This window comes from Anabrus simplex, chromosome 1, assembly GCF_040414725.1.
Source record: "Anabrus simplex isolate iqAnaSimp1 chromosome 1, ASM4041472v1, whole genome shotgun sequence".
Taxonomy (NCBI): Eukaryota; Metazoa; Arthropoda; class Insecta; order Orthoptera; family Tettigoniidae; genus Anabrus; species Anabrus simplex.
The window spans coordinates 879,068,430-879,645,145 of NC_090265.1; the positions used below are offsets into that span (position 1 = coordinate 879,068,430).

Consider the following 576,716-nt stretch of genomic DNA (forward strand, 5'->3'; position numbering starts at 1 on the left):
GAAGAGTAGCAGACACTTGTAAGGTATGCATACAATGACACATAGTATGTAATGAGCAGACAGAAAGTTTTGATTTAGGCGTGTACGTTACTTCAACTAGATTTACTGTAATTAATATTGTAATTTTTTATGTTCCACATGGATTATATATTGTTCAAGGAAAGGTTTCCCTCTGAGAAAGGAAGATGTACAATGTAGCGTGGAAACATTCTTGATTACAAGATATTGAAATCATTCCGTATTGGAGGACGTAATAAATCTTTTTCCGTTTTAAGTGAAGAATCTTGAACTAAAATCCTCGATCGAATTCCTTTAAAAACAACTTTCCTGGTAGTGGCTGGTTCAAGGCGTGAACAATTTGCAATATTGAAATAAATAACTAAGAGATATACTTTTATGTGGTTTGTTGGGGTTATTTCTGAAAGAACGCAAACTAAACTTTATTTCCTTTTTTACCGGCATTTATGCGGCGACAACCAGAAATAGCTGAAAGAACAAGCGAGTCAGTAACATCTGCTAGTGCTTATGTGAGTGAAGCTGACATTCGGAAATGGTTTTATGAAATATAATAATGCCTGAAAACTGAAAATGCTATCGAAATATTACAGGATTCAACTCGAGTGTTCAATGGGGACGAAACCAATGTTCAACTTTGTCCCAAGAAAAAAAAAAAAATTCTTTCAATTAAAGGAGCCATGAATGTGTACGAAGTTGATCAAGATGTAGCTAAATCATCTATAGCGGCAATGTTTACATTTTCAGCTGCAGGAGATGTGACTCCACCTCTGATTATATATCCATACAAGCGCCTCCCGACTGAAATAGTACGGTCTGTTCCCGATGGGTGGGGCACTGGAATGAGTGACAATGGTTCGATGAAGTCTGAGTTATTTTTTGAATATACTGGTAATGTTTGATTCCCCTATCTTATCAGAGAAAAGTTCAGTTCCCTGCGATTCTTTTTGTGGATGGCCACAAGACACATCTCACATTTCAACTGAGTGATCTGTGTTCAGAGCTTAAGATTATTCTCGTAGTTATGTACTCCAACGCAACGAGAATTTTGAAACCGGCCGAAGTTGCAGCATTCTATCCGATGAAGTGCGGATTGGAGAGCTGCGGTACTTGAATGGCGAAGAAAAAAATCCATCTCAGGCTCTGAATAGAGAAGCATTTGCACCAGTTCCACAACAAGTAGTGAAGAAGCACATCAAACCTGAATCGCTGAGGAATGGTTTTAGAGCATGTGACCTGTTTCCTTGGAACAGTAATGCTGTTGATGCTTCTTACCATATAATAATACCTTTATGTGCAAAACAAAGGACTTATGATCCACTTAGCAATACGCAGTTTTGTTCGTGTGAGTTTGAAAATTCGGACACAGGAAGAGGAGATGTGGTAGTGGTGATAATTGTTTTAAGAGGAACTATACATTGGCTACCATCCTCCAGGGAGAGGAGAGTTATAGAATTAAGCCTATTTTCTATATCATTAGGCCTATGTAGCCATGCTGGGGCGAGCTTTACATGTTCAGGTATTGATATGTAATATAGAGAGATCCAAAACTCTTTTTCACATGAATACTGAATTCACACTAGCAAATAACGTTAAACAGTGTATTTTTATTTCCAAAAGTAGGCATACTGATAAGTACATTATTAGCTTATGCGTCCCTTTGTTTCCCAGTAGCGATCATATTCAGTCTTGCTTTTTAGAGCAGTGCAGGTTTTATAAGATGACTTCTATCCATCTTCTCCTGAGTTTCAAAGCTTGCAGTATAGTTCAGTAAGAATGCCGAACCGATAGAGATATTTCCCTCGGCAGTCATGTCCTGTACGACAGCCGGACGAACTCACCAACTACTTCTCTTCATGTTGGAGATATCTTCAAGTGCATGATGGTGATATTATTTAAATTATTTCATGACAGTCATTTTGAAAAACAGGTAAAATATTTCTTCATGTGCGTGGGAAAATGACCGGTTAAAGTTCGAGTAAGCATCGGTGCAGTACCGGAAATTAAGAAAGTGTGGAGTCATTTAGGTCATCCGGAGAGACATGGCAGGTACGTGGCAAAGAAAATCGGATCAAAATAGAAGAAAATAAGAAACTTGTCCTAGAAAAATATTATAGTGAGTTCGGACTATTGGTAGATATGCCTAAACAATAATCAGGAAACACCAATTATGGCAATACAGCCCGTACAGAAATAACTGGGGTCCTTATGGGAATCGCTGTGAGTACCTAGGTGTTAATATAAGTAAAATTTCTTCATTGGGGTATTCAAATAAAAGGTGTTGCAAACAAAGGGTACAGATCTCTGCACTGGGTTATTATGGTATTTAGGGGTTGTAGTAAGGAAGTAAAGGAGAGGGCGCATAAGTCTTTGGTAAGACCCCAACTAGAGTATGGTTCCAGTATATGGGACCCTCACTAGAATTACTTGATTCAAGAACTAATAGAAAAAATCCAAACAAAAGCAGCTCGATTTGTTCTGGGTGATTTCCAACAAAAGGGTAGCGTTACAAAGATGTTGCAAAGTTTGGGTTGGGAAGACTTGGGAGAAAGGAGATGTGCTGCTCATCTAAGTGGTATGTTCCGAACTGTCAGTGGAGAGATGGCGTGAAATGACATCAGTAGACGAATACGTTTGAGTGGTGATTTTAAAAGTAGGAAAGATGACAATATGAAGACAAAATTGGAATTCAAGAGGACAAATTGGAGCAAATATTCGTTTATAGGAAGAGGAGTTAGGGACTGGAAAAATTTACGAAGGGAGTTGTTCAATAAATTTCCAAATTGTTCGCAATTATTTAAAAAAGACTAGGTGGATTCCCTTTCTGTTGTTTTCCTAGCCTTTCTTCAAATAATTGCAAAGAAATTGGAAATTTATTGAACATCTTCATCGTTAAATTATTCAAATACCTAACTTCCCTTCCTAGAAACGAATATTTGCCTCAATTTGTCCTCTTGAATTCCAACTTTATCTTCATATTGTGATCTTTCCTACTTTTAAAGACACCATTCAAACTTATTTGTCTGCTAATGTCATTTCACGCCATCTCTCCACTGACAGCTCGGAACATACCACTTAGACGAGCAGCTCGTCTCCTTTCTCCTAAGTCTTTCTAGACCAAATTTTGCAACATTTTTGTAATGCTGCGCTTTTTTCGGAAATCACCCAGAACAAATCGAGCTGCTCTTCTCTGGATTTTTTCCAGTTCTTGAATCAAGTAATCCTGGTGAGGTTCCCATACACTGGAACCATACTCTAACTGGTATCTTACCAGAGACTGATATGGCTTCTCCTTTACATCCTTACTACAACCCCTAAATACCCTCATAACCATGTGCAGAGATCTGTCCCCTTTATTTACAATCCCATTTATGTGACTACCCCAATGAAGATCTTTCCTTATATTAACATCTAGGCACTTACAATCATTCCCATAAGGTTTCACCCCATCAGCACAGTGATTAAAACTGAGAGGACTTTTCCTACTTGTGAAACTCACAATCGGACTTTTAACCCCGTTTGTCATCACATCATTGCATAATGTACATCTCACAACATTTTTCAGTTACTAACAATCTTGTAACCTATTTATTACTCTATATAGATTAACTTCATCGCCAAAAAGCCTTATCTCTGACTCCACTTCTTTACTCATATAATTTATATTATAAGAACACATGAAGGTCAAATAATATTACCTTGAGGAATTCCCCTCTTAATACAGGGTCAGATAAAGCTTCGCCTACTCTAATTCTCTGAGTTCTATTTTCTAGAAAGATAGCAATCCATTCACTCACTCTTTTGTCTAGTCCAATTGTGCTCATTTTTGCTAGTAGTCTCCCATGATCCACCCTACCAAATGCCTTAGATAGATCAATCGAGATCTTTCTGGAATCCTCCAAGTTGAGTGGAATAACCTTTCCTAAACACGAACTGCCTTCTATCGAACGAGGTATTAATTCCACAAACATGTCAAATGTAATCAGAAAGAATGCCTTCCCAAAGCTTAAATGGAACGCATGTCAAATTTACTGGCCTGTAATTTTTAGCTTTATGTCTATCACATTTTCCTTTATACACGGGGGCAGCAACTCGCCATTCATTTGGTATAGCTCCTTCATGTAAACAATAGTCAAATAAGTACTTCAGTATGGTACTGTATACCAATCCACTGTCTTTAGTATATCCCCAGGAATCTTATCAGTTCCAGGTGCTTTTCTAGAACTCATGTGGGACAAGCTGTAAAAGTAATTAGCGGGAAGTAAATCCGAAGACATTATTATTATTATTATTATTATTATTATTATTATTATTATCTTCTTCGTTATGCCTGACTAAGGACCGCAATTGAACTTATTTAGCTGATGTCTTTGCCTTTTTCTTTTCCCAAATCCTGTGGTAGTGCTTGGGTGGTGTGTTAATAATAATGTTAATGTTGTTTGTTTTACGTCCCACTAACTACTTTTTAAGGTCTTCGGAGACGCCGAGGTGCCGGAATTTAGTCCCGCAGGAGTTCTTTTACGTGCTAGTAAATCTACTGACACGGGGCTGTCGTATTTGAGCACCTTCAAATACCACCGGACTGAGCCAGGATCGAACCTGCCAAGTTGGGGTTAGAAGGCCAGCGCCTCAACCGTCTGAGCCACTCAGCCCGGTGAGGGTGGTGTGTAATGCGGTGATTGTCGACTAATTTTCTGAACTTAAATATATCTAATACAATGCCACCTGTGATGCTTATTTCCTGAAGATCTCTTCCAACTTCGAGCAGCCAATTGTTTTTTTCCTTTCATTGATAGAGCAAGGTTAAGAATTCTTTAGATCAATCGCTGATTACTCATTCTGATAATAGGCCTATGTCCGTAAATTTTCAAAAATATTTTCATAAATGTGTCTGAGATTTTCTCTGAGTGTTGCTACAGGTCATGAGATTTCCTTATCATTCAGATTCCCCCTGTACAGGCTGGTCCAAAAAATTTCCTCCAAGAATTTTGTTTCTTGCTTTTCTGCGTCCTTAATCAATAATCTGCCCCCAATGATCAGTATTTCAGATGAATATAGGCCTAGTGCTTCAGACTTGATTACAGTATTGTAATGCTTTAATTTTGCATTTCGGGATATGGATTTTTTTATTACGGTGTATATATCTGCTCCAAGTGCTTTTTGTAGTTTAGAGATTCTTTCTTTGTTTTCTTCTCGATTCAGTCCTGAAGGTTGGATGAGTTTTCCCAGGTAGAATATATTATTATTATTATTATTATTATTATTATTATTATTATTATTATTATTATTATTATTATTATTATTATTATTATTATTATTATGTATTAAAGGCCGCTCGGTGGTCATGAACATCAAAGTGTCAAGTTTAGATTGTATATGACACTGTTAAGCTGGCTCGAGTCCCGTTCGTAGAAAAAAAAGTGCCACAGAATGTTAGCTGGCGGGGGGGGGGGGGGGGGAGAGGTGGTGGAATACAATTATTTCTAATCATTAGATTGCATGCCAAAAGCCTGGATTCAATTCCAATCGATGTGAATATGGATTGGACCCATATTATAACACGGTTGATGGTGATTCGTCCGTCGGATGGATGGCGGTACGCCTACTGTGTCTGTAATGCGAAAATTAGGGTAAGGGTAATTGTTGGTCCACGCCTCATTGAGTGGTTATGAAATAATCATGTTCGGGCGAAGAACATGATGACATTTCATCGGGGATAGTGCCAATTTTCGCTTCACTGGACCATTTTTTTTAAATTTTGCGTTATGTTACTTATGTGAGTAATTTTATTTTGGCTCATGGTTTAGTTGCTGATCTGTGATGAATTCGACTTGAGTAAACTAGTGCCGATACCGGGTTTCACCCTCTCCCTACCTCATTATCATCATCTCACACCCAGAAGCGCAGGTCGCCCATGAGCGTCACATATAAAGACCTGCACCAAGCGAGTCGAATATGTCCTCGGACACTGCAGGCACTTAAAGCAATAGCGGTAACTTGAAAAGAAAATAATTATAATTTTGTTTATTGATTGTCATTACAGCTCATGATACGACCCCAATCACGGACTTCCAACCGGTCGTGAATTCCTGGTAGACCTTGAAATCGAATCCAAGTCTTAGATTGTTAATAAAATTCAGTAAACAGCTACACCAGCGAGGAAGTCATTAAATAGCTTCACTTTACATTACTTTGCCATTAGCATGTGAAGTGGTTTCCTGACTGCAGCCTTACTACTACGATAACTAAATGATTTAAGCATGCTTCGAGCCTGTCTAATGCGTTGTAATCGAAATGGAAGAAAGCTTCTTTCATTGTAGTTAGTGAATATCCATTAATTTCCCGCAATGATATTACTTAATAACAATATTTAATGCGTTCTAAAATACGTAAAGAAATAAGTTGTGGCAGACTAAGTGGCCCATTTATAAAATATGTTGACACAGAAACGAACTCCGCTAAAAGCAAATTTTGAAACCAAGGCTTCCCTGAAAACCATTAACAGTCAAACACGTGCCATCATTATTATACTTAACTTACTCCCTGCCTCCACATCCGAAGTAGGAAAATTATACTGGAAATATACCGAAAAAATGAAAATTGATGCCAAGCCGGTACGTACACGATGAAGTTTTCAGGCCAATCGGATTGTTTATACAGCCCTCTCCACGGATTGGTCACGGACGAACAAGCTCCTGTATGCGAAGCCCAGTAGAGCTTAGTTGACAATTAGTCTGTGATGTGCAGCCACGTGAAGTGTTCGCTTGTGAAACTTGCATCGTCGATGGGTTCGAGCTCGATGTAAACAATTGTACCGGTTGAGAGGGCCCGGATAATTGGTCTGTGTTGGAATCAGTTATCTGTGCGGTCTGTAGCTCCACGTATAACTCCAGGTGTATGGAAGCAGTAGTCAAATGAAGGGAAACACGTTCGGAGACTTGGAACAGGATCAACTCGATGGACAACAATGCGGATGGATCTCCCATCCTTCGAATATCCCAGACAGACCCCGAGCAACAGCAGCGCAAATTCCAGTTAATGAGGCACCACGCGTTACGCGACAAACGATTTGAACCTAGCAACCTAGTTTAACTTGGGAATTAGTAAAATAATGTTAAATGTCCTTTATAAATAATTAAATCCGGTACCAGTCACAATGTCCGCCTCTGTAGTGTAGTGGTTAGCGTGATTAGCTGCCACCCCCGGAGGTCCTGGTTCGATTCCCGGCTCTGCCACGAAAATTTGAAAAGTGGTACGAGGGCTGGAACGGGGGCCACTCAGCCTCGGGAGGTCAACTGAGTAGAGGTAGGTTCGATTCCCACCTCAGCCATCCTCGAAGTGGTTTTCCGTGGTTTCCCACTTCTCCTCCAGGCGAATGCCGGGATGGTACCTAACTTAAGGCCACGGCCGCTTCCTTCCCTCTTCCTTGTCTATCCCTTCCAATCTTCCCATCCCTCCACAAGGCCCCTGTTCAGCATAGCAGGTGAAGCCGCCTGGGCGAGGTACTGGGCATTCTCCCCAGTTGTATCCCCGACCAAGAGTCTGAAGCTCCAGGACACTGCCCTTGAGGCGGTAGAGGTGGGATCCCTCGTTGTGTCCGAGGGAAACGCCGACCCTGGAGGATAAACAGATGATGATGATGATGATGATGATGATGATGATGATGATGACCAGTCACAATTTTTATTGAATCTTTTTCTTTTTTTTGCTATTTGCTTTACGTCGCACCGACAGTGAATCTTCTTCACAACGCGTTTCAGAGTCTAGGCTTCATCGTCAGGTGGTGAAATGATGGCATTCATTTGTAGGTCTACCCGATGCACAACTGTTTCCAAAAAGTATTAACCTATTTCATTTAAGAGTAGGGTCTATATATATTACGAATTTATACTATCTATGCTGGGTCAGTTACGTGTGTACGTTGTCTATGAAATACACAGTATCTGCTAAAGTTTCAAATTGTTTTAAGCCGGGCTGAGTGGCTCGGACGGTTGAGGCGCTGGCCTTCTGACCCCAACTTGGCAGGTTCGATCCTGGCTCAGTCCGGTGATATTTGAAGGTGCTCAAATATGTCAGCCTCGTGTCGGTAGATTTACTGGCACGTAAAAGAACTCCTGCGGGACAAAATTCCGGCACTTCGGCGTCTCAGAAAACCGTAAAAGTAGTTAGTGAGACGTAAAGCAATTAGCATTAAACTGTTTTAAAATATTCGTGTTCAATTTTTTCATTGAGAATGTGTTGAGAATTTGTTAATGGGTGCCTGTAGATTTCTAGACTTTCTAAAATATTTTATTTTATTCCTTTTGGATGTGTGTGTAAATGGTGGTAGAATTTTTAATATTTGATACTTCATGTGAAAATGGTTTTCCGTGGTTTCCCATTTTCACACCAGGCAAATGCTGGGGCTGTACCTTAATTAAGGCCACGGCCGCTTCCTTCCAACTTCTAGGCCTTTCCTATCCCATCGTCACCATAAGACCTATCTGTGTCGGTGCGACGTAAAAAAGAAAAAGATGCTTCATGTCCTTGTCATGTAGATGTGTGGCAACTGCTGATTTTTCATGTTTATGTAGGCTAAGCGCCACCAGCTGTCCTTGAAATCTAATGTCAAATCCTCTTACAGTTTGTCTAATGTAAAAACACTTGAAGGTGAGGTGGAGGTGAAGGTGGAAGTTTAGGTAGAGGTGGAATTTGAGGTGTAGGTGGAGGCTGAGGCGGAAGTTGAGGTTGGGGTGGAGGTGTGAATATCTGTTAGGCGAGGAGTTTAAGGTAGTGCTTAAATCTTTCCGCAAAGAGCATCTCGAGAAACCTTTCCTAAATAAGTGTTGAAAACCACTGGTCAAAGAATGCAGCCTTGGTAAACTCCTTTTATAATTGGCTTTTCTTCCGAGACACGACCGTCAACTCTTATGCCAGCACTCTGGTTCGAATAGAGATTACCAATAATATGAATATCCCGCCCATCCAGCCCTAATTCTCGAAGAATGTCCATGAGTTCTTTATGGCGGACTGTATCGAAAGCTTTTTCGTAGTCTTTAGCAAAAGAAAAATAGACATTGACATCCCGGCACCGTTGGATTAATACGTGCAGACTGAATAACGTCTCTCTAGTACCAAAGCCATTTATGAAGCCGGACTGTGAAGTTCCGATATTCTCCTCATATTTATGATAAATTCTCGAATCCGAGATCTTTAGGAATATTTTCAGCACGTGGCTCATCAAACCAATTGTTCTATATTCATAGCAGAATTTTGCATTGGCTTTCTTAGCAACGTTACGAAAGTTGATTTGAGCCTGTCGTGAGGAATGGCTCCACTTCGGTGAATAGGTCAACCAATAATGAAAGGATTTTTCTTTCTCAATCATTTTCAGTATCTCAGCATACGTCAGGATCTGGAACCTTCGCATTCGTCGCTGTTATTATGGCACACTCCATTTCTGTACATGCGATATCCATACCGTCATCTGCCCAAGCACCATGACCTGCATTTCTGCTGTCCATGAAGAGATTTTGTACGTGTTTCTTTCATTCTTTCAATTTCTATTCTGAGCTCGATAACACATCACCTCTAAAGAGAACCCCACTACCTTGTTTTTTTTTCACCGATTACTTGTTTCGTATTCCTGTATTCAGGGTAGTCGGAAACAACGTGAACCGGGTATATGAACTTTAGAAGGTTGGTCATGTTGATAACTAATTTGAAAAAAAAAAGTGAATTCGGTACGTCACGCCGTTGTCTTTTTATCAGCTTATGAAGTTAGCCAAACAGATCGCTTCGCGAGCGAATTCAAATGGGATTTGCGCGGCGATATTGTTAAATGAGCACGTTGCAGTCGCTGAAGTGCGGCCAGTATCCAGTAATCGGGAGATAGTGGGTTCAAGTCCCACTGTCGGCAGCCTTGAAGATGGTTTTCCGTGGTTTCCCATTTTCACACCAGGCAAATGCCGGGGCTGTACCATAATTAAGGCCACGGCCGCTTCCTTCCAACTTCTAGGCCTTTCCTATCCCATCGTCGCCATAAGACCTATCTGTGTCAGTGCGACGTAAAGCAAATAGCAGAAAAAAAAAATGAGCACGTTACTTAAGAAGAGCCTTGCCGATAAATCAGCATCAAGCACAAAACACGGTGGGTTTTAGCCACTTGCTATGACGAGATCCTGTCAGCTCGTATTCAAATCCGTCCCCGGGCGAATTTTTGCTTTGTTCGATTGGTGCTCTCAAGCCGGTTTTAAGCCACGTGCAGATCCATCAACTTCGCCTCACAAAGCCAATTTGAATTCACCCACGAAGCGATCTTATTGGCCAAGTTCAGCAGTCGATATCTTATCGAATTATTGTTTTCATATTATTTATCTGTACTACCAACCCTGTAACGCTCACATACCCTGTTCACGTTGTTTCCGATCACCATGTGTGTGAAAAAATTGTAGTACAGCACAAAACAACAAAAAAGTCCCTATAAATATATGTCCTACCGTCGGTCGTTTACGAGCTACGGGTGTTTTAATTACTAGCTGGAATGGGGGTGGGGGAGTTCGTATTTAGTATTAAATTAAACCGTTCCGTTACGCACATGGCAGTACACAAGAACCTCGTATATTCGGCCCTCATTAATCCGCATCTCCGGTTCATCCGGATCGAAAAAAGATTTTTTACTTGTACAGTATTTCTTTTACGGCGTCGACTCTTCTTGAATGTCTTTTCCGCCAAGGATAGTTAAGGACAGGAACTGGAAGTAATTCGGCCACGGTTTATCAAAGGTTCGCCTGGAATGGAGAATGGGAAACCGTGGTGAACTATTCTCAGGACGGTCGAGGTGGGATTCGAACCCACGGTCTTCTGAATGCAACGCACTACTAATTCATTGAAGATGAATTCGAAAATGAAACCTGCGCTCCATTAGAAGAAACAATGACTCATGGAGAGGCAACAATGCAGCTGGACAAACTGATGGCCTATTTGGATTCCTAGACTGAAACCACACCGTCAGCGCTGTTATTAGTAAAAGGTCTTCGTGATAATGCTGCGCGCAAACGCTATACAAATGTAAAACAGAAAAAAAAACCTCAGACATTATTTTAGTGCATAAAACACAGTCGTAAATATAAGAAAAGTGTTGTTATATTTTTTGGTACAATTGAAAAATGTATTACTGTACAACTTATGTTAATAGATTATATAACATGTACTGTATTTGTTTTTTTAATTTTCAGATTATCCGGATTTTCGTTAATCCGAATCAGTTCAGGTCCCACTTAATCCGGATAAACGAGGTTCCTGTGTACTTCGCCAACGCGTGGAACGAGGTTGTCATCGAATACGTGCAATGCCTGGAGTGTTCGAATGTGTGTGACGATCAGTGGGGTGACGTGTTCAGGCGTGCATTCAGCTGCATGGTGGATATTTTAAGGAATTCTTGTATTAGAATGCAGTGTCCGTGCTGATATGGCGACAGCTACTCGACATGGTCAGTCTTCGCTGAGCTGAGCTATACTAGACTTAACTAAAGTTGGCGTCTGACAGGTAAGGTTGGAGGGAGGAGCACTGCACGTGCCATTTCACGATGTTGCCACATTCCAGCATTCCTTTCTACATACTCTTACCCCTCGCTTCCGGCTCACTTGTTCCCTCCTTCATTCTGACCGCTGTGATCTGTTGTAGACTACCCGGCCAGGCGGTGTCGTCCCATTTGCGATCACTCTTATACAAACAATCAGGTTCTTATCAGTGACAGTGACAGGTTTGGCAACGCCCAGCGAGGCGAGCTACCCTGAAGTTTTATCTCCATGGCAACCGCAGTCGCCCCACCCTCGTTTCCATGGCAACCACACAGCCACTCCCTTTATCCCGCCTCGGCAGGCAGTAAACGGACCTCCCTCTAAGAAATGTCAGACACCAACTCTTATTATTAGCAGTATAGTGAGCAGACGTGCGGTAACGATCCGGAAGTGCAGGGAAAGCAGTATAGGCGTGCGATAGGGCGATGGCACAGCCGCGTCAAGTTGATCAAGATGGCGTGCAAAATAGGAGTTAATGAAAGAATAGGACTGGTAGAACTGTTGATGGCGGCAGCTATAGTGGCTACTTTATTAGTCATCGGAGGCGTCGAGATGAACCCAGGCCCATTGACATGGGAGGACATGGAGAAAACCAAGAAGTTGTGCGCGATGCCTCTCAGGCTGAACTGACCAAAGAAATGTTCGAGGTGTCGTATCAAGAAATTAACGATATGAAGGACAGCAATAACCAAAGAACTAACAGAAATAAAGGAGAAGACAAGACAAAGATGAAAGAGCGATGCTAAATCAGAGGATAAAGGCACTAGAACAGGGCCTCTCAGGGCGCATGCGCGTGGTGCATGCACTGTGCACGGTGCAAAAGACTACTTGGCTTGGTTGACCAGAGTGCAGACCCCCACTCCTCGATTTGGAGCAATAGCACTTACTCCCTCTTTCTTCACGCCTCTCTCGCTAGCTCCGCCTGTCTCCCTCTGCCCCACTTGCGCCGTAGCGCTCCAAATCCGGGCTGAGTTGAGCCGAGTATAGCCGAGTAGAACCGAGCTTAGCCGAATAGCCCAGAGACGAAGCGTTGATCCGAGCCATGCCGAGCGGCACCGATGCACAGTGCACGGAGCTCTTGCGCCTAGCTCTGCACGCGTGAGATTTTGGGCGTTTGAGAGGCCCTGCACTAGAAGAACAAGTTCAGGCACTTAAATGGCGGGATAGTAGAAGAACGCAGGAGGAGAAGAAATATTATTTACGGCCTGGAGGAAACTGAAGGAGAGTCCACGATGGAATTGATGAACTCAGTCTTAAAGCTAGTGAGAGAGAATTCAAGCATTGACTGTGCTGAAGGGGATATAGATGATTTGTACAGGATGGAAAAGAATAGGGGAAGACAACCTGTTAGAATGAAGTTTGTTTCTTTACTAATGGCAAGCGGAATTTGGGATAGTGCGAGGAACTTGAAGGGCAGCAAGGTTAACATAAAAAGGGATATGGACAGAAAAGGTCTCCACGAGCAAAGAGTTCTACAATTCCATTTAGGCCTACGACAAGCAAGAAAGTCGAATCTACTCGACATGAGATGTTCCCGTACAAAGTAGGGAAGTCTGTAATTTGTTAACGATCGTCCTAGGGCATATGTTAATATGGACTTTTTTGTTTTGCGGTATACTATCCTCCCACATTTTTGGGAACAACCTGTATGCAGACATTAACAGTAAAATACCTCACGTATACTGTCAGTCCTAAATATGTAAACGTGGGTAGGAAATATTTTTCTCACATTTTATTTGTTCAATTACAAACTTATCTATCACGTTTGTTTTGACAAATTAACCATTACAGAGTCCAGCTCCATTGCTAAATGGTTAGCGTGCTGGCCTTTGATTACAGGGGTCTCGGGTTCGATTCCCAGCAGGGTCTGGAATTTTAACCATACTTGGTCAATTCGCTGGCACGGGGGCTGGGTGTATGTGTCTTCATCATCATTTCATCTTCATCTCGACGCGCAGGTCGCCTACGCGCGTCAATTCAAAAACCTGCAACTGGCGAGCCGAATTTGCCCTCGGACACTCCCGGCGCTAAAAGCCATACGCCATTTCATTTCAACCATTCCAGAAAAACTAACGTGTTCCAAAGAAAGTGACGTCACGTTCTACGTGTCACCTCTTTATGAACAATTTCAAGATGTGTAGGTACACCTCCACAACACATGATATATCTGCAAAGGAGGCTCATGTATGTGTTATGCAAGGGTGGAAAACCAGAACACATGTCATAAGAAGCCGTATGTTGCCACCAAACGCCATCGCATAATGTTACTATCAGCAACTACTTTAAGTTACTCGTTAGACCAAATGCGTGATTTTACATGGAAATAAACTCTACAGCCATTTTCAGCCACCATATATTGGACTTTTATAACAATTTTCATACAATTCGGAGCGTTCGAACACAAGTTCTTCCCTTGAAGCTCGCTTTTTACATCGTATGCTACACAGAGCGGGGGTATGTTGTAACGTATCGGTCAACCGGACGAGTCAGGAGGCGGTTTGGTCTTCCAATAATAGCGAACAGCATAGACTAGGGATGACGAACCTCTGGCATGCGTGCCACTAAGTGACACGCGAAAATGACTTTTGTGGCACGTCGGATATACTGAAAATCCACAGCCTGTTTCCAGTCATTCGACTGAGTCAGGAATGGAATGAATGAATGAATGAATGAATGAAGCCCCATTTTGCGGCGAGGATAGGAAATGTGCCGGCTGCCGAAGCCTGTCGCACTCCTCTGGGGCAATGATAAGTGAATGACAGATGAAATGTCAATGGAGAGTGTTGCTGGAATGAAAGATGACAGGGCAAACCGGAGTACCCGAAAAAAAACCTGTACCGCCTCCGCTTTGTCCACACAAATCTCACACGGAGTGACCGGGATTTGAAGCACGGTATCCAGCGGTGAGAGGCCGACGCGCTGCCGGAGGCTCTAGACAACATACTAACATATTTTACCGCACCATGTAATAAATAGGTCAAAAATCTACCAATAAAGCATATTTTAACATTACCCTTTAATAAAGAAGTATGTCCCAGTTAATCCTGTGGCCATTTTATTAGGTTAAAGCAAAAAAAATACCTTATTCTTAAAATTTACCTGTTTTTTGTAATGTCACTTTCAGTGTTGTTTGCAAATAAAATCATGAACATTTAGTCGAATGCAATGTAATACCTAAATGGAGTCAAATGAGGGGTTTCATACTGATTTTAAATAAAATAACCGATAGCACACTAGACAGCAAGAAGTAATAAACAAGACCTTAATTGACACGCTAGTCGGTAAAGGTTTGCCATCCCTGGCTTTATACGAATGTGCAAGGGTGGTCTGATTTACCCCAGCCAACCCTCGAGGCGGATAGCAGAATCGTATCATTTCACCCGAGTCTGAGAGTTCCATTTATGGTGCATTGGAAAGACCTAGGCCCCTTTGCTCCTAACTGATTGAATATATTATTTTAGCGCACATTTATCGCTACCGCGAGTAAGTCATGGGCCTGAAGAAAGTACTTGATAGAAATAATAGCTGTGTTTCTCGATGTGTTAGTTTTGAAAGCAAAAATACATCGGGCATGATTTGCTATTTGAAGAACCATGACATATTTGAAAGTCGAGTACCGGCTACTAGTTCTACTTTGCAGGCGGCATCTGTAGCTCAAACTGCGTCTTGTTCGTCTCTTTACCTTTTTGCAAATACATAGTTAAAATTTTACAGTTAAATGCAGAAATTTACTGACGGGTAAGATGGTGAAAATTGTTTTTGTGTCACATCGGATAAGTGATATACCAACAGAAAATGCCAAATTGCAAACCGCTATCTGTTCCCTGAGTGGGAGTACAGGACTGAACATTCGGGTATTGCCTAAGCGCATTATTGTGAAACTCACAGGAAAAATTAGAAAATATCAAATATTGTAATTATCATGGCATTTTTGTTGTTTATAATGAAATAATTTTGGTAAGAACAGATATAAATATTCGAGTACTAACATCCTACGTATGTCGTAGGTTTCTCATAAGTCCTAGTATAGTGTATGTGCCCGGAAACTACCGAGTTAGCAGACTGGTATGTGAATTTGTAGAGTTTTCTAAATCCATTCATTACGATTAACATTTTGCTAAGATTTTCGATGCTGCGATTCTTTAAAATGACTCGAGTCCCACGCTTTTGGGGATAAATATTTACAGAACGTTGTAATTCTTATAAGCTGTTTACTCTGAAACGAAATTTTAGCTGCTGGGCTCAAGATGCTCGAGCGATAATTCCTTCCCTGATAATTTCTACTTATGAACAGAACACAGTATGCAGTAATTGGGAGATCTAGTTATAAACACAATGAAATCAGAGCTCTTCTTGAAACTGTCCATTTTTACAAGTTGTTATTCGTTGCACAGACACAGGTAGGTCTTATAGCGACGATGGGGCAGCAAAGGACTAGGAGTTGAAAGGAAGCGGCCGTGGACTTAATTAAGATAGAGCCCCAGTATTTGCCTGGTGAGAAAATTGGGAACCACGGAAAACTTCCTCAGGGCTGCCGGCAGTGGGGTTCGACCCCACTATCTCCTGAATACAGGATACTGGCCGCACTTAAGCGACTGCAGCTATCGAGCCGGAGGTCTTTAACATACGATATACACAGTTCAAAAAGATTAGGGGAACATGTTTTGTAACGTCTGGTATGTGAACGTTAATTTGGTAGATGGGTTTCCAATGATCGTACAGCATACCGTGAGGCCTTAGCTACTCATGGTATATCAAATCGAAGTTATACTCAATCTGTAGGCGTAGCCATGCATTAAACTGTCAGGTGACCCCTCAAAACAAAGTGAATAGCGGTGCGTCTGTGTGTCATTGTGAGGTACAAGGACTACTGCGGTCATTTGAGCACGTTGTACGTCAAGCAGCACATCCCATGGGGCACCTTAACGAGGTTCAAGTCGCAAGGGCCGTCACTTTGATCCAGGAAGGATGGACATTTCGTCGTGTTGCTGTGGATCTCAATGTCTCACCGTCAGTTATTCAACGCTTGTGGAATCGCTACAATGAGACAGGCCAGTTCAAAAGGAGGGTTGGACAAGGTAGTGGACGCATGACAACCCCACAGGATGACCGATATCTGACCATCTGTGCGTTGCAGCATCGTTTAGCAACTGCCAGAGAACTGCAACAAGACCTCAGGAGGATCACTGGAGCCACGGTGTCTGATCAGACAGTAAGGAACAGGTTAAGAGAAGTGTCCTTACGACTCAAACATCCTGTTCTAGTGCCCCGTTTAACGCAGCAACATCGCGTAGCTCGCCTGTTGTTTGCCCGTACCCAACTAAACTGGCAACTTCGCCAATGGAGACCTGTGTTGTTCACAGATGAGTCCAGATTTCCCCTGACACAATGTGAAGGACGTCAAAGTGTATGGAGACGCCATGGTGAGTAGTACTGAGCCGTATCCTTCCGGCCCATATGAATTATTTAGAGTATTGTTTGACAAAATATATAAATTTTATTTATATACATTACAGTCATAAATGTTAAAGTATTGAATCCCAAGATAGCTGAGACCGGATGTCGATGGAGACATCAAGTCGCTGGACATTGCCTAACACTTCCCTGTGACCGTGAGAATAGCTTCGCGTAACCAAGCGTTGGCAAGGTTCGGCACGTGTACTGGATGATGACCAAGCATTATATTCAGCCAATAAGAACGTGAGGATTTCGCAAGTATGGAGTCTACATCGCGCCAAGTCTCAATCCCAGGTTGACCAACGTGTACAGTTGCTGTTGTTAATTTCTGTCATTCATCGGATTTCCACAGGTCTAGAAGTGGAATATAATTAGAAATACGATATTATAATTAGAGGAAAAGATTTGCTATTGTTTGAACTGTGTTTCATAAATGTATTATAATTAATATTGTGTCGTCGTACATAGCAAGCTTTCTGATTGGTGGTTTGTTTAGACAACCGGGAACCCCAGAATTGAAACGGCGTTACCGAAGCTTCCTCAGTATCCGAGCTCTGGAGAGCGTCATTCTGACTGGATAGATTGGAGAGAGTGGAAGTGTATTCTGATCGGGCTGCTTGGACAGCGTAGAAGTGTATTGTGATCGCGGATATTGAAGTGTTATATCAGTAACAGTATATGATTTTAAACAAGTGTTTCAGTCGTGCAGCTGGAAGATATAACTGTTCCAGAGTAAATTGCAAATTACATTATTTCATAATATAAAATCAACATAGACGGCGGTAATTAGCCGCAGTGGAGCAAGTGCAGGAGAGACGTGTCATTGTCTCTTATTTTCGTATCGGTCGTGTTTTGCGAGGAACTATCGTAGCGTACCGCATGCCGCTCTCAAAACTGTGTATATACCCTCAAAGTTGAAGTTTGCATTATTAATGTGACAGTGTGTTTGGATCATTTCGTCACCAAGGGTTGTTCGGCACAGCTCACAGCCTACCCGGAAATACATGATGGATGATCGCGCTGTTGAGCGCTCAAATGCAGCAGAAGGAGGCAATGTTGCCCATTGCTTTCTACATGATATTAGTGGCTACTGATATGTTTTTCTCTTTCAGGATGATGTTGTATATTGTTTCTCGTTATTTGAATACCTTGTCTCGTTGTTTTAATTTGGGAACAGCCCGAGTGCTGAATTTTATTGATGGTCAATCTAGTTCTGACTACATCCTTTGTGGTGAACCGCGATTCACGTAGAATCTGTGTAGCACGTAAGACTTTTTCTCTTTATCCGATGTAAATATATGTGTTTAGTGTCGCTTATTTGATTTGTTGTAAATATAGTGTAGGAAATGCCACTAGTATTTTACATAGTTCATATCACGTCCCATAGAGTCTTAGTTTTTTCTTTTTCATCGTAACTTCTTTTTATTGTAATTTTCTTTAACGTTAGTATTCTTGGCGACTCTCGATTTAAATTAAATTCATAACCATATCGTTGTGATGATTTAGAGTGTGACCCCATGCGAAATAACTACATAGCAGTGTATGCGTACACGTATCATATATCCCATGAACTATGGACATATAAGAAGAAGATCAGTTTGCAAATATACAAGTATTCAATGTTGTGCTTGATACTTTATTTCAATTTTGTTTCTTTAAATAATTAACGTTGTAAATGTTCAGATATTTCTTTGATTTTGAAATTTTACAATGCTCTTTTAGTATTTCATTTAATTAATTTTCAAGTAGAATGATTTGGGGATATTTATAAATAAATTCATCTTATCCCATATGATTGTTTCTCATTCGTGTTATACCTCCATTTTCCTGTCATTTACCTATATTTTGAGTAGAACTTCGACTTTTATCCTGACTCAACCGACAACCAACCCACTCTCTACCCATCCCTGAGTTATTCGGATGTTCATACAGGAATGGAGGCATTGTCCTAGAGGGTATTTACCCCTGGGTACGGTACAGTACATACCAAATATTGTCCAGGAAGGCGACCGATTCGGACAAGGTTCTATGATGGTGTGGGGTGGCATTAGTATTGATGGTCGTACGGATCATGTCGTCGTCCGTGGTAAACTCACCGGTGCGGGGTATATCGAGCAGATACTGCTACAGCATGTGTTGGTTGCTGCATACGGTGTTGGCCCTGAATTCGTACTCGTGCACGACAATGCCAATGCTCATGTAGCGCGCATCACCAGATTGTCTTGCGATAATGGACATTCAAGAGATGGCATGGCCAGCAGTGAGTCCCGATCTTAATCCCATCGAGCATGTGTGGGATAGGCTTGAAAGAAGTGTTCGTGGACGTCCTGTTCCACTACAGACTAGTGATGGGCAGTCTGAGACTAGGTCTTGAGATTTCTCGGGATTTCTCGAGACTAGCGAGAGCACTGTTTCTCGCGAGAAATTTCGAGAGATCTCGAGAGCGTTGTCCCCGCATTGTGCGGCGAGTAGCGTGTCGTAGGCCTACAGGTAGTCGGAGCTGAATGTTGTTTGTGCCGAGTATGCGAATAGCCAACCACCGGCCTTCTCCATTTCGCAAATACGTGTCAACTAGTGACTAGGGTGTTCATTTTTACCGAGTTCTATTTTGACGCAGTATAACAATTATAAAGGATACGCATTCTGGCACTGTATGCACTGGTAGGTACACGAATGAGTGCTTTAAGTACAGAACCTGACGGCTACTGTAGGTACACGTACCTGGATACTAGAGGCGTGCATTATTCGAACTCGAGAAGAGGCAAGATGCGCCTTGCTTCGTATGCAACCACCATTACTTATGAGTGGACTGTGTAATCTAAAGTGCTTCAGTTTGTTCCAATTCTTTCGATAGATAGGTGTACATCGTTATCAGACCCAACATTCAATAACATATGGCCACTGCTTGTGTTTGCCGATATTTTGGTGACGAAGGATTTAATTCCTTACAATGTTTTAGAATATTCCCGGCATAATTAGGTACTTCGATATATGACTGTGCAATGTGAAATTGTACTAGTTGTATGCGAAAACTTGAAGACTATGTCCGAAATGCAACGCAAGTCGTGGATGTCGGTAATTTTGAAGGTATGCCACATAGCACAGCCCGCTGTCTTGCTTATTCAAAAGAAGTAAAATACGTCTGCAGAAATACTTCCGGGATGATCGGACACTTACAAACGCATAATATCAATGAGGAGGAATCGTCACTGAACACCTCCGGCCCGGTCTGAATCACAAGAAGCTACCCTGCCGACAACGATTGTGAGGCATCCAGGTAGGTTTACAACCTAATAACAGTTATTAACAAATTATACGGGTTATTCAGCTAAGAAGTCCACCTAAAATAACTCGTGAACAGTTTAAGACACTGGCATTCTGTCTTCACTTTCATTAATGGTATTAATGAGCTCATAGATCAATATGCAGTGCTATCCTAGGCTTTTGACAAAATTTATCGTCTCACACACGTTTCCATATTAGAACTGCTGATGATAACTACCAAGCTTACACTCGTAGTACTGGGAAGTCGCGTCGCAAAGCTCGCAACACACGAGAATCCGTCTCGAGAGCGTTGCCCATCACCCCTGATGAAAGAATTGGAGCAAAGTCGGGCATTTTAGATTAGACGTTCCACTCATGTGTAATGGGGGTTGCATGTGTAGCAAACCACATCTTCCCTATCTCAAGTTTGAATAATGCACGCCTCCAGTATCCAAGTAGGTGTACATCCTATCTACAGTTATTCACAAATTATGCAGGGTTATTCAGCTAAGATGCCCACCTCAAATGAGCCGTGAACAGTTTAAGATATTGACATTCGGTTATCACTAGGGTATTAATGGTATTAAGGGGTTCACAGTTGAACATGCAGTACTTTTCCAGGCTTTTGACAAAATGTATTGGCTCACACGTTTTCATATGAGAACGATATACTATCAAGTTTACAGTCGTACTTACTGGTACGTCGCACAGCTTGAACTACAGGAGGATCGGTCTCGAGATTCTCGCGAGAGTCTCGAGATCTGCGACGTCAGTCTTGAGAGTCTCGAGCGAGAGTGTTGCCCGTCACTACTACAGACTCTCCAAGATCTCGAACAGGCTCTCATTGAAGAATGCGACTTATACGGAGCATGCCACGTAGGTGCCAACCTGTGATAAATGCTCATGGAGGACATACACCATACTGAAGCTCTCCAACTGTGGTAAAAATCCACCCTGGAAGACTTAGCACTTTGTTTTCGCTCCTATTCGGACATTTCCGTTTGTGTTCTGAAAATAAACGCGAATCCATCGATGTCTTTTGTATACTTCAACGGTAAAGAACAAAAGTTTACTTGGTAATATACCTGGATGTAAGGTATTATTTTGTGGAGCATGGCATAGTTCAAAAACATGTTCCCCTAATTTTTTGAACTGTGTATTTCAGGTAAGCAAGTGCTCGCGAGCGTCAAATGCACGATCGTCGTTTAATCCACCTTCAAAGTACATTTTAGTTGATAGTTGTTCAAACGGATCCGGAGATTTCCTCAGGTATCCGCTCTTAGAAGGCATATTTACCTCAGCGCGGTAAATCAGCAGTGAACAAAGGTCTGAAGTTTTGTTCCAAAAATTAATGTCGTTTGAAAGCAATAAAATATTGTAGTTCAACACTTGTATCTGCCCTCTTGCTCATTACATAAAATAGACACTGTTGTGTATCGTTTGCATAGACGGGACGATCTTATCAAATTAAAGAACCACATATTTTTAAATATTTTATTGTGTACACAAACAACTTACATTCGTGGAGTGACAGAAAGGGGAGCTATAAACTAAATATATACAAATCAGGAATAATATACTATAGGATCTTAAAAATACTTTCCTTTTACAAAGGGATAATATTTAAACAAATGCATTTCAATATTCAGTAAATAAGTTTTTAATCGTACTCCTTTGTGAGTGTTCTCTGAACTTTTTAAGAGCGTTTGAATCATTTTACAACTTACTAGAAAAGAAAGAGTCTGACAATAACAAGGGCTCATACCTTACGTAAGTGGTTTTCATAGCATATATTGTCAAGAGAATTCATATATAGTACAATTTTATTGAGCCAGTTTAGGACGATTATAAAATAATAACTAATACCTTAGTAACACTTTACAGTACATTTTATGTATATAATTTTACTTTTCATGTGATAAATTCAAACGGAACCTGACGCCAACAATTTAAAGAAAATAATAATATTAACGTTTACAATTGTACATGCCTTTAATTCTTAATTTTCCTCTAAATTACAGGAGATTGACTTTATTTGATAGTATTACAGGAGCAAATGTTCATCGGTTAAAATCGACTGCCAATAATCAAGCACATGTGTGTCCAGAATAAATTTAGAAAATAGAACACTGAAGTTAAAAGTGCCGTAGCTAACGAAGAATGTCATGTATAAAAGGTCTTATTACAATTCTTGAAATGTATATCAAGGTGGTTGGTTTCTCCTCTAGTGGAAATTTCTAGATTTCTTTAAGCCGTGCGAATTCTGCATCTGTCTAAAAACAACTATGATTTGAGTTTGAATTCAAAAGTTGTCCATTTTAAACTTTTGTGTAGAAAACATTGAAGTAATTCACTATAAGTAATAAATGTCAATACTTTACTAATTCTTTGAAACTTATAGGTGGAGTCCTTTTTTACTTCATATTTCCTTAAAAATCAAGCAACTTAGTCACTAAGTAAGAGTCAAATGTATTCTTATGATAAATAAATGTACACGTAGCCTCACCATCCAGAATAACTTTACGATTGAAAAACAACGCAACTACTGACAAAAATGTTGTCATATCTTTGCTGACTGCAAAGATAAGCAACTTACCATGTAAAACAGAGGTAACTAAAGCATAATTCCTATTTACGGTTGGTTGGATTTAACATCTTAGACCATAAAATTAACGAACTTACGTGATCACAAATATATGCATGACTACTGCATAACTATTATCACTTAAAATATTGCATATAATAATCTATGTTTTTGAGCTAAATTTTACCGTTTCAGTCAGTTCATTTTCTTTTTTCTAATAGGTTTGAGAGTGCACTCTCCTCGCTGAGCGTTGTCCGATTTCTTCTCCCTAGCTGCCCCCCACCCACCACTCTCAAGTAGGAAGAAGGACGGTTAAGAAAACGGGAATCCCAAGTGTCCTACGGCCATGAGGTGAAGAATAAAAAAGTGGACACGAGCTCATAGTGTTTCAGTTACTCCACCCTAATTTATTGTATAATTTATGTCTCCCTTCTAGCCAGATTGTTCAACCGAGAAGGTGATATCGCTTAACTGCACGTTCCAACCAGCCTTATCTAGAGTAAGGATATTTCTTGAAAGAAACCTCTGTTGATACTGAAAAGGAACTCTGACCCTTCTAGATGGGAGGCCAATGCATTTACGTTAGATCCAGATAACCTCACCAAGTGTAACGTTATGTAAGTACCAGGGGACCAAAGTAGATCATTATCATTGACGGACCGATCTCACTTTGATCCACTTATCTGCAATCTTTTATTCTCTTACACATTTTATATTTTTCTTTTAAATACTTATTCTCAATGTAAATGAAGTGAAGCATGTCATCATCTACACTTTCGTGACGTTAGGTGTAAGAGTTTTTAAATGATTAATAATTATTAGTATAGGTATCGTAATTCGTTTCGTGAGAAACGGAAAATATTTATTTTTATGAGACAGAAGTTCCAACGGATATGCTGTATGAAACATAAGAAGCAATACGTTAATTATTGCAGAAGAAAGTCAAGAATATTTCTATGAAAATGATTCAACGCATTGAACAATTGAAAATCCGCATGTCTTTGTAGACGTGTATTTCCTCGGGGATTACAACTATTTCCCTGCGGTACTGAAGTGTTTCTTCGCAAACACAATGCCGCAGGCTAAAGTTGAATTTGACAATGCATAAGAGAATAAAGTATTTTCAACTAATTAGTATATTTTACACTGGAGGATGACATTTTTTTTGTGTCCAACCAAGAGCATTACCAAAAGAAGCCAGAATCAGAACATATTATTCCAAGGTGACTCATATTAGAAGTGTGATTAACATCTGTTCTCCACTATTTCAGACTGTTTAGTGCAGTGTTGATGAATTCCTTGAACTTCGTTTATAGATTCTGAAAATGAGGAAAATTTTAATTAAATTAAATTAAATTAAATTAAATTAAACAACTTGTTTGCAAATGACTAATAACTATATATTAATAGATATATCGTTAATTCGTTTCTTGGAAATGTAAAATATTATTTTGGTGAGGAGACGGAACTTTCTGTATTGAATGAAGCAGGAGCAGCAATAACTACATTATTGCTAGAAAATTTAATATATATCTACCTATGTTAAGGAATGTATAAGACTACAATTGCCAGAAAAATGATAGCGCGACACGATAATGGAATTCGGTTAATTCAATCAAATCTTAAGTTTGTTTCCAGGCCATGCCGTGTCATTTCAAATGAGTTCTAAACGTTTGCATGACACATAGGCCTAAAATATTTAAGATACACTACACGACGTAATAGTTGAAAATATTAAATACTTAGCTTAATTTATCCAACGTATATATATCTTCACCGAGTTCCAAGATTATATTATGTACTCTTAAATATTACTTCCTAAAATTCTCTAAGATTACAATTCCATTTGTTTTCTGGTACAAAAAATTATAGTTTTAATGACAACCTAATGACTTATGGACGAGGAGATACTTAAATCAGTACTACAAGTATATTTACTTTTTACTGTTTCGCTTTCGCAGCCTAACTATTATCACTATTAGCTGCAGTTCTCTGAGGTCCGGGTTAGATTTCCGGTATTGCAAGGAGGCCTGGTATGTGGATAAAATGGTACGCGCAACTCACCTCTATTAGGGGTTTGCTTGAAAAGAGCTGACCACCTCGGGGCGAGGATACGAGTTTAATTTTATTGAACTGCTGCGAAAATTATTGGTTAACTGTTAGTAGATTTTAGAATCATAAGCCCTAAAGGAAGAGTCTCTGAGGATTCATATTGATTTTTTAATAAAACTTCAGTGCTCCATTGATCATTATGTGTGAAATTCGATCTAAGAAGATCCATATGAGCAGTATCCTGTATTCCAGGAGTTGTGGGATCTAGATGCAGTATCACCCATCGAAGTGTAAATATGTTCGATTTTAAGCGGCTCAACTTCGATATTACGTCTTTTACCATTAAGGAATACCTTTCACCATTAATAAGGGAGCATTTTAATTTCAAAATTAAAGATGTATAATTAAATTTCTGGATTCAAATCAAGCATTAGTATACACTTAAGATAATTAAATCTGACCAAGTATGAGTACATAAAAAACGAATCGATATGAAATGCACAATATAGAGAATATGTCTAGCATGTGTAAATATTTGATCTATGATAAAAACGCAAATGTTATTGATGGAGCAGGGGGATGAAACATTCAATTATTGCCATAATTCTAAAAATACTGGAATAGAAACGTTCTAGTATCATCTTTGCAAAATCTAAAGACAAAATAGATACTGAAGCATTTCTTCACTACAAAATACATATAAATATTTACAACTTTTATAGAAATTCGGATATCGGAACTTACAATAATATGTTGCACTTGGCAAGAAACTCTCTTTCTAGACCACCAGAATATAGTACAGTATTAAATACAACAAAATATATCATTCTTTCAAGTGCGAGCATCAAATTACAAAAATATACTGTAGATAACCAACTTCGCTTCTTATGACAAAATGACTCTTGTATCACACCTTTCCACCATTTAGAACACCTGAAACACCTCTTTCACAGAATCTAATGTACACTTTATCACAAAAGTCTATACTTACACACATCTTACGTATTCAGATGAATTGCTATAGTACACCAGAGTAAAAAAAATAAGTTAACTAGATTGTTTCTAAAACTGGGAGATTCATTTACTCCATGAGGCTGAGTTTGCTGTTGGTCTTTCGCAACTGTGCTCTCCATGGCATGATCTGCGCAGTCTCCTCTTCTGTTTGCGAGGGTGCAGGAGTCTTGTTCTCCTTGTTGCTGCTGTCCTCTTTGGGCGTAGAAGTAGCCGGGTTGGATTCCATGGCAGCGGGTTGCTGTTGTTGCTGCTGATGCCAACATTCATCTTTGTTTGTAAGGCTCTTGGTGGGTCGCTTGTCTTCTACCACTCGCGGTGTGTACACTCCAGTTCTGTTAAAAAAAAAGAAAGCAAGTGAATTACCAGCCTGAAGAAGCACGAACAAAATATTTTTCGAAACGATCAATTTTTCAAAATTAGAAATAATCCTGGTCTGTTGTATAGAATGGAAAGGAAAACCTATTACTAAGCTCAGGAGTCATAAACGGTTACGTTAAGCTTACGAGTCCTAGAACAAGATGGACTAATTGTAATTATTGCTCCATTAAGGCGAACTACTTTATGAACAATCCACAAAGCCAGCAAATACAAAATAGATGGGAACGAACCTCTCGGTGGACGCAGAAACGCACAATGAGTGCATTGGCGATTGCTGATTCCCAAACAAAATAGGATTACGGTTTATATATCCACACACTTACGTGTAGAAGATCTGGCATAATGATAAACGGGGTTAAACGTCAGGTTGAGAGTTTCACTAACAGGAAAAGTCCTCTCTGTTCTAATTACTGCAATCTTGGGATGAAAGTTCCTTATGGGGATCACTGTAAGTACCTAGTTGTCAGTATAAGAAAAGATCTTCATTGGGGTAATCACATGAATGGGATTGTAAACAAAAGGTACACATCTCTGCACATTGTTATGAGGGTATTTAGGGGTTAGTCGGGATGTAAAGGAGAGAGCATATAAGTCTCCGGTAAGACCCCCAACTACAGTTTTTTTTGCTAGTGGCTTTACGTCGCACCGACACAGTTAAGTCTTATGGCGATGATGGGATAGGAAAGGACTAGGAATTGGAAGGAAACGGCCGTAGCCTTAATTAAGGTACAGACCCAGCATTTGCCTGGTGTGAAAATGGGAAACCATGGAAAACCATCTTCAGGGCTGCCAACAGTGGGATTCGAACCCACTATCTCCCGGATGCAAGCTAACAGCTGCGTGGCCCTAACCGCACGGCCAACTCGCCCGGTGAGACCCAAAGTGCAGTACGGTTCCAGTGTATGGGATCCTACCCAGGATAACTTGATTCGAGAACTGGAAAAATTCCAAAGGAAAGCACCTCGATTTGTTCTGTGTGATTTGCGACAAAAGAGTAGCGTTACGAAAATGTCGCAAAGTTTGAGTTGGGAAGGCTTGGTAGAAAGGAGACGAGCTATTCGACTGAGTGGTATGTTTCGTGGAGAGTGGTGTGGAATGATATTAGTAGAGGAATAAGTTTGACTGGTGTTTTTAGAAGTAGGAAAAGCTAACAACATGAAGAAACATTTGGAAAACAAGACGACAAATTGGGGCAAATATTCGTTTATAAGAAGAGGAGTTAGGGATATTAATAATTTACCAAGGGAGATGTTCAATACATTTCCAAATTCTATGCAATTATTTAAGAAAAGACTAGGAAAACAGCAGATAGGAATCTGCGACCCAGGCGACTGCCCTAAATGCAGATAAATGGCGAACATCTGACTCCACACAACCCTTACTGCTCCTCTCCCACTGGCTTGAAGTAAATCTAGACAAACAAATATGAACCACTGAATGATGTTTCATTTTATCGGTGTTAAATGAAAAGCGAGTCAGAAATAGCCTTTCTTAATAAAATTTTCTATGGTTAGAGTCAACGTGGAGAGGTGGATTAGCCCTATGATTAAGAGACTAGACCTTTACTCAGCAGCCGTCAGTGTTACCTTTCACTCATTGTTTACGGGGAGGCAAGTAACTTGCCAATCATGATGATGATGATGCTTGTTGTTTTAAGGGGCCTAACATCGAAGGTCATCGGCCCCTAATGGTACGAAATGAAATAACAAAAATTTCAAAGGCATCCACTGACCAAAATAAAAATAAAATATGTCATGAAGAATGAATGAATGGACATGAACCCAACAAAAAACAAAAAATAAACAAACAAACAAACAAACAAACAAAAACAGTGGATCAGACTCAAAACAGATCGAAAATAATATTATTACCGACCAAGGAACCACTTATAAAGCACAATGATGCTTGGAGTCTAAATGGGGTGCAAAATCCACGTCTAAGGCCCCACAGAATGGTACATGTCGCGAGTAAAATAGAACCATGGTATGTGTCATGTTGGGTACCAATCAGAAGTAGCGAAGACTCACGGTGTTCCACAACAGATGGTACTACTCACAAGTATTGCAATACGTACAAGTAACGCAGACCTATGGTGTGTCTCACACAATGGCGCAACTCATAGCCAACGCAAACCGAGAAGGTTCCCCATCTAAGTGTACTAAACACGGGCGCCGGTATTCCCGTGGTGTTCCTCACATAGTGGGTACTAATCACAGGCAACGCAGACCCACGGTGCTGCTCATATAGTGGTACAACTCACAGGCTACGCCCAGACCCGCGGTGTTGCTCACATGGGTACGACGCACGGGTGCTGGAATCCACCAGGCCAGGCTTTTACTGCTACTAATCACAAACCTATTTCGTACCTAATTTCGTGGTACTACTCGCAAGTACAGGCAACCTATGGTGTTCCCCACGTGATGGTATGATTCAAAATTAGTTTCATGGTTCTAATTCAATCAGCCCTTGGTCGCCCCTTTGAGTCGCCTCTTACGACAAGCAGGGGATACCGCGGATGTATTCTACATGTGCGTCCCCCACCCGCAGGGGGTAGTGTGTTTGGTCCGCGAGAGGTATTTTATCTCCCTCAAGTCCGCCGGCAAGCCGGTTAGGACCCCCCTATCCGCCACCTGGGACGCGCCACGTGGGAGTATCACCTCTTGGACTTGCCAATCATGTGTCTAGAAACTTACAAGAGGGAAAAAGAGGTTTACTCTGGAGAAGGTAGTGCTGTTGAGACATTTCATTGCCAAACTAAGTCACCGTTCCTATACGGACCACATATTCCGCTCGCAAGAGTACTTCAGACTGTAGTCGTTTGGGTAAATCAGGCCATAGACTGATCTGATGCAGCTCTCCATGCCACCCTATCCTGTGCTAAACCTTTCATTTCTGCGTAACTACTACATCCTACATCTTCACTAGCATGTTTGTCATATTCATTTCTTGGTCTACCACTACCGTTCTTACCACCTACACTTCCCTCAAAAACCAACTAAAAAGTTGTGGTGTCTTAAGATGTGTCCCATCATTCTATATCTTCTGATCAAATTTAGCCAAATCAATCAATTGATCTCCTCTTAACAATTCGATTCGGTATCTCTTCATTCATGATTCCATCTACCCATCTCACCTTCAACATTCTTCTGTAACACCATATTTCACAAGCTTCTATCCTCCTCCTTTGATAGAATGCCACGCTCCATACGAAAGTTCTCAAAATGAATGTTCGAATTGAGCAAATTTCTTCAGAAAGGCCTTCCTTGCTTATGCTAGTCCCCATTTTATGTCCTTACTTCTGCCGTCACTGATTATTCTGCTACCGAGGTAACAATATTCTTCTGCTTCCTTTCCTAATCTAATATTTCCTTTTTCACCTGACTTCGTTCGATTGAACTCCATTACTTTTGTTCTGGACTTATTTTAATCTTGTACTCCTCCTCCAAGACTGTCCATACCATCCAGCAATTTCTGCAGATCTTCTGCAGACTCAGATAAAATAACAATATTATCGGAAAATCTCAGAGTTTTGATTTCGTCTCCTTGGATTGTGATTCCCTTTCCAATTTCCTCTTTGATTTCCTTTACCGTCTGTTCTACGCAAACATTGAAAAGAAGAGGGAGCAAACTGCATCACTGCCTCACTCCTTTATGAATTGCTGCTTCTTTTTAAAAGCCCCATATGATTATCATTGCAGACTGCGGTAAATAAATTACATCGTACTTTCAATTTAATTTCTTACTCATTACCAATCATTTCGCTAAAATCGAATGAATCAACGCTAACCTCCCGCAATACCATCTCTTGGAGTTTGCGGGAAGGTCAAGGGCCACTTGTAGTTCGTGAGCCAGTAGGGAATATCACGCGGTCTACTCATCCAACAGCTGACCTACCTCAGTGTTGTTTAACCTCTGCCAAGATCCGGTGCTTCATCTATACCGCTGATAATAATCATAATAATAACAAAAGTTTTGATGTTACTGCTACTAGCTTGCTTACTTTCAGAGTATTGGACCAAAATAAAATGGATCATCAAAGTCTATGTGAGAGTTTCTCATATCTACACAGTGCACTGGCTTTGTTTGTAATTAATAGCCATATTCCGACATTATAAAATTGAAATATATCGGAAATTGAAGAAGTAGTTTGCCAGTACTATGTCCGTTTAAGAGAAGTATAACAAAGGCAACGGACTTCAGAAGCACTACCCATTACAGTAGGATAAATTTGGATTAGAAACCTATAAACGAAAATGCCCTCCTGAGGCACTAAACGTTGGTATATTTCATTCTCCGCTATGATTGAAGGCACGCAGTCACATGTGAATCACTGGCGAGTGATTGATGGCCAGGTAAGTAAGATACATCACAAGTCAATCGATCATGACGCGATGTGTCACGGCAGTACGCTGTACCTTTCCACCTTAGGTTAACATATCCGAAAGAGCACGTTTCTGTATATGAGTTTCTGATATCTATGCAGGGCACTTGCTTACAAGTTTGTAATTAATAAAACTGATTCACAACCTGGGTCCAGTAAAGGTTAAATATATTAAACTTGGAGGGAAATGTTAACAATTTCCTGAAAATCACTTCAAAATTAAAGAAAAGAACAGGCATTTAATAAACTGATACAAAATCCATTCAAACAGCACTAGTAGCGAACTACGTAGGATCTTACGCCAGTGATATTATTGTTAGTTATAATAGGTTAATACTGGAAGGAGATACGATAATACTTGTCGATAGATTACAAAAACTTCAATAGTTTGCATATAAAAGAGTAAAGAAATATAGCACATTCAACTGGCTTTAATTTAAAAAATATAAGATATATCACATTCTCACTTAGCACAGACCATTCAACTGAGACAAATGTTTTACATTTTTTACATTGTACCAATGTTTGAATGTTACATTAAAAATAGTTTTTATGATTGTTTACATACTTCTTGGTTTCATCTTCTTTCTTGGCCAGTAGCTGTCTCTTCCAGGCAGGAATACTCTGCAACCTCTTCTCCTCCGCCTCTCGGATCATCTGCTGCTCCAACTCCTTGCGAGCCCTCTCAGCAGCCTTCTTAGCCAACATTTGGCGCTTCCATTCCGGGATAGGATTCCCTGTTGCGTCTTTGTCAGGAATCTGTGGAGGGAAAATGAAAACTAGTATAGGCAAGAATGATCCACGAAAGTTCACTCATCACTATATCTACAGACATTTGTCAAGATGTACGCGTGCGTATAGGGTTTGTTTATAGACGCAAAATGAAAGTACTTTCAGTGTTAAAAAGTAGTTACTTTTAAGTATATTATTTTGCGCTGCTCTTGAGGATGGTGGTGGTGTTTATTTTTTTATTTTAACATCTCTGAGTTATACAACTACAGCGTTGTTCATGGACTACATAACAAGATCATGATTTCTTTTTAACAAGAAAAAGGGAGAGGTTAAGCTCTGCCTAAAATTAAAGTTTTGGTAAAAGAAAGAAAAGAATCCTGAACGAATTCGCAGGTTTCGCGAACCATATAACCATTAGGGTTGGGAGAGCGTTTCAACATGAACGTCCGTGATAACTACGGAGGCCCGAAGTGAGGTTTTTTTTGCTAGTTGCTTTACGTCGCACCGACACAGGCAGGTCTTATAGCGACGATGGAACAGGAAAGGGCTAGGAGTGGGAAGGAAGCGGCCGTGGCCTTAATTAAGGTACAGCCCCAGCATTTGCCTGGTGTGAAAATGGGAAACCACGGGAATCCAGTATCCAGTATTCGGGAGATAGTAGGTTCGAACCCCACTGTCGGCAGCCCTGAAAATGGTTTTCCGTGGTTTCCCATTTTCACACCAGGCAAATGCTGGGGCTGTACCTTAATTAAGGCCACGGCCGCTTCCTTCCCACTCCTAGCCCTTTCCTGTCCCATCGTCGCCATAATACCTCTCTGTGTCTGTGCGACGTAAAACAACTAGCAAAAAAAATGATCGTAGAGAAGTGAGTTTTGAGTGGTTTCATTGCTCGTTCAAATTCGTAAGAGTCTCAAAGTCATAATTCACACATACGAATTTAAAGTCACGCATGGAAATCTTTAATTTTAATGTTATTTGAACAACCAACATCGTCTTGTTTTCCTTACGAGGTCCATTGCACGATAATCATCAGGCATAATCTACAGAATAACAACTTCGAAGCAGCATATCCTCGTCATCAGTATGTAAACTGTCTTCATTGTGTTGGATCAAGATAAACACTAATCTGATCCGATTACAGCCTTTATCGTCCCTAGATAATAGCAGTCACGTCTCTCGGACGTTCGACAGCTTCTATCTGATTCAGAACTATACTTAAACTCAGGTCAAGTGCCATAGTAGTATTATGTTCCATATATTACCGATGGTACATTATCGTTACATACAAACTTACCATGGCAAAGGATGTCAGCTGAAGAAGATTAAATTTTCTCTCTCTCTCCTGAGAAAGATTTTGTCGTTAGCGAGTCTATGGTGTACACTTCCCAATGTGCGAAGACTTGAGAGTAAGACCACTAGCTGCTCGACTAAGCGATGTGTTCGGAGTTTTCAGAGGAGAGATGGCGTGGAATTATATATGAATCAGCTTGAATGGAGTTTTAAAAATAAAAAAAGATCATATGAAGACATTGTTCGATAAACTGGGGTAAATATTCGTTTATGTAAAGATAAATTAGGGGCTTGGGATATCTTATCAAGCGAGATGATCGAGAAATTTCCACTTCTTTGAAATAATTTCATGAATTGCTAGGTAAATAACTGATAGAAAGACTGAAACCTGAGTGGCGACCCTATGTGCAGATCAGTGGTGAATGATGATGATTATTTTAGAGCATTTACTTTTGCAGTAGCATGTATTGCCATCTATGAAACCGAATGCATTGGCACTTTATTTCAGCCTAATTGAGTTAAGAAACGGGAGGTGTGTTGGTAGCAGTATATATGACATGCTAATGAAGTTGGCATAGTTGTATTATTCTGGATATAGTGATGCCAAATTGGAGCTGGATTAATGCTCTCCAAATTATTAGCCTAAGTGTATGACTGCCAAATTTTCAAGTCGTCTTTTTCATGTAAAGAGTTAATCGCATTTAATAATATACTCAGTCTAAATGCATCTCTGTATCATTCATACTGGTAATGGTATAGTTAAATATGCAATTTCGTTTGTAAACATGGCAAGAACACACACAGATTTCAACCATCCCCCGGATAACTAACGTTAATCAGCTGCAGTTCTGCAAGTATCTTGACAGCATTTTATGTAAGTACCGAGGCGGCTAGTAAGTAACGAGTGGAACTATGGACCTTAAAATGAAGCTTTGGGTGGTGATTAGGAATTAAAGTTTATTTACAGAACAACTTTATTGAGCCTTATTGTTTTTTTTTTTGTTCTAAATCTAGCCTCAGTTGTCTTCATTAATACATTTACGTAATTCTGTCATTCTGATGAAGCCAACAGCTGACATATTTGTAGACTGCGGCCGAACGAGTGCGACTTAAATGCAAACATGGAACAGTATATTGTGGTGCTGAAAGTTTTATTCTCTGTATATGTTATGAGTGTCTATATATTTGACGTGTTTCATATTTATTAACATTTATTATCGTTACTTATTTAGTTTAGTTATTCGCTAAATAGTCAGATGAAATACAACTCGAGCTTCAGATTTTCTTTCTAGATAAATTCTACATCATTATCGATAACGTGCTAATTCGTTTGAGTTGTGCTGGTGTGTAAGTTTATTTTATAGAGAAATAACTATTACTATGTCCGAACATGATCAGAGTATCAATTTACAGTGCAGGGGCTCAACCGAGCACATTTGTGTCAAGAAATATGCCTTTACACCCGATACATTACTTCTCCGTATAGTATGTTTCATTTTACATCTTTATCAGGATAAAAGTGACAGCCTAGTTGAGCATTTAATAATATAACTGATAGGAATATATTGATTCCATTACTTAGACCGTCCACGTCAGCATGTTAATGCTGTTCGCATACATGGACCTTTTACTCCTGATGACATATAAAATGTCTACTTTAACATTGTGACTAACTGCTAGGCAAGAGAGAAGAATGTTTGCAAACGCTGATATTTCACCTACCAAGTTAGAAAAAGATTGAAGGTTTTCCATTGAACTCTTTAAAGGTTTCGTGCGAGTTCGTTCCGTCAGCCCTGGCCTACGATTTATTTCAAATTAATATAGAGTACACAATTTCGACATATTTACCAGATATCTAGGAGGTTCAAATCGGTTTAATTATTTCACAGAGAAGTAACTAATAAAAATATCCAAACATGACCAAAGTATCAAATAACTCTACAAAGTGAATTTGAATTAAATTTGGAACTTTCGAGAAAATATTTGGGTAATACCTTTTCTTAGAAAATCATATAAAACGTATCCTGCACTTCAACCTCCATTCGTTCAGTTGAACTCTTCTTTGTGCTAACACAAAGGAGATATGAGATAGACGTTCTTATCGGCTCGCCCGGTACGCATATTATTAGAACAAACAACAAACAAACCCCATGGAACTACAGCCCTTGAAGGGCCTTGCCCTACCAAGCAACCGCTGCTCAGCCCGAAGGCATGCAGATTACGAGGTGCCGTGTGGTCAGCACGACGAATCTTCTCGGCCGTTATTCTTGGCTTTCGAGACCAGGGCCGCTATCTTAGAGTCAGATAACTTCTCAATACTAATCACGTAGGCTGAGTGGACCTCGAACCAGCCCACAGGTCCAGGTAAAAATCCCTGACCTGGCCGGGAATCGAACCCGGGGCCATATTATTAGGCCAGTGTATCGATTTACACACATGAACACTTACCTTCTCGACGAAACTGTTGGCGGTGAGTGAGCGGCTTATCTCAGACAATAACTCCTTCTCCTGTTTCTCTTCCACCTTTGCTCGTTCCACTTTCAGTTTCTTGATCCCAGGAACATCACGTGCCATCTTTAGCTCGGCGATCAGGTCTTCTTTCTGGGTCTGGAAAGGAGCCTCACCTGAAACAGAGAAACAATCACTTCATATTAGAGATACCTGAATTATATTGTCTGCACTCCGAATGTACCACATTATCTACTGCCGAGGGTCTACAGAGCATCTTAACTAGGGCCATTTATTTTAAGACATCGGTGATGAAGTATAAAATAACGCTTCAAAGAAAGGATTTGAATCTATTTCAGTAATTTCATTCTGGTTTTATATTTTTAACAGTTTTCGCCAAAATACTTACGGTCAGGTGAAAGACGTTTCAGTCTCGGGAAACTGCACTGTTCAGAGGTGCTAGGCTTTTTTTTTTTTTGCTATTTGCTTTACGTCGCACCGACACAGACATGTCTTATGGCGACGATGGGATAGGAAAGGCCTAGGAATGGGAAGGAAGCGGCCGTGGCCTTAATTAGGGTACAGCCCCGGCATTTGCCTGGTGTGAAAATGGGAAACCACGGAAAACCATCTTCAGGGCTGCCGACAGTGGGGTTCGAACCCACTATCTCCCGATTACTGGATACTGGCCGTACTTAAGCGACTGCAGCTATCGAGCTCGGTGGTGCTAGGCTTGATCCCATCATCAGTTGAGTTTATTTCACAGTCATTTATTTTTAGTCATGACGATCCTTTATTTTAATACCATTACTACAACGTTATAGGGCTATCTGTGTTTAAGAGTCCAATGGGGTTCTATTCTTATGATACGTAGCGATAGAATTATCAGCATTGATGTCCCCTAAAATAACGGAAATAATATTATCGGTAACGTAGTGTGATCAAAACTACGAAGTACTATCCTTGTGCAGCTGCAGAGTGTGTTAGGATTGATGATGGAGTGTAACCTCCAGTAGGTCTACCAAAGTAATATCAACGAGTGCGTGGATTATCTATTTACCTGTAACTTTCAAAGTAGTCTCAAATTCAACAACATACTAAAAGTACCTGGAGTAAGTATTTACTAACACATATTGAGGTGATACAGATGCTAATATAAAATTTTCAGTAGTGTCCTTAGATAATATCTGTAAGATTATATAACACAACAATAATAAGATGATTTATTCCTCTATTTACCCGCATATTATTACAGAACCTTACCGAACACACTATACGAGTAGGAAGTAATACTGAAAATAATTCGAAATCTTTAAGGAGTAATCCTATTTTAAAAATTTTCCAGTTCCATAAATTTCTCAAAGTATTGCTAGTCAAAACTGAGTATTAGAAATTAAGTTTCCTAATAAATCATTTTCATTAAGGGATTTTTTTGACAAGTTGCTTTACGTCGCAGCGACACAAATACGTCTTATGGTGATGATGTGTCAGGAAACTGCTTGTAGTGGAAGGAAGCGGCCGTAGCCTTAAGGTACAAACCCAGCATTTGCCTGGTGTTAAAGTGGGAAACCACGGAAAACCGTCTTCAGGGCTGCCAACAGTAGGGTTTGAACCCACTTTCACCCGAATGCAAGTTCAAAGCTGTGCGCTCCTAACTGCACGGACAACTCGCTTGCTCATTAAGGGATTAAGGCCTTGCAAAGCGTTTACAGGTACAAATATATATATAAATTTGTATTTAAATTAAAGACTAAATTATTAGGTAATAATAAAAAATCGCTCTAAATATGTGTGTAATATGAAGCAAGTTAACAATACTAACGCATATTTCCTAATCTAAAGAGGGGTTGAGATCTATTTTACAACCAGTTTCTGTTAACATCAAGGAAATAAACAAAGAGGAGAATCCATCCGTTGAGTGTGGTGTTATAGGGTATACGAAATGAACTTCCAATGGGATCTTCAGGAGATACAGAATTTTGAACTTTTTAAATTTTGACGAGGAAATCAGTTCAAAAAGGTAATTTTGCATGGCTGTATATAGTCAGAATACTAACATGATATTATTGCTCAAATTATAAAGAAATATGTGGCAGTTACAGCCCATTAAGGGCCTTTGGCTGCCATAACGGCTGATGACCAATCCGGTGGCCTGCAGATTATTAGAGTTACATGGTGAGCGTGGAGATATCCTCAGCAGTACTGCTTTGCTTTCGTGACTGGGTTCGCTATTCATCTCTCGATGCTCAGTGAGAATCGTTCCAGCACTCAGTCCAGGATTAAAATATTGCTGTGAGACTGAAGAACATTCATGTTTAGTTTCTAATTTCCTTGGCCTTTCCTATCCCATCGTCGCCGTAAGACATGTCTGTATTGGTGCGACGTTAAACGAATAGCAAAAAAATAAAGTTTCTACTTCCCAACACTACTACTCTAATTCATCCACTTGGTACGGGCATCAAAGAATTTGAAAGTTCACTACCGAAACATATTGGTCGAGAACAAACTCGTTGACAGTTACTTCAACGGCAACAGAGGTCAGTTTAAAAGTGACTGTACTACATGTGATACAGTTTGTCACTGATAGCCAGTGGAAGATTACTTGCACGATTCAGAACTGCTTTGCTCATTGCGGTTTCAAGGAACCCAATTGTGAATTTTCCAATACAGAAGCTAGTGAAATCCCAGAGAAACTACAACGCGTAATAAACAGTGAAGAGTTTTCGTGCATTGATGTCGACTGCCTTGCTGTGACGACGACAATGGACATCTCGACAACGAATTTATAGAACAGATAGCGAAAAAGAATGGAACAGAAGCACTGGAAAGCGACGATTACCTATGACATCCCATCCATACGTGTGTTCACTCGAGCGGTGAAGAAATGTATTGATCAACTTCGGCTGAACTTCATGCAGGAAGGTAATGGAAGAGGTCCAATGGCAAAGTTAGACAACTGTGCGGACTTCATTCAGAGGCAGAGTATGAAGACGTTACGCCTAAAAAATCTCGACAGACAGAGGTTTTGTAAATCATGACAAGTAATTATCTACTGTATGCATTCATTTCATGCACAGTTTTCCCTTTCATTTTGGATGGCATAAATATGAATATGTAATTACACTGATAACATTATACTGTACTGTGCATGTGCACTATTCAACTATAATATTATGTTAGCACCCACTCTCCTAAATACAATACAACTTTCAGAAAATTCCCTGTAGTGAAGCATCCGGTTAATTGAGATGAAGTGGCTTCCGCGCGATGTGTGTGTGTGTGTGTGTGTGTGTGTGTGTGACATAATCGGCTGCGACTGCATTAGTAGTCTCGGCTGATATCATGGTCACTTGCAAGCATTTGAATACACTGTACATAGCTCACGTGATGAGAGGTGCATTTAGAAGACCTTCATGAGCTTTCAGATAACAGCTTTCTGTAAGATATTTTAAATGTAAAAATGTAGATGAAATGGACTTTTATTCTAATGATTTAGTTTATTGGAACTTTAACTACAACTTTTCAGACAATGCGGTATTTCTGCAGAATTTGTAACCTATTAACTCCTGTAACTTTGCATTATATTTAATTTCCCTTTAGCTCGACTTTGTGTTAATTATAAATCTTTATTGGACCAAGGTATTTAAGATCCTGAAGATGATTGGGATCAGACACTTAGAACGAAAAATTATCTACAATCTGTATAAAAGTCAGTCTGCAATGATAAGAATCGAGGGCTTTGAAAAAGATGCAGCAATCCAGAAAGGAGTAAGGCAAGATGCAGTTTGTCTCCCCTCCTTATCAATGTTTACATAGAACAGGCAGTAAAGAAAATCAAAGAGGAATTTGGAAGGGAATCACAATCCAAGGAGAGGAAATGAAAACCTTGAGATTTTCCGATGATATTGTTATTTTATCTGAGACTGCAGAAGATTTTGAGAAGCTGCTGAATGGTATGGACGAAGTTTTGGGTAAGGAGTACAAGATGAAAATAAGTAAGTCCAAAACAAAAGTAATGGAGTGCAGTTTAACGAAGGCAGGTGATGCAGGAAATATTAGATTAGGAAATGAAGTCTTAAAGGAAGTAGATGAATATTGTTACTTGGGTAGTAAAATAACTAACGATGGCAGAAGTAAGGAGGTCATAAAATGCAGACTACCACAAGCAAGGAAGAGCTTTCTTAAGAAAAGAAATTTGCTTACTTCAAACATTGATATAGGAATTAGAAAGATGTTTTTGAAGACTTTCGTGTGGAGCGTGGCATTGTATGGAAGTGAAACATTGACGATAACTAGCTCAGAAAGAAAGAGAACAGAAGCTTTTGAAATGTGGTGTTACAGAAGAATGTTGAAGGTGAGATGGACACATCGAATCACGAATGAAGAGATACTGAATCGAACTTGGGAGAGGAGATCAATTTGACTAAATTTGACGAGAAGAAGAGATAGAATGATAGGACACATCTTAAGACATCCAGGACTTCTTCAGTTGGTTTTTGAAGGGAGTGTAGGTGGTAAGAACGGTAGGGGTAGACCAAGGTATGAATATGACAAGCAGATTAGAGCAGATGTAGGATGCAATAGTTACGTAGAAATGAAAAGGTTAGCACAGGATAGGGTGGGATGGAGAGCTGAATCAAACCAGTCTATGGACTGATGACTCAAACAACAACAACACACATCATTTAGACAGCCAAGCAGCCCCGATGATGCGAGGTACTATTTGTGCATAAAAAACAGACGAGATTTCATTTAAACTTCAACAGTATGAAGACAAACCAGCACCAGAAGCAGTTTAGGTCTACGTTCTCCGCCCACGATTAGCCTCCTCCGGCGACAGTAATGCACTTCACGACCCAATTACTCTTGTTGCTCCTCCGACACACATCAACTGACTCGCAGAGTTAACTTTCCATTTGATGAACGAAACGAGGAAACGTTCATGGTCAGTTCCATCTGCAATAACATGTTCCATAAAACAGCAAGTGGAAATAAATTAGGACGATGAAACCACATACGAAAATAAGGTGAGAAGTGTGAAGGATTCAGTAATTATTATCTACTTTCTGTGTGTTAAATGAAAATATAGTGTGAAATGAATGTAAGAATTTTAGGAGAATCCGGTTATTCTTTCTTTCTTTCTTTCTTTCTTTCTTTCTTTCTTTCTTTAGTAGGGCAACGGCGTAGCCTATCGAAATGCTAGATTCTGTGAACTGTCTGAAGTTAGACAACATTGGGCCTCGGCAAGTAAATCCACCTCAGTCCTTTGGTGAACCATCATCTAGGACAAGATACGGCTCTGCGTTATATAATAATAATAATAATAATAATAATAATAATAATAATAATAATAATAATAATAATAATAATAATAATAATAATAATAATCGTATGGTTTGTCCGGCTCCTTGGCTGAATGATCAAGCGTACTGGCTTTCGGTTCAGAGGGTCCCGGCTTCGATTCTAGGCTGGGTCGGGGATTTTAACTTTGACTGGCTAATTCCACTAGCTCGGGGGCTGGGTATTTGTATTAATACACACCTTTCACTCACACGCAGCACATCACAATACAGGAAAACGCTATAGCGAATACATTCCTCCCTTTGGCACCAGGAAAGGCATTCGACCGTAAAAATGGGTTACATCTCAACAAAGTGCTAACACGAGGTAACTGGGGGAAAAAAACGGGAAGAGGAAGAATTGTATATCCTCAGCTACCGAGGCGCAGACCTTCTGGAGTGATTATTTATCGTATGATGAAAGGGGGAATATAAGCTATTTACAAAATATGTACAAAAATGTGCATATACCAACACTCTCAGTTCAAAAAAAAATATTCACAATACTATACCAAGATGGTTAATCCACTCAACGGCGTCTTGTGTTAGGTTGTGAAGATCCTTCATTGAGCCTCTAAACGCTCGGGGGGGGGGGGGGGATATTCGAGCACTATATGATGCATGGTTTGCTGCTCTTCACCGCAGTTGCAATGAGGAGAGGACTTCCATCCCCACTTGTTCAGTATTGCTGCACATCTTCCCTGGCCAGTCCTTATCCTATTCAGTACACACCACTGTCGTCGAGGTGAATGAAAGCCTGCAGGCTGCTCCCAAGGAGTTTTAATTAAGTAATGATGTGTCAGGGAGTTTTGGCTCTGCCATTGATTGTTCCATGCATGCAGTGTTTTCAAGTGATCGTCATGCAGATTGATTGTTGTTCGCGACAATGGTTGTTTGGACTTTAATCGCTGCGGTAATAATACTGTGTTGACAACAGCGGGTTGTTTTCAATTTTCTTCCATGTGTTCAGCAATGACTTGTGATCATCTTAGTGATGGGGGTGGAATGTTACTTAGAACCGATAGCCAGTGCGTGTTAGTACATCGAATACATTCTGTAATGAGACGTATTGCTTGATTGAGCTGCGTGTCAATTATTTTAGTGTGATCACTGTTTAGCTATGTAGTATTCTACAACTGAGTACGAAAGAGCCAGAGCTGTAGATCTAAGGACTGTTACATTGGCACCCCAGGTGGTCCCTGTTAACTTCTGTAATATGTGGTGCCATCTAGAGTTTCAAAAATCGAACCTGCGAACATGATCTGAACACACTAGCACTGATCCATCGAGGCAGGTATGTTAATTCAATTAACATGAGTTAAATCAGAAAATCATTTTAATCTTGACAAGGGCTATTGCACAGCAGTTTATGTGTCGACCTATTTACAATACTTACACGACATTATATCCCGGAAGAAGAACAAAACTTAAAGAGAATAATGTGGTAAGTTGTGTATTGACGTATTGAGACAAACAAATAGTAACAGAGCCAGAGAAATTAACCAGACGTGTCTAAACTCCTTGACACGGAGGGAAATCGAAACCGGGACACTCGTAACCAAAGGCCGCGACGATGACTGCAGCCAAGGAGCAGGACTCGAAGAGACTCAAATTTATGAGTTAGGAATTAATTTGTAACGTTATTCTTGTCCATTTTGTTTGTTTATGTTGGTAGTAGTAATATTAGTAGTGTCATAGGTTGAACAGGGATCGAACCTGTTTTAACCTGGGTTCGGAAGGCCATATGAGTTACTCAACCTCATGATGCATTCATCTCTTAAGAATCTTCAGTCTAGACACACCGTAAGCTGTTCAACTTCACATTTCTAGTAGTTTATGATGGAACGGGTGTTAAAAACCGTCTCGTAGACTTGATTTGAAATTATTAAGCATATATATTTAATTTGGAATTGTTCGTCATTAGGGCACACACACTATACGATAGTTCTGCTCTGCATGACATACACCTGAAATGAAAGTTCACGTCTTGACATTTGTACGGTGTGAATTATGGTCTGTCACTCCTGAGTTCTGCTCTGATAGGAAGCAGTAGGCTTTCTCTGGCTCACGAACCTCAAAGGAAAGTTCATTAACGAGAGGACCTCCTTTGCAAAAATCTTTCAAACTTAACAATTCGAAACTATCGTCGAGGATTTCCTTTGACACGTCTTTTCTTTTAAAGTTCTGCAAAGTGAAGATAATTAGCTTCCATCCGTTTCCGTATAGTTGCGATCCCATGGCTATCTTTGGGAAGTCAGTATTATCTTACAGTCATTAGTAAAGCTTGGAATAACTGGTTCTTTTGATCTTGGCGTGATCTCCAGAAAACAGGCAGTTCTATAGAAGAATTTTCAGATTTCCAGTTGTGATAGAAGATTTCAAATTTGTAATTACATGGAAATTTGTATCTGATATTATTTCATATAATTTCCACTTCTTATGCATCCATCAGTTATCTAAAGATATTTCTAGAAAATTTTCAGCAACGTGTTGTAATAATAATAATAATAATAATAATAATAATAATAATAATAATAATAATAATCATAATCATAATAATTTTTTCCTCCTATTTAACTAATTACACAATTTTTGGAGACGCCCAGGTGTTTGATTTTCTCCCACAGGAGTTATTTTACGTTCCGGCAAACCTACCGACACGGGGCGGCGGATTCGAGTACCTTCAAATACCACCGGATTGAGTCAGGATGGAACCCACCCATTTGAGTTCATAATTGCCCTATTCTACCATCTGAAGTAGTCAGCTAAGCATACGGTATATTGTAGTATTTCGTGATTGGAAATGAAGATGCGGGCAAGCAGGACTACAAATTGAAAGGCATTTTACGCATGTAAAATACATAGATGGAGTCTATTTAAAAATGCAAAGCATACTGTTTTTTATATGAACGATGAAGTATGTTCTAATTTAGTACTTTATTATATTTTAAATTCTTAATGTTTTAAGGTTGTCATAATGAGCAAATACAAGAGTAATTTGATTCCATTCGCTATAAACCGTAATAAATAAGAGATTTACTGAAAAGGCAAGCATCCTTCCCTTACCCTCCATAGAAGAGTACCTCACTCTCATTGGTAACCCAACATCCTCCTTTCGTCTCACACGACCTATCAATAATAATAATAATAATAATAATAATAATAATAATAATAATAATAATAATAATAATAATAATGCCACGCTGAGTGGCTCAGACGGTTGAGGCGCTGGCCTTCTGACCCCAACTTGGCAGGTTCGATCCTGGCTCAGTCCGGTGGTATTTGAAGGTGTTCAAATACGTCAGCCTCATGTCGGTAGATTTTCTGGCACGTGAAATAACTTCTGCGGGGCTAAATTCCGGCACCTCGGCGTCTCCGAAAACCATGGAAGTAGTTAGGACATAAAGCAAATAACATTATCTACACCACCACTACCACCAATAATAATAATAATAATAATAATAATAATAATAATAATAATAATAATAATAATAATAATAATGCTTTAGTTACGAATTTCAGACCATCTGAAAGTGGGCTGCCCACCAATTCTGACATTTCGATTGTGCTGCTGGCTAGCAGTGCAAAGTGAAAAATATTCTTATGGATAGCTCTGCGGCCGAGTTAATTTAATTTTGTTGGGTGACACAGAGTGCCAAGATTTTTAACCGCCCTTCAAATATCTGCTACCTCAGCTGGGATGAGCTGGTGAACTTAGGATCATATCTTCTGGACTTACAGAATGGTCCAGAGCGAAATTTTAGTCCATAGAGGCTTAGAAGCTACAGTTCCAGAGCCGGGAATGAATTGTATCAAGCGGCTGAGATACAACTAAGCCAACTCCTAAACCCCAGCCACGGCTCTTTTCCAGTACTTTGGCTCGTAATTATCCAAGTTCTTGTCATACATTTCTAAAATACCGTCTATGGATAATTCCTGAAGGGCCACAGCAAAATGTAGTTGTGGCAATACGGAAGCTGGTTAGTAAAGACATCCTGAGCACGACTAGAGCATTGGAATGTTACGAAAGGTGCTACTGGTAGGGCCTGTCGTGCTACAGTAACATTATCTGGCCCAGTGAGGAAAGCAACGGCAAACGACCTCCCTCCTCACGCCCGATTATGGTGCTACCATCTGTTTTTTGCGACTTTCCTATAACTGCATAACCCTTTGTGGTGCTACTTGCGGATCCAACCAGCCTCCGGGCTGAACAGAGTTCTAACATAGAGCTACTACAGAGTGCGTAAAAACTTTGTTTCGTAACTTAAAGGAGTGTTAGTGGATACAAACGCAAGTATTGTGTACATAGGAACCATAGATTTGTAATGATTAGTTTCGGCTGCCTACCTACAAGACGCTCGAGTGTTAACGAACCACTTTTTTTTTTTTTTTTTTGCTGAGGCGCTGTCTGTGAGACCTCTCTTCTACCTTTCCTGTGTTGTAGTCGCATAGATCGTCAAAGTATCCGAGAAGCGCTGGGAATTTTCCAAAGAATAGGTGAATCAATGTTGTGTCTATGTGAATTGTGCCGTCAAGTTAGAGGGAGACATTTCAAACGTCTGTTCTTTTGTCCGTTTACACTCTACAGTTAAAATGTAAACAACTAGTTGGCGGTAGGCTGTCACTATTGTAACGGCCGCAGGATTTTGAGGGTTTCTTAGACTGGCTTATTAGAAAAAAAGAGTCATTTCGTTTAATTTCTTGTATTCCTTCATCATTCACTTTTCTCGTTTCAGTTCTTTATTTTGCACGTTTTTGTTGAATACTAATCAAATCTTTTTTTTCCGTTATTAAATTTGTTATACTTTACAACCGATGTATGCACAACGACAGCTAACCTCTAACTGAGCGCGCGGGTCAATACAGCGACATCTTATAACCGAGTACCGAGCGAGTTGGCCGTGCGGTTAGAGGCACGCGGCTGTGAGCTTGCATCCGGGAGATAGTGGGTTCGAATCCCACTGTCGGCAGCCCTGAGGATTGTTTTCCGTGGTTTCCCATTTTCACACCAGGAAAATTGTTAGGACTGTACCTTAATTAAGGCCAGGGCCGCTTCCTTCCAACTTCTAGGCCTTTCCTATCCCATCGTCGCCATAAGACCTATCTGTGTCGGTGCGACGTAAAGCCAGTAGAAAAATACATATAGATATAACACGACTGTGACGTCACATATTTAACACTAATTTTTCTTTACTTTGAATTATTAAAACTACGTTTCATATTTTCATTATTTTTTGCAATAGGCAGCCTCCTCTTTCATCCGTCAACTGACAAATAAAATCGTAAGTCTAATACTCTCGGCGTTATACGCGTTCTACTCAAACAATGAAAGAGTCTTAAAATTTTTCTTTCCACGAACCCGTTGTCGAGGAACGCAATGCCTGTTGCTCACGGTCAAAGTCAAGTTTTATAAAACCTTTGATAAAACTTTCCGCAACATAGCACATTTTCTATTCCGTAAAATTTATTTTGCGAAACGAACCAATCAGCGAAGCTGACATGATGATTTTGGTGCTATGACGTGAGAAGATTGTGAAGCTCGTTTATTAAAGCAAACCGTGTGGCACAGTAACACTCGAGCGTCTGGGAGGTAGGCAGCCATTCTTAAAACTTTAAAGCGCTTGTAGCAGACCTATGGTTCCTATATCGACAATACTTGTGTTTGTACCCTCTAACACTCCTTTACTGTTAATTTACGAAACAAAGGTTAACTGCATCCTGTATACATCTGCGTGTGTCGTTGAACTTGAGTGAACTCGGGTGACATTTTAAGTTCTTCCGTGCTTGATGATTTCAGCGAGCGGAACGAAATGGTCAAACGGCCGTCGACATCCGGTAAAGAGTAATTCTGCATAAGACATAAAGGGAGGTGAAGACTGACGCTATACGGTTTTCGTAGCGGTCCTAGCGGGGGCACTGGAGCAGCTCCAGAGATAAGGCTCCATGCACCGTGCCGTTAGCCATCGCAGTCAAGGTCCTACGTCCCACTTGTTGACTAAGAACACATGTGTCCGTGACATGTCTTTCACCGTCTGAACACCGGATGAGCTGCCAGGTATCCGACAATGAAGCACCAAGATTATGATCTGCATAGAGCTTGATCTCGATAAGGTGACAGCACTTCCCTAGAGCTAGTTTTCTGCGCAAAACACTCACCATATTCCATGTGTGTTCGCTCCAGGAGGTTTTCACAAACCAAGCACAAGTCTTAAGGGCACCCAAACATAATAATGATCGCTTTTCACTTCTCTGAATAAAACAAATGTATGTGTATGTCCATTTAAAAATATTTTAAATTCTTACTGGTGGACCCGCGCTGTTCCGCAGCATTCCTTATAAATAGGTCAGATAACTCGTCTTGATATGTCTGTCGTAGTCATATTGTTTTACCTGCCCTTTTCAATAGTTTTATGAACATTTAATACCGGTACATAATTCTTCACCCGTAATGTAGTTTGCGACCCTTCTTTTCATAAATATTCACTGTGTTTCGATCATTCTGGTGTATCTGGACCTTAATATTTTCAAACCATCTTGCCCAAAATAGTACAACATCCAATTGGCCGTGACTGAATACTGGTTCGGGTAAGTAAACACCCACTTTTTTAAGAGTTTAGGAACCATAGGTCTGCTACACGCGCTTTAAAGGTTTAAGAATGGCTGCCTACCTCCCAGGCGCTTTATTAGTGGTGATACAGAAGGCTAGTCAACTTGCTACCTTCCCGTCTGTTTTCTCTTAGCAGCACGTAGTTATTGAGAATATTCTGCCATGTGTTGAGTATAATTATTTAGAAGCTGGGGAAGGTCAGAGAATCAAAGAGTATGTATCAGAGAATAGCATCCTTTCATAATCAGAGGAAGTGTATACTCTCTGACTTCACAGTCATCAAACATGGTTGCATGCAATCTTATTACTAAAGATGAAAATTACATATATATAAGAATATTAAAGAAAGTGTTAATCGCTTAGCAACCCGCTAAGTACAGAATGTATTGCGGGCTAGGGTCAGCCTTCTCCCGCAATTATTATAGTGGTCATTTAGTGATTTCATTTTAGGATTACTAAAAGTTGACTGAACTTAGAAACATATCAGCGTGTGATGATTCACCGGCAGGTAATTCCGGAGAGAATAAAAAAGGAATGAAGCAAATCGGTCCTGCAGAACGGCCGTGTGGATTTGACAAAGCTGTTTTTAGTACAATTTTAATATATAGATTTAAATGTGTGTCTGCTAATATTACGTTTCCAAATGTGACATTTGTTTAATATTTAGACACTTCTCAGACGCTAGAGTAATGAAAATCCGTGCACTTCCTTAATTTCCTAAAAGATAGACTTGCAAAGAGTAGCCTATATTCTCCGAAATGTCAAGTAGTGTGCCACTAACCACTTCCATATTCTAAGGGAAAAATACAGTGACTACCAACTCAAATGAGGCGACGGAAGCTGAAGAGAAGTATATTATTACTATTAATATTATTATTTTCCTTACATTGTACATGTGCAATCTAAGGCTGGCCCCGCATACGTGGACGTGCACCTTTCCCCACATAGGCTGCATTCCCTCAGAATCCTACTGGTCCTTCCCGGTAGAGACAGCTACTCTCTCTTCAATAAGAAGGAATTAGCATACAGCCTCATTTCCATAATATAAAATAAAAAAGGAAAGAAGTGAAAAGGTGGGAATGACCATCCTTTTGTTACATTAATGTTATAGGAGTAGCTGAAAATGATTTCCATTTTCGTTCATGCAGTTGTGGCACATTGAAAGGAAATTGCTTTGATACACGCTGTAATTAGTCTTCTGATATTTCAGTTAATCAGGGCCTCAGATATATGCGCATTGTTCCAATAGACTATTTGAAATTTTTCCACATATAAAAGTCACACACAACGAGATCTGGAGAACGATATCTGCACACTGCAGTAATACTTAGGGTTAGTAATGAAAATAATAATATAAGAAAATGGGTAAGTGAGAATGAAACTATTATCATAAGGAAGAAAGAAGAAAAAAGAAAACCGAGAATTTTCATAATCTCCTCTGAACAGCGGCGAGCGTAACTTTAGTATTTGTACAGTTAAAATTAATAATAATAATAATAATAATAATAATAATAATAATAATAATAATAATAATAATCATCATCATCATCATCTGTGTGTTTCAACAATGAATACTGCTCAATGGTGTACTGTACTTAACCATGATGGCTAATTTTTACTTTGCACTTCATAATCGCAATCACTGAACACGCCAAGTAAATCTTGTGTCTCACTAACTCAAGTACACAGCTCTACTGAGCCTTACAGGACAGAGGAAGGACAAAGAAGCTGTTGTCTCCCATCAGGCAGTTCCTTGCTCGTCCCTTGAGTGTTTGGTGCTCACCGAGTTTTATTTTTGAGAAGACATTGTAATAGGGTAAAGTACTTTTTGGGTAAACGTGTAAGTCTTAATAATTATAGGTGCTTGTGATACTAACTTGGGCCAAAATAACTGTGCCAAAGCAATATCACCCGTAAAAATTGCACCTAAAGCGGTGGTAAGAATTTGATACCGATATACCGGTATTTTTATACGGTTAAAGAGAAGTTGACACCTCATTCTTGAGTCAGAGTGTCGAAGTCATTCATTCATGTTATTCAGATTATTGTAATTTCTACGTTCTCTAACATTCTTTTGCAGGCTGTTAAACGTCGCATTTTCCATGTATTTTCCAACTTCGATAGAAGAGCTCCTGATTAAGACAATCCAATCATACGTTTGATTCCATAGATGTGTTGACACTCTTTGTGGGGATGCGGAAGGCAAAATTTCAGTTTAAATTGATGTAACATGGGCTAGGATCATACGCAAGGTGTGTACAAACATTGTACATTGATTTCCATTTTCATTTAAAGTATATTTCAGGCATCAAAACAATGTACGTCTGTAACTGTGTGTAACTTGTTTAATGATGAAAGATGATTCCTGATAGAAAGTCGCGTATAAGATTCACTCTCAGATGATAGAGGCATGTTCATCTACTTCGGTGCTGTATCGAGGATCATTCCCTCATCCAGCACGTGTTTGGAACGTGGCTGTACCCGTTTCCTTTAAGGTGGAAAATAATATATTCATCCCGTCCCTGACATTGGGTGAGGAAGGAATAAGTACGAAGAACGAAGGTTTCAAGTAGAGGAATAGATCCATGTCAAGTGACAATATGTAATCCTAACAAGCCTAAGAGTTGACCAATAGAACTTGGGCTGGAAATGTGAAACACGAATATACATCAAGAATTAAAGCTTGTCTCCGCTGAACCCACGTGGTTACGACATATCCATAACGACGTTCAACGACAGATCACTGGACAGGGAAAAATTAAGGATTTTCTAGGATTGTCGGGGCTCGCGAAGAACGAATATTGATCAATGAAGGCCAATGAAGTTGAAGGAAGGCTAGACTCAGCTGTCACGACTGCCACACGCGTCTCAAATTAATAATAATAAATAATAATGTTATTTGCTTTACGTCCCACTAACAACTTTTACGGTTATCGGAGACGCCGAGGTGCCAGAATTTAGTCCCGCAGGAGTTCTTTTACGTGCCAGTAAATCTACCGACACGAGACTGACGTATTTGAGCACCTTCAAATACCACCGGACTGAGCCAGGATCGAACCTGCCAAGTTGGGGTCAGAAAGCCAGCGCCTCAACCGTCTGAGCCACTCAGCCCGACACCGCCTCAAATTACCTCCTTCCTGAAAGCCACGGGTGTTTTTCCTTTTGATAGTAGTACTGTCGTTATTTACATACACAGAGTGCTCCAGAATAAAGAGTCTGCTCATTTCACCGGAAGAGTTTTCAGTGAAAGTAGTTTGGTTGGTCCCGTCCTCCTTGTGTCAAGTGGATGTACTCGACGTGTGTGACCAAGGAGTCTGAAGACTGTTAGTTCACTGTACGCAGGAGACGAGAGAGGGTGGGAGTGAAACTCAGCTCCAGCACTTCTCTTAGCTGTTTCAAAACACATTATGGAGTGAGACTCACGCAGGTCTTGATTACATTTCTTCATACAAAATGTAATCGCAGTGGTGCTCTATAAGAGTTTAACTATATGACTTCGCATAGAATAAATAAGAAGGTTTGATTTAAAAATTTACATCCATCCCAAATTATTATAGTTGATCCGGTCTAACATTAGTTAAGATCAGTATTCTCTTCAATATTTGCGTTGAATTTCTTACACGTTTATTATGATGGTCTAAGAATATCTTTGCTTTAAAAAATACATTTACATTTATTAGCGAGTGGAATTTAAATTAATATTTCACAAGAAAAAGCAGGAATCATGCAATAAATTTACGGAATTTATAATATTGCTCACATTTATAATTAGTGCCATAGAATACTACTACTACTAAACTTATTGATAATTGTGTGAAATGTCGTTTTGAAGTCGATATAAGTTTTTATAGTACAAATTGCTTTATGTCGCATCGACACAGATAGGTCTTATGGCGACGATGGGACAAAAAGGCCTAGGAACGGGAGGGAAGCGGCCGTGGTCTTAAGGTACAGCCCCAGCATTTGCCTGGTGTGAAAATAGGAAACCACGAAAAACCATATTCATGGCTGCCAACAGTGGGGTTCAAACCCACTAGCTCCCGTATGCAAGCTCACAGCTGCGCGCCTCTAACTGCACGGCTAAGTCACAAGATTATTATTAACACCATAAATACCCAGTCCCTGAGCTGGAGGAATTAGTCAAATACGACTAAAATGCCGCGGATTTTAACTCCGTATGGTTAGTGGTGGTGATTATTATTTCAAGAGGAGGTGCAACTAGGCAGCCATCCCCTGAGGTGGAAAACTAGAAGGGATCAGACACTTCGAAAAATGAAGGTATCGACTAAAGGAAGACAAGAGCCATGAAGGACGTGAAAATGAAAGACTTCCTAGGATTCGCAAGGTAATACCATTGGGGTCGGAAAAGAGCAAGAGTTGACCAATGTAGGTCAGACAGGGTAGATGAAAGTGAGGAGCTTAGCACAAGTAAGTAGAGGCAATGTCAGGACTCAGCTAAGGATCCCGTGGTCACCAACGCACGCTCCCTAGTTGAGAGACTCTGGAGCTAATTTTAATCGTCTCTTACGACCTCCATATGGTTAAAACGTTAAGTGCCACATAGGCGACTACATTTGTATTTCTTGCTAAGCCACGGTAAACTCGAGTGTCCGCTTATACAGAGTAAACAAAGTGTCTGCCACAGAGCAAAATAGCAAAAAAAGATTGGCTTCCAACGCGTTAATTCCTCACCCCCGTAACTAGGTATTTGAGTTCGTCTTAATGCACATCTATTCATTTACACACATCACACTACCAAACACCACAGAAACCAACAATAATTAATAAATTTCATAGGTTTGGCGCCAGGTAGGACATACGGACGTAAAACAGGCCAAATTCATATTCGTTTCAACCCTAAGAAATTTGGAAAGAAGAAGAAGGGTATACCTCGAGAGACAAAAGTATAAAGGAAAAAATGTTCATGACCGTTTATAGATGTCGCAGAGGATCCGTTCTGTACCGCAAGAAGGCTTAGCGTGTGACGAGGAGTATTGCGTATCATGACGAAACGGAAGTCTGCTGGAAGTGCTGTGCACGCACCTAGTTACATCACAAACCGAGCGTAAACAATGCTCCCAACTAGGCTGCACTTCTCAGCCCATTTCAGGTGTGAACTGGGAACTAAGTGACCTTATGCAGAAAGTGAAACCAAACAGTGTTACTGTAATATTGTTACTCATGATACAACCACCCCAAAAGGTGTGTGTGAAGGGAACAATGGCGCAAGCGATTCTCACACAGTTCGGTGTGAAACGTGTGCTCGTTTACTTTTGTAATGTTGAGCATTTCACTGAAACTACTTCAGAAGTTTCTAGCTTCCCACAGTGTTAGGGTGCATCTTTTGAACTACTAATGAATTGCACTGCGCCTCTCTGGAAAATACTGCTCAAATATGCTCGTGTTACGCTGGATAGAAAGAGGACCGACCTTATCACATCAGTCAATCAACCAATCTATCATCAATGATCTGCAGTTAGGGCAGTCGCCCAGGTGGCAGATTCCCTATCTGTTTACCTCATATTTAGATTTATTTATAATTGCTTACCTAGATTTTTCTTAAATATTTTCAACGAACTTGGAAATTTATTAAACATTTCCCTTGATAAATTATTCCAATCCTTTAATCCTCGTCCTATAAATGAATATTTACCCCAATCTGCCCTCTTGAATTCTAACTTTATCTTCATATTATGATTTTCTTCTTTTAAAAGCTCCACTCAAGTTTATTCTTCTACTTATGTCATTCCACGGCAACTCAACACTGACAGGTTGAAACATATCCCATAGTCTTCCCAGCCCAAAGTTTGCTACATTTTAGTAACACTACTCCTTTGTCAGAAATCACTCAGAACAAATCGTGCTGTTTTCCTTTGAATGTTTTCCAGTTTTTGTATCAAGTAGTCCTGATGAGGGTCCTACCATGGCTATCCCAATAGAAGAACTTCCCTGAACACTCCCTTCACAAAAGTTTTAGACAGATTCTGGATCATTAATTACTAAATCAAAATACTTACAAGAATGTGACACGATTTATTCAATCATTAGTATGACATAAAATGAACATCGTCAAAGAAAGTAAAACCATAAATGTACAGTCGCACAGAAAGGAGTAGGCGTGTTAGTTCCTCGTAAGTTCATTTTGTTGCGGGTAATACTTTTTCAATTTGTTTTAAGTCGCAGCGACACACGTCTTATGACGACGATTCGATAGGAAAGGGCTAGGAGTGGGAAGAAAGCGACAGTGGCCTTACTTTTAAGGTACAGCCCCTGCATTTTCCTGGAGTGAAAATGGGAAACAACGGAAAACCATCTTCAGGGCTGCCAACAGCGGGGTTCTAACTCACTATCTCCCAAATGCAAGCTGATAGCTTCGTGACCCAAACCGCAGAGCCACTCGCTTGGTTTTTAAACTTACTTCTGAGGATACTGAATTGCAGTTATTTCAAATTTGATGGCAGTTTATTAGAAGTTTTCAACCGAACAATGAAATGGCTTGAATATGTCCTTCGTGGCCTATGAATAAGTGCATCAACTTGGTTAAGTGGTCTGAACATCACTTCTGTGTGTGATTTTGTAGGTTTCTCCATACAGCTTACAAAGTGAATGTAAATACATGTGTTCACAACAGTCATGACAAGCAAAACAAAAAGAAGCCTGCAGGGGGCAGGCAGAGAATATTTTGTTATAATATGGAGATCCTGTGTAGCCTCCATGACTCAGGCGGCAGCGCACCGGCCTCTCACCGCTGGGTTCCGTGGTTCAAATCCCGGTCACTCCATGTGAGATTTATGCTGGACAAAGCGGAGGCGGGACAGGTTTTCCTCCGGGTACTCCGGTTTTCCCTGTCATCTTTCATTCCAGCAACACTCTCCAATATAATTTCATTTCATCTGCCAGTCATTAATCACTGCCCCAGAGGACTACGACAGGCTTCGTCAGCCGGCACAATTTCTATCCTCGCTGCTAGATGAGGCTTCATTCATTCCATTCCTGACCCGGTCGAATGACTGGGAACAGGCTGTGGATTTTCATTTCATGGAGATCCCGTAAAGCGCAGACGCCTTATACAAATGTCAGACTGCTAATCGGAGTCTATGTACAGTATATGTTCCTAGTTCTTAAATTAATCTTCAAAAGCTGTAAGTCCCCCTCGTCCCCCATTTATCAGTGAATTAAATTTTAGGAAATGTGCTTCATGAACAACGAAATTCGAAATTTTTCAATAACTTGTAAAAATCCCCATTTTTAGTACATTGTTTGTAGTTCGGGTTGAAAGAGACCGGAATTATTGAAAACTCATATTACATGGGAAGGGTGGTAGATTTTTAATGCACATTTCATGAGAATTTTTCTATTGTGATCATCATCCTCCTGTAACCTCTTCCCTTGGAGTCAACTCTCTTTGTTGTTATAATTCCATCTCATTCACCAGATTTTCAACAACAGCGAAACCCCACTCTTGATCGGCCACCATCTAAACTGCAATACAAACTGATCGCAATGTTATTGTATGTCGATTCTCAGCATGAAGGCTGGTTGGATCCACTAGCAGCCTATGCGTCACGACGGTTAGTGCGTATGCCAGGGTTCGATTCCCGGTACTGCCAGAATGTTCAAATTGACAGGGACGGATATGTGGTTAAACAGGCACATGCAGTTTACCACCGATAGGGATGTGGATTACAAGGCCTACTGCACCCCGGGACGAAGACAATAAAATGACTACCCTGAAGAGGCGTATTAGGAAAATACGGAGCGAGCTAGTTGCCCGTTGTTTTCAACACTCGGTTAGATGGTGCTATTCGGCATCAGTGTGCCAAGCCCACTGGAACTCAAGCACGAAATGAACCTGTGAGTCACATTTTTACAGCATTTATCACTGGGACTGGAAACATAAGGAAAGGAGTCTTATCTCTCTCTGTCACTTCCAAACGGAAAAGTCACGGATGAAAGGCAAAATGAAAATGAATTCGTTGCAGCCCATACTAGGGTACATAGTGAACTGTAGAAACTATTGCATTTCCAGAAAAAAGGTAATAAATTCCACTCAATAATATCACTAGCACGACACTATCACAAATTTATTATAATTTTTTTTTTTTTTTTTTTTTTGCTATTTGCTTTACGTCGCACTGACACAGATAGGTCTTATGGCGACGATGGGATAGGATAAGCCTAGGAGTTGGAAGGAAGCGGCCGTGGCCTTAATTATGGTACAGCCCCGGCATTTGCCTGATGTGAAAATGGGAAACCACGGAAAACCATCTTCAAGGCTGCCGACAGTGGGACTCGAACACACAATCTCCCGATTACTGGATACTGGCCGCACTTAAGCGACTGCAGCTATCGAGCTCTGTATCACAAACTTTGATGATGATGATTGTTGTTTAAAGGGGCCTAACATCGAGGTCATCGGCCCCTAATGGTACGAAATGAGACGAAATGGAATGACAAATTAAAAGTCTAAAATTCTCCACTGACCAGAATTCAAAGCGTGAGAACGAAGAATGAATGGATGGACAACAATTTAAAACAATCAGTGGATGCGACCCGCAATGCTTTACATTCACAGAAATGACGTAAAAGAATAGGATTACTGACCAAGGGGCTGCTTCTATAGCGCAATACTAAATCCATGATGCTTGCAAGCTAAAGGGGTCCAAAATATAGGTCATCGCACTCTCATAATGGTACTTATCGCTTGGAAAGTAGAACCATGGTATTTGACATGGTGAGGTACTAATCAAAAGTATCGTAGACTCACGGTATTCCACACATTGTGGTACTACTCACAGGTAATGAAATTCGCACAGGTAATACAGACCTATGGTGTTTCACACATACCGGCGCCATTTACAGCCAACGCAAACCCATGGTTTTCATCACCTAAGTGTACTAACCACAAGGACTCGTACTATCCCGTGATGTTCCTTATATAGTGGGTAACAATCATAGGCAAGCCAGAACCCTGGTGTCGCCCATATAGTGCTACTAATTACAGGTACCGTAAAAGCCTGAACGCACGGTGCTCCTGATTGCTACTAATCACAAACCTATTTGGTACCTAACATAGTGGTACTACGCGCAAGTAATAACGACCCATGGTGTTCCCTGCGTGGTGGTACTAATCACAAGTAGTTTCATGGTTCTAATCCAATTATCCCTTGGTCATCCCTTTTAGTCGCCTCTCACGACAGGCAGGGGATACCGTGGGTGTATACTTCGTCTGCCTCCCCCACCCACAAGGGGTGTGTGTTTGGTCCGCGAGATCACAAAATTTAAGGCACCGATGATTAGGAATTTATCTTTGCTGTAAGCTTACTGGTTTACACTTAGCTTTTGCAACTTCCTTACATATTCTGACACATCTAGTTTTGCTATATCCTAAGCCGCATGTGTTCAGTTTAGACTCAGTTAATTCATAACAAATTTTAAGTTATTTTTTCAGGTAGAATTCTGTTACCATATGTTTTCTTCAGGTAGTTTATAAACTTATTTATTCCAAATTATCTTGCCATTGATGCTTTCACGGCCCGTACTTATAGATATGCTTTTGGGCATATGCCGTGTCAAGAAAAATGAGGTGAAATTCTTTACGTTTCGCAGAGAACTATGCTCTGCGTCATCAAGAAGAAAATATCTACTGTCCACGAGAAAGGCTTCTAAAACATAATTTCACCTTATTTTTCTTGACACGGCATAAGCCCAAAAGCCTATATCATGTCTATTCCAAATTAGTTTCGGCAGACTGAATCACCTAAACTTTATAAATATTCTATACATTTCTTTCGCAAACTCACTGAGTCATTTTTTTCAGGGAACGTTATTTGTTCATTAGAGTAACTCGAATTATACAGAACTTCGGATCATAGAGACAAACCTTCGAGACACTGTTGTATTCATGATTAATTATCGGAAGCACAACGGTGGATTTTCTACTAATATTTTGTATCACTTTTTTCATTTCTTATGGAGCTGCCTGTAATATTTTACTTTCTAAGTGTAACTCTATTCCTGACTGTTCCCACGCTAACTTAACAGGTAGCCTTTCAGCCGAGTAATCACCGGGGAAGATTGCCCATCACCCATTACATGCAAATCACAAACGAGGCACTGAAGGTAAAAAAAATGCAGTGGCTACCTCTTAAAATATTGATGACCCGCATACACAACACAGACAGGTGGAGTATATTGCCCCCGACAAATTGCGGCGCGCGAATCTGTTATACAGGATCATGAGAACAAAAGACAGACCACTCGAGAGTAACTTCACGAACTCTTCGGTAGTTTCAAGTCCCATCAACCAAATAAGGTACGCAGCATTAGAGCAGCATCATTATACAGTTACATTACAGCCGAGTTACTGTACTAGACGAATATAGGCTATAGCGTGCGAGTTGGAGGAATGTTAAGAACAAACCTCTCGAACACGGATTTTAACAATACTCGATTAAAACTTCACGATTTGATGACGAATCGAGTCATAGAAAAGAACGATTCAGCAACGGGTTAGACATCATTGTTAGTAATTGATATTTCAAGGAACGAAACAACCATCTACGAACTTCTCTTGCTATTAAACAAGTGGAGGAAGTTCCGATCCCTCAAATGATGAGAATACCGGACAAAGGATGGGCCATGTAAAGCAGAAACGCGTAACCATGTTAAAACATCGGATCTACTCACAAATCTGAATTTAATTAAGCAACATTGGACGTTGTCATTTCTTGGATGGGTAACCCGCGTGCTGTTGGCTAGCGGAGGAGCAGAAGCAAACTGTTCAATGTTCAGTAAGGATGCTTGATCAGTGGCCTCTGGCCTTGATGGGGGCAACGACAATAGCGAATTGGAATTAATTATGATAATTATGTTAGTCATTGAGCTCTTAGAGATATCATGACGCTGGGATAAAACGCTTTTGGAGAACGCAATTGACCTGACCTTACCCTGTAAGTCCTAATTACTGCGCGTGTGTGTGTATTTTTCAAATCCACAAAACTCACCCAACCACAAATAATAATAATAATAATAATAATAATAATAATAATAATAATAATAATATAAACGGATGGTCTGCTACTGCGTGCAGGCATTCTTTGACACCATATAAGATGCATGGGAATAAATTTAAACGCTCTGTTTTATCTATCTATCTATCTATCTATCTATCTATCTATCTATCTATCGAATAAACGCCAAATGTGTCACTAGATGTCTTTTACACGCCGACATTGCATGTATTTTCGATTGTACTTTATCCCGCCCTTGAAAATTCCGCCTACCTCTACTGGGTTTGAACCGTTGATCATGGGATCCGGAGGCTCTTGTTCTACCAATGATCCATAGAGGAGTACAAGGAAGAAGAGGAATAATAAAAAGATAAAACCTTGATACTAGAGTTCTTCGTCTTCGTGGTTGGACGAAAGTAAATTTTAACCTTTCCCATTAGAAATAAACTCACATTAAGCCGACATTTGTCATAGTGCAAGTTTCTTTATATCACACCAGCACAATCTTATGGCGGCGTTGGGATAGGAAAGGGTTAGCCGTGGGAAGGAAGCCGTCGTAGCCTTAAGGTACAGCACCAGCATTCGCTTTGTGTGAAAATGAAAACCACGGAAAACAGTCTTCAGGGCTGCCGACAGTGGAGTTCGAACCTACTATCTCCCGAATGCAAGCTCACAGCAGCGCGCCCCTAACTGCACGGCCAACTCGCTCTGTTTTGTCATAGAAAATCAGGGTGAACCATGTTTCGTAAATAATATATTGTAAGCAAGCAGAGGCATGCCCATAGAGGTCATGAAGGTCCCTGGTGGAGTGGAAGGTAAAGGAAACCTCGGCACTATGTGAAAGACTATGTAACTTGCCCCCCACCTCGCAGGATTTAACCTGATACTCATTTCTACTGTAGGCTGAGTGAACCACGGTGTTTTGAGGTCTTCAGAAGAGGAAATCTCGAAACTATTTTTTTTTCGTGCATTGACCTCACGCCCTTCTGGGTGAAACGAGTACATATTTACCGCCTCAACTACGTATTCCTACATTAATAAAGTCCAGTCCCTTTGAAGAAGTTATCTCTTTTAACTTAAAATTCGATCTTCTCACCTATATATAGGGACCTTAGGAAGTGGTGAATAAAAATGCTTCATTGCCGGTGAAAAGTAAAAGCTGGTTATAAAAGCAGCAAAAAAAAATAAGGATGTGTAAAGCAGTCGTTAAGTAAGATCATTTTAATTTTTAATGAATTACAAGGTAAATATCACAAATTTTGCATAGCTCTAACAGTAATAACAATACTAATACAAGTTTCCAAGAATTCCAAGACATTTCATCAAAGGGAATGCAATTTCACTACAAGCAGAGAGCACTCACTCGCATGAACATGCTAAAATCGCTAGATAGCGTAGGAATCAATTTCAATATCTCGAATTAAGATACTGCTAATAGATGCATCGATATCGTAATATATCGACTGTAGGATGATGTCCTGTGATAGATCGCAGTTTTCATTGCAAAATTTGTCAAAAATCGAAAAAAGGAATAGAGAATTACACAAAATTGACACTGAAATAAACACATATTCGTGAAAAAGGCAAAATTACTAAAATTCGCAATCTATCACGAGTGAAAGCCAGTCGCAAATCGTGCTATAGACATTAAGACACACTCATAACACATCTATCTTATATTGTATTTTTAAAAACATGCTGAAAAACACATTCGGGAAAATGACGGGTCCTAACTCATACATTATCTAAGCCGACTAGCGACTTAGTGCTGGCCCCGCAGTGTAGGGGTAGCGTGCCTGCCTCTTATCCGGAGGGCTCGGATTCGATTTCCGACCAGATCATGAATTTTTACCTGGATGTGAGGGCTGGTTCGAGGTCCACTCAACCTACGTTATAACAATTGAGGAGCCCTATGTGACGGTGAGATGGCGGCCCCGGGCTAGGAAGTCAATAATGGCGGAGAGGATTCGTCGTCCTGACCACAAGACACCTCGTAATCTGCAGGCCTTCGGGCTGATCAGCGGTTGCTGGTAGGCCATGGCCCTCCGGGGCTGTTGCGCCATGGGGTTTGGTTTGGTTTGGTTTGCGCACGTTGGCGATCAATTTCTTAATAGATTGCTGCTCGCAACTAGTTCCAAGAAACATTTTTGCACCAGTCCTTGAGAATATTTAGGCATGCTATTCTTTTTACCAGGTAAGCCGGTTTCGCTTACCTTTAATCTTATCTTACATGAAGATGTACAAGGATGTATTTGTTTGGATGTCGCGTGACGTGTACAAAATATTCCAGCTTCCACTATTTGAAGTTTCTCACTATTTCATTTCGTTTTTCCATACGGCCCAACACCTCATTTCTCACTTGGCTGCCCACCTTCTGAGCAGTATTATTCATCTATACGTGTGGTAATCTAATGAATAATTTAATCACAGTCATTTCGATATTTGTAGATTTATCGGACTTTATATCTCCAGACCATAACTGAACCAGCAGACAAGTGTTAGAATTAAGCATTAGCTTTGGAAATGAATTAAGTCACGGCTTCGAACACCGAATTCACAGAGATACAGACGTGTGAAATTCCACAGCTTCCACTTAGAGAATCAAGTGAAAGCTACATTCCCCGTCTGAGTAAGAGAAATTTTGCATTTGTCAGCGTAATTTATCATTTCTCTAACAAGCAATAAACATACACGTTTTATAAGTGTATTTTGTAGCCTTGTTGGCAGGAGACTGCGATTAGAAATAATAGTGCGACAGAGATAGAGTTTCCCAACTTCGTGACTGTTTAGCCAGTCAAATTTATAAGTCTCGAATGACTAATCAGTCATCCGATTTAATAAAGGAGGTCCATAAACTACTGCCTTGTTTTTTCTATATTCCATATGAACATTCGTGTACCAGTGTTGCTACCGGTTTTCCACATCTTGATGGAGCCTACTAGGATGCGTAGACTTGACCTGGGGTCAGCTTTAAATGGTGGTGGTGGTGGTGATTATTATTATTTTAAGAGGGAGTAAAACCAGCAGGCAACCACCCTATACATCACACTAATCAGACAGAAAAATGGAAGGGATCCGACACTTCGAAAAATGAAGGTATCGGCCAAAGAAAGACAAGGGCCACGAAGGGCGTGAAAATTAAAGACTTCCTAGCCCTCACAAACCTAATAGCATCGGGGTCAGAAAAGAACAAGAGTTGACCAAGGAAGCGTGTATAGGATAGATGAAAGTGAGGAGCCTGACACAAGTAAGTGGCAGCAATGCCGGGACTCAGCTAAGGGCCCCGTGGTTAATAACCCACGCTCCAAAGTTCAGAGCCCCTGAGGCCCTTTCAGTCGCCTCTTACGACAGGCAGGGGATACTGTGAATGTTATTCCACCACCCCATCCACATGGGGTTCAGCTTTAAATGCTATTTGCTTTACGTCGCACCGACACAGATAGGTCTTACGGCGACGATCTGATAGGATAGGCATAGGAATTGGAAGGAAGCGGCCGTGGCCTTAATTAAGGTACAGCCCCGGCATTTGCCTGGTGTGAAAATGGAAAACCACGGAAAACCATCTTCAGGGCTGCCGACAGTGGGGCTTGAACCCACTATCTCCCGATTACTGGATACTGGCCGCACTTAAGCGACTGCAGCTATCGAGCTCGGTAGGTTTAAATGTAAGGATATATTGTGCTATTAGCATGTCCCTATTGTAGCTGGAACTGAGGTGTAGATTAAGAGAAGCACAAATACTTAGTTACCGAACCAGACTAAGTAACCCCAACCCAACCGGGAATCAAACAAGGAACCCTCTGAACCGAAGGCCGGCACGCTGACCTATTCATCCAAGGAACCGGATAAATGAAAATTATTGCACGGACTTTGTTTTTTTAACTATGCTAAGGAAAATAATAGCGGAGAAAGCAGATTACTGAGCAAACTCGTACAGTAACAGACTGCAGTTGTGCATTGAATTCTATCCATCTTTTCTTATGGTATTACGACATAATTCGATCTACCATGGAGTCAATTCAAGAAAGCACTCTTGCTCTATGACGTTTGGTTCAAATCCATTATACTGCTCCAAATGTGATATAGAGACTTGTTTAAGATAATGAAAGCGACATAGGAATATTAATCCAAGTATGAAGAAATATTGGAATCGTCGCCATAAGACCTATCTGTGTCGGCGCGACGTAAAACAACTAGCAAAAAAAAAATAATAATAATAATAATTGGAAAGTTTTACGGTAGACAATGATGCGGATTACTTAGTACACTATCAGTTAAACCAGCATTTACAGGTTTCATTGCTCATACTCTTTCACAACAAAGATAATTTATTATCAGTAAAAACTTCAAACTTTTCAGTATTTTGAAACCTAATGAGTTAAAATGTGTTTCACAGAGCACTCAAGTTATAATTTGAGTCAATTTCTTTTACAACACCTTTCGATACAGTAAGTTGTTTCGAGGCGGAGAACAACGAGGTGATTAATTCCCTCTGGATACAGTATAAGAGTTGAAGTTAATTTGTTCAAAATGGAAAACAGAGACGAATTTGTAGATCATGTAGCAAAAATTTCGTTAATCCAGGCCTTTTAATCCGGTCAGAAGAAAAAAGACCTAAGACAAAATCTTGCGAAGAATTAAAGGCTTTAAATGTGCCTGGAAGTCAAGAATCGCATTCATCACATGGCTCCGTGATGGATAAGAGTGTTTGCCCATTGCTGTGGACACACACTGCAGTCAGTTTTTATTAAACAGTTTTATCGAACACATCTCGTTCTTTCTATTTTACTGAATGTTAACGTGTTGTCCATATGTCTCTACGTAAGCCTCTTTCTGTGCAGAAAAACAATGTTAATTATATCCACGAACAATTAGCACTAATAGAACAACTTGAAAAGGGTGTACCCATGTGCAAAAGAGAGTATCTCAACACGAACTGTCCCTGACAATAAGAAAACAAGTAATCTGTTAATATTTGTACTGCCGGGCTGAGTGGCTCAGACGGTTGAGGCGCTGGCTTTCTGACCCCATCTTGGCAGGTTCGATCCTGGCTCAGTCTGGTGGTATTTGAAGCTGTTCAAATACGTCAGCCTCGTATCGGTAGATTTACTGGCACGTAAAAGAACTCCTGCGGGACTAAATTCCGGCACCTCGGCGTCTCCGAAAACCGTAAAAAGTAGTTAGTGGGACGTAAAGCAAATAACATTATTATTATTATTATTATTATTATTATTATTATTATTATTATTATTATTATTTGTACTAAGATGTAATGTGCAAAAGAAAAACGTGAAGTGAAGCAAATTAGAACGTTTGAAGAACAATGAAGATATAAAGTGGTTTACTACTTTCGAGAGGATTGGCGGTGAGAGGAACTGAAATTGAAGCTTCTGCAGAAATCAACTTTTCATTGAGTTCAGTAGGCTATGGAGAGTTCCAATACGCCTTCACATAGTGCATATTTTTCTTGTAGTCCTATGTCCTTTAAATGCACCATAACACGCGAGGTTTGTCGTTATAAACAGAGTTATAACGCGGGTTATAAGGTTATTTCAGTTAATCAGGACTTTCGTTAATCCAGGCAACTTCTCTCCACAACTAGTCAGGATCAACGAGACTCTGCTGTATATTTAAGTCCACTCGTTTAGAGTATTTTGAACTAGCAGGATTAGTTTTCATCCAGAGTCATGTTCCTGATCTAGTGAACGAGAGTTACGGTTTGTGAAGTGGATATAAGCAGCCTCTTTGGAAGACCCCACTTGACAGGCGACGTTTGGCCACAGGGCTGATTTTGAACCTCGCCTTTATTTCCAGTTTTTCTTTAAAATTTCAGATTATTTTCTAAAAGCTACCGAGGCTTGATATAAAAATCCCGTGTAACGATGCTGGCGAACTGAAATAATATGGGAAGTAAGATCAATAATTTGAATTTATATCCTGGGTACCATCTCCATTTCAACTTCTTCGCAATTCTCTCAACCCTCTCTGCTGGAGTCTCTTTCTCACTTTCCCCCCTTTGAAGGCATTCTTCGTGAGAAGAATGAAGCATGGAACCTGAAGTTGAATGCTTCGATCTCGGTCGACGATGATTTCGGCTCAGTCAATCCTCCGTGCAGTTCTCTAAGGAACTGAAAGACAAGAGGGAGATCGATGATCTCCAACGCAGAATTTAAATCACGTAATTATTATCGGCATATTCTTCTAGTGTGACCGTGTACCTTTTTTCAGCTCCTTGGTAGAATGGTGTGTGTTAGGACATTCGGACAAAGGGTTCTGGATTCGATTCCCAGTCACGTGAGATGTTTATCCGCGTCTGATTAACTCCTCTGACTGAGGTACTGGGTGTTTGTGCTTATACCAACACTCTTCGCCACACTATCAAACAGCAGAAATATTCAATAGAGAACACATCCCTCAACACAAGAATGGCTTCACGAAGGCTATCTGGCTGTGAAACCGGGACTGATCAAATATGTGCGACACAGTTCTCATTTGCGCCCCCACTAAGGTGTGGAAAAATCGGTGGAAGAAGTGAGAGAAGTACATTTATCTCTGAAAACAGTTTGGCTCGAATTCCACAGTTAGAAGACTTAGAGGTTTTCCTGTGGTTTCTCATATAAATACAACTCATATTCTAGGATATTACGATTTTCATTATTTAGACAATATCCAATCCTAATTCTAGCGTCAATCAGTTGCAAAAAGTAAGCTATTATAACACCCTATACTTTTTTAATGTTGTTTATTGCTAGTGGTTTAACGTCACACTAACACATCGCAGGTTTTCGGCAGCGCAAGGGTCTGAAAGGGATAGGAATGGGAAGGCCGAAGACCGAAGGACCCTTAATTAAAGTTCAGCCCTAGCAGTTGCCTGGTGTGAAAATGAGAAACCATGGAGGCCTGCGGACCCACTACTTCTCGAATGCAAATTCGCAGCTATGTGACACTAACCGCACGGCAAACTCGCTCGGTTCAAAATTTGTTGTCACGAAGACCGCAGATGACTTTGTTTCTTCTGCCCCTGAAGTGAATCAAGAATAACTTTATTGGTGCCGATATCCAGAACGAAAGGCAATCTAGTTCATGTCTTGATGGTAAAGTAAAGACAGAAGTTCTTCTCTAAACGTAACGCCAGAAACGAGGAGGAAAGTGTTACAAACGAAAAGTGCACGTCATCATGGTATGAGACATTTATTACGTTCGTATCATCCGAGTTTATGGAACAGCCTTTTGCTCCCCGACTAAACAATGAAGCTGTTGGCGACGCATGCTATTACCTGTAAGAACGTAACCTACATTTTCGAGTTTGCTTTGTTTTCTCATTGAAATTGTATTTCATGCCCTGAACATGTTCACACAATGAATCAGCATTATGACAACAACACGAATGGACCATAATTACTTCAGCGTTGTCTACCAGGAAATAAACCGTAACGGCAGGAGCAACCAATTTCATGTACGATGAGTGATGTATTCTAATGACAGTGAGTTGCTCTCCATTCGAATATATTATGTAAGAGAGAACCCTGTATATTATGTAATAGAGAACCGAGAAAAGCGAGATTCCTTCTCTAAATCCTCCATCTCCGGGATGCAACTTAACATATACATGACTCGACTCGCTAAACCAAATAGCTCGGTTCTAAAAATTCTCATTCCTTTATTGAAACCAACGAAAACTACAAAAATTCTATACATGTAGTTTCGCGAAAAATATCACTGCAGAAATATGAAAATATACATACTTAAAAGCAAGTTCGTAGTTAAAGTGATATGGGTCTTCTTCAAAATGGATACTTAACTTTGAAGGGAGCAAGCATCATGTTACTGAAAACAGAAAGCCGTATCAGTTTCTGTCAATAATAGGATGTTTGTTTTGGGGAAAGAGAACCATTATTATGTTAGGAAGCACAAATAAATAATGATATTAATTTATAATAATAATAATAATAATCCTTGGGATGATACGAACGTATTATTATTATTATTATTATTATTATTATTATTATTATTATTATTTTTGCTAGGGGCTTTACGTCGCACCGACACAGATAGGTCTTATGGCGACGATGGGATAGGAAAGGACAAGGAGTTGGAAGGAAGCGGCCGTGGCCTTAATTAAGGTACAGCCCCAGCATTTGCCTGGTGTGAAAATGGGAAACCACGGAAAACCATTTTCAGGGCTGCCGATAGTGAGATTCGAACCTACTATCTCCCGGATGCAAGCTCACAGCCGCGCGCCTCTACGCGCTCGGCCAACTCGCCCGGTATTATTATTATTATTATTATTATTATTATTATTATTATTATTATTATTATTATTATGATTTCAAATCCCACTAGTGCCAGTACACTTGACACGAGTCAGGCGTATTTGAGCACCATAAAATGCCAACGGACTTAGCCAGGATTGAAACTGCTAAGTTGGGGTCAGGTAGCCAGCGCCTCAACCGTCTGCGCAACTCAGCCCGGCATATTTATTTATTTATTTATTTATTTAATTATTTGTATTTTACACATGTCCGAAGTTGCTCTGCTACCGCTTTGGAGGAGGTTTTGGACATCATCGTTGCGCCTGTGAGAATGTCGTCTGACAAATGCCGACCCGCAACACACGTATATATTTCAGCACTTAGAAAATGAAAATCCACAGCCTGTTTCCAGTCATTCGACCGGGTCAGGAATGGAATGAATGAAGCCCCTATCTAGCGGCGAGGATAGGAATCGTGCCGGCTGCCGAAGCCTGTCGCACTCCTCTGGGGGAAATGATTAATGAGTGACAGATGAAATGAAATGATATTGGAGAGTGTTGCTGGAATGAAATATGACAGGGAAAACCGGAGTACCCGGAGAAAACCTGTCTCGCCTCCGCTTTGTCCAGCACAAATCTCACTTGGAGTGACCGGGATTTGAACCACGGAACCCAGTGGTGAGAGGCCGGCGTGTTGCCACCTGAGCCACGGAGGCTACTATTTCAGCAGTTAGAACGAAAATTATTTCTTAGCTCACACAATATTGAACATTATAATTTTATGTTGAAATACCTCGCATAACTAGGCTAATCGTATAGACGCTAAGACGATACAGGGCATTGCTTTGCAGAGGAGCTGCGCTAAGAAATGCTCTGTGCCGTCAGCCAGCAGCACGAGGAGAGCAAGTAATATGCAATTGCCCTGCAAATACAAAGGCTGTAGAAAGTCTGCGAGATATCTTGTCCATCTGCTACTACTATCTTCTGGATGAGACAATAGTTTCTTGAGAAAGCGACCTAGGTCACATTCTCACAATTAACAGACGCTTAGAAAGATCATTTGAATTGCATAAAATCACCCAGAGCAATTGCAGTCTAGCGGTAAATTTATTCATTCTATATCTGAAGGGATACTTCTTCTTGCTGGTTGCTTTTACGTCGCACCGACAGTGATAGGTCTTATGGCGACGATGGGACAGGGAAGGGCTAGGAATGCGAAGGAAGCGACCGTGGCCTTAATTAAGGTACAGCCCCAGCATTTGACTGGTGTGAAAATGGGAAACCACGGAAAACCATTTTCAGGGCTGCCGATATTGGGGTTCGAACCTACTATCTCCCGAATACTGGATACTGGCCGCACTTAAGCGACTGCAGCTATCGAGCTCGGTCTGAAGGGATAAAAAAGAAAGAAAACACACTCAGTATCTAACCAAGCCACACGACAATTGCTATTACAGAGACAGATTTATCACATTCATTTAAGGAACACGTGATTGAGAAACAATAAACCTCTTATACTAAGCGAGCATATGTATAGGGGCTACCTAGCCAAGGCAAGAATGGGGGTTCGATTCTCCGTCACAAAGACTAAGAATTCAGAAAACGAGATTACTCTGAAGAGGTTCACTCAGCGTACACCAAAACTGATTAGTAGGTTCATTCCTTGGAATTAAAGCCTGGTGCTATCCCACTTAGGGTCGAGGTTACAGATGGTGGAAGACTATCTTCCACTCCTTCACGGTCTGTTCGGAGATGGCTTCGCTGGAAGCGGTTACTTTTTGTTTTGTTTTATAATTTGCTTTACGTCGCACTGACACAGATAGGTCTTATGTGGCGACGATGGGATAAGAAAGGGCTAGGAGTGGGAAAGAAGCGGCCGTGGCCTTAAGGTACAGTCCAAGCATTTGCCTGGTGTGAAAATGGGAAACCACGGAAAACCATCTTCAGGGCTGCGGTTACTTTTCACGAGTGCAGTGTGTCAGGCACTACAAAGAAACAGAGGTCGTTTCTTCTCCACAATGGGTGTAAGTCACTGAACAGCCCGTCTACATACTGGTACGGAGAGAAGAGAGACGCAAGTATTGTCTGAAATATAATCTACGAAGCGAGTACTGTACTCTACAAGGTGTCCAACACCTCTTTCTTGTATGATGATAATTTAGAGGATCTGGTATCTGCAAATCATCACCCCTGTGCCCACCTCGTGGACAAGGACGTTAAAGAATCGAGTCTTTATGATTTGACACCATGGTTAACTGGTTTGTCCTACACATTTGAACAAATATTACGGCCTTGAACTGGAATCGAACCTGCCAACTTGGGCTCTACCGTCTGAGCCACTCACCCCGGCTATCTCTGGGTAATGCCTGAACCTGTAATGGTACTATTCTGGGTGTTTTAGAAGTTTCAAAAAAGGCTATCCTAGCATTTTCCCGGACTGAGAGTGAAGAAAGCTTAGAGAGCGAGCAATTCTTTCACGATAGATGGTAATAATCCACATAAATCTAAACGAAATCCCGTAAGGTTCTGATGATGCTGCTGATGATGATGCTTGTTTAAAGTGGCCTAACATCTAGGTCATCGGCCCCTAATGGTACGAAATGAGACGAAATATAATGACAATTTAAAAGTACAAAATTCATCCACTGACCAGAATTCAAAACGTTATGACGAAGAATGAATGTATGAATATGAATTTAAAACAATCAGTGGATCCGACACTCAATGCCTCACCTTCCCAGAAACAATATTACTGACCAAGGGACTGCTTCCAAAGCACAATCCTGAATCGATGTCGCTTTTTTTTTTTGCTGAGGGCTTTACGTCGCACCGACACAGATGGGTCTTATGGCGACGATGGGATAGGAAAGGCCTAGGAGTTGGAAGGAAGCGGCCATGGCCTTAATTAAGGTACAGCCCCAGCATTTGCCTGGTGTGAAAATGGGAAACCACGGAAAACCATCTTCAGGGCTGCCGATAGTGGGATTCGAACCTACTATCTCCCGGATGCAAGCTCACAGCCGCGCGCCTCTACGCACACGGCCAACTCGCCCGGTGATGTCGCTTTTTGTCTAGAGGTCAACGGTCCCTCATAATGGCACTTATTGCTAGTAAAGCAGAACCATGGTATTTCTCAAGTTGCGGTACTAATCAAAGGTAGCGTAAACTCAGTGTTCCAAACATTATGGTACTACTCACAAGTATCGTACGTCGTACAGGTAACGCAGACCTATAGTGTTTCTCACATGATGGCGGCATTCGTTGGCAATGCAAACCCAAGGTGCACCTCGCATAGGTGTACTAATCACAGGGACTCTTACTATCCCCGGTGTTCCTCACATAGTGGGTACAAATCACAGGCAACTCAGACCAACAGTGTCGCCCACATAGTGGTACTAATCACAGGCAACGCCCAGACCCATGGTGTTCCGCACATAATGGTACAGATCATAGGCAACGTAAGCCCGTGATGTTCCACATATTGTGGTACTAATCGCAGGTAGCGGAAAATCATAGTGAACAGCTCTCTGCTACTACATATCACAAACCTATTGTATACCTATCATAGTAAAGGCGACCCATGGTTTTCCTCGCGTGATGGTACTAATCACAAGTAGTTTCATGGTTCCATTTTAATCATCCCTTAGTCACCTCTTACGACCGGCAGGAGGTACCATGGGTGTATTCTTCGTCTGCATCCCCCAATCCACAGGGGTCCTAATGTTCTAATCTTCTACTCAACACGGGAAGTGAACAAAATGAACATATCAATTATCAATGGTGAACGTCTTCGAAATTAGTCATGGTCTCATTAGAAGGTGAACATATCTGAAGAACTTTAAGGGAAAATTACCTTCTCCGCACGATTCACACGTAAATCTAAATTAAATACCTCCCGTGTAAGTTACAAGAACAATATTTCTCATCTCATTGAAAGTGAAAGAGTGTCCAAGAGCACTGCGTGCCAAACTGAGAAGATGCAGTGATAGAGAAAATAAGATGCGTCGTGAATTTCTAACCTTGGTCATTCTCAGCGTATGACGCACTACATCTGGAATTCTTTACCTCATTTTACCATACTGGTATTACTCTGAAGTAAAAAGGTTGAGAGATATGGTAGAGGACAAGACTAAGTCGCTGGAGCTCAGGGGCGTGTTTTAAAACTAGTCGCAAATTATGCGTTAAATTGCCTCACTGACGTGATTTATTTATGTCCGATGGATGCAAAGGATTCGATGATTTGCTGGAATACAGAACGTTATATTAAAGAACGAACATAAATGGTTGGTCAGATGTTCATATTGCATTGAAGTGGGTTAAAATAGAGGGTCAATGGTTACTTCACCATCGAAGTTGCTCCTAACTGTTATGCAAAAAAAAAAAAAAAAAAAAAAAAAAAAAAACATCATAGGATTTTCTCATATTTGTACTTCTAGTGAACTTGAAAGTATGAAGTAATATTTGTACCTCTACTGAACTTCTTGAAAGTATGAAGTGAAGCAAGTTCTTAAGACACTACAAACTAATAATTACGCACGTTTGCGTATATTTAGCTGTCATATCTCTCGAAATTTCATTTCAATCTGAAGATTCTCCAGTAAGTTTTCTAGTGACAATATTATACCATATCATAACCTCCATTATTGGTCGTTTCTAACTAATGACTGGTGGTGGCCATGTTCCATCTGTTTCGTCGGCTTCTGAGACCGATTGAACCAATGGAGTGCGCTGGAAACAAGAACGCGTTGTTAAGTTAAACGATGAATTATAGAACGTATGGATGGATAGTTGGTGGATGTGTATGAGTTTCAGACGAGTTTAAAAAAACGCCCCGTTTAAGGACGGGGCCCATCGCGATACCAGCTCTGCAAACTTCCATTTCTCTCTCTTTTTCTCTTTACAAGGCGACAGCTCTGCTGAAACCTGAGTACTTAATACAATAGTAAAAAAATGCAGTCGTATCAGCATTAATAAAAAATTATTAAGACCGGTTTTTGGAATTTACATTCACAATTAGAATATACATTTTATATTTGGAACCTAAATTCTAGATTTCGATTCCGAAAATCGGTCGTAATTATTTTTAATTTGTGCTGATACAGACTGTATTTGTTTACTACTGTAATGTGAATCATCACTAATATTTTACATATAGTTTCGTCCTTTTATGATGAAAATGTTTTCCGATTACTTGACAATAGTTCGGAAAAGGAACAAACCACATTGCTCTCCTGCTAATCAATATTAAAGTTAGCTATTTTATTTTTCAACCAAATATTGAAATCTTGAATATTCCTGGCTCTGTTCATCCGTCAAGTTTTGGTCGTGATTAATACTTTATGAAAATAACTGACTTCCTTTATGGTTTTTGGAGATGTCGCGGTGCTGTAAATTCCACCCCACAGGAGTTGTGTTAAATGCCTGTTAATTTACAGACACAAGGCCAACGTATATGAGCACCTTCAAATACCACAGACCTGAGCTGGGCTGGGATCGAACCCGCTAACTTCGGATTCTGTCAGATATTTGCTTGATGAGGAAATAGGAAAGAACGGAAGTTTTGTCTGAACACCACCACCAATGTAGTGTGGGTTTTGGTATATTCGTAATAAACAGGGACTATTTTCGGGAAGGAAGCGGCTTATACAATAATGTACATTTCTGAACAGTCGTACACCTCATATTTGAATTCATGTGTAGTCCTCTCAATGGAGACTTCGGTAAACGGATTCACTACCTTTAGTGAGAAATTGGGAGATGCGAGGAAATCGAAATCCTCTCACGGAAAATTTGAAGAATAGTGTACTTACCTAGGATGTATTACCAAACCACCACAGCCCTTGAAGGGCCTTGGCCTACCAAGCGACCGCTGCTCAGCCCGAAGGCCTGCAGATTACGAGGTGTCGTGCGGTCAGCACAACGAATCCTCTCGGCCGTTATTCTTGGCTTTCTAGACCGAGGCCGCTATCTCACCGTCATGCAGCTCCTCAATTCTAATCACGTAGGCTGAGTGGACCTCGAACCAGCCCTCAGGTCCAGGTAAAATTCCCTGACCTGGCCGGGAATCGAACCCGGGGCCTCCGGGTGAGAGGCAGGCACGCTACCCCTACACCACGGGGCCGGCTAGGATGTATTACAGATAAGGTAATTCAGAGTGAAAGGGAGGTTACACACTCATGTGCGCTAGTTACAATTTGTATTATAAGGCAGAAATACTCGTACTGTTTACTTTACAAATATAGGAACATACTCAGAATTTCATTAAACGTTGTGGATTTTCATTCATTAATTAAACATTAAACCCTCGCAGCACAAAACGTCCCGTACTTGGCGCCTCTGAATTTAGTAAATTATTCCTTTGAAGCGACTGCAGAATAAGTGTGAATAATCTTCACTATAAAAACAGAAATAGGAGGATACTCAGAACATGAATTGCGAGTCATTTAAATAAGCACTTTCTGTGGGTGCGTTTTTGTCAGACTAGTGTTAACATGTTACCTGTTTTAATATATCCCTCCCCCTGTGGTACGTACAGTTCATTAACTTTGTCCAGCTCCATGGATAAATGATTAGGATGTTAGCCTTTGGTCCAAGAGGTCCCAAGGTTCGATCGCGGCCAGGTCGAGGATTTAAAATTTCATTGTTTAATTCTTCTGGCTTGGGGGCCGGGTGTTTGTGCCGTCTTCAGCACTGTAATTCACCGTGGGTACCGCGCTATCGTCAAAGCCGCGCAAATTACCTATACGGTGTCGGCTAGAAAGACCTGCACCAAGACTTTCCGGTTGTCAGACGCTATCATTACATTTAGACCGTCGGCCTGCCACGACGACTGCTGCTGAACAGATTGTCACGTGGTTAGCATGATGACATGCTAAGTCATTTGACTTCTTAGTCTTAATTGACCGGGCGAGTTGGCCGTGCGCGTAGAGGCGCGCGGCTGTGAGCTTGCATCCGGGAGATAGTAGGTTCGAATCCCACTATCGGCAGCCCTAAAAATGGTTTTCCGTGGTTTCCCATTTTCACACCAGGCAAATGCTGGGGCTGTACCTTAATTAAGGCCACGGCCGCTTCCTTCCAACTCCTAGGCCTTTCCTATCCCATCGTCGCCATAAGACCTATCTGTGTCGGTGCGACGTAAAGCCACTAGCAAAAAAAAAAAAAGTCTTAATTGGATCCACTATCTTTCATATAAAGAAAGCTCTTCAGTTGCTCTCAGGTGGCTGAGTGAGGGCCCCCCCCCCCTCCAATTCCTGCCCTCAGTCCTTGAACTGAACCGGAAATCAACCCATGGACCTCAGTGAAAAAGGACATGGTTGTTCTAATATCAGTGAACCATAAATATTCGACTGTATCTGGCTCTTTGTATGAATGGTCAGCGTCGCAGCCTTCGGTTCAGAGGGTACCGTGATCAATTTCCGGCTGGGTTGGGAATGTTTTTCGCGTCTAGTTCATTTCTCGAGCTCTGGGACTGGATGTGTTTGTTTCTCAATGCACATCTCTTCATCTAGGTCTACACCTAACGCACCACACTAGTAACCACCACAGAGGAACTCAAAGGAACCCAATAGTGAATACATCTCTTCACAGAAGGAAGAGCAGCCGGCGTAAAACAGGACCAACCCTCATGTGTGAGGATTGCTCCCGTGACCACCAAGATGTGGGAAAGAAGAATAATTCCTTGTCCTCTGAGTAAACTCTATGGCGGATTTCTAACTTTGTCAAATCAAATCTAAATATCTTTGAACTGTCTAGTAAAAGCTGTACCCTGTCTCATGAGGACAATTTGAAAGCTGCCTCATACTATGACAGATGGAAAGGCGGACCGAAATTAATCACCGTACCACGTGTTAACTTCGGATTAGGACATCTGTACAGTAGCTCTTAGTGAGATCAGACTAATCAGCTCTCCAGTGTCCAGTCATGAGTATGGAGGTGGGATATTAATATATCCAACACTGAAATTAGAATGGTAATGGAAACGAATCCGCAAGCCAATATTGAGGCATTCTAGCATGAAGTATTGTAATTCTTAGCTTCATTTCGACTGTATTTCTTTCCTGTTTTTCTCTTATTGGAGAACTGATTAGTCTGATCTCACTAAGAGCTACTGTACAGACATCCTAATTCGAAGTTAACACGTGGTACGGTGATTAGTTTCCTTTCGCCCTTTCATCTGTCATAGCATGAGACATCTTTCAAATTGTCCTCGTGAGACAGGGTACACCTTTTAGTTGTATTTTTCTCTTACAAATATGAACATAGAAGTCCCACAACGTAGGCTCTATTTGAAACGTAACCCTTCACTTTGCTTCAACAAACATCTTCGAGATGATGACCAAGAGGTTCACAGTAGTACAGAAATGATGGTCTCCTCTATGAAATTTTACCTTAATATACAGTATACTTAGACAAGAACCATTGACATTTTATAAGGATAAGGGGTCAAAATGTAATTCTTTGAGCGGCTCTGGTTCAAAATAACCTACGCAATTTCGCCTGGTCTCTGTACATTATCTGACTGGGGCCTACATAAACTTTTGTGTCTTCCGGAGGAAGAATTGTTGAGTTGAGGTGGATTAAGGAGGTAACAATAATTAATGTGAGATAACTTTAGAACAGTTACTATGAATTCATAAGGTACCTTTAAATGAATTATTAATTAACAGGATTTACATCAACTGAACACCTGTACGTATCTACTGCGTTTTCTCTTGGTTTAATTTGCTATCTTCTCCACTAAAGAAATATAAATTATGTGTACACCCTTAGAATTTTAAAGCACTAAATATAATCCTATACATTTCTAATTACAATAGACAGAGGGCTATTGCGAGTTTAGATTTTAATTGTGGACATGCAAAGCCGAATTAGCGAACTTTCGTTAACCTTAAGGTTATTCACGTACTGTGAAGTGATGTTCATGTTGAAGTAATTTAATGGAACAGTGACTGACTTACCGTTATGAAGTGTCGCGGAGCGTGGTGGTGCCGAGAGCGTCTTAGCAGCCAGCATCTTGTCGGTACGCCTGAGCTGTACACTGTTCAAGTCCTGGATACTGATTGCTCCCAGCGGCTGTTGAAGCTGCTTGGCTTTTTCCGCTTCCGTCAGCGTTTGTTGTGTTGTCGGAGAAGGCAGCGTCGCGGTGCTAGAGGGCAAAGGAGGAGGTGGGGGGCCTACAGGGGCAGGTGGCACCGGTACACTGGGGGCGGCAGGTGATGTCGGCGTCTTAGTGTCCACTGTAGGCTCTTCTGAGCTCTCCTCTTGTTTAACACCACATCCAGTTGAAACTGTGCTAGAGTTCGAATTTACAGTAGTGTTGTTATTGTTAGTATTAATCACGGGGTTGAAGACTGGAGCGGGCGTCTTGATGCCACCTAGAGAACGAAGGTACTCAGAAGGCTTGATGAGAGAATTGGAGTCTGCAGCGTTGCTCGGGAACTTGGGTGGTACAAATGGAAGTACCATCTGTTTGTTGACCAAGTTCGGTCCCCCGCACTTCCCGCCGTCTTGGTCGACTTCTTGAGAACCACTGCTGCTGTCCACGGACTGCTTCCTCGCACCTGTTTCAACACAACACACACAGAGACTTACTAGAGTGCGCTAACAGCTGTGAGGATGAACTGACAGGCCACAACAGCTGACAGTCTACCAGTACATCTAGGAGGGGTAGAGGTGGGGAAGTAGTCCGCAAGTGAAAACATCCTTCTCCCAGCTCGCCGTCACGGTGGGAAGTAGACTGGGCCATGCGGAGGAAATGGTACATGACTCAAGGGAGAAGCGCAAGGCGAAGGGTATAGAAAGGAAATGTGGTGCATGTTTCAACTGATACTGGAGCGTATCCATGCCCATGTGTCTTGCCACATTATCAGATGAACTAATTTAAAGGAAGCGCATTATGAACTGAATTAAACAGTCAGAAAATCCTGCAGCTTTCAATGCACTTAAAGAGTGAAGTGGCTGCCATATCCATTTCAATGCACAACTGGTCTGCAACTAGTTAACCAGGTCAGTTTTATGCAGACGAGAGCAAATTAATTGACTTACAACACTTTCCTCTGTCATTCATTATGCACGTAGCATGTTCAAATGATTAAGCTGGATCGATACCTTCTGCAGATTTCACAGAGAGTGATTGACGTCTCAGCACTAAGATTTTACGGCTGATTAATATAAATTTTAAAAAGGTGGCCAATTTTTTTTCTTCTACCTCTTTCCTCACACACATCCTGGTTGCGTCTCTGGTGCGAACTGTCACACATTTTGATTTAGCCTTGTTTTACGGCCCGACACCCTTCCTGATACCAACTCTATATGGAGGGATGAATAATAATAATAATAATAATAATAATAATAAATAATAAAAATGGTATTGTTTTTACGTCCTAATAACTACTACTGACGGTTTTCGGAGACGCCGAGCTGTTGAAATTTTTTCTCGTAGAATTTATTTTACGTAACAGTATATCTACCGACAAGAGGCTGGCGATTTGAGCACCTTCAAATCCTATCGGACTGAACCAGGATCGAACCTGGAAGTTGGGGTCAGAAAGCCAGTGCATCAACCGTCTGAGCAACTCAACCTGGCGGAGTGATGTATTCACAATATATTGCGTGTTTCCGTGGTGGTTGGTAGTGTGGTGGGTTATGTTATGTGAATATGACGAACAGTGTATTGTGACAAACACAAACATCCAGTTCCAGAATCAGAGGAATTAACCAGCCGCGATTAAAATTAACTATCCGACCATGTATAGAACCCGGACCTTCTGAACTTAAGGCCTCAACGCTGACCATTTAGCCAAAGAGTTGGACACCAACAATTTAATATTTTATTATTTATTATTACGAATAACATCTAGAAAACTCTTTATTACACTAGAAACTCTCCTTATTATACTTTAAATTGATTAACAATAATCTAACAACTGATCTTAATCTAAATATTACGAAAGATGCCCGATAGCAGTTATTATTTAGAATGTTATTAATAAATTTAGAGAATTGAGATTCATTGGAGACAGGAAACCATAATCACAAGATTATTAGTTTCATTAAGATCTGCCTGGTCTGGCTTATTTATTTATTTATTTATTTATTTATTTATTTATTTATTTATTTATTTATTTATTCTATTGGTTTAATGTCGCACTAACTCAGATACGCTTACGGCGACGGAGGGACAGGAAATGCTAACGCTGAGAAGGAAACAACCGTAGACTTTATTAACACACAGGACGGGGATTTACATGGTGTGAAGATGGGGAAAACCAATGAATTAAGAATATTACCTTTAGGCTGTCGGTGGTAGCGTTCTAACGTACCATCTTCCAAATGCAAACTTATAGCTGTAACGCTAGTACTAGGCAGTCAACTCACTCGGTACCTCTTAGCACGCCAATTGGCTACAGACTACCACTGATAAAACCAGCTGTCAACTTTCATCATCATGAATTTTATTATTATTTTGTTAATTCGACGGCTTTTTGAGACATCGAGGAGCAGAAATTTGGTCCTGCAGGAGTTACTTTACGTACCAGTAAGTTATCCAGGTTAACGTATATGGGCAACTTCAAATACGGAAGAATTAACCTGGTCTCAGAAATACAGCGTTTTACTGTTTGAGCCTCTCAGACCGGCGTTACTTAGTTTATTTTTCAACCAATGAGTTTGTCAGGGACACAATAATTCTAATTTCGTCCAATATACTGATTTTTCCATAAAAATAAAAATAATTTGCTCGTGCCAAATCTAGGTACTATGCCGTCTGTATAAAAATGTCTACCTACTGACAACGAGACTTAAAAGTAATCGTAGCCATTAACTAGTCTAAGTTCGCAGTTAGATTTCTATTTCAGTAGTCATCCTACGAAATTCCTCAGTATTGTTCCTTAGATCTAATTATGATGGTGCTAACGTTATGAAGTGATCGCAAGGAGGTACTGTTGACTTATACTCAGGGTGATTCCGAATTCCTTTAACACACTGCTAGGGATTGTAGAGGGTGGAGGGCTCGTAGTGTACTTTTCGAACAGAATCTACGTCCGGAATAGTGCTGAAGGTATGATACCGGGAAAGGAAATTTCCCTACCCCTGCCCCCGTCCTGGTTATGTAAGTCTTCACTTTGCGGATAAAATAATTACATTCCTGGCAAATACCGTAATGTCTCTTAATTTTACTTTTTTAATTTTCCATAACATTTCGTTAGAAAATAGCCGGTGTGCCACCTCTGATATAGAATGTGTCCACGGTAAAGAAACATTGTAAAATATTAGTTTTGTTTTATTAGTATGTTCAGTTTCTCTACCTCTTGTTGAGTAGGAGGCTGGCAAAACGCTTCGTAGGATATATTTTTCTAACGTTACTTATGAAGTACCATATACTAGCGGATGTTCCTCTCCACGCGAACTGCCTGCCTTTTGATATCCATCTTTCATTTTTCCTGTGTGCAACATCCCCCAAGTCACGGCCATTTATTTATTCTTGACACGATTACGCTTTGGGAAGTAGTGAAGGCGGATGGAAAATCCGCTTGACTTAGGAGAGTATCTGTCATAGATCTCGCGTGTACAGTTCATGAAGCCTCCGTGCCATCTTACTGCATTATCAGAGGTCAATTACAGGCAAACCTGAGCTGCTGCTCGTATCTTTTGGAAGCAAGATTTTATTTAGGTGATACTCTTTTAAGGAGGGGATAATAATAATAATAATAATAATAATAATAATAATAATAATAATAATAAAGCGGCATTAAAATAATCCAAAATAGTCTCTGGGAAATCTCAAAACCTTTTGAAATCAAAACTGGGGTTAGAGAAAGTAATGGTCTTTCTCAAATACTTTTGAACTATGTTTTAGAGAAGGCGCCCCGAGTGGCTAAGACGGTTGAGGCGATGGCCTTCTGACCCCAACTTTGGAGGTTCCATCCTGTCTCAGTCCGGTGGTATTTTAAGGTGCTCATATACGTCAGCCTCGTGTCAGTAGATTTATTGGCACGTAAAAGAACTCCTCCTGGACTATGTTCCGGCACCTCGGAGTTTCCGAAAACCGTAAAGCAAATTATTATTATTATTATTATTATTATTATTATTATTATTATTATTATTATTATTATTATTATTATTGCGTTGCAGAGGAAGTGATCCTAGAATGGAAAACCGAAGTCCAACGAATAGATAGAAATATAATTGGATACGAACACTGACATTTAAATATTAAATTTAAATTAAATTAAATTCAACTGTTTAGCCTTTTCAGATAATTTATATACTGTAACAGACAATATATTCACTACAACGGAACAAAATCAACCTTTTGAAAGAGACAACAGGAAAAGCGGGGCTACAAATTTCTTTTGACAAGACGGAAATTATGATGAACATTAAAGATGCTTAACAATATTTTAACACGAAATATGGAAATAATAAGTAAACACATTTAAGTACCTGGGAAAATAATTCTGGCTAATGGTAATGATAAAGAAGCGACCAAAAAATGTAATTAGCTATCAATTACGGTAGTTACTTACAATAAAATATCAATGCCAACAACAACGAGACCGCCATAAAACCGGAGTGCCTGTACAGAGTTGAAAGTTTGATCTTAAAGAAGGGGAAATTGATGAATTAGAAAAGAAGGAAAGAAAAGTACTAAGAAAAATGTTTGGTCCAAAGAAAAAGGAAGGTGAATGGAGACAAAGGAACAATAAAGAAATCTGAAAAATACTTCAGACAGTATCACACAAAAGAGAAATGCATTTTATGGCCATTTGATGCGGATGCACCCAGAAAGGCTAACGTAGATAATATTTGATCTGGTTGAGTTGAGTATTAAAAAAAAACCGATATATTAGATAAAGACATTTTCAGAACAGGGATTAATTAGTTTGGCCAGTTCCAGGAGAAAGGGAAGAAGCACAGGAAATCCGTCTAGAGAGGAAGAAAATTACAAAGTTACGTAACGTGGGCCACAGCTGGTCAAGATCTACGATATAATAAAAATAATAATAATGAACTGCATGAAAACCAGGAGGACATCGTCACATCTATAAGGAAAAGGTGCCTGACCTTTTATGGACACTTGGCCCGTCTGGATTCCAAAAGACTCACCAACAGGATATTCACAGTAACAGGAAGAGGCAAGGCTTCTAAGAACAAATGGATCACGTCAGTTAAGTCGGATATGTAACAACTAGATATCCCACTGGGACAAACTCATGCCCGACTACTGTTCCGTCAAGCCATCCTACACAGAGTTTTCCCAACGTCCCTTACAAGTAAGAAGACTACAGGAACTAAGTGGACAGAAGAGAGAAAGCTGGCTCATAGTCAGCAAATGAAGGAGTATTGGAAGAAGAAGAAAGCAACAACTTTACCGAAGAGTAGATACGAGCCCCGTGGTCCTCAGTAGGCCTAAACGACAAAGAAGAAGAAAGAAGAAGAGCGAATCAGCCCTGAGGTTAGGGGTGTGCAGCTGTGAGCTTGCATTCGGGAGATAGTGCGTTCAAACCCCACTGGCGGCAGCCCTTTCGATGGTTTTCCGTGGTTTCCCATTTTCACACTAGATAAATGCTTGGGCTGTACCTTAAGGCCACGGTTGCTTCCTTCCGAATATTAATTAGCCGTTTCCTATCCCATCGTCACCATAAGACCTATCTGAGTCGGTGAGACTTAAAACAAATGCAGTCACCACCACCACAGCCCTTAAGCTCCAGTTGGACTGCTGAATGAGATTTATGATCAGTCATAACATATGCTGCACTTTCTTCTACCGCTTTTCCCACACCTTGGTGGGGGTCTCGTGCACGAGCTGTGCTGTACGTGTAGATTTGGCCCATGTAATCGCCGCATGCCCTTCCTGACTCCAACCCTATGCAGAGGGATGTATTCACCACAGCGTATTGCGTTGTGTTCACATGCAGAGGCATGCATTAGGACAAACACCCAGCCCCCGAGTCAGATAAATTAAACAGATGCAGTTAAAACATAGGATTGTACGGGAATCGAACCCAGGTCTCGATGCTGACCATTCTGCCAAGGAGTCGAACAATCCTCATTAGTGCCTACATCAAATAACTGATAAAAAGGCGAGGAAAGGAAGATTATTATTATTATTATTATTATTATTATTATTATTATTATTATTATTATTATTATTATCAATGTTTGAAAGCAGAAATTTTTTAGTTTACATCTTCCCTCAGACCTGTTATCACAAGATAAAAAAATGCTGTAGGAAATCCTAATCAAGATGGCGTGACTTCCATTCCACAGATCGGAACATGAATCGTAGCCGCGTCTTGAAAGACTTTATAGTTTGCTTACGTGGCACCGATACAGATGGGTCTTATGGCGACGATGAGATAGGAAAGGGCTAGGAGTTGTAAGGAAGCGGCCGTGGCCCTAATTAAGATACAGCCCGGTCACTTGCCTGATGTGAAAATGGGAAACCGTAGAAAACTATCTTCAAGGCTGCCGACAGTAGGGATCGACCCCACTATCTCCCGAATACAAGCTCACAGCTGCGCGACGCTAACCGCACGGCCAACTCGCTCGGTCGTCTTGAAAGAGACGGCGACAATGTCACTTCGTAATCAAGCACTTACTGATTTTTCTTTTGTTATGAGATCACTATCAGTTGTACATGAAACAACGCACACGACAGGAAGTCTTAGCTTGTCTTTCACTTGCACAGATCAGTTTTATGGAAGACAATGTCCTAATTATCGGTCAGTAACTCTCCTCAGCTGACTGATAGTATTTTAAGAATTTGGATTAATAACTCAACGAACAATGTTTTTTAAATTTGCTTTACGTCGCACCGACACAGATAGGTCTTATGGCGACGATGGGACAGAAAGGCCTAGGAACGGGAAGGAAGCGGCCGTGGCCTGAATTAAGGTACAGCCCCAGCATTTGCATGGTGTGAAAATGGGAAACCACAGGAAAACATTTTCAGGGCTGCCGACAGTGGGGTTCGAACCCACTATCTTCCGGATGCGAGCTCACAGCTGCGCGCTCCTAGCCGCACGGCTAACTCGCCCGGTTTATGTAAAAAAAAGAAATGGAGTCCATGGATTTCGGGGTCTCTGACATGAAATGCGATACTCTTGATGCCATGTAAGTCATGTTCAACCCCAATCGGGATGGAGTTTAGAAGGGGTGAAAAAGACGATGTCCAAAATGACCGAAATTGTCGATGACTGTATGTCCCAAGAAAGCTCTCAACCGCACTTGGGGCACACATTACAATCCCTGGAAAAAATACTGTGAGGGTAAGACACCCCTAGAAGAGGGGCTGATATGTAAAAGTAGGCGAAAAAAAGTGATAGTATCGAATCCATGGATTTCAAGATCGCTGAGATGAATTGTGACACTTTGGATGCCGTTTGAGTCGAAGTTCAGCAAGTTCCGGCGGACGTGTGGTTTTTTTTTATTTTAATTGTAAGCAAAATGGGAATAGCGCTATAACACTATAGGACGTTCATCGGCTGATAGAATAAACGATTAAAATACCAGGTGTATGGAATGAAAAATTATGTTAATTACCTTGAAATTGTGCTTTTAGCGATGGTGATTGGAGGAATGGAGGTTAATCCTGGGCCCCCGAGTTGGGAAGATATTGAAAAAATTGAGGATGTAATAAAGGAGGTGAGCCAAGCAGACATGACAAGAGAGTTGATTATGAATCAGAATGAGGATATTCAGCTTCTAATAATAATAATAATAATAATAATAATAATAATAATAATAATAATAATAATAATAATAAATGTGTCTTCAGAGATCTTTTACAAGTCTACACCACACGACATGGAGTGGAATGGAATTGAATTTATTATTTCTCCGCTCGTTCAAACAACTGACTATCTCTCCCAGATTTGAGTTCGAGATCTTCGGATTATAGAGGTTATTGATATATAAATTAATCCACAGAGGAAGCACTACTTCGCTAGCACAGCACTTTAACACAGTGACATACCGCCCATAAATCTGCCACTTTTAGCTTTTAAGAGCTCACGTTAAGATAACGAACTCAACGAACAGTGTTAATGTTAGTGGTGATGATTGTTTTAAGAGGTCAAACATAGAGGTCATCAGCCCCTGAGGACATAAAATGAAATGAATAACAAACTATACCGAATGAGTATAATGATAGTCGAAGTTAAAATAGTCAAAAGGACGGACAATCAATTGTTTATTTAAATACTTAATAGAATCTAGATTTAAAAAAAACATTAGGCACTGATGGACATAAAATTAAAATATTACCACAAAGTATTAACACTAGAGTACAGATGGTGCAGAATGCAAACCTTCCATATAAAAATGTTCAGCTTTATAAGAGAGAAATTTGAATTTCGAATTGTATATTATTATATACAGCAGGAGTTACATATAATCTTGTATGAGCAAGTATTGGGAGAGAAATTGACGGTTGTTTGTGCACCAGACTCAGCAAAATGTACATGTATTCATCTAAAAATATAAGAAAATGTATATACTTAATTTGCATCCTCTACCATCGAAATGTTGAAACACAAATTGTACAGTACTGAATTTAAAAGAACTGACAATGAATTTAAGAATAAGATTACTTTTCTTTTTGCTATTTGCTTTACGTCGCACCAACACAGATAGGTCTTATGGCGACGATGGGATAGGAAAGGCCTAGGAATGGGAAGGAAGCGGCCGTGACCTTAATTAAGGTACAGCCCCAGCATTTATCTGGTGTGAAAATTGGCAACCACGGAAAACCATCTTCAAGGCTGCCGACAGTGGGATTCGAACCCACTAACCCCCGCATGTGAGCTCACAGACACGCGCCCCTAACCGCACGGATAACATTCTAAGTTTGAAGTTAAGGATTTAAAAAAAATATATTAAAACACTAAGCTCTGATAAAAGAAAAAGAAAAATCAAGCTAAAATCGATAAAGAAACTACCATCCCTCATAAAGCCGATGACGTGGTCTTGACTGGTCGTCGTACACACAATGATATTCTGAGCTAGAATTTCACTACCGATAACAAGCGATTGTTTTCATCCCGGATATTAGATTGCATTTTTATTGCAAGATTTGTACACGTTTCAAGGACTGTGGAGTAGTCCTTTATCAAGGCTAAGGCAATAGTAATTGAAAAGTCAACATATCGGCAAATTGCTGATTTGGTTGAATTTATATAATTTATAGTGGACCAAGTTTTCTTTACCTGTTTCAAACATAAAAGCAGGTTTTACAGAGCGGGTCATATAAAACAAAAAACTGGGAGGCGTCATTAACTCAGTGGCTTAGCTGCTGACTTTCCGTCCGGGTTCGAATCCTGGTCAATACTGGGTTGAAATTTTCACCTCACAAAAATGATGTGGCATCAGGAAGGGTATCAGGCCTGGAAATCCCGGCCAAAATCAAAATAAACCGGGTTAGCTTAGTGACCCGAGATATAGCTGGGAAAGGCAGAAGCAAATTTATGAAACTACACATTCTATTTACACAAAATCCAGTATCAATTTCCTTACAACTTATGTTCAGGTGCTCCAAAATTTGTTGGGAGTAATAGGGGGTGGGGTGGATAGTGTATCCTGAAACAACACAGGAAGTCCCTGCGGTGGATCGTTTACGAACTACACCTATTTTAGTTATTAGCTATAATGGGGCGGGAGGGGGGTGCAGTTCGTATTAAGGATTAATTGAACGCATTCCATTACGCACATTACGGTACCTCGCCAGCGAGTGGAACATGATTTCCATCGAATACGCACTATGCCAGGAGCGTTTGAACGCGTCCGACAATCAATGGGAGGCGTGTTCGGATGTGCGCTCAGACGCATGGTGGATGTTTTGAGGAAATCTTGTATTAGAATGCAGTATCCCTACTGATATGGCAACAGCTACTCGATTTGGGATGTGCTAGGTGAGACTATTACCAATACTTCCCATACAAAGTTGGAAAGCCTGACACTCGTAAACGACCGACCGTGGGGCAGAAGTTCATAGTGACTTTTTGTGTTGATCTTGGGTTTACTACCCATCGCCTGATTACTTCCTACATGTTTGAAACACCCTATATACAAATGAAATGCCGGTGATTCATTACGAAATCACAACAATGTTTGAACTTGGCGCAGAGTATTAGCTCTCTGGGGAGCTGTGCAGGTATTATTATTGTTTTCCATTTAGGACAAATAAAGATCACGTTAAAAAACTGCTACTTTTTCGGAAGTCTTTTCTGCAGCCCAGAATTCCTGCATTCTTTCCTTGGCAGCCTGCAGTCTGTCTATTGTCCAACCGCTGTTCTGCTTTTGTTCTTCATGGAAGCCATTGAAGTTCTTGATTTGTAACCGGTACTGTGCTCGATTTGATATGTCCTCTCGCCTTATCCAGCCTTGTTGAAGTCCTCCCGCACCTCCCCTCCTGGAACCACTCGTCAGAAACATAGGTCTACTATCAAGTGTCTGAAAGTGTCCATAGAATTTCAGTCTTTATTTCCAAATAGTCTCGATCAGTAGTTCATGTTCCCATAACCTATACTGTCCATTTAAAATTTTTGGACCCATTATCTTGCTAAGAATTTTTCTCTCAACCTTCTCAGCGTCTCTTAGACCAGCCTTCTCAGCCATTCGGAGGCAATCACTGGCATACAGACATTCCGTTTTAATCACAGTGTTGTAGTGTTTGATCTTCGCCACAAGGTTGCGAGTTCTACGAAATGCAGTGACCATCTTTTCTCGCCTGCTGTTGTTGGATTCCCTTTCACAAGTTTTCATTTGGACAATATCACCGAGGTATCCGAAGCTCTCAACTCTCTCAATCCTACCACACCTTGTCTTTAGGTGATGGGGTGCAGTTTTAATGTTTGTCATGAACTTCGTTTTCTCCAAGGAAATATCTGCCTTTTCTGCTGCTGCTTATTCCATGAGTAGGTTTATCTGTTCTATAGCTGTGTCTGTGTTTCTGAACAAGAATGCTAGGTCATCAGCAACTGGTAGCCAATTGATCTTGACACCGCTCTTCGACCCTCCAATGTATACTTGATTTAATAAACCTTTCTTGGGAAGTTTTTCTTCCCACTTGGGGTGAACTTGCTCCAACACAAAATTGAAAAGAACTGGTGATAACACATCACCCTGTCTAACTCCAGTTTTAATTTCAAACAACTACGAATTTCACTTTTGAGAGCGTGTGTGCTAAGGTTTCTCTGATGAGTGTTTTTTCAGGTTTACTCCAAATTCTACTCAGATATCTTCAACTACTATTATTATTATTATTATTATTATTATTATTATTATTATTATTATTATTATTATTATTATTATACGTCCTTAATGCGTTCCTGACCTACGATTTGACACTTGACTTCGATACACTTTTTCCCTAAACTACACACTACGAACTTAACGCTGACAAACTATCTCGACACCAATACTGACGTCATAGAAGTTTTTTGTGCAGTCTTCACAATGGAATTACAACTGCCCATGAGGGAAAATCTGAATCCGAAAGCTGTCTCGGTGGCCTCACGAGTAATATGAGAATACAGAGGGGAAAGAGCCCATTTCAGCTAAGTTTTGAACCGCAGTATAGCCTATAAAAGCGAAGAAAATCGGTTTATAATTATATATATAAAAAAAATCTCGGAGAGAGGTTCCTTTAATTCCACCTGATAAATAATCTCGGCGAGAATACCTGCAACAACTTACAGCACAAATCATCTCTAGAAGGGACGGTATTTTGAGTGGTTTTCTATTATTTAGAATACTTTCTCTGTGTCTCTGTTTTGTTTGTTAGTGTGGTAACGTTGAACTAATATATAAAGCTTTTCGGCAACGCTGGAATTAAGGAGATGCTGCCTGCTGCGAGTTGATCATCTTTATTTGCTTCAATAGTATTTTCTCATAAAAATACGTCACGCCACATTATCCATGATCTTCTGGCTTGATGGTGTCGTATGAAATAAACTAAAAATATGTCTATATTTTAGTTACTATTTCGAATGGAATTTTAGCAATTAACCACTTGTGTCAATTCAACGTTACATGTTCCTTAAGCGCGTTTTAGAGTTCAGACTTGACACTTTTCTCATAAATTAGAATACCTTATCACGATCGCTTATACATGCCTTCCGTTCCCTGATATCTGAATATCAGTTCTGAAAATATTTAAAAAAAATCATACCGATCACTGGAATCTTAAGTTGATAGCATACAATCACATTCAATCACCGTTGTTTGTTTCTTTGGTAAGAAAAATACAAATGAAGATGTTAGTCTCAGTTATCTATACGTGTGTGCATGTGTCAAAAAGAGAGATATGTGCACATACCCGAGGACTTTATCAGAACGATGATTAGGATCAGCAAGAAAATAATCTATCGAATAGCAACACTGCAGATAATTTAGCGCTTATAATAATAATAATAATAATAATAATAATAATAATAATAATAATAATAATAATAATAATAATAATAATAATAATAATAATAATAATAATAATAATAATAATAATAATAATAAATTATGCCCCACGAACTACTTCTACGGTTTTCAGAGACGTAGAGGTGCCGGCATTTTGTCACGCAGGAGTTCTTTTACGTGCCAGTATATGTACCTACACGGGGCTGACCTATTTGAGTACCTTCAAATATTCAAATATTACCGGAATGAGCTAGGATCGAACCTACCAACTTGGGCTCAGAAAGCCAGCGCCGTAATCGTCTGAGCCCGGTTTTAGTGCTTATAGATCGTGAAACAGTATCCTGTGCAGCTACTGTACTATTCAGTGAAAATCAAGTTTAAAACATCGTCGAGGGTGTGCCTTGTCACAATGATGAGCTCAATTTTCTCTGCTAAATTTTTCACTATACAGTCTCCTCTCGGCCGGAACTATACTTGCTACTTTCTTTCCCACGCACATTAATTACAGTTCCTTTAAATCTTAACCTATCATTTTGAGGTCTACTGTATTACTTTCGCCGGTTTATTTCCACTGCATTTCTAATGATATTCTCCTCTACATTTACTTCTTGTTCTTTTTTAGAATCTTCCTCAAATGACTCATGGTTAAATCATTTTCTGACCGCATAAAACCTCTATCTGATATTTTCAAACACTGCATGTAAGCCTGCAATCTAATATTTTGCGGCTTGGACGGTGGAGCAACGAGTATGACGTGAAAATGAGTACTTTAAGACATGTAAGTTAGAGGGACCAAATTCCGTCCCCGCACCTAATTTTCTCCCCTCTTGGATTTCCAGTTTGTGGTACTTAATGTTTAGCCGCGCGCATCCCGTTGTCTTGTTGTGAGAGTTCGTTTTGTGCACCACGTTTAGTTTCAGTGTACAAGGAGGCATCAATTTTTCATGCTCAGCTGAGTTAGTGCAGCATTCAAATTAAGAGCCCGTTATTCCTATAGTGAGCACTGATATGTGCATGAAATGCTGGACTACATTTCAGTCGTGTAATCGCTACAGTGAGGTGGTTGGTGCGAGTTACTGTAGTGGCCATTATAATAAATCAGGGAATGTTCGTAATTTCGTCCCCGTTCATTTTATGTGTTATTTATGAAGTTCATTATTATTTTTAGATGGGAAAACGTAAGAAGTGTGAGGAGGCTATGAAAAGGGCTATTAAGGCAGAAGATAATGGGTTACAAACGTGCAAGTAAAGCGGTTAACATCCCACGAAGAAAAACTGAAAAGAAAAGAGTACCTAGATTTTTTATAAATGACCTTCAAGTATTCATTATAAGGAAAGTGTTTGGTAAGGTTAGAAAGGAAAAAAATATTAAAATTAATTGTACTTTTCATAAATTTGGTGGGGGACAAAATTACGAACACATTATTGGTTGTTTAGTTTTGTAATGTTTATGTCAAATATTGATTACCTTACGTCACAACAGTTTCAATGTAATTTACTCGCAAGTGGAGGATATATTCAGTAATATATATACACCAATTTCTAGGCTTCCCCATAATATTCTACAATTTCTAAAAGTCCAAATCTGCTAAAGGGACGAAATATGGGCCCGCTACCGTACTCTCTCAGTAAGGTAGTACACTTCGACGATCAATCATGACATTAGCATGTGGTTGCTCGCCTGCAGTTGCTACAAAGGCTGTCCAAAACAACACGAACTGAGCGATTCTGAACAAGAATTTTGCAGTGTCCTCGTTTGTGCTAATAAATGATTATAACTTATTAATAGCATTTACGTTTATGTCGGGTGAATAAGCCACCTCTCTTTCTTCACATTTATGCAACCTGCAATTTACAACCTAACTTGAAAACATTTCCCCTGTCGTTTGATAGTAAATTCCAGTGGCGTCGTGGGCTTAAACTCTTTGGATGTGCACATAGCGCAGACAGTAGATTACAAAATTTATCAGTTGCCCCTCAGTCGGTTAATACGTTAGCGGCAATCCACTCAGTCTGTATTGTGTTGTCAATATTACAGAATAAACCGGTATGAATACAAATATGAAATTAACATCCACATACCGGTAATATTGCTGTAAAAACCGCCCCTCCACTTGACTTCGAGGAATATATACTAAAATCGTACTGAAGGCTTGCCAACATAGTTGTAGAAATTGTAATTTACTAATATTTTCCACTTCACAAGCTGAAAGTACAAATCTATTTGTCAGCAGACAGTTAGTTAAAAGCCTCTTAGTTTCATTAAGCAATTATTATGCTACATCTGCGACTGACAAGAACAGCGCCATGTGGTTGGTCGATTACCACTCCGTGGTAGCAGCCCGAACACCGAGCCTTACCCACTGCCACGGACTACGCGATACATGCTGCCATCTTTGGGATTTGAGAAGAAGCCATAGGAAGCGAACCCGCGGGCCGTGATCACTTAGGAATCGTGCTCATTTTCGCTATACCTACAGCATTGCCCCTTCAAACTCTACCTATGCAATACGCACAATTCTGTTCAAAATGGGGCTGTGATCCATGATCAGCTAGTGTGGCGCGTGATTCAAGTGGAATCAAATTGAATCGGCACTTACAGTTTCGTAAATAACTTTTCACGTACAAAAAATATTCTCATCAGACACTATCATGTAAATTGCAACTTTTTGGGATTATCTGGGTGTTAAACACAGATAGTTTTAACCATTCCCAGTGAGTATGCACCTATTACGTGGCTGAATGAGACCAGCTTAATGTTGACAATGCCATAAACACTACTTTTGTCCATAGTCTATGTTTACGTGGCGATATTTACTGTGTTTAGTTTATTTATTATCACTTCGTTATAGAGACATCTGAGACTTCAGAAAGTCAAATATTAAGAAAAAGGGGCCTACCCGAGTACAAAATGAAAACAGAAAAAGCATGAGTAAAGGATTACCTCTGAAGCCAACAGCCTACCCTACATAATTTCAAGTAGCTACTTGAAACCTGCAGCTTGTTCTCGCTTCGAAAATTTGCTTGCGTGTTAAATCCTTATGGCCCGGTTTCTTTATTGAATGTTTGAAGGGTAGTAATTACATGACGTAAGCTATAATAATGCTATTTGCTTTACGTCCCACTAACTACTTTAACGGTCTTCGGAGACGCCGAGATGCCGGAATTTAGTCCAGCAGGAGTTCTTTTACGTGCCAGTAAATCTACCGACACGGGGCTGTTGTATTTGAGCACCTTCAAATACCACCGGACTGAGCCAGGATCGAACCTGCCAAGTTGGGGTTAGAAGGCCAGCGCCTTAACCGTCTGAGCCACTCAGCCCGGCATAACATAAGCTATCAAGTCTGGTGTTGGCCTATACCAATTACATGCCACAGTTCATACATCATTTGAATAATCATTTTTGAGTCAATTTTGACGTGACGAGAATGTACTAAATGGCGGTAAACTGACAAATCTATACTTTGTCCCAACTTATCCAGTCTTTTATGATACCACGATCGCTCTTTTCTCTCGAAATAAAACGGGCTCTTGGACCGATCAGATACGCAATTCTCCAGTGACAACTATAGCGGTGGAAATATTTCATAAAGATATTGAGAGAAGTGGACTCCGTGCTATATAAAAGGGTGCAGTATTTTTAAAACAGGCCTCATTTTCTTCCTCTTGTACGATTTTCGCATTGTGTGGGAAAGTATAAGATATGAGTATAGGACATTTAATTCCCAGCAGGTTGCATATGTTTAAGAAAAAAAGACAGGCGCAATTTATTCACCGGTATATAGGAAGAAGACCAAGAATTCGATAAATAATGTTATTTATTTTACGTCCTACTAACTACTTTTCGGTTTTCGGAGACGCCGATATGCCGGAATTTTGGCCTGCAGGAGTTCTTTAACGTGCCGGTATATCTACTGACACGAGGTTGACGTTATCTGAGCATCTTCAAATATCAGCGGACTGAGCCAGAATCGAACCTGCCAAGTGGGTTCAGAAAGCCAGCGCTCTATCTTCCGAGCTACTCAGCGCGGCACTAAGAATTCATACTGCATAATACTTCTGTTTCCATCATAAAAGACTCAGACTTACCACGAAATATTCATATACTGTACATGTTAGTAAGACAGGTTTGCAGAGCATGAAATTCCGTTCGTGTTATCAAAATCTTTTTCATTATAACGATTTTAATGTAAACGCAAAGGCTACGTCATCATCGTCATCTAACTGCTCCGAGTCACCCAGTTGTTTTTTAACAGTTGATTATTACCATTACATTTAAGATTTGTTAACTGACCATTCACCTAAGCTTTATTCAAATCAGTCTGCTCCAACACAAACAGTTCCCTGGTAAGAGAATTTGAAACGAGGTGCTGCAAAGCTAACACACTGTGCTGCTCGCAGCTGCTATAGGCCTATACGGTATTCTGTAAAATAGTAAGTCATCTCTCGGACGAAACTATCTTTACATGGTTGTTTCAGACCTACTTTGCTGGTACGGGAGTGAAAGCCGTGTGGAATCGGGATACTTTATTCATAAATTGAAATTAACAGATCTTTGGTACAAACATGTGGAAGCAACGGCAGACGGGTGCTCGGAACAAGGAGATAATAAGCTGGGAATGAACTGAATAGGCTAAGCTGTACGTGTAACATGAATTCGGCAGTGGGGTCATACGAGGCGAATGGAGGACAGGTTACCTAGTAGGACACTAGACTGCCGTGGAGGGTAAGAGAAGCGAAGGAACGCCAAGGCAAGGACTCTGTTTTTAATTATTTAAGGATGTGTGGAACTAAACGAGGTCGCAGTGCTAGTTTCAAATAGAGAATTGTGACAGTGCTTAATTGGTTCACAGAGGCTTGCAGACAGAACGCTGAAAGTCATTAAGTCTATAATGAAGACGTAAGTAAATACGTAAGTAAGTAAATAAGGATTTTAAAGGCGAGGAGAGGTGTACAGTCTGTTAAATTACAAGGCAGCTTAACGAGATTACTACAGACCTAGCGCCTTGAGTACTTCTGAAGGCTTGACCACAGGCTCAGGGTTGACGACCGGAGAAGGTGGCGCTTGAAGAGGGGCGGCATCTTCTCCGTTGGTAGATGCACGCCTAGACAAATGTGCTGGAGATGGTGGTGCGGATGGGGACGGTTCTTCTTCAACTGGGGGAGGAGGTGGCGGTGGAGGCGGACCTGCACCTCCTGGCTCCGACACCACACGTTTCAGTGCCCTGCAAACAATATACAGAATCCTTAAGATTATAATAATATGACAATACAGAGTATGGACTACATCAACTATCCACAGTAGACCAGTAGTAGGTACTGGTACCCACACAGATGTAATATGGTGGATTTAGGGGCGGATGGTTAGTAGGCATTTTGTATGAGACCTGTTTACATATATCCTATAAATTACTTGCCCCACATTCGCACAAGTTGAGAATAACGTAGATGGAAGCGATAGTGGAGGGGTGAAGAGTTCCATACAAGGAATATTTCAAAGTACGTATATAGTAGTGAATAACAGCCTACTCACCTGTAATCTAGGTAGTAATAAGCTGAAGATGTTTTAAAAATCGTGTCCGGGGTTGGACAGGTACAGCACAGGAAGTAGGTGAGCAAAGTAATTTAATTTAATTGATTAGTCAATTTGCAGAAAATGATAACTCTCCTAATGTAAACATGCAGATATTCATTCATTCATTTAAGTCTGAGACATATAAAATACACAAATAGGGAGAAGAATAGTAATAAATTATACCATATACAGTAGTACAGAATGTGTAAGGTCAATATTTAAACTTATACAAGCTCGCCATGATGTGGATTATTATAAATACAGTCAGCATTATCTTAACGTTCGGGAAGTAAAATAAACCTGCGTAATTCATTTTCTATTCCTGCACAAGGAAATAAACAGTTTGAGTCGTGCCCTGAATGTCATTACTTAACACCACACGGACCTCAGGCTTCAAAAACCAAGGTATGATCTGCCAAGCGGAAGGACGGGGTTTTGACTCCCCATCATAAATGGAAAACAATTAGGAACTAGAAGAAGATGCCTCTGAGGTTCATTCAGCCTACACCATAAATGAGTAATTCTAGCGGGAATGTGTGATCAGGCTAACCACAATGTACCACTTAAAGCAGAGGTTACTAATAAGGGAAGCTGATGATTATTATGATGCTTGTTGTTTAGAGGGGCCTAACATCTAAGTCATCGCTCCCCCCCCCCCTACTGTATGGGAAGCCTTTACTTTCCACTTCTTTAGCGCCTCCTATATTTTTATAAACAAAATTAATGAACTGTAACAACAACAACAACAACAACAACGTGTTATCATAGTGAGCGAGAATTCATCAGATCTTTCAGAAGATGTACAACAACATGATCATTTTTCACAGACTTGACGAGCTCAATTGAATGATAAAGAAAATAAATTTCTTCAAAATATTTAATGTAGCTGTATTTTGGGTCACAGTTGACAGCTGGCTCATCAGCTTGTAAGAAACAGACTAATCCAAACCGTACCATAAGAGGAGAGGAAATTTGCATTCGAAATTTATTTTGAATTAATTGTTCAAGTTTGCGAGTAGGATGGAATAAAAAGCACTGGGCGGTCTGTATTTCTTCCAGGGGAGGCTTCCTCTTGATCCACTGTAGGAAAATTCAAAGACCTTAACTTGTGAAACTTTCACGTCCTACTGGTATGTCCTTACTCTCACTTTCAAACCTCCCATATAATGCTAGTGAAATAGAGCATGAATGACCTTCACTTCTCCGTGCACCACTCGCGTGCTCGGGAAGTGCAAGTGTTACTTCAATATACCGAATGTGTAACACTGATGTGAGAAACAATATGAAAGGCGACTAAGGTGTGATTTCTCATAGGCTCTAAGCTGCGAAGTGTAGAATGGTGGCCACGAGGCCTCTAGCTGGGTTTAGTCCATTATCCTGAGGAAGGGTTCCCAAATCATCCATTCGCGGCCTCACTTGTTCAACAATTGCTCTCTTCGGACCCCAGTAGTATTCGGTTTGCGAGGTGTAGCGAGTCTAATTTCCACGCCTTTCATACAGGCTACTTTCCCTTTCTTCTGCCAATATCTTCATTTTTTGAACGGTATGAACCCCATCTCCTTCCTATCACTAAAGTTGGCAGAGAATAATTCTTTTGAATTTTCTATTAAAACTATGATCACAACCACGGAAAGTTAAAAAAGACCATTTCCTCACTTCTGGTGGAATAATATGAACAAATTAATCAGTTCATTTACGCTATCAGGTAGTATGGCTAGTTTGATTATATCATGTCATCTTCGACTCTCTGAGTTCAAATTACTCTAACCTTACAAAATCAAAACATTAACCTTTGTAGAACCCGGTATTTTGGGAATGTAATCTTGACTTATAATCCGGAAAGTATCAAAAACTCTCCTCCAACCTATAATACTCTAATCTGTTGATTTTAATGAACCAACAGCCGATATATTGATCCACGCAGCACTTAGCCTATTCAGGTAGCTCATCGACTTAAATGCAGTCCAGTGGAGAATACCTATGAAACTTTGTATGCAACGTGTATTTCTTTTTTTCTCCTTCCCATACGGCACGTCTGACTTTATTACAGCATTAAATACAATTTATGAACATTATAACCAATATTAGACATTTTCTAAAGAAAAAACTTACTTTTGGAAATGCACGTATTTCCTCCATGTTTACTCTTTACTCCATTATGTGTATCATCTCATGGTACTAGAATTATTTCACCACTTCCAATTTTATCTCTACTAGCCAACACCCTTAATTCCTTTATTTATTCCTTTATTAATTTTTTATTCCTTTTTATTTTTTAGGGATAAATAATCTGAGCCTGTGGATACTGGAGATAGCTGGGTTCGGTTTCTACATTCGTTTCTTGAAGCAAGCAAGAAAACATGCAAGCAGTTTTACGTGACTGTTGAAATCTTTATCTTTTTGTGTACATTTTGCGAATAAAAGGACGCAGTTTCATTTTATAAATAATATAATTTACTGTGAATTGCCCTAATCGTTCCTTGTCACTTTCTGAACATAATATTGAAGTTTATTGGCAAAATTAGTCTCTGAGAAATGAATGTTAAAAAGTGAGAGAAGAAATACTTTTTACAAAAGACAAAAGTACATGTGGAAAGAAATTGCGATGATCGATAGTAATTTAATTAGTAATATGGTAGAATACGTCGTTAATAGATTCAGCAAATCGAACACATGTTCTAATGCTGAGTCTAATTCTTGTGCAGTGCCCAACAGTTCTCTTTAACAAGTCCACTCTAAAAATACAATGAAACTTCTGTTAGGTATGCTATCAGATTAAATTGGCCGATACTTTTATTGGAATTCCTAGTCACCTTTAACGGACCATTTTAAAAACCATCAATAATAATAATAATAATAATAATAATAATAATAATAATAATAATATAGGACGAGAGAAATAATTCTGAGTTGATTGTACTAGGATGAAATGTGCCTCAATTACGACGATCCAGTTTAGTCAACAGATCGCACCACCAACTAAATATCCTAATAGAGTGCTACGAAATGGTTTAACGATTTCACACGGTAAACCTATACGTCGCAGTACCTCAAACATGACTACAGTATGCACTGTAGGCCAATGTCTTAGGCACGCAGTGGTGCTAAACCCAGATTAGGTTCCATATTTATGCGATAGAAGACCTTGGTCTTGTCGGGCAGTTTAACATTTGCGCTGCTGATCGCATTTGAATCGTGACAATGCTGTAAGAGGGATGACAAGTGGATATCACCGCTCGTGTTGCAGCGAGTCTGAATGTCTCCTTCAGAATCTACAAAGAGTTTAAAGAGATAAACGGTTGCTGATCGGAAGCGGACAGGACGGCTAAGTAAAACTCTCGGAGAGGATCGGTATTTGCTTCGGGACGTCGTAGGCCTACTGCTACTACCACCTCGTTTCGCCAGAAAATTTGGAGGTCCACCGGAGTGAGTTACATCTGACAAGCGAAATCAGTTTTTTTCAATTTGTTTTACGTCACACCGACACAGATAGGTCTTATGGTGACGATGGGATGGAAAAGACCTAGGAGTATGAAGGAAGCGGCCGTGGCCTTAAGGTACAGCCTGGTGTGAAAATGGAAAAACACGGAAAACCATCTTCAGGGCTGCCGACAGTGGAATTTGAACCCACGATCTTCCGGATGCAAGCTCACAGCTGCGCGTCCCTAACCGCACGCCCAACTCGCCTGGTGGACAGTTCCTGTCGTAATAACCGAATGTACTCTTGTACTGAATAATCATTGTTGAACTTTGTAGGCCTATACCTTTTAGTCATTCGTAATAAAATATTTATTAAAAACTATAATATAATATTTTCCACCAAAAACCTAGTTGCCGTAAGGAAACCATAATTTAACCTCTCTGATTGCGAATATTTTATAAGTATTCATGTTTTATAGGCTTTCACAATCGTGGAAATACATATTTCTGGGATGAAACGCTGGTAAGCCTAAAGCGCTAGGGACTAGAAAATGCATGTTATCAGTCATAATTATTTAAGGTAGAGGGAGCAAGTGAAAGTGGAAGTATTTGAATGCATTACAAAGGAGAAAGCTTTTCTTTTCTAATAAATACTGCGTTATTCTTTGTTTTCAGCGCGATCCTTTCTATTTACTGCACATTGCATTCATTTGTCCTCAGCGCTTCTTCCATATATCTGGATTCATCCTCAGTCTACACGGTGGACTTACTTCTACATAGAGTTCATCAGAGTCTTGGGTTTGACACAACCAGGTATATGCATAAGTCTTTTCCGGTTTCACTTAGAGATGACGCTACCTAACAGTACGCAGCGTATGAATTTGACACATACGTCAGTTTGTTCGTATGACATTAACCTACCAACTCACACAAGTTAAGTCCACCAAACACTAGCGTCTGTGTTGCATCGTTCAGTGATCATGTCAAAATTTGTGCCTGAAAAAGAACATTTGCGGCACGCAATGCTTTTCTTATTTAATCAAAAGTAAAAGGCTGTGGAAAGTCATCGTTTGCTGGTAGAAACATATGGTGGACACGCTCCATCGATTAGAACATGTGAGACATGGTTTCTACAATTTAAACGTGGTGATTTCAGTGTGGAAGACCATGCTTTGTATTGTGTATTATGGACTCTTAAAGCCCAGCGAAAGCGTTGATGTACAACACTATCGCCAACAAATGACTGATTTAAATCACGCATTGATCGAAAGACGACCGGAATGGGCCAGAAGACGTGGCAAAGTGATTTTGTTACACAACAATGAGCCGTCTCACACAGCAAAGCCAGTGAATGACACCTTGAAATCGCTTGGATGGGACATCCTTCCGCTACCGCCGTATTCCTCCGACCTGACGCCATCTATCACCTATTCGCATCAAATGGGGCACGCCCTCACAGCGCAGCATTTCAGTAATTTCGTAGAAGTTGGAAAATGGCTCGACGAATAGTTTGTCGCAAAAGACAAGCAGTTTTTCTTGCATGGTATTCATAACTTACCTGAAAGATGGGCTTAGTGTGTAGAAGCCGACGGCCATACATACACCTGGTATATAGTTAAGGGATCCGACTCTGAAGGAATCATTGTGTAGCGGCTTGGTCGATGTGACTAGCACCTAAACACACCACTCACTCTTCGTGCATTATAATTTAATGTATTTGAAAAGTAAACAACCTTAGTTGGAAGATTACCATTTATTAATGTGACACACAGATTAATTTTGGAAATATTTCTTTGCAAAGTTTTTTTTTTTTTTTTTTTTTTTGCTACTTGCTTTACGTCGCACCGACACAGATAGGTCTTATGGCGGCTATGGGACAGGGGAGGGCTAGGAGTGGGAAGGAAGCGGCCGTGGCCTTAATTAAGGTACAGCCCCATCATTTGCCTGGTGTGAAAATGAGAAACCACGGAAAACCATTTTCAGGGCTACCGACAGTGGGGTTCGAACCTACTATCTCCCGAATACTGGATACTGGCCACACTTAAGCGACTGCTCGGTCTCTTTACAAAGTAGGGGTCCCCGTAGAATACTACGAAAATGTTAAATTAAGCAATTTGCTCAATTGTGTCGAAAGTTGAAGGGCTAAAGATCTCTGAAATTTTTCAATTTGTGAGCCTTGGATAGTTCTATCAGAATAAAAAACGAATGTCTAATACCACTTCCGGCCGAAACGCAGTTCCAGGAAAACAGCCTAAAATCGCGTTTCTTTAGTCGCTTTCTTCTTTATTCAAATCCTGGCCAAATTATTTACAGAATTATTTCTGTAATGTGTTCCTAAGTTCAATACTTTCAGAAGATTTTTTTAATATCCACACCAAATGTAGTTTTAAGGGCTTAAGTGAAACTCTACATTGGCTCACATTAGCGCTCGTAGTGGTAGAAAACGGCAAACTGCTAATCTAATCGACCGGATAAGGATGATTAGGAAGAGGGTTATAATTTGTAGGAATAAATAAAGAATATATTATTATACTTTGTATTTTATTTCCCTAAAATTCGTAGCTTACATCACTCGGATGTTTTCAACATTGAGTTGCTTGGCAAAAGGCTAGAACTGTGGACTTTTTAACGTCTAGTTGTAACGGGGACGGGGGGAGCGTCTCCTCTCTGGCAAAAGCGCAGACAGATGACTGTACAATACATTACTATTGTTTGTTTATTACTGTTTATCAAAGTTGGAAGAACGCGCATCGTATTGCGTTGCCTCTAGCAAGCGGAACAGGTCTACTCAACGTCGACTACTGGGGAGGCTACCGGCTGCTCGACGTTTGCTCATCGGTGGTGGTGGTGATAGTGATAGTGCCCATGCACCACCCGTTGTTTTTTGCCCGGCCCAGCGTAGACCCTGTTACACGAAGCACACTGAACAGTCTATCCGCAGACTGCAGCACGTAAAGGTCTCGTACACACCCACTACAGACACACGCTTAAATTGTATACCTATGTTATGAGGTGTTCGTAAAGGGACTGACGCTTGGTCTAGCGTAGTGCAAAAAGTGTAGTAAATTGGACTATACGTATTGATTTTCTTAGCATCCGTATCACCTACCGATTCATTTCGTTCATTTTTGTTATGAGAGAGAGAGAGAGAGAGAGAGAGAGAGAGAGAGAGATATCTCTCTCTCCGTTCAGGCTATGAAGACCCTTGGAGGGGTGGAAGGTAAAGACTACCACTATCCATAATCTGGGCACTCAGTGAGGTAGAGTGGTGGTTACCTCTAAGCCCGGTCGCCTTTGCCCCAGGGAATTAATCTAGTACTCATTTTTGGCGCAGGCTGAGTGAATCTCAAGGCCGTATGCAACCTCCAGAAGTGGAAATCTTGTTTCTTACATTTTTGACTTCCTGACGGGGAATCGAGCCTGCGTCCTGCCGGGTTAACCAAGCACGCATTTACCACTTCAGTCAGGCTACCCCTAGAAGAAAGAGACACCCTGCATTTAATTTATTAGTAGGCTAACTTTAGGCAGTGCTTACTACTACTATAGCGTCTCTAATTTTTCCCGGCCTTAGAAGACACTGGGGTGGACACATTTTGGTCTGAAAATTGACGGTATACATTGCTAATACATTAACAGACGTGTATCTCAATGATGTTTTATTTGAAGGAGAAGCTTTCTATCGCCCGCAGTATTTCGATTTTATAATCCATTTTATTCTTAATATGAAAATTATATCTCCGAGTCAACAAATCAAAAAGGAGGAATTCAGTTCTCAGCCTATATTAAATCTTTGGCAGCGGACAGAAATAAGACTGGCAGGTAAGATAGCTTGTAGAAAGCAGGAAGCAAGAAAAAATATCCCTCAATGTCATTTCGTATCGAAATAATGGATTAAAGGCGAGTCTCTCCCTTTAATATTTTTTTCCAATTAAAGCACCGGTTCTCCCGAAACACTTTTAAATGCCATGGGATGGGATTCTAGCTTTTATCCTTGAGCACACCGGTCCAGATATGAGTATTCACGTAAGAAGGGTACATAAACTAACAGACAGTAGACCAACATTTTACATTAGTTGCAAAAATCTACCCAGAATTTCAAGTTTAGAACAGTTATCCCCTATTCCTTTCGGTGTACTTGCAGTTAGCCTATAACATAGTCATTGTAGGAACGAAGCATTACCTGCAACGAATCGATATCGCAGAGTGCGTAATGGAAACCTCAATTTACAGCGCCTAATTGTTGATATACATCTATTGTCCTGGAATATAAAGTCTGAACAAGTTGTTACTTATTCAGGGATTGAGATTTTCCGAGTTTATGGAGTACTAGCCAGTATATTGCAGTGCTTAAATTTTAATTGAAGGAAGGAATCAAGGGTTTCTATAGAACTAATCACTCAAACGAATTCAGGGAAAAATAAATACGACAAATATTTTAGAAATAATATGGGTTCGTAGAAAATACAAAGAACACGAATGCAATAAAATCAACAAACCACGAAACGAATATCGTAAATGCTAGATGATACTAGTTTATAAGTTTATCTAATCTTGGAGGAAACTGTAGAGAAAAAAGGAACGGTGAATGTTGCTCGAACTATTTCAAGAAATTAAAAGGAAGGTTGTTAAATAGTTTACATACTTCTTAATGCTGAGTGATTCTAGATGATTGTAACATACTTCAGGTCTTTACCAGTACGACTGGGGATAAAAATTCACAACGAACAATTATGATTCTACAATCCAATTTATACCTTAAGCGTCCTACAAATCCAGTATTTGATTATATGAACTTAATGAATGTCTGTCGAAAACATTCATAACGTAACACGATGACATACCTATAAAACATACACACTACTAAAAGGAATTATATGTTTCGTTCTACAAGAACGTCTGAAATTCTATCAAATTACTGAAATCATGCGTAATATGTACAATATTGTTGACGTTGCGTAAACTTGTCAATGATTAACGGTACGGAAGCAATGACTGAAGGCAACGGAATACTCTTTGGCAGCTTAGGTAGGTATTTTAAAATTCTGTAAGTTTTAAGGTGACGGTTGAAAGCTACTAAAATCATTATTTGACATTACTTGTTAAACTCTCAATCATTGACACGTTTACACGACGTAAACACTATTGTTCATATTATGCACAATTTCAGTGATTGGATGGAATCTGAGGATGTTTTTATACAATGCAACATGTCATTCTTTGTTTAACAGTGTGTATTTTTACAGGTATGTCGACTCTGGAATATGTGGCTTCCTTCTTAACAACAACAACAACAAAGCCGGGCTGAGTGGCTCAGACAGTTAAGGCGCTGGCCTTCTAACCCCAACTTGGCAGGTTCGATCCTGACTCAGTCCGGTGGTATTTGAAGGTGCTCAAATACGACAGCCACGTGTCGGTAGATTTACTGGCAAAAAAGAACTCCTGTGGGACTAAATTCCGGCACCTCGGCGTATCCGAAGACTGTGAAAGTAGTTGGTGGGACGTAAAACAATTATTATTATTATTATTATTATTATTATTATTATTATTATTATTATTATTATTAACAAGAAAAACGTGCACTTAGTAAAAACCGCGCTTTTAAGGGCACTGACATTTCAAGAGCTCATTTCAGATTACTTCTATATAGTGCGAGATTACTGAAACTGTTAAAAATTCTGGACGGTTTCACTTCACAAGAACCGAGTGATGAACGAACAAACCCATGCCACATACAGCCTATTGGGGAGTATTTGCCTGCCAAGACGACTGCTGCTCATTCAGATACCCAGCAGACCTACGTGACTACATCCTCAACTTCATTACTCGGCTTTCTTGACCGCGCCCATTGGTTCTCGTACTAGACAGTACCCGAAACAGATGAATGAACCATTCGCACTTAAGTACCCTGGGCCGGCTTGGAATCGAACCCGCGAGCCCTCTTAACGGAAGACCAGGATGAACATTCAGCGAAGGAGCCGGACATGCACGGATTATGGCAATCCCACATTTTCACACATCATAAGCATCACATATTATCCAAATTCCCATTAAAAGTTTTTTAAATTTTTAGAATTTTTCTGTACGTCGAACCGACACAGATAGGTCTTATGGTGACGGTGGGATAGGACAGGGCTAGGAGTGGGAGGGAAGCGGCCGTGGCCTTAAATTAGGCCCACAGCCTTAGCATTTGCCTGGTATGAAAATGGGAAACCACGGAAAACCATCTTCAGGGCTGCCAACAGTGGAGCTCGAACCCACTATCTCCCGGATGTAAGCAAACAACTGCGCGTTCCTAGCCGCACGGCCAACTCGCCCGGTGTTACAAGTTTTCACTGGCCTGATGACTTCATCGTTTCTTGCTATAGAGAAACTAATCCTACTTGTAAAGCTGCAGGTTCATTCCATTGTTGATGTAATAAAAGAGTTAACAACTTCACATTGCAGTATAACTAGAATCCTTACAGTGCTGAGGGACCTTTGGCTGGGATGATCTAATCTCATCAAGTGAAGGTCAACATATGATTTCCACTATCGATCCGTAAGGAGAAAAGACCATGTCGGTGATAAGATCAGAAGATAAATGCGGCTATCGCTTGTTCATTGTACGACATGAGCTGTGGAGTTATCACGCGATTCACAGGCAGTTTCCTTCCCCCACCTCTTGCATACCTTGGTTGTACATTGTCTTAATTTTTTTTAAACTTATTAAAATATCTGACAGCCTCCATGGCTCAGGTGGCAGCGCACCGGCCTCTCACCGCCGGATTCCGTGGTTCAGATCCCGGTCACTCCATGTAAGATTTGTGCTGGACAAAGCGGAGTTGGGACAGTTTATTTTCCGGGTACTCCGGTTTTCCCCTGTCATCTTTCATTCCAGCAACTCACTCCAATATCATTTCATTTCATCCCTCAGCCATTAATCATTGCCCCAGAGGAGTGCGACAGGGTTCGGCAGCCGGCACATTTCCTATCCCCGCCGCCAATTGGGGGCTTCATTCCATTCCTGACCCGGTCGAATGATTGGATATAGGCTGTGAATTTTCATTTTCATTCTTTAAAATATCGAAATCTTGTCTGTCACAGTCACATTACTTGCCAATAAAATAAAATAAAATTACCCTTAGTTCGTTTTTTCCCCCCTCCCTCATTTGGTGAATGTGAAATAAATATTTCAGTATACCAACAGTCTATATCAGAGGGGCAGTGAAGGTCAGTGAATAGAAGAAGTGCAGAAAAAATCTTCAATTTGAAATCAATCCTATTTGACAACACAGGAGGCATAAAACGAGATATCGTAGCAATATTTGTAGATTTCCAAAAAGCCTGCTATTCGATCCACAGTACTTCGTTTTTAAAGAATTTTATGATGATGATGATGATGCTTGTTGTTTAAATGGGCCTAACATCTAGGTCATCGGCCCCTAATGATACGTAATAAGACGAAATGTAATGCCAATTGAAAACTCCAAAATCATCCTTCAAAACGTGACGAAGAATGAATGGATGAATATGAATTGAATACAATCAGTGGATCCGACCCGCAATGCCCGGGCTTGCCAGAAACTATCTTAAAACAATGTTATTATTTACCAAGGAACTGCTTCTAAAGCACATTCCTGAATCGATAATGCTTGTGGTCTAAAGGGGTCCAAAATTCAGGTTAACCGCCCCTCATAATGGTATTTAAAGAATTTAAAATAGACACAAGAACTGTGAGCATCATTAAAGAAACACTGCCAGACACCTTCTCAAAAGTCAAACCGTTAGGTAAACTATCAGAAGCATTTGAAAAAAATTTCAGGGCTGCTGATAGCGTCTCCCGAATGCAAGCTCACAGCTACGAGACCATAACCGCACGACCGACTCGCTCGGTACATGTCTGATGCCTTTTGCCGAGTGAATCCAGCTCCACCCCTTAATGCACAAATAACATTTTGGACTAACCAGGAATCGAAACCGAAATCGAATCTCCACAGCATGGAGCTGACTGTACCACAATAACTTTCCTACACCTTACGGAAATGAAATGCCGTATGGCTTTTGGTGCCGGGACTGTCCAAGGCCACGTTGAGCTAGCCGGATTCAGGTTTTTGACACCTGTAGGCGACCTGCTCGTCGTGATGAGGATGAAATGATGATGAAGACGACACCCAGCCCTCGTGCCAGCGAAATTAACCAATGAGGGCTAAAATCCCCGACCTTGCCGGGAATCGAACCGTGTGACCAAAGGCTAGCATGCTAACAATTTAGCCTACACCTTGTAAACATATCTCACTATACAGCCATCGTTACTCGACATGGATTACCTGTCCTATTGTTAGAAGTATTTAGATCATACTGTTGGATTTTATTATCCTGAGGGATATGGCATCGCGCATGATTAATGCAATGCATATCTTGATGGTAGATAAAGTTAAGCTTGTCTCGCTGCTACGTCACTCTTAAAGGAAAATTACTTTCATGCAGCGTGCAGACTGAAGTTACTTCTTATTGACGAGAGAAATGGTATTCGTTAGATGCTTGCAGGTGCTCAACTTTTACGTCAGCTCTCGAGTTGAAAAACAACATCGAGAAGCGAAATTCGTTTGCGCCTTTCGATTTTGCGACTCTAGTTGCTAAATTATTTGTTTTCACAAAATTTCGGATAAAAACTATTATCAATGAATTGTGAAGGCAAGAGCTTTAAGAATTAATGTTTTAAGGCGAGAGCGAGAGATCAATAAATGAACACAATAATAAAAAATCTAATACAGAGTTATTGTCGCAACCTTATATTTGCTATATAAACAGTTTTTTTTTTTGCTAGTTGCTTTACGTCGCACCGACACAGATAGGTCTTACGGCGACGATGGGGCAGGGAAGGTCTAGGAGTGGGAAGGAAGCGGCCGTGGCCTTAATTAAGGTACAGCCCCAGCATTTGCCTGGTGTGAAAATGGGGAAACCACGGAAAACCATTTTCAGGGCTGCCGACAGTGGGGTTATATAAACAGTAAATACTATTGTGAGCTGCGAATAATAATAATAATAATAATAATAATAATAATAATAATAATAATAATAATCATCTTTGTCTTCGGAAGCTACACAAATACTTTTAAGAAGCCGGTGTGAAAGAGAAAGAAATGCAGCAAAATCGATCTTTAGGAAGAAAATTTAAGAAATATGAAACTCACTCTAGAATCATCTTGCCAAGTCACAAAATATCTCTGCGGAATAGCGCAAAATGAGGAGTCAAAAGTCTGAAGGACTTTAGGTGAAAGTGCAACAAATATACCTAAGTGTGAGAGACAGAAGAACAGGTGAGTTGTGTAAGCGTGGCCCATAGATGACCGTAACGATAACCAACCAACTTTTACAATGGAAATCTAACGATCCAACGTCCCCTGAATAACTCGTTTTGTTCTCCCAGACATTTCGCACCACCACAGTAAATGGCACAGCGAGCCCCCTTAGCAGTAGAACTACAAAATGCTGACGAACTAAACAGCCAAGACTTAGAATTTTTCGGGGTGGCCACTTTAGATGTACACCACCCTTCTTTTGGATACCGAAGGCTCCCAGGCTTGCCACATTATTTGTATAAAATGTCACTCCTTTAGTGCTTGTTACACGACCTTTAGTACAATAAAATTACCGCATTCATTCTAAACCAGAATATTGAATCTTTACTCAAACTATTTATTCTTGCATTCATTCTACTTGTATTCGGAATCCTGCAGGTATGTTGGGAGTGGAATAACAGATGAAGACAAGGGCGTATCCAGACGTTGGGGTGGGGGTGGGGGATGTCCAAACTCTCTGGACACAATTCTGGATGAAGACCTACCTTAATGTCCCCCCCCCCCCCGCCACAAACTGAAATCCTGGCTATGCTATTGCCGAAAGGACAAACTAGGGCAGACGTTGACAGCAAAACTGAGCTTAACAAATCACACAAAAGACTGTTGTGTAGGAGACATGGTAGAGTGGTTCTGTGCGGAATGAGTGTGTACAGTGACATCAAATACGAGCAAGTGGCTGTGCAATTTGGAACACGTAGCTGTCAGCTTGCATTCGGGAGGTAGTGGGTTCGAACCCCACTATCGGCAGCGCTGAAGATGGTTTTCCGTGGTTTCCCATTTTTACACCAGGCAAATGTCGGGGCTGTACCTTAATTAAGGCCACGGTCACTTTCCTCCCACTCCCAGCCCTTTCCCACCCCATAGTCGCCATAAGACCTATTCTGTGTCAGTATGACGCAAAGCAGATTGTACAATTGTATATACACTAGGGAAATCTAAAGGCCTATTCTCGCACATGGATACATTAGTGAAATCAACATTATTTGAAATAAATACATATTACAACACCGTGCTAATGTGTCTATGTTAGATGGGTTAACATTAAATCCTGAGAGGTAGTTGTTCTAATGAGCTTCGGAAGACACTTTGGAATTATTGACATGTGTAGGTCGAGAGCTTTAATAAAATACATGGTCATCTCATTTACATGAAGCATTTCCTTGGGAACTCCGAGTAAGAACCCCTCGATCTTTCCATGAAAGGAACCAATGTCATTCATATTACTGACCTGCTGTTATTGTTATTGTTGTGCGGACTGGGCAGTGTGTGATGGCTGGGCACCTTAAGCTTTTCCGCCTCCTCCTCGGAGTGACCCAGATCTGAAGGTGATGCGCTCGACACACCGGACTCTGGAACAATGAAGATAACTATTAGACAACAGGAAAATTCAAGGTTTCTGTGTTCAGAGAAGGATTATTATTATTATTATTATTATTATTATTATTATTATTATTATTATTATTATTATGTTTCAATGTGCCGCCAGTTTCGACGTTCATTCTTACTCTACCAGATGGCAGACTTACCGGAATTCTATTGGATAACCTATTGCTGAATTTTATCGAGGAAACACCGTATGTGACTCCAGAGATTTTGTACCAGTCGACATCGTATATCAAGGAATGTCGAATAGATATGTATCCGCCAATACAAAATTAGACTAATTATTTCGAGTCGAATTTTGCAATTTTGAGATCCGAGGAAAGGCTTTCTATTATTAATATATAAAGGGAGATTTATAGCAACTAATAACATTGAAACATTTTCAAGTGATTGAAGATGATCTACTGAACAAATTTAATTCCCGCACATTTTAATGTTAATTATTAAGTTTCACATGATTACCCTGTTTTAAGTAATTGTTAGTGCTTTGCTTCAGTTTGTTGTGTTTCATAAACGCTATATAATTTAAAAATATATTTTCATTATTAATTTATTTTCTCCTCGCATTAAATAAATCTCGTAACTTATTGTGCTTGCCATGGAGATACTCGTTTGTTTCTTACATATCTTTAAGATTTTTGTTTATACGTGGTTGTTGATATCGTGATGATAGTCACGTGACATTCTGATTTACATGGCATTTCAACCACTGGAACGTGAAATTTCATTCCAAATACCTCACAGAGTAACCTGGATTCGAACCGGGGCCACGTTTGTGAGAAGCCAATGACTATGCCACTGGACTATCATGGCGTGTTATGTTAATTACTGTTAGAATATTATGTTTATACATAATGACAACTACAACTCGTGATGTCCCCTGGTGTGGGCACTAACATCGTCAAGTTAAGCGGGACAACAGAGAAAAATGAAAGGCAATGCTCAGATATAATGAGCTGCAAGTAAGCTTGATAGAAATATCTCCATTTCTACAAATGTGAGAGACATAACTATGTTACCAGAACTGCCTCGTAAGCAATGTCAGCTATGCCCTTTTTCCTCTTCAATCCAAGAATCACTCAACCAAATTCATTTCGAACTATAACATGTGTTGACCGAGTGAAAAGTTCTAATTTTTAAATAGTGACCATTATGGCTTACAAACAAATTTGCGGTCAGGAGAATCAACCTCCTATTCACTCCAATTAACTGAGAGCGTCATTGCTCGTAAAACAAGTGACAAACGCAAGATATTTTTACTTTAAGTAGGGAACATTGAAAGTTATGGTTTCTAAATTAACCTGGGCTAAAGGACCTCTTCCACTTTATTCCTCTTCTCGAGTTAATTGCATAGCGGGCTGCATATAAAGAGTGTAATCCGAGCCGGCAGAATAGTGTACGCCGCTGTACTACGGGCTTCGTCGCCTCTCACCCTTCTGGTCTTAGATAGTCAGGAAAGAGTAAATAGCATGAATTGCAGTGTTCTACTTGATGATGATGATGATAATGATAAATTACAACAATCCTATGGGTTTATATAAAGTGCAGGCAATTTTTCTACGACGTCATTTACGTATCAATTTCACTTACCAGTGGATGCAGTCATGGAGGGCTGGTCATGGCCTGGCTGGGCGGGTGAGTGCGTAGCCTCATCACGCAGCAGGTAGATGTCCTCGTATTCGGGCTCGGGATCTGGCTCACGATCGTGTTCGTGATCATGCTCCACGTCCCCGCTGCGCTCGCTCAAATCCGATGAACTGAGGTTCTCATCTGAACCCGAGCCGGCTCCAGAACTACTGCTGTGAACCTCTACCTTAACTGAAATAGAAGATAGAAGACCATTTTGAATCACATCAATTTTAACGATATATCATGACTGCGAAAATAGATTTATTGTACAATAAGCAAAAATAACTGACCGTTTCTGCAACATGAAATGAAAGATCGGCGATCCAGTCCATCAATTTTAAATATACCTTTTACAGCCGGGAATATTTGACAATAAGAACAGTTATAAGGATCTTTACGACTCACGGTCCTCTCCACTACTTGACTTTAAAGAAAGAGTTTATATATAAATATATATATATATATATATATATATTCACTCAGAAGTATTTAAAACATTTCAACCCTTACTAGATGAGGCATACCAACTAGTTTGCTTTCGTATGTATAAACTCATTAACAATCTATTTCCATTGGAAGTGTGATAATTAATTATTTGAAGCAAGTATAAGTATTCAAGTTCAATTACCACCGTCTCACCTCACTGGCAGGGATTTGATCATTTCTGCCAGGGATTTTCTACTAGATATTAAGTGGAGGAAGATTTGGAGATGGTGGACGACATTCATGATATCCATATTCATTACTCCCGAACAAGACAGATACGCACTGGAAAGCATAACAATGTAGTCGTTCGTTCTATTAAACATTTTGAGGATTTAAAGCGGCTTAACTCCTGCTTTGAATCGGTAAGTTAATTACCTCATACTAGCGCTTTCATCCGAATTCCGCGCGGTTAACTTCAGCGACAAACTCCTGGAATAGCAACATTTGATATATTGTGGCCATTAAATATATATTTTCATAACATTTATCATTAACTTTAAAAGAGATATTTGCAGATTTTGTGACCAATGAACTCTGTTTTAAATACTGGACAGCTGCCCATTTGCGTACGACTTTCGACACTTATTTAGCTATATTACTGGAATTACCTGATTAATTTCACCCTCACTTACAAATTTAATTTAATAGCTAGTTCTTCAGCCTTTACAGGGCCTTAGAAGGAATATTTGCGAACCATCCGAGAGGTATTGATTTAATAACAAATACACGAAATTCAGCTACAAAAAAGTTTAGTGAAGTACCGGTAACTTTATATGTAAGATTATATGTTCACGAGTATTATTAAATAGAACTTGTAAGCAATCTGAATTAATGATATAATAATATTGTCCAGTTGAGAGTTTCGCAACTCTGATCTTCTGTTTTCGAGATAAAATTGCCAGGAACTTCGAAGAAATCACATATTACAGACAATGAAACTTTCTTCCAGGCCTGATTAATCATGCTTTTTGAATAAGGTTCGCTGAACTGATTAAGGACAAAACCACGTGAAGACTGATAACTGCTTTGAAGGTAGATTACGTAGTAAAGTTAAATACACTCAACAAAACGTTTTTCCAAACTTTCGCATGGACGAAGAAAGTATGCATCTGAAGGCTGGACTTGAGATGTTGCACCATGTGGAATGTTTTTTTTTTTTTAAGTTTATCTGAAATTTCAAACATATTGGGTTTTAATGGAGTGAAAATGAACCAACAAAGAGACAGCATTTCCTTTGAACATTTGAAAAGGGACAATTATTTCGCCATTTAATCTTAAAATATTTCTTCATAAAGACTCAAATTTATTTACGGAGTTTGGTGAAAGTGCCGTCCAGTAAGCATTGGCGGTGATAAAAGGGATCAGAAAAATTAAAATGAATGTAGTAACCATCCCTCTAACTAGCAGTTCTCATCCAGGGTCATTCCGTATTACTGTTCTGCTTTGTCTCTGTTCGATTTATGCTTTTCAATGTCGGTATGAGTGCAGGGAATCTTGCAGTAAAATTCGATAAAGCTGTTTTTGAGAAATGTTTAAGTTTTATGGCATCACAACGGAAAAAAATGTGGTTACGTATAGTGTTGGCTGATAAAAACATAAATTTCGAAAGGTAGGGCTGAAAATTTCGAAAGATATGCATGTTACTTAAAATTACATTTGTTAAGATGGAAGCTACAGTATGATTCTCAGGTTTGACATGGTTAACATAACCTGTAAGATTTCTGTCTGTCAAACTTAAGATATAAATTTATAAAAACACCAGTCCATACTTTAACGACTTTCATCTAAGTATGTACAACTGTTTCATAAATTTGGATGTGTGTTCAACAAAACTGAAGAACTTACAGGTTATTTTAAACTAAATAGGCAATTAACATTGAAATATCAATATCAATATCATCATCATCATCATCATCATCATCATCTGCCACATCCTCGCAGAACGTTGGCGGTCAGTAGCATGATTTGTTTGTTCATAGATGTTGTGAACAGAGTACGATTTGTCACCCCAAACCACTGGCTGAAGTTGCCGAGCTACGATGTCCTACTTCTCCCCGGACAACGTTTTCCATTAATTTTCCCTTGGAGTATTACTTGCAAAAGGTGGTATTTACTGTTAGGCACCATATGACCAAAGTATTCTAGCTTCCTTCTCTTGATGGTAGTGAGAATTTCTGGTTCTTAGTTCACACGGTGCAAAACTTCTATATTGATCATTTCACCTGTACAAGGTATCTTCAGCATCCTTCGGTACGTATACATTTCAAATGCCTGCAACTTCCTGCATATGGTCTCAGTGTCCATGATTCAACGCCGTATAACAGAATGTTGAAAACTTAGCACCGGAGTAGTCGTGTCCAAAGTGTAATGGAAAGGTCACTGCTCATCGAAAGTTTTCTAGGTATCTAAAAAGAAGTTCTGGCCTGCTTAATTCTGCATCGGATCTCATGAGCAAGGTACCAGTCATCAGTGATGTGACATCCCAGATATTTAAATGTTGCCACTCTTGCGATCTGGTCCTTTGCTGCTGTGAGATTACCTCGAATGCCATCTTCTTTCCTGTTTATAACCATCCACTTGGTCTTCTTTACATTAAGCCTTAAGTCTATGGCGCTGCTGGCTTCAATAACAGGATTAAATCTGTAGATCCTGGAGACTGGTTGCAAGTAGCACAGTGTCATCGGCATATGTGATGTTATTTATGATGATAGCATTAACCACAACCCTTGAGTCTTTCCATAAACCGCTTTACGAAAAATTTTCTGAATAGTTTAAAAGCATGGATGAAAAAAATACTCCTGTCATAATTGAGACTTCTTCAGAGACACGACCATCGACTCTTATGTCAGCACTCTAGTTCCGCTAGAGATTACTAATAATACGGATGTTCCACCCATCAAGTCCTAATTCTCGAAGAATGTTCATAAGTTCGTCATGGCGGACTGTATCGAAGGCCTTTTCGTAGTCGATGAAACAAGCAAAAACATCGACATTGACATAATTAATCGACTCAAAAATCTGATCTGCTTCCTCGTTCTCCCAGTCTTTATAGATGTCGATCTTCAAACGTAGACACTTTTTTTTCCCAAGTTTCAACACCTTAATCTTCGAGAACCTCACCAACACGTTAATGACTCGTTTTCAGAGCAATTATCTGCATCCCAACTACTGTTAAAACAGATAGTGGCTGAAAGGAAAAATAAAAATATTATGTGTAGAGAAAAAGCAGCAAAGTCATCTCCGTACAAGCCATGAAGTCCCTGGGAGGAGTGGAGGGTAAAGGCTTCCACTATCCGTAACCTCGTCACTTGATATGGTAGAGTAGTTAGCTCTCCACCCGGCCGACTTTAGCCCCGGAATTAACCTGGTATTAATTTTTGGTGTAGGCTGAGTGAACCTCAGAGCCATGTGCATTTCCGAAAGTAGAAAAACATATATTGCAATGTAGATAAGCACAATGGACGATAGTTATTTTTAGTTATGAAGTGGAGACGGAGGATTAATGTGGAAGATATCCACATAGTTTTGTATTTTCTGGAATCTGTTTTAAAACCAGCAGATTTTCCGAAATTTCGGAGGACCTGGCAATAATATATTTCAGGTTACGGGAATTGATTATTGCGTGCTGTTTCTAATTTTTTTGTTTCAGTGGCGACAAGCAATATCGACTATCGTGAATTTCGGTTAAAAGTAGTAGAAAAAATTACAAATGAATGGTAAAATTATGCGGAATTTCTTATAGACTCCCTATGGATATTGTTACGAAATATACAACTTTACTGTCCTTAGGCGGTGGGTACGGGCCCAGGTTGAATTACGCTACATTAGTCAATTATTAATGATCGTTCATTCAGAATACAAAGAAACTACAAGTTTTGACTGCGGTACTGGGAATATTATTTGCAATTTACTTTTCTCTGACAATATCGATGTAGGTCATTACAATGTTATAGAATTTCGTCCCATATCCATATTTTTCTAAAATACTGCTTGTAATACATAGAAAAAAAGTCAGATTGCGATATATACCAGTGACTGATAAAATTAGGCGCAATAAATCACGTATACACACGTAACTAAAATCACACACTAATTGACTACTTAGTGACAAATAATCCCCAGAAGGCTGTCACGCATGGACATATTTCTATTCCCGGTATCTCTACACATGAAATCATTAATCTGTACAACTCACTGAGATTGACGAAATATAAATCTGAATATATAAACTGCAGAGACATAAACAATAATAGATAAGCCAGATACAGTATGACTCATAATTTACCTTGGGACGACAAACAAGGAATGCACGATGTGGTCTAAGTGACTCGCTTTAACTCATTATTAGGACTATGACAAGGGCACTCTTGTTTGACAGGTAGGGGTCACTCGTTCCCCTGCTCCGTGAGCTAAAAGCAGAACGACGCCAGTACGGAGTAACAAAGAGCATACTGATTCTTAATAGTACTGCCTCTTACGGAATAAAACTAAAAGACCAATTAGAAACAGTAAATGTAATGTGGACGCGCATTGTCACTCAACAAACGAACTCTTTCCGACAACCGACCTCTGCGTTTGTTGCGAATTGCAGATTTCAGCTTGTTTACCAGCATATCATTGTAATTTTCACTGTTTGCTGTTTCCCACTTTTCCTTGTAATGTTCCAGGATTTGTCGTTGAGAGCTAGAAAACACTATGAACATCACTTTTCTTGCAAAAGCTTGACTCTCGAATTTCTTTTTGACTGGGGATCCGGGTTGCTTCCATTCCATGCTCTGATGTTTGCTCTCTGGTTCGAAGTGGTGAACCCATGTTTCATCTCCAGTGGTGATCAGTTTCAGGAACATTTCACCTTCGTTAGCACGGAGGTCCAGAAGGTGCCGACAGATTCTCACACGATTGCGCTTCTTTTCTTCACCGAGTTGTTTTGTAACCCATCTCGAAAGTTAAGCCTGTTTTGTATGATTTCATATGCAGAACCATGGCTAATGTGCATATGGTTTGCCACGTCATAGACATTCACTCACCTTTACTCAGGATCACATCACGCACTTGTTCAATGTTGGCATCAGTTACGGCTGCAGATGGACGCTCGGATCTTCACGCTCGTGCAACCCCTACTGAACTGTTCAATCCACTGGTAAACACTTCGCTGTTACAAAACATTTTCCTCGTATTGTGCTGAAAGTCTTCTATGAATTTCCGCTCCTGGTACACCCTCAGACCACAATAAACGGATTACGGAACGTTGTTCTTCCTTGGTGCAAACAGAGAGTAGCGCGGCCATCTTTACATCGCAACAGCGCGAGCTGTACTCATCTGATAACGCTGAAACCTACCCAACCTACCATAGACGTAGACAACGGTGCCATATAGCGGCTGGTGAGCACACAATGTCACAGAGCCAACCTAAGGACACATAGAGCAAAATTTCAAATACTTATTGATTTACCTACGTATATCAGAAATCAAACTAAAAATCTTCATGCTAATAATGCGAGGAGACAAGTGCGTGTATTAGGCATAAGGAAAAGTAAGGAACTCCTATCCTAACAATATCGCTTGACACACAACTTCCAACTTCCAACTGGTAAAAAAAAAAAAAAAAAACTATACCAGTTCGAATTCCTGTCACCCGTTGAAGACTTTGACTTTGATATCGAACGAAATGTTTCATTTCGCACTGTCAGTATGAATAAAGTACAACGAGCCTTAAATTCAAGAAAATGTGAAGCAAAATTATTAAATCATATTCCAATAGGTTTTATAAAACGTGCTCTTACCGAGCAATACTCATATCATCAATTATTGTGTAAGCACAAGAAATTTCCCGGCCATTTGGTAGGATGCTCTACTGACTTCAGCATTATTGAATACCACTTCAAATTATCCACCATATTACCACCCTATATTTACTCACCACACCTGCGAAAGCACTAATGACTAGTACACGAACCACAAACTGAATATCTCACAATTCATTCTCTTTTAGACCCTTTACAATCTGGATTCAAGAAGGGCCACAGCACGATGACTGGACTACATCGGCTAACAGATGATATTAAGGTGTTATGGATGAACGGTACGAGACCGTACCTTATTTTAGCAGTTCATCTGTACCAGAGTTACTTGAATTTGATAACACGAACATCGGATAAAATTTAAAAAAATGTTCACTAATGATGACTACGGGATCAGATAACGCTTCACCTACTCTAATTGTCTGAGTTCTGTTTTATATAAATGTAGCCACCCATTTAATCACTCTTTCATCTAGTCCAATAGCCCTCAATTTTGTCAGTAATACCCCATGATCTACCCTATCAAAATCCTCAGGTAGGACAATGGCAATACAGTCCATTTCACCTCTTGAATCTAAAATATCTGGTATATCTTGCTGGAACTCTAAAAGTTGAGCTTCACTGGAATAACCTTTCCTAAACACGAACTGGCTTCTGTTAAATCAGTAATCTCGCAAACTGTGTCTAATATAATCAGAAAGAATGCTTTCACGAGCTTACAAACAGCACAAGTCAAACTAACTAGCCTGTAATTATCCGATTTATGTTTGTCACCCTATTGTTGCTACTACTATTGCAACTCTCCACTCATTTGTTATCGCTCCTCCATGCAAACGGTAATCAAATACGTATTTCAGATATGGCACTATATCCCAATCCATAGCCTTTAATATATCTCCAGAAATCTTATCAGTCCCATCTGACTTTCTAGCTTTCAACTTCAGTATCTTTTTATAAATGTCTTTATTATCAAAGGTAAATTTCATTTGATAAACACTTGCTAGTATCAGAATACCAATCACACATTTTATTTCAGATTCATCGGTTTCTGATCATCGCGATCTACTGAGTAATTTCCAGCAATAGATATGAATGTTTGTGACGATATTAATAGTTCTGATCATTATGTCATCCACGAATAGCGAAAAACACTCGAGCACTGACTTACTACTTTTAGCACGGGCTTTGACACCAGAAAGATTTAATACCCTGTTTTGTTGACGCATATGAACGTTCCTAAAGGGCATCTTTCTTCCACTTGGCTTTTCTTTACCCAACTAATTATTTCATCCTTAATGGTGAAATGAATCCTTACTACTCTGTCCGTCATTATCTGTTTCACTATAAGTCTCTGGATACCTGTCTTGAATAAGTTCCTCAAAATAATGATTACTTTCTTCTGGATCTGTCTCTTCAAAATTTCCCTGACAAGTGTAATCTTATAAGTGATCCCGTATTCTAGGCTTCTTTCACAGCTCCACATTTTCACACAAAATGATACTTTTTCGACTCAAGCGAGAAATAAGCACCGAGCCGGAAAACTTACGATAGTGGTCGCGCGGCGGTATGACTACACCCCATGTGTGAAGAAAGAGTGTCATTGGCTGTTACAGTAATGTTGGCTACTGAGTGTATGATTCGAAGGAGTGTTTCGGTTCATTCTAGTGTCCGAGTGAATAGAGTCGCAGGAACGGTGAGCTCACGGCACACGATTCAGCTGACTCGCAGCAGGCATTGCTGAGTGGCTCACTCACGGATCAGTGAGCGCGCGCGCGCGCGTGTGTGTGTGTGTGTGTGTGTGTGTGTGTGCGCGACTGAGTGAGTGAGTGAGAGAGAGAGAGAGAGAGAGAGAGAGAGAGAGAGAGAGAGAGAGAGATTATTCATTATCGACACACTGGATATTGGCGGGGAGCCGAACGTCCCTTGCAGCAAGACATACAGAGTCATGGCACACTGAAAGAATCGTACGCTATAACGGACTCCCGATCTCAGCTCGTTTGAAAATAATACCCACTTGCATTCACTGTCATCTTCTTACAGAGAGGATTAAATAATAGTTGGATTTTCAGTGTTAAAAAGGTGGTAAAAATATAATTCCAAAGTAGCTAGTAAGTAGGCAGGCCATTAGGATATTCTATTTATTAGTTTAATGAATCTTAGTATTACAAATTAACATGCATATTTTACTGGTTTTTAATGTATAAACATCCGGTCCCCACTTATAATCAGATTGCTTGGGATAGTCATGGGATATTTGATTCCGTTCAAGTTATTGAAACGGTTCAGTGATCCGATTCACGGAACGTTCGAGTCACCGTTGAATTAATTCAACTCAGCTCTCTAGCCTATGAGTAATGCTCATGACCCCTGAAAATTATCTGTTTTATATTGGGAGGAACCGCTCAGTATAATTTCAGTTCGTATGTCGCATAATTGCACAAAATTTCAATCATCGAATCACCGAGACCACTGGTGTACGTGGATAGTAAATAAGTGAGCCGTCTGACGCAAAGACGTTCAGTCAGAGTACTGCGAATACAGTGAAAGTTTGAAGTTCTTTGAAATCATGTAAGAAAAAACTAGGCAAACAGTTGATAGGGAATTTGACACCTGGGCGACAGCACAAAATGCAGATCATTTATGATTGTGTGTACAGATACTCTTTCATTTAATTCTTTCGTGGAGTTGTCACTGTGGGGGAAAGGCTTTGTAACATCAAAACTTGGTGCGAAGAGGTGGCTGCGGAAGAAACCTGAATCTGAAAGCTAGATGACTCATAGGGAAGCAATTCATAGAATGAAGATCAGATGCCAGCAGCGAGCACTGAGTGCTGTTACTGCTGTCGTATCAGTTCACGCTACACAGATGTAATAGGAACGGTGACTTTAACGTGCCGCGAATCGGATCACTGAATCGTTTCAATAACGTGAACGGAATCAAATATCCCATGACTATTCCAAGCAATCTGATTATAAGTGGGGACCGGATGTTTATACACTAAAAACCAGTAAAATATGCATGCATTTATGCACAAAGTTGTAGAAAATATGCATTAAAATTGAAAAATGCACTTAAGAATAAGCCAATTTTATTCACTGGAGGCTTCGGTTTTACATAAGTAACAAGTAGTTGTAGTGCGTTTTTGTTCTTTCCCTCCTTTGCAGTCGTTTTCATGTTCAAGCCGAAATTTCTTTTCACATTTCACTTCCTTCGAGCGTACTTGACAATTGACAAGGCCATCAGTTGAATAATCAGTATTATCTGACACGCACCGATTTAATAAATACTTTACGCTGCTCTACTCTTTAGGCTTTTTGAGTAAAGGATATATATACTAAGAACATCCCCATCTCTTTCTTGAAATAGTAAACTACCGGTACTGTTACCTCGTTATCAGCTACTCAGAAAGTTGCTTACAAGGGATGTCCAACATGCAGGCGAAAGCAATTTTGTTCGAGTTGTTTTAAATTGTACTTCATTTCAAATGTGTACGCTGAAATATGCTGTTATGTTTAGAATATGCATTAAATTTCATAAACCCACAAACTATGCATTTACATATACGCATATGCATTTTCAAAAAATTCGGTCCCTAATTATGAGCATTCGCTCACCACTTCAAGGTCCCTTTGAGAGGTATAAAAAAGATTACAGCAGGCCAAATGAACTCTAACCCAAGATACGGCTTAATAAATGTGCATGGGGTGTTGACAACTCTCTTTAAGGGTTAACGTAGCAATAAATCTACCAATATGGATTCCTCATTTCAGTCCTCGTAAATGACAAGATATACCTGGAATCGTTCCTGGAACTCTCAGGATAGGCTACGAGACTGACTGACTGATCGATCGATCGTTATTGTTTGGGGATCCTGAAAAATAGTGTACATTCATTCCTTGATTGATCTATTGTTATTGCGGATTTATTTCATCGCAGGACATCTTTAATCAGTAGTGAGCATTACTTTAGTGTTCTAGGACTATATTGTCATGTATCTAATGATGCTGCAACTATCTCATCATTGGATTGCAACAAGTGGCCAAAACCTTCAAGAAATAGGAAACATATTTGAGTAAATACGGATAAACTCGGGATAAACCTTACTTCTGTAAGATGTCTCTGTGATCCACGATGCAGTGTGAAACCTAAGCTTTTTATGAAGGTGTTGGCCGTGAAGGTGAATACTCGAAACAAACAGGAACCAAATAAAGATAACGAGAATGAAACTGGTGCTTAAGTGAAAATGAATGGAATTATTGGGTGCTAGAAATGATGATCAACACGAGTTTTCTATTCATTAGGGACGCTCAGCTATGAGCATGTTATTTCAAATATCCGACCACAATTGGAGAATACATTAATGTAGTGGTCACCACAGTCTAAGGGAGGGTCCCTAAAGTGGTTCTCAGGAGCACAGCACTGAGGATATTGTCGTGTGATTACTCAGCGCCTGGAAATGATCAAATTAAAACATGTGCATAGTATTAATCCCGGAAGGACGTGGATTCGATTCCCCGTCAGGAAGTCGATAAATTTAAGAAACGGGATTTCCACTTCTGGAGGTGCATATGGCCTTCATGGCCTGTACGAAGATTACTTTGCTTTACCATTTTATTAATATATATTTTAGTCCATAAACGAGTTCTATGGGATAGTGTAAATTATTTTGTCATTTATCTTAAATTTTCTATCAGTAGTCCAGTAATTTAATAATGACTATAAAATGAATCTGCGCGTAAGCTTTTTCAAACTGTGTAGTTCTTTCTCTTTGAAACATTCTGTGGACTGAATCAACGCCATTGACTTGAAAATGGTGTAGTTTCATTTTTTACACATTAAATCATGTATCTAACCCTGTAATCATTAAGAAGGGAATTCATCAAAGCAATATTATTGGACCTTTATGTTTTATTATATATATAAATGATATACGAGTAAAGAACTGGAATCAGAGATAATGCTTTTTGCAGATGATATTCTGTGTAGAGTAGGAATCAAGATTGTGAGCACCTGCAAAATGACCTCGATAATATTGTAAGATGGACAGTAGGCAGTGGTATGATGATAAACTGGGTTAAAAGTCAGATTGTGAGTGTCACTAATAGGGCAAGTCCTTTCAGTTTTAATTAATGCGTTGATGGGCTGAAAGTTCCTTATGGGGATCATTGTACAGTAATTACCCGTAGGTGTTAATATAAGGAAAGATCTTCATTGCGGTAATAACATAAATGCGGTTGCAAATAAAGGGTACAGATCTCTCAGCATGGTTTTGAGGATATTTAGGGGCTGCAGTAAGGATGTAAAGCAGACGGAAGTCTCTGGTAAGAGCCCAACTAGAATATTGTTCCAGTGTATGGGACCCTCACTAGGATTACTTGATTCAAGAACTGGGAAATATCCAAAGAAAAGCAGCTCGATTTGTTCTGGGCGATTTCCGACGAACGAATACAAAAATGTTGCAAAGTTTGGGCTGGGAAGACTTGGGGAAAGGAGACTAGCTGCTCGACTAAGCGGTATGTTCCTAGCTGTCAGTGGAGAGATGGCGTGGAATGACATTAGTAGACGATAAGTTTGAGTGGTGTCTTTTAAAGTAGGAAAGATCGCACTATGAAGTTGGAATTCAGGAGGACCCATTGGAGCAAATGTTCGTTTATAGGAAGGGGAGTTAGGGATTGGAATAATTTACCAGAGGAGATGTTCGATAAATTTCCAATTTCTTTGCTATCATTTAAGAAAAGGCTACGAAACAACACGGAATATGCCCTAAACGCAGATCAGTGGTGACTGATTAATTTTCATTGTTACCGAACTTTGTTTCTCTACCTAAAGCAGTAACCTACCCCCCCCCCCCAAAAAAAAGAAAGAATCAGAATATATTCGATTTATACCATCGTTATCTGTCGTGAGTGCGCCACCAATATATGACCAGCAGAGGAAGGAAGCCATGGGTGTCAAATGTTTGGGAAAATTTAGTCTAAAGAATGAATACAGATTTACATTACAATGGAATATGATTATTCTCGGAAATGGTTATCTCAATACAAGTTTTTAAAAAGTACGCGCATGATGTCTTCCCCCAAGTATGTTCACAAAAGCCCATCCCACGAACTAGAGAAATTAACCAGTTGAGGTTAACATTCCCCGATCCGCCCAGGAATCGAACCCAGGAACCCCTGCACCAAAGGCCAGCCATGCCAACCAGTTAGCCACGGATCCGGACACTGGCATCTTACTAATACAGTGGAACTCCGTTAATCCGGTTCGAAGGGAACACTACCTGATTCACATTACAGTCAAACTAGATGCCCTGATCTGAACCTGAATTTTTGTGATTTAGTGCTTCCACGGAAGCTAGAAGATGAATGATCAAACTCTCAACCAGAGATTAGTTGTGGTAGGGTGTCTCAGTAACTTTCCACTCCTTTTCAGCATGTGATTTATCCATAATAGTCCTGGCCTCATATAATGTTACTTAACTTCTAAGAGATTACACGGAATCTAGTGTTACAACCGGCTTCGCTTTCATCTGTAAATTATTGGATTTCGAAGCAAACCGTGTACTTAGAACGTAACTGAACACAATATAACCGAGCACTTACAATTTCTTCTCCATCGTGATATCCACTTTGTTTATTTTAGACTTCCTTTCCATGTGTCCTTCATATAATGGTCCTGCTCCGTGGTAGACTGGCCAGAATCTTAATCTTTGAGCCTGGGGTCCCTGGTGCGAATTCTGGCATTGTCGTGAGCTTTCAATCGTGAACGGTTCATTATCTTGACTCGTCGATAAGCGTATTGGTAGTTGAAATAGTCTCTCAAAGAGTCCAAACATCCTGATTGATGACTTCCTATAAGTTGCACACAACACTATCCTCCACTACAGTAATATACCTAAACAGAGCAGACGTCCGTCTTCACTGGAGTTTCTGCCTTGCAATGCTAATAATAGTCACGTAAAATGATCAATTATTCGAAAAAGAAAATTTACAAACTGATAATTTTCGTAAGTTAGTAACGGAGTAGAGAGAACTCCTTCAGCTCTCCTCTCCTTGACAGAGTTTCGTAAAGTCATCGCCTATATTTTACAAGGGAGAACTGGACTTAACTGAATATGTCTACTAAATTGTTCTTCGCTAAAGAACACAACATTACCAGAGAGCCAACAATTGTGTAGCAGTGCTACAAAGACGACTTCATTAAACAACGTTTGCGACTGGTAATCATACTGATAGTTTTAAAATAGTCACACACACAGTCCGAAAACCCAAATTATTGAGTTCTGGATAAATGAAATTGCACTGATCTCTTATCAGTTAATACTAATGGTAATATGCGGCATCCTTCTAAGAGAAATGTTGCCTTGTACGAATCTCATTAATGTACCAGTAAATTTACTGACACTGTTCTTAAACCAATGTAATTTAAATAACATCCATTTGTGTTTGATGTCGATCCCACAAACCCTAGGAACACAAACAATAAAAGAGCGTCCGATCTACTCCAACTCACAGCTGAACACCTTGCTCCAACTTAATTTAAAACAAGGGCAATTTTGTGGTTTTACGTGACTTTATATCGAAATGTATTTATTTACTTATCTAACCATCATCAGAGCTCAACTCCAATTTATAGGTCGCTTAAACAAGATAAAATTTAAAATTACTTTATTGAAAAATTGGAAAATTAAAAATTGAACTATTGAAAGTTAAAACGAAGTTCTATACTACGAACTATGCACCAGTACATTGAATTTACATTTATTTGCAAGACTGTCCGTTAAACATAGAGCCTATAGTAATTACTTCCACAGGTAACTTCCTTTAAATATGAAGACCACGAGCTAAGTCAAAATCAAAATTATCAAAGATATGCAGCGACTGGCTGTATGTCGTGTATATTCTAACTAGATCTTACACTTCCTTTCCTGCTATTAAGGACATTTGTTACCGAATACAGGAGACGACTACTGTATCATCCAACAGTTTATGAAAACAATAGTAGTTAAACTCATCTAACTGTTTAATGCACATTATCTAATCGTAAATGTTTAGAGACAACGTAATTCTCTTCTTCAGCGAACTAATATTTACCAAACTCCAGTGACTATCACAACGAAAAATTAATTAGACGTTTATCTATTATCAAAACATTAGTCATTCTGATCAAGTCATTGTATTTTGGTAATTATTATTTCGCTGAAAAAGAGAATTAAGTTTTCTCGAAGCATATAAGATCAGATATGTATTAAATATTTTTTAAACATTGTATTGACAAGGTGGACTCGCTATCTCTTGTTTTGCAGTGTAGTGAGATTGTCACTAAGTAGTCAATACGGAGCACTGTAGCCCATTAGTATGGCAGAGTTTAGAGATTCTAGTTAAACTCATTAAAATATATGTAATGAGGGGAGCTTCTGAGGACAAATCTCTAAAATGGTTTGTAATATACTGTAGATATCGTAGGAAACTTTTCTTAACTTTCTCAGTATGGGTCCTTGGCTGTATGTCAGCGTACTGATTCAGAAGGTCGCGACTTAGATCCCCGGGTGGATCGGGGATTTTAACTGCATACGATTAATGTCTCGGGGATGTAGCATTTTTCTTTTTCTTAATACACACCTCTGCACACACACACACACACACACACACACAGTCACTCTACTAATCACAGACACACAGAATTAGCTTAACGAAGGACATCCATCCAAATCAAGAAGAAGTGCTGACGCCAATAAATTTGTAAAAAGGCCTTTAATAAGATCATTTCTTAACTATTTCATGCTGACCATGTTACAGAGACATACTCAATGTCTAATCTCGCAGCTGTTCAAATCCGAACCGGACTTCACATTTACGTTTAAAAATTCCACATACATTCAGCATAATTCGAATTGTGGTCACTAGTGTCAATTCTGCTCAGCTATCAACATCCTCTCTGTAACTTTTAAATGTACGAATAAGTATAAACAATGTACTAACACGAGAGGAATTTTATTTATACACGCGTTAGAGGTACGAAATTTATACCCTAAATGCTGTAATGTTCGAAGGATACAAGAAAAATAAAGTCAACATTTGCACTACAGTTTTAATAATTTGAAATAACCTTACCCGAAATGACTGCTACATCATCGGAACTCCTCGAGTGTTTTTTGGTTCTCTCTGCGTTTCCAGGTTCTTCACAAACATCTAACAAATAAGGATTAACACTTCTTTTCCCTTCATGCCAGTCATCTTTGTCCATTAACCTGATTGTATCCCCATTACTAATTACCTTCCTTTTAACATCTCCATTTGCAACTCTGCCATTCGCCAGTCTGACGGGCTCCTGAGTGTCCGATAGCTGCGAAGTATATTTCCCCACCTCACTGTCTTCCTTCCCATTGTTCTCCACTTGAATCTCCACTGAATCACCACGATCTTTCCGCGAACGAGAACAGGAACATTTGCAGAAGAGTTTACTCAACATGACTCCAAATTCGGCAGCGTGATCAACATTCTAATCACCATAGCACAGACTCGGACCGGGCGCAAACTCATACTGTGCTATCGCTTGATCCAGCCATCAGATAGTTGGTACACTTCAGATAATAGAGCTACGTCATCCACACGAGAATAAAGCAACATATGGTTCTAATTATACAGCTATTATACAGCCACCTACCTTAAAACATAGGGCTTCTTAAGGAACCTATCTGTAACACATTCTTTAAAATATTAACTGACAATATCTATTAAATATCTTTCATTCATTTAATAAAATGAGATGTTTCACCCTTCGCAAGGAATATTCTCAATTCTGATATCTGATATCTGTTACCGCCTCCGGGGTAGCTATCCCGTCATTTACCTGGATTTCCCGGGTTCGGTTATCGGCCAGGTCAGAGATTTTTACCTGCATCTGAGGATTGATTCAAGGTCCACTCAGCAACCTTCGTGATAACTATTGAGGCGCTTTCTGATGGTGAGATAGCGACTCTGGTCTAGAAAGCCGAGAATAACGGCCGAGAGGAGTCTTGAAGCTGACAACGCGTCCCCTCGTAACCTTCAGGCCATCGAACTGAGCAGGGGTCGCTGGGTAAACGAAGAGACCCATCAGGGCTGTAGCGGCATAGGGCTTGGTTTGGTATGGTTAGGTGTCTGTAGGGGGAACGTGGCTACTTTTTACCCGAAGGCGCTGGGTTTGATTTCCGAACAGTTCACGGATTCTGATTTGATGGCTTAAACGAGGCTCACTTAGCCTCGTGAGACCAATTAAGGCGCTGTCTGATAAGAGAGGAAGTGGGCACGGACAAGAAAGCCAAGCAACATGGCTGAAATGTCGTAACGCTGACCCCATGGTACTCTGATACATGCAGGACATGTGGATGGACAGCAGTCTCCTTGGCAAGCCAATGTCTTAATGAGGTTTTACACTACGAGTTCATTTTCTTTGTAATGTTGTTTGTTACAATGGATGGTGCCCTTTTTCTCGTCCCTTGTGCTTTGAAATGAAAAAAAATGTCGTGTGACTTTTTTAGTGTCGGGAGTGCCCGAGGACAAGTTCGGCTCGCCAGATGCAGGTCTTTTGATTTGACTCCGTAGGCAACCTGCGCGTACTGATTAGGATGAAATAATGATGAAGACGACACATACACCTAGCCCCCCGTGCCAGAGGAATTTGCCGATTATGGTTAAAATTCCCGGCCCTGCCAGGAATCGAACCTGGGACCCCTGTGACCAAAGGCCAGCACGCTAACCATTTAGCCATGGAGCCGGACCCTTGTGCTTTGAAACAAACTTTATCATTAATCCAGTGAACTGACTGAGTGTCCGGCTCCAAGGTTTCATCTTTCCTATCTGATCTTCCTTGGTCAACTTGTTTTCTTTCGATCCCGAAGAGTCATGATCCTTACCCCCTGTATTTTACCGATGCCTTCATTCTTTGAAAGGTCTGACCGGTGTCTGTTTTGCTTCTCCTATGATTAGTACTCTTTTGAGGGTGGGTTGATGATTTATCGTCGTCCTAATTAAGACTTTAGATGACAATGGGATAAAATACAGTTAGGACTGGGAAGCAGGCGTACGCGGTATTACGCCCCAGCATTCTCGAGGAGTGAAGATGAGGGGAACAACGAAAAACCCATCTCCACCATTGTCGTTGATGGAGTTTGACTCAGCATCTCCCGAATGAAAACTTACAGCTACACGGCCCGTAACCACATAGCCAACTTGCTCGCTGGAATTAGTGTTGACAGGGGATGATTACCTCAGAGTGTTTCCCACTTAGGAAGTAACCACTATAGATCTGTTGTGTCCGATAACCTGCGTCGATGTGCTTTCCGTAATTGTGCGTGCGTTTGTAATTCATCCAGGCTAGGATATGGAAATAAGTATATGTATTATCTGGTGCCATGAAAAAGTATTTCTATGGCGACCTAGAGAGAGATTTCTACCCACTTGTTCACTCAGTAATGTTGTACGACATGGAAGGTACAAGTTTCTGATGTTTGGCTAGTTAAAGTTAAAAATGAATCCATTTTTCACGTGGTTCTATACCTCTCCGTTTCCTAAAATTCACCGACTAAAATTCAACGAATTTTTTTACAAGTTGCTTTACGTCGCACCGACACAGATAGGTCTTATGGTGACGATGGGACAGGAAAGGGATAGGAGTGGGAATGAAGCGACCGTGGCCTTAATTAAGGTTCAGCCCCAGCATTTGCCTGGTGTGAAAATTGGAAACCACGGAAAACCATCTTCAAGGCTGCCGATAGTGGGGTTCGAACCCACTATCTCCGGGATGCAAGCTCACAGCTGCGCGACCCTAACCGCATGGCCATCTTACCCGGTTTTCTTCAAATTACTTATCGATATGACCAAACCTCTAATTCACATATACCCAGTTCACGTTGTTTTCGACCACTCTGTATAAAAAACAGGGCTCATGAAGAATATAAAATATACAGTATTGCCGAAAATACAACAACAGAAAAAAATGAAAATGGCGTATGGCTTTAAGTGCCGGGACTGTGTCTGGGATGAACAGAGCATTCGCAGCGATTACGATCGACGATTTCATTCAGGTCAGTTAGCTAAATGTGTCTTGCCGTTTAACTGACGTTTTATATGATAATTAATAGATTCCAGAGGAAAATAGTCGTTTATCGAGGTGAGCACTAAGTGAGGGTAGGTTTCAATATACCTGTTTTTGGCCAACTACGAAACGGATGATATTTAAATTTGTATCAATTTCTTAAAACAATCACAAAAAGCTAATGGACGAAAATAATAGTAAAATCCTTCTTACTCTCTGGATTAGACATCACTGTAGTCTTGGAAATACTAGTTTTCATATCATACTCACTACACATATTTTGAAGTTCGAAGATATTAGATTGCAGGCTTTCAGCACAGTCTGCCAATAAAACTAAGTCGTAGACATAGGTCACATTTCTTACTGCATTTCTACCTACTCTCTTTTAAAGTGCCAGTGAATACCATGGCTGGAGCCTAAGGCCAAAAATTACGACCCCGAAAAATTCTGTCTTGTGAATGAAAATAATTAGTAAAACACGTCCGACAGTCCAATCGTTATACCTCCCACAAAACCAAACGTGAACACATGACCAATTGCCGTACGTCTCTTTACCATGGAACAAGTATTTTGTCGATATCATAGACGCTCAAACTCAGGTAACACAAGACGAAGGATGTAACAGTGATTATGACATGGATGACTACGTTTATTATTATTATTATTATTATTATTATTATTATTATTATTATTATTATTATTATTATTTTACGGCCGCATTGGACCACTGTAGTCAATTTTTGTCCGGTCTTCTATGATGTTTTATGTTTTTTTTTCTTTTCCGATCTTCCAGTATTTCTTCATTCTATCTGATATTCGTTGTCGTTCTTCTTCTGAAAGTACCCTTTTAGTTGTTTCTCTTTTATCACATTTTGGTAGGAATCTAACTTTACTATTCTTCAATTTATTTACTTTGTTTGATTTATTTTTTTCCTCCAGTGTAATGTCTTTCATGTCTTCTTTTATTTTATACAGACAGGTTGTTGCTTTTGTTTCCAAAGCTTTTCCAAAATTCTGCGTATTAACCTGCCTTGAGGTGTTCTCAACAGTTGACCAAAGAATGATATTCTCTTCTTTTTCATGAAATCCGTTATAGGTTCTATTTCCTGATATACTATTGAGTTTGGGATGATACGCCATTCTCCTTTTTGGTACTATGTATAAAAGATAATTTTTTCTTTTGTAATAGGAGATTTGGTTGGGGTAAACCTATGTTGTAGCTTACTAATTTGCTCATTAGAGATATTCATTCCTGGAAGATATTAAAATATGTAGACTATTTTTCTGAGTTTTTAAAACATCGCTTTTGTTTTCACCCGAATTAAATGACTTCAAAGGTTTTCCTTATTCGTTGGGTTCGACCATTGTATTCGCAACTCGGCATATGGTTCCGCTGAATACTGCGTTCCCAGTCAGGACCCAACGATACCGGGTTTCACGTAGGCGAGGCCTTATCTCTGATAATTGTTTGCAAGCTGTTATCGTGTTCATTGTGTTGTAACTTGTAGTGATTACAGAAAGAGCTATGTATTCCAGAGTTCGTGCAATTCTACAGCGCGCTGCTTACGTCACTATTGCCTGACAGACTTTTTAACAGTTGCTATACATGTTACTATGATATTTCATCCCACCAATATTGGTGGCAACTTCGCTCTGTTTTATGATTACTTCCTATTTCTCTTGCACTCTCCTACGTGGAAAACTAATGTCTTTGAAACAGATCTGTGACGGGTTGTAAATTGAATGTAATACCAGCTTACATTTCCTATTCCTTTGGATAGTAAAAAAGCAAAGCAAAGTCACCTCCATACAGGCCATGAAGGCCCTTGGAGGAGTGGACGGTAAAGGCTTCCACCATTGTCAACCTCGGCACCTGATGGGGTAGAGTGGTTAGCTGTACGCCCGGCCGCCTTTGCCCCCAGGAATTAACTTGGTACTCATTTTTGGTGTAGGCTGAGTGAACCTCAGGGCCATATGCACCTCCGGAAGTGGAAATCTCGTTTCGTAAATTTTACGACTTCCTGACTGGGATTCGAACCCAAGTCCTTCCGGGCGAACCGAGCACGCCTTTAAAGCCTCGGCCAGGCAGCCCCCTTTGGATAGTACAGATGTTTAAATATGAGTTAATTGCAGGGTAAAAGAAAAACCACAAGAATGCCGTCCCAAAAGCAAGTTCGCATAGAGCACGGGCGGTTTGAACTGACAGTTAATCATTGTAATTATTAAATTATTTTCGGCAATTTTTTTTCGAAAATTTTCACGTTTAAAGTATGAAGCAACTTTTCACAAAGTGATCGTTGTCAGAGTTAACAAAATGAGAACACACACTTAACTTCGACCATGAACAGTTAACGAAGAACCCATTAATCACCACGCTGTACAGCACGACCGCGATAAGCCAGCATGCTCGGAGACCTGCCACTGCCGGATTATCAAATATGCCGGGAATATCAAGGTCATTTTAAAAACCTGGTTTAAACAACGGGATATAAATAAAAACTACAGTTTTAACGTACAAAACCACACAGTAGTTGTTTATTTAACGCAACAGAAGATATCGTCGCTGCACCGACAAAACCTCGTATTCCACAATGCTGTTCCTATCCAGTATTCTCCTTAAGATTGGTCACGCCTCCCAGCCACATGCAGTCCATCACAACAAGTTTCGTTGCTATTTTCCTACTGTATGTTACTCTGTAAAGGAAAATGAATCTTAAATCTCTCTCTCTCTCTTTCTCTCTCTCTCTCTCTCTCTCTCTCATTATATATATATATATATAATAACATGTTTGACTGACCGATTGTTTGACTGATTCATCATCGCCGAGCCAAAACTACAGGACATAAAGAAATGAAATTTTGGGGATACATATATAGAGTGTAGGTGCTCAAGAAGGGAGGATTTTTGGATATTGCGTCACTAAGGGAGTGACAAGAGGGGTGAATTGTTTAAATGATTATATCTATATCTCAAAAACTTAAAAGTTAACAGACGAAAAAAATTGGTATTTGAAATCTCCTTAAAAAGTAAAAGAAACCTGTATTTTTTGTTTTCGGAAAAACCCATTAAGGCGGTGCAAAAAGGTGAAAAATGGGTTGAATACCTTTTGTGAGGATACTTATACTCAAAAACTGAAGATGTTCCGGCATGAACATTGGTATTTGGAACCTCCTTTAAAAGTAAAGAAACACGAATTTTTTGTTTTTGGAAAATCCAATTAATGGGGGGGGGGTGAACACGAGTGACAATGCGGGCGAATTAAAAAAAAGACAGTATCGACAGTATATTTCAGAAACGTAGCATGTTACAGACGTGAAAACTGGTATTTGGAATCTCTTGTACATTATACTGTAGCAGTGCGTAAGTACGTCATGCAAACATACATTCCAACATTACGGTACAGTAAGGTTCATTTTCCTTGGAAAAGGAACCTACAACCCAAGGAGAGAACATTAAAACGCTGAGGAGGAGGAGGAGGAGGAGGAGGAGGAGATGATATTGTTATTTTATCTGAGTGTGTGTAGAAGATCAGGACAAATTGTTGAATGATATGGGACAGTCTTGCAGGAGAAGTACAAGATCAAAATAAATCCATCCAAAACAAAAATAATAGTATGCAGTCGAACAAAGTCAGATGATTCACGAAATGCTGGATTAGGAAGTGAAGTCGTCCGCCTCTGTGGTGTAGTGGTTAGTGCGATTAGCTGCCACCCCCGGAGGACCGGGTTAGATTCCCGGCTCTGCCACGAAATTCGAAAAGTGGTACGAGGGCTGGAACGGGCTCCACCCAGCCTCGGGAGGTCAACAGAGTAGAGGTGGGTTCGATTCCCACCTCAGCCAGCTTGGAAGTGGTTTTCCGTGGTTTCCCCACTTCTCCTCCAGGCAAATGCCGGAATGGTACCTAACTTAAGGCCACGGCCGCTTCCTTCCCTCTTCCTTGTTTATCCCTTCTAATCTTGCCATCCCTCCGCCAGGCCCCTGTTCAGCATAGCAGGTGAGACCGCCTGGGCGAGGTACTGGTCATGCTCCCCAGTTGTATCCCCAGACCCAGAGTCTGAAGCTCCAGGACACTGCCCTTGAGGCGGTAGAGGTAGGATCCCTCGCTGAGTCCAAGGGAAAAACCGACCGTGGAGGGTAATCAGATTAAGAAGAAGAAGGAAGTGAAGTCTCAAAGGAAGTAGATGAATATTGTTGCTTATGTAGCAGAACAACAACTGCAGAAGTAAGGAGGACATAAAACGGAGACTAACACAAGCAAGGAAAGTCTTCCTTTAAACAAAGAAATTTACTAATTTCAAACATTAATATAGAAATTAGACGTTTTTGCGTACTTTCGTCTGGCGCGTAGCATTGTATGGAAGTAAAATTGTGGACAAAAAGTAGCCAAATTATAAAGAGAATAAAAACTTTTGAAATGTGGTGTTGCAGAAGAATACTAAAGGTGAGATGGGTGAATCGAATCACAAATAAAGGCATACTGAATCGAACTAGTGAGAGAGGCACGATTTGGCGAAATTTGACCAAAAGAAGGCATAGAATGATAATGTTCCGTTATTTTTTTGAGGGAAGTGTAGAAGATAAGAACTGTAGAATACCATAGCATGAATGTGACAAACGGATTACAGTGGATGTAGGAAGTAGAGTTGTCCGGCCCCGCGGTGTAGGGGCAACGCGTCTGCCTGTCATCCAGCGGCCCCGGGTTCGATTCCCGGCTGGGTTAGGGGTTTTTAATTGTAAATGATTAATATCCCTGGCCTGGGGACTGGGTGTTTGTGTTGTCTTTAATGTTCATTTCCTCACATTCAACACTCTACTCTCCCGCCATTTTCAAATACACGCAGGTTCATATGGCGCAAAGTATGGGCTGAAGATGATCTTAGGCCGACGCCCCGAATAAATAGCATATTTTAAAAAAGGATAGAAATGAAAAGTTTAGCATAAGTATGGTGAGCTGCATCGAACTGATCTAAACAACAACACCAACAACAAAAGTGAATTTACGTACTTCTAAGTAATAAAGTCCTGTAGATGCTGGACTAAATTAAATTTTTAAACAGATGTTTTTTATTTTTTTACACGTTGTCTATGAGATGGTGCTGCACTACACAGTATAGAACGTAACCTTACCGACAGATCCACAGCATATTAGGATTATATCCAAATGTGTTCAGCAGTTTCCTTGTTCATGGACAACTCTGCTACTGACGTCGGACTGGACCTGTAATGTTTCCGCCTATTTGGCTGAATAGTCAGCATCGTGCCCTTCGGTTCAGCGGGCTCCGGGTTCGATTCCCGGCTGCGTCTGCGATTTAAGTCTCGTTTGGTTTATTCCTATAGCTCGGCAACTGGGTGTTAGTGCTAATCTTAACACTCACATCTTCATTCACACACAACACACCACACCACCAACTACCACAGAAACATCCAATAACAAATGCATACATCCCTCTACTTATGGTTTGCGTCAAGAAGGGCATCGGGCCGTGGAACTGGTCCACACCCACATATGCTACAGAGATCGCAACAGTAATCCCGCACGAGAATGGGAAAAGTAGTCGAGAAAGAAGAAAATAAGTTGGACTGGAACCTGTAATCTTTCTCTCTACACATCTGCCTGCTCGTCTTTTGTTTGTATTTTCTTATTATAGGATGCCCATTTTCCGAACCTGTGGCATTTGATTGCGAGTACTGTAACTTAATGACTACTAACCTGTGAGCCCAGGAGGAGGCAGTGGCGCCGGGGGAGGTGGTGAAGGTGTGACCGAACCATTGACTCCGGGTGCTTCGAACAAATCCTTGACGCGGTTGTAGATGAGCTCGCGCGGGTTGTGGAGATAGAATGGGTCGCTATGGTTGCTACTGGTCGTGCTGGTGTTACTGCTCGTACTGCTACTACTGCGGGGTCCATGAGCCATAGGGTTGATATACAGTCCATCCTGCTGAGGAGGTGATGGCGGTGAAGGTGTTGACGGAGCCTGCACACCGCTAGGAGGGTGCAGATAGAAGGGCTCCACACCTCCAGGTCCACAATCCCCATGGGAGCACTGAAAAAAGAGGGTGTCGAACGTCATTAATACAATTAGGAACAGGAAACGAAATACAATTCTTAATTATATTTTCTAAGAATATGATACATTTACAGCATATGTAAAAGAGTGAAGTTATCTGTATGATGACCTAGCTTTCTTTTCATGGGTATCTCTAAGGAAAATTATTTCTTCAACTGATAAAAATACCTTGTTTCTTGCTTTGTGGATAGGACAGTATTCCAGGTTGTATATAGTTGCTTTCTAACGAAGGCTGTTATCAGAATGATGAATGACATGACATGCCCCCTTGTAAACCTTAAGGAACTGTCAGAGTTTTGATTTTATATCCTATGAACGAATGCGACTGTGGAGCGCTTGCTTACTCTTCTGAGTGTAGGTTAGACAAAAGAGAGAAATCATATGGGCATTGACACGTTGAAGGTTGTAATTACAGTAAAACATCCATTCTCGGAGAATTTGTCCGTGAGTGTGCGACTATCTCTGGAAAAATCGTAAGATTTTGTCTCAGATTTTCGGGTCTGCAAAATGCACTTCGCAGTTCTGAAGACAGTTCAAGTCTCAGGAACGTCAATAGTACAACTGGACGCACAATTTAAAGTGTAAGTTAGCCTAATTATATTGTAGCTCTGGTAACTTTAAAAAGATCTCGGTTTTGGACGTGCAAATTCTGGGATCTTTACTACATAGACAGCAAATTTTCTGTCTTGTAATGTTCCATCATAACCTGAATTATTTCCCAGGGATGAATTAATATAGTTTTAAATTCTAATACAGTACACTCTAATATACTTTATTATGCTACAAACGTGACAAACGAAAGATACAGAACTTCAGTATAGATCTCTGCGTCTAATTATAGTACAGTTGCTACCCAGTGGGGATTTCTCTCTGTTTAGGTCAGATTACGAAGGTATTTTGCTTTTTGTATATCAGGCAGATTGTTGCAAGCTAAATCCCAGTAAGTCTGTATTCCTCATTATATACAGAGTAAATTTTGACTCAAGATTAAGTTCCTTATTGGAAAAATGGCGAATCCCAACCCAGGGACAAAATTTGCTTTTTGCTAGAAATATACAGTCCTGCTATGCAGTTAAACACTGACCAATATGTAATTTAACAGGGATACGATTTGATGGTGCAGTGGAAGGGGTGGGATTTTAACAAATAACGTCTGTGGGTGGAATGGCTGGCGTTAAAGATGTTTTCGGGAAAATCGTTACTAAATGCAAGAAACGTTCAAAAATACTTAGGCAAGGGTGAAGAACAGATGTAAAAGGTATAGAAATAAAAAGATTTATAGAATTTCCCAGGGGTCATAAAGAGCTAGGTGAACTTTCTGCCCTGTTGCCCAATGCCTCAGTCGATTGATCTGTTAGTGATGTTACCTCCATGTGTGTGACTACAGATGAACCAGAGCTTGTTGAACTTTATAATTGCGGGTATAAGCGCAACAGTGGCCTAATCAACATATTTTTGAATGAAGTGCGACATTGGCCTATGATAGTCCTTTATGTTACAGGAATCCGGCGCACAGACATCACATCATAAATGATAGCTGCCTCTGTGGATCAGTTGGTAGAGTGTCGGCCTCCGGATCCCAAGATAGCGGGTTCAAACCCGGCAGAGGTAGTCGGATTTTTGAAGGACGAAAAAAAGTCCATTAGACACTCCATGTCGTACGATGTTGGCATGTAAAAGATCTCTGGTCACACATTTGGTGTTTACCCGACAAAATTCATTAAATCTCAGCCATAGACGCCCAAGAGAGTTTCTGTTTACTCGGTCTGCCATCTAGTGGGCTTAGAGTAAAACGGAACGTCGTAATTGACGAGCAGACAGCCAGATGGCGTCAAATTGAAATATCTGCACACGGTAGCTGAGGCCATACGATTATTATTATTATTATTATTATTATTATTATTATTATTATTATTATTATTATTATTTTCATCATCATCATCATGAATGATGGCAGCAGATGGCTCTGCCCACTCCAGACACTAAGTTTAGACCACGGTACTATACTTTTATTCACGATAAACAATTTAATGCCGAAGATCACACTTAATTAAGAATTTTAGGAGCATCTTTACCGTGTATCATATCTTTTGAAAGGTTTTTGATTGTTTAATTCGGTCTTTAGCATTCGACTCATCATTTCAGCGTTGCGCAGTCTTGGGTAGCAGTTTTTAATCGATGCTAGATACAAAGTTAAAGTGTGAGGAGGCGAAGTATTTATTGTGTCTATAACATACTTTGCTAATCCTCCGAGTGTGCCCACCCGATTCTCGCTTTAAGAAACAAAAGTAAAGTTTAAAAAAACAGTAGTAGTTTAAAATACGCATCTTTGTTTTTTAGAATATGATTTACGTCACACCGACATAAGATGGGTCTAATGGTGACGATGGGATAGGAAAGGACTAGGAGTGGGAAGGAAGCGGCTGTGGCCTTAATTAAGGAACAACCCCAGCATTTGCCTGGTGCGAAAAATGGGAAATCACGGAAAACCACCTTCAGGGCTGCCGACAGTGGGGTTAGAACCCCGCACGGCCAACTTGCTCGGTGGTTGTTGTTGTTAAACACCAACTAAGGTCTTTCTGATTAATTAATGGATACGAATCATTTGTCCGCCTCCATGGCTAAATGATCGGCGTAACAGCCCTTTGTTCCGAAGGACTGTTTCGACTTGGCGAAATTAACAGGTAATGTCAACCCCCAATAAAAAAGTGAAAAGGCCAGGAAGAAAAAGAATGTATGATAATGATTTGAAATATAGCTGTGATATTATTTTGTTTAACAAGGCGGCACGATTTGCAGGAGTCATGGTATCATTCCTTTAAGAACTCATACTCACCCTACTAGGAGGTTCAGACTTTGTGTGGTTGATCTTGTTGCGAGAGTCGTTGTAGTCAGGAGTAGTTCCATGCTGCACCAGCAGGCTCAGACACTGAAACAAAATGACGTGAGTTTATTACGAGCCAATTCAATTCATCTACACTTAAGAAAAAACAATTGTTTGTATCAGAATGTCGCATTTTGAAAATTAACGTAGAATATTATTTAAAATGTTCAAGCTTTTCAGGTCTTTTCAATAGTGAAAATACCACAGTTTCGCCTTAGTGTGGCAGTGACTCGTCAGTTTGCCACGTCTTTCCAAGACCCTGGCAGCTAGTGCGCCGCTGAGACACCACTGCAGTGATTGTACACTATGTATGTTCCTCCACTTGTACAAATGCTTGACTTTGGCTTTTATTCATCAACCTGTGAAAAACAGGGTAATAATGGTCCGCCTGACAATACATTGATTATAAATTTAGTATATATTGCTTACTGCTTATTTAAATCGTAATACCATTGTATATGTTTCGTGAGATAGAACTATTCTCTCTTCAGCGATAATAACATCCCTAAGGAGATATTTAAATGTATAATGCACAAAAGTTTAAAATAAATCTGAATGTTTCAGACATTTTATTTTAATGAGAGATTTATTTTAAGGTTGTGTGCGTTAAAATTTTTAGTATATCCTTAGGGATTTTGACATATTATCGCTGAATAAGAGAACGGATATCTTTTTCGAAACATATACAATTATAGTATGATTTAAACCAGTAGTAATCAGAATATAAATATTGTATAAACAATAGTACTAAAATGCAAACCATTATTAGCCCTGTTTCTCACAGGTTGATGAATATTAATAGAGGGAGTGGTTTCGTGTTCATGAGCGTCGCAGTCTGCACATGCTTCCCTTCTGCATGGAGTAATAAACTCAGGCGTACCGGATTACCTATCATCAAAATTTAATTAGGCCTACCTTTTCTATCATAATCACGATACAAGATCTGGTTCCTCCTTAACTATATCTCTCAGTCACTCCAGGGCTTACTACTGCTCCTTTGTAGTCACTGCCGTTAGGTTGTGGAATACCCTCCCTGCTAACATTAGAGATTTGCTTTCTTGTAGGAGATTTATGATGCATTGCCGAAACCACTTGCTGAATACTTCTAGCTGACTTGTAAGATGAGTGAAGTCTGAATGAGTGCAAGACTGAGCGTATATTCACAAAAATTAGAAATGCAGTTGCTAGTTATAGGTTTTTACTGTTTCTCCTTATTTTATTGTGACTATTGTTAGTTTTATAATTATTATCATGTTCATTTTATAGTCATATTGTACATTCTATCATTATTCCTATTATTACTATCTCCATAGAACTATTATATTTTTAATGATTTGTTGTATTTTAAAAAAAGTTACATTTCTGTAAAATAATTTTTTGAAGAGTGTGGTTATGTGTAAGAAAGGGCCTTGAGCCTGAACTTCGCCACGAATAAAATACAAATTACTTATTTTAAAAAGCCGATCTAACAGGAACAGAAAATGGTCAAGTTTATTAAACTGGCTTTTATGTCAAAAATTAAGTTCCCAAAACGAAACCATAATTTACTTTCGATGAAATGAAATTATTAATAAATTGTGATTGAAAAGTGCTGTATTTAATTATAATATTTTACTAACTGCGGTTTGAATAATAATAATTTTCACCAATTCTTTTTATTTTTTATTTTTGAAGAGAGCGAGATGCCAGATTTTTGGCCCACTGGACTTTTTACATACCGATGTATGTGTGGGTACGAGGCTGGTATATTAGAGTATGATTTCATAAAATAATGTTCTTTGAATTAGAATCAAATGTTAATTTATATTAGTCATGATTATGATTATTCACGCACCTGTGTGCCACAAAAATTCCGTGCTCTCTTTGATTAAATTCTTATTATTCGAAAGATCGAAATTTTAAGCTGTTTTTGACCGGCACGCCAACGATGGGTGCCAAATGGGAGTCTGTGACATCGTCAAGGACGAGTGCGTTTTGGTAGATTGTATACAGGGTGATCTGAAACAACGTCAGCAGGGTATGTAAGCATTAGAGGGTTGGACATACTGATTAATAATTTGAAGAAAATGAATCGATATCTCACGCCTTTGTCAGTTTATCAGCTACTGAAGTTAGCCAATCAGATCACTTCGCGGGTGAATTCAAGTAGGCTTTGCGAGGCTGTGTTGCTTAATATACACGTGACTTAACACCAGCACGAGAGCACCGGTCGAAGAATAAAACTTCGCCAGGGAAGGGGTTTGAATACGGGCCTCCGAGCTGATACGACCGCGCTACGGTGATACTTGCTGTTTTTTTTCCTGGGCATAGCTCTCAAGCTGGTCTTAAGTCTCGGTCAGATTTAGCAACACTGACGCGGAAAGCCCATTTGAATTCGCCCGCGAAGCGATATGATTGGCCAACTTCAGCAACTGATAAAAATTACAACGGCGCGAAATAGTGATTTTTATTCAATTATTTTTCTGCTGTTAGCTTTACGTCGCACCGACACAGATAGGTCTTATGGTGACGATGGGACAGGAAAGGCCTAGGAGTGGGAAGGAAGCGGCCGTGCCCTTAATTAAGGTACAGCCCCAGCATTTGCCTGGTGTGAAAATGGGAAACCACGGAAAACCATCTTCAAGGCTGCCGATAGTGGGGTTCGAACCCACTATCTTCAGGATGCAAGCTCACAGCTGGGCGACCTAACCGCACGGCCAACTCACCCGGTTTTCTTCAAATTACTTATCGATATGACCAACACTCTAACGCACATATACCCAGTTCATGTTGTTTTCGACAACTATGTATAAAAACAGGGTTCATGAAGAATATAAAATATATTGCCGAAAATTCTGCTCCAGAAAAAATGAAATGGCGTATGGCTTTAAGTGCCGAGAGTGTCCGAAGACAAGTTCGGATCGCCAGGTGCAGGTCTTTAGATTTGACTCCCTTAGGCGACCTGCGCGTCGTGATGAGGATGAAAGGATTATGAAGACGACACATACATCCAGCCCCTACGCCAGCGAAATTAACCAATGATGGTTAAAATTCCAACCCTGCCGGGAGTCGAACGTGGGACCCCTGTGACCAAAGGCCAGGACGCTAACCATTTAGCCATGGGGCCGGATGCAACTCCAGAATGTCCGGCCGAGTGGTTCACACGTACCGTACGCAGGCTTTTTGAGACCAAGTTGGCCGGTTCGATGGTAGCTCAGTTCACTGGTATTTGAATGTACTAGAAATCGCCAGCAGGGCAATATTCCGGCAGCGTGGGAGGTACAATCAGTGATTTCATCATCTTCTAAGGATGGGTTTAGGAGATCTACGTATCTATGTGGAGATGAGCGTTGGATTGGATTTTATTGGAAATAAATAAATCGGGGTATACAATATACCCCCGAGGATGGGCGCCTTCAACGCTTGGATTCGAAGCTCGCGAATCCAGGATTTCACCTTTTTCGCTATAAGCCATAGAGGGAAGCATACGCACACGGTACTCCCGCTCTTCGTTGCAGCGGGTAAGAACAATGCAGCAGTAAGAAGTTACAAACTTGTACTGGAATGAGAACGCGGGAGTGTGTTGCACAAATGACAGCTCACAATTAAAACAATTAGATCCGAGCTGAAATGCAAGTAATTTCAAATAGTGTGCCTTCAAGGCAGTATGGTACATTAAGGTGAAAGCTCGTCTTGTCCCATCCTCGCTCACAAAGCCGTTATGCAACGGTAATTACTGCGTTATAAGCTTAGCGTTAAATTGTCCCGCTGGATGAACGTCAAGCGTTAGCAAGGAGATGGCAAGCTTCATTCAGACCTTCGTTTGCCATCTCTTGAAAAGTATGATTTATGTTTCTACCTTCTAAAGAAATTTGCATTTGGCCTCCGCGGCCATCCTGATAGCTTTCCAAGTGATTTGACCAGATCCACCTTGGTGTAAGACGTAGTGTGGCCGGTGGTGCCCTATATCTTCTGGTATGGACTTGATGAAATTTGTTACTTTAACTCACGTGTCTCAGTTTCATGCTTGGCTCCGGCAATATGAAAGTGAAGTATGAGCTATTTGTTTTATGTTGCATCACGATGAGATCAGAAAAGGCTAGGACTGGGAAGGAAGCGATCATAGCCTTATTAAGGCTCAGCTCCATCATTTACCTGGTGTGAAAATGGGAAACCACGAAAAACCTTCTTCAGGGGTGTTTGAACCCAGTCTCTCCCTAACACAAGCTCACAGCTACGTGACCCAAACCACGTAGACAACTCTGTCGGTGAAATAAGAGCATTGCTATAAAAGTTTTGTAGTAATTCCACTCCTTTTGCTGTGAGGCTCTGTGACGACTGATGTGGAAGTGTCACTCATTGGGTCAGATGCCTTCTGCGCTTCAGCGGGCGTGGCGGGCTGATATGGAATAGCACCACCTGGCTTCGCGAGGAAAACGACGGGGAAACTATCTCACTCATTTCCCTAGTACAACTCTTCAGCGACGCCTTAGTGATCTATGACAGCTGACTGTATCTGTCGAGGATGCAACAAACCTTCGGGCTGAGGACCCGACCGACTGAACGAACGAAAATCTCTTAAGATGTTCCTAATACGAGAGCGAATCAAAAAGAAATATTCCATAATGTTTTGTAGAAGAAAAGGTAATGATACGTGAAGATAAATAAGGTACCTATTTCAGTACCACTTCTGTATTTTCCGACCTATCAACAAAGTTATTCAAGCATTTGCTATAGGGTAAAATGAGTTTCCTTTCCTTAACGACAGGAAGTGGGTCGTGTTCGTTGAACACCTCTAACAGAGTCAAGTGTTACACGTCTGTTCTTCTGTAGCACTTCTTCAATAGTATTAACGAATGTGTCTGATGTTGATGGACGGCTACTGGCATAAGTTATGTCTTCTGATATGTCTTTTTTCCTACAAGTAGCACAGTAGAATACATCCGCAGGATCATGTGCCTGTCGTAATAATAGCTACACATATTGGGAATAGTGAGGTCGAATCCCATCTTTGACCACCTTAGAAGGCAATTTCAGGGGATAATATGCAACAATTCATCCTACACCCAAATACTAGTCGTACAAGTTATCAGCCAGACTTCACATACATTAAGTAAACGGGATTATGCACTGCGGTGCTCCGACCCCTCTAAAATGAAGTACCGAGGAGAATACATTCGAGGACATGACTGCCAATGAGGAGACTGTTCGCCGTTGAGACAGAAGAAGATAAACGAGGAACTGGTAGTGAATGCTGAAGGTTATCTGAAGTAAAAGTAGGAAGGTAGGCCTCCCGAGGAATTGCAAGGGCATGAGATTCCAAAGAAGGAACTTTCTATTAAAAGCTATTCATTGGAACAAAGCTCTCACATGTCAGTCTCCTGTGAGTCACTTGTGTGCAGTGAGACCTTGTTACGTTCTTCTGTCCGGATCTAGAACGAGTCTCTTAAATTATGTGTATACTTAATTAGAAATGATATTGTTTTCCGTAGAATGAAAATGTTAGTATTAAAGTTTTCTATTTTTAGCATTCCTACTCCGGTTAGTATTTGTTGATTCATTCGAGAAGGTCTGTATAATAGTAATGGTATTTGTTTTATGTCCCTTTAAGTACTTTTCTGGTTTTTGGAGACGCCGAGGTGTCAACTTTTCAGTCCACCAGGAGTTATTTTACGAGTCGATATCTACCGATACCAGGCTGCGTATTTCAGCATTTTCAAATACCACCGGACTTAGCCGAGACCAAACCGACTAACTTGGGCAGAGAAAGTCAGGGCTCTACTATGTGAACTACTCAGCCAGATGATCCCAGAATTACTTTGAACACCAGACTCGCCTTTAAGAAAAATGAGAACTTAAGTCATTAAATGTTTGGAAAAATTCATATTGCTATTAAAGAAAAACATCACTTCAATTTTTATCTGGTCTGGTAGGCCCTATATCGTTTCTAATAATTTAATGAAGACTATTCTGAGGTTGGTCATAACTATGTGGCGTTTATTTTCGTATTACCGGTAAAAATTAATGTTACGAGCGACACTTACTGTTAGTCTTAAAGTCGTAAAAGTTTTAAAGTATATTCTTTAAATTTACCGACATACGTCTCCGACTTTTGAACACTCTCGAAAGTTATTCAACGTTATAAGTCCACAACCTTCATTACAAGACGTGAACCAACTTCTGGAGCTGCCCCATACAATGTCCATTTCACTGCGCACTACATTTATCATCTCTATTTGGGGGATTTACTGGATAGGAAGTGTTTACTGTCTACGTCGTTGTGGCATTTATTCCAATGCGACTAGGTCTAACAATTTGGAATAAGGTATGAAAATAATATACTGGGATTGCACAAGTATTATTCCAGAAGTTTCCGGCAGTAAAGTGATTTAAAAAAGGCAGTGGAAGATGACTCACTCTGCTAGTTTTCTCGAGCGCTATTGAATTGAACAAGATGGAATAAGATTTCGAGAGGACAACTCTTTGCCTTTGAAATTCGAAAACTGCCTGTATATTTTCCAGAAGGAAATAATACACCTCTCAAAACAAATTACAGCAGAACCTCATTAATCCGAACTAATTGATGATTGTGATGATGATGATGATGATGATGATGATGATAATTGTTGTTGTTTAGAGGGACTTAACATCTAGGTCATCGGCCCCAAATGGTAGGAAATGACACGAAATGTAATGACGATTTAAAAGCCCAAAACCCATTCACTGACCCGAATACAAAACGTGATAATGAAGAATGAATGGATGAATGTAAATTTAAAATAATCAGCGGATCGAACTCACAATATTGAAAGTTAAAAAAATTCCAAAATTAATCCGCTAACTAGAATTCAAAAAAGAAACGATGAACAATGATTACGAGCTTAAAACAATCAGTGGATTCGACCCGCAATGCCCATCCTTCCCAGAAACTATTTTAAAACAATGGCATATACTGACCAAAGGACTGCTTCCAAAGCACAATCCTAAATCGATGATGCTTGTGGTATAAAGGGTCCAAAATCCAGGTCAACGGTCCCTCACAATGATACTTACCGCAAGGAAAATAAGAACTATGGTATTTCTCACGCAGCGGTACTAATCATGAGTACGGTGTTCCGCACATAATGGTATTACTCACAGGTAATGTAATACGCACATGTAACGCAGACCTATGGCGTTTCTTACATTACGGCGCCGCTCAGAGGCAACGCAAACTCATGGTGTTTCTCACTTAGTGAGTACTAATCACAGGCAACGTAAGCCCGTGGTGTTCCGCATATAGTTGTACTAATCACGGCTACTGTAAAACCCATATTGATTCACCCTGTGCTACTAATCACAAATCTATTGTGTACCTAACATAGTGGTACTACTCGCAAGTAAAGGCGACCCAGGGTGTCCCTTACATGATGGTATTAATTACAAGTAGTCTCATGGTTCTAATTCAACCATCCCTTGGTCGCCCCTTTTAGTCGCCTCTTACGACATGCAGGGGATACCGCGGTTGTATTCGTCTGCGTCCCCCCACCCATGGGGGTCCGGACTAGTTGAGGCTGTAGGTTGTCCGAATTATGATAGTCCGGATTAAAGAAAATAACTTCTGAAATGAGCCCAGGTACATATTTAAGCACACTGTTCAGTAAAAAAGAACGTGTGTAGTAGAGTATTTTGAGGAAAACAAAGGTTATTTAGTACAAGATAAAATGCAATACAGTATTAGGCCCTACAAAATACAGAATGACTATACTGCTAATAATAAGAGTTTGTGTCTGACAGGTAAGGTTGGAGGGAGGAGCACTGCACGTGCCATTTCACGATGTTGCCACATTCCAGCATTCCTTTCTACATACTCTTACCCCTCGCTTCCGGCTCACTTGTTCCCTCCTTCATTCTGACCGCTGTGATCTGTTGTAGACTACCTGGCCAGGCGGTGTCGTCCCATTTGCAATCACTCTTATACAAATAATCTTATCAGTGACAGTGACAGGTTTGGCAACTCGCAGCAAGACGAGCTGCCCTGAAGTGTTATCTCCATGGCAACCGCAGTCGCTCCACCCTCGTTTCCATGGCAACCACACAGCCACTCCCTTTATCCCGCCTCGGCAGGCAGTAAACGGACCTCCCTCTAAGAAATGTCAGACATCAACTCTTATTATTAGCAGTATAGTGCAGTACAGAATTAGCACTAGGTAATCGAGACATACCTTCACTGACCACACTTAAAACGCTTACAGGTTTGAAGGAACTGCTGATCCTTTGACTTCGCCATAAGACCTACCTGGGTCGATGCGACGTAAAACAAATAGCAAAATAGCGATCCCTTGACATTAATTCTTTAATATTTAACTCACGCAGGTGCCTCAAATGTTCGTAATATGCAGATATGTTTTCATCGTTGCTATTTTCAACGTATTTAATGACAATGTTTAGACGGCGTTTAATTTCAGTAAGTTTTGGCTTTTGGGAATGTTAACAACCTGCCACTACAGTAGCTGCGGCACAAAGTGCGAAGTTTACAACAATGCTTTATATTGTAATTGCACGTATGTATTATTATTATTATTATTATTATTATTATTATTATTATTATTATTATTATTATTATTATTTTTGCTAGGGGCTTTACGTCGCACCGACACAGATAGTCTTATTGCGACGATGGGATAGGAAAGGCCTAGGAGTTGGAAGGAAGCGGCCGTGCCCTCTGCCTGGTGTGAAAATGGGAAACCACGGAAAACCATCTTCAGGGCTGCCGATAGTGGGATTCGAACCTACTATCTCCCGGATGCTGTATTATTATTAAACGGCTGTCCGAATTAATGGGGTCCGGATTAATGAGGTTCTACTGTATGTACAATTTACCTCCATTGACATATATTTATCCATAATGCGTAACGTCTCTCACTGATGATCCGTTCACGAAGAAGAATCTACTGGTATCAGTACTATTGATAATGGTGTAGAGGGATCTTTCCCGGACAGCTGAGAAGAGTTAAGGGACATACCTCCATCTGCTGGTTCTCAGCGGCGTCGTTGATAGCGCTCTTGCCGAACTTGTCGACTGCGAGCCTAGCCCCGTGCCGAAGCAGCCAGCGCACAGTCTCGACGTGTCCTCTGCTGGCCGCAAAGTGGAGCGGCGTTGCCCCGTCCCCGTCACGGAGATTGGGGTCCACTCCCTGCTCCAAAATCTGAAACAAGATGCATTTGACCATTGCAGATCAGTAGTGGTTTGTGAGGACAGTACGGATGATCACATATGTAATAAAATTCAATACAAAATTATTTTTCGGTACGTGTGAAGTCACTACTGAAAGCTATGACAAAATTTTTGTAAAATCCTTCAAAATATTTTTTTGTTAGTGGTTTAACGTCGCACCAACACATCGAAGGTATTTCGCTAACGCAAGGTTGGAAATGCGCAAGTACTGGAAAGGTAGAGATGTCTTTCACTACGGTGCAGTCCCAGTATTTGCCTGAGTGACAGTGGGAAACCACGGACCATTTCCCGAATGTAAGCTCAAATAAATAAATAAATAAATAAATAAATAAATAAATAAATAAATAAATAAATAAATAAATAAATAAATAAATAAATAAATAAATAAATAAATAAATAAATAAATAAATAAATAAATAAATAAATGTGAATGTAAAATAATCATCGGATCCAACTCACAATATTGAAAGTTAACATAATTTAAAAATCCATCCATTGACTAGAATTCAAAAAGATGAACAACGATTATGAACTTAATTAGTGGATCCGACCCCCTGTGTCCCCCCCCCCTTCCCATAAAATATCTTAAAACAATGTTTATACTCTGAGCAAAGGGCTGCTTCCAAAGCAAAATCCTAAATCGATGATGCTTGTTGTCTAAAGGAGTACAAAATTCAGGTGACCGGGCCCTCGTAATGGTACCAATCGCTGTTAAAGAAGAACCATGGTGTTCCTCACATTGTGGTACTAATCACAGGGAATGTACTACTCAAAGGTAACGCTAACCCATGGTGTTCATCGCAGAAACCGCCCAGAACAGTGGTGATTCTCACATAATGGTACGAATCACGGGCAACGTCCAGACCTGTGGTGTTCCTCACATAGTGGTACTAATCGCAAGTAAAGTCGACCCATGGTGTTCCTCGCATTATTGTACTAATTAGAGGTAATCTCATGGTTGAGGATGTCCCGCCCCGCGGTGTAGGTGGCAACGCGTCCGCCTGTCACCCAGCGGCCCCGGGTTCGATTCCCGGCCGGGTCAGGGGTTTTTAATTGTAAATTATTAATATCCCTCTACACTTCCGCAATTACAATTACACGCAGATTCATATCATATGGTGCAAGTAGCGTTGAAGATCCGTCATCCCTTGGCCGCCTCTTACGACAGACATCTGTGCCTCCCACAAAGATATGCCTGTGTCAACTTAAACTCAAAACTCGGTAACAGGCTTTGTATGCCAGTCCACTCAGTTGTTCAGTGATTGAATTGAGAGTCATTGCCATGTTCCAGCTTCACGTCCGTGCGTTGCGAGTGTTAAATGCAGTGAAGGTGCAAAGAAGAAGGCTGTCCAACAGAAATGTGCCGAGAACCAATGTATGTAGGAACAGTGCACCAACGAACGAAATTCTGAGGTGCTCTATTCTGCCCAGAATCGTTTCTGCAGTATGGGACAGTTCGGTAGACTTATTTGTTCAGTGAAGTTGAGTTTGGTTCTTCAAACACTCATTGACCAGAATGCTCTAGCAGGAAGCTTGCTTTGGACGTGGGTGGACTTCGAAATATCGAGTGAGATCCATCGCTTATCAGTGAGTTTGAAAGAGTCTACACGTCATTTTGTACAGCTCTAGCTGGTGGCAGGAAGAATCACACCCGTGACAGCAGAAGGATGTGGGAAAGGAAGTGCAAGAACAGGCTACTCTGGAGTTATATCAAAGGTAAAATTGAAGGACGGTGAGGTAGGGAAAGAATGAGAATATCTAGGCTACGGAATGTACGAGAATGGTATGGGCTCAGTACCCCATTCTTTTCCGACTTTCTGAGAGTACAAGAATCAGATCGCCCTTATGACAACGGACATCCGATGAAGATATGGCATAAGAATAAGGAGAAGGATTCGTACTTAACAATGGTTCAGGTAACTATGACCATTACAGAGTACACACGTGCGCTATACAGCTGTTAGTAACTATATCAGTGTGTCGCTTAGGTCCTACAAAAACAGTATTCTACGAAGAAAGTTTTAGAAAATTTAACAAATTCACATAGTATCCAACTTTAAAAAATAGATCACCACTCAGATATATCACTCACTACCTTAAGTACTTCACAGATGAACTTTCTTAGAACCACTAACACACAGGCACACATTATCACATGGACTAGAAACACTACATTTGATGATGTTCCCCACAGCAACTGCAGAGAAATGACGATCATTGCAGGGGCAAGTGGGAGACAAATACAATTTGTATACAGTTATGTAGCTCTGTAATTAGTTGAAGATGTCAAATAACTTTCACCTCGTAACGGTAGACATTAATGTTCTTCCTTATATTATTATACCTGTACATAAAGGTATGAAGCTACATTTAATGAAACGGCTTCTACTCATCTTACGCATGTTTCAGAGTTGGGAACTCGAGACTTCAACTAATATCAATTTCACTTTCATGCTAAGTGTAAAGACAACGATCATAATTAAACCATTCAAAAACCGCAGGCTGAAATAATACTAGGAAAAAACTGAAAATTTAAACCACTTGCTGTTTCGGAAGCATCGTCACCACGGACAACAAAATTATATATGAAGTAAATAAAATAACATATGGTTAAGCAAGTCTTCCAGAGTAAAAACCATCTAACAAAAAACATGGCTCTGCATCCAAGCACGTACAAACAAAACCAATACAAGGAAATTACGGTATTTTTGAGGAGCTTTCTCTGGAATGTACACCGGTAGGCTATGGATGTAAAGGGCACTAGGAAAACGTGAAAGGCGAGGATTAGACGCAGCTAAGATGTGAATGTGGAGAACAGTGACTGGACAAGCTAGGAACAAAGAAAAAATAATGGTCAAGTTCACAATGAAGTTGGTGAGAAAAGAAATCTGATCCACAAGATCGATTATGATTATGATGATGATGATGATGAATTGATATTTTTGTCTAGGACATTCCCCCTTAATTGTACGAGATGAGACGAATGTAATGATAAACTCCGAAATTCATCCACTCACCAGAATCAAAACATGATGCTGAATGAATGAATATAAATTTAAAATAATCCAACTCGCAGTATTGAAAACTAAAATAATTCCAAACTCCATACATTGACTGGAATTAGAAAAGGACGATATGGACAATGATTATGAACTTAAAACAATCATTGATCCAGCACGTAATGCCCCACCTTCCCATAAAGTAATTTTAAACTGAGCAAAGGGCTGCTTCGAAAGCAAAAGCCTAAATCGATGATGCTTGTTGTCTAAAGGGGTCCAAATCCACGTCACTGACCCCTCATAACGGTACTAATCGCTAGTAAAGTAGAACCATGGTGTTCCTCATATAGCGGTACTAATCACAGGTAACTTAAGTTTATGGTGTTCCGCATATAGTAGTACTAAGTGCAAGTGAAGTCGACCCATGGTATTCGTAGCGTGATGATACTAATCGCAGATAATCTCATGGTTCAAAATCCATCATCCCTTAGTCGGCCGTTTTAGTCGCCTGTTACGACAGACAGGGTGTATTCATCCGCGTACCCCACTCACTGGGAGTCAAGATCGAATGGCGGAAGGCAAAATCAGTGGGCCAGTTCTTGAGGAAAGACCTTCGAAAAAAAGTTTGTCGGAAAGATTAAGACCAAGAGTGTTCTCGAAACAGATTTTCAACCTATTAGGCCGTGTTAAGTAAATTTAATACGTGTTGAAGAGATGTTTAGTACAGAACAAAAATGGCCAACCGGACACCAGTGGGATCCGAACCCACAACCTCCCGATTTCGGCCGATGACCTTAGATGTTAGGTCCCTTCAAACAACAAGCATTATCATCAAACTATTAAAAAGAATGGTAAATAATATTTAATTGACGTTTGAATACACGTTTTCCAAAGAGTGGGATTGATAGGCTTACGTTCACTCATGGCGTAAGAACTGAACGGATTGTTGTACGGCAGAATTTGCACCACGTCTCTGCTGTGGGCTTTACTTATATTTCTTATCATATTATCCCATTTGGACTTCTATTCCTTTCCCGAAAAGAGTACTACTATTTTTAAATAATTTTTTTCACCTAATTAGTTTCAAAGCGAGTACAATCATTTCAAAGTAATATTTCTTAAATTCTTAGTAATTTTTATTTTGATATCTTTTGTGTGCTAGTTGCTCTTATCAGTTAGAACTCGTTATTACTTGTAACTAAGTGCTGTGCAACACCTATCTTATGTACATCATAAGTATCCTTTTTGTCCTGCTCCTTTACTGAATGGTCAGTGTCGAGGTCTTAGGTACAGAGGGTCCCGGATTCGATCTCCGGTCGGATCGGGGATTTTATCTGAGTCTGATTCAAGGGAATGTGTGTGTGTGTGTGTGTGTGTGTGTGTGTGTGTGTGTGTTGTCCCAATACAGTACTCTTCATATTTACAAAAATTACACCATACTGCCAACCACCACCATAGACACATGCTATAGCGAATGCATCCCTCCAAATAGGGTTAGCGTCAGGAAGGGCAGGGGCGGTAGAATATATTTTCTATAACTACATTGTTAAATCCAAAAAGTTCTGGATTGTCTTGCGAGGTGTTTGATCAATTTACATTTTCGTTTAGCCTTATTTTTTTCAGTAAGTCCTAATGTGGCACCATGACGCCAACAGTGGAAAAAATTCATTAACACCTATCATCCAATAAAATGTTACTTGGGATTTTTAACATTTTGTTTTGTTTTGCTTTACATCTTATGGCGACGATAGAACAGGGGAGGGCTAAGAGTAGAAATGAATCGACGGTGGCCTTCATTACGGTACAGCCCCAGCAATTACCAGATATGAAAATGGGAAACCACAGAAGAACATCTTCAGCGCTGCTGACAGTGGGGTTAGAATCCACTGTCTCCCAAATACGAAACTGGGGTGAAGCACTTGATAAAAGAAATGGCAATACGTGCACATTTTAAAGGTCACCGGCCCTAAACTAGTTAATATACATTTGTCTTTTTTTTTTTTTTGCTAGGAGCTTTACGTCGCACCGACACAGATAGGTCTTATGGCGACGATGGGATAGGAAAGGCCTAGGAGTTGGAAGGAAGCGGCCGTGGCCTTAATTAAGGTACAGCCCCAGCATTTGCCTGGTGTGAAAATGGGAAACCACGGAAAACCATCTTCAGGGCTGCCGATAGTGGGATTCGAACCTACTATCTCCCGGATGCAAGCTCACAGCCGCGCGCCTCTACACGCACGGCCAACTCGCCCGGTTTTACATTTGTCTAATACAGGATATATCTAAATTCCTATCACTAACGTTTGAGGGCATGTTGGGAGGAACAGAAGAGAGAGCATTTTCAATATGAACCCTTGTTCAGAGACAGTTTCCCCACTAGAAACCAAACAGCACCACACGTTTAAATGTCCCACGTAAGTCTGTTGCGTCCATAAGCGGAGCGGCTAGAAGTGGTGATCACCCACTTCGATACAAAAATAGTACTTGTATGTTTATGTTCCGGAACACTCTCTTACAAACACCTGGTAGTTGATCATCCGCCGCTGCCATAACCTCCGACTCCACCGAAGTCTCGTACATCCCTAAACTCTTGTACGTGGACGCAAAAGCACTGCAACAACAACAATAACAACGTGCGCAGCAGACACGGGGCATTTAAACCTAGGTTGATGTGTTGCTTGTAGCATGAAGACAATACGTTTACGAACATGGTTTCCCATTCAAAACTTTATCTACCCTATCCCTCCTACAAGCCCGCAAATTGCTTTGTGGGAATTTAGGTATATCCTGTATACATATAACAAACATGCCATAGTTCTGTTAAGCTCTGTAGTAGACGAGCAGCCTACAAGGCAATTTGTAGCGAATACTATAACAAACTCGCTCTACAAGCAAAGAAGTACACCCTCTTATAGTCCAAATTTAGAGGAATGCCTATAGTGATGTACTCCACCATTTAGATCGTGCTTGTACTCTGGGGACTATGAAATTTTCATTCTATCACTTTCTGGATCATGACGTGTACAATCTGTTCAAGGAATGTGGAAGCTTCAACCTAAACATGTTATTTCTAAATCAGGTTAAGTTTAGGTCTGTTTTACCTCTAATACATTTTACAGAATATTGAACAAAGAATCGAAGGTTGCTCAATAAATGATAGGCACAGAACTACATAAAAACGGAAAGTTAAAATTGAAGAAGACAGGAAATAGGACACTTCTAAAAGAGAGACTTATAGCAGCGGAGTAATGAAGCAATCTTTAATGCAATTTCAAATTAAATTATTCTCCATACGTTCCGGTTGTTGCCATTTGAATTAGCTACTGCAAAGAGCAACCGCATTGTAATGTGCATCTGAATTACATTTAGAGTCAGTACAAGAATTTTGTCATCTAAACACCAATTTATTGTATTACGTATTCCTGTAAAGTTTTGGGTGTCAGCAGAGGCGGATTTATAGTATAGGTGCACTAGGCAAATGACTAGGAGCGGCGGAGTTCGGGAGCGGCAAATTTTGGCTAATACGTTCTTTTAAACTACAATAAAATTGTGTATTCTTCCAATAATTACCTACAATTCGAAGTTATTGCCTTAATTTTTCGCAATTTATTCTTAGAATAAGAATACTTGTGTGGTCTTATATTTCTAAGAGCTAAGAAACAAACATTTAATACCTACCATTCCCAACCCCTTTCTATACGACAGTTTTGTTCTTTGCGATATCGCTAATGGCTGACGGTATGTCTGGCTCCCTTACACTACTTATGTAACAGCTACTAGCAAATGAAAAACGAGAACTATCAAAATTTGATCGACGGGTCTGATCGTCAAAGTAAGACTAACAATTTTATGATAAAATTTATTTTCGTCTTTAGAAAGTTTAAGCTTCTGAAAACTCTGATTTTGTACAGTGTATCATATTGTCTAGGTATTTCAAGTACGGTACTTCAATATTATTCTTTCTTTTGGAGCGTGCATGCCATAATTATGCGTAGGGACACAGAAATATTAAATCCACCACTGCGTGTCAGGCTGAATAGGTTCGATGCTAGAGCATTGGCTTCCTGACAGGGAATACTGAAGTACTGAAGTAGTTTTTAAATTTTATTAACGATATAGAAAATCGTACAATTTCAACGCATGTATTCCGCTCCTGCACAGATATAAAAATAATTGAAAATAGCACAGAAAACTTGCATGATGGAGTTTTGATGATAAAAATTTTGTTGTGTATAATCTTCTCCCATGTACTCCAGGAAATGTTAATAGACACGTCGGAAACATAGATGTATAACAATAACGACAGCACTGAGGCTTCAAAAAGTGTTCGTCAAAGTAGACTTCCAAGTTAGCAATAGTGAATGCGCGCAGCTGTGAGCTTGTATCCGAGAGATATTGGGTTCGAGACCCACTGTGGACAGCCCTGAAGATAGTTTTCCGTGGTTTCCCATTTTCACACCAGGCAAATGCTGGGACTGTACCTTAATTAAAGCCACGGTCGCTTCCTTCCTATCCCGTCGTCGCCATTAGACCTATTTGTGTCGGTGTGACGTAAAACAAATTGAAAATACTGAATGCGAAGTAGAATATTGTAAAGATGCTACATTCGTTGAATGTCTATACTGTTCCATGGTCCTTTGTTCGAATAATTTCGTTTTAAATCCATCCTGCCTTCAGTAATGTAAGCGTAGTTTAAAATCTAAATCAATACGTTGAATACTCAGTATGTTATTGGTACGAAGATATTAAATGATATAATAAATAATAGAGAAGAGTAAAGGTTTAAAAGTCGCCTCTTCGTGTGCTTCTGTCAGTTTTAGCGCATATGCATATCTTTGCTAAATTGATCGTTAGAAACAACAAATTGGCAAACTACTCTTACAACGCTGTTTACCATACAACATTTAGCTGTGAAAATAGATTCCCGGTGAAACACTTGGCGATGATCCGACACAATTAATTAGAACTGAACCATACGTCGGTGAAGATAGTTCCGGTTTCATTGCCATCTGGTGGAGTAAATGGAAACCTCAAAATTGATAGCAGGTAGCCTGAATAATGTTAAATTAAAAATGTCTGCAATACAGTAACGGAGGTCATTGCCTTATTTATTTATTTATTTATTTATTTATTTTTTTTATTTATTTATTTAAGACGGAATAATACGATTTTTTCATCCACAACCTTTTCTATTAGCTGAAGACGATTCTATTCTTCAAAAATATCTACTGTAGGATAATGAGGACCCCATCGACGTGCTCGTTAGTAGCAACGGCTCAACCGGATAACATTTGCATTAGACTTCCCACGTCGATAATATTAGTAAGAGTTATTCAAATGTTAAGTAAAGAAAATGCAGAAACGAAAAAACTTTGGCTCCAAGTAGCTTATTGAAGACAGTGAACTGCACAGATTTTCACCAAGTGAAATTCGGAGGAGTTCGGAGATATTCGTAAAGGTTACGTCCAAGCAGTTCGCCTTATGGGCGCTAGATGGCAACGCCATGCAGTTCCTAGCTCCGTAGGATCCACCGAAGCTTTCAGGTCAAAGATGATCTGAGGAGCTCAGACCAGGAGAGGACCAAATCTTTAAGTTTTGAAGCTTAACCCCAAGTCAGTGGCTACTTAAAGATAATTTTTCGCACCTCAAACGAACGCTAAAATAATTTTTTATTGCAACAAATTTCTTCAATACTGGATAACTACGGACAGCACAAACATACTGATCAGAAGATTAAGTAGACATTAGGATAAAACTATGAACATGATTCATCTCCTCCCACTAAATCTAGCCCAATATTTTCGTGGCAGAGTTACGCCAGAAGCGTGATATATTACAAAGTGGATGGGTGACAGGTTCAACCAATCAATACTGATCTGCATTTAGGGCAGTCGCGCAGGTGGCAGATTCTCTACCTGTTGTTTTCCTAGCCTTTTCTTAAATGATTTCAATGACATTGGAAATTTATTGAACATCTCCCTTAGTAAGTTATTCTAATCCCTAACTCCCCTTCCTATAAATGAATATTTGCCCCAATTTGTCCTCTTGTATTCCAACTTTATCTTCATATTGTGATCTTTCCTACTTTTAAAGACGCCACTCAAACTTATTCGTCTCCTAATGTCATTCCACGCCATTTCTCCGCTGACAGCTCGGAACATACCACTCAGTCGAGCAGCTCGTATCCTTTCTCCCAGTTCTTCCCAGCCCAAACTTTGCAACATTTTTTTAACGCTACTCTTTTGTCGGAAATCACCCAGAACAAATGGAGCTGCTTTTCTTTGGATTTTTCCATTTCTTGAATCAAGTAATCCTGGTGAGGGTCCCATACACTGGAACCATACTCTAGTTGGGGTCTTTTTTGAACATAAATGTGTTTTAAAACGAACGAGTTAAACCTGGGCGTGGACCCTGGACTTAAGTGGTCCGAACCCTTATGAGATTAGTTTGCATTTAAATCCTAATAATAATAATAATAATAATAATAATAATAATAATAATAATAATAATAATAATAATAATAATAATAATAATAATAATAATAATAACAACGATGAACTGTCAACACGTGGAGAAGATACCAGACATCATACGCAAAAGGAGAATCTCTTTCTATGGCCACTCGACATGAATGAGCTCCGGAAGATTGTCCAATCGAATCTGTGCCTAATTTGAGGGAAAGAAAACCAAAGGAATCTGGTTTATAGAGGTGGAGAAAGACCTACAAGAACTGGGTATCTCTCATGAGGACATCTTGGAACGTGACTCTTTGAAGAAGAAACTTGGGGAGGTACAGAGTTTCCAGCCAAAACCCAAAATGAAAACCGGCAAGAAGTGGATCAAAGAACGGAAGGATGCTCACCGAAGAAGAATGCGGAAACACTGGGTACATGTGAAAGATAGGAGAAAGTAGTTGAAATGGCGTGGTCCATAGAAGACGAATAAATAAATAAATAAATAAATAAATAAATAAATAAATAAATAACAATAAATAAATAATAATAATAACAATAATAATAATAATAATAATAATCGTTTTACGACCTGTTATCTGTTTTTACAGTTGTCTCCGAGGCTCCAAAGTACCGTAATTTTATCCCGCAGGATTCTCTTACGAAGTAGTAAGCCTGCCGACACGAGGCTGGCGTACTTAAACACCTTCACATGCCACCGGAGTGAGCCGGAATTGAACCCGCGAACTTGGGCACAGTAGGCCAACGGTATACCATCTGAGCCACTCAGTCCGTCTAAAATAAAACACTACAGACTCAAATAACATTTTAAAACAGTCGAGCAATTGCCGAGGAAGTTGTCACGCTGATCACGAAACAATCCAACATCTGTAGGCAATCAGGTTTGGCAGCAGTCACCTTAGCAGGCCAAAGGATAATTCACCGCGGTGTTTATGTAACGTTTTAAAGCCACTGTTTGAATATGAACACGCCATTATTGGTATTAATCTCAAGTGTAGACCCGGCTCCGTAGCTAACTGCTAGTCTTTGGCCATAGGGGTCCCCGGTTCGATTCTGGACTGGTTTGCGAATTTTATCCTCATTGGTTAATTATTCTGACTAGCGTGGGTAGCGTGCTGGCCTTTGGCCACAGGGGTCCTGGGTTCGATTCCCGGCAGGGTCGAGAATTTTAACCATCATTGGTTAATTTCGCTGGCACGGGGGCTGGGTGTATGTGTCGTCTTCATCATTATTTCGTCCTCATCACGACGTGCAGGTCGCCTAGGGGAGTCAAATCAAAAGACCTGCACTTGGCGAGCTGAACATGTCCTCGGACACTCCTGGCACTAAAAGCCATACACCATTTCATTTATTATTATTATTATTATTATTATTATTATTATCATCTATATATTAAAAGTTTACTAAAAACAGCTTTGGCAAATCAGTTCGTCCGTTCTACTGGACAGATCTGCTTCATTTCTGTTGTATTCTCTCCAGAATTACCTGCCGGTGAATCGTGAGACATTGTTAGGTCTCAAAGTTCAGCCAAATTTTAGTAATCATAAAATAAAATCATTAAATGATCACTCCAATAATTGCAAGCGAATGCTTACCCTACCCGCAATACATTCTGTGCTTAGCAGATTCATTAATATTCTGATATATGTGATTTTCATCCTTAGCAATGTCATTGCATGCAGCCATGTTTAATCACTACCTGTGAAGGCAGACAGTCAACACTTCCTCTGATGGTGGAAGAATACTATTCTCTGATAGTTTTTGATTCTCTGTCCTTGCAGAGCTTCGAAATATACTCAACAGATGTCAGAACGTTCCTGATAACTCACATGCTACAAAGAGAAAACAGTCTACGTACTTACAGACTGGAAGATATCAAGTCGACTAGTTGTTTTTTTTTTTTTTTTTTTTTTTTTTGTTGAGGGAGAGTACCTGAGAATCCCGGGGCGAAAACTATGCCCCTTAACTCATCTGTTTTCGAGACACATCGATGAGTCGGAAAGGTCTCTGGTTGTACACTGGCGGAGGAAAAAACTATCTGGCCGAGAGGCGGTATTTACCTCCCGTTAGAGAAGAACTCCCGCCACCCCCCCCTCCCTGTTCATTGAAGAATTAATTCAAATTTGGAGTCGAAGAGCTATTTTCAACGAACGGACCCTTTCATGTGGGCCAATTGTATGTTGCACTATCTCGGGCAAGATCGTTTGAAAATGTCATGATCCAGATACGGCCGAATGGTCGAAGAACAGAGAATATTGTATGGAAAGAAGTGTTAATAAACTAAACTACGAATAAATCAGTTATGTACCGGTATTAAGTGTTAATAAAATTACTGAAAAGGGCAGGCAAAACAATATGACTGCGATAGGCATATCAAAACGAGTTATCTGACCTAATACGTAATATATATAAACCTTACAATGTTGTTATATAAGGTGCGACATACCATAGGAAGGGCTTGAGTACTTATTATTTTCATACTCATACACTTGTTCTTTCTTTTTTTTATCTTACATATGATCTCAACAGGGCTCCATTTTAACTTACTTTAATTCATTTTACCGACACTCATTTGGATTTAAATGTTGTACATAATTTTAACACTGATGATTGGCCCTAGAGTCCGAAAACCGTTTATGGATTCAAATATTGTGGTGATAAGACTGTTTGTGATTAATAATAATAATAATAATAATAATAATAATAATAATAATAATAATAATAATAATCAGCACTGTTTACTAAGATGGCATCGTTATTTTGTACAGATTATAATTAAATATTATAGTAGGAAGGGTGTCATCCTCACACAGTGCAAGTCACTTAAAAGACCTGCACCAGCCCTTTTCTGGAGGTCATAGACCGTATCATCATAATCATCATCACCACGTCTCTATTTAAGCAGAGTCGAAGGATGATCAAAAATGTTTTATTTCATTCAGAAGATAAAGCAGTAGTAGCTATTTACTTTGTGTTCTATGGTATCTTTTTTAATGCGACCTGTTTTTATTGGCTAAATCTCTAACTTCATTATTTTCGTATGAGGGGAAGTGGGGTTAGTATTGGTAAAGGTGAAATCTGAGTTGAAATTTAATCTCAATAAAAGGTGATAGTTTCGACAGAGAATGATTAAAATCTGAGGAAAATTAGCCCTCAGGATAGGATAACAACTATAAGCTCCCGGAAACAGAGTATCTGATCGGTGCGACTCCCCAGTCCTACTATAAGCAACGATTTCAGAGTGTGATATAAAGAAGCAGAGTTCAAGCTCCTTCAGACAAAATGATATAAAAATCTGTTTTTTTTCTATACCGGTACAGAAAAGGAAATCCTTTCACTAACATTTTAACTGGAAGAATGAAGACAACACAGTTACCGAGCGGAATGGCCACGCGTGTTTCCTCTTATTTAGATATATTATTATTAATCAAATAATATAATAAACAAAATAGCCGGGCTGAGTTGCTTTGAGCCACGGATGCCACAGACAAACTGGTGTGCGGGCCGTATAACGTAATCAAGATAGCACAGCGGGCAACATCGGGACAAGAACATTTCAATTTGGGTTAAAAGATTAAATATTTTATTAAAATTGATATAATATAAATGCCAACCTATTAGAAACTAATATAACGGTATGATACAAAAATAATGCATTTAATGACCAAATTGCAAGAACTGACATTACTATATGGGCATACAATTTTAAAAGTTTACATTGGCATGCAGGGTGTGCGGGCCTTACCTTACTTCCTTCCCACTCCTAGTTCTTTCCTGTCCCATCGTCGCCATAAGACCTATCTGTGTCGGTGAGTCGTAAAGCATACACACAAAGAAAACCTCTCATAACACTTCTAAATGTTCATCATTACGCTGACTCCTTAATATGGATTTTTTCATTATTGTTGTTTTAAGGAGGCCTATTACCCAGATCATCGCATTATGTGGTATAAGAACTTCGCAATTATATGTACCACTGAGCAATGGCAGTATCTTACAATGAACTACGTTCTGCTCGTTAGCGAACCTCGTTTTTCTGAGACCGAACGTACTACTACCTCAGGTGGTAGAATGAATGATGACATAGCTGATTTCATTCAGCTGTTTCAACCAAGTGTTTTTCTGTATTAGACAAATAGTTACTAACACCTGCCAAAGAAGTGGTATCCTATTGTGTGACTTATTTATTTGTTTATCTATTTGTATTTCGGCAGCTCAGACGGTAGAGCGCTGGCCTTCTGAGCCCAACTTGGCACTTTCTATCCTGGCTCGGTCCGGTATTATTTGAAAGTGCTCAAATACGTCAGACTCATGTCTGTATATTTACTGGCACGTAAAAGAACTCCTGCGTGCCAACATTCCGGCACTTCGTCATCCCTGAAAACCGAAAAGGTAGTTAACGGGACGTAAAAAGAATATAATAATAATTATTATTATTGCTATTATTATTTGTATTTTATTCATCATACAACAAGAACTTAATAAATTAGGACCAAAATTATCATCATCATCATCATCATCATCTTCCTTCCAAGTATTGGTCCATGTGTCCCGTTACCGTCTTGCATTTTGCCTCCATCTCTTCATCGGACGTCCTACAGATCTTTTTCCTCTGGGTTGGTATGAAATTATCTCTTTTGGCAATCTACCAGGTTGCATCCTTTATAGATGACGGTTCCAGCTTTCCTGATAACTGTAGATGTAGTCCGTTATCGGTTGTACTTTCAGTTCTTTTAGTACCTCTTCATTACTTTTATGGTCCCATTTTGTATACCCTGCTGGTACGACGCATGAATGTCATATCTCGTGCTGTAATTCGAGACAAGTCTTGAGATCTTAACGTCCATGCCTCGCATCCATAGCAAAGTGTTGGTTTAGCTAGGGTATTATAAAGGCGCAATCGAGCGTGTTCCTGAACAAGTTATGGTTTCATGATGTCTTATTATTCCTGTAGTTTTTGTGAATTTATTAATTTTTCTGGCAAATCTAATTCTGATTGGTATGGTAAGTTGTACCCGAGATAATTGAACACATTTAATATTTCCAATGTTGCATTATCTAAAGATATTTTACTAGATATCGGTTCTCTTTTCTTGAAGGCCATTATTTTTGTTTCTCTGTTGAAATGATCATATTAATATCTGAGGAAACATTTTTAGATTGAATACTGATCTTTGTAAGTCATCTTCCGTCGTAGCCAGTAATGCAACATCATCAGCATATAATATGGCATCTAGATGTTGATCCATGGTGTCCTTGTTTCCAAGTTTCCATTACTGCATTCATATGTATTATAGAAAGTAGAGGGGAGAGTCCGTAGCCTCGTCTTACGCCACCATTTATTGATTTCCACTCGGTCTGGCTCTTGTTCAATTTTACAGAGATGAGATTGAATTTGTAGATATTGTTAATCTGTGGAGAGATATTGCCTTGTTTTAGAATTTAAAGCAATTTGTTTCCGTTTACCCGGTCAAAGGCCTTTTTAAAGTCTACAAATGCAATGTGCGTTTCCAAATTGAATCCTCTAAGTTTTTCTATTAATACCTTATTAGTGAAATATGCATCAGTGCAGGATTGCCCTTTACAGAAACCTTGTTGTTCATACCGCAATTTATCTTCTTAATTTTGCTGCAACTTATCTTGAATGATATTTGCATATATTTTATAACCTGAGTTAACAATGCTAATTCCTCTGTAATTTTCACTGTTTTTTTTTGTCACCTTTTTTACGAAGAATATCTATTGCTTTCTGTCCACTTTCTGGTGGGTTGTTTCCATTCACAATTCGATTTTAAAAGCTGAGGAATCTTTGTTTGAAAGTTTCTTCGAAGTTTGGTCTAGCTCTTCTAATGTTATACATTTCAATGTATTGTTGTTAGATATTGGCAAAGTTAACACTTATTTTTTTGAATTTGTCCGGAGTGTTTGAAAATAATTAAGTCAGTAATTTGGTGGTACTGTTTCAAGTTTTACCTCTACCTTAACTTCCCTGTTTAATTTCTTCAGAATTTTACAAGTTTGTGGTGTGGTCTTGTTAAGTCTGTTCCCGATGTAGATACAAAATTTTCCCAACTTTCTCTATGTTTTCGTCTAACTTCTCGTTTAGCTACTGCTCTCTTATAATTGTATTTAAGTTTATCTTCTATTTCACATATTGACAGAAATTTCTTGTAAGAATCTCTTTTTTCTGATATGACCATATTTCTCTCTTCATCCCAGATTCTCAGGCCATTTTTTCTCTTCCATTTTCTTTTTATTCCTAAACTTTCAAAAGCTGCTTGTTTCAAAGCTAAGCTAATATTTGACCATTCTTCCTCTACACTGGTACTCACTTGTTTGGCTTCAGTTAGATTATTAAGTCTATTTTGGTATAGCCATTTTATGCTTAGATCTCTTGAAAGATCAATTTTATAAGTTGTTTCTTTTACCAAAATTAACAAACTTCATATCTTGCTGAGGACCATTGGGAATGATATCGCGGGCCGTATGATTGACACTCCTGACTTAGATGATAGAAGTGCAGCGTTCTGAGCTCTGGTTAGCGGGTTCGATGGTCCGGTGTTATTTGCAGGTACTCATTCGTAGTTTTAAATTTATCAGCAAGTAAGTGAACTCCTGCGGGGTAACATTCCATCACCATGGCGTGTCTAAAAATCGTAACAATACTTAATGAGACGGAAAAGAATATTTCTTTTCTTTTTGCAACTTTAGGATCTCTCAAAATAATCTAATGTCGGGACTTCTTGATTTTATAAAATTTCAGCATTCTTTGTCTAGCAGCTTCCCTCCTTTACACTGTACATTGCAGCATTTTAATTTGTGTTTATTGATTGTAGATCTTTCCTTTTCCACTTCAAACTCCTTTCAGGTTTGTTATCAAAGATGCCAAAACTGTGCTCAGTCTACCGATTCTGCTCTCTTCAGGTGTCCATAGAACATTCCTTTTTTCCCCTTGTGATATATGTAACTATCTCAATAAGATAACCTCTTCTACTTCTGAAACTACACTGACCTTCGACCTATTTTTCAATCAATCTATCAATCAATATTCTAAAGGCTAATTGCCTTGTCGATCCAACCCACTCTTTTCTTTCATTGGCTGTTCGTTTCAGTTCCATGTAATTGGCACAACCTAACCTCTTCTTGATGTCGTCCAAATACTTAATCCTAGGTCTTCCTCTCCCTTTCTTTCCCAGCAATTTCCATTCAAGTATGTTAGTGATTAAAGTATTGTGTCTGATGACATGTAAAATAAATTTTAATTTCCTGTATTCCATTTCGTTTAAAAATCTCCTCTCTTCTTTAACTTCCCTTAAGACTTCCAGGTTGGTTTTTCTTTCCGTCCAGCTCATTCTGGTCATTTTCTGCCATATCCACATTTCAGCAGCTTCAAGTCGATTCCTTTCTAATTTACCCAGAGCCCAACTCTCACTTCCATACTGAAGTGTACTCCATACAAATGATTTTGCAAAGAATTTTCTGACATCTATATTCATGTGTGTGCTGGTTAAAATGTTTTTCTTGCTCATAAATGCCTGTTTTGTCAATGCTATTCTTCTCTTTAGTTCCAGAAAGCATCTATTATCCTCCGTTATCATACTACCAAGATAACAGAAGTGAACCTATTATTATCTGCATTACTATTGTTATTGTTTAGATATAACAAGTCCATGGCGTGTTTACGATGAGGGAAAGAAGTTAAAAAGCCTGAAGCTCGTCGAACTCTTGGCCTTGAAAGCAAAAAATCAAAATGCAAGTTTTATTAATGTTGTATGTACGTTGTTAATGTATTGTACAAACGACAATGATCTCGCGATCTACGCACACTCTGCAGTAAAGACCACTTCTTGCACAAGAAGACTGGTCTGTCATCAAAGATGATTTTAAGTACGGTAATCTGTTGGATAATTCACAGCTACTGGCAGAGCGATCTCTGACCGAGATAGTGGAGAGCGTCCTAACGGTACACGTCAAGGACGTATACTCCTGTCAATGGAAAGGAACGCAACCAACCGAACAAGCTCGCGAAGTCTGCAGTAGCAGCGGCGACAGACGTGAAGTATGTCAAAATACTGTACTGCTGTGCAGGATATACAGACAATGAGCGGACGAAATATACGAGCTCTTTGGAATATTGGAACTTACTAGACCAGAAAACCGAAATTAAGAGGATTCAGTTCAGAATTTTGCATTATTCCGAATGGCAGTGATTTCAGAATGATTTTATTGAATGATAATCTCAAATTCTTTGGAACTGTTTTCTTTTCTCGAGAGGGTCCCATTTGAGACAGACATTTGCTTCCATCTGTGTCAGAATATTTACAAGTTTCTTTTCTGCTAGATCTCTCTTGGTCAACTCATTGTCTGATCCCTAAGGCATTCTTTATAAGGGCTTACTGTCCTATGGCATTTTCCTACATCTAGTCGATACTCATCCTTGGAGCGCCCTTGGCTCCTTGGCTGAATGATAAGTATACTGAACTTTTGTGCAAAGATCTATGGGTTCAGTTCTCACTTGGACCGTAGATTTTTTATTTTGCTATTTGCTTTACGTCGCACCGACACATATGCCTTATGGCGACGATGGGATAGGAAAGGCCTAGGAATTGGAAGGAAGCGGCCGTGGCCTTAATTAAGGTACAGCCCCAGCATTTGCCTGGTGTGAAAATGGGAAACCACGGAAAACCATCTTCAGAGCTGCCGACAGTGGGGCTCGAACCCACTATCTCCCGATTACTGGATGTTGGCCGCACTTACGCGACTGCAGCTATCGAGCTCGGTGGCCATAGATTTAACTGCGTATGACTATTTCTTCTGCCTAGGAGACTGGGCGTATGTGTTCTTAATACACGCCTCTTCATCTACATTCAACACATCACAGTACCAACCACTACAGAAACATACAATAGTGAATATATCCCTTGCTTTACGTTACACCGACACAGATAGGTCTTATCGCGACGATGGGATAAGAAAGGGCTAGGAGTGGGAAGGAAGCGACCGTGGCCTTAATTAAGGTACAGCTCCAACATTTGCAAGTTGTGAAAATTGGAAACCACAGAAAGCCATCTTCAGGGCTGCCGACAGTGGGGTTCGAACCCACCATCTCCCGAAAGCAAACTCTCAGTTGCGCGACCCTAACCGCACGACCAACTCGCTCGGTAAACCGGTTAATGAAGAAGTGGTCTTAATCTTAAGTTATTTTAAGAACTTGAAAATCAACGAAAGAAACATTTGCATACATTTAACTCACACAACGCTGTGGGTATTTAAATGATACGTTTTCGTAATGGCTTCATTACGATATACTGCAAGAGAGAAAGCTCATTGTAGAGATAAACTCACAGGATGTGTAGCCAACGTATGTCGGCAAGTGAGGGTTGAGCAAGTGATATCCTGATGTCAGCACAACCCTGTTTCGGGCTGTACCAGATTACTGAGCAGTGATAACTACATTTTTAAAACAGTTTTCATGATCACATCATCCGCAGAATATGTTTGTTTATAATAATGAAAGGACATAACCGTGTAAATTATTATTTTTTGTTTATAATTTATTGACCATTTGCCAGGCTGGGTGGCTCAGCCGGATGAGGCGCTAGCCTTCTAACTCCAACTTGGCAGGGTCGATCCTGGCTCAGCCCGGTGGTATCTGAAGGTACTCAAATAAGTCAGCCTCGTGTCGGCAGATTTACTGGGACGTAAAAGAACACCTGCGGGACTAAATTCCCGCACCTCGGCGTCTCCAAAATACCGTAGATGTAGTTAATGGGACGTAAAGCCATTAAACATTATTGACTTAATTCAACTTAAATGTCTTACAACGGTACTCCGTGTCTACGGCAACCTGTATTTGGTACAAAAAGAAACCAAAAGAAAAGAAGTACTAACATTTATTGAAGGAAGAACCTCCGAACTAAGTGGGCGGGTCGTTAAACATGTCTTCAAGGACGGCAAACCTTCGCGCTGTAATTGGAAAGAGAGCAGCTTTCTATAAGTGTTCTCAATAAGTAGATCATAACAGCATGCACTATGCAAATGATTGGGCGAGCTCCGAGTGCGCTTCTAATTGCTCTCGACTTTCTTCGCTGCCGATAATTAATGCTATTGGTGAACTTTCACGAAGGAATTCCTCAGGTCAAGCGATTGGTCAGGTCTACGCCCTCAACATGTTAATTGTAATTGATTTATTAATTTAATATGTTATCGATGTCAGTACATAGGTAATCGCGGGAATATATAATAAGATCCAGTTCTGAGTGAGCGTTGACTGGTAATGAATTATTAGTATCCCAGCTTTCCATACACTCGTGATGAACTTTACGTGAAGGATATAACTTGACACGTCTGAAGAAACTTGGGATTTTTTTCTAGTTGCTTTACGTCGCACCGTCACAGACAGGTCTTATTGCGACGATGGGACAGGGAAGGGCTAGGAGTGGGAAGGAAGCGGCCGTGGCCTTAAGGTACAGACCCAGCATTTGCCTGGTGTGAAAATGGGAAACCACGGAAAACCATCTTCAGGGCTGCCGACAGTGGGGTTCGAACCTACTATCTCCCAAATACTGGATACTGGCCGCACTTAAGCGACTGCAGCTATCGACCTCGGTCTTGGGATGTGTAATCCATTGAACCAACCAGACAACTCGTCAATAGAGGAATATGCTTTTTCTTCAAGGTGCTGTTTTCTGTTGTGTGGCAGGAATCCTGCCTAGGAAAAACGATTAGGTGAATAAATACTCTCAAATCTAGTGTAAACTACAACTTTATAAGGAATTTGAGTTTGGAACATGGGATTAAATTATTTTAACTGTATGATAAGTTTAGTTTTGAACAATCTTAGACAACGTATCTTCACAATATGCATTGAAAGAGGTGTTTTTTGAACAAATTTGTCGCTGCGCGAGCAGTACCTCGTATCCCACAATGCTCTTCCCATCCATTATTCTCCTTAAGACTGGTCACGCCTCCCAGACATACACGCACATGCAATCCATCAGAACAATGTTCTTTACATTCATTTTCCTATGCCTGTATGTAAAGGAAAATTAACTTTATTGTACCGTACTGTACGAATGTATGTTTTATGAAGTATTTACGCACTCCTACAGAATAATGCAATTAAGGTTCATTTTCCTTTACACTTGAGCACAGGAAAATGAACGCAACGAACGTTGGTCAGGTTCTATTTACGAAATGAAATCCAGGTCAAACTAAATGTTCCCACAGATGTAAAAACAACCATCTAGAACTGGAAGAACCAAGACGTATGGCTTCACTGGGACCGCTTTTTACTGATCCTCGTCTCGAGTGGGAGTCACCCAGTTGGTGAGATGTGATTATCAAGGATCGCAAATTAGTATTTCATTGGTTTCCCAAAATTTATTCACTTCATCCTTGCTCAAAGTCCACTGCTTCTCTCCCACCGCAATTACTGCCTCGGCCAACAATGGGGACCCTTGGATTATACAGTTCTCTACGGAGCATCTCTCTAAGAGAGAATCATCATTAAGACTGTTGGCCAAATAATGATGTACAAGGAATTTCTTCCATTATTTATTCCCAGATTGTCTCTGCCGATTTTCCCATCAAGTGCCTTGATAATTCTTGTAAATAAACTTACCATCCATTTGAGACAAGCAAGGCAGCCCATCTGGGACGCCGCATGTACTGGTGCCATACCATCCTTGGCCCGCACATACAGCGAGCCTCCTGCCTCCGTCACCAGGTACTTGAGCACATCCAGGTGTCCCTCCTGGGCCGCTAGGTATACCGGGGTCACGTCATTGTCCATTTGTGAGTTGGCACTGTAACAAGGAGTAAAATCTTCCGATAATGTATAATTGCTTTAAAAATCAGCGTATGGTACTGTATTTCTCATTTAAAAACATTATGAAAGAGAAATGAGCTTTTAATAACCATAATTTTCACTTTAAAGTGTATTCCAGTTTTTTAAAATATTTTTTACAAGTTTATTTAAGCCGCACCGACACAGTTAAGTCTTATGGCGACGATGGGATAGGGAAGAGCTAGGAGCGGGAAGGAAGTGGCCGTGGCCTTAATTAAGATACAGCCCCAGCATTCGCCTGGTGTTGAAACTGGAAACCATATTCAGGGCTGCCAGCAGTGGCGTTCGAACCCGAATGGAAGCTCATTTTTCAAAAATAACGGACAGCATCAGGAGAGACGAGCATGACTTCATATAATGTAAAATAGATACGTCTTGTTACACTGACATATACTGGTTAAATCCCGACAATCGTTGTTTCAGGTATTTAATTTAATTTAGTTTAGTCTTTTTAGATTTGTATTTTTTAACTTTTTGTTTCATTATTAATATATGCTCGTCGTATAAGGAATGTATTTTTACAATTATTTGTAATAACAATAATAATATATTTGCTTTACGTCCCACTAACTATTTTTACGGTTTTCGGAGATGCCGATGTGCCGAAATTTAGTTCCGCAGGAGATCTTTTACGCGCCAGTAAATCTACAGACACGAGGCTGACGTATTTGAGCACTTTCAAATACCACCGGACTGAGGTGAGAAGGCCAGCGCCTCAACCGTCTGTGCCACTCAACCCGACTATTTGTATTATTATTATTATTATTATTATTTTCGTAAGTCTTGTGCAGTAGAAATGGATCTTTCACCGTCTACTTTAATTGGGGAAGTGCCCCTTTTATAAATAAATAAATAAATAAATAAATAAATAAATAAATAAATAAATAAATAAACACACAACGAAAAGATGGATTAGTTAATACGTCTTTAAGAACTGTAGCATACCCTAGTTTGTTTACAGGAAATAACTGTTCTTAAGGCTTTCGGACAGGTTCTGCCCGTCTGTCAGTTCCCTACTCTGCACTAATTAACGAGATAAAAGGAGAGGACGGGATGCTTTCCCATTCCCATCACGATACGAACATGTCACAGACTGGGATGAACATAGAAATCCGCTAAGAAATGTGCGTCAGTTCCTGCTTTACCTCTACTGATCTTATCGGTTTGTGCACGCTCGAATACAACAATCTCGTCGAGCAGCTAGTTAATATATCTGACATTCAATGTACGCGAGTGCTCATTTATATTTCTGCATTTATTATTATTATTATTATTATTATTATTATTATTATTATTTAAATATCGTTTGCGCATTCAAGGAAACCAGATTTACTCCAGGTCAGCTATCAAAATGAAGCTCCATGTCTATAATTATGATATCAACAGTCCTGCAAAATTACAAGCTTACTTGCTTACTTAAGGAACGAAAACATAACATTGTATATCCTGCTGATAAATCATGGCACTGTTTCGTCGATCGGATTTTTTTTTTAAATAAGCACTCAAATTTTAAAACAATCATGAAAATTTGTTATAAATGAATCTTACAATGTATTTAAAACCTTGTGTTTCCATAGCCTCCAGAAATGTTTAATAGATCGTATAGATTTCATTGTTACTGGTCAGAGTTCTTCCGTTTCGTATCCTTCGTCCATTTCATAGGGATTACATTTTTTTTGCTAGTGGTTTAACGTTGTACTAACAAACTAAACCAAACCCTATGGCGCAAAAGCCCGAAGAACCATGGCCTACCAAGAGCCCGCAGGCCTGCAGATTGTGGTGTCGTGTGGTCAGCACGACGAATCTTCTCGGCCGTTATTCTTGGCTTCCTAGACCGGAACGTTGCACTAATACATTGAAAGGCTTACGGGGACGCAAAATGGGAAAGGGCTAGGATCAGAAAGGTAGAGGCCGTGCCCTTAATCAAGGCGCCTCCGCGTCCTCATTGTTGCAACGATTAGGACTTTCTCGTTCAACTAATAAAATGAGAATTTGGTTATAACCTCCGTTTCCTTTTCTTAAAACTATCAACACCACCACCACCTACAAGCTAGGTTAAATATTTGACATGTGTAAGGATTAAATTTCCACTAATAGTTTTCGTGAAATTTATCCTCGCGACCTGTGTTGTGGTTATAGCCACCATTAATATTTCGTAGTCAGATGTCATATGAAGTCTAAGACACTTATAGTTGTCACCCAAGTGTGTACTATTTATAGAGGAAGTAAAGGAGAAAGTCAAACGATTACGTGAATTAAGAAACGAAATGGCAAAGGAACTATTTTCTTCTTGAATTGATGATGATGATGATGCTTGTTGTTTTAAGGGGCCTAACATCGAAGGTCATCGGCCCCTCTTCTTGAATTAACTCTCCCCTTGTACTAATACCTCAGGGCAAAGAATTATATTCCTCAGTTCATCTTCAGGATGTTTCATTTCAGTAAGAAATTGAATATACTCTTAACATTTTATATTTGGATGCTATTCTTTCTTCTATTATGGTGCCGAATTACACACTACATCAGAAAACGTTTCACTGAAATTTCCTTGATGATATCTCTCTCTCTCTCTCTCTCTCTCTCTCTCTCTCTCTCTCTCTCTCTCAGATAATGCTTGCCAGTACTTTCTGCAAAGTAAGCTAAAAGAAATTTGTCTCTTGCCTTTCAACTTACGAATACAGTAGAATTATTTTTACAAAGTATGGCAATCTCTGAGGAGATCAGGGTACGCAAATAGTTCCACGGTTCTTAATCTCGGGACTAAACAAAAGAGGCTGTAGTTCTATGCTAAAACTTGCATCATTCAAACCTATTCACGATACTGTCAGTTTCGGTTTAAAACATTATTTTATCAAACAAAACTTCGTTTTATAATATGATATTTCTCTGGGCGATATTATTATTATTATTATTATTATTATTATTATTATTATTATTATTATTATTTCGTTCGCCTTTTAGTGTTCTATCGCCTCTACTTGACCCAAAACGGATCCTGTGGCATGACATTTGCCTCAATTTCATTTTCGAAAATGAAACTGTATTGACCTAAACCCTTTCACAGGAGTTGCTATTGAGTGTCCCCCAACAGGTAGGCCAACATTGAAGCTCGTTGAAATAGGTCGAACGCAGGGTCTAGCGCCTCCTTGTCAGATATAACCTGATTTTATGAATTTATTATAGTAGGTAAGTTTTAATTAGAGCCCAGGTCCTTGACTGAATGGTCAGCATAGTGAACCTCGGTTCAATATTCCTTCGGTTCGTTTCTCGGCGGAGCCTCGGATGTTATTCTTCCCATTCAGGGACAGTAAAACACGTATCTTCATGTACCTACAACACACAACACTATCAACCACCACAGAAATATACAATAGCGAATACATCCCACCACGTAAGTTTGGCGTCATGAACATTCGACCAAAAAACTGGGATTAAATCTACATGCGATACCAACCCCATGTAACTGAGAAATGGCCTGGAAAATAGGATTTTAATGAAAAGAACATTGTTAACACTATCTTGTTCAGGTTAATAAAATGATTTTCATTCATGTCAATTACTAAAACAGGTTTCGGTACCTGTTAAAGAGTTTCTAAAGTAGCCCTGATAAAATCGCACATTATATTCTTGAATGAAAGAGATTTTGTTAGGAAATTAATCTCATGACTTGGATGAATGGATGCACATTATCTAGGAACACCTTACAGGAATAAAGTGGGAAGAAAAAGAAGTGGAAATTGCTCAGGAGAAAATATTTAAATATATTGAGAAACTGCATGGAAAAACTCCCTATGCTTCAATGCAAGCCTATTTTTTACATAGCAGCTGGCTGGATCATTATCGTGAAAAGTTACCTACGTAACGTAAACCGTTACCGGCCGGCTCGTGAAATTTAGGAAATATAGTGGAGTAGCTTTCTGTCATAGTTTGTAAAGAAAATTCATTCTTGATGAGACTTCGAGTAATGAAGTGGTCTTTAGTCCTTGTATCCTTCATATGACATTCATCCCTATGTCTTTACTGTGTTTGTATACCAATTTGTACACACTATTAAACTATGTTACAGTTTGTGTTCCAAAAGGTCAGTGTATCAATAATTCAGTTAATAAAGGGTATAAAAAGTACTAATCAAGTCTACAAGATAAGGGTTTTAAGTGCTATGAATGGAACATCAGATAAAAAGGTATTCATGATTTTAAATACATACTCAGATTTTTTACGATCTGTTACATTAGAACAAATCTACAGAATCTCGATGCCGCCTCCAGTAACAGAAAGCTACTTTGTTCCTGCCATAAGCAGCGTGTACAGCAGTTAAAAAAATAAATTGATACATCATGCTTAATTCTCGATATAATGTAAACAGAAAAAATACTAGAAGTATTTACGTTTAAGGAATTTAGCTTCATTTCGTTTCGGTTGGGAATGCTTCCACATACGTTCTGTAGTTTTCACGCCACAAGTAGAATCTCTAACCAACCTCTTGGACTTAACGCTGCAGTTGCTTGTGGTTATAGGGTTATAAAATAGTTGTTCCCGTCTTCCGTAACTGACCAGGTAATTCTAGAATTAACTATGTATTTTAAGGACCTCTTAGTGTTGTTTATACGGCAATATGTAACAAAATATTCCTCTGGCTTGAATATTATGAAGTTTTCAAAAATGTTGTTCTTCACCAAGAGACATATTATCAATTTTTACAACACACACACTGCGATACCGTTAGACGGAGGCAGAATGCACGTGGCTCTAGTTCACTGAGCCTATGAAACGTAGCATTGTGCCATAAACATGCCTTTCTACCATCATGCTTATGCGCACTAAACAATTCTGAATGTAGGTTAAGCCTGTTTGATTACTGTGACGTCCCTTTTATCTACAGGCAGCACCCATGGTCACACTATTTACTGGTAGCTCTTGGTATAGGCTCCAGTTATTGCTGCTTCGTGCAACACGCTTAGGGAATCTTGGCTATCAGCCTTGTGTACTTTTGAGTTAATCTGCTAACGTGTGTTGAGGTGGTGCTTTGTATTTGTAATTGGTAGGACGTGGAATGTGTATGGAAAGTTGTGCCCTACATAACGGGTAGCATCTCTATATTAATCTGGAGATTAAGTGGGACATGACGGAAGACTCTAGGATCACTGAGCGTGGGAGATGAAATCAGTTCTCAACTATGTATAGTTAGGATGAATGTGCTTTATAGACAATCAAAATTCCTCTAAATGTACAGCAGAGTCAGAAATCATGGCTCGAGTCAACTTGGATGAATTAGAATCGTTATCTCCTTGTTCCAAAGGAAGAAACTCTTCCTATCAAATCTACAGTAAATTTAAGGACTGTCTCGCTATATCGTTCTTCATTTGACGGTACCAGAGGGACATTTCCATGATAACTTTAAAATATTTTGAAGTAGTTATACCATTTCCTTTCTAAGAAAGAGTGTCAGTTCTGTCCTTCAATGTTCAGTAAATTACAAATAATGAAAAACACACACAAAATCGCATATGGAGTAAGGACAGGGGTAATAGAGCGAGACTATTGTATTTTCTTTTCCTATTTGGTTTACGTCGCACCAACATTGACCTTACGGTTACGATGGGATGGGAGTGTGAAGGAAGCGACATGGCCTTAAGGTACAGCCCCAGAATTTGCCTGGTGTAAAAATGGGAAACAACGGAATACCATCTTCAGGGCTGCCGACAGTGGGATTCGAACCCACTATGTCCCGAATGCAGCCTGACAGCTACGTGATCCAAACCACGCGGCCACTTGCTCGGTGACTAGATTATAATATCTGAGAATAAATATAGGGCATCACATATTTTACTTATGTTTAATATTAAATTTATTTTGAAATAAATGTTCACCTTCGCTGGAAAATATGCTTAAAAGTAAGTTAAAAGGTACATTTTAAAAGGGAAGTCTATATATTGGAAGATATACATACTTATGAATGTGTCATGAAAGTATGAGATGAATGACAAATGTCATAACGAAATTTTTCGAAATATGAATGAGAATAAATTTATGTAAAGGGAAAAGGAAATTACAGGCAGTACTCGCTTTCTCAAAATATTCTGGCCTTTGAATATTACGTCAGTATGATAATTCTATGGACTATACTGATTAGTGACTGAATTAGCTGCAGTTTTGGTGAAATGACGCTGTGGCCTGCCCGGAGAATGTAATAGCACAGCCTTTCGATCTCCGAAGTCTTGCAGACACATGTTTTCCCACGTCACACGTGTCATGAGTGTACCGTAAGAGTACGTGCATTAAGGCAAAACCACTGCGGCCAGGGTCAACTACAGCGGTGTGCAATGTGTTGATGGCAGGGTTCGCCGTCGGCTAGCTCGGATGGTATGAGCGGATACACGGGTCGCAGTGCAGCAGATCACTTGGACAACAACCAAGTGTAAGCAACCATACCATCCAGAATCATCTCTTCACAATCGGGTGCAGTATCCACTAGTCCTACTAGTGTGCATCTGCTCACCGCACGTCACAAGGCACAAACATTGACGTAGGCAAAGAAACAACGCCATTGGAAGCATGGTGAAAGATCGCCTAGTTGAGGTAACAGTTGGTACACGCCGATGGTAGGGTTCGAATGCGTCGCCAAGCACACGTCAAAGGAGCCCTCTTGCCACCAGGGTAGAATTTAGACCAGTGGTGGTAGTGGTAACCTCTTATGGAGACAGTCCACATGAGATGAAATGAGGCCCCTGGTACACCTGCTAACATCTCTTCACAGCGAACGATACAGGAACCTGCCCCCAGATCATATTCACCCAGTTGTTCGCCTCCATACCCTTAAGGAGACCTGTACATACAGTAAGATAATTCGCCGGCCCATGACCCCCGAACTGTGGCCAGATCAATGAAATCTCCACAGACAGGAGAACGCTTGCCTAGCTCCCAGGATAATCTAGCCTCAATCTTAATTGAATACAACTGGGATGCCATAGTCTCTCGCGCAACCATTTCTGTGTATGTGAAGTAGTCATGAACCAGCACGTCTCCCCAAAGCACGCGGTGTGTTGTGGAGTCCATGTCACGCTGGATCGCCGCCATTATTCGGACTAAAGATATCTCTAATTCAGTAGCTCATTAATTTTACCTACATAAATTAAATCGTAACGACCGTGTGTCTGTACACTGACTATTTTGACGAAATTTTCGTTCAAGTATCCGTTTCAGGTGTAATTACCATCTGCATATATTTTGGCTTTGGTGTCTGAGTTCTTGTAACATGAAAACTACTAGATATATTTCTACCATACTTCATATTTAGAATCCACCTGTCCTTGGGTAGGTTTTAGGGCCAATATGTCTAAATCGCTGAACTAACTGGGGGTGTATACGAAACCGAAAAGATGATTTTGCATTCCCACAAAATATACACAACCAAACTTAATGTAAATCTACTTCCTGTCATGCCATTTCAAGGTGTGTTACAGGGTTTAAATAAAGAGCCATTTTACTTTTATCGATAGGACAGATAAGAGAGGTTATCGTCAACGATTGATTTCATGAGTCCTCAGCCGCATTGCCACTCCCGGTTTCAGAGGAACAACAATATGTAACCGAGAATTATGGAGAATCACGCAAAACGTCAGACCAGGAACTGTATCGTTCAATGAATTCTTTGATCATTCTCATTCTGTCTCCACTGAATTTATCGTACTTCACGTTAGACTACTGCCACGTGGTTTTGTAGAAGAATGTCAGTTTAACATGCCGCATTAAACGCTTGAATACAGGGATGTAACTTCGCATAAATTCACGAAGGAATAGTGAAATCTATTACCAATTTCCGTGCGAAGAACTGATGCATATGCTAGTATTATGCTAATTTTAAGTTTTGTTGGTTAACATTGCCCTAGGAACTCGAAATTCACCTGTTACATATAGGAAATAACTTTTAGTTTATTAATTTGATGATGATGATGATGATTGTTGTTTAAAGGGGTCTAACATCTAGGTCATCGGCCCCTAATGGTACGAAACGTAATGACAATTTAAGAGTCGAAAATTCATCCATTGGTCAGAATTCAAAACGTGATGTTTATTAATTTGAAGACTTAGGACCATCTTCAGCTGTTAATGCAAAAGACTGCCTGTTAACGATTGTTATTAAGGTTTCTAAAATATAAAGTATCTATGAACATCATCTTGTAAAAGGGTTTTCAAATGAAAAGCCTTGTTCTCAGTACCGAAAGTTTGATAAAGACGACGAAAATGTTTTCGTTTCCCATCCTGAAATTTACGCGCTACGCCCACTCTCTGGTCATCCTGATAGAAACATATTTAGCTTCCTTGAGTGTAGTAATTCTTCACTAGCAATGAGTAAAAGGAAAGCAGGCTCATTCGTATTATTACTATTATTATTATTACTATTATTAATTCGGTACGGACGCCAGCAATTCATATACGGATCTGCAGTGAATGTAGAACAAAGCTAGGAGAAAACTCGCACTGAAGAGGACCACACTCAGTGGTGCGAATCAGATTTCAAATCCTCGAGCAACGCTCCCTCCCATTTGCAGCAGCATGTCTCTGCGTGATTTGTTAATTAGGCCATGTGACGCCAGTACATGACACGTTATATTTGTTTTATTATTTCTAGAAGCCAGGCTACTCTAGTTTGAAGGAAGGGCATATGGCCTTGAAATGCATGATACAGTATGCTTATCCTTTTTCTGTCAGTTTACTTGTTAATAATAATAATAATAATAATAATAATAATAATAATAATAATAATAATAATAATAATAATGTTTTTAATAATTTTAATTAATAATAATAATTTTTAATAATTTGTAATTATTAATATTATTATTATTATTATTATTATTATTATTATTATTATTATTATTATTATTATTATTATTATTTTACGTCCCACTAACTACTTTTACGGTTTTTGGGGACGCCGAGATGTTGGAATTTAGTCCTTCAGGAGTTCTTTTAGGTGCTGGTAAATCTACCGACACGAAGCTGAAGTATTTGAGCACCCTCAAATACCACCGGACTGAGCGAGGATCGAACCTGACAAGTTGAGCTCAGAAGGCCAGGGCCTTAACCGTCTGAGCCACTCATCCCGGCCCAATCTGTGCCGACTCAAACAATTCCCCTGGCAGTATTCTATGACACAGGAAAGACTTCGTAATTATTTGGCTGTACGTATTTCGGCCCAATACGATAATCAGGTTGACATGTTTTTGTTTCAACATTTCAGTATAGATAAGGTCATACTCCTTGGCTGAATGGTCAGCGTTGAGGCCTTCGGTTCAGAGGGTCCCGGGGTTCGAATCCCGGCCGGACCAGGGGATTTTAATCGCGTATGATTATTCCTTCTGTCACAACACTTTCCACTTCATATTCAGACAACACACCACACTATCAACGACCACAGGAACACAATAGTGAACACATCCCATCAAATAGGGTTGGCGACAGGAAGGGCATCTTGCCGTAAAATAAATCCATACCCAGAAGTGTGACATAGCTGGCACCCGCGAACCCACAGATGAAGGGAAAAGCGGAAGAAGGAAAAGATGATTCCAGTATAGGAAAGTGGGCTTTCTTTGTATGGCAAGGTTATGGAACGGCGAGCATCATTACGGCTCCAGAAGTTAACGGTGAGCTGGAGGAACAGATGTGTGGAGACACGAGACGTGTAGTACTTAACACAGATCTACTGGCTCTCACGAATATGAAGAACCCGCGCCGCCGTCAAAGCGCTTAACACCCGTTGCTATATTCCGCACCACATTATACACGGTAGGATGCGTACGGAAGCGTAGTAGTGGTGGTGGTGGTGGTGGTGGTGAAAAGTTTTATTTCCTTTTAAACAATAGGCTAACATTCCTTTCGCATACCCAAGATGTAAAAAGTTGTGATACTTTTCGGCAGACTGCAAACTAACACAATAACAGAAGGAAAAATATACTCAGAAGAAAAAAATTGACGGTAGGCTGTCATTATTGTAACGGCCGCAGTGTTTTGAGGGTTTCGTAGACTTACATATTAGAAAAAAGACAAATATTATGCGGATAATAAAATGTGTTATTATATACAACTGATCACGATGTATTCACAACAGCCAACCTGCAACTGAGCGCACGAGTGAACATAGCGCCATCTTATAACAGAGTATGCGTGTGACGTAATATTTAGTAAAATTTTGCCGTACTTTGAAAAGCTGTTTCATAGAAACTACATTTCAGATTTACTTTTTGCAACACGTACCCTGAATTGAGACATTAAACATAAGTTAAATGCTCTCGGCGATTCACGCGATCTACCTAAACACTGAAAAAAAAGCGTCTTAAAATGTTTATTTCCATGTATCCGCTATCGAGGAACGTTATATCTACGTTAAATAATAATAATAATAATAATAATAATAATAATAATAATAATAATAATAATAATAATAATAATAATAACAATAACAATAATAACAATAACAACAATAACAACAATAATAATATTATTATTTACTTTACGTCCCATTAACTATATTTTTATGGTTTTCGGAGACGTCGAGGTGCCGGAATTTAGTCCCGCAGGAGTTCTTTTACGTGGCAGTAAATCAACCGACGCGAGGCTGTCATATTTGAGCACCTTGAAATACCAGCGGACTGAACCAGGATCGAACCTGCCACGTTGGGGTCTGAAAGCCAGCGCCTGAACAATCTTAGTCACTGAGCCCGGCAAACTACCTTAAAGGAAGGTGATCGTTTCCTTAAGCGGAAAACAAAAAGGCTCATGTTGAATAGAAAAAGAGGAGCTCGGACACATCGAAGATTAAAATATCAAGTTATAATAATTGTATGGCGTCTGTACAGGCATTTTGATTTGATACCATCTATGCTGCTTGCCCGGCAGTTTCCACGTTCCACGTTAATTTCGCCTGGCAAACACCGAATGTATTACCAGATATCTTTATATGCAAATATCGTACGACTTGAGTCTCGAATGGATTCTCTTTCCATCCTTCAAAATTCCCACTACCCGACTACTTCCTCCTGAGCGTTAATAATAATAATAATAATAATAATAATAATAATAATAATAATAATAATAATAATAATAATAACCCACCAACTATTTTTGTGGTTTTCTGAGACAGTGCCGATGTGCCGGATTTTAGTCCCACACGAGTTATTTTACGCGCTAGTAAATCTACCGACAAGAGGCTGCCATATTTGAGCACCTTCAAATACCACCGGACTGAGCCAGGATCGATCCTCCCAAGCTAGAGTCAGAAGGCCAGCGTCTCAACCGTCCGAGCCACTCAGCCCGGCAGAAAATGATTCGGTCTTTGAGACGTGCAAATGTGTTTAGAGTTAAGAAATAACATGTCAACACAATATGAAACCCATACTGACTAGGTTCCCCATTTTGACAATACATATCACACGGACCGTATTTAACGTCAAAACCTACGGCCGTGATCCCGACACAGCTCTCTTCTACTTTCTTTCTTTCTTTCTTTCTTTCTTTCTTTCTTTCTTTCTTTCTTTCTTCCATTTTCCGCCAGGAAGAGGTTTTTCTTTTCTTTTACAAGTTGCGTTACGTCGCACCGACACAGATAGGTCTTATGGCGACGATGGGACAGGAAAGTGCTAGGAGTGGGAAGGAAGCGGCTGTTACCTTTAAAGAAAGCCCCAGCATTTGCTGGAGTTTCACTAATAGGAAAAGTCCTTTCAGTTTTAATTACTGCGCTGATGGGGTGAAAGTTCCTTTTGGGGATCACTAAGTACTTAGGTGTTAATATAAGGGAAGATCTTCATTGGGGTAATCACATAAATGGGATTATAAATAAAGGGTACAGATCTCTGCACATGGCAATGAAGATATTAAGGTTTGTAGTAAGGATGTAAAGGAGAGGGGATATAAGTCTCTGGTAAGACCCTATCTAGAGTATGGTTCCAGTGTATGGGATCCTCACCAAGATTACTTGATTAGAGAATTGGAAAAAAATCCAAAGAAAAGCATCTCGATTTCATTTCCGACAAAAGAGTAGCATTACAAAAATGTTGCAAAGTTTAGGCTGGGAAGACTTGGGAGAAAGAATACGAGCTGCTCGACTAAGTGGTATGTTCCGAGCTGTCAGTGGAGAGATGGTTTGGAATGACTTAGTAGGCGAATAAGTTTCAGTGGTGTTTTTAAAAGCAGGAAAGATCACAATATGAAGATAAAGTTGGAATTCAAGAGAAAAAATTGGGACAAATATTCGTTTATAGGAAGGGGAATTAGGGATTGGAATAATTTACCAAGGGAGATGTTCAATAAATTTCCATATTCTTTGCAGTTACTTAAGGAAATGCTTGAAGAACAACAGATGGGGAGTCTGCCACCTGCGCGACTGTCTTAAATGCAGACCAATGTTGACCGATTGGTGTGAAATTGGGAAACCACGGAAATCCAAATTCAGGGCTGCCGGCAGTGGGGTTCGAACCCACTATATCCCAAATACAAGCTCACAGCTGCGCGCCTGTAACTGTATGGCCAACTCGCTCGGTGTCAGGAAGTGTACCATCCCGTCACTCATCTAGATTTGAATTAGGAAAGCAAGGGTGAACACTTCTGAGATGGCCGAGATTGGCATTTAAAGTGTGGGAATACGGTTGTATTAATCAAGCCGACCACTTAACGTATGGACCGTATCAAGCGGTTAGGTAACAGTTCAGACCCTCTTTTACGCTTCACAACAACTTGCAATTCTCCTTCTCGCCAGTTATAATAATTAAACCTCCTCCACTCTCAAAAGACTTTTTCGATCCTTGAGTACGTGTATACGAAAGAGATAAAAGTGACTGATGGTGGATTTGATGGCGTAACTTTGTGCCTCGCTTGAGCTAGCTGGCAGAATATCGAGTCAAATTGCTTAGGTGATGCAACAGTCAAGTAGTGCAGCAAGATTCCTGAGCAGAAGAAGTAGAAGTTATGACGTTACCTTTCTAATGAAGCACTGGGACGTTCCTTCGCGAGATTTACGACCTGTCCTTTTTTTCTAATGTAATTCAAGGCGGTTCAGGTTTCACAAGTGATGAACAGTACAATATTCGGATAACCTACATCTGGAGAAGACTTGTTTTCGTGCATTTTTCGATTTTACCTGGCTGTAAAATAGCACGGATTTTGAAAGGATTCAGCCGGAGAAACTTTATCATCCAGGAATTCTGACTACAGTTTTTCTGGTTTGCTTTGCGCCTGAAAATAATGCTATAAGACTAAGTTGTCTGAGAAATACTGACCCGCAGAGCATTCTTAATTATAAGAACGAAAATTATTTGATACTCGCTGTAGTACCCGTCATTGACGGGACAATCGCATGGAATGTGCAAAGTTATCTAACTCCCGAGGTACGTTCCGCCTATATTCAGGCAGGCTGCTTTAGTCAGGACGCAGCAGTAATACCATCTGTCGGAGATGAGTGGCAGCAGAAGGGACAAAATCACATTAAAACAATGGTCAATGTAATTTTATTTTTGTTGCCATTGATGCTTTTACGGCATGTACTTATAGACATGATACTGCATAGGCTTTTGGGCTTATGCTGTATCAAGAAAATAAGGTGAAATTATTTACGTTTCGCAGAGAATTGTGCTCTGCGTCATCAGAATAAAATCTTAACTGTCCGCGAGAAAGGCTTCTTAAAGACATTTAGACATTTAGACGTTATAATAGAAGTGTAAATGGTACGTTCATTCGTCACCAGATGGCTCACCGGACGTGGCACAGCGCTAGCGTTCGAAGCGGTAGCTAACCGAAGCATTAGAATCAGTCTAAGAGGGTCATATAACATGTGTACGTAACATATGACATTGACACAAGCCTGGAATGAAACTTCTGGTGATGAGGAACTTGACACAAGCCTGGAATGAAATTCGTACGTTCTTCATCACCAGTTAACTCGATTAAACAATATTTCCATGTTATCAATGCTCGTCGTTGATTTGGACTAAGCAACAACAGTCTAAATTAATGAATTCTATTATCAAAGTCGGTGCGGTAAAACTGTGTAAGACATAAATGATTGGAACTTGTATTCTCGATAACTTTTGTTACAGTGTGTAATATTTCCCGATAGGACCAATAACCTAGGTATTTAAAAAATACATTGTAGGCACCTTCCTAGAAACTACCATTTCACATCCAGCGTGAATAAAAATTATTCAGAAGCTAGACTGTAGCAACTCATTCCTTTACATACCGATTTTCAGTAAATTTTGTTCGCTCATTTGGGCATAGCAACAAAATCGAAATCTATGAATATTTCTATTATCATAGCTAGTACGGTAAAGATGTATAAAGCATGAATGATCGAAAATGTAATTCTATTTAACTTCACTTATGCAGTAGGCCTATTTATCGATACGACCATTAATAAATATTTGAGAATTAAATTTTAGGTTTTCCTGTAAACTACCATTTCACTCAGCATGAATACAATTATTTATAGCCTAGATTGTAGTGACTCATTCCCCGAATTTACCTATTTTCACTAAATCTTCTCAGCCATTTTCTCGTGATGCCCGAACGTACATACTGTACATACAGGATGGAATATTAAAAAGTGCATTTCCTCGTTACTGTGGACACGATGGATACGGAAATAACATTATGTTTAAACTCTTAGCAATGTACAGACAAAACTCTTTATATATTGAGTTTATTGCATAATATTGAACCCCGAATGACAGAATCTTACAGACTGGAGATCTAAGTTCAAATATTTCACATAGAGCATTTTGTAGATGCAACGACCTATTAACGGGTTTCAGTCATTATTCGACCTATTTTTGTCAACTATTGGGTTTCTTCCAACCACAGCTATACAAGATTTACGAGGTTTAGGGAGTCTTTCATTTTATCACTCTTCGTTTATGTTCGTTTCCGTTTGCCGGTATCTTCCTTTTTACGCAAGAGTCAGTTCTTCCTTTTCTCCTTCTTTCAATTTGGGAGCGTGGAGAGACTACAATGACACCCTACCTGAGTATGACAATGTTTCCACGTACAGTAGGCCTACATATCCACTTACAGGCGGTAATTAGGACCGAGGGTACCTCGGATAGGATAAAAGCTCGAGTAAGACTGAACGTGGAGCACATCCTTGTTTGACGTTAGAAATGACGGAATTTTAAACAATGCTTAACAGAGTGGGCCCTTGTTGCCAGGTAAACAAAGTCAACAATTGGCAGAACTAAGCGCGAAGATCTACGAATGGATCCCATCCCAGCCGGATCAGGTGTTCGTGTGTGCTGTATGTTTTCTTCAGTTTACAATTAAGGCTTAGTGCTACACTGCAGAAGTTTGGAGTGTATTGATGCAAATTTTACAGTCAATTTAATTATGTTGACGTAACTAGTGTCTCGGTTAACACGGAGCCTTGGATAAGCGGGGTTATACTATACTTCTGTCAGTTTCCTCACTCACGTCCCTTGGTCATCTCTTGTTCTCCTCCGATGTTGGCGATGTCGGTTTTGAGAAGCTCTTCTACGGTTCCAAGACCTTCCCTTTCTTCACCCGATGGAGGTAGTCGGATTCTTGAAGAACGGAAAGAGTCCATTCGACACTCGATGTCGTACGAGGTCGGCATGTAAAGATCTGGTGATATATGGTGTTTGCTAGAATAAATTAATTAATAATGACCGGTGGTGCTGCTTTAAGGTAAAATCTTCGACTTCGTCCATATATATAGAGATTCGACTTTTTGATGAAACTCATTACTGTAGTAATTCAGAGTTATTAATTATAACTTGAAAATCTGTGCGATATATGCATGTAGCACTAAAATATTCTCACCGGTTAAAGTGAATGGCACGATCTTTCTAGTGCTGAAGGCTATTACAAATGCCCAACCCCCGAGCAATTAATCAAGTGCGACTTAAATCCCTGGCTCGATCGGGGAACAACCTGGGCTCTATGAACCGCTACTCTGAGCAGCCAAGGAGCCGGATGATATAATAATAAGAAGAACTGGTTTTACGTCCCACTTGTCGTACTGGTCTTATGTTCAGAAAGTCTGGGTTCGATTCCCTGTGGTATCGAGGACTTTAACTGCGTATGGTCAATTCCTCTGGTTCGGGGACCAATTGTTTGTTTTAACACATTTGTCTACATCTGCTCTTCCTGTGGATCGAGGTGGTAGAATACACCTACGGTATCCCTTATCTGTCGTAAAAGGCGACTAAAAGGGAACGACTCGTGTCAGGCTCCTCACTTTCTTCCTATCAGACCTCCCTTGATCAATTCTTGTCCTTTTTTGACAGAGCCAATCGAGAGTGACAATTGCGAATAACCAAGAACATGGTACTGCTGTCAGTTTTCATCCTACGATCTTGTGATCTGAGGGCAGACACTAACGCTAATCCACGAGGAAGTCGCTGGAACTAATCAATAAGAATATCACATACTGCATATTGTTAAATTAACGTGTGGTCTGTCTCTTCTGCTGCCACTCACCTCCGATAGATGGCATGCTGTATTTGCATAACATCTAATCCGTGAAGGTCGAGTACAGCAGCTATAGTAAGCGTAGTTAAGACGTAAGAGCTGATAAAGTCTTATTTCAGTTTTTATGCCTTAACTTTACGTTCAAGCAACTGGAAGGTTTATTTCAAATTCTCAAACACGTAAGAGTTGTAACATGTATAATTTATATTCTCCTTAGAAGTGTTACTGGTAATGTAGAGCAACTTCTAAGTGGTATGTGAGGGTACTAGTCAATTACTTGCGGTTATTACTTCTCCCTCTCTCTCACTCCCACTGCACTGCATTCCACAATAACTACGAAACCAAGTGATTTGACGTCGTGGTTCGAAGTGTGTAGCTATTAGCTTGCGTTCGGGAGATAGTGGGTTCGAACTTCACTGTCGGCAGCCCTGAGGATAGTTATCCCGTTTACACATCAGGCAAATACTGGCGCTGTACTTTAAGATCACGGTCACTTCCCAGACCTAATGAAGTCCTCTCCCGTAGTCACCATAAGAACTATCTTAGTCGTGCAACGTAAAACATTTAGCAATATTAATAACAACGTCTATGAACTACGTAAGAATGGATGCAATTTTACATTAATAGTGTAGCTTCGTATCCTCTTTATCTGGTAGCACCTCAAGTTCAATAAAAATTGTGATGTGATAGACAAGGAGGCGAGCATTTAAAGTACTGATGGATCTATTATTATTATTATTATTATTATTATTATTATTACCGGTATTATTATTGTTATTATAAGCTTATCGTATGTCCAACTCATTGGCTCACTGATCAGCGTTGAGGCCTTCGGTTCAGAGGGTCCCGAGTTCGATTCCCGGCCGGGCCGGGGATTCTAATCGTGTTTGATTAATCCTTCTGGCTCGGGGACTGGGTTTTTGTGTGTTCCAACACTTTCCTCTTCATATTCAGAAAACACACTACACTACCAACCACCACAGATACACGCAATAGTGATTGCATCCTTCTATATAAGGTTGGTGTCAGAAAGGACATCCGTTCGTAAAAGAGGGTCAAATACACATGTACGACAGTTCGCACCCGCGACCCCACAGGTGTGGGAAAAAGCAGTAGAAGAAGAAGAATACAAGCTTTCCGTATGAATCAGTGACACATCATTTCTCAACTGGTGGGAGTTTTTCTTATAGCTAATGCTACGTGTCAAAATAATAATCACTCCAGGATGAGTGTGGCGACCCGACGACCCCTAACTGTTGACCTTTAACCCACGCTCACTCTAAATGATAGGTGTACGCTACTCAAACTCTCTAAGTGGCATTTGCAATCGTACAGGAGTCTTCAAGGAATAATAATAGCGTATGGCTTTTAGTGCCGGCAGTGTCCGAGGACATGTTTCGCTCGCCAGGTGCAGGGCTTTTGATTTGACGCCCGTAGGTGACCTACGCTTCGTCACGAGGGTGAAATGATGATGAAGACGACACATACACCCAGTCATCGTGCTAGCGAAATTAACCAATGATGGTTAAAATTCCCGACACTGCCAGGAATCGAACCCGAGACCCCTGTGACCAAAGGCCCGCACGCTAACCCATTTAGTCATGGAGCCGGACTCTTCAAGAAAAATACAACTGTAAAGAAACGTGAGGTGCGCAGTGGAATGCAGTTTCCGATAGTGAGAGAGACTGTATTGTGACGAGATAACCTTCCTTACTTATCCATAGTACAAGTTCACGGAATACGACAGTGTACAGTGAGCCATCTGGCAACGAATGAGAGTACCATTTCACCAAAAGAATAATTGAATTAAAATCGGTAAGCATTATTAGAACAATACCGAGGTTCACCTCTGAGAAAGTGGAGGGAAGTCGTCACGAAATTAAGCTTTCCTGCAATTTGTATCTTTCATACCGCACAAACTCTGAGGAATATCATGAGTCATAACAATTGTTCTGGTCTGTGACAGCACTAATCTAAGCATTTACTGTTGCTTTACGATAGTATGGACGGAAAATAAAAAAACTTGTTGAATATTCAACTTGATATCTGATCAGTTAGGATGTCGTAATAATAATAATAATAATAATAATAATAATAATAATAATAATAATAATAATAATAATAATAATAATAATAATAGGACCAGTCAAGGAAGGGTATGAATACAAAAGGCAACCCAACCAAGAGCCCTACGAATACTGTGAAAAAATCACGGACGTGGCCAGGAAGGGACTCCTAGCATTTTATGGACGGATGCATCATGCCAGATTGACCAACCAGCTTCTCGTTTACTGGCAAAAGAGGAAGACCGAGCTCAACGTGGTTGATGGAGGTAAACTAAGATATTCAGGAAGTGGGAGGAACAGAAATAGACTTGACATCTTTCAGGAGAATGCTTAAACAGAAGTGGTTCCAGGACAAACCACCAAGAAGAAAGACAGGTACCCTCTTGAAAAAGGAGAGGATGGAACAACACAGCCATAGGATGCGCAATTACTGGGCAAACATCAAAACCCACCCTCAATGCCATAGTTGAATATCGTGGTCCTTAGTCACCCTATACGAAATAATAATAATAATAATAATAATAATAATAATAATAATAATAATAATAATAATAATAATAATAATAATAATAATAATGTAATAGTAAATTACAATAAGCTAAGTTGTCCTGTATTGCACTCCAGTATGTCCTCTCCTTGAAGATTTTAAACTGATTAGTTAATTAGAAATGCAGTATTGGTGAATAATATTAAACGTTGATTTTTTATTTCAATGGTGCCTTTTTGAAGTTATTATGAAGACTGAGCTACAATCATAATGCAAATTAAAACAAAAAGAGTTTAACATGCTTTGATATGCTTTTTTTAAATTACAGGTTGGTACAATAGTACTTGAACAACTGGGATTGGATAGAAGGCGGTCTATTGAGCTATCCCGATATTTGCCTTTAATGAGTGTACATAAATTAATGGTAGGCAAAACACCTCTCGTATGGGTCACCATTATATTTCTTATATATCATAAAAAATCAGAGTTCTGCACAGTATTACTATCTTTCTATTAAGACTGCCATTATTATTGTTATTTCACGTTCCTCTACTTATTTGTACACTTTTCAGAGACTCCCAATGTGCCTGAATTTTTTTCCTACAGGAGATTTTTCACATGCCAATAAATGCACCGACACTTTCAGCACTTTCAAATACCACTAAGATCGGGCCGGAATGAAACCCGCGAATTTGCGCTCAAAAATACAGCCCTGTTACCAACTAAGCTGCTCATTTTGGCCAAATTAGTAGACTCTAAGCATAACTTAGAAATACAAGAGTCCAGAGTTAAACTTTCCGATTCACGAAGAGAGACTACGTTTTTTCCTTGAGATTAACATTGAAAAACCGCAGCCTATTTCCAGACATTCGATCGGGTCAAGAATGGAAGCCCCCAACTAGCGGCGAGGATAGGAATTATGTCGGCCGCCGAAGCCTGTCGCACTCCTCTGGGGCAATGATTAATGACCGACAGATGAAATGAAATGATACTGGAGTGTGTTTCTGGAATGAAGGATGACTAGGAAAATCAGAGTACCCGGAGAAAAATCTGTTCCGCCTCCACTTTGTCCAGCACAGATCTCACATAGAGTGACCGGGATTTGAACTACGGAACCCAGCAGTAAGGGGCCGGCGCGCTGCCGCCTAAGCCACGCAGGCTGAGACTAACATGAATCCCTCTAACTGAGTTTTGCAGAATATCGCGTATTTAAGTATTGCGTTTAGAAGTATTTTTTGGTTTCATATGTAGCCATAGTTCTATAGTCGTGGGGCTTTTTTTTTAAATGGTTCAGATGAGCACAGCACACAAACATTTTTCTAACGGGTTGCGTGCTTGAGTTACGGGTATCAGGTCACCATATATTCGTACCTATCAAGCATACGAATTAACCTTGGCGAATATCTGCCTCTATCAGCTTAACTTCCAGCTTTAATCTATGTTTGTATACAACTTGCGGCAAGAAGCTTCGGTCTTCTCTTGCTCAACTGAGAGCGATGATAACAGCGCGTGCCGTTAAGACGACGCGCGTGATGCACGGTCTGCACGCCACACTACACCACAACTTATGACACGTAGCTGTACGTGCTCGCGTGCTACAATACCCAAGAGTTCGCTAACCTCCCGGGATACTCATCCGCAGCTTCTCTCACATAGTGAAAAAGGATACGTGAATTTATGAGCTCGTAGGTGAATCTTCTCCCTCTTAAAATTAACGACCGAGCTCGATAGCTGCAGTCGCTTAAGTGCGGCCAGTATCCAGTATTCGGGAGATAGTAGGTTCGAACCCCACTGTCGGCAGCCCTGAAAATGGTTTTCTGTGGTTTCCCATTTTCATACCTTAATTAAGGCCACGGCCGCTTCCTTCCCACTCCTAGCCCTTTCCTCTCCCATCGTCGCCATAAGACCTATATGTGTCGGTGCGACGTAAAGCAACTAGCAAAAAAAAAAAAAAAAAAAAAATTAACGAGTTTAGGAAGTCCGAACAAGACATGTGTTTTGAAAAAGGCGTAGGATGAAGGGATTTTATACTTGTACGCTGGCCAGTTGCTGCAGAGGGAAGGGAGACTCTGAACATAGTATTTGTTAATAATGAACTATTGCGGTTTTCGGAGACTGAGGTGCCCGAATTTTGCCCCGTAGGAGCTTTTTGCGTGCCAGAAAATCTATCGACACGAGGCTGAGTATTTGAGCACCTTCAAAATACCACGGGACTGAGGCAGGATAAAACCTACCAAGTTGACAAATATTTGTTAGAATCAAGACTATGAGACTTGCAAAAGGACAGAATGCTTTGCATGCTAATATAAAGGCTAGATTGAAGTGTGTGTTAATCGTAACATGGACAGAACACGTTTTGATAGCATTTTGAGGAATTTTTCTTATTTTCTTCAGAGTTTCAGGTCAAGTCCCAGGAGAACAGAGAACAATAAATCTACGGAATTAACCTCAAACAAAAGAAAAGTCGTGCGTAGATAATCTGGGGTTGGCATTAGGTTGAATTAAACCCAGTTTTACGTTCGGATGTCCTTCAAAGCAAATCTCTGATGCTACAAATCAGTTTTTAGTTCGAGGTCTATGAGCACTGCAGTCTGTCTACAAAGTTTATTAAAGTTGTCTGTGTAATTGAAAGGGTGTGCAAAATAATAATTATTTGCATTAGATTGGAGATTTTGAAATGAACTATTGCCAAAAATATCTGGTTAACGTAAAACACCCTACAGTTTTATGAGAGGATATGAATGGTGTACACCAACAACTACTTGACCTCTGGCGTACAACATAAGATTTTTCTTTCCTTTTCTTTCTTTTTTTTTTTTTTTTGCAGTTTTCTTTACGTCGCACCGACACGTATAGGTCTTATGACGACGATAGAATAGGAAATGGCAGGAAGTGGGAAGGAAGCGACCGTAGCCTTAAATTAAGGTACAGTCCCAGCATTCGCCTCCTGATGTGAAAATTGAAAACCATCTTCAGGGCTGCCGACAGTGTGGTTCGAACCCACTATCTCTCGAATGCAAACTGATAGCTAAGTGACCCAAACCGCACGGCTACTTGCACGGTATAGATGAGATTTCGTTAGCAATGAACCGCTGTTAGACACCTCGTTGGAGGGTTCTAGGGAATTCTGACGTACTTCGTCAGCCTATTCATTTAGGAGTCTTCCAGAAAGCAGGGTACAATTCTTAACCTATATTGCTACCGCTACTGAAGAGGGAACTCGTTGTCTTTCTACTAGAAGGGTGAACACCTCATCCGGAGTCACAGAAGTGAGGGGGGAAAATTATTTTGATTTGGTAAATCTAGTATGTGTACGGTAGGTTGCAGAATGTTCGTGCTTCATTGTCAGGCTCCAAAAACACGTAACATGATCCAGAAATGGAGATTTACCTGATTTGTGAACACTTCTGTTACGTGCAGATGACGCAAAATTGCATGGTGAGTGTGAATAGATTGTAACGCAATAGTTTCTGGGAACTAGACCTACCTTGACAACTTTGATCTCTAAGGCATGCACTAGGATGTATGCCCGAATATGCTATTCCAGGAAGTTGTAATTTCGACGGTCATACCATATACACAATCCAGTGCTAAGATGGCACCTTCACTATCTTTCTCTAAGTCATATTGCACAATCACAAAAGTGCCAGAATATCTGGATCATTGACGCACACGGCAAGTTGATCGCTTAGCAACCATAGTCAAAAATCAAAGTGAGTATTTTTTATTAGTGAAAAAATAAAATCATATCTAGCCTTCTGATAAAGTTTCAATCGAAAAATGAAATATTCATCAATGGGCTTGAACTTGAATAATAATAATAATAATAATAATAATAATAATAATAATAATAATAATAATAATAATAATAATAATAATAATAAGACGAAGAAGAAAGCGGAATTGAGCGAAATATTTAAAGTATTTTGCATTATCGTATTGTAAAAATTGCCGGCAAAAGTTCCGTAAATTTAACCAGGAACCACGTATATATATCTCACAAAAGAGGAAATATGTTCCTGTTTATTTTATCCAAATCTATCGGCAGTTTCTGCATGACACTACATAACTGTACGATAACATGCGCTACTTTGGGAAGGGGAGAGATTTCACCGCTTAAGCTTTTCCGCAAATAAGAAAGAGGAACGTACACCTCACACTTCGTTTCTTAAAGCATCTAATCACACATGTATTGAGTAAACTCTATACAAAACACCTCCGTGCCTTACTTCGTGAGTACCAAAACTATTGGCCAATCACGGCAGATAATTCATCTACTTGTAACTACTACATGAGAGAGAAAAGAGTAATATGAATATCCTGCCTAATTATTGGAGTGAACTTAACAGTTCTTTTAGGATTTCATTTTTACAGTTTGACCTTCTGAGACGGCAACTGGTGAAGTACAGCTTGGTATCTTATAATTCTGAGATCCATTTTGGGGGCAGTAGAATATAAAAAATATAGAGATAGTAAAACTATGAGCATAAAAGGAAATTTAATGAAGCATATATTGTTGAAATTATCAGGATTAAGAGACTAGAGTAGGATGAACACGTATTAAGCGCCAAGGAGATGATATTTAAAATAGTTTGCCAGAACGATCTCGAAAAGTTGACAGATCAGTGCTATGGTGGAAGGAAATCGTCAGAATATCGGATAGTCGTAAATAAGAACTGACGGCATTGAACAGGAAAGACTAGCAGAAAGTTCTGAGGAAGACCAAGGCTCAAATGTCCAATTTTGAAATAATTTTCATGTGGGTGATTTTAATGTTTATGTGAGGGAACTAAATTGAATTTATTGATAATTTACACGTATCGAGTCTGAAAAGCCCATTTTATGCAGCGTGTATACCAGACTAATAATAATAATAATAATAATAATAATAATAATAATAATAATAATAATAATAATAATAATAATAATAATAATGACTACAGCAGTCCTAGGATTGACGCCGTTCGCAACATCTAGGAGCAATGGACTCGTACAGTATTTCCAGTTATTTCGTAATATGTTATTTAGATTGCGCTATAGTTGGCCATGACTCGCATAAGTTATTATATGTATTCTTTGTTACTTCACCGTACCCACGGAAGAATCTCTTCCGCTTCCACAAGGATTCCCTGAAGATACGGATCGTGTGTTTTCACTTCTTTCACTTCCTTATCCCTGAGGTATGCCAACACATCACATCACATCACATGTGGATGATGTCCAACTCCTGCGACATGACCAATTTGCTTGAAAACTTCACGCACGTTACAAACTTTCACGCTGTTCCGTAAATCACCTGCCAGCTACGATGTATGGCTTTAAGTAGTTTTCTCCATCACGCAGCTAGTTTATCGGAACTACATGTAAGGGGCACTGGCCTTTCTGTTGTGTCCTGTTCAATTCCACAAACACTGGGATGGTGTGTTTCACAGTTCGTGACTACTTCTTCCCCAGTTTCCTCTCTACATTACAGGGAGGACTGTTACGAAAGTTGCATATGTTTGACACACTTAATATACGGAAGAAAAGAACGACCACGATTTCCCTTTTTTTTTTTTTTTCCTATGTCGCACCGACACAGATACGTCTTACGGCGACGATGGGATAGGAAAGGCCTAGGAATAGGAAGGAAGCGGCCGTGGCCTTAAGGTACAGCACCAGCATTTCCCTGGGGTGAAAATGGGAAACCACGGAGAACCATCTTCAGGGCTGCCGACAGTGGGGTTCGAACCCAATATCTCCCGGATTCAAGCTCACAGCTGCGCGCTCCTAACCGCAACGCCAACTCGCCCGGTAAGCCATAATGTATAACGAAACTTTTCGTGGTCGCTAGTTGGCCGATTAGTCAATAATAAATAAATAAATAAATAAATAAATAAATAAATAAATAAATAAATAAATAAATAAATAAAAATATTAAAAATAAGAAGAATAAAAACAGTTTGTCATGACTACGATGTTCAATGCAGGAGGTGAGGTCGGTGTGATCAGATGACATTGCGGTAAGGAGTTTCGAGTAAGAAAGAGAGAGAGAGAGAGAGAGAGAGAGAGAGAGAATTGATTTGGAAAATATGGCTATCGTGTGGGAGATTTGAATATATCAGGGAACTGAATTGAATTTATTGATCATTTTCACGTCTCGAGGATGAAACCCACATTTGTGCAGCGTGTAAAGCAGGCTGATCAGAGTACCTTATAATTACTAAATTAGTCCACCTGGTGGCCAAGATCATTACAGTAAGTGTTTACAGTCTGACACTGGTTAACCTGTTCGAGTCCCGTTGGTAGATATACATTTCGGTCATCAGAATGTTGGCCTGCATGGTGGGAGAGATTGTGGTATACTTATTTATAATGAATAGATTGCGTGCCAAAAGCCTGGATTGAATTACAAATGTCTCCGCAGTGCTTACATGAAGTGAGGTAATAAGACGCGCTTCATGGCGATCCGTCTGTCATCATCATCATCATCATCATCATCATCTCGCACCCAGACGCGCAGTCAAATAGAAAGACCTGCACCAGGCGAGCCAAACACATTCTCGGACCCTCCCAGATGTAGGTCTTTTGATTTGACACCCCTAGGCGACCTGCGCGTCGTGATGAGGATGAATGGAAGATGAAGACGACACATATACCCAGCCCCCGTGCCAGTGGAATTAACCAATTATGCTTAAAATTCCCAATCCTGCCGAGAATCGAACCCGGGACCCCTGTGACCAAATGCCAGCCTGCTAACCATTTAGCCATGGAGCCGGACGCTCCCAGTATTAAAAGACATACAGTAAATACAAATAATAATAATAATAATAATAATAATAATAATAATAATTTTATGTTCCACTAACTACTTTTACGGTTTTCGAAGACACCAAGGTGTCGGAATTTAGTCCCGCAGGAGTTCTTTTATGTGCCAATGAATCTACTGATAGGAGGGTGACGTATTTGAGCACCTTCAAATACCACTGGACTGAGCTAGGATCGAACCTGCCAAGTTGGGGTCAGAAGCCCAGTGCCTCAACCGTCTGAGCCATTCAGCCCGGCTCCTGCATTTTCAGATGAAGGATCTGGAACGAACAGCTTCTTCATACTACGGTACAACAGCCTGGAAAAATTTGTTATACTCAGAATTTCGAATTGATGCATCTATTCATATTCAAGAAACAACCAGCGTTTATATATTATTTCTGATTCAATACCCTTTCAGAAATGAACTTTGTTAATGGTGGTTATGTCTATGTCTATCTACCTCTTCTACCCTTTTCAAATGACTGCTTTTAAATTATCCTTCACAATAGGAATTGGTATCAATGTTTCAAGATCCGAGGTTCGTATTTCACGTTCATAGCTGCTAACCAAATTGCTTTTCTTCTCACATTTTCCCTTTCAACAGGCGCAGAAATTTTCCTGGATATTACAGTTTTTCAAATATCGATCTACTTTTCTATGGACAAATAATTACAGTTCCATAAAACTTTACAACAGAGCCCACAAGGGCACTGGTTACCTGAAAGTTACGGAGCAAGAACTCGTGGCGAATTACTAAAAATGTGTTCATCTTTTAGCAGAATGTAAAATACCTTCCCTGGCTCTTCTCACACCACTCGTGTTACCTGTCATTCAGAGAGAGAAGTGCCAAGACTGAAATGAAGCTGTCGAGCACGATATAATGAAATTTACTGTAAGATGCTTGTCACGTAGGGCTCGTCAGATGTTGAGGTCAGGCACATAGGGCAGGTTGATTTGCCTGAAGTACCAGTCAGAGGTCCAGCCTGACGGCGGAGGCAGCCAACAGAAGCTCATTTCCTTATATATCTTCCATAACTTTTAGGCAAACAAGTTGTCTTCGAAGGAAGACCTTGGAATTACTAAAGTTTATTTTCTGACGTAACACGAAATTTCAGTCACATTCCTCAACGAAACAGAGAACTTACTTTATTTATAATAATAATAATAATAATAATAATAATAATAATAATAATAATAATAATAATTTAATTATTATTATTATTATTATTATTATTATTATTATTATTATTATTATTATTATTATTATTATTACTATTATTATTATCTACTAGTGTAACTGCCAGTTATTCGCATTAGTATTTTGTTAGTAAAAGTTTTCTTGTGAAAGAAAAAAAAAATCTTCGTTGGTTAATAGATTGTCCAGAGCACAAGGGATGTCCATGATTATGTTCACTTTCAGAATTTTCTTTTACAACGCATACCACCAAACGGAATAAAAATTAACTGATTTAATAAGCCATGACCTGTAACCTCGTGATTTTACCTTTTTAGTGTAACTCCGTTACAGTAGAATTTTTCAAAATGATTTCTTAGCTGTTTAAAACTAAGAGGTACCTCTATCCCAAATTTGGCACACATCGGTTCGGTAGTTTGAAATATCGTAATGAGTGATTGGTATTTCGAATTTTTATATATAAATCATATTGGAAATATAAAAAATAAATCAATTAGTCAAATTAATAAGTTCTCTCCGAAAGGAATCTAATGATTAATTAAACAGAAAATTCAAATTGGTTTTTCTTCATATAGAATTTCCCCACGTGGATGAGTAGGAAAGAAGTACACGGTTGTTGTCATAAGGGGTAGGGGTAAGATGTAATTTTTAACGCTGAAGCTGTTGATTATTAGATGGCCTCAACCTCGATACTTGGATGTGAGCGAGTATTTTTCAAGAAACTATAGTAAACACCACTTGGAGTGACATTAACGTGACAAAACTTCAGGCGTTGGAGCGTGGTAAGAGTAGTGACTCAGGTGCTAGCTTTCTAATCAGACGGCCAGGTTTCGAATCCTAGTTGAACCTAGGGTAGAATTTCACCTGAAATATACGTGGAATCGAACTTCTGGCGCTTAAGTGCGGCCAGTATCCAGTAATCGGGAGATAGTGGGTTCGAACCCCACTGTCGGCAGTCCCGAAGATGGTTTTCCGTGGTTTCCCATTTTCACACCAGGCAAATGCTGGGGCTGTACCTTAATTAAGGCCACGGCCAATTCCTTCCCATTCCTAGGCCTTTCCTATCCCGTCGTCGCCATAAGACATGTCTGTGTCGGTGCGACGTAAAGAAAAAAAAGAACTTCTGGCGAGACTCCAAAATGAGCTAGGCTGGCTCCAGCGAATTTAGAAATAACAGAGATAAGCCGAAGAAAGATTTATTCTAACGTCAGCCTTTGTGTGTAGTGACTTCCCACTTTACACTCTTATGGAAGGGTTATTTTTGAGACATCTACCGTTGGCACTAGGTGATACTGACGGAGCCATATTTAATGTTAAACAATTGTGTCATAAGTCATGGAAACTACTTTTTTTTCTCGCGAACAGCAGACAACACGAAAAATCTAACACTACGTACAAAAGACAGGTCTCCACTGGTTACAGACCTTCGAAATAATTACCGTTATCAGTACATCTTTGTCCATGGATACTGGACGGCCTGGGCGAGGCAAATCGGCAGCTGATACTCTACCTCGTTTGAACGTCTCCACCCACCTCGCCACTGTTCTATAGGGCATGGTATGCACAACTAATGCTTCCCGCAGCTCTGCATGGTATTGGCGTGCATTTCTGCCACGGAGATCTGCTATTTTAATACACGATCGTTGCTTCCGCTTGTTGATTTCCATTTTGTGACTCTCTCACACACTTACCTTGGGGGCATGCTTAGACCCACACTGTTGATTACAGACATCATCTAGTGGCATCATACGCAAGTACATACCGTACGTTTCGAAATGCATATCTTAGATTTTCCGTGTTGTCTCCTGTTCGCGAGAAAAAAATAGTTGCCATGACTTAGGACTCGACCTACGTATTAATATATTTCCTGGGAAACAAGCTGGTCAAAATTGTTATTCTGTTTCGTGCTAATTAGATGATTGAAGGAGGATAAGTTACCTAGCAGAATGACAGATTCATAGAGAAACAGAGGAAGACTATGGTTAGAGCGCTGTTTCCAAGTTGCGTCCCTCGTGGATTAAGTGATATCCGAATTGATTGTCTTCGAATGTTGGTAGGAAATTATCCCCATATTTCTGATCGCTACCTGGATGTTGTAAAACAAAGTTCATCAATACCATTTATTTTAAAAAATCAGTACCAAAAAGTGACTAGGAAACAAGGGTAACAAGAAAATAACGCTGAAAAAATGTATGATAAAGATGACTTCACGAAACAAGAAATAGAAAACCTGAGAAATTGCGCTATAAGAAGACACAATAACAAAAACTGCGAGAAGTTTCTGTCACTTGAATAGTGTAATGTTTATTTTATCTATGTTTGACACCGATAATCACTAGAGAGCCATACATTTTTAACCATTCTGACAATGTGTAGAAAGTCTTATGTCTGAGGAAAATATATTAACTCCAAAATATGGAATCAATTCTGATATTCCCTTTGTTAGAATCCAGAAATCAAGTCAGCCGCTAGGGAATCAATTTGGATGCAGCCGGTTATACTCCGTATGTAATGGTAAGAGATGTGTGGAACCAAGCGAGACCACAGAAGTAGTTTCAAATAGAGACACTTAGTTAATTCACAGAGGGTTTAGAAAATCTTGATCAACAGCACATATTACTTGGAGTGTGTTAAGGTAACTTCATAATCTGTTGTTGTGGTGTCTATACTGGAGGATCTTTTGTGATCAATTGGGTTAGGGAGTATTCTGTAAGAAGGGATTCAGTTCATGGATGAAACCGTCTTTACATCGGTCTGTTTTCAGAGCAACTTTCTTTTGAAGGCTCGGTGGACTTAGGATATGTTATTCACAAGTTAGAATTAACAGATATGAAAGGGGCACGAATTATTGCTGGTACAAACAGGTAGGAACAATGACTCGGAATGAGGGGATAAAGGGTAAGTTAGGAATGTACTCGGTGGAGGAAGCTGTACGCATAAACCGGCTTCGGTGGTGGGGTCATGCGAAGCAAATGGAGGAGGATAGGTTACCTAGGACAATGACGGACTCTTATAGAGGGTAAGAAAAGTAGAGGGAAACTAATACGGCGATCGTTAGTCTCACTTTAAAGAATTAAACAAAGCCCCAGAACTAGTTAAAAAGAGAGGGTTGTGGCGGTGGTTAGTAAATTCACAAAGGCTTGCGGACTGAACGCTGAAAGTCTATAATGAAGATTGGGTTACGATGGGAAAGGAAGTGAATGAAGTTCGCTGCACTTACGTCTTGGAAAATCACTTATGTGTTGACAGAGAATGAGGTTTTAACAGACGCCTCTTCACAACTGTGTTTCCTTTAGACTGTTTGCGACTAGTTGCATTCCCTCAAAATGGTGTTCATTTTGTGGCAGAGCCAGGAATAGACCACGGATCACCCGAGGAGTGTGTGGTCATGTCGATCCCAAGATTACGAGGCAAACTTTTGCTGTTATTGAATAATAATAGTATTGGCTTTAGGTCCCACTAACTACTTTAACGGATTTCGGAGACGCTGAGATGCCAGAATTTAGTCCCGCAAGAGATTTTAAGCGCCAGTAAATCTATAGACACGTGGCTGATTTATTTGAACTCCTTCAACTACCACCGGACTGAGTCAGGATAGAACCTGCCAAGTTGGGGTCGGAAGGCCAGTGCCTCAACAGTCTGAGCCACTCAGCCCGCCTGCTGTTATTGAATGCCACTGGAACTTCTAGTCGGGTGCAATGTTGTAAAACGCTTTATGCACTTGATTTCAAAGAATATGACGCATATAATAACATACGTAGTAAATATGAACGCCATCGAGCGAGAGTTGACTGGTTGGCATTTCGGCCAGTGTGATTGGTGAAAGTCAGAAGCGTCCCTTCACTGGACAGGGACACCCATGGCCGCTGTCACGAGGTTTAATGCAGAACAGAATGGTAGTCTTTTGTTTCTTAAGAGAATTATGACCTAACAATTGTACAATGTACTCAGATCTACGCTCCATTTACGTATTACATTCTTTTCACTGTGCCAGTCTCCTATCCCACCCTTCACCTGCCTTCGAACTTCAAACAAGTTACAGTAGACCTACAGTACCTTATAGAACGAGTCATCTGTTGTATTTGAATCTCTCAACAGTCGAATAATAACTTTCAATATGACGAGAAACAGCGCTATCAGGTACTTCTTACTCCCGTTAGGTATCAATCATTTAAATGACTAATGGGTCAATAAAGGTACCGGTAAACTTCTAGTTTTACGTGACTGTTTATATCTTGACTATAGCCCAAAAGCTCCATTTTCATCTGGAATCCGATCAACGGGTTGTGATTTCGCTTCAAAAAGTCCCACTCCCACTGGGAATGATTCATGACTAACAGATGAAACGAAAATGATATTGGGGAGTCCGTCGTCTTCTTCTTCTTCTTCTTCTTCTTCTTCTTCTTCCACATCGGTGAGGTCGTGGGTGCGAACTACATCGCACTTGTGGATTTGTCCCTGTTTTATGGCCGGATGCCTTCCTGAGGCCAAGCAATCCCTATTGTGTGTTTCTGTGGTGGTTTGTAGTGTTGTTGTCTGAGTATTAGAAGGAAAGTGTTGGGAAAAACACAAACATCCAGTCCCCCAGACAGAATAATTAATCAGACGCGATTAAAATCCCCAATCCGGCCGAGAATCGAACCCGGGATCCTCTGAACCGAAGGCTTCAACGCTGACCATTCAGCGAAGGAGTCTGATATATTGGAGAGTGTTGCTGGAATGAAAGATGAGAGCGAAAAACTGAGTACCCGGAGAAAAACCTGTCCCGCCTCCGCTTTATCCAGCACGAATCTCACATGGAATGACCGTGATTTGAATCATGGAACCCAGCGGTGAGAGGTCGGCGCGCTGCCGCCTGAGCCACGGAGGCTCCACCGAAGGTGTCCATTATTATGGATAATTATACACTAAGGTATCATTATACTATGAGGCGAGTGAATGCCTATGATATCTACCAACTATTGCAACATACATAGAATCTAAACGGTTAGTTATCTACTAAGTTTCCTACCCGATGCACTTCCTTGGAAATTTAGCAGAACAAGTCTTGGGTGCTTAAAGATAACCCCAATCAACCTGTCTATTTCCCTCGTTAAATAATAATAATAACAACTAGCTAAAACCCGTCAAGGCATGACGGTCAATGGGGTAAATATTTATTGAATGATTTTCTTATGTATGACATTCCTTGTACATTTTTCCCTTCATTAATATAATTGAAAGTTGCTCCTCGTTTATGATAAACACAATACCGACTAAATAATAACTGAAAAGTGACACATTACCCGTTTGCTCTATTAAAGGTCCAAACCCTTCGTGTTTCTATGACAGTAAATTATGACAGAGGGTCGACTCGCTTTTCTAGCTACCGGAGTGGAAGAAATTCACAGCCTTAATGTTAAAATTACGACATGGAGAAAAGGACTATTACATTTCTCCAACTCATTTGAAGCTAGAAAATATAGATAGAGCTGCAAAGAGATAGTAACATTGTGTTGAAAACCTTCTCGACCATGCGACTCTGTAACACAATACAGACTGAAACAGCTGACTGAATGCCCTTACGCATCGTTTGGCTCAGCGCTCTCACAGTCCAGGTGGGCTTGTAACCTTGAAGTACTGGCGAACGCATTAGCGAATTAGAATGATACCTTTTTCTTTAATAATTTAACAATACACGGCAATAAATGTGTATACTTTTAAAGAAGCTCTGCACATCTACAGGCCAAGAGCTTTCGTCAGAATGCTTTACGAAGTGAATCAGTTCAGCCACTCTCTCAAACTCGCGATTACAAAAAATCAGTCTAGTGTTTTAAATGCACAGATAGATAATTATAATACTGGATGGGGCAATTTGGGACCACGCTTCTTTAACCGTTCGGATTTGCCCAGTATAGGGATGTACTGAAACACTACCGATAGATATCTCGAGAGTAGTGGACAGTATGTGCCAACCTAAAATAAATATATCACGCATGTTTTCAAAAGGCTATTTGCACTTAAGGAATTCAATATTAACAAAAACAATAAAAGAAAAGCTTGATACATTTTGTCCTTACTTTCCAATCAAATCTTACTTCTTTCCGGATTATTTTCCGCCCTTTTCCTTCGATTCAGCTTTCAAATCCACAATCGTTGGCACCTATATTATTACCACCTCTTTCAAAACAAGAACAGAATACGGTAATTTCATTTTTATACATTTAAAGTAACAATTTCATTTCGATTAACATATTCAGAAATACTCCTTATGTCTCATGTAAAACAATCGAGAAGCGGAAAGCGCATACCGTCTATTACCATTACGTTTTGCGTGACACATCCCTATCATCGCATCTTCTCCTAGTATAGCTCCTTTCTTTCTTCTAATCATCGGGTACCTTCCTTCTTACGACGGTTTCCCTGAAAACCGCAAGCTTACTTCAGGATCTGTCTCACAGCCTGTACGTTTCGTAAGTCTGTCAGTTCCAGTTCTTTTATGTTCACCTCGGTGTCCATCAGCCAGGTGGTACGGACTTAGCTTCGCCAGTAGTTAAACAGACGCTTGGTCAGTCTGTTGGAAGGCAATATTTTCACGTGACAATAGAAAGCTGTTCCTGGCCTTCCTACATGGGAACAGAGTTCTGAACTGTGACGTCTTCAGTATTCCCCAACTCCAGTACCGGCCTAGGATGTTTTCGAGATCTTTCTCACCAGTTATGTGTTTGTGATTCGATCTAGCCACCTCACCTTCCATATTCTTTTGCATCACCACAGTTCAAAACCTTTAATTTTTTAAGCGCCTGAATCTATAGATCTCTGTTTAATGTTCTCTGAGTAATTAGTTTAACGGTCTATGGATAATGCTTCTTCGTACGAGACAAGTCGATTACCGAAACCTAGAACAGTTGAAATAACAGGAAAATTAAAAGACCAGGAGTGGTACAACTTTATTTAAGCCATTCCTATGCAATAAAGCGAAAAACAGTCTTCGTGTATTGTTCAAATAGGAAATACGCGTCTATGTCTAAATCATTTTTTCCATTGTTTTCTTCCAGATTAAGAATAAAATCACGTCTCTGTCTCTGTTTTCTTCCAGACAGGCAGCACTTGTTTGTTTAAAGGCAATTTCTCTAGTGCGCTAGTTTCTTTGTCATCTTGTTCATGGAAAGGGTTTTATAAACATGGCAAGGAAAGGGAAGAATTAAATAATTTCTTGTTAAATGAATGAAGATGGCCCGGTGACCCCTATTAATACATTGGGTGAATGTGTTGAATCTAAACCGAAAGAGTCATCATTACACGCCTAGCAAAACTACCCCCTCCCCTGTCGGAAATCCTATAACTTAAATAAAACTCAACATGTTGTTGTTTGATTCCAACACGCTTTGAAGGAATCTCCAGAATTCATAACTTAAAATATAAACAAACAAACAAACAAACAAATATTTTTTTGCTAGTTTCGTTACATCGCACCGACACAGATAGGTCTTATGGCGACGATGGGATAGGAAAGGCCTAGGAATGGGAAGGAAGCGGCCGTGGCCTAAATTAAGTACAGCCCCAGCATTTTCCTGGTGTGAAAATGGGAAACCACGGAAAACCATCGTCAGGGCTGCCGACAGTTGGGGTTCGAATCCACTGTCTTCCGGATGCAAGCTCACAGCTGCGCGCCCCTAACCGCACGGCCAACTCGCCCGGTAACAAACAGACAAACAAACAATTTACACACCTTTTCGTATGAAATAAGTATGTCAGTGAGTTGAATTAGCATTTATGTCCATCAATATGGTATAGCACGCGGCCGGCATGATGAGGAACTTTGAAACTAACGATTTAGATTTTGATCTGACTGATCATTAGAACTACCTGCCTTCGAAACGAGAGGTGGTATATTTAATGGAGGCAGGAACCTACATGACTGTGACGAATGCAGAGCACAAACGCTTAAACAATTATTTGCAGTCTATTGCAGGTAGCGGTAGTGTCAGACGGAAGCGATTTGATATGGCACAGTGACGGAAAGCGAGCGGATGACCGGAAGACTTACCGCTAGCCTGTGAGTGGTGTTAAATGTTCACAGTTATCAGGGGAAATGTTTTAGATATAAGTTAACTTAGTGCAAGGAACTCGCACTCAAGTATAACAGGGCAGCAGTAAATTGGTAGGTGGCCTATTTCAACGACTGGAGGACATTATCTGCTTGATGATGATGATGATGATGATGCTTGTTGTTTAAGGGGCCTAACATCTAAGGTCATGGGCCCTAGAGGACATTATCTGAACAGGCATTCTCTCAAGTGAGACAGGAAAATGTATTATCGGCACACTTTATTTTGGTGCACTTGTGTACGGGGGTGAGGAGTAAGGAGGGAGCTGTCCCGGTCCCGGTAGTGCTGCCAACTGAATGAAAATGAAATCTGAATTGAATCGAGAATATGATCGATCGATATGAAGTTTCTAAACCGTTATTATCTTAAGCCAACAACTGTGTCATATACACATTATATAACATTTCTCGATGCGAATCTTGTTCCTAGCATGAATTATATAGTTTAGCTTTGCTGTGTAAACAACAACAGTACTAGTACGTAAAGTGTACGCTAGATGTCGCACAACGATGCTTAAGCGATTCATAGTTTGTGTTTCAAACGTTGCCAGTACGAATCTCGAAGATTGCCGAGGTCGACCGATTCAGCACTAGGGTGTAAATGCACCAAGATAAAGTGTGCCGATAATACAGTATGTCGCATCTGTTGTTGAAAGCACGCATGAGAGAGTAATTGAGAATTTCAAAATTGGCGCTTTTCGTGAGAAAATTTAGCTGCAAGAACTACATCGATTATTCAAGAGCCCATGTCACCAATAATTAAATAAAATGCATAATGAGTTAGTCAAGGTTTAGTGTTTAACCTACCTAACAGATGTAGCAGTAAAAAGTCGCTTCTTTTCCCATTTCAAGGTATTGATAACGTTACTGCTGAATTATGTGTTTTTAATATTATTTTAAGTCTCACCATCAACATTTTTGACAGTTTTCGGGGACGCCGAGGTACCAGAATCTTGTCTCGCATGAGTTCTTTTACGTGCCAGTAAATCTGGCGACACTAGGCTGACGTATTTGAGACAGATTCGAAGGCCAGCGCTATAACCGTCTGAGCCACTCAGCCCGGTGGAGTTATTTGTATTTCAAGATATGGTCAGAGTGTTGAAAGTTTGGTCTAAAAGGGTTCTTTCATGTGCTAGTAAGCCTCGCTTTTAAGCATTCTTAATTGGCAACTAGCATGGTCGGGATTTTAATTCCGCAACGTTGAACATAGAAAGCGAGCATCGAACGCTACCCTGCTCTTTCCTTCTTTACTATGACGGAACTCCTAAATCAGACGAGTCTCGATCTGTTGTGCAGCCAGTTTGATAAATTGGAAGAGGTTAGATCTGGTGAACAGATAACTAGTCTATTTCTTTATTGCTGGAAATATGACTCAGTCATAAGGAAAACTAACGTATGCTTTGATCAATTGGCGTATGCAGAATTTCGTCAAAATGGGTGGTAATTTTTGAGACTGGCTATTCCAATGGAATATTTCGGTTTTTTTTTAGTCTCCTATTTTTATTCCTACTGGATCATTTCTAGTCGCAGGTGTTACTTTAAATGTGAGAAGCTAGCAAAAAATATTCAATTAACAATATTTATTAAAGTCTTTTCTTTTCCAGTAAATAAAATTAACTTCAATTGTTGAAAAATGTGGATCGGGAGGGGGGAGGGGAGGGGATATACCCAATAACATTTACCAATTGTTGTTTGATTATAAGAAGCTCAGTATTTTCCGGAAAACTACGTCTTTTCTCATTTAAATTAGCTGTTGTAAGGCCTCATCTTTGGGGAGAAAAACATGTTCTCATCAATTTATTCCTAATGTTATAATAAAAAACCGGCCCCACGGTATAGAAGAAGCGTCCATGCCTCTTACCCGGAGGCCCCGTGTTCGATTCCCGACCAGGTCAGGGGTTTGGTTTTGATTACAATCAAAAATTTTCTTAATATCGTCAAACTGGAAAATCCTCCAGTTCTGTAATTTTTGCACTAATTCAAGAAACAGCTACTTTTCTTGTTATTGTGGTGAAAATAGAAAGGCTATATGGAAGTGGAATTAGATCTAGAAAGTTAGTGACTTTTTTCTTCGCTTCATTTTAAAGCCCTGCACTCGGAGTTTTAACAGCCATGCTAAACAGTTCAGTTCCGCAGTAATATCGTCCAATTATCACGAGTGCTGCCTACTTCACGCGTAATCGAGCGACGTGGAGGGAAGACGATAGCAAGTGAAAGGAATCTGCCAACAGAGAAAGCCAAGCAAGCGTCGTCTTCAACATTCAGCAGTTAACTGCGGAACGGCCGAACCGTTTAGCATCGCGTTCGCTTTCTCCACGCAAGTGTGACAGTCTTGTGTTCAGCCTCCGGCCAAGCCCTGAAGAACTACTGCACATTCCAGTCATCAACGCTTAGAGCTAGTCTGCTGTTACCTGTCGAGTGTTGATGCAGTTTAAACGAGAAGACTGAATAAGAAGGTGATAGAATCTCATCCTGTCAATTATTATTTACGTCGAACTGTCCGGCCCCATGGCTAAATAGCTTGCTGGCTTTTAGTCACAGAGGTCCCGGGTTCAATTCCAGGCAGGGTCGGGAATTTTAACTATCATTGGTTAATTTCGTTGGCACAGGAACTGGGTGTATGTCTCATCTTAACCTTCATTTCATCTTCATCATGACGCGCAGGTCGCCTAGAGTTCAAATCAAAATACCTGCACCTGGTGGGCCGAACATTTCCTCGGACACTCCCGGCACTAAAGCCATACGCCATTTCATTTACGTTGAACTGATATGAAGGCATTGTCTAGTAGAGGTAGAGAGGATATGGTTTCGAATAACCACCAGGAAGTTCAGGAGCCTCCGTGGCTCAGGGGATAGCGCTTTGTTCCGTGGTTCAAATCCCGAAACTATGTGTGATTTGAGCTGGAAAAAGTGGAGGAGGGACAGGTTTTTCTCCGGGTACTCCGGTTTTCCCTGTTATCTTTCATTCCAGAAACACACTCCAATATAATTTCATTTCATCTGTCAGTCACATATCATTATCCCAGATTAGTGCGACAGGCTTGGGAAGTCGGCACAATTACTACCCTCGCCGCTAGATGGAGGTTTCATTCATTTCATTCCTGGCCCAATCGAGTGACCGGAAACAGGCTGTGGATTTTCATTTATGTCACTTCTGGAGACTCACATGTCCTGTAATTCATACAACTCACCATAGAAATGAGTACTTTGTTCATTTCTGGGATAAAAGCAGGATAGGCGTGGAGCCGACCATTTTATTCCACAGAGAGCTGAGGTTACGGTCGGTCGATTGCAATATTTACCTTCCACTCCTATAGGGAGTTTCATGTCAGACCAAACCAGACCCTTTCCCCATCCCTTTCTTCACACTACCACTACCCGCCAAGTCACCATAAAAGTTCTCACTTCCTATAAAACCCTAAACCTTCTAAGCCTTGTACAGCACTGAAACCAAGGAGGCGCACCGCTAAAGTCGAACAAAGAGCTGCAAATTTAAAAACCAACACGCGCAATTAATTTTTTTCACAATAAATTACCGTAGCGCAATATATACGGCATAGCCATTGCATTCTGAAAAGCAACATCCGGTGTGGTTAGCACAAGAGATGGGCTACCGCCAGTTTCTAGCCTTATGCCGTAATCCAATAAACCACTTTGTCAGTTCTGTCAGGAAACTATACGAGCCGAGACTCCTGTCAAAATTTTCATAAAGTTAAAATCCAGAAATATTATACAAAACCTAAAACTAACAAATAACATGAACAAAATGTAAGCTCTATTTCTTCGAAACCATTAAAAAGAGATTGGTGGATAACTACCCGGGGGGTGCGGGGGTGGGGGTTCATGTCCTATATTGCAATTAATATACATTTGAAATGAGATACGATACTTAATTTCGAGAATGGTCTACGATCGCATTCGAAAGTACCTGTCTCCCAAATCTAGTAAAGTCAGGATGCTTGTATAGTTTTACCGAGCAAAGAGTAAAATGAATGAGCAAAGATGGATCCAGACTGTAAAAAGCCACCTCTCAGTTCACTGCAGACAGGAAATGACCTTGAAAGCTCCTTCCCCGAGAAATTTCCTGAAGTTTATGTTCACATTCCAGGAAACCATTGGCATAATATGTTATTTGTATACCTGAGCTTTTCCAATCACATAATAATAATAATAATAATAATAATAATAATAATAATAATAATAATAATAATAATAATAATAATAATAATAATAATTGTAGCGGCTGGTACACCTCTACGCCGCAGATTTAAATTTTCCGCCTTAAAGTACTTCTCTACAGGAGAAACTCTGAACTTTAACAACTGTATTAATTCAATTCATAAGTTTCTCAGAAGATGTCACTACCATACATTTTGTGATTACAAGTTGTCAATATTGTGTGGATTTCAACTTGTTTTGTTTTCCATTAATCAAGAAGTGTGGACATTCTCTCATAGTTGTCACCGCCTAATAACTATGATCATGCACCCTGGTGCGAAGTGAAGGAACTTTTCTTGAAGATATTTTGTACTCATAAGTTTTCCTATAACTAAATTTCGTTCTTTCATTTGTGGGTTGGCAATATTAAGATTTCCTTTCCGCCCGTTTTAAAGTTAGCCAATCAAATTTTTCTGTAATTAATTTTTGACCAATCGTGTCTGTCTTCTTCAATTTTGATGTGTAACTTTTAGCCAGCCAATAAAAGCCTGTGGGTGTGGCTGTTTTATTCATGAAAGGTCTCGAATCTTCCCCGAGAGTACAAAAACTGCTGATTTTCTTGTCTCTCGGCCACTCGAACAACTTCTAGCTTAGTGTATGGGAATGTAGCAGGAGGCGCGAAGCGCCTCTTTCATCCGGCAGCAGCTCTTCAACAAGGTAATGGCCACTTAACATCTTTATTTCTCGCTAGCTCAATAGTCTAAACCACGGGGAAGGTCCGAAACCTTTACTATGTAACCTATCTTGAAACATATAATTTGCCGTCGCTTTTGTAAAACTTCACATATCTTTAACTGTAAATTGGGGATAGAGAGTGCTTTACCCTCTCGAGCTCCCCTTCATTTTGATTTGAGGTGACTACGTTTTCGTAACTGTTTTTCTACTCTTCCTTAATGTGTTAAATCTTTTCTGTATACGAGTCACCTCCATAGTTTGGGAATAACCCCTGTTTCATCGGCCTAGTGCCTCTTAGGTCTTAAGAAGTTTCTTGTAGAAGTGCAAATTCTCGCCTCCATTCATTTTGCATTTTGGGCCATTAACGTAATATGTTATTTTTCTACTAAGGCCCAGTAGGTTGGGTACAAGATACCCCCGTTTCATTTGATGTAAGCTGTGCCTTGATGGCAATTTTTGTAGAAGTCTAGTATTGCCTTTGATAGGCTTGAAAAATTGAGAGCGGGTCAGCTCTTTCTTGTATTTGGATATGTGCCTCTAGGAGGCTTGACATTGCCAGGTGGGAGCAAGTGCTCCATGCAATAAAGGGATTTCTGCCATTTGGTAATATGTGGTTGTGAGCTGAGTGCTCAGAAATTGTAAAAATTAGGCCTTGTGGCCCAGATTGTTAAAATATCTCTAAATCTTGGCTTTCCTAGTCATGCCACCTGATTGTTATTTTGTTGACTGGTTGTTAAATTTTTAAATTCTATGTGAAAATTGTTAATTTGCCATTTTCAAAATATAACCTTTGTTAAAATTTTAATTCATTTCTTGGATTGTAGTTAGACCCATTCCAACCCGCACCTTCTTTCACCTCTGCATTCCACGGGTAACCCCGTAATAATAATAATAATAATAATAATAATAATAATAATAATAATAATAATAATAAATAACATTTTTACAATGTGTTTGCACCGACACAGATTTTATGGCGAAGATGGGATAGTAAAGAACTAAGAGTGGAAAGGATGCAGCCGTGGCCTTTAGGTACAGCCTCAGCATTTGCCTGATGTGAAGGAAACCACGGAAAACGATTTTCAGGGCTGACGAGAGTGGGGTTCGAACCCACTATCTCCCGAATGCAAGCTGAGAGCTACGTGACCCAAAAACCACAGCCATTAATAATAATAATAATAAGAAGAAGAAGAAGAAGAAGAAGAAGTGATGTCCTGCTGTCTACTGGTCTGCAGTATGTCTTTTCCTTTGAACTTAGTCACTTCCCACACCTTAAAATATTAAGTCTTTGATCAAAACCACGCACTTTGTAACAGCCGTACTGTGAAATAAAGCGTGACTTTTAAAACAAAGAATTTGTTTGATGAAAATACGAGACATTCAGCGTACGGTTTTAAGGGTGCACCGTACGCAAAAAAAAATGAGGAAAAGCATACTGGTTTGGGTAAAACCGTACATCTAGCAAACTATCCCTTAGAAATACAGAACTGACGAAATTTTGCTCTCGAAAGGGGTTCAATCAGAGAAGTGCCACAGGCTTCGGCAACAGACACAATCACTATCCTCTCCGCTCCGCTAGATGGGGATTTCATTAATTTCATTCCTGACCCGGTCGAATGACCCGAAAGAGGCTGTGGATTTCATTTTCAAAGGGGTTCACTGACACGTGTCTGATCTATTGACATCAGGTCTCTAGCACTTGGGCTCTCTTAAACCCCATTTGGCCATACCTAACCAACTATACTACCCAGTCGGCGAGGAAAATCAGATATGCCCTGCTCATTAGCTGGAATTTAATAATAATAATAATAATAATAATAATAATAATAATAATAATAATAATAATAATAATAATAGTTTTACGCCCAATTAACTGCTTTTCGGTTTGGAATTGAGTACCGCAGAAGTTTTTTTTACGTGCCAGTAAATCTACCGACACGAGGCTGGCGTATTTGAGCACCTTCAAATACCACCTGTCAAGTCGGGGTCAGAAGCCCAGCGGATGAAATTCACCTGAATTGTCAGCACACTTGTCAATCTGATGTTTAATATCTCAATGTGTAGTATCAGATCATGCTCGCTCGCAATAGTCCTATAGAACGGGAAGGGTAAGGCTTTGGCGATACCAGTTATCAGCTGTCACCTTTGTTCCTTTCCGGGTTCTCATGACCTGAAGCGAGTCCTGCGAGCCTACATTCCTGTAAAACAAGATATTCTATCCTCTTTCAACCTACAAATGTGTGTCCTGCAAGTTGTCTTGCGCGTGACAATTACTCACGTAGCCTAGTACTAAGCACCTTAACTGATCGCTTCAAGAGAAAAACGGTTTCTCTGCTGACCAAAACCGGCTGGTGAGAATGTAGCGGTCATCCCAGGCCGGTCCAAATGTGTGCCGATATGCTAATGCCCATGCCAACCAAGTTGATACAAAGGTATTCTTCTCCAGTACCGACCCTAATCCTCATGCCCTCAGGCACTGAAAGTGAGTGAGCCATGGTATAAATGTGGATGTTTTCAGTTCGGCTCCAAGGTATCTCAAAGACCAGAACTTTCTAATTACAAGGTGTAGCCGTTTAAGTGCCCGAGTAGGATTATGAATGATTGGAAAGTATATCGCTTGAATTAGTAATACAGTGCGTGGAGAATTACAATGGGAAATTGGTAGAGAAACAGGGCGTTAATTATTGGAAATATGCGAGTATATTATCACTTTATAAAATGACATCGCTATTTTAAACACTCGGCTCCTCGAGTGAATGGTCAGAGAAGTGGCCTTTGAGTTGGGGGGGGGGGCACGAATTCGATTCCAGATCGGTTCAAAAGTCCACACTTCTAGCCCTTCAGGCAAGCAACTCAATGTTGAAAACATCCTAGGGATATGAGCTACGAATTTTAGGTAAATACATATATTGAAGTATGAGAATATATTCGTTAATTCCTAAAAATTACAATCACCGAGCTCGATAGCTGCAGTCGCTTAAGTGCGGCCAGTATCCAGTATTCGGGAGATAGTAGGTTCTAACCCCACTGTCGGCAGCCCTGAAAATGGTTTTCCGTGATTTCCCATTTTCAAACCAGGCAAATACTGGGGCTGTACCTTAAGGCCACGGCCGCTTCCTTCCCATTCCTAGGCCTTTCCCATCCAATCGTCGCCATAAGACCTATCTGTGTCGGTGCGACGTAAAGCAAAACAAAAAAAATTACAATCCTCTTCTTTATCATCGTTATCCGGTAGATTAGAATTAATAATTATTATTATTATTATTATTATTATTAATTCCTAAAAATTACAATCTTTTTCTGCATCATCTTTAGATTAGATTAGGAGTTCGTCTTTTTCTACTACCACGAGTCCTTATGAGAGTCAATGCATTGTTTCACTTAAGCCCTTTGGTGTGGAGATTAAAAAGAAGTCAAAAGATGCCTGAGGATATTGAACGAAGGAACACATTACAGAAATAATTATGTAAATAAGTCAATTTGGCTAGAATTTGAACAAAATAGAAAGCGAGGAAAGAAACAAGCGATTTTAGGCTGTTTTCCGGAACTGCACTTAGGCCGGAAGTGATTTTTGAAATTTATTTTTTCAGTTTGTTAGAGCTATCCAAGACTCTCAGTTTGAAAACTTTCCCAGCCCTTTAGCCCTTCAAATTTCGGCATAATTGAGGAAATTGCTAAATTTTACGTTTTTCGCAATGTGGGGACCTCTACAATAACAACAACAACACTTTGTCTCCTAAGAAATGCTTTTCACATTAAAACTTTACCTGTGTTTGATTTATCCCTCAAGCTCGGGACTGGTTTTCTGTGATTATTTTAATAAACATCCTCATTCACACACAATACACCACACTACCAACCACAAGAGAAACGCGCAATAGTGAGTACATCGCTCCACAGGAAAGACATGCTTGGCATAATCCACATTAGTGACGACCCCAAGTAATTAGGCATAATTCTAGGAAAGAAGAATAACAAGCTACTTTGCGCAATATTATACACTACGATTTACATCTATTATGAAGCCAGGTTTTATTTTTCGGAACCTTTTTTGTACAGGATGAACACGGCAATGAGCGTCTAAATGTACACTTTGTGACAAGAATGGTTCATCTAAAAATGTACAAGTTCGCGGGAAAAATAATGGCCAAAAGGAAGAGTACATTATCGAGAAATATTATTGCTAGTTGACATAATTTGCCAATAACTTACGGCACTTAGTTTTTTCGAAAGAATTTAAATTTTAATATTCATACAAATTGCTCTAAACACTTTCCGAACAGAATCCGGAGCAATCCACCCTAGTTTACTGTCAAAGTGAGTATTGAAAAAGCATAGATATTAAAGAGTAACAAAATCACTATTTTTATACAAAATATCATAGCATTAAAGAAGGTTTACAAAGTTATACGATGATTCTCTTATGTGTAAGTGTCCGCTTAGGAAGTGTACAGAAGACGTACGAAGTCTGGACGAGTTGCAAACTTATTTTTTCTCCCCTTGCGTTGTTCATTGTCAAAACAAAGGTTGACAACCGCATGGAATTGGAAAGTAAAGCAAAGAATATCGTTGTGGCAAACTATGAGTAAGCGACTTCTTTCTAGTGGGCAAACGTCATGTGTTACCCGAATCTTATAGTGGAAAGCACAAGATGCTTCACCGAAATGAAATGTAGCATAGATGACCAATGAACTGCTTCGCAAAACCAGTTACGACGGACGTTTGTGAGAACAATGTGTGTATAAATTAAGTAAGAAAATGGTAAGCATCTCCTTTTAACCCCAATCAGGAGAGAAAAAGGAAGAGCTTCGACTTAACGAAGAATTAGAGCAACGGAAAAACTAAGGGCGTGAATATGAAGGTCTCTCTAGGCCCCACAAATCTAACACCGTCGCAGTCAGAAGAGAACCAGATGTGATCATGGAAAGTCAGAGAGGAAATGTGAAATTAAAAGAGTCTATCACAAATTGATGGAAGCAATTCCAGACTCAGCTAAGGGTCCCATGGTCACTAAAACAGGCTTCCAAATCGAGAGCCCCAGAGGTCTTCCAATAAGGTGGATGTATTCTGTGCTCCACTCAGTCCACACTGATCTGCATTTAGGACATTCACCCATGTCGCAGATTTCCTATCTGTTTTTCACCTAGTCTTTTGTTCAGTTATTTCAAAGAAGTTTGAAATTTATCGAACATCTCCCATAGTACATTTTTCAATCCCTAATTCCCCTTCCTATAAAATAATATTTGTCCAAATTTGTCGTCATGAATTCAATTATGTTTACTATCTTTTTAACTCCATTAACGCCTATTCATCTAGGAATGCCATTCCACGCCATTTATTCACCCACAGCTCGTAACGTACCCGTCCACAGCGTTGGTCCTCGAGAGCATCCGTGATAAGTGACTAGTCTGGAACTGCATGCAATTGGACGGACGGACGGACGGATGGACATTTTAAAGTAACAGTGAGTTGATAATTCCTTTGAAATAATAATATAGTAATTCCATAATCGTGATTAGAGTTAAATCTCGGGTTTGATGATGATGCGCTGAACAGCGTTGAAGTATGGAACTGCATTGCTGTCAAGGTCCGTAGCGTTCTGCAGGGGTACAGAGGTGGCTGATAGCAGTCTGTGGGTAACATCGAAGATCCCTGAGGAAACTTATCTTGCTTCCACTTTCCACTTTAACTCTCTATAAAATTTGTCATCAATGTGATTTAAACTTTACTTACAGAGACGAAGAACTGGCGTCTAACCATCTGAAGAGCAGAGGAGCCACTATCGTTGAGTCGTAGTGTGTAAATGTGATCGTAAGTGAAAGGAGGATCCATTAAGGCTGTTCATTCATTTGTTTACACAAGGTTGGCAGCCGAAAGGAGGATATTTCACAGTGATTGGAATAAACGTCTACGGAACAAGGAGTTTTAAAGAAATGAAATAACGCGCACAACAGCCTTGTAGGTGGTGTTCGTTCGCTGTAGAAGTAGAAGATGAATAGAGTTCGTGAGCTGTCGATGTGGCTATTAAGTATTTTTCTTCTTGAGTGCCACAGGGAAGGTAAGTACCGTAAACAAGGTCATGGTCCTCAAACGTTCTCTTGGGCCAGTATCTAGCCTTGGAGGTCAGTAACACTCCAACAGTGAAAAATATCTTTTAGTTGCTTGATAATAGGAGGATAATGGAAATCGTTTATCCTGGCCTTGAACTTACACTGAGCCAGAATATTTTCTCTTATGAAGTGTTTGTGCTTCATGTAACTAATTATTTGGGACTAATTTGGGAAAAATGAGTAGTCAAATTTGTATAGTTCGAGTTTGGAAAACCTCGGGAGAATGGCCACTGTAACATCGGTCGCTACTAAACAAGGAATATACCAAGTGGCCCCCAGTGCCGTACTTTCTACTTATAAGTGTCCTGCGTGCACTAATCATGAATGAGGTACCTAATAACTTAAAATCTAATCTAATACTTAACATCTCCTCAATATGTACTACATGTACGGTACACGACCTAATAGGTTAGAAGTTCATTTCGATTACAAGGCGGCCGAAAAAATTCAATATAAATTGTAGGAAGTTATGCAAGATTAATAAAGCAACGTCCAAGCTTAATTCTTCGTAAGTAGATAGTAGGAAGTTTCTCTTAAAAAGAACCGAGTCAAGTTTAATAATAAAATACTATACATAACTTCACGATTGTGTCTTTTCATTTTTTCTAAGGAGCTTGTTCTACGCATGCTCTTTTCACGAAAACTATATACTTTTCATCAAAGCACTGCATTTATACGCAAAACTGAGCAGACTTTTGTGCAGATTGAACTTTTTACACCTCATCGACGTTAAAATATTTTCTGACAATTTCATATACATTTGTCGAATCTACCAACATATTTGTGTAGTTCTATCATGTAAGGAAAGTGGAGAGCAGCGTTTAGGCTAATTTGTAGCGAATGTTGCCCATACCACGTGGCTGTCTCTTACCCGGAGAGTCCGGGTTTTATTCCCGGCTAGGTCAGGGATTTTTACCAGGATCTGAGGGCTGGTTCAAAGACCACTCAGCCTACGTGATTATGAAATGTGATTGCGAACCATCGGTAGCAGGCCATCTGGTTGGTTGTACCATAGTGTTTGGCTCTGGCTTTCTGTAGCGAAAGTCAGCACTTAAAATTGTGCTAAAAGAATACAACTATATTATTTATTGGCAAATTATAGATAAACCTTCATGTATTATTATTAATGTCATTCGTCCCTCTATCTACTTTTAAGGTTTTCTGAAACGCCGAGGAGCCGGAATTGTGTCGCGCTGAAGTTCCCTACCTGTCAATGGGGTTGACGTATTCGAGCACCTTCAAATACCAGAATCGAACCTGCCAAATTGGGCTCAGGAGGCGAGTGCCTCAGCCGTCTGTCTACTCAGCGAAACACCATGTTAATCATTACATTTATTTATAAAATGTGCTCCTTCCTTTTGGTGGTACATGTGCTCAGTCAACTTTTTTATGTCATGGTATTGTTACTAATTTGATGTATTATGACTGCAATTTGTTGTGCAGTCACAATACTAAAGTGCGAATAAGGAAGAAGAAAACTGCACTACGCGGGCGATCGCACTAATAGCCCTATGCTGTGCCCTTTAGTAGTAATGTGGCACACACAAACTAAAAAAAGCCATTGAATACTTGAATCATGTTACAGGATGGAAGTACGTCTCACTCGTGACCCACATATTTCACAACTCGTTGTACATCTGAGATGCAAAAAACTATACTGTGAACAGAGGCAGGCTGGATGCATGCTTTGACAGCCGTGTATAGTGTCATTATGTCCTGGTTACGCGTCCCTTCCCTCTTTAATTTCTCCAGTCCCGTTCTGTTCGCTCCGTGTCGCGAAACAAACGCGACACTCCCTCGACACCAAGCTGGACTGTCTTTGCTTCTCTCGTTCGGGGGTATATCTTCTGACGTTTCATGAAACTGGGTATCTCGTACGAATAATATTTGACGATGTTAAAACGCGATTTTCTCACTAATGGAAAAAATTATCAGTCAATATATGAGTCACTATACTTATCAGTTTAATGGGTGAGAGTAAAAAGTAAAAGATTTCACTCACAGTAGCTTTCGGTGATGTAAAAATAAAGACGCAGAACAAAGTTCTCTGCGAAACGTAAAGAGACTCACCTTGTTTTCTTGCGTAAATCTTAAGCACATATCATGTATTTTAAAAAAACTTTTTTTTACCGAGCTTGATAGCTGCAGTCGCTTAAATGCGGCCAGTATCCAGTATTCGGGAGATAGTAGGTTCGAACCCCACTGTCGGCAGCCCTGAAAATGGTTTTCCGTGGTTTCCCATTTTCACACCAGGCAAATGCTAGGGCTGTACCTTAATTAAGGCCACGGCCGCTTCCTTCCCACTCCTAGCCCTTTCCTGTCCCATTGTCGCCATAAGACCTATCTGTGTCGGGGCGACGTAAAACAACTAGCAAAAAAAAAAAAACTTTTGTAGTAAAACGATTACTCAGATTGAAAAACGCACCATTACGTATTTGTCTGTATGCCTATTAGTCACCATACTGTAAAATATATTACGAAGTAATATTAATATTCTGGCTGCTGGCTCAATTTGAAGTCAGTGGAATCTTTTCCTTCTTTATCTCACTGGGTTTGGAAATTCGAAGAGCCTACAAAAATTAATCTACTTTAGGAATTTACGATGGGCCTACTTACTCTTCGCCGGCCCCGCAGTGTAAGGGTAGCGTGCCTGCCTCTCGCCCGAAGGCCCGGGGTTCGATTCCCGGCCAGGTCAGGGATTTTTCTCTTGACCTGAGGGCTGGTTCGAGGACCACTCAGCCTACGTGACTAGAACTGAGGAGAGGATGCGTCGTGCTGAGCACACGGCCCCTCGTAATCTGCAGGCCTTCAGGCTGAGCAGCGGTCGCTGGGCAGGCCAAAGCCCTTTATAGGGCTTAAGTGCCGTCGGGTTTGGTTTGGTTCTACTCACTCTTCGAAGAATCATATCTGTTTCTCTGATTGATAGTTTAGAAAAAAGCTATTAACGTTCCTTATAATAATCACCACCATCAAGACAAACGAGTTGACTACAGATATGTAAATTGTAATTGAATGGGCCAGATTTAAAACGAAAAGAGTCCACTGCAACATACCCTGGTTCCTCTAGTTTGAAAGTCACATGTTTGTACTTATTTAAAATGAGCTGGGGACCTTTTTATGTACTCCTTAATTTCTTCATTTAGTACTGCGTGAACACAAAGTCCGCCTCTGTGGTATAGTGGTTAGTGTGATTAGCTGCCACCCCCGGAGGCCCGGGTTCGATTCCCGGCTCTGCCACGAAATTTGAAAAGTGGTACGAGGGCTGGAACGGAGTCCACTTAGCCTCGGGAGGTCAAATGAGTAGAGGTGGGTTCGATTCCCACCTCAGCTATCATGGAAGTGGTTTACCGTGGTTTCCCCACTTCTTCTCCAGGCAAATGCCCTGATGATACCTAGCTTAAGGCCACGGCCACTTCCTTCCTTCTTCCTTGTCTATCCCTTCCAATCTTCCCATCCCCCCGCAAGGCCCCTGTTCAGCATAGCAGGTGAGGCCGCCTGGGTGGGGTACTGGTCATCCAACCCAGTTGTATCCCCCGACCAAGAGTCTGAAGCTCCAGGACACTGCCCTTGAGGCGGTAGAGGTGGGATCCCTCGCTGAGTCCGAGGGAGAAACCGACCCTGGAGGGTAAACAGATTAAGAAGAAGAAGAAGAAGAAGAAGAAGAAGAAGAAGAACACAAAAGAAAGGACTACCCTTTCTTTTTGCCTCTATGATAATTTTATCATATTCTCCTAGCGTTAAAGAAGCAAATTTGTTACAAGCTGAGTTTAAGAAGGAAAATATTCCTGGAATGTTTTCCTTTTAATACTCACTCTGAACTTCAACCTCCAATAGCGCCATACAAATCGTTCATTATTTTCCTTCTTTCCACTTTTTGATGCGCCTGCGTGTAAGCTACATAATGGCTATCTCAGTTTAATTTGACAAAAAAAAAAGTGGAATCTTTTCCTATAATTTCACCTATTCAATTACTGTGTGTTTTATAATTAGAACAAAACTTGATTTATTTAGAAGAGAATTCGATCATTTCATCTTACTCTCTCTGAGCAGAGAAATGGTTCAGGAAGTTTTCTCTAGCCAGTATACAGGCAATATATGTGTCACTGTATTTAAATTTATCAACTGTGTATTTTGTAATTAGAAAGCAAATTGTTGATTTATTTAGAAGAAAATTCTACCATATGAGCATACTCTCTCCGAGCGGAGAAATGGTTCACGAAGTTTTCTGTAGCCAGTATACAGCCAAACTGGCTATTTTTTAAATTTTTAACTGTTGGATTCTTCACCCTGCCGAAACTAATTTTGAATAAATATATAGGCCCCCAACACTACCTGAAAAGGATAACGTAATATAATTATGCCTGAAAATAATTACGTTGTTTCTTTTTCAGGTATAATTCTGTTACCAAATGAAAAAGAAAACATAACAGAATTATACCTGAAAAATAATTACGTTGTTTCTTTTTTCAGATATAATTCTGTTACCAAATGAAAAAGAAAGCATGCAACAGAATTATACCAGAAAAAATAAGTTGTTTCTTTTTCAGGTATAATTATGTTACCAAATATTTTCTTTTCCGGGTAATTTATAGATTTTATTCAAATTATTTTTGTCAGACTGAAGAACCTAACAGTTATAAATTAACTGAGTCGAAAATGATAATATACGGCTTCATATATCACAAAACATATTTTTGACTGTGAGATAAAGTCTAATAAAACACTGAACCCATAAACCTTTGGCGCACAGACCATCAGAGCCTTGGCTTGCTAAGGTTACTGCTGCCCAGCCACATGGCCCCTAGGTAGTTTGATTGCCACGTGCACGATGCCTCCTCGGTCGTATTGCTTGCCTTTATTGGCCATGTCCCCTGTCTCTTGTAGGTCTCACAAAACTGAACGAACCACTGGAGTGGCCGGGAATCAAACCAGGGGCCTGCGTGGTAAGAGTCAGGCACGCTACTAGAACACCGGTGGATTGATGAGTCTAATGAGTGAGGAGAATTGTCATGAACAGGAGTTCTATTCTTCCCCATTTTAAATACATTATGTTCGATGGTTTTAGGAGACTGTTCATGGAAATGAGATAAAACTTTCGCTAAAATAAATTTAGAATACTGGGCAATAAATCACCTCTACTTCACCAAGACACTTATAGAATCATATCATCCCGACTGAAATCCTGACACACTCCTCTGCTGCTGGCTCAGAAACTAATGAAAGAGAATGTCTCTGGATTGCGAAGTTAGAATGAAGAAGGGGCACCCCCACCCTGATCACTGGAGTTCGATCTTCAACCCTACGCAGCTCCCGCCCGGATTTCATCTTCCACGGAAGTGTATGGGTCCCATTAAACTTAGTACGCACCGGATTCGTAAGAAGTGGCCCTGCGATGCATTCCTGGGGCCTACGGCCTTCTCCAAGCTGCGATTGTGGGGAAGGATTCTGAACAATGAGACATCAGATTCCACACAAATCCATCTCTTGCGACTATCGACGACAGGTTCAACAACGTCTGTTCACTCAGTGCAACAACTAGACATTCTAGTTTACGAGTTTTTCACTTGTTAATTTTTGTATATCTTCCTTTCTCTTTTCTGTGTTTTACGTATTTATTTCCATTTCTATAGTGTGTTTTTCTCTCACTTTTTTATGATATTCCGTTTTGTAAATTATTCGTCGTGACTTCAAGTTTTTCCCTCAATTTGTGCGTGGCTTAACCTTTGCCATAAGTTGAATAAACAAACAAATAAATGTAATGAGGTTCCTAGGAAAAACCTATGCTCCATTTGATACCATTTACCCCTCCACTTCTGGTTTCGGAAGCAGACTCCGTACGCAGGTTGTCTTCCTTTTCCACAGGATGCTGCTTGTTCTACAACTTTCTACCTCTCCGAGGTGACCGAAATCTTTTGTTCTAGGAATTAAAAACCTTGAATACATTTTGTGGTATATTTCCTTCTCCTCTCGCTACAATAATCGAACTTGACCTGATTATCTCAATACATAATCAGAAGGCTTATGATCTGTCACCAATCAACTCTCTCCTAACTGTAGTGACTCTCAGTTGTATAGTTTTTAAATAGAACAGAGTGAAGGACTGTGCTATGGCCGGTGCGTGGTGAAAGCAAAGGTAGGTGATCATGGTTCATCACAAATTTCTCTTACTGGAAGAACGTGTTTTGAAAGTTTTTGTAGGTGCATTTGGTCAACTATACTAAATAATGACAGGTATTAACCTCAATGTAAGGAGAGTTTATCAAAAAATATATAAATTTTAACGTTATCCACGAAGATGGGTATTTGTATTACAGACAAGGCTTACGGCGACGATGGGATAGGACAGGGAACAAAGCGACCTTGGCCTTAATTAACGTACAGCCCCAGCATTGGCTGGTGTGAAAATGGGAAGCCACTGAAAATCATCTTCAGGGCTGCCGAAAGTGGGATTGAAATCTCACAGAGAAAATAAATGTATCCAAATTACTTACTTTTCAATAAATGCATCAGTATTATCTTGTGTTGATCTAAAATGCGATAATGTCCATTACGATGGTATTGTAAACCATCCAGAAATAATAATAATAATAATAATAATAATAATAATAATAATAAAATAATAATAATAATAATAATAATAATAATAATTTGGTGGCCTCCACATCTACAGTGACGTACCATGGAACTACCCCCTAGCAAAGACAACAAGAATCTAGTGAATGCTTCCGAAATTGAGTAGGTAATTCTGTTTAACTGTACCCGAGTGAGCCACGAAAGTTCTATTTTTTATAAGGAGGGTCGAAAAATGTATCCATCATTAAAAATTCACCACAATGTGGCTGTTATTGAACTCATGAATTTGGAATTAAGCTCCCAACATTATCTCTGGTCTGACAAGGCAACGCAATGTAAATAATAAGTAGGTAGTATTGATATTTCCTTCATGAAAATGATTCGGTGATAGAAATATGTCTATAATATACTAAAAACAACCCACAGTTCTAGCCCTTCAGGCAAGCATACCTCTTAGGAATATGAGCTACGAATTTTAGGTAAATAAAATATAATAAAGCATGAGCATACATACTTGATTCCTAAAAATTACAATCCTTTTCTTAATCATCGTTATCCAGTTGATTATGTTAGCAGTTTGCCCTTTTCTACCACTACGAGTGCTAATGCGAGTCAATGTAGAGTTTCACGTAACCTTTATAACTACATTCGGTGTGAACATTTTTCAAAAAACACCTGCGGGTATTGAACCAAGGAACACATTACAGAAAGTATTATGTGAAAAGTAAATTTGCCCAGAATTTGAATGAAAAAGAAAACGAGTAAAGAAACAACCGATATTAGATACCTGTATTTAGGCCGGGGTGATTTTTTCCAAATTTGTTCTGTTTAGTTTGATAGAGCTATCCACGACTCACAGTTTGAAACCTTTCTGGGCCCTTAAACCCTTGAACTTTCGGCACAATTGAGGAAACTGATTAATCTTACGTTTTTCGTAGTATGGGGACCGCTACTTTATACGCTAAAAAATATTTCTAACATTAAAACACAAAGAAGATTGAAATAGTAAGCTTTCGGATAAAAGCCTCCTCGAGAGGTGGAGAAAAGCAATTTTCTCCCTTCGTAACTCCTGTGAGTGAGGGTGGTACAATACATCCACGATTTCACTTGCCTGTTGTAAGAGGCGGCTAAAGAGGTTAAACCCCAGAGGCTCTCAGCTACAGAAAATGGATTGGTGACCATGGGTTCCCTAGCTGAGTACGGAATTTCTTCAACTTGTGCCAGGCTCCTCACATTCATCGTCGCTCCCTCGGTCAAGAGATAATTTCCACGTCCTTTGGTAGCCCTTCCAACTCGGTTACCAGTCATCACGATTGGAGGGGTACATACATACATACATACATACATACATACATACATACATACATACATACATACATACATACATACGCCCTTTCGGACCGGTGCCTAAAAACAGCTCAAACTGGTTTAAGATTTTTCCGATATTTCCCTTCAGCGAAGCATCGGACCCCATCCATTTTTTCCTCTAATTAGTGTTGAGAGAGGATGGTTGCTCTGTTACACTTCCTCTCAAAGCAATAACAACAACCACCACCACCACCACCACTACCACCACCACCAATCTTCCCGCTCAGACGAATACTAAGGTGAGTAAGCAAATATTGAACCGGTTTTTTTTTTCAATTCTTTGCCACATTATGGATACATATACCAAATCAGAACCGACACCTCTCATAAGACATACTTTATACACAAGTATGCCTAGTTGTTGACAGTTAGTATGTCAAGCCCCTTGTAAGTTCTTCGTGAACTAAGATGAAATATTCTCTTTTATACTGAAGAGGGAAATCCGACAATATCTCCTAAGATAGTACAAGTATGATTTCTTATCCACACCTTTTTACCGAGCGAGTTGGCACTACGGATAAGGTCGCATAGCTGTGTTCTTGCATTAGGGAGATGGTGGGTTCTAATTCCACTCGGAAGCCATGAAGATAGTTTTCTTTAGTTTCTCAATTTCACACCAGACATTTCTGCCATACTTAAGGCCACGGCCGCTACCTTTCAATCCTAGTCCTTTTCCGTCCTTTCATCGCCGAAAACCTTCGATGTGTTAGTGTGACGTTAAACCACTAAATAATAACAATACTCTAAAAAGTCCTCAGCTTACCCGAGTTATTTCTGGGATCACTGGAACCACCCAGGCTCAGTCTGGGTTTGGCCGGTGGTTGAAGGCCATGTGATCTTCGAGATCAAAATCTCAACTCAGGATCGACCAAGATTCGAACCTCCGCCTTCCGGGTGGAGAGTAAGCAGCTAAGCCACTAAGCTAATCACGTACATTTCAGATTCAAAAGAATAATAAAATATCTTTGTCCCATCACTGCGCACCTGTTCCAGCTAACATATGTCTTGACAGCCTTTTACCAGCTGCAACGATTTTGTAGAAAGTAGGATAAAGTGGAAGTACTACAGTGGGACACCGCGACGAAAACTGACGTTTTACTTGAAAATATTGAGTTCAGACCAGCTTAACATACAATAATTGTAACTAAAAGATAATAAAATAAAAATAAATAAATAAATTTAATTAATTAATTAATTCTATATGCAGCCGAAACCCTGTCTCTAAATGCTAACAAAGGACTCCTTGAAGAACTGCAGAAAAGAGAACGCAAAATTGTGAGAGGAATCTTGGGATCAAAGTACAGAAATGGAATCCATCAAAAGAGATCCAACAAGGAGGTCTACAGCAAAATAGAGAAAATTACCGACACAATCAGAAAAAGACGGGCACGATTTTACGGTCATCTGAAAAGAATGGACGGAAGAAAGTTAACTAAAGAAATCTTTCACTTTTTTTATTCAAACCCCAAAACCACAATTCCCTGGTTTAGAAATACCAAAGAAGACCTGCAAATGCTACATATCTCAGCTGAAAACGCCCTTAACAGAGATCTCTTCCGCAGGAAAATATTGACAAACGGGCTAAACGGAGACGAGCAACCGAGGAGAAGACACGGTGCCCCTTGGACAGAGAAGCGTAAGCAGGCCCACTCACAAAGAATGAGGGAAATTTGGGCTCTAAAGAAGGCCAAGTTCAGTGTCAAATGCAACAAGAGTTAACGTGGTCCTTGATGGCCCTAGCGAATTATATAATAACACACTCCTCCAACAACTATGGATTTCAGGACAAACCAAATTGTTTGAATTCTGCCGCATAGGCATTCTGTAATTTGGCAGAAGTCAACGACACGGAGCTGACGCACTTAATTACGCTCAAATGTCATTAACCTCAACTAGGAACGAATGCAAAATAAATGTATCTAGCAGACATTAAATGAGAAAATGGGTGGTTATACATTACAGGTGACTCGTTTAGTACAGGTAATGAAAAGTAATGACCATAAATTTTCAAGTAGAAAGTGTGATAAAATTATCTCTATCTCTATAGTAAAATATACTTAAAATGTCAGCAAATTTAGGTGTAAAATTCTAGAAACTAATCTTGAATTTCTCATGAATCATGATTTTGCTTAGCCCCCATTTACCTTATGTTTCAAGAGCGTAAGCTTATTTTCAGTCTCGTCATCTACTGTAAATTCTGAATCATAGAACGAGATTTGATTTTCTTCTTTCAAAGTACGTGAAGTACACATAAACCAGGCATTATGGCGAATTTGGACCTGTTAAACCGCATTTCACTCCGCATTCCGCAAATAACATCACGTTAGCACCAATTGTTCCACGTTCGAAGGTCAATTAGTCAAATTCACCTTTCGTAAAAAAATGACAACGCTTTACAACACGGTAACAAAAGAAGTCGATACATTCACCGAATCGGATAGTGAAATCAATAAGAAACGAAAAGCCTGCCTTTATAATTTGTAATTTTTTAAGTATTCTTTCTGTATTCATCATATTTCGCAGTGTACTCATTTGTGCTGTAAATTAGTTTGTTCTTTTTGTTTTGTATTACCGTGTGATTTCATACTGCATCTTTCATTTCTTTCAAATATTGTAACTGGTATCATATATCATGTTAATATTAATTTTGTTTCATTTTGATTTTTGTTACATTTCAACTTCATAGTTATATATTGATAATGAATGTTAAGGTACTTAATTGTGTGTACTTTAATGAAATAAATGAAATAAAATAAATTTGTGAACATTGTATGGAATAAAACCATCATCATGCTTCCTTTGTGGATCAGTGATGGAGTGTCAATCACCCGCTCCTAAAGGTCGCATGTTCAGTCCTTGCAGTAGTGTGGTTTTTGAACGGCGGAAAGGTGTCCATCCGGCACTTTTGTTGTACGATATCGGCAATTCAAAAAATACAGCACATTTGATGTTTACCCGCTAAAAAAATTAAATCTCATCCACAGGGTGCCCAATGGAGTTTCGGGTTTTATGCCATCTGATGAGAGTAAAACGGCATGTTGAAATTGCCACGCGGGCAGCCTAACTGGCATCAAATCAAGATATGTCACATTTTAGCTGAAGCCATACGATCATAATCGTCATCACGTGAGAAGGACTACTGCTTAATTTCGTAGGCAAACACTGGCGTCTTGAAGTTTGCTGCGTTATACCAGAGCAAAGGCTCCTCATGAAGACAATCGTGGCTCGAAACCAAGTCACTGTATCAAATTTTGAAAAAGAAAGTCATTTCATTGTTTGTCATATTGCACGGAAGACTGGAGGTACTGTGACAATAATTACGTTTTCAATAATCTCATACTTATTGAGCAAATTATCTACGCAGTACGGGTCGTGTACCTGTAAGATTCCATTTGGGAGGTAGTAGCTCACCGTCGGCAGCCATGATGATTATTTATTTAATGTATATTTTTATTTATTTATTTATTTATTTATTTATTTATTTATTTATTTATTTATTTATTTATTTATTTGTTTTATCGCATAGATTTCAGAAAGTGCAATAATTCATTATGAAATAGACGTACTGTACGTACATATACACAAAAATTCTCAATAGGCAACATTCCAGTTTCTAAGAGTCTCAAACGACTATAAGCTACGTAAAACCTAGCTTACATGAGGAGGAGGAGGATGAGGATGAGGAGGAGGAGGAGGAGGAGAAAAGTCATACCCACTGTTTCAATGAACCTAAATTCGAAATATACACATAAAATAAATACAAAGTCTGAATTTTAAAAAAATGACATTTACACTATTTTGCGTGGCACTTTCACACCAAAATACTGGGACTATCTTAAGGTTTGACCCCCACTTTCGCTGTCCTAGCCTCCTGATATCCCAACGTCACCAAAAATCTGATTCAAAGCGACAACAATAATAATAATAATAATAATAATAATAATAATAATAATAATAATAATAATAATAATTACTGATAAAACTATTACCTGCAATAGAACAGATATAACTTTTGCAGATAAAAACAAGAAAATCAGCTACATAATTGACATAGTATGTCCAAATACTCACAACTTCCAATCAACACATACAGAGAAGATTTCCAAATACACAGATCTGGCCACAGATGTGGAAACTCAACAATGTTGTCATAATTGCAGTAGTGATTGGATGTAATGGTATTATACCCAAGACACTACACTGGAGCAATGAAGCTCTTAATCTCCACCCTCTCACTTACAGAGAATTACAAAAAGCAGCAATCCTGGCCACTTGGCATATAGAAAGGAAGTTTACTGGCACGAACCATCCACCATATACAGAGGACTGATGAAAATCGACCACTAATCATTTTTACCATTTATGTATAGTAAATATATCATAAATATTTGTCAAATTTATTTGTTAACAAGTAAGTATATACCGATATGTATGAAGCATATGTGCGTATGTACTAAATAGTACTTCTTCCATGTACATTGTACCGAAGAAGGTCATAAACCCAATTATAAAATTGTGAATAATAATAATAATAATAATAATAATAATAATATGTGTATGTATGTCCAACCCTTGTTCCGTTTCTCTACAGGATCGGGTATGAAGTGAGATGAATCTTCGTGGCGAGTTTTTACGACAGAATGTCCTTCCTGACATCAACCACATTAGAGGAGTTAATGAGATGAAATGAACGACGTGATATAAGACATTAGGAAGGGTGAGGGTTAAACGCGGTGCCGGCACATAGCCTACTCCTGTCGAATAACACCAAGGGGGTCTGCTCATGGCTTTACGTCCCCATTCGATGGATGAAACACCAACAGCGACATTTAGCCTCACTCCATATGAACACAAGGGAGAGATTTGGACTTGAGTCCAGGATTCTGGCATGCAATCTAGGGATTAGAAGTTATTTTTTTATTTTTTTATTTATTTCAAAAGAGGCACCTGAGCCAGGGCTCATAAGTTGTATACCGTAACCTCTCCTACACAACATTCTGACTGTGATCGTTTTTATTCGACCAACGGGACTCTAATCTGCTAAGCGCTGTATCAGACCATATAGACTTGGAGCTTTATCGATCATGGTAACCAGCTAGGCTTATAATAATAATAATAATAATAATAATAATAATAATAATAATAATAATAATAATAATAATAATAATAATAATAATAGCTTTTAAAGAATCGTCAAGTTCTACTTAAATGACCACATGATTTAAGCACCTGTGATACATTTCACTGAAATGATTCTAGATCGTGCTCAGAACCTCAAGCTAAAAAGGAAGATTGAGTGAGATATGCATTGTAGTATTCGGTCCGACTCCTTGACTGAATGTTCAGTGTTCAGACCTTTGGTTCAGAGGGTCACGGGTTCGATTCACGGTTGGGTTGGAAATTTTAATCGCGCCTGATTAATTCTTCTGGCTCGGGGACTGAATGTTTCTGTTCGCCCCAATACTCTCCTCTTCATTTTCAGACAACACACCACACTACCAACTATGAGAGAAACGTGCAATAGTGAATACATCCCTGCAGATGTGGTTGATGCCAGGAAGGGCATCCGGCCGTGAAACAGGGCAAAATACACATGTGCTATACAGTTCGCATCCGCGGCCCCACAGCTATGGGAAACGCGGTAGAAGAAGAATTATAGTATTCGGAAACTGGAACAATAATCTCACCTGGAAATAAGGCAAGCCGAAAGTGTTTTCAACGGACATCACCGTGAACTATATGTATTCTTCCTATACAACCATTTGTCCCCGTTCACCATTAACTACTTCGTGCGTTACAAAATGATTCGTAATAACGGAATATTCAATAAGTTGTTATACACTGCAACAGGAAGCACTTTGAAATTACAATTATCTATGGTACTTTCAGGAAATTAGGCGGATTATCTCTTCGTGGATCTTCTTGTTTTTTGGTGTTTTATTCAAGAAATAAATTAATAATATATTAGCTAAGATATTAAAAATACGACATACAGTTAGATTTTATTATTATTATTATTATTATTATTATTATTATTATTATTAGTTTTACGCCCCACTAACTACTTTTATGGTTTTCGGAGACGCCGAGGTTCCGGAATTTAGTCCCATAGAGTTCTTTAACGTACCAGTAAATCTACCGACATAACGACATAAGGCTGACGTATTTGTGCACCATCAAATACCACCGGACTGAGCCAGGATCGTTTCTGCCAAGTTGGGGTCAGAAGACAGCGCCTCAACCATCTGAGCCACTCAGCCCGGCGTTATTATTATTATTATTATTATTATTATTATTATTATTATTATTGTCCGCCTCTGTGGTGTAGTGGTTAGCTGCCACCCCCGGAGGCCCGGGTTCGATTCCCGGCTCTGCCACGAAATTTGAAAAGTGGTACGAGGGCTGGAACGGGGTCCACTCAGCCTCGGGAGGTCAACTGAGTAAAGGTGGGTTCGATTCCCACCTCAGCCACCCTGGAAGTGGTTTTCCGTGGTTTCCCACTTCTCCTCCAGGCGAATGCCGGGATGGTACCTAACTTAAGGCCACGGCCGCTTCCTTCCCTCTTCCTTGCCTATCCCTTCCAATCTTCTCATCCCTCTATAAGGCCCCTGTTCAGCATAGCAGGTGAGGCCGCCTGGGCGAGGTACTGGTCATACTCCCCAGTTGTATCCCCGACCAAGAGTCTGAAGCTCCAGGACACTGCCCTTGAGGCGGTAGAGGTGGGATCCGTCGCTAAGTCCGAGGGAAAAACCGAACCTGGAGGGTAAACAGATTATTATTATTATTATTATTATTATTATTATTATTATTATTATTATTATTATTATTATTATTATTATTAAATCTTATGTCTTCGCCTTAAAAATTTTAAACCTTCTTAAGTGATGCCATTAAGGCGGCCTGTATACTAATTTCAGTGTTACAATTGCTCTGTCATGGAGCACACAACAGGACGGGTTCTAAGGAAGTAGTTAAATTTTGTCGTGTTCATCACGGAGAAGGGACTGCCTTCTTCTTCTTTTTCTTTTTTTCTACCGCTTTTCCCACGCCTGTGGGGTCGCGGGTGCGAACTGTGTCGCACATGTGGATTTGGCCCTGTTTTACGACCGGATGCCCTTCCTGACGCCAACCCTATATGAAGGGATGTAATCACTATTGCGTGTTTCTGTGGTGGTTATTAGTGTAGTGTGTTGTGTGAATATGAAGAGGAAAGTGTTGGGACAAACACAAACACCCAGTCCCCGGGCTAGAAGAATTAATCAGAGACGATTAAAATCCCCGACCCGGCCGGTAATCGAACCCGGGACCCTCTGAACCGAAGGCCAGTACGCTGACCGTTCAGCCAACGAGTCGGACGGAGAAGGGACTGCCTAGTCGAAGCATTTAGGACACGGTTCGATTTCCCCTCAGGAGGTCGAAAATGTTACACTGCTGGAGAGGCGCATTGATGTTCAATCAGCCTACACCAAAACCGAGCAACATATTCATTCCTGGGCGCAAAAGTGGTCGGATATAAAAATCAATACTACTCCACTGAGTGCCGAGGTTACGGATAGTGGAAGACTGCACCTTGCACTCCTCCAAGGGCAGGGTGGGAAGCTACCATGTTAAGCTCGACTGTGTTGGTGGCGAAAGAACTACGTTAAGTTAGAGATATGGCAAAGAGTTTTTATTATTATTATTATTATTATTATTATTATTATTATTATTATTATTATTATTATTATTATTATCTACCTTACAATAAATTAAGATGTATATTATAATTCATTCTGTGGAAACCTGCTTTACCCCGTCCATCCCTTCCACAGCTATTTTAGTCTGAAGTGGGCACGTAGGTTAAAGAAAGACAAAGTTAATCTTAGCGCAGTTATTTCTCGGGTCGTCATAAGCCATTTTGAATTTCGACCATAAGAGTATGAGATTTTTAAGGTAATATTTCAATCCAGAATCAACTGGGATCCAAACCTTCGGTATCCTAGTGGAAATCCAGTAGGGAAATCTGTGTTAAATCACCCCATATTATAAGAAAGGACTCTGATTACTCACAAACAATCGACAGACAGTGGAAATATTTACGTCAGTAAGTGTTGAAGTAATCCATATAAGAAGGATTACTACATACGTTGTTTATTAGACACCTCAACAACAGAGTAGAAATAAATGTGACAATACTATTAACGGATGTGTGTTGAGTGAATAAATATCGAATTTTTCACAACAGCATTGTAATCGAAGTCGACTTTCAACATATTACGTCGTGTTACGTACACGAAGGCCTACGTGTTGAAGAGACGTTAAGTGCAGAACAAAAATGGCCAACCGGACACCAGTGGGATCCGAAACCACAACCTCCCAGTTTCGCGTCGGTTGCTCTACCAATTGAGCTATGATGGCCTAGGTCATCTTTGATTTGTTGGAAAGGATCTAAGCTACAGGTCTGGCACTACCGCCGTCATCACAGTGTAGAGTGCGTGCAAGTCGCCCGTTGTGAGCCAAGTCAATGAATACGCATGCAACACGACCTAATAGGTTGAAAGTCTACTTCGATTGTGTTAATTGAATTCATTCCAAAACTAGGTAGACGTGGTTATACCCATCTCGAAATATGTTTGTATTCAGGATGGAGTTTCCACGAATATTTTATTTTCGAAAATCTTTAAATGAAACTGGAATGTTAAAAATATTTACGTTTTCCCATGTTGCTTACAAGAGCTTGTGACGAAATGTTGCTCTTCCATTAAAAATGTACAGTCACTCAAGAGAATGAGCGCATAGCAATCTATAAATTCCACACAGGTACACGTTTCTCAGAACCTGATCCATAATGGCTGCACAACCTCCCATAATGCAAGGAGATTGTTCGGGACAGGATCCCTCTAGACAGGAACCTCGATGTCCTCTATAGGATTGAGATCGGGTGATCTTGAGGGCCAGACAAGATTACGCATATCATTAGCGTTCATCGAACAAATCTGCCACAATTCGGGAGCGATACGCCGACGCGTTGTCTTGCTGTAGGTACAGGTACCTCGCACGGTGCTTGAGGATAACAAGTGAATGGACATCGTTCGTCAATGAGTGACGTTGCTGGATGTACTAGGGCTTCCATTTCATCCCATGTGAACGGTCTCCGCACCATTATATTTGCTAGCCTATCGTAAAGCCATTTCGCTAAGAGACAGCTATCATTTATTCAATTACAATCGGTGTTCATTAGCCTAATATACATATATAAAACTTTGCATGGTTCTATTATGTTTGTCCGAAAGGTCTTTTATGTGCCGGTAAAGCTACAGATACTAGGCTGGCGTATTTGAGCACCTTAAAATATTACCGGACTGAGTCGGGATTGAAACTGCCAACTTGAGATCTCTACCGTCTGAACTACTCAGCGCGTCAAGTGCCAATGTAGTCCTGAAAACTGTGTTAGTATGATCTTAACCACCCCGCATACATTCTGCTCACTTACAGCAGCGATTTACTTATCTGTTCCTATATTTTTTACGTTTTGCTAGAAAAAACGAACAGAAACTCCTCGGAATAAGGATATACACGCAATAACAGTACATGAACTCAAAGAAATATATACATTTTCTTATGTTGTGGAACACTGTTTTGCTCAGAACATAGGAACTTCTTAAATCGTGTTCCATTTGTCCCTGAATTTCGTAACTTTTAATTAGGTGATACTCCTTAAAGTTGTAGACCTACTGTACTGTAAATAATGCCAGCGCTAATAACACTTAATAAAACATAACACAAAAAACTTACGGAAGGTGTTATTATTACCACACAAAAACTATGTACATTGTATTTTTCCCTTTCTCTCCCATTGCCAGTAGTTATCTTTATCTGAATTAAACCATTCTTTTTAAATATCGCCAACGGCCGTAGCCGTGTTGAAACACCGGATCCCGTGAGATCTCCGAAGTTAAGCAACATTGGGCGTGGTCAGGAGTTGGATGGGTTGCCACGCGCTGTTGGTGGGAGGTAAGAGAATGGAGGAGCGGAAAGGAACTGGCCACCCTTCCGCACGTAAACTCCGGCTCAGGAACACCTCTGCGGAGGTTCGGACCTGCCTTCGGGCAGAATAACCCTTACCATACCTTTTAAATATCTGAAAATTTCCGCCACATCTACAAGGATAATTGTACTTGAAGTAGTACTAGGGAATTATAGTTTACATTTTCAGTAAATAAAAATAATATGGGTAATTTTCAACGTTATACGCAAAGGCACAGTCGTTCCCTTCAACATATATTGGTGATCAAGGATATATTGTAATTTCTTACAAATGAAGTAACTTTTCGTATATCCTCATTTGCCACTTATCTGGACCGAAAATCGAACCTATGCTCATTGAAAGGGTGACTAGGTATTATTATTATTATTATTATTATTATTATTATTATTATTATTATTATTATTATTATTATTCGAGGTTTTACATAGCTTAGTTGTGGTCGTTTGAGACCCTTATATACTGGAATGTTGTCCTCTGGGAGTTTATGAACGTGCCTACGGACATGAAGCTTATCTCTATCGCACGTTCTTGAATACCATGAACCAGAACAGAGATCTTATCCGTCATGCCTCTCACGTCCACATATTCTCAAATCTTTATTCTAGTCTGGCCACTCTCATTTTACTTGAATCATTTTAAAACGCATTCTTGTTGTGGATATTTGAGGATTTCGTTTTCGAAGAAAAGCATAGTTTATTCCGCAGTTATTTCATTGCACACTGTCATATGATACTTTGATGTGTGAAACAGAACTAACAATCCTCTGCATTCTCTTGTGTATACACGTACACAGCATTTCAATAAAATCCACACTGATTTAAAGCTGTAAGTTAATAACAGGAAATCACGTTACATTTGTAACGATGCACGGGAATAATCGCTAACATTATACAGTGACAGATATATGGAATGTTTGCCGTAAGAATTGAAATGAAATGAAATGTCGTATGGCTTTTAGTGCCGGGATATCCCAGAACGGGTTCAGCTCGTCAGGTGCAGCTCTTTTTATTTGACTCCCGTAGGCGACCTGCGCGTCGTGATGAGGATGAAATGGTGAAGACAGCACGAACAACCAGTCCCGGGCCATTTGAATTTAACCAATGAAGGGTAAAATCCTCGACCCGGCTGGGAATCGAACCCCGGACCCTCTGAACCGAAAGCCAGTACGCTGACCGTTCAGCCAACGAGTCGGACACCGCAATAATTAATTTAGAACATGGCCAAGTTCCTTAGGATATAAAAAACTATGGTGCTGAAAACTGAACTAGAAGAGTTTCATTTATTTAGCGATGTTCGGGTTCTTGGATGAATTGTCAGTTCAGAGGGCCCGAGGATTTTAACTGCACAAGGTTGATTTTTGTCCCCAAAAATGGGGAAACCACGGAAATCGAACTTCATGGCTACCGGCAGCGGAGTTCAAACCCACCATCGCCCGCGAATGCTAGCTCACAGGTACGTGATCCAAACGGCGCGGCCAACTCGCGCGTTGTTGTGTGTCTTAATACACTCATCCGTACACCACACTACCAACCACTATAGATAAATGCAATAGTGAATACATCCCTCAACATAGGGCTGACGACAGGAGGGGTATTAACCTGTAAAACTAGACCAGAAAGGAAAAAGTGTATCCCAGCACACTGGAAGAAAAGGCAAGGAAAAGAAGAAATGTTTACAATTTGCTTTACGTCGCATAGACAGATAGGTCTTGGTGACGATGGGATAGGAAAGAGCTAGAATTGGGAAGGAAGCTGCCGTGCCCGTAGTTAGGGTACAGCCGAAGCATTCATCTGGTGTGAAAATGTGAAACCACGGATAACCATCTTCAGGGCTGCCCACAGTGGGGTTCGAACCCACTATCTCCCGAATGTAAGTTCACTGCTGCGCGACCGTAAAAACACGGCCCAACTCACTCAGTGAGAAGAAGAATATTTAATAATAGTGAGAACTTAAAATGTAATATAGAAAACATCTAAATATTGTATGAGATATTTTGATATGCACAGTACTGCCAAAAGAAACGTAATTTTCCTACCTTCGTGAATGGTGGTGGTCATAACGACTAACAATGGTGTGACGGCGCATGAACATTCTGGAGACTTCAATGCACCGAAGGAACAGTAGTACACTTCACTGCTTAAACTAAACGCCCTTGACATTAGAACGTATGTTCCGTAAGCACTATTACTGAAGGTACGAGGTGACCGGCAGCATGTTGATAGCCGCGACAGTAACATCACACACAAACAACCCGCGAGATTCCATGTCGGCTGTGGACTGAACAGACAACAATCGAGCTTACCCGCGGGCTGTGTGTCACTGTGACGTCACTAACTATAGGCCAATGAGCGGTAAGCGCTTCACGGAACTCAGCTGACCCAGTGGCTGAGCCAAGTTGAAGACATCTTCGGCGTCAACTGTTACACTCATTATCCTCCCTTTTTTCTTTTCTTGGCGAGGAGAAGTAAGGTACCGGAATTCCATAATCCAGCATATCTAAAGCAACTCTATTAATAAAGGAAGATGAAAAAAATACAAATTACCCATGTAGTTAATGTTGCTACTCTGTTAACATGCCCACCAACAAAATTCCTTGTTACCAACTGTAGCTTGCCGAAATATTCCTATAACTTAATAATTGCTACTTAGCAGCTTAACTACAAAACTAAACGAAAAGCTTTGCGTTATTTAAAGTCGTGCTCAGAAGAAAACAGGGCCTTTTTATGCAACAAGATACAGTAAAGAAGGAATGTGGAATGTTTAGTTAGGTTTTAAATTATTTCTCAATGGTTGTAATAACAGATGTTAGCTAATGCTGTGATATGAAAAACCGAAAATGTTACGCTATTTTGGTTCGTGATGAATAGGCCTAAGTAAAATAAATTGTGTTTGTCGAAGATAATCAATGCGCTAAAGTAATCAGGAATATGATCACTGAGTTCGAATATCCGTGTTATGCTGTACACAAACTTCTCCTTGGTTTGAAATCCCGAATTGTTTTTCCAAATTCTATACAGTGAATTGGCTAATCTCGTGTACGATTTCATAATGAAATTTGGCAGTAGTCGCCTACCTTACCTATTGGACATAACTGAATAAATATAAATAATTCATTTTTACTTTCACTCATAACGCCCAATCTTGCACGCCGATACTTACGTCAGATGAATAAATTACGATAATAAGAATGATTTATTCATTTTAATCGATATAATATATATCTATGGTTCTCCTATCCTTATCCAGTTATAACCCGGACAAGTTAATGGGAAGGTCTTGTAATTAAACGAGAATTTGGTTGGTGATTTAACGTCGCACTAACGCATCGAAGGTTTTCGGCGAAACGAACACATCTGAAACTGTATTCGTGCCTGTTAAATATTCCCCTTATTCCTCTACATTTCCCCATTGCAACGTTTGTTTTCGTGTTCTCAATAATGGATATCTAGATCAATATCACAAGCGAAAATCTCAATTACAGTAGTGATAGATTCAAAACAAACTTTTTTGTAATGCTGGCACTCGACCACTCACGATTATGAACGCTCTGAATTTACGAATCGTCCTCTACAACACTCTGCATCTAATTCTGAATCTTATGTTGCTGGTTGGTAATTTTCTTCCCTTTATTATTATTATTATTATTATTATTATTATTATTATTATTATTATTATTATTATTATTGCTATCTTAAGGGATCAAACTTGCGATTTAATATTAATTCATGAATACAACTGATACATTTAACCTTGTTTCAATTCAAGCTATGTTGAAAGTTAGTTTTAATATATCGCCGTTGCGCGAGGAGTACCTCGTATCCCACAATGCCCTTCCTATCAATTATTTTCCTTAAGACTGCTCACGCTTCTCAGCCACACATAGATATGCAGTCCATCAGAACAATGTTCGTTGTGTTCATTTTCCTACCAAGTTTTTAAAGGAAAGTTAACTTTACAGTACCGTACTATAGGAATATATATTTTCATGAAGTATTTAAGCAATACTAGAGTATAATGCACTTAAGGTTCGTTTTCCTGTACATATTAGCAAGTAAAATGAACACGATGGACGTTGTTTTGATGGACTGCATGTCCATGTGTGGCTGGGAGACGTGACCAGTCTTAAGGAAAGTAATGGATAGGAAGAGCATTGTGGGACACGAGATATTGCTCACGCAGCGATGATTTGATGAATGGTATTCTAAAACTAAAATAAAAAGAATCATTAACAAATCACAGGACAGTAAAATATATAATTTTACATGAGGAAAGGTAGCCACTGATAGAAATCCTTACTGTCTAATTCCAAGAGTATTACATTAACATTGGATATTTGTTATGAAGTTTTCCTTTCACATGTAATCAAATATACGAGTGACAGTGTTGTATGTTTATAAATTCTCTTTTTTCCTCGAAATTGTAGATCATAAAATTTGAGATACAAAGCAATTTCAGAATATGAAATTGTCAATTTCATTTTCTGTAGAGTAACTTAAGTCGTAGAGTTGTCAATACTCCAGATGTTAAATTTAGCAGCATCAGCATCAACAGCAGTAGCAGTAGTGATCTGGCCTTCCAAAAATGAAGTCGTCGTCAAACGAAAGAGTGTGCTCTCGAAAGATGTGAAAAATGACATTATCCCTAGGCTTTGCAAATCTAATACTATCGGGGTCACAAGAGAACACGAGGTGCTCAACGGCGGTTGAATGGACAAGATAAAGGTGCGGAAGCTGGTACTAACAAATGGAAGAAATTTCAGAGTTCAACTAGGAGTCCTGTTAACATCAATCATTGTTTTTATGTTGACGACCCCTGAAAGCGACAAGAATGGGGAGCGTACGTAAAACACATTCTGTACCAAGCCAACTGAATGTATCGGTTATGTAAATTAACACAGATAAATAAGCAATTTCTTTCAACCTGATTCCATAATTTACAAGAACGCATAATTTTAACTTCAGCCACGACTTAAGGCTGGATTCTTCTTTCGAAGCCACGTACTCTTAACTAAATTTTCCGCTTCTGCCACTGTGTTCAAAAACAATCTCAAGTGGATGTGCCAACAGTAAATATATGTCTTCTATTAGCTTTACGACACAGACAGGTCTTATGGCGACGATGGGATAGGACAGGCCTAGGAGTGGGAAGGAAGTGGCCGTGGGCCTTAAAATACATCCCAACATTTGCCTGTGTGAAAATGGGAAACCACGGAAAACCATCTTCAGAGCTCGAACCCACTATCTCCCGGATGCAATCTAACTGCACGGCCAACTCGCCGGGTAAACAATAGGTCTTTAATATACATCTTTATTAATTAGAAGGATTTACATTTCCTCTATTGCAAACTACAAGCGAGTCAATTTGGAAACAAAAAGAAGAGTATGCACCTACCTCAGCGAGTCTGAAAAGAACGATTAATATAATTCCAATGAACCTCAGCATTCGTAATAAATGGTTTGTTAATAATACAGAACTCTTTGTACTAATGTACATCGAAAAAATGTAGTGCATGATATGGAGAGGGATGGGCAATTAAAATCGTCCCTATTTCTTAGTCATTCTAGTTTATTAGATACCATACTGTCACTACTATCACGTTAATATCCCTTCCCCCGTTTCCTATCAAAGATTCTTCAAAGCACATAATAATCAGAATTGTTTCCATACTTTTATGTATAATGTAGTATTATAATAATATATTAAAAATTAAATTTGGATTCATGCAAGTAGTTTCTAGCTACTATGTTTTTACAATTCCTTGACCTTGTTATAAATAATGACATCGTCCTTGACAGCTTCTGTTCCGAAGCCAAACAACTAAATCTTACACCCGCTGACCTTTGAAGGATGTACATCTTGTTGCGAGTAATGGTGCTCTTCCCTTGAAACATTCCTCAACAATCCGGAATTATATATAAAAAAAGGATTGCCGCAAAATAATTATTATCCTCTTGCCTTTGCCATTTCACGTAAGTACAGTAATTATCGTTTAAGGAAAGAATGTCTCCACTTCGTAAATCACTTCTCTCTTACCTCATTATATTGCTACAGCAGATAAAATTTCCTTAAGAGATTTCATGCACGAGCACATACGATGTGATTTTTTTTTTTGTGAAGTGCTTGATTATTAACTCCTTTTCGAAATTCGCATTTAAAAAAAGAGAGGAATATCACCAAAAGTGAAGGAAAAGCAGGCTATTTTGGGTTCACTCCACTTGAAAGCAATTTTATTCTAGAGGATAAACTATCAACGGTACAGTGATATAGACATTGTATCATTTGACATTTTATCGTGTGAAAATGGCAAATTAGGGATCTTCACGTTTCGTGAAGACCCCTTCGAGTCCTCGGAAGGGGAGTTCGACCGTCCACGACTGCGATTGTTCTAACAATACCAAAATGTGTGGAAAAAAGTGACCGTTGCTTTTTATGAAATGTATTCTTGCTCGTCACCAGACGACATTCTATGCGGTATAATATATTCCGCTGAAGAGCTGATGTCGCTATATTTGATCCACGTAATTTTATGTTTTCAGTCCATGAGTTGGAGAATAAACAAACTCAAAGTGGGAGGAGAAACCAAAAATGAAAAAATAAAATCAAGTACAACGAAACAAAGATAAAGACGGAAAGGAATAGAATCGATGGACATGAAGAGAGAAGTACGTCTAAAACGTAGAATAGGATGGGAAGAAGTGAAAGAGTATAGATTTATAAATTTATAAAAATAAAAGTTTTAATTTTGGAATGTGTAGGTAATTTTGTGGCATGTCCGCCTCCGTAAAGTAACAGCGTTATTAGCTGCCGTCCTCGGGGGTCTGGGTTCGATTCCCGTTACTGCCAGAAATTTAAGACTGGCAGGAGGGCTGGTGTGTGGTTGAAATGGTACATGCAGCTCACCTCCACTGGGGGTGTACCTGAAAAGAGCTGCACCACCTCGGGATGAGGACACGACTTTACTTTATTTTGTGGTATTTCACCTAAAATCTTCAGTTTTTAATGTGACCATTTTGCTTCATCCTCAAGAATTCATTTTAAGAGAATCATCCAATTAGGTTATGAAATAAGAGGCCAAAGAATATACTGATTCTTTGTTGTTTCACTGACAAAAAGAGTAAGCACTACAACTTATAGTACACCTCTTCATCGAGATGCGAATGTCTAAAAAGGGTGGCGTGGGAGGGGAAATCTATCGGGAAAATGGGTACAGAATCGAAGAAAGATATGGTCTATTAGACGAATCTATAGGAATAAAAAGTGAAGATTGTTTAGTATATACAGCGACTGAAGGCTTCTTTTAAAATGCCACAGTTATGAGAGTATTTTACTTCGTTCGAACGTTGAGAGTCGCACTAACACATTGAAGGTTTTCGGCGACGCAAGGATGAGAAAAGGTTTGGATTGCGAAGGTAGCGGTCATGGCCTTTCGGCTCTAGCACTTGTATGATATGAATATGGGAAACCACGGATAACCATCTTCAGCGCTGCCGACGGTGGGATTCAAACCTACAGTTATAATTGAACTTTCCCTAGTTAATCGTATCTGAAGAAGAAAATACAGTGGTTGTATGAACATGAAACTTCATCTAAGCATTTCTAAGGACACGTGGAAGAGATATAATGCATAAGCAAGTCGAAGCACTATCAATGCGTTGCCATATCATGGCGATTGTGGACGTATCTTTCGTCAGACTATGAAGTGTGCTCGAAATAGTCTATCACTGTCCAGGTCAGATTACTCCGTATCCCGCATTTTCATTTAAAAAATGTTTAATCATCACTTCAGAAGTGCTACCTACATTTATCCTATTTCGTCCGAAGCCGAAAATGATATCACTGGACTGTCACTTTCCATGAGAAATAATAATAATAATAATAATAATAATAATAATAATAATAATAATAATAATAATAATAATAATAATAATAATAATAATAATAATTTTTGTACGTCCCACTAACTACTTATGATGGTTTTCGGAGACGTCGACGTGCCGGAATTTTGTCTCTTAGGATTTCTTTTGCGTGCTACACACACGACGTTGATTTATTTGAGCACATTTACATACCCCCGGACTGAGCCAGGATCGATCCTCTCAAGTTGGGGTCAGAAGGCCAGCGCCTCAATCGTCTGAGGCACTCAGCCACTCCAGTAGAGTAAGAGCTTTGTCAGTTCATTACGCGAATTCCCCGCTCGAGGAACCAAGACGCGTATGGTTTAATAATTCGTAGGTTTTAAAAGAATATAGTTAGTTCTTTCCCAGTCCACTTTTCTCTCATTTTACTACCAAGCTTGTAATTTTACGTGACTGTTGATATTGTTATAGGTATGGGATTTCCGGTTTTACGCAGAAACCGAAACATAGCGCCATTACAATTCCAAAAGTCGCACATGCGTTGGGTATGATACGAACCGAGGCTAACATTGTGAGAAGCCTTATTTAACTCTATTTATTAATTTACTCACCACTCTACTCAGTTTGCAACTGGTCACGATACATTACCCCTCCCACCTACCATTTACCAGAATTTAACGTCCGTCATAATTTTTGAACCTATTAAAAACATTCGAGATTTTGTCGACGATAAGCATGAATTATAATTGCAAATTTTTGTCAAACGGAATTATAGCTACTAAAAGTAATACATTATAGGATATTTAAACAAGGTCATACAGCACATGTAGATTATCCGAAGTATCCAGACACTGGGATGAGATGTTTATTTAAGACGAGATCTAATCTAGGGTTGACAAGGTTGACAGGAAAGGTCGACTAGTGGCCTAAGTGAAGATACCACTTGCGACATTTGCCCTTTGCAGACAACTTTCAGAACCAGCAATAATGGCATTAGTATCAGCTCTTGTCCGGTCAAGGGAACGATTGGTCGCATCGAACATTAGAAATGTACACTGTAATTACACGTGCCGGCGTTGCAGACGTAATTACTAAAAGAAACAGTTAATTCATAGCCTATTGCACTGGACAGCTTTATTACAAAGAGTATTTTTTCGTTGATATAATCATCACATCACACTTCTATCATTCTGGTTGGCTTTATTTCGCAAGGTCGCCAGGCAAATCTCTGATGAAGACCTGGAATAAATATTAAAACCGGTTCCATGAGAACTAATTTTTTAGTTGTATGGCGCCAGTCTTCACCTGCGGTTTGAGAAAATAAGAGTTTGAAGGGAGGTTACGACTATGGAGTCTGCTTGATTAATGCCGTATGACCCTTTTTCCGTAAAGAATTGCTCTATAACAATGACGATTCCTGTCCAAGGGGAAAGATATCAAGATTATTAGTCAGAATCTTCAAAAGAAAGTGTTGATCTTTCTTAAATCAATTCGGTTGATAAATCTATTCTTAAAAACGGGGCTTTTCTACTATAAGTAAATTGAACAAAAACAGACTGAAAAAGTAAAACTTTCTCTGTTTGAAATGTTTTATTCTTATAGGAAACTAACATTCGTGAGTAACTCAACAATTAACACTATTTTGGATAATGTTTACAAGTGAAAAACCAACCTAGTGTATTTCACTTAAGCTATAAACTTCGAATTACTGTGCATTTGTCCGGAAAATATCTTCCGGCACTTCCTTGCGATGAGGCACGATTGGAGTCCTTCACTTTCTCTTCCTAATAATTTAATTACACTAGTAATTACTGTGTACGTGCAGCTTTGATGCTGTAATTGTAATTTTCTCTGCGTCATACTAATGTGAGGCGTACTCATCGAACAGCAAAAGAGAAGTCTTGCCTTTCGAAGATTCTGTACTAATGGAGTTTGTATATTGAGAGCAGTGGGTAGTTTGTTCATGTCAAAATTGATTTGGGAGACTCAGAATCTGGTTTTAGTCCATCATATACCGAAGTCAACACCCACAACCGAGAATAGTTCTTCCTCTACTACTCAATACGGAACTCAAGGTGAATGATGGGCTTGTAGGTAACCAACAGGCAATGGTCCCTTCCAAGACCAACTCCCAATTAATTAAAAGTGCACATACTGATGCAAGCAAGGCGGCCACACATCGGAGACACTTAACCCACACTGAGTACATGGAAAGATGTTTCAAGCCCTCACACGAAAGTAGAGCCTTATTTTCGCATCCGAAAATTATTGAATATAGTTATTTCTCTTCATAATAACTTGTTGCCCTTAAACGGACGGCAGCTACGAGTGTGTGTGCTGTCTTCGTTGTTAAAGAAAGACAAAAGATAAAAATAAAAACGACGGGATAATCCACAAACCCTCACACCTCTCCCATCCATTTCCCTCTATCCACAAATCTTTACCCAGCAGTCCGCAACTCTTGGCCAGAGAAAGGGCATAACCCTTTAGGTGGCCCGCCTCTCCCCTTCAGGGTGAGGAATGAAAACTGTTCTTCAACAACAACAACAACAACAACAACAACAACAACAACAGAAAACTGCGAGAATAATAGTCATTCTGATCGGCATGCCACGCACCGTCAGCTTCTGTGGTACCGAGTGGCGACTGTCTTCCTAGAAACATGGCGTCGTAATATTTACTAGGAAAACGACATATATGCTGCTTGGATTTAATTAATTCCTTATAGATTTCGCTTTCAATAAAAAAATTAAACAGCAAGGAGACAAACAGATAAACCATGAGACACCATATGACAATGGTGCGAAGCGGGTAGATGATATTTTTCGACTAGGTAGTAGAGGACGGGTTGGCAATGCGGTCAGGGGCACGCAGGTGTGAGCCTAAATTCAGGAGATTGTGGGTTTGAACCCCATTGTCGGCAGCCCTGAAGATGGTTCTCTGTGGTTTCCCATTTTCACACCAGGCAAATGTTGGGGCTGTCCCTTAAGGCCACAGCCGCTTCATTTCCACTCATAACCCTTCCCTATCCAATAGTCTCCAAAAGACCTGTCTGCGTCGGTGCGACGTAAAGGCACTTGTAAACGAAAAAAAATGCTATGTAACATGAGGGGAGGACCGATGACCTCTCCCTCCATTTCACTCTGCAGTCGCAATCTCCTTAGCGATGATTTAGAGACGAACGGTACTTTTCTTTTTCACGTGGGGTCCGAACCACTGGCATGTGATCATTCATTTCAAAAATTACGTGTGCATTGACAAGGATTCGAAATTTCAGCGACTTTAGTGAGAAACTAGAGACTTACTCACCTCATTCATGTACCGGGCGGTTAAAATTAAACTTTCGCTACTTAAACAACTGTACACAGGAAACTCTTTACAGTACGCACACCAAACTCTGTACGAATAACGTCCAAACTACGGGCTACGAGTATTGCATGCTTCATCGGTACGTGAAAGACAGGCTTCATCAGGAGAACGTTCTTAATTTTGCAGATTTGAAGAGAAGCATATGAAGAGAGGTATCGGGCACACCCATGGAGATTCTTCGTGCAGCTTTGGGACGGTAAAAATGAAATGGCTTATGGCTTTTAATGCCGGGAGTGTCGAGGACATGTTCGGCTCGCCAGGTGCAGGTCTTTTGATTTGACTCCCGTAGGTGACCTGCGCGTCGTGATGAGGATGAAATGATTAAGACGACACACACACACACACACACACACACACACACACACACACACACACACACACAGTCCCCGTGCCAGAGAAATTAACCAATGATGGTTAAAATTCACGACCCTGCCGGGAATCGATCCCGGGACCCCTGTGACCAAAGGCCAGCACGCTAACCATCTAGCCATGGAGCCGGACTTTGGGATGGTATTAAGCACAGATAGGCGCCATTTTGAGCACACGTTGTAGTGTCATGGACGCTACGTCCCCAAAATCTAGGCATACTGTATGATATGACAACGAATTAAAAGTTTTTCGATGGAATTGGTTATTCATTATTTATCTTTCCTATGTCTTCGGAAATGTTCACATCAAGTTTTCTGTTAATGCGATCGCTACTTTCCTGCACAGAGAGGATAGGTTGCGAAAATGTAATTCCGACCACTTTTTATGTATGTATATCTGGCTCTTTGTTTTTGCTTTATTGCTAGTCGTTTTATATCGCGTCGACACAGGTCTTCTGGCGGAGATGGTATAGGGAAGGCAGAATTAGGAAGCACGTGACCATGGCCTTAAGGTACAGCCCCAGCATTTGCCTTGTGTGAAAATGGTGAACTACTGGAAACCATCTTGAGGAATCCCAACGGTGAGGTTCGAACCCACCATCTCCCGAATGCCAAGCTCACGGCTACGTGACCCAAACCGCGTAACCCACTTGTTCTATGTATGTATGTATGTATGTATGTATGTATGTATGTATTGCACCCATAATCGAACCTTGAAAAGGGCACCGTATGTATGTATGTATGTATGTATGTATGTATGTATGTATGTATGTATCCTTTTACAACAGTGTGAAAGGAGTTATCTTAGGACACGCCAATTACTCTCGAATGCGTGTCCTCGTGGTGTTACGCATGAGATCTACCTTGCTACAATTGTCTAGTAATAATTATGATCCTTGTGCGTGTAGTTGAGAGAAATTATAATTAAAAGAGAATATCCGTGGTGATATTCATTATTCTAGAATAAAGAACTAGTCAATCACGTTATCTATCATTTTTCTTAAAGGTACTCGTTATGAAAAGTCCCAGTATCTAGCATGTAGGAGTCACGAATTAACCACAGATTTTTTTTCTGCTTAGAGAGAGCTTTTAGCTTTTTATGGAGAGGAGAACAAATCGTCGTTGTGCCTAGAAAAGGACCTTAGAACTCTGACCAGAACGGTTCTGTCATCTAAGGTTCACCGAATTTTCGTTCTAAGTGATGCTTGTGCTGCGGGCAGTATTTCTCCACTCAACATTGTTACATAACGGTATTTCGAGGCGCAACGATGAAATACAGTACGTCTTGCATGACAACTTCTTCAGTGTAATCCAAAATCTAGAATTATCATCTTATTCTTGCCTTTCTTCTGCAACCTGGTGGGATGACGGGAGAGAACTGTAAAAATTGCAGGCTTGGACCACTTCTACGGCCGGATGCCCTTCCTGACCCTAAAATTTATTCCTTAGTGTGCGTGTCTGTGCTGGTTGATAGTGTGATACATTGTGTGTATTTTAAGAGAAGTCTTTTGGGACAAATATGAACACTTAGTCCCCGAGACAGAGAAATTAGCCAAACGTGATTAAAATCCCAGATCCGGCCGGGAATCGAATCCAGGATTCTCTGTACCGAAGGCCTCGACGCTGATATTTCAGCCAAGGAGGCGGACAAAAGAAAGGAGGATCAACTACTAATTCTAAGCTAGGAACGAGACTATTTTATAACGAAGAGAGTGTTACAAATAAAGTTGTTGGAATTTTTGAAATTAAAGTTCCCGTCTTCGTAGTTGGGATACCACGTAAAGCCGTAGATTTCTTGGTTATGATTACAAAGTTGCACAGAAGTAAACACCTAGTGCATTTCGGCGCTGGCCATAGCGTAAAATAACCATGGTCGAGGAAGTAGATCATTTATATTGATGTAGTAGCGCACTTACGGGATTCTCAAACCTGGGGTGTTACTCTTCTTACAACAAGATGCACTGGATGATCTGGTTTCTTGACGCCTGGGCCACCTCGAGGACGGAGGCCTAGATATAGGAATGTGAAGTAAATGAAATAGGGGCCAGTAAGGTTCAGTTACCGTACCGCTGCTGTCCGCGCCGACCTCATAGCCCTCATACGGATCTCTCCATCCACCACGTTAACCTGTTTGAGAGAGTAACCTTACAACTGTTTCAATGAACATTTGAAGGGATATTGTGAGATACAAACAACATTCCTTGCGTAGTTTTATCTCTAGCGGCCACATTTCGTTTTCCGATAACTGCTCTCAGAATAGAATACTCCCGTCCCCAGAAACCGGAGAGGGAGTAATCATTTATTGTAATCCAAAATGTGTTTTGAATCATGCATTCTTCTCCCTATTACAACAGTAAACATTACAATTATACTTATTAATTATTTCAATCCGGTTTCTAATTTGTAGGTTTTCTTCAAATTATATTTTATTTATTTATTTATTTATTTATTTATTTATTTATTTATTTATTATTGTATTAATGCTTACTTTTGTGTCATCAGCAGAGTCCGGATTATTAGGTACGGATAGGTTAGAATGCAAACTTACTTAAGCCAGTAACAAGTATACCCTACACTGTACAACGGTTATGCTACGGGATTTGCATAGATGTTAGGGGTACAACCTATAGAACTCCTTGAATTTATGCTACTCTTCCTACATTATGCTACAACGGGTTGCATGACTCTTACTACAAACCAAATTACTTTGCATTCTAACCTATTACCACCTACAAATCCGAGGTATAGTCATCGGTATTTATAGAGTTATCCTACAATTACAACATATATTTTAATTAACTGAATGACTGAAATAATGACTTTATTGCCTATATGAATTGGTAAGTGAATGATTTCATGACTAAATTGTGTTCGTGTATGAATGAATAAACCTTCTCACCCGGTCGCGGATAGCCACCAGCTGGAGAGAGAGCATTTATGATTAAGTGGATGAAAGAAGGAACTGTTTAAGAAATTAAGTCCTCTATCCCAGGTAGGGATAACCACCAACTTCGAAGAGAGTTAATGAATGAACGGATAAATTAAATTTAATGAATGAGTGAATGAATGAATTTAATCGAATGAATGATTCCGTTACTGAATCATGTTCATACATAAATGAATAAACTCTCTTCTCACCGAGTCACGGATAGCCACCTGGGGAGAGAAACTGCTCTCAGTTCCAAGTTTTGAACTACTACACAACCTTACTTCGTTATAAAGACACAGATTTGCGAGACACCTCAAATGTACTCTGATATAATCTAAATATACATGAAACAAGAGTTCTTCTATCTACCTCTCTTAACAAGATAATCATAAATGTGCCTCGCCTATTAATTTCGTTTGACCGGGCGAGTTGGCCGTGCGGTTAGGGGGGCGCAGCTGTGAGCTTGCATCCGGGAAACAGGCAGTTCGTACCCTGCTGTCGGTAGCCCTGAAGATTTTTCCGTGGTTTCCCATTTTCGTAACAGGCAAATGCTGGGGCTGTACCTTAATGGAGGCCGCGACCGCTTCCTTCCCATTCCTAGGCCTTTCCCATCCCATCGTCGCCATGAGACCTATTTGTGTCGGTGTGACGCAAAATACACGCACACCTTCATTTGCACACATATTACACACTACTAACCACCACAGAAATACCCATTAGCGAATAAATCCCTCCACACAGGGTTGGTTCCAGGAAGGACAACTGCCTGTAAATCTGGATGCTTTATATTCCACATAAGCCAATACGATTAGTGGAAAGATCAGTAGTAATAAATGGCAGCAAAGTGGTTGTAAGAAAAAGAAGGAAAAATAAACAACATTTTTGGTATAATGATGAGTGTAAGAAAAATAAATCGTAGGTAATCAGGGCACTAATAGTGCACATAAATGATGGATCACAGGAGTTAGGGATATAGTTTTGTAGAACAAGGGAAGACTTGACGGAGTGAAAATAGAAATAAGTGTCAGGATGAACAGAAAATGAATAGAGGATGGACAGAGGAAAGAAGGCTTTCAGTAATGTTAGAATGAATAATAATAATAATAATAATAATAATAATAATAATAATAATAATAATAATAATAATAATAATAATAATAATAGGGAAGTAAACATAAGTCAACGATTAGTGGATAGAGTATTTTCAGGGATTACTAGGCGGTCGTGATAAATGGGAAAAAATAAAAAAATACACTGGTATACTTAGATATATGGAGAACACTGCCCATCTTTGATGATACAATAACTATGGATGAAGTACCAGCTATAATGACTGTAGGAAATAGGAAATCATGTGATATTAGTGAAATCACTTACGAATTTTGGAAAAACGTTACGTAACAAGAATTATATCCTAGGATTATTAACTAAAATATCCAATAAAATTGTTGATGGTAGTAAAGTCGCAAGATGTTGGCAAAAAGTAATGATTTTTCCAATACAAATAATTATCCGGGTATTTACTCTGTTGCACACACTTAGAAAAATGTATACTGGGATACTAGCAAAATGACTCATGAAACTAACAGAGGATTACTTTATACTCCGGTGTACCAGTCTGGATTTAGGAAAGGAATCAACAATATGTTTGTCGTTTAAAACAATAAAGGAATAAATAAAGATAAAAGATGGCAAAGAACTAGATGTATTAGACTATGTTTTGCAAAATAATAATGGGTCTACCAGAAGGTACAGCTAATAATGGAGTTAGAATTATATGCGGAGATAAGACGAGCACGTTTTACATATCGTACTTGTGTTTACCGTTTGATTTTTATGTTTTTTAATCCTTGTATATTTCAATGTTGGCAAGACATCATGCTCTAGCTCCTTTGCACACCAGTCCTTCCGTTTCCGATAGAATGGCATGTTGGCATGGACGCAGACACTTGGACATTTATTAGACGAAACATGGCCTCTATATGTTTGGCACAACTATCAGAGCAAGGCGTAACTTCTCTGTAAATAATGTTTTCTTGAATATCACAAGTGTATTATACAATATTTTTCAACTCTCAAGATTAAAATATTCTCTACTATACCCATTCCACGTGGTAGTTATTTAATAAAGCCCACCTTAAACGCACCAGTAAGAAAGTAACTAAGTTATTAGAGTGAAAGATATTGAGTAACAGATGAGCATGGCAGAATGTAGGACTAAACAAACATTATTATAATTCTGCGGTATTTAACAAAAATTGTAAATAATGGTAGACTTACGGATATAGACGTAAGTGGTATGGTTTGATGGCTAACATATATTATAAGAATAAGGCTCAAAGGGAGAGGTATGGCGAGAATCGTTTATTCCGTGGAGAAACTAAGGAAGAAGCACATCTATTGATAGTATATAGGCAGACTGACTCGCTTAGATACCGTACACTAAAAGATGGGGTACTGATAGAGTATTCTTTTCTTTATTTCCAGCGACCTCTGTCCAAACAACATCCCTTTTAGAAGCACGGAAGTGACTGTACAATGAAGCGCGGAATGCATGCCATCTCGTTAGATAATCCAATATATCTCAACGCTAGTCCAGTATAGACCATATACTGTAATTTACCTCTGACCTATTTACAATTATAACGTTACTTGTGAGCCCGTGGATAATCGCACGACACGGAACCAGGTTTCGCCAGCTAAACACATACATCTGTGCACATGACACCGTACTATAATGAACAGAGAAAGCTCAAAACCTAATGCATTTTCTGACATCTGTCACAGAGACCCAGTTCCTTCTTCTGAGTTATTTTAAACGAGGTCAGGAAGCTATCTGTTATAGATAAACTTGCGCGAAATCAAAGTGCTACAAATATATTATACTTCTTCCAACTCGAAAGACCTGCACCAGACCTCTCCAGAGGCCACATCATGTACAGAGACACGCAAGCGAAGCTCACCCTAGTTTATTCATTATCCGTTAATGATGCACATCTCTCTTGTATACTAAACACTTTGTTATTAGTTATATTATGTTCGGAAAGTGACAAGCGATGTTCAGGAAACATTGTAGCGAATGTTTTTTTTTTTACGTCGCATCGACACAGATAGGTCTTATGGCGACGATGGGACAGGACAGGTTTAGGAGTGGGAAGGAAGCGGCTGTGGCTTTGATTACGATGCATGATGATTATGATGATGATTGTTGTTTAAAGGGGCCTAACAGCTAGGTCATCGGCCCCATATAGTACGAGATGTAACGAAATGCAAATTAAAACTTCGAAATGTATCCACTGACTAGAATCTAAAACGAATGGTGATGAGAATATGATCGTGAAACCAAAACTATCAGTGCATCCAATTCACTATGTCTTAATTACTGGGATGATGCTTATTATCTAAAGAGGTCCAAAATCCAGGTCACCGGCCCCTCACAATGGTACTAATCACAGGTAATGTAGACCCATGGTATGTCTCACACACACACACACACACACACACACACACACACACACACACACACACGCACACACACACACACAAAATGGCACCACTCGCAGGTAGCACAACACATGGCGTTTCGCACATAAGGGCTCCACTCACAAGCAACGCAGACCCATGGTTCTCCTCACCTCGTGTACTAATTACGGGCCGTGGTGTTCCTCACATAATAACACTACTCTCTGTCAACGCAGACCAATGACTTCCTCAAAAAGTGGTACTAATTACGGGTGTCAGCCAAACCCGTGGTGTTTCTCACATAGTAGTGCTAACCGCAGGCAACGTAGATCCATGGTGTTCTTTTTTGCTAGTGGCTTTAAGTCGCACCGACACAGATAGGTCTTATGTCGACGATGGGACAGGAAAGGCCTAGGAGTTGGATGGAAGCGGCCATGGCCTTAATTAAGGTACAGTCCCAGCATTTGCCTGGTATGAAAATGGGAAGCCACGGAAAACCATCTTCAGGACGGCCAAAAGTGGGATTCGAAGATTCAAGCTCACAGCCGCACGCCTCTAATCGCACGGCCAACTCGCCCGGTAGACCCATGGTGTTGCAGATAATGTAGTACTACTCACAGGTAACGCAGACCATACTCAAGACAGTGGAATGGATCACTGGAATACACATGACTTCTTTCACAAGCAACACTCAGACCCATAATGTTCCGTACAGAATGATACTGCAAGTAACGTCACAATTAACGCCGACCCATGGTGTTCTTCCCCCTGTGGGTGGGGGCGGTAGAATAACACCCACGGTAACCCCTGCCTGTCGTAAGAGGCGACTAAAAGGGGCCCCAGGGGCTCTGAACTTTGGAGCGTGGGTTGGCGACCACGGGGCCCTTAGCTGAGTCCTAGCATTGCTTCCACTTACTTGTGCCAGGCTCCTCACTTTCATCTATCCTATCCGACCTCACTTGGTCAACTCTTGTTCTTTTCCGACCCCGACGCTATTAGGTTTGCGAGGGCTAGGGAGTCTTTCCTTTTCACGCCCTTCGTGGCCCTTGTCTTCCTATGGCCGATATCTTCATTTTTCGAAGTGTCGGACCCCTTCCATTTTTCTCTCTGATTAGTGTAATATAGAGGATGGTTGCCTAGTTGTACTTCCTCTTAAAACAATAATCACCACCACCACCACCACCACCCATGGTGTTCTGCACATAATGGTACTAATCACAAGTAATCTCATGATTCTAATGTCATCATGCCTTGGTCTCCCCTTTTAGTAGTCTTTTACGACAGGCAGGGGATACCGTGGGTGTGTTCATCTGCGTCCCCCACTCATAGGGGGTCAGACGAAGAAAGACAGGGCCATGAAGGGCGTGGAAAATAAAGACTTCCTAGGCTTCGAATGCTCTAATACCTTTGGGGTCGGAAAAGAAATAGAGTTGACCAATGGATGTCGGGCAGGATAGTAAGGGGCCTGGCACAAGTAAGTGGAAGCAAAAATAATTAAGGTAAAGCCCCAGCATTTGTCTGGTGTGAAAATGCGAAACCACAGAAAACCATCTTCAGGGCTGCCGACAGTGTGGTTCGAATTCACTATCTCCCGAATGCAACTTCAGAGCTGCGCGCCCCTAACCGCACGGCCAACTCACTCGGTGAATGTTATCATTTTTTTTTTTTTTTGCTATTTGCTTTACGTCGCACCGACACAGATAGGTCTTTTGGCGACGACGGGAGAGGAAAGTCCTAGGAATTGGAAGGAAGCGGCCGTGGCCTTAATTAAGGTACAGCCCCGGCATTTGCCTGGTGTGAAAATGGGAAACCACGGAAAACCATCTTCAGGGCTGCCGACAGTGGGGTTCGAACCCACTATCTCCCGGATGCAAGCTCACAGCTGCGCGACCCTAACCGCACGGCCAACTCGCCCGGTGTAGAATTTATTACCAAGGTGTGGTAGGCCCCGAGTGGCTGAAACAAGCCCAGTCGTATATTTTATACAGGCAAATTCCATATCGTTGAGTCGAGATTCATGAAATTCGAATTTCAACAGCTATAGTCTATTTCAACTTATTTGCCCAGAATTCGTAGACCAAGACATCTCTAGAAGAAACATTACGATCATCATTTCGTTATTTTCAATATGAAGTGTAGAACAACGACAGAGTAGGAGATTCCTCTAACGGCGAAGTCTCTGTTCACTTAGGCATTTCGGCAATTTAGTAATTGCATGTTCCTAATTAGGCCGCTATTACCAGTCAATTACAATTACGCTTCCTTTCAGAAATGAATTAACACTTATAGGAATGATTCTTCTAACCAAGTTGAGCAGTAATTCTGATGTCTCACTTGCACTTTTTAAAATTCTAGATCGTCTTAACTTTACGTTGTTTGAGACTTGATTGCAAACCACTCAGTTAAATCAGCTGCCTCTATGCAGGACTGATGATTTGATTTATGCTCTAATAACTTCTGGCACTTCCGAGAGTAATTGGAAGAAATGGGGATTAGTTTCAGATCTTTCCGTATCAAGTCCCTTCAGATCTTGAATTAGATCTGAGTCCTATGGCTTTCTCTTCCGTGTTGAGCGGTGATCTCTTGTCCCAGACAATTACCTTGTTATACGAGTGTTCGGGTTTAAAGAACGGAACATTAAATTTCGAGACACAGCAATGCATAGTGACTGGGCATATTAGATTAGTGACAGCTGTTTAACTCGATGGCCGTGGGTCCAATCTTGTTCACTGCATGCCATTCTTGAAATAGACGTGATTCCGTAGCTAGATTCCGTGTAGAACTCGGTGGTTTACAAGGATTATTATAAAGATTAAATAATAATACTGTTTAAACCACCTACAGCTGTATTTAAGGGACGCCGAGGTGTTGGAATTTTGCCCATCAAAATCTCCATTTACAAGCCAGAAAATAACGATACGGAACTGTTGCTTATAAGTAGGGCTCTGAAGTTGAATACCTATACATTGCCTAAAGCACCTAAAAATATCAACAAAAAAGGACCTAAAACTGGCAAAGAAAGAAAGAAAGAAAGGGCGTATGGCTTTTAGTGCCGGGAGTGTCCGGAGACATGTTCGGCTCGCCAGGTGCAGGTCTTTTGCTTTGACTCCCGTATGCGACCTGCGCGTCGTAATGAGGATGAAATGATGATGAAAACGACACACACACACACACACACACACACCCAACCCCCGTGTTAGCGAAATTTACTAATGATGGTTAAAATTCCCAGCCTGCCGGGAATCGAACCCGGGACCCCTGTGACCAAAGGCCAGCACGCTAACCATTTAGCCATGGAGCCGGACCTAAAAACTGGCAAAAAGGACGTAAAAATGCTATCCAAATTCATTCATAATTATAGCTTTAATTACTTAGCGAGGGATCCCACCTCTACCGCCTCAAGGGCAGTGTCCTGGAAGTTCACACTCTTGGTCGGGGGATACAACTTGGGAGTATGACCAGTACCTCGCCCAGGCAGCCTCACCTGCTATGCTGAACAGGGGCCTTGTGGGGGGATGGGAAGATTGGAAGGGATAGGTAAGGAAGAGGGAAGGAAGCGGCCGTGGCCTTAAGTTAGGTACCATCCCGGCATTCGCCTAGAGGAGAAGTGGGAAACCATGGAAAACCATTTCCAGGATGGTTGAGGTGGGAATCGAATCCACCTCTACTCAGTTGACCTCCCGAGGCTGAGTGGACCCCGTTCCAGCCCTCGTACCACTTTTCAAATTTCGTGGCAGAGCCGGGAATCGAACCCGGGCCTCCGGGGGTGGCAGCTAATCACGCTAACCACTACACCACAGAGGCGGACAAGAATATATTTAAAAATGCAGAATTCTGGTCGTAAGCAGCGTACAATGCAGAAATATACAGGGTGAACTGAAATTCACAGCGTGACTTCTCACACGCCAGCAATAAAAAAAAGTCTCTCACAAAAGTTCGTCCTGCGAGTATATCCGGCAGAAAAAGGACGTTGAACAGTGGCAATCTGGCAACGATGTAACCACATGTAGGGTAACTACCTCTGTCAGCACTTATTAGTCCCGCCGTACAGTTGGTGCAGTGGATAGAGTTTTGGGTTAGCATGCAGGAGGTCGATGGATCGATCCTGGGTTGAGGCGTATATTTTTTATTTCGTAAATGTAGTCCAGGTGGTATGGTGTCTGGCATGTTAATCGTCAACAGCGAATAGATTCACGCCCACGACGTGGAATGGGCGTCTTTCAAAGATGACCAATGAAAACGATTGTTCGTCCATTTCTAGGATCGTAGTATATAAGTGCAGATGGTTTCTGGAGGATCCGCTGCAATCGCTGTTGACGATTAAAATGCCAGATACCATACCACCTGGACTACATTTACGAAATAAAAAACATACTCCTCAATCCAGGATCGACCCCTCGACATCCTGCATGCTAACCCAAAACTCTACCCACTGCACCAACAGTACAGCGCGACCAATATGTGCCGACAGAGGTAGTTACCCTACATGGTGGTTACAGTGTTGCCAAATTGCCACTCTTCAACGTCCTTTTTCTGCCGGATATACTCGCAGGACGAACTTTTGTGAGAGACATTTTGTTATTGCTGGCATCTGAGGAGTCGCGCTGCGACGCCCGAGTGCGTGAATTTTGGTTCATCCTGTATGTGAGTAAAATACTCCTATCATACAACATACTGTATACTTTTAGTTTAACATAATTTCAAAAAGAATTCTGTGTTTGTTAAAAATGTACTTGCAGAATTTACAATGAAATACTTTTTCCACCTAGAATAAATTCAGCGAACCCGCAATGGACATCCTGGAGAGAGAAATTGATATTAGTATAACTGGAATAATATTTTCCTTAACCACACTAAGGTTACAGAAACTGGAATTCCGAAACCTTACCTTAGTTGGCATTGCAGAACATCACAATAATCGCCTCCAGATTCTTAGATATAAAGGACGGCCGGTTTTTCAGACAGCACGTTGTGAAACATAGAGAAACTTCCCTCCATATCAATGTATTTTAAGGGTTCATAAAGTACTTGAAGCAAGTGAGGTATTTCTCTTCAAAAACACTCGCATAAAAATGTTCTACTTTCAATATTTCACTTATCTTGCATATAATTTGATACACCTATTTTTTTTTCAAGCACTCGTTTCATTTCTTTCATTTCATGTTCACCTGTCTTCAGATATGGTACAAATGTATGTATTTACTAGAGAGAAGATCTTTAACAGGTGATGGATGAAGTAATGATCATTCGAATTGAGAATGGGCAGTAATGTAGTCGAAGGAAGGTAAAGTTACAAAAAAAGTATTCAAGACCTACAAAGGCTTGAAAAAGGACCTCTAAGGCAAATACGCCGAGAAAGGCAATAAGAGACAAAAACTACCATTTTCCGGCCTAAAGTGACCCAGTATGAGCATATATATTATACTGTATTGGGCCTCGTCTTCATACACTCGAGGAAAAAGAAAAAGGATTTTCCTCAATTTCCGAACCCTACTTGTAAGCAACCTCAACAGAGAGACCAATTAGCTGCATTTCTCAGGTTTATGAAGATTGAAGGCATCTAAAAATGTGTCTTCGTAAAACACGGCCGCATTTGAGTTACATTTGGCCTCCCAAGAAAAAGTCATTAGAATTATGATTACCATGCTGATTATAGCATGCGAAATTGTTTAGCCACACTAGTAGTAAAACGATAAAGGCAACTCCTGACTGGACACAAGCCTTTTCAGAGAAAACTTTCCACTTTTTTCGAATACAAATTACACATTGCACATACTAATGTACGGTTCCTCCTTTTACCGCTCAACGCCTGAGGAATCTGGATCACTCACTCAATTATGATACAGCCATCTACTTCGCAGAAGCTATCACCATCACTGAAGCCTTCAAATGTGCAAAATTAAAACATACGCAAGAATTATTCATTTTATCATACTCTTGAAGTGTCCTATAAAACACTCAGAAAAACCCTCATATTAAGAACTACTCATGTTCACATAATTAATATCTTCAAACTAATTGATTTAAGATGTGGGACATCCACCTTCTCATCAGCGCATCCAGCATAATGAGTACGTAGATCAACTTGCAAAGAAAGCTGCGCAACGTTGTCTCATAGAGAACTTACCGCTACATCTCCCCGATTTAGTTAAACAAATAAGGAAACTTGCACATGCACAGTAGAATCAAGAATGGGCGTATCAAAAATAGTCGAGACCACCATTACTCGACAATACGAACATACTCCCCAGTTAAGCCATGGTTCTCAAAATGGAATACAAACAGAAGATGCATCACATCAATTATCAGGATGCGCTTTAATCATGGTAGCTTTTCAAGTCATCTCTATCGCGTAAATGTAGTGAACTCTCCGCTCTTTGAATGTGATTGGAATATTACTCGAGATATTAACCAGCATTAAGCAGTGAACTTCGAAAACCAGGACACTCACAAAATCACTGGACAAATTTCAGTAACAATTCCGACGTTGATGTCTCCATTCCCAGCTTTACAAGACAAACATATTTACCGAGCGATAATCTAGTCTCTTAGAGACACTTTTTATTTTCAATTTGCTTTACGTTTCACCGAAGAAGATAAGTCTTATGGCGACGAAGGGATAGGAAAGGGCTAGAAGAGAGAATAAAACGGCCTTTGCCATAATTACGGTGCAGACCCACCATGTTCCTGGTTTGAAAATGGGAAACCGCGGGAAGCCATCTTCAGGGCTGCCGGCAGTGGGGTTCGAACCCACCATCTCCCGAAAGTAATCTCACAACTGCGCACTCGGAAATACTCATCTGAAAATCTGATATAATGTATTATAAACTATTCATTTGTGTGCACTTCGTTTTTCTTTGTTTTTCATTACTCCTATGAACACTATTATTTGTGAACTTCGGAGCGTTTCTTCTACGCACAGGCAGAAGCTAATTTACTGCGTTGAGGATTCTTTTTGCATGTAAATAGTAATTTAGAAACATAAATAAAAATAAATATAGCTGATTGTATGGTTTGATCGCCAATTGCCAACAAATGAATGAAAAAAGAGAGACATCTACATTAATTACGAGATTTAAGCATGTGGCGTAGCTGTTAAATTCTGGCGTTTCACACACATAGGGTCCAGTCTATCTTTGATCAGAATCATAGTGCAGTTGTTTGTAACAGACTATGTGCGGACACATTTAATTTTGGACCGGGCGAGTTAGCCGTGCGGTAAGAGGTGCATCCGGGAGATAGTGGGTTTGAACCCCACTGTCAGCAGCCCTGAAGATGGTTTTCCGTGGTTTCCCATTTTCACATCAGGAAAATGCTGGGGCTGTACCTTAATTAAGGACACGGCCGCTCCTTCCCATTCCTAGGCCTTTCATGTCCCATCGTCGTCATAAGACCTAGGCCTATCTGTGTCGGTGCGACGTAAAGCAAATAGCAAAATATAATTTAGGTCTTGCAGTTTTTCACGATCTTTCTGACGCATATTATTCTCCGGGCCACCTTTTGAGCAGACTAAAGCGGAAGAGAGGGTATAGTCCAGGGGAAGACGCGGGTGAGTGGAGCTGCAGCTACGGTGTTGTTACATGATAGGAGAGGGGCAAGGGGGCACACGTTTGATGCCTAATGTTAGCACGAATTACGGCAATGCTGTATCCAATGCGGAGCTGCCATACTTACTCAGTAGATGTCTTGTCCGCGTGGGTCCAGTTACTATCACAGTCAGTTTAAAACAGCAGTGGCAGTATGGAACTCCAGTAATACGATTACGTTAATGCATTAATTCTTTCAATTGTGCTCAAGTAACAATCGATGTGCTGTGCTGTGCTGTGTTATAGTGTTGGAGTACAACTTTCAATCGCGCGGCGCTTCATTCGGCAACCAAGGAGAGTGTGGCAAGGCAGTGACGTTATTTCCGCTTTAGTCTGTTCAAATGTAGCTCGGAGTATGGTGGATTTCCAGTACTTGGAAAGAATATGCAACCATCCTCTCTAGTGTGAACAGGGTATATTCAAGTTGTCTCCAGATTTGAAGATTACTACGTACTTATTCTTCCTCCACCTCTTTTCAGATACCATGGTGCTATCGCAGATGTGACGTGGCTGTGTGTGTGTGTGTGTGTGTGTGTGAAGACAAACGTCCAGTTCCCGAGCCAAAGGAATTAATCAGACGTGGCTAAGATTGTTAAGACCCCTGACGCGGCCAGAAATTGTACACAGACCCCCTTTGAAACAAAGGCCGCTACGCTCACCATTCGGCCAAGGAACCAAACTTCAATGTCCGTACAACTAGTGTCACACAATAACAATAATACTGTAATGCGTTTATTGCTGTACATTCTCAGAAAGGCAAGAGAGGTGGAATTTTGCCCTAAATAGGGCTTTCTTAATCTGACAATACGTTCTGAGGTACCACAAAATACCAACCGACTGCGCCAGGATTCGATCCAATCACCCTAAGGCTACACTCTGCAGATAAAAAGATATTTTTACCTAATGCGTGGATTTTCACCAAACCTTATGGGAATGTCACCTATATAAAAGTAGAGATATCACGAACATTTCTTTCAAATACAATTAATTTTTCCAAAATATTTCTTTTGAAATTGTTAATTCAATCTTTTCATGAAATTAACGTGTTAATGTAAATTCGTAATTAGGTAGATAATACTCCTTTTAAAAGCACTACGTATCGATTTTTCTGTACATAATTTATATAAGGAGATGTATCGTACTAAAGTTTCTGTAATTTTTACGTTCTAAAATTTTGGATTTAAAAATCCTACTACAAATAAATTCTGTAATCAATAATTCCATATGCAGGTTTCTTAATATAGCTGTGATACATATACCATACAAATTTTGTTACAATTAGCAGAATATTATGGGAGAAAAATGGGATTTAAATGTAAAATTACAATTAGTAAACAAAGCATTATTACAGTGATAAATTGTTTGAATTCAGCGGAATACCTTCGTGACAAGAAGAAATAAACTCAATTCTTTCAATTTCAGTCATAAAAATAATTTCACCAAAAAGACCAAAATTACGATTTTTATCTCCGGAGTGTCGCCTTAACCAAAGAATACGAGCACCTCAACCATCTTAACTAAGCAGGTGGGCTAGTATTAAAGAACACTCAAATGAGCAGATAAACTAAAACTTTGAAAAGGATCATAAAATTCCTATTACCGCTCATAATCCCTCCCGTTACGATCCACTGTCTGCGGCTCGTTGAAATGAAAGCACTCACATTAAAAGGTCCAGACGATTAGGAAGAGGTTTACCGCATTCAATAAAATTAATGTGCAGTTTTATGAACAGTATCATTAAAGCAGGTGGAGAGAAATCTCGCTCACAATTCGTTCCTCTTTCTGTTTTTACGACCTACAGGTGCTCTGTAGTTTGACCGACGTTCACTCTCATCATGCAGACGTTATCATAGACCTCTTACATAGACCAGTATTCACACTCTATGCTTCTGCCATCAAAATATCTAGATGAAGTGGATAAGCTTTCCATTAGGAGTGTACTGGGTGCAACAGGAAGCAAATGAATTAATTGGAAACACCAAGAACAGACATTTGCTCTCGCGGTACCATAAGAAATTCAACTAAATAATACAATTATGCAGAACAAATAATGTTAGTAACAGCTTGTTTCCTCTAAAATCCATTTTAGTATCCGAATTCAGTGGCGAAGTTGTTCTGTCGATAAGATAGCGGGTTCGGATGAGGTCGGTGTCATTTGAGGACTTTTAAAAGCGACAACTGAGAGTCCTTGGCATGTAAACCGTGAGGAGCTCGTGCAGAATAGAGTTCTAACATCTTAGTGTTCCTTAAAATATATAGAATTTGAAGGGAAATTAAATAGTAAAATGAGTATTTTTTTAATTCAAAATAATACACAGCGTCTTCAGAGTCGACTGATAAAATTCCCCGGAAATACAAGCTTATATTTAAATGATTAGCAGATGGAGTACTATTCCATCTGAACATTTCATCTTTCTTCACGTACATGGGGTGTTTGCCCTCTGTCTGTTCTAAATTGCCATAATGACATCGGATAAACAGTAAGCGTCGATGGAAAAACTTTACCTTTTGTGAGAATTCATCTGCTGGGGGCGACTTCCTCTGCAATATTCCAATATTCCATTTCATAGGAGTAAAGAATACACACACACAGCGTGTAAGTTCATGCATTTTTTTTTGCTTTGCAGTTTTATCGGTCGATTACGATGACCTGATAGTTCAAGAAGTTGAAAACTATGTGCCCCTATTTAATTTCTGTGAAGAATTCCAGTTCCATGCAATACAGAATAAAAGCAAGTCCATAATTTCACTTGACAGTCAATATCGTGATCATAGTCTCACGTTTTCCAATTGTGAGGAATTTGAAAAATCTCATAAGCATTACTCAGGATACGAACACCACCTACCATGGTGAGAATCCAGTGATGCTGTCACTACGTGTGCAATATTTCAGAATATAAAGACACCACTGATTTACGCCATTAAAAAGACAAGGAATCTCAGGATTAAATAGCTTAGAATGCGTTATGTGCATGAAGTACTGTATTTTGTTGCCCACCCCACGATTGTGCAAGGAGAGTTGCATAAGGAGAAGGGGAGTTAAAATAGTTCGAACTCCAAATATCTGTGCAAGTTTTAAAGCAAAACTGTCGTGCGGGCGTAACTACATACTCGTTAGCAATCTATCGTATTAATGCATGGTATTCCCGATTCTAGTCATTAAATATTGAAATGTCCAGAAACTTGTAAAATGATAATTCGCTATGCAGATCTCTTGCTTGAAAAGGCAAGGTAGAATATGACCATTTTACAGAAATATTCGAATGAGCACCTTACAAAATTTAGATCGCTATCAATAAAATACACATGGTCCAATCATGTCGAATATGGAAGAATTGAGTTACGTCATTGACATGTGTTTATGTATGTATATAAAATAAGAGTTTTGTCAGTACAATGCTCAGAATGTAAAAATAATTCTATTTCTGCATTGGACGTGTCCACAGTAACAAGGAAATGCACTTTTTAATTGTCTGTCTGTCTGTCTGTCTGTCTGTCTGTCTGTCTGTCTGTCTGTCTGTCTGTCTGTACGCGCATCACGAGAAAATGTCTGAAGATTATTTAATGAAAATCGGTATTTAATGTCGGGAAATGAACCACTACAATCTATGCTATAAATTTATTCGCGCTGAATGAAATGGTAGTTTAGGGGGAAGGCCGAAAATTTAATTCGCAAATATTTATGTTATTAGTGGTCCTATAGATAAACACTACATAACTAAAGTCATATAGAATTAAATTTCTGATCGTTTATGTCTTACACATATTTGCTGTACCGTTTATGTTAACAGAGATATTCATGAATTTATATTTTTGTTGCTAGGTCCATATCAACGCCGAGTAACGAGAATATGGATAAACAGAATGTACTGAAAATCGGTATGTTGAATCGGTGAATAATTAACTACAGTCTAGGCTATACATAATTTTATTCACCCTGGATGAAATGGTAATTTAGGGGAAGGAGCCTAAAATTTAACTTTTAAATACCTAGGTTATTGGTGCTATCTACAACCATTACATAACGAAAGTTATAGAGAATTCAATTTTCGATCATTTATGTTTTATTCAGTTTTACCGTAGCAATTATGAGTAGTATTTCAAAGTCGGAAGAGAACTAAATGTGAAGGCCTACAATATCAAAAGCTCATAACATTGATCAACAATAGCATTACATTGACCATTGCTTATTGTGATGTTCTTTGCCTCTTATGCTGCCACTCATCTCGGATAAACGGGATTACTGCTGAGTATCGAGTATAGCAGTCTGCCTGAATACTGACGGGAAACAGGTGGGGAGTTTTATAACTTTCTTCTTTAGCATGCCATTCCTCTGGTTCATACATTTACTGATACTGCTGGTACGCAACACATTGGTTCTTCAAAATAGTCCAGCTATTAGGGCCGTACTTTGAGGCGCTGATTGGAATGAGCAGTCTGCATACTTTACGGAATATTAGCAGAGGACTGTTCACGGCTGTCTGCAACCTGTTAACTCCAGCTCTGGAACTTTGAACTGTTCATTAAAAGTGAGAAAATGTGTAGTTTTTCATTTCATCGAGTATTTCATATCATAGCGTTGTTTTTAATCGCGACATTCCTACTGACGTCATTGTAATGACCTACGATGATTTCAGGTGGAAAAACCAATAAGACAGGCTTAATGAGGATGCTTCTTTTACAGGTTGCTGTACGTGGCGCCGACACAGAGAGGTCTTATTGCGACGATGAGACGGTGGGGCTCGAACCCACTATCTATCGAATACTGAATACTGGCCACACTTAAGCGACTGCAGCTACCGAATTTCTGAGGATGTAAAAAGGCAGGTGGAGAATGAGACTTCCATTATAATGAAAACTCTCCAACTTGATTGTGACTGATGGTAGGCAAGAGGGCCTACAATTACAAGGAAAATTTCTTAACCCATTCTTCACATGGGAAAAGACGTTTGGTGACCTCCCCGTCGCGTTTCTGGGTAACGTTAAGAGCTATGCAATTGAATACAATCTTACTCACAACGTGTATACTACATAACCTAGAATTCTGTATACAATGTAGAATTCCGTAGCGAAGCACGGGTACATCAGCTAGTCCAGGATAAATTCCTGTATAGACGTGTAATAAAGTTTTACAAAAGCATTTTTGGTAAATCGACGGTTCAGAATATTCATGCAACATAAAACATAATGTGGTCAGATCTCAAGAGTTTTTCTGTACAATGAGATGGTCCCTCTCTATCAAGCGGTCAACTCAAACAAACGAATGCACTGAAACACCCTGGTCTATATAGAAAAATGAAATTTTAATGTGCATTATCGATAATTTGAGTCTAGAAGTAACGAAATGCATGATCAACCACAAGAATTTCACCAAGCAATTGGACCCTCCCTTGTGAAGGCGCCATAAGAAATGGGGATGGAGCACCAGAAGACAGAATGCTCCGGGGAGGTCTATTAACATCATGCAGGCGTGCACGATGTGTTGCGTACATCCATGGCGTCTACTCTTTGAAGTAGACGGAACAAGTACTTATCCTTTTTTAAATATACCGGTACTGTAGTTTAGTTTCAACTACTAATTTACTGGAATTACTTGCTCGGTGCATCACAATGCTATTTTCTGAAATTATTATTTTTATATTGAACAGCGTAATAAGAGTACCTCTCTCGCTCAAACTTACAAGAAGTTGGCCCCGCTCACTCTAGGCTCGTTCAGAGCTTCCAGCTCGAGCACTTTGTTTATGGGGTATTTGGAAGGATTAAACTCAAAAAGGCGCTCACCTTCACTGAACAAATTATTCTACCGAATTTTCTATGCTGTCCCATCATAATGAGAAAAGACGGGCTGAGTGGCTAATGCGGTTGAGGCGCTGAGCGTCTGAACCCAACTTGGCAGGTTCGATCCTGGCTCAGTCCGGCGATATTTGAAGGTGCTCAAATACGTCAGCCTCGTGTCGGTATATTTACTGGCACGTAAAATAACTCCTGCTGGACTAAATTTCGGCACTTCGGCTTCTCCGAAAATCGTAAAAGTAGTTAGTGGGACGTAAATCAATCAATCAATCAATCCAACATATTATTATTGTTATTATTATTATTATTATTATTATTATTATTATTATTATTACAATGAGTAACAATGAGTCTGGACAGATCGAGCAGCACGGAAACTCAGGAAGTTCAAGGGACTGTCTTATTGGTGCACTGTTGCCACATGCATTGGTTCTCCGCACAACCTTTTTTACGACAGCCACTGCATACAACACTTGTACCCACATGCGTGAAGCATAAACATGGCAACAACTCTTAAGTTTTATCACCCATCGAGTGACTGAACAATTTAGTGGTCTGATATACCGAGCTTGTTTTCGAGCTTCGAGTTAGGTAGCCTCACGCTGCTCACTGTTTGAATATCTCCCATTTCAACAGAAGAGCAAAGAGTCTGGTTTGAGGCAGTCCAGGCTCGTTCATTTATGAGCCTGTCTCGATTCTTCATAGTAAATGGCTCGTTCTCGGACCAAATGAGCTGGGTAGTCAAGTGGAGATGGAATGAGCTCAGACTCGCCCATTGCAGAGTTCTATTAATTAGGATAAAAGCGACCACTGCGTATCTGAAAAACACATTGATCAGATAATAAAGAGTTGAAAAAGGAGAGAATTCGGAACCACTTTCCTCATAGTTCCAAATAAATTTACCAAATTGGCTAGTTAATTCGTAAAATTGCCTGATCAACAATGTATGAAGTACTGCTTCTTTACTACACTTAACTGTTCCTACCAAATGAAATATTTCTTAATGATAACTTACTCAGTGTCACTTATGTACAGAATATGTGTAGTAATTATTATAGCAGATGTCATTGAAAATCAACCGACAAAATAACATGAATATTTTATTAAACCGTGGAATAGTAAAATTCTATTCTATTGTATTACAAGTTGGCATTTGATCGCAAATAATCGCAATTTCATTGAATTAAAAAGGGAAAAAAGAGCAATCTGAGCTTTTTTTAACCATTCATATTGTGATCAAAGCCACGAGACTTCCTACTTTACTGAAAATTCGAACTACAAGATCGTGACTCATTTTAAAAACCCACATGTATTGTGGGATTCGAACCATGACCGCCTCTGTGAGAAACCAGTGCCTATATCATTTAGATATAAAGATCCGCACTGAATTCGAAAGCTCGTCTTACAATAAACGGATATTGTTTTATTAATTGCAAATTGTACGGATGATAATTTATTAGAAGAAATCAGCAAATGGGAGTGATTATTGTTTTAAGAGAAAGTACAACTGGGAAACCATCTTCTATTAACACTAACCTGAGGGGAAAAGTTAAAAGCATCCGCGCACTTTGAAAATTTCAGGTATAAAGAATGACAAGGGCCACGAAGGAGTGAAAAAGAAAAACTCCCCAGACCTCGATACCTAATACCGTCGGGGTCGGAAAAGAACAAGAGTTGACCAAGGGAGATGGAATAGGATAGATGAAAGTGAGGAGTCTGGCACAAATAAGTGGAAGCAAGGCCAGGACTCAGCTAAGGCCCCCGTAGTCGCCAACCTACGCTGGAAAGTTGTGAGACCCTGAGTCCCCTATTATTTGCCTATTACGACAAGCAGGGGATACTGTGGGTGAAGAAATCAGCAAGTTTGGAGCAATCGAAACATACGTTTGTAATATAGTAATTAATAAAGGAAGCTCCTTTGGGGTGATCCTCTAAACAGAATAAGAAGTAGACTTCAACTACCGCGATGCAGGACTTCTGAAGTGGTGCCATCTAGGCGGTCTGCCTACCAATTTCGATTGTGCTGCTACCTAGAAACGAAAGCGAAATTAGACTACCGGTATAACTGTTACTGTGAGTTATTTTAATTTTGTTTGGACACTGAGTGCGCCAGCAGAGATCATTAACAGCCCAACAAAAGGGCACGGAAAGGCAAGATTTCTGATCGTCTTTCATACATCGACTACTTCAGCCAGGATTGAACCTACGAACTTAGGATGACGAGTCGGACACACTACCACTGATTCTCTAGAATAGCTTTGGTAATAGTGGATGAATTAAAATAACAGCTTCATTTGTAGTCAAGAAGCACATGTTTAGACTTTTAGAAATGTATTTTAGAATAATGTCATTGGATAGGATGATTATTCATGCACTGCAACCACACACAACTGTGTTGAACGTTGGTAGTTTTACCTTAGTTCGTTAGAGGACTTCACCAGCACCTTGACGCAATCCAGGCACCCTCTAGCGGCAGCATAGTGAAGTGCCAGCGCGCCGTTGGTGCTGCGCTCTAGCGCCGGCATCTCGGCTTCCCACAGCAGCCACCGCAGCACGTTAAGTCGACCGTACCTGCAATCAAAGGAGACTATCAGCTAACAACTACTACAGATATTAGAGTTTCAGATCTGGATTTACTCCAGAATGTTTTATTTATAAGCATGACAGAAATAATAATAATAATAATAATAATAATAATAATAATAATAATAATAATAATAATAATAACAACCAAGAGCCTCCGTGGCTCAGACGGCAGCGCGTCGGCCTCTCACCGCTGGATACCGTGGTTCATATCCCGGTCACTCCATTGAGATTTGTGCTGGACAAAGCGTAGGCGGGACAGGTTTTTCTCCGGGTACTCCGGTTTTCCCTGTCATCTTTCATTTCAGCAACACTCTCCATTATCATTTCATAGCATTTATCAGTCATTAATAAATCACCTTGGGAGTGGCGACTCCACTGTAATAACAGCCTATATATGTTTCATTCATTTCATCCCTGACCCGGTCAAAGACTGGAAAATAGGTTGTAGGTTTTCATTTTCAATAATAATAATAATAATAATAATAATAATAATAATAATAATAATAATAGCGTGCGGACTCCGGAAAGGCCTGATGCAGGTTGAGTTGACGCAGATAGGCGACCTGCGCGTCTGTGTGGATGGGATCCTGTCTGCGTGGATAAGTTGTAAAGCTGAAAACAGTTTACACACCCAGCTCGCGAGCTATTGGAATGAACCGATTAAGGTTAAAATCCAGGACTCAACCGGGAATCAATCCCCTAGTACCAAAGTCCAGCACGCTAAATTTTTATCCATGGAGCCGAACAAGACAAATTAAAATGTCAGCTCTAGAATAATAGGGAAAGTTCGGAGTCAAGAATAATATTAAATCTAAGTTAAAATAATTTTATTTAGGAATTGTTGGCCGAGTAGAAAATTCACACTTCCGCTTACCATCTTATGAATATGTCAGAAATATAACATTCGATTTATATTGATGCGCCTGCCTGTCATTTCAACAAGTAGGCCCGGTAACGCCGCACACATGTGCAGGATGTGATGCATAACTTCTGGGGCTTACGAAATGTTAGCTGGCAGTCTGCACCGATAAGTTGTAATATGAAAGTTGCAAAATACAATCAAAGTAGAGTGAGCATATTTCCCTTAGTTACTTACTCGCTCAAAAGACAATCAAACTAATTAACTAAACAAATAAATAAAGGAAAGGAAAGAAAGGAGAAAGTGTCAAATTTGCCTTTGGAAAATTCAAATGATCATATTTCAATAAATGAAGCTCAATTTGATAACTATTGATTTATTTTCATTTAATGAATCGTTTTCGAGAGGCACCTTATCGGAATTAGGAGTGGACAAGTGTCTCATTTAGTGCATAGAAAGCGGGGAAACTGTCTCAAGGCAAACCATGAAACAATCACCACTGAAATTATCTGTCCTCTAACTTATGATGAAATGAGGTCTCTTTAATAAAAGATCCTTCTACATGTCTATCAGTTATGCCCATCCATCAGTACTTCACATCACCGCCTGCACGGTGCTAGATTAACACCGTGTCACTCATTTTGTATTACTAATTTCAGATTACCCCAACCGTAAGAGAGATTTATATCAAAATGAAAGAAAATATGTATGTTTATCAAAGAGACAATCTAAAAGGATTAGAAGGAAGGCAAAGCAAAGATTTGTTTAAATTATGAACACTATCATTCAATATACTATTTTCCTTCCTTAGTTGCCAGTAATATTATACCTAATTGAACTGGTTTATGTTTAATCACTTTCCCTCATTCCCTCCATGCTTTATAACCTAAATTTTATGTTTTTCTCGTGTTCCAGTAAAAAAAGCAAGGAAACTATGAAATAAGTCAGTGTTTAAGGCATTTCTTGATATTAATGGCAATTGTTCCGATACAGCTGCCATTCATTTTTCCAGAATTATCAGATTAGCGAAAGAAACTGGTGGCTATATTTTTAAAATTACGTATTGTAACTTTGCATTCTTTAATATTAAGTAGGTTTCTCTCTCGCCTCCGCACTAATTTACTATATTCTTCATATCTCTAATCCTATTTTAGTTGCAAGATTCTGATTAGTTTCTTTTTCTAGAATTGTATTAATGCATTTATGTTGTCTCACCCACTTTACTTCCGTTGCTCTTTCATTTTTCAAACGCCTCGCATTGTATGCTGGAGTGAGTTCAAGGCAGGATTCATTAGGGTAAGTTCCAGATTTCAGTTTCATAGAAATAAACAGAAATGTTTCCAAGTAATGAGTGTGGCTTGATATAATCTGATGATGTCCTGTTAAGAACGAAACATGGCATTCTTTGTTCAATAGTGTTTATTTTTATCCCCTGTTCAGTAGAGTTTTTTTACAGGTGTGTTATAGTGTAATGCCGGTCCCACGGTGTAGGGGTAGCGTGCCTGCCTCTTATCCGGAAGCCGTGCATTCGATTCCCGCCCAGGTCAGGGATTTTCACCTGGAGATGAGTGCCGGTTCGAGATCCACGCAGCTTACGTGTTTACAGTTGAAGAGCTAACTGACGGTGAGACGGCGGGCCCGGTCTAGAGAGACAAGAATAACGACCGTGAGGATTCGTCGTGCTGACCACACGATACCTCGTAATCTGCAGGACTTCGGGCTGAGCAGCGTCACTTGGTAGGCCATGGCCCTTCGGGGCTTTTGCGCCATGTTTTTTGTGTGTAGTATATATATTTAACTTGTGAGTTCAACAGACTGAAAAGCTCTTTATGTTACCTTTAACTGAGTTGCCACTGGAAAGTATGGCTTCCTTCTTAACAAAAAAAAAACAACAAACCGATCGGTTCTAAGTCTAGAAATTGACAAGGGAAATATTGGTAATTTTTACGTAGAGGACCGTACAACGTGCGGTGCTAACACTATCCCGCAGTGAAGTTGGCAATGCCTCTTATAAGTTGTCAGGGTAACCGTTGCGGAACTGGTGTCTGATCACCTTAACTATTAACGTGACGAGATTCAGTCCACCCTGAGCACACGTAATAAGCACCTGGTCGGACAGGTGGTGGTAACAGGAACAAGCATAAATTAATCAATGAACAGGATGTCAGACCTTGTTGTATGCATGACAGCGCTCTCGGTCCTCAACAGCACTTTCTAACAGAGATGGTCTATAATTCACACCGTGATCTAGATAAGGAGACCGCCGTGAGCGTCAGTCATCAGCCAGTCTCTGTGATTAAACTTGAAGAAACCCCCAACCCATTGATAATGAGGGACATAAATCTCCCACTTCCTTTCACTCCATACAGATCAAAGTGTTCTTATTTCTGAATGAATTATTGCTCCATTATAGTAAGATAAATTGCTTTATTGGATCTACTTTTGACTGATTCTATGGAAGCTGGGGAAGCGAAGCTGCTTTGCTGTTTGTCTTACGTTGTACCAACACAGGCAAGGTCTTATGACGACGATATGACAGACCTAGGAGTCGGAAAGAAGCGCACGTAGCTTTAATTAGGTTACAGCCCCAGCATTTGCCTGGTGTGAAAATGGGAAAGCATAGAAAACAATCTTCAGGGTTGATATCTGGAGCTCGAATCCGCTATCTCTCTAATGCAAGCTCACAGCTGTATGACTCAAACCGCACAGCCAATTAGCTTAACTGGAATCTGCTGAAGGATGGGTGATGTTAATAATGGCATTCAAGGGATGGTTAATGCCTGTGATTGATAAAAAGGTGTTACAGGATCAACAGAAATGTTATGGTGCATACTTTATGATGGCGACAAAAACCTCAATTCATATTCTTATAACAATAATGTTTTTGCTTTACACGTCCCATTAACTAAATTTACATTTTTTGGAGATGCCGATGTGCCGATATTTAGTCCCGCAGGAGTTCTTTTACGTGCCTTCAAATTAAATAGAGTATAAAATCAGTACTGCAATAATAAACGTATGAAGGTGTACATTCTTTTACCACCTACCACCTCTAACATGACATCAAATTAAGTACGTGAATATCATTTTAACGAGATGTTAAGAAGTTTTCTGAACATCTCAATAATCGCGATAACTCTAGACCGAACAGTCAAATCGCAATTTCAGTTAGTGGACGGTCTACTCACACAAAATTAGCTTTGTTAATAGTCATTTTAATTTTGGCTTTCGGTCTTTCCACTATCCTCTATTTGTCTTATACTTGTTACCGAAGTATTTCTATATTATGGTCTACAGTATATGATATTCCACTAATTCGTGTATTTTTCTATATCAGTTGTGAATTGACGAGTTCTGATGACATACATGTGAGGCAAACACGAATATCCAGTCCCAGAAACAGTGAAATTAACCACACACACTTGAAATCCATGTTCCTACAATGAATCGAAGCAGGGTCCCTGTGAATCGAAGGCCGGTACGCTGACCAGTCATACAGGGAGCGGGACTTTTTAATATTTAACAGTGATACACCTTGTGACCAACGGAGCTATAGGATTGAAGAGTGGTGGTGGTGGTGGTGGTGATGGTGGTGGTTAATGTTTTAAGAGGAATACGCAACTTGGAAACCATCCTCTATTAACTCTAAACCAAGGGGTCTGACACTTCGAAAAATGAAGGTACCGGCCAAAGAAAAGCAAAAGCCACATAGGGTGTCGGAATGAAAGACTTCCTAGGCCTTGGAAACCTAATTCCGTCGGGGTTGGGAAGGAGCAAAAGTTGACCAAGGGAAGTCGGGTAAGATAGATGAAAGTGAGGAACCTGGCACAAGTAAGTGGAAGTAATTCCAAGGCTCAGATAAGGGCCCCGTAGTTGCCAATACACGCTTCTGAGTTAAGAGACCGTGGTGCTGGTATTGGAGAAACAAAAACGCACAATAAATGCAGGTTACGAGGACAACTGGTGCACTATTGCACATTGGTCGTACAGTATCCAGGATATGTTCATGATCTTCGATTTACGAAAATGTTTCTCCGGTATTAATTGATAGTCGCTCGTACGAACTTCTCGATTAAATACCAAACCTGAACAATACCGACTTAATTTACGAAGTACAACATGATCAAGGTCCTCCGTCAGGCAGAAGACTTTCACTACAGTTAACTTTCGTGTCGTCAGTGGTCCATGGCCTCCTGCTCTCATCCATAGAGCCACTCCAAACACAACTATTCTCTTGTTTATTCAGCTACCATCGGAAAATTATTGTCAGTGAAGAAATAGAAAGTGGACTCAACAGTTTCCTTTCACATTGTTTATGGGCAGTAAGTAGACTAGAGTAGTGGTGTTGTTTAGACATGCTTCCGTCTCAAATTTATCTCGTATGGGATGAGAGTTCCAGTGGCTGGCAAGAGAGCCTTCTACCTCATTTGAAGGCAGACATACCTGTGAGGCGAACACGAATATCCAGTCCCCGAACCAGAGAAATTAATCGCACACACTTGAAATCCATGTTCCTACCACGAATCGAAAGCCGGTACGCTGACCATCCATCCAGGGAGCGGGACTTTTTAATATTTAACAGTGATACACCTTGTGATCAACAGCGCTATAGTATTGGAGAGTGTTGGTGGTGACTAATGTTTTAAGAGGAATATCCAACTTTGAAACTATCCTCTGTTAACACTAACCCGCCTTAGGTTTTCAGTTTATAAGGATTTTGCTACACTGTAGACTCCTGTATATTACAGGGTTTAAGAATTCGGACGCCAAACAGAACGGATGGGAAAGCATATCCAAGAGCTTATGCCGAATAATAATAATAATAATAATAATAATAATAATAATAATAATAATAATAATAATAATAATAATAATAATAATAATAATAATAATAATACCAAACCCCATAGCACAACAGCCTTTGAAGGGCCTTGGCCTACCAAGCGACCGCTGCACATCCCGAAGGCCCGCATATGTACTTGGGAAGAATATGAAGAATCTTACCCTTCACGTACTTCCACTGGGTGGAATAGTCATAAATGGTCCATTAGGTTTTAGAGACTTTGCGTTTTCAATCCTGTAGAACAAGAAAGCCAACATTAATGTAAACGAAGATTCTTATCCAGAAACGCATAACTTGTTCAATAATCACTTCCACCTCCCTGCACCCTCGTTATCCCGTGCCATAGGGCCTATGTTATGTCAGCAGTACTTGGCTGATCTGGTGATTGGTATACTCCACGTTAAAGTAGAAACGGTACGTAATTTATCAAGATATGTTGTAGAAATACAAGAATGGGAAACACTCCAATCTTTCCTTTACATTCAAACTCTGTCTCAGCTAAGAAACACACAGCCGGAAATAATTACCATATTAAAAAATATTCAACATTTAATCACAAACTCAGTGTGGCGATTTTGGTGTGAATATTTGTCCCATTGCAATTCTGAAACGGTTGAGCATATTTCAATAACTAAATTTAGTCCATGTTTAGACGCCTTCCTAACTTAAATAATATACCGTTTTTGTTATGTTTTGCTAGTGGTTTAACGTCGCACTAACACATCGAAGGTTTTGGGCGATGGAAGGATGGGAAAGTGGTAAGATTGAGAAGTTAGCGGCCGTGGACTTAAAGGTGCAATCCAGCATTTGCCTGGTGTGAAAATGGAAAACCTCGGAAAACCATCTTCAGAGTATCCTACATACTTTGAAGGTAACCCAAACGAGGTGCATGTTGTTAAAAAAAGAGCAAATATGCTAAAAACGACTTAACTTGGCCTTAAAAAGTTTTTTCTATTTGCTTTACGTCGCACCGACACAGATAGGTATTATGGCAACGATGGGATAGGAAAGGCCTACAAGTGGGAAGGAATCGGCCGTGGCCTTAATTAAGGTATAGCCCCAGCATTTGCCTGGTGTAAAAATGGGAAACCACGGAAAACATCTTCAGGGCTACAGACAGTGGGGTTCGAACCCACTATCTCCCGGATGCAAGCTCACAGCTGCGCGCCCCTTACCGCACGGCCAACTCGTCGGGTACCTTAAAGTAATGCAAATCCCTAGCAATTGCATAGAGAGCATAACTGGCAAGGACGGAGTTCTTTAATCTTAACGTTACCTTCAAAAATTATAGTATGTCTTCCGCCAATAGATAGCTCACAACAAGGGTTTACATGGTTTCCGTTTTTATTATTTCCAGAGCATTAAAAAATGTTCACATGATGGATGCAAATACCCGATAAATTTCATGAAAATAACCTTTCCCAGAGGCGGGTTAATTGATGACAATGAGAAGGCTTTTTACGAGAAATATTTCAAATGAATATATTTGCGATATCGCCTCCGTTATCACTTTGTAAATAAATCGCTTTAACAGATCCACCTCATTCAAAGGCTTAGTTTCGCTTCGTACTGTTAGCAATTATATACGATAACGTAGTTCCAAACCGTACTGAAATTATAGCCCTTCGTTTTGTTTATTAATACAGTATTTTTATGTAACAACGGCCTATATCATCGGTAATATGCATAATTTATGGATGGCATTTAATAAAATTAATTGGAATTATTTATATGTGTAGAGAAGTGTACGGGTAACGACAGTATATCGTCGTTGCGCCTGGAAAAGCCGCTATGTGATATAGTTGTGGAAGAAATACTGACCCGCAACACATATGTCATATACAAGAAGCCTGTGATGATATTCGCACAATATTGAACCTTAGATGACAGAATCTTACCGGCCAAAGTTCTAAGTTGAAATATTTCACATAGCGGTTTTCGCAGGCGCATATAGTTATGTTTCGGAGTACCGGTATTTTGCCTTGAAAAATGAGTTAATTAACGCGCCATTAGATCAACTATTACACATCCCTCGCAGTTACCCTCTTTGATGATCATGTTTAACGAGACCTAACATCAAGGTCATCGGCCCCTAATGACAATCAAAATTACAAAATTCATCCACTGACCAGAATTCAAAATATGATAATGAAGACTGAATGAATTAGTGATTATGAACTTAAAACAATCAGTAGATTCAACGCGCAATGCCCCACATTCCAATAAAATAACTTAAAACAGTGGTATAAACCATACAAGGGACTGCTTCCAAAGCCAAATCCTAAATAGATTATATTTGTTGTCTAAAGGGGTCCAAAACCCAGGTCACCAGCCCTTCATAATGGTACTAATCGCGCGTAAAGTAGAACCAGGGTGTTCCTCATGTAGCGGTACTAATCACGAGTAACGTAGACTCACGGTGTTCCTCACATGGTGGTACTAATGGCAAGTAAAGTCGACCCATGGTGTTCCTTACGTAAAGGCACTAATCACGAGTAGTCTCATGGTTCTAATTCCATCATCCCTTAGACGCCACATTTAATCGCCTCTTACGACAGGCAAGGGATACCGTGGGTGTATTCTTCATCTGAATTCCCCACCCACAGGGGTCATTCACATGTTTCAATTCAACGTGACAACGATGCAAACTGGATCCTTAAGCACAAGAGTCAAGCACTTAACTGAACTGCGGAGGCGGTCCATGGAAGACAACATAACCGGAAATACTTTAGGGAAAGTTGGTATTCATAAGGAAGTTACTATTATTCTGTAAGCTCTAAAGTCTATGAAGACAATGGAGAACTCTCTCAGTAAACATTGTCACTCGAGTGCAGGCGTCACTATCAATCGTTCATGGTCCGATACCTCGTATCACAGTTGTATAGCAAGTTTAATTTATCGAATGGACGTGTACACCATTGTAATCGCGCACATGTTAGCTCGTCCCCCACTTAAGCGGAGATAGAACATCATTTGTCAAGGCCTATTGTGGAGATAAAAGAATGGGATGCACTGCAATGGGATACGAGATTCAAACTGTGTACCGCATCCAAGTCAAGCATAGCTAGGAAGAGAACTACAGTGCTGCTTTTGTATTAACCACACAAGAGGAACATTTCTATTTAAATGGATAGAACAAGTGATAACTGCAACAAAGAATTAATTTAACAATTCTATAGTATCTGGATCGCCATTTCTAGTCAGAATTATATCAGAATTATAGCGTCATAAACTACAGTAAGTATCGTTAAGTTAATTTTCGAAGTTACTATATTATATTGGAATGATATACATTTATTGTAGAAAAAAACAAATTTACGCAAAAACAGAAAATGAGAAGACCTATCAAAATGTTTTACGAATGGTTATTTCGGAATAAACTGAATATCAACTGTAGGCCTACTTATTTTACGTTGCGCGTGGGAGTAAAAATTTCTAAAATTTTGCTTTTCACACAAATAGAAGGACAAATCGTATATTCATTAAACAGGAAATGTGTTCTCAGGTTCTATAAGCATCCTGTAGTCCTAATATTAAGAAAACCGTTTGGACAGCTAACGCAGTGTACTACTGTAGTGCTGTTGCTAAGAGGCGAAAGGTCTGGCAACTCCAAGTAGACACCACGCTCGTCTCCATGGCGACCACAGTGAGTCCGCCCCGTTTCCATGACAACCCTACCCCTATCCATTTCTCTTCAGCCAAGAAGTCAGTAAACGGACCCTCCCAGTAATAGATCTCAGACGGCTCCTTTTAATGTTAGGATTATAGTGCCTAGTACTGCATACTGTCCACAGTTCCTTGAAACAACTGACCCAAGCCAAAGCTTTGGAAGTAAAATTCTATAAAACTGACAAATGCAAAAGAAAACCCTCCAGAACTAGTACTCATTACATTAAGTCAGTTACTTAATAATGCTTACCCTCATCGGAGGGTTTGTCTTACAAAGGCTGCATCCGGCTGCAGTAGCCAAACACAGGAGTGGTTTTATATGAGAAGCAATGGACCCGTCATGCCTGAAACTATGTCTTCAGGTGTGCGATGGAACAAGTTTGTTACTTTCATGGATCTGCCTCGGTTTCATCCTTACCTTTGACACCATGAAAGTGACTTAACGTATGAGATGCTAGTAATGGCATTCCTTATGCAGCCGGTCCCTGTTATGAATTGTATGAAAATATCGCTCATAGGTTCGGTTTGTGCGGGCATTTCGGTGAGCTTGGCAGACCGAGATGTAATAGCAACTTCTGGCTCGGTGAGGAAATCAACGGGAAACTACCTCACTCATTTCCCTAGTAAACCTCTTTAGTGACACCTACGCCACCTATGACAGTTGAGAATCAAACCAGTCTCCGGGCTGAGCACTCAACATACAACATACATTGACCCGTGAAGAAAGCCAAGCTATACGGCTGACCTTGTGGCACTCTGGTATATGCAGGCTGTTTGGCTGAGGCAACAGTCGCCTTAGCAGGCAAAGCCTCTAATCAAGTGTTGAGTTTCGGGTTTGTTTTATCGCAAGAAGAGAGTATGATGCAGGCTATACATACGCCTTCATCATAGAGTAGACTTATGAAAACAAAAAGCTAAACCCCATGGCGCAACAGCCCCGAAGAGCCATGGCCTACCAAGCGACCGCTGCTGAAACTGATGTCCTGCAGGTGTCGTGTGGTCAGCACGACGAATCCTCTTGGCCGTTATTCCTGGCTTCCTAGACCGGGGCCGCCATCTCACCATCAGATAGCTCCTCAATTGTAATCACGTAGGCTGAGTGGATCTGGCACCAGCCCTCAGATCCGGGTAAAAATACCTGGTCTGGCCGGTAATCGAACCCGGGTTCTCCGGGTGAGAGGCAGGCACGTCATCTCTACACCGTGGGATCTGTAGACTGTTATGCCTTTCACCATTTAGTCTGCAAGCCTCTGGAATTAAACCATTGCCTCCACAGTAACATTTGTAATTAGCTGTGTGGCCTCGTCTAGTTTCACACCTACCATCAAATAATTAAAACTATCATCACCCTCTACTTCTCTCACCTTCCATGGCCGAGCCCATCATCCTACACTTTTCGCTTCATGTGACCGAACGACTGAAGCCGGTTTATATGTACATCTTCACCAATAGAGCTTACTCCTAACTTGGCCTTTGCCTCCTCATTCTGTGTACCCTCTTGCTGTTTTCCTCACCTGATGTAGCCTGGACGTCAATGAAGAGTGGCAAGTTTGAGTTGTTAAATGTAGTAGATGAGTAAATACCACAACATCTCTAACGACCTTTATATTTTTGAAGGATTTTAAGTATATTCAGGAGTCATCAAGGTGGCTTGACAGACATAACTAGACGATATTTACTTACACACTGGAGGGAAGAAGCTTAAAAAGTTTACGCGATTTGGTCGTAAGGTTCTGTTCTATTCTTATCAAGATAGCCGGGAACGGAATCAAATTGGTCTGATGTAAAAAAAAATTAGTTACAAGGTCCTACAATTAGTTCCTCCTAAACTTTCCTCTCCTTTCGTTCAATCTCCCTGATCACCCTGACTAAGTGAAGGATAGGTACAGTATGAGGCCGCAGGCTAGGATGGTATTTACGGTACTGCTCTAGGTCATCGGGTTCCGGTGGTCTTCTTCCAATGACGGAGTTCGGTCACACGTGTGTGTGCAGCTTGGCACAGCTAATAGCTTCGCATCAGAGTTGAACTGTTGACATCTATAAACTCGTCCCTTCATCTTCATTTGTAGCAAACACTGAATGTGCAAGACTATATTATTATTATTTTTAGTTTATTTTTGTTCCTTTTCTACAAAGATACTGAGTATTTATGTCACATTCCTTGGCTGTTACTTATTAGTTTAACTTTGGATGTAACTATGTGCTTATTCATTTGCGCATAGGATCGCGAAAACAGGCAAAAAATATTAAAATTAAATTACCAAAGGAAGGAAACCATAATTTAACTTCATCAAATCCAAATGCAAATGTTGAACACATTCAAGCACTTTAGGCCTTTTCAATCGTGATATAATCAGCGTTTCGCCCCAGTGTAGCAGCGGGCTCGTCGTTGGATTTTTCAGACAAAAAATGTTTATGATTTTAAAGAATATATCCAAGTCTTATAACACTATCACACAGGATCTCTCATCGAAGAAGATTAAAAAGCTGCGCTGAGTGACTCAGACAGACCATATCGGGGCGGGTTTCACTCCCACCTCAGTCCAGCTGCACTTGGTGGTTCTTAAATGACAGCCTCGTATCGGTACATTTACTGGCAAATACAAACACTCTACAGGAAAATATCCGGCACCTTAGTATCTTTGGAAACCATGAGTGCATTTATTTGGACATATAATATCATTCACTAAATTTCTACGACATGTCGCCACCTCCATTCTATCACTGTTCGCTGACAACTCCTTACCAATTAAAATTATTTTTAGTTTATTTTTGTTCCTTTTCTACAAAGATACTGAGTATTTATGTCACATTCCTTGGTTCAATGGTCAGCAAAGTCGCCTCCGGTTCAGAAGGTCCCGGACTCTATTCCCGGTCGAGTTGAGGGTTTTAACTTTAGGTAATTCTTCTATCCCCGGGACTGGATGTTTACGTCAGTTTTTTCACACATCTGCATTTATACAACACAGCTCGCTACAAACCAACACAGAAAGACGCAATAGTTGGAGTAAAGGAAGGAATCCGGCCGAAAATCTAGGCTAAATCCAAACCAAGTGCCGACCCTATAGGCCAGGAAGATGATAAGGAATATTTCTTTATGTAACTACCGCACATAAGTTTACCGTAATTGAGGCACTAAGCCACCTCAGTGGATCGGTGAAAGAGGGTCTGACTCATGATCCCAAGTTCGCTGGTTTGACCCCGGCTGAGGTAATCTATTTTTAAACAACGGTCAAAAATAATAATGACACTCCATGTCATTGTTGACTGTTACTGATCTCATGGCGCATTCAGTGTCACCCGGCAGAATTAAATTAACTCAGCCATAGGAATCGTCCAGACGAATTCTGCCTTTGTTGGTAGAGAGCAGCACAATCGGAATGTCGAAATTGGTAGGCAGGCTGCGTGGATACTTTAGAAAGTATACAACTCTGTAGTTGAGACCATACGATTATTATTATTATTATTATTATTATTATTATTATTATTATTATTATTATTATTATTATTATTATTATTATTATTATATTTGTCCGACTCCTTGGCTGAATGGTCAGCGTTGAGGCCTTCGTTTCAGAGGGTCCCGCTTTCGATTCCAGGCCTAGTTGGGGATTTAAATCGCGTCTGATTCTTATGGCTCGGGGTCTGGGTGTTTGTGTTTGTCCCTACACCTTCCTCTTAACATTCATACAACATACTACACTACCAACTACCACAGAAACACGCAATTGTGATTACATCCCTCCAAATAGGGTTGGCGTCATGAAGGGCATCCGCCCGTAAAATATGGCCAGATCCACATGTGCGGAAGAGTTCACACTCGTGACCCCGTAAGTGTGGGAAAATCGGTAGAAGAAGAGGATTATTGGGTATTTAAACACCTCCAAATATTATCTTGGGAACAATGAACTAAGAAATACCGCGCCACTAATTTCGGCATAATTAGTAGATTTCAACTTTTGCAGTTTTAATAATGATTAGAATCTAACATGGTTAAAGTAGAGCAATAACTGTATGCCTCCCACCTCTGCCCGAAGGAAGCAGCTTATGTAAGTTTCAAGCGACTTAAAGATTACAAGTTCAATCCCATTCTTTTCAAGCTAGCCAGGAATGAAATCAATCTGGTAGGTATAATATTAAAATCTTTATAAGCGCCCTAGAATTAGATTCTCCTATACTAGATATCTCTTTGTGAAGAGCACCGTGCGTGATTTAGAAACACGCTACTTCGTCGTAGTCAGTGGAGTGAACACTTAACGACCACCGTACGCACTTGTCACGCACAAGCTGTAACACACCTCATTCCACAAGTGGGTGTCTCAGAACAGCTAGCGAGACAGTGAAACAAGTTGAGATGACAAACTGGCCTGCTGCATACAGCATGACAGGATTTGTATTGTTATCTCTCCGCGAATGCTTAATTTAGTTCTGTAAGTCGAGTGTAAAGAAACCGTATAGTAGCAACCTACGATAAATATTTGAAAATATTTGAACAGTAGGTATATTTTAAATACTTTGGCATTATAGTCTATATTAGTGACCCATCTCGCTACGAAGATTCATCTCACTTCATACCAGACCCCGTAGAGGTACGGGGACAAGGGTTGGACACGCACGCTAGTTACTCGCCTTCGCTTCACATGGGATGAATTTTGAATTTATGGTGATAGCTCTCTAAGATTTCTTTGTGGACAACAGTTTTCTTCCTTTTGATGTATGTACGCAGCTCACTGCGATTGTCCACTTCCATGGTGTAACGGTTAGAGTTATTAGCTGCCGTCCTCGGATGCCCGGGTTTGATTCCCGGTACCTGCAGTAGGGATACGCCTGAAGAGAGCTGCATCACATCGGGAAAAGGACACGAGTTTTCATTTATCCAGTTTTTTCCAAGGCCCTTCCGGACCCCTGTTCGTAAGTTCATCACCATCACCGTCATCATCATCATCATCATCATCATGAGTCACCACTGATGTGCATTTCCGGCTGTCGCTCAGGTTTCAGATTCCCCAACAGTTCAAAGAAGTTCGAAATTTTTCAAACATCAATTTTTTTCCAATCTCTAATTTCTCTTCGTACAAACGAATATTTGCCACAATTTGTTCTCTTGAATTCCAAGATGATCTTCATATTATGATCTTTCCTACATGTAAAAACTCCAGTCAAGCTTATTTGTCTACTAATGGCCGTTCCAAACCATCTCTTGTTAGCTCACTCCTCCCCCCACCCCCAATGCAGCGACGCGAGTGTAGGCTGTTAGTTACGCGATCCAAACCGCGCAGTCACCTGCTCGGTATATACAGTATACCAGGTGCATGCAAACGTTTTTGCCGGGTTTTGTGGTAAAGAAAACACGTAATTTTCAAGGGAAATTCATTTTTCTGTTTATTCAAAATGTTGGTCATCGGCTTCTACACACTTCGCCTATCTTTCAGGTAAGTTATGAATACCATGTCAGGAAAACCGCTTGCCTTTTGCGGCAAAACGTTTGTCGAAACATTTTCCAACTTCCTTGAAATTGCTGAAGTGCTGCTCTGCGAGTGCGTCCCCCATTGATGCGAAGAGTGGATAGCCAGATGGCACCAGGTCGGGGCAGTACGGCGGGTGCGGAAGGATGTCCCATCCAAGCGATTTAAAGGAATGTTTCACTGGTTTTGCTGTGTGAGACGGAACACTGTCGCGTAACGAAACCATTTTGCCATATCTTTTGGCCCATTTCGGTCGTCTTTCGATCAATGCGTGATTTAAATTAGTCATTTAATGGCGATAGCCTTGTGCATTAACGGTTTCGCCGAGCTTCAAAAAGAGTTATTCGCGTTTTTGTGGTCCACCAGAGTGTGTACTGCCTTTCGTATTGAAATCACCATGTTTAAATTGACAAAACCATGTCTCATATTATGTTGTAATCGATAGAGCGTGTTCACCATATGTTTCTACCAGCAAACGATGACTTTCCACAGCCTTTTTCTTTTGATTAAATAACAAAAGCAATGCGTGCCACAAATGCTTTTTTTTTTTTTCAGGCACAAACGCAGACATGATCACTGAACGATACAACACCGATGCTGGTATTTAGCGGAGTGTGTTGTTAGGTTAATGTCAAACGAACAAACTGACGTATGTGTCAAATTCATGCGTTGCGTACTGTTCACTGGCGCCATCTTTTAGTGAAACCGGAGAAGACTTGTGCATACACCTGGTAGGCCTATTAGAAAGGGTATTTTAATCTTAATAAGATAAGAATAACCTTCACTTATGCCTTTGCTGGCGGGACCTAGTGTTTACAGTGCACTATGTCTTCTGGTATGGGCTAGAGCAATCTTGTTACTTTCATTGATCTGTCTCAGCTTTAACCTTAGCTTTGACAATATGAAAGTGACTGAGGTATGAGTGATGCTAGTAATGCCATTCCTTCTGCAGCCAGTCCCTGCTATGAATGGTGTGAAAATATTGCTCATAGGGTCAGTTGGTGCATGCATTTCAGTGGGCTTGGCAGACTGATATGTAATAGCAATTTCTGGCTCGGTGAGGAAAGCAACGGGAAACTACCTCGCCCCTCATTTCCCTAGTACGCCTCTTCAGTGATGCCTAGGCCATCTATGACAGCTGATGGCAGAGCTGTTGAGGATCCAACCAGCCTTCGGGCTGAGGACTAAACATACATACACAACCTTCACTTCAGAGCATTCAGAAGTGGACTCAGTTCTGATGATGCCAAACACACTTCTAGTATGGATCCCGCCATAATAATAATAATAATAATAATAATAATAATAATAATAATAATAATAATAATAATAATAATAATAATAATAATTGCTTCACGTAGAACCAAAAATGTCACGGTCTTGACAGACCGGAAGTTTGTCCCACAGCAGTCTTTTACGTGCTAGTAAATCTAAGATACACTATTAGCACGTAACTCAGGCTAGCTCACTGAAATCACTGTTCGAACTCGAACCGTCCGCCTCTGTGGTGTAGTGGTTAGTGTGATTAGCTGCCATCCCCGGAGGCCCAGGTTCGATTCCCGGCCCTGCCACGAAATTTGAAAAGTGGTTCGAGGGTTGGAACGGGGTCCACTCAGCCTCGGGAGGTCAGCTGAGTAGAGTGGGGTTCAATTCCCTCCTCAGCCATCCTGGAAGTGGTTTTCCGTGGTTTCCCACTTCTCTTCCAGGCAAATGCCAGGATGGTACCTAACTTAAGGCCACGACCGCTTCCTTCCGTCTTCCTTGTCTATCCCCTCCAAACTTCCCATCTCACCACAAGGCCCCTGTTCAGCATAGCAGGTGAGACCGCCTGGGCGAGGTACTGGTCATCCTCCCCAGTTGTATCCCCCGACCCAGAGTCTGAAGCTCCAGGACACTACCCTTGAGGCGGTAGAGGTGGGATCCCTCGCTGAGTCCGAGGGAAAAACCGACCCTGGAAGGTAAACAGATTACGAACGAACGAACGAACTCGAACCACTGAATTTCAGGTTCTTTATGTGCCCATAGCGAGCTAGTTAGAGGAAGACCAATCTTTACAGGAAAGTCCAGTGGCACTTCATAGACACGGGAACATGACTGACGTTTGTAAAACACATTGCCTTCAATATTCATGTTAAATGTGAACGAAAAAATAATGAGACAACAAATTTTCGGTTTCCTTTGTATTTTACTACATCCTAAATCCTTAATCTTTAGGCGGATAACTTAGCATTACTTAATAAACACATATCGTAGGTGAAGAAACAAAACCTCGCATGTCACAATGCTCTTCCTATCCATTATATCCCCTAAGACTGGTCACGCCTCCCAGCCACATATGGATATACAGTCCATCAGAACAATGTTCGTTGTGCTCATTTTCCTATGCGTAGGTGTAAATTAAAATGGTTTTTAAATACAGTAAACTACGCTTGCGTAAATACGCCATGCAAACATGCATTCCTACAGTGTGGGACGGTCAGGTTCATTTTCCTTTACACATATGAATAGGAAAATAAACACAGCGAAACTGTTCTGATGGACTGGTATATCCATATGTGGCTGGGAGGCGTGCCTAGCCTTAAGGGAAATTATGGGTAGGAATAGCATTGTGACATACGAGCTTTTGTTTCTTCAACAATTATTTTTAAATTCGTATCAGTAAATAATAATTATTTTCGCTCTAATGCTGGTTTGAGCACCTGGTTACATCAGCAAGATGTTGACATTTATGTTCTCGTCGCAAAGAGGTCGCTTCTTAGATTAGACACAGAAGAGTGAAGTAGTTACACCATAAGCATAAATTCTCCCCGCAGTGAAAGCTAGTTGTGCGACATCTCTCCAAGATTCCTCACAATTAATAACTTCCAGTCGACAATAATAATAATAAAAAGGAACCAGTTCCAACTTCTAATTAAAGTACGTACGACCTTCGGCGGTTTTCTTCTTTCAATCTAAGTTATTTCATTAAGCGTTAACTTAAAACCTGCTAGTTTAACGCCCCCCCCCCCCCACACACACACATTTAGGTGTGACGCTGGAGGGGGAAAACTATGAGACTTGGTAGATACCGGCAAAGCCTCGGCATTTACCTTGTGTACAAATCGGAAACTTACATTTGATGTTCAGGGTTGCCGATAGTAGGAGTTCGAACTCATTATATGGTCTGTGTAACAAAGCTGGTTTCTAAGGGAGAAATCATACCGTTTCTCTCCATTGCTGCTGAAGATAGTGATGTACCGTATAGTTATTTTCCAACTGTTTATGTAGTGTTGTCACTCATAGAATGAACAGACCAAACTTGTCAATACAACATGTTGTAGTTATCCTTCTAATTCTCAGACTGGTAACAATGTTCATGACTTGTGAGTAGTTCACCTATTGCAAACGTTGTGAAAGTCACCGTTAGAATATTTCAAAGTGAAATATTCCTTTAGGAATTTTACTTTCTGAAGGTTTAAAGTTGACTAAGACGGGAAAGGGCTGGAACTGGGAAGGTAGCAGCTATGACCTTAATTACGGTACATCCTATTTGCCTAAGTGAAAATTGGAAACCACGGAAGAACATCTTAAGGGCTGCCGAAAGTAAAGTTCGAACCCACTGTCTCCAGAATACAAGTTCACAGTTACAATGAATACACTTAATATTCGTACACCTGTACATCTGTGCTGTACATACCACTTAATCAGCTGTTTAACTACAACGGCTAGGGATAGATTGATGGAACAGATGACGTTTCAAAGAAAGTACATTTCTTTCATTAATGCATAAAGTGCACTGTGAAGCAAGCGACACTACAAAAATCGTATGCTTCAAAAGTATCCGTGAGGGCATGAAAACCGTTCATAAACAATGACACTAGCACAACAATGATGCGGTGAAGGTACGTCCGACAAGCTGTAGTTCAGTCAGAAGAGTGATCGCAAAGTGGCGTCAATATGGGCCATAAGGGAAAAGAAACCGAGTTAACCGGAGCACAAGCTTGTTAGCCAACGGCCGTAGCCGTGTTGAAACACCGGATCCCGTGAGATCTCCGAAGTTAAGCAACATTGGGCGTGGTCAGGAGCTGGATGGGTTGCCACGCGCTGTTGGTGGGGGGTAAGGGAATGGAGGAGCGGAAAGGAACTGGCCACCCTACCGCACGTAAACTCCGGCTCAGGAACACCTCTGCGGAGGTTCGGACCTGCCTTCGGGCAGAACAACCCTTACCTTACCAAGCTTGTTATTAGACTTCAAAATCAGTGCAAATCTTTGCAGCAGATCTCAGTGCTGGTAGGGAAACCTCGTTCAAAGAGCTCAGCCTAAAATATATCGGTATTGTGCAACTAACTCTGTGTAAAACTTGCAACAATGCGGACGTCCAGACAAACAGACTTCAATAGAGAAGCGTGAAGTGGGGAGTCTCATTGAGAAAAGGTCAAAATGAAATGTCCCGAGGATTGTGGTAGAGCTGTTCAGTAAAGGTGTGTCATTATCTGGGTGTAGAGATGGGGAATCTGATTCATTTTGAAGAACCGATTCATTTGAATCGATTCACAAAAATGATTCGTTCATTTGATTCGTTCACTTGATTCGTTCATTCCATTAACACGTGACCGAAACTATGGACTCAGATGAACCATTCCGTTATGTTATTTATAACTGCTACTGCTTTACAAGTTACAAGAAGTGAAATGTAGTTAATCGCTAGTATTTTAACTAGAGTAATATCCTTTTTAGAGGTTACAGTCGAAAAATGCTACGCAACTGTCCGACTAATCCTTTCCAAACTTAAGAAACTACCATACGAAATTATACGACAATCGAATTTGAAATTTATAGTAGATATACGAACATTTTTGTGGCAATTCGAAAGTGGATATTGACAGCAGCTCACCATCAGTTCTTTACTATTTTTTTTTTTTACTGAAGAAATATTTTAAAAATATATAAAACCAAATGTAAACGTGATGACCTGACTGTGAAATAATCAACCGTGACAAAGCAACAGCTAAGTTACGGTTTTTTGAACTTCGATTATTCTTAACATTCCTTACAATTTTCATTATGTTCGTAAGCTATACTCACTACGTCACTAGCTAGCAACTTTAGGCAACTCTCTGTAGTAGGCAGTGAAATAATAGGAAACAAATCTGTACCCACATGGGTGTAATGTCATCCTCAAATGGATCATGGTCAAATTGACAAGATTGACGGTTCATAAACAGTAAATACCGGAAGACTATGCCGGGCTGAGCGGCTCAGACAGTAGAGGCGCTGGCCTTCTGACCCCAACTTGGCAGGTTCGATCCGGCTCAGTCCGGTGGAATTTGAAGGTTCTCAAATACATCAGCTTCGTGTCGATCGATTTACTGGCTCGTAAAGGAACTCCTGCGGGACAAAATTCCGGCACCTCGGCGTCGCCGAAAACCAAAAAAGTAGTTTGTGGGACGTAACGCCAATAACATTATTATTTAATAACGCCAATAACATTATTATTTAATAGCCAATAAGGCATTACGTCATCGACATAAAAGCATCTGACTGTCTTTAAAAGAATACAGTCTTCTTTACGTCGCACCGACACAGATAGGTCTTATGGCGACAATGGGATAGGAAAGGGCTATGAGTAGGAAGGAAGCAAGCAGGGCTGCCGACAGTGGAGTTAAAACTCACTATCTCCCGAGTGCAAGCTGACAGGTACGTGAACCAAACCGCGCAGCCGCTTTCTCGGTGATTTATCTGTTTTTAGTACGGTTGCCCCTTAATATTCTGCCGCTACTCAGAGTAACCATAGAAACCAGAAAGGCGAACGCCAAAGGGGGAAATATGGAACAATTTACGAAAAAGCCTCAAAAATACTTGAGGTTATGTGTCAGATAGTAGCTGGTTTACATATCACATTCAGAAGAATCTATCACTTGCAGGATTTATGCCTTGCTTTATTTGCTCCCTTCGTACCTTAATAGTCTTGTATTGCCTACATACTACAAAGAAGTCATGGTTAGCTGTTTCACTTCAACTTGCATATATACTCCATGACATGGCAAGATTTAAAAACAATATCGATTCTTACTAAGGGCTGAGAACGAGAACGGGGAGGCTTCCATGTTCCACAAGTTAGTTCACAGTAGATCACGAGAACGAGAACGGGAACCTTGAAGTAAACTTAACCTAACATTTCGCAACGACCTGGAAGTTGGATGTATATTACAGTTCCGTGAAGTGTGTGACATGAAACGACGTCATAATTTCTTATTAAAAAAAAAAATCCTGTAAGGTTAGGTTAGGAGTGTTTGACTTGTGAGACTTTTAATTCTGGTTAAATAAGAAGCAACAGAGTCGTTCTTAACATGTTGTCATTGATTCAAAAATGGCGGATTCCCGATTTGGCGAATGGCGATATGAATCAGAACGAACGAGGAACCAGGGAACGAGTTGTGGCAGCCGTCTCTCGATTCAGATTTCGATTCAAAAACGAGTCGATTCATTTCGTTCACTGAATCATGATTCAATCGTTCAGTGCAATGATTCGTTCATTATGAATCACTCGTTCAGAATCTCCCCATCTCTATCTGGGTGCACGGTGTGCCGTTGTGTTGCTCGCAAGAAGCTTTTCCTTTCCGAAGTGAAATAAACATGTCGATAAAAGACCAGTTTTTGCAAGAATATTTTCTACGATGAAAACAAATGCAATATGACCAAGTTGGCCGTACTGATAGGGTTGCATAGCTGTAAGCATGAATTCGAAAGACGATGGGTTCAAATCACACCGTCGGCAACCCTGAAGATGGTTTTCACACCGAGAAAATGCCGGGGCTGTACCTTAATTAAGGCCACAGCCGCTACCTCCCTAACACTGTCCCATCCTTACATGGCCGAAAACCTTCAGTGCGACGTCGAACTACTAGTAAAAATGAAAATTCAGTATTTTGGGTCGGACGGACGACCAATGGTATGACGGAATAAGAATACGGAACTATAGCCTAAGAACCTACGTCTAAGAATGCTGTAGGAGTCAAGAACCTTCATATAATAGCGAGTACAACAGATCACAAAATGTATATTGACGTTTTGTAAACACATCTGGCTACCAATATCAAACAAACGAACCTCCACAACGACTTCACGATCCCAAATCCATAATACTCGACTGTGGCTGTTGTATTAATATCCCGAAACAGCTTCATGCCCATCGCCAATCCCCGGATATTAATCCAATTTTGAAGAGAAGGAGAATCCCCCTGTGGGTGGGGGCGTTAGAATAACACCCACGGTATCCTTTGCCTGTCGTAAGAGGCGACTAAAAGGGGCCCCAAGCGCTCTGAACTTTGGAGTGTGGGTTGGCGACCACGGGGCCCTCAGCTGAGTCCTGGCATTGCTTCCACTTGTGCCAGGCTCCTCACTTTCATCTATCCTATCCGACCTCCCTTGGTCAACTCTTGTTCTTTTCCGACCCCGACGATATTACGTACGGAGGCCTAGGGAGTCTTTCATTTTCATGCCCTTCGTGGCCCTTGTCTTCCTTTGGCTGATACCTTCATTTTCGAAGTGTCGGACCCCTTCCATTTTTTCTCTCTGATTAGTGTTATATAAAAGATGGTTGCCTAGTTGTACTTCCTCTTAAAACAATTATCACCACTACCTCTAATTCCGAAGTGATGAAAAAACTCGTCGAATCAATACCGCGGTGCCTTCCAGCTCTAATTAAAGCAAAAAGAAACCCAACAAACTACTAAACATAACAAGGAAACCCTGTTTTCAATTTCTTTTCATCAAAAGTATGCCGCTTACGAATAGGAATACAACAGGTAAATAGAACATTGGCATTTATACATAATTTAGCAACCTATTTGGTGTAGGATTACATCTGCAGCTTCGTGAATAATGTACTCACGTAAGTGATGTGATTTATGGCACCCGAAGAGGCCTGGTGCAGGTCTTTCTAGTTGACACCTATGGGTGACATGCACGTCTGCGCGTGTGCGACGAGAATGAGATAGAGAGGACGGTGAAATCTGGTGTCAGAGCATAGCCTACTCCCGTCGAACACAACCAAGAAGTCTTGCTCAAGGCTTAAAGTCACCATCAGACGGATTCCTCATTCCATATGAACACTACGGAGTGATTTCGAATCAACCTAGGATTTTAATACCCAATCTAGGGGTTAGAAATTGTACATCACAACTATCCTACCCTGCCGGCCAACATTATACATGGTGATTTCTTCCACGAACTGGAATCGAACCAGCTAACCACGGTATCAGACCATAAAGACCTGATGCCGTAAGGTTCACGGTCATCAAGTGAACTAGTCACGTGAGTGGATCTCCATCATTGCTACCTCGTTGAAATATTGTTTGTTTATAATATTTGGTGATTTTATAACTATTTTAGTTGGTAGTAACGACAGAATCTTACTCAGGGCTGCCACATTTGATTTTAAGGGACCAATAATAATAATAATAATAATAATAATAATAATAATAATAATAATAATTTAACTAAATATAAAAATATAGCAAAAAAATCATGATCTCGGAAGAAACTAAGACATTATCATACAGTAATAAAGCCTGAAGCATTATTCGCATCGGACACGTTAATCATTGGCGCTAGATCACTCATAAAAGATATACAAAAGCAAGAAAGAAAAAGTTGACGGAAAATGTTCGGCCCAGTCTGCACAGAGGGAGTATGGATGAAAACGAAATCTCATGAAATGTACTGTCATATTGGAAAATCTCTTGACACTATCAGGGAAAGGAGGTTGAAATTCTATGGGCACATTCTCAGAATGAACAAAGATAAACTGACCAAAAGAATTCTAAATCTTGCCCTCACACTGAGAGTCAAGAACAATTGGCTAAATGAAATAGAATCAGATCTTCAGGAAATCAATATCAACAGGAAACTGAAAAACCGCTCTGCTTTCAGAACACTGATAATCATTATTTCGCGGAGCCAAAAGCTAGAACTAATAAAACCTGGACAGGAGAACGTAAGAATAATTTCAGTGAAAGGATGAAGAGATGAAAGCAAAATCGGCTAAATAAGTTCAAGTGTGCACCGCAGTTGGACATAACGTTTCAGTAATAATAATAATAATAATAATAATAATAATAATAATAATAATAATAATAATAATAATAATAATTTGCTTTACGTCCCACGAAATATTTTTACGCTTTTCCGAGACGCAGAGGTGCCGGAATTTAGCCCCGGACGAGTTATTTTACGTGCCAGTAAATCTACCGAGACGAAGATGACGTATTTGAGCACCTTCAAATGCCACCGGACTGAGCCAAAATCGAACCTGCTAAGTTGGGGTCAGAAGGGCAGCGTGTTAACAGTCTGAGACAATCAGTATTACAAGAAAGAAAAGCTCTGTGAACGATACATTGAATATAATGGATTATGTGAAGAACGGAATGTCGAATGTGTGTATTTTAGGTACAGTGTTTTTCATAAAATTGTGTTCTCCTGTAGCCTACTGATACCCCCCTCCCAATATTTACAGTGGTTAGGTGTAACGCGGGGTAAAACTGGTCTACAAACAACCGCGTTAAATCGAGCTTCTACTGAATTTAAAAAAAATGGCTTGTGAATAACGAACCAGCAATATTGGGAGCCGGATGGAGAAACTATCACTGATCCATAGTAGTAGTAGAAATAGTAGTAGTAGTTTAGACAAAATAATTACCCCATTCTGCGCTTTATAATCACACTATGCTTTTTCATATGGTTGTAAAGAGAAAAGGTGCAGCTGCTATGGAGGACATGACTCGAGCACTGAGCAAATGGGTCAGGACGCGAACTGCCTGCAGTTTCCACATGAGTAGTGGTTCGAGAAGAAACAGATCATTGAGCAGTATGTGGCGTGCATATATAGAGAGAAGCAAGGTGCTGGGTACTGGAGCACTGCACACTTACCGCATCGCATAATTCGCGTGCAGCTCTCGTGCTGAGAAAGCTGCTTAATCTAGTTTTTAACGGCATGACACTAATGTGATCATATGAAGGAGATCACGGGCAGAATGATCATCAGCTTGTACACTTCGTGGGTAAACCGACAGAGTTGGCTAAACACTTCGAATCATAGTGAGTTCGAGCCCCATGTCGGCTGTCCTAAAAAATAGGCTTTCCGTAGTTGCCCATTTTCACACTAGACAACTGCTGTACCTTAACTGATGTTTTTGTTCAAAGAGGCCTAACAGCTAGGTCATCGGCTCCCAATGGCATGAGGCGCAACGAAATGAAAATTAAAACTTAAAATACAGTAGCCTATATCCACTGGCTAGAATCTAAAATAAATGATAATAGAAAATGATCGTAAAGCAAAAACAATCAGCGGATCAAATTAATTACCGGGATGATGCTTATTATCTAAAGGGGTCCAAAATCCAGGTCACCGGCCCCTCACAATGGTAATAATCACTAGTAAAGCAGAACCATGGTGTTCCTCCTACAGTGGTACTACTCACAAGCAACGCAGACCCGTACTGGGAATGGCTGTGTCCCATTTGCGGTCAGTCCCATTTGCGGTCACAGCAAAATTTGTCCCATTTGCGGTCACTTCCAGTTCGGAAGAAAAAAAGGAATGCGAAGAAATACCAGTTCGTGTCCCATTTGCGATCATTTTAAAGTTATCAGCAGCCTGTTGGGGTTTTCCAACGTCCATGCAGCAGGGAGACTGCTAATTAGGCTAGACTCAGGGATTCTCCCAACCTCTCCCCGTAGTTCTATTCGCACGAATATAATGTGATTGATTTTACGTCTTCTAACTAATTATTAATATTGTAAACATTTCCTAGCGGACAAAGTACTACGAAAAACAAAGTGCAGCTATTTACTCAATTGTGTCGAAAGTTAAAGAGCTAAAAGGCCCAAAAATGTTTCAAATCGTGAGTCTTGGATAGCTCTATCAAAATAAAAATAAAATTAAAATCTGAAAATCACTTCCACCTGGCAAGTTCGCCGTGCGGTTAGGGGCACGCAGCTGTGAGCTTGTATCCGGGAGATAGAGGGTTCGAACCTCACTGTCGGCAGCCCTGAAGATGGTTTTCCGTGGTTTCCCATGTTCACACCAGGCAAATGCTGAGGCTGTACGTTAATTAAGGCCACGGCCGCTTCCTTCCCATTCCTAGGCCTTTCCTATCCCATCGTAGCATTAAGTCCTATCTGTGTCGGTGCGACGTAAAGCAGCTTGCAAAAAAAAAAAAAAAAAAAAAAAAGGAAGAAAAAGTGTCCCTTATTGTATAATGGGGAGAAGGAAGTGAAATTTTACTGCTAAGTTGGAGATGAGCTACAATTGCTTCAAAAAGGGGTGTCGTCCTGATTGCGAACAGAATTGGGGTCAGTATACGCAGTCCTAAATTACTAATTCATCTCCTTCGTATTTAATCTATCATGCGTTATTTAATGTATAATGGGAAAGTGCCAAATGCATTGAGAGGGGGCGGCATTCATCATAAAAAATATTGCAAAGCAAATTATCACCGTTCAGACCAAGAAGGACTTAGAGTAGTGGAAGATAAAGGCTTCTACTATTCGTAAAATCGGGAGTAAATTGTTAATTCTATACCCGGCAGCCGTTGTCCCCCAAGAATCTACTTCGTACTCACTTTTAGTGTGAGCTGAGTAAATCCCAGCAAAGTGTGCCTCTCCAGAAGTGAATATCTCGCCTCTACATTTTTCGACTTCCTGACGGGGAATCGAACCATGTCCTTTTGCGTGAAAGGAGCACGCCTTTACCGCCTCAGTTAAGCAGTCCCTGTTGATGCAAAATATTCACAACTGTATGCTTTGGAACAATAAAACACTGTTGAACAGGTCTTGTGAATATTATGTAAATATATGTCTATGGAAATACGGTAACTATATATAAGCACACTATGTAGAATATAATTGCATATTTTAATATTGTAATTTTAAGCAGGTATGGAGGCACATTCGTGTATGTGGGGCTATGACCTTTCGCCATTCACCGTCCCTCAATTGTACTTACAATTTGAGGACAATAAATAAATAAATAAATAAATAAATAAATAAATAATAACAGTAGTAGTACGGTCTCAACTATCATGCGCAGACATTCCGATTTGATGCTAATTAGGTTGCTTGAGTGTAATCCTGACGTTACGAGTTACTCTGCCAGAAGGTAAAGAAACCTCTCAAGGGCGATCAATGGCTGATTTTTTAAAATTACGTCGGATAAACACTACATGGTCCGCCTCTGCGGTGTAGTGGTTAGTGTGATAAGTTGCCATCCCTGGAGGCCCGAGTTCGAATCCCCGGTCTGCCACGAAATTTGAAAATTGGTACGAGGGCTGGAACGGGGTCCACACAGCCTCCGGAGGTCAACTGAGTAGAGGAGGGTTCGATTCCCTCCTCAACCACCCTCAAAGTGGTTTTCCGTGGTTTCCCACTTCTCCTCCAGGCAAATGCCGCGATGGTACCTAACTTAAGGCCACGGCCGCCTCCTTCCCTCTTCCTTGTCTGTATGTATGTTGGGTATTCAGCCCGAAGGCTGGTTGGATCCTCAACAGGTTCACCATTAGCTGTCATAGATGGCCTAGGTGTCACTGAAGAGGCGTACTAGGGAAATGAGGAGTGAGATAGTTTCCCGTTGCTTTCCTCACTGAGCCAGAAGTTGCTATTGCACATCAATCTGCCAAGCCCACTGAAATGCGTGCACCAACCGACCCTATGAGAGACATTTTCACATCATTCATAGCAGGGACTGGCTGCATAAAGAATGGCATTACTAGCGTCACTCATACCTCAGCCACTTTCATATTGTCAAAGCCAAGTATAAGACTGAGACAGGTCAATGATAGTAACAATTTTATTCTAGCCCATACCAGAAGACATAGTGCACTGTAAACACTACATCTTGGCAGCAAAGGCCTCTTCCTTGCCTATCCCTTGCAATCTTCCCATCCCCCCCCCCCACAAGCCTCTGTTCAGCATAGGAGGTGAGGCCACCTAGGCGAGGTACTGGTCATCCTCCGCAGTTGTATCCCCCGACCCAAAGTCTCACTCTCCAGGACACTGCCCTTGAGACGGTAGAGGTGGGATCCCTCGCTGAGTCCGAAGGGAAAAAACAACCCTGGACTGTAAACGGATTAAGAAAAACAGAAAGAAAGAAAGAAAGAAAGAAAGAAAGAAAGAAAGAAAGAAAGACTTTACACTGGGGTTCGGACCCACTATCTCCCGGATGTAAGCTCACACCTGCGCGCCTCTAACCGCACGGCCAACTCGCTCGGTAACCCTAAATGTATCACCAAAGAATTTTTACATGCGATCCGAAGACAGACGCTGCCAATGGTCTACAAAAGGAGCGTATTTTAGCAAATACACCTATCTTCATAGCTGTGCGCGTGTTGAGGTGTCGAAGCGCCCGAGTAGCGTTTCGTCCGATTTCCATGAACAGGCAGCTTAAGGGTTCGGCTGTCGACAGCCCTGAAGATGATTTTACGTGGTTTCCCATTTTCACACGAGGCAAATGCTGGGGCTGTACCTTAATTAAAGCCACGACCGCTTCCTTCCAACTCCTAGGCCTTTCCTATCCCATCGTCACCATAAGACCTAGTAGCAAAAAATAATAATAATAATAATAATAATAATAATAATAATAATAATAATAATAATAATAATAATAATAATAATAATAATAATAATAATAATAATAATCTATTAATAATACAACTCTCACTAATCCACCATAAACAAATGCCCCTCTAGTTATGTTATATACCGAGCTCGATAGCTGCAGTCGCTTAAGTGCGACCAGTATCCAGTATTCGGGAGATAGTAGGTTCGAATCCCACTGTCGGCAGCCCTGGAAATGGTTTTCCGTGGTTTCCCATTTTCACACCAGGCAAATGCTGGGGCTGTACCTTAATTAAGGCTACGGCCGCTTCCTTCCCACTTCTAGCCCTTCCCTGTCCCATCGTCGCCATAAGACCTATCTGTGTCGGTGCGACGTAAAGCAGCTAGAAAAAAAGTTATGTTATACAATAAAAAGGATATTCTAAATCATAAGATTACCCCAAAATAAATTATTAAACATTTTCAATAAGAACAATATTTTTATAAATATTGTTGGGTTATCTAAAACATCCCAATGTACCAGTTAATGTTACTACTACTAGAACAAAAATTTCATATGAGACTGTTTTGAAAATTGTATCTGTTTTATGTATTCCACGTCAACCCTAATCTCTTATTCGCAATCTGGACAGGGTATATTTAGTTGTTCGGAATCTGGACGGTTTTTGTCTTGTCCGCAATCAAGACACAACCCAAAAAGGGTCGCAATGTCGAGGAAGTAGAGTGTTACAGCAAAATATTTATTTTGAATTTGAAGAAGTTTAACGGTTTAATACGCCCTGCTTTTGCCCTGCATTTCAAAAATCATTAGATTACACCCATAACCATCTGCTAACCCTAAATAAAAGGTACAAATAAGTCCTATTTAGTCCCCTTGTCCCGATATTAACGCATCGTACTCAAGCGGTAAACATAATTAATTTAATGAGTTTCAGCATCCGAATCCTAGCACGCAGCTGTCGCCAGTTATTTAAAAGGCTGTCTGCCTGTACCAGTCCTTGAGTAGGGAATTCCATATCCCCATTGATATTAGTGATGGCAAATGGGACAATGTCTCACTCGTCAAAACTAGTTTATTTTTGTATTCTACCTGAGTGACCGCAAATGAGACTGACCGCAAATGGGACGACACCCTGGGAATATTCACGAGCGCCGGTATTCCCGTGGTGTTCTTCATTTTTTGCTAGTTGCTTTACGTCGCACAGTTAGGTCTTATGGCGACGGTGGGACAAGGAAGGGCTAGGAATGGAAAGGAAGCGGCCGTGGCCTGAAGGTACAGCCCTAACATTTGCCTGGTGTGAAAATGGGAAACCACGGAAAACAATTTTCAGGGCTGTCGACAGTGGGGTTCGAATCTACTATCTCCCGAATACTGGATACTGGCCGCACTTAAGCGACTGCAGCTATCAAGCTCGGTCCCGTGGTGTTCTTCACTTAGTGGAACTAATCACAGGCCATGTAGACCCACGGTGTATCACATATTATGGCACCAACCACAGGCAACACAGACTCATGGTGTTCTTCATATAATGGTACTACTTCTATAGTAATCCTACCCTTTTGATACCAATCATAGACCCAGCTCTAGGACGTGGCGGTTTGCGTTCCTGATGTAGTAGTGATTATTGCTCTAAAAGGGAGCACAACTAGGCACATGTAGTAGTAATAATCGCAAGTAAAGTGTATCGTGATTAAGACCACTGTCGCTTCCTTCGCAGTCCTAGCCCTGTCCTATTCTGTCGTCACCATAAGACTTGCGAGTCTGCGCACGTGAAATAAATACTTCATGGGTAAAGCTTGCCTCTGTGTCCACACAAGTACGCATATCATTTGAACGTAATCCTGAATATGTTTGTAGACTATGAGAAATAGACCATCTGAAAACTTCGGGTGGAATAGAAAAAAAACTGTAATCAGCATATTTTTTCACGTCTCACTCTCAACGTATATGGTTTTCGGAGATGCCGAGGTGTATAATCCTGTCCCACAGACGAACGTCTCCGTGCAGAGGAATCTACCGATACGAAGCTGGCGTATTTGAGCACCGAAAAATACCTCTGGACTGAGTCTAGATCAAACCCGCCAACTTGGGACCAGGGACTGCCTAGCCGAAGCGGTAAAGGCGTGCTCAGTTCGCCCGGAAAGACGTGGCTTCGATTCCCCATCAGGAAGTCGTAAAATTTAAGAAACGAGATTTCCACTTCCGGAGGTGCACATGGCACTGAGGTTCACTCAGCCTACACCAGCAATGAGTACCAGGTTAATTCCTGGCGTCAAAGGCAGCCGGGCGTAGAGCTAACCACTCTACTCCATCAAGTGGCGAGGTTACGGATAGTTGAAGCCTTTACCTTCCAACCCTCCAAGGACCTTCATGGCCTGTACGGAGATGACTTTGTTTTGCTTTTTTGCTTTGCAACTTGGGACCAGCACTGTACCGTCTCAGCCACTCAGCCCCGCTCTCTTAAATAGTCTTTCCCCATTGTCCAGAACGCACTGAGAAAGTGGCAATTGAGATTAAGATCAGATAAGTGGTAAATCCCGCCTTTTGTATCTACCTCTCTACGAACGCCAGAGCAAAATGTAGACTTCCATTGAAGTCCCAGCCTCATCCATGGCTGTGACAGTATGGAAGCTGCTGTGGTATGGGTAGTGACTGAATGACATTCGGAGCACGACCAGTGCGTCTGAGTGTTATGAAAGATGTTGATCATAGGGTCATTCGTGATGCAATAGCACTTTCTGGCCCAGTGAGGAAAGCATTGGTAAACTACCTCTCTCCCCATCTTGCCTAGTACGCCTCATTTTAACGCGGCCATCTGATTTTGCGGCATCCCTATAAGCGCATAAACTTTGGTGGTGCTATTTGAAGATCCATCCAAACTCTGGACTGATCCCGACAGGCAGAGGCAGGCAGGCAAGGGCTGAATATAGACTAGAACTATGACATATGTATTACAGTACTTCATAGTGCTAAGTACTGAAAACTAATATTAATTATTGCGATTAATGCACGAGTCTGCGTAGTACGGTATAAAGAAATATCTACACAATTAACTATTTCCAATTCATTTATTGTTATTGAAGAGGATAAGAAAACAGTAAGTTCTAATAATAATTTCAAATGTTATTAGCTTTACGTCCCACTAACAACTTTGTTAAGGTTTTCGGAGACGCCGATGTGCCAGAATTTAGTCCCGCAGGAGTTTTTTTACCTGCCAGTAAATCTATCGACAAGAGGTTGACGTATTTGAGCATCTTCAAATACCACCAGACTGAGCTAGGATCGAACCTACCACGTTGAGGTCAGAAGGCCAGCGCTTCATCCGTCTGAGCTACTCAGCCAGGCCAAACAAACAGCATGTTAGCTCTAAACGTATTGACATCAAACTTTTATCATTTATTGTATTGTTTATTGTTTTTTTTTTTACTTTCATTTTATTACTTAGGTCGGAAAAGGGGCCTGCATAGCCAAGCTAGTGAAGACTTGTTCAATTCAATCGCAAGGATGGAAGAGCCTAGTGTATGGGAAAAGGAGTATTACTGTGATGGAGGATATTATTGTTTACGAGGTAAAGGAATTATGATGATGATTATGATGGTTGTTGTTTTAAGGGGCCTAACATCTAGGTCATCGGCCCCTGATGGTACGAAATGAGACGAAATGCAATGACAAAATAAAAATCAAAAATCCTCCACTGACCAGAATTCAAACCATGAGGACGAAAAATGAACGGATGGATATGAATTTAAAACAATCAGTGGAGCCGACCCGCAATGCCTCAGTCTCAGAAACTGACGGAAAACAATAGTAATACTGACCAAGGGACTTCTTCTATAGCTCAATACTGAATCGATGATGCTTGCAAGCTAAAGGGGTCCAAAATACAGGTCATCGGACTCTCATAATGGTACTTATCGCTTGGAAAGTAGAACCATGGTATTTGACATGGTGCGGTACTAATCAAAAGTAGCGTAGACTCGCGGTATTCCACACATTATGGTACCATTCACAGGTAATGAAATTCGCACAGGCAATACAGACCTATGGTGTTTCACACATGGCGGCACCATTTATAGACAACGCAAACCTATGGTTTTCATCACATAAGTGTACTAACCACAGGGACTCGTACTATCCCGTGGTGTACCTTATATAGTGGGTACTAATCATAGGCAAGCCAGAACCCTGGTGTGCCTCATATAGTGCTACTAATCACAGGTAGGCCTACCGTAAAAGCCGGACCGCACGGTGCTCCTGATCGCTACTAATCAAAAACCTATTGGGTACCTAACATGGTGGTACTACGCGCAAGTAATAGAAACTCGTGGTGTTCCCCGCGTGGTGGTACTAATCACAAGTAGTTTCATGGTTCTAATCCGATCATCCCTTGGTCGCCCCTTTCAGTCGCCTCTTACGACAGGCAGGGGATACCGTGGGTGTAGTCTTCGTCTGCGTCCCCCACCCACAAGGGGTGTAAAGGAATTAAACTTTTACGACTAAAACGCCACTACCCACCCGGTAATGGAAGACGAGGCCTCTCATCTGAGTAGCCGGACTCTAGGTGTACAGTACAGTAAAGTGAAAACAAGTTATTGAAAGGAAACAGCACAGCATACCAAGTTTCTCCTGAAATCACCGATTAAGCACTGCTGTTATTCATGGGAGCTTCGAGTTCTTATTACTTTCCAAGACGAAACGCACTATTTTATCCCTCTTGATATACGAAAAATTTGGAAGAGTTATGGTTGAGATATGGACCTCCAATTAGAGGCTTCTCTGTACAATGTGGATGAAACATAAATGATGAAAGGTGTTGTTTCAAATGGCAGAGGGCATCCATATTTTCAAATGAAAGAAAATGAACACAATTACAGAAGAAACAATGCTGATTGCTGAAGAGTGTGTTACAGGTGTGTTGAGAAATAGAACTTCATTATGCAGACAATAAAATTAGAATACGAAAGGAACGCTAAATGGCTTTTGTTCCAGTCATATTATGAAGACATACGAATGAAGTAGAGAGTAATGATGCCTTGTAGCCCACCTGTTAATTGGCTCTTTACTCTAACAGTGCTTACGATTTACAATTCTTGATTAATCTCGGTGGAGATGAGTAAGGCATGATTATTAGCTACAACAGAACAATAATTGCAGATTTCTCCTCTCGAGTCATTGTGCGAGTATAACAGCAATATTCTTACCGTCTTACTAATAAACTGTGTATAACTTTTATACAAGGTTTATACACCATTTACGCGAAATTCGTTACTAATAAACAGTGTATAAGCCTCCTGTGTATACATCTGTTATAGTTATTCACTGAATTGCTTATACAGTCCACGACCCTTGTATAAGCGTTGTATAGCAGCGTGTAGCGGAAAAAAGAAACGAGTGAGCAGTTTATTTTCGTGGTATTTATTGTCGACAGTAATATAATCGTTGTAAAATATTCGACTTATCCATTTAACATTGAACACACGTTGAAAGAATGACGATAACGTTGATGATCTTCACGATATTTTAAACATAGAAGACACACGGTACACCATTCAGAGGTTATGGAAGCTAGACATCTTCGTAAAGTGAAACACTTTAAAGAGACGGAATGACAATGAATAACTATAAAAGAAATGATGGTTGGGCGTATTTTTGTGTAAAAATGTGTTACAGCTTAATAGACCTTTGATATTGCGAGTTTTATACACTATCTGCCCCTACAAAGATCTTTCTTAATTGAGTACCTACCGTATACAAGGGGACATATTCCTCGAGATAAAAAGTGGCATAACTTGAAAACCATACGTAATATGATTTCCATACTTTGTAGTTGAATACGTAGAAATCTGATGTATAAATGCCTAATAGAAACTTTTTTGATCTAACCTTTCGTTTAGCTACAAAACAGGTTTTACTTTCTCCTGAAAAGTAAGGATTTTGGAATGTGTACCCTTTTCAACTCGCCGATTCAATTACAATTGCTTACGTTTTCCGTACTACCCCAGTTAGGAGCTTTTGATATTTTCTTAAGCTTTTCCATTTCTTTTTTAGCGTCCATTACACAAGCAAGCTGAAGAAATGTTGATATCAATATAAGTCAATTTCCAGCTGTCTCACGGAATGAATTTGAATAACTATAAAAGAAATGATGGTTGGGCGTATGTTTGTGTAATAAGGTGTTACTGCTTAATAGACTTTAAATTGCGAGTTTATTATACATTATCTGCCTCTACAAAGATCTTACATCTTTCTCAAATTTGAGTATAAGGGACATATTCCTTGACATAAAAAATGGTATAACGTGAAAACGGTACGTAATATGATTTCCATACTTTGTAGTTGAATACGTAGAAATATGATGTATAAATGCCTAATAGAAACTTTTTTGATCTAACCTTTCGTTTAGCTACAAAACAGGTTTTCCTTTCTCCTGAAAAGTAAGGATTTTGGAATGTGTACCCCTTTTCAACTCGCCGATTCAATTACAATTGCTTACATTTTCCGTACTATCCCAGTTAGGAGCTATTGATATTTTCTTAAGCCATTCCATTTCTTTTTTTGGCGTTCATTACACAAGCAAGCTGAAGAAATGTTGATATCAGTATAAGCGAATTTCCAGCTGTCTCACTTAGTGTTGCCACTGCCTTTTCGATATGCTGTGCTACTGTGCGACTTTCCGGAAAGTTTTGCTCGTAGATAACCAGCAGAAGCGATCATAAAGGCGGTGAACGTGCGAAATACGTCAGTGAACTGCAGGAAGAGATTCCTACTCCTTGGAACGAGTGTATACGTGCTGTGTAGTAATACAATGCGTATACCTCGTTTATTAGTAAGAAAAATGTAAAACGCTTATACAGGGTTTATTCACTGTATAACTAAACAAGAGTTAAACAACGGTATAAGGACTTTTTATTAGTAAGACCCTTAGGTTATTATACTTCGTACGTAGCAAACACGCTAAAATTAATACGATATACGAACAATTTAAAACGGACTTACGAAACAAATGACAAAAATGTGGTTTCTTTAAACACTTTTAGGACCGGGAATTCTTTCATTCTTAATCTGTTTACCCTCCAGGGTTGGTTTTTCCCTCGGACTCAGCGAAGGATCCCACCTCTACCGCCGCAAGGGCAGTGTCCTTGAGCGTGAGACATTGGGTCGGGGATACAACTGGAGAGGATGACCAGTATCTCGTCAAGGCGGCCTCATCTGCTGTGCTGAACAGGGGCCTTGGTGGGGGAGGGGAAGAGTGGAAGGCATAGACAAGGAAGAGAGAAGGAAGCGACCGTGGCTTTAAGTTAGGTACCATACCGGCATTTGCCTGGAGGAGAAGTGGGAAACCACGGAAAACGACTTCCAGGATGACTGAGCTGGGAATCGAACCCACCTCTACTCAGCTGACTTCCCGAGGCTAAGTGGACCCCATTCCAGCCCTCGTACTACTTTTCAAATTTCGTGGCAGAGCCGGGAATCGAACCCGGGCCTCGTGGGGTGGCAGCTAATCATGCTAATCACTACCGGGAATACTTAACAAAAGGATACGTAAGGAGACCAGCCGCTTAACAAGTGGTATGGTGAGAATGACCACGGCACACTTTGCAATTCCCCATTAAAACATTATGTACATAGGTTGTATTTCGTATTTGAAAATGATATTTTGAGAAAACTATCATGTTCACAGCAAATCGGAAAAGGGAAATTCTAATACAATCTGCTTTACGTCGCACAGACACAGATAGGTCTTACTGCGACGATAGGATAGAAAAGGGCTAGGAGTGGGAAGGAAGCGGCCGTGGCCTTAATGTACAGCCCTAGCATTTGTCTGGTGTAAAACGGGAAACCGCGAAAAACCAGCTTCAGGGCTGCTGACAGTGGGGTTCGAACCCACTAACTCCCAAATGAAAGCTCGCTGCTGCACGACCCTAACCACATGGCCAACTCTCTCGGTATGGAAGTTCTAAAAAGAGTACTTGTTTTAAACACTTATATACTTATTTTAGAAGTCTCCATGGCTCAGACGGGAGCGCTCCAGCTTCTCACCGCTGGGTTCCGTGGTTCAAATCCCGGCATTTCATTAAATGTTGTTCAACCGTTTCTCCAGGCTCGGCATTAATATGGACGGGGCAACAAAAATCGAAATCCCTGAATACCTCTAATCATAGTTGGTAAGGTAAAAATGTACAAGTCATAAATGATCGTAAATTTAATGTATTATTATTATGTATTATTCATCGATGGGACCACTAATAACAGATATTTGAGAATTGAATTTTAGGCCTTCCCCTAAACTACCATTTCACTCAGCGTGAATAAAATTATTTATAGCATAGATTATAGTACATTATTTCCTGACTTTACATACTAATTTTAATTACATTCTCTTCAGTCATTTTCTCGTGATGCGCATACACACATGACTGAAAATTAAAAAGTATTTCCTTGTTACTGTGAACACGACCGATACAAAAACCATTCTTTTTTAATTCTGAGCAATTTACATACAAAACCCTTATTTTATATAGATAATAATAATAATAATAATAATAATAATAATAATAATAATAATAAAAATAATGTCGGTTTAACACCCCTTTCCTTCTGACAGTTGTGAAATACGCATGGATTTGCTCTAACCTATATTTCTTGATGTATCAGTATACCAGGCGACTTGGGTTCGTTACTAAGAACTCCTCTTGAAGTTATAATATTGCAAGAAACAAAGAATCACTTCCAATTAGGACGGAACTTAACGAAAACACTGATTTGTTCGCTAATGGCTCAACGTAATATCATATATGATCTAGTAACCTTATGCCTGATGTGGCATAGTTAGAACCTCTGTGAACAACATTTTGTTAACATTCCCCCCTTATTTTTCAAGCGGCTCTGTATTGAAGGAGTCAGGAGATATTGCTCCATAAAAGAATTCCCTCTCGGTTTAAGCTCTTTCCAGTACTAGACGTGGAAGTCAAATTTTCCCACTGGTCAACATTTCACAGAGTAGTTTATCTGTTTAATGAAAGAGCATCCAGTTACTTAGAACCCTCTTGACTGGGTGAGTAGGTCACCCTCTTGAGGTACCGTAGAATGTTTCATCCAGAATAGTAGCCACTCATACAGAAATGACCGCATACAGAGGCAACTCCGTTAACAAACATTAACTGTTCATTAAAGTACACAGAACCAAAACTGAATGTGCAGATGTTGACTGCTGAAGACAAGCAGATGTTATTACCGTTGGTTGACAGTAGCTACCACGCTGTAACACCTAGCAGCAGTGTCCGACAACAATTCAATACAAACATATTCACGCCTAAACAATCCGGAATCTTCAAATATAGTGCCCCACTAGTAAAAACGTAAAGTTAAGCCATTTCGCTCCATAGTGACTGAAGTATTGAAGGTAGAGAAATTATGAAGGTGTCAAAACGCGTGTTTTGAGAGCTTTATGAAATGGAAAGAGAAAAATTTGAAAATCATATTCGGCCCAAATGTTATTCGCGAAAAACCCGTGAAAATTGACAATTTTTAAAAATTTTCTGCCGTAATTATTTATTATCCGATGATCATTTTAAATATTACAACAAATAGATTGGCCCTTTAAAAAAAAGATTTTTGTGCCAGATTTCTGAATTTCGCAAATCTAAGGTCTCCAGTTCGATTTGAAGTGGGTCATGTATGATGTGACAATAGCGTTACTAGTGGTAGAGTTGGTCAACCAATGAGATTCCGGTTTGAGGTTATGTTATCTAATAATATCACGTGAGTAGCCATTGTAAACACGTAAACGTCGTTTGGTTGCTAATAGGAAGATAGAAAAGTAGAAAAAACTTAAAATGATGAAATATAGTGATGAACCAGGACTGAGTGGTCGTTCGGATGAAGATGTCGTGATAGTAGAGCGATCAACAAAGAAACTGATGAAGATAATCGACCTTCAAATACTTCAAACAATATTAAAGTGCAGAAGCAACGTATACCTCATCAACAAGAAAACAACATAAACGACGGGATTACAAGGCGAGATTTAGATGGTGTAAGTTCCCTTTACCACATTTCGTGAAGGAATCTTTTCGATGTCCAATTGCTTGTCCAAAGGACTAGAACTGTGGATTTTTTTTTTCTGGTTGTTTAACGTCGCACTAACATTTCGAATGTTTTCAGTGACGCAAGCCTGCCTTAATTAAGGTACAGCGCCACCATTTGTCTGTCTTTTGGGCTGCGGACGATGGGATTCCAACCCACTATTTCCCAAATGACACCTCACTACTACGCGACGTGACTCGTGCAGCCAACTTGCTGGGTTGTACTAAAGACTATATTTTCCAGTGTTAAGATACAATATCCACAAGCCAGTACTTGTGGATAAGAAGGGGAAGTACAAGACCAAAGTTACTAATTTCTAAATAAATAATGTTATTTGGTTTACGTCCCACTAACTACTTTTGCGGTTATCGGAGACGCCGAGGTGCCGGATTTTTTCTCGCAGGAGTTCTTTTACGTGCCAGTAAATCTACCGACACGAGGCTGACGTATTTGAGCATCTTCAAATACCACTGGACTGAGACAGGATGGAACCTGTCAAGTTGGGGTCAGAAAGCCAGTGCCTCAACCGTCTGAGCCACTCAGCCCGGCGGCTAATTTCTAATGAAATGACTAAGTTACCCAATATTTTTGGAAGAAGTTCTTAAAGATTTCAGTTTCCTTTTAAGTCGCACAGCAGTATATTAACACAATGATTATCACTGTGCTACAAGTAGCTTATGGCTGGTGCACTGGTTCCACCGGTCTTAACGGTCTCAACACCTGTTGTAATAAATGAATTGGGGACACGTCTCCAACAAGAATCTATTATCTTCAGTGCATTTACTGCATCACGCTATAAGAGAAATAGCTTTGGGTAAGAACAACTTGCCGGAACTAAAATATATATAACACGCTTAATTGAAGGACTTGAAAGTAGCCTCGGTGGCTACACTCCGTTCCGTGGTTCAAATGGTGTCGTATGAGTTGTGCCGAGTATAAGTTGCGCCGTGTTAAAATCAGTATAACTTGCGCCGTGGTCATTAATCATTCTAGGAACTAGAGGTCTTGTTTGGAAATTCCACAGGGAAGTTTAGTGTTTCAGAATGTGACAGTGTCCACTCCCTACTTACCCCTTATCAGTGTTATCCAGCCACTTGCTAGACCTGGTTTGTTTAATGTCAAATCATTCAAGCAATACTTAAGCGGCTGTTTTAAATTCAACGGAGATCGTCTCAATAAGACATAATGAAATACAAGGATGTTTCTTTCATTTTCTCCAGTGTATTTGGAGAAAGGTACAGGAAATCGGACTGACAAAACTCTACAAAGAATGTCAAGAAGTGAGGCTGACAATTCGGAAGTGCGGGGCTCTTGCCTTCTTGAAGCCTGAAGATGTGGAAGAGGGCTGGTTCTATATCCACGAAGAAGCGCCACAGAATCCTAAACTTGTCCAGTTTTTGGACTATTTTGTGGAAGAATGGCTTGAAAGTCATAATGTACCACAAGCAATCTGGAACTGCCATGGAAGACGCCACAGAACAACAAATGCTGTTGAAGGGTGGCACCACAAAATTAACAGTATTCTAGGGAGACCGCACCCACGAGTTAAAGATCTCATTTAATGTCTCAAATCCGAAGCAGAAAACTCGAATTTTAAGATTGCCAGGAATGAACTTCATCTTAAGGGCAAAAGAAGAAAAAGAAGTTACGTGCAATTAGACCAAAGGATCTTGAGAGCAACGGAGGTCTATTTGGAAAGCGGTAATGTAAAGAAATTCATCAGAAACATGTCTTATATCCTCCAACTGGATTAGACATTTAGTACTGAACCGTTCATTCAACGGTGCTTACTTTGTAAATGCAATGTAAATATTAGTTTTAAGACACTGACAAGGTTATAGGCCTACCGAAAATTTAAATCATGTATATAGGCATTAGTTTTCATAAGGATGACAAGGCCGAATGGCCGCTTTCTGTATTGCTAGACTTGGTTTGTTAAATAATGTCGAATCATTCAAGTAATACTTAAGCGGCTGTTTTAAGTTCAACGGAGATCGTCTCAATAAGACATAATGAAACAACCCTGATAGAATGAACATTTGCGAAGGAAAACTGTAAATTTCAGTTATTGTTAAGATTAAAAAAGCTTCTTCATGACGCTGATGGAACGTAGGCTTCCCATCACTGCTCCGGGGAGTTAAATCTACATAACTTTAGATAGCGTTTATGCTGGACAAAGCTGTCGTTCAAAATATTATTTCTGATTTCTTCATATTTATATCAGCATCACTGTTTGAAACAATTTCATTTGTCATTTATTCATCTTTCATACCCAGGGGAATGCGACAGGCCACACAATTTCCTTTCTTTGTTAGTAGCTATGGTTCATTCTTGAGCCCTATCACTTCATAAAGGGTGCATGTCGGGGAAACGTAGGGTGAGACAGTTTTTTTCTGCTTTCACTGGTCATTCTTTATTCAACAAATTCGCTACATTCCATTTGCCATCCATTAATCTTTGTCCGCAAAAGCACGTCAGATCTCGCATTCGGCAGTATTTTCTTCCTTTAACGGTATTTCATCCTTCATTCCTTCTATTCCTGACCCTATCAGTTAACTACAAACAGGCTGTGTATATTCTTCATAAGACTGAAAGACTGATTACATGTTTCCACACTTGGTTTGCAAATTAAGTCAAACTACGTAGTTATACACATTTCACCCACTGATATAAATACGATGCAGGTTTTCTAAATATGCAAGAAACTAACATTGATAGAGTGAATACTGAGCTCGATAGCTGTAGTCGCTTAAGTGCGGCCAGTATCCAGTATACGGGAGATAGTAGGTTCGAACCCCACTGTCGGCAGCCCTGAAAATGGTTTTCCGTGGTTTCCCATCTTCAAACCAGACAAATGCTGGGGCTGTACCTTAATTAAGGCCACGGCCGCTTCCTTCCCACTCCTAGCCCTTTCCTGTCCGATCGTCGCCGTAAGACCTATCTGTGTCGGTGCGACGTAAAATAACTAGCAAAAAAGAAGATAGAGTAAATGATATTTTTTATATATTTATTTCAAATTCTCAGTACTACAGATATTCACAGACATTCCTTGAACTTGGAAATAACCCCCTGCGGTGCAGCGCAGGTAGCAGATGCTTAAGACAGCTGTCAAACCACTTCTACTCCCGGCGGGGAATCTCCACGGCGCAACTTTTACTCGGCGCAACTCATACAGAACCGGTTCAAATTCCCGTCACTCTACTGGATAAAGCGGAGGCGGAACAGGTTTTTCTCCTGGTACTCTGGTTTTCCCTGCCATCTTTAATTCCAGCAACACTCTCCATTATTTCATTTCATCTGCCAGTAAATCATTGCCCCAGAGGAGAACGACAGGCTTCGGCAGCCGGCACGATTCCCATCCTCACCACAAGATGAGGGCTCCATTCATTTAATTCCTGACCTGGTCAAATAACTGGAAACAGGCTGTGAATTTTCAATCGAAGGACTGGACGATCTGACAGAGCAGAGTGTTCGACGGAAAAAAAAAGGCTCTTATTACATTTTGGACGCTAGCGGCATTGTCAGTGACCTTTACTGATGTACATGCAATGAAAATGTATGGGAGCAAACCTTACTGGTACAGTTCTCTTATCAAGATCCCTGCTGAGAGATCAACGGTACTTGGTGTTTAAATCGCTTTTTTCCAACACGCTAAATAACTCTTGCGAAACTAAATTCAGACACCCCAGATTCTCGTGAAATCTATGGCAATTGAATATTATTATTATTATTATTATTATTATTATTATTATTATTATAAGGCGGCCCAGTGGTGTAGGGGTAGCGTGCGTGTCTTACCTGAGCCCCGGGTTCGATTCCCGGCCAGGTCAGGGATTTTTACCTGGACCTGAGGGCGGGTTCGAGGTCCACTCAGCCTACGTGATTAGAATTGAGGAGCTATCTGACGGTGAGATAGCGGCCCCGGTCTCGAGAACCAAGAATAACGACCGAGAGGATTCGTCGTGCTGACCACAGACACCTCGTAATCTGTAGGCCTTCGGGCTGAGCAGCGGTCTCACGGTAAGCCAAGGCCCTTCAAGGCTGTAGTGCCGTGGGGATTATTATTATTATTATTATTATTATTATTATTATTATTATTATTGCGATATTCCCTTCACTGTCTCATATTTCTTCTCGTTCTATCCTCTTTCGCTCTTATTCCTCCATTCTCTGGCCTACTCTTGCTCGTTCTTCATCTAAGAATACCGTATTTGTTTTCCTTGGTTTCTCTTCAGACAGATCCTTTACCACCGTAATTTAACTTTCAAAAGCTTCTCTGTTTACAATTTCTTCCCCCTTGTTCTCATAATTTTATAGATATTTTATGAACTTTTCACCAACGAGATTTGTGTCTTTGTTTTCTTGGATGGCTAAGATCTCGTTTCCCATTCTTTGCGGTTGCATTCTTTTGACCAGTATAGTAGACATCCTCCTCTTCTTCAATGAGGTTGAGATCTTTACAAACTTCTCTTATAACCATCGGTTCGGTCTCCTGCGAAATGTAAATTCATTGGCTATTACAACATATTTCAAGAATTTAAGTCTGGAAAAACATTCAATATAATGCTGTCATGTTGAATCATAGAGAATAAGATCGTCAGAAATAGAAATTGAGTTTTGCTGTATGTTCGGACGAGACCGAAAGCCATTTTTAAAGCGTATACATTTGCAATGGTATAATGAATAAAATGTTACGCGAAGTACCATTAAGGTCATTCTTATTCTAATCACCAGAGTGTGTGGGGGCAACTGGTTAAATGCTCGTTTTCGGTGCCCACAGTCGAGAGATCGATCCTTGCCACGGTAATTCCTACCATAACAATTGTTACTACTGCAGGCGCCACGTCAACAAAGTTATGTTTACACTGAAACCTAATAATATGCCTTACATTCCTGTAAGCCATACATTTGCAGTTCATTTGCCCACCTGCAAGTCAGCCGATTAACTGCCCTGAGCGAGACAGATATGACGGAGTGACTAAACAGCAGGGTGAGGCAGTTGTTCACCCCACAGAACGACGTAGGAAAGATTGGCCTAACATCATCATGACAAAAATGCATTTCAACAAAACGCGGACTCAACCGACTTTTAAAAATAAACGAAAATTAAATGTTTTAAACAATTAAACAAAGGCGATTGATTATTCGCGAAAAGCTTTAATTATTTTTTCTCTCTCAAAATCAAAACAAAATTAGGATATTTCCGATTTCAACACATTTATAAACAAATGTAATTATTCGTTAATTATTTGCGAGATAATTACAAAATCATTAAAAAATTATTTTCGAATTTTAAACAACAAAATTATTTAACAAAATGCATAAGCAAATGATTTTATGTCACAAATTCAAACGAAATTCTCTACCTCGCATAATCCAACCAAAATTTTCTTCATCTCTTTGAAGTAGAAACTTAGCACCTTTTGGATGAAACCAGTTTATTTATGTTTGGATAAATGTTTTGCGCTGCTTGGATGCGTAACATAGCTTCTAAATCTGCACGATCTTTTAGTTCTTTCAATATTTTCATTATTGAAACTATTTGTTCTTAAACATACGTCACCGAGCTCGATAGCTGCAGTCGCTTAAGTGTGGCCAGTATCCAGTATTCGGGAGATATTAGGTTCGAACCCCACTGTCGGCAGCCCTGAAAATGGTTTTCCGTGGTTTCCCATTTTCACACCAGGCAAATGCTGGGGCTGTATCTTAATTAAGGCCACGGCCGCTTCCTTCCCACTCCTAGCCCTTTCCTGTCCCATCGTCGCCATAAGACCTATCTGTGTCGGTGCGACGTAAAGCAACTAGCAAAAAAAGAAAAAAAAACATACGTCGAGTCAAACATTGAAGCAACAGCATGCCTGTGCATATAGCCGTGGGAACTCTTGCTGGGACATATGTTCGTAACATCGTAGAAGATTTCTTGTAGAATAACACCGATCTTGAAGGATTGTGTGGCACTGTAACCTGATCAACTCCCTGTGGTAGCTGGCTGCGCGGCATCTTCAGGCAGGATGGAAAATGGTGTCAAATATAGTCAGTTCACTTTGCATTTCCTCCACTTCTTTGAATCGCCTTTCGAACTCTGCGTGCAAACTGTCTTGTCCAAAGCGAGAAGCAGAACGAGAGAATTTTTTTTTTGCTTTACGTCGCACGGACAGAGATAGGTCTTATGGCGACGATGGGATAGGAAGGATCTTGGACTGGGAAGGTTTTTTTTTTTCTTTACGTCGCACCGACACAGATAGGTCTTATGGCGACGATGGGACAGGGAAGGCCTAGGAGTGGGAAGAAAGCGGCCGTGGCCTTAAGGTACAGCCCCAGCATTTGCCTGGTGTGAAAATGGGAAACCACGGAAAACCATTTTCAGGGCTGCCGACAGTGGGGTTCGAACCTACTATCTCCCGAATACTGGATACTGGCCGCATTTAAGCGACTGCAGCTATCGAGCTCGGTGGACTGGGAAGGAAGCGGCCGTGGTCTTAAGGTACAGCCCCAGCATTTGTCTGGTGTGAAAATGTGAAACCACGGAAAACCATCTTCAGGGCTGCCGACAATGGTGTTCAAACTCACTATCTCCCGGACGCAAGCTCACAGCTGCGCGCCCCTAACCGCACGGCCAACTCGCCCGGTGAGAGAGAGAGAGAGAGAAAGAAAGAACTAGTCGAGTAGTGGAGACTACTCTGAATCGAGCTCTGAGCCGACTCAGAGTGCTCAGGTTGACACAGTATGCAGTAAGCGAGTACCCTATACTCTGACCAATGGCGCTGACTTCAGGAAATGTTGTACAGAAGTCCCCAAATGGTCGTATTTCTATAAACAGTGACTCAGCTGCTAAGATGAGGCTGACCGGAACACACTAACCATTGCGCAACCCTCCAGGAGAGAATATTCACCAGGTGACATTTCCACATTCATAGTTTCCGCGTAGAAGCTTCCCGATTCGAAAGTAAGAACTACTTAACTCGCGACAGTATGCGTATACGTCACTGGAGGTCGATGGACGTGCTGTAATTACGAGTCGCAGTGGACAGCGACTAACCTTTCCAGGCGTTTCTAACTTTGAATGAACGTTATTCTACTTTCTCCACAACTGGTGGTTGCCTAGATTGACAAAACGTATAATAAAATTAATAATATTATTATTATTATTATTATTATTATTATTTGATTTACGTCCCACTAACTACTTTTACGACCGGGCGAGTTGTCCGTGCGGTTAGGGGCGCGCATCTGTGAGCTTGCATCTCGAAGATAGTGGGTTTGACCCCATTGTCGGCAGTCCGAAGATCGTTTTACTTGGCTTCGTCATTCTCACACCAGGCAAATGCTGGGGCTGTACCTTAATTAAAGCCACGGCCGCTTTCTTGCCACTCCTAGCCCTTTCCTATCCCATCGTCACCATTAGACTTATCTGTGTCAGTGTGACGTACAGCAAATCATAAAAAAACTAATTTTATGGTTTTCATAGACGCCGAGGTACCGGAATTTAGTCCCGCAGGAGTTTCTACATGCCAGTAAATCTACCGACAGGAGGCTGACGTATTTGAGCAACTTCAAATACCACCGGACTGAGCCAGCATCGAATCTCCCAATTTGGGGTCAGAAGTTTAGGAGTTTTTTTTTAGTGCCGGCAGAGTCCGAGAACATATTCAGCTTGTATGACGCAGATCTTGCTATTCGAATCCAGGCTTTTGGCACGCAATCTAGCGATTAGAAACCTACTCTCCTACCCCACCGGCCAACATTCTGATAATGAAAGATGTTTTCAACAACGGGACTCGAACCGGTTAACCACTGTGTCAGACCACATAGAACTGACGTCTTAACGATAAGATAAAAGTTTGAGATACCTCTTCTCCTAGTTGCATCTGCACCTTTCGCTGCTGGTCACTACACTGCTGCTTATTCTTCGTGCAAGTAGGGTTGCGGGAGCGAGTTGTATGGCATACGTGGACTTGCCCCGGTATGACCGGATGTCCTTCCTGGCGCCAATCCTCCGTAGAGGGACATTTGCATTAATTCTGTGTGATTGAGTAGTTCTGTAAAAAAGACAACTCAAACATTCAGTCAACCATAGGCGACTAAAATCCCTGATTCGGTCAGGAATTGAACTCCCGTTCCTCTGAACCGCCGGCCGTCACGCTGACCTTTCAGCCAAAGAAATGGACCGTATAAAAGTTTCTTTTTTTTTTTTTTTTGCTATTTGTTTTACGTCGCACCGACACATATGTCTTATGGCGACGATGGGATGGGAAAGGCCTAGGAAGTGGAAGGAAGCAGCCGTGGCCTTAATTAAGGTACAGCCCCGGCATTTGCCTGGTGTGAAAATGGGAAACCATGGAAAACCATCTTCAGGGCTGCCGACAGTGGGGCTCGAACCCACGATCTCCCGATTACTGGATACTGACCGCACTTAAGCGGCTGCAGCTATCGAGCTCGGTATAAAAGTTTCTTGGTATGCTTCAAAAATTAAAATCCTCTATCAATCAGTTGATCAACTGCCACATATTTTTCCATCCAATCAGTAACCACTGATCTGCATTTAGGGCTGTCACCCAGGTGGCTGATTCCCTATCAGTTGTTTGCCTAATCTTTTATTAATTTATTTCAAAGAAGTTGGAAATTTATTCAATCCCTCCATTGGTAAAATATTCCAGTCTATATTTCCTCTTTCTTGAATATCCATAAATCCCGCGTGACAGAGTAAGTTGCTTCAGGCCAGGACACATCACTGCACTGCAATTCTTCATTGATGCATATGTGGTAAAGAGTTAAAGGTCGCCGATTATACCAGTAACAAAATAATTTAAATATTTATTTTATAAGTAACAAGGAAACAACATTTTTAACTAAAACTAAATAGCAAAGGAAAGAGTATGAACCGTGGATATTGGAGTCACAAAGGCTTAGAGTGTTTGCTTTCAGCAGGATTTCACTGGTTAGTCGAGATCCAAGAACTTTCTCTTCTAGGATGAAGCTTTCTCTTTTAAGTTTATTTTTTGACATACTGTACATTTATTACGCGAATCCAAGTTGCACAGTTTGAAATTTAAAATTCACAATATTGAATTAATTCTTTCATCAACAGAACCGGAGCTCCTAATAACGAATGTAATTGATGCATCCCGAAACACACGTGTGATGGGAGGGCTTCTGTGACTAATTGGTCACGGCGTTGGTCATTATCTGCGAACCCGAAATTAATTATTAATGATATTCAGACAATCCTGGTACTCGCAAAAACACAGCTCTGCTCATTAATTATTCATGAATTTTACTGTAGTCTTAGCTGCTATCATAAGTTCATTAAATTATGAATGTTAAAAGTATACGCCATCTTGCAATTAAATTACCATTAGATTTGTGGAACTTCCTTTTCATCACAACTATTACCATGAACACGTGTTAATTAGGATTATTGAAGGTAATCCCGTTAGATTATATACCTTTTGAATATTTTTGTGAGCTTGCTTCCTATGATGAGAATAATTGAAAGAAATGTTAGACGTTCAGATACAAACCACGATGATAATTAACCTCTACTCTTATTGGCCCCTAGCTTTTACATATTCTCTCTCTCTCTCTCTCTCTCTCTCTCTCCAATGGTGCGCTGAATCCGTGATCTAAATAATTAGAATAACTCTGACGTCTTCAGGTGGAATTTTCAACTGGAGCAATTTTTGGAGAAAAGATGAGCGTCTAGCCTCAAAACCCCTGGCGAAGCTGCTCAAAACATTTTTCTAGCTGTTCTAAGTCACTCATATAGGCTATAGTTGTCAGTGAAGTGAACATGTGAAACCACAGAAAACAATATTCAGAGCTGCCGACATTGAGATTTGAATCCACTATCTCCAAAAAACACAAGCTTACAGCAAAACAACCGAGCCTGTGTCCTCTAATGATCTCAGATAAAGTGGGAATATGGTCATGATAACACCACTTAAGCAGACCGATAATAATGAAAAATAACTCGGTCGTTTGACTATACGAATTTGTAGTAAAATGGCTAAAATACCTCCTCCAGGTATTTTAATAGTGAGATTTATAAACTGGATGTTCACTTCGTTTGTCGAATTTCACTGGCATTCTTGAGTGTGGAACACGTCTTCGATTATGCATTCTATTTATGTCTATGTTTCTATTTTACTGCAAAACGGAGAGAATAACTTATGTTTACAACCTCGTCAGCGACTCACTTTCGACTTCTCACTTCCGATTATTCGAAAATTCTTATAGTCTTCATTTTAAGAACAGAGCAGTACTAGGAGACCTTGCCATAGTGTCCTCACCTATCTGATACACTTTCAACATACGTTCAGGTCAGGACGAGAACTTTCACCGGTGCAAAATGAAAGGCGCAACTTCTACCCTTTTCGGAGAAAATGTAATTTGAATATTTCAAGAGAACGTCACAAGAGTAGCACGCCACCCATTCCCAAAACGAACGATCAGTGCAACGAATAAGCCTGTGAACTAGGTCAAATATCGCCTTTAGTGTTTTCGTGGGTCTGGTTAATCTTCATTTTATGTTATTTGCATGCCACGATATGCATAGTAATGTTTTTAACAATATTGACTGATTAATGTGCTTATTGTCATCTGTTTCTCTGTGGGGAATGGGATGTTAGGTATCAAAAATATTAGCATCTTATTGTTAAACATTGAATGTGGTGATGGTGGTGATTATTTCAAGAAATACATAGAAACAGTTATAAGATTTTGTGTAAATGATTGTGACCAGAGCGTTCACTATTTTACTGTTTATTTTTACACAATTGATGTACTCTATATGTGTTGTCCGTCATTTATAGTAAGATCTGTTTTGAAGTGTGAATAGTGTTGGAGACTGCTACAGATTGTGTGGAAGTTGTGCTTTTCAATTTAAATATGTTAAACTTCTCATCACGGTATGCTCGTACATTGAAAATGGGTCAAATTAGTGGGCCCACGACGGCAAAATCAATCCTTTTTATTGGTGCGTCTAGTGTCTCCATTAATATTTCTGTAATTTCCTCAGATTTCCTTTCGTCATTTATTTTTTCATGAATTAAGTATTTTAATGCTTATTTCTATCATCATTATTCCTTTGTCTTCATTTTAAGAGATGTTTCAACCTGAAGAAAAGTATGCTGAAATGTAATGTTATAGTGCCCTATTTAGTACAGCGAAAACTTCTATAACTTCTGAACAATCTCTCTGAATCATCACATTGAAAGTTAAATGTTATTTTACACTGAGGCTTCATTCTTAGACTAAACAAACAAACAAACAAACAAACAAACAAACAAACAAACAAACAAACAAACAAACAAACAAACAAACAAACAAAAAATGTTCCTTTTTTCCTAATAGTTTTACATTGCATCGGCGACGCAAGGATAGGAAAAGGCTAGGATTGGGAAGGCCGGTCTAGAAAGCCAATAATAACGGCCGAGAGGATTCGTCGCGCTGAACACACGACACCTCAAACTACAGGCCATCGGGCTGAGCAGCGGTCTCTTGGTTGTCCATGAGCCCATGACTCTTCGGGGCGGTTGCACCATGGGGTTTTGTTTTTGGTTTTTAGGATTGGGAAGTAAGCACCCGTGACCTTAATTAAGGTACAGCTCCGGAAGCAGCGTGACCTTATTTAAAGGTACAACTCCAGCATTTGCCTGGGGTGATAATGAGAAACCACAGAAAAACATCTTCAGGGCTGCTGACGGTGGGATTCGAACCTACCTTCTCCAGAATGAAAGCTCACAAATAAAGGACCCCAGCTGCACGGGAAACTCACTTGGTAAAATAATTGTTAATTCGAGGACCCTCTTCAGTGAAGGATACTATGAACATCCATTATGGCAGGAAGCTGTTCTAAGAGAATGATGAGTTAGTCTATTTCCGGTAAGTTTTGTGGCCTTAAGGTGGAAGTTAAATGCAATATTGTCAAGGAAATGTTCTTACAGCTGCAATGCGGATATGGAAGTATGCATTGAACGAGGACTCTAGGAGTCTCACCAGTATTTCATTGACTCAAAGCTTAGACCTGTAATGAAAGGCAGAAGAAGCACTTTCTGTGTGTTTGTGATTCATTGAACTCTAGTTCAGTGATTGCCTTGCCACTCAAGATTAAGAACTGTACTTTAATGAACGTATAACAATAATCTTAAAATTATCATTTTAATAATAATTTATTACTACTACTATTGTTGTTGTGTTTTACGTCCCACTAACTACTTAAACGGTTTTCGGAGACGCCGAGGTGCCGTAACTTTGTCTATTAGGTGTTCCTTTACGTTCCAGTAAATTTGCCGACACGAGGATGTCCTATGAACACCTTCAAATACCACCGGACTGAGCCGGGATCTAACCCACCAACTTGAGCTCAGAAGGACGGCGCTCTACCACCTGAGCTTATCGGCCGATTTTCTCATGTTAATAAGAAATCTGTTATTATAGTACATCGTTAGTATGATTTTATTTCTTCTTCCGTCGACTACTGCAATGTAGTATTATGTTGGAATTTTGGGGTTGCTGGAAATGGATGCACAAGGAACCCAGCAAATTAGTCATGATTATGCTTGTTGTTTAAAGGGGCCTAACATCGAGGTCATCAGCCCCTAATGGTACGAAATGGGACGAAATGTTATGACAAGTTAAAAGTCCAAATCCTCCACTGACCAGAATTCAAAGCGTGAGGACGGACGGACGGACGGACGGATGGATATGAATTTAAAACGATCAGCGGAACCGCCCCACAGTGCCTCACATGCACAGAAGCTGGCACAAAACAATAGTATTACTGACCAAGGGACTGCTTCTATAGCACGATGCTGAATCGATTATGCATGTAGTCTAAACGGGTCCAAAATCCACGTCATCGATCCCTCATAATGATACTTATCGCTAGGAAAGTAGAACCATGCTATTTGTCACGTTGCGGTACTGATCAAAAGTAGCGTAGACTCGCGGTATTCCACACATGATGGTACAATTCACAGGTAATGCACACATGTAACACAGACCTATGGTGTTTCGGACATTTCGGCGCTATTTACAGGCAACGCAAACCTATGGCGTTCCTCACATCAGTGGATTAACCACAGGGACTCGTACTATCCCGTGGTGTTGCTCACATAGTGAGAACTAAGCATAGGCAAGGCTGAACCATGGTGTCGCTCATCCCATGGTGTTGCTCATACAGGGGTACGAATCACAGATACTGTAAGACCCTCATCCTGATTTACACACTGTCGCTACTAATCACAAACCTAGTGCGTACCTAACATAGTGGTACTACGCGCAAGAAAATGCGACCCATGGTGTTCCCTGCGTGATGGTACAAATTACAAGTTGTCTCATAGTTCTAATTTGATCATCCCTTGGTCACCCCTTTTAGTCGCCTCTTACGACAGGCAGGGGATACCGTGGGTGTATTCTGCATGTGCGTCCCCCACTCGCAGGGGTTCAAAATTAGTCAGACGGCAGCTTCAATCAAGGCTCCATCACTACTAAACACATGCAGTGTAATTTATTGTCGTCTTATGTGATCTATTTACCGTTGTTTCTCTGCGTACTAATCGCGACTATATCCAGAACTAGCTGCAATATGTTTATTTTCGTTAAGTCTCCTCTTCTATTCGATTATTTCTTTTGCAACAATTGATGGGTCTTTTATCAGCTCATACTCAGTGAAGTGGACATACGGTGGGTGGGATGGATGAATGGATACGATTCCATGAAAATCCACAGTGTTTCTAGTCATTCGATTGGGCCAGGAATGGTATAAATGAAACCCCATCTAGCGGCGAGGATAGGAAATGTGCCGGCTGCCCAAGCCAGTCACACTCCTCTGGGACAATGATTAATGACCGATAGATTAAATAAAGTGTTGCTGGAATGAAAGATAACAGAAAACCGGAACTCCCGGAGAAGAACCTGCCCCACTCCGCTTTGCACAGCGAAAACCTCACATGAAGTGACTGGGGTTTGAACCACGGAACCCAGCGGCGAGAGGCCGGCGCGCTACCACCTGAGCCACGAAGGCTACCGCCAGGAAAGTTATTTGGCTGTAAAAGAGGACCACGACCACACCGGAATTTGGGGAAAAGCGATGGAAGAAGATTTTTTTCTGGACTCTTGAAATGTTTGGCTGTGCTTCACGCACAATATTATATCTTTCGTTTTCTTTCCAATTAGATTTGGAATCAACAAGTTTTCACGCAAAACCTCGACAAAGTTCAGTCAGTCCACGTCCTCGGAAGATTGGTTCCCTTCATCAGGCCATCAAGGTAATATGGTAGTGACCGCGAACAGGGTCTTTCAGCAGGAATGCTAATGTCTGTGACAGGAATGCTCAGGTCATTTGTCTTTGTCGTAGAACGTCTACTCAGCAACATAACAAGCGTGGTATATAACACCAAGTAGCCACCTGAATTAAATCGTACGGTACTTGAGCGTTTATCTTAAGGCTGAAGTCTGAGGTCAACAGAGGAGCGATTGTTCCTTGACCCTCAGAACACTGAAGTGCATCGTCATTAACAACATACAACCGTTCGGACATAAATATTATTGGATGCATCAAACATTCGGGGTAATGGTCAAGAGATTTACTGCGACGTGAAGTACGCCTCTGTGCCACTTTGCACTGCATACTCTTCCATCATTGATCATTTCCTTGGCGTTATAATCCCGTTGGTCCAACACCACTAGCTCTGACGTCAACCCAGTTGCAGATGACAATTTGGTATTATATTATATTATTATTATTATTATTATTTACCTTAGTCCATTTACCGCCCAGAGTTGGTTTTTCCCTCGGACTTTGCGAGAAATCCCAGCTCCCCCGCCTCAAGGGCAGTTTTCTGCAGAATGAGACATTTAGTCGGGGATACAGCTGGGAAGGAGGACCAGTTACTCATCCAGGCGGCCTCGCGTGCTATGCTGTACAGGGGCCTTGTGGGGGATGGGATTATTAGAAGGGATAGGCAAAGAAGAGGGAAGGAAGCGTCCGTGGTTTTAAGTACCATCTCGGCATTTGCCTGAAGAAGTGGGAAACTGCGGAAAACCACTTCGATGTTGGCTGAGGTAGAAATCGAAACCCCTCTGCTCAGGTGACCTCGCGAGTCTGAGTAGACCCCGTTCCGGTTCTCGTACCACTTTTCAAATATCTTGGTGCAGCCGGGAATCAAACCCGGGCCTCCGGAGATGGCAGCTAATCACACTAACCACTACACTACAAAGGCGGTCACTCTCGTTACATTACTACTATAAAAAAATGACACAGATATAACGTATTTGAATGCCTTGTATCACTGAAATATTTCTTGAGGTTCCAGGACAAGCTACCGTAACTCAAACGACCAGACAGAGTTACTTTCTACAACTTTCATTTGTATTTTCACGAAATAAAACCGATAATATAAATTGCATTTATCACTAAGAAAGTAGGCTGAATAAGTCAGTGTCTCCTTTTATCACCACCATCTGTTGTTGAAAGCTTATTAATTCCTACCTAGTAATGCACGATATCCTCTTACTGCCTTAATCCATAGATAATTCCTCCATTACTCACTGTTCTCTTGGTTTACGACACAACTCTGCAGTCGAATGACATAAATACCTGCACAAATGAACAGTCAACGACCCAGATGAAGGTGTAAGGCAATCTCTAGCTATATTTTCGTAAACATATTGTATCTGAAGGTGTTAGCTAGCTATAGGATAAGCCGTTACACCAATCAACAAACATCTTCTGTTAAGCAACAATGAGGTATTACTGTAATCTGAGAGCTGAAAGTGTGATCGGAGACTGAACCTACTGTTCTACGGACAAGTAATAATAAAGACGTGTGGTCTAAGGAGAGACCTGGTTCAGGTCTTTCGAGTTGACGCCGTATAGGCGACCTGAGCATCTATGATGTTCAAGACAACACAGTCCCCGAGCCATCGGAATTAACGAATTAAGGTTACAATCCCAGACCCTGCCGAGAATTGAACTCGAAGCCCCTTGTACCGAAGGGCAGCAGGCTAACCATTCAGCCATCGAGACGGACAGCACACGAGAGATATACACGTAGGCTGATCAACAAAGACAGACTGATTTTTTCCTGTAGCTTCCGTGATAATTTCTTACCTGTAACATAAATATTTGAAAAGAGCGGGTTTTAGGTATAATGTCCGTAGGCGGCAGCACTCTCGTATCGGTAGGTTGGTAGTAATGCTCTATTGTGTAGACGCTACGTGCATTTGGCATACCAGACGATGGAGGTGACGCGACAGGAGCAGTACTGTTACAGCAGCATACTACACGTCAGTATTGGCTACACTGAAGAAGCACATTTCAAAGAAACGACCAGAGCTTTCTCGGACTGGGTGGCGACTTCGTCATGACAATGCACGGCCTCACGTCGCAAATGAAGTCATGCAGTTTCTGGCTCGATTCAACATTACCTGTATACCGGATCCACCTTATAGCCCTGATCTTGCACCCTGTGCCTTTTTTCCATCACTAAAGGCAAAGCTTAGGGGCATTCGATTTGTGAACTCTGAAGTAGTGCTCAAGAAATGTGAGGCGATTCTCAAGGACCTGACAACGAATGGTCTGCAGCGTGTGTTCAAGGATTGGCAGAGGCGCTATAAAAAATGCATTGAAGTAGGAGGGGACTACTTTGAAAAAAGATCATGTAAACATTTAAATGGAGTAATGAAGACCTGTGAAAAAAATCACTCTCAGTCTTTGTTGATCAGCCCTCGTATTTTAGATGTCTTCAGAGACATCTACCGGACAACAAATAAATTACTATGGAAGTTTCAGACAAAACATTAGTTTCTATTAACCAGTTCATAAACTGATTAATTTTTGAAATAATGTTATTGGTTTGACGTTCCACTAGTTCTTTTTGGAGACGGGGAGACTCCGAAATTTTTTGTGCCACACGTATTTTTTTACGTGCCGATGAATCTATCGACACAAGGCTGGCGTATTTCATTACACACCTGGAACGGAAAGTCAGCGTTCTATTGTCTAAACTACTTTGCTAGGCACTTCACTTTTGCATTTATCCTTCTTAGCAAGCAGAAATCTTACTGATCAGGTAACGAATAATCCACCTCCTCGCGTTAATCGAACTGCTGCTACTATCAACACTACTATTCAGTCTGGGGATAAAGGTGCACACGTGTTCATATTGGAACAAAATTGTTACCAAAAATATATCTAAGTCAGTAAGGCGAATTTCTTGACAGACAGACAGTTAGTTTTTTTTTTTTTTTTTTTTTTTTTTACTATTTTGCTTTACGTCACACCGACACAAGTAGGTCTTATGGCGATGATGGGACAGGAAAGGGCTAGACGTAGGAAAAACGTGGCCGTGGTCTTAAGAAACAGTCCCAGCATTTGCCTGGTGTGAAATGGGAAGCCATGGAAATATACAATAATAAAGTTTTATTATGAATCCACCTGTTCAATACATTATAATGTTGTTACATTAAAATAATTTCATTAGTTAAAAAGTTATATATGGGACATGTTTCGCTCCCCTATAGAGCATCATCAGCCAAATCCGAATCTCAAACAATTGTTATTTACGTAAACAAAGACTTAAGAACCATTAGAACACTTTTGACAAACTTAAAACTTATTCTATTAGAAAATCATAAAATGTAAAATCCTTGTATACATGGCTCAATTACATGTGCTTAATAGGAACATACATTAAAATTATGGAAGAGAGAGTACTAAAATATAAATAATATATATATCATGTCCAGAATCCTAGAAAGACGTGAAGATCAATCTTAGGAGCCAAATTTGAGGATCTTCTTAGCAATGAGATCTGGTAAAAAAGTTATTTATCCCTTGTGGATAAGAGTCTATAAAGATTCAAATTTATCGTCAATTTGATGATTGAACTTGTAACAGGATAAATGTTGGTCTTCAAGAAATTTAAATGCTTGTCATGTGACCTCGGCGAATGCTGTTGAAAAGATATGTTCTTAAAGATGTCAATGACCGTTCGTTGAACTAATGGATTTGATAAGGATGATTGAAAGGGACGTAAATCAACGTTTGTATTGAAAGCTGCTGCTTGGTTTATCTTGTTGAATGTCCCTCCAATTGCTGTTTGTCGGTTTGGTGTTGTCCGAGGTTATGTGGTGACTGTCAGTAAACATGAGATTAGTCACTTGCAAAGCCATGGAAAACCATCTACAGGGCTGTCGACAGTGGGGATTGAACCCACTATTTCCCGAATGCAAGCTCACAGCTGCGCGACCCTAAACGCACGACCACTTGTTCGATACAACGATTAGTGAATACATTTTTGACAGGTCAATTTAATCACACTATTTACCAGGTATGGCAATACCCAGTTATTCTCAGACTGGCGTTTCTAAATGCTGTTATATGGATCCGTTGCTTTACGCAGAACATATTAACATATGACACTTATGTCTGACTGATTACCAGAAATACACCTCGCATATAGGGAGAAACGAGGTCATCATAATTATTGCAATTAGCCTACGTGAAGTAGCAGCAAATTATGACCGTAACCAATAAAACTATACAGGGATTCTCTTGTAAAATAAGACCGAACGCACGCTGTTTGTACTCTGCGCTGCGGCAGCTGCCTCAGCCGAACTTATGTCGCGCGCGGCCGCCCTGCTTTAAGCGTGTATACTATATTACATAAATTCTTAACTTATAAAAGATGCTGGAAGTGTCGTCCTTCCTGCGTTATACAGGCATTGTACCTGGTAACCACATTCTGTCTGACGCGAGTGAGTTCGGTCATTGTAATATTTCTGATTTCATTCGTAATGTTCTCTTTCAGTTCCTCCAATGTCTGTGGATTTGTTCGAAACACTCTTTCTTCCAGTTCACCCCACAAGTAAAAATCACGCATTGTTAGATCTGGAGAACAAGGGGAAAATAGACAGCACTGATTACTCTGCCTGCAAACACTTCCAAATTGTAAGAAGGGAATCTTCTGCTGTATAGCAGGGGCTGGTTCTCGTTGAAACTATCCACGCGATTTTTCTTCTTTCGTTAACTCATTGAAGATCGGCGTCAAAATGTCATCTTGGTACCTTGGTGTCTCAAAAAACATAGGCCCAATTATTCGTCTTGTACTAACAGCGCACCAAACATCCAACTTCCTATCATAATGAGGGGCTTTGTAAACACCATTAGTATTTTCTGCACACCGATAGCGAGAGTTATGATTGTTCACACGACCATTGAGATGAAACCAGAACTGTCTCACCATGCTAACAGCTAGGGATGGGCCACTCGATCCCCTGCTCGAGCAGGCTCGAGTGCTGACGTCACGAACTGGTGTGTCGAGCGTGGTCGAGCCAGATCGAGCAACACGGAATTCCCTCGTGACGTAGGCTTGCGTGTGCGCTAAGCAGGAGTGTGTGTTAGGGCTCGAGCCACAAGTCCGTCTGCACTCATTCACTTTGATTTTCACCTTCCGGCACTACGCGTAGAGTAGAAGTAGAGTCATTAGCGATAGCGTCCATTCTACAGAATTACATACGTACCGTAAGTCATAGTGGACGCATCAGTTTATTAAATCCATATATGCCCAGAATTACTTTTTTTATCAAATGGAAATGACTGCTCGACATGGCGATGAGCTCTGCATAGTGATGTTTCTGTGGTTTTCCTTTCGTTACTTGGTCCCTACTTCCATTTTTTGTTCTTCTGAACATTGCATGTATCATTTTAATAATACACCTCAGTTTTATTATAATGCTATATTTACTATTTCTCCTACATAATAAAAAATGTGAACAGACCTGAAGTCCTGCGTCCGATATAATATAACTGGGTTTTTTGCTATTGGTTTTACGTCGCACCGACAAAGATAGGTGTTATGGCGACGATGGGATAGGAAAGGTGTTAGGAGGGGGAAGGAAGCGGCCGTAGCCTTAATTAAGCTACAGCCTGGTGTGAAAATGGGAAACCACGGAAAACCACTTCGAGGATGGCTGAGGTGGGAATCGAACCCACCTCTACTCAGTTGACCTCCAGAGGCTGAGTGGACCCCGTTCCAGCCCTCGTACCACTTTTCAAATTGCGTGGCAGAGCCGGGAATCGAACCCGGACCTCCGGGGGTGGCGGCTAATCGCACTAACCACTACACCACAGAGGCGGACTTACTTACATATTACGCCGTATCAATTCTCAGGCGATAATATTACTCTAGGATAACAACCATATAATCCATATACTCCTATGTTGTGTAAGGGATTCAATGTATTCCGTTAATAATGTTAAGGCGTTATCATTATAAATATTATTTTCATGGTACGAAATGTAACAAGCTGTTTCTGAAATTGCCGGGTGAGGATATAGTTTGTTCAGTTGTGTTCCTGCACACACACTGGTTTCATTTCATTAGTATTAAAAGAGCAAAGAAGATTGCCACTCATCTGATTTAGTACAAGGTAATCACTCATAGAGGGCAGGCCATACTCCTACTCGAGTACTGCTCGACCTAGATCGAGCAGTGACGTCATCAGCTCGAGCAGCTCGAGCTGCGCTCATGCCCATCCCTACTAACAGCTGATGCTCGCCAGGTCAAACACGCACAGGTTGCCTGCAAGGTCAAGAACTATGCGCGCGCATCCCACACTGCAGCCTACGTCTCGGAGAGTACAAACACCGCTTCGACGGTCTTAGTTTATAGGAGGGACCCTGTACACATTTAGTTATAACAGGGTTCAATGTGGCCATTGATGCTTTCACGGCCCGTGTTCAATGTGGCCAAATTTATAATTGCTTCTCAGTCGTACCTCAACTGAAGTAGTTGGTATGGTACTTCAAGCGTTAGTATCATTAGGAAGTCGTCTTTACAAGCTACAAAATTCTCAAATATACCCTCTGTATTTTGAAGTCCACTGACAAATTACAGTCTTCTGGATCAGATAAATTAGTTTTAGGCTGTACAGTAACATTCTTATCGGACTATTCCAAGACTATGTCCCTGGCATCCATTAATTCGCCGCACAGTTGAAGAACGAGAGAGTTGGCCGTGCGGTTAGTGTCGCGTAACTGTGAGCTTGCATTCGGAAGGTCGTATATTCGCATTCCACCGTCGGCAGCCCTGAATATGGATTTCCGTGGTTTCCTATTTTTGCACCAGGCAAATTCTGGGGCTGTACTTTAACACCACAGGCATTACCACCCCAATCCTAGCTCCTTCCCTCCTTCGCTTCACCGAAAACCTTCTGTGTTAGTGCAACGTTGAAGTACTAGGAAAAAATCAGAATACTAATTTAAAAAAATACTATTGTATCTCTAAGTCTCAGATTTGTAACCTGTATTACACAAAGTCAGCGTTGAAGCCTTGGGTTCAGAGGGTCCGGGATTAGATTCCCGGCCGAGTTGGGGGATTTTAATCACGTGTGATTAATTCTTCTGGCTCGGGGACTGGTTGTTTGTGTTTGTCCCAATACTATTCTCTTCATAGTCACACAATACACTTCACTACCAACCACCACATGAACACGCAATAATGATTACATCCCTCCACATAAGATTGGCATCAGGAAGGGCATCCGGCCGTAAAACAGGGTCATATCCAAATGTGCAACACAGGTCGCACCCGCGACCCCACAAGGTTTGGGAAAAGCGGTAGAAGAAGAAGATTGCATGAGGTAGCTCTTCCCCTACTCCCAGTCCACTGCCTATCTGTTGCTGCAGATTCCTACTGTAGTTCGAATGTCAGCAAACATCACTGTGTGTATTGTAACACACTGTGCAGATGACGTAATTAGGACAACAGGATACAAACTTTAATAACTGACGAAGTGTTCTGATAGAGGTGGTGGTGATTTTTGTGTTAAGATGAAGTACAACTGTGATCTGATACATCGTTCTTCAGTAAACAGAATGACAAAGAGTAAATAAACTAGAAATAGTTTCTAATTATGCTAAATGTCATAGATATATGGTTTACTACACAATAATATCTAAATAGAATAAGAGCTAAGTTGTAGTTTAATAAATAGTAATAATAATGGGTTCGAACCCCACTGTCGGCAGCCCTGACGATTGTTTTCCGTAGTTTCCCATTTTCACACCAGGTAAATGCTGGGGCTGTATTTTATCTGCGCACTTTTTAGCGATAGATTTATACCCTAGTACTGAATCGGTCGACTTCGGTTATCTTCGAGATTCGTATTGGCAACCTTTGAAACACAAACTAAGAATCGCTTATGATCCCTGTGCGACATCTGGCGTACACTTTAAGTACTCGTACTACTGTTGTTTACACAGCAAAGCCAAACTATAGATTCATGCTAGGAACAAGTTTCGCATCGAGAAATGCTATATAGTATTATATATTGTGTGTGTGACACAGTTGTTGGCGTAAGATAATAAAGGTTTAGAAAATTCATATCGATCGATCATATTATCAATTCAATTCTGATTTCATTTCTATTCAGTTGGCAGTATTACCGAAACCGGCAGTGCTCCTTCCTTACTCCTCAACCCAGTACAAAAATTTATCTCTTAAAAGTGCGCGTACAATATCTTATCCAAGGCCATGGTCGATTCCTTCCCACTCCTAGCCCTTTCCTGTTCCATCGTCACCATAAGACCTGTCTGTGTCGGTGCAATGTAGAGCAAATTGTAAAATATTATTATTATTATTATTATTAATTAATAATTAATTAATGAATAATAATAATAATAATAATAATAATAATAATAATAATAATAATAATAATAATAATAATAATAATGTGCTAATAGACATGAAGTAATTGTAACGACTGCTAGTGAAAAGGTGGGAACCATGACAGCCGGGCACTTTCTGTATTAAATTGGGAATTAACTTCTTGGATGAAGTCGCGGGTATGAATTGGCTATAATGATGGAGTCATGTGAGGAGAATGAAGGGCAGGAGGCCAAGAGGAGCAGAGGGCGAGCAAAGCGACGATTGTTAGACTCTGGTTTCCGGTACTTAAAGGGGGGAGGTGTAGAACTAAAGGAGGTTACGGCGCCGGTTCGAATTGAGGATTAGTTCATTCATGGAGACTTACATACTGAACGCTGATAGTTATAGCAATCTATAATAGAGCTAAAACTGGGAGCAAAAATATATGTATCTATTTAAGAGGTCTTATCTGTCGGTTCTGTCCCAGAACCACGCGAATGAAACTTTCGTTTTACCAGATCAGAACTACAACCACCACGGTAAAAAGGCAGTGTGAAGTTATTGAAATATCACGCTTCCTCACTCACCATTCCACGTTTTTATCCATAATTCTTTAAATAACTGAGCCAATGCAAACTGAAAGGGATACATAATCAAGTTTTGTATGTCAGCCGAAGCAGAAATCACTCTTGGAACCAAGCTTCGTTGGACAGGGCAACAACACAACGCTACATCGGTCAGTACTAATCAAGGTAGTCACGGACCAAGCGGAAGTACCTCCATATTACTTTCGCATTCGAGTATTTATGCATAGACAATTACCACCACCTTTCTTTAACGTATCAACAACTATAAATGGTTTGAAGGGGCATCACAGGGTCAGAATTATCCTATAAGATAGTTTCTTGAACAGGCCAGGCCAGTAAATCTAGTAACGCGAGTTTTTGATATGTAAGGACCATTTATAGACAACAGATTTTGCCGGGCTTCTACCCCGTAACCTTGAGCAATGGAAGGGTATATTGAACCAACTACATTACGTGATCGGTCTTTCGGTAGAATAAGAAAACTTAGCAAAATTTGGCACAACTTGTCACATACACATAATAATAATAATAATAATAATAATAATAATAATAATAATAATAATAATAATAATAATTGCTTTACATCCCGCTAACTACCTTTTTACGGTCTTCGGAGACGCCGAGGCGCCGGAATTTAGTACAGGAAGAGTTCTTTTACGTGCCAGTAGGGCCTATACCTAGCGACACGAGGCTGACGTACAGTATTTGAGCTCCTTCAAATACCACCGGACTGAGCTGAGTCACTCAGCCCGACAGGGTAATTTTAAACAGGACATAATGATGATGACCGCCTCTGTGGTGTAGTGGTTAGTGTGATTAGCTCCCACCCCCGGAGGCCCGGGTTCGATTCCCAGCTCTGCCACGAAATTTGAAAAGTGGTACGAGGGCTGGAACGGGGTCCACTCAGCCTCGGGAGGTCAACTGAGTAGAGGGGGGTTCGTTCCCCACCTCAGCCATCCTGGAAGTGGTTTTCCGTGGTTTCCCAATTCTCCTCCAGGCAAATGCCGGGATGGTACCTAACTTAAGGCCACGGCCGCTTCCTTCCCACTTCCTTGTCTATCTCTTCCAATCTTCCCATCCCCACAAGGCCCCTGTTCAGCATAGCAGGTGAGGCCTCCTGGGCGAGGTACTGGTCATCCTCCCCAGTTGTATCCCCCGACCCAGAGTCTGAAGCTCCAGGACACTGCCCTTGAGGCGGTAGAGGTGGAATCCCCAGCTGAGTCCGAGGGAAGAACCGACCCTGGAGGGTAAACAGATTACGAACGAACATAATGATGATTGTTGTTTAAAAGGGACAAATATTTGCCCCAGAGAGAGATAAACCCGATTTGCCTGTAATTTAAGGTCATCTTCATCGCAATTCAAATCTATGTATGGAACGCCAAAGATTCCATCATTAAAAGATTCGTTAAAAATCTTAGTACCGTGAATTAATTCACAACGTGTAATGACGTTACAAAGTGGGCGATTTTTCTCGTAGAGGTTCTCCTGTAGTTCATATTCTCTTTAGTTCCTCCAAAACAAATATTCCGAGCGGAACCTATTACAAAATTAAATCCCCATTTTCCTTTCACGTTCCTTGACAAATTGCCATTTTATAGGAATAAGGTATACTGTAGTTCGGAAAACTTAGTCTTGTAGGAATATATAATGGGGAAAAAAGCATATCCAAATGCATTGTCGAGTATCTACTCGCCAACCAGTAAGTAGCCTACACATCAAAAATACACTTTTAATCCCACCATCGTAAAATTTTATTTCCCGTTTCTAGAGCCTCCACGGCTTAGGCGGCAGCGCGCCGGCCTCTCACCGCTGGGTTCCGTGGTTTAAATCCCGGTCACTCCATGTGAGATTTGTGCTGGATAAAGCGAAGGCGGGACAGGCTTTTCTCCGGGTACTCCGGTTTTACCCGTCATATTTCATTTCAGCAACACTCTCCAAAATCAGCCGGCACAATTCCTATCCTCGCCGCTAGATGGGGGTTCATTCATTCCATTCCTGACCCGGTCGAATGACTGGAAACAGACAGACAATAACGCATGTTACCAGATACACTTTAAACTAAGAAGCCCCTTTATACGAACCAACACGAAGAATGGCAAACACATACAAAAAGCACTTGGAACTGATGGAATGTACAGTATCGATCTCTATTTATATGCACTAATCGCGTTCGGCCTCGGAAGACCATGCGGCCAGTATATACACAGTAAGAGAACACACATTTATAGATCTTCATGGTTAAAAAGGACTCATAACTTATAATTTAATACTGCAGTCTTATAAATATTGTGAAATCACAGCGCATAATTGGAATTAGGTATGATAAGAGGATAACAATTGAGGTTGGCATTGGTGTTTAACTTCACGAGACTTCACTGGAGAAGAGTAAAAATGGTTCTGCTGTTGACAGTAATTCGTACACAACGGTAGGATAAGAATCTTTAACCAATAAAATATATAAAGTTCCGGGACACTTCTTTGGGGTACACTTAAGACAGTTTTAATCTAGTTGGTAAATTAAGCACGGAACCCTTCTATAGCCGGTCAGCATTTGACTAGAAAAGCTAAAAGTCTATGTTAGATAAACAGAGTTGAAATTCAGCACACGGATTGTATGAAATACTATGGTGTCTTATAATGGTAATGGAAAACGTGTATTATGTATTAGTATAGTACAAAAGTCAACATACACCGCGATTTCCAGCACGAATCACCGAGGGTATAGTACCAAACTATGGATAAGTGACAGAGGGCGAATGTATTACGAAGATGGCAACTAAATTAAGTTATGTTCGGTATTTTAGCTCAAATATCACACTTCAAACGATTAGATCCTCTCCATTATATCCTCGCATTTCAACATCTTGGTAGGCAGCATGGAAATTCGAAGAAAATGTAAAACAATTAAGAACTTTTAAAGTGATGTTAGATTTCTTTAAGGTATTTTATTTTATGGACACAACAGAACATACTACCGTCATTTCATGACTGCCCTTATCAAATTAGTGTCATAGGGCAGTGGACATAAATAACTTTGAGCATTGTCAGTTTACCTGGGTTGAAATCAGTAATCCAAATCGAGGATTTACGCACACTACTTCACAACACTAACGAAACGCACACACACTTCCTATTCTACACTTGGCTGATTCTTCAGGAGGACTCATTCAAACTCGGTTCCTCTCGGCACAGTATTGCACAGCAGCGACTACAGCGCCGCGCGCGGCGAACCACTTGACGCGCCGCGGAGCGGAGCGACCCGGAAACAGAAGCTGCAATTAGCAATGTGTAATTACAGATCGCTAGGGAAGTTCCGACCAATTCTTATTAGTACAAAGTGGGACGGACCTGTCGTTCGTTATATCATCTGAGTAACAGGATCAGATATCATAGTTATTGGCACTCAACTGAGTGTCTACCTACTCGCAGCAGGCCAGATAATCTTCGGCCACTTGTACTGCTATAGCTGCTGTCATTTTATTATTAATAGCCTTCATTTCTGTTTACTTATGTGAAATATCATCATCATCATCATCTGTTTACCCTCCAGGGTCGGCTTTTCCCTCGGACTCAGCGAGGGATCCCACCTCTACCGCCTCAAGGGCAGTGTCCTGGAGATTCAGACTCTTGGTCGGGGATACAACTGGGGAGAATGACCAGTACCTCGCCCAGGCGGCCTCACCTGCTATGCTGAACAGGGGCCTTGTGGAGGGATGGGAACTTTGGAAGGGATAGGCAAGGAAGAGGGAAGGAAGCGGCCGTGGCCTTATGTTAGGTACCATCCCGGCATTCGCCTGGAGGAGAAGTGGGAAACTACGGAAAACCACTTCCAGGATGGCTGAGGTGGGAATCGAACCCACCTCTACTCAGTTGACCTCCCGAGGCTGAGTGGACCCCGTTCCAGCCCTCATACCACTTTTCAAATTTCGTGGCAGAGCCGGGAATCGAACCCGGGCCTCCGGGGGTGGCAGCTAATCACGCTAACCACTACACCACAGAGGCGGACTTATGTGAAATATACGTTTCAAAATGATGGTGCTGTGACATATGAATTAGTATATGTAAAACTAAACTTTTTTTTTAGGCTGCTAAGGGATTTAAAGTACCGGGTGCGGGTGCGGTTAGGGGCGCGCGGTCGTAAGCTTGCATCAAGGAGATAGTGGGTTCGAACCCCACTGTCGGCAGCCCTGAAGATGGTTTTCCGTGGTTTCCCATTTTCACACCAGACAAATTTTGGAGCAAAGTAAATAAAGTAGAACTTAAAGTATTGTCTAGAATGACAGCTAGGAATTCTCACAAGAGTTTATGTCATGGAATCAAATCATCCAACTTGAGCACCATATCCCGCTCATAATACTCGTTGTAACACATCCATATACAACAACGTAGCTCATGAAGTTATAATAATTTAATTTCGCGTGGCTATTTCTAGCCGAGTGCAGCTCTTGTAAGGCAGACCCTCCGATGAGGGTGGGCGGCATCTGCCATGTGTAGGTAACTGCGTGTTATTGTGGTGGAGGATAGTGTTATGAGTTGCAGGGATGTTGGTGACAGCACAAATACCCAGCCCCCAGGCCATTGGAATTAACCAATGAAGGTTAAAATCCCCGACCCGGCCGGGAATCGAACCCGGGACCGTCTGAACCGAAGGCCAGTACGCTGACCATTCAGCTAACGAGTCGGACATGAAGTTATAAACAAACAGTATAAAATAATATGCTTCATGAACCTTAGAAACAAATAAATTAGCAAGATTAAATCTTGACACGTCCGTCTCTGTGGTGTAGTGGTTAGTGCGATTAGCTGCCACCCCCGCAGGCCCGGGTTCTAATCCCGGCTCTGCCACGAAATTTGAAAACTGTTACGAGGGCTGCAACGGGGCCTACTCAGCCTCGGGAGGTCAACTGAGTAGAGGAGCGTTCGATTCCCTCCTCAGTCATCCTTGAAGTGGTTTTCCGTTGTTTCGCATTTCACAACCAGGCAAATGCGGGGATGGTACCTATCTTAAGGCCACGGCCACTTCCTTCCCTATTCCTTCCAATCATCCCATCCCACACAAGGGCCCTGTTCAGTACGGCAGGTGAGGTCGCCTAGGCGAGGTACTTGTCCTCGTACTCAGTTGTATCCCCGACCCAAAGTCTCACGCTCCAGGACACTGCCCTTGTGGCGGTAGAGGTGGGATCCCTTACTGAATCCGAGGGATAAACCAACTCTGGAGGGTAAATGGATTAGAAAGAAGAAATCTGGACACTTGGAGAATTATTATTATTATTATTATTATTATTATTATTATTATTATTATTATTATTATTATTATTATTATTATTATTATAAGGGGCTTAGAGGTTCAGATGGTAGAGCGCTAGATTTATGCGCCCAAGTTGGTGGGGATCCATCCCCGCTCAGTCTGGTAATACTTGAAGGCGTTGAAATACGCCAGCCTCCTTTTAGTAGATATACCAGCACGTAAAAGAACTCCTGCGGGTCTAGCTCTTTGGTTGAATGGTCAGCGTTGAGACCTTCAGTTTGGAAGAACCAGGATTCGATTCCCAGACGTGTCGGGGATTTTAATCGTTTCTGGTTAATTCCTCTGGATCGAGGACTGGGTCTTTGTTTTGATCCAACACTCTCCTCTACATATCCAGACAACATACCACACTACCAACAACGACAGAAACACGCAATAGTGAATACCAAATCTCTTCGTGCGACAATGTTTGCACCCGCGACCCCACAAGCGTGATGGGAAAAACGATAGTAGTAGTAGAAGACGAAGAGGAAAAAACTCCTGCGGAACAAAATTCCAGCACATCGGCGTCTCCGAAAACCATAAAAAGTGGGATGTAAAATGATTTTTATTGTTTTAATAATAATAATCTTATCTTAATCTGTTTTCCCTCCAGGGTTGGCTTTTCCCTCGGACTCAGGGAGGGATCCAACCTCTACCGCCTCAAGGGCAGTGTCCTGGAGCTTCAGACTTTGGGTCGCTGGATACAACTGGGGAGAATGACCAGTACCTCACCCAGGCGGCCTCACCTGCTATGCTGAGCAGGGGCCTTGCGGGGGGATGGGAAGATTGGAAGGGATAGACAAGGAAGAGGGAAGGAAGCGGCCGTGGCCTTAAGTTAGGTACCATCCCGGCATTCGCCTGGATGAGAAGTGGGAAACCACGGAAATCCACTTCCAGGATGGCTGAGGTGGGAATCGAACCCACCTCTACTCAGTTGACCTCCCAAGGCTGAGTGGACCCCGTTCCAGCCCTCGTACCACTTTTCAAATTTCGTGGCAGAGCCGGGAATCGAACCCGGACCTCCGGGGGTGGCAGCTAATCACGCTAACCACTACACCACAGAGGCGGACTTAATTATAATAATAATAATAGTAATAATAATAATAAATTATTTCTACCTCTGTAGTGTAACATTCAGCACGATTACTTGCCGTTCTTGGTGGTCCAATTTCGATTCCCGGCACTGGCAGTGATTGAAGATTGTTGGGAGGATGGCACGTGGTTAAAAGAGATACATGCAGCTCACTTCCCTTGAGGGTATGCTTGAAAAGAGCTGCACCACCTCGGAATGAAGACACGAATTTACATTACGTTTTTTTCTTCTTTTCTTTCTTAATCGCCAACGGCCGTAGCCGTGTTGAAACACCGGATCCCGTGAGATCTCCGAAGTTAAGCAACATTGGGCGTGGTCAGGAGTTGGATGGGTTGCCACGCGCTGTTGGTGGGGGGTAAGGGAATGGAGGAGCGGAAAGGAACTGGCCACCCTACTGCACGTAAACTCCGGCTCAGGAACACCTCTGCGGAGGTTCGGACCTGCCTTCGGGCAGAATAACCCTTACCTTACCCTTTCTTAATCTGTTTTATCCTACAGGGTTGGTTTAATTCTCGGACTCGAGGGATTCTACCTCTACCGCCTAAAGGGCAGTGTCCTGGAGCGTCACACATCGGGTGGAGGGATACAAGTGGGGAGAATGACCAGTACCTCGCCCAGACGGCCTTACCTGCTATGCTGAACAGGACGGGAAGATAGGAAGGGATAGACAAGGAAGAGGGAAGGTAGCGGCCGTGGCCTTAAGTGAGGTACCACCCCGGCATTTGCCTGGAGGATAAGTGGGAAACCACGGAAAAGCACTTCCAGGAGGGCTGAGGTGGGAATCGAACCCACCTATACTCATTTGACCTCCTGAAGTTTTTTTTTCAAATTTCGTGGCAGAGTTGGGAATTGAACCCGGAGCCTCCGGGGGTGGCAGCTATTCACACTAATCACTGCAGCACAGAGGCGGACACATTACGTTTTTTAAATTTTCAATTTGCTTTACGTCGCGCAGACACAGGTAAGTCTTACGGCGGCGGTGGGATAGGAAAGGGCTTGGAATGGGAAGGAAGCGACCGTGGCCTTAAGTAAGATACAGCCCCAGCATTTACCAGGTGTTAGAATGGGAAACCATGGAATACCTCGTACAATCTTTACGGCTGCCGACAGTGAGGTTCAAGCCCATTATCTCCCGAATGCAAGCTTATAGCTACATGACTCAAACCGCGCAACCACCTGCTTGGTTTTATTATTATTATTATTATTATTATTATTATTATTATTATTATTATTATTATTACTATTATTATTATTATTATTATTATTATTATTGTTAGGTGACCTGAGATGATGACACTAGAGTGAGTGCACCATCCGGTAACGCTTCGTGATTATCATTACCATCACAGGTCGTACAAGTAGTTTAATACGTTCGCAGAAGCTGACACTGCTGCAAGTAGAGCACTGTGGTATAATTACAGGACAGTGCGTGTTAACTTCTCTACCTGAGTTCTGAGAAGGCAGCTGACTACAACAAAGACGGCCGGATGTCACACTTAATTAATCTTCACGACCTTTCTCACATTCTGACAGTGATCTTAAGGAGCTTACACACACCTATGAACCAATTTGTCACCTACAGGGATGGCAAACTTTTTCTTACTAACGTGTCGGTTAACGTTTTGCTTATTATCTTTTACTGTCTGGTGTGCTATCGGTTATTTTCCTTTCAAATAACCATGAAACCCCTCATATGACTTCGTTTATGTGTTGGATTGCGTTACATATATATCTATTCGACTGAATGTCTCATGGTTTTATTTTGCAAACATCACTGTAGTCCGCCTCTGTGGTGTAGTGGTTAGTGTGATTAGCTGCCACCCACAGAGGTTCGGGTTCGATTCCCCGATCTGCCACGAAATTTGAAAAGTGGTACGAGGGCTGGAGCGGGATCCGCTCAGCCTCGGGAGGTCAACTGAGTAGAGGGGGGGGGGGGGGGTCAATTCCCTCCTCAGCCATCCTGGAAGTGGTTTTCCGTGGTTTCCCACTTCTCCTCCAGGCAAATGCCGGGATGGTACCTAACTTAAGGCCACGGCCGCTTCCTTCCCTCTTCCTTGTCCATCCCTTCCAAACTGCCCATCCCCCCCACAAGGCCCCTGTTCAGCATAGCAGGTGAGGCCGCCTGGGCGAGGTACTGGTCATCCTCGCCAGTTGTATCCCCCGACCCAGAGGCTGAAGCTCGAGGACACTGCCCTTGAGGTGGTAGAGGTGAGATCCTTCGCTGAGTCCGAAGGAAAAACCAACCCCGGAGAGTGAACAGATTAAGAACGGACGAAGCATCACTGAAAATTACATTTTCTTAACAGGTAAATTTTACGAATAAGGTACATTTTTGCTTTAACCTAAAAATTTGAAAAAAAAAATATAGCGAAGAAATTAATTTTGACGTACTCCTTTATTAAAACGTAATGTGAGAATATGCTATGTTGCAAGTTTTTTGACCTATTTATTATGTGTTTTCTTTCTTTCTTAATCTGTTTACCCTCCAGGGTTGGTCTTTCCCTCGGACTCAGCTAGGGATCCCACGTGTACGGCCTCAAGGACAGTGTCCTTGAGTGTGAGACTTCGGGTTGGGGATACAACTGGGGAGAATGACCAGTACCTCGCCCAGGCGGCCTCACCTGCTATGCTGAACAGGGGCCTTGTCGGGGGATGGAAAGATTGGAAGGGATAGACAAGGAAGAAGGAAGGAAGTGGCCGCGGCCTTAAGTTAGGTACCATCCCGACATTTGCCTGGAGGAGAAGTGGGAAACCACGGAAAATCATTTCGAGGATGGCTGAGGAGGGAATCGAAACCCCCTCTACTCAGCTGACCTCCCAAGGCTAAGCGGACCCCGCTCCAGCCCTCGTACCACTTTTCAAATTTCGTGGTAGAGCTGGGAATCGAACCTGGGCCTTCGGGAGTGGCAGCTACTCATTAAAATATGTTATTATGTTGTGTGGCGTGTCCCCTAGTGGCACGCGTGTCATAGGTTCGCCATCCCTGTCCCATCCGAACAATTCCTAAATAGTTTTTAAAGTCAACCGACTTGGTGTCCTACAAAATTGGCTCGCGGACGGTCCGGCTCCATGGCTAAATGGTTACCGTGCTGGCCTTTGGTCACACGTGTCCCGGGTTCGAATCCCGGCAGGGTCGGCATTTTTAGCCATAATTGGTTAATTTCGCTGGCACGGGGGCTGGGTGTACGAGTCGTCTTCATCATCATTTCATCCACGTCACTATGCGCAGGTCGCCTACGAGTGTCAAATCAAAAGAACTTGTCCTGGGACACTCCCGGCAATAAAAGCCATAAGCCATTCCATTTCACTTTCGTCGCACGGACAGTTCATTTGTACCGGTAGTGCCGTTAAGTTCGCGTAATTATGGGCTTGCATTCGGGAGATGGTGGGATCGAACTCCACTGTCGGCAGCCCTGAAGATGGTTTTCCGTGGTTTCCCCCATTTTCACACCAGGCAAATGCTGGGGCTATAACGTAATTAAGGCCACGGCCGCTTCCTTTTCACTCCTAGTCTTTTCCTATCCCATCGTCGCCATAAGATCTATTTGTGTCGATGCGACGTAAAGCAAAGCAGTATGTAGGTAGATTTCTTGTCACCTTCTTCACAGTTAGATGAAGATATTCGGAACAAAATGAGGTTTTGAAGACCGACTTGGTGTGTGAAATGCAACATCGACATGAAGTCACAGTTATTTAAATGTGGTCCGGCCAGGCGTAGCTCCTGCCTCTGTCCAAGGTTAGAGAGTGGTTCAGAATGATGGAAAATTTGCAACAAAGGATATTGTTGCTGGAAAAATAGGGAGCTTGTTTGTAATAACACCTTTGTGTTAGTCATTTCGGTTGATTCAGTGCAAATAGACGCAAACTACACCAATTCTGAAAGTTTCATGAAAAACCCCGCTTTATGTCCTCAGCTAAAACCATGTTCGAGTTATTAAACTTTTAAATCCTTTAATAGTGTTTTTAATGTTGAGCTTTAACGTAGGCTAAATTTCGCTGCTAGTAGTGGTATTATGACGAGGGTCTCACGCATGTAAACACGCACCGGTCGTCTGTATTGAGTAGGATTCTTACGATAAAATCTCTCCTCTTGCTGGTTAGCACGTGAGTGGCACATCTATGTCCTGAAATACTGTATATATCGTTAAGAACAAAATAAGTGACAAAACTATTGTTACTACACAAGAATTAGCTCGTATGTTTCTTTATTTTAATAGCCGTGGCCCAGGTGAAGACGGTTCCCTTCTTAGAATACCCATGGCAACGCTGGCATTCCATCAGATATTTAAATGGTGCATGTCTTTACCAGTGTTGCAATTCACTTTTCACTGTCCCTGTAGACCAATGAAAATCTCCCTACATTCACTATTAAAGTTCCTGATCAAATTAAAAGTATGTGTGTAAATAAACAAAATGCACAAATGATGTTATTATTCCTTTTCCACTTATTATTATTATTATTATTATTATTATTATTATTATTATTATTATTATTATTATTATTATTATTATTATTATTGTACCAGTTGGCACACCTATACGCCGCACATTTGAATTTTCCACCTTTAAGTACTCCTCTACAGCTGAAACTCTGAACTTTAAAACTGAATTAATTCAACCGTTTATCTGAAGATGTCACTGTGTTAATTGAGTCGTCTATTTGCAAAATCGGCCATCTCCAAATGGTTAAATTTTTCAGGAGACTGAGAAAACGTATAAAATCTAAATAAAGAGATTTAGAATTAATTGTATTTTCTATATTACTTATAAATGGCATTGTAATGAATGTTACAGAATGCCAATGTTTTATTCATATAATTATTTGAAATATTTGAAGTTCAAATTTGGAGATGGCCAGGTTTGCACCAAACTAAAGAAATTAAAGAAAAGAAAATGTACAAAAAATGCTTTATTTAAAAGTTAACTTAAAAAATCGGTGCAGTACAAAATGAACCAGAATTAAATTTTCTAAAATTAAATGTTAAAAAACATTAAACATTAAATTAAACATTAATGCCATTGTCTACACTGTGCTCACATGCATCTCTCTCATCTTCTGGGTTGTTTTGTGGAAGGTTATTTTTACCAATGAGCTCTCTGTAAAACTTAAGCACTATAACATTTCTCTACTGAGTCCCGAAATGTTTAGTCAATAGAGATTCAACATCTTTTGACTTTAAATTCTTTACTATTTTACCAGTATGTATAACTTTTGGATTTGTCATCAAAGCATTTTTGCCTTTCTTACAAACGCCTAATTTGTTCAAACGTCTATTCTGTAGTTGGGTTCAACTTGATTTTTACACTGTATTGCCTCCTTTTGATTTGGTCAAAATAGCCCTTTTCGCAGCAGAAAATTTGAAGTTCCATTTCCCTGTAGGCTTGAAAATAGAAGTACATTCTGTTTTCCAGTCAAAGTCGGGATCATTGTCATCTTTTCCTAGATGAAATAATTTGCCATACTGAGAAATAACATTATGAAATTCCTCAGGTTGTATTAAAGTTTCTATTTTCTTTGTTTTCCAATGAGCCCGAAAACTCTATCGGATTGTAAAAATGAATGGTCTGTCGCTGAGAAAATGAACTCAATTTCCTTAATGCGTTTAGGTGCCTTTGTGTCAAACCAAATGGAGAGCACTGATATCATAACAGAATTTTTGTTCTGCCCCCTCACCCCCACATCCATCAGCAAAACACCTTATAAAATGAAACACTGGGAATATCAGAAGTATTTAGCTTATGATAAAGCGCTAATGCTATTTATTTGCCTTTTTCTGGCCCTGTAAGGTGTCACTTCATCAACCTTAGTGTCCATTTTTCCCAATATAATTATAATAGCTACACAGTTCTATGATAAAAGCCAAAACTTTCCTTACAACAGAACTATAACATAGTCATCATGAATAAGCTGTTCTCTCCCACACAATTGCTGTGATTCCTCTGCCTTCTAGCGTTAGAGGAGATGGCCGGTATTGCAACTCATAACCATACGTGGATGGCCGTGTTTGCAATTAACTCCAAATTTTTATGAAGTAAATAAGCTGGTTGGAGGCCGAGCTTGCTGCTAATAGTTAGCTACCTTGTGTAAAAGTGGACGGAGAACACATTCAGCACAAAAAGTGGATTTCAATTATTTTTTTTTTTTTTGGAGATGGCCGGTTTTGCAAATAGATTACTCAATTTCGAATTGTTTTTTTTTACTAATTATCAAGAAGTGTGGACAGTCTCTCACAGATGTCTCTACCAAAAACTATTATCATGCACCCTGGTGCGAAGTGATGGAACTTTTCTTGAAGATATTTTATACTCATAAGTTTTCCTATAACTAAATTTCGTTCTTTCATTTGTAGGTTGGCAATATAAAGCTTTCTTTCCGCCTGTTTTGAACTTAGCTAATCAGTAATTTCTGCAATTAATTTTCCACCTATCAGAGGATTCTTCTTCGAATTTCCATGTGTAACTCTTAGCTACCCAATAAAGTTGAGTGGGTGTGTCTTTATTATTCATGAAAGGTCTCGAATCTTCCACGAGGGTTTAAAAAATGCTGATTTTCTCGGCTCTTCGCCACTTCAACAACATCTGGCTTAGTCTATGGAAGTATAGCAGGGGGCGGGTTGCGCCTCTTCCTTCGAGCAGCAGCTCTTCAGCAAAGGTAATGGCCTTTTAACATCTTTATTTCTTTTTTGCTCAGCAGTTTAACCCCCGGGGAAGGTTCGAAACCTTTTCAAAGTATCCTACCTGTTTAAAAATGTAACTTAGTGCCGGCTTATGTACACAATTTCTTATTACTTTAAATGTAAATCGGGGATAGAGAGTGCTTTACCCTCTCGAGCTCCCCTTCATTTCGACTTGAGGCGACTATGTTTTCGTAACTGATTTTCTAATCTTTCCTAATGTGTTAAAATTTTCTTATACAAGTCACCTATATCGTGTGGGAATAGCCCCTGTGTACCGGCTTAGCGCCACTTAGGTTTTAACAAGCTTTCATGTAGGATTGCAAGTACTCGCCTCCATTCAATCTTGTATTTTGGGTCATTAATTTAACCCGTTTTTGTTTTCCGTCCTGAGAAGGCCCAGTAGATTGGGTACGAGATACCCCCGTTTAATTCTTGTAAGTTGTGGCGAGCAATCGCAATGTATGGTATGGCGTTGAATAGGCTTGAAAGATTGAGAGCGGATCAGCTCTTTCTGGTATTTTGAAAGCTGCCTCGGGGAGGCATGACATTTTGATTACTGGGAGCAAGTGCTCCATTGTATTGAGGGAATTTCTGCCATTTTCTAAAATATGTGGTTGTGAGCTGAGAGCTCAGAAATTGTTAAACTTTGGGGCTCGTAGCCCAGGAATTGTAAAGACCCCTTAACTGGTGCTTTCGTATGTAAAGTTGCATTGTACCTGATTTTTTTTGTTATTTCACATAGTGAAAATTGTTAAATCTTGTTATCAGTTGAAAATATAACCTTTATTTAAATTTTAAATTCATATTTTGAACTTGTAGTTAGAACCATTCCAGCCCGCACCTTCTTTCACCTCTGCTGATCCACCAAAACACGGTAACAATTATTACTATTATTATTATTATTATTATTATTATTATTATTATTATTATTATTATTATTATTATTATTATAGGACCCGTGCCACTCCGCAGCGTTCGTTATAAGTAAATCAGACAACAGACTGTGCCTCTTATAATGGGCTTCTGATAAGTTCACCTGCATACACCCCAGCGTCAGTGGATAGGGTCTGACACATCCCACTCTGATGAAACGCTGGTTGGTAGAGTAAACGCCTGCTAAGCCTTACATCTAGTACGCCTGTCGTAGTCACATTGTTTTACCTGCCCTTTTCAATTGTTTTATGAACATTTAATAAGAAGCGCGTTATTGTATGCCGCAATTCGTAGTCAGAATTCATCATGTCGTCTATATGGTAAAAATCTTGTGTCTTGTGAGCTAATATGTTATCTCTGTCCGACTCGTTGGCTGAATGGTCAGCGTACTGGCCTTCGGTTCAGAGGGTACCGGGCTCGATTCCCGGCCGGGTCGGGGATTTTAACCTTCATTGGTTAATACCAATGGCCCGGGGGCTGAGTGTTCGTGCTGTCCCCAATATCCCAGCAACTCACACACTACACATAACACTATCCTCCACCACCGTAACACGCAGTTATCTACATATGGCAGATGCCGCCCACCCTCATCGGAGGGCCTGCCTTACAAGGGCTGCACTCGGCTAGAAAAAGCCACACGAAATTAAATTATTATAGGTTATCTCCAAGAAGCGTTTTTTGGCAGTCAGAGAATTTTTTTAAGATACATGACCTTCATTTTTAATGTAGCTAAGTTATCCTTCGATAGGTGTTTCCAGATAATGTCTAAGGCGTATGTCATGATGGGGGTCTGTTTGTACGTGACTTTTTCTCTTAGCAACACGCAAGTTATTAGGGAACGCTGTACCATCTGTTGAACATATTTCGAAGCCGGGAAAGGTTAGACAATCAAAGAGTATCTATAGCAGAGAATAGTATTCTTCCGCGATCAGAGGATGTGTATACTCTCTGGCTACAGGTAGTAATCAAACATGGCTGCATGCAAAGACATTACTAAGGATAAAAATCACATATATCAGAATATTAACGAAATTGTTAGTCACTTAGCAACCTGCTAAGTAAAGAATGTATTGCGGGTTAGGGTAGGCCTACGCCTGCAATTATTGGAGTGATCATTTAATGATTTGATTTCATGATTACTCAAAGTTGGTTGTTCTTAGAGATCTATCAATACCTCATGATTTACAGGCAGGTTATTCCGGAGAGAATAAACTCTTTTAATATATAAATTATATTATTATTATTATTATTATTATTATTATTATTATTATTTTATAAACCGAAAAACAACCACTTTACATTGACATAAAGACAAAAGCTGTGCAATAATGAAATATTTTTAACACATTTCAAAATCTTCTTCTTGTCTAGCTTGACGAATCTGTTATTTCTGATTATGATTTTCAGTTTTCCTTTCTGCTCACTTATTCTCCTTCCTTTTTCGGCGTTGAAACTTTAATCAAAAGATATGAATTACCATTACCGTACTGGTATTCCCAGACTTGAATGCAGACTGAAAAATAAACTGTGTGTTCTGCTAAACACACTCCGTAATTACACGGCTAATTAACTGGGTAGATTTCAGGCAGGAAATATCGAAGGGATTTAACTAGGAAACATCTCCGCACAAGATGAGATCATTTGTATCAACATGTTTTACAATTTTGCTTTACGTCACCCCGACACAGATAGGTCTTATGGCGACGATGGGACAGGAAAAGGCTAGGAGTGGGATGGAAAAGGCCATGGCCTTAATTAAGGTACTGCCACAGCATTTGCTTGGTGCGAAAATAGGAAACCATGGGAAACCATCTTCAGGACTGCCGACGGTGGGGTTCGAACCCACTATCTCCCGGACGCAATTCATCAACACAACCACTCAAACACAATATGGATTTGTATTTTTATTTCATTAGTTTCGAACTCATTATTAGGCCCAAAATTCGCTTCGATCCTACACCGTCACTAGTTAAAACATTATCGCTTTATAATTCAATTAGTGCTCAAGTTGATTTATTCGCTGGCGCTAGATTGTTCAATAAGCAAATAAAGCTATTTTTTACAAAATCATAATGATTATTAAACTCCTTTTTGCTGGAATGCTAGATACTGATATGTTCTTTTTTGTTTGTGTTCTTTTTCTAACTTGTTTAATAATTTTCTATGGCTGATCTGTATCCTAAAGTGTTTTCATTTGGATTTTAAATTGTGTTCTGCTTATTAGTTTTCTTGTTTCCCTCCTTCTTACGATTATTGTTACTATTATTATTATCTTTCGTTGATGTACTTATACTTTAAATACCATATGTCATGAAGGAACCTAATTGGGCTCAGCGTACGGTGATTGATTGATTGATTGATTGATTGATTGATTGATTGATTGATTGATTGATTGATTGATTGATTGATTGATTGATTGATTGATTGATTGATTGATTGATTGCCATACTATTCATTACAGTTATCGTGTGGTAGACTTTAACACTCGGTTTAGCTGGTGGGTTCCTACGGCACTGGTGACCTATTTAAAATAACCAACCTGTTTTATGATACTTATTTGGAAATTGTAGCTACATTGTCATATGTAATACGTATGTCTCACTGTGACATAAAAGGGGCTACAGTCACAGCTGAGTCATTCGAGAAACTAACTACACACCGAGTTAAAAACAATAAAGATATGATCTACAAGTGGTTCCTTGCCGAGGTGTTTTTCAAGGAGATGGAGCATGATACTCGGAAACAGAGTACAAAATTAGACTACCATTTAGACTAGAAAGATACAGTAGTTACATGAAAGTTAGTTTTAGCATTTTTTGCAATTTGCTTTACGTCACACCAACACAGATAGGTCTTATGGCGACGATGGGATACGAAAGGCCTAGGAGTGGGAAGGAAGTGGCCGTGGCCTTAATTAAGTTACAGCCTCAGCATTTGCCTGGTGTGAAAATGAGAAACCACGGAACACGATCTTCAGGGCTGCCGACAGTGGGGTTCGAACCCATTATCTCCCGAATTCAATCTCATAATAATAATAATAATAATAATAATAATAGTAATAATAGTCATCATCACCATCATGAGTCATGAAAATGCAGTCATTAAAGCCAAACAGCATTGCAAAAGTTTACAGTTCCGGAAAGCTGCGCGCCCCTAACTGCACCGCCAACTCGCCCGGTAAAGTTAGTTTTAGTAATGGGCTAATAATTGTAATGAAGAACAAAACAATCAAATTAACTGTATAAATGAAATTTGTAATCAGATCTCCAATTAAATTAAAAAATAAACCATAACCCCCACCAAAATAGCAAATCTGTTCAATAAGCACACACTTTGTCAGTAAAAATTTACCGTCGTTTCTTCGCGTAAACTTAAAGAAGCTTAAGAGAGTTGAGCAATAAGAAATTTAGACTCACCGGATGAGTTGGCCGTGCGGTTAGGGGTGCGCAGCTGGGAGCTTGCATCCTGGAGATAGTGGGTTCGAACCCCACTGTCGGCAGCCTTGAAGATGGTTTTCCGTGGTTTCCCACTTTCACACCAGGCTACGGCCGCTTCCTTCCCAATCCTAGGCCTTTCCTATCCCTTCGTCGCCATAAGACCTATCTGTGTCGGTGCGACTTAAAGCCAATTGCAAAAAAAAAAAAAAAAATAGTCTCGAATGAAATTCGGAACATAAGCTTTTCGGAATTGTAAATTATTGTGTTGTTGTTTGGCTTTAATGGCTGCATTTTCATGACCCATTATTATTATTATTATTATTATTATTATTATTATTATTATACCGCTTTTCCTACGTCTCGCGGGGTCGTGGGTGCGAACTGTGTCGTTCATGTGGTTTTCCGTGGTTTTCCATTTTCACACCGGAAAAATGGTAGTGCTGTACGTTAATTAAAGCCACGGCCGCTACCTTTCTCATACTTCCGTCGCCGAAAACCTTCGATGTGTTAGTGCGACGTTAAACAAGTTCAAAATAAATCGGACTATGTCTTGATAATTCCCTACAGATGAATATTCCCATTTGGTGAATATGCACCGAATTATACACGTGTGCATATTTGAAGCTCCGGTGAATCTATTAAAAATATATTATAGGCAATGCAGAAATGGGATTCTTTGTTTTCATTCCGAAAATTCTCTATTGTTATCCCTACGGAAGCGAGCGCCACATTTCTACACCTCAGTGCCAATGGAGCTTTATTATTCAACTGGATACTTCAAGTATTGAACCATTCTGTTCATTGGGACAATTGTATTAATTTGAGTATTGGATATTGGAATCACACAAGGCCACCCACGAAGCCGATGTCTTACAGTATATGTCATAAAGGGGTCCAGAAGAAGCGTTCTTATGTGAAGTGAGCGCGAGCGTCATTATGAGAAATCTCCAGAACTCATTAAAAGGAGTTATGTCCCAAGCCAAGCCTCTTGATGAAGATTGGGGACGCTTTCCAGTTCCCGGCTAAACTTATTATAGGAGGGAAGAATGAAATAAATTAATATCTTTGGTTACGGAAGAGTTGCATTGGATTTGAGACAAGAATTGCAACCTGTATTATTTCTGCTTTATTTTGATAGGCATTAGGGCTGTATTCATTAATGCATTCGCTAATTTGAGCTCATGATATAATTAATGCGGGAAAATTTCCCGGGCGCGCTAAGATTGCACGCAGTCAAGCGGCTTGATGACGCTATCCGGAATTATAAATTAAGGCCGCCAGGGCATATCAGAGTCATTCTTGGACCGAAAGGCTGCGTGAACGAATCGTCATACTGCGTGTTGGTACTGAGAACAACGCTTTGTCTTCGAGCTACACCGACTACCCGTACTGCTATTTCTGCAAGGAAGTAAGTAATCAACTTGAATATTCAGATGAATTTAAGATTTTACCTGTGAGATTATGCTATGGGGAGATGAGGTACTGCTTATAAGAGACTAATGAACTAGTAGCTTCAATTTTCTGTGAGGTCAAGGTATTACGGACGAACTGCTAGAATTAATATTGGCTCAGGTTAGGAATTCTAAAACTATATGTTGTCCGTGTGATAGGGTGATAGAAAAGTGACTGAGAGTAGTGAAGAAACTATTGTGTACCAGGTTAAAACTCTGAACGAGACTTGGTCAGTGTGACGTGTGAGACACGCTAGTAGTGGAGACAGGCATCGAGTATGGACAGTCTGTAATATATGAATTTATTTTCAGTTACCCCAGCATCAAGTCAGAACGAGTGTTTGACAGCATCATTGCAAAGAAGCCACAACCAGGAGCTGAAGCCAACACAACAACGGGCATCGATCCAGGAACGTTGGGAGCACCTGATCAGCACAACATCGAAGGGGACACCTTCCGACTACAGAGGGAGCTGTACGAAGACGCCACACAAGCAAGAATGTCTCCAAGTGGTCAACAGTATCTGATGCCAGCTCTGCAGTCTATCAGAATGTGGTAGATCCAGTGGTCCACAGGGATGGCCGCTCCGCTATGTCCCCGATAAATTAAGGTCAGAGCTTTCCAATTCTGTTTCAAGCATGTCATTTAAATTTAGATAGGAATATGGGGGCCGTCAGTCAACAGATTTGTGGTAGTAGGAAAATTTCCCTTGTAATTTAGAGCTAGGCCTCAAACTCGAACCCCGTACTTTAAGGTAGATGTTATTTGTAGAGTCCTTGTTAGCGAAGTTATAGTTCATTTTGATTGCGTTATTTTAACGTACGTGTTTTTGTAAGGGTCTGATCGAACTCATTTAGGCATGGAGGTTAGTCTACAGATAGGTACTTTGATTAGATCGCATTTAGGCATTTGTTTCTGCAGACGTAGAAGTGTATCGTTATGACCAAGTCGTGACCAAGTCGTGACCAGTAATTCACCCAGATTCACTGATAGAGCGAGCGAGTCCAAATATTTAAGAGATTTGAGCCCATGAGAGGCAGAAGTAAAATTTGCAGTTGGCATGAGAGAGCCCAACTATTGAAAGTTTATTGAATATATTTTGGAAATGCCTAGTATGGCCATGTGACGATCGCTTAATGATTAGTGTTTTGTAGCACCAGGATTTAGCCCATGAGAGGCATAAGTAAGATGAGCGAGATTGCTGGAGGTATTGAGACGAGGGCAGATAGCCCAGGTATATTTAAATGAGGGCTTTAGCAGCTGACTACGTGAAGTGTTCTTTTGAAAGGCAAGACTTTAGCCTGTCACCCCGTTTGAGCTCATAAATTAGGGGACTGCCGCAAGTGGAGTGGTGAGGGTGGAGGTCATTGAGCTTGACGTCACAGGCTTGTGTGTTGGTCGTCTGCAGTATGTCAAGTATGCTGGGAGGGGAAGAAACGACCTTCATGTTTTGAAAGCAGAGAGAGATTTGTTTTATGTCCTATTTGTTTTACGTAATATTTTAACACTGGCCCGTTTTATCCTGACACCCATGTATGTGTTGATTGGGTCCTTTTATATTGTTTGCATAGGTATCTTGGACGCCTTACTCGTCATGGGACTAGGGTTCGTGACCGAGTCAGGTCATTGTAAATTTTGTGGTGATTTTGTTTGCACCGGGGTTCGACGGCGCGAGGCATTGTAAATTTTTATGGGAATCATTGTTTTTGTGTAATTAAGCAGATATCCATCTTTCTAAACTTCGTTACTTACACTATTGTAACATGCTTGTTGCAGCTCACGTGTTTCCGTGAAGGCAGTAAACTGATAGTCATCGGCTCAGCGTCATTTTACCATATCATACTGAAATGCTCTTTCATTTGTAAATAATTCAATTTTATGTAATAAATCCCTATTTATTAAACTTTGAATGCAGCGGTGTTTTCTGTTAGATATTTAAATTTGTGATTTAGCCGAATTCTTACCTGAGTAGGCACATGTCCTAGTATTTTATCTTTATGTTGCCCCGTTATACCCATGTTATCCCTGAGAAGAGCGCTCTCCCGGCTGATTGAAGAGGACTATGTTCAGGTAAGACTATGTGCACCAGCTCACGTCTGTGAGAGTTCGTTCACTACTGTACTCTGGGTTCGAGACCGGCCTTCGCCTGGACGGAACTTTAAAGTGCAGTAGGGCACATAGTCACGTTAACTAGAATAAACAAACAAAATTGGTGTTATCTATCTCAAGTCCCTGGAATACCAAATTAACGCCAGATAAGCAGCGGATAAAAATAATTTTCAACGAAATTATTATCAATTGACACATTTTTTAAATACGGTAAAGGAAGATAATTCGAGCGAGTTGAATTTGAATCTTGTTAGCACCTACTTTTTAAGCGCTCTGTTATAACGGGATCTGCGCATTCTATTCAGAAGCTCCACCGAACAGTCATGGCAATTTCAGTCATTGTGAGCAATTCGTCTCATTGTTGATACAACACTGAACGTTTTCGGCGTGTTGCCTCTCTTGGTGTTGAGTAACAATCATGTTAGTACAGTCAGTTCAGGTTAATACTGCTCACTTGTTAATCGGAATAAAGCTTGTTGTTTAAAGGGGCCAAACATCTAGGTCATCGGCCCATTCAGAATAAAGGATTCTCATATGTTCTCCTTAAACATCATATTGTGTGGTTATTTAGGTAGAGTTTGTTCTGGCTCTCGGAGACGCCGAGGTGCCGGAATTTTGTCTTGCAGAAGTTTTCTTATATACCATTAAATCTACCGACATGTGGCTCACGCGCCGTATGTGAGCACTTTAAAATACCCCCGGACTGAGCCGAGATTGAACGCGTCAACTTCGGCTCAGAAGGCCAACACTTCTACCAAATGAGCCACTCAGACCGGCAAGTCCAGTTTTACATTCCTGACATTATCCCTTCGTGGACGATGTATTCATTATTGAGAGTCTCTTGGTGGATGGTTGTGAGATGGTCTGTGTACAAATGAAGAAATGTGTATTAAGACTAGAATAAATATCCAGTCCCCATGCCGAAGGAATTAGCCAGACGTATCTAAAATTCCCCTGAATTGAACCAAGGACCTTCTGATCCGTATCTATTACTCTGATCATTCATCCAAGAGCTGGATAAATACCGTCTATAAATAACCTGTAATACTGTGAAGTCTATAGTAACTTGTGTGTATGTATGTAAGAGAGAGGAAGAGAGAGATTATGGGCGAGGGAAAGAGTTAGACTGTAAAATAGATCACTTTTGACTTGCTGTTAATGAAGTCGGGCGATTAAAGCTGTTGAAATGAAATTGCGTATGGCGTTTAGTGACGGGATATCCCAGGACGGGTTCGGCTCGCCAGGTGCAGGTCTTTCTATTTGACTCCTGTAGGCGACCTGCGCGTCATGATGAGGATGAAATGATGATGAAGACAACACATACACCCAGCCCCCGTGCCATTGGAATTAACCAATTAAGGTTAAAATCCCCGACCCGGCCGGAAATGGAACCCGGGACCCTCTGAACCGAAGGCCAGCACGCTGACCGTTCAGCCAACGAGTCGGACATTAAAGCTGTTAAAATCCCTGAACACCAGAATGAAACACTAGGTGTTGTTCACCAACATCACTCCTAAAACGAGCCTTTATCTTCAAAGGATATAAATATCTTCCTCGCTGCTAATAATTAAACTTTCCGGGGAGGAACAAGGAGACGTCTACAAGTGATGATAAAAAATATTTTTTTCCACGGAGGATGTAATATACGTACTGGATATAATGCAGAATTTCATGATTTGATAAGAATCTTGCTTGCTTGCTTGTTGTTTTAAGGGGCCTAACATCGAAGGTCATCGGCCCTTAATAAGAATCAGTATTATAATTATTTTTTTGAAATAAGCCACAAATATGACCACTGGAAATGTCAGAATTTTAACCGATTTACAAACGACGTAACTTTCCCCGCGAATGTCATTAAGAAAGACAGTTAATTTGAGTCAGCAGCACAATCACGTCTTTAGTATTATACGCAATAATAATAATAATAATAATAATAATAATAATAATAATAATAATAATAATAATAATAATAATAATAATAATAATAATAATAAATGGCTCATATTGTTAGGTTTAGATATTTCAACGACGAATACTAGATTCAAAATTTTAGTCACTGTATGGTAAATTTGTTCTGGACAAACACGATGCAAGACAAATATATTCCCAATTTTCCTACTAACGCTCCGTCATCACTCACGTCATTGCGCTAGACATGACAAGCCTCCCCATTTGTCAATCTATTCTACCTAGGAAATAATAATAATAATAATAATAATAATAATAATAATAATAATAATGTACTTACGTCCCACTAACTACTTTTGATGGTTTTCGGAGACAACGAGGTGCCGGAATTTTGTCCCACAGTAGTTCCTTTACGTGCCAGTAAATGTACCAACACGAGGCTGGCGTATTTGAGCACCTTGAAATACCACCGGACTGAGCCATGATCGAACCTGCCAAGTTGGAGTCAGAAGTCCAGCGCCTCAACCGTCTGAGCCATTCAGCCCGGCCACACAACACTATCCTCCCACACACTAACACGCAGTTTCCCATACACGGTATAAGCCGCACACGCTCGGCGGAGGATCTGCTTTACAAAGGCTACAACAGGCCAGCAATAGCTACACACATTATTATTATTATTATTATTATTATTATTATTATTATTATTATTATTATTATTGCGAATAAGCCCATTTAGGACTATTCCAAGTATTTAGAAACGTTTCTTTGCCTTCCTTAAAGTCCATATTTTTTATTCTTTTGTTATGGACTTCTCGGTCTCTTTGGTCCAAGTTGCCTCGGTCATTTTCATATATTCGTCTTCTTGGTCAACTCACAATTTGTAAGTTTCGGATCTAAATACTTCACTATTCTGGATGCCTTCTTGTGAAATCCTGCCGATTTAAGGTTCATTCTGAATTCTCCGCTTTATTTCATAGTGTGCGTTCTTTGCCTTAGCCTACTTCTATTTTTTTCCCCGTAGAATTCGTCTGTTTGTTTTGCGAATCTGCCACGGTTAACTTTTTTGTGTCCGTAAAATTTTAATTTGGTTTTCTAAGGTAACTAACTGTAAACGCCTGTGTATTATTATTATTATTATTATTAAGTTTTCGCCAGGTTCATGCAAGTGTTAATATGATAATAATACTGACTAGACTGAGTGGTTCATCAAGTGACAATCAAGACAGAATCATTTAGACAAATTTTTACTTGATGTGAGTTCAATATACTTGGCGAGTTCGCATGTTTTGTTACTGATGACTGTACTTTGAACGCCGGAAGACAGGAAGGGCACCGTGCGCAGGAAATAGCACGCCAGGAGGGACGAACTGATTCTGACGTCAGCATATCATAATCAGCAGCGTTCCCATGGCCGCCTGGAGCCCACAATACAAACCGTTACTGCACAGGTGGCGGAATTCAGACAGAGAGTACCAACATCTGACTAAAATGGAATGACCAGCAAGTTGGGAAACGTTAAATATTTCACTTCGATAGGAACTCGCATTTCTATCGAACGAGATGCCTGAATCGAACATTAGAGAAATATCAGAATATCAGAATATCAGATGGATCCATGTTCAAATAAATCAAAATATGGTCTTAAGTCAGGCAATCTTCACTTACAAGTGATCCATGCTCTGCTTTGTTTCTATTATTTTTTAAGTTAGGGTATAAGCTTTAAAATTTAACAAAAGGTTAAAGGTTTGGGTAAACAATTTTTCAAACTACAGTTCTTATTAACATACGAACTGAATTTCACTTCGATCTTGTCCGACCATACAGCTAGCCTCAATTTGTACTTTTAACAATGTTGATGAAACCAGTAGCGTTGGCAGGATTGGCCGATGGTTGGTTACAAAAGTATGATAGAAGGTGCTTGTGCGTGTGTGGTGCGCGCATGCACGCAAGTCATTATGAGGACACTGATAAAATTAAAGGTTAAAAATTTCATAATGGTCCGTATTGAACTGGGATTACAGTAAAAATAGCTATATTTTGGTTCCATCTTTTTCAATACAAATAGTTTTAATGTGAATTACATCACAAGTCGTTCTTCACAAATATATGGTACTAGTTTCGACAACAAGTCTGTGTCATCTTCAGCCAGTGATACAAAAGGCACAAGTTTCAAATTCCTAAAATCAATATAAATCTTTCGCATGCCTAATTTGGCAATCATTTTCTTATTACGTCATTCTGGTTCCACAACGAACTGGGAATCCAACTATGGCTCTATAAAAATTATGACCTTCACATGACACCGTCGAAAACCACTATTCTCATAAAACAGAATTTTATTCATCACATAGATGATTTATTTTAACTTTTCTCTCATAACAAGACATAAGCCTTAATACATTTATAGGCTTAGATTCCTCAAGCTAATGTACCAAATACGTCTGCATAAGACTACTTATCAAGATCAAAAAAGACTTTAAACACAACGGTCTAATGCACCTCACTCATAATTCAAGTTTTCGTGCCAAACCTTTATTATACTTATTTTAACTTAAAATTAGCTATTGTAAATTTCTTGTTACGTGTTTTTATATTGATTTTAGGAATCTGAAGCTTGTACCTTTTGTATCACTGGCTGAAGATGACACAGACTTGTTGTTGAAACTATTACCATATATTTGTGAATGGCTTGTGATGTATTTCACGTCAAAACTATTTGTATTGGAAAAGATGGAACCAAAACATACCTATTTTTACTGTAAGACTGATACTGATACAGGCAGACCCTCCGATGAGGGTGGGCGGCATCTGCCATGTGTAGGTAACTGCGTGTTATTGTGGTGGAGGATAGTGTTAGGTGAGTTACAGAGATGTTGGGGAGAGCACATACACCCAGCCCCTGGGCCAATGGAATCAACCAGAGAATATTAAAATCCCCGACCCAGTCGGGAAATGAAGGCCAATACGCCGGCCATTCAGCCAACGAGTCGGACACTGATACGAGTGAATAATATTGATATTCAGACTGCAGAAGAAGAACAACATGATCAGGGTCAACAATTTTACAAGGAATGGTATGTTCAGATTACAATCTAAAATCCAAATTTCGAGGCTTCTTAGAAAATTGATTCAACATATCTGTTGATTTTACAATTGTCTCTTGGAATATTTATTTAGTTCATTGCTTATTGCCAGTTTCTATTTAGTTTTAAAATTTCCATTGGGGAGGGGGGAGTTTCTAAACCCCAGTAACCCCACTCACTTCAATTTATTTACTATGGTTGAATAAGACAATATATAATGAGTACAATTAAGACGATAGTTACAATGTAAACTGAACATACCATTCACTGTAAAACTGTTGACCTTGGTCATATTGTTTTCGTTCTATATTTTAATGTAAGATTTTCTTTAGTCTGGTGGCCAGGTTCAGAGAGTAAAACTGTGACCACCAAGTTAAACAGTGCCCAAAGACTTGCGTATCTAGGAATGACAGGGACACTGGATACTACACCATTATGTGCAATGGAGGCCATCCTAGGTCTTCCCCCCTTACATTTATATGTTAAGGAAATAGCGGGAATGAGTGCTTACCGCCTCTGGTCACTCGGAGGATGGTCCTTCGAGAATCCGAATAAAGGTCATGCCTCTATTCTTACAAGGCTTCACCAGACCTGCCCTACGACAATGATGATCGAAGACCTGATGTTTTAATTTGAATTATAAGTTCACAGTGGTGATACCCACAAGGGAGGAGTGGGCCGCGGATGCTGGGGCCCGTCTTAGGTCTGGGGGCTGTACATGGTACACAGATGGCTCGCGGACAGAGACGGGCACGAGCACAGGCGCCGGGGTCTGGGGGCCTAAGACAAGGCTCTCCCTTCCCATGGGTAAATATGCTAGTGTTTTCCAGGCCGAAGTATACGCAATACTGGCCTGTGCTGTATATATATATGGAACATGCCTGGACATAGAAGATGCATCACTATTTGCAGCGATAGCCAGGCAGCGTTAAAAGCACTATGTGCAGTTAAAACAACATCAAAACTGGTATGGGAATGCCAAAGGATGTTAGATCAGTTGTGTGAACTTAGCTCAGTTACTCTATTATGGGTCCCTGCTACACAGGTACCAGTGGAAATGAAGAAGCTGATAAACTAGCGAAACAAGGCTCAAAAGGTCCTTTCATAGGACTAGAGCCCTTCCTGGGAGTGTCACTACGAAGCGTGAAACTGGTAATATCCCAGTGGACAAACCAGTTTCACTTAGACATTTGGAAGAGGTTAACCATAGCAAGGCAGGCATGTGAACTTATCAAAGGGCCTAGCCAAAGTTATAAAAAGGTCCTGATAAATCTGAATAGGACCAGAATGCTAATGGTAGTTGGACTGTTGACAGGCCACAAGATCTTACAGAGACACCTACACATCATGGAAATCAGTCAGGATTCGATGTGTAGAAAATGCGGTAGGGAGGAAGAGACCTCCGCGCATGTGTTGTGTCAGTGCGAGGCTCTTGCAAGCACTAGACATCGATATCTTGGCTCACATTTCGTGAGCCTGGAAGACATCAGGAATGCCAACATCCGGACAACTGGTATCCTTTATAGGAGCACTAGGGCTGGACTAGGCAAACCCGTTTGAGAGACACAAAGGGTCTTCACAGACCTACGTGTGGAGCCCTGCGAAGGCAGGGCTCACCCATTCTTTATCTATCTATCTAATGCAAGATTTCGTCCTGTACTGCAATCTGAATATCAACATAATTCACTTGTACCAGAGTCTTTATCATGACAGTCATGAATGCGTGCACTACACATGCACAAGCACCTTCAGTATTTCCTATCATACTTTTGAAACTACCTAGCAGAACAAGACGTGGATAAAAGCCCCAACCTAGCCACGAATGGAGCCTAGGGCCCCCCTGGAATTAAGGCCGCTATACTGACCACTCATCCATGGAGCAAAGCTATGGATCTATTTGATAGTAGACTCCCTCAACTACTGAGGCTGCCCTAAAAGCCTTAAATCGGCATATGGATAATAAAAAATGGGAGGGTTAAATATTACAGTAACATACTATGAATACAATACCGAGCGAAATGGCTTTGCGTTTGGGAGAAGTGTAGGTTCAAAGCCCACGGACAGCTGTCTTCAGAATGGTTTTCTGTGGTTTCCCATTTTCACTTCCAGACAAATGCCGATTCCTTCCCCGTCCTTATCCAATTTCATTCACCATCATTCATAGCATTTTCATTAACTCAACTGATGCTGGCGTTTGAAATGCCATCCAGCCGTAAAAATATGCCATATAAAATTCATTTAACCTCACCCCGACCAGTCCGCCTCCGTAACGTAATGGTTAGCGCTATTAGCTGCCGTTCTTGGAGACCTGGTACTAAGAATGGCAGCTGAGCTCACCTCCATTGGGATGTGCCTGAAAAGTGATGCACTACCTCGGGACGAGGACACAAGTTTACTTCTTTATCCATGACCCCGGGTCAAGAAACGGGTCTAAAAGGCACACATACATACTAAATTGATTTGCGACTGTCTACCCCTGTGTACTGCATGTCGCTAAGGTAAAAAGACAAGTACTGTGCTCCATGGAAGTGAGGGGCACGTGTGGCAGTTACACTAGTTTGTTCATTGCCAGTTGTAATGAATTCCACTCACCCTCTCTACCCCAAAGCAAAGCAAAAGCAAAGTCACCTCCGTACAGGCCATGAAGGCCCTTGGAGGAGTGGAAGGTAAAGGCTTCCACCATTGTTAACCTCGGCACGTGATGGGGTAAAGTACGCCCGGCCGCCTTTGCCCCCAGGAATTAACCTGGTACTCATTCTTGGTGTAGGCTGAGTGAACCTCAGAGCCATATGCACCTCCGGAAGTGGAAATATCGTTTCTTAAATTTTACGACTTCCTGACGGGGATTCGAACCCACGTCCTTCCGGGCGAACCGAACACGCCTTTACCGCCTCGGCCAGGCAGCCCCTCTCTCTACCCCACTTGACGATATTTTTTTTAAAAATGCTATTTGTTCGTGGCGTCGACCTACTTGCACCATGTGATATGGACCTGGATAAATTGTAGTGAATATGATGAAAGTCCCCAGGCCAGGGATATTAATCATTTACAATTAAAAAACCCTGTCCCAGCCGGGAATCGAACCTGGGGCCGCCGGGTGATAGGCGGACGCGTTGCCCCCCTACACCGCGGGGCCGGACTATACGATAGTTAGTGGTTCTTTCGTGTCATTTGCTTCTTTTTCAACTCCAGTTGTTCACGTGCCCATTACAAGTGGCATCAGTCTTATTTGTTTGTATTCTGCATTATATCTCTACCGAGGAAGTGGCTCTACGCTTTGGGTCACATAGCTATCAGCTTGTTTTGGGGAGATTGTGGGTTCGACCCCTACTGTCGGCAGCCCTGAAGATGTTTTTCCATGGTTTCCCATTTTCACACCAGGCAAATTCTGGGGCTGTGTCTTAATTAACAAGAGATCTCCGTGAAAAAATGTGCGAATTAAAATCCCTGGACTTGCTGGGGAACGAACCAGGGGTCTCTGAGTAAGAGGTAAGCACGCTACCAGGAATCGAATACTGAGCCTTTTGGACTCTATGTAGGGAAGTGTTACATGGACAATGAATATAAACATTACATTAAATATAACGGGAAAGAACAATCGATAGGCTGTGGAGAATTGAGGGAAGATTTAAAGAAAATTCTGAAGTGAGGTCCGAGAGATTTTGTCCTGCGATAAAACTAATTATAACGTGCATGGTTCTACAGTATGTTTTACTGTAATCTCTTGAGTCTTAAGTTCCAATATTCTTGTTGTTCCCATGGCTGATAAAAGACGACCTTGTGGAACTGAGGACCGCAAACAAAAAGCAGAGAAAGTTGTAAAGCAAGCAACGCAAGACCGATTTTCCAACCGCAAAAGCAAAACCATGAATATAACTACTCTTCTTGAAGTAGCCCTGGGCAATCTGGGTTACAGAAAGCGTATTCATTTACATTCCCCATTTGCATGTTTTATGGTTATCATTCACTGATGAGTGTTATTGGCGAATGGGTGGCCTATAGCGCAGGTGTGCTCTCTACCTTCTTCAATACGGTTTGTACTGAGCCAGAAGGCTGAGTGGTTTAGGCCAAGTAGCTGTGAACATGCATTCGGGGGATGGTAGGGTCAAAAACCTCTGTCGGCAGCCCTGAAATGTTTTTTCCGTGGCTTCCCATTTTCACACCAGGCAAAGTCTGAGACTGCACCTTAATTAAAACCACCACCACTTCCTTCACAATCCTAGCTATTTCCCATATTTACGTTGCCAAAACTTTCCATGCGTTAGTGCGACGTTAAACCACTAGCAAGATCAAAGAAAAACCTGTTTGTTCAACAAGATATGTTTCGAGCTGATGAGACTGCTGTCTCACTGGAATTGAAACGCTGGTTATTTTACGATTGAAAACGTCAGGATACTTTCAACCTTCTTTTTTATAAATTAGGCCTATACATTTTCTTTCGAATCTTACAAAAGCAATCAGATTGATCCATTACATATTCTTCCAATTTAAAATGAAGATGAAGATTCACACTTTCTGATATCCGTTTCTTTTAACAATATGCAAATTAAATAAAAAGGTTGCGCAGAAATAATGAACAAATTTATTTTCCAAAATGCTCCACATTCCTCAACAATTCAGAACTGACAATCAATAAAAATCAAATAAAATCAATCAATCAATCAATCAATCAATCAATCAATCAATCAATCAATCAATCAATCAATCAATCAACACTGATCTGCATTTAGAACAGTCGCCCAGGTAGCAGATTCTTTTCCTTCCCACTCCTTAAAGATTGCAAAGAATTTGGAAATTTATTGAACATCTCCCTTGGTAAATTATTCCAATCCCTAACTCCGCTACCTATAAACACATATTTGCCCCAATTTGTTCTATTGAATTCCAGCTTTATCTTCATATTGCGATCTTTCCTACTTTTAAAAGCACTACTCAGACTTATTCGTCTACTAATATCATTCCACGCCATTTCTTCACTGACAGCTCGGAACATACCAGTTAGTCGAGCACCTCGTCTCCCAAGTCTCCCCAGCCTAAACTTTTCAACATTTTCGTAACGCTACTCTTGTGTCGGAAATCACCCAGAACAAATAGAGCTGCTTTTCTTTGGATTCTTTTCAGTACTCGAATGAAGTAAACCTGGTGAGGATCCCATACACTGGAAACATACTCTAGTTGGGGTCTTACCAGAGACTTATATGCCCTCTTCTTTATGTTATTACCCCAATGAAAATCTTTCCTTACATTAACACCTAAGTATTTACAGTGACCCTTATAAGGAACTTTCACCCCATCAACGCAGTAATTAAAACTGAGAGGACTTTTCCTATTTGTGAAACTCACAACCTGACTTGAAGTGGAATTAGACACTGGATACTGAATGTTGTTCACATAAGCTGTACACCACACTGAATACAGGATCACCCCAGTGTCCAGTATATAACCTCACTGAGTGCACAAACGATTACAGTATATTTTCATTGATTTTCAGTTCTGTATTGTTTAGGAAAGTGGAGAATTTTGGAAAAATTAATATAATAAATTGTCTATTAAGTCATTCCTAACATTCCCATCACTGTCCTGGCGTCAGATTTCGTTCTAGACTCCATGATGCTATTTGAAATTTGTGCTTCGACCCCTCTTTGGCCGACTACAGTTTCTGCACATCCCTTTGAATTTGATTAAAATCGAATTTACATGGCGTTGGCCGTGCGGTTAGAGACGCGCAGCTGTGAGCTTCCATCAGGGAGGTAGTGGGTTCTAACCCCACTGTCGGCAGCCCTGAGGATGGTTTTCCATGGTTTCACATTTTCACACGAGGCAAATGCTGGGGCTGTGTCTTAATTAAGGCCATGGTCGCTTCCTTCCCACTCCTAGGCCTTTCCTATCCCGTCTTCGCCATATGACCTATCTGTGTCGGTGCAACGTAAAACAAATAGTAATTTTCTTTTAAAAAAATTGAATTTGGCGATTTTTGTACTGCCTGAGGAGCGTCTGGGGACAATGTAATTGGATACTCTCCATTCCTTTTATAATTTGTCTCAAATTACGGGTGACCACAACATAAAATGCACAACATAAGTACCAAATTGACAGGTGATGACATGTACTGTGACAGATTCCCCTGGACCACATATGCGTAAGCATTTTTTCTCCGAGTGGGAACATTTTCTTCCAAAGCAATTCGTAAAAATTTCTTGAATGTCCAAATTAATTTTTGGCATGAATATGACTTCAGATTTTCTCCTATACTGATAACGAAATGAGGGGATAAAATTTCGTGTTGCAGCTCAAAAGCTATCATTCATATAAAAATCAAATTATACCACATGGTAGCTAAAACATTGAAGAATTTATTTCGCCTAGTGAGGATTGTGATGCCTCGATGATCGTTTAAGTTTCAATCGAAAGTTCAATTCGTAATCTATTAATTTTTAATTAGTTTGAACTGACTTCGAAAATGAACCAATTTCAACACAACGTCGGATTATTTCCGTGGGATATCTAGGTCAAATACAGAAATCGGATACGGTTGGAAGGAGCATTTCAACGGCGATCGCTGGGCCGAGTGGCTCAGATGGTTAAGGAGCTGGATTTCTGAGCCCAAGTTGGCAAGTTCGGTGCTGGATCAGTCCCGTGGCATTTAAAGGTGCTCAAATAGGTCCACCCCGTGTCAGTATATTTTTCGGCATGTAAAAGAACTCCTGCGGGACAAAATTCCGGCATATGGGAGTCTCTGTAAACCGTACAAGTAGTTCGTCTCACGTAATTATTATTATTATTATTATTATTATTATTATTATTATTATTATTATTATTATTAATGTAACACGTTCTATTCCACCAATTCTACTAATAAGTATTTGTCGTTAAACTTCCTTATAAAAATTTACCGCAATTTGTACGTGGCGTGTAATGCACAGGTACCACTGGTTAGGAATAAAGAATGGATACTACACTTATTTTAGAGCTGAATTTGTACTGACTCACAAGTTGTATGAAACTATTACCTGTGCTCAAGAAAGAGACGGTCTGGTGCTGAATGTAAATGTAGCAATGACTTGTTTCGTCACTATTTCTTGAAGACAACGTCCTGCATGGTAGAATACAGAGAAATGTTCAAAGTAAAAATCTCGTCACCGAGTTGCTTAATCAAATTATGGTTGAATTTGTATTCATTGATAATAGTGCTATTTGCTTTATGTCACATTAACTATTTTTATGGTTTTCGGAGACGACGAGATGCCGTAATTTTGTCCCGCAGGAGTTATTTTACGTGCCAGTAAATCTGCCAACACGAGGTTGACACATTTGAGCACCTTCAAATACCACCGAACAAAGCCAGGATCGAACCTTGAAAAGTTGGGGGTCAGAAGGCCAGCGTCTCAACCGTTTGAGCCACTCAGCCCGGCAAATTTCGATTCTATTCATCAAGAATTTAAATTATACAATTTATAACTGTGCGTCTTGCATTTAAGTCAGTTTCATGCTTCATAAACACTTATCAATAAGAAAACTGCTCCAATTTCTGATAGACAAGGGTTCATTTAACCTACAACAATGTTCAGTACTATAAATATAAGTTAGTACAGTACAGAGACTCACCGCATATTTTGTACTTTAAGAGACGTATCCTTGCTTGGCGCGTAACCACTGTACTTTAACCACTGGTCTTCTTCTTCTTCTTCATTCTTCTGTGAATACTCACTTTTTTGTCTTTGTTTTCCCAGAGGACCCCACCTTAACCACCAATTCCACTTACTTTTCTTCGTCTTAATATGACTTTCCCGACCATATTTATCGTCCTTCTGTCCCCAGAACACCATGCACCTCTTTTTCGAAGAACTTTGTTTCACTCCTTCGCTCCTTGGCACTCTTCTCTGTCCACCAGCATGGGGACAGTAATACACTTCATCCTTCCGTGGCCGTTGTTCGTTACCTGTAACCACCATCGAAGATTCCTGGGCCTCTTCGACATTAGTCCACTCTTCAATAGTATTCTTTAATGTCCTTGATACTATGGTTTTACCGTCAATCTGCGTGGATTTCCATTTACAACTGTCTATCGGTACGTCAGGAGAGTCACAACACCAAAGCCTGGCTATATCCTCATCACTTCCAAGCAACTGGCCCGTGCTCCGTCTTCTACACGCACTATTAACTCTTTGGTCTAAGAAGCGATCGACAGTGAAATCTTCCCACTGACCAAGGTTTGGCACGCTCTGCCCCAATTCGGAGTCCTCCTTCTTACTTTTGTGCAAGTCTACCCACTCTCCCTCTTCATCGTCAATAGACGGAACGGAAGTAACACGAGCCTCATCTCCATTCAAACCTGATAACGTGCCTACGTTTCTCCAACCTGCCGGACCTAGTCTACGCGTCAAAGGACGACCTCTCTTGAGACGTACGGCTGTTCTGATCTTCGAATTTCTATCACTGGGAATTTCAACGCAGCTTTTACTCCGTATCGTGCTTATCTCCGCAGAATTATCAGCTAATCTTTCATCGAAATCTCCTATTTTATTTGAGCTATCAATATGTCCTTCACGTCCGTTCTTTCGTATCGCAGCATTTTGTAAATCTGGATGACTTCTACTTCTTAAGGAACTAACATCATTGTTATCAATGCACTTCTTATAATCCTTTCTAAGATAAACTATAGTCACTTTTTCATCAGCTCTGCCCGATAATGATTCACTTTCTTCTTGCACGGATTTATCCTCAGGGAACAAAGAATTTTGAGAATTCTGAATCTCACTGGAAGCATTCTCCTCTGAAGTCCTAATTGTCAGAGTTGTTTCAGTCCACAATTCAACCTGATCACTCGGTGGTTCCCCTACATTGCACGAGGAGACTGCTTTTCTATTTCTAGGAGGATCACTTTCATATTCCTGAGAATAATTAATATCGTCCTTGATACACTTGGATGAGTTACTTCTATTATAAAATTTCTGTAGTCTCCCATTTTCTCGGGAAATAGTCTTTTCTTGACCATTATTAACCTTTACAATATACTCCAGGCGAGAACCTTCTTGAACTTGCTTCGTTTGTAATACAGAAACGTCCCCTTCGCAACCTGCAACTGTCCTAGAACTCTTAAAATCTTGCATTGGTGGTGTTTGAACATTAGGTCCTCCATCACCTTCGCACAGTTCCTCGTTCCTATCCTCATCCTGAGGTGATTGGTTATCCCTCGTGCAATAGAGAAGCGCTTGCTCGTAAGCGCTAACACCTGGTGCACGGTACACACCCCTTACCTGCTCCGGAGGTTCCCACTTATCACGACTTTCTCTTGCACCCCTCCTGAGGCGACGCAACGCTCTATTCAGCATCGTCGTCGCCTCCCATGACTAATTTTTCAAGACATACCCCCAAATCTTTCCTGTGCCTTAAAATATATCTCCACCACAGTGCAGTATCCGAAATTAAATAAATACTCTGCAACGAGCGGAAATGTTAGAAAGAAATCCTTAAATATTTGAATTGAAATTATCCCTGAGCTGCTAAAATACCGTACCACCGAAAATGTTAAGAATTTAACAGTCAAAACACAAAGTTTTCTTTCATGTAACACGGTATTAATTTAAAATCATGCTTGCTTTGTTACAAGATCCGCACCTGAAGGTATTTATTTTTCAGTGCGAAGTTGTTCATCTTATTCTAAACGAACACACGCACAAACGGTGAAAGTGTTTGAAAGCACACGAAACTGCACATGCCACTTGCACGGTACATTCACTCTCGCACGATATTCTGTCACTGTTCACAGACACTTAACAAAGACAAGGGTCGTGTGGGTGTGCTATCTATCACGAAGTCTCCGGTACGAGTGTCCCAGGTACAGTGTGCCGCTCTGCGCCGCGCCGTGCAGGAAACAGGAACTGCGCCCAAACGATCGCCCCCCAGTACACACATCTGGTGCAGTTCGTGGAATTATTTACAAATATTATATAGCTCGCCTCTACTTCTTGCCGTATGGTTACTGATATTTACTGAACAGGTTATATATCTCTACTTTCTTCTTTCACAGGTTAATCTTCAGGAAACGATGAATTTCTAGAATTCTTATTCTTACTGGAAGCATTCTCCTCTGAAACAGTAGTAGTAGTAGTAGAGAGATTAGAGGTTCGAGCCCAGTCACTGATGGTAATTTTATGAGGAGTTATGGCCAATATATCCAATCTCACTAGAGAGATAGATTTTAAAAAATCAGTCACGAATGTATCTTCTTCCAATTGACTGGAGCCAGAAACTGATGAAAATTGGCCCCCGTATTACGATTAGATGCCTTTCCCGGCGCCAACACTCTGTGGAGGGATGTATTTATTATCATGTATTTTAATATTGAAATAATATCTTAGCAGACAAAGTACGGGTCCCCATACTACGAAAAACGTAAAATTAAGTAATTTCCTCAATTGTGCCGAAAGTTGAAGCGCTAAAGGGTCTGGAAAGGTTTCAAGTTGTGAGTCTTGAATAGCTCTATCAAACTAAGAAAAACCCACTTCCGACCTAAATGCAGTTCTGGAAAAACAGGCCTAAAATTGCTTGTTTCTTCACTCGTTTCCTTTTTAATTTACATCCTACCCAAATTAACTTATTTACATATTTTTTTCTGTAATGTATTCCTTGCTTCAACACCCTCAGGCTTTTTTTTAATGTCCACATCGAATGTAGTTATACGGGCTGAAATGAAACAATGCACTGACTCACATTAGCGCTTGTAGTGGTAGATAAAGGCAAGCTGCTAATCTAATCGACCGAACAACAATGATTAACAAAAGGATTGCAATTTTTAGGAATAAATAAAGGATATATTCTCATACTTTATTATAGTTCATTTACCTCAAAGTCGTATGCATAGGATATTTTCAAAATTGAGTTACTTGCCTGAAGGGATTTTTTTTTTACATTTGCTTTACGTCGCACCGACACAGATAGATCTTATTGCGACGATGGGATAGGAAAGGGCTAGGAGTGGGAAGGAAGCGGCCGTGGCCTTAATTAAGGTACAGCCCCAGCATTTGACTGGTGTGAAAATGGGAAACCACGGGAAAACAAATTCAGGGCTACCGAAAGCAGGGAGCGGAACCCCGCTATGTCCCGAATGCAAACTCACAACCGCACGCCCCTAAGAGCACGGCCAACTCGCTCTGTCTATGTATTTCTGTGATGATTGATAGTTTGGTGAATTGTGTGCATATGAACAGGTGTGTGTTACGTAAGACGAACACAAGCACCCCAACCCGAGCCAGTTAAAATCCCCAGCCTTGACGAGAATCAAACCCGGAGCCCTCTGAAATGAAGGCCAGAAAGCTGATAATTCACTCAATTCTCTTATCACTCAATTTTTTTTTATCTTTTTGTTACCTGGTTTAATTTTGCTCTGACGAAGATAAGTTGTCGACGACGCAGAGACAGGAAGTGGAAGGTAATAGCCGAGACCTGAGTGAAGGTACAGTCCCGGCATTTTGCCTGATATAAAAAAAAAAGGGAACTGTACGGAAAACCTCATCAGGGGTGCTAAAGATTAGATTCGAACTCACTACCTCTCCAATAAAAGCTTATAGTTATACGACGTATACTTCACAGCAACTTACTCGGAATATGGCAATACAAGATTTACTTAAAAGACACCAAAATGTGCAGTCTCACTGTTGAATTCTTGTTCCACGTCTCCTCGACAGGTGTAATAGAACTCAGGCTATGGAAATGATGAAGCCAAGTTTATAGGACAGAGAGAACCGAGGCAAACGACTCTGTAATGACATGGTGGGAGGAAATGGCATGAAATTAGCGATTATAAACTCCCTGCTCGAGCGGAAGTTGCAAGTCTAGTCAAACAAATTTGCACTGCTTATGAAGAAGTGTTATACCAACAGCAATCAGAGAGTAATACATACGACTTATTCAACAATCCGCTAAATGAGGTTAAGAGGATATTTATTTAGTTATTTATGTATCGGTATTTATAATTTTATTAATGTCAAGTTTAATACGTTCTTCTTCTACTTCTTCTTCTTCTTCTTTCACTTTTTTTCCACATCTCAGTGGGGTAACGGGTACGAACTGGGTATCAAATGTAGGCTTCGTCCAGTTTTACGGCCAGATGCTCTTCCTGACTTCAACCCTATGTGGAGAAATGTATTCACAATTGCGTGGTCCAGTGGTGGTTGGTAGTGTAATATGTTGTGTGTGTATGAAGACAAATGTCTTGGGGCAGACGCAAACACCCAGCCTCCGAGTAAGAGGAATTTACCAGAACCGAACGGGAATCCAACCTGGGACACTCTCAATCGAAGGCCTCGACGCAGATTATTCGACCTAGGAGCCTGACAGTTTATTTATTTATTTATTTATTTCACCCTCTGTGGATCAGTGGCAGAGTGCTGTCCTCCGATTCCCAAGATCGCTGGTTCAAACAGAGCAGTGGCAGTTTTTGATGAGCTCAAAAATATCCATTTGAAACTTCATGTTGTACGATGTCGGCATGTAAAGGCTATCTGGTGACACTTGTTGTTTAGCCGTAAAAGTCTGTCTTATTGTTTGAGTACGAACTGTCCACTCACTATTTTATGTTGTAAGTTCGTTTGTTAGTGTTGACACAATTGTGAATCAAATCTTCGTTACAATCATTTGATTCTGTAAACAACAAATGTTATATAGGCCTATTTCTCGTTCATAAATCGTCTGAATCACTTTTGCATACCAATTTAAGTGAATAATCCATATTTGCCCAACCGCTGATGAAATAATAATAATAATAATAATAATCATAATAATAATAATAATAATAATAATAATAATAATAATAATTAACGCACAGACGCACATCACTCGTTTTGTGTTTTGTAGGTGCCGAAATTTTGTTGCACAGGAGTGCAGATTAAAACGATACCTGAAGAGTCCTCAGAACCATCTAACAAATCGGTTGAATGTTTAACATTTTATTTTCGTGTTCTGTCAATACGACTGATACCCAATACGATAGCCTGCAGATATCAGAGAGCTCCTCTGCGAGTCTTACGAGGCTGAGTGAACCCCGTTCTAGCCCCAAGTACAGGATTAAAATGTGTCAAGGGATCGGGAATCAAAGGTGGGGCTCCATATAAAGAGCAGGTAGGCCACCCCTACAACTCAGGATGGAAAACAGCCCTCCAATTTAAGAAAAAGGAACATATGAACAAAGCACGTGTGAACAGGTCGATGTAGGGAAAGTTTCAAGCAACATGTAAGAGATGTTCATTGTGCTTAACGTGGGAATATCAAGAACGGTAAAATAAAAGGTATGCCTGAAACAAAGAACTATATGTTTGAAAGTGAGAACGAGGAGCAAAATACTCAGCTGTAGTTGATTTACACGAAGAGGGAAAAGTGAAAATTGCACGTCAAAACTTTTAAAATAGTTAACATATTTGTCTTTAGAGAACCTTCTAATGTAATCGCTCCACTTCACATTCCGTGCGGCTGTGAGCTTGCATCCGGGAGGTAGTAGGTTCGAATCCCACTATCGGCAGCCCTGAAGATGGTTTTCCGTGGTTTCCCATTTTCACACCAGGCAAATGCTGGGGCTGTACCTTAATTAAGGCCACGGCCGCTTCCTTCCAACTCCTAGGCCTTTCCTATCCCATCGTCGCCATAAGACGTATCTGTGTCGGTGCGACGTAAAGCCCCTAGCAAAAAAAAAAAAAATCCGTGCTTAAGATGAAGTTTATCAAGGCGTGAACAAAATTTATCATCATAGTCTTTGAGAACATTTGAACTTACAGTTGCAGATCTCAATCACATATCCTTTGGATGTCCACACTACTTGTCTACTTCAAAATGGCCATTAGGATACCAATTACCACCTATTCTTTTGTCAATCCTCCACAAAAGTGGCCCATATGCCCACCTTAAGTTATATGCATTTCTTTCATAATGGATTGCGAAGTGGAGGAATAGAAAAAAATATGATCTCTACAAATACACCGAAAAAATCACTGTCACCGTGCGAAAGCGAAGGCTAAACTTCTATGGGCATCTAGAAAAAATGGATGAGGGCTAACTAAAAAAATATTCAAGTACATCACTGGGCTGAAAGCTTCGATAAGTAGGTCAAAGAGGTAAAAAGAGATGCGATAGGAAGTGAACTTACAATGGATATGATTCACAACAGAAAATAATTTGTAAACCGAGAGGACAGCATCAAAACATCCCAGGAGAAACCACCAAAATGTAGACCCAAATTGGTCATGGCTGAGGAAAGGAAGATTAGAAGTGAAAGGATGAAGAGGTTCTGGAAGGAGGAGGAGGAGGAGGAGGAGGAGGAGGAGAGGAAGAAGAAGAAGAAGAAGAAGATAAAGCCTTAGGTTCAATGCTGTTCATAGGCGGCTAAATTAAGAAACAAGAAGGACTGCGGTTCTGCGGATATGAAACCTTCACGTAGCGTCGATCTTACACCACCAGAACTATGTCAATCCTACCTCCTCCTCTTCCATGGCCTACTCACATATACCACTGGAAGTCATAAAGCGTCTTGTGACGAGAAGATAAATCCATCTCTCCTGTATCTCAACAACCAATAAATTAAATAAATACCTTCCATACGTAATTCACTGCCTGAGTGGGCTTTGTCCAGAATGACAACAAACAAGAAAAACTGCGAAAGTGCATAGTGTTGAATTTCGTGTGGCTATTTCTAGACTGGTGAAGCCCCTGTAAGGCAGACATTCCGACGAGGGTTGGCGACATCTGCCTTGTATAAAAAAATTAGTGTAGTGTTGTGTATAAGTTGCAAGAATCGAATCGGCCTGGAATCGAACCGAAGGCTACTTTTCTGAGCATTCGGGCAAGGAAACGGATGACAGTGGGGCTGAAAACAAAGAAATGAAACGCGCGGAAACTGATACTTAGATCTCAACGATGTTCTTCACTTACACATTTCATGATACACTTTTCTATAGTGCGTTCGAACCACACTGTCGGCAATCCTGAAGAAGGTTTTCTTTGGTTTCCCATTTTCATACCAGGTTGTACCTTAATTCAGGCCACGGCCACTTCCTTCCCACTTCTAGCCCTTTCCTATCCCATCGTCGCCGTAAGACCTATTCGTGTCGGTGCAACGTAAAGACAATTGTAAAAAAAACTATTTTCTATCATTTGGTAAACAATGAGGGTTTAACAGTTTTCGTGAAAACGCCATGCGTAGAATACGCCTCTTCGTTACAATGCAGCGACACACACACACGTACCAGTAAATGACCTTATTTTTAAATAATATTTTACTATCATACTTTATTTACCGCTTTTCATAAAACATTTTACCTTATATTTATCCCAAGAGATTAATGCCATGATGAGGCAGACCAGGCATGATGGGAAGTGAGGTAGTTTGCGTGCCTTTTTCTCCTCGCTGGGCCAGCAGCACAACAGCGCCTCTATAACATCCACTCACACCTCAGAAGATTCATTCAATCAATCAATCAATCAATCAATCAATCAATCAATCAATCAATCAATCAATCAATCAATCAATCAATCAATCAATCAATCAATCAATCAATCAATCAATCAATCAATCAATCAATCAATCAATCAAGCAAGCAATCAATCAATCAATCGCCACTGCCGTGCATTTAGGTCACTCGCCCAGGTGGCAGATTCCCTACCTGTTGTTTTCCTAGACTTTTCTTAAGTAATTGCAAACAATTTTGGAAATTTACTGAAGATCTCCGTTGGTAAATTATTCCAATCACTAACTCCTCTTCCTATAAATGAATATTTGCCCCAATTTGTCCTCTTGAAATCCAACTGTATCTTCATATTGGGATCTTTCCTACTTTTAAAAACACCACTCAAACGCATTCGTCTACTGACGTCATTCCACACCATCTCTCCACTGACAGCTTGGAATATACCACTTAGTCGAGCAACTCGTCTCCTCACTTACATGTCTTCCCAGGCCAAACTCTGAAACATTTTCTTAACACTACTCTTTTGTCGGAAATCACCCAGAACAAATCGAGGTGCTTTTCTTCAGATATTTCCATTTCTTGAATCAAGTAATCCTGGTCAGGGTCCAATATACTTAAACCATACTCTAGTTGGGGTCTTACCAGAGACTTATATGCCCTCTCCTTTACATCCTTACTACAACCCCTAATCACCCTCACAACCATGTGCAGAGATCTGTACCCTTTATTTACAATCCCATGTGTACTTACAATAATCTTCATAAGGAACTTACATTCCATTAATTCAGTAATTAAAACTGAGAGGACTTTTCCTCTTTGTGAAACTCACAACCTGGCTTTTAACCCCGTACATCATCATACCATTGCCTACTGTCCATCTCACAACATTGTCGTGATCGTTTTGCAGTTGCTCACAATCGTGTAACTTATTTATTATAGTATTCTATACAGAATTACATCATCCGCAGAAACCTTATCCCTGATTCCAGCTCCAAACTGTCACAGCCATAAATTAGTCTGAGATATTAATAGAAGCTACATTTTGCTCCGGCCTCTACCAAGAGGCAAAAAGGTATTGCATCCATCAAGAAATAACAGGAGATAACAAAAAGTATGACAATTTTAAGGATTTAAAATCACTGAATTGAAATCGTCATGTTTCCATCGCAGTATGAAGAGAGAAGAAGTCGAATTCGAATGGAGAAAACTCCTGGACTGAAAGTGAGTTCTAATCGTTTACATATCTGATGAAGCGTGGTACGTCTCAGTGTTTGTGTCTTAACTGTTCAACTAATTTACAGTCCAGTTTCACTGGGTTAATTGTTAGCAGTCCTGTACACACGACCTAATGAGCAGTTTTGAGCTTGAGGGAAACTGAGAGAAACTTCACAGCAGGTGGGAATGAAATCTGGTCTTCTTCTCGCCTTTTAAAGATGTTTGTGGAGCCGAATTGTAATTGCCAATTATCATATAGCACGGGAATAAAACTTATAGAGAGAAAGCTTTCGAATTCTAAGTATTTTGTACCATGACCACTTTCTCAACGAAGATGAGCCATTGACCTATACAGACCCGTAGACCTGTTTAACAGTGATACTTCTTAAGTTCGTATATTGTCACACTGGCACTTAACTCATGGAGGACAGTTAGTGCCAGTTGATTTCTTTGCGATACACGAGAAAGACGAACAACTGATAGCAATATCTTAATGCAGTACGATGATGATGATGATGGTGCCCGGCTGGGTAGATCAGGAGGTAGATCGCTGTTCTTCTGAGCTAAAATTGGCGGGTTCGATCCCGATCCATTCCGGTGGTATTTGAGGGTGCTTAAATACGTCGGCCTCCTGTCAGTAGATTTACTGGCATAGTAAAGAAATCCAGCGGGAAAAAATTCTGGCACCTCGGTGTCTGCGAAAACTGTGAAAATACTTATAGTTAGTGTGACATAAAACCTATCGTTCTCAATGCTATTTATTTGGTGTAAATCAATATCACTCGAGAAATGTTAACTTGATTGGAAAACCACCTTTTTGTTACTGAGTCTATTCCGTAAGAACTCACAATTCCCCCTCAGTTCGCTTAACGACTACACAATTATACACAACTATAAACAACACTGCAACAATATTAAAAATACATTTCAACACACTGAGCAATTTACAGTAGATTCTGTCTAGTGCAGATATCGTCAATTCCCCACACTGATCATTCACTTCACCATCACAGGGTAAGATTAACTCCCGGCCTCTCGACCGTCAGCTCGATATATCGTTAGACAAATAGTTTAGAACTCTCTAAATTCTGAAAATGTTCTTCCAGCGTTCTGAATGTAACACGCCAGAACATTCAAAGAACAATCTATCGACTGGCCAGTTGACTGGAGTACTCTCATGTAGATTAAACTCGAATATTTGACTACAATTCAGAAACCAATACTGGCGAAGTCTCCATAATTCCTAAAGCTTTCATACGTATCTGGATAATAAAACCACGGCAAGCCTCCAGAAGCCTCCATATGTATCAGAATGATAATGGAATATACCCAATATACGAATATTACAGAGTTTTCTACAGACTTTGAGGTTTTACGAATTTATAATACATATTTACAGGGAAATCATATGTTAGACGTACTTAGTATTTACCTCCCCCCCCCCCATGGCACTACAGCCCTTGAAGGGCCTTGGCCTACCAAGCGACCGCTGCTCAGCCCGAAGGCCTGCAGATTATGAGGTGTCGTGTGGTCAGCACGACGATTCCTCTCGGCCGTTATTCTTGGCTTTCTAGACCGGGGCCGCCATCTCACCGTCAGATAGCTCCTCAATTCTAATCACGTAGGCTGAGTGGACCTCGAACCAGCCCTCAGGTCCAGGTAAAAATCCTTGACTGGCCGGGAATCGAACCCGGGGCCTCCGGGTAAGAGGCAGGCACGCTACCCCTACACCACGGGGCCGGCTTACTTAGTATTTAATAAAAGATAATTAAAATGTATGAAACATAGTAATTGAAGGTTTCACAATGGTTGGGTCAGGTGTAAGATAGCGTACATATGACAAACTAATAATAATAATAAGAAGAAGAAGAAGAAGAAGAAGAAGAAGGAGAAGAATGCCCGGTTTTCTGGGTGAATTGTCAGCGTCATGGCTCGAGGACAGCGTTTTGTGTTCGTCTTACACACGTCATATGTTCATAAAGAAACTGACAACTTCCACAGAGACACGAGTAGTGAACACATCTCTCCACATAGGGTTGGTATGAGAAAATGCATAAGAAAAATTTCATGATATCTTCATACATACATCATCATTATATACCGTTATGGCGTTCAGTCTGCAAGCCTCTGTGAATGAACTAAACGTCCCCACAATCCTCTCTTTGCAACTAGTGTTGTGGCTTCATTTAGTTCTATACCTCTTATCTTAAAATCGTTAGAAACGGAGTCTAACCATCGTCGTCTTTGTCTCCCTCTACTTATCTTCCCCTCCATAACAGAGTCCATTATTCTCCTAGGTAAAATATCCTCCTTCGTTCGCCTCACATGACCTCACCACCGAAGCCGGTTTATGTGTACAGCTTCATCCATCGAGTCAATTCCTAACTTAGCCTTCATTTCCTCATTCCGAGTACCCTCCTGCCATTGTGCCCACCTGTTTGCATCAGCAATCATGCTCGCTACTTTCACGTCTGTTACTTCTAACTTATGAATAAGATATCCTGTGTCCACCCAGCTTTCGCTCCCGTAAATCAAAGTTGGCCTGAAAACAGATCGATGTAAAGATAGTTTCGTCCGGGAGCTGACTTCCTACTTAACAGAATACTGTTGAACGCAACTGTGAGCTCACTGCACTGGCTTTACTACACCTTGATTCAATCTCACTTAATACATTACCAACCTCGGAGATTACACATCCTAAATACTTGAAATTATTTACCTGTTCCAGCTTTGTATCACCAATCTGGCATTCAGTTCCTTTGGATTTCTTACTTACTCGCATCAATTTAGTCTTGGAAACGCTAATTTTCATACCATACTCATTGCACCTATTTTCAAGTTCCAAGATATTAGACTGCAGGCTTTCTGCACGATCTGCCATTAACACCAAGTCTTAAGGTCATGATTAATAGTAATAATATTGTATTTACGTCTTACTAGCTACCTATACTCCTAATGTTTTCTCAGACACTAAGGTGGCGGAAATTGTGTCCCACAAGAGTTATTTCACGTACCGGTGAATCTATCGACACTTTCAAATACCATCGATATCGAACGCGGCAATTTGAGCTCGGAAATCCAGCACTACTCTACCGTTTCAACCACTGAGCCCGCGAAGGGAACTACTGTACTGTACGTCCACTGACGAGCGAAGATATTGGCATGGAAATGATGCTGTATTTAAAGGGTGGATAAGAGAGGAATTTCAGTTCTCTGAACTTAATAGTGGTAGGATGATGGGAACAAGAGTTTTCAATGACATTCTGCTACTTCTGCATGCTCTGCCCAGTCTCTCCGCCCTGTAATTTTGCCTTTCAGAATCAGTTGCAAAATAGCATATTTTTCACTACGTAACACATGCTCTAGATATCGAATCTTTTCTGCATTTGATGTTGGTCAGCAGCTTGCTCTCTCTCTATCACTTGTTCACTAGTGGCATGTTCAGCCCACAAGACTCTGAGCATTCTTCTACGAAGCCGAAACTCTGGAGCTTCCAGTCGTTTGATTGGTGCCGGGCTGAGTGGCTCAGGCAGTTGAGGCGCTGGCCTTCCGACCCCAACCTGGCGTTTCCATCCTGGCTCAGTCCGGGTGTTATTTCAAGGTGCTCAAATACGTCAGCCTCGTTTTGGTACATTTACTGGCAGGTAAAAGAACTCCTGCTGGACTAAATTCCATCTCCGAAAAATCTAAAAGTAGTTAGTGGGACGTAAAAAATATAACATTATTATTTGTTTGATGATGACGTCAATACCAGATAATAACGGAGGAACGGATTTAGTAACTTGAAATTAAAAATAATGTAAAGATAATGTCTGCAAAACTGACAAGAAATTAAACAAACAAGAATGAAGAACAAAGGCCTAAGTACGAGGAAATCATTAGTGTCAGCTGGAGATCCTGCTGACATTGTCGCTGGCTTTATTCTAAGGTGGCTGCGGTGCGAAACCCGACGAATGCACGTGGAAGTTTTAAAATATAAAATCACGTCTTTGATTTCCGAATTACACGTAAAACTGTAGGAAGACATCAACAGTCACGTAGACTTAAACTATAACCTTTCTTTCTTTCTTTCTTTCTTTCTTTCTTTCTTTCTTCTTTCTTTCTTTTATTCAATTTTTTACCTTTTATGATCTAATACATTACCTGACTTCTAATTAAAAATCGAGAAATTGGCAGACGGATAGACGGACTGACGGATAGACAGCATCTCGTTAAGTTTCCCATGTCACTGTCGGAGAAAGCGTACTAAACCTTTGAAGGAAGTACAGCAGCATCCAAATAATGCGACGGGAAGAAAGCACAGGATCAAGTTTGTTTGCAATTTCTGAAGTTACTTTCACATTCCAACTATATCAACACTTAGTGTGTTATAATTGTATCGCTGTGTGCAATTCTACGTCACAACTCATTACCTCGTCTCTACTTATTAACCAGAACACTTAAGGGATATCAAAGCTTATCCAGCAGTAAATATCCCTTGTACCCCGAAATAGGGAGGATGCCCATAAGGCAAAGGATAAACTGCACGAAATCACAAATTTCAAACATTTCTGACTGATAGCACAATGTTACCAAAAGTACAAGTAGACGAGTCTGTAGGCAAGTACAACATATTTCGGAAGGTGTAAACCCAGGTGAAGTTTTTAGAAAATACAAAAAACCTTGTAAATTACGATGGACACTGGGTTTGATTGGACTCTGTTACGCAACTGGTATCATAATGTCTAATGTTATTTATTTTACGTCCCACTGACAACTCTTTTAAAGTTTTCGGAGACACCGAGGTGCCGAAATTTTGTCCCGCTGGAGTTATTTCTTGCACCAATAAATTTACCTCGGCTGAGGTATTTGAGCACCTTCAAATAACACTGGACTGTGACAGGATCTAACCAGCCAAGTGGAGTTCAGAAGGCCAGCGCTATACTGTGTGAGCTACTCAGACCAGCTCATGATGTCTATCAGACCCCCATATATTTAGAACTAAACGAGGTTTCCTTAATTTGTTTGCGGAATTTAATTCGTTTTAAAAACATGTTTTCATTCATGTCACAGTGTTGAGGGCACAGTTGTCCTCATCATGGAGTACACTGCTATATTTTTTAATGTAAATAACTGTAAATTTAATAGAACCACGGAAGGAGAAGGGAAAGTTTCGTAGTCGTCTCAGAGACTTATGGCACCGGTTGACGATTAAGCAGACTCTTTTTTTTTACATATCCTGGATATGTATGTACGTATGTATACACGTATGTAATGTACCTGTCCAAGGCTTCAGTACATAAACAAGTTACCGTGGTTCATGAATATGATATTAGAATGGAACACCTCCGATGAGCTTCGAACTCAGCCCGGTTATCGAAGTCTCACCTTCCCCTAGTAGAATGGTTCGCTAACTGAGTACTGGATACATCGATGTGTAACAAAAGTACTGTGAAATCATAAATTACTGCTGATATTTTCTGGTACCTTATTTCCAAGAAGCCTTCAGTTTTTACAAGTGTAATTTGAGGAATTAATATCAGAAGAAAGAGCAGGTTGCATCGATTCCAAAATAGTGCTACTTACCAGTGCCGAACGGAATAGAAACTGCACGTAGAGGAAGAACACAAGCGTGAGGACGCCGCCCGGTCACGTACTAGTGCAGGCATTAGTGACAGTGATTCACAAGTGATTCACACATTCAACCAATCGACGTCTTCACGTTAAAATAAATATTGCGAACGTGTCCTGACATAGCCTTAACTAATTTTTTAATGACTACGACATTCTGAAAATACCGCAACTGTCATGTACACATATGTGTACTTCTAAAGATATTCTCTCACATATAGAAAAATGCTGCATGTCCAGGCAGTATGTAGGTTTTGACACGCCATTTCAATAGGCTACTGCAGCACCTGAAAATCCGTTTATAAACACCTAACGTAGTTTTCAAAATCACTTCTCACACTGATGCAAATATTGGCTATTCTGCGCAGTCAGCTGTTTCTGCCGTTTGGTGATAAAAGCATAAGGAGTGAGTGGGTGACTGTGGAAATTTACCTAGTTCACAAGTGATCTGTAAGTTTCTTGGAAAAGAAACTGCTACAAACTAACAGCAGTTTTATGATTTCACAGCTCTATCACTTCTGTTACATAGCGATGTATCCAGGAGATGTGCAAACAAGACCCATTATAGGTGGCGAGTGCATGTTCAACTTCTAGGACCTACATCGCCTCAAGAACATACTTATGGAGGCATGATCAACGCAAACGTGATTAGAATTCGGGATCCCTATAAGATCATACAGTATATTTATGATAGTCATAGTCATAAATATATGAAAGGCTGTTCCAATAGCCCAAGAATAACGGCCGAGAGGATTCGTCGTGCTGACCGCACGACACCTCGTAATCTGCAGGTCTTCGGGCTAAGCGGCGGTTGCGTGGTAGGCCATGGCCCTTCAAGGGCTGTAGTGCTAGGGGATTTGTTTCTTTGCTCCTATAGCATTTGGTGTAAAACGATTGTGATGAATCACATTCCCTATACATTAAAATTGTCTGTGGCTATTATAATAATGTACCGAAAATGTCTCATATAGTTTTGTAACATCGCTTAATGCTGAATGAAATGTTGGTTTCAGAAATGAATTACCAATGTATGTTTAAAATGATTCATTTTGATAACCCTATATGTCTTCACAATTGATACCTGAATTATAACACTCCAGGACAACGTATGTTTCATTTTTTGCTAGTGGCTTTACGTCGCACCGACACAGATAGGTCTTATGGCGACGATGGGATAGGAAAGGGCTAGGAGTGGAAAGAAAGCGGCACCTTAACAGCACGGTGGGACAACATACAGTAGACTGGTTTATCTCAGACAGAATCGCAATAGTGTTGGTTAATGAGTAAACATATTTATATAATTTGATCTGCGTTAATATATTCTATTCAGTTTTTTTTTTTTTTTTTGGTGTGTCTCCTGAAGAAAATGAAGTGGGTGTTTTCAAAATGACCGATTCAAATAATTTTAATGCTGAAAATATTTCTTAGCAGACAAAGTAGGGATCCCCATACGACGAAACACGTAAAATTAAGCAATTTTCTCACTTTTGCCGAAAGTTGAATGGTTACAGGGTCCGGAAAGGTTACAAATATCAAGCTAAAGAATAAATTTCGAAAAAACAGCATGGAATAGCTTGTTTCTTTACTCGTTTTCTTTTTTATTCAAATTCTAGCCAAATTAACTTAATTACATAATTATTTCAGTAATGTGTCCCTTGGTTCAACACCCTCAGGTGTTTTCTGATTTCTTGAAAAATGTCCACACCGAATAAAAGGTTAAGTGAAACTCTACATTCACTCACATTAGCGCTCGCAATGGTAGAAGAAAAGACAAACGGCTAATCTAATCGACCGGATAATGATGATTAATAAAAGGATTCTAATATTTAGGAATAAATAACGAATATATTCTCATACTTTATTATGTTTTATTTACCTAAAATTCGTAGCTCATATCCCTAGGATGTTTGCAACATTGAGCTGCTTGCCTAAAGGGCTAGAGCTGTGGATTTTTCGTGTTTAATAAAAAATGATGTGGGCATTATGGTGTTTTCAAAATGACCTATTCAAATATTCTTTTTCATTTAAACCGGAAAACACTGGATGCACGCCGAAATTAGGGCACACAATAATTCTTGTTGTACAAAATTAATTTAAAAATGAGTACGTCGAAACGGGACATCCTGATATCTGTGAGCCAGTTCACTAAATTGTCTAGGAGAATGGCAATAAATTAGAGAAGCGGATGAGTATTTACTTTCAAGACAGGGAGTATTTGTAGAGTGCTGACAGCTGGGATCGAAGAAGTGGCTCGTGATAGTTATGTGGGTCGCAAACTTAATATGAAGTGTACGAGAAAGATGAGCTGATAACAGAAGTAACAGACGATCTGATAATGTAGAAAGCATCACAACAACAAGTGTATTCTCATGCTTGGAAGCGATCTTCAAGATTCACGACCATGACTCTTCTTTTCCTTTGTCGTCCCATGTCAGTCGTGACTTCCTTAGAGACAATAAATTCCTTTCCAGACATTGGGAGTTCTGAATCTTCAAATAAAGACAGTTTGAGTTGCGTAATTGGTTAGGGATCTCGCCTTATATGTTTAAGGTCACGGGATCGAATTGTAGTGTAGTCATATGACAATATGTAAAGGAACTCAAACCTCAGTATATTTAAAGTATGCTAAAATAATACATTCAGGGCGAAATTTCGGCACTCCACCATCTCTAAAAATCTGTGGCAATAAAAGAATCATGGTATGTATTGTACGCAAAAACTTGTGGCAGTGATCCCAAAAAAACTCCTTGAATACTACTCGAAGAGAAAACAACCTTAATCTTACCAAAACAGTTCCCACTATAATTCAGTGGTAGAGAGATGACTTCAGGATCCCAAAATCGCAGGTTCAAACCCGGCAGAAGTAGTCGGGTTTTTGAAAGGCGGAAAAAATTCCATTCGAACTCCATGTCGGTTGGCATGGTAAAAATATCTCCGACAATTTGTTTTAACATCGCTTCGACACAGATAAGTCTTATGGCGAAGATGGGATAGGAAAGGCTTAGCAGTGGGAAGGAAGCGGCCGTGGCCTTAATTAAGGTACAGCCCCAGCATTTGCTTGTTGTGAAAATACGAAGCAACGGAAAACAATCTTCAGGTATGCCGACAGTGGGGCACGAACCTACTATCTCCAGGATGCAAGCTCACAGCTGGGCGCCCCTAACCGCACGGCTAACTCGCCCGGTATATATCTCTGACACATTTGGTGTTTACTCGAAAAATGGATTAGTCTAGAACTCCGCCATAAATTGCCAACAGTGACGGTTTCTCTGCCATCTGGTAGAGAGAAATGGAACGTCGAAATTGACAAGTATGCAACCTGAATATCGTCAAATCATTCTCCTGCGGGATATCATTAAGGTACCTCAGAGTTTTCGAAAATTGTTGTTAGTGTGACGTAAATGTAACAAATTATTATTATTATTATTATTATTATTATTATTATTATTATTATTATTATTATTATTATTATTATTATTATTATTATTATTTTAACTTACTCAAACGGCAAATTCTGGATAATTTCATTATTTTGGTTTTTGAAATATAAAATGCTAAAAGCATCTCTAAGAGTTTCAAAATTCTAATAGCAAGGATTTCAGAAATACAGGGACAGAAATGATTGGCGAGACAGGGCAATCCAAGTTCATCTTAACAGGTACGTGGACGAGCTGATGCGGAGGTGCATCTCTAGATGATTATGAGAGACACGACGAACACGTTGTTAATAGGCCAGGTTAGAGAAAGCTTTCTCCTTGTTTTCCGCCATTCGGGGCGTGACTCGTCAAAGATGTTTGTTCTAGTTCCTGGCCGCTCGAAGAAGATACTGCGTCCAAGCGCTGAATAAGCCGATACCTTCTTCGCTGTAACTTCCTGTGTGTCACACCATCCCTGTTCTTCTTTCTCTTCAGCGTTACAGAGCCCTGCTATCGATTTTACGTCACACCGACTCAAGCAGTTCTTATGGCTGGTTTACATTGCTCTAGTAGCAGGTGTAGTCATTAAGCGTAATACCACTGCATGTCCCACAAAAAGGATGGCAGCTGTTTACACACAAAGGGCAGAGAATCAAATCCAGCGACGAGTATGAAGCCACTTGTGTGTTGTGGTCGTAATCTGTCACGAACACAGAGTAATTTATTTTAAAGCTCCTTTCGTATGTGCAGAGCTTTGAGGACCGAACCAAACGCTACGCTCGAGGACGAAATGTACTCACCCAGAAGGGAGTGGCCAGAAACCAGGGTTGTATGGAGAGGAAAGCAAGGGGCTTCCGTAATCATGTTAAAGAAATTAGTTGCAGAAACCTCAACATTTCGTGCGACTGAACCTGAGAATTTTGAAAATTTGCTCCAGCTGATTTCCGCTGTCATACAACGTCAGGATACAATCTGCTGAAGTCCGTAATGCTTCTGCACTTCTCGTTTACATTAAGCAAGTACGCAAGAGAGTGTACAACATAATTAAAAATTGTGGTGGGATAGTGAATAACCCCACCTTCCAACCCGCCCGCTATCCTGTCTCAAACACTACCGAAACAGATAGGTAACCGAACTGGATAGCTGCAGTCGCTTAAGTGGGGCCAGTCTCCAGTATTCGGGAGATAGTGGTTTCGAACCCCACTGTCGGCAGCCCTGAAGATGGTTTTCCGCGCTTTCCAATTTTCACACCAGGAAAATCCGGGGGCTGTACCTTAATTAATGCCACGGCCGCTTCCTTCCCACTCGTAGCTCTTTCCTATCCCATCGTCGCCGTAAGACCTGTCTGTGTCGGTGCGACGTGAAACAACTTATGCTGTACACAGAGAGCAGAGTTGTGGCACACGATAATGAACTGAGGAAGAAGAAGATGAAGACTTAGTATAGATAGATGACGAACACTGGTGTTCTGTCCTCGAAAAATTGTGTACGCTAAATTAATGACTCTAATTCCACATAGAACCCCCAGCCCAAAAACATATCCATATTAAAAACAGTTTTTTGTGTTGATGTTCTTAGTTTTGCATTTTTTTCATTTGCCTGGTGTGAAAATTGGAAACCACGGAAAAACATTTTCAGGGTTGCCGACGCTGGAATTCGAGCTCACTATTTCCCGAATAGAAGCTCACAGCTACGCTCGATGCAATTCAGTTCTATGAACCTTTACCTTTGGAGGAGGCTTCAGGGTTTATGTGGGGGATTTAAGTACGAGCCTGCGAATTGATTAAGAACAAATCTATCACCACACAGGTCCTGAAAGCCGTTTGCGTATTGGAAGGTAAAGGCTTCCACTGTTCGTAACCTCCGTTTCAAGAGGGACAGAGTGGTTACGTTTAAGACCGGACACATTCTCCCCCAAGGAATTGACTATATTTGGTATTTAGGGAACCGCAAGACCATGTGCACCTTCAGAAATGGAAACCTAATTTCTATAACTTTTCGACTCCCTGGCGGGGAATCCAATCCATGTATTTCCGAGTGAACCGAGCATACCTTTACCACCTCGGCTAAAGAGCACTTTGCGAATTGAATAATTATTAATAAAATTTATGATGTAATCCTTACAGTAGCCTCCGTAGCTCAGGCGGCAGCGCACCGGCCTCCCACCGCTGGATACCGTGGTTCAAATCCCGGTCACTTCATGTGAGATTTGTGCTGGACGAAGCGGGGGCAGGACAGGGTTTTCTCCGGGTACTCCAGTTTTCCCTGTCATCTTTCATTCCAGCAACGCTCACCATTAACATTTCATTTCATCTGTCAGTCATTTATCATTGCCCCGGAGGAGTGCGACAGGCTTCGTCAGCCGGCACATTTCCAATCCTCGCCGCTAGATAGGGGCTTCATTCATTCCATTCCTGACCCGGTCGAATGACTGGAAACAGGCTGTGGATTTTCATTTTTTTTTTTTCATGATGTAATCCTTACACCGAGACACTGTCCGCACATGCCACTATTCTACAGTACTTAGCTGATATCCGAATAGCCTTACAATCAGAAAGAGAAGGAAACAGTAATTAATCACGCTCCGATGTGTACCGACAGTGGTTTTCGCGATGTGACAATCTGAACGTTGGTGATAGTTCAATTCCTTGCATTTCACGAGAAGTTTGCCTACATAAACGTTAAAAGATAACTGATAAATGTTGTGTTGGCAAACAGGATCTTTTCACTGAATGTGTAGTGACACAGAATGCAATCCAATACTTGGCCTCCAGGGTTTCCAAAACCTTTTAAAATAGGACTGGATTTGGAAGAGAGACAGGAGACAAACCTGACCTGATCATAGAAGGTCGAGATGGGAGAGGGAGAATCCCGACTGAAAAAAGTAGAAGTTGTACGAGACAGCTCGGAATCCCATGCTTATTACCCACTTCACTTAGTTCGAAATTTGTATCAAATTTCAATTTTCAAAATATAAAACTAAATTCCGGAAGACAAGGTTTCAATAGAAAGTTTTATCGCAAGGTGCATTAATAGGAAATGGAACTATAAATACCGTTCACACTGTATTAATTTATACTGGTTTTGGTATACTTTTGGTCATCAGTTCCGTTTACTTGTGTGTAAAACAGTATTGTGCCCATGGAAGACCTTTGAACCTCTCTGATTGACTACATAATGTAACCCTGACATCTCTCTCCTCTTCCTCAGTTTGTTCCGTACTCAGCTGAACATTAATGAGAGTTTTTGGAACCCTTGAGCTCATTCGCAGCTCTTCTTCAAGGACTCATTTACATCCAAGTACCAAAATTATTCCATTAGATGCTGAAATTGTTATCAAGATTTTTCGGTGAATTATGATATAATTTTGGACAGTTACGTAAGTAACTTAACGTAGGGGTTAATGACCGGAGATATATCCAATATCTAAAGGCTAACAACTTCCGAACCAGGCGACTTGGCCGTGTGGTTAGGGGCGCGCAGCTGTAAGCTTGCATCCGGGAGAGAGTGGGTTTGAACCCCACTGTCGGCAGCTCTGAAGATGGTTTTCCGTGGTTTCCCATTTTCACACCAGGTAAATGCTGGGGCTGTACCTCAATTAAGGCCACGGCCGCTTCCTTCCCATTCCTAGGCCTTTCCTATCCCATCGTCGCCATAAGAGCTATCTGTTTCGGTGCGACTTAAAGCAAATAGCAAACAATTTCCGAAATATCATGGAAGAAGAGCAAAACCGTCTCCATACAGGCCTAGAAGGCCTGGAGTGAAAGATAAAGGCTTCCGCCATCTGTAATCTCGGCACTGAGTGGTATGGAGTGGCCTGCTCTACAACCAGCCTCACCTGCCCATAGGAATTAACTTTTTGTTGTAGTCTCAGTGAACCACAGCGCCATATGCCTCTCCAGAAACGAAACTCTCATTTCTAAACTTTTCGACTTCCTGATGGGGAATCGAATCCGTGTCCTGCTGAGTAGAGCGAGTACGCCTTTATTGCCTTTGCCAGGCAAACCCTATACCATCAATGTACCCCGGTCAACTCCTGCTTCGCCTTCAACTACTTCCACCAGGCTTCTCCCTTAATGAAATCTTTCTGACCTCATCAGACGCCGATCGCAATAGAATTGAGACCACAGTAGTCTTGGAATGTTCTCGTCTTTCACAGTACCTTTATTCCTTTACTGGAACCCTCATTCTTTGAACGCTGTCAGTGATGATGAAATGGAATGGTTAGGATTTAGGAATGAATACGGTAGAAGGATGTAAGAGGTGCAGAAGCCGAAAAAGCCACAGTGCTAATATCAAATACAGGATTACAGAGTTACTTAGCCCATTCACAGAGATATGCTGATCAATCGCTGAAAGGCATACCAATCTATTATTATTATTATTATTATTATTATTATTATTATTATTATTATTATTATTATTATTATTATTATTATTATTTCGTTATGCCCAACTAAGGAGCGCGATTGAACTCATTTATCTGATGTTGTTGCCTTTTTTCTTCTCCCAAAATATCTTCATCTTCTCGCTGTGGCTTTTCTTGCGATCTTCTGACCAGGTATTTTTTGGTGCTAGTGCTTGGATGGTATGGAAAACGGTGATTGTATACCAATTTTCTGAACTTAGATCTGTCTAACACAATATCATCTGTGATTCCTATTTGCTGAACAACTTTTCCAACTTCGAGCATCCAAGTGTTTTTTTACTTTCATTGATGCGGTAAGGTTCAGAATTCTTTTGATCAATTTCTGATTACTCAATCTGATAATTTGTCCATAAAATTTCTAACGTCTTTTCCTAAATATGTCTCAGATTTTCTTTGAGTGTTCGTACAGGTCATGACATTTCCTTAACATACAGATTACCGCTGTACATACTGGTCAAAAAATGTCCTCGAGATCTTTCTTGCCTTTGTTACGTCTTTAATCGATGATCTGCCTCCAATGAATAGTGTTTCAGATGCATATAGTGCTTCAGGCTTGATTACAGTGCTGTAATGCCTTAATTTTTCACTTCGAATTAGGGATTTTTGATTATAGTGAGTCTGTACGCTCTTTGTAGTTTAGATATACTTTCTTTGTTTGTTTCAGTCCTGAACGTTGGATTATTATTTTTTTGCAACTGGCTTTACGTCGCACCGACACAGATAGATTTTATGGCGACGAAGGGATAGTAAACGCCCAAGAGTGGGAAGGAAGTGTCCGTGGCCTTAATTAAGATACAGCCCCCAGCATTTGCCTGGTGTGAAAATGAGAAACCAAGGAAAACTATCTTCAGGGCTGCCGACAGTGGGGTTCGAACCCACTATCTCCCGGATGCAAACTCACAGCTGCGCGTCCCTAACCGGACGGCCAACTCACCCGGGACTATTATTATTATTATTATTATTATTATTATTATTATTATTATTATTATTATTATCTCCATCTACCAGTCTGGGAGTGCCTCAAGCGGCTCTACTCGCTAACAGGTGCCGGCTCTACCATCCCGGCCCCGTTCTATGGGTGGGAAGAAGACAAGGCCTTTCACTCGCTGCCACTTTCGTTCGCCGCAAGTTTCTCCTCTCCGCCAAGCCCTTGAAAACCCCTCGGGCTGTTCTTCTCACTGCTGACCTGTATCTGGAACCGGCACCAAGGTCGATAGCTGCATATCGCGTGATTGAAAACAATAACAAACAGTAATAGCACTATGTCCGGTTTTTAACCTTCCGACTAAGAGATGTAAGTAAGCCTCAGACGTTTAAGACCTAAAAATTGTCCAAACGTGCAAGGCGAATGTGATCTTAAAAATGACAAAATATGACCTTAAAATTGACTATATGGCCCTTTTGAAATGAAAAATCACAACTGTAAAATTCGTAATGGTAAATTATTGTCTAGTTATTAATATCACTTTCACATCAGGTTCCTAAATGCATATACACAAATAATAATTTTTTTTTTACGTCGCACCGACACAGATAGGTCTTATGGCGACGATGGGACAGGAAATGGCTAGGAGTGGGAAGGAAGCGGCCGTGGCCTTAATTAAGGTACACACCGGGCGAGTTGGCCGTGCGCGTAGAGGCGAGCGGCTGTGAGCTTGCATCCGGGAGATAGTAGGTTCGAATCCCACTATCGGCAGCCCTGAAAATGGTTTTCCATTTTCACACCAGGCAAATGCCGGGGCTGTACCTTAATTAAGGCTACGGCCGCTTCCTTCCAACTCCTAAGCCTTTCCTATCACATCGACGCCATAAGACATATCTGTGTCAGTGCGACATAAAGCCCCTAGCAAAAAATTTAAGATACAGCCCCAGCATTTGCCTGGTGTGAAAATGGGAAACCACGGAAAACCATTTTCAGGGCCGCCGATAGTGGGGTTCGAACCTACTATCTCCCGAATACTGGATACTGGCCGCAATTAAGCGACTGCAGCTATCGAGCTCGGTCATATACACATTTAAGTATAATCCATTTTTATTAGCTTTGCTATCAAATACATTATCTTCTGACACTGTTGTACAGTAGGCCAACCGGGCGAGTTGGCCGCGCGGTTAGGGGCGCGCAGCTGTGAGCTTGCATCCGAGAGATAGTGTGTTCTAACCCCACTGTCGGCAGCTCTGAAGATAGTTTTCCGTCGTTTCCCATTTTCACACCAAGCAAACGCTGGGGATGAACCTTAATTAAGGCCACGGACACTTCCTTCTCACTCCTAGGCCTTTCCTATCGCATCGTCGCCGTAAGATTTATCTATGTCAGTGCTAAGTTAAAGCAAATTTTTCAAAATAAACAAATAAAAGTACGGTAGGTCTGCCTGTGAAGTAAGTTCTGTGAGAAAACAGTAACATTTTTAAAAGTCAAAATTACCGGGCGAGTTGGCCGTGCGCGTAGAGGTGCGCGGCTGTGAGCTTGCATCCGGGAGATAGTAGGTTCGAATCCCACTATCGGCAGCCCTGAAGATGGTTTTCCGTGGTTTCCCATTTTCACACCAGGCAAATGCTGGGGCTATACCTTAATTAAGGCCACGGCCGCTTCCTTCCAACTCCTAGGCCTTTCCTATCCCATCGTCGCCATAAGACCTATCTGTGTCGGTGCGACGTAAAGCCCCTAGCAAAAAAAAAAGTCAAAATTTATTTACATACAACGTTGGAAGTTTGATACTGAAAAAAAAACAAAGGATTCAAGAAGACTATAAACCAATCTTATATTTATAATTTTAAAATGATAAAAATATCATATTTTAAATGGGAAAAGAAACGTTAAATTCCTAAACTAAAATTATTTCAATGAACTCTGATAAAGCTCAAATGCATTTAGGCTTATCTTATTTATTTTCCTCAACGGGTGGCATTGAAATAGACATTATAATCTCGTCGTGAATAAAGGAATTACTTCTTCAAGCCATAACGTATGAATCAATTTTAAATGACACCTGCACGTCCTACCAAACGCTTAAGAACATCTACCGGTATCCAGTAATCGGGAGATAGTGGGTTCGAATCCCACTGTTGGCAGGTCTGAAGATAGTTTTCCGTGGTTTCTCATTTTCACACCAGGCAAATGCTGGGGCTGTACCTTAATTAAGGCCACGGCCGCTTACTTCCCATTCCTAGGCCTTTCCTATCCCATCGTCGCCATAAGACCTATCTGGGTCGATGAGACGGAAAAAAAAAAAAAGAGGGAACATCTACATATTTCATGGACTTGATTACTGACCAGTTACTGTGGTTCTATTACGAGTTATAAAACAGGGGGATTGTTTTAACGGAAACATGTTTTGTTACTCTATTACAATTATTCTACAGGTATCTGCTTTTCACCGTAACAAAACTTATTAACATAATCCCCAAATCTTTTTGACTATATCTTCTTAAAAAATCGCTATTTTCTTTCCAATTATTATAATCAATGCAATAGCTTCAAAACAAAGAGTGATGTTTTAATGAAAATGTCAGCAAATTTTCCCCTAAATATGAACTAGTTCCTTATAAAAACTCGTATGCCTGAGGTATCATGTTCATGAAATATACAGGTGTCCTTAAACTTTTCGTAGTGCCTGTATTTACATTAAATCAAACGACTCAGATTGATAGGTTCTTCTTTAAGCTGCCAGCAAACCCCTAAATATGACCAAAATATAACTCTTTTATTTTAAGAAAACTATTCAAAATATGACCTAATATCAAAATAAAACTGAAATATGCATTTATATGATTACGAGAAACCACTTGTGACGAGAATCACCAGATTTGCTTTATTCACTAGATATAAATGCTTGCTAATAAAAGCGGGGGAAAATATGACTTCTCATAAACATCTGAGCCCTAGATATACGGTAAGTATTTATAACTTACTAGGTGACTCAAAGCCGTCGGAGCACTTCTTTAATTAGAAATATATATATATATATATATATATATATATATTCAACAGCTTTTTTTTATTTTTTTGCTAGTTGCTTTACGTCGCACCGACACAGATAGGTCTTATGGCGACGATGGGACAGGGAAGGGCTATGAGTGGAAAGGAAGCGGCCGTGGCCTTAATTAAGGTACAGCCCCAGCATTTGCCTGGTGTGAAAATGGGTAAGAGCTTTATGTTGCATTACTATCACCTTTCATTGAGCTATTCATCATTAAACAGAGTCTCAAAAATGGTAAGTACGGACTGGAGAATAAGGGATCTCGACCAAAGTTCTTCGTCGCTTATCTCAGGAGGCTCTCTTTCTTGAAAGATACGATAGCCGAGTGGCATCGCCATTGGATTTTATATACGTTTATATATACTTCCTATATGCCTCTCCAGATAGTGATACGTACATGTTCACCTGCGTCATTTATGAACTGAAAACGTAAATATCTCGTGCAGTGATATTCTAGTTAACGTATAGAAACAGGGAGGATGTCAGTTGCGATGGTGTCCATCATTTTAAGCCCAGTGCTTTATTTTTTTTAAATTGATAATTCTTAAGAGCAACGATGTGACTACCCATATAGATCACGTTATAAAACACAAGATTCTAACCTTCAATGCTCAACATTCCCACTTTGGAGTGGAAGAAACGTTTTTATTGTTGAGAGTAGAAAGCGAAAGGCGAGAAAGTTTCCCATAGCCACCCTGGGCATTAATAGCATCACTGGTTGAGGCAGGTCTTCATGTAGAACGTGAGAGAAGAGTTAATCTTTGTTTAAGTCGCTGGATTTTTTCTTTTCTAGAGTGTTACTGACTTACCAAGGTCGTTTATATACAGAACAAACACCTCGGTCTTTTTTATTTTATTTTATATACAAATGCATGACGTTTATGATCTGGAAGGAATGTTTGTTAAGCTGAAACATCAAGAAATAACGCGTTGAAAATATAATTCCGTAAGAGATTAATTTAGGGTGTTACTTAGGAATAAAGGCCTAAACTAACTGATAAAACATTTTACTGAAACCAGATACCTCATAGAGTTACAAACATTCAAATTCCTTTTTATTTAAATTGTCTTTAGAAAGTTTAATAAAATAGTAGTGTTATCACTTTTCTGGAAAAAATCCTAAATGTATTGCATGTGAAGGTTCTTAATAATATAAAATGTTATAAAGTGAATAAAGTGTACAATAGCTATTTTTGGAAATTCTACTACCGTCTGTTTTTTGCAATTTCATATTCATTTCACATGATCTATAATATTTTCCGCTAAGATATCACACCCCTAGAGCCATAGGTAACATTGTTGATTCTACCTTGTACTACTTTTTCCTTCACCTGACGTTATTGGCGGAATTCCACAAGATCAAGGCTTGACCACTCACAAATATTACACAGTGGCTGTACCGACTTACTAAATATATATTTTCTGTCAGTCCAGTCTACCTATAATGGTACTGTATTTGTTTCAAGATCCGAGATTTTCCTTCATGCTGTGTTGAAGGTACTTATTTTCATTTCAGTCTCCGTCTCCCTCTATTGGTGCCAGACGTGAGAACATCTCCAACACGGTCTCTGAAGATGCTTATTGCACGAAGTAGTATCGTATATCTTCAGGCGCTCAGTGATGAATCGGGGTTTCATCTTCCAGTAACTTTGTGAAGGACATTTTTCTACTACTCGTCTCTGCTAGAGCCACAAACAAAACTAACATACTGCTCACTAAAATTCACGGCCTGCCAATACGACTGCTGCTCAGCCACATAGCCTGCAAATATTGCAATGTCACGTAACGACATCCTCTGCCGCATTACTTGGTTTTCTTGACCTGCTCTGATGTCTCTCATATCAGAGAGCTCCGCTGATGGTTTTATGAGCCTGGATGGACACACAGTTCTAACCCTTAATTCATAATTGAAGCGCTGAGATTTTTTTAAAAAAAAGGGGGCTAGTCATCATTTTGGTGGTATATGAGCCATTAGTGTGGTTCTTGTCTTTATATGATTCCGCATCTGTTGATGCTAAAATGGGACTTGTTCAGTAACTCTTTCCGTGTCTAAACCAGTGTTGAAATTTTGTGTCGTGCGAAAGTGAAGTTTGGGACAGTGAGTGAAATCTGGCACCCAAATCAAATATAAACATAGTTGTCTAATAAATAACCTGGGTTGTTTAGTAAGAAAATCCTTTTGCATTACTGCGTCCATGTTACAAGCCAGGATACTGACAGGTTATTGACTTGTCTTCCCATGACAGCGTCGATTTTGATATGTATGTCTTGTTATATGACGCATGTTTATACACTTATTTGGAATGCGCATTAATATGCTTAAATGATTAAAAATACATTTTGCAGTAAAATTGTATGAAGTTTTGAGTTAAACTTTATTTTTGGTGAAATGAGTGTTGTTAAAATAAAAAAAACGGGACTTATCAGTCATTTTCTATATCAATTTCCTAGTACGTGTCTATATTATATGATTATATATTTTGGTACATGACTTCAACTTCCTAATAAGAATGTAGATTTAAGTATAAGATGTAGGAATAGTATTATTCAGAATTATATACAGACATTGATATAGCTTAAAACTACTATTCAGTCACATGTCCCGTTTTTTTTTATCTCAGCACCTGAATTATAATCCCTGGACGAGCAGGGATCGAACCCAGAGCTTCTCGATAAGAAGTCGACACACTACACCAAGGAATGGCAGGGTCGTGAACTTTTACTAATTTTTACCGACAGGAATATCAATAAGATCCCTGCCCTGCGGTCATGTGTGTACCTTGTGTCAGGTTAAATATACAGTGCATCACAGAGTTATGTATTACCCACCATTTCTGTTTAGGAATTCATAATCCTTAGCAAACTTCCTTCTAACAAAAGATCCTCGTTTAAAACCTCAAGCAAACTTACTCCGTTTTTCCATTGAAGTTAACACACTTCTTCTGACAGAGGGTTACTTCGGGACAGGGATAACACATGCAATATTGTAGACACTGCAGTCGTATAATAATAATAATAATAATAATAATAATAATAATAATAATAATAATAATAATAATAATAATAATCATAATAAGTTTGCTTTATGTCCCACTAACTACTTTTACGGTCTGCAGTCTAGTCGTACAATTGAAATTTTGCATCAACTCTAATCAATGTAGAATCTATTAAGAGCAGAGCATTGTTTGCTTTATGGGAAAGATGTAAAATGTTTGAGAAATCAGCAACGATTAAGGTCAAGTAACCGAATAGCAATTAAACTTGTAGTTTTTCAATTGGCTTTACGTCTCATCGACACAGATGGGCCTTATGATGACGACTTGTAGTTTAAAGTGACTGCAAGCCATGAGACCTCCAGATTATTATGTGCAGTCTGAACCACAGAAATATGACTTTTCATTTCATGACGGGCGTGGTTTGAACCCCGGCCAACGCATGTAGAATTTTTGAAATGAAAAATCATCTCCCTATAGTTCCAATTTCACATCAAAATCACGACCTATAAGCATTCCTGTTTGTTGATCAGCATGATCTAAGTCCCTCGTGTGAAACAACAAAAGCAACAACAAGCAGATAAAGAAAATAGCAGAATGTAGTGGAGAACTCAGTACACGGGTGACCACGAGACCAGTGGACGTGAGTGTTGCAATGCTGACAACACATCGGAACTTGCTCCATCCTCTGTAACTCGGATGTTGCGATTTGCACGGAACGTACTCTGAAGGTTATTATGCTGGAGTCGTTCTCCCGTGTGATCTTGCAGCGACACATCCAGGTGAGCAAAACATACACTCGATGATCACAGTGTGGCAAACAGATACAGCGCAAATAATAACAGACGAAGTGGTCCAAACATGTGATGAAATCAGTAGGCACGTTCTTAGTTGAAAACATTCTACCAGACAGATGTTTATGAAAATTCAGATTTTTTCCTACCTTAATTCGTATATCTAACTGGTTTTTAATGCAAATTCGGTGATTATCGTCACAAATAAATGGTTTCTATTTGTCAATGCATATTTCGGTCTTATGTTGGCTTTAGGTTATATTTTTAGCATTTTTGGTAAAAGTGTCATATTTTAGTGATATTTGGGTGGGCTGACGGCAACTCTGGCTATGCTAAGTAGGAAAAGAGAACATTCCCGTCACCGAGTCGTTTGCTTTCACATAAATAGGCTTCATTTAGCATTACACTTCCCGGATCGAAAAAGTAATTCCTTTATTTATCACACGATGATCAACGTAATATATCTCTAGGATGGGATTCGCGAACAGAAGAGAAGAGAAGAGAAGAGAAGAGAAGAGAAGAGAAGAGAAGAGAAGAGAAGAGAAGAGAAGAGACGAGAAGAGATGTGTATGATACCTATAGAGAAAGTGAATTTCGTAGTGTAGTGAATATCAAATTTCCAACACTGTCCTTAAATATATTTCCTGCCGGGCTGAGGCACTGGCCTTCTGACCCCAACTTTGCAGGTTCGATCCTGGCTCAGTCCGGTGATATTTGAAGGTGCTCAAATATGTCAGCCTCGTGTCGGAAGATTTACTGGCACGTAAAAGAACTCCTGCGGGACTAAATTCCGGCACTTCGGCGTCTCCGAAAACCGTAAAAGAGTAGTTAGCGGGACGTAAAATAAGTAACATTAAATATATTTCGGCTTTTAAAATTTTATGCAGTTTCCTACACAATTGATTTTAAAGGTAAGTGTGTTTGAATGCTGAACCAATGATAATGGTCTGTGTTTAAATGTGTATATTTAGAAACTTGTCACGATAATAATAATAATAAGAAAAATTAATTAGTAAGTGGATCCAATTAAATGGACTAGATACGGAGGCCTTAGCGGCGAGAGCGCAAAAAATGGAGGTAGCTTTCCAAACCAGCCGGAACATATATAACAAGAGGTGCTTTTCTGTAAATACCAAAATTCATCATTACAACACTGTCGTCAAGCTGGTATCTCTCTATGCATCAGAATGCGTTACTCTCTCTCAGAAATGTGCGGTCGCAAAAAGAGAAAAAGATTCTGCACAACATTCTTGACCTAAACTACGAAAACGGTATGTACACGCGAAAATCCAGACAAGAAATCTACTCTTAGAGAAGATCACGGACACAATGCGCAAACGCAGGGCTCGCTTCTACGGTCACCTACGACGGATGGACGACTGTCGGTGAACAAAACGCATTTTTAACAATTTTTCTCAAAACAAAAATCAACAATTCCCTGGTACGTTTACGTCCAGAAAGGCCTCGAAGTAATGGGCATACGACCAGATGACGGGCACAAACGAGGCCTTTTCACAACAAGCGCTGTGACTTTTGGGACTTTCACAAATGTGAGGTCGACAACTGGTGCAAAGTGGTCGGGTGAACGCCGTGTTCGACACAGCGAACTAATGAAACCTACTGGATCAGTCGAAAGCTGAGTAAACGCCAGAATGTATTATGAAACATATCGTAGTCCCTAGTTGGTCGATTAGCGAATAAAAAATAAAGTAATAAAACTAATTAGGCAAGAATTTAACAGAACAAATTTTTCGTTTGTGATTTTTAATTTTAATGGGCCCTATATAGCCGAATTTTTAGTCATATTTAGAGATGTTTGAGTCATATGATTTTTATGTATTAAAAATCCGAGCTCAAAATAACTGAGATAACTTAAACGGATTGTAGCCAAGAGTTGAGTCACTAAATGATATTCTAAGTCACCAGCAGCACAACCTTCCGAGCGCCGGCAAACACATGGTTATGGAACATTGAAGAAATGAAAAGAGCTTGATAGAGTTCATCCACGAGAATAAGTCACAACTTCGGTTTTTCAACCAGAAATTTCTCAAATAACCACCAAATTTCCACCCTAAGTTTCAACGGCTAAATATTAATGTAAAGGGTCTGAAGCACAAAGAGACCAAGGTGATAACACACACAGAAAGAGAGATTTACGGCAGATTTGAGCAAAGCATTATTTTTATCTTTATTGAAATGTTCAAAACATTATTTAGGACACTTCGAAGCATACTGGAAATTTATTTTACACAGTTCAAAAATTAGGAGCATTTTAAAAGGGACTACCTAGCCGAAAGATAAAAATGTGCTTGGTTCACCCTGAAAGGCGAGGGTTAGATTCCCTGTCAGGAAGTCAGAAACTTTAGAAATGAGGTATATATTTCTAGAGTGGCACATGACCCTGAGGTTTACTAAACTTACACTAAAATGAGTAGCCTACAAGGTTAATTCCTAAAGATTACTACTACGTCCCATTTAGTGCCGAGGTTACGAATAGACGAAGCGACTTCTTTCCATTATTCCTAGGACCGTTAAGGCTTGTCCGGAGTTGGCTTCTTTCTTAGGAGAATTTTAAAATATCCGACATGGACTAGCACCAGCGCACAGCTTGCTTATGATTGGTGAGTTCAAGACATTTTCTGAGATATCAGTGTTACTGAAGGTGATGATTTTACGTCTATATGGTTTCTGCAAATGTATATTTAGATTCAAAAGCAAAGGTTGCACCGACGATAAAGAGAGATTATAGAAAAATAAGTAAAGGGCTGCCGTACGTAAATAAAAGTCCACCAACCCCCGCTCACAACACCAATGACATCACACGGCCACGCTACAGAGCAGGGAAGAAAGCAACACATCTAGACACTCCACTTTCTAGTACGATGTGAGCTAACATGCCAGATCTGCATCAGTTTCTCCACTATCTCATGAATGTTTGAAAGTGTCCCAAGACAAGCTTTAATTGCCTTCCTCCAAGGTTAATGACCTAGACATTAAGCCTTTGCACCGAGCGAGTGGATATGCGGTTTGAATCACGTAGCTGTCAGGTTGCATTCAGAAGATAATTGGTTCGTACCCTACTGTCGGCAGCCCTGAAGATGAATTTCCGTCATTTCCCATTTAACACCAAACAAATGCTGGGGATAGACCTTAATTAAGGCCATGGTCACTTTCCAACGCCGTATGACGTTGTTACGCTAACCACACGCCACAAACACTTCATATAAAACGAATGTCTTGAGAATCCATCATATTATGAATTAAAAAACCAGCACATATACTTTGAATCCGAAGTGGTGATCAATAGAGAAATGTCACATTAAATGTATTAAATACATTCCAGAACAAAAATATGGAATAATTCTTTACCCTTAAGAGTTAAAATATCATTAGATAATTGTTTTCAAGAACCCTTTAGTGTACCATAAATTGGTACTGCAATCCAGAATCTACTAGAGTAGAACGCAGCCCGGAAGGCGGTTTGAAGCGGGTTGCGCAGTAACATTCACGCGCTTTGTAGTATGACGTGTTTCCCGCTGAGCCAATAGAATCATTTCAGTAAGAGGTGCCTGTTTGTGCGGGTCACGAGTGAATGTTTCGAGTTTTATTTGTAAATATCATAATCAACGAATTTAGGGAACTATTTGCGTGTGTACAATAGATCCAGGAAGAGCAAAAAGACAAGTATTCCGTCGACAGGCGAGGGAAATAGTATTTAAAGTGTATTTGTATTTGGTAAGCATGCAGCAGCAGGCGTTCATAGGCGGAGAAGGTGAGGAACGCCATGTTGCCACGCTTCAAAAAAAGACAGCACTCGCGTGTGGTATCGGCCTGCAAACAGTACAAAGGAAAGTGTTGAGGAAAATTTTCGAGATATTAAGGAAGGTAAATGGACGGTTCAGTTTCAATGCCGTAGGATATTCGCCGTTTTTATACATATCAAATATTGTTGTACGCAGAACATTTTTAATGAAATCATCGAGGACCGGAACTATAGGTGACCTGCGCATGTGTGAAGATGGGCTCCTAGTAAGATAAACTCTAATGTTGTAGACGGCACAGACACCACCCAACTCCCCAGCCAGAGGAATCAACCCAAGTCGACCAAGAATCGAACCCGTGACCTCTTATGCCAAAGGAAAGCATGCTAACAATTCAGCAATGAAGCCGGACAATGTTTAAGATGGGTTGCAGGACCACAGGTAGGTAGGGTTGTTCTGCCCGAAGGCAGGTCCGAACCTCCACAGAGGTGTTCCTGAGCCGGAGTTTACGTGCGGTAGGGTGGCCAGCTCCTTTCCGCTCCTCCATTCCCTTACCCCCCACCAACAGCGCGTGGCAACCCGTCCAACTCCTGACCACGCCCAATGTTGCTTAACTTCGGAGATCTCACGGGATCCGGTGTTTCAACACGGCTACGGCCGTTGGCTTTGCAGGACCACAAGTGAGGAGATATTGAATCAAGTTGGTGGGAACAAAATGATTTGGCAAAATTTGGCCAGAAGAGGAGACAGAATGATAGGACACAAGGTTTTTGCACAGTTCGATTTGGAGAGGAGTGTGGCAGGTGAAAATAGTTAGCAAGAGCATGGAAAACAGATGCATCTAACCAGTTTATTGGCTGCTGATTCAAACAACAACAACAACAACAACAACAACAACAATATGATGGACCCTCACCGTGACCTTGCTCGAAACACAATAAGTAATCAATCATGTGATCCTGCTGTCGATATACGATACCTTATTGTATGGGAGACGTCGCGATTGACACAGCTCCTGAGTCCACTAGGTCCTGTTGGAAGCCAAAGACTGATTTACGATGGCTATTGAACTCATGAATCGGTGAGCAATCCGGTATAAGAATACCAGGAATCCACAGATGCCTATCGCCACTAAAATAGTTTCGTATTTTCAATGTTATCGCATCTACGTGCACTTATTTTTTTAATGTAAATTCGTCGGAACGGCGAACTGAAACCTCTCTATTGAGCACAGAGCGTACAACCACCAGGACGTAACTTAGAGTTTTTCTGATAAAGCCGACAGCTGGTATACAGGCAGGCTGTAACTCAAAGAGTTTAAATGGACAAATAAAATAGTAGTCCGCCTCTGTGATGTAGTGGTTAGTGTGATTAGCTGCCACCCCTGGAGGCCCGGGTTCGATTCCCGGCTCTGCCACGAAATTTGAAAAGTGCTACGAGGACTGGAACGGGGTCCTCTCAAACTTGGGAGTTTAAAATGAGTATAGGGGGTTCGATTCCCATCTCAGCCATCCTCAAAGTGGTTTTCCGTGGTTTCCAACTTCTCCTCGAGACAAATGCCGGGATGGTACCTAACTTAAGGTCACAGCCACTTCCAGTATTCACATCTCCCACAAGGCCCCTGTTCACCATAACAGGTGAGGCCTCCTGGGCGAGATACTGTCCTCCTTTCCAGTTGTATCCCAACCCAAAGTCGGTAGAGGTGGGATCCCTCGCTGAGTCCAAGGGAAAACCAACTCCGGATGGTAAATGGATTAAGAAAGGAAATAAAACAGTACATTTCCGTGATGAATAGGTTATAAACACCTATGTATGTTTCATATTTATTCGCCATTATTATCATTATTTCTTTAATTTTATACTTTTTCGCTAAATCCGATGAATAAGGTAATAATTTGTGTTGAACGTCTTAGCAAGTGGTTTTTGTTTTTTGCTAGTTGCTTTACGTCGCACCGACACAGATAGGTCTTATGGCGATGATGGGACAGGAAAGGCCTAGGAATGGGAAGGAAGCGGCCGTGGCCTTAATTAAGGTACAGCCCCAGCATTTGTCTGGTGTGAAAATGTAAAACCACGGAAAACTACCTTCAGGGCTGCCGACAGTGCGGTTCGAACCCACTATCTCCCGGCTGCGAGCTCACAGCTGCACGCTCCTAACCGCACGGCCAACTCGCCCGGTTTAGCAAGTATTAACAGTCTGCAAACATTAGCCCTCTTCTTCGTGACAATGTCTGACATCACGACGCTATCACATGCGTAAGGTACCATTCAAATTACTCACATAAACTGGCACTTATATGATCAACACTAAAGAAACTAAACTAAAGCCACACAGAACGTCAGAGTGCACGTATTTGATAGGTTGGTTTTGACATATTGGGTCCGGTTCAAGAGCAGAATGGACAATGTTCGTTCGTAATCTGTTTACCCTCCAGGGTCGGTTTTTCCCTCGGACTCAGCGAGGGATCCCACCTCTACCGCCTCAAGGGCAGTGTCCTGGAGATTCAGACTTTGGGTCGGGGATACAACTGGGGAGAATGACCAGTACCTCGCCCAGGCGGCCTCACCTGCTATGCTGAACAGGGGCCTTGTGGAGGGATGGGAGATTGGATGGGATAGGCAAGGAAGAAGGAAGGAAGCGGCCGTGGCCTTAAGTTAGGTACCATCCCGGCATTTGCCTGGAGGAGAAGTGGGAAACCACGGAAAACCACTTCCAGGATGGCTGAGGTGGGAATCGAACCCACCTCTACTCAGTTGACCTCCCGAGGCTGAGTGGACCCCCTTCCAGCCCTCGTACCACTTCTCAAATTTCGTGGCAGAGCCGGGAATCGAACCCGGACCTCCGGGGGTGGCAGCTAATCACGCTAACCACTACACCACAGAGGCGGACGAATGGACAATGTACCGCTCTTAATTTTAGCCACGCCCAGATAATTTCTGAGGCTCGGAAACTGATGGTTTTGACTTATCTTAACACACACCTGTTCCTTTATACACAGCACACCAAATTATCACCGAATAGAGAAGCATGCACTAGTGAATCAATTCCCTCCATCGGGCCGATGACCTAGATGTTAGGCACCATTCTCTCCAGATAGGGATTCCGTTAGGAAGGGCACCCTGCCTTAAAATAGGGCTTAACCCACATGAACTGCTGACCACAAGCAATTGGGTGTACCTAAGGTTAAAACAGATATATACGGCCAGAAAAGAAGGATAAGTCTGGCGTATTTGAGTGCCTGCAAATACCACCAGACTGAGTCGGAATCGAACCTGCTAAGTTGGGTTCGGAAAGCCAGAGCTCTAAGTGTCAGAGCCACTAAGCCCAGCGAGAAGACGAATTTTGATTAATTGGCATCAAAGGTAGAAGGGCTGACATGCAAGGACACATCCTACTTGTTAGTTCCAATAGAATTCAATTTAAATCCTTGTATTTAAAGATGCATCCTCTGCTCAAAACAAGGTTACGTGTTAATAAGGAGGTACAAATCTCCATGAAGGTGTGCTCCTTCATTGACTATGATCACCCAAGAACATAAGAAGATTGGGGTTATTATACATATTTTTCATGCTTTGTAGTGTTTTGACCTCCATGTACCTCATTATACCACCTTTCACTCGACTGCAAAGGATGATCGTAATCAGCTGCGAAGGAAGATATTTAATCAGCACATCTCCAGGTATTGTACGAACAACCACTTCAAGTGAGTGTTTTGTTATTGTTGTTGCTTCATGAAAGCGGCTTGCGACGTACTGGTCAACAATCCGGTATAATGAATGTGAACGAAGTCAGTCTGCATTGCTGAATGCACTTGTTTTGTCTTTCCTTTTTCTTTCCTTCATTTAGCCAGGTAGTGGAGCCAAGAACTAAACATGTCGTATATGTTAAGTATCATCCTGGCATTCCATTAGACTTGAAAAGTGAAACAAAGGAAATCACTTCTATGACGATTAGGAGTAGGATTAATTTAATCACTCCAGTATTCGGAAGATAGTGGGTTCGAACCCCACTGCCAGCAGGCCTGAAGATGGTTTTCCGTGGCTTCCCATTGTAATAGTAATATTTCTTTTACGTCCCACTAACTACTTTCACGCGGAGGTGCCGGAATTAAGTCCCATAGGAGTTCCTTTACGTGCCAGTAAATTTACCGACACGAGGCTGACGTATTTAAGCAGCTTCAAATACCACCGGACTGAGGCGTTATCGAACCTGCCAAGTTGGGGTCAGAAGGCCAGCTCCTCAACCGTCTGAGCTACTCAGACCGGTGTTTACCATTTTCACATCAGGCAAATGCTGGGGCTGTACCTTAATTAAGACCATGGCTGCTTCCTTCCCACTCCTAGCCTTTTCCTGTCTCATCGTCACCATAAAGCCTATGTGTAAAGCAAGTTGAAGAAATAAGATCACTCTTTTGATTCATAGTAAGTTAAAACGCATTATTTTGCACCATCAAGTTGGTAAAAATGAAATGAAATGGCGTATGGCTTTTGGTGTCAGGAGTGTCCGAGGAAAAGTTCGGCTCGCCAGATGCAGGTCTTTCGATGTGACTCCCGCAGGCGACCTGCGCGTCGTGATGAAGATGAAATTATGATGAAGACGCTAGGTTTTTTTTTTTTGCTAGAGGCTTTACGTCGCGCCGACACAGAGAGGTCTTATGGCGACGATGGGATAGGAAAGGCCTAGGAGTTGGAAGGAAGCGGCCGTGGCCTTAATTAAGGTACAGCCCCAGCATTTGATGATGAAGACGACACGTACACCCAGCCCCTGCGCCAGCGAAATTAACCAATTAAGGTTAAAATTCCCGACCCTGCCGGGAATCGAACCCGGAACCCCTGTGGCCAAAGGCCAGCACCCTAACCATTTAGCCATGGAGCCGGACACCATCAAGTTGGTGAGTTAATCTTACACATAGAGATTTAACCTATTAAAAACTGTTTGATCTATCTATTTAGAAAGACCATATTACATATAACCATCTGTACCCTTAAATCAAAACATGATAGATGACTTCATTTCAATTAAAGTAGCTTTTGTGTCTAACTGAAACAGACAGAGAATTTTAACTGAAATTTTGTTTCAGTGGTCCGCTTAGTAGTTTCAAAGCCTCGATAAAAATGTGTATATTCTCCGTTCTTTAGTTTGAGAATATCGGTACATATTGTATTAAAAGTATCAAATATAAAACACTGCCATCATATACTCCCACAATGATGCACTGAATTATAAACCAAACACCTCATTCTAGGCGGACATATTTTAATGGCAATGCTACAAACGTAAATAACGAAGCTGTTTTCACAAATGATGGGAAGTTTTTTTCTATCACTCGGTTTTGAAAATGCGAAGGTTTAAAGAGAAACGGTGAAAAGCAAAGTAGACTATTTTGAAATATAATTCAGGTAATGTTAAAATCTTGCTACTAGACGAAGTTTCATGATAAATTCCACACTAATTAAAACAGGAATTTTGAAATTTTTTCGTGGGTTGGAAATATAAAAGGGTCAATATTATTGTTTTTAAGAGGTTCCAACTCCCCTGAACCACATAATGAGGGATTCACAGCTATACTGAACCAAGTACACATCTTTTATATGTTGATACAGATGGTATATATGGTATATTCACTGCCGCAGTGAACCAATTCAATGAACCACGTTCATTTGCTGTCCCAGTGTTGGCTTATTTGTAAAAAGTTACTGAACAGAAGAATTGTTTTCTTCAGAGTTAAACTAAAGCAAGTCCATATCACACACATTAATTATTTTTTAGATCACACGTATATAAGACACACAAACATACATCCCCTTATACTCTTATGCCTTTCAGAGTTCAGTCTGCAAGTCTCAGTGAATTAAGTAGTTACCTCCACAATATCCTATTTGCAACTAGATCCGTAGCCTCGTTTCGCTCTACACCTGTTAATCTTAAACCATTAAAATCTCAGTCAAACCATCATCGCATTGGTCTCCCTCTACTGGTCTTGCCCTCCATGGCCGTGTCTCTTATTCTCCTAGACAAGCTCTCCTCCTCCTTTCACCTCACATGACCCCACTATAGCAACCGGTTTATGTGTACGGTTTCATTCTTCGAGTATATACAGTGCCTCCTCATTCCGACTACCCTCCTGCTATTTTTCCCCTCTGTTCGTGCAATAAATTTTTCTTGAGACATTTATGTCTGTTAATTCCAACTCTGCCCGTAGTTAGTGGGACGTTAAATCAATAACATTATTATTATTATTATTATTATTATTATTATTATTATTATTATTATTATTATTATTATTATCTTATGAATGATGTATTTTGAGTTGAGTCCACTCAGCTTTCACTCCCGTACAGTGAAATAGGTAAGAATACATAAACCGAGCTCGATAGCTGAAGTCGTTTAAGTGCGGCCAGTATCCAGTATTCGGGAGATAGTAGGTTCGAACCCCACTGTCGGCAGCCCTGAAAATGGTCTTCCGTGGTTTCCCATTTTCACACCAGACAAATGCTGGGGCTGTACCTTAAGGCCACGGCCGCTTCCTTTCCACTCCCCTTTTCCTGTCCCATCGTCGCCGTAAGACCTATCTGTGTCGGTGCGACATAAAACAAGTAGCAAAAAAAAAGAATACATAAGAAAATATTTTTCACTGCATACTGCCATATTTGTAGTTACATTACCACTTATTATCTATTGCAAATTCCTAGGTTTCAGATGGTTTCTGACCCCCCTCACGTAGTGTAAATATTGTAGCTTACCGGTTCAGCTGTCCGTACTTAGTCCACAGAGATCACAGATGAGAACACAGAGCACAGCACACAGGTACACGCGCACTGGAGGAGATGTACACACATACTACAAGAGCAACAGCTTTCTACTACACCCGCTGGTCTCCCCTCTGCCGGCCGCCTGGCATTGGCAGTGAATGTGGGGATGTAGGTCATCGACACTACCTGCTGTCTGCTCCTGCGAGCTCCAGCATCACCTACATCATACACGGAACTTCTCACAACCTGCTAGAAACTTGTCCTCAGGTCTCCAAAAAATGAAAGTGATCAACAGAGGTACAAGACCTTTTATTTCCAAAATTATTTCAGTCAGTGACGACGAAGGCGAGAAAGCAGAAAGAGAGCTTGTAGTTTTACGTGACTTTTGAAGTGATCTTAGTTAAGAGACCTCCGGTTTTACGTGGAATCCGAACCATAGGGAAGTTACTTTTCATTTTTAAAATCCTACATGTATTAACCGGTAATTCCCCCTGTGGATATGAGAAGTATAATACATCCACGGTATCCCATGCCTGACGCAAGAGACGAAAGAAAAAGGAAGTTCTAAGGGTTTTCAGTTTGGAACATGGGTTGGCGACCGCGGGGCACCTAGCTGGACTTGGTACTGTTTAATTTTTCCTATCCGATCTCCCTTGGTCATACCCTATGGGTAATGCTGGTGGAATACACCCATGGTATACTCTTCTTGTCGTAAGAGAGCGTGGGTTGACGACCAAGGGGTGCCTATCTGAGTCACTTGAGCTAGGCTCCTCACTTTCATTTTCCCTATCGTCCAACTCTGTATTGTAACGTTTAGCGCTATTAGCTGCCATCCGTGGTAGCCCGGGTTCTATTCCCGGTACTGCTAGAAATGTAAGACTGCCAGGGGAGCTGATATGTGGTAAAAAAGGAACATTGGAAGTGTGCCTCAAAAGAGCTGCACCACCAAGAGGAATACGAGACATGAGTTTATTATCCTCCCTATCGACCTCCCTTGATCAACTCTTACTCTTCCGGGCTGAGTGGTTCAGAAGGCTGAGGCGCTGACCTTCTAACCCCAACTTGGCGAGTTCGATCCTGGCTCAGTCCGGTGATATTTGAAGGTGCTCAAATACGTCAGTCTCGTGCCGGTAGATTTACGGGCACATAAAATAACTACGCCAGGACTAAATTCTGGCATCTCGGCGTCTCCGTGAACCGTGCAAGTAGTTAGTGGTAAAAGTAGTAGTTAGAAGTTGGCAATGAAAACTCACAAATTTGATATTCGAAGATCGGTGGCGGAACAGTAGCTTGCCATCTAATCGCTCACAATATCTTATAGTACTAAACATCGGGAATATTTTAATGTCACAATTTAATACTAATCCGGGTTGAGTGGCTCAAAAATTAAACTGATGCCTTCCTGAGCCTAAATGCACGGGTTCGATCCTTGCTCAGTGTAGTGATAATTTTAAGGTGCTCAACTACGCCAGCGTTGTGTCGGTAAATGAACCAGAACGTAAATGAACTCCTGCGGGATAAAATTCCCACACCTAGGCTTCTCCAAAAACCGTAAATATAGCTATATAGTTAGTGGGACGTAACATAAATAACATTTAATACTATCGCTGGATTTTCAATGTACAGGGTTTTTTTTAGGAATAATTCTCTGGTATTTCCTAAGAAAGTAAACTGCACCGAAAAAATGCTAAATATTTAAAATCTCGACTGCACCCCTTTTCTCACACTAAATGAGACCCGAGGGAGTTGGCCGTGCGGTCAGGGGCGCGCAGCTATAAGCCTGCATTCGGGAGATTGTGGATTCGAACCCCACTGTCGGCAGCCCTGAAGATGTTTTTATGTGGTTTCCCATTTTCACACCAGGAAAATTCTGAGGCTGTACCTTAATTAAGGCCGCGTCCGCTTCCTTACATTTCTTAGCCCTTTCCTATCCCATCGTCGCTGTAAGACCTATCATTGTCGGCTCCATGTAAAGCAGTTTGTAAACTGAAAACTAAATGAGAATTTAAAAACATTTTTAGAGGGATTTTCAACGAAATGTCGCGGCTTGTAGCTTATAGATGAAATTAGGACTGACATTCCTCGGTTATTTCGTACCTTGACTCTCAGTCTCATACCAACAACAGTGCTCACCTGACGTCTCAGTGACGTGCTGGGAGATTCTGGGCTAAGGCTACTGCGGTCGAGCGGACATTAGTGCTGTACAGGAAATCTCCTTCAGACAGGCACGAGTGAAGCCAATCATGAATTCTGATCGCACTCATTATTTTCAGGATATATTACTTACTCTTCCGGCCCCGTGGTGTAGGGGTAGCGTACCTGCCTCTTACCCTGAGGCCCCGGGTTCGATTCCCGGCCAGTTCAGGGAGTTTTACCTGAACGTGCGGGCTGGTTCGAGGTCCACTCAGCCTACGTGATTATAATTGAGGAGCTATCTTATGTTGAGGTAACGGCCCCGATCTAGAAAGCCAAGAATAACGGCCGAGAGGATTCGTCGTACTGACCACACGACACCTCGTAATCTGCAGGCCTTCGGGCTGCGCAGCGGTCGCTTGGTAGGTCAAGGCCCTTCAAGGGCTGTAGTGCTATGGGGTTTGGTTTTTATTACTTACTCTGGTATATAACTACTTAAAAGTAGGGAGACCAACTTAAGGAGCAATTATGTTGACAATAGAGAAAAGAACGTATATTTCTCAAGGTACAATATTCCACCCAGTTATAAAAACTTTCCAGAAATTATATCAAAATAAATTAATGGAATAACGATTGCCAGTTAAATACATTTGGGGTAGTTTATGTTATGATCATTGAAAGGTAATCATATATTTAATAATTATTGGCAATAGAATTGCCCGTAGAAGACACAGTAATAACAAAATATTTTCCTGGGAAGGATATTGAAATGGAATGAAGAAAAACAGGACCTGAGCTGGGAGATGTCCAGATATGTTTCAAAAGAAAATAGTTGGATCCCAAGAAGGAATGTTGGCTCTGCATCAAATCGTAAAAGACCAAAAAAGAGAGCAAGGCTACGTGTCCTTTTTTTAATCTAGAATATTTCTCTGGTGGCAGAACGAAGTTCCTACATCACGAATGGTGAACCTGTGACACAAATGTCGCTAGGTGACAAGTGAACACGATTTCGGTGGCAAATCATGCGGTAAATTAACAGTGCAGTTTATTTCATTTTTCTAAAATATGTAATCTTACGGTGACTTTTTCCGAGTAGTTGAATACTGAAAACTTGAGGTGACAGAATTTTAAGAGTCCTCTACGTGGATGAAAAAATTCGTCAGTCTTGGTGGGGCACTGGAATAAGTCTAGCAGGCTGTTGATGCTGAATATTCTGTCCAGAATCCATACATCTTGATACTTGAACAATGGAACAGCCTCGCACAAAATATCTAAGCTATGAAAAAACTTGCTGCAGTGCTGCTTAGTTTGTTTCGGTCGTCATAATGCTTTGAGTAGTTGCTTTCTCCAATGATCTTTGTGAAGTCAGCAGCTAGAAAACCGTCTTGGTTTATACCTAAGAGAATAGTTTTTATTATTGAAGACTACATCATGTTATGGATCTATGATGTGCGTAGTAGGATGCAGTACCACGTTTCACGCGAAACGTGATACATCACTTGATAAGTTCATTGGCAACCTTTTCTTATGTTTTTGTTTATTACTAATATTATACTTTAATAGAGAAATTTGACCTGTTAATACTTTTATAAATGTGTAAGGTGAAAGGAAAATATATCTTATTGTTAAACTTTATCTATTTTTAAAATGTTTTTTTTTGTATTTTTAAAATAAAATCATGGAACGTGCAGTCCAGTGTGTGATACAGTGTAATAAGTTATATATTATGAAATGTAATTTCGAAGTTCTTAGTCAAAGCAGGTGTTGCATAACAATTATTTAAAAGAAAATAAGAGATGGTGCATTAGACAACTGAAAAGTAAAACAAACAAAAGAGAATGCAGTTGAATACTGATGTATGATCCAATTTCTACATATTCTGAATGTGTCAAATAGTGATACAAACACTCTAGGCAGTGGTCAGTGAGATAGATTGTCAGGAAGCACCCTTAACAGACAGCTGTGACGGAAACAGTGGAAGGAGAACGCTAGGAGGAGATAAAGGCTAAGTTAAGAATGTATTCGTGGGATGTCAGAAAAGTATCCAAATCAAGCGATTGAACTACACGGTATGAAGCTGTAAACATGCATTTGGCTAACAGTCAGTTCCAACCCCATTATTATCAGGCATGAATATTGTTTTTTGTAGTTTCTTACATTGCACCCTCAGGCAAATGCGGGGAATGTACTTTAATTAACGTTGCGGCTCCCGTTTGTTGGTCATGATAGTTAAGGCGTCGACTCTTTACGGTCTGAAGCTGTGATCTGCCGGTTCGAGCCCCATTGATGGAAAAAAAAATCAGCAACAGGTTCATCATCCGAGCAGAAGAGGTGGTGGCACACAATTTATAATCAGTAGATTGCGTGCCTAAAGCCTGGACTCAATTCCAAACCTCTCCTCCGTGTTGGTGGTGATTCTTCCATCAGATGGAGACGTTAAGCCTTCAGCAGACATCTTGGTATTACTCGACAGAAGTAAGCTATGTGCCTATACAGGGGATATCAGCCCCTCCCTACCTCGTTATAAAATAATCTCATACCAAGACGCGCATGTCGCCTATGGGAGTCAAACACTCCCGACACTAAACGCCATACACCAAATAAATGGTGTCGCAGCAGCCATCCTCCCAGTCTTGGCCTCTTTGTATGAGTACGGCAGCTGATAACGCCATTCGTGCGTCGCTTCTCATCAAGTAGGTTCTCCGAAAAAGAAATTATACGTTAAAAGCAACGAAGAAAGGCATTCAGATTGAACGTTGGAAGACATGAAAGGGTCATGATGAAAAGTAAGTACTCAGGGTGTATACGAACTCCACCGACAAACGTTCGGGGGTTGTTCAGGGATACCTCCTGAGTATATTGGTATAAGGAATCTGTGGTTTCCGGTGGCTTGTTACTGAGTAATTGCATTTTTTTGGGTTTGTTTGCTTCTGTATTTCACTAAAAAAGCAATTCAATTTTAAAAACATCCCAGGGATTGAGCTACAAATTTTAGGTAAATAAAATATAATAAAGTATGATAATATATTCTTTATTTACTCCTAAAAATACAATCCTTTTCTTAATCACCGTTATCCGGTCGATTAGATTAGCAGTTTACCTTTTTTCTACCACTACAACCGCTAATGTGAGTCAGTGCATTGTTTCACTTAAGCTCCACTACGAGCGCTAATGTGAGTCAGTGCATTGTTTCACTTAAGCTCCACTACGAGCGCTAATGTGAGTCAATGCAGAGTTTTACTTAAGCTCCACTACGAGCGCTAATGTGAGTCAATGCAGAGTTTTACTTAAGCTCCACTACGAGCGCTAATGTGAGTCAATGCAGAGTTTTACTTAAGCTCCACTACGAGCGCTAATGTGAGTCAATGCAGAGTTTTACTTAAGCTCCACTACGAGCGCTAATGTGAGTCAATGCAGAGTTTTACTTAAACTCCATTACGAGCGCTAATGTGAGTCAATGCAGAGTTTTACTTAAGCTCCACTACGAGCGCTAATGTGAGTCAATGCAGAGTTTTACTTAAGCTCCACTACGAGCGCTAATGAGAGTCAATGCAGAGTTTTACTTAAGCTCCACTACGAGCGCTAATGTGAGTCAGTGCATTGTTTCACTTAAGCTCCACAACGAGCGCTAATGAGAGTCAATGCAGAGTTTTACTTAAGCTCCACTACGAGCGCTAATGAGAGTCAATGCAGAGTTTTACTTAAGCTCCACTACGAGCGCTAATGTGAGTCAATGCAGAGTTTTACTTAAGCTCCACTACGAGCGCTAATGTGAGTCAATGCAGAGTTTTACTTAAGCTCCACTACGAGCGGTAATGAGAGTCAATGCAGAGTTTTACTTAAGCTCCACTACGAGCGCTAATGTGAGTCAGTGCATTGTTTCACTTAAGCTCCACTACGAGCGCTAATGAGAGTCAATGCAGAGTTTTACTTAAGCTCCACTACGAGCGCTAATGAGAGTCAATGCAGAGTTTTACTTAAGCTCCACTACGAGCGCTAATGTGAGTCAATGCAGAGTTTTACTTAAGTTCCACTACGAGCGCTAATGAGAGTCAATGCAGAGTTTTACTTAAGCTCCACTACGAGCGCTAATTAGAGTCAATGCAGAGTTTTACTTAAGCTCCACTACGAGCGCTAATGTAAGTCAATGCAGAGTTTTACTTAAGCTCCATTACGAGCGCTAATGTGAGTCAATGCAGAGTTTTACTTAAGCTCCACTACGAGCGCTAATGTGAGTCAATGCAGAGTTTTACTTAAGCTCCACTACGAGCGCTAATGAGAGTCAATGCAGAGTTTTACTTAAGCTCCACTACGAGCGCTAATGTGAGTCAGTGCATTGTTTCACTTAAGCTCCACGACGGGCGCTAATGAGAGTCAATGCAGAGTTTTACTTAAGCTCCACTACGAGCGCTAATGAGAGTCAATGCAGAGTTTTACTTAAGCTCCACTACGAGCGCTAATGAGAGTCAATGCAGAGTTTTACTTAAGCTCCACTACGAGCGCTAATGTGAGTCAGTGCATTGTTTCACTTAAGCTCCACTACGAGCGCTAATGAGAGTCAATGCAGAGTTTTACTTAAGCTCCACTATGAGCGCTAATGAGAGTCAATGCAGAGTTTTACTTAAGCTCCACTACGAGCGCTAATGTGAGACAGTGCATTGTTTCACTTAAGCTCCACTACGAGCGCTAATGTGAGTCAATGCAGAGTTTTACTTAAGCTCCACTACGAGCGCTAATGAGAGTCAATGCAGAGTTTTACTTAAGCTCCACTACGAGCGCTAATGAGAGTCAATGCAGAGTTTTACTTAAGCTCCACTACGAGCGCTAATGTGAGTCAGTGCATTGTCTCACTTAAGCTCCACTACGAGTGCTAATGAGAGTCAATGCAGAGTTTTACTTAAGCTCCACTACGAGCGCTAATGTGAGTCAATGCAGAGTTTCACTTCAGCTTTTATAACTATTTTCGGTGAGTATATTTTTCAAAAATAAAAAATGCCTGAGAGTATTGAACCAAGGAGCACATTACGGAAAGAGTTATGTAAATACGTTAATTTGGCTAGGATTTTAATCAGAAAGAAAACGAGTAAAGAAACAAGCGATTTTAGGCTGTTATTCTGGAACTGCTTTTAGGTCGGAAGTGAAATTTGTTTTTTTAGTTTGATAGAGCTATCCACGACTCACAATTTGAAACCTCTCCGGGCCCTTTAGCCCTTCAACTTTCGGCACAATCGAGGAAATTGTTCAATTTTACGGGTTTCGTAGTATGGGGACCTCTACTTTGTCTGCTAAGAAATGTTTCCAACATTAAAAATATTTGTTTTAAGTCCGTCGTAAATGCTAGTCCTTGACAGTCGCCGGGATGTCGGAATTTTGTCCCGCAGGAGTTCTTTAAAGTGTCGGAAGCCAGCGACATGGAGTCGTTTAAAGGCATATTACAGGCTTTTTCACTGCTGTGAGCCAATGACCGTAGCCGTGAGATCACGTGAGATCTCAGAAGTTAAGCAACATTGGGCGTGATCAAGATTTGGATGGGTTGCCACGCGCTGTTGGTGGAGGGTAAGGGAATGGAGGAGCGCAAAGGAACTGGCCACCCTATCGCACGTAAACTCCGGCTCAGGCACACCTCTGCGGAGGTTCCGACCTGCCTTCGGGCAGAATACACCCTTACCTTACCTCACTGCTGTGAAGGTATTTTCATAGAAACAAGGACGATGGATGTAACAAGCGTATAAATCATAATTACATTTTTTTTGCTAGGGGCTTTACGTCGCACCGACACAGATAGGTCTTATGGCGACGATAGGATGGGAAAGGCCTAGGAGTTGGAAGGAAGCGGCCGTGGCCTTAATTAAGGTACAGCCCCAGCATTTGCCTGGTGTGAAAATGGAAAACCATCTTCAGGGCTGCCGATAGTGGGATTCGAACCTACTATCTCCCGGATGCAAGCTCACAGCCGCGTGCCTCTACGCGCACGGCCAACTCGCCCGGTAATTACATTATTACTCCGTAATGATCCACCGGAGACAAGCACCAATATACTCCCAAGGTATCCCTAAACAACCTCCGAAAATTTGTCGGTGGAATTCGGCTTCATCCTGTATATGAGTTCATAACACTTCTACAGTAATAACTTATTTCCACACATGAGAGAGAAATCGGTTTCAGTGCATTAACACAATTGCCTGATTTCGGAATCTGCTCTCTTTTAAGAATAAAGTCAACGACATTACATTACTTTTCACACAGGCGGTGTAAGTACATCACTTGTTTCCCGTCAATTGAAATTCACAGCATAGAGAAAGCGCTGCGGTTGAGAAGGCGTTTAACCTCAAAATTCCTTCCCAGGAGTACGGCAGACAAATCGCTCTTAAATCACTCTTTCCTAAGTTAAATACACTCTCGTGTACTCTACTGACCGTAACAAGGCTGACTCGGGTGATTTGTGACTAACTGGCTGGACTTCCCATTACTTCGCCGCTGCTGTTTCCTTTTAAAGACTTCTTCCATGTTATCGTAAACGATGAACAGGATCATGGTATCTTTTCTGGGGTGTGAATTTTTTTGCTAGTTGCTGTACGTCGCACCGACACAGATAGGTCTTATGGCGACGATGGGACAGGGAGGGGCTAGGAGTGGGAAGGAAGCGGCCGTGGCCTTAATTAAGGTACAGCCCCAGCATTTGCCTGGTGTGAAAATGGGAAACCACGGAAAACCATCTTCAGGGCTGCCGACAGTGGGGATCGAACCCACTATCTCCCGAATACTGGATACTGGCCGCACTTAAGCGACTGCAGCTATCGAGCTCGGTCTGGGGTGTGAATGCATGACTTCATGGCAAGCTTCTTACGACGGTGGTCCTAGTTCCAATTCTAGCCAATGTTAGAGAGAGTTTCGAAACAGTAAGTCACGTTTCGTAGCTCTGGTCCTGCTTAAACCTGTGACTCACGACTTAACATTAATAGTTGTGTAACACTTCAACTTTTTTTTTTAATCCGTCTCTTTAACTGCAGAGGAACTAGGTCCCGTAATGTTATCCAAACCAAATTTTTCAACAACCACGGCTGCTAGAAAGAATCTAATGATTTTGTCACTAAGCTACCATAACCCTCGGATGGCGATTTCTAATGTGCCATAAAAATTACAGGAATGAGTCGCTCACAAGTGCACACTCTTAGTCAGCTTAGAACATTGGACGGTAAGGATATGCCGTCTAAGATTGAATATTGTGCAAGTAGTTCAAAAGAATTTTCGCTCTTGATGATATAATATGTGCTGCTGGTCAGTATTTCTCCCAAAATACTATCACATAGCGGTTTTGGCAGGCGCAACAAAGATATGCAAGCTTACAGTTCCTTGCAGTTATTAAACTTACATCCACTAGTAACAGAATGTCCAATTTGACGTTTAATCTTAACCACATGGCTGCAATTATTTATTTAAAAAATTCCACTTGCAGTGGTCGGGGTTCAAACCACAGCTGCCAGAGAGAATCTAATGACTTTGTCACTAAGCTACCATAACCCTTGAGATGGAGATTTCGAATGTGGCAATAAAATCACAGGAATGGTTCGCTCACAATTACACACTCTTAGTCAACCAACAGGTCAGTCTCGCAACCTTGAGGAAAGCGACGATCGCCTAACCATCTGCGCCACTGAACTGGCCAAGAATTTACCGTGAACGCTTTCAGAGTCCTTCCTATAGTCTGTCAAAATAGTTTCTATCCAATCTCACGTGACTATTTATGTCTTTGTAATAATGAAAATGTTTACGTCCCTCTAACTACTTTTTCACTGTTTTCGGAGACGCCGAGGTGCCGGAATTTAGTCCCGCAGGAGTTCTTTTTCATGCCAATAAATCTACCGACATGAGGCTGACGTATTTGAGCACCTTCAAATACTACCGGACTGAGCCAGGATCGAACCTGCCAAGTTGGGGTCAGAAGGCCAGCGCCAGAGCCACTCAGTCCGGCTATTAATGTCTTGAAATGGTTCTTAACAAACTGGATCAATAGTGTATAATGAAGAAAATACTCCTGCGGAGAACAAAGACAATGCAAAGAGAGCCTTTATTTATTGATAGATAGCTTCTATCTCAACAAGATAACGCCAATTATTTAATTTTGTATCTTACTTAACGTCGCACCGACAGGATAGGTCTTATGGGGACGATGGGATAGGAAAAGGATAGAAGTGGGAGGGAAGCAACCGTGACCTTACTTAAGGTACATCCCCAGCCAGCATTTGCCACGGAAAACCGTTTTCAGGGCTGCCGACAATGGGGTTCGAACCCACTATCTCCCGAATACAAGATCATAACTACGTGACCCAAATCGCCAAGCCACTTGCTCGGTGGATAGTTAGTTGGCGGATAGTTAGTTAGTTAGTTAGTTAGTTAGTTAGTTAGTTAGTTAGTTAGTTAGTTAGTTAGTTAGTTAGTTAGTTAGTTAGTTAGTTAGTTAGTTAGTTAGTTAGTTAGTTAGTTAGTGGATAGTTGATTATTGAGTTCGTTGGTGGGTAGTTAGTTGGTCAGATAGACCTGTGTCGCTGCGACATAAAGCCAACTGTGAAGAAAAAACACTATCCACCAAATATCTGACTAATTATCCATCAACTAACTAACGAACAAATCAACCTGTCAACGAGCAATAAACAAAGAGATGAATAAAACAAAACAAGTTTCTGGACTGAAGATTTTTTTTGCTAGTTGCTTTACGTCGCACCGACACAGATACGTCTTAGGCGACGATGGGATAGGAAAGGTCTGGAGTGGGAAGGAAGCGGTCCTGGTCCTAATTAAGGTACAGCCCAAGCATTTGCCTGGTGTGAAAATGGGAAACCACGGAAAACCATTTTCAGGGCTGCCGACAGTGGGGTTCGAACCCACTATCTCCCGGATGCAAGCTCACAGCTGTGCGCCCCTAACCGCATGGTCAACTCGCCCGGTGTGGACTGAAGTATCAAGATTCGAAACTGATTGCACGTCTGTTCATTTAATATTTGAAATAGAAGTTGCTAACATTCTCTTCGATAAGAGCAGTAAAATACACCACTCAAAATGGTTACAGAAGTCCAACAGAATGGAACGGGGCAGCTGTTGGGCTAACGGCTTGACGATGACTCTGAGTCTCTGGAGGACAAGAAACACACGTCCTTGCCCTCCGAATACTGTAATGCAGTTACAAGGAGCTGCATTTCCTGCTACATCCACTGCACTAAGACCAAGACCAGTTACATGCCTCATCTATCGCAACCTACAAGTGACCTACCAAAAGTAAGATCATCTCGTAAGGGATACAGTTCACTGCCACCGTAGCAACAAGTAGCTACATGCTATCATTCAACATCAATTGCATCCTCTATATTCACAAATTACTCTACTACTGATAGCCCTAAATATACTGTATTATTGGTCGGAATAGTATTATCAGTCAAACTAAAAATATTGTATATACCACGTTCGAATAAGCTGATTTTAGTATAGTCTACATAACTTAAAAGAAGATTTCCTTTCTCGAAATACCTGTAAGACGATGGGTACTGGGTGTTAGAATAGTGTTAGAAATACTTTTAATAATTCATTAAAATCTCTCAAGTTTCTTAGCGACGATTTTTATCAACGAAGGACATCTGCGATCAGTCCGGCTCCTTGGCTAAATGGTTAGCGTGCTGGTCTTTGGTCACAGGGGTCCCGGGTTTGATTCCCGACAGGGCCGGAAGTTTTAGCCATCATTGATTAATTTCGCTGGCATGGGGGCTGGGTGAATATGTCGTGTTCATCATCATTTCATCGTCATCACGACGCGCAGGTCGCCTACGGGGTCAAATAAATAAAGACCTGCACCTGGCGAGCCGAACACGTCCTCAGACACTCCCGGCACTAAAAGCCATACGCCATTTCATTTTCATCTGCGATCAATTTTGTATAGTCTCTTATCGTAAGTCAGATTACTGAAGCACATAGGGACCAGGCAAATGATACCGCACCGGGCGTACTGGACGGGCGATTCGGGTTGCATAGCAATGAGCTTGCATTCGGGAGACTGTGGGTTCGAAGCCCTCCGTCGGCAGCTCTGAAGACGTTTTTCCGTGGTTTCCCGTTTTCACACTTGGCAAATGCTAGGGCTGTACCTTAATTAACACCACGGCCGCTACCTTCCCAGTACTAGCTCTTTCCCATTCTTACGTCATCGTAAATCTTCGACGTTAAAGCACTAGGAAAAAAAAAAAAAAAAGAGAGAACTTTTCCCTTTGCAAAAGTCAAACGATCATAAATATGTCTCTCAGTCTTGGCCATCCATCAACGGCTGCTAATTTCAGATGACCGCCAGGCATAAGACGTAGCCAGCATGGTTGCTAGGTAACATTGCCCGGCGATCCATCCATACCTTACATCACAGCCTGCATGATTACTAGGTTTACACTTCCGTCACACTAACTACCGTACCGCAACTTTTCAGATGACCCCCAGCCATACGACATATTCGTGTCAAATAATAATCATAATCATAATAATAATAATAATAATAATAATAATAATAATAATAATAATAATAATAATAATAATAATATCGTACTCTCACGAGAACGGAGGAAATTTACCTTCTTCTTCGTCCTCTTCTTGTATCATATCCTTATTGGATGTCGGATGTCATCAGGACGATCTGGTTCTAGTTCTCAACAACTCGGAGAAGAGTGGGGGCACTGAGCCCATATCATTCTCGTAGATCCCGTAGCCAAGATATTCTCCTTCTTCCCCTACTTCTCCTTCCTTCAATTTTAGCCTGTAAAATAAGCTGAAGGACTCTATATTTATCATTTGGAAGGATATGGCGAAAGTACTTAAGTTTCTTCTTTTTGTTGTTGTGCATGACCTTGAGCTCTTTTCTTAGGCGTTGGACTATTTCAGTGTTACGTACTTTCTCAATCCACGATATTCTGAGCAGGGGTCGGTAGCACCACATCTCAAAAGATCGAAGCATTTTGGTGGTGTTCTCTGTTAGTGTCCAAGCAGGGGCGTAGCCAGGGGGGGGGGGTTACTGGGGGTTAGAACCCCCCCCCCCCCCCATTGAACTTTCACAAAAAGAAAATAAATAGAAACTGACAGTAAACAATAAACTTCTTTTATGTGATCAAGATAAACTCCCTGCAATCTACTGCTTGTTGAGAGTGTTTGCCACCCTACCTGTCACCACTGCAGCCAGTGAGAGATCATTTTCAACATTAAGACGCCTTAAAACCTACCTCAGAAATACCACAAGTGAAAGTCGACTCAACGGGTTGGCTCCCTTGAACATTCACAGAGACATAGTTGTAAAACCAACAGATGTGTTAAATTTATTTTCTAGGAAGCCTCGAAAATTAGATTTTAGATTGTAAACTGAACATACCGTTTGAGATAAAACTGCTGACCTCGATCATATTGTTCTTGTTCTGTATTTTAAAGTAAGAATTTTGTAGTGTATTGCAATCTGAATATCACATACAGTAATTCACTCTTGTATCAGTATCCTTATGACAGTCATGCATGCGCGTACCAGACACGCACAAGCACAAGCACTTTCATTATGTTATATCTTAATTTTGTAACTGCAACCCCCCCCCCATTGGCCGATCCTGGCTACGCTACTGTGTCCAAGTCTTGGTACCATAAAATAATATAGAAAATACATAACACCGAGACGGAAATCGATCTCAAAGTCCCTATTACAGATAAGTTTGCTCATTCTCTTGAATGCAGTTCTTGCCTCTTCAATCCGAGACCTACAGCATTTCAACAGCATTGTTCCAGCTGTGATCAAGTACGCTGCCGAGATACTTAAAGCGTAGGACTTCTTCCAGTGATGTGCTAGCTACTGTAAAAACATGTCTTTGAAGAGGAAGGTGATAATTCCGAAAGACAAAAATTATGAAGAAAACAAACAAAGCTAACTTGTAGCTTCACGTGGAATACAAATCATGACAATAGGTTCTTTCATTTTTAAACTCCAATGTGCATTGACCAGGGTTCAAACTTCGGTTTCCTCAGGAAGACGACAGTGACGATGACACCCGAACATCACTCCCCAGAATAAGAAAGCAATTTTACTTTCATTTTAGCTATTCAAACTACTCAGGGGAAATGTACATCAAATATAGATGAAATGACCATCAATTGTGCAGATTAACTCCCGCCTCCCAAAAGAAACGTTTATTTTCGTGAAAGGAGGAGAAAACATGTAGAGCGAGTACAAATTATGCCTCTGTTGATATATATCTGACCGGTCGAGTTGGCCGTGCGCGTAGAGGCGCGCGGCTGTGAGCTTGCATCCGGGAGATAGTAGGTTCGAATCCCACTATCGGCAGCCCTGAAGATGGTTTTCCGTGGTTTCCCATTTTCACACCAGGCAAATGCTGGGGCTGTACCTTAATTAAGGCCACGGCCGCTTCCTTCCAACTCCTAGGCCTTTCCCATCCCATCGTCGCCATAAGACCTATCTGTGTCGGTGCGACGTAAAGCCCCTAGCAAATAGATATATATCTGTGTACTCATGAGTGCGGTACGGTTATTAATGAGTAAGCGGTGAGTTAAAACCGATGTCGCGGCTCTTACGTACCCAGAGTGTGGTCATTTAAGAAAGCTTGTGTTCACTATTACGGCTCGTAAGTTTCTCTTGATGGTTATGTGGAACACAAGTGCCGGTAATGACAGGCACAGGAAGCAAAAACTGTAACACACTACATCTTCAAACAAAACTAACGAGGGCAACATCATCACTGGAGTATTCCTTTTAAAACATTACTTAATAATGTTAATAATAATTAGATTGATGCTTTCACAGCCCGTAAGTGTAGACATGATATGAGCTTTTGGGCTTTTACCATGTCAAGAAAACAAGGTGATAACGTTTCGCATAGAACTTTGTTCCATCTTCAGAAGAAAATCTCGACTGTTTACGGGGAAGACTTCTCCAAGACTTCATAATTAGAGCTCTCCAGCGAAACGTAAAGAATTTCACCTTGTTTTCTGGACACGGAAAAAGTCCACACGCTCACACGATATCTACAATAATAATAATAATAATAATAATAATAATAATAATAATAATAATAATAATAATAATAATAATAATAATAATAATAATAATAATAATAATAATGAAATGATCCCGATGAATGAAGATGTTCATTTTAAAGTCGCTTAAGAGGTGGAGTCACGTGATGCGAATGGAACAGATTAGATTACGAAGGTGAATAAAGGATTGCATCATGGAGGGTAAGAGAAGCAGAGGGAGACAAAGAACATGATGTTAGGCTCACTTTTTAAATATTTTAAGATATGAGTGTAGAACTAAATGAAAGCACAAAGGTTGATGAATATAGATGATGATGATTATGATGATAATGATGATTATTATGATGATGTTTCTTGTTTAAAGAAGCCTAACAGCTAGGCCATCGGCCCCTAATGGTACGAGATGGAACAAAAAGACATCTTCTTCTTCTCCTTTATCTGTTTACACTCCAGGTTCGGTTTTTCCCTCTTACTCAGCGAGGGATCCCTCCTCTACCGCCTCAAGGGTAGTGTCCTGGAGCTTCAGACTCTGGGTAGAGGATACAACTGGGGAGGATGACCAGTACCTCGCCCAGGCGGCCTCATCTGCTATGCTGAACAGGGGCCTTGCGGGGGATGGGAAGATTGGATGGGATAGACAAGGAAGAGGGAAGGAAGTGGCCGTGGCCTTAAGATAGGTACCATCCTGGCATTTGCCTGGAGGAGAAGTGGGAAACCACGGAAAACCACTTCAAGGATGGCTGAAGTAGGAATCGAACCCACCTCTACTCAGTAGACCTCCCGATGCTGAGTGGACCCCGTTCCAGCCCTTGCACCACTTTTCAAATTTCGTGGCAGAGCCGGGAATCGAACCTGGGCCTGCGGGGTTGGCAGCTATTCACACTAACCACTACATCACAGAGGCGGACCACAAAAAGACATGATAATTAAAATTTTAAAATATATCCACTGACTAGAATTTAAATTAAATGATGATGAAAAATGATTATGAGATTAAAACAATCAGTGGAACTAATTCGCAATGCCCTATTATCCAATAAAATTATAGAAAGTATAGGTTACATTGGAGTAAGACATTGCTTTGAAGTACACAGAAATATATCATTCTAGTTAGAAATTAAAATAACACATTAAAATACTCAAACTCGAACTAAAATAGAGTCAATGGGATAGAAGCGTAGTTAACAAAAATACAATAATACAAAGGACTTTATTACACATGATGAAGGGTATGGAGGATTGTGGAGGCGCTAAGTCAATTCACGAAGGCATACAGACCGGACACTGAAAGGTACACCAGTTTATAAGAAGTATTATTAGAGCCCAGATTTTTAGCCAGTAGTATTTTAGAATGCAATCTTACTGAAGCAATTAACAGTATACTCTAGCCCGCACAACAGTTCTGCTATGAGCTCGACATGAACATTAGGGAACAGTATCAGAGCCCCTAGCATTTATGTAACTCTCGGTACATTACAGAACAGCGGGCTAGACGACATTTCCTACTAGCCAATTAGTTTGCATTCGAACGTATTACTGCCTAAAAGTCCGATAGTAATAATAATAATGTCCGTCTCCATGGCTAAATGGTTAGTGTGCTGGCCTTTGGTCACAAGGGTCCCGGGTTCGATTCCCGGCAAGGTCTGGAATTTTAACCATAATTGGTTAATTTCGCTGGCAAGGGGGCTGGGTGTATGTGTCGTTTTCATCATCACTCCATCCTCATCACGACGCGCAGGTCGCCTTCGGGCGCAAAATTTGAAGACCTGCATCTGGCGAGCCGAACATGTCCTCGGACACTCCCGGCACTAAAAGCCATACGCCATTTCATTTACATAATAATAATAATAATAATAATAATAAACAGGCTTCTTCAAAAGATATATAGATAAATATTTCTCTTAAAGAAGCCTATTCTTCTTCGTCGTCTCGAATGGGTCACTTACGACCACGCGGAATCAGCATTTGTTGGCTTTTTATTTTAGCCCAATATTCCTTCACACGTAGTGGATGGGTGTGTTTCCATTGCAGAGACCATACATGTCGGTTAGTCTTTCTCTCACCATCCTCAAAACACCGTATGAGTGGGATTTTTCTAATTTCGTCTCGGTTCAGTAGATTTGGTGACACTAATTCCTTCAGGTCTTTCCCTGTTTTAACCAATTTGACCTAGTGGTTTTATTCTTTAAGAACGTGTACATTTGTGAGTCAGTCTATTTGAGTCAATTCTTTATTAGTGTCCCATGAATTGTATTCTTCGCAAATGGTGTGGTGTTAAAGATCTATACAAATAATCTTGCTGTTTAACTAGATTGAAGGAGTAAGATTTCTCTCTGATATTTAACAGTGGTGGGAAATTTTAATATTGTGTTAAAAGTTTACAGATATACTTCGAACAAAAGTACATCATCCTATTATTATTATTATTATTATTATTATTATTATTATTATTATTATTATTATTATTATTATTATTAATATTATTATTATTATTTACTGTTATTATTATCAACAAAACAAAACTGCATAAAGGAGGCTAATGACTACAATATTCCTAATCTATGAGTAAAGCATTTTGTACTCTTATGTTTACGATTTGCTTCACGTCACATCAACACAGATAGGTCTTATGGCAACGATGCGATAGGAAAGGGCTAGGAGTGGGAAGGGAACGACCGTGGCTTTAATTAAGGTACATCCCGAGCATTAGTTTGGCGTGAAAATGGGGAAACCATGGAAAACCTACTTCGGGGCTGCGCACAGTGAGGTTCGAACCCTCTATCTTCCAAATGCAAGCTGGCAGTTGCGCCATCAAAACCATGCAGCCACTCGCTCGGTATATAAATACAGCAACAACAGAAACACAGTACAGTAGTTGACATTCGCGTGATAACGATTAAATCTCAAGGTTACAAGCTACGCTATTAAAGAGCATTGTGAAGCTCATAAAAGATACGGGGAGATACGTAGCGAGACGTAACAACACAAAAATTACATTTATGGAAAAGCACTTTCTGCTACAAACAGAACGAAACAATTAAAACGAAAGTTAATTACTTGTCGTGTTTGGTGACAATTACATTTTAATCTCTTGCCAGAATTTGCCAAGTATTCATTTTTTAATATTGTATACACGTTCAGCAGAGTGACTATTAAGGGCCAGTAGCGATGATTGGGAATAAGAAATAGGGTGGGAGAGGTGGCACAAAAATATATAGACAAAAAAGAAAGGATCTATGGGATATAGAGGGGAAGGGGGTGGACATCAAAATTGAAAATAAAAAAGCCATAAAATGGTAAGTTTTTGATGCTGTCTGAGCGAATCTCGATGGAGACATAAAGGTTGACAGTCTATCAACGTATTTGCGGTAATAATAGTACTATACAATAAAACTTTCACTAAAGGAAGAATAATTACATATGTAATACAATTAAATATAACTATAGCGTGACTATAGAATTAAAGAAAGTAGTTTAGTATTTGACTACACACTACTGTAAATAACAGACACTAGATAGAACTGAACAGACATTTTTCCAGAGTGAGACTGCCAGACTGACAAATGGGCGCCGCAAGCGGGTGACCCTGGCAAACGCATACCCCTTCTCAGCCCTTCATCGCAGAACATGCTACACATTGCTCCGCGGATCTCTACTACTTGCTGTGGCGCTGTACAATTCGGTTAGCCGCGACGAACAACATTTTGCGCCTATTTCCTATAAGTATTATTTTAATAATTAAATAAATTAAAGAAAAGAATTAGTAGAAAAGACAACAGATTTTGCATAGTCTTAATATATAAGGAGACTAAAATAGAATAAAAATGTAAATTTTTCTCCATAAAGGTCGGGAGCACCCCCTTTCCCGACCTCCCTAATCGCCGCTACTCTATGGCGTATGGTGTGGTGATAAGGATGTACATAAATAACCCTGCTGTTAAACCGGGTTGAAGGAGTGCTACTTCTCTCTGCTAATTAACAGCAGTAGTAAATTTTAATATTATGTTATAAGTTTACAGATTTACTGCGAATGAAAATATTTTATACTGAAATGCCACCAAACAAACCCGTGGCGCAACAGTCCATTACGGCGTTGGCCTATTAAGAGGACCGTTGCCCACGCAGATGGTCTAAAGTTACTACAGTGCCGTGTCGTTAGCGTGACAACAGTCTTGGCTTTCTTGACTGGACCGCTTCTTCGTGTATCAGACAGACCCTCATTTCGACACACGAGGCTAAGAAAACTCCGTTCCAGTTATCAGACCAGAATTAAAATCCCTGGACTCGACAGAAATCGAACCCAGGGCTTCCGAGTAAGAGGTAATGCACGCCACCCCTACACCATGGAGTTGGCGCAGTCAAGAAATATAAACACTTTCTCAGTATAATAATGTCCGCCTCTGTAGTGTAGTGGTTAGTGTGATTAGTAGCTACTCCCGGAGGCCCGAGTTCGATTCCCGGCTCTGCCACGAAATTTGAAAAGTGGTATGAGGGCTGGAGATGTGTCCACTCAGCCTCGGGAGGTCAACTGAGTATAGGGGTTTCTACTCCGTCTTCAGCCATCCTCAAAATGGTTTTCCGTGTTATCCCACTTCTCCTCCAGGCAAATGCCTGGATGGTACCTAACTTAAGGCCACCGCCGATTCCTTCCCTCTTCCTTGTCTATCCCTTCCAATCTCCTCATCCCCCCGCCCACAAGGTCCCTGTTCAGCATAGCATGTGAGACCGCCTGGACGAGGTACTGATCCTCCTTCCCAGGTGTATCCCCGACCCAAAGTTTCACGCTCCAGGACACTGCCCTTGAAGCGGTAGAGGTGGGACCCCTCGCTGAGTACGAGGGAAAAACCAATCCTGGAGGGTAAATATATTAAGAAAGAAGTAATAATAATTTATTATTATTATTATAAAATGGCTATTGCGGTTCTTGGAGACGCCGAGTTGACAGAAGTTTGTCCTCGGGAGTTATTTTACATGCCAGTAAATCTACCAACAAGAGGCTGGAATACTTGAGCACTTTCAAACGTACTGGACTGAGCGGAGATCGAACCCGCCAACCTGGACACAGAAGACCGGCGTTCTAACGTCTGAGCTACTCAGCCGACCCCCTAAGAAGGAAATGTGCAAGTCGCAATTAGTACAATGTGTTTCAACGGCAAGTTCCGCTAGATTGATTGGCCTTCTTGTACATAGTAGTCAACCATCTTTGTTTTTACGTCACACCGGCACAGATAAGTGTTATGGTGGCGATGGATAGGAAAGGGCTAGGAGTGGGAAGGAAGTGGTCGTGGCCTTCATTAAGGTACAGCTCCACATTTTCCTGGTGTGAAAATGGGAAATCACGGAAAACCATCTTTAGGGCTGTCGACAACGGGATTCGAACCCACTATCTCCCGAATACAATCTCACAGCTGCGCGTCCCTAACCGCATGGCCAACTCTCTCAGTACTCGGGGACTGTGTAATTGTGTTTGTCTTGATACACTCCTCTACATATATACAAAACATACTACATTACGAACCACCAAGAAACACCCAAACGTTTTCTCATTTAAATCCTTAACATAATGTATAATTACAGATATACGTCTAAAGGTTACGTATTTTTTGTGATTTTATTTTAGGAAGTATAACTTCTTGATCACCTTTTTCCTTGTTTTAGAATCGATTAATTCTTGTGACAAACAAAAAACTACACTAACATCAATATCTTATGCTAAGGCGTGTCGAAAGAAAATCACAAATAGATCTTTAGTAAATTTAACGCTTGAACTACCATCAACATGTGTATTTGGTGGAACTTATCTTCAATTTCAAATTTAACATTTGGCCCTAATGTAAAATAAAGTCCGTTTGACCACCGAATTTCGGGTGATTAGAGGAATAATAACAATTTCCGCATCGGCACATTCCTAGGGAGAAGTTCATTTCGTGCCTGAATTTCTAGTCCAAGAAAGAGAAATCATCTGTAAGTGTGCGGTATTGTTGCCCCCGAATTTTCAAGGACCAGGTTTGAAGTAATAACAACAATGTTTTCCGAGGAACAGTAAGGCAATAGACTGGAACATGTGTGATAATCATGGTAATTCTTACATCATCAATGGCCCATGAAGGATATTATTGGATACCTTAAAACACAAATCAAGTCACTATTCGTTATATCATTATTTATTGCTGGCAAGTCTGAAAACAGGACTGTCCTTTCACTAAATTGCCTGTGTCACAAATTCTACGGATGGTTTACACGTTAACTCACATAATTAGTGTGATTGTCCCTGATAATACTATAGCATTGCAGTTCCCTCCTTGTCAAATGGGACAGTCTAACTGCCGGAGTCAGGTCTGATGCAGCGGGAAAGTGGAAACCAGCTTTCTCTGTCGGAACTTGCCGAGTGGGTGGCCCACACCTTGTGTCAAGCACCTGTCCGTGAACATAAGAAACGTGTCAAATTCCAAATGTCGATTTACCTTTTGTTGTTGCTGTTGTTGTTGGTGTCGCTGGTGGTGGTGGTGGTGTGATGCCCTAGTTGTTAGTTTAAAAGGATTGCGACATTGTTGTTAAGATTCATGTTCATTCGCAAGCAAATTCTGCCCGAAAAATCTGTATTATTTTTGTAGATGAACTGTGTAGTGGTATTTTTAAATTAATGTTGAAGAAAATTAAGAGGATTGAATGTCAATTTAAAAATATGAAACTGAAACATATGGATCGTTCCAAGCAAGTCAAACTTTTATTTTATTTTATTTTATTTTATTTTATTTTATTTTATTTTATTTTATTTTATTTTTGCTAGCGGCTTTACGTCGCACCGACACAGATAGGTCTTATGGCGACGATGGGACAGGAAAGAGCTAGGCGTTGGAAGGAAGCAGCCGTGGCCTTAATTAAGGTTTCCCTGGTATGAAAATGGGAAAGCACGGAAAACCATCTTCAGGGCTGCCGACAGTGGGATTCGAACCCACTATCTCCCGGATGCAAGCTCACAGTCGCGCGCGCCTAACCGCACGGCCAACTCGCCCGGTAACTTTTCTAACTCGAACGTCTATAACTCAAACTTTCGATATCTCGAAGGGATTTTCGTTTCCTGATGAAATCATATGTTTTACGTGTCATATATTTGATAAAACTCGAAGTTCTATTACTAGAATTTTTCGATACTTCGAAGGATATTTCAAGCCCAGATAAAAAATGTACTTCTGTAACCCAAAATTATGCGGAACGTTACGTTTATTTTTACTGTAGACATTATCCCCACGAAAAAAGTAGGCCCTCTAGAATAAACCTAAACTTAGTCGTCTCCTTACATAAGCAACCTCTCTTAGAGTATATTGTTCGACTAGCCACTTGCCAGAGCATCTGAACAGTACTGCGCATCACACCTCGAATATCAATTTAAAATCTTACCTTATGCTACTTCACCCTTAATAATTAATTTCGTGTGGCTATTTCTAGCCGAGTGCAGCCCTTGTAAGGCAGACCCTCCGATGGGGGTGGGCGGCACCTGCCATGTATAGGTAACTGCGTGTTATTGTGGTGAAGGATAGTGTTATGCGTGGTGTGTGAGTTGCAGGAATGTTGGGGACAGCACAAACACCCAGCCCCTGGGCCATTGGAATTAACCAATTAAGGTTTAAATCCCCGACCCCGCCGGGAATCGAACCCGGGAACCTCTGAACCGAAGGCCAGTACGCTGACCATTCAGCCAACGAGTCGGACACTTCACCCTAACACTCGACAGAAAGTACAGTGTTACAAAGAAAATGGCAAAGGAAAAATACGGATTTCTTCTTCAATAAGAATTTCTAAGCATCCAAAAATCAGAACGTCGCCTATTAAGGCATAATAAAGCTGGTTTTAAAAACAACAACTTGTAGATGCAGAGAAAATATAATGGTATCACTATGCACGTTATTCTGTATCTCGAATATTCAATAACTTGAAGTGTTTTCAGCCTCCACTAGCACTTAGAGATATCGAAGTTTGACTGTACTTAGAATGTGCATTCTCCCAGAATGGCAGTAAAGTCAGTGAAGTCGACTCAAAATGTAGAAATTGTAATGAAGACATCATGCAGTTCTGAACAACGGTATTCTTTAAGAAATAAAGCGAGCTAACGGACAACATTTTCTTTACATGGCTCAATTTTCAGACCGAATTTTCTGCACGAGAGTGACAGATGGGTGGAAAAGTCTGTCTGTCTGTCTGTCTGTCTGTCTGTCTGTCTGTCTGTCTGTCTGTCTGTCTGTCTGTCTGTCTGTCTGTCTGTCTGTCTGTCTGTCTGTCTGTCTGGTCATCAGCCCAGAGGCAAGTTGGATCCTCAACTAGTACCACCAAAGGTTACGTGTTATACGGAAACCAACGACGGCACCATAATGTGACCTACTAGGCGAGACGAGAAGTGAGTTAGCTTGCCACTGATTTCCTCACTGAGCCCGAAAGTGGTGTTGCAGCACGACTGACTCTGTGAGTAACAGCTCTAGTCGTACTCCGAGTGTCATTCCTCAGCATCACCGGCTTCCATATTGTCACAGCTATGAATGAGACTGGGATTTTGGTGCAAGCTACGTTTTGTTCTGGCCCGTGGCAAGGGACAGAAGCAATCAAGAAATGGCAACATGCGGTTGACAGACATTAAAGTAGCGAGAATCATTGATGGTACAAACAGGTGCAAATACAATGAGAAGATAAAGGCTATATTAGTAATTAAATGAATGAACAAAACTGCATGTGTGACTATACGACGGCGGTGTGGCCATGTAAGGCGATTTGGAGGAGTAATAACAGGCTAATGTTAAAGGTTTTACGTCCCACTAATTACCTTTATGGATTTTCAGAGTTTCCAAAGAGCCGAAAATACTGTCGAGCAAGAGCTCTTTTAAATGCCAGTAAATTATGGACATGAGGCTGGCGATAGAAGCACCTTCAGATACCACCTAACTGAGTGGGTATCGAACGTGGTAACTTCGCCTCTACCGTCTAACATCCCCCTGTGGGTAGAGGCGGTAGAATAACACCCACGGTATCACCTGCATGTGGTAAGAGGCGACTAAAAGTGGCCCAGGTGCCCATAACTTGCGAGCGTGGGTTGGCAACCACGGGGTCCTGGCATTGCTTCCACTTACTTGTGCCAGGCTATACATTGCCATCTACCCTATCCGACTCCCTTGGTCAAATCTTATTCTTTTCCGAACCCGTCGGTGTTAGGTGTCGTAGGGAGTCTTTCATTTTCACGCTCTTCGTGGCCCTTGTCTTTCTTTGGCTGATACATTCATTTTCCATATTTCCCTCTGATTAGTGTTAATAGAGGATATTTGACCAGGTGTACTTCCTCTCAAAAACAATAATCAGCACCACCACCACTCTACCATCCAATATACTCATCCCGGCGGCCGACGTTTAACGTGAAAACATCCTACAAAGAAACGAAATTATTCACAAAAATATTGCCACTATTGAAGAGAAAATCGTCCTCCAAATTAGAAGAAGTTTATTCCTATGGAGTTTCTGCCACGTCCTCTATTCACCACCTCTATCTAGCGTGGGAGGGAGAAACTCAAACCAAATAGCAAAGACGCTGCTAGCCAAATTTCATACATTCGGATACACAATAATAAGAAGAATAATTTTTGCAGCTACTGACCATTATAATCGAAAAACATGTAATTAATACTATTCTCAGCACAGTTTATTAATCGAAGTAAACCACATTGCACACATTTGCAGTCTGACGTCGGCTCGTGAAATTTATTGTTATGCATACCCTATGGTGAAATTCTTGTATTGCGAGACGTGTAACTGTGTGTCTTAGGTGCTGCCTGGCCGAAGCGGTTAAAGCGTGCTCGGTTCACAGTGAAGGACGTGGGTTCGATTCCCCGTCAAGAACATGAAAACTTTAAGAATCTAGATTTCCAATTCGGGGGGCGTGGGGGGTGCATATGGCCCCAAGGCCAGGTTGATTCCTGGGGGCACAGGCGGCCGGGCGTAGAGCTAACCACTTTACCCCACCAAGTGACGAGGTTACGGATAGTGGAAGCCTTTACTTTCCACTCCTCCAAGGGCCTTCATGGCCTATACGGAGATGGCTTCGCTTTGCTTTTGTAACTGCGTGTATTAGCTCGTAATTTTCGCATTTCCAGTCATTGGGTGTCATATCGTCTGTGGTGTAGAAATCTAAACACATATTTCGTCCGTTTTCCGTACTTCCTGCAGCAATGCTCTGTTTTGAGTTATGGATGGCAGCAACTTTTGGTATCTGAAATCTTCTAATCATCTCATATACCAAACTTAACTACGAATATTTCGATATGCATAGGACTCTTTTGAAATATATGTGCTTTACTTTTTCTACCTTCTACAGATCACTCTTAGTTCAATATTCCCATATGAGCTCTGGACCATACGTCACTATTGGAACAATGTTGAATCTGAATAGTTCCCCACCCTAAGGTGATGCTTAACTGTGATCTGTGACGGAACGTCCTAAACCCTTTTTACTCCCATCTCTCACCCCCACCCATAAAAGACAATATGATCCACAAATCAAATTGTTATTGGAAACCTTGTATATAAGTAATGTAAATAGACACTTAAAACCAAATGTGTATTATGTACATCTTGATGAAACTTAAATTGTAAATATCTCAAGCTATGTACCTTAAATAACAATAAAAAATAAAATTACGGAATAAAAGAAAAAAGAACAAATACGATTAGCCAATAGGCCAAACCCCTCCCATCTCCTTATTTGCACACATCCCTTACCCAACTCCTAAATCCCTCACTTCAGCTGTAGCCAGCCTGAATCTCCTGGCCGGAGAAAAGTCGTTAACTTCTATGTGGCCCGCCTCCACCCTCAGAGGAGGAACAAGAACTTGCTTAAGAAATACAATGAAAAAAATAAAAATAAAAATCTGAATAGTTTACTTGCTGTCCTTAAGGATAGTCGATTCAGATGGGGAATGTCATTTATCGTCCGTAATGTTGCTATGGTCCTTTCTCGTGTGTATACTGCGAAATAATCTCCTCTGGTCTTAAAAGTGATTCCGAGATATTTCAATTGTCTTACCAATGATAGTTTTATTCCATTCATGTATATTAACCTCACCCTTGGATAGTCTTCCTCCTTTCCTGAACATATCATAAGAGATTCTCTGTAAATTATACAGTTATACCTGAAATTGTAAACTCCAGAAAAATATTATTATTATCATTATATACTGTAAGATGTGTAATCCGGAAATTTACGGTGTTTTTTTTAATAAATCTTACTACTACTACTACTACTAGTACTAATTATCCTTTCGGAGATAAAAAACTGACAACCGAGATGTTCTTCAATACCTAATGAAGTAAACACAGAAATTAGAAGACTTTACCCTGTTGAAGACCTCGTAATATAACTAAAAAATTAATCGAACTATATTAAAATCAGTTATTTCATTTAGTGAATTTAATTCTTGAGGAAACTGGCGGCAGGACAACGCTGACGCGAACGGCTCACCTAGCCGTGACTGCCCCAGTGACCCATGTTCTCACCAGCGTGACAGCAAGAAACACTGCAATTGTCACTTATTACACTGCCAGTAAGTAACAACTGTGACACACTTGGACCTGCTAAGTTACATAAAGAACACAAGACATTAAATTACTGAGCGTAATATGCATGAAGGCCGCTTCCGAAAGATCACAGCAGTAATATTCGATATTTATGGTGCGTTCAATGGTGTAATGGCAAGCTTGACTGAAATAACCATGACATCACGTTGTGGATCTTTTTTTTTCATTCTCCCTCTCTTAAAAACTTTAGTACCGGTCCAACGGGAAAATAAATTAGTATATTAGGATGTAAAACTGGTACTCTATAAAGCTGTCATCGTCAACAGAGTACACTTTCAAGCAGCCACTGTCGGCTCCCTTACGTCAGTATAAGATAGCGAAGTGTTTGCCAGGTAGAGCCGAGCTCACAATACTCCAAGACACAGCGGGTGTCTCCTCATGCCTGAATGATAGCCTATCAGTGATACGCAGTCTCACTACAATAAAATCATCATCATCATTATCATCATCAGAACTACGATTTCTATAAAATGAAATCTCATGAAATATGGTTGATTTACAAATGATCAACATTTGATATACAGACTTGGAAATATGAAGCTAAAGATTTTAAATCTGTAAATACACTGGTCAAAACAATTAGGGGATCAGTTGAGATATCTAGGTTCTGAAGTATTGTCATCGGCAAAATGAACTAAAATGGTTCGACGTCTTGCTATCGGTTCTACGTAGTGGAGACAACAACATTACGATAACCGAGATAGTGGTAATAACAGAAAGTTGCTGCAGAGGGGGTTGGTGTTGACTTGTGTTTACTCTACTAAACGAATAACACAAGCAGTGGGGTTCAGATAGTGTAGTGAGCAGGTAGTGCAATGCAACAACAACGCGACTTACCCGAAGCTATGGCATGGAGAGCCATAGGACGGTTGGAAGCGGGACAGACACTGGGAGAGGTGGCTGCAGCTATTGCAGTGTCCCAAAGTGTAATTTCCAGGACTTGGACGCGATTTCAGACAATAGGAACCGTTAAAAGAAGGCAAGCCCAAGGTCGTCCACGGGTAACATCAGCAAGAGATGACCGTTATCTCCGGTTAACAGCCCGTCGAGACAGGAGGTTGAATGTAACTCAGCTGCAACGCACCGTCCAGGCAACAACAGGACGCGCAATATCAATACAAACAGTCCGAAATCGCCTTCGGGAATGTGGCCTCTATGCATGGAGGCCTATGGTGTGTGTCCCATTAAAACCACGACACCGTGTAGCCCGCAGAAACTGGGCGGTGGAACATCAGGATTGGAATCGTAACGAATGCCGCCGGGTTCTCTTCACAGATGAGTCAAGATTTTGTGTTCAGCCGGACAATCGTCGTTCTCTAATCTGGAGAGAACGTGGAACTTATGCGCAGGAAACATCACCATATTATGGTGGTGGACGAATGGTGTGGGCAGGAGTCAGTATTGGCGGACGTAGGGACCTTCATATCGTTCAAAAAGGCGCTTTGACTGCTCAGAGGTATAGAGATGAGATACTTCGACCTTTCGTTGTGCCCTACGCTGGTGCCATAGGAGATGGGTTCTTTCTGGTGGACGATAACGCTCATCCCCACAGAGCTGCACTGGTGGAAAACATGAAGTTGAGGGAATTGAACGAATGGAGTGGCCAGCTTGTTCACCGATTATGTCTGGGATGCTTTCGGCAGTCGCATTGCAGCCAGACCAGCACCTCCCACAACGGTTGCAGAGCTGGATATTGCACTCGTGGAAGAGCTGAGTGATAACCTCATACTGTCCATGCCACGCAGGTGTGCAACTGTACTGGCCGTCCGAGGTGATCACACACCATATTGGTGGGCAACGAGAATGACTTTTTCACTCTTATGGTAGCCCCATGGTGCCTCGCTCTAAGTAAATGCCATGTAAACCCCAAGTAAAGAGTTGAGACAGCAAAATATCGTACTGTATCACACACAAATTACAATTGTAACCGATATCTGAATAAAATACGTTACTATATGTATATTGTGTGAGATGTCTTATCTGATCCCCTAATTGTTTTGAGCAGTGTATAAAATCCCTAGGCTGTCTGCTTTTCTAGCGATATTGAGGAATCGCGAACGTTTCGACAGCTTAAACTACTACCAGATATAGGTTATCAGCTCTCCTTGATAGAAAAATACAGTGGACCTCTCACGATTTGTGTACTCTTGAAAGAAAGGATGTTTCTTTCAACGAAGTAATTACGTTTACGTGCACATCTCATATATCGGAATGAATTTGAATTACGTCCACCCTTCAATTATTTCGAATTCCAAACGATAATTTATGACAGGCTGAAACTGGCACAAGATATAGGTTATAAGAATAATGCAATGATGACCGTCATATTTGAACTGTTTAGTAAAAATCTTGTTTCTTTGAAGTCAGCGAATCATCTTCATAGTTCTGGTGTATGGAACGACCTTGTAATTATCTATAATCTCAAGATTGAACCCTTGCCACTGAATTTGGGGAGTGGCATTAACAAATTTTGTTCGTGGATATTTCGTTTTATGTATTCTCATGGCAGAGATATGATTAGGATGAAGTGGAATTTTACACACTTGGGTTTATTTTTCAAATTACGTGTAAGTGTAACTTTTATTCACAATATACGTTAAAATGTTCATTTCAAATTTAGAACTACTGTTCCGATATTAATTTAGCCTGTCGAAGATAGGATTACATTCCATTGTTACCCATAATTTGCTAGAAGATCAGTAGCAAACTAACCACATTTCTAGCATTCCTTTATCGTTCATATTCTGGCAAGTTACTGCTCCCAAAACTCGCTATCCTTAAACATCATTTAACCACAAATAGTTCTAAGGACAGGAAATTCAAGTTATCTAAACACAAATAAAATAACTTGACATCATCAGCATAAAAGTGGACAATACTTGGGGAATGGCTAAAACCATTACAATATAACTAAGCATATTATTTTGTGTCAAATGTAACTTGATCATAAAACATAGTAAATATGTATTTATATAGCCAAAAATAAACCGTGTTAGGAATCGCTCATGCTGGTGCCTCTGTTGATTTAGCAATTTTCTCTCTCCATTAACAGGGTTTTCACAAACGTGTTTTGTTTAACTTACGTTTGGTAAATAGTCCAGGATAAAAATATGACATGTCATAGTAATCCAAGTCTCAACCATAATATGCAAGCAAACGTGTAATTCTACACGATTGTTTATATATTGATCATAATTACAGGACCTACAGTTTCACGTGGAAACTGAACCGCACGAATGTGACTTTCCATTTCGAAAATCTCACATGCACAAGCTTGTTCTGGGGTCAATAATTTGACTCATGTTAAATGTATTATTGTGTGAATTGTATATTTAAAAATATTTCTGTATGGAAATATTTCTAATTAAAATTGGAAAAGTCAAGAATGAGTCAGTGACGAATCTAACAGTAACAAAAAATAGAACGAATCGATTCCAAGTCATGAAAGTAGTAAAGATGGAATAATATAAAAAAACGTAAGAGACTTCTGTCCGTATGCATGTGTGTGTGTGTTTTCAATTATACCATGAATTTAGAGTTTGTATACGAAACGACAAGATTAAGTTTTTCATTAATAACTCAAATCTTTTATTGTACAGCGTAAGCCAATAAATCGCAAGTAAAATAAAGTAAGCTCTCGAATATTAAATATTCGCCCCTTTTTCGGAATAAATATTGAGTGAAGTGACTTTAATTACTGTTCACATCAATACCGCAAAGGCTCGGCAGTTTATATAGACTTCTTTCCTTCTCTAAATTTTAAGAATCCAACCCTGAAATGATGCCGAGTATTTTTGGAACTCTCTGTATATTACAATTTGCCGTACGTCGCACCAACAGACAGGCTTAATGGCGACGATGGGACAAAAACGGGCTAGGAGTAGGGAGGAATTGACTGTGGCCTTGATTAAGGTACAGCCCCGGCATTTTCCTGGTATGAAAATGGGAAACCACGGTAAAACATCTTCAGGACTGCAGACAGTGGGATTTGAAACCCACTAGCTCCCGAATTCAAGCTGAGAGCTACGTGAGTCAAACCACGCAGGTAAAATACGTGATCATAAGGAACGGTTTAAAATGCTCTCTATAATGCAGTCGCAATCATAGGAGATAACTTCATCAGTTGGTTTAGAATCCATGTTAGGGGAAGTGTACGGAGAGGAATAGGAACACTGTTTGCCTTTGTGTCTAACCGGCAAATAATGCACTACACCAATCGTGACACACACTCACCATGGCAGTAAAAGCCACTGACACCCAGACTAGGCGAGTTTGCCGTTCAAGCGCTGCAGGCAACATGTGGCGTACATCATCGGGAACACTGAAGACGTTGTGTGTATGAAATATGTATCAGTACAATTCTTCAGTGCTAGATGGCAATTATATATTTTCTGACTCATTTTACGGGAATTTGGTGGATTTAGACTGCTGATAGAAAATATAGCCTGCCTCTGTGATGTAGTGGTTAGTATGATCAGGTACCACTCCCGGAGGTCCGCGTTCGATTCCCTACTGTCACGAAATTTGAAAAGTGGTCCAGTCAGCCTCAGGAAGTCAGCTGTATAGAAGGGGTTCGATTCCCTCCTCAGCCATCCTCGAATCGGTTTTCCGTGGTTTCCCACTTCTCCTCCAGGCAAATGCCGGGATGGTACCTAACTAAAGGCCACGGTCGCTTCCTTCCCTCTCCCTTGCCTATCCCTTCTAATCTTCTCATCGCCCCCTCCCCAAGGCTCCTGTTCAGCACAGCAGGCGAGGTCGCCTGGGCGGAATACTGGTCCTTCTCGCCAGTTGTATTCCCCGATATAAATTCTCACGCTTCAGGACACTGTCCTTGGGGTGGCAGGGGTGGGATCCGTCGCTGAGGGAAAAACCAACCCTGGACGGTAAATGGATTAAGAACGAATGATAGAAAATACAAATCACCCAATAATAAGGAATATATCTAATTTCTACTTTTCTGTATGTAGCCGCCGGCAAGATCGGCAATATAGACTCTAATTTGTAAGTAAGAAAAACACATCGCCGTTGCCCCTGCCAAAACCGCTATGTGACGATGTTGTTGTAGAAATACCGACCCGCAGCACATATCGCATTAACAATGAGAATTCTTAGAGGATCCACAATATGTAACGTTAGACGACAGATCTTTACCAGCTAAAGTTCTAAACTTACATAGCGGTTTTCGTAGATGCTACTGCCATATCATTTGTGTAAGTATTTGACCAGGTTACATGATACTGAACCGCTGTATTTGACCTATCCAGTTTTTTACGTGGAGGTATTTCTTAAGCGATGGTGTACTTAGGGTTCACACCGATCAGGTATGAAATGTTTGACCGAGTACAACCATCACATTATGTCCCCTGACCGGTCGAAGTCGAATCGAGACTAAATCAGTTTATACAGGCTTCTAGTATAAACATAAACGTGAGTGACATAACTTCCGCACGCATTTCGCAAATCATTTATTTGTTGAACGATACTGATTGAGACGTTTTTGCTTTCACTAGTGTGTACGTTTCAACTTCATGATTTGCACCATCACTCTAAACTATTCTGTATGATATAAGTCTGTAAATGCAATGAATAAAAGTCTTCGGAATATATAAAGCTAAAAAATGTTTATACAAGAGACTCGGCTGGTTTCTTTTAACGCTCAAAGTGATTAACAGTGTCATATCTCTCTATATATAATGTATTATAAATTTTATCTCCACCTGAAGGCTGCCCGAAGACAAAGAATACAGTGAATATTGATTTAAAAATAAATAGTTTATAAAGAACTCTAAAAATTAAAAATGATTGTGAAATTAGATCTACAAATTTAAACAATACTGTAAACAAATGAATTAAAATTAATTGAACAAATAAATTAAAACCTACAAAAACATTTATAACATTTGAAAGGTTTAAGGAACAACTTGATAAATAATTCCTGCTGAACTTAAAAAATAAGTATTAATGGGACTTGAGATCAGTTGATCTTAATCTGATGAGTACACCTGATTTCTCAAAATGCCTGTGTCAACTTGAATATCTATGTTTGCTTTTTGAGTGCATCACAACAGTGACAATTCTTCACGTAATCTTTTGTTAAATAATTCATTTCAGCCTACAATTTTTTTTTTCTCAGCCTGTTGCAATTGAACTCATTTTCTGCATGAAATGAACTCCATTGTCTTTCAGAGCGGAATTTTAAATGTGTTCAATTATGTAATGTATTTCTATGTATACTGTTGGCAGTATGGTAACGAATCCTGAACCTTCAATAAAATATATTAAAGAATGTAATGGATCTTGAGTAACTGATTGTGAAAAGATTTCTAAGTGCTTTAAAATTCAGTGACGAGCAGAATATTTTTGAGCCACGAAATGATCACTGCTCAGTGTTGGCAGACATTCCTAGCCTTCACTCATGTACAGTAAATTGCCTCGCAACTTTCAGGAGCATCGGAAGTCTCAGATGAGTATCTGAATGTACAGATCCAGTCGAGCGATTTCTGATTATTAAAAAGGGTGATTACATGTTTTCCTTTCATTTTGTTCTGATGTAGACCAACCGAATGAGGTAATTGGTAAAAACAAGACTAGTAGAACAAACTGCTCCATCATATCCTTATATTACGAGCATATATAGTCTGTGGTTAGCAAATTAGGAACTTCCAGATTTATGTGCTTTCCGCAGTTTAACCGAGCACGTTGGCTGCGCAGTTGGCGCCACGTATCTATGAGCATACATTGGGGAGATTGTTGGTTCCAACCCCACCGTCAGCTGTTCTGAGAATAGTTTTCTATGGTTTCCCATTTTCATTTCGAGGCAAATGCCGGGAGATTTCCTATTCATGGACCATAGCCAATTTCTTCCAACTCCTTACTCACTTTCATTTAACATCGTTAATTTCATCTTCATTAGCACCTTAGCTGAGGTTGGCGTAGGGCAGGGCGTCCGGCCGTGAAACATGTTACAATTTAATCTCTCCTCATAGCCGACCCCGTATCAGGAAAAGGGACTAAGGGGGAGATACACGGATAAATGTCATGTAGCCGCCGAACAGGCATAGTGCCTAGCTGACACCCATGGGCGACCTCCGCATCTGAGTGTGAGATTATGATGATGATGATGATGATGATGATGATAATGAAGAGGTAGGGTTAGAGTGAAACTCGGTGTCATCACATAGCCTATTTCTGTCGAAGAACACCAGGGAGTCTGCTCAAGTCTTAACTTCTCCATCCGACGGACGATTCACCATCAACAGTGTCATATGATCTCACTCCATATGTACAATGCGGAGAGGTTTGGAATTGAACTCATGCTTTTGGCACGCAAGTTTTGTTTGTTTGTATAATTTGCTTTACGTCGCACCGACACAGAAACTCATGTAACAATGTAACAAGTTCTTGAATAAGTTCGTGAATATTTTGAGAAATAAAGATGGTGCTGAAAAGTCCGACTCCTTGGCTGAATGGTCAGCGTTGAGGCCTTCGGTTCAGAGGGTCTCGGGTTCGATTCCTAGCCGGGTAGAGAATTTTAATCCCATCTGATTCATTTTTCTGACTCGGGGACAGGGTATTTGTGTTTGTCCCAATACTCTCCTATTCATATTCAGACAACATACTACACTGCCAACCACCACAGAAACATGCAATAGTGGTTATATCCTTTCACATAGGGTTGGAGTGAGGAAGGGCAACCTGCCGTAAAACAGGACCAAATACATCCTCTACCCCAGAGGTGTGGGAAAAGTAGTAGCAGAAGAAGAAGAATAAAGATGGAGCTGAAATTAAAACAGAGTTCTTCATTCTCCAACCCTTGTATGTTGAAAATATAAATACAACGAAAATGGATCCCCTCGCTCCATAGAAACGGATTATAATTTCACGTACTTAGTTAGTTAGCTCTGCCTGCTTATAAAGCAGCATTAATATATTACCGCATTTAAATCAAAACAGCCTTGGAGTTGCCATACAAATCTCGATGTTCGCCTATTGTTCGACAGGCTGATGTCCTCATTCTAACCTTCACTATGCACTGTGCTCACAATAGGAGTGGTGTTAGCATAAAACGGACTGTTGAGTCATCCTCTAGATTCTAGATCACAGTACGAGATTTAGATTATACACGATAGATCTCTGAAGCAATCTGAAGAATATTATATAATCAATTAATTAAATCGAGATCAATACCCGCCCACAATAAATTAAACTCTGGCTTTTGTTATTGTTTTCCTCTTTGGAGATAAGCAGGTGGATACTGAGGAAAGTTGGTGGTCACTCGCTTTCTCCAGGCCACTTCACAAGTAGGACGTTACCAGGGTTCCACTCCTTCGTGTTTTCCTCGGTTAAACATCCTCCAGAGTCTTACCGGAGAAGAGTAACCAACATCAGGAAATGGTTCTCCAAGTATTAACGCGTGACATAACTCAGTGGTGTAACGCTAACTTCGTGATAATTTCTGTAATTATATTTCTCATCCAGCCAGACTGAATTTTGTGCAAGTTGCTGTACGTGGCACCGACACAGATAGGTCTTACGGCGACGATGGACGGGAAAGGGCTAGGAGTTGGAAGGAAGCGTCCGTGGCCTTATTAAGATACAGCCCCAGCATTTGCCTGGTGTGAAAATGGAAAACCACGGAAAACCTTCTTCAGGGCTGCCGACAGTGGGGTTCGAACCCACTATCTCCCGAATACTGGATACTGGCCTCACTTAAGCGACTGCAGCTATCGAGCTCGATCCAGACTGAATTAGCCAAGTTAGCAGGTTCGATACCGGCTCAATCCGGTGTTATCCAAAGGTGCTCAAATACGTCAGCCTTGTGACGGTAGATTTACGATGATACTTAAAAGGACTTCTGAGGGACAAATTTTCGGCTCCTCCAAGTCACCGAAAACCGTAAACGTAGTTAGTGGAACGTAAAACTCTTCTTCTTCTTCTTTTTCTTCTTCTTCTTCTTCTTCTTCTTCTTCTTCTTCTTCTTCTTCTTCTTCTTCTTCTTGCTTGAAAAACTTGTACTCTGTCATTCTATCGTAATTAAGTTGGTTTTTATTCATGTACTTTATACATTTATTACTCAAAGTTAGTTTCGGCAGACTGAAGGACCAAACAGTTATAAATTGTTATGAACAGCGTTACAGATCGTACTTGGAGCCATCGTCTCCATTTTCGCCAGAATGCTAAATGGAGATTCTGTATTAGCGAGGACTAGTATCATATTAGCATTCGGAGCCTGGTACATGTGGTTCAGAGAAACCGCCTGGGTGTTGAAGGAGGACACAGTAATGATCGCTCGCGGCTAACTGAGAGCGAGTCTCATCTGCATAGCGGACTGTTCAACAAAAGCAGCTACACATCCAAATAGAATATAAAATATTATAAGTGTGATATTATAGAACTGAACACACGGTACCAATATTTTGTTTATTTAACGGGAGATACAACGGGAAAATTAAAATGATTAGGTTTGCTGATACCGCAATTACTGAAGGAACTGATCAGTGGCGCCGACTTTGGAGAGGCGGCAAAGCGTCTTCTGCCCCCTCAAACATGATCTTAGTGGGGCAGAGTGCTATTTTTCCCGCCAAACATTCTCCTCCTAGATGTTAAGTCCCCTTGAAACGTAGAGTTTGGTAGTCTTCGGAGGCTGCTAAGGCGTTAAATCTGGAGAAGGTGTTTGATGGTTTTATATCAAGAAATGTCCGGCTCCATGGCTAAATGGTTAGCGTGCTGGTCTTTGGTCACAGGGGTCCCGGGTTCGATTACCGGCAGGGTTGGGAATTTTAACCATCCCTGGTTAATTCCGCTGGCACGGGGGCTGGCTGTATGTGTTGTCTTCATCATCATTTCATCCCCATCACGACACGCAGGTCGTCTACGTCTGTCAAATCAAAAGCCCTGCACCTAGTGAGCCGAACCCGTCCTGGGATCTCCCGGCACTAAAAGCCATACGCCATTTCATTTCATATCAAGAAACGAGATTAGAAAGCGGTCATTCCTTCAGAGAACTATATTTCCCAATGGAGACTGCTCAGGCGGTTCATCTGGTGGCAGAGCTATTCACATTTCGTATCATGAAATTCATAACATACAGTACTGTAATAGGATATCTATTAAGAAAATGTACTTATGAAGCAACTTCTAACTACCGAGCTCGATAGCTGCAGTCGCCTAAGTGCTGCCAGTGTCCGGTATTCGGGAGATAGTGTGTTCGAACCCCACTGTCGGCAGCCTTGAAGATGGTTTCCCATTTTCACACCAGGCAAATGCTGGGGCTGTACCTTATCAAGGCCACGGCCGCTTCCTTCCCACTCCTAGCCATACCCTGTCCTCTCGTCGCCATAAGACCTATCTGTGTCGGTGATATGTAAAGCAAAATAGCAACAAAAAAAGCAAGTTCTAACTTTTTACTTTTGATTATATTTTTGATAGCTTCGTGCATAAAGCATTGCTTTAAAATATTTACTGTACTTATGAATGAAGTTCTATTTTTCTGTTTTCTTGTGAATGTTATTGAAAACTCCTTACATAAGACTCGTTCAAAAAGGTATTTTTAGAAACAAGCTCTATTATTGTTCTGTGTTTCTGTTTGTTTGTGAATACTATTATTATATATGAATGTTTGCAATAATAGTTGTTCCTTATTTCACATGCCTGTGTTCATGTTAATCATGCCCCCTCCCCCAATAATTACCCGAGGTCGGCGCGCCTGGAAGTGATGATGATGATGATAATGATGATGTCGATGATGTAGGGAGAGGGTGGAACCGAGTGTCGGTCATAGCCTACTTGTGTTGAATAACACGAAGGTGTCTGCTCAAGGCTTAATGTCCCCATCTGACGAACGAATTACCATCAACAGCGCCATATTAACACTACGCAGAGGTTTGGAATTGAATCCAGGCTTTTGGTACACAATCTAGTTATTAGAAATTGTACACCACCACCTCCCCTAACCTGTCGGCCAACACTGTGATGGTGACAATATTTTCCACAAACGGGACTCAAACCAGCTAACCATGGCGCCAAGACCATACAGACTTGGCGTCTTGGCAATCATGGCCACCGGAGGTGGGCTGTTGAAAGACATGAAGAATTAGCATAGAAATCCAACGAATAAACGTGTTTTGAACAAACACTAAATTAAGCATGAAGATTCACTTTATAAGACAGAAGTAACGCTATGTGATCATCACCAAAGCAAAGCAAAGTCATCTCCGTACAGGCCATGAAGGCTTTTGGAGGGGTGGAAGGTAAAGGCTTTCACTATTCGTAACCTCGGTACTTGATGGGGTGGAGTGGTTAGCTCTATGCCCGGCCACCTTTGACCCCAGGAATTAACCTGGTACTCATTTTTGGTGTAGGCTGAGTGAACCTCAGGGTCATGTGCACCTCCGGAAATGGAAGTCTCATTTCTTAAATTTTACGACTTTCTGACGGGGATTCGAACCCACGTCCTTCCGGGCGAACCGAGCAGACCTTTACCGCCTCGTCCAGGCAGCTTCTGATCATCACCAAACGGTCGTCAATATAAAAAACAGGGGGCACTCCACTAAAACAAGGAAAACGTTCTGCATATCTACAACCAAACTTAACAAAACTTCATGTCGCAATAGCCCTGGACGGCAATGCCCTAACAAGCGACCGCTGCTCCGCCCGAAGGCCAGCAGATTACGAGGTGTCATGTGGTCAGCATGACAAATCCTCTCGGCCACTACTCTTGTCTTTTTAGGCCTGAGACGCCATCTCACAGTCAGATAGCTCCTCAACTGTAATCACGTAGCCTGAGTGGGCCTCAAACCAGCCCTAAAATCCAGGTAAAACTCCCTAACCTGGCCGGGAATCGAACCCGCAGGAACGTTACCCTTACACCGCTGGACCGGAACCTCTTCAGTACTTCCAAAGACATCAAACCTACCCTACAATACCCAACACTGTTCTTAAAACTAAACGGAGTGCCCTGTACAACGTCTTTTCAGCAAATGCATAGATGTACGTACTTCTCTCAAGAATTCGAGGCTTAGCGATGAGAACTTTAAGATCGAATTATTTTGTCAAAGAAACGGACAATTATTTGAAATAGCAAAGTCACAAAACTGAAACCAATATATGAAAGACTCATGCTAAAAGATTAGTCTCGATTAGTGATGACAGCCACTAAAACGGAGTACAAAAGGTTGCACTGGTAAAATAATGTAGATTTTTAGGTTTTTTAAATTGAAAATTGTTATTCAGAGTTCCCTGTTTAATTTGATGCATGTTTCATTGGATTTGGATTACTACACACATTTAAAAAAATAAAAAATATACGTTACTGCACAAGCCATTTCTGCAGATTTCGTGAACATTTGTTCAAAATATCTCGGGAACTATTCGCTCTAGTAGGCAGTCATTTACTTTGATTTACAGTAAAAATCCTGCTGCATAAGTTAGTTACATTAGTTGCTAAGATATCACTTCCTTTCTGGTGTTTATGTGGTAATAAACGTGGTAGAATCCATATTTTGTAAGTAGCATCACACGTTCTGAAAAAATCCTTTATTTTTTGCAAGTGTTTTCCATTTTCTCAGAAACTACTTATGGTGGAGTTCCAAAACCTTTTCCTCTCATCAACAGCATTATTATTTTCATATGTATCTACGTATAATGGTAGATATACCACACATAGTTTGATCATAAATATTTTTCCAAAATAAATAAATAAATAAATACATTTAAAAACTTGATTTAAATATCAATATCTTAATTTCTAATAAAGGTAGATACAAGAAAGTAGATCAGTGAATGTATTAGATAATAATATATACACTATCAGAATTTCGTTTTATTATTTTGGCAGGTTCCAGAGAAACCCGGATGTAAATATGTTAAATTTAACTTTAGCAGGATAGGGCCATTGATATTCCCCTTCCCCCTGTGGATGGGGGCGGTAGAATAACACGCACGGTTGTAAGAGGCGGACAAAAGGGGCTCCAGGGGTTCTGAACTTTGAAACGTGTGTTGGCGACCATGGGGCCCTTAGCTGAACCCTGACATTGCTTACACTTACTGTACTTGAGCCACGCTCCTCACTTTCATCTATCCTATCCGACCTCCTTTGGTTAACTCTTGTTCTTTTCCGAACCCGACGGTATTAGAGCACTCGAGGCCTAGGGAGTCTTTCATTTCCACGCCCTTCGTAGCCCTTGTCTTCCTTTGGCTGATGCCTTCATTTTTCGAAGTATCGGATCCCTTCCAATTTTCTCTCTGATTAGTGTTATAATAGAGGATGGCTGCCTAGTTGTACTTCCTCTTAAAACAATAATCACCACCACCACCACCTGATTCTCCTTAATTCCTTTATCAGGGGCGTAGCCAGGAGGAGGGGTGTTACTGGGAATTCTTACAAAAAAAGAAAATATACAGAAACTGACAATAAACAATTAACTAAATAAACATTCAGAGACATAATTGTAGAACCAATCTGTAATTTACTTGTATCAGTGTCCCTATAATGATAAGTCATGCATGCAGTTTCATTGTGTTCTGCCATCATTTTGTAAATAAAAACCTCCCCACCGGCCGATTCTGGCTACGCTACTGGCCTTTATGCTAAAAATGATAACACAAAATGAAGTCATATAATTTACTTCGCAAAATTTGGCACCATTCTAGCCCTATGCGAAGAAACCAAATGATGTCTTTACGATTGGTGTTCTGTGAGATCTTTCTTTTTTTTTCTCTCTTTCTTAATCCATTTACCCTCCAGGGTTGGTTTTTCCCTCGGACTCAGTGAAGAATCCCATCTCTATCGCCTCAAAGGCAATATTCTGGAGCGTGTGACTTTGGGTCGGAGGAAGAGGGGAAGGATACAAGTGGGGAGAAGAACTTGTACCCCACCGAGGTGGCCTCTCCTGCTGTGGTGAAAAGGAGCCTTGTGGCTGGATGGGAATATCGGAATGGATAGATAAGGAAGAGGGAAGGAAGCGGCCGTGGCCTTAAAATAGGTATCATCCCACCATTTGCCTGGAGGAGAAGTGGGAAACCATTGAAAACCACTTCGAGGATGACTGAGGTGGGAATTTATCCCCCCCCCCCCCCAACCTCTATTCAGTTGACCTTCAGTTGACCTTCCGAGGCTGAGAGGACCCCGTTCCAGCCCACGTACCACTTTTAAAATTTCGCGGCAGAACCGGGAATCGAAATCGGGCCTCCAGGGGTGGCAGCTAATTACACTAACCACTAAATCACAGACGCGGCATGTTCCGTGAAATAATTTTACCGATCACTTGTTAATAAATACATTTTTAATTGAGTAAAATATTTATCAAGTACAGTAATTGTATTTCAGCACAGTTTCTTTTTTCCTATACTCTTCCCGTCACTGGCCACTCCATACTTGAACGTGGAGAGCCCTTGGGAGTACTGAGTGCCCTGTATAGATGAAGTTCCTTAATTTACACGAGTACACTTTTGTTTTAGTTCGCCTCTGTGGTTTAGTAGTTAGTGTGATTAGCTGCCACCCCCGGAGGCCCGAGTTCGACTCCCGGCTCTGCTACGAAATTTGAAATGTGGTACGAGGACTGGAAAGGGTCCATTCAGCCTCGGGAGGTCAACTGAGTAGGGGAGGCTCGATGTCCACATCAGCCATCCTCGAAGTGGTTTTCCGTGGTTTCCCGCTTCTTCTCCAGGCAAATGCCGGGATGATACCTTCCCTCTTCCTTGCCTATCCCTTCCAATCTTCCCATCCCCCACAAGGCCCTGGTCCTCCTTCCAAGATGTATCCCCGAACAAGTTTCTTACGCTCCAGGACACTGCCCTTGAGGCGGTACAGGTGCGATCCCTCCCTGACTCCCGAGGAGGAAGCAACCCTGGACGGTAAACTGATTACATAAAAAACATAGAATATACATCTGTTTATGCCTAATAATAATAATAATAATAATAATAATAATAATAATAATAATAATAATAATAATAATAATAAGTGTAGTAGTTAGTGTGATTATCTGGATTACCCCTGGAGGCCCGAGTTCGATTCCGGGCTCTGCCACGAAATTTGAAAACTGGTACGAGGACTGGAACGGTGTTCTTGAGAATTCAACTGAGTAGAGGAAGGTTCAGTTCCCACCTCAGCCATCCTCGAAGTGGTTTTCCGTGGTTTTCACTTCTCCTCCAGGTAAATGTCGGGTTGGTGCCTAACTTAAGGCCACGGCCGCTTGCTTCCCTCTTCCCTGTATATCACTTCCAATCTTTCTATTCCCCACAAGGTCCCTGTTCAGCAGAGCAGGTGAGGCCACCTGGGCGAGGTACTCGTCCTCCTCCTCCCCAGTTATATCTCACGCTCCAGGAAACTGCCTTTGAAACGGCAGAAGTGGGCTCCCTCCATGAGTCCGAAGGAAAAAACCGAACCTGGAGGGTAAATAGGTTAAGAAAGGAAGAAAATAATAATAATAATAATAATAATAATAATAATAATAATAATAATAATAATAATAATAATATATTCCTCTGTGGATCAATGGGCGGAGTGTCGGATCCGAAGATTACGGGACCAAACAGAGAAACAGAGCAGAGGTAGCCGGATTTTTGAAGGACGAAAAAGGATCCATTCGTTACTCAATGCCACACGATATCGACATGTAAATGATCTCTGGTGACAGATTTGATGTTTATCTGACAAAATTAAACGTATTCTATAGATCTAGCAACAGAATTCCAATTTCTCTGCCATTTGATAAAGTGAAATGGAACATCGAAACTGGCATGTAGGCAGCCTAAATGAAGTCAAATCAGAACGCCTGCATGCAGTAGCTGAGGCCATGTTATTATTATGATGATGATAACAATAACAATAATACAGTGGAACATCCAGTTGATTTTTAATAGGGAATCGGAAGCAAGTCCTTCCATTTGAATCAAATACATCTTTATGAACATTGGCTAGATAGGTAGGCATGTGTCAAAACCAAAATAGGTTGATTTCCAAGCTCTTTACACACACACACACACACACACACACACACACACGCACACACACACACACACACACAGAACCAGAGTCTACAACCTACGTTAAGTAGCCCTCAAAGCATACCGGCAATAAGCAATAAGAACAGGAGAATTAGCGGAAAGCTTTTTATTATAGTGAACCGAAATAGAGTTCGTTCGCGAACGTATCGGTGGGATCAAGCGACGCGGATAATACACTCGGTGTATAGCCCAAATCTAACTTCTATATCGGTTACGATGAATCGTAGGAAATATTTAGTATAAATGTACCAGGAAACAGCATCATCGCCGTAACTTTCATAACGTTACTAGAAAAATACAGGAAAGACATTCCAGACAATAGGATATACGCTCTGACTCACTTCAGGTTTTATGTTATGACGAGGGAACTAACAATTCCGGTGAAAAGTACGCTTAAGAATAATTAAGACATCTTTGAATGTCTACTTTTTAGTGAACATGGCTTACATCCACCTACACACACGTGCTTTAGCACACCGAACCCTAACTACAGTATTAGTTTGATGTCGACTTCATTAGGATACGTTTAATTTAATCTAAGATCCCTCCAAAGTAATTCTGCAATAATACACTGTTTCGAATACGAATCGATTCCTTTGAAATCTTCTTTAACACGGCCTTCTATATGGGATTGTTATATGTAAGTGTCAAAAGTCGTTAATAATAATAATAATAATCTTGGCGAGTTAGTCATGCGGTTAGGGTCATGTAGCTGTGAGCTTATATTCCGGAGGTGATAAGTTGGATCCCACCGTTGGTAGCCCTGAAAATGGTTTTCCGTGGTTTCCCATTTTTACACCAGCTGTACCTCAATTAAAGGCACGGTCGCTACTCTCCGAATCCTAGCCCTTTCCCACCCCTCCGTCAATGACAACCTTCAATCTGTTAGTGCGACGTTAATACCACTAGCAAATAATAATAATAATAATAATAATAATAATAATAATAATATAATATAATATATAATTATATATTATTATATATAATATAATAATATAATATAATATATAATTATATATTATTATATAATATATTATATATTATTATTATTATTATTATTATTATTATTATTATTATTATTATTATTATTATTATTATAAACCGAGTGAGTTGGCCGTGGTGTTGAGTCGTGTAGTTATGAGCTTATATTCCAGAGATAATAGGTTCGAATCCCAGAGTCTGCAGCCCTGAAAATGGTTTTCCCGTGGTTTCTCATTTTCACAGCAGACTGTACTTTAATTAAGGCCACAGCCGCCACCTTCCGAATCCTAGCCCTGTCCCATCCTATCGTCGCCGAAAACCTTCGATGTGTTATTGCGACGTTAAAACCACAAGCAAAAGAAAGTAATAATAATAATAATAATAATAATAATAATAATAATAATAATAATAATAATAATAATAATAATAATAATAATAATTTGTGTGGCACTTAAGCTGAATCGTCAGTGTACAATCCTCCAGTCCAGAGGGTATAGGGCTTGAATCCTGACTGTATCGAGGATTTTAACTGCGTATGGTTGATTCCTCTGACTTGGGGACTAAGTGTTTTTTCTTTGTCTTAACGCACTTCTCTTCACATATGCACACCACACTACCACCCACCACAAAAATAGCAACAGCGGATACTACATACCTCCATATAAGGTGGAGTTAGGTAAGGCATCTAGGCGTAAAATTTGTTAAAATTCACATCACATGCCAACGCAGTAAATTGGGAGAATGCCTAGAAGTAACTGCCAACCGCGTTTTCAGATACCGAGGTGGTGGAATTGTGACCCGTCCCATTTTCCCCGTGGATCGGGGCGTAGAATACATCCTGTCGTAAGTGGCGACTAACAGGGTTAACTCCCAAGAGGCTCTCAACATGTGAGCGAGGGTTGGCAAACACATGGCCCTTGACTGATTCAGGCTCCTCAATTTCTTTCAAATTCCTCCTTTGGTCAGCTCTTGTTCTTTTCCGACCTCGATGATATTAGGATTGCAAGGTGTAGGAAATTCTTCATTTACACGCCCATCGTGGGCCTTCTCATTATCTCGCCGATATATTCGTACTGCCCATGTGTGATTTCCAGAAACCTGTATTTCTCAGCACCTGCAGAATCATACGGAAAATTCTTAATTGATGTTTCACAACGTAATAGGGACCTACAGTAAGATTTTAAGTATAATTAGGCTTAATAATTATTTAGTTAAGTTGTTATGTTTCTAAGAAAAAACAAATGCGAAGTCCATGAGCTTATGCCCAGATAGGGAGGGACATGATAGTGCCTCTCATTAAGGTAATTGCGGATCGGGCTATGCACACAGGATTTTGAGATGGAAAGTGTAAAATTAATGTAAAATTGGACCTCCCGTGGTTAAGATCATGAGATCAAGTCACATAAAACTGAAACCATAAAAGCGAGCCTTTTTTTAAATGTAGTTTTCCGTGACTGTTGAATTCGTGATCATAGACACGGTACCTCCAATTTTACATGGAATTCGATCAACAAGGATGTCATGTAAATTTATAAACTTACTTGCTTGATTAAAAGTCCCTTGAATTGTTATAGATTTTAAGAGACGTCTGGGTGTCAGAAATTTGTTACTTAGTAGTTCCTTAACGTGTCCGAAGTTTTCGGAGTTTCTATAGTTTAATGCACTCCAAACCAGTTGACCTCATCCAGGATCGAAACCACTTGCTTGAGAACAGAAGGGCAACGACTAATCGACTGCGCCATTGAGATCGGCGTATATACTAAACAAAACTCGAATTACAGATAATCTGTCTCCCATATAGAGCAGGTTTATCAGCCAATATCCACGGAGGACATAGTCCCCAAGTCGCCAAAAGCAACAACATCTGATTTAAAATGTACCCGAAGACTGGTTGAATTCTAAACAGCTCCACCTAGGCGTCGCTGAAGAGACGTACAAGGGAAGGAGTGATGTAGTTGCTTTCCTCAGAAAGCCAGAAGTTGCTATTACATACAAGTTTGCCAAGTCCATTGAAAAGTACGAACCAACCAACCAACCCTATGAGCGGCATTTTTTTTTGCTAGGGGCTTTACGTCGCACCGACACAGATAGGTCTTATGGCGACGATTAGCAGCATTTTCACACCATTCATAACAGATATTGGTTGCATAAGGAATGGTATTACTAGCATCGCTCATACCCCAGCCAAAGACAAGGGTGAGACGGAGACAGGAAAACGAAAGAAACGAATTCATTCTAGCCCAGGCACTGTAAACACTAGTCTCGCCAGCAAAGGCAAGGCGGTGAATACTCTTCGCTGAATTTCTGTCGTAACAGAAGATGGCAGTTCTGCACGTGGTGGTGGTGGTGGGTATGCTCAGAAATGAAGTTAACTCTTGCTGCTAGAGTAAAGGAAGAAGACCTTTCACATAATTACTAGGTTGAGGAGAAATTAAAATCCAACCGTTCCATCGGAGAAGAGTGATAGTGAAAGTGCAATTTCTAATGTTAAGTGTCGCAGTCAGCCCATAGTCACAAGCGATGACATGGGTTCCTATAAAACCAAGCCAACCCTGTAGTGTACGGGAAGTGTGCTTGCCTCTTACCACCATTCCCAATCAATCCAAGGATTTTAAGATTGTAACGGGATTCGTTGAAGACCGTGAGAGCAACTGAGCAGTTATCTAATACGAGAGGTAGTGTAAGCTAAGTAATATGTCGGAGAATGTCATCACGCTGACCTCAAGATTGGATTCTCGGCTGCGTCATAAGACTTTAATCGTGAACAGTAGTTAATTCCATTGACTCAGGCACCGAGGATGTTTGATCTGTCCCCAATACTGCTGCAGCTGACACATAAAGCTATGCTACACCACATTAAAGCGCAGTTTTCTACATATAGAAAACGCCACCCAGTCTCAATGGAGAGACTACCTTCCAAGGGCTGAACCTGGAAAGTTTACAAGTTGCTTTACGTCGCACTGACACAGATAGGTCTTATAGCGACGATGGGATAGGAAAGGGCCAGCATTTTGCCTGGTGTAAAAATGGGAAACCACAGAAAACCATCTTAAAGCCTGCCGACAGCGGGGTTCGAACCCACTATCTCCCGAATGCAAGCTCACACTTGAGTGCTCCTAACCGCACGGCCAACTCGCTCGGTCAACTAGCAAGTAATTTCCACCAAGAAAATATTAAATGTCAACAGCAAAATAGAATGTAATTTAATTTGGTAATTACGATTACGTTCCTCGTTCGGGTGGAACTGTCTCGTTGTTTATATACAATCATTAAAAAAAGAGAATGATCGCATATTCTTGTACATTCTTCGTATTTAATACACCAGAATTTTTATTATTATTAAAATACTGCATAATTCTCCTTCCATGCAGATACAAACATTGTGGATACCAACAAAAAATTAATATATCAATAGGGTCAGTTGCTTATGAGAGAAGTGTGCTTGCGAATAACTTACAGTACCATGTGCTCATTCTTTTTATTTTGAGTGACTGTACATTATGTAAAGGTTGCCGCAGTTTCGAATACATTACAGTACTCTCCATCAAGGTGGCTGATGTACACAATTCTGTAATTAGAAAATTAGAGCAGCAATGTAAAGGAAAGGCCACTGCGGAAATTAGGGGAGGAGGACCAGAGCCATCCGAAGACAGCGAGATCGTCTTACGTAAAGGTAAAACAACAGATAACATTTGAAAGATATTGAGTAAATATATTATCAAGATACATGCCACATACGAAGATGTCGTTATCTGCAGACAGTTAAAGTCACCCGACAACTAAAGACGCCTGGAGTATATCTACCACGTTGAATGTAGCTGCGATATCTGCTACGTAGCAAATTATTGCCATCATATTCAAAGAACATTATCATCACACCAAGAACTGACAAAGACATGGAAATTTCAACTGAAGCTAAGCACTCCCTTCCACCTCTGTAGTGTAGTAATTAGTGTAATTAGCTGCCACCCCCGGAGGACCGGGTTCGATTCCCGGCTCTGCCACGAAATTTGAAAAGTGGTGCGAGTGGTGAAACGGGGTCCACGCAGCCTCGGGAGGTCAAATGAATAGAGGGACGTTCGATTCCCACCTCAGCCATCCTTGAAGTTGTTTTCCATGGTTTACCAATTCTTCTCCAGACAAATGCCGGGATGGTACCTAACCTATGGCCACGGCCGTTTCCTGCCCTCTTCCGATCTTCCCATCTCCCACAAGGTCCCTGTTCAGCATAGCAGATGAGGCCACCTAGGTGAGGTACTGGCCCTCTTCCCAGTTGTATCCCCGATCCAAAGTCTCACGCACCAGGGCACTGCCTTTGATGTCGTACAGGTAGGATCCCTCGCTGAATCCGAGGAAATACCAACCCTTTAGGGTAAACGGATTAAGAAAGAAAAAAAGAAAAAGCTAAGCACTCTTCGAAAACAAATGAAGAATTTAGTTTTTTTAAACAAAGACGTCAGCGGCTGTGCCTTCAGAATCTCGGAAGAAAAATCCGAGAGCCCATTATCAACATGAATTTATATGGATGTTAAAAAAATTGGCAATTCTCGGATGCCCTTAATTCACATATTCAGGTAGAACAGAATATAATAATTAATAATTTCGTGTGGCTATTTCTAGCCGAGTGCAGCCCTTGTAAGGCAGACCCTCCGATGAGGGTGGGCGGCATCTGCCATGTGTAGAAAACTGCGTGTTATTGTGGTGGAGGATAGTGTTGTGTGTGGTGTGTGAGTTGCAGGGATGCTGGGGAGAGCACAAATACCCAGCCCCCGGGCCATTGGAATTAACCAATGAAGGTTAAAATCCCCGACCCGGCTGGGAATCGAACCCGGGACCCTCTGAACCGAAGGCCAGTACGCTGACCATTCAGCCAACGAGTCGGACAGAACAGAATATGAAAGCATAGGACACCCCACTTATCTGACCGCCATGAATGAGCCATATCACAGAATGTCACCTGGGCTCGTTTTGAGCCAGGAGATGAAAATACAATATAATACAAATAATAATGTTTTTAAACCACAAACCACTTCGGCAATGAACGAAGACGCCGTGGTGCTGGAATTTGGTCATGCAGGAGTTTTTTTAACGTGCCGGTAACTCTACTCGCACGAAGCTGGCGTACGTGAGCACCTTCAAGTATCACCGGACTGTGCTCAACACTTTATCGTCTGAACCACTCAGGCCGACGTAAATGCAATATTGTAAGGTGGGGCACAGAAATCAGCTTCGTCCGACTCTTTGGCTTAAAAGTCAGCGTAGTGGGCTTCGGATCGGAGGGCCGTGACTTCGATTCCCGGCCGGGCCGGGGATTTTAACCGCGTATAGTTCATTCCTCTAGTTTTGACGCTGTTTCTTTTTTATTTTCTCACTACATTTTCATACAACAGATCACACTAGCAACCACTATAGAAACACGAAATAGTAAGGATATTCCCCCACATGGGGTTGGCGTTGGGAAAGGCACCCGGCCGTAAAAAGGTCTTAAATTACATCCAGTGCTAAACCCAGAAAAGGCCAAGGAAGAAGTAGACGCAGCCCACAGTTTTCGGAGCATTTGTCCTAGACCAGGCCAGTAATAACCACACGGAAGTAAATTATCATTACATAAATTTAAGAAAAAATTACTTCCGTGAAAACTTTTTTTTTTTTTTGCTAGTTGCTTTACGTCGCACCGACACAGATAGGTCTTATGGCGACGATGGGACAGGAAAGGCCTAGGAATGGGAAGGAAGCGGCCGTGGCCTTAATTAAGATACAGCCCCAGCATTTGCCTGGTGTTAAAATGGAAAACCACGGAAAACCATCTTCAGAGCTGCCGACAGTGGGGTTCAAACCCACTATCTCCTGGATGCGAGCTCACAGCTGCGCGCTCCTAACCGCACGGCCAACTCGACCGGTAAACTTAATTTTAAAGCTATGTATTGACTATACAGCGTCCAACTCCTTGACTGAATGGTCAGCATTGAGGTCTTCGGTTCAGAGGGTCCGGGTTCGATTCCTGGCCGGGTCGGGCACTTTAATCGCGTCTGATTAATTCTGGCCCAGAGACTGAGTGTTTGTGTTCGTCCCAACACTCTCATCTTCATATTCAGACAACACAACACACTACCAGCCACCACAGAAACACGCAATAGTGATGATATCCCTCCACATAGGGTTGGCGTCAGGAAGGGAATCCGGCCGTAAAACAGGGCCAAATCCACATATGCGACACAGTTCGCACCCGCGACCCCAAGGTGCGGGAACAGCGGTAAACGAAGAAATAAGCTTTAACTATACAATGTAGTGATTCACAGCTCACTTATCAGAGAATTATATTCACAGAAAGGCTAACCGTAAATTTGTGCCAATAGAGACATAAAGTGTAGGATATTAATGATGGCGAAGCGGGGCCATGACCTAGATGTTAGGCTCCTTTAAACAACAAGCATCATCATCAATGATGGCGAACAAATCCCTGACCTTCACGATATCGCCCACCTCAGTTTCAACAACATTTCAATCAAGGTAAGTGAATATCAAGGTTGCCATACAAATTAACAAAGTTTATTGATGTAAAGTTGTGAAGACGCTACCTTGCAGCGAGATGTAAGGCCGTACAGCCCTCCATGTCCGTGTCATCCAGCCTGCAAGGGGTGTGTTGTAGCAGCCAAAGAAGAGCTGGTAACTGCCCAAGCACGGCAGCGTCGTGGAGAGGTGTAGCTCCGACAAGGGTCCTGGGGACTGGTGCCTCCTCATCACTTCCCACTAGCAGGCGTAACACCTCGATCTGACCACCACGAGCAGCATGGTGCATTGCTGAAGCCCCACGGTGGTCGCGGAGTTTGCGGAGAGCGTGTGGACACCATCGCCGCAACATGCGCATATCGCCCTTCCGACAGGCGCGTAGGGCGCGGTAAGTCGTTGCCACGTCTGACACCATCGAGTCACTCATTTTCCACCAACGAACATCGTCTCTCCCGTATCTGTATGCGTAGAGAACTCATTTACAGTCAATGCAAAGAAGACCAATACAGTTCAAATCTTTACGACGAGAATTTAGAAATTTACCACTTCTCAGTATCTAATTACTGTCAGTAAAGAATCCAGAAGATCAGTTTACTGTATGAAATATTCAAATGTTCTTCATACGACTGTTTATAGCAACAATAGTCTCTTTCTGCACTAGTTTAATTCAGGCATCTCTCATTGGCACACGAGGAAATCTAGAACTCTAAAACATCGTAAAATAATTAAATAAATACGGCGTGAAAACTAATATTTTATCATGTAATTCTGGCAGTGTAGCTGGTGCCCAGTGTACTTGTAATTTTCTCAGTTGGATTAACTAGAATTATTTACGGTTTGCGAAATCATTTCTTCCATATTTCTTATTGTGAAACCGTATTTCACAAAATAGAAAAATACGAAATATAAAAATGTCATTATACTAGTGGGAACAAACAGGTATTATTGATAGGATTTCAGAGAAGCATCTGCAATTCGCTCCAATCGTGAAGTCGTGCTTAATTCCTCCGAGACACGCTCTCAGCTTTACGAGTGATTATCAACAGAGAAGTTTCACTACGTAATGTTCAACTATTGTTCACATGATGTCTAAGGAATGTTGGAATTAATGACAAAATATTGAAATTCACTCAAATAAAAATGTCTGGAGACAGTATTTGTTATGGTCGACAAAAAATAATTTATGAGCACCGTACAGATATCTGCTTAATGTTGAACATAAATGTTAACTCTTACTGTAATTTGATTTAATATACTGGAAACGATAAAATTCTTTTTTTCTTTCAGTTAGGATAGTTATCTTCACTGATCTGATTTGAACATTTCACCGCTTACAATCACTGACACTCAATTAAACAGAATTATGCAATTCAAAGAGAACTATGGAATGTTCCTCGATAGTACTGATTATATATTCTGTGAACTAATTTGACTGACACTTATTATAACATCTGCTAAAGAAAAGTCAGAGGATAACAATTTAACCGAAAAATAGAGCAAACTGAACTTTTTTGGCGGAAAAATCACGTTAGGCAGAATTGTGACTCGACGGTATTCACTTTTCAATTTTCGAAATGGTGGAAGAACACAGTACTATCCATTACACCATTGACCTAAAATTTCAAGATAAAGACACCTGCACGTTGTAAACATTCCATGACTTTCAACTTCATCACAATATGACAGTACCCCTCAGCTGTTTCATGAGAATTGTTCACAATTCAAGCGCACGCACTATCACAAAGGAAAGTTCTCAGAATCATAAACACTTCTCACTGTCAAGGTAAAGTGTAATGAACTTGGTAGTCGCACGATTTCACACACACTATCGTAAAGATGAAGAGGTAACACAGTGGCACTCCATACGGCTAAAGATAAACAGAGCTACTGTCCTTTAGCATGCCCAGAAAGTGAAAGTACTGGAAGTTTATGTAAGAGCCATGTAAATTGCACATGTTAGGTAGATTACCGTCCACCGTTGGTTAAATGCTAACTCCTCTTCCGGTCACATTGCGCCAGTTACCGGCGGACGCATTACGACCAGCAATTGTTTTCTACTAGCAAAGCGTAGATAACAAAAGAAGTGCTATGAATTGAAGGAGGATAATTTTCTAGAAAAAAATTGATATACTTCAATTCATAATGTATGCATTACCATACTCAAAGGTACTCATAGAGAGCTCGAACTCTTTGTAAGTATGAAGTGTTTCAAATCTCGTCTCGTATTATCTACGCATCCTGGCTCATAAAACCTACTGTGTCAGATGCACAGTTACAAGCGCAAGCTATTTGGTAACACTGGATTATGTCAGTTACAAAATCTTAACAACATTGCACATGTCTCACCTTCTCTTCGTTCGGCTCCTTGGGTGAAATGTCAGCGTAGTGGTCTCCGGTTCAGTAAGTCCCGAGATCGATTCCTGGCCGGGTTGGGGATTTGATTTTATTCTAAAATCCCTTGTATCTAGAAGTAGGTGCTTGTACTGCCACTCATACACCACATACAACATTATCCTACACTACAATAACACGCAGCTTCCCATACACGGCAGAGGGCTGTACCAGGCTAGCAATAGCCACATGAAAGTATTATATAATTTCTCTTCAATGTAAGGCGGTTGTTGTTGTTGTTGTTGTTCCATTCTTATGATGTTGAGGTATAATACCTGCCTACTACGCAGAGGAACCGAGTTCCATTCCTGTCCACTTCAGGGATTCTTTTTTCTTTTTTTTCTGGATTGAGAGCTCGAACGGATTTCACTCGCTACGGAAGTCTTCGAGAAGTTACTCTCCGATTTCGTTCGAAATTCGCAAACTGGTAGCTGAGCTGTGTAGATTCGAAAAATAAAAACCGTATGTAACTGGATTAATATTTAACAGCTAGATAATTTTTTACTATTTGTTTTACGTCGCACCGACACAGATAGGTCTTATGGTGACGATGGGACAGAAAAGGGCTTGGAGTGGGGAGAAAGCAGCCATGGCCTTAACTAAGGTACGGCCCCATCATTTGCCTAGTGTGAGAATGGGAAACCGCGGAAAACTATCTTCAGGGCTGCCGACAGTGGTGTTCAAACCCACTATCTCCCGAATGCAAGTTCACAGCTGCGCGACCCTAACCTCACGATCAACTCGCACGGTAAAGAAAAGAGAGAATTCATCATCATCATCATCTGTTTACCCTCCAGGTTCGGTTTTTCCCTCGGACTCAGCGAGAGATCCCACCTCTACCGCCTCAAGGGCAGTGTCCTGGAGCTTCAGACTCTTGGTCGGGGGATACAACTGGGGAGAATGACCAGTACCTCGCCCAGGCGGCCTCACCTGCTATGCTGAACAGGGGCCTTGTGGAGGGATGGGAAGATTGGAAGGAATAGACAAGGAAGTGGGAAGGAAGCGGCCGTGGCCTTAAGTTAGGTACCATCCCGGCATTCGCCTGGAGGAGAAGTGGGAAACCACGGAAAACCACTTCGAGGATGGCTGAGGGGGGAATCGAACCCACCTCTACTCAGTTGACCTCCCGAGGCTGAGTGGACCCCGTTCCAGCCCTCGTACCACTTTTCAAATTTTCGTGGCAGAGCCGGGAATCGAACCCGGGCCTCCGGGGGTGGCAACTAATCACGCTAACCACTACACCACAGAGGCGGACAAAAGAGAGAATTACTAAACAAAATAGAGTTATCTGTGAAATATAACTATTGTGTTGTGAGTTTCCACCCAAGTTGAGAAAGGTATAGGAAAAGGATAAAGTGGACGGGTGGACACAAAACCCAAGCAATATGACTGAGAATTTCGTCCCATTGACAGCATGGCATTCCAAAACCTGAAGGCTGTCAGGCTGAGCAGCAGCCGTTTTGGCAGACCAAGACCTTCAATAGGCTGTTGTGCCACGAGTTTTCTATTTTGCTGTGCAAGTTTACCGTCTCTGCAAGTCAGACTAATGTGGTCATATTGTAGGATGTTTCTATTTTGTGCCAGAAAAGTGTTTTAACGTGCTAGAAGCCAATAACACGAAACTGTTGCCGTTAAACACCATCATAAATTCATGACTAACTGTAGTTTAAGAAGATATTTTAACACTTTTCTTACAAATATAATAAACGTAAGCAACATGTATAAAATAGGCTGTAATGTAGTACCCCCAGACAATCTACTTATCCTCCGAATTCAATGGATATATATCATTCGTGGATGAGTGGTTTAGTATCGGGCTTCGGCAGAGGTCGTCATGTTTCTGAAGGGTGGAAATAAGTCCATTCGTACGATGTCCGCATGTAAGAGATCTCTGGTGGCACCCGATAAAATTAATTAAAACTCAGCTAGGGGTCGTCCAGAAAGGAGTTTTGGTTTCTCTGCCATCTAGTAGTGGAAAAGTAAAGTCAAAATTGACAATCAGGCAGCCTAAACGGCGTAAAATCAAAGTACCTGCACAAAGTAGTTGAGGTCGTACGATGTATTATTATTATTATTATTATTATTATTATTATTATTATTATTATTATTATTATTATTATTATTATTATTATTTAAAAAAATGTGATAAATTGAAATAAAAATTTAAATTTGATTTGTTGGCAAATATGCATGGATTCATGTTGTTGATAATTAATTCATTGTTTCTTTCTGAATCAGTTTACCCTCCACGGTTGGATTTTTCCTCGGACTCGGCGAGCACCTCTACCGCCTCAAGGGCAGTGTCCTAAGCGTAAGACTTTGGGTCGGGGATACAACTTGGAAGGAGGACCAGTACATTACCCAGGCGGCCTCACCTGCTATGCTGAACAGGAACCTTGCGGGGATGGGAAGATTGGAAGGGATAGATAAGGAAGGGGAAGGAAGCGGACGTGGCCTTAAGTTAGGCACCATCCCGGCATTTGCCCGTAGGAAAAGTGGGATACCAAGGGAAAGGACTTCTAGGATGGCTGAGGAGGAAATCGAACCCCCTCTACTCAATTGACCTACCGAGGCTGAGTGGACCCCGTTCCAGCCCTCGTGCCACTCTTCAAATTTCGTGGCAGAACCGGTAAACGAACCTGAGCCTACGGGACTGGCAGCTAATCACACTAAGCACTACACCACAGAGGCGGACAAATAATTAATTACATTTTGAAATGTATTTCTCGGAATATTTCTATGTCGATGAGAAGCCCTGTAGCGTTGTGATAGCGTGCCCTGTCTTTTACCCCCAAAGCCCTGGCCAGTCCAAGGATTTTCACTCTGAGGATTGGAACAGGGTTCATTCAGCCTAGTGGGAACAACTGAGATGTCTGATACGAGAAGTAGCGGGCCTGGTAGTGAAACCCAAGCAATACGGCTCAGGATGTCGGCACTTCAATATCATCAGACCGTCTGGTTTGGTGCAGTCGTCCTGGCAAAGTAAAGCCCTAAATGGGCTGTATATAAGACACAGGTTTGTTTTATTTATGAAGATGTGAGGGAAAAACTTGCTGGAATTCCTTTCTAAAGTCTACTGTCGTAACTAGACCCAAAGAATTTGCACATGTTTCAGTAATAATACAGTATGGTCACGCTCGTACTTTCTCCGAGTGACTATTACTGGTATTTAGTCGTCAGCGGTAGTAATGTACATCGTGATAGTGTAAAGATGATTCTAGGTCGTGAGAAATGTGAGCAACTCCCATAAAACTATCTAGATCTGTAGGAGGAACTTAAAAGTTGCCTATCAAGCTCAGCCCTGCTTTCCGTGTGCTACAACGAGTTGCACAAAGAGATACTTATAACATTGTCTATCCCTGTATTTCTTTAATATTAATTTGATATTCTGACCAGATCCTTCTCATGTGACATACCGTGTGCAGAGTGTAGTGTGTCTTCTAGTGTGGGCTAGACCAAGTTCGTTACTTTCATTTTTCTGTCTCTGTCTCATTCTTGACTTTGTCAAAATAAAAGTGATGCTAGTAACACCATTCCTTGTGCAGAAAGTCCCTGTAATGAATGGTGTAAAACTGTCACTCATGGGGTCGGTTGATGTATGAGGAGTGTCTGTTCACTTCCGAAACATAAATCAGTATTCCGTTCACATGCATTACACCAGTTGAATATTATCGACTGCCGTGAGTAATCCAGACCAGAAAGATGTGATTCCTTAAAAGTTGCACCAAACCCGATCATGGGCACTAATAATTATTAGTTGAGAGTCTAATATCCCCAATATTTGACTATGGAGGTGTAGTTTATAATAGTATGAGCAAAACACTTTCATGTCGACTACACCGAGCCTACAATGCTTGTGCTCGATTCGTATTAAATATCCAAGTCCAAACTCATGTTAGCCCTTGCCTCGCTCAGCTGTCATGGCTAAGATTGACCGAACGACGTAAATACCGCGCTCTTTCTCTTCTCTACAGTGTTCTGAAAACAAGCAAACCAAACTATCTCAATTATCCACACGATCCCTCTTGTCTGTTCCCATTCATCATTATAGTAATTCGTACAACAACTCGTTTATATCTGCTACAATACGTTTCTGGAACTCAATCCCAGCTGAAATTTTAGGCATAGGCAGTCCGAGGCTACTTAAAAGAACATGTTTAATTTGGTACTCAAACCTGTAGAAAGTAATCTCACTAACGTAAAAAATAGTTAATATATAAATAAGTTGTAGGGGGTTCGCTGTCTGTAATTTCGTTTGTTTTGCTAATTTTTTAGATATTTATCCAATTTAGGTCAACTCAAGACCGTATCAGTGGTTTTTAGCTTTCGTGTCTATTTGTCTGTTTGTCCGTCTGTTTCACCATCACGGCAAAACGGCTGGATGGATCTCAACTAAACTTTATATATAGAGTATACTCATCCAGAGGAAGGTTTAGGTATGCATATGATTTAAAAATCACTGAGTAGAATGGGGATTATCTATAAAATCCGCGGACTACACGTGAAACGTCCCTTCATTTCAAACAACATTTGTTTGAGCATAATTTCGCTTACTCTTCAAATGACGGAGAAAATTACTACTTCATGCGGGTTTCATGCTCTGCATTGAGTGGCCGACAGACCGACAACGAACCTACCGGTTACTATGGCAACGTCTCTCGCTGGTTTTGAGCGGAGAAGTAACATAAGGGCCGATGACCTAGCTGTTAGGCCCCTTTAAAGACAAACATCATCATCATCATCGAACGAAGTAACATAATGTCATTTTCGTCAACATTCCTGTAAAATTTTGGTTGTTCCTTGCGTAGAAGGCGCGAGAGACGTCATGCTGCCATTCTGTGGGAAATTTGCGGAATACCCTTGGAGGTTATAATCGTCTTCGAATAGGTCTGTTAATACTTGAACAGTACCGCGGAGTGTAGTCCATGATAACACACCGTAAAGTGTTTTTTGGTCTTTGATATATATCTTAATGCATTTCTCTTCTACTTCTGTTTTCCGCTTTAATTCCTTGCCTCTGTCTTGGCTCTTTAGGCTTAAGTAATAACACTATAAGTCATCTTCTTATCTGTTTACCTAAAAATCCCTGCGCCTAGATTTCTCCTGTTAGTGCCTTCTTATATCCGTAACTCATATCATCACAATTTAGTGAGGGACATTTCATTTTACAATACATCCACTTGGTAATTATATATTTGTCGTATTCGGCTGTCCTCAGATATAATCCTATTTTCTATTAATTTCAACTCTCTTAACTGTAATACTTTCTTCCTTAATTACTCCGTATTTATGCTAGTGCTAATCCTAAAACCTGTACAATCTATCCTTTGAGGAAAAATTCCAATTGGTACAAATGAATAACTCTTTGGCGCCGGAACGTATCTAAATATGGAGGCAATTTTAATGATGGTACAGACCTTCGTTTCCGGGTACTTGGTGGCTAAACGGTAAGTCGTATCACAAAACAGATACCACAATCGCGTTTCAATTTGGGGGAGATCTACATCTTTGGTCCCATGACATACTGTCGTACCTCGATTACTTAGATAGAGCTGTATTTCTCAATTTTAAGTTACTTTTGTACTTTTTACACGTATATCTTATCGTTTAGCAGACTTATAGGAAGGATATAATAATCAAATTTGGTACGGACATTAACATGACCAGTAGGCATATGTTAGACAAATTTTATGATTCTAGCTGCAACATAAGTGTCCAAAAATAAAGTAATATGTGAAAACTGTACCCAAATTTCACCTTTTTCAATGTTTCTAACTCAATATAATACAGGAGATAAGAGAAAATGTTATAGGACCAACCATGTAGAGAACTAAATGGGGAGTCTGATGGCGGAATCCATTTGTTGATATAACGTATTGTTTATAAGCAGTAAACCTCGAAATGAAGGTCTGCACTTATTAACCTGCCCATGCTTATAAAGTCTGTAATTTCGTTTACTTTGCCAATTTTTCAGATATTTATTAGATTTAGGTCAACTCAAGACCGGATCAATGGTTTTTAGGTTTCGTGTTTGTTTGTCCATCTGTCCCACCATCACGGCGAAACGGCTAGATAGATCTCGACCAAACTTCAAACATAGAGTATACTCATCCAGGGGAAGGTTTTGATATGCATATGATTTAAAAAGATAATGGGGATTTATAGGGAAACTACAACATGTTTTTTTTGGGGGGGGCTTTCTCTTATACTATTGATTTTCTGTAAATTCGGTGCACTATTGTACACGTAAAACGTCGCTTCATATTAAAAACCTTTTGTTATGTACATATTTCGCTTGGTCACTGGACACTCTTTCGTTTGAGGGAAAGTTCCAGGCTGTTCAAATGTACAGTATTACTTTTAGGCCCAGGAAATTGTCGATATATGGAAGCAATTTCAGTGGTTTTCTGTCCTTCGTTTTGTGGTAACTACTTTCTAAACGGTAAGTCATTTCGCAAAGCCGATTATACAACCGCTGCTCAATTTGAAGAGATCTTCAACTTTGTTCCTATGCCTTATAGTCGTATCTCGATTCTTCATACTTCAGATAGCGCAGCATTTTTCGATTATAATAAAATCTCTCCAAATCGATTGTGACTGGGCATTGTTATAAAAACTATCCATCCCTGTTGTGAATCACACTTGGCAAGTGAGCCTGACTTTATTGTAGAAACTCCTGAACTCGATTGCGAATGGGTGTACCATCGAAATTTCCCCAACGTGCACCTTACATCAGAAACAACGTATGGGGTCCTCCCCGTTTTGTATTACGGATAGCGCTAAGAGACATGCAATTTAACATAATCTTACTCACTGCGTGTACAGTAACTTACATAGAACTTCGTATACAAGGTAGAATACCGTAGGGAAACACAGGTACACTTGCTAGTTATCAATAGGGATTCAAAATTATAGCAAAGCAAGCAAAGTCATCTCCGTACAGGCCATGAAGGCCCCTGGAGGGGTGGAAGGTAAAGGCTTCCACTATCCGTAACCTCGGCACTTGATGGGGTAGAGTGGTTAGCTCTACGCCCGGCCGCCTTTGCCCCCAGGAATTAACATGGTACTCATTTTTGGTGTAGGCTGAGTGAACCTCAGGGCCATGTGCACCTCTGGAAGTGGAAATCTGGTTTCTTAAATTTTGGGACTTATTGACGGGGATTCGAACCCATGTCCTTCCGGGCGAACCGGGCACACCTTTACCGCCTCGGCCAGGCAGCCCCTCAAAATTATAGAGGATAAGTAAATTAATTTTAGTAAGATTTAGAAATATGATGTTTAACTAATGACTATATGTACACTATTCACAGGATTCTATAAATTACATAACGGTGTTGTATAATATGGCCTGAGCTCCGCCATGTAAGAAAGGCAATAAACTAAACTAAACTGAAGGTGTTAAAGGTACTCCTTCCTGTAGCTGGTGTAATCTACAGACTGATAAAACAATTCTTCAACAGTGGATGCGAACTATGTCGCACATGTAGACCTTGCCATAGACACCAACCCGATGCTGGTGCATTCACTATTTTATGTCTCTATGCTAGTTGGTAGTGATCTGTGCTGTGTGTCCATGGAGAGGTGTGTATTGAAAACCTACAACCTGTATTCCAGTCAGTGACCGGATCAGGGATTAATGAATGAAGCCCCCATCTAGGGGCGAAGATAGGAATTGTGTCGGCTGCCGAAGCCTGTCGCACTCCTCTGGGGCAATGATTAATGACTGACAGATGAAATGAAATTATATTGGAGAGTGTTGATGGAATGAAAGATGGCAGGGAAAACCGGAGTACCCGGAGAAAAACCTGCCCCGCCTCCGCTTTGTCCAGCACAAATCTCACATGGAGTGACCGGGATTTGAACCACGGAACCCAGCGGTGAGAGACCAAGGCGCTGCCGCCTGAGACACAGAGGCTTAGAGGTGTGTACTGAGAAACACAAAAACCCAATCCTTTCTCCTACCCGGCCAGGAATCGAACCTGATATACTATGAAGCGAAGGCCGCAACAATGGCCATCCAGACAAGGAACCGGACTATTTTGAAAATGTTCATTATTTATTTCATGGCTGAATTATTAATATGAATAATTTATTGTAACAAATATATTCTGTCGACACGTTCCAAAAATGGAACTCTGGGGTCAGAAGTGGAGGTTGGGGGGGGGGGGGGGTATTTGTTTTTAGGTTGGCTGTAAATGAAATTAGCTACACAAGAAGACGCTGATAAGGTTTATGTTATACCTCCAGATAATTATTCTTGTTATTATTATTCTTTGGCCTTCTTAGTGGCAACCAGCTGAGAGCAATTTTAAAGGTAAAAGTAAAGATAACTGTTGATCATACCTACCCTATCAACCTCTCAATAAATAACGCTTGTTTGCCGGGTTGAGTGGCTCAGATGGTTGAGGTGCTGACATTCTAACCCCAAGTTGGCAGGTTCGATCCTGGCTCAGTCCGGTGGTATTTGAAGGTGCTCAAATACGCCAGCCTCGTGTCGATGAATTTACTGGCACAAACCGATAAAGTAGTTACTGGGAAATACATTAAATAACGCTTGGTATCTGTACAAGTAAATGTCATGCAGCAAGGGGAAACCTCTAGATCTTCTCGGTTTCACACATTATAATTATAACAAATTCTTATTTTATTCTAATCACCAGCAACTTCGATGTCCACTTCTTCTTCTTCTTCTTCTTCTTCTTCTTCTTCTTCTTCTTCTTAAGTCGTCGTCTCCAAACGGAGGTAGACGATCCTCACGACCAGCTCCGATCTTGACGTTGCAGCCATGCCATGTGGATTTATTGGAATATCTCTCAGGATCTTTAATGCAGTGGTTTCCCGTTGCCTTCAGCATCCTAATGCCGTTGACCAAACTGGTTCCTCCGCCTTTGGGAACAATTTCTTGTCCCCAGGACAATAGAGTGCCCTTACCCATACCCGCTCATCCACTCTCAAAGAGACTGTTGGCACTTGGTATAGGGGATCTCCTTATACCGGGAGATAATCGGTCCCATCATTCGTTAGCCGCCTGCATACATCACATCACTATGCCACAGGACAAGCAAGGAAGACGTGGATACTATAACGATAACAGTATATAAATGTGCTTCAAATGTGTCATTGTATTCCACGCAAACTGCTTTGCACAGTTTCAGAAGAAATAAAAATGTACAATCTAGAAGAGAATATGATTCAAAATGTATATTATTGTATAATAGTGTTCCTATTGTGACTATACTGAGTAATTATCTGTAGTTTTGACTGGGAAAGGAGTATGTACGAAAGAACATAACTCTAAAATTATTACCATTTACTATTTAAAATTCTGATTTTCTGATATTGCAAAATGCCTACATCATAAAAAATTGACGGTTACTATAATACAGAGAAAAAACTAGTAACATAATAAAACATGTCAATACAAGGACAAGTATTTTTTTTTTATAAAGTCTGGCTCCACGGCTAAATGGTTAGCGTGCTGGCCTTTTGTCAAAGGGGTCCCGGGTTCGATTCCCGGCAGGGTCGAAAATTTAACCATCATTGGTTAATTACGCTGGCACGGGGACTGGGTGTAAGCGTCGTCTTCATCACCGTTTCATACTAATCAGGACGCGCAGGTCGCCTACGGGAGTAAAATCAAAAGACCTGTACATGGTGAGCCGAGTATATATTCGGACGGTCTCGGCACTAAAAGCCATGCGCCATATAATTTTTAATTTCTTGGTTTTAAAAAACCAGACATTGATTTCCACTGTCAGCCTCCGTAGCGTAACGGTTGGCACTATTAGCTGCCGTACTCGGAGGCCTCGATTCGATTCCCTGTACTGCCAGATATTTAAGAATGGTAGGAGGGCTGGTATGTAGTTGAAATGGTACATGCAGCTCACCTCCATCCAGGGTGTGCCTGAGAAGAGCTGCACCACCTCCGGATGAGCACAAGAGTTTACTTCATTCCCACTGCTCCATTAACAGAACATTCATAATTTCTGGTAAAATAAATTGAACTTTCAAAAGATGGGATAAATCATACTTAAAAGGTCAAAATGAAAGGGTGGAATTTCTCTACAATGTCAAAATTTTCAAAATAAGGTCAATGTGTTAATGTCGTCGTAGTTAATTACAGACATTAAAATAATAATATTACACTAAGATCCAACATAACCTTAGTTACACCTCAAGTTATACATGATCACAACATAAATCCGGTATATTACCTGTTTGTATTACATACAGAGCCACCAAATTCGAACTGTAATCAATAGTTTATTATCGCATATACGTATTTCTATCAGATTTTAATATCAATAGTCCCTCAAGGAAATTAAAAATGAGAGAATAAGCCTTCAGTACATTTTTTATTACATTCAGGAATAAATTAGTATAGCAGTCTGTTGTATTTGTATGACATGTACATTTCTGGCATTCCTTTCATATTTAACAGCTGCTACATTATAGCTATAGTCTATAATCACGTATGACATGCTAGATAATGATTATTATTATTATTATTATTATTATTATTATTATTATTATTATTATTATTATTATTATTATTATTATTATTGAAAAACAAAACCTACAACCTGTTTTCCAGTCAGTGACCGGGCCAGGGATGTAATGAATGAATCATATATAGGCTATTATTAGCCTACGATAGGGTCGCTACTCCCAAAGTGGTATATTAATGAATGATAGATGCAACGAAATGAGAATGGAGAGTGTTGGTGGAATAAAAGATGACAGGGAAAACCGGAGTACCCGGTGAAAAACCTGTCCCGCCTCCGCTTTGTCCAGCACAAATCTCACATGGAATGGCCGGGATGTGAACCACGGTATCCAGCGGTGAGAGGCCGACGCGCTGCCGTGTGATCAACGGAGGCTCCTATTATTATTATTATTATTATTATTATTATTATTATTATTATTATTATTATTATTATTATTATTATTATATCCATTTTCTCCATTATTCACCCTAGGATTTTTTGAGTTTGTATATTCAAATAGATAAACAACATAATTAAGATGGATACACGGGTAATCAGATGATGATGATGACGATGATGATGATGCTTGTTGTTTAAATTGGCCTAACATCTAGGTCATCGGCCCCGGGTTATCACAGCCTCCGTCACTCAGGCCTCTCGCCGCTTGGTTCTGTGGTTCAAATCCCGGTCACTCCATGTGAGACTTGTGCTGGACAAAGTGGGGGGCGGGCAGATATTTCTCCGGGTACTCCCTGTCACCTTTCATTCCAGAAACGCTCTCCAATATATCATTTCATTTCATCTTTCAGTCAATAAGCATTGCTCCAATGGAGTGCGACAAGTTTCGGCAGCCGGCACAGTTCCCATCCTCGCCGCTAGATGGCGCTTCATTCACTCCAGGTGAAAACTGAAAACAGGCTATGGATTCTTATTTTCAAATGGGTAATCAAACAAAGTGAATCTGTCAAAACACAAAGACTGCAATCGGAAAGTGAGGTTGTCTCACGTAAAAATGACTAATAAAGCCGTAATATATCAGGAACTTATCATTTTTAAATCTGTCATTTAGGCAAATTTTATCGTAGAGATACATTAAACGCTTCTCTTCATACACTCACAATGCACCACACTAACAACCACCGTACAAACGTGCAATAGGAAATAAAGCCCTCCTTATAGGGTTGGCGTCAGGAATGGGTTCCGGCCGTAAAACAAGACCAATTCCACGTGTGTGACAGCGTTCGCGCACGTATTCTTACCAGAATGTGGAATAAGTGGTAAAAACAAGGAATAAGAAAAGAATTAAGCTGGACCTGGAGGATAGAAGTTAGAAGTAAAATATTTTCTTAACCCTACACGTCATATTTCTTCACTGAGCAGCTAAGAAGGAGCCCATCTAGACTCGTCAATCAACAACACCATTCTGCTAGAGTAACAAAGCTGCCAGTGGCACATCCACGCCATGCAAAAGGATGAGAAAGTAAATTCTATTGACAAGCGCTGTCTTACCTGATATGAAACTCAGAAGCGATCTTCTGCTAGCAGATCAACAAGGGCTAACACAACCAAACACGGCACAATGCTACGAGGAAAGACGGATCGGGAGCGGAAGGAGCAGTGGTCTGCAAAAGAGGGGAATGTGCTTGTCCAGTCACAACAATGAACGATGAAGTGCTTAGCTAGGAACTACTCGATACAACCGCAAAACATCTTCATTTATTGTCCTTACATGGAGAAGAAAAGGATGGGTGCAAACGTACGATGGGCTTGATAAAAATTATTTCTTCTTCCTAACATTTCCTGTTACTTGGGGTAGGGAATAGATGTGAATATGCCTCAGTTTTACGGCCCGGATGGCTTTCCTGACGTCAACCCTATGTGAAGGAATGTATTCACTATTGCGTGCTTCTATGATGGTCCGTACTGTGATGTATTGTATGTAAATGATATGTATTAAGCCTAACACAATCACCCAGCCCTCCAGTCGGATGCGCGTAAAATCCCCGGTCTGGGCGGATATCGAACCTGGGGCCTGTGAACCTAAAGCCACTACGCTGAACATTCGTCCACTAAGTCGCACTAAAAGTCGTTACTAAAACAACAATGGAAAAACTATTTAAATCTCTTGCCACCCATCTGGAGGAATGTTAATCGGACATTTACTACGTATGTCCAAAATTCAATTCGAAATAATTTCCAACATACATAAATACGAGTATTAGGCATATGTTTAAATGATACGTCTTGGATCTACAATTCGTTGTTTTCGCTGTATTAAATGCTTCGTAGACGAAATGTTCACTCTTATAAAATCAAAGTTATGGATGTCATTTCCCATTTTCCGAAATAATAATAATAATATTAATAATAATAATAATAATAATAATAATAATAATAATAATAATAATAATAATAATAATAATAATAATAATAATAATAATAATTGTACCGAAGGTACACCCAGCCCACGCATTTAGAAGGCGATCTATAACAAAAACTCTGAAAATCATTTCGGAAATAGTTTGAATTTTTATCGACAGATGTCGCTACTATCAACTAATGTGTGCCCTCTGGGGTGAGAATGAACAATTAATGTTCAAAGTAATTTTGTCTGTTAAGGTTTCCTAAACTGTTTTTTTTTTTTTTTTTAATGCTTTACGTCGCACCGACACAGATAGGTCTTATGGCGACGATGGGATAGGAAAGGCCTAGGAATGGGAAGGAAGCGGCCGTGGCCTTAATTAATGTACAGCCCCAGCATTTACCTGGTGTGAAAATGGGAAACCACGGAAAACCATCTTCAGGGCTGCCGACAGTGGGGTTCGAACCCACTATCTCCCGATTACTGGATACTGGCCGCACTTAACCGACTGCAGCTATCGAGCTCGGTTTTCCTAAACTTAATTGTTTATATTTTGTTTTTTTGGTGTTCTGAAGTTATCAACACTTCTAATCCCTTCCTGCAAACTTAGTATATCGCCAATAAGAAATGTTGTACATTTATTTAAGTAACCTATCAGAGTTTGTGATATTTACTTGATTGCCCAATGAAAGTTGGGGAGGGGGGGTGTCAGGGTTCCGGCCCAGAGAAATCTGGAACCTTCCTCTCTGCTATAAAAATTGAGACCGTACAGGCCACATTGACCTTGTGATCACTCCAGTCAAGAGGTTTAGAGTGTGTTCGTAGCGGAGGCATAGGAAAAGGCTACCTCGTCCATCGCCGGGAGGTCCACCAGCTCAAGGTAATGGCAGACTCCGTTTAACCATGTAATAGTCTTTGAAAGCTAGCACGAGGGGAAGGTTTCAAATTCCTTCGTAATGCAACTTATTTTTCTCAATGTAAATTCTCAAACTTAACTGAACTTAGGGAATAAAGAGTGAATTACCTTCTTGTATTCCCTCTCAACTTGATATTGAGGTGACTGTGATTTTGTAACCTTTAAAATCTACCTATTAATTTTGTAAATTAAAACTTTCTCTCATCTAGTCACCTCCGTAATATAGGCTTAGCCTCTGCAACTTCGGGCCATAAGCCCATATAGGGTTTTAATGATGTTCTGGTGAATTCCAAAGGAGTGCTAGAGTTCGCCTCCTAACATTTTGTTTTTAAATAAGGCCACGTACACTAGTGTCCAAAAGTTAATCATAAGTTACGAGTAAGCAGGGCAACAGGAAATAGACCGCAAATCACGTGACATATGCACCTACCAACCTTAAGTGTTCGCTCTGTGTAGGAAAGGAGTGTTCCCTGCTTTGACTAGCGGCGTAGCGCAAGGTAAACACAGCCAGTGCCTGCGCCCCATATTCCCTCAGTCGTGTTTGCCCTGTTATAGTGTGCGGAGTGTAGCCTCGTGGTGAACGTGACAACATAATGGCACAACGACGCCATTTGGACACCGTTTTGTAGGGTAGAATACTCGGCCGCCTGGAAGCAAGCCAGACACAGACCGAAGTCGCCGTATCCTTGAATGTGTCAAAAAATGTCATTTGGAGGCTTTGGAGACGATTTCGAGACACAGAAGATGTTAGCCGTAGGCCAGTACCAGGTCGACCCAGGGAAACCACCCCACAGCAGGACCGATATCTGGCCTTATCAGCCCGACGAAATCGCAGTGCACCTGCAAGACAATTGCCGGCGGAGCTTGGAGCCGTCTCAGGGGTCGCCGTTTCCCGGCAAACTGTGTACCGGAGACTCAGAACAGCAGGGCTGTTTGCCCAACGTCTAGCGGTGTGCGTCCCGCTTACTCCAGCACAGAGACGGGCCCGTTTATTGTGGAGCCGTCAACATCGAAACTGGACCCTGAATGAATGGAGGCATGTGCTCTTCACAGATGAATCTCGCTTCAGTTTGCAGAACGATTACTGTCGCTTATTAATCTGGAGAGAACCGGGTAGCCGATACAACCACAGGAACATCGTGGAACGGGACCAGTATGATGGTGGTGGTGGCGTTATGGTGTGGGGCAGCGTCATGTTGAATGGCCGTACGAACCTGTATATCTTCATGGGTGGTCTGAGGAACACTGTTAACGCTCAAATATACAGGGATGAGGTACTGAGACCACATATTCCACTCTTCAGAGGTGCGACTGGGCCAGTCTTACTCTTAAGAGACGATAATGCCCGACCGCACCGTGCTGCTCTGGTGGATGAATTTCTGGCCGGGGAAGACATTCATCGCATGGACTGGCCAGCGAGGTCTGCGGATCTGAATCCTACAGAATATGACTGGGATGCATTTGCGAGGCAAATTGCATCCCGTCAGCCTCCACCAAGGACCCTCCAAGACCTTCGCATTGCCCTTTCAGAGGAATGGGATCGACTGCCACAATAGCTCTTGGACCATCTGACAGAGAGCATGCCACGTCGCTGAAAAGCATGTGTGGCCGTTAGGGGTAACCATTCACCCTATTAACAGCATATTTTGTTGTGGAAGACACTGCCAAGTTTTGTTAGTTGTTGTCAAAAGTGTGCCTTAGCTATCAGAACCTTTCTGACACTGTTCTTTTGGAAAAGTTGCGTGACATATGGTGTGTGATTCAGCTTCCGTTTGTTCAGCAATCCGTCTGATATTCCTATCAGGCGGTATGGCCTCGTTTAGTGATTATGCTTAACTTTTGGACACTGGTATACAATGGGTACTTGTTACCCCTATTAAAGTCAACTTCCATTTTTTTGTTGTGTCTTCGTAAATGCCAACGGCCGTAGCCGTGTTGAAATACCGGATGCCGTGAGATCACCGAAATAAAGCAACATTGGGCCTGGTCAACATTTGGATAGGTTGCCACGCGCTGTTGGTGGGGGGGGGGGGGGGTAAGGGAATGGAGGAGCGGAAAGGAACTGCCCAACCTACCGTACGTAAACTCCGGCTCACGCACACCTCAGCGGAGGTTCGGACCTGCCTTCGGGCAGAATACACCCTTACATGTCTTTCTTTCTTTCTTTCTTAATCTGCTTACCCTCCAGGGTTGGATTTTCCCTCGGACTCGGCGAGAGATCCCACCTCTACCATCTCAAGAGCAGTGTCCTGGAGCTTGAGACTTTGGGTCGGGGTATACAACTGGGGAGGAGGACCAGTACCTTGTCCAGGCAGTCTCACCTGCTATGCTGAACAGCGGCCTTGTGAGGGGATGGGAAGACTGGAAGGGATAGACAAGGAAGAGGGTAGGAAGTGACCATGGCCTTAGGTTAGGTACCATCCCGGCATTTGCCTGGAGGAGAAGTGGGAAAAAACGGAAAACCACTTCGAGGATGGCTGAGGAGGGAATCGAACCCCCTCTACTCAGTTGACCTCCCGAGGCTGAGTGGACCTAGTTCCAGCCCTCGTACCACTTTTCAAATTTCGCGACAGAGCCGGGAATCGATCCTGCGCCTCCGGGAGTGGCAGCCAATCACACTAACCACTACACCATAGAGGCGGACTACCCTTACCTTATGTTGGTAAATCAGACTGTTGAGCGATTAAGACAGTGTTTACTGTGTGGTTTTGTTCAATGTAGGCAGGTGCCTTAATAGGCCTGGAACTTATAATTTTGGAGGATAGTCTCCTAGGAGCAAATACGCTCGTCCTACTGGTGTAAAATTTCGAGCTCAGTCTCCTTGAACATGTACTGAAGGGAGCAATAATGCTCTTGTTAAATTGGTAACTAGGGAGCTTCAAGCTCATGTTGTTAAATTGTTGTTGATTTTCTAATATTTTTACTCAAGCTCACGAGGTACACTTTTTACCTGATTAATTGTTATTTGCTTAGCAAAGTTTAATATTTAACATTTGAAAAATAACAACAGATCAAAGGCAGAAATATAATCACATTTTTTCAAAGTTTTAAATTAATCTTCCATCTTTTCTATACCCACCCACTCATGACCGACCTTCTTTCACCCCTGCGTTCTACAGAATCCCCGGAACAATAATAATAATTTCCAGGCAATGGATCAGAATGTTTATCGGTGAACAAAAGGGGAGAAAAAGATGAACTAGAAAAGAAGGAAAGAAAGGAAAATACTTAGGAAAAAGTTGAACCTCCTAAATAATAAAGATATCGTCCCTGTTCTGCCAAAACGGCGAATGTGACAATGCTCTTCCTATCCATTATTTCCCTTAAGACTGGTCACGCCTTCCAGCCCCATTACTAGCCTGTACAATTATACAAAAAACACTCTCATACAGCGATACATGTAGCTCACCCCAATGGGGTGTACCGGGGAAAGCAGCCGAACTTATCCTCGGATACTTCTGGCACTAAAAGACTGGTCAGTAGAAGTTGATACATCTCAGATACAGGCAAAACTGTGAGTGGAGTGGCCGTTATGTGGCTAGCGGTCACCATCTGTCGCCCATGCAAATTCCTCAAAGCAGATGACACCGCGCGTTTACTGGAACACTGGCACAAATAATTTCTGTCCTCTATTGGTTATAATCCCCTATGATTTTGTTCCCTGTTTGTTTTGTATCGCTAACACTTTGAGACAGTTTCCTATTCGTAATAAATTTATATTACTAGACGAATTACCCCCGTGCGTTGCGGGACGGTCAGTTATGGACTGTCTGGAAGACAGGTTTCCCCATTTCATCTCCATTCAAATGCCGGGATGGTACCTTTCTCAAGGCCACGGTCACTTCCTCCCCATTACTAGCCTGTACAATTATACAAAAACACTCTCATACAGCGATACATGTAGCTCACTCCCATGGGGTGTACCGGGGAAAGCAGCCGAACTTGTCCTCGGATACTTCCGGCACTAATAGCCATAGCACAAAAAATTGAAGTCGGCTAGTTGGATGAATGGTCATCGTTGAGGCCTTCAGTTTAGAAGGTTCTAGGTTCGATTCCATTTTAATCACGTCTGATTGATTCCTCTGACTTCAACTGGGTTTTTTGTGCTTACCTTCTCCAGGCAAAACACCACAGAAATACGCAACAGTGAATACATCCCAGTACATACAGTAGGGTTAGCGTCAGGAAAGGCAAACAGCGTAAATCAGGGCTAAGTCCACAAGTGCGAACATAGTTCCTACCTGCGACCCCCCACAGGATGCGGTAAAAGCGGTGGAAGAAGAAGACCAGTCATTCTCTGTATTTTTGTTGACTTTATTTTATTTTCCATGTATGAATAAAGTCTCCGTTGGTTCTTAGAATTTCCCGGAAACATCACAAGGAGGAATTACCCGTCTATCACACGAAGGCTCTCTGTATTTTCCTTTTTCTACATATAAAACAAAGTAAATTAAAAATATCCCTTTCTTCTCAGGGTGTCCAGAGAAACATGACGAGTATATGCCAAAAATTTCTTTCCCTTTTTGATTTGTCTGTTATTTCATATTCCTCTGCCTAACGGAGTTAGTTTTAATGTTCAGTTTGTACATTATTTGCATTATAAGTGCATTGAAGCAATGCGCATTAATGTTTATTTAACAATGTTGGTTGGCTAATGTACATATTTTCATCTGCTTCTCAGCGGCAAATCGGATGAGTACCTTGTTTTAATCGTAAGGCTTTTATTACATTCACAACTCAGAGAATTGGAATCCTTTAATGATTAACAGAGGAGTCCAGCAAGGTATTATTATTGGACCTTTACGTTTTCTTACATATACAAGTGATATTAGGAGATTTGTGCTGGACAAAGCAGAGGAGGGGACAGGTTTCTCTCCGGGTACTCCGGTTTTCCCTGTCATCTTTCATTCCAGTAACACTCTCCACTATCATTTCATTTCATCTGTCAGTCATTAATCATTGCTCCAGAGGAGTGCGACAGGCTTCGGCAGCCGGCACAGTTCCTATCCTCGCCACTAGATGGGGGCATCGTTCATTCCATCTCTGACCCAGTCATTGACTAGAAAACAGGTTGTAGGTTTTCATTTCATTTTCATTAGTAAAGGACTGGAATCACAGATTTTTGCGGATGATGTTATATTGTACACAGATGGTCATTCGGGATCTCTGGTGATGAGTTTGAAGGGCACTGGCAGCGCTGTTATCAACACAAGCACGTCAAAACGGGGAGTGATGATTCATGTCAGTACTGAGGACATGTGTGTAGAGTTTCGTGACAATAGCTGCAACGATGCCGAACCGTATTGAACCTCACAGAGGGCTGCATAACAGCCTTTTTCGATGCTAATTATAACTATTCTGCAATCCAAGGAATGTGCAAGAAGCTTGACTTCTTGATATCAAAGAGCGGGATCAGTGCTGTATTGAATAAAAAAGGCAAAGCCAACTGGGCTTAATCCCAGAGGGGAAATAACAGGCAAATCCACGACCAGCCATCAGCCGTACACCAGAAGTGGCGAGGAAAGTGAAGGGCCTTGTCTCAGGTGGTAACCCTGTCCATCAATAGACTATCGCATGTAAGTTGGGAATGCCTGTTTCAACAGTTAACACCATAATCAACAAGGACCTCTAAATGAAAAAGGGGCATAAGCGCCGAGTTTACAAGCTGTTGGCTCGTCACATTTCGGAACGTCGCACTAACGCAAGAAAGCTGTATGAAGGCTACCTGGCAGGGGTCAGATGCAAAAATGTGGTGACATTAGACGAAGCATATGTGTACCTTAGTGACTGTAACAATCCCCTCTCCATTTATTAACGTCCTAGAAAGAAAAAAATATTGTATAAAGAATGCCAAGAAAGTTTTCGAAGGGGTTTCATGATACAGCTGCTCTGGCACGTTAACCATTCGCCGTCTCGCTAATAATGTGAAGGTGAACTCTACATACTATCAGCAAGACGTTTCAACACCCATTTACAACACAGATACCCCAGCACTGTATAGGAGGGCGAAAAATCAGGTACGGGTACACGAAGCTAAAGCATCTCAGAGAATGGAGATGGAAAGTTGAATCCATGCAATTCCTTTTACTGACATTCCGGTGAAGGTACACGATGGGTCACTAATGGACTTCTGCATTTGGACTCCTAAAAAGGGCCTTAGGAAATAGACGTCCTCTGGCAAGCCTGTCAGGAGAAGTTGGATATAATAGGCATGCTGGCTCTGCGAATAAGTCTGCTGTAATGCAAATTACGTTGTCGGGCTGTAGCTAGAAATGCTGGCTGTCCAATTGAGCAAGATCGTTGGTGGAGACATGGCTTTTTATACGCTAATTACCCCTCAAAGATCTACCTTCATGTAGAGTAATAAATAAGTTGCAAACTATAAGTGACAACAAAAAAAAGGACCTCGACAAATATTGTGAGACGGACAGCAGACAATGGTATGATAGTAAAGGGGACGAAAAGTCAGGTTGTAAGTCCTCTTAGTTTTAATCAACATAAGTTAAGATGTTAATATAAGAAAAGACATTTATTGGGGTAATCACATTAACGAAGCCGTAAATAAAGGTAACAGATTTCTTCATATGTTTATGAGGGTCTTTAGGGGCTGTAGTAAGCACTTTATATGTTATGATAACATCGGCGTGTAGTGGTAATTCTATCAGACATGCTGATAGAATAGAAGTAGGTTTTACATGGTTGCTCCATCCTTCCTCTTTCACTATCCTTTGTCTTAACTATACTTTATGATTTTTACTGGTCTGTTAAGTAGCCTTAGCAGATTACGCAACATTCCCCAGTATCTGGTTTTCACCCAGAAGTGAGCACTTCGGGTAGGTGCGGTTTTCATTTTACTACATTTTACTATATTAGTTCAAAATCCATACTGTCTCGTGAGAAGCCTCACATATCCTGGTAAGAATAGTTCATAGTTCTTTAGCGCTAAGCGGCTCTCCAGTAGTGAGTTGACCGTGTGCAATTTTGTTTACAACCCAGCTCTAATTATTAATGTCATCGTGATTAATATTCTGTTCTTGCTTGGTTGTAAGAATTTGAGCATTGTAATGGGCCAAGGCCTTAAGTTCAAAATAAATACTTCTAGTAAGCATGTACAGGAGAGAACTGGTAAGAACTAAATTAGAGCTTATTTCATTCACAGAGGCCTGCAGACTGAATACTGAAAAACATTACAGTCTACTATATAAGTCTACATAAGCAGGACCAATTATTCACGTCCAGTAAAAAATACAAGACCACAGAAAACAAACGATGGTAAATAATCGTTCGTAAATCGCGGAGTTGATACTTAGAATACCTTATCTGCAACAGCCTTTTACCACAAATATACAACACTTCAGAAAGTACTTCAATATCCTGTATATTTTATGTAAATGTCTATGTCATGTATTTTAAATGCAATAAGAGTAAGTGAATGCACCACTCAATCCGCAGCTTTAAAAGGTACTGGAATTATTTACATTATCTCCGTATTCTCATGTTCTGACGTAATGGAATGTTTTTGGTTATTTCGTAAATTTGCGCTAATTTTCGGCAGTGTGCGTTGTAATTATCTTCGCTACTATTTAAGGAATATTTAAACTATTTTCTGTGCATTTCGGGTGAATTCTTTTGCATTTGCTTGCAATTATAATCTCACATTAATGGTATGTAATTTCTAATTTTAATGTATTGTTACGAATAAAACACTGTTTTATCCATCTAAATTCATTTTAGGACGACCCAGTCGGTACGCAAGCACACACACACACAAGCACAATTGTATTCAATCACAAATCACTATACTCCAATAATTGCTATCTGTTCACAAAGTCTCTGTCCTCATCACAGCAGGTAGTACGGCTCACTGGTATTGCCTGTAAGGTGGTAATCCTGACTGACAACCCACCTTACTTTCACTTCGTCTCGCAAGTACAGTCGTCCCGCACAGCAGCTGCATGCAGACAGGTACGAACACAGGGCTCCGGCGACCACAACACCACGACCGCTATTTGGCTCAACCTCAGAGAACGTTCGCCCGTCACAGTCAGCACAGATAATACACGTGGCCGCTCCACACAATGAACTACTTAACATTGATAACGAAACAGCAACAGCTCAACAGTGCTAACCAGCGCTACGCTATTCATCACAACAACGTAACTCTACTCACACCAACTGCTCCACACACAGACTCCAAGTCGGTCTACAGACCACGGTAGTAGCCTACACACTCCGCTCAGTACATGACGGTACTCTGACACCGATGGGACACTGACGACAGGCAGCACTATTAGCGTCCCTGTCCACCTACTCAACTATCTATTCCCTACTAGCCTCGTTTTTATATCCTGATGATGGAGTACTAGAATATTCGTAATGCGTCTAGAAAGAGAAATTTCTCGTTTCCCTTTCCGGAAGGCCCATGATGAAACCAGACAAAAGCATAATGTAAGCAGGAGCCGACCATGCCCTCCAGGCCGACTGGCAAATAGCAGTATTATTATTGTTTCTTGTATTATACGCGATCCCGTAACAAGAAACGGGACTAAGAGGTAGATAGACATGCATTACTGATACTTGTATTGATAATTGTAATAACAAGACCTGACCTACCCTCTGCTGACAGAGCAGCTAAACTTTGCCAAGATCTGTTTTATAATATTGGACTCACTGGTTAATGTAAGCAAACAGAATTTCGAAAGGATCACTCCACCAGGAGAATGTTGTCATTAATGTAGGCATAATTAGGGCTTAAGAAAGTGGAGAGAAAAATTAAACAGTTAGAATAAAATGTATCTGAGGAAATAATATGCTGAACAGGGACATACTTGCTCATTTCAATACTAAATTGGAAAAATTTACGGTTACACCTTTACTTAAACTTCAGTACCTCTTCGCAATGCACACTTTCCCATTACAAATTGCACCTCTTTCGAAATTTCTTTTTGCGATATCTAATAACATAAACCTAATGTCGAGGAGTAGTCTGATAAACATAATATTTTGTCTCACGGTCATTCACATCTGTGGAACATCTTGTGAAGAGGAGGTGGGAATTTTCCACAAACTGCATCAGTTGAATATTCGACACGAGGCTGTGCGGTTTAATATTTGTGTATATGTATATAATATAATTTCTTATTAATTACTTCAAGAAAATTAATGTGTGTTGCTTCAAGACGAGTGCAGAATCAGTGTATTGATAAGGTAGTATTTAAGCAAAGAATGCCTCTTACCATTATGAGGGTCTAAATTCAGAGATTGCTGGCCTGCGAGATAACCAAAATAACGCCACGTCAAGCGGCATAATTACAGGTCTGTCTAATTCAAATATTTTTTGTAGTTAGAGATGTAAATGCTTGTGCCTTTAAATTAATTAATAAACTATAACATCGCGTTATATACTGTATGTGGCGTGTGTAGAATGAAGTATGTTGTGATGACGACGATGTGTCTTGTCGTTATTCAATTGTAGAGGCGAATTGTCTGTTATTTATGTCGACGCGCGAGACGTTAAACTGCTTTTAAATTTCTTAAAAAGTGAAGTTAAATATTACAATGAACATCAGTGAATTAATGTTCGGGTCGATAAGAGTTATAGTAATTATAACGATAAAAATATCCATTACAAGTGTGATAAAGTCGAATAACAACGTATCCAAAAAATAATAATAAATAAATTATTTAATTACAATTAATTATTTAATATAATTATTAATTATTTATTTAAGTTGTTATAATAATAATAATAATAATAATAATAATAATAATAATAATAATAATAATAATAATAATAATAATAATAATGCGTTCTGCATCTAGGTAAGCGAGATTTGCAGTTTATATTGAAATCCAGTGAAGCATGATAAAGTTTGGCATTTGGGGAAATTTAAATATTGTGACACCGTATATTTGTGATATAGAAAACTGCGGCATGCTATTTGGCTCCTGAGGTCTGGAAAAATTTCGAGAAGTTTATTTGAAATCATTATAAAGTTGTTCACTTATGGGATCGCTTGTACTTAAAAGTTTCAAGCAAGAAGAAAATGGATTGCAATGGAAATTAAATATTATGAGAATAATTAGGAAGAAAGTTAAAGGCAGAGTAAGCCTGAATTTTATGAGTGATGTAGAATAAGCAGGACGACGAGAATAAGTAAGAGGCCCTGTAGTTCGATGGAGAGGAATTTTTATGACATGGTGTATAAGTTGACATGTAATATTTCTGAGACAGGCTGTATAAGAGGAGCGATTTTCTGTAGCAATCCAGAACGGTTGAAAAATGTAAGGGTTGTCAAATCCAAGTGAGTGCGTTGTAACGCCTATTTTAAATACAAGTTGATGTTCTCCCATGGTTATTATTTCATGTAAGACCGTAGGTAACGGCAGTTAAGTAAAGGTGACGATTCTATTTGATACCAGCGAAGTGCATTTTGTGATAACCGACCTCACGAACAAAATACTTTCTGACACACAATCAAGATGATACTTAATTTTTGAAAATTGAATGTTATTCGGTATCTTTACGAGACGAATACATCGCGAATTGGAAACACTGTGGGTGAGAGAATGAATTTTATTAGATTGAGAGTTTAGCCTGCGTATGTTGATGAGAAGTTACTTCACTGGACACTTCACGATTATATATGTTTGGAGTGTTGACATTGCAGTAGGTCAGTTGGATCCTCACACTCGATTTATGGCGTGAATATCGTGATGGTTGTGATTACTGTTTTCAGTGATATTACGTAATATCAAACGAGATTTGAGTTTATTTTTATTTAGCGAACTCCACCGCGTGTGTTTAAACTGTAATGAGAAATATATTAAAATATTCGAACTTGTTGTTTAATTTCGATTTCATGCTTTATAGTAGGAAATATAGACAGTAATATTTCCAGATTCGAGTTCATTTCTGCAGCGAATTTCACTTCATGTGTTAGAGTTTCAACGAGGCTCAGATTTAAATATCCGGACGTTGTGTTAAAATTTCGTTTTCGTCCGGCAGTATGAGTGATGTGTAGATACCATAACGTTGGCTCAACGATGGCTATTTGTTTTACGTCGCACGGACACAGATAGGTCTTATGGGGACGATGGGACAGGAAAGGCCTAGGAATGGGAAGGAGGCGGTCGTGGCTTTAATTAAGGTACAGCCCCAGCATTTGCCTGGTGTGAAAATGGGAAACCACGTAAAACCATTTTCAGGGCTGCCGACAGTGGGGTTCAAATCCACTATCTCCCGGATGCGAGCTCACAGCTGCGCGCTCCAACCACACGGCCAACTCGCCCGTTGCTCAACGATGGATTTAGGATGCCGTGTAGTATAATTATCGTTAAGGATGAGTTGACACTGTAACGTTGACTCAACGACAGGATTAGGATGCCATCTCTACATAACCAAGTCACAGGTTAGGCATTTTTGCGAATCGACTTGAACGATGTTGGTGTTGGAGTAGTCGATACGAGTGTGGAAGATATTAGCAGATATGTAGTGTTTACAGTGCACTATGTCTTCTGGTATGGGCTGGAATAAATGTTACTTTCATTGACCTGTCTCAGTCTCATCCATGGCTTTGACAATATGAAAATGACCGAGTTATGAGCGATTCTAGTAACACCGTTCCTTATGCAGCCAGTCCCTGTTATGAATGGTGTGAAAATATCGCTCATAGGGTTGGCTGGTGCATGCATTTCAGTGGGCTTGGCAGACTGATATGTGATAGCAATTTCTTGCTCAGTAAGGAAAGCAACGGAAAACAAGCTCACTCCTCATTTCCCTAGGATGCCTCTTCAGTGACACCTAGGCTATCTATGACAGCTGTAGAGGATCAAATCAGCCTTCGGGTTGAATACCCAATATACACTATTTAGGCCATGTGTTGGCATAATCCTTACTAGACGGAAGGTGCTCCCATAATAACGTTGCATCAGTAGCGGCATGAATGTAAGGGTTGTCCCACGTGGAAAACTAGCTACTGGAGACTGATCCCTACTACTTAGCCGCGTGCGTTCAAGTTCGATGAACTTTCGTCTCTATTTATTTTTATTTTCTTTACATTAAAATTTGCTGTTCGGGTGTACGGTATATTCTAATAGTGCCGTTTTTTGATAGTTCGTTAATTTTGTAGAATTTACAGTACAAATGCAGTTTCAGTTCGTCAGCTGTAACATTTTATTTTCATTTTACGTTATTCACATCATTATTGTGAAACGTTGCACTACCGATCACTTGTAGCTTGGTTTAAGGGGACAAGTGTTGGTAGACAGATTTGTAATTGTAGACGTAGTTAGAGAATTGGAAAGATTTCATATTGTGGACTTGTATTTTAACGAATTTAACGACGTAACTCTTTCGCAACCTGAAAGTTGGTTTAGAACATTTTCAAGTGATTTATCACTTTTCTTTAACTTCAGTGTTTGGCGTTTCTTCTGTAAACGCATAGTGAATTAATGTTTTCCTGCATTTCGCAGTTTTGTTCTTTCAGAACGATGTAACGTAAGATCCCCTCGGATCAAGTGTTGTTGGTTCCTTCTGAACATCTGTTTGGGTTGATGTATGTTTCAGCATCGAGATTCCTCTGTAACTTAAGGGTGTCACGAGATGACAATACATGGTAGAATTTTATTTTTGATTATGACAGTTGATGTTAACTTGTAATGAACACCATGCTTTCAATAATATTTCGCAACCTATCCAAAGCAACTGATAGTTAATTTGGTTCGATTAAGGATACATTCGGGGGATGTTCCAATATATGATATGATAGTCGACTGGTGGATAAACTTAATTAAATGTAAATCTGGAATTCTACTTGTTGAAGGTCAGATTTTCCATGGATCGTGTGGATTAATACTCAGTTATCGTTTGGATCAATGTTGCCCGATTTCAGGTTTTCTATTCTCTTTTTGGTTTTGCTGTCAACAAATCTTACACTGCGTTTTCATTCTTTGGAAAACAATAATATAAACAATTTCAAGACACCTTACCACTCGCGTTATGCATTGTGACTGCGTTATAACATGTGATTAATTTAATTGATTTTTCCTTACGTAGTTAGTAAAATTAAATATCGTGATTAAATTGAATAAAACTTTAGTAAGCACATTTTTTGCTCCTCATTTGAAGTAGTTATGCTCTCCTTTAAACCCTATCTATTGGTCAATGAAGTGACAGAAAAAACCCGTAACAAGATTGCTCTGCCAAAGTAGCTGCGGCAGACGACCAACGATGAAACGGTAAGTTTAACGGTGCAGAAGGATACTGTTTTTCAGACTAGACAGCAACAGTAGAACTAAACCTAGAGAGAGACAGAAATCCCTTTTTAGGTAATGGGCAGTTGCCCATATAACGAGTTACTGACAAATGCATGATGCCATAAGGATTGTGTATGTATGTTCAGTCCACAGCCTTAAGGCCGGCTGGATCCTCAACAGCTCCACCATCAGCTATCATAGATGGCCTAGGCATCACTGAAGAGGCGTACTAGGGAAATGAGGAGTGAGGTAGTTTCCCGTTTCTTTCCTCACCGAGCCAGGAGTTGCTATTACATATCAGTCTGCCAAGCCCACTGAAATGCATGCACCAACTGACCCTATGAGCAACATTTTCACACCATTCATAGCAGGGACTGGCTGCACAAGGAAGGGCATTACTAGCATTGCTCATACCTCACTCATTTTCATAATTTCAAAGCCAAGGATTAAGAGAAAGACAGATCTATGAAAGTAACAAAATTGCTCTAGTCTATACCAGAAGACGTAGTGCAATGTAAACACTAAGTCCTGCCAGCAAAGGCATATAAGGATTGTGTTCACAGGCTAAAATACCTGCTAACCAAGAAAGCTTTTCATTACTATGAAGAGATGTTTACTGTTGGTATGTGGATCCCACCGGTTCAGTGACGAGTCATTAAACCTATCAGATTAGCCGGACAATCCAGTTTCGAAATATTGATCCCGACTACCTTGGTTCAAAGGGAAAAGCAAACCGCATACGTAGAGTGTGCAGAATACTTCAACACCATCAGATTGAATCTCGGAAGTTTGATGTATTCGGCGTTCTTCCAGGATCGAGAGAAACGGTTTCAGACCTTGTCCTCTGGATGAGGGAGAACTGGTAACCGACCATCTGTAGAGATGTACTGGTGAATTCAATCAAGATCATCGACCATCACATTTGTGATAATTGAAATATTTTGCGCAACAACAACTTTATGTTACCTCTTGAGTTAAATTTAACGTAATAAGTACGGTACTGTTATATTATATAACTGATCAGCACGTTGTGCACTATTGCATCTCCTGCATGGAGCAATCTTCACATTATTTCTTTATGTTATAAATAAAGTTATCATATAATTTTATGTTGTTTTCATGTAACTGTTAGTTGTATTTTTATTGTTATCTTTGTTTTTACAATTGGCTTTAAGTCGCACCGATACAGATAGGTCTTATGACGACGATGGGATAGAAAAGGGCTAGGGGTGGGAAGGAAGCCGCCATTGCCTTAATTAAGGTATGAACATGGAAAACCACGGAAAACCATCTTCAGGGCTGCCGACAATGGGGTTCGAATCCACTATATCCTGAATGGAAGCTCACAGCTGCGCGTCGCTAACCGCACGGCTAACTCGCTTGGTTATTGTTATGTAATCTATACTTTAATTTGGTTGCTATACTCTCGTAAAATGACGTTAATGAGAAACAGACCTTAATCTATTCAAAAGAGCAGAGGAAAGCTAAATTTCTTGGACACGTCCTACAACATTACACCTTTCTCCAGAATGTCTTCGAAGGAAAAGTCCTAGGTAAGAAGTCGAGAGGAAGACCACGTCTCTCATACCTTAGGAACATAATCACTCAGCTGAGTTTTGCTTCCTATGTCACGATGAAAATGACTGCTGAAGACCGTGAGATGTGGCTGCAGCGACAAGGTAATGGATGGATGGACTCTCGTAACCAGACATTGCCACCAGCATATGTCCCAAAGGTAATGTATTAGTATTTATTACTAACAAAAATAAAATGTATGTAACTAGATAGATAAAAGAAAGTTTTTATTGTGTCGAAGTTAGCGCTCTAGACCCTCCATTACACTTATACCAAATACGTTGTTTTATTATTATTAGTTAAAAATACGATAACTAATTCTACTCACTTAAGATTGCAAAATTACGAAAATGGAACTTTGGAATTGATATCGCTTCAGTTTTGCTATTATTGTCAACGACTATTGGAGGCAAAAGCTGGCTGGCCGATGCCATAATGGCGTGTTCGGTTCATCTAATTGACGTCGGTTTGATTCTCTGTCAGAAAAGTTGACTAAATTAGGAACGGGGCTTCCACTTGTGGAGAGGTACACTAGAAATATGGCAAAATGCAGGAAAAAGAAAGGCGGCCGTACAGCTAACCACTCTATCTCACTTGGTGACAAGGTTAAAGTATCGTGGAAGCTTTTACTTTGCGCTCTTCCAAGGGCGTCCGTGGACTGTACAGAGATAGCTTTGCTGTACCGTTGGAGGTATCTTGGACAAAACGAGGTAATTATGTTCCAAACTGTAGAACCTGAAGAGCAGTATCCAACGGTATCAATAATAATGTACATAATAGCCAATACTGTCACTTTGGAGGTTTCCTAGAATCAACAACATCGATATGTAACTGTAAGAATTGCAATTATGGACTTTCTTGTCATTTACAAACTTTCCGCTCTTCATATCTTTAATTTCTAAATTAATGAGTCACGCACATATGAAAAAAGTCAGCCATACGTATGGTAATTGGCAAGTGTCATGAAATCTCTTCTAGGACACGACTTTCATTGTGAACATACCGAAGGTTCGGCTGCTGCGTAACATAATTAGTTGGTTAGCCGCTCGCTATTTATGCTCAAGGTTAAGGAATCAAATCCTGGCTCAATAAGTGGGCGTTTGAGACGGTTGAAATGTGAGAGACAGATGACTGTATATTTACAGGCAGCTTACTATGCCCGAGAGACTGTTCGTAGCTTTCTTTCTCTCTATTACAGATACTGACATGTTTGTGTATTATTATTATTATTATTATTATTATTATTATTATTATTATTATTATTATTATTATTATTGTACCGGGAAGTACACCTCTACGCCGCAAGTTTAAATATTGCGCCAAATGGAACTCATCTACAGGAGAAACTCTGAACTTTAAAAACTGGATCAACTCATAAGTTTATCAGATGTCACTACCGTAAATTTTGCGATTACGAAGTTGTCAATACTGTGTGAATTTCAACTTGTTTTGTTTCCATTGATCAAGAAGTGTGGACATTCTCTTATAGATGTCTCTACTAAAAAAAACTATGATTATGCACCCTGGTGCGAAGTGAAGGAACTTTTTTTGAAGAAATTTTGTATAAGTTTTCTTATTACTAAATTTCGTTCTTTCATTTGTGGGTTGGCAATATTTATCTTTTCTTTCCGCCAGTTTTGAATTGAGCCGATCAATTATTTCTGTAATTAATTTTTGACCAATCACGTCTTTCTTCTCCGATTTTAAGTGTACGGTCTACTCTTACCAATAAGTGGGTGTGGCTGTTTTATTCATGAAAGGTCTCTAACTTTCCTCGAGGGTATAAAAACTCCTGATTTTCTTGTCTCTCGGCCACTCGAACATCATCTAGCCTAGTGTATGGAAGTGTAGCAGGAGGCGGGAAACGCCCCTTTCATCCGGCAGCAGCTCTTCAATAAGGTAATGGCCGCTTAACATCTTTACTTCTTGCTACCTCAGCAGTTTAACCCGCGGGGAAGGTGCGAAATCTTCTCTTAAACATGTAGAATTCTGTAAAAACTTAATCTATCTTTAACTGCAAATCGGGGATAGAGAGTGCTTCACCCTCTCCAGCTCCCTTCATGTTGGATTTGAGGTGACTACGTTTTCGTAACCGTTTTTTTTTTTACTCTTCCTTAATGTGTTAAATTTATTCTGTATACGAGTCACCTCCATAGCTTGGGAATAGCCCCTGTTTCATCGGCCTAGTACCTTTTAGATTTTAAAATATTTAGGAGTGCAAGTTCTCGCCTCCATTCATTTTGTATTTTGGGCCATTAAATTAACCTATTCTTTTTCTGCTAAGGCCCAGTAGACTGGGTACAAGATACCCCTGTTTCTTTGTAAGTGTGCTTTGAGGGCTGTTAATGGTAAAGTCCGTTGTGGCCTTTGGTAGGTTCAGAATATCGAGAGCGGGTCAGCTCTTTTATTTGTGGTAAATGTGCCTCTAGGAGACTTGACATTTCTAGGTGGGAGCAAGTGCTCCATGTAATTAGGGGATTTCTGCCCTATGGTAATAGGTGTTTGTGAGCTGAGAGCTCAGAAATTGTAAAATTTAAGGCTTGTGGCCCACATTGTTAAATTGTCTCTAAATCTTGGCTTTCCTGGTCTTGTACCGGATTTGACTTGTTGTTATTTGTTAAAGTCTGAAGTTTTATGTGAAAATTGTTAAGTTTTGCTATTTTCGAAAATATAACCTTTAATGCAATTTTAATCAATATTTCAGCTTTGTAGTTAGACCCATTCCAGCCCGCACCTTCTTTCACCTCTGCATTCCACGGGTATCCCAGTAACAATTATTATTATTATTATTATTATTATTATTATTATTATTATTATTATTATTATTATTATTATTAATGGGCATGTGTTGGGTGCAGAGGAAGTCGCTGGAAAGAGGCGCAAGGGACGGCCAAGACAGCGATGAACTGATGCAGTACACAACGACCTGAAAGCTGTAAGACTACATCCAGACAAGGACCGAGACCAAATTAAATGTAGACAAGGAATCCACACAGTGGACCCTGCCACCAGGTGGGACAAATGCTGAAGAAGAAATGTATTATTATTATTATTATTATTATTATTATTATTATTATTATTATTATTATTATTATTATTATTATTTAACAACTTTATAGTTGGTAATACATCAGTATTTCGATATTATACATATTCGATATTATTGTATTATACAGTTACCGATAACAGAAAGTGGAAAAGGACATAGGTGCATTACCTCATACAGCTCAATCATACTTCACATAACTATATTATTATTATTATTATTATTATTATTATTATTATTATTATTATTATTATTATTATTATGGAGCAGACATCACACACTCAAGTTCGGGTTCGATCCCGGCTCACCCAGTGTTAAAGGTACTAGAATATGCCAGCCTCGTACTTGTAGATATAATGACATGCCAAAGAACTCGTTTGGGACAAAATGTTGGTACCTCAACGTCTCCGAATGCCTTAATAAATAGTTAGTAGGTTGTCAAACCAATTACATTATGCGACTGCAGTCACTTCACACACATTAAGTGCACGATCGATGAATGATATCACTATTTTTGTACTGAGAACTGATGATGATGATGATGATGATGATGATGCTTGTTTAAAAGGGCCCAACATCTAGGTCGTCGGCCCCTAATGATATGAGGTGGAACGAAATGACATGATCATTGACATTTTAAGAAGTATCCATATATATATAAAATATAAAGGAATATAAAACAAAGGATGATGAAAAAATTATTAATTTTAAATAATCAGTGGATCTAATTCGCAATTTCTCATTTTCTAAGGAAATGATCGAAAATATAGATTATGGCAGAATGAGGCATTGTCTCGAAATGCAGAATTATACGATAATTCAAATTAATATTTTTAAAAATTAAAATATACAAACACGAACTAAGACAAGAGTCAATAGAATAAAAGGTAGTAGGGCTAAATATTAACATAAAAACTAATAGGAAATACTACGTTTATACACAATAAAACAGCGCATTATCCCTCATAAAATGGATGACGAGGTCTGCTGACTGCTCGTCATCTCGTAGGATGAGGGAGAAGATGTGTACCACGGTAAGATGACCGCCACAAGTACACACCGGAGGGGAGGTCCTCCTTCAGTAAGTAGGAGTGCGTTACTACGTATACCGTGGCCGATCCGAAGGAAGACTGCTTTTCTCCGAGACCGAAGGGAAGTCCTCTATACATTCCTTGTTCCTTTTATCGCTCTCAGCCTATTTGGCAGAGGGGTTGCCTGCCACTCCATCTCCCAATGGGACATAACCAAATGTCTCAGCTGAGAGCGAATATCACTGGCTGGAACCTTGTAGGGCAACGGGGCAAAGGAACAGCCTCCTTGACAGTCTTATCAGCTAACTAATCCCTCTACACTCACGTGACTTCGGAGCCACATAAACGTGATTCTGGTGCTAGAACTATTTATTCCTTCTCAATGAAAATAGTGACTCTAGCTATCAAAAGTGGTTGTAATAGATTCGGTATCATACAGTATGAGGTGGCTAATTCGAAATCGAGAACTCGATAATAAAAATTCAGCTTTATCTCCTTCAAAATTCCTATTTATATCAATGGTTATATAACGTTAACTTCTAAATTTGTTTGGGTGGAAATATTTATGAAATTAGAGTTTGATGCATTGTCTAAATTACGACATTGCGTTAATTTCAAATGTAACTGAACGACGTTTACTAAATCTGCTCTGACAATGCCTAGTAAAATTAAAGTTACCGGTAACAGAAAGTGGAAAAAGGACACAGGTGCATTATCTCATGTCTGTTAATGCACAGGAAGCTCAGAAACATTCTGCTTCCTGAAGATGCCTCAGCGCAAGACAAGGAAGCATGACGCAGCTAGAACCGTGCTGTTTAATGGCTTACTTCTCTCTAGACTACTTTAAGCTGTTGTCAACTGTGTCAACATAAACAAAAGAGCAAAACAACACCATTAATATTTTCCAGTTTCATGTAGCTCAGCGCAAACTTTCTTTTAAACTTCACGTTTTAGTCCACTTATTTTTCCATTTTATCATTATGTCTTATGATTGAGGGTCATCTGAATATTTGCGTCACAAAATTAGCGATCTGTTTTGCAAATATGGAGAGGATGGGATAGCAAAGAGCTAAGAGTAGGAAGGAAGCAGCCGAGGCCTTAATTAAATACAGTCACTGCATTTGCCTGATGTGAAAATGAGGAAACCACGGAAAACCGTATTCAGGGCTGCCGATAATGGGGTTCGAACCCATATCTCCCGAATGCAAGCTCACAACTGGGCGCCCCTATCCGCATGGTCAACTCCCTCGGTCACAAAATTAGCGGTAAAAATCATGTGGCCCTATATTACGTAGCAACCGTGCAGGCTGTGATGTGAAGTATTGATAGCTGGACAGGACTGAGAGACACATAGTTTAAAAGAGGGTGTTGGAGTACAGATGGCCGATATGATCTTGTAGGCTGTGATGTGAAGTATTTATGGATGACAATGACTGAGAGGCGTATAGAAGGCAGTCTCCCCCCTTTCGACGCACTGAATCCTGCACTTGTCGACTCGAAATTCCATACAGATGCCTCCCAAAAAAGGATTCGTCAGATGAAAATCAATTAATCAGTATCCATTTGAGTTCCGTGAAGATAGTTTTCCGTGGTTTCCCACGTTTACGCTAGGTAAATGCTTGAGGTTCTACCTTAATTAAAGCTACAGTGATTTCCTTCACATCCTAGCCCTTTCCTACCCCATGACTACCGAAAACCTACCTGAGTTAGTGCGACATTAAACGACTAGCAAATCAGACGGTAGAGCGCTGGCCTTCTGAGGTCAAGATGGCAAGTTCGATCCTAGCACAGTCCAATGGTATTTGAAAATCATCAGCCTCGTGTCGGTACATTTATGGCGCGTTAATGAATTCATGCGGGGCAAAATTCTGTCACCTCGGCGTCTTCGTAAACCGTAAATGTAGTTGATGAGACATAAAACCAAAAATATTATTATTATTAAAGCACTAGAAAATAAATTTAATATCTCTAATAATAATAATAATAATAATAATAATAATAATAATAATAATAATAATAATAATAATAATAATAGTAATAATAATAATACCGAGCTCGATAGCTGCAGTATACGGGAGATAGAGGGTTCGAACCCTACTGTCGGCAGCCCTGAAGATGGTTTCCTGTGGTTTCTCATTTTCACACCAGGCGAATGCTGGGGCTGTACCTTAATTAAGGCCACGGCTGCTTCTTTCCCATTCCTAGACCTTTTCTATCCCGTCGTCGTCATAAGACCTATCTGTGTCTGTGCGACGTAAAGCAACTTGCAAAATAATAATAATAATAATAATAATAATAATAATAATAATAATAATAATAATAATAATAATAATATATACCCAACCTTTGCCCGATTCTCTGCGTGGTCAGGTATGAAGTGAGATGAATCATCGTAGCGAGTTCTTTTATGATCGGATACCCTTCCTCACCTCAACCTCATCAGAGGAGTTAATGAGATGAAACGAATGTCTTGATATATGATAGTAGACAGAGAAAGGGTGGAACCCGGTGCCGGCACATATCTTACTCCTGTCGAATATCACCAAGGGGTCTGCTCAAGATTTTACGTCTCCATCCGACGGACGAATCACCATCAACAGCGTCACATGGCCTCACTCAAAATTAATACTGTGGGAAAGGTTTGGAATTTAATTCAGGCTTCTGACTCATAATCTAGTTATTATATTCGTAAATTATATAATGACACCACTCCTACCGTGCCGGCCAACATTCTGATGGTGAAACGTTTTGGACCAACGGGACTCGAACCGACTAACCACGGTGTCAGATCATATAGACTTAACGTCTTAACGATCATAATAATAATAATAATAATAATAATAATAATAATAATAATAATAATAATAATAATAATAATAATAATAATAATAATAATAATAAACTACATCACTAATATTTACCACTATTGACAATTATCCTTTTAGCTTTTTTTATTTATTTAAAGATATCAGCAAGATTTGGGATAGGGATTACCTAATAGGAGAGTCAAAGTTCAGTACTACCATATTTTTAATGTTTAACTTCATTATCTGGTAATATCTTCTTTATAAATACACATTGTCACTCCAATAATATCAGATAAATAGGATTATTTGAAAAATATTGCTCGTGTGTCGTTACATAACATGTGATGTCAAAATCTTCGTCCTCTTACGTCGATAAGATGAATTCTCCATATTTGGATGCGAGATTACGGGTGTTAGAGTTTATATCATGATTGATTTTATGTAGAAAATTTAATTAGAAATCGTTCCACTTGTTCAACGGCTAAGTCACTTATTATGTAAATGAACGCAAGGCGAGAGAAAGGAAACAAAGCGGACAAGTATGACCGCGCGCCGCGCGCCATAACACTTGCCGTGCACCCTTGTTTATGCGGCGTCGCTGGCCTTAATAAGACTGTAGCGATGTTATCGAGAAGAGCCGAGAAAGTGGCTGGGATGTGGAACAGAGGTTCCTCGCCAGTGGGCCGCGACTTCTCCGTTACTCCTTTCACTGCTACTTTAAATAACAATAATAATTTGCTCAAGAGCTCTTCGGCATTACAGTTAGACCGAAAGTAACATGTCTCACTAAAAGAGTCATTAACTTCAGGTTCCTTCTGTCTTCACTGAGGTGTGGTAGTTCAGTGAAATCTGCAATTGCTTATCACAAAAGTGGCCCCCATTCGAATCTCGTCGCAAGCGACGGATTATCGGAATGCACGACCCTGTGTTTCGGATTCAGCATGATATAGAAGGTCCTATGACATATGACTGCCAGCCTCATGGTGTAGGAGTAGCATACCTGCTTCTTACGTGGAGGTCACCGGGTTCGATCCCCCGCTAAGCCAATAGTTCGAATTTTGGAATAAGGGCTGTAACGGGGTTCGCTCAGCCTTATGAGACCAATTTCGAGTTGTCTGATGTAAGAGGCAACGGGTCGGTCAAAAAGGCTACGCAATAGACAGAGGATATTTCTACGCTGACAATGTGCCAAACAAGGACCTGCAGGTCATCTGACTGAGCATATATTATTATTATTATTATTATTATTATTATTATTATTATTATTATTATTATTATTGAGCCTCCTTAGCTCAGGCAGCAGCGTGCTCTCTTCTCACCGCTGGATACCGTGGTTCCAATTCAGATTACTCCATGTGAGATTTGTGCAGGACAATGCGGAGGCAGGAAAGATTTTTCTCCGGGTACTCTGGTTTTCCCTGTCATCTTTCATTCCAGCAACACTCTCCACTATCATTTCATCTGTGAGTCATTAATCATTGCCCCAGAGGAGTGCGACAGGCTCGGCAGCCGGCACAATTCATATCCTCGCCGCAAGTTGGGGGCTTCATTCATCCCATCCCTAACCCGGTCATTGACTGGAAAGCAGGTTGTAGGTTATTATTATTATTATTATTATTATTATTATTATTATTATTATTATTATTATTATTATTATTATTAATTTTACGTCGCACCGGCACAGACAGGTCTTACAGCTACGATCAGAGAAGACCAGGCTGCGACTGACATGGAAGTGGCCGTGGCCTTAATTAAGATACAGCCCCAGTATTTGTCTGGTGTTAATATAGGAAACCACGGAAAACTATATTCAGGTCTGATGATAGTGGGATTCAAAACTACCATTTCCAGAATGTAAGCTAACAGGTGAAACTTTAAAACTAAACCAAGTTGCCTACACGCTCGGTGCTTTCCTTGATGTCCTTCCTCCAATGTACCATCCCCGTGGTGTAGAGGTAGTGGAGGCCCCGGGCTCGATTTCTGGCCTAGAATGAAGAAGCAATACGGCTGTAGATGTAGTTACGCTGGTCACGTAGCACTCCAGTATCTGCACGTCATCTGGTTGGGCAGCACTCTTTTCGGTAAGCGAGGGACCTTCATGGCCTATGTGTATCCCGGATTATTTTCGCGTAGTTCACCGACGAGTATTGACCTCAGTGACGCAGTCAGTTAATCATAGGCCATCTCTTCCCAAGATAGCACGTTCGATCCCCACTAGAGGCATTTAAAGGCCGAGTGTCTCAGACGGTTGGGGCGCTGGTCTTCTGACCCCCACTTAGCAGGTTCTATTCTGGCTCAGTCCGGTGATATTTGAAGATACTCAAATACGTCAGCATCGTGTCACTAGATTTACTAGCACGTAAAAGAACTCCGGCGGGACAAAATTCCAGCATCTCGGCGTCTCCGAAGACCGTGGAAAGTAGATAGTGGGACGAAGAAACAATAACATCAATTATTATTATTAAAGATTTAAAATACGATAAATCGGTGTCGTTGAATACTGATACGTTAAATAACTCTAAGAATCGAGGGTCGATGACCTAGATGTTAGGCCTCTTTAAACGACAATCATCATCATCATCATCTAAGAATCAAAATCTGACGTCCGTTGAGAACGTTACGAGTTAAAATGGACTTTAACCAAATACCATTCTTCTTCCACCGCTTTTTTTTCTTCCAACACCTGCGGGTTCACCGGTGCGAACTTGTCGCTTCTTTGGATTTGGCCCTGTTTTACGTCCGGATGCCCTTACTGACGCCAACCGAATATGGGGGAATGTAATTACTATTGCGTGTTTCTGTGGTGGTTGGTCGTGTGATGTGTTGTCTGAATACGATGAGGGGAGTGTTTATACAAACGCCCAGTCCCAGAGCCAGAAGAATTAATCAGATGCTATTAAAATCCTCGGCCCGTCGGGGAATCGAACCCGAGACCCTCTGAACCGAAGGCTTCAACGCTGACCATCAGCAAAGAAGCGGATGTTAAACAATTATTATTATTATTATTATTATTATTATTATTATTATTATTATTATTATTATTATTATTACCATCGAGGATGATAGCTCGACCGTCTGAAACGTTGGCGTATGTAATTACTACCAATGGGCTTGGGGAAACATCCTAGAATAATACGTAATTTACCAAGATGTCATCATTTCACCAACCGGAAGATGCTCCCTCAAGGCCACGGTCACTTCCTGGGAAAGCTGATACACGGTGAAATTCAAGTAAGTATGAACACAAGCAGCATTATGCTATCACTCATTCTGTAAATTGTCCACCTCCGTAGAGTAACAGTTATCTTTATTAGCTGTCGTCCTCGGAAACACGGATGCGATTGCCGGTAATGTCATAAATGTAAGACTGGCAGGAGCGCTAGTGTATGTACCAAACCAAACTAAACCCCATAGCGACCGCTGCTCAGCCCGAAGGCCTGCAGATTACGATGTGTCGTTTGGTCAGCACGGCGAATCCTCTCGGCCGTTATTTTTGGCTTTATAGACCAGGCCGCTATCTCACCGTGAAATAGCTCCTCAATTCTATTCACGTAGGCTGAGTGGACCTCGGACCGGCCCTCAGGTCCAGGTAAAAATACCTGAGCTGCCCGGGAATCGAACCCGGGCCTCCGGGTAAGAGGCAAGCACGCTACCCCTACACCATGGGGCCGGCCTAGTGTATGTACCCTTCTCCCATCTCTCTGCGGGGACGGATATGAAGTGAGATGAATCTTCGTAGCCAGTTCTTAAGACCGGATGTCCTTCCTGACGTCAACTTCATCAGAGGAGTTTATGAAATGTAATGCATAACGTGGTATATGGGAGGGAGAGGGTGAAGCTACGTGCCGGCACATAGCCTAATCCTGCCGAATAGCATCAAGCGGTCTGCTCAAGGTTTGATGTCTCCATCCGTCGGACGAATGACCATCAACAGCATTATTACCCTCACTCCATACACGGAGTGGTTTGGACTGTAATCCAGACCGAGCGAGTGGCTGTCAGCTTGCATTCGAGAGATAGTGGGTTCGAATCCAATAATGAGATAGGAAAGTGCAAGGAGTGGAAAGAAAGTGACCGTAGCCTTAATTAAGGTTCGTCCCCAGCACTTGTCTGGTGTGAAAATGGGAAACCACGGAAAGCCACCTTCTTGACTGTCGACAGTGAGCTTCGAAACTAGTACTGTATCTCCCGAATGCAAGGTAACAACCAGGTGACACAAACCCCGCACCCACTTTCTAGGTTTCATTCATGAAAGAGATGCACAGATAGTCTTACGGCAACGATAGGATAGGAAAGGGCTAGAAGTAGGAAATAAGTGACCGTGGCCTTAATTAAGGTACAGCCTGGTGTGAATATGGGAAACTACGGAAAACTATATTCAGTGCTTCCGACATGGCTGAATGGTTAGCTTGTTTGCCTTTGGCCCAAGGGGTCCTGGCTTTGATTCCCGGCCTAGAGTTAAGTAGTGAATAGTGTTAGGTAAGAGGAAGTAAGTTGTCAATGAGACTGAAAGATGAGCCGAGTTATGGAATCCGTCTCGGCAGTGAAATATAGGTGTGACAGCCTACATGTAGAGCTAGGTAATCCGCACACATGTGGGTTGTTACAGGAAGGAGTGGTGAGGAAATAACATTGACAGCTTAAAGGGTCTATGAGGTATCGGTTTCCGAGCCTCATGAGACATGTCTGGTCGTGACATCCCAGGGAAGGGTAGTAGCAGTTCCTCACCAGGGGTGATGTCGCGGCCAGACAGATTTAGGATAGATTTAGTATATATTCATGTAGTAAAGTAGTTTAGTTAGGTGGTGTGTTGCATGTGGAGCTGGCGATCCGCCCATGTGCAGGATGCTACAAAGTAGATTTAGAAGTAGTTAAGTAGTATATTCATGTAGTAAAGTAGTTAGTTTAGTTAGGTGGTGTGTTGCATGTGGAGCTGGCGATCCGCCCACGTGCAGGATGCTACAAAGTAGATTTAGAAGTAGTTAAGTAGTAAGTAGTTAGTGTCTGGCTATAAATAGTATGTGAGTGTTTATTTTATTGGAACATCGTAACTGGGCGAAAGCCTGTTATGTTCAGTTCAATAAATTCATTCACGATTCCCGGCCGGGTCCGAAATTATAACCTTAATTGGTTAATTCCTGAGGCTCGGGGACTGGGTGTATGTTCCGTATTTAACATCGGAATTCATGATAGGTAGGGCCTCATTTTCACAGAAACACAGTTCGAAAGATCTGCATCAGGCCTCTCCGGATACCATTTGAAATGTATAGCTATTAACTCGTTTCATACTCTTCCCTATCTGTATCTCCAGTAATGCTTGGATATTTTCTAATCCGATTGTACTTAAAATGATATTATTTAAAGGTAATTAACCGAGACAGAGAAACTGTTACTTTTCCAATAGGACTCTTTTTCTTCAACATCCTTATTCTCTCTATACAAACTGCACGCTTCACTTGTAAATTTCAATGAATAACCTTCTGTCAAACAAGCCAATCGAATCTTCAATCAAGGTAGCTTCGAACCCCTTTTTATCTAGTGTTTGTTCAAGGTTAAACTGGTAAATACCATTGCATTCACTTTACCTGCTGTTCTAGTTTCTCATCCGTGAAAAATTACTTCTTAGCATGAAGTATTTTTCTCTGGGTAAGGAGTGTTACTTGAGGAATATACCACTCAGCCTCGTGACTCTTCTGCTTTAGTCAATACTTCCATGATTCATTTTCCTCTTCCGATATCTGTTAAAAGGGGATGGTGACGTAATTTTACATCCCAATAAAAACAATCACCACTGAGTAAACATGGTCTCAAGTTCATAGGTTCGTTCATAACCAAATTATTTGATTCTGGAATACCATGCATTCATTTCTTTGAGCGGTTTACACTAGAATTGACTCCGTAGAGCACGATGATGTTATGAAGTAGTAATGCCCTGTTGAATTTCTTAACTCTCTTCATCTTTTGCCAACGGCCGTAGCCGTGTTGAAACACCGGATCCCATGAGATCTCCGAAGTTAAGCAACATTGGGCGTGGTCAGGAGATGGATGGGTTGCCACGCGCTGTTGGTGGGGGGTAAGGGAATGGAGGAGCGGAAAGGAACTGGCCACCTTACCGTACGTAAACTCCGGCTCAGGAACACCTCTGCGGAGGTTCGGACCTGCCTTCGGGCAGAATAACTCTTACCTATCTACCTTCATCTTTTAGGCATGCCATCTCACAAGTTAGACATAAAATTTGAATACGTCGTAATATTTTTCTTCACTTCTTCATTCATTCCATTCCTGACCCGGTCGAATGATTGGAAACAGGCTGTGGATTTTCATTTTCATTTTAATTTTCATTTTCATTTTCATTCATTCATTCATTCATTCATTCATTCATTCATCTTCACTGTCTAAATACTAGAGCTGTTTCGTGCAACGGAGCGAGATTGACAGATAAAGCCAGACTAAAATATTATTCATACAGAAATTCTTATGGGCAAAATTTCAGAAAGAACGTATTTTATTCCAAGAATAGCTTTGGAAATTCTGACTTACCATTCGTTCTTAAACGTAGGTAATTTCCTCTACATTCAGCCTTCTCTGTTAAAATCAACAACCCACAGAGAAGAATTCGCAGATCCATAAACTCCAAAGTACAGCTGCCATCCACGACTACACTCAATATAGCTCATAACGAAATTTCACATTACCTGTTATGATTCTGTACCACTGACATGTATGTAATATGGAAAGTGTAACATATTTTCGTAAGATACAAATATTAACATGTTCACTTCAATACTTCAATTACATTTTACATACTATTTTGACTGTCAAAGACAACCTTACGTACTAGTATACACATTTCCAACTTAGGTGAATTTTTGGAATGGCTTAGTAACTTTCTACGCAGACATTAAGTGATCATCAGACTTCCAGTAGTCAGACAAGGAAGTACTTACAAATACTATCTTGTAAAAAAACGCTTGCGATGAAACAAGATATTAATCACGATCTTAAATATCTTCAGACCAGTTCATCGACCAAGGAACTTGCTCCTCTAATAAATTGATGATGAGGTGAAAGTAGATCGTTAAGAAATACTGTTAATTCCACCGATTCTAATTTAAAATGACGGTATATTTTCTAGGACTTGTTTTAAGTTATCACAGTGTCCCGGTGTACGATTTAGCACTGTAATTTTCTTCCCAGTAGACCCGAGTTTGATTCCTGGCACTGTCATAAAATTAAGATTTGTTTAAGGAACTGGAAGGAGAGACATTGAGCTTCGGTCAGGTACGGCTTCTCATTAGGTTCTGTGGTTCATTGAACACCCTGTCACTAAGAAGCCTTCCTTTCATCGTCATTAGACCTATCTGTGTCGGTGTGACGTAAAGCAAATTGTAAAAAAAAAAAAAAATTAAAACAAATAAACGAGCTCCTCCTTACGAAGATATAAAGGCGCAAGCACATCTCTATAAGGATAGACGATGAATAGCGAAAATTAACAAAACTAAGACCGAACGGGACGTTTTGGGGGATGGGACAATTGGAAGGGATCGGCAAGGAAGAGGGAAGGATAGTACACGTTATTCGATTTTCTTGGCTTAGAGCATAAGGGAGGGACTGTACAACCAACCTATCCGGGTAGTTCATTCTGCCGAGTGAACCAGAAAACATTTCCAAAAATAGCCTTACCAAGCTCGATAGCTGCAGTCGCTTAAGTGCGGCCAGTATCCAGTATTCGGGAGATAGTAGGTTCGAACCCCACTATCGGCAGCCCTGAAAATGGTTTTCCGTGGTTTCCCATTTTCACACCAGGCAAATGCTGGGGAAGTACCTTAATTAAGGCCACGACCGCTTCCTTCCCACTCCTAGCCCTTCCTTGTCCCATCGTCGCCATAAGACCCATCTGTATCGGTGCGACGTACAGCAACAAGCAAAAAAAAAAAAAAAAAAGTCTTAGGTGGGATACAAGTGATACGAGGTGTAGGACAAATGTGTTTTATAAAAAATGCTGTAAGTCGTCATAGAAAGCTGTGGCTCACGCACTTCCCCTCTCTATCAATCACATTACACTTTTCTCATACTCACACTAACCTTATCTCTCCAGACCTACCTGGAACCAAAGGAACAAAAGCAGGTTTAGTCTCTGTTTTGTTAACACTTTAACGAGTGCGGGTAACACCGGCCAATTGATTTCTAAGAAAATTATTCTCACTAGTAGATATAAAGTGGCTTTCCTGTGGTGCAGATTTCTATCTCTTTCTTTCTTTCTTTCTTTCTTTCTTTCTTTTTCTTTCTTTCTTTCTTTCTTTCTTAATCAGCTTACCCTCCATGGTTGGTTTTTCCCTCGGAGTCAGCGAGAGATCCCACCTCTACCGCCTCAAGGGCAGTGACCTGGAGCTTGAGACATTGGGTCGGGGGATACAACTGTGGAGGATGAGCAGTACCTCACCCAGGCGGCCTCACCTGCTGTGCTGAACAAGGGCCTTGGTGGGGGATAGGACGATTGGAAGGGATAGACAAGGAGGAAGGAAACGGCCGTGGCCTTAAGTTAGGTACCTTCCCGGCATTTGCCTGAAGGAGAAGTGGGAAACCACGGAAAACCACTTCGAGGATGGCTGAGATGGGAATCGAACCCACCTATATTCAGTTAACCTCCCGAGGCTGAGTGGACCCCGTTCCAGCCCTCGTACCACTTTTAAAATTTCGTGGCAGAGCCGGGAATCGAACTCGGTCCACAGAGGCGGACTAGATTTCTATTTACTGGTGATCATTAATGTTACTGTTTTACGTCCCATTAACTGCCTTTTGACGGTTTACGGAGACGCCTAGGTGCCGGAATTTTGTCCCGCAAGAGTTCTTGTACGTGAAAGTAAATCTACCGACACGACGCTGACGTATTTGAGCACCTTAAAATACCGCCGGACTGAGCCAGGATCGAATCTGCCCAGTTGGGATCAAAAGGCCAGCGCCTCAACAGTTTGAGCCACACAGCCCGGCTATATACTAGTGAAAAGCGGTGTTACTGCAAATATCCTTTACGTAGGCTTGTAATAGTAACAGCCTAAACCGAGTTGTAATGGTGGAAAACAATATTAGGGTTCCCTAGTTTTGTAAAAAAAAAAGGAGGCGGGCTGGAGTAGAACTAACTTTTCAAGTTCTCCATTAGGAAAGAACTTGAAATCAAACCTCTGGGAAAGCCACTTCCACTTCTGAATATCAGGACCGATCTTGTAAAGGTAAATCGTTTTATGGGATATTCCAGCCTTAAATTAATTTTCGCTACAAACATTCAGCAGCACCATCGACTTCCACATCTTTTATTTCGATGAATATTTATGGTCTGGTTTTATATTTATTTTATCTCGGAACGAGTTAATACCAATGGTAAAATTTTTTATATTAATGTTATATATTTTTTAAATTAAAATTCAATTATTTTTTATTTAACCAGTTTATCGTCCAAAGTTCGTTTCTCCCCGCAACTCAGCGAACGATCCAACCTCTATCACTTCAAGACAGTGTCCTGGAGCGTGAGACATTTGGTCGGGAGTACAACCGGGGTGGAGGACCAGTAGTTGTCCCAGATGGCCTCGCCTGCTATGCCGAATGGGGCATTTTCGGGGATGTGAAGATCCGAAGGGATAGGCAAGGAAGAGGGAAGGAAGCGGCCATGGCCTGAAGTTGGGTACCGCCCCGGGAAACCATAGAAAACTACTAGGATGGCTGAGGTGGGAATCGACGCCCCCCCTCCCTTCTACTCATTTGACCTCCCAAGCCTGAGTGGATCCCTTTACAGTCCTCAAACCACATTGCAAATATCGTAGCAAAGCCGAGAATCGAACCCGAACCTCCGAGGGTGGCAGGTAATCAAACTAATCACCATATACAGAGGCGGACAAATGAATATGATACTAAAATTAAATATATGAACCCCCACCGCCACTGCTTCTCGTAATTCTATTGGGGGAAGAAGTGAGTAAAAACTCCAATCACCATCATCATATATGTGATTTTCTGTGGTTTACCCTTTCCAGTTCCAATGCGAATGCTAGAATAGTACTTAATAGATAGATCACAGCTTTTTTTTAAGTTCTAGCCCCAATTAATTACAATTACATAATTTTGAAGCAATGTTTCAATAATATGATTTAACAATAATAATAATAATGTTCGCCTCTGTGGTGTAGTGGTTAGTGTGATTAGCTGCCACCCCCGGAGGCCCGGGTTCGATTCCCGGCTCTGCCACGAAATTTGAAAACTGGTACGAGGGCTGGAACGGGGTCCACTCAGCCTCGGGACGTCAAATGAGTAGAGGTGGGTTCGATCCCCACCTCAACCATCCTGGAATTGATTTTCTGTGGTTTCCTACTTCTCCTCCAGGCAAATGCCGGGATGGTACCTAACTTAAGGCCACGGCCACTTCCTTCCCTCTTCATTGTGTATCCATTCCAATCTTCCCATCCCCCAGAAGGCCTCTGTTCAGCACAGCAGGTGAGGCCGCATGGGCGAGGTACTGGTCATTCTCCCCAGTTGTATCCCTCGACCGAAAGTCTCACGCTCCAGGACACTGCCCTTGAGACGGTAGAGGTGGGATCCCTCGCTGAGTCCGAGGGAAAAACCAACCATGGAGGGTAAACAGATTAATAATAATAATAATAATAATAATAATAATAATAATAATAATAATAATAATTGTACCAGGGGTATTATCTCTAAATATTAAATGTAACAATACTTCACTCCTACGTTAATATATTGCAGTTAACACCACGTAAAAACTTAAAAACTTATATTAACTGTAATTAGATCGATCAACCTAGATAGAAGAAACACACAATAACTGGAAATATAAAATAGAATGTAAGAAGCTACAATTCAATCGTAAACGCACAAGAAAATTGTAAAATGTCAACAAACCAGTGTAAAAAGGAAACTATTGTAAAAATCTCCAAACGGTAATAACGTACACAACCAGAGCCAAAATTCCCCCCACCACCATCACCACCATCTCCTTCGCCATACAACACCACCCTTACCAACCCCCTTACTCCATCCAACCTCTACACCCGCCGAATTTCCTGGTCAGAGAAAAGGCATTACCTTCAAGGTGGTCCGCCCCTCCCCTTCGCGGAGGGGAAATAAAACCTTTCCTTGTCCTTGGGCTCCTGGCCTTCTCTAGCTAGTGCGGTACTGAGGGCATATTGAAGAAGGATTGAAAAAGGCTCCCATCGGAGCGGCTGTCTTTACTAGACTGCTAGATGGAGTCATTTCTGGTATCAAATTCGACCATCTTCACCATTACTTAGATGATATCGTTGTATTTCTCTGAGACTTGTTTTCCACACAAGGTAGAATTTGAACTCTAGAATTTTATGTTTTCTATTTTTTTCTATTTTGCTAATGTTTGCTATTCGTCGTCTGTCCCTAGAGACGTGCTTGCGCCTTTGTATCTACGTAAAGAGGAGCTCGTTTATTTGTTTTTTAAAAAATTACGTCGCACCGACACACATGAGTCCTATGGCGACGATAGGACAGAAAGGCGCTAGGAGTGGGAAGGAAGCGATTGTGGCCTTAATTAAGGGAAGCCACACCATTTGTCTGGTATGAAAATGGGAAACCAAGGAAAACCAACTTCAGGGCTACCGACAGTGGGGTTCGAACACACACTCTCCCGAATGCAATCTGATAGCTACGTGAACCTAACCGCGCAGTCACTTGCTCGGTACTCTCAAATGCCAATTAGCATAATATATTACGCCGACTTCAGTGGCGTAGGTGACTATTCGTTGACTTTCTGTTCCTAAAATAGCGAGGTTCGACACCTTCAGAAGTCGATGGCATTTGAGGCATCGTTGGCTTTCGACATGTTAAAGAATTTCTGCCGGACAATATTCCGACAACCTGATGTCAAGATTATTATTATTATTATTATTATTATTATTATTATTATTATTATTATTATTATTATTATTATTATTAACTTAGCATTATCTTCGAAAGATTCTACATCAAATAGTTTTTTATGGCTGAATCTTTGGTGTGTATCCTCATTCCATTAATCATTTAAGACCGGCTTCAATAGTTGGTCTTGGTCCAGTGCTGTATTTCTGACTGCTAGCGCCACGCGCGGAAGTACGCCAGCTCCTCGAGACATCAGCCGTGCAAGAGAACTTCAGCGCCATCTAACGGCGATGTAGTGAAGCAGCTACTGAAAGTGGTCCATCGTAAAGAAAGTGTACCATCAGAACACAAGTTAAATAGTGCGATTACTACAATTATATGGAGAAAGGCTGTGTTACTTATTTGTTTGTAACACAGACCATTACAATATCCCTCTAGTTAATGAGTAAAGGAATAAACTTGTGGGCGTTCTTTGAATTACCTCATTCCCTCCGGAAACTAGGAGTGCCTTTTGGACGACAACAGCAAGGCAATGAATGATATTTAATTAGTGTTTCCTAACGCCAAACGTCGTGCATCGACCCCGCCCACGTCGCAATGAATGATGCAAGGAGTAGGTATTGAAGAAATCACTAGTAGAAGGTGAAGTAATGTGTGTATCCCTTAGACGTCGCTCAGGAAACAATAAAAATTGCTTAGTGAGGTTTTGTTATTGGTGATATGTTAAAATTGCATGTAGCTACTGCTAGTTTTTCTTAAAATTTTCTTAAAATTTTCTTAAAATAATAATAATAATAATAATAATAATAATAATAATAATAATAATAATGTTTTCCTACGTACCACTAACTACTTTTCGGTGGCTTTCGGAGACGCCAAAGCGATGGAATTTTGTCCCGCAGGGGTTCTTTTACGTGCCAGTAAATCTACCGACACAAAGATGACGTATTTGAGCACCTTCAAATACCACCAGACTGAGCCAGGATCGAACCTGCCAAGTTAAAGTCAGAAGGCCAGCGCCAAAAACGTCTGAGCCACTGATCGCGGCTCAGACAGGTCTTATGGTGACTATGGGATAGGAAAGGGCTACGAATGGGGAGAAAGCGACAGTGGCCTTAAATAAGGTACGCCCTAGCATTTGCCTGGTGTGAAAACGGAACGTCATGGAAAAGCACCTTGAGGGTTGCCGACAGTGGGGTTCGAACCCACTATCTTCCGAATGTAAGCCGATAGCTACGTGACCCAAACGAAGCGGCCACTTGCTCAGTGCTACTGTTAGCCTTCTAGCCCTTGTAAGACAGACCCTCCGATGAGGGTGGCGGCATCTGCCGTGTATGGGAAACTGTATGCAATTGTAGTGTAGGACAGTGTTGTGGGTCTTATATGAGTTTCAGGGATGTTGTGAATAGGACAAACACCCAGTCCCCGAATCAAGGGAATTAATAATTTATATTAAAACCACGGCCTGGCTGAGAATAGAACCCGGGTCCTTTTGAACCAAAGACATTTCGCTGACCATTTAGACAACAAACAGGACCACCACGAAACACCAGAGCTTATAAATTACCAAAAACAAATTTAAACATTTTGAATTAGCACCACTAACCTGCTATCCAAACATAGAGCATGTGTATAGATTTTTTTTTTCAATTGCCTTTTCGACACACCGACACTGATTGGTCTTATGGCGACCATGGCATAGGAAAAGCTAGGAATGGGAAGGAAATGGCCGTGGCCGTAATTAAGGTACAGCCCCAGCATTTGCCGGATGTGAAAATGGGAAACCATGGAAAATCATCTTCAGGGCTGCCGACAGTGGGGTTCGAACCCACTATCTCACAAGTGCACGCCCCTAACCTCGCGGCCAACTCTCTCTGTACAGGTAACTCATGTTTCGTTTCCAACTAGTTTAAAAAATAAAAGAACTCAAAGTATCGATAAAATATATACATGTGTTATTGATGTTCCAGACCAGTAAAATCTTATTTATATCTGTATGTATAGCGGTATTGTCTCTCATTTACTTCAGAATTGTTATAAAGTATTTTAAAAACAGAGAATTAAGAAATTAATGAAGTCCTTGAAACTTGGTTTTACTTATTTCTAATCATTCATTGATGCAGAAGTAATCATCGAATAGAATGACATGGTTATTGACTGGTGTTAAATAAAACATGTGTATCTGCTATTGTATTTCGGAGTAATAAACTAAGTAATTCAAGTCATAATTCCTCATAAACCCCTGTGGTTGGGGGAGGTAGAATACCATCCACGGTATCCCCTGCCTGTCGGAAGAGGCGACTAAAAGGGCCTCAGGAGCGTGGGCTGACATCCGTGGCGCCTTTAGCTGAGTCCTGGCATTGCTTCCACTTACATGTTCCAGGCTCCTCACTTTCATCTATCTTATCCGACCTCCCTTGGTCAGTTCTTATTCTTTTACGATCCCGACGCCATTAAGTGGCGAGGTGTAGGGAGTCTTTCATTTTCTCGTTCCTCGTTGCCCTTACCTTTGTTTGGCCGATACCTTCATTTTTTCGAAGTGTCGGGCGCTTTTTTAAAATCTTTTATTTGTGATTAATATTAATAAAGGATGGTTGCCCAGTTGTATTTCGTCTTTAAACAATGATTACCAGCACCATCAATACGTCAGCAGCTTCCATACTGTCACTAATCTGCACTTTTACCTTACTCTAATCTACTTTTTCAGTCTGCACCTCAGCACAACAGGACCCAAAATGTCGCTGACAACAGTTAGTTCCCGACCCATAATGGCATTCTATTATCTACGACAGTTAGTAGCGCACATTGAAAATAACTGGCAAAAATCTATCCCTGTCCCTCTGCAACCCATGTCCAAGCAAAAGTAATAATTGGTTAGGACTGTTGGTTTATGCCTTAGAAAACATATAAAGTAGACTAATTTATCAAATAAACTACGACTTAAGATGCCTATGCTTGCTGTGAACTCTTTCCTTCATCGACCACACAACTAGATCATATCCAACAGAGAGGCTTGCACCGAACATTACGTGGTATGGAAACCATGATTGCTTGTACAGGACTGTGTTTGTTCTGTCTTTAGTGTAGACAAATAGAGCATTATAGGGGTATAAAATGGCGTATGGCTTTTTTTGCTAGGGGCTTTACGTCGCACCGACACAGATAGGTCTTATGGCGACGATGGGATAGGAAAGGCCTAGGAGTTGGAAGGAAGCGGCCGTGGCCTTAATTAAGGTACAGCCCCAGCATTTGCCTGGTGTGAAAATGGGAAACCACGGAAAACCATCTTCAGGGCTGCCGATAGTGGGATTCGAACCTACTATCTCCCGGATGCAAGCTCACAGCCGCGCGCCTCTACGCGCACGGCCAACTCGCCCGGTTGTATGGCTTTTAGTGCTGAGGACTTTGGCTCGCCAGGTGCAGGTCATTTGATTTGACTCCCGTAGGCGACCTGCGCGTCGTGATGAGGATGAAGTGATGATGAAGACGACACAGACACCCCAGTCCCCATGCCAGGGGAATTAACCAATGATGGTTAAAATTCCCGACCCTGCCGGGAATCGAACCCGTGAACTCTGTGGCCAAAGGCGAGAACGCTAACCGTTTAGCCATGGAGCCGGTCATTATAGGGGTGCATCTCATAAATTTAAATGGGAAATGAATCGCAATCCATCTTGATACATGAGCGTCTCGCAGCGAACAACGAATACGCTAGCGGTTATGCAACCCACAATGTAGCCAAGCTTGAAAAGTCATGCGCAAACAATATCAGGCGCAGCGTACTAGATGCCTGGTTACAGTTGTAGACTGTACACGAGACCAGCAAAATGACGCCGAGGATCAGTCTATGAATGCATACCTTTCCATGATTTATACCTTGAATTAATATATGTAACAACTATCTTTCCTCGATTTGTATCCTGAATGAATATATGGAACAACTCCTTTCCATTATTCGTATCCTAGTTCCTACTTACAGCTACTTATAGCTTATATTTCTCAGGAAATATTGTCGTACGTTGAATTCTTCAGCCGAAAGTCTGGTTGGATCTCAGAAACACCACTAAAGGCTATGATTTTATAGGGACACTGCAAAAACCGACCGAAGCGCCATAATGAGGTGTAAAAGTATATTGAGGAGTAAAATAGTTTGTCATTATTACTTTTCTCACTGGCTCATGCAGTACAATTGCTGCACGGCTGTCTCTATCAGCAGAAACTTTTATAAACGACGAAGGAGGACGCCGAAGAGCTACTCTGGCAGGAACACCTCATCACAATATCTACTCCCAGAATTTTTTTTCGGCCGGGCAGCCTTCACCTTTAATCGCAGCTCAGCCGACCGCAACAAAGCATAAACAGGCAGACGCCTCGTTGGCTGTCGCCTCCCCCATCCACCATGCCCTACGTATTCATCCCAGGAATAGACCTTACAATCTCAGAAAGTGACATTTACCAAGAGCTCAATGCAGCAGACCCTCAGGTGGTTAATGTATTCAGACCAGACGATTACCGCACCAGGATGCCTACAGCCCACATCATAATACAAACCAGCGGAGAAGAAGCAGAGCGCCGCCTGTTCACCTCCGGAGCAACATTCCGAGGCAAGAACTATTCTGTGATACCACCTCCCCAGTCAATACTGAACCAGCTACAGAAAGATCCTGGCCTCATACCCCTCCTCCATGAGCCCCCACCCCCGACAACAACAACCACTACCACCACCACAATTACTACCTCTCCCTGCAATCTGGCATCAACCGTGATCACTACCAGCGTAACCTGCCACCCCTCTCCAGTCATGTCATCATCTCTCCCGAATCCCACGTCACGCTCACCCCTGCAACCCCCCATCACTACGCAGGAACTACCTCCGCCATCGCCGTCAGTCAACACTTCGAACATTCCAACATCGATCCAACAGTCACCATCGCCCCAGCCCAGGCCCAGCTGCGTGCTACGTGGAATCTCTCCGAATATCGCCGAGCCGGAAATACTCCACGAACTCCGAACTGCAGGCATCCCAGCACAACGGGCCATAAGGATACGCAACAACCACGGACCCACTTACATGGTCCGACTACAGCTGCCATCCGAACTACACGTCCAGCAACTCATCAGCTCAGGAGCTCAAGTATTTGGCCAACATCATAGAGTGGAACCTTCCTATTCCCCGCCCAACCGCCGTACCCCTGTCCACGCACACCCCCGTACCCGACCACCTCCCACTCCAATCCCAGCATATCCAACAGTCTACCTCACCCCTCCCAACATAGCATACATCACCCCGCGACCTCCCACACCTGACCTTCGCATCCTCATCACCTCTCTCCAACAATGCACAACTACTCTCCACCTCCTAACCTCATACCTAATTCCAGGCATATCAACCCATCTATGCTAGAGTCACTGCACCTACCCATCCCCGCTCCATTTCAGCAACATATAACCCTCCTAATCTATATGAATGTAAAATAGCTTTAAGATAACATCAATGTAAACACTCAAACTATGATCTAATAAAGCACCTCGCCATCTCTCCTACACATTCACATCCTTTACCCACCTCCTTCTTCCGTCACATCTCCCCAACCTGCCCGCATCTCTTGGCCAGAGAGAGGGCGACACCCTCTAGGTGGCCCGCCCCACCCCTTCAGGGTGAGGAATGAAAGCAAAAGAGAAAAAAACTTTTATAGCTCACGTATGTGCACTGGTTGTGTTCCGAATGACATTACTCATCATCACCCATACCTCAGCAGCTTCGATATTGTCACAGCAATAAATATATTAATTCAAGGAGATAAAATACAATAATTTTATATGTTGTGCATTTTGAAGAAGATGTAGAATGCATAAAGTCTGATAATAATTTGTCCCTGAATACGATTATTTCAACATTATGGAAGATACTATAAAGAGTCTGTAAAATTGCATAAAGTATACTTATTAAGGACAGCTGATCACCTGTTCAGCTGTTAAACTTGAGCATAAATCAAGGGATTTTTCTAGTGAGAGTTTTTCTTACTTAATTATTCGCAACAATACAAAAATTAATCTACTAAAAGATTAGAATAATAATAATAATAATAATAATAATATTGAATTTACGTCCCTTGATTACTTTTGTGGTTTTCAGAGACGCTGAGGTGCCAGAATGTTGTCCCATAAAATTTATTTTATGTGTCTATAAATCTGTCGACATGAGGAGAACGTATTTGTGCACTTCCAAATTCCAACGGATTTCCCCGGGATCGAACCCACCAAGTTAGGCTCAGAAGGCCACCACCCTACCGTATAAGCTACTCAGCCCGGATTTCGTATGAGACGACTGTTAGGAATCCAACTCAAAGCCTGCTCTCCGAATGGGTCCTTTGAAAGCGCTCGAGGAAGCACACTTCAATCTCTCTGCTGTCAAATGCCAGCATGTAATACCACTTAATCACTACGGTAACCAATTTGTTTATTTTTTCGTTCCCGTGGAGAATAGTGAAGATGGCGTGTCTGACCTGTTCAGAGCTCCTGGACATGATTCTGGGTCGTACAACGATTTTAATATTGGACTGGGATGTTGAAGGGCTGCCTATGTATGAGAGATAGTGGACTCGGTTAAGAAAGCTAACCAATACGATGGAGGATGTCGTGATGCTGGCCAAGGAGAACTGTGATATATACAGACCATTTTGTTGGGCAACAGTAGTCTTCGCAAGCCGACTCCTTAAATGGCTACAAACACAATGAATTTTGTTTATTAAATTCAGTTTTCTATGAATTTTTGTTCTTATCCTTTTTCTAAATGTATTTACAACTGTTTTTGAGAATTACGTCTGTATATCTTTATAATAATAATAATAATAATAATAATAATAATAATAATAATAATAATAATAATAATAATAATAATAATAATAATAATAATAATAATAATAATGAGGGTGGGTGGCGTTTACCATGTGTAGGAAATTATGCGTTGATGTGGTAGATAGAGTATAGGGTTGTGTAGGGTGTGTGATTTGTAGGAATTTTGGAGATAGCACAAATATACAGTCCCAGAGCCATGGGAATGAACCGCTTGAGATTAAAATCCAATGACCCAGGGAGGAATCAAACCCAGGGCTCCGAGGTCCAAAGATAAATACATTGACCACTGGGCCATGGAGCCGGACCATACCATTGTTAATCTGATGTTTGTAATAGCACGTAGAATTGAAATTATACTTGGGATAGGTTTTAAGTTGCATTAGAGATAAAATCAACCATGCTTCCGTATTATATTCTTGGATGAAAGAATCTTGAAAATCGTTTAGGTGGGCTACTAAATTTAACTAGTTTAGAGCAACGCTTGATAGAAGATTAAGCAGACTTTCTTTTAGGGGGACAGGGACAGCTGTTTTGTAAAAACGTTTTTGAAGTAATAAGTAATGCAGAATTTTTCATAAGCGGTTTCAAATGAAATACAAAACAAATTATACTTCATTGGGGACACAATCACCTATACTGTAACTAATAGTTTTGTCATTATTATTTGCATTTATTTATTCATTTATTTATTTATTTATTTATTTATTTATTTATTTATTTATTTATTTATTTATTTATTTATATTTATTTATTTATTTATTTATTTATTTATTTATTTATTTATTTATTTATTTATTTATTTATTTATTTATTTATTTATTTATTTATTTATTTATTTATTTATTTATTTATTTATTTATTTATTTATTTATTTATTTATTTACTCTTGTTTCATTGAGGCCTCTTGGACCACGTGGTTGCTAACTCTGGTTCTTAGCCCAGTATTCCTTCATCTTTGCGCAGTGGGTTGCTTTCCTTTCCTGAGTCCACTTCACTCCCACTCCAGGGCGCAGTGTTTTAGCTGTCAGTGACAAGAGTGTCGGATATTCTGATCAGCATTCTAAATATGTCTCTGTTGAATAGATCATTGGGATCAATTTTTAAAAATTCTAGGTCTTTTCGAACCAATTTTGTCCATTTAGCATTCGTCCCCTTCCCTCTAGAAAGGGTGTTGAGGATTCTTGAGGTCAGCCTTTTGTTGTCCATTCTGACTATGTGACCACAACAGATACGTCTCCTCTTTCTCATGGCTGATGTTATGCTTTCTAAATAGTGGTAAAGCTCGTTGTTATGCCTGATTCAACTCCATCTTTAATGGAGCCCATGATTTTTTCAGGATCGTTTGTTCTTTCACTTCCAAATTCCAGACCATGTTCAAGCATTCTGAGGCATGCAGTAGAAGGTCTTACCATGGTTTCATAGTGTAGAAGTATGAGGCGAGTGGAAAGGAATTTGGACTTGTAAACGTTCTTACAGAAGCTCTTTTCAGTTTAGTACACCTGGCTTTCATGGCTAGATCATTGGTGATGGTGGTAGTGCTTCAGGTCGAATTACTGTACAGTAATGTCTAAGCTTGGATTTAAAAGATATTGGCCGTTTTTCATAGATATATTTGGTGAGGTGGTAGGCCATTGATTCTTGATTTTAATGCTTTCCTCAGAAATATTAGGTTCTATCCACTCACCTAGATATCTGAATTTCTCTGTAGTATTTTGTTCTGACTGACCTGTAGATTTCTGAAAGCTGTCTTGATGTTTGTTATGAACTGTGTTTTCTCAAATTAAATCTGGAAGCCTGCCTTAGCCGCTTGCATCTGAAGTTGGTTTATTTGGTTTTTGGCTTTGTCAAGTAAATCAGAAGAAATCTTCAGATCATCCACGAAGGCTAATTAATCGTTAGGTTCTTGCTCTTACAAGCCAGTTATTATTATTATTATTATTATTATTATTATTATTATTATTATTATTATTATTATTATTATTATTATTATTATTATTACTGTTGTAAAGTAGTTGCATCACTTTATCAGGAGTCTTTGGGACTTGATACACCTGAGCCGAGATGCTAATGGTGCCCCATTCTCTCGAAACGATTCCAGGCTTCAAACAATGCAGTATTTCCTTGTTATCAAGTATTTCAGACAATAGTAAAGTCCTGCCCACCTCATATAAGAGTAACAGGTGTGTCACTCCATACACTCCGCTTTCCGATTGCGTCATGTATCTATCGATGGCTGGAACAGATATACTTGTAAATCAGCCGGAGAAAGGAAAAGTATTTCTTCTGGGAAGTACCAGGCACAGTTGCATGTGAGATCTTGACGAGGCGCTACTGATCTGACAGAACTAACACACTTCCGTCACGTTAAATCACTGTGACATCTTTACAATCTGTAGCATGTTAATGGATTACGCTAATGAAGTCACCGGTTACTCAACTGTAATGAGCAGCGACCGTAGCAGGGAGGATCACCGCAACTTCACAGGAAGACAAGAAACGTGCTCACTGATGAGGTTTTCTTAGCGGTACAGAATTTAGAATTGCAATATTATAGAAAGGTAACAAATAACCTTTGTGGATCAGTGGCACAGTGTCGGCCTCCCAGCAGAAAAAGTGGGACTTTCGAAAGGAGGAAGAGTCCATCTGACACTCCGGGCTGATTGGCTCAGACAGTAAGAGCTCTCAAGCAGGCGGGTTCGATCCCGGCTCAGTCCGGTGATATTTGAAGGTGTTCAAATACGCCAGTCTCGTGTCTGTAGATTTACTGGCGTGTAAGAGAACTCCGGTGTGAAAAATTTCCAGCACCTCGGTGTCTCCGAAAAGAGTTATAATGGAACGTAAAACGTCTTAACGTCTTACGGCTATGGAGCCAAGCTCTGCATGCGGGAGGCGAATGGGTTCGAAACCACCGTCGCGTCGGCTGTCCTGAGAATGGTATTCAATGGTTCCCATTTTCCCTTTCACTCCAATGCCGGGATAGTTCCCATTCACAGGCCACAGCTGATTCTCCCCACTTCCTCACCCAATTTCATTCATCATCGTTAGCTCCTCAACTGACATTGGAATCAGGAAGGGCATCCGGCCATAAAAATCATACCATATTATTTCATCTCAACTCGTCCCCGACTCCGTTATATATTTTATTTCCAATTGTCAGAAAACCAGGCAATTTTCAATATAACTTTCGTTGTAAGAAATGAGTTATTTTTGCTTTGCTTACGTATGTTGTCTGGATAGCTTTTCCAGTACCTCAGGCCGTAGCCGTGTTGAAACACCGGATCCCGGGGGATCTCCGAAGTTAAGCAACATAGGCCGTGGTCAAGATTTGGATGGGTTGCCACGCGCTGTTGGTGGGGGGTAAGGGAATGGAGGAGTGGAAAGGAACTGGCCACCCTACCGTACGTAAACTCCGGCTCAGGCACACCTCTGCGGTGTTTCGGACCTGCCTTCGGGCAGAATACACCCTCACCCCCTTTTACAAAATATGTTTGTACTCTACGCAATGAAATACAATTTACACTATCATATTTTAAACATTCCTTGTACAATAAGGACTTAAGCAGATAAAGTGTGACTTCTTGTTGCTTCAGTTTAAATTGGTCTCATAAACTCATCAGCAATCCAATCATATTTACCGGGAATAACATTCGTTACATTATTTATTTCAAGACACGGTATATCTACTTTTTAATACAGGGCCTCTCAAACGCCCAAAATCTCACGCGTGCAGAGCGAGGCGCAAGAGCTCCGTGCACTGTGCATCGGTGCCGCTCGGTGCCGCTCGGTATGGCTCGGATCAACGCTTCGTCTCTGGGCTACTCGGCTATGCTCGGCTCTACTCGGCTATACTCGGCTCAACTCAGCCCGGATTTGGAGCGCTACGGCGCAAGTGGGGGAGAGGGAGACAGGCGGAGCGAGCGAGACAGGCGTGAGGAAAGAGAGAGTTAGCGCTATTGCTCCAAATCGAGGAGTGGGGGGGGGTCTGCACTCTGTCAACCAAGCCAAGTCGTCTTTTGCACCGTGCACGGTGCATGCACCACGCGCATGCACCCTGAGAGGCCCTGTTTTAATACATTCACAGTGTTGTATTTTCATAGCATGATGTACTTGAATAAATATATTTATCTTCATATGAGTCCAAGACTCATATGCTGTGTAGGCCTACATCAGTATTTCGGACAAATCGAATAATAAAAACAAAATAACATTGAGTAGGTTAGTTTAGGGTAAGATGTCCTAAAAATGAGACGGTTGAAACTTTTCAACATTTGATATAGCCTATTTTTTTCACAACAACAAAAAAATGTTTATACAAATTATGTTATGTAAAAAAGATGAGGTGAAAAATAAGGAATTTTCTTCAATAATTGTAGCATATATTAAATGTTGTAAATGCCCTGAAAGAAAAGTCACTTGCTATATATCAGTTTTTTGCATCCTCTGCCTCATTTCTGAGACGTCAAGTTTCTACTTTTGTATTCTAATGGAAATCCTATATCTATAATTTCTAAGAACAACTGCATCATTGTTAGGATATTCAGTCCAAACTTTGATACATTTTATTTTCTTCTAGGCTAGATTTATTACTGTTACTAATTACTGTAAATACAATCCACTTAGTAAGTAACTGTTGTTCAATGAAATACTCCCTGAATGGCTGAATGGTCAGCGTACTGGCCTTCGGTACAGAGGGTCCCGGGTTCGATTCCTGGCCGGGTCGGGGATTTTAACCTTGATTGGTTAATTCCAATGGCCCGGGGGCTGGGTGTTTGTGCTGTCCCCAACATCCCTGCAACTGACACACCACACTTAACACTATCCTCCACCACAATAACACGCAGTTACCTACACATGGCAGATGCCGCCCACCCTCATCGGAGGGTCTGCTTTACAAGGGCTGCACTCGGCTAGAAATAGCCACACGAAATTATTTATATCCTAACCTTTTGCTATCAGATGTACTCGTTTTTACTTCAGAATCAAATCAAATTTTATGATTTCGTATCATATTTAGGGTACCTTATCCTAACCCATTACTCTCAAATGTCGGATATGTTTCGACATCATAATTTGCTGAATTACTCGTACGCCGAAACTGTTCTGGCATAATATTATGTTTTTTATAAGAATAGTGCGTGTTAACGTCAGGTTTTAAACTACTAGCAACTCTAGGCAACATCACGTCTATAAAGTATCACTTCATGGTTTTTGGAATAGATTTTTCCTATCACGGAACGGAATGCCACACATCCTTTAGCCGCACACTCAAGAGATTACAAGGGATTGAGCTGAGCCTAGTAATAGACAGAACAAAGAAAACTGAATGGAAACTCAATTCTTCTGCAAAACTTTTCGATCAATTTTATCGAGAAGTTTGTTTTGAGACGTGCTATATAAAAAATCAAATGTGGATAAGAGAAGTATGCATACAAATTAGGCATTTCTTGTGTTCGTATGTTAATGCAAAATATTCTGTTTTATATTCAGTTTACCATGAAAGCGTTTCAGCCTTAAGCATACATATAAATACACTCACACTTCCCTGAAAAAATAAATACGAGTGTGAGTTATGTCCCTCTAAACTTATTCGATAGTTAAGGGTCAATATTCGTGGAATGAAGTTACTAAAAGCGTCACAGTGCAGTAAAAGATAGTCACTTACTTTTCGAGATCTGCATGTTGCAGTCGCCTTCCTGTTGTCCGTCGACAGGTACAGGTAGAACGACGTTTCTCTTCGTTCATTTCGGATGCCGTTTCTAAGGAGCTTATACTTCCATTGCAGCAGGACACTCCTGAGGAGGACTGGGACGACGCCGGCTCTGGGACAGCAGCGGTCGTCATGACGAGTAGTGGAGGGTCACGGGCGTCCAGGCTTCGTAAGAGGTAGGAGTGTTGTCCATTCTCCAGCACAGCCACAGGACACAGTCGAGCCGACCCAGAACGTTTAGAATGCTTCCGCTTGGCTGGGGCCTCAAGCAGATGGCCACGGATCAAGTCCAGGAGACACATTTCTCATTTAACATCACTGTCTCAACACGAGTGTTCAAATCTCACAACCAATCTCAGAGGTAAGGCACTGTCATAAACGAGTGATTTGCAGCCCCATTGTTTTGTTAATCTTAGCATCTACACTGACAAAAATAATGCATTGTTACTCATCATCTTCAGTAATAAAAGCCTATCATTTCACTGACACTTCAAATCATTTTAGAATTTCAAGTGGAAATGTAGCAACGTAAATTATTATACGTATATCGAACACTTATTTTGTGATGAAAATTCTACACTTGAGGATAACTTTTTAGACGATTTACTGTTTAGTTTTTTAGATATTTCCGTTTCCATAAGTTTCACTAATTATAACTTGCAGAGCACTGTTTCACTAGACAAACAACTCTCTTAATTAAAATGAAGCTGTTGTTTATGCAGTGATTTAACGATGCAAATGCATTAGCACTGTAGAGGGTATTCATAATAAAAGTTTTCTTTGTTGGAGATGCATTTGTCACGTTCTCATTTCAATATAGCATGTACTGGCTGTGACCCTTAAGGAGATACATTGTAGCAGGAAGTCATTCGAGATCATCTGTCTCGGAACTTGGTAAATATTCGTCCAGTAGACAGGCCGTGTTGTCCTGAAAAAAAAATACAAACACATTAATTTATCTTCACGTAATACATATAAACCAGACACTAATATTTTGGTTCAATCATATAATTTCAGGCAGTTCATCACTCTTGATACAGTACATTGTAGCGTACATATAGTATTTCCTAGTGCACACTGTCATTAACCAGTGGAAGATGTACAGAAACTGCCTATCTATTACACTTGTCGTGAGTTTTATTATGTCTCACAAAACGCATAGCAGCTGAAAGGGCGCTAAAACATTATTAACGTATTTAAGTTATTTGGGCCTTTTCAATCGTGAAATTACCACCGTTTCGCCCCAGTGAATCAGTGGGTTCGTCAGTTAGGTCGCCATATATTTCCAAGACGCAGGAAGCTAATGCGCCATTGAGACACCACTCTAGGTCTCCTTTGCAGGAGGACAGTGCAATGACAGCACACCAGGGGAGAGATATAGATGCACTTGTATAAATGCCTGCCTTTGACTTTTATATAATAAATGTTCATGTCTGAAAATATCTAATACTCACACTCGGTGTAATTAAATTATGGTTTCGTTCCGAAAACTTATTTTTTGAAATAATATTACTGACTATGTAGAGATTGCTGGCCAATCCGTAGGCGTGGTAGCCGAGAGGCATCGTCACTGGAATATTAAGTTGATCACAGTTCGAATCCCAGCCAATGATAGCGGAATATTAGACATGAAAAGTCATGACCCAGTAAATGTGAGATTCTTGAGGCTATGATCACAATATCAAAAATAATAATAATAATAATAATAATAATAATAATAATAATAATAATAATAATAATAATAATAATAATAGTTCTACAGCTTTTCGGGACGACGAGGTGCCGATAACAAATGATTAAAGGAGAACTCCTACGTGCCAGTAAGATTATTGACACGAGATCGGTAGATTTGAGTTACTTCAAATACCACCGGTCTGAATTAGGCCTGATTCCTTCCTAATCTTTTCTCCAATAAATTACAATATCAAAACAGTCACCCAGTCTAACATATAATTGTACAAATTCACACAGGCGTTAAGGGCTCTTACCCACGATACCCCAAGCCTATAAAATGAAGCAACGCGTTATTATTTACATGGTCCTAAGAGGTTGTTAGAATGATTCGATATAATTCATTTTGTATAAAATGCGCTCATTACTAAACAATATAATTAGTAATTGTTGCACATCATAACGTCCCTACTGCTGCCATCAAGCGGTGATGCGGAACACTATAGGACGATTCCAGTGGCTGTGTAAATTTTGTTGGGTAGACGTAGGTTGCACTACAAGAGGTCAACTATTACTACACGGAGTGCCGAGATTATTGTTTACCTGAGGTACCTCGCCGCACCGAAAACTTCACTCCTGATCCACCCAGAGCCGGATTTTGGAGTAGGTTGACTAGCCTGCAGCCTAGTGGCCCGCACCATTTTTTTTTCTTAATGAAAATATTCAAAAGTTAAACATGTTCAAAGTTAACATTAACTAAACTATTCAGAATTATTTAAAGTATTCATGAACTGTTCGAGAAATTAATGTCTTAGAGTTTTAGTACCCACATTTCAAAGAAATATCCTTTTTCTTTACTTTTTATTTTTCACAAACTGAAGATTATTAATGACCACAAACATTCATCAAAAACATTACGCCATTTACCGTATTATTGTCAGTACGGCTTGCTTGGTTTAGGAGCTAGACTAGTAGCTTTCCATACGATACAGTTGAGTTCGATTCCCAAAGACAACATAGTCTATAAGAGAAATCACTTAAAATCACTTAAGTCCAGATTATGCATGTTGAGGGACCTAACATCTAGGTCATCAGCCCAAACTTAAGTCCTAGCCTAGAAATTATTTTCTGTAGTTTCCTCTCTCCAAGTCCAAGCGAATGATGGGTTGGCCACGGAAGTTACCCTTCCTAGTCCTTCCTCCATTGAATTACAAATGCACACACTACATCACAAACATGGGCGCCCGCAGGATCTTTTCCAGGGGGGGGGGGGGCACATTAACAATTTTCTTGAATATAAAAACCAATATAACGTCAGCAACATTAAATTGTTTACAGAAACTTCCAGTTATAACATATGCTAGATGACTGTCAGTAATTTCAGTTTATGAAATAATCTGGTATGATATTAAACAATTGAACATCAACATCTTTAGAATTTCAGGGGTGGCAAGTCCCCTTCCTTGCCCCCCCTTGCGGGCGCCCGTGATCACAATCACACAGAATGTTGGACAGACTTTATATTATGTGGATACAGGAGGCTGTCGACTACTTTGATAACAGCCCCTTTCATGAAGGAAGAAGAGTAAACATACAATATATCAATGTTTCGATTACGAACGAGAAAACAGAGTGAATTTCAGTGGCTTTTCAGAAATGTGGCCGCAGTTTGAATAACGGTCAATGACATCTTTTTAATTGAAAATTCCTGTTCCTATTATCTACCCCCCTAGCTATGATCTCGATTTCAACAGACACATAAAACTACAAGCTAGTTTGCTAGTTTGAATTTCGACGTTCTCAACAATAGAGATGGAGACTTTTCATTTCCTAATGCAAGCCACAATCCAGTTCGAAAGATTTGATTATAATGGAGAATTGCAGCGCTATCTAACGTATCAACAATGGAATAGCTATTGTGCTGTTGTTTTGTAATCGACTCACCGTTTAGCCACCAATTATCCTGAAACGAAGGTATGCACTGTCATTAAAATTGCATATATATTTCGATATTTTTCGGTGTCAAAAGTTATACATTTGTATAGCTTGGAATTTTTCCTCAAGGGTGTCCACATTTCGAGATTAGCACTTGCATACATACGGAGTAACTAAGGAATAAAGTAATATGTATATGTTAAGTCATCAGCCCATAGGCTGGTTGGATCCTCAAATAGCACCACCAAAGGTTATGCGGTTATAAGGAAACCCCAAAAACCAATGGCAGCACCAAAATGAGGCGTACTAGGCAAGATGAGGAGTGAGGTAGTTTGCCATTGCTTTCCTCACTGGGTCAGAAAGTACTATTGCAGCACGACTGACCCTATGAGCAGCACCTATCATAACACTCAGATGCACTAGTCGTACTCCGAATGTCATTACTCAGCACTACCCATACCCCAGCAGCTTCCATATTGTCACAGCTATGGATGTTGACTGGGACTTCGGTGGAAGCTACACTTTACTCTGGCCTGTGCCAAGTGATGGATGCAAAAGTACTGTATCCATCAAGAAATGACAGCAGGCAGAATAAAGTAATACAGTTAAGAAAGTTGAAATTAGTAGAAAATAAGATTATAACTGAGGACAGTAGGATAGGACAAACATGTAAATACCAAGTGGATGTATTGGAAAATTAAATGTCGCTCAATAAATTATGATGGTATGAGTCACGGGTATAAATAAACGGTGACAGAAGAGAAATTTAGGCGCAGGGATTCTTAGGTAAACAGATAAGAAGATGACTTATGGTATTATTTCTTAAGCTATTCGAGGACGGTTATAACTTCCAACTATATTCCGCCAATATCCCGCTGAATGGGCAATTGACGTCTCTCTTTCTTTCTATCCAAGCAACAACGACGAGTTTACAGGAATGATTACGAAAATGGCAATACGTTACTTCCCTGCTGGCAAGCAGTCAGAGACGTTGCCATGGTAACCTGTGGGTTCGTTGTCGGTCTGTCGGTCACTCAATGCAGAGAATGATACCCGCAGAAAACAATAATTCTCTCCGTCATTTGAAGAGCGAGCTAAATTATGAACATGACAAAAGTTGTTTATAATGAAGAGGCGTTTCACATACAGTCCACGGATTTTACAGAAAGTCAATAGTATAAGAAAAAATAGAGGAAAACCATGTTGATTTTCCTATAAAATCCCCGTCTCTTCAAATATTTTAAAATCATATGCATATCAAAACCTTCTCCGGGATGAGTATACTCTAAATATGACGTTTAGTCGCGATCTATTCAGTCGTTTCGCCGTGATGGTGGAACAAACAGACATACAGACACGAAAAATAAAAATCACCGATTCGGTCTTCGGTCGACCTAAAAGGGATAAATATCTGAAGAATTCTCAAAACAAACGACATTACAGACAGCGGGCCCCCTACAACTTTATTTATATAGATTTGATCAGCTTCATAGTTTCGTTGACTGGGCACTCCTCCCCTAGGTCAAGGTTGTGGATTAGAATTCTGGGGCAGTCGGTTGCTATCTTAAGAGTAACTCAATGATAGAAGTTCGTGACTAAAATTAATAACCATCGTGTTCAATAATCACTTGCTACAGAAAAATTCCTACATTCTGTAATTTTTTTTTTTTTTTTTTTTTTTTTTTTTTTTGCTAGTTGCTTTACGTCGCATCGACACAGATAGGTCTTATGGCGACGATGGGACAGGGAAGGGCGAGGGGTGGAAAGGAACCGGCCGTGGCCATAATTAAGGTACAGCCCCAGAATTTGCCTGGTGTGAAAATGGGAAACCACGGAAAACCATTTACAGGGCTGCCGACAGTGTAGTTCGAACCTACTATCTCCCGAATACTGGATACTGGCTACACTTAAGCGACTGCAGCTATCGAGCTCGGTATTCTGTTAATCTCCAGCTGGCTGTATGCAGCTGGAAGCACCTTAAAAACATACGTTTATTGTTGCTTACATTTTTAAGTTGTTTTACGTCGCACAGACACAGATAGGTCTTATGGCGACGATGAGATAGGAAAGGGTTAGCAGTGGGTAGGAAGCGGCCGTGGACTTAATTAAGATACAGCGCCAGCATTTGCCTGGTGTGAAAATGGGAAACCACCGAAAACCATCTTCAGGGCTGTCGACAGTGGGGTTCAAACTCACTATCTCCCGAATGCAAGCTCATAGTTACGTGCCCCTAACCGCACGGCCAACTCACTCGGTTATAATAATAATAATAATAATAATAATAATAATAATAATAATAATAATTATATTATATTATATTATATTATATTATATTATATTATATTATATTATATTATATTATATTATATTATATTATATTATATTATATTATATTATATTATATTATATTATATTATTATGAGAGTCAAATGACATCGCCATTGGCTTCTAACAACGAGATTCCGGCACATCCATGTTCTATGTACGTAGATTTTCAAATGATAATTTACGTCCATCTGATCCGGATTCTACATAAAAATGGAAGTTTCGTAGCTGAGATCACGCAAGCATACTTGCTTTGGCTTTTATTATTTCTGATGTTTTTATTAATTTCCTAAAGGACCCTTAATGCCGCTTTAGTACAGATTCCTTCAATAAATGTTTAAAGGTAAAAAATTCATCTCCGTACGATATATGGAGGCCCTTGGAGGAGTGGAAGGTAAAGGCTTCCATTATCCGTAACCTCAGCAATTGATGGGATAGAGTGGTTAGTTCTACGCCCTGCCGCCTTCGCCTCAGGAATTCTCCTGGTACTCACTTCGGGTGTACGCTGAGTGAATCTCAGAGCCATGATTTTCTCCGGAATTTGAAATATCGTTTCTTATATTTTTCGGCTTCCCGATGGAGAATTTAACCCACGTTCCTGCAGGTGAACCTAGCATGCTTTTACCACCTCGCACAGTGGGTAATTTCTAGCATCCAGCCGGCCTAAAATAATATTTTCAACCCTTGTCTTTGGTGCGCATTTTCTGTGAGTCGTGTTTATAAGACTCTTGGGTACAGTAATTCAGTATTGAAAAGGCGCGCTGTCTGATTGTCTACGCGGTGTCCAAGCGCTATCTAATTATACAAATTTGAGCTAACTTTCAAAATGGATTGCCTTTGATTTCCGCAATGAAAGTCTTTTGGATGAGTTATCTATACTTTCATGAATAGAAAACCGTGACTTTTTGCTGCGACCAGGCGCGACCATGAGAGTAATTAATTTTTTTCAGAAGCCATGTACTCTGTAACCCGGACGTCGGTTTTCGAGCTGTTGAGGAACAGCAGGGAATATAAGCGGAACGATGATATTGCGAATGTTGTAATTGAACATTTAGGCTTTGAGGATTGTTTAGAGGATATATCCAAGTCAATAAGGAAATTTGTCAGTATTTTGTGTGCTAAAATTCGATCACGCTGGACAAAATATACTAGAAAAAGGGACAAATTGCTGAAGTAAAATAAAAGTTGGTTCGAGCAGAGAATAAGCCTTGCAGAAGGACGTGCATGTTAAGAAAACAGTATTGCTCTTATGACAACAGGGTTGCCATATCGAACGGCTCCGCTCAACGCCATCACGGGAAAACGGCGGCACATAAATTTGTGATATTCAGTGTGTATGTTCAAGACAAAAGGCTGAAGAAACTAAGCTACAAATTACTTTTATGAACTGAAGGGGACGTGGGGTTTACAGCGGCCACTTTTGGTATGTACAGAATCGGAGGTAAACTACGGCACATAAGAAACCTCAGCACTGAAATATAAGGCCAATTGCGAGAGAAAATAGACAAATAATTTTATGGGCTCAAAGGGCGGGTGATGTATTTAATTGTATTTAATAAATTTACCCAGACAATAAAAGCTAGAAAACAGACGCAGTGAATAAATACTGTAGATGACTACAAAAGATCACAGTATTAATGGTAAAGAAATAAATCACACACGTAGGCTTATCGCATAACTCTCATTCAAGACAATACATTTACGCACTGATTTAAAGCCTAAAATACGCACGCAATAAATAAATACTGCAGATGACTTCACTACAGAAGTTCAGGGAGTAAACGCGTCTATTGGTTGATATCCGAAGCAAAATGCTGGCAATACCAATGATGGAAACCGCTAGAAGATTCTTCAGAGAGGCTTCCACTTCTGCGGATGTTACTGGAGTAGATATAAATTTAATAAACTATCTACGTGCCATCGTAGAAACTCTTTCATGTGGGTATGCCATTGATAAAGTAACATTGGCATGTACGCAAAGGAAACTATACAATTATACTTACAAAAAATACAAATCGTACTACATGCCTGTAACTTTGCACAAACTCTTGGTTCATGGCACTGTATTATACCTATTGGACACCTCTCCGAGGAAGCTCAGGAGACCAGGAATAAAGGTAATAGGAAACCTTCCAGAAGGACACAAATACTGACCTTTTCCATAGGTTGCTTATATCATCGGACCCTTATATTACCAGCTTAGGGAAATCAAGGAGGAGGTAGTTGATTCCGCTTTCACGAGAAGTGCTCAACTTACTGTCTGAGGCTCCTGTATCTGGTTCTGCCGAAGGAGATAGCGATTTTGATGTAACTGCATCTGATGAATAAATTGTTTGGCAAGTACATGTATTCATGTATCTGTTTTTAAACATTCTAAACAGCATGTCCCACTATTAACATTTATTTAATTTCGTAAAGCTATAACGAAAAATGATTAAAATTACAAAGATTACTAATTCTATTCCTGGCGTAGTAATTTGTTCTTTGTACTTGATTGACCACACACTTAATTATCTCCAATAATAACAGTTACATACTAAGTTTAATGTAAATCGGTCCATTAGTTTCCGAGATACGATTTTTGGCCAGCTAGATTCCTGAAATTACGCACTGTGCCTCGGCTAGGCAGATCCAATAATGCATAAAACCTTCACTTAAGAAATGCAAAGCCGTAATCTGGACACCTTGTGTAATCGAGTGTTTAGCTCTATGCTCTGCCACCTTTCCTCCAGTAACAGAAGTGTAAATCATTTTGCCAGTAGGTTGAATAAACCTCGGGGCCATGTGCCCTTCCAGATGTGGTAGCCTGATTTCTAAATCTCTCCATTTCCTGACGGGGAATCGAGCCCGCATCTATTAGAGTGAACTGATCATGGCTTCACCATCCCGGTTTTAGTCAGTGCCCAGACAAATATCTAAACCACACCCAATGACGCTACAGCTCTGAAGGGCCTTGACCTACCAAGCGACCGCTGTTCAGCTCGTGGTAAGCATGTCAAATCCTCTCGGTCGTTTTCATGGTTTTCGAGACCAGGGCCACTAACTCACCGTCTCATCAATTAATTGTTCTCATGTAGACTGAGTGGACCAGAAACTAACTCTCAGATCCAGTTCAAAAAAATAATCAGGCTGGGAGTCGAACCCGGGGCCTCCCAACAAGAGCAGCTTCGCTACCCCTAGACCGCATGGTCGGCAGATAAATATTTCGCTATAAAGACATTAAAGAAAGGTGTGCATTCCACAACAAACTAAACAAAAGCTATAGGTTATTTTAAACATACTATGATGGTGTCAGAAGCCCGGGTTCGATTCCAGGCTCTGCCGGAAAATTTGAAAAAAAGGCTGGAATGGGGTCCACTCAGCCTCGGGTGGTCAAATGAGTAGAGGGGGATTCGATTCCCACCTCAAGCCATCCTCGAAGTGGTTTTTCGTGATTTCTCACTTCTTTTTTCAAGTTGCTTTATGTCGCACCGACACAGATAGGTCTTATGGCGACGATGGGACAGGAAAGGGCTAGGAATAGTAAGGAAGCGGCCGTGGCCTTAATTAAGGTACAACTCCAGCATTTGCCTGGTATGAAAATGGGAAACCACGGAAAACCATCTTCAGGGCTGGGGTTCGAACCCACTATCTCCCGAATACTGGATACTGGCCGCACTTAAGCGACTGCAGCTATTGAGCTCGGTTTTTCTCACTTCTCCTCCAGACAAATGCTGGAATGATACCTAACTTAAGGCCACGGCCGCTTCCTTCCTCTTCCTTGGCTATCCTTTCCGATCTCCCCACCCCCACAAGACTCCTGTTCAACGTACAGGTGAGGCCGCCTGGACGAGGTACTGGTCCTCCCTTCCAGTTTTATATCTCAAACCAAAGTCTCACGCTCCAGGACACTGCCCTTGAGGCGGTAGTGGTGGGACCCCTCGCTGAGTCCGAGAGAAAACCAACCTTGGAGGGTAAACAGATTACGAGAGAAAGAAAATAAGAAGAATGAGTTTGCTTAGGCCTACTTGTTAATGATGTTACTAGTGAAAGGGTTACATGAACCCCCTAGGTATCAGCAGACCAATGATTGGAAACTCTGGCCTATTTTGTTATATTTCAGTGTTCACTTTCCTCAAACAACTTTCAGGTTTATAATGTCATTGCTTTTTTTTTTTTTTTCAAGACAGTCTAATTTACACTTGTAAAATCAATTTTGTTCAATCAGACACCAACTTGACAGGTTCGATCCTTACTCAGTTCGATGGTATTTGAAGGTGATCAAATACGGCCTCGTGTCGGTAGATTTATCGGCACGTAAAATAAATTCTTCGGGACTAAATTCCAGCACCTCGGTGTCCCCGAAAAAACGTAAAGTAGTTATTGGGACGTAAAAATAAATATAATTTTTATTAATTTTGTTCAATATTGTTATGTCTGTAACAATGAGAAATTTTATACCGTTATGCTTTAATTTACATTGTAATGTTGTTGGAACGTTGCGAGGACTATTTTTGTTAGAAGACTTTATGTTGATCAGTGGTTCACAAGTTGTTTATTTTTCAAAGGTATTGTTTTTTGTACGTATTTCAGTGTATTTTTTTCAGTTTTGTTATGCCCGTTATTGTGTCATTGCATATCATTGCCGATTGCTGGCTGCATGGCTCCTTGGAGCCCAAAGCCATTTGTTTTAAAGTTGTTATATAATGCGTAATTTCTCCATATTCACAATGAAAATTCTCAGCCTGTTTCCAGTCATTCGCCCGGGTCAGGAATGGAATGAGTGAAGCCCTCATCTAGCGGCAAGGATGGGACTGTGCCGGCTGCCGATACCTGTCGTACTCCTCTGGGGCAATGATAATGACTGGCAGATGAAATGAATTGATTTGGATAGTGTTGCTGGAACGAAAAATGACAGCGAAAACCGGAGTACCCGGAGAAAAACCTGTCCCGCCTCTGCTTTGTCCAGCACAGATCTCATATGGAGTGACCGGGATTTGAACCACGGAATCCAGCGGTGAGAGACCGGCGCGGTGCCGCCCTAGCCACGGAGGCGTTCATATTCGCAATAACAAAGAAAGAATTGAACGCCCTTTAGCCTCCACCAGTAGTTGTTTGCAGATATACTACCATTTGGAGTAACATTTCACTTGATCAATACACATACTGCAGCTATAACGAGACACGTGTTGTTCAGTACTTACTTTGATCTGAATTCCAGGCACTACACCACCACCTTGTTAGTAACACCGATAAGTAAACAATAAACTGAGCTCAATCACACGACCACGCGCGGCGGCCTCCATTCACTTGCCCTGAGAGACGAGAACTGCTGAAAGCGAAAGGCAAGCAGCTAAACGCGAACTGTTCGGTTTGTTAGTCCCACTCGACGCTTTCAAGCACAACATCGAAAGTTGGCTGGCGCGGCGAGTTGGTCCAACTAATTAATTGTTCTTTACTGAATTACCTCGATTAGACTCTAATTTCTCATTACTTTGACATGTCCGTCAGGAATGCAGTGTTGTTATTGTTGTTGTTGTTGTTCCATATTACATTAGGGGATCTCTTCGGTCTACAGAACCCGTAAGTGTAAACCTTGTTTGATGATTTGTGCTATGGTAATTAATATTTCAAGGGGAGTACAATATAATACCCATCTCATCTTAGTGGTAACCTCCCGAAAGCCGTAAAAGTAGTTAGTGGGACGTAAAGCCAATAACATTTTTACTAGTAATAACCTGAAAAGAGTCGGCCTCTGTGGTGTAGTGGTTAGTGCGATTAGCTGCCACCCCCAGATGTCCGGGTTCGATTCCTGCCTCTACCACGAAATCTGAAAAGTAGTACGAGGGCTGGAACGAAGTCTACTCAGCCTCGAGAGATCAGCTGAGTAGAGGTGGGTTCGATTCCCACCTCAGACATCCTGAAAGTGGTTTTCCGTGGTTTCCCACTTCTCCTCCAGGCAAATGCCGGGATGGTACCTAACTTAAGGCCACGGCCACTTCCTTCTCTCTTCCTTGTCTATTCCTTCCAATCTTCCCATCCCCCATTAAGGGCCCTGTTCAGCATAGCAGGTGAGGCCGCCTGGGCGAGGTATTGGTCATCCTCGCCAGTTGTATCCACCGACCCAGAGTCTGAAGCTCCAGGACACTGCCCTTGAGGCGGTAGAGGTGGGATCCCTCGCTGAGTCCGAGGGAATAAAAACCAACCCTGGAGGGTAAACAGATTAAGAAAGAAAGAAAGAACAACCTGGAAAAAAATTAACCGAAAAGGGATTTGCTAGGGTCGCGCAGCAAGGTTTGACATAAATTGTGTAGGTCTATTGCGAGATAGGTATTGTCGAAATAAAATATACAGGATGGTCAGAAAGAACGTGAACCGGGTATAGGAGCATTAGAGGGTTGGTCATAGTAATAAATAATTTGAAAAAAATCATTCGATAGACCTATCTCACGCCGTTATTTTATCAGCTGCTGAAGTTAGCCAAACAGATCGCTCCGCGGGCGAATGTGCTTTGCGAGGTGGTGTTGCTAAGTCTGCACATAGCTTAAAAACGGCTTAAAGCACTCATCGAAGAAAAAGAATTTCGCCAAGGGAGTGATACGAACACGGGCCTCTGAGCTGACAGGATCGCGCCGTAACAAGTGCGCTACGGTTTCACCGGCTGCAATCCGCGGTGTGTTGTGTTTGATGCCGATTCCTTGGTACGTCTCTTGGGCCGGTCTAACTTGTAAGCCACTTGCAAATTTAGCAACACCGCATCGCAAAGCTCACCCGCGAAGCGATCTGATTGGCTAATTTCAGCAGGTGATAAAATGATATCGGTGCGAAATATCGAATTATATTTTTTGATTATTTATCAGTATGACCAACCATCTAATGCCCATGTACACGACTCACGTTGTTACCGAACACTCTGTATACATTCAGTGTGGGTTTGAAATATCGACATACCGAGCAAGTGGCCGCGCGGCTGGAATCACGTAGTTATCAACTTGCATTCGGGAGATAGTAGGTTCGAATTCCACTGTCAGCAGCCCTGAAAATATTTTTCCGTGGTTTCCCGCTTTCACACCAGGGAAATGCTGAGGTTGTACCTTAATGTAGGCCAAGGCTGATTTCTTCACACTCCTAGCCCTTTCCTATCCTAGCGTCGCCATAAGGCTTACATGTGTCGGAGCGATGTAAAGTAAAACATTTGTAAAATAATGTTAACATTTTATTTCTTAATTCTAAACAAACGTACACGTCTTCGGGACCATGAGTTCCAAATTTTGTTCTTCCCTGCCGGGCTGAGGCGCCGGCCTCAATTTGGCACGTTCGATCCTCGCCCAGTCCAGTGATATTTGAAGGCGCTCAAATACATCAGCCCCGTGTCAGTAGAGTTATTGGCACATAAAAGAACTCCCGCGGGACAAAATTCCGGCACCTTGGCGTCTCCGAAAACCGTCAAAGTATAGTTAGTGGAATGTAAAACCAATATTTCCTCCCTTTGAACAATAGATGTGCTGGACTAGAGCTCCAGCAGCGCGAAACGACGCTCGGCCCCGTAAATTTGAAGCGTTTCCGATAAGCCATTTGACTCTCGACATGGATGATTTTTACTTTCTGGAATTCTGACAAGTCACACTATTCTCTTCAATGTATTTTCTATAAATTTGAAGCCATTTATTGCACACATATCGCGACATTTTCTGAAAGAAAGAATTTATTCTCTCTTCTTCGCACCACAGTTTTATCAGACGTTCAGTGTTCGATTTGTATAACACGTTTACATTAGTCAAACGACACCCCACGCGACGTTCCACCACTCCGGAGTCCAGAGTTACAATAATTGTTAGGAGCGCGACAATTTTAGAACCTAGTGTCTATCCAGAAGGATTCTCTAATTTCATCCCAGCTGCTCATCTCCAACTTAGTCAGGTTTCATGATACTTGTCTGCTACAGCGCCTCTGTATCGATTCTGGGCTTCTTGTCGGTTTCGGTTTGGGTCTATTCGGATGCACTCACAGTTTAATCTCACAGATATAGTGGTCTGCGTGGATGTTTACAATTTTTCTTACTTCGACATTCAAGATTTGTTCCAGATTTAGAACGGTTATTGCAACGTGGTCCGCCTCTGTGGTGTAGTGGTTAGCGTGATTAGCTGCCACCCCCGGAGGCCCGGGTTCGATTCCCGGCTCTGCCACGAAATTTGAAAAGTGGTATGAGGGCTGGAACGGGGTCCACTCAGCCTCGGGAGGTCAAATGAGTAGAGGTGGGTTCGATTCCCACCTCAGCCATCCTGGAAGTGGTTTTCCGTGGTTTCCCACTTCTCCTCCAGGCGAATGCCGGGATGGTACCTAACTTAAGGCCACGGCCGCTTCCTTCCCTCTTCCTTGCCTATCCCTTCCAATCTTCCCATCCCTCCACAAGGCCCCTGTTCAACATAGCAGGTGAGGCCGCCTGGGCAAGGTACTGGTCATTCTCCCCAGTTGTATCCCCGACCAAGAGTCTGAAGCTCCAGGACACTGCCCTTGAGGCGGTAGAGGTAGGATCCCTCGCTGTGTCCGAGGGAAAAACCGACCCTGGAGGGTAAACAGATGATGATGATGATGATGATATTGCAACGTGGTAGACCTGCAACTGCCACACTATCATACCGAGGAAGACCCGGCCGTATTCTTTCTTAGGAGCGCTTTGATATTTATGTGGACATGAGTTTTAAATTTAATTATCTATAGAAGGCCATTATACTTTCACAAATTTTGTTCATCCTTCAATGTGCTGGTTAATCCCCACAATATCATTACGTACCTCCGTTTCCTTACCTACTTGGGCACTGAAGTCACCGACCAAGACGTTCACGTGATGTTGAGGGATTTTGGAGGTGACGTCTTCTAGGGTTTCCTAAAAGTCATCCGCTTTCTCTTCGTTTCTCCTGCTGTCTTCATTTATCGAGGCATGTACTTTGACAATTATTGTGTACGCTTTGTTTCAAGATCTAAGGGAGAGAACCGAAATCCTCTCCGCTGGTGAGGTGAAGTTGATGTTAGATTCAGTACTGCTTCTTTTGACTACGACCCTCCTTGAATTCGTTATATTGGAGTTTTTGTTTATCTCGGGTTTCTCTCATGTGGAATCTGAACCAATCTGATTCTATCGGGTTTTTGTCCGGGAATCCTGTATTTTGTGGTGCAAATATGCAGATGTCTGCTCTTCCCACACGTTGGTTAGTTACTTTAATTTTCGTTTCTGAAGGAATGTGTTGATATCCAAGCCCTATAGTAGAGGTATTATTATGTAAAATAATATGAAGGGTTCCGCCTCTATGGTGTAGTGGTTAGTGTGATTAGCTGCCACCCCGGAGGCTCGGGTTCGATTCCCGGCTCTGCCACGAAATTTGAAAAGTGGTACGAGGGATGGAACGGGGTCCACTCAGCCTCGGGAGGTCAACTGAGTAGAGGTGGGTTCGATTCCCACCTCAGCCATCCTGGAAGTGGTTTTCCGTGGTTTCCCACTTCTCCAGGCAAATGCCGGGATGGTACCTAACTCTAAGGCCACGGCTCTTCCTTGTCCATTCCTTCCAATCTTCCCATCCCCCACCTAGGCCCCTGTTCAGCATAGCAGGTGAGGCCGCCTGGGCGAGGTACTGGTCATTCTCCCCAGTTTCATCCCCGACCCAGAGTTTGCAGCTCCAGGACACTGCCGTTGAGGCGGTAGAGGTGGGATCCCTCGCTGAGTCCGAGGGAAAAACCGACCCTGGATGGTAAATAAATTAAGAAGAAGAAGAAATATGAAGAGACACAAGATCGTTGATCGTTTAATCTCATACTTTTCTCAATAAATTACATTTCCAGCGATCTCCTGAAAATGCTGTGTGGAAATCTGGTGGTAGTTGTGATAGGTTGTTATTTTATTATTTTATTATTTTAAGGGGAAGCACAAAAAGATAAGCATCTCTTTCTAACACTGACGAAGGGGGGGGGGAGGAGATAAAATAGAAAGGGTGTGATTCCTTCAAGAATGAAGGTATAGGCAAATAAAAAAAGAAAATGAAAGGCGTGAAAATTGAAGACACCATAGGGTTCGAAAACCTTATAATGCCTGTCTCAGAAAAGAACAAGAGATGACCAATGGAAATCCAATAGAATAAGCTTTATATAAATTAATGGAAGTCATGTCAAACCCAGATAGAAGCTCCTTGGTTGCCACTCTACGCTCCGAAGTTGAGAACTCCTAGGGGAGGAGGTCTAGAATTACCCATGACTTAGTTTCAAAATCGGCAGTCACCGATTTCTATAACTGTTTAAAAATTTTGCTTTACGTCGCACCGACACAGATAGGTTTATGGCGACGGTGGGATAGGAACGGTTAGGAGTGGGAAGGAAGCGATCGTGGCCTTATTAAGGTACAATTCCAACTTTCGTCTAGTGAGAAAATTGGAAACCACGGAAAACCCTCTTCAGGACTGTCGAACCCACTATCTCCCGAATGCAAGCGGACAGCTTCCTGACCCAAATCGCGCAGCCACTCGATCGGTTTTCTATAACCTAAGAACTCCAATGGCATGGTAGAAACTAGTTTATTCACTAATTTATTGCCCGGCTCCGTGGATAAATGGATAACCTTCGGTCAAAAGGGTGCCGGGTTCCATTTCTGGTCGGGTCACAGATTTTAGCCTTAATTGGTTACTTCCTATGGCTCGGGGCCTGGGTGTGTGTGCCGTCTTCAGCATTATAATTCATCTTAGGTAGGGCTCCATTCTCACAGACGCGCTGATCACCTATAAGGCGTCTAATCGAAAGACCTGCACGAGGCCTCCCTGGATGCCACACGCTTTTGTTCTTATTTTTTTCACATCGTTATGCCCAACTGAGGAGCACGCTTGAACTTATTTAGCTGATTATTTTGCTTTCTTCTCTTCCCAAAATCTCTTCATCCTCTCACTGAAATTCTCCTTACGTCCTCCTGTCCAGGTTTCACTAGTTCTAGCTTTTGGCTCCGCGAAATAATGATTATTATTAATCAGTGTTCTGAAAGCAGATCGGTTCTTCACAGTTTCCTAGTTGATGTTGATTTCCTGAAGATCTGATTCTATTTCATTTAGCCTCTTGACTTTCAGTGTGAGGGCAAGATTAGAATTTTTTGGTCACTCTATCACTGTTCATTCTGAGGATGTGACCATAGAATTTCAAACTCCTATTTTTGATAGTGTCTGAGATTTTTTCAGTATGGCAATAAATTTCATGAGATTTCCTTTTCATCCATACTCCCTTTGTGCAGACTGGGCCGAAAATTTTCCGAAACTTTTTTCTTTCTTGCTTTTCTATATCTTTTATGAGTGATCTACCGCCAATGATTAAGGTTCCCGGTGCTTATAATACTTCAAGTTTTACTACTGTATTATAATGTACTAGTTTTGTTTTCCCAGATAAAGATTTGTTTTTGTTATGTATGTTCCAAATGATTCGATATGCTTTCTGTAATTTAGTAATCCTCTCCTTATTTGCTTCACGATTTAATCCAGAAGGCTGAATGATTTCTCCAAGGCATTTGAATCTATTTACTTGGGAAATTCGTTCAAATTTAGTCATCATAACTTGCCAATCTAGAAACCGAGAGGCCTCTTCCATGTACTGGGTTTTTTCGTATGATATTTGAAGTCCTGTTTTGGCTGCAATTTCGTGTAGCTTTTCGAGGGAGTGGATTGCTTCTTGCCTATTATCAGAAAGAATTGCCACGTCGTCTGCAAAAGTTAGACACCACACGTGAATTCTGTTTTTCACTTGTCTACTAAGATTTATTCCTTTAACTTCTTTTTCCCAGGTTCTGATTACTTTTTCTAGAACAATATTGAACAAGAGAGGTGACAGCCCATCTCCTTGTCGACATCAAAAGGCTCAGATATTTCTCCTAAGAATTTAACTTTGAAAATAATGTCAGTTAATGTTTGCCTGATCAATTATCTTGTTCTTGTGTCTACTTTAAATTCTTCGAATACTTTGTAAAGTGTCTGTCGGTCTATGGAGTCATACGCTTTTCTAAAGTCGACGAAGGTGATCACTGTTTGTCTAGTTTTGCTCATTTGTAAGACAGTTTTGAGATTGAGGATTTGCTCTGGGCATGATCTGCCCTTTAAGAAATCTGCCTGCTATTCTCCAATGAGGTGATCTGTTTGTCTTTCAAGTCTTATCAGTAGAACCTTGGAGAAAATTTTGTAGGTAATTGATACCAAGGAGATTCCTCTATAGTAGTTGATGTCAGTTTTATCACCCTTTTTGTGCAGTGGGTGAATTAGTGCACATTTCCAGTCCTCAGGAATCTTGTTTGTGATTAAGATATTGAAGAGAATAGCATGAAGTTCCGAGGAAAGACTTTTGCCACCAATTTTCCACATTTCGGCAATTATGCCACCGAGCTCGATAGCTGCAGTCGCTTAAGTGCGGCCAGTATCCAGTATTCGGGAGATAGTAGGTTCGAACCCCACTGTCGGCAGCCCTGAAGATGGTTTTCCGTGGTTTCCCATTTTCACACCAGGCAAATGCTGGGGCTGTACCTTAATTAAGGCCACGGCCGCTTCCTTCCCACTCCTAGCCCTTCCCTGTCCCATCGTCGCCATAAGACCTATCTGTGTCGGTGCGACGTAAAGCAACTAGCAATTATACCGTCCTCACCTGGAGCTTTGTTATTTTTCAGTTCATTGAAAATTTGTTTGATTTCTTCTAATGTAGGTGGTTTTGAATCTGGATTTGGTGTGGGTTTTCCAAAGGTGAATTTTTCTCCAGGAGATTCACAGTTCAAAAGTTTCTGAAAATGGTTTGCAAGCAGTTTGCAATTTTCCTGGTTATTTGTTTCTAAGAGTTACATCCGGACGTTTGAAACAAAGACTAGGTGCCTGATAATTTGATATTTCTTCTCTGAAAGTTCTGTAAAAGTTTTTTGTGTTATTTTTTGTGAATTCCAGTTCAATTTCTGCCAGTTTTTTGTGGTTATATCTGCATTTATCACACCTTATGATTATTGAAATATATTTCTGGATCTTAATGAATTCCTGCCAAGTTTTTCCAGTTTTATGGGAACTCCAATCTCTCCAGGCTCTCGTTCTAAGTTCTTTGGCCTTGTCGCAGGTTTCATTCCACCATCTGTGTTTGCGTTTCCTGGAAGGGATGCCTATACTTTTGGAAGCATCTGCAATGAAATGTTTGCGCTTTGGGAGGCGGGATTTGGGAAGCTCCGATACATTCCCGCATGATGTTCTCCGCCCCCCAGAATCCGATGACCGAGCAAGACTAGTATGAACACTAGGGCCTGGGGTAGTAGTGTCCTGGACTGACGTTTCCATCATGCTAGTAAGTTGAAGAAAATGGGAAGATTGACCTTCGTCAAGCTGATTGGTACAACCAAGGTGCCGAACCTTAGAGGTTGCCTCATATTTATTTATTTATTTATTTATTTATTTATTTATTTATTTATTTATTTATTTATTTATTTATTTTATTTAATTATTTATTTATTTACTTGAAGTGGTTGTAGAATCGGAAACATATTTAAAGAACAAAAATCATAAAATGATCAAGCTTAATTATAAATTTCTAACAAATCCGACGCTTCTGTAAAATCGGATCGAGTAAAGTTCGCTTATTTAACTCCTAGAACCCTCATATGGAAATAGGCACACTGCCTCGGGATTTTAAGTCATAACATTCTAAACGTGCCAGGTATCTTAAAAAAAAGTTTTCGCCATGTTGTACGCAATTGTTTTCACTGATTTAATTTCATAGGCTGTAAGGCAATAATATAACGAGCTTATTCAATCCCACTCGCAGTAACAATACAATGATAAGATGATATCGAGATAGTATTTTAGATAATAATGCAATTTGGAGACAGTTCGCCAGCCATCTAATTCTCAATTATATCCACCTCAGCAGGGAGTACAAAACAGTATTCTTAGGATGAAATTCCGATGTCGGCACAGACAGGTTACAATGTTTAACTCCAGGTTTGTCAAAATTGGCGCTTACTCGCTTTAGAAAGTTACAATGTAGTGAAACCAATACCATTAACCCAATTAGATCTTCGTAGACCTGCAGGTCTGGCACGCTCGCTGTCTGATTGGTATAATAATAATAATAATAATAATAATAATAATAATAATAATAATAATAATAATAATAATTGCTGTAAGTCCCACTAACTACTTTTACGGTTTTTGGAGACACTAAGGTGCCGGAATTTAGTCTCTCATGAGTTCTTTTACGCGCCAGTAAATCTACCGACTCGAGGCTGACGTATTTGAGCACCTTCAAATACCATCGGACTGAGATAGGATCGAACCTGCCAAGTTGGGCTGATTGATATAGATTACAGCAGCACACACTCGAAAAACCCATAACTGAAACTCCTTTTACGAACATTTTCACCTTCAGTTAATTCATGACGTGACTATGCTCGATCACTTGGTGCTCATTTCTGTTATAGGCTGAGTAAACCTCACGTTCATTTCTCTATTTCCTGGCGGTTAATTGGATTCTTACATGTCTAGTTTTTACCACCTCGGCTCTACAACTCCTCATCGCCACCTTATGAAGTCCGAATTTCAGGTCTAACCTTCAAACAAGTAAGTAAGTAAGTAAGTAAGTAAGTAAGTAAGTAAGTAAGTAAGTAAGTAAGTAAGTAAGTAAGTTGTGTTTTATTTTATCTGGCAAGATTACGACCTTCAGGCCTTCTCTTCCGTCTAAGCAGACACAGAATATACAGTATATATCATATTACATTACAAGCCGGCCTCTTACCCGGAGCCCCCGGGCTCGATTCCCGGCCAGGTCAGAGATTTTTACAAGGACCTGAGGGCTGGTTCGAGGTCCACTCAGTCTACATGATTAGAATTGAGGAGCTATCTGATGATGAGATAGCGGCCCCGGTCTAGAAAGCCAAGAATAACGGCCAAGAGGATTCGTACTGACCACACGACACCTCGTAATCTGCAGATCTTCGGGCTGAGCAGCGGTCGCTTGGTAGGCCAAGGCCCTTCAAGGGCTGTAGTGCCATGGGGTTTGGTTTTTATTACATTACGATAATTAAGTTACATTGATAAAAATATAAACGAGCCTCCGTGACTCAGGTGGTAGCGCACCGACCTCTCACCGCTGGGTTCCGTGGTTCATATCCCGGTCATTCCATGTAAGATTTGTGCTGGACAAAGCGAAGGCGGGACAGGTTTTTCTCCGGGTACTACAGTTTTCACTGTAGCCATTCATTCCAGCAACACTCTCCATTATCATTTCATTTCATCTGTCAGTCATTAATCATTGTCCCAGGCGAATGCGACAGGCTTCGGCAGCCGGCAAAATTCCTATCGTCACCGGAGCTTCATTCATTTCATCTCTGACCCGGTCGAATGACTGAAACAGGCGGTGGATTACACAATAATATAAATAATGATAAATGATTAAATTAAAGTACGCCTCTGTGATGTATTGGTTAGTGTGATTAGCTGCCACTCCCGGAGGGCCGGGTTCGATTCCCGGCTCTGCCACGAAATTTGAAAAGTGGTACGAGGGCTGGAACGGGGTCCACTCAGCCTCGGGACGTCAAATGAGTAGAATGGGTTCGATCCCCACCTTAACCATCCTGGAATTGATTTTCTGTGGTTTCCCACTTCTCCTCCAGGCAAATGCCGGGATGATACCTAACTTAAGGCCACGGACGCTTCCTTCCCTCTTCCTTGTCTACCCCTTCCAATCTTCCCGTCCCCTACCGAGGCCCCTGTTCAGCATAGCAGGTGAGGCCGCCTGGGCGAGGTACTGGTCATCCTCCCCAGTTGTATCGCCCTACCTAATGTCTCACGCTCCATGATACTGCCCTTGAGGCGGTAGAGGTGGGATCCCTCGCTGAGTTCCAGGGAAAAACCAACCCTGGAGGGCAAGCATATTGAGAAGAAGAAGACGAAGAAGAAGAAGAAGAAGAATGATTAAATTAAATTCATAATCTGTTACATCTTCCCAGCCAGACGGCCTATGGGTATTGAGTGTCACGTGATAAATGTGATATTCTTAGGTCTATTCCTTGACCGGGTCTGTTGATACATCAAACAGCTCCTTAATCGACCACGTGAAGCAAAGTGAACACCATATCACTTCTCAGTCCAGGATTTAAGACATAAATCAAAGCCAGGGCCTCCAAGTAAGAAGCAGACATATTATCACTTCACCACAGGCTTGACCTGGTGTAAGAATGTGTAAAAATGTTCTTATTAGTTCTAAATTAGCTTGTTTCCAACATTTATATAATTCTTGATTTACTTTATGTGTACTACTGCGCTATTGTATATTGCAGGCGGTTTAACGTCTCACTGCCGACCGAGGTGGCCGTGCGGATACGGACGGACAGCTGCGAGCTTGCACATTCGGGAGAAGGTTCGAATCCCACCGTTAGCAGCCCTGAAGAAAGTTTTCCGTGGCTTCCCATCTTCACATCAGGCAGATGCTAGGAATGTACCTTAATTAAGGCCTCAACCACTACCTTCGCAATCCTAGCCCTTTCCCATCCTTCCATCACCGAAAACCTCCGGGGTGTTAGCGCGACGTTACACAAGTAGCAATTGCGACGTTTCTTTTTTTTTTTTTTTTTTTTTTTTTGTCTGCTACTTGTTTTATCACAATAACTCAGATAGGTTTTTGGCTCCAAGGGACTAGGGAAGGGCTAGGTGTGGGAAAGAAGCGGCCGGTAGCCTTAATTAAGCTACAGCCCCAGCATCTGCCTAGTGTAAAAATGTGAAACCACAGAATTGCATCTTCAGGTCTGACGATGGGAAAGGGAAGGATTCGAACCACCATCTCCCCAATGCGAATTTGAAGCTAAACGGTTTGCACCTTGCAGCCAACTCGCTCAGTATGTTGCTTTTCATTTTGGCGAAAGTGCGTAAAGTGTCTTCCGTAGCTTGAGGCGGAAGGATCGATTCTATGAACCGCTGGAAGGCTGCAGAGAGATCTCGACGTTTGTGTATTGTACCACGTCGTGCATCAGGAATTAGCTGAAAGTACGATTTGAAAAGGTAGCCTAGGATTTGAGACGCAAGTGAGGTACACTTCCAACAATTTCCTTAAATATTAAAAGAAGCACAGACACAATAGTTCTAGTCTTTAGTAGTATGATGTTGTTCAACACGACATGCCATTTGCTTTATACAGTATCAGAACTGTGTGATACGATACATAAACGTATAAATCTCTCTACAGCCTTCCATCAAATCATAGAATCGATCCTTCCGCCTCAAGCTACGGAAGACACTTTACGCACTTTCGCCGAAATGAAAGGTAACGCTGTATTAAATCCGTCACATTTTCTAACTTGTCGTTATGCTCACGACTTCTTATCTCGTTCCCAACGGTTGGTGTACGGCTGGTGCCTTGCAAGAATGCGGCACTGCTATTATATAAATGTAAACTTGAATATGCAGAATGTTGCACATTCGTGAGTCTAAAGACAGACAGAAACACGTGAAATGAATCCTGCCTCCGTGATTGCCAGCGTTAACAAACGAATGCAGCAAAAATGTAGTGGTTTAATCCTAGACAGTATAAACTCTGAAGCTTCCGTGATTATACTTTTCTTCTTTTTCTTAATCTGTTTACCCTCCAGGGTTGGTTTCTCCCTCGGACTCAGCGAGGGATTCCACCTCCACTGCCACAAGAGCAGTATCCTGGAGCATGAGACTTTGGGTCGGGTATACAACTGGGGAGGATGACCAGTACCTCGCCCAGGCGGCCTCACCTGCTATGCTGAACAGGGGCCTTGGTGGGGGATGGGAAGATTGGAAGGAATAGGTAAGAAAGAGGGGGAAGGAAGTGGCTGTGGCCTTAAGTTAGGTACCATCCCGGCATTTGCGTGGAGGAGAAGTGGGAAACCACGGAAAACCACTTCGAGGATAGCTGAAGTGGGAATCGAACCTCTCTACTCAGTTGACCTCCCGAGGCTGAGTGGACCCCGTTCCAGCCCTCGTACCACTTTTTAAATTTTGTGGCAGAGCCGGGAATCGAACCCGAGCCTCCGGGGGTGGCAGCTAATCACACTAACCACTACACCACAAAGGCGGACGATTATACTTTTGCTCCAGAATTTTCCACATTCAGTCCATTCACGAAATGGAATAGTATTTGATGTAACGTTCTGTGGTGCTTATTTCTTCTCAGTGGCTGCTTAGCCGAGGTGTTAAGGTGTGCTCGGTTCTCCCGGGAGGACGGCTTCGATTCCCTGTCCAGGATTCTAAAAATTTCGAAACGACATACCTACTTCTGGAGCAGCACGTGCCCTTGAGTTTCTGTTAGTCTCCAACAAATATGAGTAGCGGGTTAATTTTTAAATCTAAAAGTGCTCCGGTACGGATTTAACCACTCTATTGCAACTAGTACCCAGTTAATTAATAATTATAATAATGGTTTTATGTCCCACCATCTTCTCTTATGGTTTTCGTAGATACCGAGGTGCCGAAATCTTGTCCCAACATGATAAACTAATCTGCCTATACATTCTACCCAGACGACTGAATGAACCAGCGCAGCTGACCTTATTGAACGGGTGAGTTGGCGGTGCGGTTAGGGGCGCTCGGCTGCGAGCTTGCATCCGGGAGATAGTGGGTTCGAATCCTACTGTCGGCAGGCCTGAAGATGGTTTTCCATGTTTTCCCATTTTCACACCAGGCAAATGCTGGGGCTGTACCTTAATTAAGGCCACGGCCGCTTCCTTCCAATTCCTAGGCCTTTCCTATCCCATCGTCGCCATAAGACCTATCTGTGTCGGTGCGACGTAAAGCCACTAGCAAAAGAAATTACCTTAGTGAGGGACATGCTGCCTGTGTTTCTAGAATATGTGCCCTTAAGCAGACTGCTTAGTAGCAGTTCACCGCATTATGGGACTTTAGTTTGCATGTACGCCGGTTTTTGGACACCACATTCCTACGACGGTGGATTGGGCATGGAAGTCCAGTGCATTGGCCTTCCCGGTCTCCTGACTTCAGTTCACTGCGCTTTTATCTGCGGGGACACAAAAAGCGTGGTGTACGCTATTGGGATTAACGACATCAACGGTTCGGAACAGCATTTCAATAACGCCTGTTCGACAGGATCCAGGCATCTTCGAGCGGCTTCGTCAGCACATGTTGAAGTTGCTCATGGGGGACACTTTGAGCATATCCTGTAATGTGGCCCAATGTATGCCCTGTAGCTCCGTTGCACAACTCATGAGGGGAACCCGCCAAGTGTAACAACCCGATTTGCTAGAAACTTCCCACAGTGAAAGAGCGATCGAAATAAACGAACACAAGTTTCGGCTTATCCGTAGACACTCGACCGTTTCCGAGAAAATGACGGTCGAAGTTTCCGATGTGCTTTACGTGCCTATTAGCGTGTAGCAATCTCAACCGACGCGGTGGCTTTCGCCGGGACCACATAGTGTTCAAATTCCGATAATTTTCTTTTGTTTCATTTATTTACTTTTGTCCATTAACGATTACTGCACGAATGGTTTTGTTAAATGTATTTTGAAACATCATTGCCCTTTTTCGTCTATTAACGTTCTGTTTAGTAGATAATTCTTAAAATATCAATTGTTCTACACTCATTGCCCAGCAAAGGGATTAGACGCGATGCAATAAAAATCCACACATCGACTCATAATCAACTTCAAGCACCAGTTTTTAGAAAAATAATCCGTTATGCGTGGTTTGACGCAAACGTATTGCCAAACGTAAAATCTTCAGTAATGTTAACGACGTTTCTCACGAGTGGCATTCCCATCCAGAAATATAACTCTGGCAAACCTACCTGCGCACGATTCTCGTGGTGTGCGAAATTTGTAACTTATGTTCAAATGTGTCTATGATGAGTATCTTCCAATAGAATGCACCGTATCTCTTTGAAGTGTTAAAGAATGAACTTACAAAACATTGTAGTCACTGAAAACATATTATATATATAATAAATACATAATGCAACGATGTCCACTCAGTTGTCAGCTGAGTAGAAAGGGTTTCGATTCCCATCTCAGCCATCCTGGAAGTGGTTTTCTGTGGTTTCCCACTTCTCCTCCAGGCAAATGCCGGGATGGTACCTAACTTAAGGCCACAGCCGCTTCCTTCCCTCTTCCTTGTCTATCCGTTCCAATCTTCCCATACCCCCGCGAGGCTCCTGTTCAGCATAGCAGGTGAGGCCACCTCGGTGAGGTACTGGTCCTCCTCCCCGGTTTCATCCCCGACCCAAAGTCTGATGCTCCAGGACACTGCCCTTGAGGCGGTAGAAGTGGAATCCCTCGCTGAGTCCGAGGAAAAAACCAACCCTGGAGGGTAAACAGATTAAGAGAGAATAGTATTCTCAAAAAACATTTATTTATGACGAAACACCGGTTGCTACATTAAGTTTGAACACTGTTCTGTGTTACCTAGAACCCTCCGAGTCTCACGGCAAGCAGCTGCCACTGGTGTTATATGTTATAAAAAGTTGGGAATCTCAGTCATTAACTCGAATATCAACTTGTTTCTCCTCGTGAACTTCTCCAATCTTATCCAGCCCAGGATTCAATAGCTAGTTCAATTCGTTTCGCTACAAATGTCCAGGTGGCTGTAAAATGTGTTTGTGTAAATGCAATTCTCCACAGTTAGCAGTTGGAAAGTTGTTTTGGGAAGCGGAAGGATGTGACCGAAAACTATGCAATGTTACAAAGAAATAAGTTCAATAAGTTACACTTCTTGCTCCAGAGTAAGTCTGAAAGAGTCCACAAAGTTAGGACGCTGTGACTGGAAGAATGAAGCGTGGCATACAGCATTGAAATTTGTCAGAGTTAAAGGGAAAGTGTAAAACTCAGTGAGCGCAACCGCACTCGAAGGTCGTAGCTTCGAGCATTTGTTAAGCTGACTGGTTTGATCGAGGCCTTTGATTTCTTGAATTCTTCATTATCATTGTGGTACTCAAGACCATGACCAGCCCCAGGCATCTTGGTCGTTCGAGGAGCAATATTGTTACTGATTTCATTTTCATTTCATTCCTTTCACGAACATGTGTAGTTAACGCGCTTGTGGTGTTTACACCCCCAACTCCACTTCATGGAGAAAAATAACTTTTTATTCTATTTTAACCACCTAAAACTAGAATTATAAAAATATTTTTTATACAAACCCTGTTCTTTTATTACATATTTTTTTCCTTTCATTGCTTTAGAGACCGCCTCTCTGGTGTAGTGGTTAGCGTGATTAGCTGCCAACTCCGGAGGCCTGGGAAAGTGGTACGAGGGCTAGAACATGGTCCACTCAGCCTCGGGAGGTCAATTGAGTAGAGTAGAGGGATGTTCTATTCCCTCCTCAGCCATCCTCGAAGTAGTTTTCCGTGGTTTCCCACATCTCCTCCAGGCAAATGCCGAGATGGTAGCTAACTTAAGGCCACGGCCACTTCCTTCCCTCTTCCTTGTTTAACCCTTCCTATCTTCTCATCTTCTACAAGGCATAGCAGGTGTGGCCGCCTAGGTGAGGTACTGGTCCTCCTCCACAGTTGTATCCCCGACCCAATGTCTCACCTTCCAGGACACTGCACTAGAGGCGGTAGAGGTGGGATCCCTCGCCTCTAACCGCACGGCCAACTCGCCCGGTGTTGAAATTTGCTCAGAGAACATCAAAAATTATCATTTAGTAGCATCTTTTTTTCAGTTTTGTTGTCGACCCCCCTCCCCTCCACTATAGCCCCCAGACTCCCGGTACTTTCTCTTTTCTATTTTTTTAAACCCCTCTCCCACTTTTAATTCCTAATCGCCCTTACTGGACACAGCACGCTCTACAAGAGATGAAAATTATGACGTCTGCTGATTGAATTTTAGTTGGAGCAAGACAGGTATAATACAAACTCTAACTTCTGCGCTTTATTCTTGCGCGTCTGAGCACCACACTGACCTCAATTGTGAACTACACAAAACATTTAGAAGTTTAGCTCGTGAGGCTGTGACTTCACGATATTGATGTGTGAAGGATCATAGACCACGACGAGATTAACATTAACATATTAGAGATACGCTTCATCAACTTGTTATGTAATGACTACTTAGGTACTTCGAGCATTACTCACTAACTGATTGGAATGGTAAATGACACAGTACAACAATTTCGTGGCAAAAATGGAGCATAAGTCAAATATTTTTCGTTCAAATCCGTCGCTTATTAGAACGGACTACTCTTCATTAACCCATATTTAAACAGTTTACGAAATCAGCAATGATAAATTAATAAAATGCCGAAGTAAAAGAAAGTCGTCTTGCCTACGTGCCAAGTAGATCGTTCGAAGATTCGAAGTGAAAGGTTTTCTACTTCTTTTGCTAGTTGTCTAACGTCGCACTAAGATATTTGTCGACAGTAGGATAGGAAGCAGCCGTGACCTTTCTTAAGGTACATACCTAGTATTTACCCCTGTGAAAATAGGAACCCACGGAAAATCATCTCCATAACACAAGGTCACAGCTCCGTGGTAAAGGGTTTCTATTATTCGTAACTAAGGTATTAAGCGTTGTTGTTATTGTTGTATTTGTTGCTGTTGTTATGATATGCTGCTTTCTTTGTAGAAAAAATCCACAAGTTAAAACTCCGTACAAGTAGCCCCTTCAGGAGACAAAAATATGAAGATAATTTCTTCCTAGCGAGTACTTATTCATAACCAGTTTCAAGAGGTATACCATATAAGTCTCCGAGTATCATGTCATAATATGATCGTAGAACCTATAGAAAGTATTGATTAGTATCGGCAAAAACCGACACCCTTTAGAGAGTCAGTTTTTCATTTAAACTAACAAACAATAAAATCCTTAAACAGACCAGAAATCGAGTCCAAGGCTTCCATGTATCAAGCTGATGATTTTTTTTTTCTGCATTAAGTGACTAAAAGAACATACAGTATTTTTCCTCTCAAATTAAATTTAATCTGCAGCTCAATATTACAAAACATGCATTTTAGAAATGTAATATGACACAGAATACAGAAATAAGATCGTTCGATTCTATAATCAATAGTATTTATAGCTGCGCATGATAAATCACCTTACTATGAGATATACCGGGCGAGTTGGCCGTGCGCGTAGAGGCGCGCGGCTGTGAGCTTGCATCCGGGAGATAGTAGGTTCGAATCCCACTATCGGCAGCCCTGAAAATGGTTTTCCGTGGTTTCCCATTTTCACACCAGGCAAATGCTGGGGCTGTACCTTAATTACGGCCACGGCCGCTTCCTTCCCACTCCTAGGCCTTTCCTATCCCATCGTCGCCATAAGACCTATCTGTGTCGGTGCGACGTAAAGCCCATAGCAAAAAAAAAACAAACTATGAGATAATTCCGAACACAACGTGAGAAAGTTGGACTTTTTTAAGAGGCATTAACTACGTGGTTGTCCACATCTTCTAAAATAAGAGAACGAAGTCAAAAACAAGCAGAGTAGAAAGAAAAGTAATGGTGAGGGAATCAAACCAGGGGATGGTCAAGAGCGAAGAGGTGGGAAAAGGGCAGGTAAATAAGGCAAACCTAGGAAACTGCTTAAATGTCACTGGGTAAACTCAAAGCAGACAGAACGAAGAGTATTTAGTTAAATTTAAATTATCTATATCTGTGAGCGGAATTGATACCCCGATAACTGGAAAGGATTGGGTAGGACTACATGTATCAGTTCCCAAAACACCACTGTGTCAAAAGGAGGTTGTGGCCTGGGTTTGGCGTGTTGTTCGGGGTGTCCATCGTGAATCGCTGTCAAACGCCCAAACAATAATGGCACTGTGTACACACAGTTGGGATGCTTGGAAACACTAAAAAACACCTTTGAGAATCGCAAGTGTGTCATTCTCTTACGTTATAATGCGAAAGTAACTAAAGACGGGTACAGAGGAAAAGAGGAGTGGGGTGGTTTCCCATTGCTTTCCCAGAAGATACTGTTACATATCAGTCTGGCAATCCCACTGGAATGTAAACATAGATGATGATGATGATGATGATTATTATGATAATGATGATGATGTTTGTTCTTTAAAGGGACTAACAGCTAGGTCATCGGCACCTAATGGTACGAGAGTCAACGAAATGAAACGATCATTAAAACTTCAAAATGTATCCACCGAATAAAATCTAAAACGAATGATGATGAAAAATGACCATGAATCCAAAACAATCAGTGGATGCAGTTCACAATGCCTCATATTCTGAGATAATGATTGTTGTCCAAAGGGGTCCAAAATCCAGATCACCAGTCCCTCGCAATTGTTCTAAACACTGGTAAAGCAGAATCATGGTGTTCCTCTGATAGTGGTCCTTATCACAGGTAACGTAGACTCAGTGTGTTCCTAGCATGGTGGTACTAATCACAGGTAATGTACTGTAGACCCATGGTATGTAACACATAATGACACCACTCACAGATAACACAGACCCATTGTGTTCCTCGCATAAGGGTACTACTCACAAGCAACGCAGACCCATGGTGTTCCTCACTTAGTGGGACTAATCACGGGCGCCGGTATTCCCGTGGTGTTCCTGACTTAATGGAACTGATCACAGACCACGTATGCTCATGGTGTTGCCAACATAGTGGTACTAATCATAGGCAATGTAGACCCACGGTGTATCACACATTATGTTACCATCCACAGGTAACACAGACCCATGGTGTTCCTCACTTAATGGTGTTAATCAGAAGTAACCTCATGGTTCCAATTCCATCATCCCGCCCCTTTTAGTCACCTCTTACGACAGGCAGGAGATACCATGGGTATCTTCGTCTGCGTCCTCCATCGACAGGGGGTATATAAACATAAACCAATCCCATAAGTGACATAGTCACACCATTCGCCACAAGGACTGACAGCAGAAAGAATGGTGTCACTACTATAGCTCATATCCCTGTCACTTTTAAATGGTTAAAATAAAATGAAAGAAAAACTTGATCTAGCGCAAACCAGAAGAGACAGTGCACTATAAATATTCTCGCCAGAAATCAGTCTCCGCGGCTAACTGGTTAGCATACCAGTCTACGGTCCAACGGGTCTGGGGTTTGATTCCCGGCCGGTCGAGGATTTTAGTCGTCATTGGTTAATTCCTCCGGCTCGGGAACTGGGTGTGTGCGCCGTTTTCGACATTAGATATCACCCTAGGGAGGACGACATCCTCAAAGGCGCGCAGGTTGTCCATGGGCGTCACCCAGAAAGACCTGCAACATGCTTCTCTGAAGACCACACGCCATTATTATCTCACAAGCGGAGGATGTGCGTAAAATTAAATTAAAGGACTCCATTTCCTCTGAATGTTCGTCAACATTTTAAAGTCAAAATGGTCTTGAGTGCATTCAAGTTTCACGACGTCCCCTGCTACAGTGTCTCGGCTTAGACAAAAATTGTTTGATAAGTTCTGAAACAAGTACGAATCCCCTTTCGTCTGCGAAAAATTTGCTACTACTACTACTACTACTACTACTACTACTACGTGAATCATGTCCAACAATTCCTGTCATCCCTTTTATCTACCTCAGGTTAGTGTTATGCGAAGTATTCATTACTGAATAGTTTAATTCTCTTCGTTTAACTTGCTTCAGTACGGAACGAATCTCTTTCTACATGCTTATCGTATGTGTAAGATGAATATAATCGACAAGATTGGTACGTTGTTAAAGCGTGTTTCACGACAAGCAGGAGTGGTATGTAAACAGAAGTTAGCTAAGTTTTAAGTGCTATGCTTGGAAATGATTGGCAAATGTTCGATATTTACTCTACAATCCAAAAACGTGAAATTATTGAGATTGTTGTGTGAACAGGTGTATCAAACATGCGTGTCTTGGACTGTTGAAATACTCCACTATTACGTTGAGAGTGCTGCTAGATTACGCAAGGCAAGCGTGAGATGTTTGAAGTCAATTCTGTGGTGATAATGTGTGTGTTTAACGTCATTTTAACTACTGTCGCTCTTAAGAAACAGCAAAGTGCCGAAATGTTTCGCAGAATAAGGGTTCTTTATCGCTCCACTTAATAATGATAGAGCCTCACATTAAATTTCTCTTAAATGTTAATCGTCTGAGCAGGGCCTTGATCTCATAACCTTAAGAGCATGGTGGGAAGTACGAATGGTAAGAGTCCAAGGCGTGTTCAATCTCATCTCAGTCCGGTGATATTGAAAGATGTTGAAATACCAGCCTCGTGTTGGTATTTTTATCTCCACGTAAAACAACTCTCGAGGAAAAATCTACAGTTCTAGCCCTTCAGTCAAGCAACTCAATGTTGAAAACATCCTAGGCATATGAGCTACGAATTTTAGGTAAATGAAGTATGAGAATATATTATGTATTTATTTATTTCTAAAAACTACAATCCTTTTCTTAATCGCCGTTATCCGGTCTATTAGATTAGCAGTTTGCCTTTTTCTACCACTACGAGCGCTAATATGAGTCAATGCATTGTTTCGCTTAAGCACCACTACGAGCGCTAATGTGAGTCAATGCATTGTTTCGCTTAAGCACCACTACGAGCGCTAATATGAGTCAATGCATTGTTTCGCTTAAGCACCACTACGAATGCTAATGTGAGTCAATGCATTGTTTCGCTTAAGCACCACTACGAGTGCTAATGTGAGTCAATGCATTGTTTCGCTTAAGCACCACTACGAGTGCTAATATGAGTCAATGCATTGTTTCGCTTAAGCACCACTACGAGCGCTAATATGAGTCAATGCATTGTTTCGCTTAAGCACTGTACCGGGCGGTACACCTCCACGCCGCTAATTCAAAAGGTGCGCCAGTTGAAACTCCTCTGCTGGAGGAAGTCTGAACTTGATTGACGGTATTAATTTTCTACTTTCTCAGAAGATGTCACTACCTGTAAATTTTGGAGTTTTAGAACTGTGTCATTTTTGATGTGTTTTTGTTTTGCTTGAAGTAAGAAGTGTGAACTTTCTCTTCTAGAGGACACTACTGAAGAACTACAATAGTGCACCCTAGTGCGAAGAAAAAGAACTGTTCTTTGGAGAAAATTTTATTTCAAAAGTTTGTTCTTTGTTAAATTTCTTTTAGTCATTGGTTAAGTTGGCAATATTACCCCTTTCTTTCCCCTTGTTTTAAATCTAGCCAATCCCGAATTTCTGAAATTAATTTTCCACCAATAATGTGTTTCTTCTTCATCTTGTGTAGGGGTTTCTCCTTTTTCTCCAATAAAGTGATTGTGGGCAGGTGTTTTCATTCCCCTAACGCCTAGAACCTTCCGCGAGAGTATATAAACTGCTGATTTTAGGGTCTCTGAGCCACTTCTGTTCCATCTTTCAGTGTGTAAAGTACATAGCAGGGGGCGGGTAGCGCCTCTTTCTTCGGCGGCGGTCAACAACAAGGTAATGGCCGATTAATTACTTATTTTCTTGCTTGCTCAGCAGTTTAACTCTCGGGGCGGGTCCGAAGCTTTTTCCATTATGTAACCCTCCTTAAAATGTAAAGAAACTTGTATTTTTTTTATCTTTTGAACTGCATATCGGGATAGAAAGTGCTTAACCCTCTCGAGCTCCCAATCATAATGTTTTGAGGTGAACTTATTTTTCTCAACCTATTCTTCGTTAATATAATGTAAATTGTTCTTTTCTGAAGTCACCTCTGTAGTATGGGATTAGCCCTTGTATTAATGACCTAGTGCCAAGTAGGTTTTAAAAACAAAGTGTATTAGGAGTGCAGATCGCCTCCTCTCAAATTGTTATTTTGGAGGTCATGTAATCAACCTTCTTTTCATTTAATAGACCTCAGTAGGTTGGGTATTTTACCCCTGTGTCTATGTCCAGTGAGGACAACTTGAAGGTGGAGTTTGGTGTGGCCTGGGAGAGGCTTAGAGTTGAGAGCGAGTGGCTCTTTTTGAAAATTGAGTGTTGTATGCCTCGTGGAGGCTTTTCAGTGTAATTTGGAGCAAGGGCTCCTAGGCATGAATGGGGTTTTCTGCCCCTCTGTTGAAACTTGTGTTTGGGGTAAAACTGAGCTGATTGCTCAAGCATTGTGAAGTCAGGGCGCGAAGCCCAAATCCTGTAAATATTGTAACTACCCTTTTGACTTGCTACTTTGTACCTACCATGCTTGTTATCTCCTTATTTTGAAAAGAAAATATAACCTTGTTAAATTTTAAATTAAGTTTACTTTCGTAGCTGGAGACCTATTCACATCCGCACCTTCTTTCACCTCTACCTCCCACGGAAAGCTCCGTAACAAGTGGTAGCAGAGCGTGGTTGAATGGGTCTCATTTTAGCCCCTTTTGACGGCTAAATATTGTTCTGTTCCGAACTCTAACCATTTTCTCAGTTGCTGGAATTTTTGAGGTTTTCAAAATTGTTCTGTCACCATGCCTGGCCCTCGCGATGTTCTTCATCTTAACTATTTGCGCAAGGAGGAGTTGATCTATGAATTAACTATTAGAAATGTACAATCTGGAGGCACGTTTGCAGTAGACACAAACAAGCTTAGAGAATCCCTAGATTTGCCCATTTCCATCCCCAATTTGGGAGAGAAAGAAATTGACGACTCTCTTTCCACGATCACGGAGAACATTACTGGGCTAGCTTCTGTAGTTAGTTTTTTTGACGAAAATTATCCGTCTCCTAATCAAATTAAGCGTGTGCAAGCTAGGCTGTTTCATTTTTCAAATAGAGTTAACGATCTGTTGTCTCTAAAGTTGAATGACGTTCAGAAGAAGGAAGCTAGTACGCTGCTTGAAAATATGTCTGAATTATCTAGCAAGGTTACTCAATTGTTAACTGGGGAAGTTCCTCCCAAAACTGATCAACCCGCCACGTTGAATGCTGGGAGCGAGGAAGAGCCTCCTAAGGGAGAAGTCAATAGGATAACCGTTGCTGCTCAAACTATCTCTGCCCCATTAGACAACGAGTCTGAACGTCGTAACTCATTGACTAATGTACGTTCTGAATTAACTTCCTTGCCACTTAAACCTTTACCGACTATGTCACCCGGGTTTAGCAGCTTGCCTCATCCATTGGCAATGTTGCTCAGAGGTATCTCTAAGTTTTCCGTTAATACCACCAGTGAAGTAATTTCATTTTTAAGATTTCTAGTTGAATTTCAGGATCATGCCCTTGTGTTTTCTCTTTCTCCATGTCAAATTTTGCAAATTACCTATCCTTATGCAATTGGTATTCTCTCTGACAAAATAGTAAGAGCCATAGCTGAACAGTCATCTATTGAAGATTTTCATGCACACTTGCTTGCAAATTTTATTCCTGCTCGCGCGAGGTCATCTCTGATTCAGAAGTACTATTACCGTGTACAACGCTTGGATGAAAACTTGGCTGATTTCATACAGGATATTAAGTTTTATACTAGGGTGTTTGCCCTTCATTTTCCCGAAGATCAGATTGTACAGGCTATTGTAGAGGGAATTTCACCTCCCTATAGGTCATATTTGTGTTTCGCGGCGTGCCCGCAAACTTTCTCTGAACTTGAAGCATTGGCCGTCTCAGCGGAAGGAGTTAGATACGCAGATTCATTGCGTGTAGCGAAAGAATCCCCGCCTTCTTTTAGTAATACTCGGCCTCCACCTCGCCGACCAGTCACACCCCGTAAATGCTATGCTTGCGGGTCGCCCGACCACCTTCGGAACAAGTGCCCATTGCTCAAATCTAGTGGGACAAGGAATGGAGCTGGTTCATCACAAGGCTGTTTTAAATGTGGGGCTTTCTCACATATAGCCAAGAATTGTCCCAATTCGAATAGCACCCCCTCCTGCTCAACTTCTGGTGCAACTTCCAACAACAATATAAAGTGACTAGTGTCTTCGACTGAGTCGATTAATCCATCTTCCCGAGACTCAGCCCCGGGTAAACAGATCGAAAAATCAGGGAACGAGCAATTTTCAAATTCATCTTTGGAATGCCCCAAAGAGTGTCTTAGGATTGCGGCAGATACTCCCGCACCGGTTCCTTTTCTTAAGATTGAGTTAAATAAGGAACCTGTAACAGCTCTCTTAGATTCAGGCAGTGTTTGTTCGATTATTTCGGCTGAATGGTATTCTAAATTGAAATCTGTTTGTAAACTACCTGACTATGTCTCATCTCCTGTTCAATATGTTTCGGCTAATTCATCTCCATTAGAAATTCTAGGTTCCGTACTGGTCAAAATTCGTATTTTTAAATTTACATGGAAAACCAAACTGTTTGTGGCTAAGCACTTGTCTTGCCCCATCATACTGGGAGCGGACTTCATTTCTCACACTGGTCTTGTGCTCGATCTTCAGAGTAAGTCGTGCACATTCAAATTTACGTCCAAATGTAAAATTCCCTTGTTAAAGTGTAATTCTGTGTCATGTTCATCTATTTCGCCTACCCAGGATGAGATGTTGTTAGACCTTAGACATCTACCTGAGGAGCAGGCTGATAGTATTCGTAAATTATGTCAGTCATTTCCAGAGGTGTTCTCTGATACTCTTGGTGTTACTGACCTTATTGAATACAAAATTGAGGTCACGGATTCGATTCCTGTCCGTTTTCCACCTTATAGGCTATCTCCACCTAAAATGAAGGCTCTGAAAGAAATTATCGATCAGATGTTGAAGGATGGTATTATTAGGCCCTCTAAGTCAGCGTATTCTTCGCCTATTTTTCTAGTCCCGAAACCCCAAGGAGGCTTCAGGCCTGTCATTGATTATAGGGCTCTCAATCGGAAGGTGGTGTTACAATCTGTGAACCTTCCTGACCTTCATTCTTGTTTTTCATGGTTCCGTAAGGCCAAGTTCTTTACTATCTTGGACCTGAATCAGGCCTATAATCAAATTCCCCTTGCCGAAGAGTCTAAACACCTTACAGCGTTTGCCACGGACTGGAACTTATACGAATACAACCGCGTGCCTTTCGGGCTCCCCACGGGAGCGGCTGTACTCACTAGGCTACTAGATAGGGTCTTCTCCGACATCAAATTTGAGTACTTATATCACTACTTGGATGATGTCGTCGTATTTTCAGAGACTTTTGAAGAACATCTAGATCATCTGCGAGAAGTCCTCGATCGCCTTCGTAGGGCTGGGTTAACTGTCAAGTTGTCCAAGGTTGCCTTTGCTAAGCCCTCTATGTCATTCCTAGGGCATATTGTGTCACCTGATGGTGTAGCAGTCGATCATTCTAGAACACAGGCCATCCGTGATTTTAAACCTCCCAAGGACATTAAAGGTATCGCCAGGTTCATTGGTATGGTGAATTTCTTCAGGAAGTTTATTCCTAATTTCGCTAATAGAGCGGCGCCCTTAAACCTTCTTCGTAGGAAAGGCATCAAATTTGAGTGGGGACCTTCTCAACAAGCCGCTTTTGAAGATCTTAAATTAGCTCTCTGTAATGCCCCTGTACTTGCTATGCCTGATTTCTCGAAGAAATTCATCGTCCAAACCGACGCGTCGTCGTCAGCAGTAGCTGCAGTCCTTCTGCAAGAGACTGAACTAGGGAGGCGACCCATCGCCTATGCATCTAGGACTCTATCGGCTCAAGAAGCCAAGTATTCTATCTATGAGCTCGAAGGGTTGGCAGTCTTATTTGCCTTAGAGAAGTTCCGTCTCTATCTGGAACATGTCAAATTCGACCTGGAGACAGATAATCAAGCCTTAAGCTGGGTCTTAGGTAGGCCGCGTCGTACTGGTCGTATAGCCCGTTGGGCCATCCGTATTTCTGCCTTCCAATTCGATGTCAGGCATATCAGAGGTACCGAAAATGTTGTTGCTGATGGACTCAGCCGTATGTTTTCTAACGACGTCGAGACCCATGAACCGGTCGGCAGTTCATCACCTTCCGAGTCCATACTATCTGATGTTAATGCCATCTTAACTGATGCTCCCATGCTCTTTAGGGATATCGAGAAATACCAACGTGAAGATCCGACGCTGGCTCCGATAATGGAAACCCTTTCTTCTGGGGAACATGTCGTCCCTTATGTTCTGAGGAATGGTGTTCTATGTTGCCCCTCGAGGCATGATAAGATGATGAAAGTTGTCGTTCCAGCTGTTCTTGTACCTATGATCTTGAAGTATTATCATGAGACCCCATTAGGAGGGCATCTGGGAATCTTTAAAACTCGTGAGAAGATTCGTGAAATGTTCATCTGGAAAGGTGTGGACGGTGAAATCCGTGAACTAGTGAAGGCTTGCAAACCCTGTTTGCTCAGTAAACCAACCATGTCCACCAAGGTAGGCCTTTTGTCTTCTCATCAAGCGTCGCGCCCCATGGAACGCCTGTATATTGATTATGTAGGACCCTTCCCCCAGTCTAAGGGAAATGCTAACAAGTTTATCTTTGTATGCGTAGATGGCTTTACTAGATTTTCCTGGTTATTTCCGACTAAGCTGGCTACCGCTCAATCTACCATTAATTGCTTAAATTCTATTTTTGCCTCTTTTGGTCCGTGCCAATATATTGTGTCTGATAATGCTAAGGCGTTCACATCTAATCTTTTTCGTAAATTCTGTTTCGACTTGTCCATCTCTCATGTAACTACTTCTGCTTATTACCCTCAACCATCTCTGGCTGAACGGGTTAACCGTAATCTCAGGTCCGCGCTTATTGCCTATCATCATGAAGATCATTCCAGGTGGGATACGTCCCTGCATTGGTTAGCTTTTGCTTTGAATTCGGCGGTTCATGAATCACATAAATTTACTCCAGCCTCTTTGATGTTCAAATTTGTTCCCAACACGCCGCTCTCTAACCTCTGGTCTCTGAGTGACATTCTACCCGAGACAATAGATCCGGACATCATTAAAGATCTTTGGAAGAAGGCTAAAGCCAATCTTAAAGTGTCTCATGAAAAGGTTAGGGAAAGGTATGATCGTGGACGGAGACCCACCCCTTTGAAGGTAGGTGACCAAGTTATGGTCAAGAACTTTGTTCCCGCGGGCAAGCTTGCCCCCAGATTTCATGGGCCTTGTATCATTCTCGATTTTCTTACGCCGGTTACGTTGTTATTAAGTAATCCAGCCACCGAGAGGATATTTAGGGTTGACCTGTCACAGGTGAAACCAATGTAAATTTTGTGTCAACTTGCTTCATATAATCGTGAAAGGAATATGAAGGTTATATTTTTTTTTTAGTTTCTCTTTTAAGGCATTCTGCCCCTTCTATAATATTTTCTATATTTAAGCATTTTTGTAAACTCTCCCCGCTCCGTTAAACTGCCATTCTGTCCTTACCACGGCCATTACCACGCTCCCGTCTCCTGCTATACACACTGTGGCTTGCTCATATTAAATGCCATGGATATCTGCACGCCGCTGGCCCCTCAACCTCTCCACCAAGCCTGTGCCCTCAAAAGATGATGGTCCAACAATATTCTGCCGCCTAGCTTTAATGTTTCAGTGCCCCCGCAGCCGCGCGGCGCCGTGCCGCGACTGGGCTTGAGGATGGGCCCCCTCGACCCCAGCGAGGACGACATGTGCACAGCGAGCCGGAGCTCTCCTCCCGGCCAAGGCTGATGTGCGGCACACGACCTGCTACTTGCCCGCAGCCTGTATATGTTCACCGCGGGCGCGGCGTGTTTCAACACCTCTGCTCCCCTCATAGTGTGGGCGAGCGGTATCTCAGGGTACTTGAGGGGTCCGAGCGGCCTCCTTTGGACGCAAGCTGCAACGGCCGGTCTGGCCATCCAACTTAATCAACATCAACTACATGGACAGATACTATAAGAGATGACTACACTTGGGAATTCAACAACAAAATCTGATGGACTTAGAAAATTTTTCCTCGATGTTAAAACTAAAGTTTTCCTTCTCAATTCAACTTCTACAACCTTAAAAACTTAACTTCTCCTGTTACAACAAAAATTTTGAAACTGAATCAAACCACATTAAGAAAATCTTATAAATTTTTCGGCAATCAATATCCATATCTACATCAAAACTTGGACCTTGTTTTCAAACAAATTTCATGTATCACCCCTGGAGGAACTTTTGGGGGGGGGAGGTCTGTACCGGGCGGTACACCTCCACGCCGCTAATTCAAAAGGTGCGCCAGTTGAAACTCCTCTGCTGGAGGAAGTCTGAACTTGATTGACGGTATTAATTTTCTACTTTCTCAGAAGATGTCACTACCTGTAAATTTTGGAGTTTTAGAACTGTGTCATTTTTGATGTGTTTTTGTTTTGCTTGAAGTAAGAAGTGTGAACTTTCTCTTCTAGAGGACACTACTGAAGAACTACAATAGTGCACCCTAGTGCGAAGAAAAAGAACTGTTCTTTGGAGAAAATTTTATTTCAAAAGTTTGTTCTTTGTTAAATTTCTTTTAGTCATTGGTTAAGTTGGCAATATTACCCCTTTCTTTCCCCTTGTTTTAAATCTAGCCAATCCCGAATTTCTGAAATTAATTTTCCACCAATAATGTGTTTCTTCTTCATCTTGTGTAGGGGTTTCTCCTTTTTCTCCAATAAAGTGATTGTGGGCGGGTGTTTTCATTCCCCTAACGCCTAGAACCTTCCGCGAGAGTATATAAACTGCTGATTTTAGGGTCTCTGAGCCACTTCTGTTCCATCTTTCAGTGTGTAAAGTACATAGCAGGGGGCGGGTAGCGCCTCTTTCTTCGGCGGCGGTCAACAACAAGGTAATGGCCGATTAATTACTTATTTTCTTGCTTGCTCAGAAGTTTAACTCTCGGGGCGGGTCCGAAGCTTTTTCCATTATGTAACCCTCCTTAAAATGTAAAGAAACTTGTATCTATTTCATCTTTTGAACTGCATATCGGGATAGAGAGTGCTTAACCCTCTCGAGCTCCCAATCATAATGTTTTGAGGTGAACTTATTTTTCTCAACCTATTCTTCGTTAATATAATGTAAATTGTTCTTTTCTGAAGTCACCTCTGTAGTATGGGATTAGCCCTTGTATTAATGACCTAGTGCCAAGTAGGTTTTAAAAACAAAGTGTATTAGGAGTGCAGATCGCCTCCTCTCAAATTGTTATTTTGGAGGTCATGTAATCAACCTTCTTTTCATTTAATAGACCTCAGTAGGTTGGGTATTTTACCCCTGTGTCTATGTCCAGTGAGGACAACTTGAAGGTGGAGTTTGGTGTGGCCTGGGAGAGGCTTAGAGTTGAGAGCGAGTGGCTCTTTTTGAAAATTGAGTGTTGTATGCCTCGTGGAGGCTTTTCAGTGTAATTTGGAGCAAGGGCTCCTAGGCATGAATGGGGTTTTCTGCCCCTCTGTTGAAACTTGTGTTTGGGGTAAAACTGAGCTGATTGCCCAAGCATTGTGAAGTCAGGGCGCGAAGCCCAAATCCTGTAAATATTGTAACTACCCTTTTGACTTGCTACTTTGTACCTACCATGCTTGTTATCTCCTTATTTTGAAAAGAAAATATAACCTTGTTAAATTTTAAATTAATTTTACTTTCGTAGCTGGAGACCTATTCACACCCGCACCTTCTTTCACCTCTACCTACCACGGAAAACTCCGTAACAAGCACCACTACGAGTGCTAATGTGAGTCAATGCAGAGTTTCACTGAAGCCCTTATAACTACATTCGATGTAGACATTTTTCAAAAAATGAAAAAATTCCTGAGGATATTGAACCAAGGGACACATTACAGAAAGAATTATGTAAAGAAACAAGCGATTTTAGGTTGCTTTTTCTGGAACTGCATTTAGGCCGGAAGTGATTTTCGAAATTTGTTTTTGTAGTTTGATACATATATCCAAGACTCACAATTTTAAATCTTTTCGGGCCTGTTAGTCCTTCAACTTTCGGCACAATTGAAGAAATTGCTTAATTTTACGTTTTTCGTAATATGGGGACCCCTACTTTGCCTGCTAAAAAATGTTTTAAAACTCCAGCACCCCGACATATATATAAGAAACAAATTAATATTATACAAAACATGTTTTTGAAAATAACGCGGTTTTTGGAAACATGTTTATTTATCACTCACTTCTTCTTTTATCGTTTCTGTATCAATTCTGATCTCTTCCAAACAATGTTCCATGATCAGAAAGCCGAGCCTCATAATATACATGCCATTTTCCAAAACACTGTCAATTTAAGAAGCAGACTTTCGTGACCACTAAATGGCATTATAATTTTGTAACCAGGATCGTCTTCAGAGCAATAACAAAGCTGTTCATGGCAAGTGCCACTCCATAAAAACTAGACTCAAGATAGAGAGACCCTGTTAGAAATGTAGTTCATTCCAGGGCCTCCAGAGTCAAGGAGAAATATGTTGAAGAGTTAACTATGGAGGGTAGCCATGATTTACCAAGACCGACTCCAATCCTCAGACCTCAATGGCTACTCTCGAATCGTTCCAAGATGGCGAATCGAGTAGCCGGGCATGTTGGAAAGGTGAGTTTATTGTTTTCGTATGCAGTCGGTATAATTTCATGAAAGTCGACGATAAATATTAGTTTCTTGTTAGAATATAATTGTGCGAGTGTAATTATATGAGTCAGTTGACACTTAGGATATGTAATTATACGCAGTAATATGAGAATGTGTTTGTTTTAATCGTGTTGTGAACTGGTTTAAGTCAACTACAGCAATGCCTCTCATACAACAGTTCCTAAGTTTTCTAAGGAATAAAACATTAAGTGGTTTAGGAACATACATCGTGACTATTTTGAAGTTGACGACAAAAGAGTAATGTGCATAGGCCTACATCATTTTTATCTTCTGATTCTGCTGTGGTTAACTATTGTCAAGTAGACCACTCAAATTGAAGCCCGTCCTTATAGGTGAATGATATCAATGGTTCGAGTCAACAGAGGTTTTGCATTCATATCTCTCAATGTTACATCTTTAATATCTGGACGTTTCATTACTAAGTTTACCATCATTGCGTGAGGTGCTGCTATGCCATACGTCAACATATGTTTTAAGAGATTCCAAAAAGGGAAGCTTAGCAGCACGAGGGCCGTTAATTGGGTTAGCATCATTATTTCGGATGTACTTTCCTCTCGTTAGGTGCTAAACATTCGAAATTGTCAACCACTTCAAAACTAACGCAACACGTTATGTTTCTTAGTTCTCATGAGCAATATCGCACCTTAATTCATTTTTGAACATTCAAAATGGTGTTATAAATATTATTTCAACGGTTTTATCATGTATTTACGTCTATCCAGTGACATTAAATCTAAGAGAAAATGTTATTTGAGTAAGTATGTATGTCCAAACCTTCCCCTTATCCCGTTTCTCTACGGGGTCGGGTGTGAAATGAGATGAATCTTCGTAGCGAGTTTTTACGCCTGAATGCCCTTCCTGTCGTCAACCTCATCAGAGAATTTAATGAGGTGAAATTAATGACATGATACATGTTAGTAGGAAGGGAGAGGGTGAAACTCGCAGGCGGTGCATAGCCTACTCCTGTCGAATAGCAGTAAGGTGTCTGCTCAAGGCTTAAAGTCTCCATCCGAAGGACGCTTCACCATCAGTAGTATTATATTCCCTCCTTCCATTTGAACACTGCGGAGAGGTTCGGAATTTAATCCAGACTTTCAGCACGCAATCTAGTGATTAGAAATTGTATACCACCATCTCTCTTACCCTGTCTGTCAACATTCTGATGGTGAAATATCTTTCGACCAACGGGATTCGAACCGGCTAACCACGGTGTCAGACCATATAGACTTGTCACCTTAATAAACAGGCCACCAGGCGGGCTGTTATTTGAGTATGTGAAACTTCTAAATAATCAGCCTGTTGTTCTCTTTTACTGTGAGGCTGTCCGTCTATTCTGGTAGAATAAGTGATTCTAGATTATTATAGTCTATGTGATGGGTAGTTGCTGGCGAAGCCTCTTCATGCGTGCAACAGTGACTTTCCTTATGATGTTACATTTATCATGTTAAATTACCGACGTTGGTAAAATATGTACGTGATGTTTTCAAAGATATAAGCGCCTGCGATGTTCTTTTACCCTCGTTGCTATCTTCCTCAATGTTTGGCCAACATAAAGCGATCCACAGGAGCAAGGAATCATATATATTCCACCACAGTTTAAACTAATAGGATCTTTGACAGATCTCTAGCAATTGCCTATGATGATATTAAGCTTAAAGATGGTGTTGATTTTGTGCCTTCTGAGAAGATTGCCAGACCTATCCATGGCAAGAAGGCCAGACTCAAAGATGAGAATCACGTAACAATCTGAGGATGCAGCACTTCGTCAATCTGTTTCCTTCAGTAGCCATGGCTCAGGAATGTTCTGGTTAGGAACTCAAGTTCACCATTTAACTTATCCTCCTCACAAATCTCACTTGCTCGGCTGATAAGGGTGTTAAGCACACCACGCTTTATGCAAAGATGGCAGATGACAAATGAATAGAGACATCGAATTATAAAACTGGACATGGCGTCCCAAAGAAAACCTCTCCCACCTCCACCTTGTCATTGCAAACCTCCGAAATTTGAACCTGGAATATAGCAGTCAAAGGCCATCCGTCTGACCTATGGAGGGGTCAGTTTGCCTTAAAGCCCCCGTGGATGAGGCAGTAAAATTAATAATAATGCTATTGTTTTTACGTCCCACTAACTACTTTGACGGTTTTCGGAGACGCCGAGGTGTCGGAATGTTGCCCCGCAGGAGTTCTTTTAAGTGCCCGCAAATCTACCGAAACGAGGCTGACGTATTTGAGCACCTTTATATACCACCGAACTCAGCTAGGATCGAACCTGCCAAGTTGGAGTCACAAGACCAGCGCCTCAACCGTCTGTGCTACTCAGCACGGAGGTAGTAGAATGTATCCACGGTATCCCCTGCCTGCCGTACGAGACGACCGAAATGGTTAACTGTGCGGAACCCTCAACTTGGGAGAGTGGAATGGTAAACATGGGGCCCCTTCCTGAGTCTGACATTCTTTTCACTTGGGCTAAACTCCTCACTTTTATCCTTCCTATCCAACTTCCCTCGGTCAACACTTGTTCTGCCCCCTGTGGGTGGGGTTGGTAGAATAATACCCACGGTATCTCCTGCCTGTCGTAAGAGGCCATTAAACCTGACCCCAGGGGCTCTTAACTTGGGAGCGTGGGCTGGCGACCACGGGGCCCTTAACTGAGTCCTGGCATTTCTTCCACTTACTTCTGCCAGACTCCTCACTTTCATCTATTCTATCCGACCTCCCTTGGTCAACTCTTGTTCTTCTCCGACCCCGACGGTATTAGAGCACTCTGGGCCTGGGAGTCTTTCATTTTCACGCCCTTCGTGGCCCTTGTTTTCTTTGGCCGATACCTTCATCTTTCGAAGGATAGGATACCCTACATTTTTGTCTCTGATTAGCGTTATATAGAGGATGGTTACATACAGTAGCTGTACTTCCTCTTAAAACAATAATCACCACCCCCACCAACAACATCATTTGTTCTCTTCCAATCCCGTCAGTATTAAATTTGTGAGGAATTAAGGCCACGGCCGCTTCCTTCCAACTCCTAGGCCTTTCCTATCCCATCGCCGCCATAAGACCTATCTGTGTCGGTGCGACGTAAAGCCCCTAGCAAAAAAAATTTGTGAGGCCGATCGTGATTCTTTCCTTCCTTTTGCCGACAGCCTCTTTCTTCTGAGGGTCAGGTCTCGTCTTTCCTTCCTTTTTTGATTAATCTTGAGAAGGAACTGACCATCCCCGTGGTCTAGAAATAGTGAGTCTGCTTCTTACCAGGAGCCCCGGGTTGATTCCCGAGTAGGTCAAGGATTTAGAGCTGGTTCGAGGTCAGTTTAGCCCACGTGATTACAACTGAGGAGCTATCTGACGGTGAAATAGTGGCCCCGGTTAGGCCCAAGAATAACGGTGAAAGGATTCGTCCCACTGGTCACATGCTACACCGTAATCTTCAAGCTTTCGGGCGATTGATTGATTGATTGATTGATTGATTGATTGATTGATTGATTGATTGATTGATTGATTGATTGATTGATTGATTGATTGATTGATTGATTGATTGATTGATTGATTGATTGATTGATTGATTGATTGATTGATTGATTGATTGATTGATTGATTGATTGATTGATTGATTGATTGATTGATTGATTGATTGATTGATTGATTGATTGATTGATTGATTGATTGATTGATTGATTGATTGATTGATTGATTGATTGATTGATTGATTGATTGATTGATTGATTGATTGATTTTGTAACACCACATTTCAAAAGCCTGTATTACCTTTCTTTCTGAGCTAGTTATCGTCCATTTTTCACTTCCGTGCAATTCCACGCTCCAGATGAAAGTCCTCGAAAACATATTTTTAATTCCTATATCAATGTTCGATGAGACTATTCACGGGTTGTAGAAAGGATGTAAAGGAGAGGGCGTATAAGTATCTAGTAAGACCGTAGTTGCAGTGTATGAGACCCTCACCAGGACAACTTGATACGAGAACTGGAAGAAATTCAAAGGAAAGCAGCACGATTTGTTCCGGGTGATTTCCGACAAAGGTTACGAAAATGTTGCAAACTTTGGGCTGGGAAGACTTGGGAGTAAGGAGACGAGCTGCTTGACTATGTGATATGTTTCAAGCTGTCAGTGGAGAGTTGGAGTAGAATGACATTAGTAGACGAATGTCCGACTCGTTGGCTGAACGGTCAGCGTAATGCCCTTCGGTTCAGAGGGTCCCGGGTTCGATTCCCGGCCGGGTCGGGGATTTTAACTTAATTGGTTAATTCCTACGGCGCGGGGGCTGGGTGTATGTGTTGTCTTCATCATCATTGCATCCTCATCTCGACGCGCAGGTCGCCTACGGGAGTCAAATAGAAAGACCTGCACCTGGCGAGCCGAAACCGTCCTGGGATATCCCGGCACTAAAAGCCATACGACATTTCATTTCATTTCAGTAGACGAATAAGCTTGACCTGAACTTTTAAAAGTAGAAAGATAAAGCTGGAATTCAAGAGGACAAATCGGGGAAAATATTTTTAGGACGAGGAGTAAGTGATTGGAATAAATTATCAAGGGAAATTTTCTATACTGTAAATTTCCAAGTTCTTTGAAAATGTTTAATAAAAAGCAATGTAAACTTTTTTATTATTATTATTTGCTTTACACCACACCGACACAGATAGGTCTTATGGCGAGGATGGAATAGGAAAGGGTAGGAGTGGGAAGGAGGCGGCCGTGGCCTTATTAAGGTACAACCCCAGCATTTGTCTGAGGTGAAAATGGAAAATCACGGAAAACCATCTTCATGGCTGCCGACAGTGGAGTTCGAACCCACTATCTCCCAGATGCAAGCTCACAGCTGCCCGCCCCTAACCGCACAATCGACTCGCCCAGGATATCTTATCATTTGAAACCAAACTCAGTATATTCACACTGAAAGAAAAATGTGTCCTGTAACCGCAGCATGCCAGTTCGATCCATTTCAAAGCGTACGAGATTACAACTTCCGGCATGTACTTGTCCTACCTGACACATAGGCCTAGTGTGTCCCTTTCAGTAACAGGCTACGAACCTGGTCACTCGGTCTAGCGCTAGAAAGTCTTATAGTTAATTACTCATTTCATTTTCTGTTATAACGTCTTAATGCAGCAACATAATTGTTTCGTTTTCTACGTAAATACCATGACGTCGCCGTTCCACTTGCTCTCACGCCATCGTGGATCCCCCACTTTGCCTAGTGTATAGTCATTAACCAAGCAATACTCGCCGTTCAATAATGATGGAAAAAGTAGAATGCAATCTGTAGTAAAATTTAGTTACACAACGTCGGGTTAACGACTTGTTTCCTTTAATAGGAGGCCAGTGTTCTCTGCTTATTAAATATGGACTAAGTGTTGAATCATACGTTTTCAAAACTGATTGAGACCTTTAGAATGCGTTCTAAATTAGACTGACCTATATAAATTCGCTGATGCCAAACTGCTTTATTTTGGAATTTACACAACATGAATATTATTCAAAAACCGTGCACATAAATAATAAGTTATCATTTCTCCTCTGTCCGACTCGTTGGCTGAATGGTTGGTCAGCGTACTGGTCTTCGTTTCAGAGGGTCCCGAGTTCGGTTCCTGGCCGGGTCGGGGATTTTAACCTTCATTGGTTAGTTCCAGTGGCTCGGGGGCTTTGTATTCGAGTTCCAGTGGCTCTGGGGCTGGGTGTTCGTGCTATCCCCAACATCGCTGTAACTCACACATAACACTATCCTCCACCACAACAACACGCAGTTGCGTACACATGGCAGATGCCACCACTCTCATCGGAGAGTCTGCCTTATAAGAGCTGCACTAGACTAGAAACAGTCACACGAAATTATTATTATTATTTCTCCTCTTACACTCATCGCACAAAGCCAAAGAGATTTGTGTTTTTAGCGTTAGGCAACTCTTATGCCAATGATGGGGATAGTCAGTGCCTGGACTGACGAGGGGTACCCGCCAAGTGTAACAACCTGATTTCCCAGAAATATAGTTTTGAGAAAGGCGCACAAAAACATTTTCGTCCTATGTAGCCCATTTAAAACCACCCAGACCTGTAATTTTACTCGATTATTTGCTATAAACATCGATGCCAATCTAACAATATATGTGCTAGTAGGAGAATGAAATAAATACTTAAAAACAACAACAAAACTAACAACAAATTACTGACTTGTTTTAATTTGCGTAAAAAGCTATCTTGTGTGAAAAGGATAAAAGTTACACGAAATGTGTTAAATCCATAATTCCAATAATAATAATAATAATAATAATAATAATAGTAATTGCTCCTGCAAGTCAAAGATCAGGTATAAAGGGAAATGGATGATGAACCTGTGATAAAATACCAATGGAATATAATAAAAGTTGTTGCTTAAGGAACTTCTGAACAACGTAGTAATTAATCAAATATCCAAGAAGTTAGTAAAAATAAGAGAATTTACTTAAAATTTTGAGAGTAAGGTAGGAAGTCCATATTTCATCCCCTTAGCAGAGGTGGACTTGTAGAAATTCAGGAATAGATATTTTGGATAAGGCTAGAAATTGGTATATATTGTGCCCTTGGTAAGGCAATTTGGGTGCAATTTATTACTGAATATGTTCTCCACTTACGGGCAAGATACAATGAAACTGTCATAACGTAAGGAAGTCAATATTTGACATAAACACTACAAAAAGTAAACTACCAAAAATGTGTCCGTAATTTCATCCCCTGCCCCACCAAATCTATGAAATGTACAATTAATTTTAATATTTTTCTTTTCCTTTCTAACCTTACCAAACACTTTTCCTATAATGAATTACTTAAAGGCCATTTATGAAAAAAAGTATTGGTATTATTTTCGACACAGTCTTTCAGCGTTGCTCGTGGGATGTTAAACGCTTTACTTGCACGTTTGTAACCCATTATCTTGTCCCTCACTGCCTTGATAGCCTTTTTCATAACCTCCTTATCCCACTGTTTGCGTTTTCTCATCTGAAAATAATAATAAACTTCCTAAATAACAAATAAAACGAAGTGGGACGGAATTACGAACATTCCCTGATTTATTATAATGGCCGCTACAGTAACTCTCACCAATCACCTCATTGTAGCGATTACACGCCAGGAATTACAACCAAATGACTGAAATGCAGTCCAGTATTTCATACACATATCAGTGCTCATTCTATGAATAACAGGCTCTTAATTTGAATGCTGCACTAACTCAGCTCAGCATGAAAAATGAATCCTCCTTGTACACGGAAACTAAACGTGGTGCACTCAACCAACTCTCACAAAAAGACAACGGGATGAGGCTACGCGTGTGCGCGTGGGTAAGCATTAGGTACCAACCGTGCAAAGTGAAAATCCCTAGGGGGACGAAATTAGGTGTGAGGACGGAATTTGCCCCACTCCCACCGACCCTATCCCCACCTAATTCTTATAACATTGATAGCAAATGACAATAAAAAATCGTAGTGGTAAGATGAATAGTATTTAACTTTCAAATTCCAGTTGTAGGTAACCTTAAAACAAATGCAATAAGAGAATCAATGAAGACCGAGATCAGAACGATGCAATACGCAGAGAGTACGGAGTTATTTCTCAACATCCACTCTTTCATTCATTGACCTGCGATGAAGTACCCTGTGCTTAAAGGCCTTGATGTTATTCCATGCTATCTAAACATCAATCAGGTGAACTGCCATTATAAGACATTCATTAAGTCATGCGGAAGTTATTATCAAATTGAGAAGTGAAAGCAGAAAGAACAATCAAGGCACCTATAGCCCCCTTGGCGACAGGACGAATTTGTAACTTGATGGATAGTTACCTCCTCCCGACTGTTTTGAATGTGCTCTTTATCCTTAATGCTGGCGTCTCGAAATTATTCACAACCTTTATCTCCTTCACTTTCTCCCTTCCAGAGCGTGGTATAAACGGCGAAAGACATTCAGCGTAGTTTACGTGATTGTTCGATGCACATGGAGCAGGTTAGATTAACCAAGAGACTAAAGCGCTTGTATAGAATAAGAGAAGCAGAAAAATATATTTAAGACTTCCTACTTTAAGTGACGTAAAAGCCGGTAGTATTATTAATAATAATAATAATAATAATAATAATAATAATAATAATAATAATAATAATAATGAAAATGAAAACCTACAGCCTGTTTTCCAGTCATTGACCGGGAGAGGGATGTAATGAATGAAACATATATAGGCTGTTATTACAATGGGGTCGCCACTCCCAAGGTGATTTATTAATGAGTGATAAATGCTATGAAATAATAATGGAGAGTGTTGCTGGAATGAAAGATGACAGGGAAAACCGGAGTACCCGGAGAAAAACCTGTCCCGCCTCCGCTTTGTCCAGCAAAAATCTCACATGGAGTCACCGAGATTTGAACCACGGTATCCAGCGGTGAGAGGCTGACGCGCTGCCGTCTGAGCCACGGAGGCTTTTAATAATAATAATAATAATAATAATAATAATTGCAGTCGCTTAAGTGCGGCCAGTATCCAGTATTCGGGAGATAGTAGGTTAGAACCCCACTGTCGGCAGCCCTGAAAACGGTTTTCCGTGGTTTCCCATTTTCACACCAGGCAAATGCTGGGGCTGTACCTTAATCAAGGCCACGGCCGCTTCCTTCCCACTCCTAGCCCTTCCCTGTCCCATCGTCGCCATAAGACCTACCTGTGCCGGAGCGACGTAAAGCAACTAGCAATAATAATAATAAGAAGAATAACAATAATAATAATAAAAATAATAATAACCTACAACCTGTTTTACAGTCAGTGACTGGGTCAGAGATGGAATGAATGAAGCCGCCATCTTGCGGCGAGAATAGGAGCTGTGCCGGCTGCCGAAGCCTGTCGCACTCCTGTGGGGCAATGATTAATGAGTGAAAGATGAAATGAAATGACAGTATATAGGAGAGTGTTGGTGGAATGAAAATGACAGGGAAAACCAGAGTACCCGGAGAAAAACCTGTCCACCTCCGCTTTGTCCAGCACAAATCTCATATGGAGTGACCGGGATTTGAACCACGGAACCCAGTGGTGAGAGGCCGGCGTTGTAGGGATATAGGCTAATTTCATATGTCAAGATATGTTTGATGTATCTAAAAGACGACCTGAAATCATGCCACGTTGCTTGAACTAATACCTTACTGTATATAAGCTGACGAACCAGCAGTATATGCCTTTAACGTTTACTCTACAGAGAAAAAATTATGAGTTCAACGCATCCTGTGGTCGACCAAAGGATAATGACGTCTACCGTGAAGACCATTCTAAGACGTAATACACATACTAAATTGGTAATAGACAGGAAATTAGGTCGTCCGATTGCTTGTACCGCCCGTCGAGAATTACTGACGCAACCGCATACATTTCACCATATTGTTTAGCGCTGAACTTGTCGACAGACGATAATAACTCATAGATCGGTTAAGAAAATTGCCCAGTGTAAAGTGGAACGGATGAGAAAGAAATAAAAACACGTGGACTTTTGTAATAAATCTTGATCGATAGCTATGCTACGCATCATAAACAGAACGTAAATTTCAAGTGATACAGCGTCATTGTTGTTGTTTTAGCCTCTTATGATCATCGTCCGACCCGTGCTCTTGTGTTTATAAAAGGATATTTTGATAACATTGTAAACGGATCTTTTGTAGCAAACGTTGGTATACGTTAGTCCACTTTTGACAATAACCTGAAGTCTCCGGATTCGATTCCTGATTCATCCAAGAATTTAAATCTCATTTAGAGGATTGATCCGACTTCCAGTCAGCATCCTCAACTGAGAATCTGTTTATTTGAAATGCAGTGAATTATGTTATGGAAGTGTTTGATGTCTCATCGCGCTGAATAATGGAACGTGAACACTTCCACTAGTTGTAACCTAGTCACTTGGTGGTAAATGATGCTTTCCTCTATGCCCCGACACCTTTGCCATGAAGAATTAACTTGGTACTCATTTTTGGAATATACTGAGTAATCCTCAGCGCCACCTGCCTCTCCAAAAATGCAAATCTCTTTCTAAATTTTTCGACTTCTCGAAACGAATGGAATGGAACATTATACGCGAACCCGATTCCTTTTGAACCTACCACATATTTACCAAATCTGGTAGACGGTCCCTAAAATACACTAAGTTGCTTTGCGTATTGATAAGATCACTAGGGTTTTGTGATGTACTGGCGCAATAAACAATGCTAGCGAGAAACCGGTTATGCAACGCAGACAAAAACACACGACATTTGTAAGACACTCAACAATATCGCATTATTTGTTATTGGTAAACTTCAGTAACAGAATAATACGTACTTACAGTGCCAACTACTGCTACAAAATGGTAAGATCACCTATTCAATAATGCCCTATAATGACAGCACAGCTACCTGAAACACACGACCTGTAGATTATATATTTTTAACTTCCTCTATGTTGAAAATTATAGTTATTTGTTCTTTGGCATTACGATATTTCTCCCTTCCCACATGCACAGTCCTTCATAGTATTCCCTACAAGTTTTCCATACGGTTAAGGTATGGAGAAATGGTTGGCTACTACGTTACATTAACACCCTTACAGTCCGGCTCCATGGCTAAATGGTCAGCGTGCTGGTCACAGGGGTCCCGGGTTCGATTCCCGGCAGGGTCGGAAATTTTAACCATCATTGGTTAATTTCCCTAGCACGGGGGCTGGGTGTATGTGTTGTCTTCATCATCATCATCATCATCATCATCACGACGCGCAGGTCGCCTACGGGAGTCAAATCAAAAGACCTGCACCTGGCGAGCCGAACCCTTCCTGGGATCTTCCGGCACTAAAAGGCATACGCCATTTCATTTCATTTCAACTCCCTTACACTGAAATCATTTCTTGGTGAACTTGGTACGATGGATTGCTGCTTTGTCTTGTGGGAATACCCGGGACTCTATGACAATCTCCTCTTCAACTTGTAAAAGGTGGTCTTCAAGCAGTTTCTGAAAGCCTGCGGCTTTCGTACAGCCTCGATAACTTCCCCCTTGCTGTCTCTTAGAAACTATATGTTATTTTTACCTGAGGTCATGGCCGTAATATAACCAACCATCAGGGCATTCCAAATTGAATTTCTTTTCTTCACTGAAGATTATAAAGTTCATATTTTTTCTTTCAAGTCACATGCCCTGTAGCCCTCTTAACACTGTTCTTATACGTTATCGCCATACGAAGTTGCTTCTTTTCTTGTACAGCCTTTGAAAATGTCGCTTTGACTGACCATTCTGGATAATATAGACGTATGGACACCGTTATACTGTATCTTGTCAAGGTGTCAGTGCCAGCGGTCCTCTAAAGGCTAGTACACACCAAGCGACAAAGTTGCGGAATACGTGTATCGCGACAAGTCCCAGGGATGTCCTGCGACATTTTTTCTGTGTTTGGGACTGTCGCGATACAAAAGTTGCATGTCGCAGGTCTCCCATTCGAAATGGGATACATGACACAAATGTTGCGCAACATGATGTAGTCTGGACGTGTCGCGAGACAAAGTCCCGGGACAAACCGATGCCAGTGTGCAGATACCCGCCACGTGTTGGTGTTGTTTTTCGTGTTCTGTTGTTCTGCGATGGAAACTACTCTAAAATCATTGAGTATTTACACCCCCTCCCTTGTCTTTGGGATGTTACGTCTACCGAGTATAAAAACAGAGACAAAAGGAGGGAAGCAATGGAGTCTCTGGCTAAAAAGTCCACTATGTCCATTCACGAGATGGAGAAAAAGATTCACAACATCAAAAGCACATAGAGCAATTTGTTGCGCCATTTCGCGCCGATTCCTGTGCTGCAACTGGCTCTATAGATGTGGACGCGGGACATTGTATCACAACAGTCTAGGGACAGTGTCTCGCAACTGTCCCCATACAATGTCCCGCGTCTTTGTCGCTAGGGGTGTACTAGCCTTTTAAGAGACTTCATTTCTTTAGCTTCAGGAAATTGTTTAGCACAGTAGGTTATCTGACACTTCTTGCTATTTCCAGGGAAGAATATCCCTCTTATTTAGTGACTGTAATCAATGTAGCTCATACTGCAAATGAAGGTAACAAATAATGCCATGCATTCCTGCTTACATTGTATAACCATTTTCATGCTAGAATTGTTTACTACGCCAATACACCTCAAAAACATAATGGTCTTAGCAATATGCAACGCATCTTACTACTAGGTCTATTCAACAGTGGTGAGTCCACGTGGCTGATGAACGATGTCCCTAGGGAGGCTCCTCCCATATATTTTATTTCGCACAAGCTTCACATTTCGCGTTCGATGTTCTACCACTGAGCTACCAGTGTCCGGTTGGTATCTCTTTGTCATATAGCTACATGAACTCGACAAGCCTTAACAAGCTGGAAGTTTATTTTAAGTTAAATAATTGTATCCATAAAACTATTCCCTTTTTCATTTATAATAGTGGTCGGTGATTCGTTAGACTTGAAAACCTCTATCCTAGCTCGAAGAAAGAAAAATCAATGGCTCCAGAAAGCTTCAGACACTGCTTGCAAGGGGGTCTTCAATTAGACGGGTCAGGGATTTTTTCGTTCCTATAGTGTGTGAAGGTGAGCACTCGGAATGTCGATATCCCAAAGGCACTGGCCCAGTTATTCAGGTATTCTCGACAAAATCGGCCATGAAAAATTCCATGTGGCTTATATCAACTGAGAGCTAAAGAAGCTACAAGTAAGGCCGTGAGCCAGTGGATAGCACCCGAGTCTAGCAATCCAGGGATCTCAGGTACAAGTTCCAGTACATACATGGTTTATTTTTTCTTCTGTTTCATTCTACATACATTCTAGATAATAATATTTATCATGGTTCAATATATGCGCACAAACATAAAAGAAAGCATCGGGTAGGCAATGAAACATGTTTGTATTTCTCCATGTCCAAGCAAAAATTAAACACTAAAATGCCATACCATTAATTATTTTAGGAGATTATTATTCACTTTAGTGTTTAACTTTTGCTTTGGTATAGAAATATTATATACCGAGCTAGTTTACCGTGCGGTTAGGGGCGCGCAGCTGTGAGCTTGCATTCGGGAGATAGTGGGTTCGAACCCCACTGTCGACAGCCCTGAAGATGGCTTTCTGTTGTTTCCCATTTTAACGCCAGGAAAATGCTGGCTGAAGCTGTGTCTTAATTAAGGTCACGGCCGCGTCCTTCCCATTCCTAGCCCTTTTATATCCCATCGTCGCCGTAAAGACCGTAATGAAGGGTATTCAAGATCCATCGTCTCGCTTCAGACAACATTACTCCGCTAATATCTCGTACCTAACATTCATAATCATGTTATCTTATGAGGTCATACCACCCAGAGAACTTTTAACACCTGATGTGTCGGTGAAACGTAAAGTAAATAGTAAAAAGAAAGTAATATTATACCCAAAAAAATTAATTTCCTACTCAATATTTTAAATTTTTGGTACCCAACTTTTGAAACATTACAAATATCGTTACTTAGATTATACGTAGAATGATGCATAAGAAGGAAGGAAATCCGTTCACGCAGCGGGGCTTAAACCAGCGATCTGTTTATTTACTAGACTCGTGCTCTGTTCACCGAGCCTTGCGCTCACTTGCCACTTCGTTAATGTTTAGTTGATATAAGGTACTTGGAATTTGTCAAAGCTGACTTTCTAGAGAATGCTTGGTTAATTTACCCAATGGTTTCGGGCCAATCATATTCGAAGGAGTCACCTTCACGTACTTAAGTATCAGAAAGATCTGTGAGCCAACTATCTGAGGGTTCTCTTGTTAGACCTTTCAGACACAAAACGTTGACAGTCTATACTCTGGTTCCACTCCAACAAACAGTCACGGAGTGAAATGCTCTGAATTACTCGTAAAGACCGTAATGAAGGGTGTTTAAGATCCATCGTCTCGCTTCAGACAACATTACTCCGCTAATATCTCGTACCTAACATTCATAACCCTGTTATCTTATAAGGTCATACCACCCAAAGAACTTTTAACACCTGATGGCTCGTCAGCGTAAACAGACCGGAACAGAGATAATAAGAAAAGATACATTTGTACATTACGTTCTCTTGACTTCTTGTTAAGTTACAGATTTACAATTTTTCTTTTTCTTTTTGTTAATGAGAAGTCTCTGAATTTCTCTGGAGGTGATAACAGCATCACAACAGGCACCCGTGATCACAATCCACTCTTCTAGGACTACGAAATTATTTCATGAGAAGACAAAAAGCAAAGCCATCTCCGTAAAGGTCATGAAGGCCCTCGGAGGGGTGGAAGGTAAAGGCTTCAACTACCCGTAACCTCGGCACTTGGTGGGGTGGAATGGTTAGTTCTATGCCCGACTGCCTTCGCCCCCTCCCCCACCCCCAGGAATTAACGTGGCACTCACGTTTGGTGTAGGCTGAGTGAACCTCAAGACCATGTGCACCTCCGTAAGTGGAAACCTCGTTTCTTGAATTTTAGACTTCCTATTGAACCCATGTCCTTATGGGTAAACCGAGCAAACCTCACCACCTCGGCCAGATAGCCTCCGCATAAGAAATTGGTAGGCTATAGTTCGCATCTAGAGACAGAGTGATTTCCCTAAGGTAGTGCAATAAGTTACGTTTTAGAGTCTATCTCCGAGGTTGAAAATGGTTGGAAAAATCTAATTCACAAATCTTTATGTGCTTATGAATGGTAAGCATGTACACAGGGTGTATCAGTGATGATGTTGCAAACTTTCAGGGTTGATGGAGGACGGGAATGGATCAATGTGAGATAAGGAACCGTAGTCCGGAAACGTTCGAATCAAAAGTTATTAATTATCCAAGTGGTGCTCAGAGATGTACTACCCACGTTCCTGGAACACATTCCACTTGCCCTTCGTCAACGGATGTAGTTCCAGCATGATGGAGCCCAACCTCACTTTGGACTGAGGGTTCGTGAACACCTGGATCAGACATTCCCTGAAAAGTGGATATGAAGTGGAGGTCCTGTTACGTGGCCCGCTCGTTCACCTGATCTCACCCCACTTAATTTCTTCTTGTGGGGCCATGTGAAAAGCCTTGTGTATGAGACACCTGTCGAAACTGAAGAGGATCTCTTGGCGAGAATTCTCGCTGCCAGCGATGCTGTTCAAACGACACCAGGATATTCGAAGGGGTACGACAGAACTTTTAGCAACGATGCCTTGCCTACATCGAAGTAGGGAGATGCCATTTCGAACATTTCTTATAAATGGAGCAGCTTATGAAACTTATGCAGGTAAACGGACTTAAATGAGTAGAATTTTGCTTAACTTTTCACTCGATCGTTTCCGGACTACTGTTCCTTATCTCAAACTGATCCGTTTGTCGTCCTCCATCATCCCTGAAAGTTTGTAACATCATCACGGAAACACCCTTTATATATACAATAGACTCGGAATGACAGTGTAATTCAAAATGGAAACTTCCGCCAATAACATCACGAAAGCTGCTTAAAGCAGAGCGGTGACACACAGTGAACAGAATTCCACAGCGATGGACATTGTACTTTTCTTCATGTTGTACTGAAAGATGTCGTGCACAGAGCATAAACGTTGCTAGAATATTTAAATAAAATCAAGTGTGAAGAGGTATACAACATGAAATGCCAGAAACCATTTACCGATACTTAATATATCTCTCACTGGTTTTATTTTAGAAATGAACAGTTTTCAACATGACACTTATTGGGTTATCCCGTTGACTATCACCTTAATCACTCCATTTATGTTATTTAGGCCCAGTCTGATTTTAAAATGTAATTATATTCCCGTATATTTTTTTTCACGTATTTACCTCGGTTTCATCAAAGCACTATCCGGCTCCATGTCTGAATGGTTTTCGTGCTGGCCTTTGGTCCAGAGGGTCCTGGGTTTGATTCCCGGACGGGTCAGGGATTCTAACCTTAATTGGTTAATTCCAATGGCTCGAGGGCTGAGTGTGTGTGTGCCGTCTTCAGCATTAGAATTCATCATAGTTAGGGCCCTATCCTCACAGAAGCGCAGGTCGTATATACGGTGTCAACTTGAAAGACCTGCACCAGGCCTCTTCGAAGGCCACACGCCAAAAAAAAAAAAATAATAATCAAGGCACTTCTTTTGTTTTTCACAGTATTAGTATTTGATACGTTTCTGAAAATGTCTGTCTTTCTTTCTTTCTTTCTTTCTTTCTTTCTTTCTTTCTTTCTTTCTTTCTTAATCTGTTTACACTCCAGGGTTGCTATTTCCCCCTCAGGCTCAGTGAGGGATCCCACCTCTACCGCTCCAAGGACAGTGTCCTGGAGGGTGAAACTTTGGGTCGGGGATACAACTGGGAATGGGAAGGATTTGGAAGTGACCTATCACAAAGGTACCTATCCGGTATTTGCCTGGTGTTGAACATGGGACACCATGAAAATCACTTTCAAGTTGGGCGAGGCAGGACTCGAACCTACGCTCTCCCGAATGCACACTACTACACTACTACAGTCACGCTGGAGCTCCGCGGAGATGAATGCGTGTAAAATAAAGCATAAATAATAGTGTTGCTGCCATCTCACCACGATAAGCTCTGAACATTTGCTTTTCTAGAAGGAGCTCTTCTGGTGTTTTGTGTTATGTTTATTTCTCAACTCATAGAGTAGTATGAACTGTACACTAAAACCGTGACAATTACAGCTTTCGTTATGTTCCTTTCAAGGCAAAGTACTTATTTTATTCCTTTTAAACACATCAACCCTTTCTGTCCTGTCATGTGTTCGCCTGTCATACATACTTTGCAAACCCATCACATGTGTACGAGGTGCTTACATGCCTGGTATCAATTCTGTGGCTGGAATCAAGGCCAGGAAGCAGCTTGCGCCCCAATATGTCCTTGCCCGACTTCACGCCGTCTGATGCGGCATGCAAAACAGCGCATGCTGTTCTTACTTATATCTCAAAAAGTAATTGTCCGATTTTGAAAATACTTAGGGCCTACATATTTGAACTTGTACCCAGATGAACCTTTAAATCAGCTGTATGAATTTGTGTCATTCCGTTTAAAAATATGAAGTTAGTATCAATATCTCGGTTGTTAATCACCTCATGAGATTAAGTAGTACGTTATTTTACAAGACCCTGGGTACCATTTACGAATATGAAAACAGAATGCTGATATCTTTAATGGTTTAGAAGTTATTTCCGTGTAACTTGTTAGGTGAATAACCCTGTATAGGGCTGATCTAAAGACTCGCTGTTAGCTGTCTTCAGTGGCAGAGTAGGAAAAGCGGGTGGTCTCTCCAAATTTGGTACCAGCATCTTTAAAACGGTGCAGCTTGTTGCCTGCCCTCATGTTGCCGTTGTGAGCATGTATCGGGAGTGGTGCGACGGTGGGCAAACAACTACATGTCGTCCAGCCGGGCGTCAATAGGGGCTCATTGATGCCAGAGCCCAGCAAAGGCTGTCGCGTTTTCGCAAAGACTGCAAGGCTGCAGGATGTACAACAACAGAGACCTGGGCAATGTTTCACAGCACATGGTTCAGCGAACATAGCTGCGTATGGGATTGCGATGCCGACACCCAGCCATACCCCAATTATGACCGTAGCCCACAGATAGCAGGGCATAAAGTTGGCACAAAGCAATAGACACTGTGCTGTGGATTTTGTACCAGGAATTAATCTAGTACTTATTTTTGGTGTACGATGAGTGAACCTCAGATCCCCGGCCTCCACAGAAGTGGAAATATCGTTTTTAAATTGACTTCCTGAAAGGAAATAGAACCCACGTCCTTATGAGAGAACCGAACATACCTTTACTGCCTTGACTAGCTAGTTCTTCTGTAAAGTTTTACTCTATTTTTTCGGATATGTCATCATTTTTTATTTTGTATAATTCTCGATCTCAGCATATTTTAAAACATACGACAAGACGGCTGAAAATAAGTACGCATTGGGTATTTTATGTATAATATTGGCAGTCAGGCCCGCACCCACACAGTCTCTGCTTTGTCAGGTGAGGAGTTCTATGTCTAATTATGCATGAAACTAATATTTTATAACGGATTAATGAGCAATTGATTATATATTTAACTAACAATAACACGCACAATCATGCCAGAAGCGGGGCTCGAAGAATTAGAACCGGGCTGAATGGCTCAGACGGTTGAGGCGCTAACCTTCTGATCCCAACTTGACAGGTTCGATCCTAACTCAGTTCGGTAGTATTTAAAGGTGCTCAATACGTCAGCCTCGCGTCGGTGGATTTACTGGCACGGAAAAGAACTTCTGCGGGACTAAATTCTGGCACCTCGGTTCCTAAAATCGTAAAAGTAGTTAGTGAGACGTAAATCTATTATTATTATTATTATTATTATTATTATAAGAATTAGACAGGATGTTTTCTGCAAGTGGTTTAAGCTCGCTGTTATTCAACCCGTACCGTATAGTCCCCCCTCCCACACATACACACATGATGATGATGATGATGATGATGATAATAATAATAATAATAATAATTATTATTATTATTATTATTATTATTATTATTATTACTGTAAGAAATATTTCATTTTTGTGTGACTTCCAATATCCTGATCATAACAGGGGGATCTCCAGTTTTATGTGCAGTAGTCGCGGTCACCTTTGAGAGAAACCAATCACTAATTTATACCGTCCCTGTTTTTTTTTTTTTTTCTATTGGCTTTACGTTGCTCCGACACAGATATGTCTTATGGCAGCGATGGGACAGGAAAGGGCTAGGAATGGGGAGGAAGAGGCCGTGGCCTTAATTAAGGTACAGCCCCTGCATTTGCCTGGTGTGAAAATGGGAAACCACGGAAAACCATCTTCAGGGCTGCCGACAGTGGGGTTCGAACCCACTATCTCCCGAATACTGGATACTGACCGCACTTGAACGACTGCAGCTATCGAGCTCGGTACCGTTCCTGTTATTCTTATGGAAGTACGGTTGCGGACTGTGACCGTGCTTGAACATAAATATTTAGACAGCACTGCAATTTTATGAGTAGAAGATGACCGCATTATCATACGTCACTTCCGAATTCTCAAAGAGACGCTGACACTCCACAGTAATTTATAATTAATAGCATCTACTCTGTAAGCAAATATAAAGGCCCATGTCCAATTATTTTTACGAATGCTAGCACGACAAACTTTTCCTTGGGAATATCAAACAGTCCCGTAATTCCTCACCAGTTAACCGGAAACACTTTTAAAGTAAATGAGCATGAAGAGAAACTACGTAAGATCCTTTTGTGAACTGCGATGTTTTATTATGTCACGGATAATTAAATCATATGAATGTAAATACCCGTAAAAACAATTGTACGAAGGGTATGATCACAGGAAGGGCCGAGAAAGCGAATAGCTTTGTTGATTAACGTGAACAACTAAACGTAGGAACAGTCTCCACAGTGTGAAGGAATATCATATTAATTTCATTTCAAGTACTTGCGGTATGTCGTCTTGTCTCTTTAACTATCTTCTTTAAATATCCAAAAATCTTCGCACTGCCGAAACTATTACGCCATCTCTAGTTCGATAATGACAGACTGCCGACGCTTTGACAATTTTCTAAATGGAAACGTTTAATTTTATAAGAAAGCCAGCATTCAGAAGATGATGGGTTCGAATCCCATCGTCGACAGCCTTGAAGATTGTTTTCAGTAGTTTCTCGTTTTCGCACGTGGCAAATACCGGAGCTGTGCCTTAATTATGGCCATGGTAACTTCCCGTCAGTAAGATAAGATAATACCCGTCTGGCATAATTTCGGAAACTATACATCAGGGAGAGGGTATTGTTTATTGTAATCTTTTTCTTATTTATTATAGAAAAGTTATTACCCTTTAGCATAATTATAAAACACAAAAAAAAATCAGAAATAAAGCAGTGTCCGGAAAACATCATAAACCTACGTTAACACATAAATGAACTTGTCCTCGGACACTCTGGCACTAAAAGCCATATGCCATTTCATTTCAACACATAAATGATTTAGGAACTGAACAGAGAAAGAATGGCCTGGAATAAATGTTAGAAGCATTATGTTAGTTAATAAATGGAACTTTGAAAAAGCAAAACAGAAACAAAAAAGAAAACACGAGACTTCTTGGACATGCCACAGAGATCCATTGGATACTCCTGAAACGTGACCACGCAAAGTGAGGGTCGCCAGAGTAGTCATCCTCAGTCCTTGCATACCACGTCCAACATCTCCAATGAATATTCATGCTATAAATATAATCTACGTACCTAATAGCTCTAGACTTCAACAAAGTTATATTGTCTAGGTTACCTTAGTCACAGTTCCGTCGCTAACTAGCATGCATCAATTCTTACCTCTATCAATTTATTTCTCCGCATTCCCTTACAATGTTGAATAATTTAGAAATTCCTCCCGAGTGCATCCACTCTCTGTTCAATAACTTCACAACGGTATACAATTATGTATGTTTTATTGCAAACAGACTACCACAACCTGAACATAGCAACTAGTAAGATTGTACTTGTCTTCGAGCCAGATAATAAAGCAATTCGGTGGTCGCATAAGCAACAAATATACATTTCTTTATTAAAATTCTAAGTTGAGCTAACTGCCACAGCGTTCAGAAACATACTCAAGCTTACGGTGCTCGTTCTCGGTATCGATTAATATA

General features: G+C 40.7%; 1 protein-coding gene across 2 annotated transcripts; it reads right to left on the reverse strand.

The window, feature by feature from the left end:
* Positions 1 to 23,495: 23,495 nt before the first annotated feature.
* On the reverse strand, positions 23,496 to 264,978 carry f (forked). Of its 2 annotated transcripts, none has more exons than XM_068225272.1 (12): positions 264,827 to 264,978; positions 166,751 to 166,934; positions 145,447 to 145,629; positions 136,415 to 136,507; positions 133,221 to 133,554; positions 109,109 to 109,336; positions 107,364 to 107,484; positions 92,798 to 93,024; positions 75,343 to 75,945; positions 35,177 to 35,352; positions 31,275 to 31,465; positions 23,496 to 26,279 (listed from the first exon to the last, which is right to left on the reverse strand). In XM_068225272.1, the coding sequence occupies exons 1-12, from the start codon at positions 264,934 to 264,936 to the stop codon at positions 26,015 to 26,017; spliced, it is 2,715 nt and encodes a 904-aa protein (XP_068081373.1). In that variant the 5' UTR covers positions 264,937 to 264,978; the 3' UTR covers positions 23,496 to 26,014. The 2 variants fall into 2 exon arrangements, with proteins under 2 accessions (XP_068081373.1, XP_068081372.1); XM_068225271.1 differs by lacking the exon at positions 264,827 to 264,978 and adding an exon at positions 233,084 to 233,300.
* Positions 264,979 to 576,716: the final 311,738 nt, after the last annotated feature.

Coding starts and splice junctions, on each gene's coding strand:
- f (XM_068225272.1), bottom strand. CDS start 264,936: ATGCCGGCGCTAGAGCGCAGCACCAACGGCGCGCTGGCACTTCACTAT. Junction 75,946..92,797: donor AGAAGTACTCAAGGCGCTAG/GTCTGTAGTAAT, acceptor GTGTTGAAACAG/GTGCGAGGAAGCAGTCCGTG. Junction 35,353..75,342: donor CTCCGCGACACTTCATAACG/GTAAGTCAGTCA, acceptor TCTCTGTTTCAG/GTGAGGCTCCTTTCCAGACC.